The 576,716-nt window shown below is 48.5% G+C and overlaps 1 protein-coding gene and 1 pseudogene across 1 annotated transcript; one reads left to right on the forward strand and one right to left on the reverse strand.

Moving 5' to 3' along the window:
* Positions 1-57,697: 57,697 nt before the first annotated feature.
* LOC138846882 (large ribosomal subunit protein uL23 pseudogene) lies at positions 57,698-58,185 on the reverse strand (annotated as a pseudogene).
* Positions 58,186-72,883: 14,698 nt separating this feature from the next.
* GRIN2A (glutamate ionotropic receptor NMDA type subunit 2A) lies at positions 72,884-475,344 on the forward strand. Its single transcript, XM_070065018.2, has 12 exons — positions 72,884-73,312; positions 297,897-298,489; positions 345,587-345,701; positions 384,928-385,133; positions 391,165-391,333; positions 391,442-391,595; positions 397,155-397,280; positions 400,465-400,694; positions 408,427-408,587; positions 430,467-430,654; positions 457,021-457,259; positions 464,156-475,344. The coding sequence occupies exons 1-12, from the start codon at positions 72,899-72,901 to the stop codon at positions 465,938-465,940; spliced, it is 4,380 nt and encodes a 1,459-aa protein (XP_069921119.1). The 5' UTR covers positions 72,884-72,898; the 3' UTR covers positions 465,941-475,344.
* The last annotated feature ends 101,372 nt before the right edge of the window (positions 475,345-576,716 follow it).

The following is a 576,716-nucleotide window of genomic DNA, read 5'->3' on the forward strand; positions in this document are numbered from 1 at the left end:
GCTTTCTCAGACCATAGCAGAGAGCTGGATAGAAGAGGAGCAGCCGGGACAGAATCGGTGTCCATTTGGGATGCCGGTGCGGCAAGTGGATGCTTAGGCCGATACACCACACTGCCGGCCCCAGAATTTCATTTATTAATGAGGGGATGCTAGGATGCAAAAGCTGGTCTGAAGGAGACAAGACACTGGAGGAGTCAGGGGATGTGAGTGGGACTCATTAAATTTGCAGAACCTGTGGCGCACCCCAGTGGAGAGGTCAAGCGGGCAGCTGGGTGCGCAGGTCTGGGAGTAAGAGATGAATGGGCTAGAGACATAAATTAATGAGTCAGCGGCATTTAGAGGGTATTCAGAGTAATTCAAAGTACCGGAAATGGATGAGATCAGCGAGGAAGTTCATTAGATTAATTATATTGCTCTGCACCGAAATAAGGTAGGGCTCTTAAAAGAGATTAAATCAAAGTAAAAATATGTTTATGATTTGTCGTGGAGTGAAAAGCAAACATGAGTTAGAGAAGACGATGCGGTTCTATTTAACCACCAGAGCAGTTAGGGGTGAATCATGAGGTTGGGCCAGGTAGTCACCCACTTAGTTGCAACAACAGTCTGAGAATTCTTTCTCAATTTGCAGAGGATTAATAAAACCTACAGCAAGGTTAATAAACCCCTTGCATTTAACTTTTTTTTATTGAGATTTTGAAAGTAGTTTTGTCTGTGCATTTCATGTAATTCTCAAAAATATCATATTAGGAGTGTGTGTGTGTGTGGTATATATATATACACACACACACATATATAAAAGATTTATTTATTCAGGGCTGGTGCTGTGGTGTAGAGGGTAAAGCTGCTGCCTGCAATGCTGGCATCCCATGTGGGCGCTGGTTCGAGTACTGGCTGTTCCACTTCCGATTTAGCTCTCTGCTATGGCTTGGGAAACCAGTAGAAGATGGCTCAAGTCCTTGGGCCCCTGTACCCACATGGGAGACCCAGAAGAAGCTCCTGGTTCCTGGCTTTGGATTGGCACAGCTCTGGCTGCTGCAGCCAACGGGAGTGAACCAGCAGATGGAAGACTCTCTCTCTCTCTCCATCTGCCTCTCTGTAACTCTGCCTTTCAAATATATAAATAATTTTTTTTTGAAAAAAATTGAAAGGCAGAGTTACACAGAGAGAAGAGGCAGAGAGAGAGAGAAGTCTTCCATCCGCTGGTTCACTCCCCAGATGACCTCAAAGGCTGGAGCTATGCCAATCCAAAGCCAGGAGCCAGGAGCTTGTTCTGGTCTCCCATGTGGGTACAGGGGCCCAAGCACTAGGGCCATCCTGCACTGCTTTTCCAGGCCATAGCAGAGAGCTGGATCGGAAGTGGAGCAGCCAGGACTTGAACCAGCGCCCATATGGGATGCCGGCACTGCAGGTGGCGGCTTCACCTGCTCCGCCCCAGCACCGGCCCTGGGATATATATTCTAATTGCCTTCCGCTCACACTGTGGGTGAAAAAGGGTCTCCCACCCTAATATGAGATTGTTGAATACAGGGCATCCTACTACAGGCAGATGAGCTTAACAGCAGGGATTTAGCCGCATACTCAGCCTTGAGAGAAGGGCACTGGAAAACGTTTAGGGCTGCCAGGGCGGGGTGGCCGTCAGGAAGAGAATGAACCAACACTTTCTGTAGTAACAGGAGGTTAAGGTGACCCTGCTTCCCGAGAAGACGCAGGTGACTTGTGTGAATCATTTCATCGGTGGGCCAGGGATTGAAGCCTGCTGGATGGAGGACCGGATGGGGTGCAGCTGGCCCAGTGCTAGGGAACAAACCCAGTGCTGCTGCGGCTCCCTCTGGCTGGGGGTGGGGGGCATATCCGGTGACAGCTGGGGAATGTGCAGTCTCTGAGGCTCAGCAGATGTCAAGGCCACACAGGAACTGCAGGGGCTGGGAGCAGCAGCTATGGGGCCCCAAGTTACAGGTGAGAGACTGAAGGGGAACAAGCCACTGGCCAAGGTTACCCAAGGACAGAAAGCAGCCAAGTCATTTTATGCATTTTTATTTTAGCAATCTTCAGACATGCTCAAATGGAGGAGTCGTTACCATGAACCTCCCTCCAGCCATCATAGGCCTCTGCTGTCCAGTAAGACAGACGCCAGCCACATGTAGCAATTTACATTAAATAAAATGAAATCGTGTTCCTTAATCACACTCTGTTTCAAAGGTGCAATAGCTACATGTATTATATAGCTTAGATGTAGAAGGTTTCCATTGTTAGAGAAAGTTCTATTGGATAGTGCTTTTGTAGATTGAACAATATTTTGTGTGTTTCATTCATCTTTATTTCTTTCTGTATTACTTTATAGTGAATTCCAGGCAGTTTTTAGAAGGTACCTATAATAGTCAAATTTATAGCGACAGAAAGTAGAACAGTGGTTGTCATGGCTGGGAGGGAGGTGAGGGGAGTTGCTATGTAACGGGTGCTGCGTTTCAGTTTGGGCTGATGAACGGTTTACTGGAGATGGGTGGTGATGATGGTGGTTGTACAAGACGTGAGCGGACTGAATGCCATGGCGCTGGACACGGAAACGTGACTCCCATGGTCAGCTTTCTGTTATCTATATTATACTACAATGAAGTCCAAGAGAAAACAGCGACACAAGCATTTGGCTTCAAGAGAACAATTCTGGGGCAGGCATTGTGGCTCAGTGGGTGAAGCTGCTGCCTGCAGTGCTGGCATCCCATATGGGTGATGATTTGAGTCCTGGTTGCTCCACTTCTGATCCAGCTCCCTGCTAATGTGCCTGGGAAAGCAGCAGAAGATGGGCCCAAGTGCTTGGGCCCAAGTGCTCTGGCTCCTGGCTTCTGGCTTCAGCCTGGCCCAGTCCCAGCTGTTGCAGCCATTTGGGGAGGGAACTAGCAGATGGAAGATCTCTGTGTGTGTGTCTCTCCCTCTCAAAGAAATAAAATACATCTTTGGAAAAAAAGCAAATATTTATTGGGTGTTAATTTGTGCCAGGCTTTGTGCTAGGCCTTAGAGTTGAGAACAAGGCAACTGCTCCATGGTGTTGTTTACTAAGAAGACAGACCTCAAATAAATAGCCATGGAAATAAAAGTTAAATCAAAACCCAGACCAGGGGCCGGCGCTGTGGCTCACTTGGCTAATCCTCTGCCTGTGGCACTGGCATCCCATATGGGTGCCGGGTTCTAGTCCCAGTTGCTCCTCTTCCAGTCTAGCTCTCTGGGAGGGCAGTGGAGGATGGCCCAAGTGCTTGGGCCCTTGCACCCACGTGGGAGACCAGGAGGAAGCACCTGGCTCCTGGCTTTGGATCAGTGCAGCGTGCCAGCAGTAGTGGCCATTTGGGGGGTGAACCAACGGAAAGAGGAAGACCTTTCTCTCTGTCTCTCTCTCTCACTGTTTAACTCTGTTAAAAACAAACAAACAAACAAACAAAACAAACAAACAAACAAACAAACAAACAAAAAAACCCAGACCATTAACATAGAACCTCTGTGCTACCTGCTGTGTTGGGTCTGAACGGCAGTTTTGACCATTTCTCTCACGATTCTGTCACTTTCAGGGTCACAAAGAACATCTTTTTTTGTGCACTCCTCACAGCAGCTGGGGCAGCATTCAGAAGTGTCAAGCCAGATCACACGACGCCCTGCCCGAGCCTGCTGCTGAGGTCTCCTCGCAGTGGAAATGCAGCCCAGTCCTTACATGGGTCTGCCAGGCCCCCACTCTCGTCTCATCTCTACCACTTCTTCTGACCTCCTGGGAGAGCTCAGATCCAACGTCTCCTCACCCTAGAGGTCTCCTGGGGAGGAAAGGGTTATAGCTGCATTGTCATCACCCTTCCTTAACTTGGGGAGCGAGGGCAGTGGAAGCAAACAAACCAACAAAAAGCAAAAACATCAGGTCAGGGATTGGGCATTTTGTGCAGTGGCTAAGAAGCTGCGTGGGACACCTGCATCCCAATCAGAGCACCTGCAGAGTCCCAGAGCCACTTCCCACCCAGCTTCCTGTGGGAGGCAGCAGGCGGTGGCTCAAGTGCCTGAGTCCATGCTGTCCACGTGGGAGGCCTGGATCAAGTCCTAGCTCCTGACTTCAGCCTGGCCCAGCACTGGCTGTTTTGGGCATTTAGGGAATAAACCAGCCATTCAGATCTCTGTTTCTCTGTCTCTATGCCTTTCAAGTAAAATGAAAAAGGAGTAATTTTTTTAAATGATATGGTACAGTTTCCTGGAAAACACGTGGTCCTCTTGGTGATGTGTACCGCACACAGATAAGAGTCTTAATCAGTTGCACTGGGCTGATGCTTCTCAGGGCCACTCGCCTCACCTGCCTTAGTGCTCTGCCGTCACCAGCTTGGAATTCTTCTTAATGTTTTCTCAGAGGGCCTCTCAGTTTCTTTCTTTTCTTAAAGCTTTTATTTATTTATTTGAGAGGTAGAGTTATAGACAGAGAGAGGGAAAGGGAAAGACAGAGGGAAGGTCTTCCATCCGCTGGTTCACTCCTCAGATGGCTGCAGTGCTGTAGCTGAGCCGATCCGAAGCCAGGAGCCAGGCGCTTCTTCTGGGTCTCCCACGTGGGTGCAGGGGCCCAAGCACTTGGGCCATCTTCCACTGCTTTACCAAGCCATGGCAAGAGCTGGATCAGAATAGAGCGGCTGGGACATGAACCGGCTCCCATAGGGGATTCCGGTACTGCAGGCCGAGGCTTAGCTCACTATCCCACAGCGCCGAGGGTACCTCATTTTTATTTTGCACTGGCCCCAGCTGATTATGTAGCCATTCCTGTCCTTATTTATGGCGTGGAATGCTTTTAGTAGACCTCACTGACCCACTGAGTTTGCTGATCATAAACAAACTTGGAATTAATGGATTTATGGAAAATGTCAGTGTCAACCTTGTCATTATTAGAATATGAAATGGGCCGGCGCTGCGGCTCACTGGGCTAATCCTCCGCCTAGCGGCGCCGGCACACCAGGTTCTAGTCCCGGTTGGGGCGCCGGATTCTGTCCCGGTTGCCCCTCTTCCAGGCCAGCTCTCTGCTGTGGCCAGGGAGTGCAGTGGAGGATGGCCCAGGTGCTTGGGCCCTGCACCCCATGGGAGACCAGGAAAAGCACCTGGCTCCTGGCTCCTGCCATCGGATCAGCGTGGTGCGCCGGCCGCAGCGCGCCGGCCGCGGCGGCCATTGGAGGGTGAACCAACGGCAAAAGGAAGACCTTTCTCTCTGTCTCTCTCTCTCACTGTCCACTCTGCCTGTAAAAAAAAAAAAAAAAAAAAAAAAAAAAAAAAAGAATATGAAATGGATTGCTGATCCCTAGAATGGTCCCATCTGTGTGGCTCAGAGGCCACATCTGCAAATCTGGGCCAGGACGCAGGAGACATACGTCCTAACGCATGCAGAAGGACTTGGGGAACTGAACTGGCACCTGCTTCACCAGGATCTCACAGTCACCCGTGTGTTTTGAATCGTTAGTAGGGCTTCACTTGGGGTATCATCTCTGTTATAGATTGAATGCACATGTGCCCACAGGGTTCCTGTGTTGAATCCTTAACCCAAGAGTAGTTAGTTCTCTATTTGGAGTAAATAAGGTTAAAGGAGGCCACAAGGTGCAGCTCTGATCCAGTAGGATTAATGTCCTTGAAAGAGGAAATCCCGAGTGCCCACCTCCTCTCTCTCCAAACCTGCAAACAAGCGGCCGTGGGAACCCAGCGATGTGGCAGCAACTGCAAGCCAAGACCAGAGGCCTCAGGGGGAAACTTGGACCCCCCCCCCCCAAAGCTGTGAGCAATAAATACCTGCTGTTCAGGCCTCCCATTCACACGAGTCTGGTTCTAGCAGTGCAAGCTAGCACAGGCACCCAAGCTAAGCATCTTGCGTCTGACAGTCCTGCCCCTGTGCTAGCCCGCCTTCCTCTGACCACACCATCCAAATGAGCCCATCCCTCCACGCTCACTCCTACCCCTCAGCCGTCCGCATTTCCTTTGTACCCCATGTCCTACTCTGATACTGTCTTAGTTGTTTGTTTGGTTTCTTAGGACTACATAACAAACAGTCACCAGTTGGGTGGTTTAAACAACAGAACTTTCCTCTCTCACTGTTACGGAGGCCAGAATCTGAGATGAAAACACCGGCAGGGCTGTGCTGTCTCTCAAGGGTCTTGGGGAGAACCCTCCCTCACCTGTCCTAGCTCCTGTGGTGCTGTCAGTCCGTGGTGTTCCTTGGCCTGAAGCTGTGTCACCCCAGACTCTGTGTCTGTCTTCAGTGGCCCACTCCTCACGTGTCTTGTGTCTACGGCCGCATTTCCTCTTCTTACAGAGGAACCCATCAGTCTTTGGATTTAAGATCCGTTCTGATCTAATTATGTCCTCATTTGACTTGGTATCTGCAAAGATGTTAGTCCCAAAGAAGGTCACAGTCACAGGCTCTGGAGTTTGGATTTGAACATACCCGGTGACATAGTCACACACCTTCCAGGTGTTAGTTTATTTAGTTTGTTTTTTATGACCATGGAGCTCAACCTGGTCCATTTCCCATTCTGCCCTAGTTCAATGTTAGGGAAAGTGAATGAGACAAAAAACTATTGCTGGGGGCTGGCTCTGTGGGGTAGCAGGTAAAGCCTCCATCTGCAGTGCCAGCATCCCATATGGGCACCAGTTCAAGTCCGGGCTGCTCCACTTTCAATCTAGCTCTCTGCTATGGCCTGGGAAAGCAGTAGAAGATGGCCCAAGTCCTTGGACCCCTGCATCCATGTGGGAGACCCAGAAGAAGCTCCTAGCTCCTGGCTTCAGATCGGTGTAGCTCTGGCCATTGCAGCTAATTGGGGGAGTGAACCAGCAGATGGAAGACCTCTCTCTCTCTCTGCCTTTCTATAACTCTTTCAAGTAAACAAACAAAATCTAAAAAACAACAACAACAACAACAACAAAACTATTGCTCAAAAGCAGTTCATCAAATGAATAAGTGAATCTTTTTTTATTCTTTTTTCTTTTTTCGACAGGCAGAGTGGACAGTGAGAGAGAGAGAGACAGAGAGAAAGGTCTTCCTTTTGCCATTGGTTCACCCTCCAATGGCTGCCTGGTCTCCCATGTGGGTTCAGGGCCCAAGCACTTGGGCCATCCTCCACTGCACTCCTGGGCCATAGCAGAGAGCTGGCCTGGAAGAGGGGCAACCAGGACAGAATCCGGTGCCCCGACTGGGACTAGAATTGGTGTGCCGGCGCCGCAAGGCAGAGGATTAGCCTACTGAGCCACGGCGCCGGCCGAATAAGTGAATCTTAAACACTCAAATAATCAGATGAAGGTTCTGGCATCAGGAGGACATCCCCAACCCCACTGCCACCCCCACAGTTTGGGATGAGTGCCCTGGAAAACATCAGCGAAGCTGTAAAATTCTGGAAGAAATGGTTCACCTAGGGCTTTCTGAACATTTTCAAGCAGAATGGGAAATAAATTGTAGCCGTTGATGCATTGTTATTAGTCTTTCATGGGCAAGCATTAGTTATCAAGATCTTGTATTTGAATATGGCAAACTGTGCTTCTACCTGAAAGAAATGAAAGACACAGAGATTTTATGTCTCTACTTGATTTGTATTAATATGGAAAAATATTAAAACATTTTTTAAACATGTCACACTCTGATGGACTGGAAGGATACCAGAAGCTTTGCTATTAATTCCGTTTTCACAAGTGTTGGCCTCACCACTGAGCCCCACCCACGGTTACGTGTGATCATGTGGTCCTTCACTTCTGCTCAGATTCCTAGCATTTCAGTTCAGAGTTATTAACCATCACTCTGCTGTATTGTCAATCTTGTCAACAAGCCTGAGGTAGCTCAGAACAAAGGAAATAGCCTTTTAATTGGTTCTGCTTCTTAACTAGCAGAACCTCAATTGTAATAACATAGCACCTCCAGCTCTTGTGAGCATATTGGGCTAAACATTTGTTTTCTGGAGCTTGGGGGACTTGTCTGATGAATCTACCTTCAAATGCGTAGGACAGCCAGAACTAGAGTTTTTGGAAACAGAGGCTTCATTTAGAATGCTTCCTGTGTCCTTTAGTAGAATATGATCATAGCAAAAACATGGGATCACTCTGACCCTCAGTCCTTTCATCTTTAAAACGGGGGCAATGTCTGCTTTTTTTTTTTTTTTTTGACAGAGTTAGACAGTGAGAGAGAGAGAGAGAGAGAGACAAAGGTCTTCCTTCTGTTGGTTCACCCCCTCAAATGGCCACTACAGCCGGCACGCTGTGCCGATCTGAAGCCAGGAACCAGGTGCTTCCTCCTGGTCTCCCATGGGGTGCAGGGCCCAAGCACTTGGGCCATCCTCCACTGCACTCCCGGGCCATAGCAGAGAGCTGGACTGGAAGAGGGGCAACCGGGACAGAATCAGCGCCCCAACTGGGACTAGAACCTGGGGTGCCGGTGCCGCAGGCAGAGGATTAGCTAAGTGAGCCACGGCGCCGGCCAATGTCTGCTTTTTCAGGCCAGTGTTGTGCAGGGGTTTGAGCTGCGACTTGTGATGGCAGCATCCCGTGTTGGAGTGCTGGCTTCTCCCAGCTGCTCTGCTTCCAACACAGCTTCAGGCTATTGTTCCTGAAAGGCAGTGGATGTTGGCCAGAGTGCTACGGCTCTGCCACCTACATGGGAGACTTGATGGAGTTCCTGGCTTCGGCCTGGCCCCGTCCCGGCTAATGTGGCCATTTGGGAAGTGGACTAGTGGATGGAGTCCACCCCTTCTCTCTTTTGCTCTGCATTCCAAATAAATAATAAAATCTTTAAAAAGTCACTTTTCAGGTTAAGCTAGGGATTAAATGAGATATAAGGGAAATTCCTGGCCTGGTGTTCACATTCGATCAAGCAGTGTTCAGAGGGCGGGAAGGAGGAGGTAGGCTGGAATATGACTGCTCTGAATATCATCATTTGTAATTGATTCCTTCAAATGATGCAAGTTGGCTGGCATGCCGGAGTTTTCTGTTTGCTTTAGATGTTTTTTGGCAATAACAGAAGACAACAAAGGGGGAGAGTCGGCGCAGTGCTCAGTTCTTAAGTGACAGCTGTCTCTTGCCTTTCTTGTTAAGTAGCGAGTTGGGGGTATTAAGTGCTGGAAAAATCTCCTGCATCCTGGGTGCAGACGCGGGCTGTTTCTCCCCATGTCTTCCATGCTGCCAGCAGAGAATTAATTCCAGTATTAATTATATAAATGTGTAAGTAAAGCAGATCTTAAGCCTTTTCTAAACGGTAGAGCAGCCTTGGTGATTACGGGGTGGAGTGCTGGGACTGGTCCGTGGGCCAGCCCCTACCTTGACTGGCCTGTGTCCTGGGCCCGGCCCAGCCACTGAACCTCTCGGGGCTGGAGCGTGCTGCTCTGTGAGCTGTATGTTGGGTGAATCAGTTAGGCACACATGTGAAATACCTAGAACTGTGTCTGGCAGGGAGCGGGCACTCAGAGACCCAGCTCCATCTCAGCGGAGGTTCTCCCATGTCTGCTGCCATCGTTTGTGCCTGTGGAACCCATTTTCCCACGGTGACTTAGTTTGCTAACTGTTCACCTGGAGGGACAGGTTAGAAGCAAACAAGGTGGGCATTCACTTAAACACATACTTGAAAAGTCAGAACCTGGAACAAGCTTGCAATAGGCAACTTCCTTGACTTTTTCCATAAGCCAAAGACTCGCTGTTGAATAGAATTGTGACTCAGAGTCAGTCTTCTGGGGTGTAGGAGCTGTGCCCATGCTGTGACAGACATTTGTTCAGCTGTGAGCAGCGAGAGTGGGATCACTTCTGTGTGTTTCCTCCACCACGCCAGTGCACACAGAATGGCACCGGAGATTGTCATGTTGCTTTAAAAACGTGGAATCCTGGGGCGGGCATTTGGCTTAGCGGCTAAGACTCCAGCTGGGGCACCTACATCCCATATTGGAGTGACTGAGTTCAAGTCCTGGCTCTGTACCTGATTCCAGCTTCCTGCTAATGCACACCCTGGGAGGAAGCAGGTGATAGCCCAAGAGGACGGATCTCTGTTACCCACGGGCGTGACCCAGCTTCTGGCTTCAGCCTCAGCCCAGCCCTGGCTGTCACAGGCGCTTAGGGAGTGAACTAACAGATGGGAGCGCTGTATCTCTTTCTGTCTGTCTGCCTCTGTCTCTTGACTGAATAAATGCATTTTTAAAGAAAAAGAATCCTTTTGACCAAGAATGCATTTCCTTTTTTCATCCCCTAGGTCTCATTTTGGAGCTTAAGTGAAATGTTTTCAATGAGTTTTCACTGCAGATGAAATCTCTGGGAGCCACCGATGCCAGGAACGACCCTGTGGTCATGGCTGCCTCCGCAGCTGCTCCGCTGCACCTCGTCATCCCAGGAAGGGTGGGCTGGGAGGCGTTAGTCCTGGGGCTGTGCACGGTGCAGTGGTCTTCCAAGCTTGGCATGCCCTCGTTAAACACCACAAACGGGATTCTTTAATTAACAAGTTCATTTATGTAGATATTCGTTTCCTTTACTCATTTGTCATATTTTTATTAAGTATGCCTTGGCTCAGCTTTATGCCAGGAGTGGGGCGACCATGAGGAGCCAGACTTGGTCCCCGGGGTCCCAGAGCTCAGGCTCTGGTGACGCGACCGCAGGGCTTCTCCGTCTTCTCTGTTGGAACATGCCTGATTTGCACAGGAAGGGAAAGGGTAGCCTGCATTTCTGGCCTGAAAACCTGCCTTAAAGAGAAACGCACTTTGAGCTTAGTATTCTTCGGAACATAACCTTTGGAAAATTTTTGGATTGTGAGTATAGTTGCTGTACTGCAAACACAGTAACCCTCCCTACTGCAAAACTTGCGTTCACTCAGAGACGCTGAAGAATGCTGAGCCGCAAGGTCACGTCTTCCGAATGTGCACAGCCTCCCCGGCCTCCTCTCAAGCCTGCTGGCTTCCTTTTGGCAAGCGTGAGCGAGAGCCAGCCAGGTGCCGAGGACGCGACAGTGGCAGGGGGAGCAGTCCAGGTATGAGTAAGAAAGCAGTAAGAGAGGCAATCTTAGGTGACTTTGTTAAGTACTCGTCTGTGCCCAGTCCTAGGCTGAGTGCTGTTTTCCTTAAAGCACAGGAGCAGAGACAGCTGGACTTCTCTGAGCGCTTGCGTGTGTACTTCACAGGTATCGTTGCATTTAACTCTGGTGACTCTGTGAGACCAAATACTTTATCATCCTTACTCAACAGATGAGCAAAAAGAGGCACAGAGAAGCTAAGTATTTTTCTCCAGGTCACCCAGCTGGGAAGTGGCAGAGCCGAGATTTGGACCCTGCTAGGGCCCGACAGCCCCTCTCTTTCCCCCAGTGGTTCTCAACCCCAAGGCGCTCTGCTCTCCAGAGGAGGGTGGCGATGGCCGGGGACAGTTTTGCTTGCTGTGAGGCGAGATGGGGTTGACACTCTTGTCCAGTTGGTGGAGGCCAGGGATGCGACTCAACGTCCTGCACTGCACGGATGACCCCACAACCAAGAACTAGCAGCCTCGAGGGTCCACAGTGCCCAGGCCGCGAAACCCTGCCTTAGCCGATACGTTATGCAGGTATTCGTTCCACACACACTGCACAGTTTAGTGGCGAGCTGTGACAAAGGCACTCACAAATTCTAGTGTCTGGCCAAGAATGGGTGTGGATGGTCTTCAGGGCCCTCATTCAGGCCTTTTTGTTTTTGTGTGGCCCGGCCGCATCCTTGTTAACACTGCTGGGGATCCGCCTTGATGGGACTGCAGCCATCTTGGTCACAGCCAGCAACTTGCCCTCCAGGTGAGCCTGACAGTCAGCAGAAACCCCAGGGCATCAACTGAGTTGTGAAGATGATCTTGTCTCGTACCTGGGATGCTTCTTACCTGACGCTTAGAATGTCTGCAATGGTTGATGATTCTTTTGTAAGAACATTTAATTATTTATTGAAAGGTAGAGTGACAGGGGGAGAGACAGAGAGGGAGAAAGATCTTCCATCTGCTGGTTCACTCCCCACATCCCAAATGGGTGCTGGGTTCTAGTCCCAGTTGCTCCTCTTCCAGGCCAGCTCTCTGCTGTGGCCTGGGAAGTCAGTGGAGGATGGCCCAAGTGCTTGGGCCCTGCACCCCATGGGAGACCAGGAGAAGCACCTGGCTCCTGGCTTCAGATCAGCGTGGTGCACAAGCCGCAGCACACCGGCTGCAGCGGCCACTGATGGGTGAACCAACAGAAGGAAGACCTTCCTCTCTGTCTCTCTCTCTCTCTCACTGTCCACTCTGCCTGGCCAAAAAAAAAAAAAAAAAAAGATTTTATTTATTTACTTGAGAGGTAGAGTTACAGTGAGAAGAGACACCTTCCATTGGTTCACTCCCCAGTGGCCATAACGGCCGGAGCTGCACCAATCTGAAGCCAGGAGCTTCTTCCTAGTCTTCCATGTGGGTGCAGGGGCACAAGCACTTGGGCCACATCTTCTACTGCTTTCCCAGGCCACAGCAGAGAGCTGGTTTGGAAGAGGAGCAGCCAGGACTAGAACTGGCGCCCATACGGGATGCCGGCACTGCAGGTGGAGGATTAACCTACTGTGCCACGGCACCGGCCCCACTATTATATTTCAGCACAGAACATCTAGGAGGAAGTTCGGGAATTTTTGCTTTTCACATTTCCAGGGCGTTCTGGAGCACCCTCAGTTGAAAGCCGCTGTCCGTGTCTGCTCCTTCTTGCTGTTGAGGCCTAAGCTCTGATGCCTACCCTGCAGGAGGGCTTGCCCGAGTGCCCCAATGTCCTTGCCAGTGTCTTTCATGTTCCTGTTTGTCCCTGAGCCCGGCGTTCCCACTGTTGGGTGTGCGCCTTGTCTGTCTGGGTAATTACCCAGGCAGCAGCACAGCGCAGTGGTTCGCAGCGTCGACTCTATGGCCTGCGTTAAGATCTCAGTCCACCATTTACGAGCTGAGCAACTGGACTGAGTTATTCGACTGCTCCAAGTCTCAGTTTCCTCATCTATAAAATGGAGACTGTAATAGTACCCGAGACAAAGGGTTGCTGTGAGGATCCAAGCAGTAACGCATACAGAGTGCTCAGAAGAGCGACTGGGAGAGCGAGCCCTCTGTACACAGGAGAGGTCGTCACTGTTTGTTGTCTGCTCCTTCCCGGGCAGCACAAGTCCTGTGGGGGCAGACGCCATCACTCTTTGTGGCTGCTGTACTCCAGCTCCTAGGACAATGCCTGGCACAAAGCCGGGGCCCGGCCAGTGTTCACTGGACGCATGAACTCCTGCACTTGGCTGTGAAGCCCTGAAGGCAGAGGACTGCGTCTGCGCCTCTCGGGGACACCCATCTGACGTGGACCTGGCCCAGAGGAGATGCTCAGTGAATATATCAATCCATGCATGGGAGGATTGCAGCACATTGGGACTTCGATGGAAGACACAATGGCTGGGGGTGGTTCTGAAAAGAATTCTCAATAAACATGATATTTTTGAGTTAGGTCACAAAGAATCTGCATATGCAGGAACACCAAGAGTGTGCCAAGCAAAGGCCCAGCTTGAGTCAGTGTCAGGCGTGGGGTAGAGGGTGGAACGGGGTACAGGCGATCCCATAGAGCTACAGAATCGGCCTCCAGTGGATAAGACCTGGTTTCCCCCTAGCTGGGTGGCTGGAATAAGCTACATCTCAGCCTCCATTTCTTCACCTCATTGGCTTGTCACGAGGATTATATACAATCATGTACGTGAGATACCTAGCACGTTGTGTTCATTTATCATCAAACGTTCACTGAGTACTTATGAGAGCTGGGCATTTGCTGTGAGTGTTTTAGACTGGTCTGGCCCATGGCGGAGTTACTGAGGTCAGCTGTCTTTGTTGCACCTGTTCTCACTATTCCTAGCATTATGGACAAGGCTGGAAGAGGTGGCTTGAGGATTGATCATTGAGGACTTTGAGTGCCAGGCTAAGGCCAGGCACTGGGACATGGCCCTTCAGGCCTTGTAGGGCTTTTATGAGCAGGAGTGATGTGACTCGAGGTCAGCAGTGGGAGTATTAGTCTAGCAGGCTATGCAGAACAGATGCAGGAGAAGTGAAGTCTGCATGTAGGACACCTGAACCTGAGCTGGGCTGAGGGCTGTGAGTGTGGTGGGTGGGCCGTGTGGAGGGGGAGCAGAGAGAAGGACCATGTGGATGTGTTGGCTTGGACAGCTCGGGGATGTGGGCTGGCTCCGGGGGTGCTGAGCCGAATGAATCAGACACGGCACTGCATTTCCAATGGCAGCAGAGGTAGAGAAGTCAGTGGAAGAGGTGCTGTCCCCAGGGTCAATGGCGAATCAACACGGGGACCCACTGAGCTTGAGGTCCTGGCAGGTCCCCTGGAAGGAATCACATGGCCTGAGGAGAGGGTCAAGGGCTGCGAAAGCAGAGAAGAGCCCTCGGAAGCTCACAGTGGCTCAGGTCACTCACTCACAAAGCAGCTGTCCAGCACCTCGCATGTGCAGCCCTACCTAGGTGCTGGGTACAAAGTGATGGAGTCTTGTCTTCACAAAGCTTGCCCTGTGGTGGCAGGGACAGGAAGGGAATGCACAGAACAGTCGTTGATGAGTGTAACAGGTGCTCTAAGGGAGCAGGTGTGTGTCAACTTGGGTTCCCTAGAAACAGAGCGGGCGTCGCCAGCGCTTGTTCAAGAGGTTGATGGAGGGGGAGTTGTGGAAGGACGGGCAGTCAGGGAGGAGCTGGGTCAGGTGGAGGCGTCGGGAGAAGTCCAGCCTTGGCTTAATCCCACAGTGGGCACTGGAGCACCGGCTGCTGTCCTGTCTGTAGATAAGGAGGCTGGGACTGGAGACTCCCTTCCCCCATCAGTCAGCTGTTGGCCAGGGAGAGGACATGACCTCCTAGGTGAGGTGGCCCCCGTTAGCCAAGGATGATCCTCGGAAGGTTGGGTGTGAGCCATGAGCGGCCAGTACTGCAGCAGCCCAGAGATGGGTCCGGTGGCCTGGACACAGGGGTCTGAGGGGACGTGGTCGGCGTCTTCTCTCTGTGGCCAGGGAAGACCGCGGAGGGGGTGGCCTTGAAGCTGAGGCCTGAAGGTGGGCAGGAGGAGAGAAGAGCTGGGTGCACAGCCCTGGCACAGAGAAGTCGGGGCTCAGTGCTTCCAGCCCAGGCAGCAGCCACACAGCAATCCTGGTACAGGAATGGACTTGGTGCCTTCAACATTAGATTATAAATGACTGAACTTAACGTATTCAACCTATTTAAATTTTCACTATATTTGGAATTAGTGTTTATTATTAAAGAAAGCCAATGTGGCTGAAATTCTGTGAGCCAAGGGAGGAGTGACCCAACATGGGGTGGCAGGATGGCCAGGGACGGATTCGCCATAGTGAGGATTTGGACTTTATGCTAGGAGCAACGAGAAGCCCCCAGGTGGGGTTACAGGTGAGCGATTGTCCAGGCCCGATTGATGCCTCGAGACCACCTGGCTGCCGCGCCGAACAAGCAGCAGGGCAGGGGGACGGTGGGCCCTGCGCTAAGCACGACATAGGCGTCCACAGAAATCCTGCCTCTGATACCCATTGTACAGGGGGTAACTGAGGCCCGGCAAGCTGCCCACAGCCCCAAGGCCAGCCACGTGGCCGCGCTCACTGCCTGGGTGAGGCTACGCCGGGCAGGGGCGTGGAGGCAAGCTCGGGGCAAGCAGGGCCACGGCCACGGAGGACGGACTGAGAAGACCCTGCCGGGGATCGCCATGAAACGCCCCCGGGCTGCACACGCGGAGCCGGGCAGAGACGCGGGACCCGTGAGTGGGAGTCACGTGCGCCCGGGCGGGGGGTGGGGGTGGGGTTTGGACGTAGGGAGGCAGCCAGATTGCAGGGGATTAAGGAGTGAGGGGGTGGCGACACTCGCTGTCCTGAATCAGCCGCGGCAGCCGGGACTGGCTCTCCGCCCACAGGTGCCGCGCGACAGGCGGCAGGAGCGCGGCGCCCACGCGTGCCCCGTGCGTGCCGGTGGGCGGAGGAGGCGGCGGGGAGGACGGGCTCCCGGCGTGGGCAGCCGCAGTGCACAACCGGAAACGGCGCTCGACCGCGGGGGCGGCCCCACGCGCGGGCTGCGTGTGCCGGGAGCGGCACAGTGCGGGAGGGGTCCATCTGGGGGTGGGGGTGCGTCTCACGGGAGACGGCGGGGGCAAGGAGGAGTGGGAGGAGAGAGGACCACGGCTAGCTGGGCAGGAGGTCATGCCTGGGGTCCTCAGCGTTTGCGAGCGCTTACTCTGTGCCAAGCGGGCTTGCTGGTCCGGGTGGTCTCAGGCGCTCGGGATCCCGTGAATGCTGGTACCCGGCGGGGCGGCGGAGCCCTAGGAGCAGTCATCGGAGCTGTTTAGTCCCTGCTGGCGCTGAGCTGGAACAGGGGATTGGCTGCTGTCGCCAAAACTTCATCAGAGTGCAGACTGCTTCCAGGGAGGGGCTGGCACGAGGGATTCAGAGTCAGGCAGACCTGGGTGCCGCTCCCACCTGTGGTCACTCAGTCTCCCCTCCTGCAAAGTGGGGACATCCAGAAGCTCTGGGAAGGTTGATGTGGGAAGCAGCTAGGTAACGGGCAGTTCATTCATTCACTCCACGACAGGTGTGTGGAGCACCTGGGAGATGCAAGCTAGTCGCTGGGAACACAGTTAAGAACTAGACACCGTCTGTGACTTCATGGAGCTTAGATGCATGCAGAGAGATGGATAATAAATGAGTAAATAAAGTGGATAATTTTGGCTTATAACAGGTGTTACAGAGAAGCTGACGCAGGGTAAGGAGAGGAAGAAGGCGTGGAGGCTGGGGACCTTTGCAGATGGTTGTCTGTGGCTCTATGACGCCCTGACTTCCGTGCCAGTTTCTGGCTCCAGAAACCTCAGCCTCAGGGGCCTGGACAATGTGACTGCAATGGGAAGGTGATGTCTGGGGACTTGGGATAAGGCTCCCTGCCTGTCTGTTGGCTCTGTTATCCTCAGCATGCAGCAGTGAGGCTCAGAGGGGTGAAGTCGGCAGCCTGAAGTCAAAGAACTTCTGAATGATGGGGCCAGGAGTTGGACGTGGACAGTTGGGTTCAGGAGCGAGTACCCTTGGCTGGAGTCTGCTGGCGGGAGCAGACACCTTGTGTTGAAATGCAGACGTCAGCCCTGGAAATAATGAGGCGCAGGGCTCTTTGTCACATTGCACAGGAGCTTCAGAGTACAAAAGGCCCTCGGGGATCGTTTAGGGATGAGAGGATCAGAGAGGTGCTGTCCCTGCCCAAGGTCGCACAGCCAGGCAGCCTCGGAGCTGGGTGAGGCGCCCGAGGACAGATGTCGCCAGAGGGCATGGCAGTGTCTGTCCCCAACCCGCGACTCAGGGCCGCTTGTCAGCCGACCACGGTGGCTTGTGGGCCATGCTGGCGCCATCCAGCCCCGGGCTTTATGCTCTGCTCACAGACGTTTTTATGCCCTTTATGCAGGCACAACTCATTCCTGAATTTGAGTAACTTTGCATCTGGGGACACGCTTCGGCGAGCCCCGAGTGGCTGAGTTGGCTCGCGCTGGGTGATGATGACTCACTTTTATTGCCCCGTTGCTCTGCTCTCGCGCGTGTGCCTGCTCCAGATAACCTTGCAGGAGGCTGCAGCTGCCCTGGAACGTAGCAGCTCCCCGGTGCTCCCCCTCGCCCCATCTGCAGCAAGAATGCCATCCAATTCTGCCCCCTCAGCCTCCCCTCTACCCACGTCCCTCCTCTGGTTTCTGCAATCTGTCCCCTTGGGGAGGGAAGCCTGCCACCATTTGGGCCCCGGATGAGTAATTGGTACTCGGGAGAAAAATAAGGATGCCAAACATGTCCACACATTTGTCTGCGTTCCGCGTGCGTGCTCCCAGACCCTGACTGCACGTGGCCCACAGCATTCTGATTTGCTTTCTCAAGCACCATGTTCCGCATTGCTCCTGGTCTGCATGTGTCTGGGAGCCAGGGAGACCCAAAAGCCCCTTGGCTTCGAGGCATGAAATGATGATGCTGTGTAGACGGAAGGAAAGATGACCCCGTACCCCGTGGCTGGTGATGGTACAGCCCAGATGTCTGAAGGCAGCGTGGATTGCAGCCATCCTCTGGGTATCCCAGGTGTCAGAGCCTCATTTGTTGGGATCTGGTTCTGAAAGCACGGTCATCAATGACGCTCATTTATTTATTGGAGAAACTAGTCACGACCGCTCTAGCTCGCTGCTGGAGAGGCCACAGTGGGCAGGTCACACGGTCCAGCTGTCCTGGAGCTTATGGTCCAGCAGGGGAGAGAGTCCTTCAGTGATAAACCCAATTGTTACTGAATTACAGTGGTGACAAGTGTAACAGAAAGGGAGCAGAGGAGTAAGATGCCAGTGGGAGGTCTTCAGGGTTTGTGTCTCCATCCCACCATGAAATCCTCTGGGTGGCTCCTTGACCCTGTTCCTGTTAGACAGCTTACAAAGTAATTGGAAATGAGTCTGCTGCACTAAATACCCTATCTGCTAGTCTGTCTGTCTGTCTGTCTACCTATCAGTCAGTCATCACTCACCTGCCATTCTTCCATCCACCCACCCACCACCCACTCACCCATCCATCAATTCATTAATTCATTTATTTTCTCTTTCTTCTTTCCAACAACCCAATTAAAATAAAACCAAATCTGAATTCTGGCCAAGGTTATTCAGACTTGGCGCCGTTGACATCTTGGGCCAGATAATTGTAATCGGGAGGGGGTGTGTGTGTGGGGGAAGGAGGGTCCTGTGTGCTGTGGGAGGTTGAGTAGCACCCCAGGTCTCCAGCCACATGATGCCAGCGATACCTCCTTCCTCACCCGACAACCACAACATGTCTCCAGACATGGCCAGGTGTCTCGCGGGCTCACAATTTCCCCACTATAGGAGATTACCTCACCCCTAGCCCTTGCCTTCCCTAGATTACTAGTTTTTACACTTGAACGTTATTCATTTACTCATTTAATTTGAAAAGCAAAGACACACACACACACACACACACAGGGGCTGGAGGGAGAGAGAGCTCCCATCTTCTCACTTGCTTATTCACTCTCCAAGTGCCACAATAACTGGGGCTGGGCCAGGTAGAAGCCAAGATTGAAGAACTCAGGTTTCCCATGTGGGTGGCAGGGATCTAAGTACTTGAGCTGTCACTGCTGCTTTGCTGGGTGTGTGTTAGCAGGCAGTGGGAGTGAGAGTGGAGCCAGGACTGAAACCCAGGCACTCTGATATCGGCAGTGGGTGTCCCATGTGTTAGCCTAACCACTGCACCAAATGCCCACAGTTAGGTATCTTTTTAGAATTATGGAGTCGTGCAGCTGCATGGGGCTAGGCGAAGAAGCCTGCATTTCATACGGGGGGAGTGGATATCTCTGCTTGGGGCCTCATCCAGTCCTAGTTCAGTTTCTTCCCTGGTCCTTTGGATAATATCCAGGCCCCTCCCCCAAGCTGTTTTTCAACACCCACTTATTATTTTTTAAGGATGTACTTATTTATTTGAAAGGCAGAGTTCTATCTATCTATCTATCTATCTATCTATCTATCTATCTATCTTCCATCTCCTGGTTCATTCCCCAATGATATCGGCAGCTGGGGCTGGGCCAGGCTGAAGCCAGGAGCCAGGATCATCTTCTGGGTTTCCCACGTGAGTGGCACAGGCCCAAGTACTTGCTTCAGGCCATCTTCTGCTGCTTTCCCAGGCCATTAGCAGGGAGCTGGATTGGAAGTGGGGCAGCTGGGGCTTGAACAAGCGCCCATATGGGATGCTGGCACCACAGATGGTGGCTTAACCCTCTGCACCACAGCACTGGCCCCAACACACATTTGTTTACTAAACTAGAACACTACTTGCCAGGCTCTGCTCTGATTCCTAGGACTCAGGGTATCCTTGTCTTCATGATACCAAAGTCCGCTAGATATCTACCTATTTTATTTTATTTTCTTGATTCTGGAGTGCTGTTGATGAGAAGATACATCATTACTTTAAGAGTGGTCTTGATTGGGGCTGGTGTTGTGGCACAGTGATCTTAGTTGCCACCTGCAATGCTGGGGCACCTAAAGGAATATGTATGTAACTGCTAAGATGCAGCGCATTCAGTAGCAATAGCCCAAAATCCAGTGGGTGGGGACTTCATGAAAGCAGGTATCCAAGTTGTCTGGGGCTGCTGTAACCAGTGTAAGGCACTAGGGAGACTTGAAACAGTGGAAACATTGTATCACAGTTCTGGCAGCAGGAAGTCTGAGATAGAAGTCTGTGGGGGGCCTCACTCCCGGTACTACCTGTCTGAGAGCCCTTCCTGGGTTTTGCTAGTTTCTGGGTGGTTTGCCAGCATTCTTTGGTATCCGTGGGTTACAGTTGCTTATCAGTCTCTGCCTTGGTGGTCACATGACCTTCTCCCTGTGTTTCTCTGGCTTCACATGGCCATCTTCGCGTTCTAAAATTTTTTTATTTGAAAGGCAGACAGAGACAGAGAGCTCCCATCTACTGGTTTGCTCCCCAAATGCCTGCAACAGCCCAGGCTGGGCCAGGCCAAAACCAGGAGCCTGGAACTCAGTCTGGGGCTCCCATGTGGGTGGCAAAAGCTCAGGTCATCTGCTGCCTGCCTCCCAGCGTGTGCATCAGCAGGAAGCTGGATCAGAAGTGGAGCTGGGATTCAAGCGCAAGCACTCCAGTGTGGGGTGTAGGCATCCCAAGCATCATCTGAATCACCAGGCCAAACACCCAGTTCCACACGGCCATTTTCTTGTTTTTTGTTTTTTTTTTAATTTTTTTACTTTATTTTTCGATTTATTTTTATTCATATGAAAGGCAGAGTTACACAGAGAAGGAAAGAGGGAGCGTGCGAGAGAGGGAGACAGAGAGAAAGAGAGCTTTTCCATCTACTGGTTCACTCCCCTGAATGTCTGCAGTATCCAGGACCTGGGCCAGGTGAAAGCCAGAGGCCTAGAATCAATCCAGGTCTTCCACGCACTTGGGCCATCTTCTGCTGCTTTCACAGGCAGCATTATTGGGGAGCTGGATTGGAAGTGGAGGAGCTGGGACTCGAACCAGTGCCTGTATGGGATGCTGGCTTTGCAGATGATGGCTTAACCCACTGCGCCACTGTGCTGGCCCCTTGGGCATTTTCTTGTAAAGACACCAATCTTACTGGATTAGGGACCTACTTTACTCCAGTAAGACTGCATATTAACTTAACCAGTTGTACCGCCAATCATTTCCAAATACAGAAGCACTGTGGCTTAGGACCACCGTGAGTCCTCTTTATGGAAGAGGGGTTGGGTACACAACTTGACACCTGTAAAGCAGGTATCTGTAGTAGGCTGTGCTTGTTTCTGTTTGTGTTGGTGCCTCTGCCACTCTGTCTCTCCCCAGTGCTGCTTCCTCTTTTTCTCTCTCCTCACATGAGTGTAATACAGAGCTGAAACACATTTTTATTTCACATTTTGTGAAGTACAGCTTTATCTTAAATGAAGAGGCCCATTGTGCTCCTGTAACAAATTGGTACAGAGGTACTGGCCTCAAACACCACCAGTTCATACAGTTCTGGAGGTCAAAAGTCCAAAAGGAGTCCTTTAGGGGCCAAAAATCAAGGTATTGCCAGGGTTGGGTTCTTTCTAGAGGCTGTAGGGGAGAAGTTGTCTCTGTCTTCTGGATGCTTCTAGAGACTGCTACCATCCTCGGCTCATGGCCCCTTCTTTCTCCAGAGTGTGCCCAACCTCTGCTTTCTTTTGCACATCTCTTTTTCTTTTCTTTTTTAAAAGATTTATTTATTTATTTGAAAAGCAGAGATATGGAGAGGGAGAGGGAGAGAGAGAGAGGGAGGGAGAGAGGGAGGGGGAGGGGAGGGAGAGCAGAGTCTTCCATCTGCTGGTTCACTCCCCAAATGGCCACAATGGTCGGAGCTGGGCCAATCTGAAACCAGGAGCAAGGAGCTTCCGCCAAGTCTCCCACGCAGGTGCAGGGGCCCAAGCACTTGGGCCATCTTCTGCTGCTTTCCCAGGTCATAGCAGAGAGCTGGATCACAAGTAGAGCAGCTGGGACTCAAATGGGCGCTCACCTGCTATGCCACAGAGCCGGCCCCTATGTCTCCTTTTCATAAGCCTCCTACCTTCCTCTCCTGAGGCCGCCTGTGATTACAGTGGACCCACCTGGATAATCCAGACTGCTCCTCTCATATCAAGACCCTGAACTTTTACCATTTATGGATTCAGATGGGAACGTCTTTGGGAGTGAGCTTCCTTACAAATCGTGGGGGTGGGGCACATCCATGAATGAAACATTTTCTCACACAGAAGACACTCAAAGGTTGTGTGTCTCCGGAAAGGCAGTTCTCCCATAGGGAGAATGGGCACCAGATAGGAGTAAATACCAAACCAGGAGTCGAGATAGCTACATGTCAATATCAACAGAGCTGTCATTTTGGAACCAAGAATCCAGGTGTTCATAAGATCTAAGAGCAAATCAGGACATTCAAAATGGGGAAGTCTGCAAATGTCTAGAAATTCTGGCCGCCATTGACTCATAGCCAACAGATCTGGGGATTCCTTCTCCAGAGGGACATTTGCTATTGTGCTCACTGCTCCCAGTGCCCGTGGCTGCCTCCCTGTCCAAGGCCACCATTGCTTCTACCTGAATGGCTGCAGTAGTGGCCCAGCAACCCGAGGCGTCTTTATTTATTTATTTATTTTTTTGACAGGCAGAGTGGACAGTGAGAGAGAGAGACAGAGAGAAAGGTCTTCCTTTGCTGTTGGTTCACCCTCCAATGGCTGCCGCGGCCAGCACGCTGCGGCTGGCGCACCGCACTGATCCGATGGCAGGAGCCAGGAGCCAGGTGCTTTTCCTGGTCTCCCATGGGGTGCAGGGCCCAAGCACCTGGGCCATCCTCCACTGCACTCCCTGGCCACAGCAGAGAGCTGGCCTGGAAGAGGGGCAACCGGGACAGAATCTGGCGCCCCGACCGGGACTAGAACCCGGTGTGCCGGCGCCGCAAGGCGGAGGATTAGCCTACTGAGCTGCGGCGCCGGCCCCGAGGCGTCTTTATTAAACACAAGTTGATCACGCCAGCCTCCTGCCGACACTCCCGTCCTGCTGTCTTGCTGCTGGACGACATTCAAACACAGGAGCATGGCCCCCAGGAGACATGGCCCAGCTGCTGACCTCTTTAGTCTTTTTGCTGCCACTGACCCCTCTAGCAGCTTCTCCGAGTGACCCCTGTATCCAGCCCCGCTCTCTTTCCCTGACATATCCCTGCAGAGAACATCAGCCCAAACCTTTCTCCATCTAGGTTGCCTTCCCTGCCCTTACTGCAACACAGATCTGACTTTGCGCTCATCGCTGGTTAAAATTTTGTTTGCCTTGCCAGACTTTCAGGGCTTGTCTTGATCACTGCTTAGTGCAGTGCTGGACGTGGGGCAAACCCTGAGAGATCACTGAGTTCTGTGCCTTTGAACACATTTCATTCAACCTGTAGGAACTTCAGCTGCCTCATCTGGGAAAGTGGATGGTAGATAAGTTTGGAATTCATCATAGGTGTTTTCAGTTCTCTTTCCTTCTCTCCTCCATCTCTCATCCATCTTAGCTAACTGACTTACCTCCCCTCCCCTCCCCTCCCCTCCCCTCCCCTCCCCTGCTTTCCTCTCCCCTCCCCTGTTCTCCTCTCCCCTCCCCTGCTCTCCTCTCCCCTCCCTTTCCCTCTCTTCCCCTCCCCTTCCCTCCCCTCCCCTCCCCTTCCCTCCCCTCCCCTCCCCTTCCCTCCCCTCCCCTCCCCTCCCCTCCCCTCTCCTCTCCTCTCCTCCCCTCTTTCCTTTCTTCTCTTGTCCTTTCCTTCTATCCATCCATTTATCCACCTGTCTGTGTATCTGTGTGTTTGTGTCTTTATGTGTCTATCTAATGTTCAAAGGCACAGATGGGCAAATTGTTGGAGAGGCAGCTTGGTGTGGTGGAGAGAGTCCAGAAGTTAGAGAGGTCTGATTTGAAACATGATTTTTCTGTTTTATTCTCTGTGACATTGGGGGAAGTTAGTGAACCTATCTGGGCCTCCCTGTACTCCTCTGTAAAACTGGGATACAGCTCCAGTGGAGTTCAGTGGAGCACAGAGCCGGGATAGGGTGGCTCCTTTAAAATGGACAGAATTCGGTGGTGCTCTCATCAAAGCATCTGACACAATGAAGTTCATTGCAAATGCTTTTTCCGAGACCTGTTGTTGAGCAGAGCAGTGTGGTTTGCTTCCTACTATCCTAAACCCCTTCTCTCCGTCAGTTCCCTATTCCTCAGCACTTGTTCTGTTCCGGAAACTTGGCAGGTAGTGTGTGCAGTTATTTTCAGAGGAACGAGTGGGTAAAATCGGCAGCATTTCCCCCGGAGTGTCTGTGCCCAGGGATTACGAGTTTATGGCGCATCTGCTTTGTGTATAAAAGCCTTGTCCTCCCCCGGCCCCACCCCCTGACTTAGAGGCAGAGCAGGCAGGGACCTGGCTGCAGCCTGCGCTTGTCTTCCCCTCCAGTCAAGTGCTTGCTGACCAGCCCACGAGGTGGGGGAAGCTGAGCAGTAATGGTGCCTTTCCCCCAAGGTGTCTGGATGGGCAGAGGCATGAGGTCCCTGTTGGAGGGTCAGAGGCTTTGGAGGGACTAGGAGCAGAATTTAGGGTGTACTTCTCCAGTGTGCAGCTTTAATGACAGTGACAGTGATGGTGGCCAGTGGGATGGTGGTAGCCACGCCCTGCTGTCTCGGCTGAGAGTGACCTACTGGAGTCACTTTAATTCCCACAGATATGAGTGAGGGTTTTTTGGTTTGTTTTTCACTTGCCTGCCTGGTATCTGGTATCCAGAGGTTGCCTTGGGTGTTGTGGCTGTCTGGGGGTGGAGGTGTTGTTGTGGGCGGCGTGTGCCCTTGAAGCCTCTGCAGAGTGGTGGGAAGACCTTGTTGGGCTGGGGGAGGGGGTGCAGGTCTCCCCTGCTCCAGAGGGGCAGCTGGTCAGCAGGGGAGCATCTGGTGTAACAGCTGGGCGCCCTCGCTGTGCCCTCAGCACTGTTTCTTGGCCTCTCACCTGGCATCTCCTGGGCACTGGTCTCACTCAAGTGCCACGCTTGTCTTAGGGCCTCCTCCCTCGTTCCTCTTAGTCTCCCCTCCCTGCTCTTCCTTCCTGCACACCCTAGGCCCGCCTGCCATCTTGTCTAACGTTATCCTTGCCGACGGATCAAGATACCCCTCCTCCCCACCGATCGTGAATAACAGAGTCAGCAGATCCATGACACAATGTCTGCTCCTCTTTTTCTTAGGGGCAGAGAGAGTCAAATCTTCAGAAAACAGAAGACATCTAATCTCTAACTTCTAAACTGAGTTTTCGTCATTAAACACGCAAACATTCAGGTCAGGTCATTCCTTAATGTGCTATAGAAGCAGTGACACAGTGGGGAAGGCTCCGGTGTGTCCCCACCAAGCGTCTGCTCTGTGTTGACACTCTGGTCTGATGAATGGGGCCCTGAACGCACGGTTGAGGATGACCCACGGAAAGCAAGTACGCAGCTCCCGATGCGCAGTGGGGTGTACTTGGTGGGTCTGAGTCTCGTTACTGGAAGGAACGTGAAGTGAAGCCGATCTTGGGTCTGAGCCTTCAGCCTGAGGCCTCTGGTTCTGGAAGCTATTCTAGCCCATTGTTTCTGGTTTGGCTACTTCTCTTGGCAACTTCCAAAAGATAGATGGCTCCAGACAGCTGGCAGAGAGAAATTATCTTTCTCTCTAAAGAACTCTGCCGTCCCCGTTGGCCAGCGTTTCCCTCCCCGCGCTGGGTAACAGAGCTCCGAGGGCAGGGTGAACCTGGGGCGGGGCCAGTGGATGACTGCTTTCTGCCTGGAAGGGCTGGGTGCTTCTCTGTGGAGAGTTAGAGAAGAACTGCTCCCCCAGGAGCTGTGGTCCAGCTGCCCGCCCCTCGTCATGCATGCTCTGGACCCTGGCCCTCCGCGGTGAGAGCCTGAGCAGCCAGCCTCATTCCCTGGGAGCCGCTGCAGCCTCCTGGGTACCGGCTGCCTTCTCTAAGGAGAAATCTGGCATCGGCAAGGCAGCAGCCCACTGGTTTCTGAGTGCCAGCTGGCGCCATGGGACCAGCTACAAAACTGAGTTCTTGTTGCCTTAGGATCAGGTGGGAGGGAGGCCAGGCCTCCAGCACCAGGGTGAGGGGAATGATAATAGTGATGTTGACAATGACACAAAGTTGCAACAGCAGCAGCTACCATTTAATGTGTGTCAGACTTCAGGCATTCTGCTGTCACAGCGAACCTGCACCCGTGCAGTGAGGTGGGCATCAGTCCCCCCATTTTGCACTTGGGGAGGAGACCTTGGCGAGCTTCAGAGACGCAGTGCCCAAGGTCACGTGGCCACGCAGGAACCACGTGAGGCTGTGACTGGAGACAGGACCGGCACACCACGTGGGGTGTCAAGGGCCTGGCGGCCCAGTGTATGTCGTCACTCAGAGCGCTGGCTTTGCATGGGAACGCTTCCCTCTCCTGACTGTGTGGCCTTGGGCAGTTTGCATAATCGATCCTCAGCCGCCTTCTTTGGAAAATGGGGGCTATTGTGCCCACATCATTGTGAGGGTCGGATGAGGTAGCGCCACGCCCAGTGCCTTAGCCCAGAACAGCGCTTCTCCACCTTGAGTTTGTGGACCTTTGGGGCCGGGTCATTGGTTACTATAGGGGCTGTTCTGTGCCCTGTAGCGTGTTTAGCAGCATCCCGGGCCCCAGTGGTAGCCCTCAGGGCATGACAGAAATGTCTCCAGACGTTGGTCAGTGTCCGTGGGAAGGGGATGGGGGTGAGGGAGTCACATCTATTAGAGAATCCATTGTTCTGATTGGTCTTCAGGCCTCCTCAAAGCTGGTCTGACAGGGGCGTTCTTAGCCATCCTTGTAGTCAGGAGAGAAACCTCTTGGGGGGGATTTGGAGCTGCTTCATGACTGAGACTGTGTGAGCAGAATCCCACTCCCCCAGACACGGAGCTAGGCTTCCTCTTGATGGTAATAAGCAGATCTGTTCTCAGTTCCTTTGGGGGAACCACTTTAAAGTGTCAGGGTTTTCTGAGGCATCGAGACAACCCGTGGGGGCTTGCTTTGAAGTGATTTGGGTCTCTTGTCGCTTTATTAATTCAGGCAGCAATAACTGAGTGCATCTTGTATGCAATAAAGATAAACGCTCATACAATCCAAAGGCCCTTAATGTGCGCGAGGCACCTGCCTGCGTTTCCTCATGTGTCACCACACCTCGCCCTCTGGGACAGTTTTGTGTGTCAGCTTACCTGGATCAGAGGGTGGCAGGTAGCCACTGAATTATCATTTCTGGATGTCTGTGAGGGTGTTTGCAGTTGAGATTAGCATTCGAATCAGTGGACTGAGTGAAGGAGAGCTGTCTTCCCCGGGGGTGGGGGGTGGGAGGTGAGGGGTGGGACCTCACCCAGCTCACTGAGGGCCTTAGTGGACGGCAAGGTGGAGGTGGAGGAATCAGCCTCTTTCTGCCTCACTGCTTGGGCTGAGACAGCGGGCTCACCTTCCCGGCCCTCGTGCTGGGATTGCCACCATCGATTTCTCTGGTTCCTGGGCTTCTGAACTTGGTCTGCACTACTCCACGGGCTGTCCTGTGTCTCCAGCTTGTCAGTGGCAGATTGTGGGACTTCTCAGGTGCCATCGTTGTGTGAGCCAATTCCTTGTAATAAATCTTCTCTTCTACATCCCATCTGTGGGGTCTGTTTCTCTAGAGAGCCCTGAGTCATACGCCCTCCAAATACCCCTTTAGTTAGCTCCATGTTACAGATGGGAGAAGTGAGGTGCAGCAAAGTCAAAGCACCTCACCTGTGCGTACCCAGCCAGCGAGCGTCGTTCTTACCAAGGTGGGTCTGGCTTCGGGGTCACCTCAGAGATCCGAATCGGATCACAGCGTTTGCTTTTCCTAGGGTGCTCACAGCCTGGAAGAGAATCCAGACGGCGAGGATGGAGAAGTCCCCAAATCAAGATGATCTGGGAAGACGTCCCCCAAAGGGCAGGCTGCAGCTCAGCTTTGAGGAGTGCGAGCATGCCGGGGCTTGCTGCCTTGCCTCTCTCTCCGCCATGAGACGAGCCTACATGGGCACTTGCCCACGTCCCGGGGAAAGGATCAGAAGCAGGGGGAACAGAGCCGCTGTACCCAGAGATGTACCCGGAGCTCAGCCTCCATCAGCCAGCTGCAGCCAACCCAGCGACCTGGGAGTGAGTAGATGCCTTTGGTCCTTTGCCACTGATGTGTTGTGATGGTTTGTAGCAGAGGCTACCTGATGGATGGCTGTTAATTGTTTGACTTGGAATTTCCTCATTCTGCCTCAGTGTTAGAAGTTCCAGCATTCAAGCGTCTGCATTTCCATCTTCTCTCTCTTTTCCCCTCGATGGTCTTTACAAGTTAGTTCTTTTTGGACTTCTGAGAGCAATATCTACCCATTTTAGTAAGTGGTATGAGAAACAAAGACATTTTAAAAGTTATGTGTAACTTCAGCTGGCGCCGTGGCTCACTAGGCTAATCCTCCGCCTTGCGGTGCCGGCATACTGGGTTCTAGTCCCAGTTGGGGCGCCAGATTCTGTCCCGGTTGCCCCTCTTCCAGGCCAGCTCTCTACTGTGGCCAGGGAGTGCAGTGGAGGATGGCCCAGGTGCTTGGGCCCTGCACCCCACGGGAGACCAGGAGAAGCACCTGGCTCCTGGCTCCTGCCATCGGATCAGCGCGGTGCGCCGGCCGCAGCGGCCATTGGAGGGTGAACCAACGGCAAAAAGGAAGACCTTTCTCTCTGTCTCTCTCTCTCACTGTCCACTCTTGCCTGTCAAAAAAAAAAAAAAAGTTATGTATAACTTCAGCCCTCGCATTAACTAGCGTTCGCGTGTTGTTGTGTATTCTTTCAGATGCATGCTGATACAGATGTACTCACAACCTGTACATGGGATCTTATTGTATAGACATCTGTGTTCTGCATTATTATATTTAGTTAGACATTATGTCTAACATATGTCAGCATTTCCCCATTTCCTTAACCATTCTGCAGGAACATGGCTCTTAGCAGCTGCATATTAATATTCTGTGGTACAGTTGTGTCATAGTTAACTGTTCCCTGCTATTGGACATATCAATTCCTGCAGTTTTTCACTATTACAAATGGCGCTTCAGTGTTCATCTTTGTGCACAAATCTCAGTGCGCTTCTGTGATTGTTCCCTTAGGCTGTGTTCCTAGAAGTGAAATACCTTGGTGAGAGGGTTGGACACTTTTAATAAGGTGTTGCCAAGTTGTTCCCCAGAAAGGACAATTGATAGACCCACCAGCAGACTGGCAAAGGGGCTGCTGGTGTTTGTAATTTATAAAAAGGCACCCTGGGGAAGTTTCCAAGCACCCAGACCCAGACTGGGGTCTCTCTGAGTTTGTGGTTAACACAGGACCATTCAGTTGGAATCACGTGGGACTCCATTAAATGTGGCATTGAGGGGTGACCCAACAAAGAGTCAGGGGAGCCCGGTGTCTTTTGGCCTGTCCTGCTGTGCCCGGCTGTGTGGTTTCTGGCTAAAGCTTGGGTAGTATTGCTTAGAGAAGATGAATGCAAGCTGAGTGGTCAGGCTGGAGGACGTGGCTGGCAGGTATTGTCCTTGCTGACAGCGTCCTCCTAGTTGAGCACCCTGATCTGCGGAGGGCGGGCTCTAGCCCCATCTCTCTGCAACCTGGAGGTTTTCCAGTCTGCACGTTCTGTCTGGTCCCAGACTTCCTTATCAGTACAGTGAGGGTGAAACTCTGATTCAGACTGGGAGGTCATCTAGCAGGTGTCTTGACAGCAGAAGTTATTCTACAAAATTAATTTTGTCCTAATGACAAAAGGCCTGCAGGTGAAGTAGGACATGATAAAAAAATCCGGAGTGATTTCTGAGTTGTTTCTTTGACTCTTGCGTATTCTGGGTGAAGTTTTCACAAGTTTGTGACAAAAGGACAAACATGATAAAGAAACTTATCAGAAGGAATGTATGTGGCAAGCATTTGGGGTGGTGGTTTGAGCTTCTTTGAACACCTGCATTCCGCCCAAGAGTGTCTGGGTTTGAGTCTCAGCTCTGCTTCCAGTTCTAGCTTCCTGCTAGAGTGCACACCCTGGGAGGCTGCAGGTGATGGCTCAAGTACTTGGGTCCCTGCCACCCATGTGCGAGACCTGGACTGACTTCTGGGATGCTGGCTTTGGGTTGGCCCAGCCCTAGCTGTTGTAGGCATTTGAAGAGTGAGCCAGCAGATGTCTGTCTGTCATTCTCTGTTTCTCTTTCAAATAAATACATAAAAATTAAAAAAAATTAAAAAGAGGTACATAGGTCTCAAAAGGTCAGTGGTTTGTTATGAGATAATACTTGAGATTTTGTTAGAGAGCTAAAAATCCTTTCTAAAGCGAAATGTAGAATTTTGCATCTGGTAATGGCCAATTAAGTGCCTACTAGACTGATCTTCCCACAGATAACAAACATTATCCCTGTTTAAAAAAACAACAACAACAAAAACCCAACTGCATAAAGGGTAGGTAGTCTTGGCTAAAAAACAACCTCCAATAGAATACCAGTATTTGTTTTGTCCAAAAAAAAAAAAAAAAAAAAAAAAAACCAAACAGAGGATGGGGTTCTAGACAACTGCTGTTGCAGGAAAATAAGACCGGGGTACAGGAGAGGAATCAGGCAGGGAGCAATCTGCCCAAACGCCTGCCGTGCGGAACAAATCCTACGTAGCCTGGATAAAGCTAAGAGAGACGAACTGAGAATTAAGCTGCTGCCCAACTGTTAAGAGTTTGCGGTTTGAGTCCATCCAAGTTAATTGCCTCCAAAAACAAGTAGAAAAAAAAAAAAACCTCAACAGTCTTTAGGGAAATAGAAGACCGAATCCAGAGTCTCCACAATATGACATTTACAGTATCTATTATGCAACCAAAAATTACTCAACATGCAAAGAAATTGGAGAATGTAGAGGCTGAGCCCAAGATGACCCAGATGTTGGAAGCAGCAGACAAGGATTCGTAAAGCAGCTATTTCAGCGGTGATTAATGATGTGAAGGAAAATATGCTCACCATAAACAAAAAGATAAGAAATCCAGTCCAAAACAGGACAAGAAAGAAATACATGGAAAATTCTAGATCGAAAACAGTGTCTACATGCATTCAGAAGAAGGAGTAAACACAGTAAAGATGACAAAGGAATGATTCAGTGAATGTGAAAGTAAGTCAGTAATATCCTTTGAATCATTAGCTGATGTATTTTCTCTCCATTTGCCTTTTTTGCTTTCTCCTTCTTCTACCCAAGTCTGAGCAGATGGCTGGGCTCATTGCCTAAGAGGAGGGAAGGGACAGCATAAGGAAAAAACCAGGGGAAAATTTGCAAGTGCTGCCCCTGGTGTCTGCGAGTCCAGGCCTTTAGGAAACCTGACAAGATTCGGAGGAATTCTCAAGTGTTTAGGACGATCAGAGTTTGAGAAGCATGGGCTTCCTCCCGCATCAGAGGAGGGGAGAGAAGAGAGGCACTGAGCGGAGCCTGTACTGCTTCCTTGATGGGGACTGAGGTCTTGAGAGCTGGGGAGGGCTTTGCACTGTCAGTCACCTGCAGAATTGGCCCCATGGCCACACTCAGCTCCAGAAGGCCCTGGAAGGATTACCCTCTTCTGAGCCCAGAATGCAGAAAGCTGACCACGTTTGGTGAACGGTGCTCATGATGGCCACGGTAGGCATCCTTGGGGCTCAGCACTTTCCCCACCGCAGTGAACGCAAATGCCTCCTGTTACAGACCGAAGGTTTCTGGCCCCCAGCTCGTATTTGGAAGCCCCGACCTCCAGTGTGGTGGGAAGTAGGGCCTTCTGGAGGTGACTAGGAGTAGGTCGGGTCGTGGGGGTGGACCCATCAGGGTCCTGTAAGAAGAGGAGGAGAGAGCGTCCTCCATCTCTGCCATGTGAGGATGTAGTGAGAAGGTGGCCGACTGTGAACCAGGAAGTGGGCCCTCACCAGAACATGAGGATGCTGCTCCGAGATCTTGGACTTCAGGCTTCAGAACTGTGAGAAGTTAAGTCTGTGGTTTCCTGTAGCAACCTGAGCAGATGCATACACCTGGCCCCAAGTCCTGACTCTGAGGCATTCCCCAGCCGGGGAGCTGTCCCTGGCACACTGGCTGCTTAACATGGGAGAAAACTAGATGACCCCAGGTGACACAGCTTCAGCCACACTTGGGGTCTTGTCTGAATGTCTTCTCCTGGGCTGGTGCAGACGTGCAGTGCTCTGCAATTAGCTGCAGCCACCAGTGGCCCGCTCTTTCTGTGTCTCTTGCCTTTCTGGCACATGGAAGACTTGATTTTTCCCTTTTGATGGCCACACGATTCTTCCCTTCTCCAGGAGGACCTGGAAAAGCAACCCTCTTTCCTTTATCACTCAAGGATGCAGATGCAGACATGTGCTGCACCCTTGAGACCTGACACATGTCTGGTGGGCAGGGGGAAGCTCCACCCGGGTCTCCCATCTCCCTGCCTCCTGCCCCATCTCGCGTCTCCCTGCAAGCGTGTTGTTCTCTCAGCATTCTAGTTTGTGGCTTCTCCGGTACACCAAGGATTCCTGCTTGGGAATGCACTGCTTCCCTGTGACCCTTGTAGGTTTCCACAGATTTATTCACCAATATTGCTGGACCCCTGCCGGTGCGCTGGCCTCTGTCTCTGTCCATGGTGCTGAGGATGTCGCAGTGACCAGGACAGGCATGGCGCCTGCCCTCATGGAGCTCACAGTCTGGTGTGGGAAGCCAGCGCTAAGTGGAGACCCCCTCCTCCCCCCCGCCAAGTGTGGGAGCTGGGAATGACCAGATAGGATGCCTGGCGGGAAAACAAACTGACCGTAAGTGTCCGTGAATGCGGCCTATGGTGGCCGAGTCTTCTCTGTGGTTTTTTGGGGCCTTAGCTCCCTGCAGTGCTGCCCCCTAACTTGATGACCGGGTAGGCATCCAGATATACCACATTCCTGCTGGCCCGGCACCCCGTGTCTTTCCTGGTACCCCCCTTCCCGTTCTGTTCTGAGGGACGCACAGACCCTGCTTATTGCCCCCCTCAAAGAAATTTCCTCCTCTGGGGTTGTGGACTTGGCACCAGCGGCATTCGTGCCCTCAGGGAATCAGCTGCACACCCCCTGGGTGATTGTGTCACCCAGGCCCACATAGCCCTCTCCTCAACGGGGCCTCTGGTGAAGCAAGTGCTTTGCGGCATGTGGAATCCCCGGCGCTCCAGTTGTAGCCAGAGAGCCCCTTAGGGCAGGGGCTGGGCATGAATGGTGATGGCGTCTGTGTCCATCCCTGAATCAGGGCCTGTGACAGGTGCAGGTCTCTTTTTAGGAAAGTGAGCCCAGGAAGAATCGACAGAAAGAGCCAGAAAGGGGAGGTAGCCCAGCAGGGGTGAGATTTCAGATGCAGTTTGGCCTCGGCCTGGTCTTATAGAGGGTGCTGGAGCGTGAGTGGCGCCTTTGAGTTCATCCAGGGGCAAGGAGGTACATTGGTGGGGGTGAGTGAATCCACAGTCGTGAGTGCCACCCCAGAGGCAGGCCCCAGGGAAGGCTGCTGGGGCAAGCTGGGCGCACAGAAGCTGGGAGCTGAGCAGAGAGAAACTAAAGAGTCGGGGCAGAGCACCCACAGGGTCACTTCCCACAGAGCTCCAGGTCCCAGAGTGACCGGCACAGAGCAGTGTTTGCAGAGTGACCCACGAATTAGTGTCCACGGGCTGGTGTGGGTCACGGTGGGTGTGAAGTGTCGACAGGGGCAGGAGGCTCTCAGCCAGGCAGGCTTTTCCAAGCTTGTGCAGGACGGGGGCAGGCGGGGCTTAGCGTCCCAGTGACAGCAGCAGGTGCGGCCTCAGAGGCCGTCATGATGGTTACCCTGTGCTCTGTGCCCTGAGAGTGTTCCAGTAGCACTCACTCCACATGCCTAGTGTTTTTCCAGTGAGAAGTTGCTTTTACATTTAATCGACTCATTCATGCCCCATGGAGGAGGTGATTCCTACTTCAGAGATGAGCAAAACTGAGGTTCAGGGCAATGGACTCATCAAGTTTCCCATGGAGGAGGGAGAGATGACGTTGGCTCTTGACCTCGTCACCGAAGGCGGTTGCAATGGTGCTTGGGTTTAGGGTGCTCAAGAGGACTACTTCATGTGAACGCTCTTCACTTCCCTAAGAGTGAGAGAAGCAGACTGGTGGTCCTCGAGCCAGTTCCAGTTCTCAGATACGTTCTGGCTGGGGGAAGATTTTTTTCAGTTAATGGGCATTTTGAGGCTGGAAGATTTCGTGTGAAAGTACTGATTGCTGGCTTTTCTTGAAAACCGGAACATCCAGTCCCATATTTCCTCCTGGTTGAGGTTGTGGCCCCTGTCCCATTTAGATGAGCCACCCCTCCCACCCCTCCCTACAAGTGCAGTGTCCAAGGACTGCACAAGCCACATGTGGCTGTTGAGCTGTGGCCGGTCTGAACTGAGCGGGCTGCTGGAGACCATAGGCTCATGTAGGGCTCATACTCGGTTTCTCTCGGGCCACACTGGCCTGTGGTCTCCCGTGTCAGGCCAGCGTCTCCTGTTTCTGCTCCTTGCCGGACCCTGCAGGCACGGGAGTCTTCCTCCCCCACTGAACAGGAAGGGAGTGTGACCTGGGGTCAGGAGACCAGCGCTCAGGTCCCGGCTGACACCTGCTGTGGGGCTTGGGGAAAGTTAACTTTCCCTCTCTGGGCTTGGTCTCTTCATTTATATTTTGGACTTACTTCCCAACTTTCTACTACTGCAACTTCTCTCCCACACACCTCCGAATTTACCCTTTTGTGGTGGGCCGCCACCGCCACCAGCTCAGATCTGAGCTCTCCCTGCTGGGCGGCCCCTCCTCTTGCCCTGATTCCCTGCAGTCCAGCTGCTTCTGCATCTCCAGGGAGCCCTGTCTCCATCAGGGGCCTCCCTCCTCATGCCACAGGGGCGCCTCCTGCATCGCTCCAGTGGCTTGTTGTTTACAGAACGAGAGAGGTTGGTCATGTCTCCCTTTCCTTTTTGGTTAATATCTGCAATTTGCCTTCATTTAAATCCCATATTTTAGCTATTAGTTGGCTCACCTTCCACAATTATTTTCACGCGCCCTTGGGCTTATGAACCATTGTTCCAAGTTGTGTGTTGCCTATTTTAGGAACTTAATTTGTTTGTAATGTGCCTATCAGCTGCATGATTTGTTTCTTGCTTGTAATTAACTTTAAAGCTGATGCTACTCCCCCCGCCCAAAATGAAACTCAAGGTAAAGTTGGTAAGATTAATCACGCTGGCTGCATCCAGATCTTCCGACATCTTCATTGGACTCAGCAAGTTTGGGGGAAATGGTATATTTTTTCTTTCTCTTCCATCTGTTACCCTGCCGATCTTGGATCCAATCCATCCATTAGCGGGCTTGAATGTTGGAGTTGGAATCTTACACTTTTCAGTTCCTGTACCAAGACAGACTTTTCCTCCAAACCCGCTCACCTTGCGAGTCTAACCTACCCCTTCCTTCCCAAGAAGCTCTTCAGACTCATAGGCACTGATAGGTCGTGAAGTCGTACGAGCCCTCTGAGTGTCCTATAGGGTTAGTGTGGAGTGAGTTGCTGATATCCATGGGCTTTTGCATTTATACAAGCCAGGCATGTCTTGGGTTCATAATCCAGGTGGGCAGGTAGAGGGACAGGGTTGGATGTGGCTAACTTTATTAATCTTCCCACTTAGTGACAGGGTTGGATGTGGCTAACGTTATTAATCTTTCCACTTAGTGACAGCCTGCCTTTGGGTCACAGGTGCAGTGTAAAAACCCCAGGTGACTTTGCTGTACCGCTAAGTACTTGCAGAAGTCAGTACTTGCCCTGGATCAGTGCCTCTTCCAGAAGACCTTGGTAACGTAGATTCTGACTCTGTAGGTCTAGGGTGTGTCCCGAGAATCTGCCTCTTGACATACCCCCCATCAGGCCGATGCCGCTGGTCTAGGACCACACACTGAGAGGTGGGCACCAGGCCACCAGCTTCAGGACAGCGGAGTGATCCCAGTCCTGGTCCTCATGGCACAGGGACACACACATGTTGGAGAGTGAATGAGTGAAGGACTGAACGAGCCGCTCTCGGGAAAGTGGGTGACCCTCTACCAGATCGATCTTACTAGAACGAGGTATCTTCCTTCTTGTTCTCACACCTGGCCGAAAAATAAAAAAAAGTAGTAATTACGCATTTTTCCCAATTCAGGAAGGGCTAAATGTCATACGCTGATCTCTCTCCTTGTACATGGTATTTATCTGTGTGTGCACACACACATATGTTTGGCTTTTGGAGATGAATTTATAGTAACAGAGCTGCTCCGCACCGTGCATCTCTTTCTAAGTATAGCCTGCCTGTCTTCCTCCAAAAGGGCTGGCTTCCAGAGATCCCTGCAAATCGAGAATTCCTTGTTCCTGTTTTTAAACGTCTTCAGGGAGCTGCTGGTTTTCCCTCCAAAGGCGCTGGCTTTTCCAATGCTCTTCCCGGTCTCTGATCGCACGGTGGAGGAGCTCCTCTAGGAAGTGCTGGCTCTGTGAGCATCGTGCGTGAAGACCGCCAAGCTTCAGCTGCCCTAGATGAGTTGTTAGTTTTTCATGAGGTCAAGACTGTACATATAAATATGCACACACACACACACGCACACACGGGCACACACACACGCATTCCTCCCTTGTCTGTGGGAGATGTTCCAAGGCCTCCAGTGGATGCTTGCGACTGTGTATGCTGCCAAACCCTACATTTTTGCTTATGCAAGTACATACATACATACAATAGAGTTAATTCATAAATTTGGCACAGCAAGAGATTAAGAACAACAACTAATAATAAAATAGAACAATTACAGCAATACACTGTAATAGAAGTCATTTGTAAGCTATGAATTGTTTATTTCTGACGTTTCCCTGTATTTTGCACCATGGTTGACTGCAGGTAGCTGAAACTGCAGAAAGCAAACTCGTGGAAAAGGGGGTGGGGGCTACAGTACACACACAGAGTGTGTTTTTGGAAACCGGAAGGTCAGAAGGTGTGATCTGTATGATAAAGGTGTCAGGGGTTGGGGAGCACTGTGGCACAGAGGGGAAAGCCACTGCCAACAGTGCTGGCATTCTACATGGGTGCCAGTTTGAGTCCCGGCTGCTCCACTTCCAACCCAGCTCTTTGCTAATGACCTGGGAAAAGCAGTGGGAGATGGCCCAAGTTTTTGGGTCCCTGCACTCACGTGAGAGACCTGGAAGAAGCTCCTGGCCCCTGGCTTTGGCCGAGCCCACTGCTGACCATTGCAGCCATCTGGGGAGTGAACTAGTGGATGGAAGATCTTTCTCTCTGTCTCTCTCTGTTTCTCACTCTCTCTCTGGAACTCTTTCAAAATAAACACATAAATCTTAAAAAGAGAGAGAGGGGCAGAACATTTTAAATTGTGTCCTTTTCCTGATGCACTTGACTTTACATCTGGATTTCATATTCTGTGTCTTCAGGAGGCTCACCTGAGCTCTCCCTCCACGATAGGCTTCGGATTTTCCTGGATGTCCACCCTGCCCCTGCCTCCCAGGTTCCCTGCACTGTGTGGAGTCTCGGAGTTCCTTGGCCACCCCCACCTGTGGGTGTGGGAGCCAGGCGGGAGCAGGAACAGAGATGCTCAAGGCCTTGCAGCTAAGAGGCGGTGATGACCGGCCACACGCTGTGGCTGGCTGGCCCAGAGCCGGCAGTCTTCTTAACCGTTAAGCTCCACTGCTGTGTGTCTTACACTCAGAGTGCTGAGACGTCTCCTGGGGACCTTGTTCAAGTGCAGACTCTGATTCCCGAAGTCTGAGGTGGAGCCTGAGACCCTGCAGTCCTAACCAGCTCCCGGGTGAGGCTGATGCTCTTGACCCGGGAGCTGCTCCCTGAGAGCTGCTGCCCGAGTGGGCCTCGCCCCTGGCTGAGCTTGCTGCAAAAACACCGCTGCCTTAGCCTCACCCCAGAAACTGGTGTGACTGCAGCAGCTCCGGCACGAGGATTTCAAAAGTGAATTTTGTGTGCAGCAGCAGGGCTGAGAACCGTGCTCTGTGCTTCTGTTGAGACGTCCCTCCTGGGATCCACTCCCCAGGACCCCCGCCCATCTGTTCTGCAGAGCAGTCCTCTGCCGCCCATCGGGGTTGAGGAAGACCAGGCCGGGGCTGACTCAGGTCCTCCCCTCGTCTCTCGTCCCGTCTGGGCTGCCTGGTTGGACTGGAGGTGCTCTGGGTTACCGTCGTGGGGTGTGGGGAGCAGGCAGGTGGAAGGCTAAATCTAGCAATGGACCGCGAGGAGAGGAGCTGAGCTCTCCCTGGGGGGCCTGGAGACCCTTGCAAGCTGCTGCATGCTGAAATGCACAGCTACCAGGCTGAAAGTAGCTTCCACGTTGCCGAGGGGACCACGCGGCATCCCCCTCCTGCCAGAAAGGGGGCACTGGGGGCCCCAGGGCTCCAGGGAAGTTGATGCCGCCAGGCTGTGTCGGCAAGCCCCAGGATGCCCAGTGCCTGCAGCATGGCCAGGGGCACACTTCTCGGCTTCCCTGCTGTGCACAGTGGAGAAATCCACTGTCTGGCTATTTTCAAGGATCTAAGGCTTAACTCCAGAGGCTTCTGGGGGTGTAGCTGCATCCTGTTGCTGTTGAAACCACACATGCAGCCTCTGAGGGCAGCACACGCTTCCTGGCTTACGGCTGTGGATGTCGGAAGCCTTTCACAGGGCTGGGCAGGCTAACATCAAGGTGTTCCTCTGGGGCTGGAGGAGGGGATCCAATTGCTTCTCTTTCCCTGCCCCTGCAGGCTGCCTGCATTCCTGGGCTCCTGGCTCCTTCCTTCCTCTTCAGCAGCAACACCAGGGGGCGCCGTTCTTCTCCCATCACTCCACGGAGCTCTTCTGCCTCCTCCTTCCTCTTTTAAGGGTCTAATTGATTAGATTGGACTCACCTGGATAATTCTGGCTAATTATCTCCCTATTTTGAGATAAGCTATTGCCAGCCGTGGTTTCATCTGAAGCCGTGATTCCCCCAGGCCAGGTAACAGTAGGACAAGACCTCACGGGTGGTGGCAATGCTTCTGCTTAACCCAGGTGGTTGGGAGTGAGTCCTCCTCTGGGACTCCTGTTGAGCCATCATTTCCAGTCCCTTCTTCAGACAGAGCAGTTCTATGCAACATCTGTTTCCATGTCAGTTATCCTTTGAAGAAAGAATTGCAAGGCTAGCACAAGATTTTCAACCAATGTTACGTGCTGTACTACTCCGAATAGGGTCCCTGGGCCAGCAGCGCAGGTGTCACCTGCCAGGCTCCACCCAGGACCAGCTAAACCGTGTCCACATGTGAGCACAGCCCAGGACCGAGTCCACCCTGAGCACAGCCCAGGACCGAGCCGAGTCCACCCTGGAGCACAGCCCAGGACCAAGCTGAGTCCACACAGGAACACAGCCCAGGACCAAGCCCAGTCCACGCCGAGCCGAGTCCGCCCCGAGCACAGCCCAGGACCGAGCCGAGTCCGCCCGAGCACAGCCCAGGACTGAGCCGAGTCCGCCCCGAGCACAGCCCAGACCCATCTGCACAGTCTTTGAGGGTGGAGAAGGATGGGCGTGCCCGCTGCCACCGTGGCTGCTCATTGAAAGCATCTGGGAGTTCTGGGGAAACATTGCTGCCTGGGTCTCACGAGGCTTCACTGGCCCGGGCATGGGGGTGACTCTTAGTGTGCAGCGAAGTTTGAGAGCGGCTGGTCTGGTCTAGCCTGGCCTTCTGCTTGTGCGGAAGAGGAAATTCTCTAAGGAGAGGAAGTGACCTAGCCAGGGCCACACGAGGATCCAGATCTCTGGAGTTTCAAGATTGAGGGCTTCCGCCCTTACCAGGGAAGCAAGACCGACAGCAACAGAACCGCAGTAGCTGGTGTGTGTGTGTGTGGGGGGGCAGGAAAGGGTTCTGCCCCCTGGCCTCTCCCTTTCTTTACAGTTTGAATTGTTTTTAATGGCAGCCATGCTTTGTAGTTTTAGTATTTGAGGGCAATTCAAAAAGGTTCTGGAAAATATAATTAAAAGATAAATTTATTCTGGTGCAAAACATTTTGAAATCTGTGCCTTGTTTTTTCCTACTATACATTTCCCATGAATTGTTTGAAGACCCCTCATATAAAAAATACTAAAGACTTGTCAGTAAATTATAGGAAACTCAGGGATCTTACTCCTAGTGATCATTTTTGACTCTCCCCATCACAACCAGGAGTTTTGCACGCACTTTATTTTCCCCCATGCAGTCTTCATGCCTTGGCCAGGTGGGAACGCTTCCCCCTTTGCATGTTTTGGGAGGGCCTCCGGAGGTCTGTGGTTTCAGCACTGGCACCGTGCTGACAGTGGGAAACTTGGGTGGCCCGAGGTTAGCACCTGGCACGGACCCCGTTACGAGGTGGGGGCATGGGAGAATGGCTGCCCCCAAACAATGTCTCGGTATCTTGTTTGCATGATTTATCCTCTGCACGTGCTGTGGGTCACTAGATTTGCCTGTGAGTGCAGGGCAAGGAACCAGGCACCGTGTCTCCCCTGTCCATCTCCTTTCTTCTCCTCTGGTTTTGGGGAGTGGATATCAACAAACCACTTGCCTTGGTCTTTTTTACATTGGCTTCCCAAATAGTCTTGTGGCACAGCTATGCATTATAGAGGAAACAATCAGAAATCTTTAGAGTTCAAAGCCACTGCATGATGCTTACCCACTTTATTGAATCAGTTGTAAGGAAGATGACAGTGAGAGCAAAATATAGCTGAATTTTATTAAGGCTTACTCCTTGCCAGGTTGTGTTTTTTGCCTACTGGAACGCATGGAAATCTCACAAACCTTTGCGGGTCAGCCTGATAGCCCCATTTTACAGATGAGAAAATCAAGGCTCAGAGATTGTATGGGTTGATTCTATGGCCTCCAGGCTTCTGGCAAGCATGTATTCAGGGGTTCCCGCTCCCTCCCTTTCTCACTGTGAGCTGTCTGCTCAAATCCCAGGGCTTGCTGTGAGGGTACCCTCCCGCCCCGGCCTCTGGCGGCGAGTCCTCAGTTCAGAAGATGTCGCCCTGTCCCCTCACCCCAGTTTCCCCTGCCAAGCTCTGCCTTTCCCTCTGAGGTGCTGGGAGGATTCTGTAAATAGTTCCCTGGAGGTGCTGGAAGCACTGGGTGGAGAAGCTCACTATAAATACCCGGCATTTATAATTAGCCTCCCCGGCGGCACAGTTGCATGTGTGGAGGAGGCAGACACCTGCCGGGGCAGAGAAGTCACAATGCAGGACCAGGACCCCCGGGGCTCCCAGCGCTGGCTTCTGGGCTCTGCCTGTCCTGGAGAGGACCCAGGGGGCGTGAAGCCCCCAAGAAAACAATGCAGTGGGGGAAGGGACTGGTCCTGTTGCAGCCTCAGACAGGGGCGGGTTGGGGGGAATGGTGCTGGTGGGGAGTCCCAGGTCCCCTGCTCCCTGTCTGCGTGGCCTCCTATGAATGAGTGCCCTCCTCTGAGCCTTGGTTTCCATTTTGGTAAGATGGTGTGGTGTATGGACTACAGGAGCAATATGGTGGCTCTGGCATTAACAGGAGCCATGCGGCCCCTGTGGGGGTCTCACGGGGCTGACACCGCTTGTCCCTTTGCAGAGTTCCATCAGCATAGATACACCTTTGTGAAAGAAGTGCCCGATAATGGATCAGACTGAATAAGGCACAAGAAAGGACCCCTATATGTCTAGAACAGTCGCCAAACAAAATCCCTTCAAGCCAGTCATTACTGTAACCCCTGACTGCGCCTGCCTCCACTCGCCATCTCGGAAGCAGCTGCTGGAATGACTGCCTGGGTCTCAGGCGGCATCCACAGTGTGTCTTTGCTGCCGGTTGAGTTGCAGGGGAAGCTGGCCAGCTAGGCCCAGCCCACACCCTGAGCATGACAGGTGGGGATAATCATTATGTGAGCATAACAGGTGCAGGGTGCTTCTTGCTCCCTGTGTGTGCACAGCTGGGCAGGTGCCCGTCGGATGGGCCTCTCCCCTGAGGCTCCCGTGCCAGCGTCTGACCCCTCTGGTCCTCCTCCAAGCTGAGACTCTCCGCTGGCTCTCGCTGGCGTCTTCCTGCTCTCTGCCCTGGTCTGCAAGCACCTGCTGCTGAGGCCTGCTCAGCCTGTGCGGGAAGTGCAGCCCAGTGCTTCTGTGTCGACGGCCCAGGGGCCACCATCCACCGAGTCAGCATGCCACCCTCCGGGAGGCTTCCTGTATGCTTCTCAGGAAGTGCCAGCGGCAGCGAGCTTCCGTGGGCTCCCGGCTGTGACCTTGATGATGAACTCATACAAGTCTTCCCCTCCTATGTCTTTCCCTGCGTCGTTCCATGCTTCCTGAGATCACTGCCCCAAGTCAGCCACCTGCCTTGGGTTCTGCTGTTGGAGACCCCCTCCTGTGAGGCCATGATACCTGGAGTAAGATCCAGACTCCTGGCCGTGGCTCTGGGGCCCTGGACGGTAGTTCTTCATCGTTTCAGTCTCTTCTGCCATGGCTGTCCCCTACATGGGCTGGTGTGGCCACGCCTTCCTTCCTCAGGGTCTTTGCACGTGCCGTTCCCTTGTGAGTCCTCCCGACCTCGGTCCTCAGCCTCCGTGTCAGTTCTGTAGAGAGTTCCGCTCCCGGCCTGATGCTTGCCGGCTCCAGCACCCGTGTTCCCTCTCAGAGCAGCCTGGTTCTTTCGCCTTGGACCTGTTCGGAGTCGTGTGTTTATCTGAAGGTTTGCCCCACTGGATCACACACCCCGTGTGAAGAGGGGTAGCATCTGTCTGTTTCCACGAGATCTGGAGCAGCAGAGGTGGGGTTCAGGCGGGGCGGTTTCTCCTGCAGTCCACACTGCCTCTGCCCTGTCAGTCCGTGGGATGTCGGTGGAGGTGGGGTGGGGGGGATTTCAGGAGCAAGGGAGGCAAAGTGATCGAGGGTATTCATCAGCGTTTCATCCCCGACCCAGGACGGCTTGTGAAAGAGAAGACATTGAACTCATGGCTTTGGAGTTCAGCGACCATGCGGCACAGCACAGGCGCCAGGGCAGGTGGCCGTGGTGCCCGGGGGAGGAAGGACCATGTCTCAAATGGCCAAACCTGCTCCTTTCACAATACTCCTCCAGCGAGAACTCACAGATCACATGAGAAATATCTCCATCCCTTTTGAGGGCAGGGGCCCTAATGACCCCGGGACCTCCCACCAGGCCCCACCTCTTACGGCTCCCACAGGATCTGCAAGTGGTGTCACCCTGGGGATTGCCCTGAAGGACGCCAGACTGTGTCCGTAGCCCGGCATCAGGTCTCCGTCCTCACCCTCCTGGCTCCCACTTCTCCGGGGTTGGAGCATCGGTGATGAGTGAGTGACACGCACCAGTCTGGGCCCAGTTTGGGGATTCCCAGCACACCTGGTGCCTAGGCTGTGATTACAGGAGTCCAGGCTAGGGTGCGACTGCAGGGCCCCGGAAAGGGGCCCCGTAAGGATAGTGCAACTCTTAGCTGGTCTGTGTAACCCTGTGTCTGTCTCCAGAGGCGTGGGAATGAGGGGCCGGGCTGAGAATGGATGGGATGTGTTAATCAGTGATTTATAACGCGCTGTCTGAAGTCCAAAACTGCCCGGGGAGGCTTGTACCAACTTGCTACATAATTTATTGGGAAAACAGAGATGGATGGCCTGCATCTGCTTTCTGTTCTGATGCCTGCTACACAGCCTGGGCTTGGCTGTGTGACCGGAGGGAGAGGAAATGAACACGAGTCTCAGTGGACTTACGCCTCGGCGTCCCTGAGGCCCCGATGCCCCGGCTCCCATGCTTCTAGGAGGTCCATGGCCAGTGGGACCGGGAGGGGACGGTAGCAACTGCCCGAGGGAGTTGAGTTGTGGATCTTTCTGGAGCGGCTGTGAGTTCCCGAGTCTCATTGTCCCGTGTCCTTTGCCTGTGATGACATCTTCAAGGCTTTCAGGACTTCCACTTCGTTCTCGAAGATCTGACCAGCGTGACTGCTGCGGCCTCTCTGGATCTGGGCCCGGCTTCCGGCACTTTGCTGTCTTGGCTTCAAGTTCGTAGCATCCTTGGTGCTCGCAAGCTGCGGCACCTGCTTCCTATGATGGAGAAGGCAGAGCCGAGAAGACCCAGAGGAAGGCACGAGTCGCCCATGATCACCAAGACAGTTAGACTCCGAGAAAACAAATGTCACCTACAGCCACACTCAAAGATAACAGTGGCCAGCATTTTAATACCTTACCTCTCCACGGTTTTTTTTTTTTCTGCCTCATGTATATTTGAACATCATTGTGATACATTGAATAAACCATTTTATATCCCACTCTTCACTTTAATGTTACATTATAAGCATTAGCTGATGATCTTATAGAGGACTCAATTTCCTCATTTGTAAAAAGGGAATAATAATAATAATGGTAATACTAACCATACCATTACCTGTAATATAGGGTTATTGTGGAGATTAAATGAGATAATGCATGTAAAAGCTTTCAGCCCAGTGTGTGGTATATTCTAAGTGCCGAGCCACAATCGTTATTGTTATAAAGTATTTAAAAATCATTACGGGTTGCAGAGTAGTGTGTTGAGTGAATGTGCACGGAACTATTCCTTTGCTGAACCCACGGGGAGTGTTTGAGGACCGAGGTTCCTATGTCTCAGCTCAGTGCATTTGCTGTATAGCACTCCATGGCCTTCTAGAAATGCAAATGACTTCCACGCAGAAGCCTCTGGAACCTTTGTGGTTGTCGATAAGGATCACAAATGCAGTACAAATTAGGGGAGCCCTGGGCTACTTGACCCTCAAGTGATGAGTGGCTGCCTTGGTCTACAAGCAGCACACCAGGGGAGTGAGATCACACACTGGAGGTGGCGTGGGTCCACTGGCCATGCCGGCACCAGGTATTGGATGGAGCAGAGTGGTGGGATCAGGGTGGCCGGGGGCCAGGCCAGTGAGGGCATCCTGCACCAGGTACCAAGGCTGTGCTGCTAGGCTTATGTCTTAGTTCACGGTCTCGCTGGTAGAAGGAATCTCCGAAGAGGAAGACGCCAATAAAAGGTGCATTATTGAGCTGTGGGCAACAGGGCCTTCTTGCCTCTGGAGACCCTGAAGAACCGCTGAAACCAGCATTGGCATTGGCCCTGCAGGGGAGGGGAGCCTGGTGTGCATCTACCGATGGCTGAAGGTTGCCTGGGGCTTACCTCTGTGGAACCAGCCTGCCTGGCGCGGAGACCCAATGCAGCGAGGTCCTGGAGTTCTGGAAACCATCCAGGAAGAGAAACGTGGGCCGTGGCTGTGCAGAGCTGAGGTGGAACAGGGTCAGGTGTGTGGGGCTGCGGCCCACAGCTGTAGCCAGTGCTGGTGGCTGGAGGAGAGCCAGAGCAAGTGAGGATTTGCTTCAGAAGTGACGACACGGAGCTACAGAGCCCCCGACCTGCCATCGCACGTCTTCCCCTGCAGTCAGAAGTGTGCCCGTTCCCATCTTGAATCTCGCTTGCTGCATTTTCTTCCTGTCTCCCTCTGTCCTTGCCTGAGAGGAGAGAGAGAGAGAGAGAGCAGCTGCGTGTGGTCAGGAGAAAATAGGAGAAGCTGCAGATTCTTGGTGGCCTGACCCCGGGTTCCTCTTGGGCTACAGCACTGCTCCCGGAGGCCCCGTCTCTGCTTCTTGCCTCCAGTCCTTGCCCTGAAGGTGGCTCAGATGGTGACGTCTCCCCTTTAGTGACTGCCGAGGTTGACTGAGTGCTTACTGGAATCCAGGCCTGGCACCGGCTGCTCAGTCATCTTGTCTTGGTCTGACAGCTGCTTCTCACGCCAGCATCTACCAACATCCCCATTCTCCCACCGAGGAGACTGAGATTCAGGCCTGTGCCACTGTCCACCAGGAGGTCACGTGGGCCTCAAGCCTGTTAGTGAGTTTGGCTCCTGGGCCACCTTCAGGATGGAGAAGTGGATGTCCGGAGAGAAGAGCTGGAGAGGCTCAAGATCCCACCACCAGCCGGACCCCGAGCCTTGGCTCCCTGCCCCACACCCTGCCTTCCCCATCAGTTCAGAGGACACCAGGGGCTTCCTGCTCTCCTGCGGCTGCTTCCCTCCCTAGCTCCAGGACTATGGCTTTCTCGCCTTCCTTTTGCTCGCTAAGAGAACCCCGGAGGCCTCCCTTCTGCCAGTCCTCAGCCGCCCCCTCTCCTTGGGAGCCCCCAGGCCTGTGAGCTGTGGCTCCATGGAGAAGCAGTGCCGTGGGTGGGGCGAGCAGGATAATTATAATCTTGGAAGGTTTAACTCTCAGGCTGAGAAACAGGGAGGCAGTTCTTCCTGCCTGGTTTGGGAGCTGGGTCTGAGTCACAACCCATCATCCGCAGCCCAGCCTCCCGGGACGCTGGCGCGGCTGGTGCCACCTCGCCCTCCCACCCTTGGGCCAGACCTTGGGCTGATTGGCTCATGCATGCATGCAGTCAGGCACTTAGGAGATACCGATTATGTGCAGTCGTTCTTGGGGATCGATTTCAGGACCCTTGTGAACACCCAGATCTGAGGACGTGCAAGTCCATTATCTAAAATGAGGCAGCGTTTGCTTAGAACCCGTGCACACCCTCCTGTGTCCTTTAAACACCGTGTAAGTAGTTGTTGCATTGTATCGTTCATGGAATAACAAGGGAAGAAAATGTCTGTACGTGTTCAGCACAGGTGCCACAATCCTCCTGGGCCCGGAGCCACGTCAGCAGTAATGCAACATGGTTGCATTTCCCCCAGCATTTTCCATGTCAGCAGTAATGCAACACGGTTGCATTTCCCCCAGCATTTTCCAGCCCCAGTTCATTGAATCTGTATGCAGAACCCCCCGGGTGTGGAGAGCAGACCACATTTACTGTGTGACGACCGCTGTGGGGACACTGGGGACACTGCTGGGGACAGATGGGTCGTCCAAGCTCCGCAGGTTGCACTCTTGGCCCCATCTTTCACCAGCATCACCATTTTTCATACTTTGTTTAAGCATTATGGGCTTTATTTTTCTCAGCTGAGAGAGAGGTATTCTAGGGCTCTCCCTTAGAAGCTAGGTAATATGTATAGACCAGTAAGCACTGTGTTGGAAGCATGCTAACGGCATACAAAATGTTAATCACTGTTTCTGTTTTCCCATTTAACATTTTTATAGAAGACTCATGCAGTCCAGCGAGGTCTCATCTCCTGTGTTTCATGTGTCAGCCCTGCCTGACTGACAGGAGCTGGTGGTAGTGCTGTGTCAGGACAGAGTCTGAGGGCCAGTCGAGAGCCACCGGGAAGAGGAACCTGAGCGGGTGTATTCTGCTGTAGAGAAGGGAGCGGTGGCTCGCCTGCCTGGTGTCAGCTGTCTCTGAGCTCCTGCAGGGAAGGGAGGAAGTGTGGATGAGCAGGGAACTTGCGGGAGCGCAGGGGCAGCCATACCAGGCATTTGAGGCACATATTGGAGGGAACAGGGCTGCCTAAGAGCTGGCGCCAGGTGGATGTTTCTAACACCCACAAAGGATGCAGCTCGTCCTATCCCACAGCGGCAAGAGCTTTTGTGCTACAAAGTGCGGCTTTGAATCCTGGCTCTGGCACTCCGGCTGCATGGCCTTGGGTGAGCTTTAGACTATCCTAGGTCTCAACTTCCCCATCTGAATTCCCCCTCCCACTCCTGCTTTTGGTGAGGATTACATCGGATGATATGTGCTGAGAAATTAGAGTCGTTCAGCAAAGCAATCAGCCAACAGAGTGAAAGGCAACCTATGGAACGTGAGAAAATATTTGCAAACCATATATTTGATGATGGGTGAATGTCCAGGATGTGTAAAGACATTCTATAACTGAATGAGGACCACAACAAAAATAACTCAATTTAACAATGGTTCAAGGATTTGAATAGACATTTCTCCAAAGAAAATATATATAATGGCATACAAGCACATGACAAGGTGTTCACTAGGGGAATCCAGTAAAAACCACAATATCACCTCATGCCCATGAGGATAGCCATTGTAAAGACAAAGCAAAGCAAATAACAGGAAATAGGAGGTATTGGCGAGGATGTGAAGAAACCGGAACCCTTGCTCGCTGCTGGCAGGACTGTAAAATGGTGCAAATGATGGAAAACTGCACGCAAGTTCCTCAAGAAAGTAAAAATAGAATTACTGTATGATCCAGAACGCCCACTTCTGGGTAAATAGCCAAAAGATGTGAAATTAAATCTCAAAGAAGTTTATGTTCATTGCAGACTTGTGTTTACAACAGCCAAGAGGTGGAAGAAACGGAATGCCCACAGAGGCATGAATGGGAAAAGAAACGTACATGCTTACACTGGGATATATTCAGCCCTAAGAGAAGAAAATCCTGTCTGTTACAACATGGATGAACCCCATGCAGTCAGAAAAGACAAATACTGGGTGATTCTGCGTACTTGAGGTACCTTGAGTAGTTGGGGTCAAAGGAACAGAAAGAGTGATGGCCATCGTGGACTGGGGAGACAGGTAGAAGAGGGCTGTTCCAGGGATCTGGAATGCCAGTCTTCCAAGACGAGAATGTTCCAGTGCCTATGAGCTATGTGACAATGTGTATACCATTAATGTTACTGTACTGTACGCTTAGACACGATTAAGATGGTACATTTTATGATATGTAGTTTTTTGTCTTTATATATTTTCTTTTTGATATGTGAATTTTAAAATCATAATATATAAAAAAATAAGAATTCCGGACAATGCCTGGCACTCAAAGGTGGTGGTTGGCCAAGAACCGGGGAGAGGGCCTGAGCTGACTTTCCTTTGTAATCTGTTATCAGTCAAATCATTCCACAGTGTGTGAAGCCTGCAGACAATCAAGGATTAGGTAGAACAATCAAGTTGTTAAAAAAAAATTAGAGGATTACTTGGAAAGAGCTTAACACTTCAAACAATTGGTGAATTGCTCAAATAAACGGTGGTAGTCTCTACTACACTGTAAAATGTAATTCCATTTTTATGAAAAAGAATGAATTCTTGGGTGACAGAAATATTAGGGACAGTTGAGCATCTTTGAACAGCAGTTGTCCCTGAGTAAGCGGGTTGTGGGTATACCAACGAGGACTATTCATTTATTTATTTATTGGAAATGTTTGATTTACACGTAATCCTTGTGCAGCTTTGTGGAGCAACGCAGGTGCACGGCGTCAGCTGATCAAATCAGGCACACCATCTCCACCTCCCCATCCTTCCTCCACATGTGGAGCCTACCAGCTCCTTGCCTCCAGATCTTTATATAGAAGAACATCTATTAACAGAAGCCAGCGTTGGCTAATTACACAGAAAAGGGGTTTATTCAAAGGGCTTTGAGAGTCCAGGTCCCCAGGAGGGTGCAGGAGCGTGAGCTTGTCTGGTGGCACCACCATCACCGGCAGGCCCCAGCAGTTCCAGGTTTTCCAGAGCCCTGTGTGTGCCAGAAACTCAACCCTGCAGCCGCCATTCCTGAGTAGGATGAACTAGATTCTCTGTGCCTGGAAATGTCTAAGAATAACACTCTTTATGACTCAGGGACCAGTAGCCCAGAGGAATGTACACACAAATCCTTCCTTCAACTCTGCTGCATCGCTTCCAGTTTAGTCCACAGGTGGGGCTGGCCCCTCAACCCAGTTCACCTGGGCCTCTGATTGCTTGGTGGGTAGGTTCCGCTGAGCTAGTGCCCAGGGCTTCCCACCATGACCAGACACTTCATAGTCACCAGTCCTTGCTGACTCCTTTGGGCCATTCCTCTCCTCTTCTTGGCCCCTGGTTAGGCTGTCTTTCTTTCAGACCCAAAGAGTATCGAGATCACCATGGAGGATATTTTAGTATGAAAAATTGTAGACTAATGGGTTTTATGGCGGAGTGGTCCCATTAGGGGTCAGGATGGGTCAAGATGGCTTCATGGAGGAGGGGGTTTTAAAGCAAATGTAAAGGACAGTTAGGGTTTTCCCAGACAAGAATGTGGCAGAGAAGAGAGGAGACCAAGCCCACTCGGTGACCATGCTGGGCCAGGACAAGACAGGACTGCTGCACAGTCATGTCAGAACCGATAGAGTGCAGCAGCGTCCAAACCACAGAAGTGACCACAGCACCTATCCTGGCTAGCGTGAGTGACGGCTGCTTCTCCAGCAATTACAATTTTTAGCTCCTACGTCTTCCTTTCTAGCTAACATTTATTAATTAAGACTTCCCTCCTCGTTCCTGATAGCATTCAACCCAATGCAAAGTCCACCACTTTAAACCCTTCTCCAAGCTGCCTCGCAGGAGCCCAAAGTCTGTAATTAGCCCTTTCTTGCCTGTCTGACAGTGATGCCCCATGGTTCCCCACGGTGTGTTTCCTGCATTGCAACAAGTGAGCAAACTGGGTTAAGTGGTAGTCCGTGGCTGAAGGACATCAGCACTTCCCTCCCATCACTTGCAACCTGTGCCTACAGGGCTGTTGTCTCTGGAGTGTCTGCTCCCCTCACCGTCATCTTGCTAGCTTCTGCTCTCTCTTCCAGGTGCATAGTGGTACTTACAAGGATGTTGCGAACCCGTCTCATGCTATGCTCCATGTATTGTCTCGTGCTTTGTATTATTACTTGCCCTATGTTACCTACTATTCTCACTTTTCAGACTGAGAAATTGAGACCCAGAGAAGTTAGGTAACTTGCTTACAACCACATGGATTCTGAGTGGCACGATCCTGACCACTACACTGCCATTTCCCGAGTTTTATGGCCCGTATGGATCACCCAGGCATCTTATTAAAATGTCACGTCCTGAGTCGCATCCCTAGAGATCTGGGTTGAGCAGCTGTGTTAGCGCCTGGGGCTGCAGATCAGATTCTCACGGGTCCAGCAGTTTGAAGCCATGCACCTGTGTTTTCTCAGCTTCTGCGGGCAGAAGTCTGGACACGCCGAGGCCACATCGTCTGCTTAGAGGCGCACGAGCCCTGCCGTCGGGGGACCGGGGTGGGGGGCCTGTTCTTGTCTGGAGGCCCAGGTGGGGAAGGACCCGCTTCCAGACTCATGTACGTGTTGGTAGAATTTGTTTCCTGGCAGAGTCCGGTTTCTTGCTGCCTGAGGCCATGCTCCGGGCCTAGAGACTGTTCCTACACAGGCTGCCCCTTCATAGCCAGCTCACGAGGTGCATGAAGGTCTCCCTTGTGGGCCAAGATGGAGTCTTACAGAGTGAAAGCTCATCACAGGAGCGAGGTCCCCTATGCCGTCTCCTACTGGTTAGCAGCAAATCCTGGGTCCCAGCTGCACTCGGGGGGAGGGGAGTACTGCTGGTGGAACACCAAGGGACAGAGCTCAAGGGGGTCTATGAATTCTGCCTAACGCGGCGGGTTTGGAATGGGCCTGCTCATCTTTATTTATTTATTTTTGGTTAATCTTTATTTTAATGAGTTCATAACACATTCCTTGCCCCAAGTGATTCAAGACGCAGGTGGAAGGGGAGACCTCTACAGGCGACAGAGTAGTGTGGTGGCAGTGTGGGAGCCCTGCGGGGGTCCAAGTCCTCTTGTCTGGGATGTGGGGCAGGTTACGTAAACTCATTTTGAAGTAGGAGTGGGCCATGATCATCGTCATCGTAGCTACTTCTGGGGCTGTTTGAGGGTGGTGTAAGATTACAGTGACCTGCAGCAGTGCAGGCAGGGACGCCGGCCACTAACACGCCTCTGTGCGGTCCTTCCTCCTGGCTCAAATGGGAAGAAGCTTGTCTAGAACCTTCCCACCTATCCTTCCTGGCTGGATCTGCTGGTGGTCTTTTTTTAAAGATTTAATTTGTCTATTTGAAAGTCAGATTTACAGAGTTGGGGGAAAGAGAGAGAGGATCTTTCAACCACTTGTTCACTGCCCAAATGGCCACAATGGCCAGGGCTAGGCCAGACCACAGCCAGGAGCCAGGAGCTTCTTCAGGGTCTCAAGGATTTGGGCCATTTTCCACTGCTTTCCCAGGCCATTAGCAAAGAGCGGGATCAGAAGTGGAGCAGCCGGGACTCGAACTGGGGCCTATATGGGATGTCAGCATCACAGGCAGCGGCTTTACCTGCTATGCCACAAATCTGGCCCCTGCTGTTGGTCTTTGCAGCTCTCAGAGCCTCTTTGCTCTCTGCGGTCACAGTCCTCGTCTGTTTCATGGTGTTTCTCAAGGGTACCAAGAGTGTTTGAAGGCAGAGACTGTGTCAGTTAGGATAGGCAGGTGGCTCCTGGGCTCCATGGCCTCCGACAACAAATGCCTGTTTCTTCCTCACGTTGTGTGACCACTGGGAGTGGGCAGAGCCTCTGTCCTGTGTCCTTGACCCTCTGGGACCTGGTTGCTAGGGTCCTTCATGTGGGACATTGCCCATTTCATAGCAGATGGAGCACAGGCAATAGTGGACAATGTGTTGGCTCTTAAACCTACTGGGAAGTGACACAGATCGGTTCCATCTGCATCCTAGTGGCCAAAAGAAGTCACATGTCCTTCTTACAGGAGGTAGTCCAGAATATTTGGCACATGGTGTTAACAATGACCATGGAAACCTCATAAAATTCATTTTTATAAGCAGCAATAACAATGCAAACAGTCGCAAAATACCAGGTGCTGTTGTAACCTCTTTGCATAAATTAACCCGTGTTATTTTTGTAACAACCCTGTGAAGAAGGGACTAGCATGATCCCTATTTTACAGATGGAGAAACTGAGGCACTGAGTGGTAGGGCTTAGGTGGAACCTTCAGGGCAGTGCAGCTGTGATGGGAATGGAGTGGAGGACCAGTAAGAAGCCCTGGTCTAAAATTCCTGGGCCCAGTGGGGTCCATGAGACTCTCCCCTCCTCCAGCTGCTCCCCAATGACTTTCTCCTTCGTCCCAGGCTTCATGGGGCCCCATCCCCTCCCATAGCTCTTCTTCAGCCTCCCAGCTGAAATTCCTGTGCTTAGGGCCTGCCGAACACCATAAAAATGTCAATTAAGTTGATTTAAAAACGCTCCCAGTCTCATTAACAACAAACTGTTAGTGCCGGTGCAGCCAGAGAGAGCTAAGAATAAATAATATGAATATTAAAAGGTTTCTGGTGTCATTAATTGTCAATACTAAATCATCTCTCACTCTGCCCTTTCTCTGGTTGCCAGCGTCGCTTGTTCCTGGACAGGAAGAGGTGTCACTAAAAGCTTGGGGCTTGGCTCTGTCGCCTGCGGTGGAGAAGGACAGCTGGTGCTGCAGGCTCTCGTGACCTCTGGGTGGACTCTATTAAATCACCTGCCGTCCTGCAGCAGTGTGGGCCAGGGCTCAGCTCAGCATATGCACCAGGGTAGCCGGCCTATCAAGGTTTGCTGAAGGAGTAAGTGAACAAAAGCCGCCCTCCAGCCCGAGTGTGGCTCTGGGCTCTGCTACTCACGAGCTGTGTGACCCTGGATCTGTTACTGAACGTCTCTGAGCGTCAGTCCGTTCTCCTAGGAGATGGAGTAAAGCGTAGCAGCTGCTTCACAGGTTGCAGAGTGACGGGCTTTGCCGGCCAGAACGCCAGGCACTTGGTGAGGGCTCAGCGAGTACTAGCCACCGTTATCTTTTCATTGTCGTTCTAATTATAATTGCAGTTCTGGGGTGCAGGAATATATGGCCTCTCTGTTTTATCCCCTGGAAGGGATATTCTGGACCCATTAAAATGTTTGCAAAGGCTTTTTTAATGATGAGGAAAAATGCTTACAATTCCGAGAAAAGCTGACTGCACAGCTTCATGCGCCTTGTGGTGGCAGTGACGTTAAATCAGACAAAACTCAGAAGGAGGAGCATCAGAACACGGCACTGATTCCTTTCCGGGGTGGGGGAGTTACAGGTCCTTTGGGAGAGTTGCTGAATCTTACTTTTGTGTGAAAAGTTTCCTTTGTTTATTATTGAGATTTCCCCACATACACAAAGGTAGAGGGAATAGTACTACGAATGCATCATTAATTTAAGTTAGTTAAGTTAAATTTATAATGATTTTAAGATTTTGCTATATTTTTGTCAATTTTTTTCTTTTGGTGAAGTAGTTCTAGGCTGTGACATTAGAATATCTTATTTTAAATATGTCAGTATGTATATGTAAAAAAGGGAGCGTTTTCCTACGTAACCACAATATTATGGTCATACCTGACAATGTTAAGAGCAGTTTCTTAATGTTACCTAATAAATGGTCCATATTCAGATTTCCCTGCTCATCCTTCAAAATGTTTTTTTTTTTTTCCTGAACTGATTCAATCAAGAATGATATACTGCACTTAGCTATCATGACTTCTAACTCTATTTCATTTATTTGAAAGACAGAGTTACAGAGACAGGTAGAGCCAGAGAGAGAGAGAGAGAGGCCTTCTATTTGCTGGTTTGCTCCCCAAATGGCTGTAATGGCCAGAGCTGAGCTGATCTGAAGCCAGGAGCCAGGAGCTTCATCCAGGTCTCCCACATGGGTGCAGGGGCCCAAGGACCTGGGCCATCTTCCACTGCTTTCCAAGGCCATAGCAGAGAGCTGGATCAGAAGTGGAGCAGCGTAGACTTGAACTGGCTCCTGTATGGGATGCCAGCACTCCAGGCCAAGGCTTCAGCCCCGTGTGACACAGTGCCAGCCCCCTAACTCTTTAAACTTACTTACTTTTATTATTTGAAAGGAGATCAGGGGAGAGAGAGAGAGATTGAGCTTCCATTTGCATTTTCACTTCTCAGATGCCCCCAGCAGCCAGGGCTGGGGCAAGCCTGGAGCTAGGACCTCAATCCGTGTGTCTCACTTGGGTGGCAGGGACCCAAGTACCTGAGCCATGACCTGCTGCCTCCATGGGTGTGCTTTAAAGCTGAGTTGGAAGGAAAGCTGGGACTTCAACTGAGGCTCTGCCATGACACCCTCCTTCCCCCACTTAAATGCAGAAAAACATTTCTCTGCCCTTCATTCATCCCACTGACAGGCCAGTTGTGCCACTGAGTGTCTCAGCTTCTTGCTTTGCCTTTTCTTTGAGATTGCACTGCTTTTATATCATGAAAACAATCTGATTAAAAACGGTACCCCCCTCTGTAGTTCCAAGCCACTAATCCTGAGTCTAAGCAGTAACAATAACAACCACATCTTCCACATGGCAGGCTTTCTGCTCAGCATTTTATGTTTACTACCTTCTTTAATTCTCACAGTAAATCCATGACATAAGTGCTCTTCATAGCATTGATGGGAATGAAGCACACAAGTAAGTCGCCCAGGCCCCAGAGCAGGCAGACTGGCACGGCCATCACGGCACGTCCAGAGCTGCCCAGGCCCCAGAGCAGGCAGACTGGCACGGCCATCACGGCACGTCCAGAGCTGCCCAGGCCCCAGAGCAGGCAGACTGGCACGGCCATCACGGCACGTCCAGAGCTGCCCAGGCCCCAGAGCAGGCAGACTGGCACGGCCATCACGGCACACCCAGAGCTGCCCAGGCCCCAGAGCAGGCAGACTGGCATGGCCATCACGGCACGTCCAAAGGAGGGAAGACGATGCTGCAGATGGGGAAGGGAGGTGGGGAAGCCAACGCTGCCTGCCCTGGGGAAGCTCAGTGAAAACAGAGGAGCAAATTCCCCATGATGTCCAGGGAGCGTGCAGAGGGAGACGCTGGAGGGGCTTCCCAGTGATTACATCTGTTCTGCCAGAGCGTGGGGCTGCTCTGGGCCATCTTCTAGCTGCCTTCCCTTCCATTCTTAGGGTCCCCTGAAGCGTGTGCTTTCCCCTCACTGAGTGTGGAAGTCCCTGGGTCTCCTATTTGTGGGCAAGGAGATGTCAAGCCCAGAAAGCAACCCTCAAGGGCTTCATGAGGGCCTCTGTAGCTACCGGGGTGGAGACTGTGACCCTCTTGGGTCTTCATTCAGGAACATTCTGGAAGAATTAGGCAAGTACAGAGTGCATTTTGGAAAAGAGTGCTGGACAAGGAACCTTGGTTCTTAGCTGGATTTGCCTCTGCTGGAAATGGGCTGTTGTCTTCAGCCATGGCATCCAGCTTCCCTGAGCCCCCACGTCCTCCTGTGTGATACTGGAATTAATGCTGTCGGTTCTGTGTCCACTGTGAAGTTGTAAAGATTATATGAGGGTTAGAGTAGGAACACTTTGAAAGGAATGGTGGGGATGCAGGAGTTCACCTCTAGGGTGTACTGTAGGAGCCAGGAGAATATCCGTATCCTATCATGGCCCCACCCCAAAGCCATGATTAACTCATCAAGAATTTGGCAACTGATTTGGGTCAATGGGCCTCTATACTGGAATTTTGGGCTTGGGAAGGGATGGCAGCCAGCCATTTTTTCTTTTAAAATATGTTTATTTTCATCTACTTGAGAGGAGAGAGAGAGAGTGAGCGAGCGAGCAGACTGGGCCAGTCCAAAGCAGGAGCCCAACAACACCTGCGTCTCCCATGGGGTGGCAGGGACTGAAGGCATAAGCCCTTGTCTGCTGCCTCCCAGGACGCATTAGCGGGAATGCTGAATCAGAAGCAGAGGTGCTGGGACTTGAACCGTCACTCCGATAGGGGATGCAGGCACTCAAGCGGCATTTGCCTGGAGCACTTTTTCTGTGGATTTAGGTCCAAACTGTGAAACAGGAAGCATTGTTATGAATATTCCCAGACTAGGAGGAAGACAGTGCCGTGCAGGAGGGTGCATGTAATGAGCAAGTGAGGGTGAGGGAGGAGGCAGGGGAGGAGGCAGGGGAGAGGGAGGGAGAGACTCAGATTGAGGTTTTCCTTGGGATCTGGCTGCGTCCCTGGGGAACTGACTGCTCAACTCTGGGTTTGGCTTCTCTGGGCCAGCTATTTCTCCTATTTTTAGCTAAAGCCACTTTGGGATTTGTTTCTGCCATTTGTTCCTAAAAGGGGATCTTTGGCAGTAGGATGCTCCAAGCAGTACCGAGAGAGGGAAGGCTAGAGAGAGGTGTGAGCTTGGAGAGCACCCCTTAGTCGCTCCCCCTCTGCTGACGACAGCTTCAGCCACGACCTTGGTGTTCAGGCACCCAATTCAGTCAGCAGCAAAACCAGCACAAGCATTCAGGTCTCCTGGTTTCCATCCAAGGTCCTTCCCACCGTTCTGATCTGGCCTGGGCAGCACATAGTAACGACACATTAAAGAACAGTAACTTCTCTATTTACTGAATATGCATTCAGTTCCTTCCTTTGTAAGATGGTTGTATTATCTCAATAGCAACCCAGTGAGGAAGCTACTACTATTGCTAATCATCTTGCACAGTGGAAAACTGAAGTTCAGCAAGCTTAAGCAACGTCCCTCACGTCACACAGCTAGAAGTCATGGAGTTAGGACTCAAGTTCAAGTGGTCTGGTCCTGGAGTCCTCTTCTTCCACCATAGTTCTGTGCCCCGTCCTTGGCTCCCCACTCTACCAGGAGTGGCAGTGGTCGCACACGCCTTGGAGTCAGTACCTGGGGGAGTCTTTGGGTGACACTGAGCAGTCCCGAGAGATTTGTCATTTCCTGCACCCTATGACTACTGGCCTGGGAATATTGTTCTTGGACTTGTGTTATTTACTCAGGAGTTTCCAAAGCTGCTTCGTGCTTGGATAGCAAATACTTTTGCAAATATGGATGGAAAATTGGATTTGATTACCTAGAGGTGGGGGAAGCGCCAAGATGTTGTTGCAACCACACAAGCAGGTGTTTTGAGAATTCGTGGGGAATGCATGTTCTGGGAGAGCTGTGCATGGATTTTTTTTTTTATGGTGAAAAAACATATATTTAGAATTAGCCAGCTGGACTCCGTTCAGATGATCCCAATTTTGTTGGCAACATCCAGAGCACCATAGTCAGGAGCCAGCGCACATACGCCTTCTTCTCTCCGTCTGGTCTGATCAGGGTGTTGATTTTGGGCACATCAGTGTCATAGAGTTTCTTCACAGCTTGTTTGATCTGGTGCTTGTTGGCCTTGACATCCACAATGAACACCAGTGTGTCGTTGTCTTCTATCTTCTTCATGGCCGACTCCGTGTTTGGGGGAACTTGATGATGGCAGAGTGGTCAAGCTTGTTTCTCCTGGGGGCACTCTTCCGAGGGTATTTGGGCTGCCGTCGGAGGCGTAGTGTCTTGGGCCGCCGGAAGGTGGGGGACGTGCGGATCTTCTTCTTCTTGTGGCTGTGGACGCCTTTCAGCACTGCCTTCTTGGCCTTCAAGGCCTTTGCTTTGGCTTCGACTTTAGGAGGGGCTGGAGCTTCCTTCTTCGCCTTCGGCGCCATCTTGGTGAAAAACTGTACATGGATTTGGAAATTCTCTTGCACCAACATAAACCTTAAGGCTTTTTTGAAAAATTTTTTTTGAGTTTTAAGAATATTTATTAGAGTCAAAGGCTCCCAGCCAGAGCGGCATGGAGGGGGCTTCCAAGAGAGGAATGGACCCAAAGGGACTTGTAGCAGTAGGCTTTTAAAGTACAACTTCGAAGGAAAAAAAAAAAATAAAAACCTTAACCATCAAATTGGCCTTCAGTTACCAGGCAGGGACAAAAGCCATCAAAAGACCTCATTTGCAATTTTCCATCCCGTCTGGCCTGCTAAGGGTGGGTCGGTACCTTGTTTTCACAATAAGCTGTGAGCTCAGGAAGAGCTCCCTTGGGATTCTCATGATCCTAAATTTTAATTCCATTTTTTCCCCACGAACCTTTAGAAGTTCCCTTGTATGTGGGTGCAGAAGATACTCAGTGTTTACTCATCAACCCAATGGGAGAGGAAGTGATTCCTCTTAAAAAAGCAGCTCTGTTGAGACATAACTGTTTATAGAATAGCCGCATATTTAATGTACACATGATGAGTTTGAACATGTGCATACACCCATGGTGCCATCGCCACCATCCAGGTAATAAGTACAGTCATCAGAAGGTAGGTTTTTTTTTTTTTTAAAGATTTATTTTATTTATTTGAAATGGAGAGAGAAAGGAGGTATCTCCCATCTGGTTCACTTCCCAAATGGCCACAACAGCCAGAGCTGGGCCAGGCTGAACGCAGGAACCTAGTGTTGTAAGCGATAGCTTAACTAGCTGCACCATGAAGCTGGCCCCAAGCAAGGATCCTTGAAGTCACTCTGCCAATATGGCTTTGGTGCTTACAAAGAGACAGGCTGCAACATGGTGGACAGGGTTGATGACTGAGCTCCTTCCATGTTCACTAAGATGGCAGTGTACCTTAAAGTACTGACTTCTGACCACCCGTGATGGAACTGCCTGGGTGGCTGTCTCTTGCTGTGTAACCCACTGTCCCACATCACAGTGCCTTCAGACAACCGGCTTGCTGATGACTCTTGAGCGTGGGCAGGGTTCAGCAGGAATGTGTGTGCTGGGCCAGCTCAGGTCAGGACTGGGGTATTCGCCTTCGGAGATTCTCTCACAGGGCTGCAGCCTGATGTGTTTGTTGGTTGGGAATTCTGCTGTGGACCTGGGTTCTTCTCCCAAGCAGAGGAGGCTCGGGCTTCCTCACCGTGCGGTGGTTTCTGGGTTCCAGAGGTAAACGTCCCAAGAGAACAAGGCAGAATTGCAATGCATTTTTCTGATCTATACCTCTGAGCTACCATATTGATTGAAGGAATAAAACAGGCCTGCTGAGTTTTAAGGGTTCACACACTGTTTCTTGAAGGAGAAAAATGGGGAGGTTCTAGAACAGCAGGATGGGCAATATTGTGGTGGCCGGTTGGAAAGTATGACCTGTCACATGTAAATTCCCATGACCTCACTGCAGATTGGCAAAACCAGAATTTGTGGAGGCAGGGCCCAGGAATCTGCATTTTAATCTCTCCCCGAACACTTCTACTGATCAATGAATTTTGAGAATCCCGACATGGGGGTTGATGTGCTGACTCCGTGAGGCAGTGTTTACACAGCAGTTAGGCCTGGCTAACTGAAGTCCCTGTCTGACTTTGGGAAAGTAGTTTACCAATTGTGGGTTCATCCATTTTTCTTAAATGGATTTATTTATTTATTTGAAAGGCAGAGTTACAGAGAGAGGGAGAGACAGAGAGAAAGAGATACTCCATGTGTTGGGTCACTCTCCAAATGGGAACGGGATGGAGAGCTTGGAGTTGGCGAGACCAATGCCAGGAACATGGAATTCCATCCAGGTCTCCCACGTGGGTGCAGGGATCCAAGCACTTGGACCATTTTCTCTGCCTTCCCAGGCACATTAGCAGGGAGCTAGATCAGAAGTGGATCAGCTGGGACTTGAACCAGTGACCATATGGGATGCTGGTATCACAGGTGGTGACTTAACCTGCTGAGCCACCTTGCTGGTCCCAGTCTGGATTCTCATTCTTCTTAGCTGTAATAATTAAACACACCTCAAAGAATGATTCTGGGGGCTGAATCATATAAAGCACCCAAAATGCTTAGCCTGGTACCTGTTGCAGTTAGCATTCAAATGGCATTTTATTACTGCTAATCTCTTTGTCAGTTTAAAGCTCTTTTATTATAATAATCACGATGGCTGTTTGTTTAGAGCGCCATCAGTGAATGGCCACTGATTATTTTTAATTTTCAGATTTTATAAAACCCATTTCACAGAGAAGGGAAGTGAGGTTCAAAAAGGTTCAATGACCTTCCCAAGGAGCAGGAAAAGAGAACTGGAACCGACTGCAGTGTGGTTGCAAAACTCCTGCTCCTCCCACACATCGCACTGCTCCCTGTTATGTGATAAAATGAGGGTTTTTTTTTCCCCTCAAACCTTCAAAATGAGGCCTGAAGCCTGGAGTTGGGGTTTACTGTACTCATTTGGTCTAAACTTGTGGTTAGAATCCCAACTGCTTCCCTCTATTGGTCATTGTGGGAATTGCAGTTCCAGGAACCCAGTTGGAGAGATCTGGTCGCCTGTTCCTCACTCAACAGGGCAGCCCCTCCCTGCCAAAAACTATCTCCCAGTGAGGCAGGAGCTTCTTCCTAGCCCCGGGGCTATGAGGCTCGCTGGGTTCTGCTCCAGACATCTAAGCTCAACCCGAACTCCACCATGGAGTACCAGTGGGGTCTGGTGTAACTGGAGACACCAGTTCCAGGGCTGGGGGTTTTCTCTGAGGACTTGGTGACTCCAAGTTGAACGGGCACCTAGGAGAGGATTTGGTACATAGAGAGCTGAGTTCCACTGTCATGGGGATCCTCGGCCCCCTTCAGACAGCTGGATCCTCCCGTTTGAAGGGATAGGTCAGGTCGGGTAGACCGTGCCTTGGCGCGCTTGGGGGTTCTGCCTTGGCCATGAAGCCGCCTTCTCCTTTGCTTTCCAATGGAGTTGTAGCTTTCACTGGGCTGCCCTCCCAGCAGGAGCGCACACAGACACACGGGGACGTAAATGTACAGGAGCCTGCCCGTCAGCTGCTGCCAGCCATCTCAGCCTTCTGTGCACACTCGTGTATGTGCACACCAAAGCCAAACCAGGCCCCTCAGTGAGACACGGCCCTCTCCCTCTCCTGTGTCTCTGTATCGTCCCCTCCTCCTCCTCTCCTTCCCTTCCCTGTCTCCCTCAACATCCTCCCCCGGAGGCAACCACTATTACTAGTTCCCTGGGCATCCTTCCAGAGATATTCTGTGGCATACAGGCCAGTTTCCTGAGTATATCCTGCTTTGTGGATTGTTTTTAAATAAACTTTTGATTTTGGAACAACTTTGGACTTACTGAAAAGTTGCAGAGAGAGTATACGGCGATCCCACACTCCCGTCGCTCAGTTGTCCCTAGTGTCATCATCTCATATCACTCCCGTGCATTTGTCAAAACGAGGAAATTAACGTAGATACACTGCTGCCAACGAAACCACAGGCGTATTCTGATTTACCCAATTTGCCAGTAGTATCCTCATTTTGTTTCAGCATTCAAATTAGAATTGCATTGCATTTAGCACATATGAAGTTGTATAGAAATCACAAGAAATACTTCATCTTTTTGTGAAGACCCAAGGAATGTGTACCCAAGGCACACATTGTTAGGTAGGAGAAACAGGCTTCGGTGACTCCAGTTCATGATGGTCTTACTACACGTTTATAAAGAACTCGAAGAAAGGAGTTTGAAGGTCTCCAGCATGAAGAAATGATAAATGCTTAAGGAGACAGCAATGTTAATTACTCCTGGGTTGGTCATTTTGCATTGTATATGTATATCAGATTACCACACTATACCCACAAATATATACAATTATTATATCAGTTAAAAGTAAACAAAAAAAATTCCAAGAAAATCCAATCACAATGAACTCCTCCAAATACTTCACTCAACCAAGGAAACTCTGAAGTAGCATACTACTTATTAAAATATTCAGTAACTCCCCAATTACATGTGGAAAAGCTGAGGATCAGCTCCCAGTCACCCAGCTGGAGAGAAGGTGCAGACCTGTGGTCCCGGCCGGGGCCGTGGGCTCCTGCATGTGGTGTGGTACCGGCTGGGGCTGTGGGCTCCTGCACCTGGTTGTTGAACTTGAGTCCTGCTGCCTCTCACTGTAGCCCACACCCTTGGGCGCCTTTGCCTAATGAAGAGAAATGTTCTTTATGCAATTTGGACCTGACCGCTGGACTTGGTGACAATTTATTTTGTGGCTTCCCAGTACAAATGGAGTTCTTTTTTAGGAACAGTGACTCTCGGAGGGCAGAGCCAGGAATTTTAATTGTGTGAGAGGCAGCAGCCAGTAGCAGAGTGAGCACTCAGTGGGGAGGCAGGAAGCACCTATGTCAGTCACACTGGCTCTGTGACCTTGGGCATTGACCCCAGTATTAATTAACAACATAGCCTCTGCATATTGATCTCTTTCTATGTGTCCATTGCTGTGGCAGGCAACTCATGTGCATCACCTGAATTTAATCCTCTTAGCAATCCTGTGAGCAAGACACACATCTGAGAGTACTTGAATAAGTTCATGGAAAAATGGAATTAAAAATCAGTTTATCCTGGTGCCAGAAAATTGAAGCCCATACATATTTTTTTTCATAAAACATACTTTCTCTGGACTTTTTGAAGACCCCCTTGTATCATTGCCATTTTATAGATGAGACTGAGGCTTTAGGCACTGAGTGATTTAATCAAGTTCACACAAGTAAGAAGTGCATGCAGGATTTGAACCTGGGTAGAATGTTCTAGAACTCATGCTTTACCATTGATATAAAGGGGAAAATAATAGAGACATAGCTAATATCTGTTTTCTGTTTGATACACGTTGTTCCAATCATTTTATACATTGTATCACTTAGTCCCCGCCAAGACTCTACTAAGCCAAAACAATTGTCCCTCAGTATCCTTGTAGGGTTGGTTCCAGGGTCCCCCTTGGATACAAAAATCTGAAGATACCAGTGTCCCCTCTATGAAATGTAGTATTTGCGTGTAACCTGTGCACATCTTTCAGCATCCTTTAAATCATCTCTGGATTACTAATAATAACTAACACGGCATGTAAATAGTTGTTACACTGTATTGTTTAGGGAATAATGATGAGAAAGATGCAGGGTTTTTTCCCTGAATAATTTTGATCTGTGATTGGTTGAATCCGTGGATGCAGAACCCATGGATACGGGAGGCTGACTGTATTATCCTCATCTCCCTTTTGCAGAGGGAGAAATTGACTTCTCATTTATTCAGTGAAGGAGTCCTTTCTGCTCCATGGTTGTTTTCCAAGAGCTGTCACTTTCAGAGACAGGATTGAAACAGGCATGGACTCAGGTCATGTGGGTTGGAGGCTGGCTTCTGACCAAGTCCCTCCGTGAGAGAAGCGGTGGGAGCCATAGCTCCCCAACACCTTCCCTGGAGGCTGGAGGCACAGCCCAGCTTCCCCCAGGCTCCCTGTGCCTGTCTCCCATCCGCTGGGTGCGGCCAGCCTCCTTGGCAGGGCAGGCTGCAGCCCGAAGCTCTTGGGCACTGTGTGGCTCGATGAACTGTGCAAGGAAGGGAGGCTCTGCCAACACGTCAGCGGCCAGCACCCCCACGGGCACCATCTGGGACGCACTGGGCTGGAGAGCCAGGGCTGACCAATGGCCGCCTGCTCTACCCTGCGGCCACACCTTCCTGGGCGCACACCTTTCCCCAGCAAAGGTTTCAGAGCCCCAGGATGTAGCAATGTCTCTGCAGAACCTTTTCTTCTTTCGGTGCTAAAGGGTCCTGTAAGACAATAAAATATCACCTCAAAGAGTTCATTGAAAAATGGAATTTTAAAATAAGTGTATTTTTATGCAACAGTATTTTGAAATCTATGCATAATTTTTCATAATTTGCTTTTTCAATGAACTTTTTGAAGACTTGTAATAAGCTTGTAATAAGCATACTAATAAGCGACACTTATTAAATTCTTGCTGTGCTAAGTGCTTTTGGTGTAGTGACTCATTTATCCCCTGCACGCTCTAAATGGTAAGTACTACCATTCCACCCACTTTACAGACAAGGAAACCAGGCGTGGAGGCAGCACGCTGCAGCGTCGAGGTTCAGCTCCTTGTTCTAAGCCTGCTTGACGGACAGTTGTGAGCCCTTGCGCGCTCTCTCCCTGGTGGTGATTTCTGCTCCGTCCCTTGCTCTGTCTGGCCTTCAGTTGTGTCTCCTGTGCAATGCCGGGACTGGACCATGCTTTGAAAATGGCTCCCTCAGAGCCCCGAAGTTCTGTCACGAGCTATGACATGAATGGGGGTGAGGCTGAGAAGGGTGAGGACTCCCGACCTCTCCTGCTCCTTAAATCTGAGAGCAACGCTCTGCTCCGAGCTGCTTCCCACGTGCGGGTTATGCATGGGAGTTGGCTTGCAAAGGGGTTCTGCTGCCTGAGGCAAGTTTGAGCACTAGGAATTGCTAATGGGATGTTCTTGCACCTTCGGAGTAGTTGAAAATGAGCCTCAAGGGGGTTAAGTGACTTATCCACAGAGGCCCAGAAAATGACTGACTTGGGCAGATAATGTACCAATTGCAGCCAGATCCAGATGGGTACAGACCCCACCTCCACCAGTTCCTAGTGGTGTCCTTGGGCAGAGTCATCTCATGACTGGAAGACCAGGCCACTTTTACCAAGTGCTTTGAGTTGGGTATTTGAGGCCCTAGTTATTTCTCTGATGGAAGATCCCAGGAACGAGGTTATTTTTTCCTTTCCCCTTTTTACCTCCAACCCCAGCTCCTAACCCGAGGGGCACAGCACGCCCACATGTCTTTTGACCAACCCAGTTTTGGTGCCTACGCTCGGGGCCCCAAGGGCTCTTCCCCCCTCCAGGAATAATTTATAGCCACTTTCCATCTGGTCATCCTCTCTGGCATCCACACTGCAGGACAGGTGTCTGTATTCATGGATAGGGACAAGAAGACCATCATAAAGCAATGGTGTGGGACTCTGTGCGGCTGACTGAACTTATTTCACCACTCTTGGATTTGGGGCACACCCATCTCTAAAGAGTGCTGTTGGAGGTCTAGGGGCCCTCTGCAGCCCTACAGTGGCATCTGCAATCCCAGGCACCAGGAAACAGGACCCCTGTCGTGGGGTCCGGACGTCTCCCACGGAGTCCAGATGCACGGATCAACCAGAGTAGTAACGAAACAGATCTCCTTATATCTGTGGGGTGAATGATGAGACATCTGAGCTCTGCTGGCCTTGGGAAAATGGCCTGACGTGGTCTGATGTCAGGGCTTTGAGAGTTGTCCCAAGGGACTGCTCTGATGCAGCCATAGTCAAGGGATAAACTGGTGGTTGTTCTGAGGTGTCTTCACTAAGATACGTCCTGAGACAACTTTCACTGCAGAGCTGGATGAAGCAGGGTGAGTTTATACCCATTTTACTGGTGAAGCACCTGAGGCCTGGAGGGCTTAGTGACTTCTCCCAGAGTGAGGCACAGGACTCCTGACACCTGACTCCTGATTGTTTTCTGAGCAGGTGCCTTGGTGGCTACCAGGCTCCTGTCTGGTTTAAGGAAGGGAGGACGAGGGTTGCACTGGGTCAAGATCAATGAAGAACCACATCCTTTGCCACTGACTTCATTTTAATTCTCAAGGCCAGCAGTCCATTTGTGTAGGCAGAGCCTTGCCCCTTGATGAGAAGTATTGGTACTCCAAAGGGTCATGAGAGCAGGAAGAGAGTTTTAGGCTTTTGGATGAGATAATATGGACGGGTTAGCTCACACCATGACTGGTCCAAGGGTTCAGACCTTCAAGAAGTCACAGGATCATAGAGTGTCAGCTTTGAGGCCATCCTGGTTAAACCTTTCTTTGACAGATAGAGGAACTGAGGTTTACAGGGGGAGAAAGTCCTTAAGGTTACTGGGCTGGCAACATGGAGGTGTAGATCTGAGAAGAAGTACAGGAAATATAAGTGATCAGCTTCAGGTTGTGCTAAATCAGGAGTCCACAAGAACTTACTAAGTCAGGAATGGCAAATCAGAGCCAGATCTAATCAACTGACCCAGAGCCCAGAACTGAGTGAGTGTGTGAGACTGTAGGTAAGCTCTGAGAGACATGGTTCAAGAATTTGATCAGTCATGTCTTCTTAGACTTGAGATAAGTGGGCATGTTTATGTGTCCCAAGGTGAAGAGGAGATCAGGAAAGTTGAGATGATGGTTAAGACAGGGTCATAAATACCCAAGAGTTAGTCCCCATAGTCTGGAATTGGGAGGGATGGTGAAGGTAGATCTCCAGTGAGGAAACAGTACCTAAAGGCACTGTCAGCTGTTCAGGTTGCTCTAACTTTCCTTCTCAGGATTCTGCCATACTCTTTTGGAAGGTCTGTAACCTTGTAGATGCACTTGACCCAACACAGTTTATGGTACACAGCAGGTGCTTAATGCAGAAGTTCTGTATTCAACCCCAAGTTTTGTGTTTAACATCTTGTCTCGCAGCACTGAAGTTGACTTTCCTGCTCCCAAGCCTTGGATTCCCCAATGCAGAATAAAGGTGTTGGGTCAAGTCTGAGTTTCTCAAAAGGTAGCCAAAGGAACAGCAGTTCTGTAGGCTGGTTGCAGCTATTTTGTGGAATAAAACAGATTTCCATGACCAATTTCACTTAAAATATTGCTGGATTAAAAAAGCATTTTTAACTTCAAGGCTTCTCAAATTCCTTTGCATTAAGAATTCACCTTAAAGTGAATTACTCAGGTAAGCAATTGCTTGAAAACAGAAGCACACCAGACAGGATAGTATGAAAAGGTCTTTCAGTTTCAAAATATAATTCTTTATAAATAAACTTTGAAAATAAAGATATGAAGGGAAACAAAACTAATGATCAGCTCATTTTAGTTCTCTCCTGTAGACTTGATACAATGGCTGGTCTTTAACATCCGTGGTTAAGTGCCTTAAAGCAAGTGGCCACCATGGGGTAATTTCTTTAGCGGAGAACTAGAAATCAGTTGGATTGAAAACAGTTGGGCCGGTGCTGCGGCTCACTAGGCTAATCCTCTGCCTTGCGGCGCCAGCACACCGGGTTCTAGTCCTGGTCGGGGCACCGGATTCTGTCCCGGTTGCCCCTCTTCCAGGCCAGCTCTCTGCTGTGGCCAGGGAGTGCAGTGGAGGATGGCCCAAGTCCTTGGGCTCTGCACCCCATGGGAGACCAGGATAAGTACCTGGCTCCTGCCATTGGATCAGCGCGGTGCGCCGGCCGCGGCGGCCACTGGAGGGTGAACCAACGGCAAAGGAAGACCTTTCTCTCTGTCTCTCTCTCTCACTGTCCACTCTGCCTGTCAAAAAACAAACAAACAAAAAACAGTTGAAAGAAGTCATTCGTTAAGAGCAGCCCAGATTTTTCACTTGCATTAATGATGTGACTGGTGATGAAACCAACTGGTAAAATTCACTGCAGAACGATGCTGACTTGGGTTTTTTTTTTGGGGGGGGGGAGGCAGAAGACATAAGCTTTGTCAGTATAGCTGCTGTGAAGAAGACTCCCCAGCATCCTAGGCTGTGTGATGCTTTGCAGCAGAGCACGGGGTAAGGTTGCTATGATCCCACGCACACTGCTGTGGTCTCTGCCTGGGAGGTGGCGCTCCCAGTGCCTGATCCCAGGGAGTTGTGACCAGAAGGCAGCTCCAGCTGCCTGTCTCTCTGTTCAGAGAGTGACTGTTCCTCTGAACCAAGGGCTGTCTTCGTTCTCTATTTAAAAGAGTCAACATCTGTTTGACATGCCTTTCTACAAATATGGCCACAGATACCTGAAAGCTCTCCGTGTCAATTGTTTCCATCAATTTCCTGGCAAAAACTGATATTCAGCAATGTGATGTACAAGGGTACTGTCAGGACCATTCATGGATTTAGAACAAATGTCCATGCTGGGCCCCAGCCCCTGGAGACTCTGATGGAGTAGATGTAATGAGGGGGTAGGCATCTGTGTTCTTAAAAACTCCTATCCATCAGTATAACACACACATCTATCAGTAGGACTAGGCACACAAAATGTGGCTTATTCCTTCCATAGAAAGCCAGATCTCAGGATCAAAAAGCTACTGATACTTGAAGCAGCGTGGCACCAGGTTAAGTGAAGAAAGTGTCATCAAAGAATACGCAATGTAAAATCACACTGTATAAAGTTGGAAAAAAAGGTAAAACTATTATGTTGTGTTAGAACTCAAAATCGTAGTTTATTTTGGGCAGGGGAGTGGGATTGATGGCAAAGGCCCGGGGGCGATTCCTGGGAGTGATGAGAAGATTCCTGCTGTAGGGGATGGCCTATGCAAAAGCACACAATTTCAAAACCTAAGAAACTCAATCTTTAAGACATGTGAGTTTTATTGTACATAATTTATACCTCATTTAAATAAAACAGGCTAACTTCCTCATAAGTCCCCAAATTAGAGTCCCACACCTGTGCCACAGTCCAAGAATGATCATCTTTACATGAGGGAGGGGCCTGCATCAGCCACAGCCTCAAGAAATGGAACACTTCCCTGTTCTCTGCCTTACATAACACAATTCCTCATTTTCATTTACTCTCTAGGATTTCCCCCACCCTTCGTCTTTTGGATTATAGAACCTTGGGGACCTTAACATGCAAAAACCAGCTCAGTAATGAGCCCATAGATTTCAAGGAGCGGTGCCCCTTGCTGGTTTCCCTTCAGCAGCCACATCCACATTCCTAGGAGAATGGCCACTGGGAAGGAATCTTGTGTTTTTCACCAACTACCATGTGCTTGTTAACTACCTCCCTTTCTTTTCAAAATAACCCCAAGGAGGAATAGAGGTATTTTTGCTACCACCCAATTTTCCAGATGAGCACTTGTTAGAAGGAGATGCAGAAAGGCCCAATGGTGGCGTTTAAGCTGATCAGGCTGCCGTAACAAAATACCTTATCAAATAACAGACATTTATTTCTCACAGTTCTGGGGACTGGGAAACCCAAAGACAAAGGAAAGGCAGACATAATGTTTGGTGAGGGCCGGGCTCCGGTTCAGGGGCCATGGATCTTCTACCCTCGCGTGGTAGAAGGTGCTGACTGGCTCTCCCAGTCTCCTCTGTAAGGGCACTAACCGTATTCCACCCTCATGGCTGAGTCACTTCCTGAAGCTCCCACTCTCAACACCTTCACCTTGGGGTTAGGATTTTAACATGACTGGAAGGGCATAAACATTCAGACCTTAACTGGTGACATTAGGTTGATAAGTAGAGGAGGCAGGGATAGAACAATGTTTGCAAAAGTCTTAAAATTTAAGAGCCTTTTCCATCCGGGGAATGAGGGGGATAAAAGTAGAGATGGCCTTTTGGAGATACAGGTATGTGTAAAACTGGCACTTGACAACGAGTTTCATTCCCAGTCGCCAGAATTCAAGCCAGCCAGGCCCCCACACCCAGGCAATCCCATGTTCTCTGGTGCACCCTTGTTGGTGGCTTAGAAGTGGGAATCTCACGGTGACTTTGATACAACTTAGAAAACAAGGAAGCAAGTAGGGCATGTGGATGCCTTTGCTCCTGGATCCTATGGAATCCCATATGTGGGTGGCGAGGCACAGGGAGAAGCCGTGGTGTGTGTGTGTGTGCGCGTGTGTGTGCGTGTGTGTGTGGGGGGGGCGCCGTGCGTGGAAGGGGGTTGCTGTACCTAGCGCGAGGCACTGGAGGAGGAGGAAGAGGTAGCTGAGATCTGAATAACTGATTCTTCAGTCTCTCCAGACGCTCGGGAGCGGGCGGAGAGCGTGGTTTCAGCACCACGGATAGCGGCGCGCGCCACCACGGGCTCCAGGGTCGCCAGCCAGACACCCTTCGTGGCCTTGTTCGGCGCCGTGCGCTCCGGGAGCGGGGCGCTGCGCTCCGCGCCACCGCCTAGAGACTGCGGGGTCTGCCTCGGCCGCCTACGGGGAGGGCGCCTGCGGGCGGAAGACGCTTTAGTCCGCCGGAGCTCCAAGCTTCTCCGGCGTGCGCGGGGGCTGCTGCGTCTCACTGGCTAAGAACAAGTCCCCAAGTTGGCGGGGTGGGCGCCCCTGCCTTCCTCCTCCTCTTCCTTGGAGGCGACAGCAGCAGAAGCACTCCCGGGAACCCGGCTTTGCCAGACTGAAACAGGCACTCTCCGGACTCCCGCCGGGAAGTGGGGAGCCGAACGCGCAGAGCGGAGCTGGCCCCGCAGCCAAGGGCCGGAGGGAGCTGCCTTCCCTCGCCCGCGTCTCTCTCGGCCGGGGACCGCGGGGATCCCCGGCCACACGCGCGCGCGCGCTCCCACACTCACTCTCACACACACGCACTCGCCCTCACACACCAGCCCGGAGCTGGGCTGCGGACAGGGTGCTGGGGCGCGCTCAGAGGACCCCGCGGCTGCCGTCCGGAGTAGGTCAGGAAGCCTTGCTAGGGCTCTCCGAGCCAGGGAGGCTCCGAGGGCTTGGCCGGAGCATGGGGCCGGGTGAGCGCTGAGTCGCGGCCGCTGCCATCAAGCCCTGGAGATGACCAGGAGCGGCCACTGCTGAGAACTATGTGGAGAGAGGCTGCGGTGAGTGCTGGCGCGGGACGCGGATCCTAGGAGGCCCCCGTAAGGAAGGGGGCGGCAGGAGGCCTGGCCTGGGGAGGCGGGCGGCAGGACCACCGGGGGGTCGTTGCGTGGGAATCGTCGCGCCTCCCTCGGGGATCCGGGACCGCGGGAGGCGGCATCCTTCCCTCCCCCTCTCCTCCTGCCGGCTCGTCGCAAACTCAGCCAGCGTCCCCCCCCCCTTTTTTTCTCCCAATCACCCCCCACCCACCCACCCACCCACCCAGCGGCTCCTTGTCGCACAAGTCCCAGCAGCAGGCGCCGGGGAGGTGGATGGGGTGAGGGTGGAGGTGCCCGGTTAGCTCTCGTGGGTGGCCAACCTGAGCTCCCATTCTCCGGTACGTCCCGGAGCGGAGCAACCGTGATCAGCCACCGACACTAGGATCTGCACTGGGGGCGTCTCGGGCGCCCAGCTTCAGCTCCCTGTCTCGGATTGAGCCCCCCGGGCGCACGGAGGGGCTGTGAGCATTGCAGACTGCAGTCTTCCCCCGCCCCCTCCCCCTGCTGGTGGGCTGACCCTGCCTCTCCGTCTCTCCTCCGCCCGGTAGAGCCCTGCTGCAGAGCCTCCGGCTGGGATAGCCGCCCCCCGTGGGGGCGATGCGGACAGCGCGGGACAGCCAGGGGAGCGCGCGGGGGCCGCAGCATGCGGGAGCCCGCTAAACCCGGTGGCTGCTGAGGCGGCCGAGATGCTCGTGCGCGCAGCGCGCCCCACCGCATCCTCGACCTTCTCCGGCTACAGGTACGCCCCAGAGGGAGCTATGGGCTCGCTGAGCCGGGAGGAGGGAGAGCGGGAGAGGGATCCGGGGAGAGGGAGAGGAAGCGGGAGCGGGAGCCCCGGAGCGAGGTGCGGGCGGAGCACCAGGGGGCGCTGCGGACCCGCGCTCTGTGGCGCTCACCCAAAGAACGCCCAGGCCCGGCGCGAGTTCGCCCCAACTTCCCCCGGCTCCGGCAGCGCCCGGCCCGAGGGGCGCGCGCCTGTGCACGCGTGCACGACGGTGCTGGTATTTGCAGGCACGCGCAGCTGTGCACCTGGCGCGCTGCTTGGTGTGCCCCACCTGAGCACCAGAGAGGTCTCCGCTACGGCCGCCTGCGGGTGTGCGCAGAAAAGCGCGCGTGTCTAGAACGTGTGCAGCCCGCTGTCCACGTGCACCTGAGACCTGGAGGCAGGGCCCGCAGAGGAAAGGCTGGGGAGGGGCTGCACGGTCCAGGTCCCTCCGAGCGCTTCCCGGGAGCCCGCCTTTTCCCTCCGCTCCCACGCTCGTTTTTTGCCAGCTCCCACGCTGTGGCCCGCGGGGGGACGCGCCTACTCCTGGGAATTCTGCATTGCACACGGCGCGTGAGAGAGAGTCGTGTGTGCGCGCGCGTGTGTGTGCGCACACGGGCCTGGAGGGGGAGGGTCCTCCACGGGCCTCTGCACGCGATGGGGCGGACGCCAAGTTCCCCTAAGCACCGCTGGGCCTGGGCCCAGCAGCGAGCGTCCCCGCTCCTGAGCGCTTGGGGTGTACCCTGCTGCGGGGTCTGCAGCGGGTGCCACGCATGGAGCGAGGTGTGTGGTGCACGTCGCGGGTTCGCTGGGGGCGGGGTCGATCTTCCCGCTCCTTGCACCAGCTGGGTTGCCAGAGTCCGCACCCCGCCTCCTCAAGCTGGGGCGGGTCCCGGGTCCGCTGCGCTTGAGCAGGGGGCGGGGTCGCGAGCTGATGTTCGCTCTACCCAGGGTGGGAGAGGATAGGAGAGAAGAGGGCTCACTCTGGGCGCCCAGGAGCTGAGTGGGGTCCATGGCTGGCGGGGCGCTCTGGGGCTGTGGTCCGCAGCCAACTTGGGGAATGCGGTGGGCGATGTGGACCCGGTCGGGCATGGGGAAGCGGCTGGGAACGGGGAATGCGCAGGCAGCGAGTTGCAGAAGGGTCGAGGGAGGTGGGCGAAATCAGGGATGAGGACTGAAGTCAGTGGCCCCAGGTGGGGCTCCTGTGCGTAACGCCTTTGGTCTGGAGCTCTGGCTCACGCGGCCCTGCCTCTCACTCTCCGCCTTGCAGGGACCGTAAGTGGCGACTATGGGCAGACTGGGCTACTGGACCCTGCTGGTGCTGCCGGCCCTTCTGGTCTGGCGCGGTCCGGCGCAGAGCGCGGCGGCGGAGAAGGGTCCCCCCGCGCTGAACATTGCGGTGCTGCTGGGTCACAGCCACGACGTGACGGAGCGCGAACTTCGAAACCTGTGGGGCCCGGAGCAGGCGGCGGGGCTGCCACTGGACGTGAACGTGGTGGCGCTGCTGATGAACCGCACCGACCCCAAGAGCCTCATCACGCACGTGTGCGACCTCATGTCCGGGGCGCGCATCCACGGCCTGGTGTTTGGGGACGACACCGACCAGGAGGCCGTGGCCCAGATGTTGGATTTTATCTCCTCCCAGACTTTCATCCCCATCTTGGGCATCCACGGGGGTGCGTCCATGATCATGGCTGACAAGGTAAGGTCAAAAGGCGGTGGGCTGCCCGACCCCGGGAGGGGGCCCGGGGAGTCCTCCCTCGCCCCTAGCTTTCGTCTTGTCCGGAGTGTGCTGGGTGTGTCCTGGCTTCCAGCCCAGGTGTGAGTGAGGCCCCAACACTCGGAAATAAATGGAGACACATTTTGCCTTGGTTCTGGAAGTGGGGCGCTGGGGGCCAGTTTGGTGTGGCAGGAAGAAGGCGGAAAATGCAGCAGCGGCATTGGGGGTGGTGGTGGACCCTTTGGAAGTTTTCAGGCAAAGCACTGAGGTGAGCCCGGGACTGCATCAGACAGCGTGGCTCGGATTCGTATAATACCAATTATGCCTGGTTGCTATGTGCAAAGTGTACCTTTCGCCCTTCTGTGGTGACTAAAGCTGTTTTTAAAAGTATTGGATGTGAATATGTTATCGGATAAAATGCCAAGATTTCCGAAAGCAGTGGTTCCTCAGATTCCCTGCACCTGTGTGTGTGTGGGGGGGTGGGTGGGTGGGTGTGTGTGGGTAGAGGTTGGAATTTTGAGCGGCTCTGGGATCCAGGAGCACATCCATGGCCTTCCTGTGAGGCAGGCACTGAGTGGGGAGAAGCCACTTCAGATCCTGAGCTTGGAGGGCCTGGCAGGTTCCTTAGGTGTTGCCCGTGTGGAGCCAACACCTCATGGCAGGGACTCCAAGGCGCTCAGATGGAGGAGTTGGCTCCAGAAGACGGGTCTTGGTGCTGAAGTTGCAGAGTTTCAGAATGAGGGTATATGCAGGCCCAGACCTCTTGGCTTAGAAGGAGAGGGGAGATCTGTGTGTGGACAGCCTGGGAGCATTTGATGGGAGAGGAGGGGAGAGAGGTAGGAAGGCGAGAGAGAGGGAGAGAGAGGGAGAAAGAGAAAGAGAGAGAGAGAGAGAGAGAGAGAGAGAGAGAGAGAGAGGTTCCGGGGCCTGGCTGGGGAGATCCACGGTAGTGGGGGGAGGGAGGAAGGTTGGAAGGGAGAATTGAGGGATGAGGAAAAAAAGGGAAAGAGAATAAAAGGTGCACAGCACCTCTGTGTCACCCCCAGGAAAGGGGGAGTGGGGAGTGGGAGGGGAATGAGTGCCCTGGTGTGCTGTGTGGTCCTCAGCCCTGAGACCCTCTGCCAGTGTTCCTTAGAGAGCGGTGGGCATCGCAGCGGAGAAAGCAGGCGTTTGCTCTAACACTGTTCCGGTGCTGCTCTCCCAGCACCTGTGTGTTCATTGAGTCAGAGTCTGCCTGTGCCTCAGCCACTCCCCCCGGCTCCTTCGGGAACCATGTTCATTTTTTCTGGTCTCCAGGGCTGCCGCTCATTGAGCGAAGTATCCAATGGATGCAGGATCTTATTAAACACTCATTCTAAGTGGCTTGTGGCCCAGCAGAATTCCTATGTGTGGCAGATCACCTTCCAAGCCACGTTTCAGTTTTAGGAGTTTCCCTTTTTGGGAAGAAGAAAGTAGGGGGTCTCTGGGCCTCCCCACAAGTGTAGAGGACATTTCAGCACCAGGAAGGCACTTGGGGTCCAAAGCCTTCAACTCTGAGGTGAAGTGACAGAGGTACGGTGTGGTTAAGAGAGCTGGCCAAGACCACACAGCCAGATATGTGGCTTTCTGGTCCCAGCCTGTGATCCCTTGGGTCCCACCAAATCAAGCTGTCCTTTAGCTTTGTCATCCCATCTTCAGGAGAGTCAAGTATCGATGTCTCCTACAGAAAGGGAGAGCCATGGAGGGGTTGTGTGTGCGGAGGGACCAGCCTTCTAAGGAAGGCACGGAGAGCAAGGCAGCCGTGTCCAGCAGGGTGTGGGGGTGATCTTAGGATCTCGGTATTGTCAGGGATCTCTCTGCCCTTCTGAGGTTTTCATTACAGGGATGACAATTGAGCGAAAGCAGGGACTGTCCTGAAAGTGGAATTTCTAAACCTATAGGAGTCCAGCAGAGACTGGAGAATTAGAGAAGGTGGCTTGAGGCCTAGGCTGGGAGATCTGAGCAGGCTTCCTGCCCTTTCTTCTGAGTCTGAGGGCACAGATGTGTGGCTCAGGCTCTCACCTGACTGACCCACCCCGCTGAAGGCAGAGAAGGGAACAGCAGGAGCAGGAAGGGGGCTGACAGGCTGGCGAGCACCCCATTGATAATATGCACTAGGGGCTGATAAGCCTACTCCTAGGTCTTGACTCAGCGAATGTTGGGCTCTGTCCAAGGCAGCCCAGAAGGGTCCATAGCAGAGGGCATTTTGAGAAGTCCAGGGTGGGTACAGGTAGAAGCATCCTGTCTCTCCCTCACAGGGATGTGGGCAAGTGTGACCCTGCCTACGAGTGGGTAAAGGGAAAAGCAATCGGGAAGCTGAGAAGGGACATTGCCAGAGAAGTCAGAGGGACGTGAGAGGGGGCGGGCAGAAGAGGGAAGGAAGAGTCCCTTGCTTCCAGAGGGCTGAAAGGAACAGAGCCCCCATTCTGGGCATTCTGAGTTGGTCCTGGAGGGCCTGCCCTGGCTCTGAGATACTGCTGAGACAGTGGGAAGGTAAGAGAAGGCAGTGGGGTGTCGGAGAAGCTGGGGAGAAAGTGTAGGGGCAATGTCAGGTCCCAGGTGTGGGGTGGGCTGATGATGTTGAAGATCCTGAGAAGACTTGTTCAAAGGATGGTATTCTGAGACACCTGGGCGTGTTGAAAAAGGAAAGCGCCTGAGATGTGACCAGCCCTCCCTTCCCTTAGTAACACGTCTTCTGGGCTTGTGCCTTTGCCACCTGTTTCACTTAGAACGTTGAGCACCGTTTATTTGGCTCCAGAGAGGCAGACGTGAGACCTTGTCTAAAACTCTGCCTTGCTGGGGTGTGCCAGCAGTGTCCTGACCACAGGGAGGACATCCCCAAGTGGACAAAGGCTCTCTGCCTCCCCACTAAGCTGATGCTGACTTGGTAGCGCCCCTCAGTACACATTCCTGTGGCCCCATAGGAGTGCCCCTGGTAAGAGTGGCATTGCATTTGATGATCTGTTAGCATGAACACACATCCACGGTGTTTTTACCTCCCCGTCAGCCCAGCTGACCTTGAATCAAAGAACAAATTCTTAGAATAATGGGAATGGTGTTAAGTGGAAGATTCTTGAGGTGTTAATTGATCATGGAGGTGTTAATTTTTGCTTTTATCAGTGGGTGGTCTTACAAGATAATTAAATTCGAGGTGAAAATGACGCTTGACATAGATAAAATTCCAGGGGCATTTTGGTTTGGCCATTTTGATGCCATCTGGTGGAAGTAACTGTCTGGCTGTAGTAAGAGTCGCTAGCAAATCGAGCCTGTGGACTAGACCTTGGTGTTGCTGCTCCATGGCCCTGACCCCTCCCCTCTTCTCCGCTTTCTCCTCACTGCTCCATGGTGGAAGAGTGAGCCTCAGATGTCAGCCACGTCTACCCATGGCACCTACTCTTTGGGCTCTACTTGGCATGTTCTTTCTGCACATCATTCTCTTCCTATAGTAGAGTGCAAGTCCCTTGAGGACAGATTTATTTTTTGAAGGTGTGTTTATGTGTAGTTGAAATCACAAATGCCCCTTCTGCACAGACACTGTATAAAAATAATGTCTTTTCATTGTAGAGCACTTAGCACATTAAAATTTAAAGAAGAAAATGTTGCTGCAGACCCTATCGCCAGGGTAACCACTGCTGACATGGTGGATTTCCTTCTAAGCTCTATTTATGTACGACTTAATGACTATACTGTGGATATATGGTTTTGCTTTTTTACTTTGCTCTCCGAGGGCTTTCTTATTTGGAAGACTCATTTTTGTTCTTTAATTTTGGAAACATCTCAGCCACTATCTGCTGGATATTTCCTCTTCATCATTATCTCTACTTTCTCCTTCTGGAGACGCATACTTGCATACTTCACATGGTTTTTGGGAAATCCAATTAAAAGAAGTCTATTTTGGTTCAAAAAAGATACTGAGGCTGGAGCTGATATCGTGGGGTAGTCAGTAAAGCTGCTGCCTGCAATGCTGGCATCTCGTATGGGTGCGGGTTTGTGTCCCGGCTGCTCCACTTCTGATCCAGCTCCCTGCTAACGGCCTGGGAAAGCAGCAGGAGATGACCAAAGTATTTGCCAGGCCGCTGCACCTCACATGGGAGACTAGGATGAAGCTCCTGGATCCTGGCTTTAGCCTGATTCAGCCCTGGCCATTGTGGCCACCTAGGGAGTGAACCAGCAGGAGGAAGATCTCTCTCTCTCTCTGTCTTTCCCTCTCTCTATGATTCTGACCTTCCAATAAATAAATACAATTAAAGCCTATGCTCATGGAAAATATTTATTATAAATAAAACTGCATGTGGATTTAAAAATATTTTTGCACAAAATAAATGTCTTCTAATCCTGCTTTCTATGAACTTGTTGAAGTACCCTTGTACATGTGGTTTCTCAGGACATGTATTTCTTCTCAGTTCTCTACCTCTCTGTGCTGTGTTTGGAAAGATTTCCTGAAATCTATACTGCAGTTCACCACCTTGTTCTGTCTGATCTGTTATTTTGCCTATCTATTGCCTGTTTACATGGTAGACTTTGTTTCCAAGACATCCAATTGCTCTGTTTTCATGCTTCCCTACATTTCATTTGGTGAACAGCCCTTTTCACTTTATGCATGTAAATCCCTCCTTCTCTCTTGTCAAGGATTTTAAAAAAAATGATTACTGCAAAGCACTTCTCTGGTTTCTAGTGTCTTTGTTTCTTCACTTAGGAGTTCTTCCATCTGTAGACTCACTAACTGAGTGTCCTCGTGTGCGCTGTGATCCTTTGTGAACTTACTTTCCCATCAGTTGTATGGATTCTTGTGCCCTGTACATGTCCGTGTGTGTGTTTCTAAGGCAGTGCTCGGGTCACAGGCTCAGCTCGGGGCTCCCTCTCTGCTCCGTGCAGCTTGTGCTTATGTTGCGGGCGTGGGCTGCAGTTTCACGTTGGTGACCTGACTGGGATTCCTTGACACAGACGGGGCCTCTGGGGCAGGTATTCCAGCCCAGTTCCCAGCCAGCAGCGCAGTTCGGCTTCAGTTCTTCAGTCCACTGCCCCTGGGTGGAGGCTGGCGTCTTTGCTCCCATGGCTCATACCGGACCCGTCGCCCGCCGCGGATCCTGTGGCTTTCATTCCTACTTGGATTGTAGAGGCCCATCTTTGGATTCACGCCTTGTTAAGGAGTCTTTTATTTTTCATCCACGATTCTCTTTCCTCCTTTCCAAGCACTGCTATGAACGTTTTAAAGTAACTAAGGGTTTCTCTATGAAGTCTACCTCTTAGGAGCGGCAAAGGGAGGTTACCGAGTGTGTTCTCTCTGACTTCAATCCAGTTTTATTTCACAATCTGTGTCTGTATTCTTAAAACTTGATTATATATTCTTGGAATTTTTCCTTATCATTAAGTAACTTTTCAAACTTGACTTTAAGTGGCTGCAGGGTGTTCTGTTTGTACCACAGTGGCTTTAACTTTTCTTCCATTTGTCCCCCCTTAGCAAGTGCAGGTCTGTGGCCTTCCATGCGCCCAGCACTGCTCTCACCATTTGCGTCAGTTACTGGGTATATGTTTGTTGATAGAATGAATCGAGCCCTTGGTTCTGATGCCAGCTTGCGGCAGCTTCTGAGCGAACATATCACGGTTCGCTCCAGGGCTTTCCATGTGGTGTTTGTTCCCTAAATGCTGCCTGATTTCATAGGTGTGTGCCAAGTCTCCTCTTCTGTCTAGTGGGCAGATAATTACCAGCCATCCCCGAGGACTCACAGAAATTGGAGGGTTACATACAAAGGCCCCGTGGCGCCCTGCTGGGTAACAGTGCCTCAGTAGGAGGTGCAAGTTCGCGCCCTTTTGTAACCCAGCAGCGGAGATGGATGTGAGTGACGGGCCTTCCCATTCCGCACTGCGAGTGCGTGGAAAGGGCAGACACGCAGCTCGGAGTGTTGGTGCAGCCCACTCAGCTCCTGCTACGGAGGCATCAGGTAGTTCCTGGCGGAGTGGGGAAGCCTATTTTTAGCTTTCTTGATGAGGCCTGTCAGATACAGTCATCAACTCCTCCTCACATAAGTCATTGGAGAGCAACAGGCATCGTCCCAACAGCCATGACTAACTCTGCAGACGGGCCTCAGGAGCTGATGGTCATCGGCAGACCCTGGACGGCTACAGCAGGACCTGCATGGCGAGGATCTTCCTTCTGGTAGCCTCCTACAGAAAATACTACACTGGGAAGAGTTGGGAGAGGAGGAGGAGGAGAAGGTGGAGAGGGAGAGGGAGGGAGGTAGAGAGAGAGAGGGCGGGGGAGAGAGAGAGACACTAGAGACGAGGAATAGGAATTGAACCTTGGGTTTGCGATGCAGAGTTGGTGGCCGCGGATAGGTCATCACATCAACAGGAGCACGCAGCGTGATTATTTGTGTTTTGCTGGTCCTGCGTCCCCTATCCCCTTCTCTTTATTTTCCACTTTTGTATTTGTTGGCAACATTTTAGAGTAAGAAAGCATCCCATTAAAATAAATCCAAATTCCACGCTTGCCTGCACCAATCGGAAAGCCCCGCCTTCTCCCAGCCGTGGTGAAGGGAGAGGAAGGTCCTCCTGCTCCTGCACCACCCTTAGGCGGGCAGGGGTCTTCCTCTCTTCAGTTCCCAGCTGGCCCCTTCCCTCGTTTAGGTAATATCCTCAGCTCAGAAGGCCTTGGGGCTTGACACCCCTTGTGGAGGTGAAGGTCATGGCCGGTCTTTGTTGGGAGGGCGTTTCTTGGACATTCTCTGTCCCTTCCAGAGGCTGCTCCACGGTAAGGTAGCAAATCCATGGTGTACTTGCGGTCATCCTGCTGGGTTCACTGCTGCCATCATTAATATCCCATAACACTTTGTCCTGTTCAGCCCAGAAGCCTTACGTCCCTTTCAGCACACCACTCCCCAAAGTCTTTACAAACCTGCTTGAGTTGGAAGATCCCAGAAAACCTCAGACAAAGAGTCTGAGGACCTCGATCCCATTCCCAATGCCAGCGTGTCTTTGGCAAAGGCCTCTCACCTTTCTGAGCCTGCAGGCCTCTTGCAAAGTGCAGGTGTGGGATGATGCATTTCTAGGACCTCTTCCAACTCTGAAGATTTGGGTGTGCTCTCAAGCAAAGACTGGAAAGAAACATATCAGACTGGTGCATGCTTTCATCTTTTAAATAATGTCACCTTAAAATTAATCCTTAAAATTTTAACTGACATGAAAATTATTCATATTTATAGGATATCATGTAATGTTTCAATACATGTATACATTGTGTAGTGTCAGTCAGGCTAAACATGTCTATCTCCTCAAACATTCAACATTGCTTTATGTTGAAAACATGAAAAATCCTTTTTTTTTTTTTAAGAGAAACATACAGAATGTTGTCCGTATCTATCGTCACCCTGCCGTGCAATGGAATACCAGCATTTCGTACCCTGTCTAACTCTAACTTGGCATCTGTTAAATAGCCTTTCGCTGTTGCGGGGGAGGGGGGGCTCTCTTCTGCTGAAGGCCAATGGGATATTTCTAACATCATGTGCAAGCTACATGAAATTATCAACTTAAACATTAGCCTGCTATGGATTTACTGAATTTTGAGTCCTGGCAGGGTCAAACCAGATGATTGCACAGACCTTATGTGGCCCGCAGGCTGGATGTTCCACACCCCTACCTCCCCACTCCCCTCTCCTCTCCGCCACCGGTGGCTACCGTTCTACTCTTGGCTTCTGTGAGATCAGCTCATGGATGCCACCCGTGAGAGAGACCATGTGGTATTCTTCTTTCCGGGCTTGGCTTATTTCCCTTAACATCATGGCCTCCCTTATCCTCTATGTCATTGCAAGTGACATGATTTCATCTTTTTTTTTTTTTTTTTTTTTTTGACAGGCAGAGTTAGATAGTGAGAGAGAGAGGCAGAGAGAAAGGTCTTCCTTCTGTTGGTTCACCCCCCAAAAGGCCGTCATGGCTGGCGCACTGCGCCGATCTGAAGCCAGGAGCCAGGTGCTTCCTCTTGGTCTCCCATGTGGGTGCAGGGCCCAAGCACTTGGGCCATCCTCCACTGCCTTCTCGGGCCACAGCAGAGAGCTGGACTAGAAGAGGAGCAACCGGGACAGAACCGGCACCCCAACTGGGATTAAAACCCGGAGTGCCAGCGCTGCAGGCGGAGGATTAGCCTAGTGAGCTGCGGCGCCAGCTGATAACCCAGGTTTAAATTCAGGTTCCACCACTTATCAGCTGGTTGACTGTGGGGAAGTTCCTAATGTCTCTGAGCCTCAATGTCTTCATAGCAATAATCGGATCTACTGCACAGAGCTGTGGGACTTGAGTGTGGTCAGGTCTGCGCTTGGTGTGTTGTGTTGTGGATGCTCATTGCAGGAATGCTATTTTTTTCTTTTACTATGTCTATGTTTTGTTGCTTTATTTTCTGCAGTGTACACATACTTTTTAATAATTAGAAAATACATGATTAAGGGTTGTGTGTATCCCCTTTGAGAAACTGGGACTGAATCCACAGAGCACGGAAGTGTAGGGTCCAATGGGACAAGGCTCTTACTTCTCAGCTGGGACAACCAGAAGCTTCCTTGGCCTTTTTAGAGCTTGTCCTGAAGTTGGTCCTGGCCAGCTGAAGATCAGACATGGTCAGCGGGAAGGGGTTGTGACCTGTGCACCAGGGGGGTTCCAGCAGCTGGGCTGTGTGTTTGTAAGGGGGCTTTACAATGGGCAGTGTGTATTAGGAAAAAGCAATGCAGGGGTTGAAAATATTTTTTTTTGCACCAAAACAAACTCATACTTTACATCCCATTTTTCCGTGAGCTTTTCGAAGTATCTTCATTTTATCTGTGCCACGCCATCATGACTCAGTGAGATCATGGGGAACCTGGCAGCCCTAGCGGGACTCATTTAAAGAATCCCTATTTTCAGATGAATAAAGGCTCAGAGTTGCAGGTGTGTCTTCAGAGCCCCACAGCGGGGACCTGGACCTTTCAGCTCTTATTCTTTAGATCTTTATTTATTTATTTTTAAAAAATTACTGCTTTAGGCTAACGACGGTGCATCCAGTCGGTTTAGGGAAGGGGCTTCGTTCCAATACAGACAGTAGGTTTTGATGTTTGGTTGTCTCAACTAAAATGACGAACATGTTGGGTGAGGCCTTGAAGTTGAAGACTGTTCTTTGCAGGGTGAGAGGGTGGGCCCCCACTGCACGCGGCACAGGGAGTTCCGTTCCCCAGCCCCTGTGTAATTCACAGATAAACGGCGTATTTAAGGTGTGCCTCACGATATTTGAATACACATACACGTTGTGAAGTCATTGCCACAGTTGAGCTAGTTGACGTGTTTCTTCCGCACGTGCTTACCTTTTTTTTTTTTTTTTGGTGGTGAAAATACTTCTCTGCTATCTTGGCAGATTTCAAGCCTATCACATGTTTTTGTTAACTGTAGTCACCACGTTGTACATGAGGTCTGCAGAGCCTGTCCGTCTGATCATTGGAAGTCTGTGCTCCTTGACCAGTGTGCCTCCGGGGGTTTACGGAGACTGTGTGTTAGCACGGGCAGGTGCCTCCGTGGGTTTACGGAGACTGTGTGTTAGCATGGGCAGGGGCCTTCGGGGGTTTATGAAGACTGTGTGTTAGCACGGGCAGGTGCCTCCGTGGGGGTTACGGAGACTGTGTGTTAGCACGGGCAGGGGCCTCCGTGGGTTTACGGAGACTGTGTGTTAGCATGGGCAGGGGCCTCCACGGGGTTACAAAGACTGTGTATTAGCATAGGCAGGGGCCTCCATGGGGGTTACAGAGACTGTGTGTTAGCACGGGCAGGGGCCTCCATGGGGGTTACAGAGACTGTGTGTTAGCATGGGCAGGTGCCTCCGTGGGGGTTACGGAGACTGTGTGTTAGCATGGGCAGGGGCCTCCGTGGGTTTACGGAGACTGTGTGTTAGCATGGGCAGGAGCCTCCAGGGGCTTATGAAGACTGTGTGTTAGCATGGGCAGGGGCCTCTGTGGCTTTCCAGCTAGGGAATGAGGACTGCAATGGTCATGAAGTGGGAACTGCGGGCAAAATCTGGCTTACAGATGCATTTTTGTTTCACCAGTACAATATAGTAAACTTCTTGAATTTTTTCTTTATTTTCTTTACTTAAAAGTGTGTGGGGGATATCTTCCATCAGCTGGTTCACCCTCCAAATACTCCACATGCCTTCAGCAGCTGGGGTTCCACCAGACTGAAGCTAGGAACTCAGTCTAGGGCTCCTGTGTGGGTGGCATGGACCCCAGTACCTGAACCTTCGTCCTCTGGCTCCCGTGGTTTGCATTATTGGGAAGCTGGAACCAGGAGTGGGACCAGGATTTGAACCCAGGCACCCGGCTATGGGATGCAGGTGTTCTGAGCAATGTTGCACCCCAAAGCCCATCCCAAATGCCATTGGCTGAGGCGTGCATTTTCAAGTTCACTTCAGCCGTTCTCACATCTAGCCAGGGTCACATATTTATGTTAACTACAAGAACTGTGTAAGCCTTGGAGACTAGGGTACTCAGCGGTAGCATTCTTACTTGTCCGTCTGCTTGTTTGTCTTGAATTGGCCAGAGAGTCAGCAGGTGCTAGATAATGATGTGGCTCTACAGCAATTGGAAGAAATATTTATAGAAATATATTTAAATTAGGGGAGACGATGGCTCTGTTTGAGCTTTTTCTGTTGTTAGGGGTGTTTCCAGCTGCAAATAACGATATTGGACCGTGAATGGCTTAAACCACTAAGACATCCAGTTCTTTGTTTAGTATGGAGACCCAGGTCGGATTTAATGAATTAATAACTTACTGACACAGGTCCTTTCCATCTTCTGCTTTGCTCCTGGTGTATCACAGTCACAGTGTGGCTGCCTCTGTCCCAGCCATCACACGCTCACATTCAAAGGAAAAGGGGAGGAAGAGAGGAAAGGGGAGGAAAAGTAAGCTTCCTGCTAGGGTCTCTGTCCTTTAATTAGAGTGGACCTCCCCTTGTATCTGAATGGCCTGACTTCCTCTTCTGTCTCAGGCATTGCTAGGGGACATAGACTGTCCAGGATTCTTCCCTGAGAATAAGTCAGTGGTGCCTGAGCGTAATTTGCCTCTGGTAGCAGGGTCACAGTAGCAACACCTGAGTGCTAGAACCACAGGTGTCTCCGCAATACCTGCACCACCATCTGTTCTGGAAGTCATATTTGAAGCCGAATGTTAGAAACTTGCCATGTGAGGTGAGGGAGGACCCTTAGGATTGTGCGGCATCTAAATGAATATGTTAAGCATCTCAGAAGGAAGTACTTTAGGGATGTTGTGCCTGGAGAAGGAGAACCTTGGAGAGGACAGGAGAAATGTGCTCGGATGCCCCATGGGCTGTTACAGGCGGCAGGCTTACTCTCAACCTCGATTCTTGTTCTGGAGAAAGAATGAAAGTGAAATTGTAAGGAGTAAGGTTTCGGCTTGATGGGAAGAATAGGCTTTGGCAATCAGGTCCCTAACACACTCAGAAGAGTGCGATGTTTCACAGCATGGGAGGTGTGCGTCAGGCTGTGACAGTCCATCAGGAAGAGAGTGGAGAATTGGGCTTGCATTGGCAAGATTGGTTTGGGTCACCTCCAGGGTTCTTTCAGACACTCTGTACCTTTCAAATCCTTGATATTTTTATTTTTAAATCCTCAACCTCTGGCGCTTTAGGCCCTTGGAACTGGCTGAAAACCAACATCCTCACTTTGTCCAAGTGTGTGAGTAATTCAGTATAAATTTGACTGACATGGGGGAAGAATTTATGATCCCTGCATCATCATCTCAAACCCCTAAAGGACTTACCATCATCCTGAAGGGTGGACAAGATTTGAAAAGCAGAAAACCTCTGGACATGTCAGCTCACACACACAGACACACACACGCAAATATAAACATAAGTAGGTCAGCTGGCGTCGTATTTACTAGTGGGAATGTTTTTGGCTAAGAAATACTTCTACAGAAGATGATGTTTAGAATCATTGCTGATGATCTCGGGACGTATTTGAAATTGCACGCAGTTAATCATCATTATTAACTATATTCACATTTTGCACATCTTACTGTAGTGATATGTTTATATTCTCAAGAGACAGAGAGTGGACCTCCCCTTGTATCTGAATGGCCTGACTTCCTCTTCTGTCTCAGGCATTGCTGGGGGACATGGACTGTCCAGGATTCTTCCCTGAGACTAAGTCAGTGGTGCCTGAGCGTAATTTGCCTCTGTTAGCAGGGCCACAGGAGCAACACCTGAGTGCTAGAACCACAGGTGTCTCCGCAATACCTGCACCACCATCTGCTCTGGAAGTCATATTTAAAGCCGGATGTTAGAAACTTGCCATGTGAGGCGAGGGAGGACCCTCCATCTGATTTTTTAGTTGCCACTTTTTTTTTTTGTACCTGTTGTATGCCCCAGCATTCTGAAGATTGGCAGAAACTGCTCTGGGTAGTATTCCATGGCTTATCCACTTCCCCATTCCCCCACTTCTCACATTCCTCCAAGGAAAAGCAAAACCGGAAATTGATTTCCAAATGCTTTATCTTTCCATCCAAATTTTGTAATGTTGATTCATTTTGAAATAGGTCATCATGTACAGAGTATTAAAAAAATGCAAATCTTGCAGTGCAGAATATTTGCTCAATTAATGCACTGAAGATTTTCAGACTCTTCCCCCTCATTGGAGGTGGCTGTTACCCACGCAAAAAGAAAATGTGTTCATTGGAATGGCAGTTTACTTCCACTGGTAGTTTTTGCTGAAGTTGGTACATTATATGAATCTTCTCTTTCAAATTTCAACCCGGGACTTGAAAGAGATTGGTTTTTTGTTGATTCTAACAGTGCCTGTCTTGTTAAAACAAAATAAACCCACTCTTTAATATAGGTCGTGACTTCTGAAAACTGTTGGTGCATCAGATCTTATACCAGATACCAGCTCCAGGGATTGAAGATAATTTGGGGTGATTTGGGGGAAGTCGTGGACCACTTTATAACCTAGTAAAGGCTGCGGACCCTTCCCAGATCTGCTAAGTGCGATTTGAAGGGTCACAGGTCCTCAGAAACCCAGTCAGCGACCTCCTCTGAGTCAGTTTCCGGTAGTCCACTGTTACCTCCGTGTTCCTTTTCTGTCATTCCACTTACTGTCAACCACAGTTTGAAACTATTCATTAGAAAATTACAGAAGCACAGAAATAAACAATCTGTAAGTTTTAAGTTGCATACCGTTTTGAGTAGTTTCATGAAATCCTGCCCCATCCTGCCCAGGGTGTGAATCATTCCTTTGTCCAGTGGGTCCAAGCTGTACCTGCTGCCTGTCTGTTAGTCACTTAATAGCTATCAGAGTTATCAGATTGACTGTCAATGTGTGAGAGAGAGACCACATTCACATAAATTTTAAAACTTTATTATACTGTGTTGTAATCTCTACTTTATCATTAGTTATTGTTGTTCGTCTCTTACTATGCCTAATTCATAAAATAAACTTTTCTTATAGGAGTGTTCTAGGGTTTGGGACTGTTTGTAATTTTAGGCATCCCCTGGGGGTCTTGGAAGGTATTCCCCGTGGATAAGGGGAGGCTGCTGTATCTACAGGCTTGTTAACATGTTCATTCTTCACATGTTTGTTGAGTGCATATCTTGGGACAAAATGCCCTACAGATACCTCTGTGATCAACTTTGATTTAATGTAACTGGAAATTACATTAAATTACATTAACTGGGAATCTAGTTGGGGAGACTTAGAATTAATGGCTGGCGTGATGCAGCCGGGTGGGTGGTTCTGGAAACCATGGGATGCAGGAGTCTGAAGGAGGGCGTATGGTCACAGTGGAGAACTGATCTAAGAGCCGGCCGCTGCCCAGTGTGCTGCTCCTACAGGCCACCACCTGCCATGTCCCAGGATGCATTGCAGAGTGCAGGAGGGTGGCCCACGCAGGACCAGGGCGAGTTCACCGTGCAAGCCCTCGCTCCTCTTTCTGGGCTCCCCGAGGCTGCCAGACTTGAGTGATGTTTGGATAACTCCTGAATGTTCCTCTCGATGATATTTCTTGCAATCAAAACACTGAGCTTTTTGCCAATATCTATTTTATTGTCACAAATGGCTGAATGTCCCCAGCTCTCTCGTCTCTTCACATTAGGGATACACAGCCAGGAAAAGTGAGTGGCATTTGAAATCCATATTGTCTTGCACGTCTGTAGTCCTGGGGCTGAAAAAACGTTTTCTCAGTGAATTGTTGGAGAGCCAAGATGTCCGTGGGGCCGGGGAAATGTAGCCTCGATTGACGTGGGTGAATCTATCCAGGACCACGTGGTGAGTCTGCAGCTTGCTTGTAGCTTGCAGCAGCTTGGCAGAGCTTGGTGTTAGATAATGGCCATGGCTCCCACTGACGGGATGTTGAAACTGGAAGTCCTTGAGTGAAGACCTGAGCTTCAGGGTCGGATTTGCACTTTAGTTATTCGCTGTTGCCTTGATTAGTTGGTGTTAGGGTTTTTATTCTTCTTATCTCCCCCCTCCTTTCTTTCCCCCTTCTCTTATTTTTTACTCTCTCTTCCCTCCCTTTCCTCTCCCTCTCCATTGTTCTCAGCTGTTTAACCGCATTAAAAGAAATACTTTCACCCCGGAAGATTTCAAACACAGGAAAATGTATGAGGCGCTCCCACATCTCCAGCTTCAGCCGTTATCAACATAGGGCCATTGCCGCCTCATCTGTAACTCCACACGCCCTCCACCCCTCACTGCGCTGGCCCATTTGATAGCAGATCCTAGCGGTCACTGTGCTACATCTATAAAGACGTCAGTGTGTATCTCAACAGGATAAGGATTTTTAAAAACTGAAAAAATTAGCTGCAGCTAATGTCAAAGTAATTGAATGTATGCGGAGGATCTGTGCGATTCAGGGAGTAGAAAGAAAGCCGGCGCCGCGGCTCACTAGGCTAATCCTCCGCCTCGCGGTGCTGGTACACCGGGTTCTAGTCCCGGTCGGGGCGCCGGATTCTGTCCCGGTTGCCCCTCTTCAGGCCAGCTGTCTGCTGTGGCCAGGGAGTGCAGTGGAGGATGGCCCAAGTGCTTGGGCCCTGCACCCCATGGGAGACCAGGAGGAAGCACCTGGCTACTGCCTTCGGATCAGCGCAGCGCGCCAGCCTTGGCGGCCATTGGAGGGTGAACCAATGGCAAAGGAAGACCTTTCTCTCTGTCTCTCTCTCTCACTGTCCACTCTGCCTGTCCAAAAAATAAATAAATAAAAGAAAGAAAATAAAGTTGGCCTCCAGTATCACCCTGCACAGATGTATACATACTCCTGGTATACAGTTGTGTGTCCCTTAACAATGGGGACGCATTCTGGGAAGTGTGCTTTGCAGCAGTTTTGTGGTTGGGTAGACGTGGTAGAGTGAGCTTGTGCACACTGGGAGACCTAATCTTCCACATGTGGTCTGTCATCGAAACATCGTTGAAATGTCACTGTACAGTGCATGACTGTACTTCCTTTTTGTCTTTTTTTTCCAATGCCTTCTATATGAACACACACACGAGTATGCTGATTATATAATTTGGTAGCTAGCTTGTAATTACCATTTTTCCTGAGGATTTCAAATTATGTATAAATATTTTTATCTGCTGCACTTTCCAGTCTATGGATACATCATGATTTACTTGCTGATAATTTAGATTTCTTCAAATATGGCATGAATAAAAATGATGTCTCAGAGTGGGCATTTGGTCTAGTGGTGAAGACGCCGGCTAGATAACTCTCATTTCGGGGCGGCTGTTGGGGTGCAGCAGGTGAAACTGGAATGCTGGTTGTGCTGGAGTGTGGGTCTTTATCCCAGCTGCTCCTCTTCTGATCCAGCTCCCTGCTAATGGCCTGGAAAAAGCAGCAGAAGATGGCCCAAGTGTTTGAGCCTCTGCACCCACGTGGGAGACCTGGATGAAGCTCCTGGCTTCTGCCAGGGTTGCAGCCATCTGGGGAAGTGAACCAGCAATGGGAAAATTACCCCCTGCCCCGTCTCTCTCTGCTAAATCTGACTTTGACAATAAATAAACCTCTTGCATTAAAAAAAAGAAAGAAACCCGCATCCCAAATTGGAATGCGTGAGTTCTGTTCCCAGCTCCAGCTCCTGACTCCAGCTTTCTACCAGTGTAGACCACTGGAGGTGGAAGTGATGGCTCAAGTACTTGGGTCCCTGTCACCAGTGTGGGAGATTTGGATAGCATGTCCAGCTGTTGTGGGCATTTGTGGACGGGAGCTCTGTCTCTCAATAAATAAATAGAGTTTTATTTAAAAAAAAAAACCTATTGAACATCTTTGTAATGGAATGCATACCCTGTAGATTTCTGGCTTTGAATGGACTCCTTTAACAGATTATTGGGTCACTGCATAAAAAAATGGGGGGGTACCTTGATACGCACTGTGAATTGGCTCCCAGAACAGTTGGACCCCTGGACACTTCCAAGAGCTGTGTCTTGCAGTGGATTTATGACCTTACACTGGCCAGCACTTGAAACAAAAATTTGCTAATTGGCCAGTTGAAATTGCTAACCTCTTTGTTTTAATTTGCATCTTTTATGACACCTGCTGTGGAATATATTTTAATTTAGCTGCCGCTTTGATATCCCTAGGTGCTGCATGTCTTTGTCTCTTTGATATTTCCCGTGGTGTCCACAGAAATCCCCAGAAAATGATAAAGCCAATATAAAGTACAAGAAAATAATTCGAATTCCTGAAAAAATAATAAATATTTTTGAAGCCTGGCAGGCAGTTCCGTGATTATTCGTTCTTAGCCACTGGGCCTTGTTCAGCCGTTTTCCCTCTATCAATGCTGTTTCAAGAACTGCTTTAGAATGTGCAATTTCCCAGCAGAGAGTCATTTCGTGGGACCCGACTACGCTGATTTTTCAGGAGGCGAACTGGAGAGGCACGTCCGCGTGGGCCTGAGCTGTCGAAGCTGGGCTCTGCGGGGACATGAAGCCATGCTCTGTTCTCTCCTCCGGGAGAGCACAGGTGCAGGGTGACTGTGACTGCCTGGCGATGGGAACGGGACATTGCATGGGCGGCAGGGAAGAGTGGCGAGGGGGCAGCGAACTGGGTTTTAAACAAGAGTAGGAGGCGTGTGGGGCCTGCAATGAACAGGTGCAGGGAACAATTCCTCAGACGTCACCACCCGTGCAGCAGCATCTGGGGCAGTCGGAACAGACATGGTCTCCATAAGATCCTGCGGCTGCTGTTGTGTCTGACGTGAGCGCTTCAGCGTCTGGCCTGGGAGGGTGGGGCCACGGGCTCCTGAAGGCCCTAGAGCCTCTGGCAGCTCACAGACCCAAAGCCTTTCAGCCTGGACGTCAGGACCAGGGGATCAGTGAGCTGCCCTGTGTCTCTTAGGCTTCTCAGGGAACCTTCCAAAACAGAGCACAGGAAGCCGGTCTCCTCTGCCACTTGCCCGCCGTGCCCTGGGTGGGGAGGCAGAGCGTGAAACATCTGGAAGCTCCCTTTCCTAAAACAGGAAAACAGGAACGTGCTTCCTTCTAAGCATCCTGATGCCTGGCCCTTTGGCCCTTCTCTTGGGAGTCAGTGTTCTAGCCGCTCTCCTCAAGCAAGGCCCTCTCCCGTGGAGAGAGACAGGTGCAGGAACTGAAGCCAGACTGCGCCTCCATCACCAGCTCCCTGTCTCCCTGCTCCCTGGCTGCCAGGCTGAGAGACCCCTATGCCAGGGTGGGGGATCCTCCATCCATGCTCTGGGGGTTGAGGTTTTCCCATTTCTCAGCCCCAGCTGAGAACCCAGCCTGCTCCTGTTTGGATGCTGACTTCCCACTCAGGCCACCAGGCTTCTGCATTGAAGAACAGAGTCCTTGTCTTGAATCTGTTCTCTAGGTCTTCCAGAGCTGTTGCTTCTTAAGCTGTTTTACTCCAACAGCTTTAAAGGGACATGGCAGACAGAATCCTGCTCCTCCCCGGCCCCGAAGATGTCCACGTCCTAATCCCTGAGACCTGTGACTACTTCCCTTGTATGGCAAAAGCAGTTTTTGCAAACGCAGTGAAGGATCGTGAAATGGGGGAGATCCCTGGGAATCATCCAGGTGGCTCAGTGTCACCTCCGGGGTCCTTATTTAAAGGGGGACAGTGCAGCGGGAGCCAGAGAAGGCGGTGTGATGACAGTAGCAGAGGCTGGGTGCTGCTCTTCGAAGGAGAGAATCGGGCACAGCCAGGGAGTGCAGGCGGCCCCTGGAGCCTGCAGAAGGGCCTGCACAGGGCAGGCAGCCCTGCCAGCTCCTTGATTAGTCTCGCATGACTGGGGACGTGCAGAGCTGGGAGAGAAGAGCCCTGTGTCACTTTTAGCCCCTAGATTTGGGGGTTAATTTGTTAGCACTGCAGTAGGAAGCTAGTTCAGAGGGTGAGTCTGATAAATGTAGGCTCTGGAGGCCAGTTTTAAAATAAAGCTTCTTTCTGGGTTTTATCTTAAACATTCACGCAGATTATGCCTCCCACCTCATCATGTAGCTACCTTGAAAGGGAGGCCAGAACGAAATAGAAATGACTTTTTGGAGAGCCGTGTGTATTTTTCCTTTCACCGAGATCATCAAGTGAAACCAGTGTCCTGGGATGTCCCTCCTGCATTTGTCCCTGCAGGTGTGTGCTGCTAAGCTGCCCAGGCCTCTGAGAACCCTGGGAGAATGCGTGCTTTGAACTCCAATGACCCAAAACCTGGCTCCATCTCTTTTGGGGATTCCTAGGCTGGTGGCCCCTTCTTCCATCCTCCAAGCCAGCAGGGCAGCATCTTCAGGGATCACATGGCCACTGTCTTCTGTGTCAGGTCTCCATCTTTGTGATAACATTCAGTCTCATCCCTTGCAACACAATACATAGCCAGGATAGCCTCCCCAGTTTCAAGACCCTGAATCTAATCACATCTGACAAGTCCCTCTTGCCATAAAGAGTAAACACTAATTCCAGGGCTCAGGACCTGCATCTCTGGGGGCCAGGGTAGCCAGCCCCAGGGGCCGTTCTGAGCAGCTGACCAAGGGGTGTGCTAAGACGTGTCCAGAAGTTTGTGCTAATAAAGTGCCACTAGTAGTCAGGCCAGGCCCACTGTGGACTTCTCTTTGCTCATTTGCAGGTGGGAAGGGTGGGCTTGGTGCTCTAGCAGTTGCCACATCTGACCTTGTTCGGGGAGTCCTTTGTGATGAGAACAGCAGGTAGTATCAGGAATTGAGTTAGGCAGGCTCTGAGCTGCAGTATCTCCCTTATCTAAAGGAATGTCCGCTTTCTCCACCTGAAGATCCTTAAAACAATGTCCTGTGTATCTGCCTGACTACATTTCTATAAAGTAACGTTCTGTCTTTCTGAAATAATCCATTTATTCCTCCTTGCTCCTGCTCTCCTTTCTGGGCCTCATCTTTTTCATCTGTAAAATGGGTTTCAGTTACGGCCACCCCTCGATAGCATCCTCAGTCTACGCCTGTAGCCCCCGCCTTGCTCCCTGGGTCCCCGGCCTGTCTTCCTTGCTGCCTGGTGGGTTTCTCCCTTGGCAGTGGCCCTGAATGCCTTGAACAGAACCTGCCCCCACCTGCCTCTTTTGGCTCAGCCTTATTCTGGCCTTCCTCACTCGCAGATATCCCAGTTGTGCAGGCCACCCAGGTGTGGAAGGGATGGGAGGGGCACCTGTGCGCTGTGCCTTTGTTGGGCTCCCCAGTGTGCAGGCAGGGATCCCGGGAGCACCATCCTTGTTGTGTAGAGGGAGCTGAGTCCTGGCGAGCCCACACTTGCCCTCACTCGTGGCCCCGGGGGAACGGAGCTGGGCCTTGAACTCAGTGTCGTGACTCCCACACCATGGTTTTCTCTGTCCCATCCACTCTGCGTTCAGTCTCGGGGCCATTTTCACCAGTTTCTGTTGAATTGCGGTAAAACCGACATAACTGAAGTTCACTGTATGTTGCTGAAGTTGACATCTTTTCATCCGATGGTTGTGCATGGCCCTTGCCTGTTTTCCAGCTAAACTCTCCGCTTTTTGTTTGTTGAACTCTGAGCAGAGCGTCAGGCCTCTGGCTATAATGTGAATGGAAAGCAGGCTATCTCAAAACTTCAAAAAATTTTTTTGAAAAATAAAGTTTTTCCTTTACACTATTTTAAGGTGAAAAATCCACTGGCAGCACATTCGCAGAGTTGCAGCCAGCACCTACATCTGATTCCAGAACCTTCTTCTCACCTCCGCAAACAAGCCTCTCTGTCCCCCACCCCTCCTGCCCCTGGAAGCCATCATTCTGCATGCTGTCTCTGGGCACCGACCTGACCTCTTCTGCATGGAGAGGAATCATAAACTATGTACCCTTTTGTGCTGCTCCTCTTTGGTTTTGCACAATGTTTCCAAGATTGTGTGGTCAGATGTGCCATTGTGTGGCTAGGCCACATTCCATTCCTCCCTTTACCCACTGATGGATGTTTGGGCTGTTCTACCTCTCGGCTGTTGTGAATGATCTTTCTGCTGGGTCTTAGTCCACCCGAACGAGGATGGACTGTAAGTGAGCCACTCCCCCGTTCCCCAGCCTCCCAATCCCGGAGACAGTCAGATGCAACTGACTGTCAAGTCAAGCAAGCAAGAACTCGGTTTATTGCGCGCATAGCAAAGCCTTTTAAAGCACAAGACCACAGGATTACTGGGGCAGGGCATAAGGACCAATCAATTACTTAAAAGGTCATTTTACAGGGTGACTTTTTACAGGACCAGCCATATGTCTGTACACTCATCATCAGTTGTCACCTCCCCTGATGCTGTGCAGCCAATCAGCTTTGGTGGTAAACGACTTTGGGTACTGCCCACCTTACTTCCTTTGGGTGCCATCTTTGAATTGCCACATGTGCCTAATTTCCCCACACTTTCTTTGAACACCTCTTCTCAGTTCTTTGGGGCATATACCTAGGAGTGGATTTGCTGGGTCAGGGAGTAAAGCTATACTTACAGTGGACCGGCTGTACCCACCCCTCCACAACACAGTGCTTTTATAAATATATCTCACCAGAAAGTAAGTATAGGGCCGGTGTTGTGGCACAGTTGCTTGTGATTCTGGCATCCCGTACTGGGGTGCTGGTTTGAGTCCCCATTGCTCTGCTCCCTGCAAGTGTGCCTGGGAAGGCAGGGGATGATGGCCCCAAGAACTGTGTCCCTGCCACCCATGTGGGAAACCAGGATGGAGTTCCTGGTTCCTGGATGTGGCTGGGCTGAGACCTGGCTGTTGTAGCCATTTGGAGGGTGAACCAGCAAATGCAAGATCTCTCTTTGTCTCTTGCTCTTTCTCTGTCGCTCTGCCTTTCAAATAAATGAGTAAATATTTAAAAAAAGAAAGTATATTTTAAAACGAAATGTTATATCACTGCTAAAGTTTCACATGCTGTAAATAGAAAGCAACAGTAAACTAACAAATGAGCAGACAGGATCATGCCAATTAAAAAAAAAACTTCGCAAGAAAAAATTAAAAAACGAGAAGCTTCACAGTACAAGATTAAAAAACAACTGGGTACTGTTTCCTGCCAAGGCTTACTTAGCACAGTACTGTCTGCTTACAAAGATTAGCAAGCAGGAGCAAGGTGTTGAAGACCCATTAGCACCGGAATGAAGCTTTCTCATCCACTCATTAGAAGGATTGACAGGGACTGCAGCTTTGCTCTGCGTGCCTTCATTTTCCCAGCCTCCACGTGAGACATGGAGCCATCTGTGGGGCCGCAGCGGGCCCTCTGCTCCTGTGCGTCCTCCCAGCCCAGTGCCTCATGACCGCTTCTCTCTGTCCCTGTCGCCTGGTCCTCACCGCCCCCCGCCCCCAGGCTCTCTCTCTGATCTTGACCTTCCCTGCTCATGTGCCCAAACACGGATCACGCCTCCAAAGGGAGCTCTGAGCATGTACTTCAGAACAGTCCTGGAAAAGTGGGATTTTAAGATAATTTGCATGCAAAATAACTGAAACCCTGCATTGTTTATTTCATAGTATGTGTTCCTGTGAACTATTTGGATACTCTATATATGCATGGATTTAATTTGTTTTGTCCCCAAATAAACTTATCTTTAAACATTTTTTTAAATTCTTTTTTTTTAAAGATTTATTTACTTGAAAGAGTTACACAGAGAGAGAAGGAGAGGTAGAGAGAGAGAAAGAGGGAAGGAGGGAGGGAGTGAATTCCATCTGCTGGTTCACTCCCCAGTTGGCTGCAATGGCTGGAGCTGTGCCAATCTGAAGCCAGGAGCCAGGAGCTTCTTCTGAGTCTCCCATGCAGGTGCAAGGGCCCAAGCACTTGGGCCATCTTCTACTGCTTTCCCAGGCCATAGCAGAGAGCTGGATTGGAAGTGGAGCAGCCGGACTCGAAACAGCTTCCATAGGGGATGCTGGCATTGCAGGTGGCAGCTTTACCCATTATGCCGCCACAGCACCAGCCCCCCCCCCCCAAATTCTCTTTCATTGGAAAAGCAGACAGAGGCACCCCCATCCACTGGTTCACTCCCCAAATGCCCACAGTAGTCAGGGCTGGGCTAGACCAGGCTGAAGCTGGGAGCTAGGAGCTCATTCTGGGCCTCCCACATGGGTGACAGGGACCGAAGTACTTCAGCTATCACCCTGCACCTCCCAGGATGCCCACTGGCAGGAAACTGGAGGCCAGAGCCAGGGCTGGGACTCTACCCCAAGGACTCTGTAATCAGATGGAGGCGTCCCAGGTGGCATCACAGCCACTGTGCCAATGGCTGCCACCAACCTCATCTTCTAATTCCAGTTTTCACGAACATTTGGAATTAGTACTCTCCCTTCCTAAAGCTTTGTTGACACCTCCATTGCTGTCTATGCCTCAGCCAGGTACCCAGGAGTCAACTCAGGCCGTCCTCGGTTTTTTCAGTTCAGTCACTTCCTGCCTGCTGAGCTGTGGCACCATGGGAACGGGGTCACGAGGGCTTTCTTCCATGCGCCCCCCCCGGTTCGTTCTTTCTTTCTTTCTTTCTTTCTTTCTTTCTTTCTTTCTTTCTTTCTTTCTTTCTTTCTTTTTTTACAGGCAGAGTGGACAGTGAGAGAGAGAGAGACAGAGAGAAAGGTCTTCCTTTACCATTGGTTCACCCTCCAATAGCCGCTGTGGCTGGCGCGCTGCGGCCGGCACACCACTCTGATCTGAAGCCAGGAGCCAGGTGCTTCCTCCTGGTCTCCCATGCGGGCGCAGGGCCCAAGCACTTGGACCATCCTCCACTGCCTTCCTGGGCCACGGCCGAGAGCTGGCCTGGAAGAGGGGCAACTGGGACAGAATCTGGTGCCCCAACCGGGACTAGAACCCGGGGTGCTGGCGCCACAGGCAGAGGATTAGCCTAGTGAGCTGTGGTGCTGGCTGCACCCCCTGGTTCTGACTCTGTCACTCTCAGGGTCCTTGTGCTGATCCAGTGGGGCAGATGTACGGGAGCCTTGCACACACCCAGAGGGTGGACGTTGCCAGTCCTGCTTTGTTGTAAGTTGTCAAGGGCCCCTCGGTGCCTGTTGCATTTTTCAGGCTTGAAAGAATCCCTCTGCCCTGACTCCTGTGCACACACTGTCTGGTGCCGCGTGGCACAGACTGAAACCTCCCCAACCAGCCAGACTGTTCCTCTTCCCCATCCTTGCTGTAGTCATTTGCGTCTTCCCAGCTCTAGCTGTCTGGTGTGTGTGGTTTGGAAGAGCCAATCTGGACGCGTGTTTTCGTTGTAGGTCGGAGTGGGGAAAGCCACAGCCACACCACCTCTGCCAAACACATTTTCTTGCCTTATTTTTCTTCCTCTGTTAGTTACACCTTGGAATGTGCTTCTTCTAATAGGAAGTGACAGTTTAATTGTTTGGGTTTTATAATTTATGTTCTGCGGCACAGCTGACCACACGTAATAAGCACGTAGCCCAACACTTACGGCGGAATTCCTTGCTCTTTTCTCTCTGCAGCAGAAGATGTAGGTAGAGTCGTGAAGTGGCTGATCTCGTGGGCAGTGAGAGTGTTGAAAGTCACTGTAGGGCACCGAGGAGACAGAAGACTCGTCTGTGTGTGCAGGTGCAGCCTGAGCGGGGTGGGGGATTCTCCTGGCCTGAAAGCGAGACTGTCCCTCCCATTGTCTGGGGCCCCTCCCACCACTAAAAATGGGTTTTCTGCATGATTGTTCACCACCACCTCTCCTTCTTGTGTGTTCCTCTGGGCCTTTGAGCCATTTCAGGGGAAGAGCTTGTACCTTGGACATTTATAGCAAACATTACGCCCGTTAATGGCGTTAAGGCTGTATGATTGAACCTGACACTGGCAGAGTGCGTAGAAGGGATGTTTTCAGCTTGACCCATCACACAGATGTGGAAGATGAGGACCAGAGAGTCCGCCCACCTTCCTGGCCCATCAGACGTTGGTTGCTGGCACTGGTGAAGGGACCAGCAAGGGCGTCCGTTTTCTGTGTTGGGGAGGGGACAGACCTCGTCTCTCTGCAGACTTGTGGCTCACACAGCATTGCCTGAAGGTGAACTGTAAACTTTCGGCCACGTGAATCCTCCTACCCTCATTTCTGACCCTGGCCTTCCTGTCCTTGGCTCAGTTCTCTCCCTGCCTTCCCAGCTCGTTCTGGGCTTGCAGGCCCCAGAGAGGGCGCGGAGCGACTCTGACCTCCAGAGTTTGGGAGATGCTGCATATCCCAGAACCATCAGATCTTCACGATGACTGTTCAGGCCTGTGAGACAGCCCGGGGCTAAAATGATTGAGCCCAATTTTTCCAAATCTATTTGATCACAAAACCTGTATTTTGTTCCTGATATAATATGTTGTTATTGGCTTCATAAAATGCAGCAACAACCCTGCTCTCATTGCTTCCACATACCTGCTTCTTGGACATTTTCTTGCCCTTAACTGCCTTGCAGTTCCTGCCTTGCTTATACCCTTCGAAACTCGTCTCAGAAGTTGTGTCCTCCAGGAAGCCTTAGAGGCTCCCCCACTCTGTTCCTTTGCTGCTGTAGCTTCTGCATCCTGCTCGTCTGTTGATTTAGCTCAGCAGCTGCCTCTGCTGAGCATGGGAACTGTGTCTTACATTCGTTTAGTCAGTGTGCTAGATGATGAGCTGCCTGCACCCAGGCACTGGGCCCCTCAGAGAGCTTCCATTCAAGGGAATGGGAACGGACTAGAAGCTCATGATAAATATAAACGTGGAATGTTAGAGTGTGGCAAGTGCTAGGGCAGAAAGCGAACGACAGGAGACGGCCTTCGGGGTCCGGTTTCAGGAAAGCTGCATGAGACAGGAGGGGCTCACTTACACCGCAGAGGCCACAGCTCCCGTATCTCAGCAGCTCACAACAACGCAGGATCGTTTCTCATTCAGGAAGCTCGCCTACCTCCAGGTAGCTAGGAGTTCTGCCCCCAGCCCCGGGGGAGCCATGGGAAGCAGCGGTGAGCACACAGGAGCCCTCTCTGATGTGAACACACTGTGTGGGGAGGAGAGGGCACTTGCAAAATTTCCAGCCCTCTGGCATTTAGCACGGGCTTTGAAGTGGAGTAGGTGGCCATGCAGAGTGAGTATCCTGAGTTTCAGGACTTGGTGCGTTAGTGAGGCCTTTCCCTTCAGTTCCTAAGTGGCAGGAATAGGTGAGAAGAGATATTACCTACCCTACGCAAACAAGAGATTAAATATATATTTAAAGATTTATTTATTTGTTTAAAAGTCAGAGTTACACAAAGAAGGAGAGGCAGAGAGAGAGAGAGGGAGAGAGAGAGAGAGGGAGAGAGGGAGGGAGGGAGGGAGGGAGGTATTCCATTTGCTGGTTCACTCCCCAATTGGCTGCAACGGCCAGAGCTGCACCTATCCGAACCCAGGAGCCAGGAGCTTCTTCTGGGTCTCCCATGTGGGTGCAGGGGCCCAAGGACTTGGACCATCTTCCACTGCTTTCCCAGGCCATAGCAGAGAGCTGGATGGGAAGTGGAGCAGCCAGGTCCTGAACCGGTGCCCATATGGGATGCTGGCACCACAGGTTGTGGCTTAACCCACTAGGCCACAGGGCCAGCCCTGAGATATTTGATAGTAGAGTCTCTCAATGAAAGACTCAGAGTTGTTTTACCAAACTTATCTCTACATTATTTATTGTGGCCCGTCCTCTGAGTGCAGGAAACAAGACAAAAACATGTACCACCACGCTCACCATATACTTATAAAAAATTTATTAAAAGCGTATAAAAAAGGAAACTAGTGTTTACCCATGTGTCTGCTTGCTGGATTTGTCATCTGAGAGGATCACTGCTCAGGCTTTTTCTGCTGGACTCCAGGTGGGCAGGGGTTTGGGCTGTGCCTCCTTCACAGAGTGCTCCCAGCACTGCAGATGCTTCCGGCAAATTCTGGATGGCAGGTGCATCTGGGACTTGTGGATTGGTCGGCTGAGGGAGTGGAAAGCTAGGCATTATTTAAAAAAAAAGATTTATTTATTTATCTGAAATAGTTACAATGAGAGAGAGAGAGAGAGATGGAGAGAAAGAGAGAGACAGAGAGAGGTCTTCTCTCCACTGGTTCGCTCCCCAAGTGACTGCAGTGGCCAGGGCAGAGCCTAGCAGAAGCCAGAGCTTCATCTGGTCTCCCATGTGGGTGGCAGAACCCAAGCCCTTGGGTCATCGTCTGCTTTTTCCAAGCCATTAGCAAGGTGGCGGATCAGAACTAGGGCAGTTGAGACTTGAACTGGTGCCCATATGGGGAAGCTGGTGTCACAGGCAGCAGCTTTATCTGCTACATCACAACACCTGTCCTGTTATGCATCATTCTAAAAAAGACTTTAAGAGCAGTTTTAGTTTCAAATAGAAACTGAACAGAAGGTGCAGAGATCTCAGACCTCCTGCCCCCCCATTAACACTTTTCCCCACTGGGTGGGGGGTGTAGTTGTTTCAGTTGATGAACCTGTATTATTGGCTTATCATTGTCACCCAAAGGCCTTGATTTACATTATGGTCTACTTTCGGTGTTGCACATTCTGTGGGTTTGATCAAATATATAGTGATATGTATGCTCTGTTTTAGGATCGTGTCAAGTACTTTCATTGCCCTGAAAATCCTCTGTACTCTGCCTGTTCATCCATCCTGGACTCCCTATTCCTTGGCAGCCAGTGGTATTTTTACTGCCTCCATAGTTTTGCCTTTTCTAGAGTAACATATAGTTGAAACCATACAACATTTTCATATTGGCATCTTTCATGTAGTAATATGCATTAAAGTTTTCTCCTTGCCTTTTCATGACTTGATTGCTCATTTTTTTTTCTGCTAAATAATACTCCATTGTTTGGATGCACCATCTTTTTTTAAATTAGGATTAACTTATTTGAAAATCGGTGTTCCAGAGAGAGGGGGATCTATAGACACACACACAACACACACACATTGTATATACAGTGAGAGAGAGAGAGGAGACCCATCTTCCATCCTCTTGTTCACTCGCCAGATGGCCTCAAAGGCTAGGGTTGAGCAAGGTGGAAGGCAGGAGCCAGGAGCTTTTTCTGGGTCTCCCACATGTTTAGCAGGGGCCTAAGCAGTTGGGCCATCCTTCATTGGTTTTCCCAGGAAACTCCGTTAGCGGGGAGCTGGATTGAAAGTGGAGCAGCAGCTGGGACTTGAACCGGCACCCATATGGGATGCTGGTGTCACAGGCAGCAGCAGCTTGACCCGCTGCACCACATGCCAGCCCCTGCATGTACTGTCTTTTAAGGTTTGGCTGTGGGAGAGTTCAGACTTCAGCACCGTTGCCTGTTAAGAAGACGAAATGGATTTAGTTAGAGGAAGAGTGAGTTTATCTGGTAAAGGCAGTGGTGAACTGAGCACCAAACAGAGAATGGTGATGGAGCTAGAGAACAGTTAGCGCAGGTCTTAAGAGAGTAAACAGATCACAGGGAGTGATGCTAAGGGATATGTGGGATTTCAGTAGTGGAGCCAGGGAGAGACAGTGGCACACAGCATCCATGGGGTTGAGTGAATGAAAATTATGTCCACATCAAATGCTAGCCCTGGCAGAAATAAAAATTCCCCTTCACTCATCCAGCTGGGGAGAACAGCGTGAACAAAGACGCGTGGGTGGTCAAGTACACGGTGTGTACGGGAGCCATGTGAGACTGCTGTGGTCGGAGCATGGGGGTATTTGCATTTAACACTAACTCACTAACTTGGGGTGAATGGAAATGGTGCCAGCCACACTCTTGGGGTTGTCAGGTGTCTTGATCCTCTGGTAAGTGTCTCCATTTTTTTTTTGCTCAGTTCTGTGGTTGTCACGATCACCATCATTGCACTGGTTTCCTTGGTGGCCGTGGCCAGGGAGAGGGTATCTGAGATGGGCTAAGTCAGGCACACCGTGACCCCTCGAGGTCAGCATCCCCGTGGGCGTGGTGCGGAGTCAGCAGGAGGTTCTGATGATGCAGGGTTCAGCTAGTTTGAACGAACGTCTCACTTGCAGATGCCATGGTTGATGAGGAGGGTCAGAGGTCACACAGAGGCTGGGTTGTCTTGTTAACTTTGAGACTCTTGTGTTTTTACCAGGTTGATAATTCCACCTGCTGAGCCTTTGATGCCTTGAGCCAAGAGGCCACGGTGGAGTTTTTAAGTTAATGGATTTAAGTGTTCTTTCAGAAGCTGAAATTACTGGACAGACACAAGATAGAAGTAGCCTTATATTATGATGATAAAATGGGAGGAAAGTTACGGGCGTCCACCCTGGTATGTCTGTAGGGGTGCAGGAATGGAGGCTGGTGATGTTGGCTGTGCATTGATCTCTCAAAAGTATACTTTTTTTTCTGTAGTTCAAAGACATGCTAGGAAAATGATTTCAGAACTTTCGAATGGAGTCCCCGGGGAGCCCCGGGGTTGTGGGGGACTGTGTCTGTACTTTGGAAGATCATCTGATTTTCATGCCTCATTGTTTCCGCTCGCCTCTGGCTCCAGTGCCTTGGTGCACACTGTCACCTCTGTGTTGAATGCACATCCTCACCTAACAGGCAGAGACAGGAACGTTTCCATGCCCGTGAACCCCAGACACGTTCTCTGCTTACTGTTGAAAAGGAAAAGGGAGGGGGCCTTAGAAAATCGAGAGGCCGAGGGGGCAGGGCCAAGACAGCGCTCAGAGTTAAGAGAGCAGAAGCTACTGAGGGGTCCAGGGAGGACTTGGGGCCTGCTCCTCAAGACTGAAAAGCCTGTCGTCTTGCATGTCAGCTCTTTATCAAGGGCGGGCATTGAATAGGCTCACTGGGATGGCAGAGGACCGATGGGAACGGCAAAGAAAGCTAGCCCCAGACATTCCTGGTAGTGGTGGTTGCCAGGCAGCCAAAGAAATTAGCACAGGGGCCTGGCGCCGTGGCTCACTTGGTTAATCCTCTGCCTACAGCGCCGGCATCCCATATGGGCTCCGGGTTCTAGTCCCGGTTGCTCCTCTTTCAGGCCAGCTCTCTGCTGTGGCCCGGGAAGGCAGTGGAGGATGGCCCAAGCGCTTGGGCCCTGCACCCCATGGGAGACCAGGAGGAAGCAACTGGCTAATGGCTTCGGATCGGCATAGCTCCGGCTGTTGCAGCCATTTGGGGAGTGAACCAACGGAAGGAAGACCTTTCTCTCTCTCTCTCTCACTGTCTGTAACTCTACCTGTCAAATAAATAAATTAAAAAAAAAAAGAGATTAGCAAGGTCCATTTCATCCTAGTTCTGGCCCAGGGTTAACTGTCCTCTCCTCTGGGAAGCTTGCTTTGATTTCTCCAGGATGGAGTTCAGTCAACACCAAACGCCCCACAGACACGTGGTGTCTACCTTGTGTCAGGAATGTTCAAGGCGCCAGACAGAGAAACGAACAAGATGGACGAGGTCCTGCTCCAGGGAGTTTGCCTTCCAGCAGAGACTAGAGATAATAATAAGGGTGAATAGCCTTAAACACTCATTTGATGAAGTAATAAGTGCTAGGGAAGGAATTCAACAAGGCAAAGCAAAGTGAAGAGAATGATGGCGATAAGCGAGGGTGGAGCATTCTGGTTAGGTCGGCCGGCAAAGGTCTTGCCGGGAAGCGAGCCATGTGTAGGATGGACAGTGGGTGATAGCAAGCACCTTGATCCTGGAGTAAGCCGAGGGGTGGGCCTGGCATGAACAGTGAGTAGACTCGGGAGCTAGTGCAGAGCAGTCAGATGGAAAGTGGGAGGAGACGGGGCCTGAGAGGGGGCAGCAGGCAGCAGTTCCCACAGGACGTGTGGGCCGTAGCAGAGGTTCGGAGGTGGATGCTGCATGGAGAGTAGAAGGGATGGGAGAGGGAGGGGCCAGAGGGAGGCTGGCTGGGGCTGTTCCAGTCATCCGGGAGGTGACAGACCCCATCATCACTTGCTCTGGGAGGTAGTGGTGGGGGTAATGAGAATGGGATGTGGGCATGCTTGGGCTGCAGGCTGTTCTGTGCTCACTGACTGGCTAGGAGAAGCGAAATGAGAGAAAATGAATGACTTCCAGAGTTTTGAGGTGACTCCCAGAGCTAACGTCCCATTGCCCTGTCCCCCCAGCGTTGACAGCCGCCGTTCTTCTCTGCCTCTGTGAGTTTGCCTTTTTAGATATTTCGTGCACATGGATAGAATCGTGTTCGCTGTCCTCAGGACCAGCAGAATGCCTTTCAGGTTCATCCGTGTCATTACAGATAACAGGACTTACTTCTTCTTAATGGCTGCGTAATATTTTATTGTATGGATATGTGACATCTTCTTTCCTTTTCTAGATTTTTATTTATTTTGAGAGAGAGGGTGAGAGAGACAGAGTGAGTGAGTGAGCTCCCATCTGCTGGGTCACTCCATTGAAGGAAGAGACAGAATGGAGAAAATATATACCGGATAAAGGGCTAATATCTCATATATATATATATATATATAAATATGAAATTCCCTCAGGAATGAAAAAGCACATAGCACAATTAAATATATATATTATATGAAATATATAATATATATTATATGAAATTCCCTCAGGAATGAAAAAGCACATAGCACAATTAAATATATATATTATATGAAATATATAATATGTATTATATGAAATTCCCTCAGGGATGAAAAAACTCATAACACAAATATATATATTATATGAAATATATAATATATATATTAAATGAAATTCCCTCAGGAATGAAAAAGCACATAACACAATTAAAAATGGGAAAAGGGATTGAATAGACAATCCTCCAAAGAAGACATACACATTGCCAACAGATATTGAGAAGGTTTTTGCCACCACCAGTCATCCGGGAACTGCAAAGCAAAGTCCCAGTGAGTGATTATGAAATCACCTCACACCTGTCGGGGTGGCTGTTATGAAAAAGCTGAAAGGTAACGAGTGTTGGCAGGGATATGGAGAAATTGGAACACTTGCATCCTGCTGGTGGGGATGTAAAATGTTGCAGCTGCCGTGGAAAACGGTTCGGAGATTCCTCAAGGAATTAAAAATAGAATTACCATGGGGTTCAACCACCCTACTCCCGCATACATGTCCAGAAGAATTGCAGTCGGGCTCTCCAAGAGATACCTGCATCCCATGTTCATTGCAGCTTTATTCTCAGCAGCCAAGGCACAGTCAATCCTATCAACACTTAATGCTCTCTTTCAGAATACCTTCCCCACCACCCAGTTAGTCTAACACAAACCCCAGGGATTGGATCATCTTATGATGGATTTTCAGTAAATATCTTAGAAGATAAGGATTCTATGTATTGAATACAACCGGAATTTTATCGTCACACTTAAATAATGAATACTTCCTTAATGCCATCCACTGTCCTTCAACAGCTCAAGGTTTTTAAACATAAATCTGTACTTGGGCTTCGTTCCAAGGAATACTGATTTAGATAGGCTATTGATAGTTTTTCCTCATATACCATAGGAAAACTAGCGAGTTTTTAAGCTTTTTGGAGGGAAACCTATCCCTGTACCTCTAAAATGATCTTGTTCACCGTCGGTGTGTCTTGACTTGGCACACACCTTCTCCAGTCACAGAGGCCAATGCTGCGTGGTTCTGCTCACATGAGAGATCTAGAAACATCCAACGTATTGAAGCAGAGCACTGGTAGGGTCTTGCACACTTTCTCCTGGGCTTGCCGTGAAGGAGCGGATGGGGTGCTGGTCTTTACCGCTCTTGCAGGGCCAGTCGGTGCCCGGAGTGGACTCCAGGGACCTGCTAACCAACCAAGAAATCTGAAGGAATAACAGCTTTCTAGGCACCTTCATCGGCTCCACACAATCTACAATACAATTAAGACCGACAGACATAATTGGATAAACAGAAAATAGAATTAAGGTAATCTATCCTAAGTGTACCAAATTCCTATAATGAGTTGCTTTCAGCAGTTGTGGAAACATATAATTACCAAACAAATTACATGTTATTTTTATCGAAGAAGCTAATTAAGTGTTCTGTGTAAATTATTATGTGGTGGCACAAGGATCCGAGTTGTATTAAGTACCTAGTGAGGAGGGGGACAAGACCCGAGGATTTTCCATGGAGAGACAGTGGAGAGAGATGGCGGCAGGAGGACCTGGTGCTGAGGCCCGGAGCTGGGCAGAGCTCAGTGGGGTGGACGGGGGTTTGGGTTTCTGTGGTTGATTTCGCCCGAGCCTGGGTGGTTGCACTATGTTGGGCCTCTGACCTGTAGAGAATCCTGGGTCCTTTTCATTTATTTAATTTGTTACACTGGCTCCCCTTTCTAAACTTCCAGCTGACTTTGAACCTGGTACTGTCTTCTTTGCAGCCCTTATTTAATGTTCTCACTTGGTTCTCGTTCCTTTGCAACCCAGTAAACTTTCCTACATCTCCTTGTGGGTTTTGCAGTTTGCATCCTGGGATGTGAGGAGCCAGGGGTTTTGGGGAGAATGTGTCTTTCCCTCCTGTAACCCAGAACAGGTAGCCTGGAAGAATTGTACTGCGAAGCTTTGAGTTGGAACCAGGCTGAAAAAAAATCCCTCTTTGTTGTTTGGCATTCTAGGAGAGCCAGACCTCTCTTCAATGGGGAGGGGAGGAGGCAGTAGAGTTGCTGTATTTCCGCGGGGTGCTCTGCCCTGGAGTCATAAGACCAGATTTATTGCCCCTGCCCTGCCGGTGGTGTGAGCTGCGTGACCTTCGGCAAGGTGTTGCTTCCCTCTGAGCCCTGGCATCTCATCTGTAACACGTGGAAAGGAGCCCTTGGCCTGGTTACCTTTTAGAGGAGCTCTGAGAAGGATGCACCATAAAGTAAACGAGCGTTATCGACAGTCTTCATTTTTAGTATCAAAGGTCCGGCATTAAAGGGCGGCACCTGCACAGAGCCAGGCAGGGCGGGTGATGTAGCTGCAACTGCAGGACTTGGTCTCTTCCGTCTTCCAGCTTGGATCTTCTCCGTATAGGCTTCATTTTCAGGGGGTGCTCCCACCCCCCACTCATAGTGGGGAGACGGGCAGCAGAAGGTGGCACCTTCACTCCACCGGGTTCAGTGAATCAAGGGAGACAGAAAGCAGAACCTTCCTGGTCGCTCCATCTACAGTCTCAGGGCTGACTCTGATTGGTCTCTTCTGGATCATGTGCCTGTAACCGAGCCAATCACAGTGGCTGGGGGATGGAATGCTCTGATAGGCCAGGCTGGTCACATGCCTATCTTTAGAGCTGGAGGTGCTGGGATTGCCCCCACTTAGCCACAGAGAATAAGAGATGGGGGTAGCTGGTTCCCCACAAAGGGCCGGGAGAAGCTGTGTTCCAGACAGGAGAACAAAAAGTCTCACTGTCCCATGGGCTACCTGTAATATAAATTATAATTAAAATGCTCACCAGTTGCAATTCAAATTATAATTAAATTATAATTTAAAAGTTCACCAGGTTGGCAACCAGGGAGGATCTGGGCTCTGGCCCTGACCCTGCCGCTGACTCTCTCTCTGAGCCTGAGATAGCCCCTCCCTGTGCTGGAACCCCCATTTCCAAATCTGTGGAACAGATGTGAGCCTGAGTCATTGCGAAGTTCCTCACCTTTCTTCCACCAGGGACTCAGTTATCTTCTTGTATCCCCGTGGTGTATTATGTGTTTTGTCAGCAAAACAAAGTACCCTACTTAAGTAATAAGCCATTTTATTTCAGAAAAGTGAATTCACAACTTTTAATTGGCATTTAGAAATGTCAGAACTACAGCACACAGTTGGCGTGACTACACCGTGTTATGTATTTACTACGTCTTCAGTGTTGGGACAGACTGACAGAGGTCGGAGTTCGAGCCTTCTGGACCTAATGAAACAGTCAGTGTACCCAAGGGTGCCTGCTTACTGGGATCCCTGGGTCCCCGATGGTCACCTGCAGATATGGGGACACTTGAAAAAATTTGTGGGAAGTAGAATTAGAAGGCAAGTGTATTTTGCACCAAAATCTTGAAGTCCATGCATAGTTTTTAGAAAATAAATACACATTTTTTCGTGAACTTTTTAAAGAACCCTCCTATGTTTGGTTTACTAATGTTGGGGCCTTAGAAATATCAGGACAATTCACAGAAAAATCTGGGTCTGGAATTTCTGGTGAAAAATTCAAAGATCTTGAAATATAAGGCCCAGATTCCCTCCTGATCACATCTGATTGCAGCAGAAAATACAGTGTCTCCTTTAGCTGAGACCAACCACCCTGAACTTGTCCCATCCCCACCACTCCCTGCTGCCCACACCTGCACAGCTTGGCTCATTCGTTCCAGCAGCCTGGGCAATACAGCAATGCCGGATACAGACTAAACCAGTGTTTTCTAAACTCTCCTGATTAAAACAAAACAAAACAGGGGCTGGTGCTGTGGCACAGTGGGTTAAGCTGCTGTCCGCAGTGCTGGCATCCCACATGGGCACTGGTTCTGGTCCTGGCTGCTTCACTTCCGATCCAGCTCCCTGCTGATGTGCCTGGGAAAGCAGCAGAGGATGGCCTGAATACTTATGCCCATTGCACCCACGTGGGAGCCCTGGATGAAGCTTCTGTCTCCTGGCTTTAGCTTGGCCCAACTATGGCTGTGGTGGCTGTTTGGGGAGAGAACCAACGGATGGAGGACCTCTCTCTGACTTTCAAATAAGTAAATATTTTTTTCAAAATAATATGATTTTCAGTTAAAACAAAGTAAAACAATAAAACCTGGGAACTTGTTAAGACCTAGAGCTTCTGGGGTAGCCCCTTACCCCTATTTGGATTCCATAGGTTTGTACATCGGGCATCTTGTTTCAGTGGCAAATCCTGTGCCTTACCCCAGACAAGCACTGGAATCTACATTTTAACAAAGTAGCAAATTGGCTTTTAATTTGACCCTATTTGTGTTTTCATTTTAGTAAGGTTGCTTGTCTGCCCCTCTTGCCGGAAGCCTTTTCAGAAGAGCTGGTTTCTCTTCTCCACACCTGAGGGTGTGGTAGAGACCCGTCCTCCCCTGGGGGGATGCCTGCCCTGTCCCTGCCATCCGGAGATGGGAGGTGGGAGAGGGTCTGTGCACAGCCTGGCAGACTTGACCCCCGAAAGCTTCCACACCTGGGTCCTGGGTGGCCTCAGCGGGTCCCCGGCCTCCAGGTCTGTCTCCTGCTCTAGACTGGGGCTTGGCCTCCCGCCGTGCTGTCTCTGGCAGGTGCTCTAAGCCATTCACGCCTCACTGGACTTAGGCAATTGGGCCAAGTCTGTTCTGTCCTTTTTTGGTTTTCTTTATAAAATTTTTTTATTAATGTAAGCAGAAAAGATTTCGTGTGTTTTATAGGTACAGTTCTAAGATAACCATATTTACTTCCGTTGCCCTCTCCCTCCCTCAATCCCCTTCCTTCCCTCCTTCTTTCCTTTTTAAAAAATTTTTTTGCAAAAACAAAATTTCGACTTCGTAATCACTGATTTAATGCACCTCGAGCCATAATATTCAACAAGTTGCAAATGTTGTTTCCCCAGGGGAAGCTTGTGTGTGACAAATTCTGAAATCCAGGTACTGCCTGGTCTTGGCTGATGATGTCTTCTCTTGGCATTCATTAATTCATTCATTCATTCATGATTCAGTAGACCATCCTTAAGCAGGTCCTGTGTTCCCCGCGTGCTGAGAATGATGGCGTGGCAATAACCTTGATAGTAGTCGTGAAACTGTATTATGTGCCAGGATCTTACTGCATCTCATTTAGCCCTCATAATACGTCAGGGATGTTGTTGCTGTTCTCATCCCCATTATTTGAGTAGTGGGAAAACTGGAGCCGAGTACTCCGTCTGACAGCTGGCCTGGGCGTGGGCCTGACTTCCAAGTCCACGCTGTTGACCATGCCACACCAATGCGAGTTACACTTCATGGAAGGAACCCATGTGTGTGAAATAGCATCTCCAGAGCCTTTCATTCCTGCTCCTGCCTTGGTGGTGACACACAGAGGTGTGGGAGTGCACTGCTGGGGCTGGGCCATGGTCACCTGGCCAGGGATGGACAGAGCCCAGATTTGGACCCTGGCTTCGTCTTCTAAATCCTGGGCTCTTCTCACGGCCATTGTCTCAAGGAGGGCAGAAGTTACGTTCAGGATCTGGGGGCTGTGAAAAGTGCGGAGCGGCTCTAGTCAGTGGGCTTCAGGGTCTGAAGATGAAACAATAGCTCTTGGTTACCTCACCTGATACTCTTCATCAACTCAGCTCCTACCGTGTGCTGGGTGTGTCATTCTCTGATTTAGTGCTCTTCCCAATGCTGTGATTGTCTCTATTTTACAGAGGGGATAGCTAAGGGACCCATCGTGTCTCACACAGAATGAGGGCCCAGTGAGTTCCTTAAAAAAAAATTACTCAAAAGCCTCTCCCCGTCTCCCTCTCCCCCTTCCCCTCTCCCCCTCCCTCTCCCCCTCCCTTCCCCCTCTCCTCTCCCCCTCCCTCTCCCCCTCCCTCTCCCCCCTTCCTCTTCCTCTCTCCCTCTTCCTCTCTCCCTCTTCCCCTCTCCCTCTCCCCCTCTCTCCCTCTCCCCCTCCCTTTCCCCCTCTCCTCTCCCCCTCTCCCACTCCCCCTGTCCCTCTCCCCCTCTCCCTCTCTCCCCCTCTCCCCCTCTCCCTCTCCCCTTGTCCCTCTCCCCCTCTTCCCCTCTCCCTCTCTCCCCCTCTCCCTCTCCCCCTCCCCCGTCCTTCTCCCCCTCTTCCCCTCTCCCTCTCTCCCCCTCTCCCTCTCCCCCTCCCCGTGTTCCTCTCCCCCTCTCCCCCTCTCCCTCTCCCCCGTCCTTCTCCCCCCTCCCTCTCCCCCTCCCCATTTTCCCTCCCCCTCTCCCCCTCTCCCCCTCCCCCTCTCCCCCTCTACCTCTCCTTCTCCCTCTCTCGCTCTCCCTCTCCCCCTCTCCGCCTCTCCCTCTTTCCCTCTCCCCCTCTCCCCCTCTCCGCCTCGCACACACGCACACACCAAAGGAGAGATTGATTGATTGATTGATTGATTGCTGGGACGCTCCCCAGACACTTGCAGCAGCCAGGGCTCTGCCTTCCCAGGCGCGTTAGCAGGATGCTGAATAGGCAGTGAAGCAGCTGGGACTTGAGCGGCTGGCGCTCATACGGAACACAGTTATTGCAAGTATGGCTTAGCTCACCGCAGCACAGCGCGGTCCCTCTCAGTGAATTTTCGTTGCAAAGTGGCGTTTGAGTTGTACCGGGAAGCCTCGGCGGGGCCTGGGGTGAGAAGGCGGATGGTAGCCACCTGGACAGCTCAGGTGTGAGAGTGTGACTCTGCAGTCAGATGGGGTTTTAATCCAGACCCATCGTCTAAGCAGTCACTGCATGTTCTCTGAGCCTCATTTTCCTCCCTCTAAAATGGGGATGACAGCACCCACTTGTGAGGCTTGACCAGCCCTGCGAGTGTGCTCCCGGTGCTTACCTGTTTGCTTCCGATCCTCACCTCTGTAAATTAGGGGCTGAGCACTGTGACAGCCTGTGGGACTTTCTCTGGCTGTGGAAGCAGGGGTGGTGCTGGAAGCGGCCACTGATAGGGCTTTGTGGATAAGCACTCTGGTCCCCTGCTTGTGGGCAGGAGAACTGGGATGTGGGTCATTTATCCTGGACCCCAGATGTCTCCAGTGATGGGAAGATTCAGTTACCATGGTGTAGCTTGTGTAACGGACCCCAGAAGCTCTGGTGACGTGAAGGTTCGGTTTCTCACCGTGGTGTAGCTTGCATAACGATGCACTTTTGTTAGCTTCACTTCCCATCTCATATCTCTTTCTCCTTACTGGTGCTTCCCAGGATCATGTCTCACACAAACTACTGGGAACGGAAATCCTTTGCCTCAGGTCTCAGACCATAGTAATGGTCAGAAGAACTACTGTGTGTAGAGTGCTTAGCACAGTCACCTGGCGCCAAGTAACTGCCGGTAAGTGGTGGCTGCTTCTAGCATCGTCACCGTCACTGTCAAGGCGCAGGCGCACTGAACTCATTCTTCGATTTGAAGTTCATCCAAAATTATGAAGAAAAAGGAGAAGGGAAAGTCATCCAGAATGTGTGAAGCAAAGTTTTCAGTGATGTCTTTTTAAAAAACGGAGACTTTTTAAAATTACTTATCAGTATTTCTTAACCTGCAGTCCTTGTCCAACGCCATGCATATCAGGTCTGCAGTGGGGTATGATCCGTTAAGTGTCTCTTGCATCCTACATTGGTATTTCTGAGTTACCCGTTTTTGTTTTCTCCGGGGGGACTGGTTTTACTATAACTTATTTACAAATGAATATCAGCCCTGAAGTTCCTGTTGCTATCTGAGCTTGGGTTCCTAGTTGTGTGTTAGAGAGAGAGACGCACTCTGGGATTTCAGTTGTTCCAGCCTTCGGCAGTTGAAGAGATGGGATGACAGTGTATGTGCTGTGGGTTGTTATGCGCCATTGTTCACAGCATTGGTTTTCCAAAGTACAAGGTGATGAGTCTGCTGGGAGGGCGTCTTCAGAACCAGTGGGGGTGAGTGGTGGAGTGGGAGCAGAAGGGGGTGAGTGAGGACAGTAGAGTGGTGAAGGGATACACCCTCTGTCCTCTTCCTGTTTCTGTCTTTGACTTACGTGTCCTGTGTGTGCTTATCTGGACCTGGGGTCTGAAGGAGGGGATACAGAAACACAGGTGAGGCTGCCTTGAGTGTCAAGGACGAGGCGGATGTTACGCAGTCAGATTTGTGTTAGATTGGCCAGGCCTCGGTCCCCTGTCTTTCCAGCCAACACCAATACAGGTGTGGCCGTGAAGACGTTTGTGGATGCGGTTAAAGTTTAGAGCAGTCGACTTCCTAGGGAATCTGGGTGGGCCTCATTCCGTCCCTCGAAGGCCTTCGGAGCGGAGCTGAGGCCTCCTGGAAGAGGAGGCAGTTCCACTGCAGGATAAAAGCCTCCGGTCATGGCTGCAACTTCTAGTGTGACCTGGGATTTCAGCCTGGCCTGGCCATTTCCCACCATTATGTAAGCCAGTATCCTGCAGTGAATCTCTTAATATATAGATCTTACTGGTTGGCTTGTCTAATGAATCCCAGCTCATACAGAATGGGCTGTTCATGTAACATACCTGAAAATGTGGAGGTGGCTTTGACATTGTAGTGGGCAGAGGCCGGAAGAACCTGGAGACATGTAGAACACGCCTAGATGGATTCTTTCTTTCTTTCTTTCTTTCTTTCTTTCTTTCTTTCTTTCTTTCTTTCTTTCTTTCTTTCTTTCTTTCTTCCTTCCTTCCTTCCTTCCTTCCTTCCTTCCTTCCTTCCTTCCTTTCTTTCTTTCTTTTTTAAGATTGGTTATTTATTTGAAAGTTTTACAGAGAGGCAGAGGCAGAGTGAGAGAGAGAGAGAGAGAGTGATATCTTCCATTCACTCCCTAAATGGCTGCAATGGCTGGAGCTGGGTCAATCCGAGGCCAGGAACCAGGAGCTTTCTCCAGGTCTCCCACGTGAGTGCAGGGGCCCAAGAACTTGGGCCATCTTCTGCTTTCCCAGGCCATAGCAGAGAGCTGGATCAGAAGTGGAGCAGCCAGGACTCAAACTGGTGCCATATGGGATGCCAGCAGTGCCGGTGGCGGCTTTACCTGCTATGCCACAGCACCAGCCCCACTAGCTTTCTTTAAATAGATTGTTAGTAGAAGGATAAATGCTGATAATCCAGTTATGGAGGATTCAGAAAGAACTGAGGCACATGGTAGAGAAAACATCATTTTGGAGAATACATAAATGATCATGAACAGACCGCTGGTGGCAAAATGTGTCAGATGTGCTGAGTGAGGGCTGCCTGGGATGGAAGTGTGGGGTGTGGACTGGAAGGGGGAGGAGAGGGGAGGCTGTTGTCTGTGGCAGGAAGTTTAGCTGAGTTGTGCGATGCATTGCTGGGGAAAGCTGAGTTTTTAAGTGCTGAACTGGGATATTTAACTGAGGAAATTTCCAGGCCAAGTGTTGATGGTGCAACCTGGTTTCTTTTTGCTGCTTTTAGTAAAATGTGGGAGGAGAGAGAGAGAGCTTGAGGGAAGAACGGTTAAGTAAAAAGGAATCAGATTTGATGACTTGGGAAATTCTCCGCCTATCCAGATTGCAAAAGATACTAAAATTGGGAGACCCACTGTCAAGAAAGCGTGTCAGGAGAGGATATGACTGGACAGTCGTTTGCTGGTTCTTTGCAAGGTTTCGATGGTTGCGGTTTTTAGTTACACGGGGTGCTTTGAACTGATAAGCTGTGTTTGAACCTTGGATTGTTCCCCACCCCAGCCCCAGCCCCAACACCACCCCCACCCCCAGACATTTATGCTGACGCCAAGAATAGAAGTAGCAAATATCTGTGGAGGATCTTCTTGTGAATGGAGTACTTCCCCATGACACACACAGAAGACCCAGAAGTTTATTTATTTATTTTTTTAATATTTATTTATTTATTTGCAAGCAGAGTTACAGAGAGGCAGAAGCAGAGAGAGAGAGAGAGAGAGAGAGAGAGAAAGAAAGAGAAAGAGGGGTCTTCCACCTGCTGGTTCACTCCCTAAACGGCCACAATGGCCAGAGCTGTGCCCATCCAAAGCCAGGAAGCCAGGAGCTCCTTCTGGGTCTCCCAGGTGGGTGCAGGGGCACAAGGATTTGGGCCATCTTCTACTGCTTTCCCAGCCCATAGCAGAGAGCTAGATCAGAAGTGGAACAGCCAGGACTAGAACTGGCACCCATATGGGGTGTTGGCACCTACAGGTGGTGGCTTTACCTGCTATGCCCCAGTGCTGGCCCCAGGACTGGAGACTTTTGAGGTGATGAGATTGGGTGAAGGTTTTGAATTTTGAGCTGATGCCAAGATGGGTTGAGCCTTTTGGCCCTGGGGTGCCTATGGGACTGATGTGAAACTTTGCAAGCCAGGAGGGTGAACTGTGGTCAGCAGAATAAAAGCTTCCCAAAGCCGTGCACCTTCTGAAGCCTGAAGCCTTGCGTTTTATGGCAGAAGGGATTTTGAAGCCGCGATTAGTGAGGCCTCTTCCAGTCTTGAGATGGGACGCTTCTCTGGGTGGACCCGAAAGTAATTGCCTGCTGATAAAAGAGAAGCGGCAGTGTCACAGAGAAGGAGGTGTGGTGACAGACACGGAGTTCAGAGCCCGGTGGCTCCCAGCCAAGGAACCTGGGCAGCTCCTAGGAGCTGGAACGTTCAGGGCATGGGTTTGCCCCGTGGTGCTCAGAAGGGAGCTCACGGAAGCCCTGCTAAGGCCAGGCAGACTTCTTGCCTCCAGAATGCAGAGATACTGCATTTACATCATTTTAAGCCACTATGTTTGTGATACTTTGTTACTGCAGCAGTAGGAAACCAATACACCCCGTTCAGCATCAGGCCTTACAGCAGTGTCTTGGGGTACAGATAGTGTCACCCCCTTTTGCTGTTGTGCACACTGAGGCGTTGAAAGCTGAGTGAGCTCCCCTGCAGCAAGAGAAGTGTTTGGCGGTGGGGTTGGGTTGAGCCCCACGTCTAATGGGTTCCGGCATCTGTGGGTAGATGCCAAGAGAAGTGAGAAGAAGAGAGAGAGGCTTATGCATGATAGGCGGTGACCCAGCGGGAAGTGCTGCGGCCGATGTTTGAGCGTACTGGAGTCCGAGGCCCTGGTATGAATCTGGCTGGCCACTTTGGCAGCGTGACCCTGGGCAGGTTGCTTCACTCCTTGGCACTCTGAATTTCTTCACCTCTGTGTGAGGATCAGAGTGGCATCTTATAGGGATACAGAGCTTCAGCAGAGGCTAATGTGGGTAAAGTTCTTAGTGTGGTACCTGGCACTCAGTAAGTGCTTCCAGGTAAAACAAGGATGATCCAATCAGCAGTAACAGCCACCACACACTACGACTGATAACAAGCTGCCTTCCTTTCATGTAACTGCAGGGGGAAAGTGTGGGGCCCGCGGTGGGTACACGCACGTCGCTCGCAGAGAGAGCAGAAGGTCCAAGCTCCTGCTCGTGGCCTGTGTGCCGCATGATACACTCTTCCCTGCCTCTCCAGTGGCCCCCACCCCCTTCCAGCTCCCCGTTTCTCTCTTCAGAAGCCGCTTCTCCCAGGATATTTTCTGACCTTCGTGGCTGGGCTGAATGTCCTTCCCCTGTGGGCTTCTCATGCGAAGTACTTTCCTACTCCATTGTTGCCACTGCGCTTGATGCGTCACCAGGGAGCCTGGAAACTCTCTGAGCATAAGGGGGGGGGGGGCGAGCGTTTAGCCTAGCAGTTACAGTGCCTGTGTCCTCCGTTGGAGTTTCTGAGTTCGAGGCCTGACTCTGGCTTCTGATTCCAGCTTGCTACTAGTGCAGACCCCCAGGGGCAGTGGTGGTTTAAGGAGCTGAGTTCCTGCCGCCCTTGTGGGAGACCCGGGTTGCGTTCTGATTCTCAGCTTTGGCTTCGCCCAGCCCTGGCCATGCAGGCACTGGGGGAGTGAACCAGAGGATGAGACTTTCGTCAGTCTTTGTCTATCTCTCTGCCTCTCCGATTGTTTTTTTTTTTTAAACATTGGAGTGGATGATGATACGAACTAGTCGTAGGCCTGAGCCATGTCAGGGAGGAATCCTTTGGCGTCCAACTCTGCTGCATTTCCCCTGAGTTGGCCTGCTTCCCTCTTTTGCCTGAAAACACCCCCAGAGAGTGGCGTGGGTGAGGGCCCTTCAGGGATGTGGCTGGCTGCAGCCCGCTTTCCGTGATGTTCCCAGGCCTCATTAAAACCTGTTCTTGCCCCCAGCATGCAAGCCGGTCAATGGGTGTGTCCAGGAGCCTTGCTCCACGCCTTCTGCACCAGCGCCTGCCCTTTCTTTCCAGAGTCCCAGCTTGTGGGATTTCGGAGACGTGCCTTGACCGCTTTTTCTCCGTGCCTTTCTAACCAGGGTCCCTGCTGCGCAAGTGCGGTAGCTGAAGCTCAGTTTCATTTGCCTCCCAGCCCTCGAGGGCACTGGTTTTTATAGAGCTGCCTCCTTCCCCCTCTCTCCCCAGTCTCCACACTTCTCAGGAATATCCAGGGGGAGGGAAGAGGCTCCCTGGTAGCTGTGCCTGTGCTAATGGCGTCTATATTAGCATAATCCGTTTGACTCCCCCAGCTGTTTGCTTTCCCAGGGAGCTGCCTGAGCCACACGGCTCCCAAATGTGCTTAATGAAGACGTGGTGGTGGGTGGCTGGTGAAGAGAAGTCGGAAGAGACAGGACAAAGGAGAGAGTCCCTTTGGTTATATCCCCGTTACTCAACAGTGTGGAATCGGATCCTCAGCAGTCCATCATGCGATGTTTGCATGCTGGGAGGGGAGTTAAATATAGAATTCCTTCTTTTGGCATTTCAGAAGGTTTATATAATGCCCTGTTCTTTTTGACAGTGGAGAGAGAGTGGATAGAAGATTGGTCTGTGTCCATTCAAAGCGATGTCTCCTCAGCAGCCCGACCCATCTGCCTACTCAGGGGATGCTCTGTGAATCATGTTTGCGGAGGACACAGGTGCCTTTTTGGGCCTCAGGGTCTGCTTAGCTCAAAAGTTCCATTAATTCTATGATTGTACAAGTAGCCTTCTCAAGAGTGGGCGCTGAAAATAGATCAGGCACATGGCATGCGCTGACTTTGCCTGGGTTACGGATCTGATTTCCCCTTCACCTCTCCTCTGAACCTGGCTGGGAATGCAGCTGGTGTTGCCCTTTGAACCCTGCCCTGGGGTCCCAGGAGGCAGCGCTCAAACCCTGCCTCCTTGATTCCCCCACTTTGTGACCATGAATGAGTCTCCGGGCTGTTCTGAATCACATTTTTTATCTTTAGCATATCCCCAGCCCTGTGCCTCCTCTACATTTCCTGTGTTTAAAAAATACTTAGCATTACTTTTTATTTGCTTGAAAGGAGGAGTAAGAGAGGAGAGAGGAGGGAGAAGAGAAAGGAGAGAGGAGGGAGGGAGGGAGGGATGGAGGGAGCAAGGGGGGAGCAAGGGAGAGAGGGAGAGGGAGAGGAAGAGGGAGAGAGAGAGAGATAGAGATTTTGTTCATTCTCCACGTGACTGCAACAGCTGAGGCTGGGCCAGGCTGCAGTCAGGAGACAGGAACTCCATCAGGTGTCTCAGGCATCATGGACTCGGGTACCTGAGCCATCGCCTGCAGCCTCCAGGCCATCAGCAAGATGCTGGATGGGAAGCAGAGGCGGTGGGGGATTGGATCCCAGGCAATCTGCTACGTGGATTGGGGCATCCCAGGTGGGGGTTTAACCCACGGAGCCACTGTGTGCACCCAAAGCTTGCCCCGCTTGGTAGGTGACTCCGGTTCCCAGGGAGCTGTTCAAGTTATAAACCTTGGTGCAACCTTTGATTTCTTTGCTTTCTTAACCTGCTGTATCCAAACCACCAGCAAGTGCTGTTCGCTCTCCCTTTGAACATACCCATAAAGCATTTCTCTGCCTTCAGTGCGACTCCTGGGAAAGCCACAGCTGAGGAGAGCAGAGCCTTCTAGACTAGTCTCTGCTTCCAGTGCCTGACCTGGCTCCTGCAGTGATTAACAGCAGCAGCCCACCCATAAATCTAATCAAGCTAATCCTCACTAAAATCTGCCTACAGCTTTCCATTTTACCTGGGAATACAATGACCTCCTTGCCATGGCCTAGCTGACCTGCCACAGTTTTCTGCTCATATCGCAGGCCAACTCTTGCTTTCTTTTCCTTTGGCCCTTTCTTTGTCTTCCTGGAATAGCCCCCACCCCAGGGCCTTTGCACCTCCCGTTCCTGCTCCGTGGAATTGTCTCCCCCGATCTGTCTACGGCTGGTGTCTCCTCCTTATTCAAGCTTCATATCAAACATGGCTGCTTGTGTGGTAGGCTGTCCCTGATCACCAAATTCAAGTGGCCTCTGCCTCAGCCACTAGGACATTATTCTGCTTCCTTTTCTTCCACAGAAGAGCTCTTTCTAAAATTGGCTTTGCTTATGTTTTGTCTGATCTGTCCTGTTGGAGTGTATGCCCCTTGAGAGCAGGAAACTGCTGGTGACGCCTGTGACCTAGGCTGACAGGCATGCACACAGTAGGTGCTTAGTAAATACCTTTCTTTCTTTTTAAAAAAAATATTTATTTTATTCATTTGAAAGAAAGAGATACAGAAAGAGGTAGAGTCAGAGAGAGCGAGAGAGGGAGGGAGGGAGGGAGGTCTTCCATCTGCTAGTTCACTCCCCAAAGGGCCGCAATGGCCAGAGCTGAGGTGATCTGAAGCCGGGAGCCAGGAGCTTCCTCCAGGTCTCCCACGTGGGTGCAGGGGTCCAAGGACTTGGGCCATCTTCCACTGCTTTCCCAGGCCACAGCAGAGAGCTGGACCGGAAGCAGAGATGCCGGGACTCGAATTGGCGCCCACGTGGGATGCCTGCGTTTCAGGCCGCAGCCCCAACCCGCTGTGCCACAGTGCCGGCCCCTAGTAAATACTTTTCAAATGAGTGAATAAGGAGTGCCCATGGGGAGGAAATAAGAGTATGCATACACACCTGCCACAGTCTGCATATACGTTCAGACTGCCATGGTAAGGCGTGCCGAGGGCCCGGCGCTGCGGTGGTGTGTAAGTCTCTGCCTGCAGTGACGGCATCCTATTTGGGCACTGGTTTGAGTCCCGGCCGCTTGACTTCTGATCCAGCTCCTTGCTAATGGCCTAGGAAAGCAGCTGAGGACGGCCCAGGTATGTATTTGTGCCCTTGCAGCCACATGGGAGACCTGGAAGAGGCTCCTGGCTCCTGGCTTCAGCCTGGCCCTGCTCAGGCCACTGCAGCCATTTGGGGAGTGAACCAGCAGATGAAAGATCTTTCCCTTTGTCTCTCCTTTCTCTGTAGCTCTGCATTTCAAATAAATCAATACATCTTAAAAGAAAAAAAAGTGCTGGGCTCAGGATTTTCTTTAGCTCCTTAGCAGGCATCAGGTCTCCCAGATCCTGTTATACACCCAACAAACTTTTGCTGCCTCTGGTGGAATAAAAGCCTCCAACTTCTCAGCTACCTCGTGGGCCTCTGCATCTGTTCCGCATCTGTTTCCTCGCAGACTCGCTTGGCACATGTTGCTTTTTAGAGACATTTAGCATGGGAAGATATTTATAAAGGAGGGATTCTCGTCTATTTCTGCCCAGTCATCTGTCAGGGAGAAGAGGAGCAGTGAGCAGGCACTGGTGATTCATTCTGGTGTCTGGACAGAGCTGCCCATCTCCATGCCGGGAGGGTGGGGTGACAGAGCCGAGCGTTCTGCACTCCCGGGCTGGTGTTGGTGAATGAAGCCTCTACGATGACAGCCCAGATTCGGGCCATTTCTTTATGGTTGGTGCTTTTCAGAGAGGTTCTCATTGAAGCCACTTCTTTCAGAATGTTCCCAAGAGTGGAACTGTGAAACTAGGGGGACATCGTCCATAAACCTGTTCTCATTTCTGAAGGCAGTGGCAAGTTCGAGGGGCCCCAAGGCCTTGCTGATTCACTTAGAAACTCCTGAATCTCACTGATGGTTACACCCAGAGTTCCAGTTCATTATATTAATTGGCCGAGAGAAAGGGTGAGTAGGGCAGAGCTTGTCAAAGGCCCCAATGTGGAGCCTCCAGTTGTGCTCATCCCCCTGGGTCATGGGCTGAGCCGCTTTCCTGTAACACCGTCTGGACAACAAATGTGGGTTGGTACCAGGACAGCTCACCCGAGACTGGGTGCTCAGAGTCCTCCCTGGCTCTACGGTTGTCTGCCTGCGCGACTGGCCTCAGTGTCCAGAGGGGTCGCTGACACTGTGTGATTCACGGACTCCACCCTGCATTAGTGTTACACTCTGGAGTGACTCATGGCCCCGGGCAAACAAAACCACTCCCCTCCAGGCATGGTATTCCAAGGGCTTGGTCAAGCTCAGGGCACTTCTGGATCCTTTACTGTATAGGAGCAGAGCCTAATCCTCCTGGTTTGTGTGACTGTCCCAGATAGCCGTGGGTCTAGCCCTTTCCTTGAGTTCTAACACCTGCAGTGAGCTGTCGATTCCACACGTAATACAGGTGGCCTACACATCTGCGGGTTCTATAGCCACGGATTTACCCAACTGTGCATAGAAAATACTCAGAGAAAAATTGCATCTGTACTTAGCACATATGTTTTTTTCTCATCATTGTTCCCTGAACAATGTGACAGCTATTCACATAGAGTTTCCACTGCTTTAGTCATTATAAATAACCTAGATATGATGTTAGTTAGTGGAAAGATGTGCATAGGTGATGTAGCATCTTATACAAAGGATGTGGGCCTGTCTAGCTTTTGGTATTGGCAGGGAGACCTGCACTCATGCCCTGTGGATACCCGGGGCCAAGTGTATTGATTGTGAGCTATGAACCTGATTCAGTGCTAGATGCCAGAAACACAGTGGTAAAACACATAGTTTATGCTGGTCCAAAGGCCTTGGACACAGACAGGTAAAAGGGCGATTGTACTTAGAATTATGCCATTATGTTGCTAGAGATGACATGAAGGGTCCTTAGTGTAGTGGGGTGCCCATCCCAGTGCTGTTGGTGGGGAAGGTTTCCCAGAGGTGGTGATGACTCAGTTGGAACCAGAAAGCCGATTAGAAGTTGGCCAGCCCAGGTGGTGAACAAAGGGTGGGGAGCAGTGCTTTGGTGGAGGAAAGTCACACACCAAGGTACAGGGGTAAGAAAGCCCATGAAACAACAAGACAACCCAGTGAAGAAATGGGCCAAGGACATAAACAGGCATTTCTCAAAAGAGAAAATCCAAGTGGCCAACAGACACATGAAAACATGCTTGGGATCACTAGCCGTCAGGGAAATGCAAATCAAAACCACAATGAGGTTTCACCTCACCCCAGTTAGAATGGCTTTCATACAGAAATCAACAAACAACAAATGTTGGCAAGGATGTGGGGAAAAAGGTACCTTAATCCACTGTTGGTAGAAATGCAAACTGGTAAAGCCAGTATGGGAGACAGTGTGGAGATACCTCAGAAATCTGAATATAGACCTACCATGTGACCCAGGCATCCCACTCCTGGGAATTTACCCAAGGGAAATGAAATCAGCAAATGAAAGAGTTATCTGCACCTCCATGTTTATTACAGCTCAATTCACAATAGCTAAGACATGGAATCAACCTAAATGCCCATCAACCAAAGACTGGATAAAGAAATTATGGGATATGTACACTATGGGATACTACACAGTAATTAAAAAAATGAAATTCTGTCATTTGCAACAAAATGGATGAATGTGGAAAACATCATACTTAGTGAAATACGCCAGTCCCAAAAGGACAAATACCATATGTTCTCCCTGATCTGTGGTAACTAATAGAGAACCTAAAAGGCAATCTGTAGAAGTGAAATTGACAATTTGAGAAGCAATGACTTGAATAGCCCTTGTCTTTACCGTCAAAGACATTTTTTTTTCTCTTGTTGATACTATTTGTTGAACTCTTGACTTAACATAGAGTTAATCATATGTGTATAAAGTCAATTGAAAATAATTCTCAGTGAAAAATAAGAGTGGGAATAAGAGAGGGAGGAGGAAGTTGTTAACTGTAAAGCTGTATAGTTCTGCATACATTAAGCTGGGTGGTAAAAATGCCATCTTAAGTGTTAAAGTAACCATATTAAATGTTAAAATGATCATATAGATAGGATTAAATGTTTAAGGGATAATATAGATAAGATCAAATGTCTGGTAGTAATAATAATAGGTAGAATTAAAAAGGAGAGAATGTTCTAACATGGGAAGCAGTCCACACAGCAGACTCATAGAATGACAATCACTTTAAATAGCACTCTGACCTCAGAATCAGCCCTTAAGCTTCCTGGTCTGGCTGAAAAGCCCATGAGAGCATTTCAGGTATGAAAAGCCAAGACCCTGTGACAAAAAATGTTCTACATGAAGATCTCTGTGAGAGAGACCCCAGTGGAAAGAAGGGGCCATCAAAGAAGGAGGTACCTTTCTCTGAAGGGAGAAAAGAACTTCTGCTTTGTTTACAGCCTTGTCTAAATACTGACAGAGACTGTGGATTCAAAAGGCTTCCATAGCTTGGGAAGCTCATGACAAGAGCCTCGGGTGATTACTGACATTATACGTAAGAGTGTCAATTGTTAAATTAACAAAAGGAGTACCCGTACACTTACTTCCCAGGCAGGACCTCTGTCTTCAATGAGATGTATTATTAGAATTAACTATAAAACTTGTTCTCAAACAGTTTCTGTGTGTGTGTGTGTGTGTGTGTGCAAGCGCAAATTGTTGAAATCTTTACTTAGTACAGAGTTGGTCTTCTGTGTATAAAGTTAATTGAAAATTAATCTTAATGGAGAATGGGACTGGGAATAGGAGAGAGAGGAGGAGGAGGTGGGGTGGGAGTGAGGGTGTTAAGGCGGGTATGGTAGGAAGAATCACTATATTCCTAAAGTTGCACTTATGAAATTTGTACTCCTTAAATAAAAGGCTTTTTTTGGGAAAATATTAAAAATGAAAGTTCATGACTAACGTTAGGAGCTCCATATTTTCTTGGATTCTATAGCTCATCAGTGATTCATGTTAAGCATACGCTAAGTAAAAACCCACTGACTCCCCCATAGCGCATCAAAGCAGTTGGATTTTGGAATTCAGAAAATGGTACCTGTTGCGGTTAGGAAGATTTTTCAGATAAAAGGAGGAAGATAATGAAGGGCGTTGAGTTGCACCTGAGAGCGTGAGCATCAGCTTTCAGTGACGTGGGCATCTTCAGCCCATCACAGAATGGTCCCCTGTTTGTGGCAGTGTCTGGACTGCAGAGTGCAGCTCAGAGCTGGCCACTGCCTCTGAGCTGTTCTGTTGGTGTTGTAGGCAAAACGGCATGGGTTGCAAAAGCAGAAGTGCTTTTTTTCCCCACTTCAAATAAAAAGATTTATTGATTTATTCGAAAGGAAGAATGACAGAGAGGGAGAGGCAGAATGAGAAAGAGATCTTCCATCTGCTGGTTTGCCCCCTCAAATGGCTGCAATGCCCAGGGCTGGGCCAGGCTGAAGCCAGTAGCCTGTGGCTGCACCTAGGTCTCCCACATACCTGGGCCATCTGCTGCTGCTTTCCTAGGCACATTCGCAGGGGGCTGGATCGGAAAGGGGAGCACCTGGGACTTTGATACGGGATGCCGGTGTGCTAGGCTGCAGTTTAACGCACTGTGCCACAACGCCAGCCCCACAAGGATTCCTGAGACACTGGGAGCATGTGGGCAGGTGTGCACGGACATTTTCAGAACCATATTTTTTTTAAAAAAGGATTTATTTATTTATTTGAAAGTCAGAGTTACACAGAGAGGAGAGGGAGAGAGAGAGAGAGAGAGAGAGAGAGAGGTCTTCCATCCAGTGGGTCATTCCCCAATTGGCCGCAACGGCTGGAGCTGCACTGATCTGAAGCCAGGAGCCAGAAGCTTCTTCCAGGTTTCCCACAGGGTGCAGGGGCCCAAGCATCTGAGCCATCTTCTACTGCTTTCCCAGGCCATGGCAGAGAGCTGGATCCGAAGTGGAGCAGCTGGGATTTGAACCGGTGCCCTTATGGGATGCCAGCACTGCAGGCAATGGCTTTACCTGCTAGGCCACAGCTCTGGCCCCAGAGCTGTATTTTGCAGACAAAATAAAGTATTTTTGCTGAATCAGATGGATCCTTTGTGGTCCTTTGAGAGAATTCAAGGTACACCATAAATAAATATGAAAAGAATTCAAGAAACAGTAAGGGAAAAATGTTGGCGAGTTTTTATTTTTAAGGGTTCTTATCTTAATACACAAAGATTACTTAAAAACTAAGAAAAGGATAAAGTCCCTCAAAGAAAAATAGACAAGGACAACTAATAAGGGCTTGGAGAATAAAAACACAGCAGTTAGCAAATGCCCAAGGAAATATTAAACCCTGCTTCTGGTACCAAATACTTGAAACAAGATGACGAGATCCATCAGCCAACAAAGATGTTGTTAAGGAGGCCCTGCATTATTTTTGTAATTAAGCAAAGCAAGATGACAGGATAATAAGCCACACAGAGAGTGCAGTGGGTGGGGGGGTTTCCTGTGATGCCTCCCCACTTGATTTGAGCATGACTGTGTGTGAGTTGGAGAGAGCGTGGCTGTGTTCTCGGGTGAGCCGAGTCCGGGAAACACTGGCCCTGGCGCATTTTCCCGCCCCGGCTTCCTCCCCTGGCTCATAGTCCCTGCAGGATGCCCGAGTTTTCAAGGAAGTGGGTTGGTTAGTCTCTCCTCTCTCTCTCGCCCGTTCTCTCTCTCTCTCCCGTTCTCTCTCTCTTTCTCCCGTTCTCTTTTCCTTTCCTTTTCTCCTTCCTCTCCCTTTCCCTTTTGCTTCCCTCTTAGCCACCAGCCTCCGGTAAAACCATGGCTCAGCTAAGCAGCTGGGGACAGAGAGACTCGGGGCGGCCTGCTGCCTTCGGCTGTGCGTGGTGCGGGGATTATGTCTTAACGCCCTCGCTTTGCTTTCGGCTTTCCCACTGGCTGGAGGAGTCTCTCTGCTGCTCCCTGTCATGTCTTGGATTTGTGTAATTGCAGGAGGCTTCCTGGGCAATGCATGGAGGATTTCCTTATTTCTTAGGAGCCCTGGGCTCGGGTGGAGGTGTGCACTGCTCAGTGGTGTGTGGACTCGACTTTGCCTGCTGCTCTGTTCAGCACCACCTGGGACTTTTAGGTAAAGCTGAGTCCTTCTGGTTTTCCTCACTCCTTTGGCAATGAATATGGGAGACTTAAAGAAACTCCTTTGCTGGGGCCGTGCCTCCAGGGTCAAAGACTTTCAATTTCCAGTGGGACACAGAGGCCTTAAGCGACCAAGGCCTGACTCCATAATCTCAGGCCATTCTGGGACTTGATTCTCTCCCTGTGCTACTGATGGCTTTGTTGGAGACATGGGTTTAGATCCTTCCTGTGTCATCCCTTAGAATGAAATCCAGTCTCCTTGCTATGTCACAGGAGGCCTTGCCTGGTCTGGCTGTTCCCGGCTTTCTCTCCTGCCTTCTCATCTTTGTGTCCAACCCCAGGACCTTTGTACTCACTGTTTGCTGTGCCTGCAGTACTCGTTCCACTACCCCGAATAGGCATGACTCCTCATCCTTCAAGGCATGGCTTTGGTATCATTTCCTTAGGCCCCCCTGGCCATCCTGTTAGCCTCCTTCCCAGGAGCCCTGACTTCCTTAGCTGTGCTGCAGCCTTTATCTACTCGTTTATGTAGTTCTGTCCTCTGTGAAAAGGGTGCCCCTTGCAGGTGGGGTCATGCGCCACCTTGTTCCCCACTGTCTAGTTCAGCAGCTGACATGTGGGCAACTTCAAACTGTCATGAATGAATGAATGAATGAATGAGTAGCTCTCTAGAAGAACCATTGCAACAGCTTCTTTTTTGGCCATCTCCCAGGTGAGTCCCAGCTGGAACATACGGAAAAATCTCTTGCATCCCATAATTTCCAGTCTCTCCTTTGTCTGTATCTGAGCCATGGAAAACTCACAAGCAGTGCTGTTCTCAGGGGGGCAGATAGCCTCTGCTTGGCCGAGATGAACAAAGCAGTATTGAGGCAAAGTTGCCTGTTATGTAGGTTTCCTTTCCTGTTTATTGTTGGGAGGATGAGATTTTGAAGGCAAGCAAAATTGCTGCCTGCAATTATTGAGTTACTGCTGCCTTCGGAGCAGGCACTTTGCACACACTGTCCTGCTCCTCATTGTGTCTCTACATGATAGATTTTATTATCTCCCTGTTAACAGGTAAGCATATGAAGGCTCCCAAGGTTAATTCGCACCCTGGGCCACCTGGCTCCTGGACTCCTGCTCTTTATTTCATTCTACAACATGGCCTGGTTTTTGGAACACACACATAGGAGCACAGGGCTCTTCTCAGATAATGATGATGTGATGAGCTGGCAAGACCTTGCTGTTCTAAAAGCCCAAGCTGCTAGGTTGGGATGTGAGGGTGAGAGGCAGGCCATTCTACCTCCTGTATCCCTGGAGACTTCTTCCAGGTGTCTTTGGGCTGGGAAGGAGATCCACCCATGGGACCCATGACAGGATGGTGATGTTAGATCCTAAGGAGCCGTGCACTGTGCTGAGTGGCTGGTGCATATCCCCTCATGTAATTCTCACAGCAGCTCTATTGGTACTCTTATTCTGAGCACCGTTCTACAAATGGGGGAAACTGAGGTACCAGGAAAGAAATTGAGGAAGAGCGGTAGAGGCTGGCTGCAAGCCCAGGTAGTCCGTGCTCAGAACTTGAGGGCCTGAGCCCCCCGAAGCCCCTCACCAACCAAATAGAGCCTCACCAGGGCCTCGTTGCTCCAGGTGTGATCCCCAGGCCTAACCTGGCAGTGTGTGAGAAATGCAGACTTACAGCGTCTCTTCCTCTCAACCAAGCCTCCAGCTGAGTCTGGTGCACATCCACGTTTCACAAACGCCGCCCCAGAAATTCTGCAAATATGGGACAAATGGGACTTTGTCGAAGTGAAAAGCTGGAGATTTACGGCCTGCAGGTTCTTGGAAACCACCTATGAGTCCAGAATCTTGCAAATTATGGCATCAACAAGCGCTTGCGTCCTTCGCTCGTGGGAATGCACGATGACATATTAATTTAGTGCCTTCCACAGAAACGAAAGCAAGTTGAGCTTGCAAAGTTGACCCAGGGCTTTAAACAAGGCTGCTTTGGTGGTGTTGCAGCTAAGTAAACAGGACGCTCCTGTTGCAGGAGTTCTGGCAAACAGCAGGTGTGTGTCTGGCAAGCCGCCACTGCTGTAGGTCCGTCCGTAACTTCCAAATCTCCAAATGTAGGAGGACAAAGGCGACTTTGATCCAAGGGAGAACGACCCTATTTCCTTGTGCCTCAGGGAAAGATTCTGATTTCTCTTTTTTGACGTGAGGCATCGGCGTTGCCAGCTATCTACTCGTTATAGTCACCATCATTGGACATTCTCATTCTTCATCTTGTTAGGTCGTCTCTTAGACACCCGAGCCCTTGAAAAGAAGAGTGTGTGTGTGTGTGTGTGTGCACGCGTGCGTGAGTGCGTGTGCAACCTTTGCATCCTATAAGCGTCTGGAGGGCGCTGAGGTGTCCACGTGGGCCTCACCAGTGATGTATGGGGTCATTTTCGAGTCAAAAGGATGAGTGGTTGTGAAGCAGATGATTGATGCTGTGTGTCTCCGAGTCGCCCCCCCCCCCCCCCCCCCCCGCCTTTTTGGAAGGAGTCTGCTGACTCTGCATCCGGTTCTCTAAGGTTGACTGTCCAGCAGGGGGCCCAAGAAGGCCAGCACCATTTTCACATTCCTCTGCTGCTGCTCCCTTTCATCTTGCCAAGTTCCGTGTAGCAGATTGTTCAGCTCATTCCTTTTTTTTTTTTTTTTTAAATTTTAATGCTCCCCATTTTTTTTTTAGGGACCAAAAAGAGCCTTTTAGGAACTTGGCACCAGGGACTAACTAATCACTGTGGAAACTTTTTGGGAGGAATCTGACAGCAGCATGTCTCTAATGACCTTCAAGGAGATCACATGCTCAGTCAATTACAGGACTTGGGAAAAATAGCTTGTTCTGAATAGCCTAACCTGGAGCAAGGTGCCTCACTTAGCTCCGGCCCCCGTCCCTCCCCCGCTCAGCAGCTTCCTCGCCCAGAGCCTCCCGAAAGAGATTTCACTGGGATTAAAACTCCTCCAGCTCTAACAAACTGCAAAGGGGACAGCCGATGCTAAAAAAAGGGGCTCTGGTGCACGGCGCCAGGTTTCTTCCGCAGTTTTTGGCTCTGGCTACGGGAGGTGCATAATGCTGCCTGACTCGGGGCCAGATATTTGGAGGGCATTTTGCTGCTCAAGTTCTTGAGTGTGGGTGCAGTTGGAAAAATAACAGATGAGGATGTTTCGAAAAGTTCGTGGAAAACAGAATTAAAAGAGAAGTTTATTTTGGTGCTGAGGCTTTTTTTTTGTTGTTGCTTGAGATGCATGCTTGGGTTTTTCATAATACACGTTCTCCTTGAACTTTTCAAAGACCCTCCCATATTTGTCAAGGCACCAGCAGTTCTATAGTTGGAATGCCTGGTAAGAAAGGCCACTGAATCAGCTCCGTGCTGCCGGTGAGTGACGTGCACCGGACACGTGGTTCTTTGTGCCTTTGTGCGGAGGGTGTTCAGGAACCTGGAAGTAGATGTCTGCATTATTTTAGTGAAACTGTGCCTTCCCTCTTGTTTGCAGGGCTATTTGAAATTTGACGTAGATTCTGACTTTTTTTTTGTTTTTCTCTGAAGGTGTTTCTGTGCTGTGAAATTTTTCACATTGAGTGACGTTAGCCGAGGCCAGGGCTGTCTGAAAGCATCGCGGTTTCAGCCCTGGCTCGCCGTCCTTTTCCAGGGAGAACAGCTCTGTCTTCGCGATCGCCTGCGTGCTTGGTGATGACTCATAGTTTAGAGAAGCCCCCGCACTCCTGTGCAGTGAAAGAAGCCGCATAATGACTGCCGCCTGGGCAGAATGGCCTGGGAACTCCAGATGTGCGGCTCTACCTGGCCGGCAGCTCTGCTGGTATCGGAAGCCTCTTGCGCTGCTGATAGGGAAATGAGTGATGCGCTTGTGCCCTTGTGCCCCTGAGCTTTCCTGCGGCCTCTTGGTCTTCCGGTCACAGGGACTCAGCAAGAGCGTGTGGGCCCCAGGCTCCACTGGACGCTGTTGCTATGGCTGCAGAGGGCAAGGCCACCCCTTGGACGATCTGAATTGTTGATCTGGAAAGCCCCATCCTCTTCCATTTCACGGCTTCTAGGTCTGAGGTCCTCTGAGAGCTGTGCTCCTCTAAAGGGGTATCCCCCGGGTCCCCGGGCAGCGGTTCAGCTTAGCGGTTAAGATGCCTGCATCCCGTATCAGAGTGCGTGGATTCAACAGTTAAAATGCCTGTATCGGCTGGTGCTGCAGCTCACTAGGCTAATCCTCTGCCTGCGGCGTCGGCACACCAGGTTCTAGTCCCTGTTGGGGCGCCGGATTCTGTCCCGGTTGCTCCTCTTCCAGTCCAGCTCTCTGCTGTGGCCAGGGAGTGCAGTGGAGGATGGCCCAAGTGCTTGGGCCCTGCACCCCATGGGAGACTAGGAAGAGGCACCTGGCTCCTGGCTTCGGATCGGCGCAACGTGCCAGGCCGTAGCGGCCATTTGGGGGGTGAACCAACGGAAGGAAGACCTTTCTCTCTGTCTCTCTCTGTGTAACTCTGCCTGTCAAAATAAATAAATAAATAAATAAATAAATAAAATGCCTGCATCCCATATCAGAGTGCATGGATTCAGTGCCTGGCTCTGCTCATAACTACAGCTTCCTGCTATTGTACCCTCTGGGAGGCATCATGCAGTGGCTCTCAAGTGGGTGGGTCCCTGTCGCTGATGTGAGTGACCTGGGTTAGGTTCCACTCTGGGCATTTGGGGAGTACATTGATGGACCTCTGTCTGTATCTGTCTGTCACTCTGCCTCTCAAATACATAAAAATAAAAAATGCGTTTCCAAAGTGGATGACTTTTCCCAGCATTTTCCTGAGGCACAAGCCATTACCCAGGGCCCAGTGGTTAGGTGACTCTTGGGTCTTGGGGGTGGTTTGATCCTGACAGTAGCTCAGTTTCGCTGTCTAAGGTGGACAGCACTAAGGATGGGAGGGTAGATGTGTGTGGGAGATGGTGTACTAGGGATGTCAATCACTGTGGCTGTGCCACTCCCAGCCCCTGTTCCTAAGGCTCCACCCCTCCTTTCTGTGCACAGCTGCCCTGACCAGGAGTGTCAGACTGATTGGGACACATCGAATCTCTAGACTTTCTGTGATCTACAGCTTGTGTAGCTGGGCTTGACAAGATGAGCTTGCATATGGGGTTTGGAAGCTGGATATTGGAAATTGGAGAGGATTTTCCAGTTAGCTTTGCTGGCACAGACACTGAGAGGATGCTGGCAGTCAGTTAGGATGGTCAGGAGAGGGAGCAGAAATGGAGATGAGTGGGCAATGCAAGAGAGAATATGGAGGCAGCCTGCATGTATCCTTCCAGTAGACCAGTAGACAGTTTTTTTTTTTTTCTGGAGCTCAATGGAGGGGTCTCTTTTTGGCAACCCAACATACCTGCACAGGAGGAGGGGGAAAAAGGGGAGGGAGACGAAAGAAGAGAGGAGAGGAGAGGAGAGGAGAGGAGAGGAGAGGAGAAGAGACGGGAGGAGAGGGGAGGGGAGAGAGAGAGAGATATTTTGTACATCCTAGAGATCTGTTTTTGGGTGTGTTTTAACATGGAGCCTTTTGCTGGTCAGCTCACCCCTCCCCCCCATACCTTCTTTCATTTACTAAGAAATCAAGATAGTTTATTTAGTAGAGAGGTAAAATTCTAAGACACATGCAGAAAACGGGTCTCTTGAATTAGGGAGCTGAGGAAGAGGGCTGCTGGCTACATGAGTCAGTGGAGCTCAGGAGGAGGACTGAGAATGATCAAGAGAAGGTGGGAACCTCAGGTTAGGTGGGGTCACTGCCTACACTTGGGCAGAGAATTCTGTGCCTGTGGCGTCACCCTGTGCGTCGGAGGATGCATAGTGGCATCCCTGCCCTATAGCCCACAGGATACCCCTGCAGTGCCCAGTTGTGACACTCAAAAAGTCTTTCCAGGCACTGCCAAATGTTCCCTGGGGGTTGAAATCTACCCCCACTGAGAACCGCTGAGTTGGAGCCTCTGTCACCCACCCCAACCCCAGTGGAAAGCCAGCTTCCTTCCCTCCATGAGCAGTGTTTTTTTTGTTGTTGTTGTTGTTGTTTTGTTTTGTTTTTGTTTATTTTTTTGGTTCTATTGTGTGTGACGTGCTCTGGGAGCGAGACGTGACTTAGCACAGTTCCTGCCCTCATGAAACAGCTCATTCCTGGAGAACATTAAGCGTGAGAACAGCTTATCTAATAATGATGGAAAACAGTTTTCTCTTGGCTTTGAACATGGGCAAGGCTATCTACCTGTGCTCATTGGATAGGGTGCATTCTAAGTCAAGTGGACGAGGCTAATGGTACATGCCGAACAAGCCCCTACCGCTGGCAGGTGAGGTTTGTTTCTGCCCCACTGGTGGTGTTCCTGGTTGCTGGAACCCTGCCCTCTGCTGTCTTGTGGCTCTTCCAGTCCCCAAGATCTCGCACTTCTGTCTCCAGTGAGCAGGAGAAAGAATAAGGAGAAGGCATGCCCTTTTCTTAAGAGCCTGGTCCTGGAAGTTTCCTTGTTTATGCTCATCTTGTGTTAGTGAAAATCAGGCTCCTGATGGTTTCCAGTCAAGTAGAATAAATCAATGCTGAGTTGCTCCTCTGGGTTCAAACTCTGTGACAGTCTGTGGTCATGAAAATACGCCCACAGGAGCCTGTTCATGTGGAGTGTTTGTCCAGCAATGGGGAGAGTTTTGCAGGGAGTTCTCTGTGCACAGCTCGAGGTGCAGCTGGGAAGAGAACACAGGTCTCTGCGCCCTGAAGTCTCCAGGCCTAGCCCTCTGCTTGCTCCTGGTTTTACTTCTCTGCTCTGCTGGATTGGAAGGCAGAGATTGTGGCTAGCTTATTTCTGTATGCCAAGTGCCTGGCAACGTATCCGGCATGTAAAGTATGTGTAGAGGGGATGAATGGACAGACATGCCGCCATCTTCAGAAGCCTACACCCAGGAGCGTGTCACTTGTTCACCGGAAACTGACAGCTTGGCATCTCTAGACTTAACCCTAACCCTAACCCTAACCCTAACCCAACCCTAACCCTAACCCTAAGCCTAACCCAACCCTAACCCTAACCCTAAACCCTAAACCCTAACCCTAACCCTAACCCAACCCTAACCCCTAACCCCTAACCCCTAAACCCAACCCTAACCCTAACCCTAACCCTAACCCAAACCTAACCCTAACCCTAACCCTACCCTAACCCTAACCCTAACCCTAACCCTAACCCTAACCCTAACCCTATGGAACTCCTGCTGTACCCTGATATTGCAGGGCTCAGAGCAGGGCAGACTCCCACCCTGCGTTAGGGGTTCTCTTAGTCAGCCAGGGACGTAAGTGACAGACACCCGACTTGGAGATCCTCGAGCGTGATTTGACCAGGTCACTCACCTGTTCAGTGCCAGCAGGGCTGAGGACAGGTGCTTGGTGACGTCATCGGCAGCTTCATTCTTGCCCTCATGGCTCTGCTTCCCTCGGTCTCAGACTTTGGCAGAATCTCAAGTGATGGCAGGCGACAGCCTTCAGCTCGGCCACCTCAGGGAAGAGGGCTTCAGAGGATGTCCCAGGGTTGAGTGCCATTGACCGGGACCCAGGGTCATGTGCCCACCTTTGCACCAGTCATCATGGGCTGCCCTCGTTGAGCAGACCGGGTCACACGTGCACCACTAAAACAAGGGATGCCCACAGCAGGAGAGGTGTGGAGGCATGGGAGTGTTCTTACCAAGACAGGGAGAGGGATGCTGGATGAGCAGAGACCCTGCGTCCATCATGTTTGCCGTCTCCTTGTGTAGTGGACCTCTGTGTTTCTGCACTTGACACACATTACTGTTCTTTGGGTAATTAATCTCTGCTCAGCCCCCTCCCCACCTGTGGCCCCCGAGCTCCTTGCAGAGATTTTTGCCAGTTTGGCGGCAAAGCAGATGGTTCAGGTCTGGGTCATTGGGGGTCATTGCTTTCTCAGTCTCAGTGAACGGTCATCCAACCCAGGAAAAGGGAAATGAAACAGGACTTTAGCTCAAACTTGAGTGAAAGAGATTATGCTTTCCACAGTTAACTTTTTATTATAAAAATAAGCAACTTCTAAAAAACTAGAGGTAACAGAACAGTGGTCAACAGAGGAAGCCGTCATGGGCCAACGACTCCGCGTCAGCCTTTATCAGTGGTGGGCAGTCCCGTGTCATTATGGCACCACCCACAGAAGATTATTCTGGAGTGAATTCCAGCATGGTATCATTTCATCTCTGTACGTTTGAGTGTGTGTCTCTGGAGATAAGCGCCCTTGGGGAAAAGGACTTGGTATTTCCTTTTAATGAGATCTGAAGAGACGGAAGGGAGAGTTGCTGCCGCCATCTTGCTTCTACGTGGAGCCAGCAACTGGGGCAAATTGGGAGGCTGCAGAACCTCAGGTAGGCAAATCGGGAGCTCCAACGTCAGCCATGCATGAAGTTAGCATTTCCACTTTCTCTGCAGGTTAGGTGAACCAAAATACTCTCCTAACTGTGCAACCAAAATACCCCCTAACTGTGCAACCAAAATACCCCCCAACTGTGCAACCAAAATACCCCCCAACTGTGCTGTTACTGCTCTGTCCCTGTCCCCTTGCCCCACTCTGGGGGTCATCTGGGGCTTGGTGGGGGGGGGCACAGATCCCAACAGTGCTGCATCTGACCTTAAGCACAAGTGTCTCTGCCCCAGGGCTGTCTCTGGTGGTGGGACTGTGCTTGGCTGTTACATATGGCAGACCAGAAGTGGCAGGAAAGAAGGGGGCCCCAGAGCCACCCTCACACATAAGGGACAGAAGTCACCATGGAAACGTCCCAGCTGTCTTGGGGCTCAGTGAGGCAACATGGAGGTGTGTCCTAACACTGTCAGCAGAGAGCCCCTGGTGGGATCAAGCCCCCGCTGTCCCCAGTGTAACCTTTCCATTCATATGCACCTGCTGGCCTTCTTCCCTTCCCTGCCTCTCTCATCCCCTTACTGTGCTTCCTGTGGTCACTCCTAACTAACCAGGCATCTCTCATTTTTTCCTTCAGGGTCTGCTCTAGGGGAAAACCCAACCTCACACACCCCTCTTTCTGCTTTAGCCTACTCCATGGTTCTTTTTCTGCTCATTCTCTAAATAGAGTCCTTAGTAATGTTCCACAGTCACCACCCCTGATTCTTGGGGGGTTATGAAAATATGGATACCTCTGGGGAACTGTGTGCCTACCCCCAAACACCCCCAACATTCACACGAAGTATTTCCAGCCTGTGGGTCCAGGTACAGAAGCCGGTTAGGACTCAGGGACACCCAGTTTACAGGAGTTGCACCGACAGGATAAGAAGATCCAGGTGCTGCTGCCTTGGGTACAGCGACCAGGCTGTGGTCAGTAGAATGGGGTCCCAGCAGCCCGGCCTGATGGTTCAGGTCGTGATGTATGGGGGAGCACCTGCAAGGTTGCTGTCTTCCTGCTTGAGATCCATCTCTGGTATCAAAGACAAGGAGGGGGGTAGGGGCGAGGCGAGCATTTGTCTGTGTGGGGCCACTTTTTGAGCGTCTCCTCTTAATCTCCACGAATGAAAACATGCAGACGCTAAGGTGGTGGTGAAGCAGTTGGTTACATAAGAGCCCAGGACACGTTTCACCCGTCTGGGGACCAGTTACCCAGCATTTTGAACCCATGAGGAAATGACAAAGTCAGCTGCGAAAGTTAGACCATCCAAGGCAGCCATCATCACAACCATGTTCTGTGCTCAGGGAGGACCCTCTGCGACTCCCACGAAGGCTCGGTGACTCTTCATTCGCACACGGTTTCAACAGGACACTGGAAATCCCGACTTTGAAGAGAGGAGGGAGCACACACAGCAGGGGTTGCAAACTTGAATGAATGAAATGAACCAGGCAAGAATTGTAATGAGTGCAAGAGGCCAGCCAGCTGATCTGTGCTGTGCGAGAGTGTAGATGTAGTGCTCAGTTCTTTCGATTTTCCAGGACAAAAAAAGCCTGGACATTGGGATTCTGGATGAAATAACTTTGCTTTAATTAAAAAAAATTATTTAAATGAACAATGACCAAAAGCAGTGCATAGGTCTGGTATGTTGGGGGCCTGATTCTATCAGGTCCTGTCTGCCTAGGTACAGGCACTCTTTCTCTGGTTTGCCATTTTAATTTGTGGTTCCTTCGAGATTAGATCACTGGATGGCTGAGCACAGGGTCTGGGTTTTGTTTGTCTTCCGGGAAATATTTGTCACGGAAATCAATGGGTGCATAACTATTTGCAGAAGTCGCTCTTTGGTGGAGTGGGTAGTGTTCTTAGCTCCCCAAACAAGCCAGCCGTGCACATTCTGGGATCAATGGCACTGGGGCCTGAGGGTTTCTGGGGACACAGAGCATGCCTCTTCCTCCTCCCTCCCCTGTGTTCACACAGTCGGCTTGCAAAGTTATGACTCCTCTGCGGGTAGCTGGTCCACAGCCTCCGCTCTCTGCTTCGCCTGATTCGGGGCCTTCCACCCAGCCTGCAGCCTCGGAGAATGGAGTTCTCCTGGCTTTGCACGCACGCCCCTGCGTGGGCAGAGAGAAAGGAACCACTCCAGCTCTCCCCTGAGTGTGCAAACAGTTCCTCCCGAGGGGGGTTGAGTTCTGCTCTGTGCTTTCAGGAAAGGTTGAACCAGTCCTCCTCCTTTCTAAGGTTCTCTTTGGGATTCTACTCAAGATTGTGAGATGGCTTTTAAAACATTTTTTCAAAATGATGTTCATTGTATTTATTTCTATCTTTGATCTCAAGAGCTTTATGTGCCCATTATTTTGGAGATACGGGATCAAATTTTTAATAATCCTGTCACACATATTAAAAATAATGGCATTCCCCTTCTCGTGTGTGTGTGTGTGTGTGTTTAACATTTATTTTGAAACTCAGAGGGAGAGGGAGGGAGGCAGGGAAGGAGATAGATAGAGATAGAGATAGAGAGAAATATCTTCCATCCACTGGTTCATTCCCCAGGTGGCTGCAATGGCAGGGCTGGGCCAGGCCACAGCCAGGAGCTTCCTCTGGGTCTCCCATGTGGGTGCCAGGGGCCCAGACTCTTGGGCCGTCTTCCACCAGATACCAGCTCTCTGATGAGTGGCCACTCGGGCACTTGGGCATCTCGCCTCTTCTGGCTCTCCCAGCTTCGACAGGCGGCTTCCAAGGCCACTGTGCTCATCCACACTGAGCCACAGAAAGGGAGGACACGGGAGGGTCCTTTTGGAGTAGGATGTGTGGTCAGTTACCTGGCACTGCTGCAGTTTCTGCTTGTCCTGTGCCTTCAGCCCATCCGTAAAGCCTGTGGCTTTTGTCTTCGGAGTAGCCCTTGATGCCTGCTCTTCTCTGCTGCTGCCCTGTCCAGTGCTGGCCGCCGCCCTCACTCCCCAGATCACGCCAGTAGCGTCCTCACTGGTATCCCTCCCCCACTTTGCCCCTGCCACCTTTTCTCCATATTCTATTTAAAAGGTATTATTTAAACATAAACCTCCTCATGATATTCCCCAGGTAAATGCTATTTAATAGTTTCCACTTGAATTTTTAATGAAATCCAATCTGCTTTATGTTGGAGGCCCCGTGTGATCCAGCCCTGGTCTCTGCTCTGTTCTCATCGAATCCCACTTTCCTGTGGCTCGCTAGAGCCGTTCGGGAGGTCCCTCTGCAGCCTCTCTCACCGGCCCAGCTCTTTCCCACCTTGGAGCCTCAGCAGGGGCGGCTGTCCTGGCCCAGAACATTCTTCCTACCCCTTGCTTGATAAGTTCTCTTTCATCTTGTGAGTTCCGCATACCTGCCTGGGGTAAACTCACTAGCTTATGCTGTGTTGCCTTCTGATAGATTTAAGATTTTATTTGCTAATATTTTATGGAGCATTTTTACACCCCTGTTTATGAGGCACATTGGTGTCTTGCTTGGTTTTGGAATCAGGGTGAGACACGCTTCATTATATGAGCTGGGAAGTTTTCTCCTTTCTTTAGTTTCTGAAATAATTCGGGTGAGATTTTTTTTCCTCCTCCTTTTTTTTTTTTTTTCATGAGGAAATGCGTTTAATTGCTATCCAGTTTTTTTTTTTTGTTTTGTTTTTTTTTTTTTTTTTATCTTTTATTTAATGAATATAAATTTCCAAAGTACGACTCATAGGTTACAATGGCTTCCCCCCCCCATACCGTCCCTCCCACCAACAACCCTCCCCTTTCCCACTCCCTCTCCCCTTCCATTCACATCAAGATTCATTTTCGATTATCTTAATATACAGAAGATCAGCTTAGTATACCTTAAGTAAGTATTTCAACAGTTTGCTCTCCCTCCTCCTTAAATGTTTGATAAAAATTTTCCAAAGAAGACATTGCAGCCTAAAGTTTTCTTTAGGAAATGTTTGTAATTATGAGCTCAGTTTCTTTCATTCAGGAAACGTTTACAACTAGAGCTGCCGAGGTTTTTGTGGTTTCTTTTAGGAGAGCTTTTCAAGGAACTTGTCCACTTCATCAAAGTTGTCAAATTTATAGGCATAGAGAGTTTTTTTTTTTGACAGTCAGAGTGGACAGTGAGAGAGACAGAGAGAAAGGTCTTCCTTTGCCGCTGGTTCACCCCACAATGGCCACTGCGGCCAGCACACCGCGCTGAGCCAATCCAAAGCCAGGAGCCAGGTGCTTCTCCTGGTCTCCCGTGCGGGTGCAGGGCCCAAGCACCTGGGCCATCCTCCACTGCTCTCCCGGGCCACAGCAGAGAGCTGGACTGCAAGAGGGGCAACCGGGACAGAATCCGGCGCCCCGACCGGGACTAGAACCTGGGGTGCCGGCGCCGCAAGGCAGAGGATTAGCCTATTGAGCCACAGCACCGGCCTCATAAAGGGGTTTTTAATACTCCTCTGCTGTCCTTTTAGTATCTGAAAAGTCTATAGTGATGTCCTCTACTTTATTTCTTATATAGTCTTCCCTCTTTTTTTTTTCCTAGATTGGTCTGTCTAGAATAATCAGCTTTACTGATTTTTTCTCAAAGAACCAATGTTCTGTTTCATTGGTTTTCTCTATTACTTTCTGGTCAACCTGAATGTCTCCCGAGAATGACATTTTCTGTTCTTTCTACTTGAAGTGGTTTCTCCTTTCTCTCGCCCACTGTCATTAATTATTGTCCATCGCAGCCCCATACAATCATTTTTAATTTTCTCATTATTGGTTTGCTATGTACACGTTTTTAAAAAAGATTCACTTATTTATTTGGAAGGAAGAGTATGTGTGTGTTTGTGTAAGAAAGATAGATCTTGGCCAGCGCCGCGGCTCACTAGGCTAATCCTCCGCCTTGTGGCGCCAGCACACTGGGTTCTAGTCCCGGTCGGGGCGCCAGATTCTGTCCCGGTTGCCCCTCTTCCAGGCCAGCTCTCTGCTGTGGCCAGGGAGTGCAGTGGAGGATGGCCCAGGTCTTTGGGCTCTGCACCTGCATGGGAGACCAGGGGAAGCACCTGGCTCCTGGCTTTGGATCAGCGTGATGTGCTGGTCGCAGCGCGCCAGCCGCGGCTGCCATTAGAGGGTAAACCAACGGCAAAAGGAAGACCTTTCTCTCTGCCTCTCTCTCTCACTGTCCACTCTGCCTGTCAAAGAAAAAAAAAAGAAAGAAAGAAAAAGAAAAGAAAAGAAAAGAAAGATAGATCTTCCCTTTATTGGATCACTCCTCCAGGTCTGGTCCAAGCTGACGCCAGGACACAGAACTCCATCCAGGTCTTCCATAGGGGTTGAAAGGGCCCAGGTAGCTGGGCCGTCTTCTGCTGTGTTTCCAGGTACACCAGTGGATGCATGATTGTAAGCAGAGCAGCTGGAACTTGAACTGGCTCTCAGGATGGGATACTGGCATTGCCGGTGGCAGCTTCCCCCACTGCCCTGCATTGTCAGCCCCTGTTACGTATGCTTTTGTTGTTGTGTCATTTGTAGATAGTGGAGAATGGTAGTGAGTGTGCCCAGCTAGCTAATGGACTTGATGGGCTTCCAGGAAGGACACATACAGAAATTTCCAAATATGTTGGAGGAGCAGTTTCCATAGCAGTTAAGAAAGTTAGTTCTTACGTTGGCCAGTGTGAGCTTGAATCCTAACTCTCCCCAGTAGGTGTCAGTCAACTGCATTTGGCCTCAGTTTTTGCATCTGTGAAATGGGGAGATGATGCTACTTCCCTCAAGAGTTGTGGGGGATAAGCTGAGTTAATGTACATGAAGTGCTTGGCACAGAGCCTGGGGCGCAATGAGAGCTGCACACGCAAGTTGCTGTTTTTAGCTCTTTGAAAAGAATCCTGCAGAGGAATATGCTGGGGGTGGGATTTTCTGAAACCTGGTTTATGTCCTGGTTGCCCATGATTTTGCCCTAAGTGACGTGGGATCCCTGAATTATTGTTTCTAAGAACTTGAGACTGACTGCAGCCACCTCAGCACCCAGACCATGCCGCTGTGAACGGCTCGGGGGTCTCACTGAGTCCTGTGGCAGCCGTGCTGCAGGGTGCTGATGCCAAGAATGTTCTCTCTCTCTCTCTCTCTCTCTCTCTCTCTTTCTCTCTCTTAAAGATTTATTTATTTTAAAGGCAGAGTTACACACAGAGAGAAGGAGAGGCAGAGAGAGAGAGAGAGGTCTTCCATCTGCATCACTCCCTAGTTGTCTGCAACAGCTGGAGCTGCGCTGATTTGAAGCCAGGAGCCAGGAGCTTTTTCTGGGTCTCCCATGTGGGTGCAGAGGCCCAAGGACTTGCTTCTACTGCGTTCCCAGGCCATAGCAGAGAGCTGGATCAGAAGTGGAGCAGCCAGGACTTGAACTGGTGCCCATATGGGATGTGGGCACTGCAGGTGGCAGCTTTACCCGCTGTGCCACAGCGCCGGCCCCCACCATGTTCTCTCTCAAGTGAATTTTGATCCCTTCTGAGTTGATGGCTGTACAGCGTGGCAGCTAGGAGTGCTGGCTTTGGGATCCAGAGACCTGAGGTTTGAGCTCTGGCTCTGCCACTTGCCAGCTGTGATGCCGTAGAGGTAGCTACTTAACCTCTCTGAGCACCAGTTTTCTTTAAAATAATGTGATCCAAAGAGTACCTAATTCTTGGGTTCTTGATAGGGTTAATGAGTCATGCATTGGAGCATTCTCTCAAACCCTGTTACCCCCAGAACGTCCGCTGTCCCCACAAAGGGCAGACGTCACCAAGTAGGCACCTGGCGTGTTTTGCTCACCCCACCCCCTCCATCAGTGTGCTCAGACAGGAGGCACTCAACATCTTTGAGAAATGGGTTCTTCTTCTCTGTTGTACCCACCACTATCACTCAGTCCTGAAACTTGGCAGGAGAATGACAGCCTCCGTGGTCTGACCCAGTGGGTATTCCAGTGGCACCTGGCTTGCCTCAGATGAGCTGCTCAAGACTTCTGGCATCCCTAGCAGCCACCTGGGACCTTCAGGGATCTTGCAAAAGTTCAGCAGAATAGCAGTTCCCCTTCCCAAGAGTGTGTCTGCCTTCCCTCTACCCTGGTTTGCAAATCCCAGACAAGGCACTGTGCTGTTTGCTAACCTGGCCTGGCAGGAGCAGGGAGGTTTATTCAGAGGCTACAGGACCCAGTCATACAAAGTAAAAACAGACCCAGCAGGATCGTGTAAGTACTCCCCATGCGGTGCCTGCGGTGAATTTAAAGTTGGCTCGTGGCAGTTTCCATACTGGAGCCGGAGGAAGGAGGCTGCAGGCTCTCGGGCCCCTGTGAGCTGCTGCTCCTGTCTGTGGCCTGCGGACTGCTTTGGTGGAAGCAGACCCACCTTCGTGTGCTGACTTCCCCCGCGATCCAGAGATGAAGCAGGGCACAGACACAGGCACAGACTGGTGCTGGGATGTCCCGCTGGTGCTTTCAAATGCAGAAAGAGCATCCCTGTGTATGGGTAGGATTGAAGTACACACACTTGCCTGAACTTGCTCTCAGTGGAGCAGCCTGGTCACCACCTCTGTCCACCACTCGTGCCCCCGGCTCTCCTGCTCCGTGGTGTTGTTCAGGATAGGATGTTTGGGACTCACATTCAGCTGACTGGAGTTTAAATATCTACATGTCCATCGGTGAACATGCTGTCTGCCATTTAGTCCAATCCAATTCCCTTGTCGTGTTTGCTTTATCTGAAAATGGACATGACGTTATCTTCCTTGGAGGTTTTCTTTTTTTTTAATTTTTTAATTTTTAACTGATTTGAGAGGGAGAGCGTGTGAGCATGTGCTTCCATTTGCCAGCTCACTCTGCAAATGTTTCAGTGTCTGCAGCAGCCTGGGCTGGGCTAGGCTGAGACGGGAAGCTGGGATCACCCACATAGGTGGCATTGAACCTGTGCATTAATAGGGATCTGAAATCAGGAACCAGAGGTGGGAATCTAACCTCGGCACTCAGTGTGGGATGTGGGTGCCTCAGCCACTCAGCCAAACGCCTGTCCTCGGTGGGGTTCTCCTGAAGCTGAAGTCCTGCACCTGCTAGCCTCTCAGGACACAGGCTGGTGCTCCCACCTCCCTCCACGCCCCCTGCCCGTAATCCGTATTCCACTCTGCCCCCTGTGGCGTTGCTGTTCACAAGAGAATTTTGAGTTCCTGCCTCATTCTCTTTTTTCCTTCAGAAGTGAGTCTCTCTCTTCTTGACATTTAGTGCGGCGCCATTTTACTTTGTTTAAAAGCCCCTTTCCTCCTGCGTATGATTTTCTGTTTGTGAAGCCATCATGGTCTGAGCACCTTCCAGGTGTCAGGGGCTCAGGGACAAGCTGGTTACACTCCCTCCCCCCACCAGGAACTTAGAATGAGACAGAGAAGGATGCAGTCGACAGTCCCACGTGTGATGCTGTGGTCAGCGTGACTGTGCTGACCTCGTGGGATTTGGCAGCTTTTTCTCATTTTTAAACAACAACAACAACAAAAATGAAGAAGAATAAAAAGAAAAAAAATACTCCCCACCTAAAATCTTACTTCACTAATTTCCCTCCTTAAAATATTCATCATCTTGGCCGGTGCCGCAGCTCACTAGGCTAATCCTCCGCCTGTGGCGCCGGCACCCTGGGTTCTAGTCCCAGTTGGGGCGCCAGATTCTGTCCCGGTTGCTCCTCTTCCAGTCCAGCTCTCTGCTGTGGCCCGGGAAGGCAGTGGAGGATGGCCCAAGTGCTTGGGCCCTGCACCCACATGGGAGACCAGGAGACACCCGGCTCCTAGCTTCAGATCGGGGCAGCACGCTGGCCATAGCAGCCATTGGGGGGTGAACCAACGGAAGGAAGATCTTTCTCTCTCTCTCTCACTGTGTAACTCTGCCTGTCAAAAAATATTCATCATCTTGGATATTTCAGGTGAGGATGCTTGCATATCTTATGTTACCCATGTTTCCCAGAGTGCTTGGGTGAACAAATCTCTTCCCACACAGAATTCTATACACAACAGGTGGCAATATAGAGACACAGCATAGCAGGCTACACTGAATGTATATACACAAACATGCATCTATATACACACATTGGAAATATGTATGTTTCTCTGCTACTCATATAGGCACATATGTATCAATGTTACTTTATTGACTTAGGATGCCATAAGGAATTCCTTTGTCATCGCAATTAGTTTGGTCTATAATGGCAGTTATCATGCCAGCATTGTGTGAATTGCTTTCTATGCATTTAATTCCTCCCCCTGTTGTGGTGGGATATTTTTTATTTGATTTTCTTGTGTTTGTATATATTTTTAGCATTTACTTGAGAGGCAGAGGTGGAACAGACAGACACATGCATGTGCACACACACACACACACACACACAGGACGACAAGAGATGTTGGGGGCATGGACCCCGTTATATTACCCATCACCTGCTGCCTCCCAGGCTGTACAATAGCAGGAAACTGGAGTCAGGAGCTAGAATGAGGAGTCACACCAGGCACTCTGATATGGGATGTGAATGCCTGAACTGCTGTCTTACATGCTAGGTTAAATGCCCTTGCTTGCTGATATATTTTTAATGCCTCTGTTAATGCTGGGTCAGCTGATCTAGTTGCCCAGGTGGCCTGGGGCAGTGCCTCACAGCCCAAAGCTCTCAGCCCTGAAGTGACCATCAGATTCCTCCCTGCCCCTCCTTCTTATCTGAAGAAAAGAAACAACGGCAACGTTAACCTGGGAGGTTGGGGCAGCTCCACAGAAGAGCAGGCTTTTCCTCTCCGTGGACTGGCTTTGGTTTTAATGTCGTGGTCAGTGTTGCTGGGGGAGGATCCGTAGGCCACTGGCCAGGGAGTCAGAGCCTCGCTATGCCTGCTGCATTCCCTCTCGGGCTTCCGACGCTCAGCACAGTTCAGGACGACAGCCGCAGACTCGGCACTGGACCTCAGCAGCCCTCTTTAGGTCCTGGCTGAGAAAACTCAAGATTTTTGACAACTCATTAAAAATTTATCTCAGGCTTTTTTAAAAATGAATTTATGCTTTCTCTGGGCTCTAAGAATGCTTAGTGCTTACCTCTGTCATCCTGTTGATCATATGGTGCTGTGATTGTCATTATATTTTATTTTGGAGAATTCCTATCTATCTTCCTTAGGGACTCTGAGCTCATGGGGGCGGAGGGAGTGTGAGCTTTCCGCCTGGCATCCACGGTGCTGCTTGCACACAGTGGAGTCTGAAATGATCTGATGGAAGCTGAGAGATTGTTTTATAGATTTTTTAAGGCTGTTTTTTTAAAAACTTATTTTTAGGGATACCTTGTACTTTTCCTCTAGAGAATCAAGACTTGGTATAGAAACTTGGCATTGTCATGTGAGCAACTGGAAGAATGCAGTAATTGGGAGAAAAATAACATATTCAGGGAAAACCATTCCTTCCTACAATGAGCTAAAATCATGCTCAGGCAAACACCGCCCATGAAAGAATGCCTTGTAATTGAATCAACAGGAAAGCGAGTGGCAGAGGGGAATTAATGTGACGTACATGTTGATTACTTAATTGCTTCTTTAAATCATTTATTCCAGTGGTATTTATTGAACTGCTTTGCTAGGCTTGGGATATAAATTAAGAAAGACTTTGTTCTCATCCCCATACAACACCCACATCTGTAATCATCCACTTAAATATTTATTGAGCGTCTACTTACACTTCTGTTGGAGGCCAGGGCTGGGGGGTGTGGAGGGGGTACATCAGTAAGCAAAGTAGATGGAAAAGTCGGCTCTCATTAACACTGGGAGCAGAGAATGGTGAGGACTTGAGCGATAGGTATGCCAGTCTCCCGGCAAAAGGGCAAGTCACACACAAATGCAGCAACAGAGACACAAGCAGACCTCAGGGTGTTGCTTCTCTTCTTCACTCTGCTCCTTCTCTTCCATTCTCCTCCTTCCCCATCTCCCAACCTCCTCCTTTCCCGGATGAAGGAAGAGAGCTTCCTTAGCAGCCATAGCAAAGAAGTATGATGCTCAGTGAGATGTGGTTGGGAGCCTAGGGCTCAAGTCATACCTGAATCCCTCCCTAACCAAGGTGGTGTCCACGCACAGCAGCTGGGCAGAGAGAACGTCTGGACTCACGCTTCCTACCTAGGCTTGTATTTTGATGGAATTCAGTGAAACCTTGTTTTTTCTAGTATATTTCTTCCATAAGTGTCTTTTTTGCTTTGCATCCCTGTTCATTCATAAATTGATCACCTATTTTTTTAAATATGTATTTATTTATTTGAAAGTCAGAGTTACACAGAGAGAGGCAGAGAGAGAGAGAGAGATCTTCCATCCACTGGTTCACTCCCCAATTGTCTGCAACTGCTGGAGCTGCGCTGATCTGAATCCAGGAGCCAGGAGCTTCTTCTGGGTCTCCCATGTGGGCACAGGGGCCCAAAGACTTGCGCTATCTTCTACTGCTTTCCTAGGCCATAGCAGAGAGCTGGATTGGAAGTGGAGCAGCATGTCTCGAACCAGCGCCAATATGGGATGCTGGCACTTCAGGCCAGGGCGTTAACCCACTGTGCCACTGTGCCAGCCCCGATCACCTATTTCATACAGCAGAAGGTGCCATCATGAAGGATTTGCAGGAGTGCAAGACAGACATTGTCTCAGGCCTTGTCAAAACTTACAGCTGCCTGGGAGGCAAATACCAAATTCATTGATTGTAATTGTCATAACTTTAATTTATTTGATGAGCAGAGGGAGGAAGAGACAATGAAAGAGAGAGGGAGAGAGCGAGTGAGCAAAAGCACTCCCACTGCTGGTCCACTCCTCAGATGCCTGTACGGGCCGGGCTGGGTTGGGTTGAAGCCAGGAGCAGGGAACTGAATTCGAGTCTCCCAGTGGGGTGGCAGGAACCCTGTTCCTGAACCATCACTGCTGCTATCAGGGTCTACACTGGTAGGAAGCTGGAATTGGGAGCAGAGCTGGGATTTAAAGTTAGGCATTTCAGCATGGCTGTGGGTGTCTCAAGCACGGAGCACCTGCGCCAACTGACATAACTTTAATGAGTAGGAAGTACAGGCTGCTGTGAGAGAGGACCTCAGGGTGGAGGAGTTGTGGTCCAGCAAGGCGTCTCTAAGAAGATGTTGTTTGAGCTGCATCTGACGAGTGATGAGGAGTTAGGTCGGTGAAGTTGCAGGCCAGAGAAGGTAGTGGCAGGGGAGCAGGACATTACCACCTGCTGTGGTTGGAAGGACAACGGCCCCTTTAGCAACTAAAAGAAGGCCCAAAATGATTGCATCCAACAGAGCCAGGAGTGGGAGGAGGGATTGGAATGGTGCTGGTGTTAGGTCATGCAGGGCTAAGAAGGCAACTTTGGGAAGATCAGTGGAGGGCTTTATCTATGTCAGAGACAGCCATGATCAGGGTTTCGTTTTTTCGAAGATCTCCAAGTGCTCTGACTGCTGAGTGGGGCATGAATGAGAGGGCAGCAGCAGAAGCAGGAAGAAAGGGTAGGAGGTTGTTGAACTGGTGCAGGTGCGAGAGTCGAGCCAGAGGAGAAAGCAAGCAGCAGAAGGGATATGAATGGTATAAAGGTGTGGAGACAGGGTGTGGGGCCTGGGGCAGAGCCAGGAGGCAAAATCCACTCTGAACTCGCCTGTCTGGAGGTGCTAGTGCCGTGCCCTGAACAGGGTGGTTTGAGGAGGGGCAGGTGATGAGTATTTTTTGTTTGTTTTTCCTTGAATGTGTTGAACTGGAGGAGCTTGCAGGTCATCCTGGTGGGCATCCGTCTAGAGCTAGGGGGCAGGTAAGCATTTGGGAAGACTTTAGCCTTGGAGATGGATAGGATCACCCAGGGAGGGAGAGAAGCGTGGGAGGAGGCTGGGGGCTGACCTTCGGACTGGCTTCATTTACCATTTCATGCTGGGTCCTCTCAGGTCACTGTTTTAGAACGAGCCCCTCTCTGAGAAGTAAAGGAACAAACAAAAGAGGGAGCGCATTTCATAGTTTCTTCAGTATGCTTTGTGTTAAGAGATCTATGGTTTATGTTTTCCTTTGGTCCCCAAGAAAAGCAACTGTAATATTTGCTTCTGCCCAGTACAGTTTTTGCAGCCCCTTCACAAATATTGCCATTTTTGGCTGTGCAGTTTCCCTGGGCTCTGTATTTTGAGGAGGGTCTTGATGAACTGGGCTTGTTCTAAGGAAGAGGAGATTAGGCTGCCGGAAATGATTCCCTGAGAACACCAATGTGAGATGAACGCTTGTGTTTCTGAGAGCAGGGACACACATGGACAGGACAGGGCTCATTACGGTGCTGCGTACAGTTACTTTAAAGGCTTCCTGTTGGAGCAGATAGGTTACTCTAGACTCTCAAGTAAGAAGTAGAGCCTCTAGGGAATAGAATCTGCCTCCAAGTAGAATAGGAGAGCACAACACATTGGCTGAGCTTGGAGTTTTCTGCCACTGGGGGTCATCCAGGACATAAACATGTGTAGGGGGCTCCAGCAGGGTATCTAAGACAGTGTGTTTCTCAATTGCTGTGAATGTCTAAGGACTTCTGTGAATATTAACATCGATAGGAAGGCATTCATTTAGCTGCCTACACCAGTGTCTCCTTCTAGCCCCAACACACTGAATTAGCATGGCCGTAGAACTTCAAGAGACAGAAGTAGTTTGGAGGTTAGTTAGTATCCTTGACTGTTAGAATTATATGCGGTCGTGATTCTCTTGTATCTATTCTGGTCTCCTCTGTGATGGCTGACATGATTGATCACTGCCCTTCAGAGACTCACGTGTTTTCTTCTCTGTACAGTGTCTGCAAACTGCTCTCTGAATTTTGGGAGGAGAACCCTCCCCCATCCCAAGTGTGCTGTTTCTCTCAACAGTGGTTATTTGGAGACAGTGATACATTGTTGTATTTGGTTTGGGCTTGAGCTTTGTCATGATTAGAAGTATGTCTTTGGAGGAATCTACATTCTAATCTTCAGTTTCTTCATGCTTTAAAAGTAAAAGCCGGTCTTCCAATAGTGCTTACTCTTCATTGTTGGGAGTGGTTCTTCATGATACAGCATTGAAGAAATTGCTCCATGGTATCTTCCCAACTAGTATGTGAGCTACTGCTTTTTTTTTTTTTTGACAGGCAGAGTGGACAGTGAGAGAGAGAGAGAGAAAAAGAGAAAGGTCTTCCTTTTGCCGTTGGTTCACCCTCCAATGGCCGCCGCAGCCGGCGCACTGTGACCGGTGCACTGCGCTGATCTGAAGGCAGGAGCTAGGTACTTCTCCTGGTCTCCCATGGGGTGCAGGGCCCAAGCACTTGGGCCATCCTCCACTGCACTCCCTGGCCACAGCAGAGAGCTGGCCTGGAAGAGGGGCAACCGGGACAGAATCCGGAGCCCCGACCGGGACTAGAACCCTGTGTGCTGGCGCCACAAGGCGGAGGATTAGCCTGTTGAGCCACGGCACTGGCCAAGCTACAGCTTTTTTTTTTAAGGATTTATTTATTTATTTGAAAGAGAGAGAGGTCTCCTATCTGCTCCCCAAATGGCTGCAATGGCCAGGGCTAGGCCAGGCTGAACCCAGGAGATGTATCCAGGTCTTCTGTGTGGGTGGCAGGGGCCCAAGGACTTGGGCCATCTTTGGCTGCTTTTTCAGGCACATGAGCAGGGAGCTGGATTGGAAGTGGAGCGGTCAGGACTTGAACTGGTGCCCATGTGGGATGCCGGTGTTGCAGGTGGAAGCTTAACCTGCTGTACCACAGCAGTGGCCCCTGTGAGCTTCTTTTCAAAAAAACTTTTATTTATTTTTGTTTTATTTGAAAAACAGAGAATCACAGAAAAAAATCTTCCATCTGTTGATTTGCAAATGCCTATAACGTCTGGGTCTGGACCAGCTGAAACCAGGAGACCAGAACTCAATCTAGGAGTTCTAAGTGGGTGGCAGCGACTCAGGTTGAACCATTACCTTCTGCCTCCCAGGGTGTGCATCAGCAGGAAGCTGGAGTCAGAAGCCTAGCTGAGACTCAAACCAGGTACTTCAGTATGGGATTTGTGTGTCCTTAGTGGCATTTGAACTGCTGTGCCAAACGCCACCCCTGTGTGAGTTTCTTGGTATGGAGGATCATTCTTCCTTTTATTCCTGGTGCCTGGCATAGAGCATGGCACAGGTAGGCAATAAATGCAGATTGAGCAATGCAGCCACGGGAGCATCCAGCCCTTGTCAGTGCGTGGGGTGAGTATCTCAGAGGAAGAGCCTGGCATAGAAGGAGTGATCGCGGACGATGGGGGAGAAATGCATAACTGTAGTCTTTGGTTCTGGAGAGACCTGAGTTTGAATCTCAGCGCTGCCACTTACTAAATCTGTGACTTCAGATATGTTTCACAACCTCTGAGTCTTTGTATTGTTATTGAAAAGGTTGGTGATATCACCAGCATCAAGGAGTTCTTAGATAATTATGTGCAAATACTCCACCGAAGGCTAGAAGCATGCCTGTTGCTCCATAAATGTGAGCCGTTATTGTCATCATCTTTGAGCTGTAACACCATGTTGTCAGTTTGCCTGTCACCTTTTGCTGCATGAAAAAATGGCTTAATAGCTTAGAAATTGGTGTTGGACTAAACTTTGAATAGATTCCCCCAAACCTGCCAAAATACTCCTCCCACCCCAAATTATTACACTAAAGATTCCCTCCTAGAGTGGTGCCATCTCTCAGAGAATTTGGAAGTCCTATAAGGGACGGAAGATGGATGCCTGGCTAGATACACACACACACACACACACACACACACACACACACACACAAGATAGATGGATCAATACTGCATTTTTTCTTCATCACTGTCTGATTTCTTTTAGCCTGAGAGGCATGATGATTTCCAAGGCAGGGCCAGGCCCTGGAAGCCCTGAGTTTTCCTTGCTGTGAGGTCAGACTCTTGTCCTTAGGTTTGTAATTGATTTCTCAGATAACAGATTGGAGGTGTGGGGCAGCAACATCACAGGCAAAGTGACCTCTGGGATTCTGGCCCAAAGCGGGGAGCAATCTTTCTTGGAACCCCAATATCTGCTGTTACTCAGAAAGCTTCCTAGTAGTTTGAGCCAGCTCAGTTCATTAGAAAATTGTCTTTCACAGCTCTTGGAGTTTTTAATCCTTGGAGATATGTGCAGCTCTGAGTTCCCAACCTTGTATGTTCCTCGTATTCTAGCTTTTAGTCTCTCCTCCCCAACGTGTTCTAACTGGATCCTCTAAGAAGCAGTTACTGAGATGGAATTAGGTAGGTATGAGTTTTTTTTCAGGATTTATTTATTTATTTGAAAATTAAGGTGGAGAGAGGGAGAGGGAGGACAGGAGTGTGCTCCCATGGTCCTATCCTGGTTTACTCTTCAAGTGTCCCCAGTGACCGGAGCTGCAGCTGGGAGCCAGGTGCTGGGAACTCAGTCCAGGTCTTTCACGTGAGTGGCAGGGACTGAACTACTTGAGTCATCACCTGCTGCCTCCTAGGGTCTGCATTGGCAGGAAGCAGGGATCAAGAATCAGAGCCAGGGGGCTGGTGCTGTCTCAAAGTGGGTAAAGCCGCCACCTGCAGTGCCAGCATCCCATATGGGCACCAATTCGAGTCTCAGCTGCTCCACTTCCCATCCAGCTCTCTGCTTTGGCCTGGGAAAGCAGTGGAAGATGGCCCAAGTGCTTGGGCTTCTGTTCCCACATGGGATACCCAGAGGAGGCTCCTGGCTCCTGGCTTCGGGTTGGCTCAACTCTGGCCGTTGTGGCCAGCTGGGGAGTGAACCAGCAGATGGAAGACCTCTCTTTCTCTCTCTCTCTCTGCTTCTCTTTCTTTCTGTTTAACTCTGACTTTCAAATAAATAAAATAAATCTTAAAAAAAATAAAAAGAATCAGAGCCAGGAATTGAACCCAGGCACTCTGATGTGGGAGGCGGGTGTCTTAACTGCTAGATGAAGTGCCTGCCCTATTTCCCTTTCTGAGTGTTTCTCTGAGCGCTGAATCTGGAGACAGAGCCTGAATTCTGAGCTCTGGTGATTTGCATTTAATTACTGAGATATTTTTTTCTTTTAAAATTGTAATGCTGCTTACAGCATTAAAAGAAGTTCCCACTGGAATGAAAACAGCGAGCTTTAGAGTATCTTTTATACGGAACATGTGGAGTCATCTCAGAATAGGTAGTTGATTTTCATAATGCTTTTGCAATTACCAATAATGACGTCCTTTGTGAGTCTTTAAGGTCAAGGATGAAAATCCTTGGTCAGATGCACAGGGTATGGGGGATTTTAGAAACATCTTTGAGGCAAACTCCTCTAGATGAGGGAGTTTAAGAAAAAAAAAAAAGCGCAGGAGGTCTGGATGCAGGTTAGGGCTCTACCCACACTTATCAGGCATCACCGACCCACTGCTGCCTACCTCTGGCTTGGTAGATTCTGGAATCTGTCACCAGCTGCAGTCCCTCTCCACCCTCTGAATTCCGGGAGGTTTCTGAGACCCGGGGAGGGAGAGCCCCTCTGCTGGGACTGGAGTCTGCATTTGGCTGGAGGCTCTGTGTGTCTCCTGGTGCTCCATCAGTGAAGCCCAGGGAGGATGCCTTCCTCCGGATGCCAGGCTGCTCCTGTGCAATGAGGATTTCACAGAAGCCCCAGCCCTCCTCCTCCGCCCAGTTTCCAGCTTCTCACAGCTCTGAATTATTTGTTTAATGTATTCTTTAAATCACTTGCATTTGCTCTAAAAAGCAACTTGGCTTCAGAGCCAGAAATAGAAATCCAGTATCACTTTCACAAATAGAAAGTTAAGCGCAAACACAAATACGTAACAATGAAGACCAAGCTGGGAGATTTGTTTCCAACAGAAGACGAAAGGCCGCCCCAGGCTCTGCGCCCGAGGCCTGATCTCTCCATTAAAAAGAGAGATTACTGAGTGTTGCAGGGAGTAAGAGTTGAAACGAACTTGAAAGGAGCAGCCTTCTCATCCTGTGACTTGATGTTATTTAATTCTGATATCCTTGTATCACCGCAGCATCATCAGGCTAAAACATGGGGCACTAGCGCACACCTCGGGCAGGGCACTGGCCCTTTTCCTTGTGTTGCTTGGTTCTATAGATCGGTTCTCTGTATCCTGGGTGGGCTCAGAGACCCTGGCTGCAGAGTGACATGGAAGGCTGGTTAGTTTCACCGAGTGAGTGGTGGCTGAGGTGTGGTGCTGACCAGCAGGGAATACAGAGGAGAGGTGTCTGGGTGGGTGGGAGGACAGGGAAATAAGGCCATGAGGGAGAGAGGACTTGGGGCTGGAGCAGCGCGGGTGCAGCCTGAGCTTGCCCTGGTGTGCTGGACTCGGCTCCGTGGGAGATGTTTGGAAAGGAGGCTCGGGCTGGAGGTCTCTGGTTCTGAGCTCCTTTGTGTACCCCCTGCCCCCACCCTGCCAGCCCTGGCTGCCGACCTTTGCTGCTCTGAGAGTGTTCTGCAGATCCGCAGCATCAGGGGCACCAGGGAGTCTGTGAGAAATGCCCAGGGTGAGAGGCTCTCACCCAAGATCTCCTGGATTATAATCTGTATCAAACATTCTGCGTAGATGATTTCATACACATTAAATGTGATTGATATTGCACGCTCACGTTCACGCCAGCATTATTCACAATAGCCGAGAGGTGGAAGCAACCCCAGTCTCCCTCAGCATGTGAATGGGTAAACAGAACGTGGTGTATGCAAACAGCGGAATATTACTGAACCTTGAAAAAGCAAAGAAGTTCCGTCACATGCTACAGCACGATAAACCTTGAGGGCACGACGCTAGATGAAATAAAGCAGTCCCAGAAAGACAAACACTGTGATTTCACTTACAGGAGGTACGTAAAACTGTCAATTCAGAGAAGCCGAGAGTGAAATCATGGTAGCTTGAGGCTGGGAAAGGAGACAAGGAGAGTTTAGTAGACTGAGTTTCAGCTTGCAAAATGAGAAAGTTCTGCAGTGCATTGCACACCAGTGTGAACACACTTCAAGGACGTTTTCCTCACCCCTGCCAAGGTCTCTCAAACCTGTCACGTGTGGCTTCCACTCCCAGTCTGCTTTTTGATCAAAAGACTCATCTTTTCTGCACATTTCACGTAAATTCAGTCATATGGTATGTAGTTTCTCGAACCTGGCTTCTTTCACTTCGCGTGGTGTACTCCAATGCTTCCTACTTTGTGTTGCTAAGTATTCCATTATAGAGATATGCAATGTTTTATTTATTCACTCAGCCAATGGGCATCTATCACATGGACTCTTTTCCTGTTCTCAATGATAATCCAGTGAACAGCCATGTGCAGACATCTATTTTAATTCCTCTTGGTTACATACCTAGGGGTGGGATTGCTGGGTCCTGGAGTAAGTTAATATTTGGGTTTGTAAGAAACTGCAGAACTGCTGTACCATTTCCCATTCCTATCAGTGATATGCGAAGGTTTCAGTTGCTTTATATCCTCGCCAGCACTTGGTATGGTATTATTTGTATTTTTTATTGTAGTCATTCCTTGAGTACTAAGTGGTATCTCCTTGTGGTTTTTATGTCTAATGACTGATCACTTCTCAGCCGTTTGTGTGTCACCTTTGCCGCAGTAACTGTGAAGTTTTTACTTACCTTTTAATTGAGTTGTTTTTCCTTCTTGCTGAGCTATAAAAAGTCTTTATGTAAGTCCTCCATTACGTGTGTGATTTGCAGGCATTTCCTCCTGGTCTCTGACTTGTCTTTTCGTTTTCTTAATGAAGTCTTTGGAGTACAGAAGCTTCTAATTTTAATAAACACTAATTCACTCACTTTTCCCTTTATGGCTCATGAAAGAATAATGACTGGTGTCATGTCTAACAATTCTTTGCCTGACCCAACCCAAGGTCTTGATGATTTTCTCCATTTTCTCCTGGAATATTTATAGTTTTAGCTCTTCTATTAAGTCTATGATCTACTCTGAATTGGCTTTTATGTGAGGTTTGAGATAAGGATTTTAGGTAACCTTTTCGCATATGGACATCAAGTTTTCCCAGCATCACTTGGTTGAAAAGACTGTCTTTTCCCTATTGCACTGTCTTTCTTTTCTGAAAATGAGTGGATATAATGTAAGGGTTTATTTCCAAACCTTTCATTATGTCCCATTGATCAGAAGTTCATCTCTAGCTTACTATCATGTTCTCTTGACCACTGTAGCTTTCTAACAAGCTTGAAACTAAGTAGTGTAAGTCCTCCAACATTTTTCTATTTCAAAATCATGCAGGCTGTGTCTCATACTTTTTGAATTTCCTTATAAATTTTAAAACCAACTTGCAAATTTTTACCAAAAGAAATCTGCTGAGATTTGGTGAAGATTACATTGGATCCATTAGGGAGAAATCTCCTCTTACTAATAGAAAGTTTTCTAATCCATGAATGTGAGATGTCATTAACAGAGAATCATTTAGATTCTCTGTTAACATTGTTGTGCAGTTTTCATGGTACATATATTGTGCTTCCTTTGTTAAATTAATTCCTAAGTATTTTATTCTTCTCGATATTAATATGAATGAACTTGTCTTCTAAGCTTTGTTTCTGATATAAAGAAACGTAATTGATGTTGTGTGTGGATCAAGTATTCTACAACGTTGCTAATTAAATTCATGATTAGTTCTCTGAGTATTTTGTGGATCCCCTAGGTTTTGTACATATAGGATCATGTCTCGTTGAGATGGCTTCAGTTAATTCATATGTTTATTTTAATCAAATTGTACTGGCTGGAACCTCTAGTCCAATGTTGAATAGAAATTCAAGAGTGAACTACCTGGACTGACTCTTGATCTTGAAGGAGAGAATATTCAGTTTTTTTTTTTTTATCATTAAGTGTGATATTAGTTGAGGTCTTTTGTTTGTAGAATTCCTTTATAAGGTTGAAGATGTTTCCTTCTCTTTCTAGTTTGTTGAGGTGGCTGGGTTTTACTAAGTGGTTTTTCTGAGACTATGAAGATGATCATGAGACTTGTTCTTTATTAATAAGTATGTAACATTAATTGATTTTCAGATCTTTAACTGACCTTGCATTCTTGGTCATGGTGTGTGACCCCTTTTAGTGTATTGGTGAATTCAGTTTGCTAAGATTTTATTAAGGCTTTTTAAAGGAGGATGTTAGGCTATAGTTGTCTTTTCTTGCTTTTACAACTTTGGCATAAGGCTAACACAGACCTCATGGAATGAGTTGGGAAGGTTTCCTCTATTTTCTGGGAGGTTGATATTTTTAAATCTTTAAATAATTGATAGAATCTATCAGTGAAGCTGTCTAGACTTAGTCTTGTCTGGGAAAATTCTTAGCTACCAATCCCATTTCTTGTTATACATTTATTTAGACTTTCTATGACTTTTTGAGCCCACTTTAATAATTTGTATCTTTCTAGCAATATGTCCATTTCATCTGGGTTGGATTTTTTTGTTATCATACTATAGTTCATTCTATCCTATTACCATAAAGAGGGTGATTATGAATGTGTGGGTTATAGTTCTTTTGATGTCTGTGGGGTTGGTAGTGATGTCCTCTTTTTATTGCTTTTAGTAATTTGAGTGTTTTTTTTTTTTGGCCTAGCTAGGAATGCATGAATTTTGGTAGATATTTTAAAAGAAATAATTTTAAGTTCATTTAATTTTTATTTCATTACTGTTTTCTATTTTTTTATTGATTTCCTGTCTACTCATTATCCCTTTCCTCATGCTTTCTTTGGGTCTAACATTCTCTTCCTGTTCTAGTCACTTAAGACAGAAGCTTAGCATGTCGTCCAGTGCCTTAAAAACCGGCAGCTGTGCTGCTGCGGCTGGAGAGCTGTCGCGTGATGTGGGGCGTGGTTTGTGAAAGCGGCACTCCCAGCGACTGGTGTGCGAGGAGGGCCAGCGTCTCTGCGAGCCTGAGGTTGTGCTTCTGTGGAATAAGCCAAGTACTTGGGGACCAGCCAGGCGTCTAGCAAAGGGTACTTATGCACCTTGCGCCCCAGCCCTCTGTTACAGAGAAAGGCGCTGCAGAGCGCTCTCCAGGGTCCTGGAGGAGAGTGCGCTCTGCCTCTCACCCGCACTTGCTCCAGCGCTTCCTATTTTCATTTGCTGGCTTCTCCTGAGTTTCATTTCATCTGATTTTTTAAAATAGCAACTGGAGACTCTGCCCCTGAAGGGTTTGGGGATGGATGTAGTAAAATAGAGTCAAGTAGACAGAGAGTTGGGCAGAATGTGTCACCATTGAGTGTTTAGTACCTCATGTGGTGCCTGGCAGTTCCTAAATACTAGATAACTATGCAGCATGTATATAAATATAGTATAGTTTTCTTTTATTTCTGTGTTTGAGAGGTACAGACCCGTACACACGCATACTCGCAACATGTAGGGGGCAGGCAAGTGCTGGCTCTCACCTACTGGTTCACTTACCAAATCCCTGCAACCACTGGTGCTCTCCAGTGAAATACAGGCTCTGGGGAGTCAGTCTTGAGCCATCTCTGCTGCCCCCCACCCAGGGTCCACGTTAGCAGGAAGATAGACTCAGGAGTATGTAGGGTGTGGGCATCTTAACCAGTATCCCAAGTACTCATTTAAGTGTTCACTCCAGTGACCACTTGGATTAGTCCTATAATCACCCCCATTTTGTAGATAAGAAAACTGAGGCAAGGAGAGACAGGGAGAGATTGTGTGACTTAATGAGAACCATACAGACCATATGTATTGGAGCATAGAAAAGAGTCCCAGTAAATATTATTTGCTAAAGAATGGATGGATGGAAGAAGGGATACATGAAGCTGTTCCTTTGTTCTGTGTTGTAAGCCAGGCTTCCACGGAGTGTTGACTCCTCTCTTCTTGTCGGGTGGATGGGACCTGCCTGGACTCTAGTGCTGCTGGCAACAGGGTGGGTAGGGGCGAGGGTTGGGGTGGACTAGGTGTGCAAATGCCCGCTTCACACCACAAAGCCAAGTAGATGGGAGCCCGAAATAGTCTGTCCCTTGATTAGCCCCCTCTCCAGGGAGGAGGAGTTCTTTTGAAATTAGACACACAAATCGTTGAGTGCTGCGGAAGCCCTGGGGAACTGCATGTTCTCCAGTGTCAAGAGCCAGAGCCATCCTTGGGGAATAGGCATGAGCCACGCCAGGTCTGGGGGAGGTGAGGATTTTTCTGTTGTGCCATCCTTGTCTCAGTCTCTACTGCAGAAATGAGGACACATCCAGGGCCAGTCCCTTCCCCCCTCCTGATTCCTGCATCTCTGCCTGCCCTGGACCATCCGTCTGGGAAGGAAAGTGGTCCTGTGGCATTGCCACCGTCTCTGCTTGGAGAGACTTGGCGTGACACTGGAGAGACACTGTCGGCAGCATTTTCATGCTGAAGCGTAGGGAACCTGCTTCAGGGTTTGCAAGGTGAGTTTCTGCGCTGGGGCACCTCTGGCAGAGGTTATGAACCTGGCACGTGTGAGCCACCCTCCGTCTCATTCATAAGTGTGTCTGTGTGTACATTCTCAAGGGAGAAGGGCCTAGGGGTTTGATGAACGTCGCAGTGAAGTCTGGGACATTTCTAAAAGGACGCAGACCAATGATGGTGATATTGGTAATAGCAAAAGTAAGTAAGCTTTATTGAAGGCTTAGAGGCTTAGAAAATGTCAGGTGTCCATTCTCTACCTGCAGATTCAGCCAACTGTGGATTGAAAATACTTGAAAAAAAATTTGCATCTGTTACTGCCCACGTAGAGCCATTTTTCTTGTTCTTCTCCAGAAAATACAGTACAACAACAACGGACACGGGTGATCTAGAGACGATTTAAAGTGTGCTTAGGTTATATACAGATACCAGGGGAATCCATGGATCGTGGGATCTGCAGATGTCCTAGGACCAGTCCTGCCCAGATAACCATGGAGTGACTGTATTACACAGCTCATTGTATTTAATCTTTGTGTCAGTCGCTTTAAGCTGATTTATGCTGCAGTAATAAACAACTCCACACTCAACACTTGGACATGGCCTTCTGCTGACTTCTCTTCTGCAGCCCCAGCAGGCTTCTTCTCTCCCTCCCCCCCGCCCCCCCCCCCCAGAGCAGCCCAAACCTCCCTAGAGCTCCATCAGCCGCTGACAGTGCTCAAGAGAAAAACCGCTTCCTTACCAGAATTTCTTGGTTTTTATAATCCCCAGCCCTGGCGACTCATTCTGCAGTGTCCAGCTAAGCATTTATTTGGCAGGAGTCCTGCCCACTAAGAGCTTACCATTCCTGCCATGGCGGCAGCGGGGGAGGGTGTGCTGTGTATTTTTAGAGCTCAGGAGCCTTGCAGTGCCGCCTGCTCTTCCCCGAGGTCCGTGGATTAACCCAGGAGTAGCATATGCCCACGCTTTGCTTGCCTGGTCCTGGTACATGAGCCTCTGTGCTGTGGAGAAAACAGATTGTCCTAGGTAGAGCTGTAGCCAGATTTTTTTTTTCCTCTCTGCTTCCTTTTTTTTTTTTCCCCTGAGCTGCTCCTCCCCTTTGTACCATGTGGATTCTCCTGGGAACCCATGGTGGTTTTGCAGCCGCTTCTGAACCAGTGATGATGGCGAGATTTGCTCACTTGCAGTTAAGTGTGGCCAGACAGCCGCTGGTTCTTTTCACAAACATCTTATGTGTTTGCAGTCTTGTATTTCCTCTTGGGCAGGCAGAGTGAGAGGAGCAAAAGGATTCAGAAGGCTCAAGTTGTGGCTTCCTGTGCATCATGGCTCTTCCAGACTCGTTATCCACAAGTATCAGCTGCTCCCATGGCCCAGAAACGGAGGCCAGTGTCACTCACTGGGGGGCACCCTGGCTTCCGTTTCCTTGTTGTCAGAAGCTCCAGGAGTACATTTTGTTGCGTGGATGCTGTGACAATCCCTGGGCAGGAAAGCTTGGGATTTTCATGAAAAAGTATGTAAAATATCCAGAAACACTAACTCATGCGAGATCCGTCTCAGCCAATATTTCCTGAGCGCCTACTGTGTACAAGGTGTAGGATTTTGCTGCAGGGAGAGGCTGGGGTGCTTAAGAAGACTGCTGGGGAGCTGACAATGCACCCCCCAGTGTAACACCAAGTGTTACAGAATGGGACAGAAGAGAGATTTTTGTTGGTTCACTCGTTCATTGTTTCATTCATTCATTGCTTCATTCTAGTGCTGCAGTTCAAAACATAAACTTTGGAGCCAAATTGCCAGTTTTAATTCTTGCCCCGTAACTTCCTGGCTGTGTAACCGGACAGATGACAGCAACTCTCCCTGCTCAGCTTCTTTCGTCCCAAATTGGGCATGACAGGAGTACCAACTCCTATGGTTGGTTCATGGATCACACAAGTTCTTGCGTGTGAGGCCCTCTGCACAGGTCCTGGTGCACAGAAAACATTGTCAAAGTGCTGGTGGCTCCAGCTACTACCACGATCCTTCCTTGCACAGATGTTTCTTGAACATCTACTACATTTTGAGGGATGGACCCAGGTCTTGGTTGCAGAAGATTGAGCCAAATCCTTTCTTATGAAGCTTATGTTTCGAAGCACAGGAGCAGAAGACTGATACTTGCTAGATGGAGATTCCAGCTTGGAAGGAAGGTCAGACCCTGGACAGGTCAGACAAGGGAGATAGAGAAGGGACAGAAAGCTGCCGCAGGGGTAGTGGCTCTGGCTGAGATGGTTGAGTTGCACAAGGCAGGGATTTTGGCAGATTCACATCGCCACCTCTGCCTTCTGTAACCAGGGATTCTCAGTGAGGTCAGAGCTTGAGTCTTATGGCTAGTCTTCACGACCTTGGCACTGGGCTCTGGGAAACCTCGTACCCCAGTGATGGATTCCAGGTGAAGACGAAGAAATTGAGATGAGCAGGCGTCTGCTCTGCACAAAGCACAGTGCTGAGCCCCAGGCTGTTTTTTTTTTTTTTTGAAGACTTATTTATTTGAAAGGCAGAGTTTATACAGAGAGAGGAGACACAGAGAGATCATCCATCCACTGATCCACTCTCCAGATGGCCATAATGGCCGGAACTGGGCCAGTCCAGAGCCAGGAGCCAGGAGCTTCTTCCAGGTCTCCCACGTGGGTGCAGAGGTCCAAGGACTTGGGCCATCTTCTGCTGCTTTCCCAGGGGCATTATCAGGGAGCTGGATTGGAAGTGGAGTAACTGGGACTGGAACCGGCACCCATATGGATGCTGGCGCTGCAGGCAGCCACTTTTCCCACTCCACCACAGCACTGGGCCCAAGCTCCAGGCTTAAAGAGCATCTGGAACAAAGGGCAGGGATCCATGCCTGTTTTGCACTCCAGTGGCTTCTACATTTGGTCCTCAGTAGGTGCTCACTAGATGATAAGAGGCCGTCACCAAGCGTTGCCCACGTGTAGAAGTCCTGCCAGGATCCAGGCACTTGAGGGGTGCTCACTTACTTCATTTTTACAACCACAGTTCTGCTTTTGTCCCTGTTGAGCACGCGAGGAAGCTGAGCCCAGGCTGAGCTGGAGCATGGCTAAGGGCTCTTCCTAGGAAGAGTCAGAGGTCTGCGGAAGGAGATAGCTTTAGAAGCCTATGTTAGGAGGCCAATAGGAGGAAGGAGAGAGAGGAGCGACAAAGGGCACGGCACAGAGAAGCAGCTCAGTGGCAGAGTTTTCTGAGTGTGCAGTGCAGGGGGTGGGGGGAGCCTGTGGGGCCTCCCAGACCGTCCCCAGCCCTTTTGGTTTTGCTTTGACTACCTGGGGAGCCATGTGGGTCACTTCTGGAAGGGGAGCAGCTTTCTGCAAAGGTCACCATTGAGACCCGGTGATGGAGAGATTAGCGCCTCATTCTTTGCTGTCTCCCAATGTTCACTGCCCTCTGCCAGGAGCCAGGCCCCAGGCAGGTCTCCTCCCCTGCATAAGCACTTTGGGGGCTGGGTCTTGCACACCTATTGGAGATTTGCACACCCAGAACAAACTCCATCCCTTTTTGCTTCATATTTCCTCTAATTCCTGCAAAATGCCAAATAGTAGGAGTCTCTTCTTGGCTGAAGTTGTTGTTTTTTTGGGTTTGAGACTTGAAGGTCTCCTTTGAAAACATGTTCTTTTCTTTTTTTCCAAAGAGCAACTTGTTCCTCCCAAGCTAGCAGAGCCCTCTTTTCCCCCACTCTTAGAGGAAGCTTATTTAATCATGCTGTGATCAAGTCAACCCAGGGTGCCCATGTTGGCCTTTAATTTTTCAAAAGAGAATGGCAGGAAAAGGAAATGGGCTAGTTTTGAAGTCCTTTCTGTTGTATTATTAAAGGAGGCCCGTGTGGGAGAGTGTCTGGCGCTGGTTCCTCATCTCGGTCCTCTGACGTCATCCCACCTTGACCTCTTTGGGGATTATTGGTTCTTGGCTGGTGCCTTGGCTGTGTAACAGACGGCCTCAAACCCGGTGGCCAGCCACCATTTATCATCTCATAGATGTTGTGGGTCAGATCCTCTGCTCAGGGCCTCATAGCTCACGTGCAAGGTGATGGCTCGAGCTATGGTCTCATCTGAGGCTCTGTGTCCTCTTCTATGCTCACGTGGCTATGGGAAGAAATCAGCTCCTTGCAGCGTCTTTCCTTCTTGAAAAGCAGTGATGGAGAGAGAAGGGGGGGGGGTGTCTCTGCTGCTTCCAGTTCCTGTGTGCAGGGAAAGACTAAACCTTTTATCACAGGGCTCACCTGATGAGGCCAGGCCCACTCGGATACCTTCATTTTTAATTAATTCAGAGTCAGTTGACTGGGGACCTTAAATACATCTGCAAAATCCCCTCCCTCCTACTTCACTGTGCTTGTGCTCTGCTGTAGCGTAGCCAACAGGGGTGATCCTCCTGTGCACACAAGGTCCACTCAGGCCCAGGGAGAGAAGGTCATTCAAGAGTGTGGGTCATGGGCAGTCAACTCAGAATTCTCCCAGTCACATAGCTGCTAAACCAAATCAGAGAGGGAGAGTCCATCCTGCTCTCCCTGACCTTTGAGCTGAGATTGTAGCTCTGGGAACACCATTTTCCAAAGCCCTCTCATAATTCTACCATTAAGAGCACGTGGTATGTAACTGTACAGATTTTGGAAGTCTTTTTTTTTTTTTTGACAGGCAGAGTGGACAGTGAGAGACAGAGAGAAAGGTCTTTGCCGTTGGTTCACCCTCCAATGGCCGCCGTGGCCGGCGCACTGCACTGATCCGAAGGCAGGAGCCAGGTCCTTCTCCTGGTCTCCCATGGGGTGCAGGGCCCAAGCACTTGGGCCATCCTCCACTGCACTCCCAGGCCACAGCAGAGAGCTGGCCTGGAAGAGGGGCAACCAGGACAGAATCTGGAGCCCCGACTGGGACTAGAACCCGGTGTGCCAGCGCCGCAAGGTGGAGGATTAGTCTAGTGAGCCACGGCGCCGGCCCAGATTTTGGAAGTCTTAAGTCTAGGTGAAGTGGAACTGCTGGTGACAGGAGTCTTGTTTGTGGATTCAGGAAGAAGGCCTTTGTCTAGGTGGGCTCTGGATGGAACTGATTCTCTGCTGGATGACATGGACCGTGGCTTCATAGCTCCAGGGACAAATAAAGGTTCTGGGAGTTGGCGTGCTTTGGAGTGGGAGGTAACCTGGGCTTCCTGAGCCCAGGTGGAGCTCTGCTGCCATTTGGTGCCCTTGAACTTGTTCCTTTCTGTCTGTAGGTCTCGGCTCCCAACCTGAAAACGAGGGTGTAGCATCAGGGGTCTCTGAGGTTCCTGTCCACCTGAGTCAGTTCCACTCGGTGACCCAGATCTTGAGAGCATCAGCTTGGGAGCAAACAGGCAGGTATTGGAGAGAGAGGGATAGGGCAGTCTCGGGTGTTTTCTTTGAGGATAGCCACTCCCAACCAGTGGCGATGTCTTCACCCAGGCAGGCGGACCTCTAGGTGGAGAGTTCTGCTGGTGTTGAACATGGTCCTCAGTTGTATGGGATGTTGTGGGTAGGGGCCCCTGGAGTCCACAGAGCTTTCTTTCTTAGAGCCTCCGTCGTACTTGTAATCAGAACAAATTTACAGCATTAATCTTCAGTGCTGTTCCTGCCATTTCCAGCCACTCGACACTTTCTCCTGAACAAGTGACAGTTTGATTGAATGTGGTTTTTAATTAAGCTGCCCTCACTTGGAGACACTTTCTGGTAGCATATGTGGGGAGCAGAACTTCAGACTCCTGGGTTCTGTCCTCGCCAGGTGGGGTTTGGGGAGAACAAAGGAAACCAAGCCCCTAAATCTCATGGGTCAGCTCCCGCTCCATCCTGAGTTGCTGGCCCATGGGATAAGTATGGGAAGACTCACTATTTTTTAAAGATTGATTTACTTGAAAGGCAGAGCTGGAGAGAGAGAGAAAGAGAGAATGGGGGGGGGGGAGAAATGGAAAAAGATAGCAATATCTTCCATCCACTGGTTCACTCCCCAAGTGGCCACAACAGCCCAGGCTGATCCAGGCCAAAGCCAGGGGCCCAGAATTCCATCCTGGTCTCCCACATGGGTGGCAGGGCTCCAAGCACTGGGCTGTTCTCCCCTGCGTTCCTAGGCGCATTAGCAGGGAGCCGGATCAGAAGCAGAGCAGCAGTCATTGAGTGAGGTTGCTCAGACTAAATGCAGGAGGACGTACACGAGATCTCAGGAGACTGTCCCATGGTAGACGCTCCTATGAATATGGCTTTGAAACTGGCTGTGGCGCTCTACTGTCTTCCACAGTTAGAACTTTGCAAAAACAAAAGCAAACAAGACCACCCTGATTCTGCCCTCAGCGCAAGTCACAGTTTTATGGGCAAAGGTGAATTCTGCAGTGCAGGACCTTAGAGACTGACAGGGAGATGAAGACATTCATGGGGCAGAACACACAAGAGAGGAATGAGAGAAGGAATAAATGGGCTGCCCCGGCTTGGAGGGAGGAGCTGTAACTGGAAACCAGTTTACAAGCTTTTCAAAGGGCTGCTCCAGTATAGTGGGGCAGGGCGGGTGGGGGGGAGAATGCTGGGAGACTGGGGTAGGGGGTGAGGGTGTTTGCATGGTAAGGGGGTCCCAGCATTAACCTCTGGCTGCAGTACGAGGCTCAGGGTGAGGGTGGTTCCCCTTTAAGCAACATCGAGTGAGAGCTGTGTCCCTCCCTTCGTGTTCCGTGGAATACAGATCTACCCTGATAAATAGCTGCAGCCGTGGAGAAATCCATCAAGCCTTCACCCTCGGCGTGACTCATCTCCCGGTGGCAGGCGCGGGGCTCGGCTTCCAAGAATAGCCTAGCCTGCGGGAGCCGCGCTCGGAATCCCTTCCAGCTTCCAGGGCTCTGAAGTGTGGCACCCACAGAGGTCTGTGCTTAGGGAACGGGGGGTGCAGATGGCTGGCGTTTGCAGACACAATGGCCAGCAACTGTCTCCCTTCCACCGTCCCTTTGTGCCACACCTGGGGGCCTGAGCAGGCCGATTAGCTTACAGAGAACACCTGTTCGTAAGCAGGTGCGGTTTACAGGTAGTCGGAAAAGCCACTCCTTCACGTACGTGTTCATTCAGCGAATATTTGTGAGGCGAGAACCGCAACAGGCAACACACCAGGGGCCCTTGCAGAGGTGAATCAGATCCCCGCTAAGGCTGCTGTGCCGGCTGAGTCCTGGCAGCCCAGCCAGGTTGGGGAGGGGAGCTGGCGTTTGCTGAGCGCCCACTGTCTGCAGGGCATCAAGCACTCTGCAAATTTATTCTTTGAATCTTCACAAAAATGTCTTCAGTTCAGTTCAGCATCCTTCGCTTGTTGATAGCACACACAGAAACTTGGTCACACTCACGCAGGCCCGAAGATGGCCACGGCGGGAGTCATCCCAGGGTCCTTCAGCATGAACACGCTCGAAAATCACGCTACGCGTGTAGTGGGCCACTTCCTGTCGCTTCCTGCCAGGATGTGCCTTGCTCGTCCCTAGCATCCTAGTCTGCTCAGGTTGCCGTCACGAAGTAGCACAAACGGAGTGGCTTTTAAACAGTGGGTGTGGTGTTCCAGGTGCTGGGAAGTCCAAGGTCACGGCCGTGACAGGTTCTGTGTCTGCCAAGGGCCGCGTGCCGGCTCACGGGCAGGCGTCATTCACTGGGTCCTCTGCTCCCAACTTGAGGGCTGGACCCTCACGACCTGTTCTCTGCACAATGTCCGATGGGAGAGTGGAGATTCAACGCCAGCATTTCGGGGAGCTCGGCATCCAGACCCACGTCCCCCGTAGGTTTTGCATTTCCCCTGGGGCTGCGATTGAGGTGACTCCTTCTCATGCACAAGGTCTCAGTGCAAGGGCTGGCTGGAGGAGGCCGCCTCTGACCCCCCTCCCCGTAAGTCCTTCCCCGGTGTCTGCAGCCCGACCCTTTGTTTGCTGCACAGCCCTCGTCCTGAGGGACGCCACCACGCTCATGTGTTCGCAGCATGGAAACTCCTCGGGTCTCTCACTCCCTTTCGCATCCGCAGCCTAGGACAGGGCCTGGCACGTGGCACGGCCTTGGGGAGTATCTCTGGGTGATCAGAGGAGACACTGGGGGTCTCACAGGTGTGGAACTAATTTTAGGAGTTGCTGCTGCATAGTCGTCTGAATGCATGGAGCCGTGAGCAAGAAAGAGCCTGCGTGGTTATGGTTACCACTGTCATTGCCACGACCAGGGGAGGAGGAAGACCCCGGGGGCCCGAGGGCTCAGCATAGGTTGAGATCCATGTGCAGAATCAGTGACCCGGAGGCATGGGGAGCCGGTCAGTGGTGTGTGCTGGCATCAGCTCCTCGGCTGCAGGGGGCTGAATCCTTGTTCCACGGCAGCTGCTGCGGTTAAGGGAGAAGATTCTGGGCCTCGAGGGGCCTGGCAGGGCAGCAGTGATGGAGAGCAGAGCGCTTAGGATGCAGGCTGCATTGTGCACGCAGACATCACTGCACGGCCTGGCTTCTGCTGGCAGCAGGAGCTGGGGTCCTGCCAGATGCTCTGAGAATTTCCTGGTGCTCTTGTCTCCCGCTCCTCAGACTCCGCCCTCCCCTCCCATGCTCTGCTTCATCTGCCAGTGGGTTCTGCTGCAGGGAGGACTTTGTGGGGTCTTGAACAGTCTATCTGAGCCTCACTTTGTGCATCTGTGAAATGGGCGCGTGTGGATTGGCCGAGGCTGGGGTTTCCCCAGGGCAGTTCCAGTGCTTGTCTCATCCCACTAAGAACAGCCATCAATGACAGCATCTTACGGGTAACAGCATCGTTCACTTAGGCATGAATGGATGGGATTTACTTGAAAGACATGCACATGTGCACACACACACACGCACGCACACACACACAGGCACACACACAGAGCTTTTCTCTGCTGGTTCACTGCCCAGATGCCTGCAGCAGGCAGGACGGGGCCACACCGCAGCCAGGAGCCTGGAACTCTGTCTGCATTTCCCATGTGACTGGCAAGGTCCTAGCGATTTGAGTCATCCCCTGCTGCCTCCCGGGGTGCACACTAGCAGAAAGCCGGAATCGGGGTCACAGCTGGGGCTCAAGTGATGTGGGACCGAGGGGTCTCCAAGGACACCTTAATTTAACCACCGTGCCGAATGCCCGTCCCAGCGTCTCACCTTCAGTGGGGAGTTTCCGGCATTGAGCCATCACTTTGCTGTCACTGTGTCCCTGTTATGGGTCCTACTGCAACCCTGTGACTTGAACAGCTTCATTGCTGCATAAGTGACCGGCCATGAACCACACCCCTCACTAAGCACGACACGTGTCTGTGCCGCCGTCACCACATTTCATGTTCTAGTCCCTGCTGCCATCCCGTTTGGTACAGGAGCAAACATCTCTTAGGCAGTGAACAAAATAAGTGGTTAAAAAACAGTGGAGTGCTCTGGAGACAAATAACAAAAAGAGGGTTCAGGTCGGTTACGTGTTGATAGTCTTGAAGGTCTGTCCTCGGACGAGGGACGTCAGAGGGGAGGCTGCAGCTTTGAATGGGGTTGCAAGGAGAGCTACATGGAGAAGTTGGTTTCTGAAAGAGGTGAGGGGGTGGGTCACACCCAAGAGCATCCAGGGGGCATGAGCAGCACGTGCAAAGGTCCTGAGGTGGGGGGTGTTTGGGAAACATGAACGCGGCTGGGAAAATTGAGGAGGGATGGAGACGAGGGCAGAAAGGCAGTAGGGGGCCGGGTTGTGCAGGGCCCCGCAGCACCACGTGAGATCAGGCTGGGGGGCCGTTGTAGAGTGTTAGGCAGATGACCAAGGGCCTGACCGACAGGCCTGTCTGACTGTCAGGGAGCCATCCAGGTGACAGGTGACAGCGGAGTGCACCAGGCTCCTGGTGCTGGTGATGAGCGTGTGCGGGTGGACCAGTTTACTCAGAGGTTCTCAGGGAGTACGAGAGAGGACAGAGCCAGAGATACCTCCCCCACGATCGGCCTGAGCTCCTGGCTGTGGGGCCTGCTGGCCACATGAGCTGCCTGCTGGTGATCACGGCTGCTTTTGTGGGCTGTGCCCCTTCCGCAGGCTCCAGCCGAGAATTCCAGCTTTTAGAGGCTGCGCAGAGTCAGCCCCTGGCTCGCGGCTCCTTCTTACATCTCCAAAGCCAGCATTGTCACATTTGGGGAAGGTTCCCCACGGGCGAGGGCCTTGGCGGTGGTTTTGGGGCCACCCCCTATTCAACATGACCTCCGCATTCCCCGTGCTTACCCCATCACGCCTGCAGAGTGGCAGCCATAGGCTCCAGCCATTGGTGTGTGGCCTCTGTGGGGGCCCTTCCTCTGCTAACCCCGCATTTACGCATTCACCCAGGTGCAGGTGCCAGGAGATGGATAATTGAGTCTGGATTTCAGGGGGAAGCCATGGCTAGAGATACAACACCGGGGGGCCCAGCATGCTCCTGACTCTGTAACTCTGCCAGAAAATTCCGTGTGTGTCAGGCCCCGTGTCTGTCTCCTCTAGTCAATGAGCTGCTTGAGCTCCTGGTCCGGGGGGGGGGGGTCTTTGGCTCTTCGTATTTCTCAGGCCACACTCCCCAGACAGCGTTCTGCATTGTCTATTGCATGAATACAGTTTGAATGCAAATTCAAACCAGACTTGTATGGGAGACGGGGGGGCACGACCCAGGTCCTTGCTCTTGGGACAGCCACCTGGGCGATGTCACCCAGGGTCTAAGAGGTCATATCAGGGCAGGGGCCTGCTGCACCCATGTGTTAGCTTCCTGTCTCTCTGAGTAGGAACTCGGCTCCGTGGCCTGGGGTTGCGTGGGATGGATGTGAAGATGCCGGCCGTGACGTTCTCCTGTGGATGGTTTCTGGGTCAAAGCCCACTGGATCCCGTTGTGAGTTAATTTGCAAAGTTGAGCAGTGCCTGACGCAGCAGAGCAGGTGGAGAGACACTGCCGGCAGGGTGTGCATCCTACCAGTGGCTCAGGGGAGAGCCCGTGGGGCGTGGGTGCTGCCACCTGCTTCACCTGCCGGCATCCCAGGTGCGGGGTTGGAGAAGGGTCCGCTCAGCTCTGTGTCCGAGCATCCATGGAAGCATTTCTCACGCGGGATGCTAGGGCTTTCTTGTGTTGCCAAGGGAGCGGTTGGAGTCTTCTGTCACCGTCCTCACAGAAGCCGAGCGGCTGAGAGCAGTTCCTGGAGTCCTTCAGTGTGGGGGCAGCACCCAGCCCCATGGGACCTCAGACAAGTCACAGCAGCTGTCTGAGTCTCAGTGTGTCGTAGACAATCTCAGGCCCCAGATGAGACAGGAGGAGGGAAGAGGCCCTCGCGTGAGCAGCTCGCATCGAGGAGGTGCTGGCCGTGTGCCGGGCGCTAGGTCCTGTTATATCCCCAGCACAGAGGGGCAGTAGCTGAGATGTTAGCCCAGGTGGGCAGCTCCAGAGCCATGTCTGTGCCGCACTGCCTCTTCACAAAAACACACAAACTACTTCAGAGGGGTCTCTGCAGGCTTAGCTTATGTCGTAGACCTGTGTGTAGCCCTTAACCCCCTTGAGAGAAATTGGTCAATAAATGATGCCTCATATTACTTTTGAAATTTTTTTGACGGACATATAAGTCCCAGGACTTAAAATTCACCTTTCTAAAGTCTACAATTCAGTGATTTTTAGTACATGGACTGAATTGCACAAACAGTGCTATCTCATTCCAGAACATTTCTAAAACCCCAAAAAGAAGGAACTTTGTACCCATTAGCAGTCACTCCCCATTCCCTGGTTCCTACAGCTTCCGGTTACCACTAAACTGCACTTTGTGGATCTGTGTCTTCTGGATATTTCCTGTAAGTGCAGTCGTGCACTATGGCTTTCTGTGGCTGCCTTCTTTCCCTTAGCGTAAGGGGTTCCACGGGCACCCACGTGGTAGCAGCTATCAGCACCTCATCCCTTTTCCTGGGTGAACACTGTTCCTTTGCGTGGACATACCACGTTTTGTTTTTCTCTTCATTGGTTGATGGGCCATTGGGTTGTTTCCAGTTTTTGGCTGTTGTAAAACTAATGCAGCTGTGAACCTTGGTGTGTGAGTTTTTGGTGAAACGTCTGCTTGCAGCTACAGGAGTGGGAGTGCTGGGTCAGGCGGGAGCTCTGTGCTCAGCTACTTGGGGAGCTGCCAGACGGTTTTTCACAACAGCTGCACCACTTTGCGTCTCCATCAGCGGCGTACGAAGGCTCCTGTTGCGCCATACCCTTGTCCCCGTTTGCTGTTTTCCTTTTTTTTTTTTTTTAAGCCGTCCTAGTGGGTGTGATTTTGATTTGCATTTCCTGATCACTAATGAAGCCGAGCGTATTTTCCTGTGCTGCTTCTTGGCCGTTTGTTTGCCATCTTCTGAGCAATGCCTGTTAAAATCCTTTGCTCATTTTGAAATTGGATTCTCTTTATTGCCAAGTTGTTAAATATTCTTTATGTGTCCTGGATACACAAGTGCCTTATCAGATTTAGGCATGATTTCAAAAAAAATTTTTTTGCATCAAAATAAATTTATCTTTTAAGTCCATTTCCATGAACTTTTTGGAGTCGTCTAATGTGATTTGCAGGTGTGTTCCTTCCATTCTCTGGGTTGTCTGTTTACTTCTTGATAGCCTCAGTTTTTTTTTTTTTTTTTTTTTTGATCAGCGTAACAATGGTTCTGGAATCTGGTAGTGCCATGCTGGTTTGGGGTTAAGGAAGCAAAACCAGCCCTCTGCGTTTAGCCACATCCCAGACCCAGAACGAGCGGGAGGGACAGAGGAGGACGTCCGTGTCGTCAGGTTGAGCTGGTGCTTGAGTGGCCGCCGCCACCACCTCCCCCAGCCCCAGAACCCCTTCCCCAGCCCAGCCCTGCGTGGTCTCAGCGTGGGATGGAACATGCTGGTTAGTCTGCAGAGGCACCCGCGAGTCCGTGTTGGGTGCCGTCCCCCACGGGCCTTGCTTGCCAGCACTGTCCCGGCTTCCTCCGGGTCTCAGGAGTGCCCGGGAACTGGGGGGTCCTGTCGGTGAAGTTCCTCAGGCTGGCTCTGCCTCTGAGCTCACTTTCCCCCCTGCAAAACCAGGCACAGGCTCTGCCTACCCCTGTTCTAGAGGGTCCCGCACTTCAGTGGGTGTCAGACTCTCCCAGAGAACTCGTTAATAAATACATGCATTCCCGGGCCATTTCCCCAGAAACACTGACTCCACACTTCCAAGGACGGGGCCCAGGCCACGTGCACTGAATCAGCTTCCTGCTGGTTCTCATGTCAGGGGCTCCACAGAGCCCCCCTCGAGAGGCCCTGGCCTGTTCTGGGATCCGCCCACCCCAGCTTGACCTGACATTCCAGCACAGGACGAGCCCAGGAAGCCTCCAAATTGGCTTACATTGGAGTCACTTGGGGAATTAAAAAACCCTAGCCTCTGGGCCACACTGCAGAGTAATCACAACGGAATCGCTGGGCGTGGGTAGATTTCAAAGCTCCCTGGCCTCTAAGTTACAGCTAAGGCTGAGCAGCAGTGGCTACATAACCTACCTGGGACCAGGAGCCATCAAACCGTGGGTGTGCGCTTTCCTCTGCCAAGTTCTGCAACCCACCCAGGTGAGCTGGGTTTGGAAGTTTACTTCTCCTCTTGTTTTCACGCTGCAAACAGAAATGCAAGAGACAGGGTGGGGGTGGGGGTGGGGGTGCAGGCAAGCCCCCTACCAGCAGGGAGAGCAGTGGCAACACTGGAGGCATCTTTGCTTACCCGTAGGTTGGCTCCAGATCGGCCTGGACGCTTTGGCAAAGCCACCGACGTTCCTGAAATCTCAAGGAAAGGCATCCTCACCGTCTGACCATGAACCTGTGGCGCCAGCCCCTTCCTGTGGTCAGCAAGGAGTGTGGGCTTTGCAGTCGGGCTTTCTGGTTTGGATCTTAGCTGTTCCATTTAGGTGGATAAGCTACAGACGCTTCCTGGGCCTCCATTTCCCCGTCTGTGAAGTGGGGGGTCCACAGTATGGACCCTACAGAGTTGTCCTAAGATTTAAACGAGATGAGCCTTAAAAGACGCTTGCTCTCATGCCTGGCGTCGGCTGCCCTCCCTTTTCGTCTGGGGTTACCTTCCAAGAAGCAGTAGTGACAGACAGAACAGGTGCTTAAGACCCTGATGGTGACAGAAGCATTTTAGCCAGGTTCCGTGTCCAAAATGCTCTCAAGTGCACACACCGCGTATATTTTGTTCATTAACCAAGCGAGCCCTGCCTGGTGAGGCTTCCTCATGAGTGCTCTGCGCCACTCCATCTTCTCCTGCTCCGCTCCAGGTCCTCTCTCAGCTTGGTTTAGGATAACAAAGTTTAGCTCCATCCTCCTTGCCTGTCGCACATGGGTCATGGGCAGCCCAGAGGGCCAGACAGGAGTGGGGGAGAGGAAGGGCCTGCTTCCTGTTCACCCCACGCGGCCCTTGAGCTTCAGGAGCAGTATCCCAGGCCTCGCCGGGAGCATGTTTCGCTGTAATTAGGAAGAGCCGTCCCGCACGAGTGTTGGGGCTGGCTGGCTGCTGGGCCGCAGAGTAGTGCTTCTCACGGCTCCACCCAGGATCCGGCTGCAGTGCAGAGTCTGGTCCGGCGGGTCTGAGCTGGATCCTTGCCTCCCCACACCCGGGGTGGGCTGCTCCATCGTCCCCACCGCAAGGGGTGGGCTGGGGGCACCAGGGCCTGGGTAGAGGTGCTTCAGGCAGCGCGGAAGCAGCAGGCCAACCTAGAAAGCACTGAGGGCACCTTGCAGATGCCCCTGTGGGAGAGCTCGGAGCCCGTTGAGGGAGGGGGAGGAGTCAGCCTGTCTGGCGGCCTCTAGGGTAGTGCCGGTGCCGAATGAATTCTAGAACCGCTCGAGAGCATTGCCACCGAGATGAGAGAAAGAGTGGGAGGAAGGGAGGAAGTGAACAGGTGGAAGGGGACCCGTAGGGATTGAGGATTCTTGGTCTCCAGCCGTACCTGTCCCTGCCCAGTTCTGCCGTCAGTGGCTCTGCCCACCTTCCACCTAACTGCTCACGTCAGAGGCCCGCAGCTCCCCTCCCTTCTCCCTGTTGGCAGATGCAGATGCGTGGAGCTTGCCTGACCCCTGCACGGCTTGCATGCGTGGCCGTGGGCTTGGAACGTCGCCCTGCCGAGAGGTCAAGTTTCCCTGGTGGCCTGTGCTGGGCGTCTCCCTTTGCCTGCACAGGCTTCACGTGTACAGACGTCTGTGATCTGTGAATGCATGTGTGTCATTGGCACCTGGCCAGCTTCACCGCTCCCGGGGAGGAGGGACTGGAGTGGGATGCTTGTTGGCCACCGTGGTGGGCATGGAGGCATCACCAGGGGCAGGATTCCTGTGTCAGTGCCGCACCACCTGGGCCTGGTGCAGGTACTGCCTGTCCCCGGCCACCTCATGCCCATGCTAGTCTCTTCCCAGAGGCACTTCTCTGATGTCTAACCTTGGCCACACAGCCCAACTGCCCACTGTTTCCCCCATGCCCAGTCTAACCCTATTGAGAATAATTCTTCTTCAGACGTGTAGAGAAGCTTCCAAAAATTCATGGAAAATGTGCATGAAGAAAAAACTATCCATTTCAAAATTGTTTTGCACCAAAATAAATTATAAAAAACATTTGAAAAAAATTAATTTGAGAGGCAGACACACACACACACACACACACACACACACAATCTCCAGCTGCTAGTTCACTCGCCAGTCGTGCACAAAAGCTGGGGCTGGCTGGAGGCTAAAGCTGGGAGCCAGGAGTTCAGCCTGGGTCTCCCACATGAATGGCAAGGACCCAGCTGCTGCCTCCCAGGCTCTGCAGGAGCGGGAAGCTGGAGTCAGGAGCTGGCGCCAGGTATTTGGAGCCCATGTGCTCTGACGCAGGATGTGGACATCTTAATCACTAGACCGTCACTTGCCCCAAACTCATCTGTCAGTTCCATTTTCCATGAAGGTTTTGAAGTCCCTTGCCTACCTGAAATCCTCCCCCACCAGCACCTCTCGCGTGGAGTCCTGGAGCAGCTGCTAAGTGGTCTCCTACTTCCACCCTTACCCCTCGGTCACTTCAACAGCTTCTCAGGGAACTTCCCATGATGGACAGGGTCCTTCCCTGCCTTTCCAGGTCCTTCCCTCTCCTTTGCCCCCCTGCTCCCTGCTGTGCACCTGCACTCTCCATCCCTTCCAAGAACATCCTGTTTCCTTCTTCGGGTCTTCGGGTAGTTGCTCCTCTCTGCCTGGGACCAGCACGCTCCCCTGAAACCCTGCAACTCTGTGTTCAGGTTTCTTCTTCAGCATCCTTGTCTCGGGGGCTGCTTCCCCGCCCACCCTGGAGACCGCATTAGCCTCTGACCCCTGTGTTAGCCTCTGACCCCTGTGTCTTACCTTCATGCTCGTCACAAGTTTGCTTCGTACATTGTCTGTTGTCTGCCAGGTTCACGGGAGCACAGGAGGGTGGGAGCCCTGCCTTTCGTACCTGCTGTTGCATACCCAGTGCCCAGCTCCATGTTCTTAGTAGACGTTGAAGGGCCGAGTGAATTAATGAATAACTAAGCACTGGGAAAGGAGAGGACAGGGAGGAGACCATGAGGGAGCTGGCATTAGCGGGAGCACCTACTGTGTGCACTGCACACCTAACATTCCATCAAGTCTAGCCCACAGGGCCCTGTCACTCCTCCTGTAGCCCAGGAAGATTAATTAATGGGTCCAAGTTTCCCAGCCACTGAGAGGTAGAGCTCACTGGCTCTCTGCCTTTTCTTAGCCTGGAGTTTCTGACCTTGGCATAACAACATTGGGGCCAAATAATTCTTTGCTGTGGGATGGAGGGGGTGGTTTTCCTACGCATTGTAGGACATTTAGCCTCTGTCCATTCAGTGCCAGTGGCACCACACTATCCCCTGTCCAATTTATAACCAGAATTCTCCAGACATTGTCCAATATCTTTTGTGTGTGGGGCAAGGGGTGGGGTGCGGGGGGCACGCGTGCCCCTGATTGAGAACTGTCGGCTTAGCCTGTGGGTAACTTCAGCCTCCCTTTCGTGGTCCCCTCACCCACTCTGATCTCCGCTGAGCCCCGTCCTCTGAGGCAGCTGCTGTTTCCCTTGAGGGCCCTTCCTCACTCCGTCTTCCCTGCAGTCCTCCTCTGGGAATGCAACAAACGGATGGCGATGATCCGAGAGCTGCAGTAAACATTTGCTTTTCTGGTTTATTTAACATCAGCCCCATGTCCCCATGCTTGTGTCATTGCCACAGAGTCTAACAGGCTGTCTAGAAAATGTGCAATATTTTGGGTTTTTCTTTTTGCCTAAATAACACATCTAATTGTTCAGCCTGAGATAAACCAGTGTTTACGGGGAGATAACTTGTCAAAACAGATGCTTGGCTGTACCACTGGAAGAGCCCCCTCGCCTCTCTTCAGAGAGGAAGTGTGAATTCTTGGGTGCTGTATGTGAATTCAAAGTAAAAAATTTATTCTGTGCCTTCTCTGTGGACCAAAGAATGAAGGGGGAGGAGAAACAGTGGCTTCATGAAAAGTCCCAAATGCGAGTGTCATTTTAGGCTCAAGGGACGGAGAGAGAGAACAGGAACTGGAAAGGAGAAGGTGTGTGGCCCAGCTGGCATGTGAGCCAGCTCCTAGCCCGGGAGCCCTTCACAGTCGTCACCGTCTCTGTCCCTTTCTGTGCTAATTCTCTCGTCCGTCCCTGCAGCACACAAGGGCACTTAGCAAGGTCACGCAAACTTGGAATTACAAGATGCATTTGTTTTAGCACAACGATTTTTGAAATCCATATGTATAAGGGGTCTTGGGCACTGTGGCATAACAGGTAAAGCCATCGTCTGCAGTGCCGGCATCCTGGCTGCTTCACTTCCGATCCGGCTCTCTGCTATGGCCTGGGAGAGCAGTGGAGGATGGCCCAAGTCCTTGGGCCCCTGTACCATGTGGGAGACCCAGAGGAAGCTGCTCCTGGTTCCTGGCTTTGGATTGGCGCAGCTGTGGTCATTGCAGCCATCTGGGGAGTGAACCAGCAGATGGAAGACCTCTCTCCCTCTGCTGCTGCCTCTCTGTAACTCTGCCTTTGAAATAAATAAATCATTAAAAAATGCATGTTATGAAAAAAACTATGCATAATTTGTTGCAAAGAGCTTTGGCACTAGGATCAACTTTTAAAATTCCGTTTTCCATGAATTTGTCAAGTACCCTCATATGGTAGGCCATAGAATGTTCTGGAGCTGGGGCCTGGGCACACGTTTGTCTTTGCTTGCTAGCAGACAGGTGAGCAAACCCAGCCCTGGGAGCTGAGGAAGCCACAGGCAGGTCTCATGCCCCAGTATGTGTGGGAGGATGTGGTCAGGGAGAGCTTCCTGGAAGGGGTGAGATGGGGCTTTCCGTAGGGACCCGCCCCTTTTCTTGTGCTTGCCCACTTTGAGCAGGCAGCTGAGAGGGGAGGGGGGAGCTGCTCTGCTCGCTGTGGCCACTGCTGTTTGCTGCAGGGCCTGCTGCGGGTGCAGGTGGAGCTCGTTCCACGGGGCAGTGCCCTGTGAGGTCAGCACACTGATCAGGTGACGGTCAGGTCCTGAGAGGCGGCGATGAGTGTGATACCTTTCGAGGTTCCTGCAGCCCACACCTGCTGCGTGTCCTCACTGACGCCCCCGTCAGCAGCAGGGACAGCTCCCTGGATGCTGGCAGAGGCCGCCGCCTCGCTGTGTAGCCTCTTCCCCCTCTGAGGATGCTAGCTTCTCCCTGTGCACTTTTAACCCATTGGCTGATGGTCTCCGGGCCCCAGTGCTGGGTTGCTGCTGGCTCCTGGGTGCCATCCGCATGGTCATCAGCTGGAGGACCTGCTCCTTGTCCAGTCTTGACTGAGCGCTGCTCTCCCGGGCTCTGGTTTAGGCTACTGTATCATCTTTCCTTCCTTGGTCCTTTCTTCTTTTTATTTCCTACGTGAAAGGCAGGGAGGGACACAGCACTCACCCTCTTCCTGTCTGCTGGCTCACTCCCCAAATTCCTGCAGCTGGGACTGGGCAAGGCCAGGGGCCAGGGATTCTGTCCAGGTGGCCCACATGGGTGGCAGAGACTCGGGTACGTGAGCCACCGCCTGCCGCCTCACAGGCTGTACACAAGCGAGAAGCTGGGATTGGAGTCAGCACCTAGCGCTGATTGGAATCCACTATGGGATGCTGGTGTCCCTGGTGGCATCTTGAGTGTCCACTATATGTCCGCCCCACACCCGCACCTTCCTTGGCTTGCAGAGCCCGTTTTGGTGGGCGCCCCATCCTGTTGCCCAGGGGCTCAAGTGGGAGATGCAGAGGAAGCACTCTGGAACGCTGTCCATCGGCCCATACCCCTGACCCCCACTCCCCACCAAAATCCGGTGTTTCAGACACTCTGCTTTTCTCTTCAGCTGTCTTGATTAAAGTACAGTTCAGTGACGTCAGGCACATCCGTGTCACTGAGAAACCGTCACCATTGTCTACCTCCAGGACTTTCTTGTCTTTCAGAACTGAAGCTGTCCTCATCAAACCCAAACTTCATTGCCCTCTCCCCCGGCTCGTAGCAGCCGCCACCCTGCCTTCTCTGTGCCTGTAATTCTGACTACTCTAAGTGTTTCATAAACATGGAATCATATAGTATTTGTCTTTCTGTTATTGGCTTTCATAACTTAGCATAAAATCCTAAAGATTCACCTAAGTTGTAGCATGTGCTAGAACGACCCTCCTTTTATTTATTTTTATTTTTATTTATTTATTATTATTATTATTTTTTTGACAGGCAGAGTTAGACAGTGAGAGAGACAGAGAGAAAGGTCTTCCTTCCGTTGGTTCACCCTCCAATGGCCGCTGCGGCCGGTGTGCTGCACCAATCCGAAGCCAGAAGCCAGGTGCTTCCTCCTGGTGTTCCATGCGGGTGCAAGGCCCAAACTCTTGGGCCATCCTCCACTGCCTTCCTTGGCCACAGCAGAGAGCTGGACTGGAAGAGGAGCAACCGGGTCAGAACCGGCGCCCCAACCGGGACTAGAACCCAGAGTACTGGTGCCGCAGGCAGAGAGAGGACGGTGCCGGCCACATCCCTCCTTTTAAAGGCCGAATAATATTCCATAGCTAGACGTTCTCATCTGTTAATGGGCTTTTGGGTTTTTCCCCGCTGTTTGGTTATGGTGTCGTAGCCTGCGAGGAAGCATCTGTACATCAGTGTGAAGCCGGCACCTACTCGGTCTGCTGCTGGGCCAGGCTCTGTGCTGGGCTCTGTGCACTTGCGTGTGCACACACAGTACATCTGCTCTGTCTCATGGGAGGTTGGCCCTGTATCATCACATCTGCAGTCCATGGGAGGCGAAGCTTAACCTGCACCCATCACTTCTCCCAGCGTCTCAGAGCGCCAGGTGCTGGCTGGGAACAAGGGTCTCATCATTTGCATGAACAAAGCGAGTGATGGCGAGCCTGGCCCTTTTCGGCAGGGATGGTGACATGGCTGCGGTCATGTCCCTGTTGACGGTGATGCCCCCTTGCGTCTGTATACAGCTGTTTTGCAGCACGCCTCTGCCGCCAGCATGGCATGTTCACTCTGCAAACGCTGGCCAACCCTGAAGCTCTCCGCTGCTCCCTCCCCTCCCCTTCCCATTTTGTGACAGAGAGATAAATAAGTTGGTGATGTCTCCGGAAGAAGGACTTGATGAGACAGACAAGATCAGACTCTGGGAAGGCCCCCCAGGGCTGCTTCGTGAGCCAGTGTGCAGCCAGCCCTTCCCCAGATGTGCAGTGTAGCAGAAGTAAAGACCCCTGAGCAGCGCAGAGAGGAACACGCATCCCAGACTTGGAGGGCTGTCGTGCTCCTGCTCCTGTGCTGGGAGGTCTGAAATCCCGCAGCACAGAGGAGCATTGTTTGCTTCCTAGGGCCTGAAGGACATCTCCGCTCAGCTTCTAAGATGGGGGAGGGAGGGCTGTGAGTAGCTGTGGGGGTGTCAGGAGGAGGGGAGAAATGATCTCCTGGTGGGTAGGGCCAGGCTGTCTCGATCCGTTTCCCTAGCTCTACTCCATCTCTGTAAGGTGCAGGCAGGTAAGTTGCAATGTGCTGTTAGTGTGGTCTTGCATTGAGAAGGCAATGATGCATCCTTCTAGCCTAGCAAGCTACTTGGTGGCCGATGAGATGCTCTGTAATTATTAGCACTGCCGAACAGATGCTGCCTGCCAAGCCCCATGCTTCATGCTTTCTATCCATGGTTTCGTCCAATCCTTTCAGAAACCCTATGAGGTAGGAGCTGTCATTAGCCCCATATCACAGATGAGAAGAACAGGATTAGGTCACTTGTGTGAGGTTATGTAGCAAACAAATGACAGAGATTTGAATGTATATGGGATGAACTTTGGGGGTGGATGGATCCTGGGGCTACCCTGGAGAAATCAGAAGCAATTAACCTGAAATTGAAAGGGACCTCTGTGGCATATGTATTAAATAATTGCCATAGATGGGGAAAGAAAGCCATGGTTTTAACAAGGAGCCTGAAATAGAAATACATAAGAGTACATGGTCTGAGTTGCAGGTGCATGATTTTGCTAACAAGTTGTTTCTCACGTGGGCACCTCCACACAGCGTGCTCTTGGCTGGGTAGCAGCAGGCTACCACTTTAATGATGATGTTAATCATTTAACGATAGTTAATAATCCTCTCAACTAATTCCAGGCAGGCAGGCCACCTGAAAATAAAGCCCAGCACTACTGGCATGTATGAATGCACAGTTTCATCAGATGTATTATGTTACTATTTGTGGGAGGTGCCAGGTGGAGAACCTTCTTCTGTGTTATCCTCGGACTTGACTAAATTCCCATGTGCATTTTACATGGTCCTAACTCCTCCTCTTTCATTTATACTCAAATGGACTTCCCAACTTATGGATCTCTGTTGGTAGGTGCTATTCACAAAGTTGAACAGCTGACCAGCCATGGCTGCTAGTCAGTTTGAATGAAAGGCATTGGATGAATGAATGAATGCCAGTCATGAGCCACTGGCTGTATAAAGCAGTGGTGGCTCCTCTTAGTTCAGCCCATGCAATCAAACCATAATTTGTGTTTTGCTGAAGTGTGTGGATAAGTCAAAACAGACTGAGCAAGCAAGAATTGGAGGATAGCGTCCGAAGCAAAGATTTTGATTGGAGACATCTGTGTGTGATATCCCTGGGTGTGGTGAAAGAGGCTATTAAAAAATGGCTCCACTTGATATGTTTTCGATACTCATTCATCTTGAGATTTCCAACAATGATCAAGAAAATCAGGGAGTTAAAAATATTTAGCAAGGCGGCATTGGAAACAGCTGTGTCAGAGCAGAAGTACAGATGAGCATTGGTTTGGTGTGGCTGCTGGGTTAACATGGGGTGAAGCTACTACTCATTGTTTCCTGGTTGGTAAGGGAGCTTCTTGCTGAAAATGTCTGGGGACTTCTGTTTCAGGGTTTGGGAGTCAAGCCAGACCTCAGTCCCCAAGGAGTGAGGAGGATGGGGGAACCACAGACAGTGCCATCCTGGTACAGAGAAATGGGCAGAGGTAGGGAAGTGCCTGGGGCAGGTTAGCCAGAATTTGTCAGGCGCCTGCCATGGTTTGTGCGGGGTTGTTTGAAAAATAAAAATAAAAAAGAAATTGAGGTCCAGCTTCTCCAGGAATTTCAGTTCTAGCAGGAGAAGCAGAACACTCGCCGACAAAATTGGTTCAACTCTACGATAGCGATCAAGAGCCTACCGGGGCAAGGAATGCTCTCTGCTTCAGAAGGCGCTGCGAGATCCGTGCAGAATGATACATCAGTGTGATTTGAATGCAGCAGGACAGAACAATCCTACGCACACGGCTGAGACACAGAATCCCAGAATTCTAGGGGAGCCCTAATTAGGAAGAGCTCGGGAGAAGGTGACTGTGAGGTGGTGGACGCAGAGGCTGCCTCCTGGGGAGCCCAAGAAGAGCATTGGTTTCATTACCAGGCTGGCTGTGGGCAGTGCCAGCAGTGAAGACCAGGGTGTGCACAGTCACTCCCAGGGCTTGCACCACCTCCCAGGGCTCTTTTCATTATTTGGGCCCCCACGGATGCTGTGTTTTGAAGACTTTTGCCTACTGAGCAAACTGTAAGGGAGCAATAGTTTTTGTTTTCATTAATGAAATCTACCTGCAGCTTGAGATCCACAGTACCCAATTGCTTGAGACTGATTTAGTCATTTAAGAAACATCGCTCGATACCAGATCGGTTGGATTAGGCTTGGTGATTTGTGATAGAAAACCCAGATTCCCAATGGCTTGAACGAGATGAAATTTTATTGCCCTGGGATAGAAAAGAAACCTGGCCAGTAGATGGCTCAGTTCCCATCAGGTGGCCAAACAGTGACAGTGACAAGGACATAGGGTGCTCATTTCCTGTAGCTCCTTGGGTGGATTTTATTCCCAAGGTGACTTCATGGTTCAGTAAGGCTGCTGGAGCTCCAGCCATTGGGTCTGCATTTCAAGACAGAGAAAAGAGGAGAAAGAGGCACTGGGTGTATATAAGCTGTCTGTTAGTGGAGTTGCCCAGGAGATGCCACACAGCTCTTTAAGCTTACATCTCACTGGCCAGGATTTAGTCATGTGGCATACCTAGCTGCAAGGGATCCTGGAAAATAGAAGTGGTCTTTATTCTGGGTAGCCTTGGTTTCAGATTCTAGTAGTCAGGAAGGGGCAGGGAATGGAGATTTGGGGTGGGGAGCTGATGGTGGCTGTCACAGGCACCTACAAGAGATCAAGGAGTGGGCTGTGTACTAGAAACTCCAACGCAGGGAGTGGCTGTCACATGAAGCAATTTGCTGTGATTCTGGCCCAGTGGTTTTTAAAGTTTACTGAGTGCCAGAGCCCTCTGGAGGGTTTCTTGTGCAGACGGATTTCTGGATGGTATTCCTGGAGTCCCTGAGTTGTTGGGCATGAGGGCAAGAAGATTGTGAATGTGTGTTTCTAGCAAACTCCGGGTGCTGCTGCTGGACATCACATGGACATAGCTCTGGGGAGGGAATGGCAGCGTCTGACCTGCAGGTCCAGTCCACGTGCCTGTTTCTGTTGAATACATTTCGCTGGAACAAATCCGCAGCATTTTGCTTGCTACCAGCCAGAGCTGCTTTTCACTACAGCTGCAGCAGAGTTCATTGGTTCCTACCAAAGGTGTTCACACCGAACTCTTTACAGAAACCATCCACCAACCCCTGCCTTGGGCAAAAGCTGATACTCACAAGCCACAGAGAAGCCATAGTCCACAGGGAAACCAGTAAGTCTAGGACCTGCGTTCCTGTCCCATGGAAACCCACTACTGATGTTCTGTGTGATTTTGGTCGGGCCCTTCCCCGGCCTGAGCCTCGTCCGCCTCACTTGCGCAGGGTGGGGGGTGTTGAGTAGATGATTCCCAAAGCCCCTTCCAGAAGTCTCTGATTGCAGCAGAGACAGGGCCAGGTTACAGAGTGACAGGCTCCGGCTCTCCAGGCCCTGCTGTGCGGCCGAGTTAGACTCCCACCCGGTGTTCTGCCTGGGAAGTGTCCTCTCCCGCACTCTGAAGGGAACGCCGTTCTCTCTGCACTTTTGATTGACATCTGACATTTGTCCCCAGCCCGTTCCATTCATCACTGTGACTTTTTTGTGCCTTTGCCATTACCAACCTTCTCAGAGTTCGTAAATGAGGCATTTGGAGTTTATACTGACATAAATAAGATCACACCACCTCTCTGTATCCCAGAGTGGTTTTGCTATGGATTGGAGGGTCTTTTTCAGAAGCAAACAAGAGAGAAAATTCTCCTTTTGATGGCACCCAACCAAAGAGAGGCACACAGCTGCCTGCATTTAAACCAGAGTGAATAAGTGCAAATGAGGATACAGAAGAGTCTATTCACCCGGATTTCAGTGAATAGTGTGGACAGGTGCATGCCTTGGTTAGGAATTGTGTTGGCTGGTAAATAGGTCTGGAAGGCAGTTGCTGTAACAAAATAGAGGCTTATTTATCGCTCAGGTGGAAGCAGTCTGGAGGTAGGCGGGCTGGGGCTAGCAAGGTGGTTTCTTTGTATCATCGCAGACAGACGCTCTTTCAATGTTTCTATCAAGTCCTAAGCAGGTAGCTTGCATCATCACAGTTGCTTCACAATCCCAAATGGCTGCTGGGTCTCCAGCCATCACATTCATACTCAAGGCTGGAGGCAAGAAGGAGGGAAAGAACGCACAAAATGCACATTCCTGCTGTCTGCCCGTGTTTCCACTTCTTGCTGTTCTCAGTCCGTTCTCTGCCCTTTCCCTTTGCTGCTGTACTGTGGGACGTGTTTTATCTAGGCCTTCACTTCCTCCACCTTGGGGATCTCTGCATCTAACCTTGGATGCAAGTCTCCAAGTTCCTGATTCCCTTTAGGTGGCCACCATCATGGGTCCAGCTCCTGTTAGACACCCAGCCCCTGCGCTCTGCTTATGTCACCTCCTCTCTGCTTTACTGTCCAGCCTAGAAGCTTAGTGGCTTCTCACTTTCTCTCTTGGGCTATCCCGGTGCTCCAGGGCAGCCACTTCCCTGTGTTAAATTATCACTGCCCTAGACACCTGGAGCGGTTTGTGTTCTGACTGGCTCTTGGCTTGTTCCCCAGCCCCGCACTGCACAGACACATGGTGCTCAAGCTTTCTCTCCACCTTCCCCTCCCCTTCTGCCCGCTCAAAGTCAGGACAGTGTATATAATGTTTAATTCTGCAACCCTTTGTTAGCTACGGGAGGAAGTGAAACACCATTCCTGTGTTATTTAAGAACCTCTGTAATATATTGCATTAAGAGCCTTTCTAAACTATTACTCTCTTAGGAACCTAAGAAATCCCCACAGTAAATCTGATTTTGCTTCCAGAATGTAGCTTCAACCTGCACATGTCTGCCACCACTCGAAGCCAGGGCAAGCTGAACCGTGTTCTTGCATGGCTCAGAGAGAAGGTGCCTGCTTAAATTCTCCACCCTGGATGCCCAATGCCTCTCTCTAACCCCAGGCCTAGTTCAAGCCACCAGAATTCTCTTGAAGTCAATGACCTCTAAGCTGGTTTCTTTTCCTCTGTAATCTGTTTTCCACTCAGCATCCAAAGAAATCTTCCTGTATAAATGTATTTTTAAAATTGTTTGAAAGGGAGGGAGGGAGGTGGGAAGGGGAGAGAGGGGAGAAGGGAGAGAGGAGAGGGGAGAGAGGAGAGGGGAGAGAGGAGGGGAGAGAGAGGAGAGGGGAGAGAAGAGGGGAGAGGAGAGGGGAGAGAGAGGAGAGGGGAGAGCGGGGAGAGGGGAGAGAGAGGAGAGGGAAGAAAGAGGAGAGGGGAGAGAGAGGAGAGGGGAGAGAGAGGAGACAGGGGAGAGGGGAGAGGGGATAGAGGAGAGGAGAGGAGAGGAGAGAGCGAGAGTGAGTTCTCCATTCACTGGTGTATTCTACAAATGCCTGCAACAGCTGGGCTGGGCCAGGCCACAGCTCGGAGCCAGGAACTCCATCTGAGTCTCCCACAGGGTGGCAGGAACCCAGGTACTTGAACTGTCATCTGCTGCCTCAAAGGGTGCACATTTTCAGGAGGCTGGATCAGAAGCAGAGGTGGGACATGAACCCAGGCACTCTGATAAAGGATGCAGGGGTGCCAAGCAGCCTCTAGGCTGCTGTGCACAACACCCACCCCCAGAAATCCTTTAGAGCAGTGTAGTCTGGTTCCAGTGCTGCCCCACGTAAGCAGCCTCAGCGGCCACCCTTCCCTGGCCAGTGGGACCCAGCATGATCTGGCATCCACTCTGTATTTGTTTTACTTTTTTTTTTAGATTTATTTATTTATTTAAGAGGTAGAGTTACAAAGAGGGAGAGACAGAGGGAAAAGTCCGTTGGTTCACTCCCCAGATGGTGCAACGGCTGGAGCTGAACTGATGAAGCCAAGAGCTTTCTTGTGGGTCTCCCACGTGGGTGTAGGGGCCCAAGCACTTGGGCCGTCTTCCACTGCTGCTTTCCCAGGCACATCAGCAGAGAGCTGGATCAGAAGAGGAGCAGCCGGGATTTGAACCAGCGCCCCTATGGGATTCCGGCACCACAGGCGGAAGCTTTACCTGCTGTGCCACAGAGCCCACCCCCTTTTTTAAAGGTTTTATTTATTTTGTTTGACTCTTTTACCTACTGTGCTGTCAGCTTCACTCCAGCCGCATGAACCTTCTTCCCATCCTCAGACACACAAGGCTGTGATTGAAGTCTCCTTTCCTGCCTCCTGGTTCCCAAGGTCTTGCGTAGCTGGTTCTTCCTGGGTCCTCTCACCAAGTGCACCTGCCTTCTCCCTGCTACAGATGATCTTGACCATGTTACGTTGTTGATTCCCTTCCCAGGAGCTGCACAAACCTGTAATGGTCTTGTTTACTTACCTGCTTAGTGGCTGTCTCTGCCTGTTATCATATGAGCTTCTTAAGGCAGACGTCACATCTGTCTCTGTGCCTAACTTAGCAATTTGCACTTCCCATATTGTCTGGATTTGGGGGAATGAGTGAATAAGTAAATGAATGGATGAATGCATAAATACCTAAACACATAAACCACTTACTGGGCCCCTAAGGAGTCTGGATAGAATGCAGTGGTCTCTAAATTTGAGTAAAAAATTACTTATTTTCACTTACATCTAACTGATATCTTCATCTCTTTTCATTGTGAGTGATTGCTACAGACCACAGTAGTATCAGCAGTTCTCCATCTTTTTTCCACAAAGAAAAATCACATGTATCACATGGCTTTTGCAGATATCTCAGAATTATTGTTTAATCTCATCCAGTTATTTTGAAACCACTGTAGTTAATGGACATAATGTAGATTTTGTGAGTTAGCCTGTTAACAGACATACACGTGTTTAAAAATACTGTACTTGGATATAACTGATTTTCTCTGTAACCCAATGGATTTTATTTTAATTATTTAACAAATTTGTTCTGCTAAGGGATCCAAAGGCTTTACCAGCCTGCCCAAGTGGTCCTTGGCACATGGAAGTTCAGATCCCTTGGAATAAAAGAATGGATTCTGCACTTCTGTTCACTGAGGGTCACCTGAAGCTGCTTAAATCCCTTATGTCCTTTAGAGCCCAGGCAGATCTCACTCCAAGAAAGCTTTGCAGCCTGCAGTGGGGTGTGAGGCTCCAAACCCCGATCCTGCATCAAGCTCTTCACTTCTCAGGAGTTTGTCTTGTTTCTCCCACTCATAGAGGCCTCCCAGTCCCTCCCCAACCCTAATGAATGTCCTGGTCTCTGTAGTGTTATCCCCTTTGTAAATCTGAGTTTTTTCCTTTTATAGAACTTAGCACAGGAATTTATCAAGATACATTTGTCTGTATGGCTGTTTACATGTTGGGGTAGAGAGGAGAACCTGGATGTTTTGTCCATTGCCGAGAGAAGAATCTAGAACTTTCCTATCAGAGGAGCCTAAGTGCCATCAATTTAATCACAGATGGCAGAATGGCTAAAGAACTTGGCTTGAAGCTCTGATTGCTTAGTAAGTCCATTGCACTGACCTAGGTTTTACTTAAACTTGAGGTCTGGTGATTTTAGTGGGAATATCAGAGTACAAGAAGGCAAATCCCATTTCCCACTTGCTGTTGTCAGTATTGTATACCTGGCACACAGAACAATGCTTGGCTCAGAGACCCTAAATAAAGCTTGTGTGGGAGTATGATGGATGGATGGGTGGATGGATTCATGGAGTGAATGGTGGATGGAGTGGGTGGAGGGGTGGGTGGAGAGTGGAGAGGATTGCTGGCTGTGGCTGGGGAGATGGAGAGGAGTGGGTGGGAGGGGTGGCGGATCAGTTTTTTTAGGGCTGTTGAGAAAAGTATAGATGGTCCCTGACTTACAATGGGTTGACTTAACAGATTTTTGCCTCTACAGGATGTGAAGGTGTTATGCATCCAGCAAACACTACACTTGAATTTTGAACTTTTCCTACTCTCTTGGCATGCTGGGCAGCAGCCCTGAGCCTCAGCCAGCCCTACACTGTGCCAGGCTCCTAAGTTATGTCAGTAGGTAGGTTGTTTGTATTAAATGCATTCTCAGCTTGTGATATTTTCAATTTAGAATGGACTTGCTTGGAAGTCACCCCAATGTGTGTCAAAGAGAATCAGTATTGCAAGTATGGGGACCTAAAACAACAGGAATGTATTATCTCACCGTTCTGAAGGCTCGAAGTCCACATCGAGATGTTGTCAGGATTGTACTCTGAGGACTCTCAGGAAAGCCTTCTCTTTGCTTCTGTTCACTTGTGCTGGTTGCCAGCAATTCTCGGTGTCCTTGGGCCAGTAGCTGCGGTATCTCAGTCTCTCACTCCATTGCTACCTGGCATTATCCTTGGGTGTGTGTGTGTGTGTTTTCTTCTGTAGTCATTGCGTAGGACCTACCTTAATCCAGTAATGATCTTAAGTACTCGTACGTCTGCAGAAACTGAGTTTTTAAATAAGTTATCTTCTGAGGTTCTAGGAGAACATGAATTTGGGGGGACACTGTTCAAGTCAGCAGAGGTAACCAGCTACTGGGTTGAGGGGGTGGGTGCATGGAGCAGTGGAAGGTAGCTTGGGGGTGGGGTGGGGGAAGAACTGGAAGAATGGATGGATGAAGCGTTTGTTTTTAAACGGAATGGTGGATGAATGGTTGGAAGGGATGAAAGGAAAGATGTGGGGTTGCATGGATGGGGGATGGAAAGTTGGTGGAAAGGGAAATGGGAGGAGAGATGGCCCGGTGCTCGGTTGATTGTATGCATGAGTTGTTTAGGTTATGAATTTCTTCATGGAATTTCTGACATATCATTTATCTAGCATACCTAGCATGACACTTTGCTTTTAGGGGGTGCTTGTTAAATATTTGTGGTCTGGTTTTCTCACGCTCAAAAGTGCTGTTTGCCGAGCTGGCTTCTCCCAGGTCTCCTAGGCTGTGAACTCCCAAGGAGAGAAGGGGTGCCTCTGAATGCATTGGGTTCAGTGTCCAGCCTGGTCCTTGTCCAGCATGGACAGCATGTCCTCATGGCAACATGAGGCCACTATGGGAAGGAACTTACATATCAGGAATAGTTCCTGTTGTTTAGGGATTAAACCTATAGATAGTGAGATGACACTATTTCATATCCCAATTATTATACATTTAAACTCCTAAACCTGATGTCAAATAAACAGGCCTCAGACATGCCCAATTGCTTTCATTATTTCAGATTAGACAGAGGTTAACATAGTTTGATTGTAAAATTGGAGTAAATTGATTTCCGTTGAGGGTTTATTTTATTTGCTAAGGAAGGGCATAGTTGAAAGGAACAGCACCCATCCCGCTGTTGTCTATTTAAGTGATTGAATTTGCCAGGCCTCTTTTAATAACGGCTTTGCAGGTTGGTGCCAGAGGATGCAGTTTATCAAATGCCCAAGATCTTCTCAGATGTGTTGTCTGCTCAGATAACCCTTTCGTGTGGGTTCAGGTATCCTCAGTGAAATCACAACTCTCACAGAAGGAGTCACATGTTTGAAACTTTCCCTTTTTCCCTTTAAAAAGAACAGAATTCTGGAATATTTCAGACATGCAGAGAAGTACAAAAAATAAAATCGCAAACACCCATGTACCAAGTACTCAGATTTAACAGCTGTTAACATTTGTGGTCACATTTATCTCAGATTTTCAGATGATAAAGATGCTGTTGAAGCCTGCCATCCTTTCTCTCCCACGTCGGAGGAATCACTGACTTGAAGCTGATAAACATGTTTTTCCATATGTGCATCCAAAACTGAAGAGTGTGTGCTGTTAGTATGCCTTAAGCTCTCTATACACAGTACTCTGTCATGGGTCTCCTCCTCCAGCTGTTGTTTTTTTTTTTCTTATTCAGTGTTATGTTATGGAGGCTCATCTATGTTCATAGATGTAGCCCTGGTTGATTTTTGGTAACTGTTTCATTGTATCCATTGTACGGAGGTCTGAAAGTTTCACTCACCCATAAATGGAACGACGACACCTTCATGTTGTTAAAAGCAACGAAGCAGTGAGAATGGAGATCCCAGCACTGAATTCTTGTCGGTAGAATTCCCAGGCCATTGGGTGTGGGCCTTTTCCACATCACCAGAGACTGTCAGTGTGTTCTGCAAGATGATTGAGCTAGTTGATGCCCCTGTTGCGAAGAGCGAGACACAGGACTCCCTCATGTTTTCTTAGAATTTTGGTACTTTGAGTTTTGTTCACTTGCTGCTTCTATGATGTGTGTGACACAGAATCTTACTGTTGTTTCCAACATGCATTGATTTCCCTACTTGGGAATTAGAGCATAGTTTCGTGTTTATTGACCCTTCAGGTTTTCTTTTACGCTTGGGGTGATCACTTTTTCATACTGTTTTTACATATTTTTAAATATGTAGTGGATATTAATTTTTAAACCTGTTGAAAATATTACAGAATTTTAAAAAATATCCATCTACAGCTTCTCTTGCGAGTTTAGGCATTGGGTCTTAGAACATTAAATTTTCTTTTAACATGTGAGAATTTGTTGAAACTTTTCTTAATGGTGTTTTCTTTTTGCAGCTCTTAAAAGAAACCATTCTCTATCACAATGACATAAAGATATTTCCTTTAAAATTTAAAGTTTTGTGTTTCACATTTAGATTCTTGTTCCATCTGGGATGTATTTTGTACATGTGGTGAAATAGGGATCTAATTTATGTTTTATGTGGCAAGCCAATTTCCTCAGCCCCATTTATCAAATGTCCCATCATTTTATCAACGACTTGCCTGGCACCTCAGTTACATAACTTCCTGCTATCTTTGTTTTTTATCTTTTGTTCCATGGACCTGTGGGTTTCTTACTGGATTTTTTCCCCCTATCATTGTGGCTTTATAGTAAGACTTGATTTTGGAGAGAATGAATTATTCTACCTTGTTTCTGTTTATCATAATCTCCTTTCTCTTCATTTATTTTCTCGAGATAGGAATTTTATACTCAGCTTTCCATTTCATAAAAAATTCCATTGGTTATTTGAGTTTGTGTTGAATTTATAGATTTAGAGCAAATCGACAGAGGACAGGGGATCTACCTAGGGGAATTATTTTCAGAATATTGATGTTATTTTGAACGTTTCTGAATTTCTTACTATTTACCTATAAAATATTCTAGATATTTCCATGTAGGCCATCATATTGTCTGTAAATACTAACGTTTCTTTTCTTTCTAATGCTTTTATTAAATAATCTCGTCTTATGTCACGGGCCAGGGCTTTGAGTTCATCGTTAAGTAGAAATATAATTAGGGTTTAATAGATTATGTCTGTCCTTATCTTGCATCTTCTTTTAAGTGTATGTTTCTAGCCTCCTTCATTAACCATGGCATTTGTAGTGGGTTTGTATAGCTTTAAAAAAAATTTTGATTTGTAAGTCAGGTAAAAGATATTCCATTCTCTTTTCTTTTTTTTCTTAGTTTTATTATTTATTTAGAAAGAGTTAGAGAAAAGGGCGGGAGAGACAGAGAAAGAGCAGGAAATATTCCACCTGTAGGCTTACTCTGCAATGGCCGCAACAGCCTAGGCTGAGCCTGGCTAAAGCCACGGAACCATGAGCTTCTTCTGGGTCTCCCATGTGGATGGCAGGGGCCTAAGCACTTGGGCCGTCTCCGGCTGTTTTCCCAGGCGCTTAGCCAGGAGCTGGATCAGCAGTGGAAAAGCTGGGACATGAACCGGCACCCATATAGGATATCAGGGCTGCGCTGGTGGCTTTACCTGCTGCGCCACAGTGGCGCCCTCCCGTTCTGTTTTCATGGTGGCTGTTGAATTTTATCTGACTCCTGGTCCATGTTTGTGGATGTGGCCATGCACTTTCTCCTTTCATGTGTAAATGCCGTGATTTTCTGTGTTTAAATCACCCACTGGGGTCTGTGATGAATTCTGTTTGCTTTTACTTCTTGCTGCATCCTGGATTTGATGTTCTAGTTTGTATTTTTATGGATTTCTGGATCATTGGTGACACAACAGGATAATTTTTTTACATAAGTTGTCCTTATCTGGTTATTAAATCTTGGCTTATTTTGTTTTTATAAAACATATTAGGAAATTTCCTGTTCTTCAAGACAATTTGCATTAAATGTGTTATTTAGTACTCAAAGATTTAATATAATTATCCTATAAATAATCAAGTAATGGTCTTTGGAATTGAGACACTTTTATGGATTAATTCTTTTTTGACCAAGTAGCCATTCAGTCTACTTTTTTATAAAATTTATTTGAAAGGCAGAAAGACAGAGGGAGAGAAGAGAGACAGAGGGAGAGGAGAGAGAGAGAGAGAGAGAGAGAGAGAGAGAGAGAATGAATGAGCTTCCATGTTCTGGTTCACTCTCCAAATGCCTGCAACAGCAGGGCTGGGCCAGGTCGGAGCCAGGAGACAGGAGCTTGGTTTGCATCTCCCACTTGAGCTGTTACCTTCTGCCTCTCATAGTGCACATTCGCAGGAAACTGGGACCAGGAACATAGTTGGGACTCAAATCCAGGCACTGTGATAGGGGATGTGGGTGTTCCAAGTGGCATTTTATCTTCAGAGGCAAATGCCTACACTGAGTTAATTTTTTAACACTTTAAAAAATTAGCATGTCTATACTCATTTTTCTATTTCCTCTTTGGTCAAAAACAAACATATTTATCTTTAAAATCATCTACCCATTTTTTCTGAATTATTGATTTACAGTTTATTATTGCATTGTCATATAATATATTTCTCAACATTATCAGCTATGGCTCCATTTTCATTGCTAATACTTTTCATTTGTTTTTCTTAAACAATGATTTCAGAAATATCCTTTAGGATTTTTTTTCCATGAAGTTCAGCTTCTAGTTTTCTTTGGCTCCTTTTTTTCTTGCTTTTTATTTGCTGTTGTCTGCTTTGTCTGTGTATGATCTTTTCCTTCCTTTAATTTTACTTCTTTATTCTATTTACAGTTTCTTAAATTAAATGTCTGCCTACTATTATCCCATATTCAAATAAGTGCATCTGGGGATATCCACCTCCTCGCTGCCTTTGTTGCATTGCGTAGGTGACACTGATAAGCACAGAGATGTTTTCCTGATAGGAGGTGGGATGTGGACGAGGCAGAGTTGCCCAGTCTCCACTGCAGTCTCTCGGCGGGCCAGTGCCCTCAGTGAGCATTCAGCCACCTCGGAGCCCTGTGACACGGGAACAGCCCCGCTCAGAGGGCAGCCTCGGGAGTCTGGCCCCTAGGACGGGCGGTGTGTGGTGCGGAGCACGTGGACGGCAGAGATGCAGACATTCTGTCCCCCGTCCAGCTCCGCACTTCATCCGCTGCCTGACCTGTGGCCAGTTTACATGAGGATGTTCACATAGGCTTCTGTGGAGACTGAGCAGGAAGCAGGGGCCTCGGGCAGGGGAGATGCTCACGCAGACAGACACACACGCCTTTCCTCCAGGCCTGACATGGAAACCTTCCAGATCAAAGTGCCTCTCCCACAAGATCATCTGCTGCTCACCCGTGGAGACCGCGGCCCCAACAGCCCACTTTCCTTCTTGGATTCTGGACGTTTCAGGTGAAACCTTTCTCTGCGCCACTCTTCTACGGCCTCTGTATCATTGTGTGTAGCCCTGCACTGCATCAGAATTACCCGTGAGGTTGCTAGGGAAGAGTCACAGGTTGTACTCAGCCCCACCGGCTTGCTCCCTTTCTTGGGGGGTTGAATGAGATCCACTTAGGGACTGCCTGGCTTTGTGTCTGGCACAGCACCTGCATCTTCCTGGGCCAGCGTGGCCTCCCTCCTACCTCAAGGCAGGGTGAGTCTCTGGATACCAGCTGTCATCCCTTGGGCATGGGGAGTCCGTTCAGGGCAGCGTCTGCATCCTATTTTCAGCCTGACCCGGCTGGTTGAATGCTCCATGCCTGATGCATTGAAGGCCTTTGGGAGAGCGTGGAAAGGAGCATGGGTCACCCAGGTTCAAAATTCAGCTCTGCTGAGTCTGAGATCTGGTCCAATGGCCCAGTCTCCTCCCCTTAACTGTGACATCATGCTGGCTGCGTCCAGCTGCAGGTCTTCAGGAAAAGAATAAACACGATTGGCTCTTGGAAAAGGAGTCCCCTCTCCCATTTCAAATGGGCAGCAGCTTGAACTGTCCTGAGAACCCATGTCATTGGAATTGTTGTGACATTCCTCTTGCAGTAACGTTTAACAACCCTCCAGCTCTCCTGACAACATTGTTGCAGGTGCCCGAGCTTATGTCCTCTGGCTCTTGTTCTTTTCCTCCGGGGCTTATCTTCCTGGTCCATTATGATTCTGTAGTTTTCCCCCTGAAATCTTCAGTAAGTGGCTCAGGATCTCTCAGCACAAATGGGAACCTTGTCACCCTCCTGCTCAAATGTCTGAGCTGGCCCCTGTGGCTGGCAGGAGCAGGCCAGCTGGCAGGCCGGGCACTACCTGGCCATTCTCTCTGCCCATCTTCAGGGCCACCTGTCCAGTATCGTGCAGATATGGGTATGATGATAATGGGTTTTCTGTTGGGTTATAAGAAGGATTCTCAAAGATTTGTTAATTCATTCAACAAATATTAATCAATTGCTTCTTATGAGCTGGGAGTACTCACACAAAAAAAAAATGTATAAAATCCCTGGCCCTCAGAAGCTTCCATTTTAATCAGGGGAGGCAGATAAACAAGAAACAAATTACATACTGCATCAGGAAGGAGTATAGTGGAGAAGACTTAGGGAGGGAAGAGGCCTGGGGCTTGCCAGGGTGGTCCCTGCAGGCCCTGCTGAGAGGGTGGCTTTGAGCTGATGAATGTAAAATGGTTAGCCCAGGGCTTGGCACATATTGCATACTCTGAAATGTAAGTGTAAATAAATGCATTGTCTCCCCAGCAGCCAGAAATCGAAACCCTGGGCTTCCTGGGTGCTGTCAGCCATTGAAACTCATTGGGCTTTTGTCAAGAGAAGCTCTGAGCTTTGGGAGGGCTATTTCAGTGTGGAGTGTGACACACCAGGAAATCAGAATACTGTTACAGATTTGCTGCCCTCTGGCTCTCTTTTGGAACAGCAACAACTGGCAGGAAGATAGCTCAGAATGGGGAGAGCAAGTTTTGGAACTAGCAGGGGCTCCTGAAACCAGAGGCCTCTCTCCCAGCCCCTTCTCCCTTGCCAGTGAGCAGGAGGTTTAGGGAACTCAGCCCTGAGCTTGTGATGAGACCTGGTCTTAGGACACAGAAGCCCTGCAAGGGTGAGGCAGAGAGAGGAGGTGGGGAGAGAAATCTGTGATGGACTGGGAGAAGCTGCGCCACTTGCGGCACTGGCCCGAGGGAGGTCTCTGTCTTGGAGGATAACCGATTGCCCGTTCCATGGCTTGGGAATGTCCATCTCTGTGGGTTTGGTGCCGGCTTGTGTCTGCAGATGGGGCCACTGTTATCTCTGGTCTTTTCCCCTGGCCAAGAAACACTGATCTAGTCAGGCGCATTTCCCAAGTGTCAACTCAAGTTCAGGTATCCAGGCAGTTTGCAGGCAACATGGTCCCACATATGTCTTCACTAATGAAGACTGCAGCCGCGCTCTGGGCAAACTGGAGCAGCTTTCTTCTTGCTGTTGACTGATTCTGGAAAATGGATTCTGAAGCAATTCCTGATCGCTTAGCTGGAGGCATTGGGAAGCAATCCCAAGCTCAGGAAAACCTGACCTAGGCTACCCAGGAGAACCAGGATTGATTATGAAGGAATTAAAAGGAATAATTCCCTATGTAGGGCTTACTGTTATAGGTCTTTGCTAATTATTACCTCATTTAGTTCTTAACATAGCATTGTGAAGTTGACATTATCTCCATTTTACATAAAGAAAACAAAATCATAGAGAAGCTAAGGAACTTGTCCCAGACCAGAACAAAGCTAATAAATGTTGTACAAGGTTTCTAACGAGGCGGTGCTAACTCTAGAGCCTGGATTCTTCACCACTAAAGTGCAGGGAGAGTGTCTGAGTTGAGTTCTCCCTAGAAACAGCCCCTGCTTAAAGACTTGGTTTAGTGCACTGTGGGAGGACTATTTCATGCAGGGGACTTGCAGAACAAAGTGGTGACACGTGAAGGGGTGGCCATCGGTGAGGCGTCTGTTACCAAGCCAGAAAGCATAGTGGGCAGCTGAATGTTAGTCCTGCAGGGATCTCTGAGGATCACCCCTGCCCAGGGCTGGAGGAGCTGAGGCATTTACACGGCCACACCAGTCGTCTCCTAAAGCCTGTCTGGCGGGCAGAGGGGTGTGTTAACTTCCAGACACTTCCAGTCCTCCATGAAAGGTGTCAGTGTCAAATCCTAAAGCCAGAGGGATGCTCTTTGGCTGTTGCAAGTCAAGCTGGCTTTGCTGAAGTGGTTAGAGGGTCTGAGCGGATTCAGGCAGGGCACAGACACCGGGTGCATTAGATGTGGGACTCAGGTCTGTAAAGCCATTAGGCAAAGGTGCAGAAGTTTAGTAGAGACTGCAGCCTTAATTTCTGTAACCAGACAACAAACACTGATCCCAGAGCCCAATAATACACAAAGCTACTGAGTACTAGTCATATACCAGCTATTTTGTTAGGTGTCTTGCAGCCATTATCTTATTTAATTAATTACTGTATCTCTTGTTAATCACTCCATTTTCTGGATGAAGTCACTGAGGTTGCTACAGTAACACCTGTAAGCATTTGGATCCAGATGCACCTGCTATCAAATAACGGTTGTGGTAGTTTTACGGCATAAAAACAAATGACTATTTATGCAAGAAGATCACTCCTTAAGGGCAGGGAGCAAATCTTTCAATCCATGTATTGCCACCATTGGCACCTCTGGTTTTCAGTGAGGAGTAGTGTTGTCCTTCGGGGAGAAATGACACCCACGTGGCAACGTTTGCAGACAACTTTGGTTGTCATGTCTGGGGATGCGTGATGTGTGGCATCTTGGGGGTGGAGGCCAGGTGTGTTGCTAAGCATCTTGTGGCTCAAAGAGCAGGCTTCTCACATCACAGAATTGTCAGGGCTCGAGGTTGAGGCGCTGTTCCCCACAGTGCGTGATATGTTGTTAGGTTTAATAAGTGTTACCTGAGTACTTGCTGGGTGGTGAATGTGCCGATAGCCACGCTCCAAGAAGTGGTGGTGGTGGTAGTGGTGGGGAGTTGAACAGAAAATGACACCCACAAGGCACCAGGAGCTCATCACGCGTCTTCACTTCCGCTTTCTCACGTGACCATCACACAACCTCAGAGGAGAGCAGCGTTGATGGCATTGTCACCGCCGTGACGATGAAGGAAGTCAAGTGACCGAGCTGTGTGTGCAGGGCTGCCGCTTGAACTCAGCTCTGTCTGACTCGGAATCCAAGGCTCTTGAAGCTACCCCATGTGGCCTTTGAGTGCATTTGAAAGGGAGGCTTTCATCTCATCCTGGTGAGGGAGGCAGAGTGGGGTTGTTGTGGCAAAGATGGGAGGGTAGACAGAGCAAGTCACAGAATCCTAACTCAAATGCATTTCATCAATAAACGTAATTATTACCTCTCAAAATAAAGCATTCTGAGGTATGGTGGCCCTTAGGTTGGTTAAGCAAACTGGGGAGACATGCTCAAAAAAAAAAAATCCAAAATGTGCTTTTCCTGTCTTTCATCCTTTTCATTGGCTGCATCCCAGGGTTAACTGTGTGTGTTACGATGCATGCTGCACTTCTAGGCATGAGATCTAGACAAGGTGGCCGGCAGACTTGTTACAATGAGAGCACATTTCCCAGAAGCCCTTGAGATGGCTGTCTCAAGCCTCATTGGTCAGAACTGGGTCACATGCTTACTCCTAAACCAATCACTGATGAAGGCAGTGGTGCTACCATATTGACTTAGGGCAGAGGTTCTCAGCTAGGGGCAATTTTGTCGCCCTTTCTGGAAATATTCTCAGTTGTCATAAGTGGGTGAGCATGAGAGGGTTCAGGGTTGCTATAAAGTATTCTACAATGTGCAGGACAACACCCACTCTCCTCCCCACCAGCACAGAATTATCTGGCCCAAAATGCCATTAGTGCAGAGGCTGGGAAATCCAGGAATAGGGAAAAGGATTTAATCCTCAGCCTCTTGGGGGAAGCTGAAGAAAATGGGGCCTCTGTTGTCGGGAAAGGAGGCCATGGGAGTTGGGTGAGGCCCCAAGACCGTCTGCTGCAGATGGACTTGGCGCATTTTTTGATGGCTGATGTCATCGGAGACCACACAGCTCTTTGCTGCAAAATGCCTCTGGATGCCCGTGTCAGACAGCGCCACGGCCTGAACGGGCCATTGGTCTGACCCAGTCTGGCATTTCCCATCTCCATCTCCATCAGGCTCGCTGCCAGCCGCTGAGGCTAGGACATCACCTCTGGCAGAAGATCAGTCAGGATTAATTGATGGTGAAGCTGTGTCCCACTTTGAACCTCTCTCTCCTGCGGCAGAGCGGTGCAGTCCAGTGTGCCGGAGGCCTGAGACGGAACCCGTGGCACACAAGGATGTGTACTAGCCAGCGGCCCCGGGGAACATAAGGGGAAGGAAAAACACTTGAAAAAAACTTTCTTATTTTGGGGGATAGAAAATAACTTCCTGTGTTCTTAACAACACCACTTGGTGGTTTTGGGCTCTTGGAATTTGTTTTCCAAGGCCATACTGTATCAGAAATTCTTGAATCAGGCCTGTAGCTCGTAATGGCCTATGACAAGAGACTGTAACCAGCTCAGAGAAGCCTATGAATGCAACTAATGCCCCTCCTTCTCCCCTTCTCCCCAGTATTTTTTTTTTGACAGGCAGAGTGGACAGTGAGAGAGACAGAGAGAGAAAGGTCTTCCTTTTGCTGTTGGTTCACCCTCCAATGGCCGCCACGGCAGGCGCACCACGCTGATCCAAAGCCAGGAGCCAGGTGCTTCTCCTGGTCTCCCATGGGGTGCAGGGCCCAAGCACTTGGGCCATCCTCCACTGCCTTCCCAGGCCACAGCAGAGAGCTGGCCTGGAAGAGGGGCAACTGGGACAGAATCTGGCACCCCGACCGGGACTAGAACCCAGTGTGCCAGCACCACAGGCGGAGGATTAGCCTATTGAGCCATGGCGCCGGCCCCCAGACAGTTTTAAAAGAAGGATTTTGAACTGTTTTCTACCAGATGGTTGTGTGTAGTGAATGTTTAATTTAGGATATTTCTTGGTATTGTCCGGTAACCCACTGGTCAGTGACTGGGGAATGAGAACCCGTTCAATCCTTAATTCCATAGATTACAACCATCACACATTTATCTACAGCTATTTGGGTGCTTGCCTTGTGCCTTATGCTTGATGCAGGAGATGCAGTGTAGAGAAGAATGTGTTCAGTGTCCTTGGAAACTCACAGAACAAGAGAGGAGGCCGACTCACACCTGTGCCTGCATTGTGGGGGGGGGGGGGAATGAGGCCGACTCACACCTGTGCCTGCATTGTAGGGGATGGCGGCCAACTCACACCTGTGCCTGCATTGTAGGGGATGGAGGCCAACTCACACCTGTGCCTGCATTGTAGGGGATGGAGGCCAACTCACACCTGTGCCTGCATTGTAAGGGGTGGAGGCCAACTCACACCTGTGCCTACATTGTAGGGGATGGAGGCCAACTCACACCTGTGCCTGCATTGTAGGGGGATGAGGCCTGTGGTCACTTCACAGACACGTGGCAGACACGGGGTAGCTTTTGAATGACACATGTCCATCCATTTCATCAGCGTTTGTTGAGTATCTACTATGTACTGGCCATTAGGAATTAAACGTGGGTGGTTTTGTTTTTAGCACCTTTGATTCCCCATAAGCTTTTCAAGAACAGATAGCCAGGAAACCATAGAACACTTTTATCAAATGACTTTTGGGCAGATTTACAAAAGCATGAAGGAAGTAAAAGATGTAACAGAGGTTAGGCAGGTAAAACATCTCAGTGCAGCATTGCGCTGTGGAGAGTGATTTTAAAATAATATTGCATCCCCTTTCCATTGATCAGACAGTGGGCAAGTGTATACTAAGCAACCCCGTTATGCCTCATGCTGTGATTCCTAGACTCAGGGCTGAGCAGAGGAGCCTTCGGCACAGGGATTTGGCCACAAGTAGTGAGCAGCTTGGCTGATGGGGGCAGGTGAGGATACTTGAAACAATTTGAAAACCCTTCAGCATTAAACTGTGTGGTTCTGGTTATCGCTACAGTCAGGTTTCAGAGCAGGGAGTCTTCACTGGGGGCTGGAGTGGTTGCAGCAGCTCTTCCAGCCGAGATAATTGAAGGTTGGTGGTGCCTTTGTGGGATATTGAGAAATAATACCCTATAGAGCTAGAAGTGGAAAATCACATCAAGACCTGTCCAGCTTTGGGAGGCTACAAGGCAGAGGGCAGTGTTCAGGTAACACAGAGATAAGGAATTAGCACTCAAGGTTTGGGCTTGCTGCTGCCGTAGGCTTGGCCGCCTTTCTGAGTGCATCTTGGGCACTGTTTGGGCAGGCAGCTTTGATCATCAGCATGGTGTGTGGGAGAGAATGCCAACTCCAAGTTCAAAGACCTGTGCTGAATCCCCGCCGCGCCTCTCACTAGCAGTGGGAGCTGTGATAGGCATTGAGGTGCTTTCAGCCTCAATCTCCTTATCTGTAGATTGGGAATGATAACCCTCCAATTGTAGAATCCTGGAGAGATTAAAAGTAATTGCAGGAAGTGTCCAGGGCAGTGCCTGGTGAAAAGTGCCCAGAGCTCATTAAATGCAGCTCTTTGAACGAACTGGGATGAGTTTAGCTGCAAGGAAGGGAACCTTGACTCAGAGAAGCTTCTAGAAGGGGTAAACGTATTCTCTCTCATGACCAGAAACACTGAAGGAGACTGGGCTTTGGGGTTGGTGGGTTCGGTGGCTCAGGGCATGGTGAGGAACCCAGCCATGTTCATCCTTTCTGCCCTTCCATCCTTGGAGTGGACTCATTCCCAGGCCGATATCGAGAGGGTTCCTGCAGTTTGGGGAGTCATATCTGCACACAAGTATCTTGTAGCAGAGGAGAGTCTCTCTCTTCCTGTGGCTCCCTTGAGCGTGCATGAGGAAGCCTCCCCCATGCCAGCAGATTCTTCTCAGTGTATCAGTGTTCAGCACTGAGTCAGAATCTGGAACCATGTACTGATGGGATGTATTGATTAGCTGTGCATAGCAAGTCATCCCCAAGCTTGGAAGTTTGTAATAACCACCATTTATTTTCTTCCAGATTTTTTAAAAAGATGTATTTATTTTATTTGAAAGGCAGAGTCACAGAGAGGCAGAGGCAGAGAGGGAGGGAGGGAGGGAGAGAGAGAGAGAGAGAGAGAAAGAGTCTTCAATCTTCTGGTTCATTCCTCAGATGGCCACAATGGCTGGAGCTGCATTGATCTGAAACCAGGAGCTTCTTCCAGGTCTCCCACGTGGGTGCAGGAGCCCAAGGACTTGGGCCATCTTCCACTGCTTTCCCAGGCCATAGCAGAGAGCTGGATCAGAAATGGAGCAGCTGGGACTCGAACTGGTGACCACATGGGATGCTGGCACTGCAAGTGGCAGCTTTACTTGCTGTGCCACAGCGCCAGCCCCTCTAGTTCAGATTTTGTGGGTCAGGGATTTGGGGGCAACCCAGCTGGGGTGACTCTGGCTTAGGTTGTCCATGTCAGTGCCTTGAGTCCAGGTGCAGGCCTCTAAATGCCAGCCCAGTCCTGGAGGACCGGCTGCCAGGATGGCTCCCCCCATGACTACTGGCAGGTGGCCTCATTTATTCACTTGGAGAGCCTCTCCATGGGGCTGCTCGAGTGTCCTCGTGTCATGGCAGCTGGCTTCCTGCAGAGTGATTCAACAGAGAGAGAGAGGAAGCCACGGTGTCCTTGCTGGGATCTCAGAATGCTCCTTTTCATCTCATCCCAGAAGTCACAGGCTGCAGTTTTTGCCACCTTCCTTTCAAGAGAAGCGAGTCTCCGAGTACACAGGCGGGTTGAACTCCACTTCTTGAAGGGCAGAGCATCCAAAGATTGTGCGGACATATTTGAAAGCTTCACGGAGTTGGTACAACTAGAAATTCCGTGGGTGTCTTAGAGCAGTTGTCTGGTGGTCGGGGGTGGAGTGCATGGTAGGGCCCCAAGCATGAGATGTGCCGTGGTGGGGCCCATCACCATGTAGAGGGCATTCGTGGAGCCTTGCTATGCAGGGAGGAGTCGGGAGACACCGGCTTCAAGGGGAACACAAGACAGACTGGCGGGGGAGGCTGATAGGGAGAGGGACAGGTAAAGTACCGGGATGGCTGTCAATTACCGAGGAAAATGGTTTACTTCCAGGGAGTGCGTGTTGTGGATAGACCGCCCTGAACAGTGGGATTTACACTGGGCTCATGAAATGGGTTGGGTTTATGCATTCAGAAGTGGGCATTGGCATTGGTGCAGACCACCGCCATCGCCAAGGGCATCGGCCAGGCTTTACTGGGCATTGGCACACACCAGCCTCTGCACGTGCATTGTCTTCAGCCTTTGTAGCATTGCTGGGACATAGGCGAGATCATTCCCATTGATGAAGAAGTGAGTCTAGAGACTGAAGTGACCTCCCCCTCCCACCCCCTTAAGACAGTATACTTGCAGGAGGTCGCTCTCAGAGCCCTTGCTCAAGCGACTCTTGTGTTTCAAAGACCTTAGAGGACAGCAGCTTGCCTTAAGAAACTCGCCTGGTGTGTTCACATCGAGGCTTTATGTAACAGTTTAGCTTTAGGGAGCAGGTACAGCAGAGTGAGTAATCTTCTTACCAAGGAATTTGTCATTTTATTGAGCCTTTACAGAAATTCTCCTTAATTTTCAAGCCCACACCCCACCCAATGCACTGGAAATGTGATTCAAAATTTATCAAGGTTTACTTTGCACACCTTTCCCCATGGAATTCCTGCTTGCATTATAGCTTTTGTAGGCTGAGTTGTTAGAAGAATTTGCTGATGAAAATTAGCTTGCAAAACTGGGGAGACTTCACGGGAAGGTGAGGTTTTAAACCCTGGCTTCCCTTTTTTAATGATTAAGGTGACAGGGCTTATTGAAAAACAAACACTGATTGTTGTTAATTAACACTTGGAACTGCACCACGGGTACAGGAAGTGAGAGGAGAGTGAGTCAGCCATGACTGCAGGGTCAAGGGGCTTCCCCAGAAGGAAGGGGACGTCCCAGGCCATGGTTGCTCCTCCTCAGGGGCAGGGTGGGACCTGCCTGCCTCCATCCACACTCTGTCTCCCCAGCTGATTTCCCCCACAGCAGTGCCTCCCCCTATAGCTGTAAACCCCCCACTCGTATCTCTCACATACCTGTACCTCCTCCATATCTGTACCTCCCCCTACCCACCTGTACTCCCCCCCCCACATGTATTTCTCCACACCTGTACCTCCTCCCATACCTGTATCTTCTCCCATAGCTGTATCCCCGCCCCACAGTGGATCGTCAGCCCCCAAAATGACTTACTGTGGACTACAGGCAGATGAAAAGGGCACAGATGTGTTCTGTGTATCTGTGTGATCTGTGGGACCCTGTGCATATTTGTGCTTATGTGAATGTGTACATGTGAGAGTGGTGTGGCGGTGTGTTTTCATGTGTGTGTGATGTGAGTTTGGGTGTGTGTGGGTCCTGGCCAGGGGTGTGTGCGTGGTGCACGTGTGCACCGTGTGTGGGTCCTGGCCAGGGGCGTGTGCGTGGTGCACGTGTGCACCGTGTGTGGGTCCTGGCCAGGGGCGTGTGCGTGGTGCATGTGTGCACTGTGTGTGGGTCCTGGCCAGGAGTGTGTGTGTGGTGCACGTGTGCACTGTGTGTGGGTCCTGGCCAGGAGCGTGTGTGTGGCTGCCCCTCAGCCCCCTTTGACAGGCAAGGAGGAGAGCCCTCCCCTGCAGCCCAGCTCCTTCATAGCTGAGAGGGAGACGGGTCTCTGCGTGGTGCCTGGTCCCTCCCAGGACTGCCCCCTGCTGCAGGGTGCCCCTGCACCAGCTCCTCTGCTCTGCAGGAGGCGGGTTGATCCCTGCCCCTGGGTCTTAGCGAAAGCCTGTTAGACTTCAGCTTCCCGCCGTAGAGAAGAAAGCGACTGGTTTCTAGTGGAAAAGCAGAGTGGTGGGTATTTATGTGCGCAGGGTCGGCTTTGGGGCTGGTTGGGAGTGGGTCTTAGACCTGCTCCCTCCAAAAGTGTGCAGACGCCTGGCCTCACTGGCTTTGGGGCTCCAGAACAGCTGTGAAGGCAAGCAAGATGCGGCCACACCTCCACATCCTGGCAAGTGCGACAGGACCAGGCCTCTCCCTCTGTCTCCTTTCCTTTCCTTTTTCTTTTCTTTTTTAAGATTTATTTATTTATTTTTTTGAAAAGCTGAGTTACAGAGACAGAAGGAAACACACACACACACACACACACACACACACAGATCTTGCATCTGCTGGTTCACTCCTTAAATGGCTGCAATGGCCAGAGCTGGGCCAGGCTGAAGCCAGGAACCAGGAACTTCTTCCAGGCCTCCCACATAGGTGCAGGGGCCCAAGGACTTGGGCCTTCTTCCACTGCCTTCCCAGGCACATTAGCAGGGAGCTGGATCAGCAGTGGAGCAGCTGGGACTTGAACTGCTTCCTGGGCCCTGCGGATGGCGGCTAAACCTGCTAGCCACAGTGCAGACAACCTGCGCTCCCCGCCAGAGTCTCCTCTTCATCTCCACACTCTCGCCTTTCTCGTCGAGCTGATCAACAGACATCTCCAGGAAGCCTGCTCGCCACCAGGCAGGCCCTGCACCAGCACTGGGGGCACAAGGTAGAGGCAGATGTGACTCCGGCTTGCTCTGGGGGAGACGCAGAGTGAATACACAGGTCAACTTGCAGTGGGAAGAGGTGGGGCGGAGGAGTTGACAGTGCCACCGATTTCATAGGACCAGTCGGAATTATCTAAGGCAGGGGATATTTGGTAATACCTGGGGATGTCTCGGTTGCCCAGCCTGGGGAGTGTGGAGGACTTGCTCCTGGCATCCAATGGGTGGGGACCAGGAAGCTGCAGGGTAGCCCCCACAATGCAGAAATAGCCCTCTCCAAATATCAGCATTGCCCAAGTTGAAAGCCACTGACCTACCCTTGGGGAGGAGAACTTCAGTCTGAACGGTTGTGGTTCTTCCAAATCTGAGTCCTGACGCCCACGGTTAGGATCCGGAGGAGGGGAGGGGCTTGAAGAAGTGACCAAGTGACAAGGATGGGGCTTCCCGGGCACATCAGTGCCCTCATCAAAAGGCATGAGAAAGAGCCCCACCCTTCCCCCCTCGCAAGGGCACAGCAAGGGGACACCGTCTGTGAGTGCGCCCGACCCCGAATCTGCCAGCACCGTGATCTGGGGTTTCCCAGCTCTAGGACTGCGAGACCTGGATGTCCGTGGTCTCCAAGCCCCATCAGCGACACGCGTTATGGCAGCCTGCTCAGTGAAGAAGAGCGTTCAGGGGATTGCAACATGTGCCAAGAGCAGCTGTGAGGGGGGGGGGGCCTGTCCTGGAGGACAGCAGGTATGGGGAGGGCTTACAGGGAGGGTGCAGAGCACCTCGGCCACCACCCCGTAGCCAGCGTTCCCTGGAAGCAGCAGCCAGACAGGGGATCAGGAGATCTGTTTGCTGCCTGGTGCGGAGGTTTGCCAGGTGTCCCCAGACCAGCAGCATCAGCATCGCCTGGGAGTGCTGCTTCTCAGACTTCCCCAGAACTCCTGAATCAGAAGAACTGGGTGTTATTCATGCAACTCCATCGTGAGAGCCACTGGCCTGTGGGGTGTGGGGTCCTCCAGAGGGCAGGGCAAGCACCCCAGGGGAGGTGACCTTGGACATGTGTCTCAAGAACAGGTGTGGCTTTGATAGGAGCTGGAGCAGTTTGAGGGGACTGAGGCAAGAAGCGTGGAAGCATGAGGCTTGTTGAGGGCACAGGTGGTTTGCTCAGGGTGTGGGGACCCTGGACAGGAGTGTGAAAGTGGGCACAGTGACACAGTGACCTTCAGGAGTGAGGGTGAAGCCCAGGATGTTGTCATGTTGTAAAGGATTTGAAAGCCAGGATGGGTTTAAGCTCAGTGGAGAGCTGCTGTAGAGCTTTTGGACTATGGGGTGAGGCATAATGTGTGTGTGTGGGGGGGGGATGGGGGAGGGCAGGGGAAGGGGAGGGGGAGGGAGAGGGAGAGGGAGAGATATTGAGAGATTGAGATTGATTCTCAAATTGGCTGAACCTGTTAGAATGCTTCCAGCCAGGGCATCACCAAACAGACACATTCAACCCGTTTGTCTCAAAGTATGGGCTGCAGACTCCTTGTGGTTCTTGAGATGAACAGAGGAGGGAGAACAGCAACACCAGGAGAAACTTAGATTTGGGGGATCTTTAAGAATGCCAAGGGCGGACAGCCACCCTGAGCAGCTGGTGCCGAGTTTCTCCCACCTGGAGCCATGAAAAAATGAGCGGGTCCTTTCTCTTCCGACCTTGACCGTCAGCCAGCAAGTCACGGTTCCTCTTCTGTCCTGTCTGGGCCAGGCTGCTCAGCTCCCCCGGTCACTGAGGCCACCTGAGGCAGAGGGTGGCAGAGCCTGTGTCTCCGGGCTGCCGTGGCCTGATCAGATGGAATGAGAACTTTGTGCCCTCTGCAGCGCTCATCTGAGCTGTGGCAGTCGCCAGGCTTTGCAGAGACATCTGTGTCTGCCAAGGCTCTGTCCTCGTCCTGTGCAGGCTCCCAGCAGGCAGGCGTTCATTGCTGGTTGTTTGCCCCGGGCAGTAGGAATAAAACAGAAGGAGAAGCAGGCCCATGGGCCTCTGGCTCCTCTTTGCTCAGTGACCTGGAGAGGTGAGCGAAAGGAGACAGTTCTCAGCTGCCTTTGCCGTGGTCAGCTGCTGAGCCAGGACGGGCTGGGGAAGCTGCCTCTTTGGGTGGGCCGTGGACAGCCCTGAATTCAACACAGTAGTGGCAGCATAGGTATAAGAGGCTGTGTCTGGAGAAGTGGAGGACAGGGCTGCAGAGAGGAGTGGCTGTGCTTGTGCCTCTTGGGCTTGGCACACGTGCCTTCCTGCAGCTGTCCCCCTCCTGGGCTGTGTGCATGTCTTGTTCATACCCGAATGCCTGGTGTCTGTGCTCAGTTAAAGCTTAGCTTTCATTCTGGGCATCCTCCATAGGCAGTAGCTTTATTCTCTCTGCTCATCTAGCCACGGCTCCATAATACTCATTAACAGAATGAATGAATGCCCGTTTGACCAGAGCCTCGCTCTGTAACCTCTGCCCATGGCAGCATTCCGTGTGGTAGAATCTTGCAAAATGTTAATGGAAAGGAATTGCAGCCCAAGATTGGCATGACAGGTGGGGGCATCAGGCACGTGTACATGAGAAAGTGACAGAAGTGCACCCCCAAACTGCTATAAACACGTGCCCAGAAGTGCAGGGCGCATGTCAGCCACAGGTACAGAGCAGCTGGGGCACCCGGGGTCCTCAGAGCCCTTGGGGTAGGAGTTCCAGGGGACAGTCATGCAGAACGCGGGAGGAAGCCTCTCTGGACTCAGTTTCCCCATCTGCCATTCGGTGTGGGTCTCCTCACTGCTGCGTGATGGATTTGAGCAGGGACTTGCGTTAGGATGCCTGGGTCCAGGCCTGAAGGCATCCCTCTACAGCTGTGTGTTTCCTAGGGAGCCCCTCTTCCCGTTCGTGCCTCAGGCTCCTCATCTGGTACACAGGGATGAGGGTAGCTCTCATCTCTGAGGGTGGATGTGAGGGTTGAATGTGCTGATTTCTGTAAAGCACTTAGAACACAAGGCAGGTGTTGGGCAGGTGGCTTGGTGAGAAGATTCAACGAGGTACTGATTTTAACAGCAGAGATGGTTTGGGATGTAAGTGTCTCTGTGGAGGGTTTCTTTCTTTTTTTTTTCTTTTTTTTTTGACAGAGTAGACAGTGAGAGAGAGAGAGACAGAGAGAAAGGTCTTCCTTTTCCGTTGGTTCACCCCCCAATGGCCACTGCAGCCGGCGCACCGTGCTGATCTGAAGCCAGGAGCCAGGTGCTTCTCCTGGTCTCCCACATGGGTGCAGGGCCCAAGGACTTGGGCCATCCTCCACTGCACTCCCGGGCCACAGCAGAGAGCTGGACTGGAAGAGGAGCTACTGGGACAGAATCCGGTGCCCTGACCGGGACTAGAACCCGGTGTGCCAGCGCCGCAGGCGGAGGATTAGCCTATTGAGCCATGGCGCCGGCTGTGGAGGGTTTCAAACTCAGTCCATCAGGGGAGGGACCTAGAGGGGCATGGACCTGAGTTTTTAATCAATCCCAGTAAATGGTTTATTTCATTGGGGTACTACCTCCAGCCTCAGGGAGCTCAGGATGGCTTGTTTGAAGATTGTGTTAGTGAGTCACCGTCCACGTGAAAAGCCTGCTGCACGCTGAGCTCTAGGGGTAAAATGGGGACCGAGACCAGATGCTGGGTCTGCTCCTGTGGGACTCATAGGCTAGAGGGCGAGTCTGACATGAAACAGAAGAGCCGTGCAAATAAACACACAGCCCACTGTAAAACGTGCTGTGACACCACAGCTCTGTGAGAACACAGTGTAGGAGCCTGTGACCCACCCCGGAAGTTCAGAGAGGGTTCCCTGAGCACTTGGGATGAAAGGAGGATATGAAGGAAGGAGAAAGTGACTATTGAAAGAGGAACTGGTGTTTCAGGAAGTGGATACAGCCTGGGCTAAGGCCCTGTGGCAGGAAAGATCATAGCAAATGCCAGATATGAAACAACGCAGCAGCAGTTAGCTCTGGAGCTCGGGGGTGGGGGCAAGGATGCAGGTGCCAAGTCCAAGGCCGTGCTGAGACCTCCAGGGCTCATTTGGGATTTGCGTCTTTACCTTCAGAGCAGAGAGAAACCTCTGAAGAGTTTGAAGCCAGAGTAGCAGGTGGGGAGCATATTTATCTTCCAGAAGCATCCTCTGGCATCCACGTGGAGAACAACTGGAGGGGAGCAGAGAGGGTACAGTAAGGCACAGCTGGCAACTGGCACCTGTCACTCCCCAGGTACTTATCCAGCACCAGCTGTCGGCCAGCCCCGTGCTGGGCGCTAGGCACACAGCAGTGAGCGTGACCAGCCCTGTCTCAGACAACTGACATTCTAGCTGAGGTCCAGAGACAGCACATGGACACACAGAGTAGACACATGTCAAGGAAAGCTCCGGGACTTGATTTCCATTTTAATTTGAAAGGAAGGGGTGGGGAGGGAGGAAGACAAGATGGGAGAGATGGATTGATTGATTGATCTTTCCGTCTGCAGGTTCACTTCCCAAATGCCTGCTATAGCCAGGTCTAGGTCAGGCTGAAGTCAGGAGCCAGGAACCCAATCTGGATCTCCCATGTGGGTGGAATAGAGACCCAAGTACCTAGGTTGTCACCTGCTGCCCCTCAGGGCACCTGTCAGCAGGATACTGGAATCAGAAACAGCAGAAATGTAAACAGGTTTACTTCCTGTGCCTGTCCTGCAAACAGAAAATATTAACTGCAGAAGCTTTCTGTACAAGGAGAGCTTTTGGCTTAGAGGTTAAGGCACTGCGTGGCACTGGTTGGGAAAGCTGTGTCTCATGTTGGTGTACTTAGGTTCAAGTCCCAGCTCTGGCTCTTGGCTCCAACTTCCTGCTGTTGTGCGCCCTGGGAGGCAGCAAGCGATGGGTCTAGTATTGGGTTCCTGCCACACGTGTGAGACCTGGATTGCATTCCTGGCTCCTGTCTTCAGCCACTAGCCAGGGGCCATTGCAGGCATTGGAGGAGCGAACCAGTAGTTGTGGGGTTCTGACTGTCTCTCTTTCTTCTTGTCTCTCTGCTTCTCAAATAAAACAAAGTCTGAAAATTCTTGCTCCTTGTGTGGGACCTTCCTTAGATGCATGGGTTTGCAGGGCAGGAGTGACAACCGGTAGGAACCCAAACCAGTACCCTCTGTCTAGCCGTGGCAGTGGGTGTGTGGCTGGAGAGGGAGGCGACCACAGCACTTGAGCGCTGCCCTCCGAGGGATGACTCTGTTGTCGGCGACCCTGCTAATGTGATCACATCACTCTCTGGAGCAGAGGAGGGGCAGGGAACCAAGTGCTGACAGAGCTGACAGTGATACTGAGTAACAAGAGAAATGCCGTTGAATAACATTTAATGGTTTAAGAAAAAAAATCCATCCAAGAACGTGAAGATGACTTGGGAAGTCTCTGACAATGATTTCTTCCTGTTCGTGGGCAGCCCAGCCTGCACCTGCCAGAGCTCCATTCGCATCACCGACGGTGAAGTTCAAGGATGCTGCAGCCTCCATCGAGGCTCTACCTTGACCGTGAAAATCATGCGGTGAACAATCCGCCGCGTGAGTGAGGCAGGGAGCTTCTTACCCATGGGTGAGGTGGGACCTGTATTTGATGCCCCGAGTCAGTGTTTAGGCACAAGCTTTTAAGTGCTGCATTAGTTATTTTTTTCCTGTTTAATGTTTTATGAAGCACTGTGTCCTCTTTTAGAAACGCTGTTTCTCCTTTGAATGTGCAGGGCTGCTGCTTGGGAGAATGTGTGGTTGGGATGGGAAGTGGAGTCTCAGAGACTCCACTTTCCAAGTTTGCACAGGGAACAAAGCTGCAGCCTGCACGTATGGCCTGTTCTAGCTGTGGTGAGGAAAGACAGACTTGGGACAGTGCTGTCCCTTGGTGGGAAGACAGACTTGGGACAGTGGTGTCCCTTGGTGGGCATGCGGCTGTGACCATTGTGGGGTGGATGAGAGCTATACATCATCATTTCTCTCCCACTCCTGTGTTGTTTGCTGGATATTAGCTACAATGACTAGTGAGACTGGGATTTATAGTCCCACTTTGCAGATGCCTACCTGGAATTGCAGGGAGACCAGCAGGCTCACACAGGTGGTAACTGCCAGCCCAGCACTGGCAGCCATGTGCCCCGGATGCTTTGTGACTGTGGAGGTTACTTAGGGGAGCACTCCCTGCAGTTCAGGGGGGACGTCCATTCTACCCCGACACTGATACTTGGCTTTTTTTTTTTAAGATTTTTATTTATTTATTTGACAGGTAGAGTTACAGACAGTGAGAGAGACAGAAAGGTCTTCCTTCCGTTGGTTCACTCCCAAATGGCTGCCATGGCTGGAGCTATGCTGATCCAAAGCCAGGAGCCAGGTGCTTCCTCCTGGTCTCCCATGCGGGTGCAGGGCCCAAGCACTTGGGCCATCTTCCACTGCACTCCCGGGCCACAGCAGAGAGCTGGACTGGAAGAGGAGCATCCGGAGCTAGAACCCGGCGCCCATATGGGATGCCGGCGCCGCAGGTGGAGGATTAACCTAGTGCGCCACTGCGCCAGCCCCAGTGCTTGGCTTTTCTTGACAGCTGAGCTGCTAAGTGCTGCTGTGAGACCTTGGAGGAGTCCCTTCTCATCTGGGTCTCAAGTTTCCTCATCTATAATATGGACACTCTTTTTTAAGACCCCTTATCCCTAATGGGAGGGGTTGGGAGGATCTGTAATTAATACATTCTTTCGTGCTACACATAGGACTGGAGAGCCTTGTATATGCCGCGAGGGCTGTGGACACAGCTGTCAACCAGGTTGGCGAAACCTGTGTGCTTTGTGGCTGAAGCCTGGTGTGGGAGGAGGCAAACAGACATAAACATGAAGAGTGTACAGTGTCAGCTGGCGATAAACACGTGGTAGAGGTGGGATCAAGGACAGGCTGAACAGAGGGCTGGGGTGACGGCGTGGCAGGTGTGTGAGTGTACACAGAGCCAGCAGGGAGCGCAGTGCCAGAGGACTCTTCTGAGAACAGAGTGGTCAGGCTGAAGGGAGTGGATCCCTGCGGTGACTGAGGAAGAGGAGGGAGTAGCACCTGCAAGGGTCCCGAGGCTCTTCTGGCTGGCACAGACTCTGAAATGCTTCCTTTCAAGTCCTCAGCTTCGAGGGGAGGAAGCGAGGGGAAGACCAGACCCAGTTCTTGTTGGCTGTGTGAGCTGTGGAGTGGAGCTGGGGGTTTTTCCTGGAAGCACTGATAAGAGCCCGCAGGGCCGGGCCTGCTGGTGGGGTTCTTCTCTCCTCATTCTCCGGCTCTCCTAGCTCGATTGTGCAGCTGGCAGGCGCTTCCTTGTGTCCTTAACAGAAAGAGAGAGTTAGAAGTGCCTGCTGGTGGTTTTCCTACCTCCGAGGACAAGGTGATTCCAGGTTTGGACTGATGAAGCGTTTTCTTGTTGTTTTTCAAATGGCCAGGGAAACGCTGTAGGCTCTGTTGGGCGCATCACACAGGTCACACTGAGCATCCAGAGGGGAAAACGAAAGCCTGAGAGGAAATCCTGTCATTGACAGCAGTGAGGAATGCGGGGCACCACACATCTGATTTGTTTATTCCTCACTAGTACTACAGGAAGCTGCTTTTATTAGCTCTTGCACAGACAAGGGTGCAGAGGCTCAGGAACCTGGTGTGACTTCCCCAGATCATCCCGAGGGGCGGGATTGGGGGCAGGGGAACCTGTGCCGGAACTCGACCTCCAAGCAGGGTCCTAGCGGATGCCCCTGGAATGCGGGTTCTGGAGGTCTTCTCGGCGGCATCCTGTGCTGGGAATGTTTTTCCTACAGTGCGTGTTCAGGCTTTCTGTGGCCAGCGAGAAGGATGATGGGAGCTAGACAGTATTGCGTGAGTCGGAGAGGCTGCCCTGGGGTTGACCCCCAGAACGCTGGCTGCCAGGGTCTCTCCTCCTGACTTCCTCCAGCCTCTTGCCTCCCGTTTTTCCCTTTGGAGGAAACTTCCACTGCGTGGCACGCATCGCATCATTGCATTTCTGTCCAAAGTCTCCAGGGTTTGCAGCAAGATCTCGCGGAAGCAGGGCTGCACCTGCACCTGTGAGATGCTGCGTCGCCTAGCCTGGCTCCCGCCCATGGAACAGCTGGGGGCGTGGCTCACGTCGGTTTCCTTGCATGGACCTGGCCCCGTGTGCTGGGCTGGTGCTCTCTTGTCACCTCTCTGGGTAAAGTTGTCATTGTCCTGGGGTCAGAAAGGGAGGTTCTCCAGCTGCCTGAGAGCCTGCTGCTTCTCCAGTCTGGCGAGTTTCCAACATGACACCTTGGTTAAGCCCAGAGCCACAGGTTTCCTATGAATAGCAATGTGTTAGGATTTGGCTCCACCATTAGTAATGCCCAGTCTGGCTAGTGCCTTCCCTATCTCTCAGTTTTCTCCATCACTAGCTCCCTTTCCTCCTCCTCCTTCTTCTTCTTCTTCTTCTTCTTCTTCTTCTTCTTCTTCTTCTTCTTCTTCTTCTTCTTCTTCTTCTTCTTCTTTTTGACAGGCAGAGTAGACAGTGAGAGAGAGAGAGAAAGAGACAGAGAGAGAGAGAGAGAGAGAGAGAGAGAAAGGTCTTCCTTTTGCTGTTGGTTCACCCTCCAATGGCCGCCACGGCTGGCGCGCTGCGGCTGGTGCACTGCGCTGATCCGATGGCAGGAGCCAGGTACTTCTCCTGGTCTCCCATGGGGTGCAGGGCCCAAGCACTTGGGCCATCCTCCACTGCACTCCCTGGCCACAGCAGAGAGCTGGCCTGGAAGAGGGGCAACCGGGAAAGAATCCGGCGCCCTAACTGGGACTAGAACCTGGGGTGCCGGTGCCGCAAGGCGGAGGATTAGCCTAGTGAGCTGCAGCGCCGGCCCACTAGCTCCCTTTCTTTCCTGCCTTCTCCCCATCTCCTCCCAGCTCTCTCTCCTCCATCTCCCCCCCCCCCAACCCTTTATTCTTGTGTTCTGTTCTCCATGACTCTCCCACAGCTTCTGTCCATGTCAACAACTGATTTTTCCTCATTCACTCTTGGTTATTTTGTTGCCGGCGGTGTCTGAACCAGATGCTCATTTCAAAAGATAAACAGCCAGCCAATCAAATGGCCATTCTGTCGTGTGGACAAGTGGTCTCTCAGGCTCGTCAGCATCTCCCACTCCACATAGAACGATTGCTAAGTGGGAGAGCTATTGTGCCTCCCTCCTCAGTGAACGAGCCGGGCCCTGCCTGCACTGGGCCTTCCCCGCACTGCTGCGGCTTCTCGTCTCGATACCACTCCACTCCGTGGCTTGAATGGGACCCGTGCTAAACTAGAGTCCCTGAAAGCCAGATTCACTGTGGTTTGTGTGTGATTTCCAACTGACACTGGAAAGCCGAGCAGAGGCGGGGAGGGCGTAGTTTAGCTGAGATGGACGCGTCTGCCCTCAACCGTGTGTGGCATCAACCATGAATCTTCACAAGACTCCATCGTGAGCCACACATGTGTAAGAGCTGGTGGCTGTTGTGTGCTAGGAGTCTGTGGGCTGGTGCTGAGCCCTTGTGCGTCCTAGGAGAGACATTTGCCATGTCTTTGGATCCAAATTCTGGTTCCAATGACCAGCTAGATGACCCTGGGGGATTCCTTTACCCTCCTTGAGCCACAGTCTGCTCTTCTGAGCAGTGCACACAATGGCAGTTCAGTGCATTAAATGATGTAATGTGGGAAGTGCCTAGCACAAGGGGCGTGCTTACTCAATATTTGCTGTCACTGTTCTCAGGGTTTGGGGATGTTTGTGTGTAAAATGGCATCCATGCCCACTTCCCTGGGCCACTGGGGGATAGACAGGCCTGTAGGACAATGTGCCGGGGGTGGACTTGTGACCACACTGTGATTTCTGACTTCAGCCCCAACCAGCTGGGCTGCAGTGTCCATTTCAATCACCTTGCACTAAAGACGTTCTAAGAGGCCATTGAACCGGACAAGGGGAAGTGTCAGAAGGCTCCTCCTGGAGCTTCAATTCCTCCATCCTTTATCTTTCATTTCCTTTCATTCACTTCTGCGGTGATGGTAGGGAACAGTCTCAGGTGGGTGCTCCCGTCCCAGAGTGCTCCCTCGCTGGGATGAGGATTTGTGCCAGGTTAGTAATCAGAACAAATCCTGGTGTTAGTTTCCTTACCCACAATACCTGCTCTGAAGGGCTATTGTGAAAACCAGACTTGGGTGCACATAAACAGAACTGCTATAGAAAATAGACTGGATAATATTCACTCAATGTGTTTTACTTGGCTTCTGGGGGTACTTATAGAACCACTGTCTCAGTCGGTTGCATGAGTCCTAGGGTTGGGAATGCCTCATTCTGTGGCTTTGGAGTGCGCTGAGTACCGCAGCGGTGTGCACTCATTGGAGTGATTGTTCCTGGGGGTGTCTGAGATCAGCCTGGGAGAACTGAGCTGGACTCTCTCCTCCGTGCCTGGCGGTTGCTCACGCCTTCGTTGGTGGAGCCCTCTTGGTCCAGAAAACCATTCGATAGTATCATTCTAGTGAGCAGAATTCTCCTCCAGATTCCTGTACTAACCTGAAACTGAGCAGTTTATTCCTGGTAGACTTTGAAATATCATAGCCAGGGCTGCTGGGCCAGGCTAGAGCCAGGAGCCAGGAGCTCCATCTGGATCTCCCATATGGGTGGCAGGGGCCCAAGGCCTTGGGCTGTCATCTGCTGCTCTCCCAGGAGCATTAGCAGGGAGCTGGATCAGAAGTGGAGCAGCCGGGGCTTGAACTGGCGCTCTGATACAGGATGCCAGCATTACAAGCTGCAGTTTAACCCATGGTGCTGCAATGCCAGCCCCCGATCACATCTTAAACTTTATTTTTATTTATTTTTTTATTTTTTATTTTTTGACAGGCAGAGTGGACAGTGAGAGACAGAGACAGAGAGAAAGGTCTTCCTTTTGCCGTTGGTTCACCCTCCAATGGCCGCCGTGGCTGGCGCACCACACTGATCTGATGGCAGGAGCCAGGTGCTTATCCTGGTCTCCCATGGGGTGCAGGGCCCAAGGACTTGGGCCATCCTCCACTGCATTCCCGGCCACAGCAGAGAGCTGGCCTGGAAGAGAGGCAACCAGGACAGAATCTGGCGCCCCGACCGGGACTAGAACCCGGTGTGCCAGCGCCGCAAGGCGGAGGATTAGCCTAGTGAGCCGTGGCGCCGGCCCCAATCACATATTAATATGTAGTATTTTTCTAGTGGTGCCTCTGTGAGGCCAGATTTTAACTTCTTGGGAACAGTGTGATTGTTACAATTTTTCTCCCGGATATTGGGCATAATACTGAAAAACCATAGGTCCTTATTAAATACTTGTTCACTGACTGAGTGTTGTAGGAATGGAGCTTTAGGAGTTTATATTTATGGAAATATTGGCTCTAAGATATTTACTCACTCATCCAGTCAGTCACCAAGCACTAATTTGTCATCCTCAAAATGTCAGCTACAGCGCTGAGTTCATAGCAGAGAGGAGTAAGATCTGTTGCAGGGAAGTGCTCCGTCTGGGATGGGGGGGGGGGGAGAGAGGCGATGAAATAGATCACGGTGCAGAATTGATGTGTGCTTTGGTTTTGGCTTATGAAATATTGTAGAGATGTAGAAGAAATTGAAAATAGCATGTATCCTAGCCTTTCAATGGAAGACGAGCATCTACAGGTGAGGAAGCCAAGGAAAGACATTCTGGAAGGAGGGAACGGTGTGCAAAGAAGTGTCAGGGTGGGGCATGGCAGAGCAGCAAGGTGTCCTGTGTGATGGGAGTGGAACACAGGTGTGCACGTGCTTGTGTGCACGTGTGTGTATGTGTGGCGGGGGTGGGGAGAGGCTGACCTGGGCAGCTAGGCTTGGGTCCCGTGTGTTCTGCCATGGAGTTCATACCCATTTATGTAATGTGCATCTGTCATCTTCTGTATGCTGGGTGCTCTGGAGTTTGGCATGTGTTACTTCACCTGAGCCCCACAGTCACACCACGAGATGGGGATTGCGACTATTACTCTCATTTTCACGTGCAGACGTTGGGGCTCAGAGAGGCTGAGTGACTTGCCCCTGGTGACACAGCACATGGTGCCTCTGTCGCATAATCGGGGAGTGAGTTCTTGTGAGCAGAGGAGTGAGGCTGAGGGGCAGAGTGTGTCCCAAGGCACCACCAGGAGAGTCCTGTGGGACCTGCCTGAATTCTGACCTTACGCAGCATCCTCATCTGCCCCAGCCACGCCGGCCTCTCAGTTCCCTGACAGTGCCAGGTTCTCTTCCACCTTGGGGCACTTGCATTGCTTGCTCTCTTGATTGTTTCCGTCCTTGAACTTCTACCACCGGAAACTGGGGAACACAGTGCCCTTCCTGGTGGTTAGGAGCTCGGGATCTGGGGGAGACAGTCATGGAAGGATGAGTTTCCAAACCTCGTGTTCCTCTGCTGTAAAATGAGGGCAGTAACAGGTTCTACCACACAGGGTCATCAGGATGGATTCCAGGAGGGCTGATGCACAGTTAGCTGTTCAATACACAGATGCTGAGTGTGCCCATGTTGGACCAATCCATTCACTCACCCTCAGGTCCCATGGTTTCTCTGGAGTTGGGAAGGCACAGGTTATGGTTTTGCTTCTCCTGCCTGTCCAGTGGCCATGAGTCTGCTTCTGTGGGGGGGGGGCCTGGCAGCCCTGTGTCCTCGGCCAGGACGTCCCCCAGCCTGTTTGAGTCACAACCAGTGAGGGCCGATGAGATGTTTATGAGTCGGAAGCTGCTTGGTGAGCTGTTTAGCACATAGTTGGAGGTGGGAGCAAGAAGCCAGGGACCAAGCAGCACTGTGCGTGGTGGCAGAGGTGTAGGGGCCTGAGCAAGACCTGTGGCAGCTCAGTCACGTGTCCAGACTCTGCTGCTGGGGTCCTTCATGCCGGGGCTCCCACAGGTAGGCTCCCTGCTGCACCTGCCAGGAGAGCAGTGATGCTGATGGGCTCTAGAGTAGTCACGCTGCCTTATGTGTATTTAATCAGGGCCCATCCTGAGATACATTGTGATTGTTTACAGCGTCATGAGTTACACTGTGATTGTTTATAGCATCATGAGTTACACTGTGATTATTCACCATGTTTCATAGCTGAGGAGTGCACGTTAATCTCCTTGAACCCGACAGCAAGTACTCAGCAAGTGCACATTGGATCCCCTGACGTCAGAGTTCACGTCCTCCTTGGTTAGTCAGAAACTCTGTCCAGCCGCCCCCTTACTCCCAGGTTTCAGTTACCCGTAGTCAGCCATGGTCTGAAAGCATTAGTGTTTGTCTTGACCTTTTGTAGAGAGTGAGACCATACTCTTGTAAGTTTTATTAAAGTATATTGCTTTCATTGTTATATTTTACTATTAATTGCTTTTATTCCCTTGTTCCACCCAGCTTATCAATTAAACTTTATTAGAGGTAACACAGTATACTTGGGGCTTGGTATCCCCTCAGTCTCAGGCCTCCACTCCGAGTTCACGTTTTTCATGCACACAGCTGCACTGCATACCTGCCTCACTCCCCAGCAGAGTTTCAGCCTCCTGTTTACTGATCACCTACCCCGTGAGAGGTGTCTGTTACATAACTCACTTCTGCACTTCTTGCAAACATGAGACGGGAAGGTATGAGAGTTCCCATTCTCCAGATGAAGAAACTGAGGCTGGAGAGCATCAGTGAGTGTGCACATGTGTGCTGCTGACAAGGGGCGCAGCTTGGGTCTGGAGACAGCCCCTGACATGCACCACACCAGTGCTTCACACACAGCAGTGGTGGGATCTGCCTGTTTGTTTTCATTGTCAATCTCCCATTTGTCAGACACTTCTCTAAAATACAGTAAAGCAATTGCTAGAGAAATAACTGGGCTTGGACATTGCAGCGGGGCCAAATGGCTGGAGAAGCCTCTGAACACTCAGTCTCTGTGCTCACCTGTTGTGGACTAGTAACAGACAGATCTGGGGACTACACTTTGGGTAACACTTTTTTTTAAAAAAAGGTTTATTTATTTATTTGAAAGAGAGAGAGAGAGAGAGTGGAATCTTCATCTGCTGGTTCACTCCTCACATGGCCGCAGTGGCCAGGGCTGAGCCAGGCCAAAACCAGGAACCAGGAGCTTCATCCAGATCTCCCGCATAGGTGGCAGGGGCGCAAGCCCTTGGGCCGCCTTCTGCTGCTTTTCCCAGGTGCATTAGCAGGGAGCTGGGTCAGAAATGAAGCCGCTGGGACTCAAACCAGCGCCCAGATGGATGGCGGTGCTGCAGGCGGCAGCTTTGCCGGCTGTGCCACAGCGCCGGCCCCTTGAGTAGCACTTTGGTGCTCCTGCTGCTTCTCTGCTGCTTCGATTCCTGCTTGCTCAGCGACTCCCAGCTCTGCCTGTGTGTTAGCACACGGAACACTTTCCCGCTTAGCTGTTCCTGAGTGGGTGCTGGCCGCCGTAGTCGTACCCGTGCCCCATGCGGTGGTGAAGGGCCTTCATCCCCCACTGCAGTACCTGGGTTCAGTTCTTGGCTCCAGCTCCAGTGCCCGCTTCCTGCTGTGCAGAGCCCTAGAGGCAGTGGCGGTGGCCCATGTGGGAAACCTGGATTGAGTTTTGAGTTCCTGGCTTCAGCCAGGCCCAGTTCTGCCTGTTGTGGGCATCTGAGAAGTAAACCTGTGGATAGGAGATCTGTCTATTAAATAAATGAAATTTAAAAATAATAAAAATTCAGCCAGATCGAATGCTTATGTCCGTGATTTTGCTAGAAATAGCCTTTTAAAGGAGGTGTTGGGATTTTTCCCAGAGCTTCCGTTTCTTCCAGACAGGGAAGCCAAGAGCCAGAGAGACGGGGTCTGTGCTGGAGCCAGATCTTCTACTCAGTATCATCTCAGAGCCCGTTTTGCTTTTCCTGTACCCCAGAGGAAGCCCCCTGCCTCCTTGAGGACCCAGGAGAGTCCTCCGGCTAACGAGAGGCTGATTCAGTGGGAGCTCACACACACTCTGGGCCCCTGTCCGGACGCTGGGTCAGAAGGAGAAGGAAGAAGCCAGTCCCTGCGGCAAGAAGGAACCGTGGCGGGCCCTGGGGGCCGCAGCTGCACCTGTAATCATGAGGGGAGCGTGCAGGTGTCTCAGGGAGCTGCGGAGGAGCAGGGTGTAGACGCAGCAGCCTGCTGAGACCCCTCGGACCACAGCACATTCTGATGGTGGCGTTACGGAGCTCACTGACCTGGGCAGTGAGCCTGCTTCTCTCTCCACTCTTCATTTGTAGTCTGCCTCAAACGTGTTCTACAACACGGCCTGGCCTACTCCTAGATCCAATCACAGTTACGTTTCTGGTGAGAGGTAGAGGCCACTAAAGTTTCCTTCAACATTTGGGAACAAATGTTGTGAACCAACCACCCATGGGGAAAAGTACAGTTCCATGGTTGCAGCCTGCAAACACAGAGCTAGAGCGTCCTTTCATTTCCTCAGGATAGTTCCTTTCCTCTCCCAATTCTAGTAAAATATTGCTGACAGATAAGCATTGTGCATATTCAGGGTATACAGTGTGATGCTTTGAGGTATATAGAGGTTGTGACATTGTCACAATCAAATTAACACATTCACTGCCATGAATGTGTGTTTGGGGGAAGGGGTGAGGATGCTTAAAATCTACTCTCTTGACAGGTTTCAAGTGGACAACATAGTATTTTTTTAAAGATTTATTTATTTGAAAGTAAGAGTTACACATAGAAAGAAGGAGAGACAGAGAGAGAGAGAGAGAGAGAGAGAGACAGACAGACAGACAGACACGGGTCTTCCATCCACTGGGTCACTCTCCAATTGGCTGCAATGGCCAGAGCTGTGCTGATCTGAAGCCAGGAGCCAGGACATTCTTCTAGGTCTCCCATGTGGGTGCAAGGGGCCCAAGGACTTGGGCCATCTTCTATGGCTTTCTCAGGCCACAGCAGAGAGCTGGATTGGAAGTGGAGCAGCTGGAACTCGAACCAGCACCCATATGGAGATTCTGCAGGTGGTGGCTTTACCCTGCTATGCCACAGCGTCAGCCCCAATGTAGTATTTTTAACTGTAGTCACAATGGTGCATAATACTCATCTTTTAAAAAATTTTTTCTTAAAAAGATTTATTGGGGCCAGCTTTGTGGCATAGTGGGTAAAGCCACCACCTGCCAAGCCAGCATCCCATATGGACACTGGTTTGTGTTCCGGCTGCTCCACTTCTGATCCAGCTCCCTGCTAGTGCCTGGGAAAAGCAGGGGAGGATGGCTCACATGCTTGGGCCCCTGCCACCCATTTGAGAGGCCCGAATAGAGTTTCTGGCTCCTGGCTCCATTACGGTCATCTGGGAAGTGGACCAGTGGTTGAAAGATCTCTTTGACTCTGTCTGTACTTCTCTCTCTAACTCTGACTTTCAAATAAATAGAGAAAGGGAGAGACAGAGTGAGAAAGACCTTCCACCTGCTGGTTCACTCCCCAGATGGCCCCAACTGTCAGGTCTGGGCTAGGCTGAAGCCAGGAGCCAGCAACTCCATCTGGGTCTCTCACATGGGCGGCAGAGGCCCAAGCACTTGCGCCATCCTCTGCTGCTTTCCCAGGCCATTAGCACAGATCTGGGTTGGAAGTGGAGCAGCCAGGGCATGAACCTGTGCCCATATGGGATGCTGGAATCGCAGGTGCCTGCTTAACCTGCTGGGCCACATGCTGGCCCAGTAGAATTGATTGATCTCATAACTGAAAGTCTGTGTCCCTAAGCCAACATCTCCTCTTTGGAACATTTTGAAGTCCATCTGGAAGTCGCTGTAAGCCAGGTCCAGAAACCTGTACTCCTGACTCTCAAGAGTTCTGAATCTAGCCCTGGCTTGGCTGAAATGGACACAACAGCAATTTCAGAAGGAAACGCTTGCTAAGAAAATGAGTGAAAAAGAAGAATTACGGCTTGAGGTGGGAATGGTTTAGTTCACCTGAAGGCAAACCATTTTCTTACCAAGGGTAGATATATTGTGTATGTGCAAATAACGCTTCTAACCAGAAGTGTGCCTTATCTTTGCATGAAAGCAGGCCCCCAGATTTCTGCTTAGAAATACTGTTTCAGCTTTCCCATTTAGAATGTCTTGCAGATTTAACATTTCCTCAGCGCCAGCCTTATGCAAATGCCTACCATTTATTGTGCTTCTGCCGTGTGCTAGACGGTGATGGATGTTTTGCGTGCATGATCTAATTCTAATCCTTACAACCTAGTAATAATCATGATAGCAATAATCACGAAGCAATTATCAACAAGAGCTCTCATATATCGAATGCTTGTCATATGCCAAGCACTTGTACCGATCACTTGCTAAACGTGTGCTCTCTCGTTTTGTTTTCATCCCTGCCATGCAGACAGAGTATTGTCCCCAACAAGATGTCAACAATGAGGTGATTTCCCTCTTTTTATTGATGGAGAAACCAAGGCACATGGAGTCCTAGAAACTTGCTGAAGACCACAGACTTAAACTGGGGTCCAGGTCTTTTTTAATGGGGACTGGGTGGTCCTCAACTCATGTAGTCTTGCTAAAGACACTTTTATTTTAAGTTCATTTTTCTTGGTGCTTGCGGGATTGGGAGAAGAAGTGGTGTCTGAGCTGCTAACATAGTCCGTGGCCAGATTTGGGCCTTGGAGCTAGAGCCCTGGTGCCATCTCATTTATGACAGCTGTGGGACATGGCGAATCAGAGTCTTGAGCTGGGTTTGTGGAGGGAGTCTCTCATCTTCAGGTGCAGGTAGAGCTGGGGTCTGCATTGCAGGTTGGGTGACTTCTCAGGCCTTTCTGTGTGTAAAATACCTACAACAACCCTGTGCACTAGGAGCTGCAACTGTTCCCATTCTCAAAGTGATGGAGACCCTCAGCAAGCAACTCCTGGCTAACACGGCAGGGAAGAGGCAGAGCCGTGATGCACCCAAGGCTACTGGGCTGGAGACCTTGAGTTCCAGCTAGCACGCCCCGTGTATAAGCGATTCCCGGTCTTGCCTTCTTTCGTGACCTCCCCCGGGTATCCCTGTCCAACACCCCAGACCCTGCAGGTGCCCCTGACGCTGCCTTCATAGCACTGAACATTGACACCTAGCATTGATTTGTCTGCCTGTCTTCCTCATGAGGCTTCTTTAGAGAATGACCGTTTCTGCGGTGGGTGTTTGGCTGAGCCGTTAAGATGCTGGCTGGGATGCTCCTAGCCCTTGGTGGAGGACTTGGGGTCATTACTCAGCTCTTTCGCCTGACTCCAGCCTCCATGGGAGGCAGCAGGTAATGGCTTCAGTAGCTGGCTCCCTGTCACCCTCATGGGAGACTTGGATTGAGTTCCCAGCTTCTAGCCCCTGTGTTTGGCCCCTTGCCTGTTGTGGGCATTGAGAGTGAACTGTTAGCGGGGGAGCTCCCTCTGCCTCTTAAAAAAATAAGAGAACATTTTAAGTTCCTTCACCTTTGTGGCTAGAAAATGAGGGGCTGATTGGCCAGTTCTCATGGGCTTGCTCACCTGCTCAGCATCAGCTCTGGACTCAGCCTCATTTCCTCCAGTGGAGACACCGTGCTTTCTGGAGGACAGAAAGCAGCCCGTTGCATCTTATCTCTGAGCTGCTAAATGCAGCCTGTCTGTGGATTTGTGCTCATCCATCATGGCCCATTAGGCAGCAGTGGCCTGGGGCCGGTTTCCAGCATGACTGATCCTGTTTGAAGATTCTGCAGAGGAAGTGTGGGAGGCTGGCCTTCCTGCCAGCTCTGTCCTGTTGCTGCCCCATGTGAATAACAGCAGTGGGACCGGGGGCGGCTCAGGTCTGCACTGCTCAGGAGCAGAAGGGGCAGTTAGTCCTGGCCCGGGGGAGTCAAATCTGGGAGCCTCAGAGTGCCCAGAACGATGCATTAACTCGTGTTCACTGTTATCTCAGGGAGAAATGTATTCACACGATGGAGAACAGAAGCTATTGCAAAATCCTGACTAACCCAAACTCCTCCTCTCTGAGTCTTTATCCATTCATGCCCTGGATCTTCACTGGGTACCCACCAGGTGAGGGATGCTATGCCAGACACTGGGGTTTCAGCAGGGATCAAGGACGTGGAGCTCCTTGCCCTCACCCAGCCATAGTTCTGCATGTGCCATCTGCATTCTCCACTCAGATGGCTTTGTGATTGGCAGCCCCTTGGGAACACCAAATGCAGTGTATTCCTGGGGCATAGCCCTTCTGTCCAGTCCCCTGCAGGTATGAAAATCGACTGTGCACATCCCATGCATGCCCGCCACGTTGGTTAGTGAGTGCCTGCCTGGGAGTCTGTTTTCCGTGCTGACTTCAAACTCCCTTGTTGCAAAGGCTGAGTTGTTTCACCTTCCTGCCCCCTGTGGCTGTCAGTGCCTGGCACATAATACATGCTCAGTAAATGTTTGCTGAAGGAGTGCAGTCGGCTGGTGATTAAGCAGGTGTAAACGCCTAGGAGCATGCTTGCGCTGCAGTACTAAATGCATGCAAATGAACCTAGTGCAAACTGCATATGTAAGGGCAAAATCATTTTCCAAATATAAGTACGCTTAGAAATCTGAAGTGCTTTCAGAATGAGCAGGAAGTGTGGTTCTTTTTTTTCCCCCTTGAGTGAAGTAGTCCTTGTGTCACTGAATTGAAATAAGTCACCTAGAGGCAGGCCTGTGTGCTGTGATCTACTTTACAAACACTGATCATTCAAGTCTTTCCCTGCCACTCACTCCTCCCTTCACCCTTGGTAAGACCCCAGTTGCTTCTCATTTAGGCTTTTACAGTAGTCCTCTAAATGCCCTCCTATTTTTGACTCCATCCATTCTCCTATAGACACTTGATTTTCTTCCTTGAAATGCAAATAGGTTCCTGTTAATAATCTCACTTGTTGATCAAGTTAGTAATCCATCACTCGTTGATAGACGCCCCTGTTCACAGCTTCCCAGCCTCATCTTTCTTCACTCTCCTGCATGTTTTAGCTGTTAAAATACTTGTCACTTCTTGAAGCACCTCTGTGACTTAGTCATGATTTTCCCTCTGTCTAGGACTCTGTCCCCTCCTCTCCTGGCTAACTCCTGCCCACTCTGCCAGAACCCAACTTTCCCTAATAATGACATTGAACTGCAGGCTTCAGAGTGATCTATTGAAATATCTGCCTCCCCTCCTGGACTGAGCATTCCAAGAGCAGAGGCCATGCTTTATTGCTTTCTGTATCTGCAGCCTCCCTCTGGGCCTGGCTCATAGCACACATTCAGGACATGTTTGTTGAGTGCATGCAGACCCACGGCTGTCTCATAAATTTTCAAATTTATTAAGCCAGGAGGAAAGTACATACAATGACCAAGAAAATCAACCTTCAAATATGGGTCACTGAACTGTAATGTGGAATAAAGTTGTCACAATATCAATAAAAAGACATAAATATGGAAGTCTTGCATTTAGATTGCAAAATTTATTCTGCAGGTGCCAGGTAGAGGAGGTGGAGGTATCCATTCATATGAAAATGACTAATTAACTGAGCTAACATTTCACTTGTGCCAATAATAAGGCAGAATATTGACAGGCTAGATTCCCCCACCTCCCATTTCTTAGCTGGGCACTAGACAGCAAGTGTAGACTTGGAATCTGCTTCCACAAAGCTTAAAATCTAGTGGAAATGGCCAGCCACAGTGATCGTGTGTGGTCAGGAGTCTGACCCACACTTGCAGCTGGACAGGTACAGCTTCCTTGAGAAAGTGAAGCTCAAACTACATTCCAGTTGACTCAAGAGCTTGATGGTGTCCAGGAAGAGAAAGGAGGCTGGAAAGGGAGGTGCCCACATTAGCCACTGCAGACAATTTTCTCTTTACCAGAGAAAAGCCTCTAGCTGGGAAAAATTGGAATAGTTGTAGGGAGAGTCTGTGTGGTTTGCAAAGACAAGAGAATATAGACAGGCATGATTGTCACTGTCCATGGTCCTGGCCCAGCAGATACTGGTTGGTAGCAATCATTGCATTATAATTTTTTTTTAAATTTTGTTTGAGGAATACAACTTCATGCATTTAAAATATACAGATTTGGGAACATGATAATTCTCCCCCCACCTCCCTCTCACCCATACTTCCGCCTTTCTTCCTCCTCCCTCTTCCTTTCCAATTCTTATTTTTTACAGAGATCAATTTTTCAGTTATTTTTTATGCTCATAAATTTAACCCTACACTAATTAGTAACCCTACACTGATTAGTATGAAGGAAAAAGCAAAACCAACAAGCACACATATTGCATTATACTTTTAAGAAAGAATTTATTAGAGAGAGAGGGAGAGAGAGAGAGGCCATCTGCTGGTTAAGCACGTTATAGAAGGGTCAGAGAGAAGACAGAATATGAACAGAGAGAAGACAGGGTTTCCAGGAAGGACTCCAAGAAGGAAGGCAGAGGGAGTGTGGGGAGGACCGTTGCATTGAGGAGAGAGGAGAGTCCCTTGTTGCTCTCCCAGAGGAAGGAGCAAGGGTTTGTGGACCAGGATTGGGAGGGAGGGAGGTAGATGCTGGCTCTGCTTCAGAACAGACCTTTTGAAATATTAAAGCCCTCGGTCACTGGGATGATGCTTATGCAAGCAGTCAGCTGCCACCACGTGGCATGTTCAGGCAGAAGCTGGGTGGCTGTTCTCCAGCACAATGCAAGGGGAGTGCTTCGTGGGGGTAGAACAGAAGTTGAAAGGCAGCCTGTGGGTTGTATGCAGTCCACAGATATGCTCCGGGCTTTGGAACAGTACACAAATCCAATTAGTTTTCATTAAAATATCCAGATTTGGGTTTCTTTTAAAAATCCAGAACAGCTAATAAATTGGGCTCACATTGCAGGGCTTAAACAATCATTTGCAGCTGATACGTGGTGTAGTAGTTTCCCGTGGCAGCAATAAATTATCCTAAGTTTATTGGCTTCAGATTTATTATCTTACGGTTCTGTAGGTCCAAAGTCTGAAATAAGACTGACGCTGAAAATCGAGGTCTCACAGAGACTGAATTTCTTCTGGAGAGACTCCGGAGGCCTCTGGAGGCTCCCTGAATTCCCTGGCTCACGACCCCTTAGTCCACCTTCAGAGTCAGCGTCCTGTTGTCCTCAACTCTGTCTAGCTCTCCTTCCATCATCCCATCTCCTCTCTTTTAAGGATACTTGTGATTCCCTTGGGCTCAACCAGATGATCCAGGGTAATTGCTGATCTCAAGATCCTCACCGTAATCACATCATGAAAGGTGGCACAGCCCTGGTTTCAGGGATTAGGACGTGGACATCTCTGGGGCTCCTCATTCTGCCTGTACCACATGGCCACCCTTTTAGATTCCATGGAATGGGGTCTGTATGCTTCCTTTGCTGCTTCTCCGCTGTAGACCTTGCGTTTGCGATTCCTGAGCTGAAGGGCTTGATGGATAACCACTCTTCCTGTGATTATTGAATGACTGGAAATGAGGTTTAGCACATGAGGGTTCAACACATCAATAAAACCTTTCTCTCTTGGGAGGTCAGAGGCCAGGAGTACCGGGAGAGATGGATGGAGATTTTAGAAGTTGTCTGGGAGGGATGATTTTATGGCTTGCAAGATGTCACCTAATCAATTCAACTCAGCATATTACTGAGCATGTGCTCTGTTCTGTACAGGATTTAAAAATATGTAAGACAAAGCACATGACAATAACAACCTCTCCCATCTCTCTCCCACCCAGGACAACATTTCACCATGCAGGAGAGCAAGAATGATGTGAGCATGGCAATGACCTTGGAGGTGCTGTAACTTACAGACAAGTCTAAAGAACTTTGAAATGTCATTGCTGGACCCAGGATCCCAGCATGTAGTTGTGTCACGATCATTTGAGATTCAGGCCCTCTTGTTTGTGATGTGGTCTCTGCCTGTTGGGAGGTTTGTGCGTCTGCAGAAGTAAAGCGTTCCAGGGTGAAACCAAGAGCAGTATGGCAGGTGTGTGGTTAACAGCTTGTGTGTGTGTGTGTGTGTGTGTGTGTGTGTGGCACAGACTGGAGGTGCTCAGGGGATTGTGAGCGAGCCCTGGAAGGGTGCTTGGTGGACATCACTCCACCACAAAGCAAATACCCACGTTCTGGTTGTGCAGTAGGAAAGCTCGGGGAAGAAGTCAACTCCTTGTGACTTAGATTAGAAAAGCAATTCACCGGCAGGTTGCAGGGGTGCTTTGAAGAAGAAGCAGGTCTCTGCAAAGAACAGGAAGGAGTGTCTCTCTGGGGACCTAGGAAGCAGGTTCTCTTGAGCAGTTGTTTCACTTCGCAGAAAAAGGTGAATCAGCTCTGGCCTCGCGTCTTCCCCCCGCCCCGAGAGGAGGATTCTTGCAGAATGAATCTGGTTGGTTGGATCTGGGTCCCACCTTGCTCCAGGGAGGGCAGGCACGTTTGTTGATGAAATGGAAATAGGTTGCTGTTGCTGGCTGCGGAAGGGCTGGCTGTTGATGTCAGCCATGACTTGTTGCTTGATGCTTGAAGTTGGGCAATGCCACAAGCCAGTTAGTGTCTCCCTGAGTGTGTAAGGTGAGCTGGCGATGTGAAGAAAGCTACTTGGGAGCTGATGAGCTTGGTTGAGTTCACTTTCCTTCAAGGGTCCCCGTTTCTCCTCTAAACAAATCAGACAGCCTAGAGGGTCTCTGAGTACCCTGTCAATCTTTCTAGCCTAAACACCTGGGAAGATAATCTTGGGATGAAAAAAATTAATTGAACATGCACCTGCAATCGATGATGAGAGCGGTCTTTGGAGCGCAGGTCCAGATATTTCCCTATAATTTCAAATTGATTTCTAAATCCCAAAAAGAGTGGGAGAGGCAGGCTGGTATCTTCTCAGTTGCTTTTAGGGTTTCTGATGCCAGAGAAGAGTGTGGCATCAATGGGAGGGAGCATTGGAGATGCCCATGAGGAGCTGGGGTGACATCTCCTGGAGGCAGATGCTACAATGATAGCCCAGCACACCGGGAAACACAGCACACGGGGGCTGCCCTGCTGCACAACTCTAGAGGCCTGGTGGGGTGGGTGACTGCACAAGGGATACAATGTGAATGCTGCCCACCCCCACCTCCAAGCTGTACAGTATGGCATCTGTGTACCAGAGACCAGTGCTGTGTGAATACATAGCATCCCTAGGGAGACAGGGTGTAGACCCTGGGAGAGATAAGGAAAGACACTCACGTTTTGGCAGGTGCCTGGAGTTGGTTAGTCTCTCCCCTCTCCTCTCTGAGCTGAGTTCTGCTCATCCCTTGTTCGTGATGCAGCTCTGTAGTAGTCAGAGTATTAATAATGGTGGGAAGCATTTCTGGAGAGCCTGTGAGTGCTGGGCGCCGTCTGAACACCCACCATGCTCACCCATTATTTGAGTTGATTTTGCAGTCATTGTTAGAGGTTGGCACTGTCGTTGGCCCTATCCAGACTCCAAATGCTCTCTTGTCTCTGGGAAGCTTGAGGGGAACTCAGAAAGCAAGAATGTGGGGATTTGCTTAGGAGGGAACTATTCTTGCATAAGCACATGGAGTAAAATGGAACGTTAGACATACATGATGAACACAGCTAGATAAGTAGTAATAAAATAGACTTACCAGGTAGGTCTTGTTACTGTCTGCCCTTTACAGACTTGGTGATGGGGGCTCTGAGGTGTCCATCTATGTGCCTGAGAACACAGTGCCAAGAAGGAGAGAGTAGCCGTGCTTGTCTGTTAGCCTGACTGCTCATTCATACAACAGAGGTGACCGTGTTTTGGTCTGGCCCAGGAACAATGACTGCCCAATGCTGGGCCTGCATCTGCAGGAGTTCCAGGTCCCAGCTCTGGGTGTGTTTGGTGGTTGTCCTGTTTCTGGCTCCTGCTTGTCTCTGTCCCACAAGACATCTCCATGCTGGGCCTGCCTCTGGCCACGTGACCTTGCTGCGTGGGTCTTCTCTGTGCTGTGCTCGAATGATCCATTGGTTTCTGCCTCCTGCAGGAAGGAGCAGCATGGAAGGTTTTGCTTATTTGAGTGAGACGCTGAGAATGGTGAGGGTAATGATAGGAAGTAGTGTCCCACAATTCCTGTCTGTATCAGTGAACAGGTGTGGACAACACCCACGGTGATCATGTGAGGCAGGTGCAGAGATGAGCTTAGGTGCAGAGGTGAGCTCAGGCATAGATTCCACGGCAAACCTCATGCTGCCCAGACCTCTGCCTGTTAGACTGGCCTCTGCTGATCTGGGGATAGTGTTGTGCATTCCTGGAGGATTGATCTGAATCACAAATAGAAGGCCCCTCATGGCTTGGAGCTGATGGCTTGGAGCTGATGGCTTGGCCTTTTTTTTTTTTTTTTTTTTTTTTTTTTTTTTTTTTTTGACAGGCAGAGTGGACAGTGAGAGAGACAGAGAGAAAGGTCTTCCTTTTGCCATTGGCTCACCCTCCAATGGCTGCCGCGGCCAGCGCACTGCGCTGATCCGAAGGCAGGAGCCAGGTGCTTCTCCTGGTCTCCCATGGGGTGCAGGGCCCAAGGACTTGGGCCATCCTCCACTGCACTCCCTGGCCACAGCAGAGAGCTGGCCTGGAAGAGGGCAACCAGGACAGAATCCACTGCCCCGACCGGGACTAGAACCCGGTGTGCCGGCGCCGCTAGGTGGAGGATTAGCCTAGTGAGCCGCGGCGCCGGCGGTCTTTTGCACTGTGTTACTGTCACCTGCCTACTTTTTCATTAAAAAAAAAAGTCCACCTCCTCTTAGCTCTTAATCTTCACTCCATCCTTATCTACCTTCTGCCTCTTTCTGTGTGCCAGCTCTGTTATGCTCCTACAATTGTATATCTTCACATATTTATTTGTTTTGAATAGGCAACAGAAGCACGAAAAAATGAATCACGGTGTGTCTACCAAGCATTCCCCTTCTAGCCTCCTTTCCTGGAGGAACCGCTCTTTCTTGTACCCTCTTTTGTCTATGTGTGTGTTAGGTTAGCACTTTCAAAATAGCCTCGTTTACAGGCCAAAGTAGGAAGCTCTGGATAGCTTCATACCAACGTCAGAGTTCATTCTAATTCACGTCTAAACTTGGGGCCCACGTCTTGTCACCCCCGGGTCTGTAACATGTTTTCATGTGTGTTTGTCTCCCCGCACCAGATGGTAAACCTCATGGGACCAGGAGTTTTGCTTTTTTTGTGCACTTCTGTGTCTCGGGCCTGGCCCACAGAAAAGCTCTCAGCAAAGAAGAAATGGACCACACTCTTCACAGACGACAGCCGATTCTGCTGCTCTGCCCCTGCCTTCCTCATTCAATGCTACGCTTTTAAAATGGTTGTGGTGCGTGTGAACTGCCTGTGTTTCCAACAGCTGAGTTGAGTGTGCATCCGTGGGGAGGCCAGTGTGGCTAGTCCTTCTCTGATGGCCATCTAGGTTGTTCGCACGGCAAGCGCATGCCCCAGGCATTCTTGCCTGGATCTGTTTCCTGCAGCGAGAACCTACAGGAAGTTTCCTCCATATGAAAATACCCCTCCCAAGGTTGTGCTGCTGTTTAGGTAGACATTGCCTGACTTTGCTTGGATGCCCAGGAAGGAATCACAGTGCCCATGGGGCAGGGATCTGATCTTTTGGGTTTTTTTTTTTTTTTTTTGACAGGCAGAGTGGATAGTGAGAGAGAGAGAGACAGAGAGAAAGGTCTTCCTTTTGCCCTTGGTTCACCCTCCAATGGCCGCCGTGGCTGGCGCGCTGCGGCCGGCACACCACGCTGATCTGAAGGCAGGAGCCAGGTGCTTCTCCTGGTCTCCCATGGGGTGCAGGGGCCCAAGCACTTGGGCCATCCTCCACTGCACTCCCGGGCCACAGCAGAGAGCTGGCCTGGAAGAGGAGCAACCGGGACAGAATCTGGCGCCCCGACCAGGACTAGAACCTGGTGTGCCGGCGCCACTAGGTGGAGGATTAGCCTATTGAGCCGCGATGCCAGCCTCTTTTGGTTGTTACCCTTGGGAGGAGTGCACCCACTTTCTTGTCTCTGTAGAACTCCAGCAGTGGACGAAGGGACCACACGCTGTCTGGGCTTCTTGAAGCTTCTCCTACTTCCTGTGGTCCCCAACAGCCTGCTCTTTGTGTGCTAACCTGTTAAATTTGCTCTAGGATATGGATTTCTCAGCATGACACAACCACATTAGTTTTGCTGTTGGAAGTCACCATAGGATGCTAGTTTGGGCACAGTTGCCACTTAGGTATGAGACATCGAAACAAGAGGGTGGGGGGACACTCAGGAGTGGGAGCTGCTGGTTGCAAGAGAGCAGTTCTCTCCTCTGACTTAGCTCCCGCCTCCTCTCTGTGGAGTTATCCACCTCCCTAGCATGAACAGGCCCAGCTGACGTTTCTGTGCCTACTGGATGCCAGGTGCTTGGTCCAAGATTTCATATAACTTTCTTAAGAGAGTGCAAAAAAGGAAAAGAAAAAAGATACCAGCCACATCTTATAGAGGGTATTACAGAGGCTGAGAGGTAGGAGGACTTGCCAGAGTAGGCTTTTAAAAGACACAAAGAAGCCCAACTCACTTCCTGTTTAAGACTCTGCACAGTGGAGCCCTCCCATACCGCCAACAAAATCCTAAATCCACTTTCTTCCTCTTGCATCTTGCACGGGTTGGATGAGGTTTTTAAAATTTTATTTGAGAGGGAGAGGAAGGGAAGGAAGGTAGGAAGGGGGAGGAGGAGGAGAGGGAGAGTGGGAGGGAGAAGAGCGCTTCCATCTGCTGGTTCAGTCTTCAGATGCCCACAGCAGTGAGGGCTGGCCCAGGCCCATGCCCGTGCTGGGGGCTGGGAACACAGTGCAAGCTTCCCACTGCCTGACAGTTACTCAAGCACTTCTGATGCCAGCTCTGCCTCCCATGGTGCATGGTGGCAGGAATCTGGAGTCGGGAGCCCAGGCATTCCAGAGTGGGTTGTGGGCACCTTAACTGGCATCCTACCTCCTCAGCCAAGCATCCACCCGGTTAAGTAAGGCCTACTTGGCCTGCAAGGTGTTCTAAATTAGTTCCCAACCTTAAAAGTCAGGAGATACTACATAGCATTCTGGAATTAAAAAAACATTATCTTGAAATTTGAAAGGCATTGGTGATGTTGCCTGTTGAAATGGCAAGAACCAGATAGAAGAGAGTCGTGGTGGGGTGGGTACCTCCAGATTTCCACTGTACCTGCCCAGACCGCTTCACTCGACTGTACCCGCCCAGACCACTTCACTCGACTGTACATGCCCAGACCACTTCACTCGACTGTACCTGCCCAGACCACTTCACTCGACTGTACATGCCCAGACTTCTTCACTGTACCCGCCCAGACCACTTCACTCGACTGTACCCGCCCAGACCACTTCACTCGACTGTACCTGCCCAGACCACTTCACTTGACTGTACCTGCCCAGACCACTTCACTTGACTGTACCTGCCCAGACCACTTCACTCGACTGTACCTGCCCAGACCACTTCACTGTCTCTCCCAGACCGCTTCACTCGACTGTACCCACCCAGACCACTTCACTTGACTGTACCTGCCCAGACCCCTTCACTGTCTCTCCCAGACTGTTTCACTCGACTGTACCCACCAGACTGCTTCACTCAACTGTACCCGCCCAGACCCCTTCACTCGACTGTACCTGCCCAGACCCCTTCACTCGACTGTACCTGCCCAGACCACTTCACTGTCTCTCCCAGACTGCTTCATTCGACAGTACCCACCCAGACCACTTCACTCGACTGTACCTGCCCAGACCACTTCACTGTCTCTCCCAGACTGCTTCACTCGACTGTACCCACCCAGACTGCTTCACTCCACTGTACCCACCCAGACCGCTTCACTCGACTGTACCCACCCAGACCACTTCACTAGACTGTACCTGCCCAGACCACTTCACTCGACTGTACCCACCCAGACCACTTCACTAGACTGTACCTGCCCAGACCACTTCACTGTCTCTCCCAGACCGCTTCACTCGACTGTACCCACCCAGACCACTTCACTTGACTGTACCTGCCCAGACCCCTTCACTCGACTGTACCCACCCAGACTGCTTCACTCCACAGTACCTGCCCAGACCCCTTCACTCGACTGTACCTGCCCAGACCCTCTTCACTCCACTGTATCCGCCCAGACCTCTTCACTCGGCTGTACCTGCCCAGACCACTTCACTTGCTTACGTCACAGGCCTGGCCCCTGTCACACTTGGCTTTAAGGCATTCACTCTCAAGTTTCTTATCCATTTTCCCTCAGAATGGGGAGTAGCAGGCAATTGGAGTAGTGAAGAATGAGACATCCAAATGGTTATTAAATAATGTGTGTAACTGTCCAGGTTTACCATACAAATAGCAGCTGTCTGAGGCAGAGCAAGTGAGAACCCACATCACGGATCACGTGGACTCAGAATGTCAGTGGCTTTGTATAACTGTGTCTTCCCTGCCGCTTTGCATGCTAAAACTTATTTAAAGTAGAGTGCTGGCCAAGAAGGAATTCCTTGAAATGATTCCTTTAAGAGACGCATGATAGTGGATGGAATTTTTACCAATGATTATTTTAATTGATTAACGCTCATAACCTACATACATGTCATTGATTAATACTTATAACTTACATACCTGTCATTACTCCTTACAGTCCGGTCTCAGAACCATGTCAATGTCAGAGAAACACACTTTTAATAGGTATTAAAAAAACTTGAACTCTGTTTTCTTGTGTCTTCAATAACGTTAATGGGGCTCTAATTCATATTGCACTTTAAATAACAGTTCTTAAAGTTGCCTTCCCTTCCCACTTCTACTTGTCCTGCCCTATGCGGTGGGCTGACAAATGGCTCCCTTAACGGTCAGTGTCCTAATCCCGAACCTGCATGATTGCTTCCTTGTATGGCAGAGGGACCTTGCAGAGGTGATGGAGTTAGGGCTTTTGAGGCGGGGCGGTTGGCCTGGATTCTGCGGGTGAACCTGATAATAGAATACCAAATGTCCTCATAAGGGGGAGATCAGAGTACAGTTCCACTATGGGAGAAGACGGCAATGTGACGACTGACGAGACACGCAGTACGTTGTGTTTGGAAGGTGGAGGAAGGGGCTGGGAACCGAGGATTGTAAATCCCCTAGGAAGAATACCTCTGCAGATACCACGATCTCAGTCCAACTCAACGGAGTTAGGACTCCTGACATCTAGAACTAAGAGAAAATAAACGTCTGTTGGGTTAAGCCACCAAGTTTCTTCCATAGGGAACTAACATGTCAGCATAACTGGCCCATCCTTGGTTTCCTTACTTGATTATTAGTGAGGCAACACCCACCGGCAGCCAGGACAGTAAACCATGTTCTTTCTGTATTCAAGATGCTTTCCCCCGGGGAGGCACCTAAAAATAGAGCAGAAGAGAGAGCGTGGGCATGCAGCTGTGGTCTTTTACACACAGCACCTTTGGGAGAACAGCAAGTCAGCAGAACCGCATTCTGCCTGAAGCATTGACTCCTCTCCTTCGTCATTCGATGTCTTTGCTCTCCTAACTGTGGTCTTGGCGGCAGTGGCCCACCCAAACTAGTCCCTAGACTTTCCTTGGACATGGTTCTAGCCGGACTACATGTGGCTCTGCCTCTAATTACCGTGCACTTCCTTTGCATGGGGTTGTACTCATTCCTGTGTCATGAGTATAAAGTGGGAGTCTCATTGCCACGGCAACCAGAAGTGGGAGCATGTGCGATGTCAGCCCTGTCCAAGAGGCAGAATACTTGGAATACTCCCACCATGTTCCTGGTTTTCCTGCATAGCCAACATACTGCAAACTCCTCTGTGGTCATCCATGTTCATCTCTTTAAATTAACATTTTTATCAGTTCTGCAGAGTTCTTTCCTAATTCACTAACTTGATTCTTTAATTTCCTGCGTCTAATCCCAGTGCCTTTTCCTTTTTTATGTGTACAACCACCTGAAGCCCCTCCGTGATGACCACTGCTTCAGCCTCTTCCACGTGGGGTTCTCTCTTTCTTCTGCTTACCTCTTGTCCACTCCTACTTCCTCCATTGGAGTCCGGGATTTCTTTTTCTGTTCACCATCTGGGCCGAATCCACACTGGACGAAGGGTCATATTCCTCATGCAAGGAGACACATGGAGGCTTCCAAACAGCGTGGTTCCAATTTTTTGTTGACTACTTTCTTTGTTCTTTCCCCTCAAACATGCATCAAGAACTAGTGACTCTTAATGTCCTTAATTGTCAGTTGCTGCACACTCAGTGGTGATAGGGCAGATGTTTCTATTTTTTAATGTTTAACAGTTTATTTAAAACAATGTTGAATTTTTATATGAATACAGGTGTTCCATAGAAGCCACAAAATTTCTGCCCGTTGGGTTATTCTGGTTCATAGTTGTGCTCTCTTTAACCATTGCATGATCTTAAACATGAATGAGTTGTCAACTTTTAAAATAAGATTATTTTACACAAAAGCCCAAGTTCTGGATTGTCACGAGACACTGGAAGGCCTGGCACCCTTGTGTCTTTATGGCTCCTGGCAGACGGCTGGAGTTGAGTAGTTATTTCTTCCTGGGCTGAAGCAGCAACTTTGGTTCATCTCAGCTTCTCTGTACCCACCCAGCTTCGCTCAGTTTTGTCACCTGCCTGATTTCTGTAGCACCTGATTTTGCAACTTCCTTTGTGGAGTTCCAGGCTCACAGGGACTAAGCACCTGCAGATGTCCGCACTGACCCCTTCCCTCACTGACCCACCTGGCCCACGAATGTTCCTTTTCCGCATCTTGAAGGGGCCATCCGTCCACAGAAGCCATTCCTGGCGAGATCAGCTCTCCCTGGGAGGAAGCTCCTCCACAGACTGGCGTAGCTGTTCCCTCTCTGAACGTCTCCCACTCCTGCTCAGACATCTCCTGCAAGGGGACTCTCTGGACTCTTCTGTCCCTCCCAGACTTGATTTCTGCTGCACTTCCAAGGGCTCAGGACTTGAAAGCACCTTCAACACAAACTTCGCACTGTACTGATTATCAAGCACTGGGAACCCTGGTGCCTCCTCCCTCTGTAATTCATTATCTTGTTATTTTAAGCCACTTGAAGGCTCTTGTATGGTGTGTGAGGCTCCCTTGGTAAGACCCAGTGGAAGCCCTGTTAGTTTCTATACTGATTATGGTGTTGATGTTGAGGGGGGCATTGATGGCTTCCTTTCACAGGTAAACTGTTACGTCAGCATAAATGATTTTTTTAAATAGATGGGTGCTTTTTAAAAAAAGATTTATTTATTCTAAAGTCAGTCACACACACACACACACACACACACAGAGAGAGAGAGAGAGAGAGAGAGAGAGATCTTCCATCTGCTGGTTCACTCCCCAGCTGGCCATGATGGCTGGAGCTGGGCCAGTCCAAAGCCAGGAGCCAGGAGCTTCTTCCAAGTCTTCCCACATGGGTGCAGGGGCCCAAGGACTTGGGCCATCTTCTACTGAGTTCCCAGGTCGTAGCAGAGAGCTGAATTGGGAGTGAAACAGCCGGGTCTCACAATGGTGCCCATATGGGATGCTGGCACTGCAGGCGGCACCCTTACCCGCTATGCCACAGCACCAGCCCCAGCATAAATAATTAACAATAATCGCTATATCCAATTCTAATCAAAGGTGGGTATTTCCTGGCTTATACTGAGTAGATGGAGGTTCAGAGAAGTTCAGCGTCCCACAGGCACTTGTGAGGGACCTTGTGTTTGCCTCCCCAGAATTAATTCCTCTGTCTTCTGGTAACTGCCATAATTTGCTTTTTTGATATTCGCTGCTACCCATGCAGTTCCTCTCCTTTGGGTAAAGTGGACCATGTGACTCAGGTTCACACCAATCATCACAGTCCTCGTTCTCTGGCCGCAGTGATTTTTTTTTTGACAGGCAGAGTGGACAGTGAGAGAGAGAGTCAGAGAGAAAGGTCTTCCTTTGCCGTTGGTTTACCCTCCAATGGCCGCCGCGGCCGGCGCACTGCGCTGATCCGATGGCAGGAGCCAGGTGCTTCTCCTGGTCCCCCATGGGGTGCAGGGCCCAAGCACTTGGGCCATCCTCCACTGCACTCCCTGGCCACAGCAGAGAGCTGGCCTGGAAGAGGGGCAACCAGGACAGAATTTGGCGCCCCGACCAGGACTAGAACTCGGTGTGTTGGCGCCGCAAGGCAGAGGATTAGCCTATTGAGCCGTGGCGCCGGCTTGATTGGTTTGTTAATCAGCATAAATCACAATGAAAGACCAGGGACTCGGAGGAGATTGGGCTGGAAGCTATCTAGAGACCTTTTCTCCATTACCCAGGATGTGGCGAGGCATTCCGGGAACCCCTGGAATTGTTGGCATGTTCCCATCTTCTGCCCATAAAGGGGCACCAGCCATAGATGATTGTAGCATAGGGATTGCAGAGTAGAGGCTTAGAAAAGAACCACATCTGATGGCCTCAGTGATCCACCAAGTGAAAGTAATCCTGATGCTTTCTTAGCCGCTGGTCATTCCAATCACATTTGCTAAAATTATTTATTATTTTTTAAAAGATTTTATTTATTTATTTGAGAGGTAGAGTTAAAGAGAGAAGGAGAGACAAAGAGTAAGATCTTCTATCCACTGGTTCACTCCCCAAAATACCACAGTGGCTAGAGCTGCACCACTGAAGCCAGGAGCCAGGAGCTTCTTCCAGGTCTCCCATGCGGGTGCAGGGGCCCAAGGACTTGGGCCATCCTCCACTGCTTTCCCAGGCCACAGCAGAGAGCTGGATCAGAACAGGAACAGCTGGGATATGGTGCTGAAGGCTGAGGCTTACCCCGCTATGCCACAGCAGCGGCCGAATTTCTTTATTATTTGAAGTGGTTTTAGTTTTCTGTCACTTGGCAACCAACTGGTTTCTGATACACTGAGCTTATAAACAATGGAGCTGTAACTCACATCCAAGAGCTTCTAGTTCCAAAATCCGCGCCATTTCTACCCTCCTGTGCTTGGCTTGGATAAACCTTCTTTGGATAGATTTACAGGATCTGGGCGCTGGAACCATCCCATGAGACTGTCCTGTTGGCCTCTGATGCTGTGAACGAGGAAAGGGAGGCCAGGACGGGAGAAGTAGCTTGTCCAAGTCCATCAGGGTTTGAGGCCAAGGTCGGAAGAACCTGTGCATCGCTCTTCCTCCCTCCATTCTGGCACCTTTGTTCTTCTCCTACGCACTGATCTGGGATCCACAGTCGTGGCCTGCAGATCCACAGATTGTAGATTTGGGAGGCCGGCAAACTTCTGGGGCAGCAGCTGTCTGGAGCTTGCTTGTGAGTTCTCCCCTTTGTTTTGTAGTCAACAGAAGGACCAAATGGCTGGGGACAAGCAGCTGCAGATGTGCAGTGTCTTCTCAGTTTCTGGAGAAATTGAGGACAGCAGGGCAGGAAGTGGGGGAAGAAAAGGACAAAGAGGAAAGAGCTGCCCAGGGGAGGCCATCCAAAACCCAAGGAGCATGGTGGACAGAGGAGAAGAACCTTTATTTGTCTCCTCCTTAAATACAGTGAAATCAGTACAGAATGCGCCGGCCAAGCACTGTTACATACCCGTGTACCTCTAAGGCCCCTTAATAGTGCTTTAGAACGTAACTCACTGCTCAGTACGTTTGACAAGTGGCCCATCAGTGGAAGAGAAGTATTGTATTAAGTAATTTTAGATGAATTTCAAGAGAGAAGTATTTTAGATTTTTAGTTTTTCTCTTGGTAGCTGAGCCATGACTGCTTCTCATTTTCCTGTTAGGCAATGAGGTTCCCTTGCCCTGCAGTAGCAGCTCTAACACAGAAGTAGCAAAAATTAACAGGTACCCGTGAGTGCACTTCACGTGTGATAGGCCGAAGAATGGCTCTCCAGAGAGGTCTGCGTGCTAAGCCTTGGGACCTGTGGGTGTGCTCCCTAACCTAGCAGAAGGGGCTTGGTGAGTATGTTAAGTTAAATGTTGGAAGATGGGGAGATCGAGCTGTATTACTGAGGTGGGTCCAGTGAAGTCACAAGGCCCTTATACGTGGAGGAAGGAGGCAGAGAGCCAGAGTTGTAGGGGACGTGGTGACAGAAGCCCAGGAGACAGAGGGTGGAGTCATGTGGTTGCTGGGATTGGAACATGCTTCAAGGGATGCGAAAAATCCCTAGCAGCTGGAGAAGGAAAGAAATGGACTCTCCCCCGGAGTCTCCAGAGGAATCCAGCCCTGCAGACACACTGGTCTCAGCCGAGCGGGGCTCATTTAGAACTTTGGCTTCCAGGTCTGCACAGCAGAGGATACAGGAATTGGCTGCGGCAGCACACAGACACTAGTCGGGACCCATGCTCCATGTTCCAAATGTCGATCTTGCTTGATTCTTGTCAGGGCTTCACTTGATTTGTTTATTAAGTGTTTAAAAAGTTACTTGAAAGGCAGAGAGAGAGAGAGACTGGTAACTGCTGGTTCACTCCCTAAATGCCTGCAGGAGCCAGGATTGGGCCAGATGGAAATCAGGATCCAAGAACCCAAACTGGGTCTTGCAGATGGGTGGCAGCTGTTGCCTGCTTCCTCCCAGGGTGCACACGAGTGGGAAGCTGGAGTCAGAAGCAGGGCTGGGACTTGATCTCAGGCATTCTCATGGGATGCAGGTGTCCCAAGTGGTGGCTTAGCTGCTGTACCAGTTGCCCACCCCAGTCTTTCATTTTGGAGATTACAAAGTACTGTTCAGAGAGGTAAGTTAATATGTCCAAGCTCACTTCATTGCTGAAGTGGCTAAGACAGAATTTTTGTTTTTTAAAGATTTATTTTATTTACTTGAAAGACAGAGTTACAGAGAGAGAGGTCTTCCATCTGCTGGTTCACTCCCCAGTTGGCCAAAAGGGCTGGAGCTGCGCCAATCTGAAGCCAGAAACTAGGAGCTTCTTCTGAGTCTCCCATGCGGGTGCAGGGGCCCAAGGACTTAGGCCATCTTCCACTGCTCTCTCAGGCCACAGCAGAGAGCTGGATTGGAAGTGGAGCAGCCAGGTCTTGAAACAGTGCCCATATGGGATGCCGGCACTTCAGGCCACGGCATTAACCCACTGCACCACAACACCGGTCCCTAACTAAGAATTTGAACCCAGGTGGTGAGATACCAAAACCTGGGCCCTTCACACATGCACCGCACCAGCTCCTAATACCCTGGAGCTCTTGGACATAGCATCAGCCTCCTTGGCCCGCAGGTGCCTGAGAAGCTGCGTAAGTGTCAAGTCTGGGCTGTCCCGAGAGAAACACCACACTTGTGTAATAGGGGCCGTGCTGCACCGGGGCCTCTCAAGGTCGGTTGTTCTGCAGGTGCAATGCTCCCACTGGTGCCGGTCTGGCTGCAGGATGGGGCTCCCATGCACCCCTGGGACCCAGCTGCTTCCCCCGCCCCCAGTGTGTCTGTGTACCTCCATGAGTCACCCAGGGAGGGAGCCAGGAGCGCTGCATGGGATTGGAACTGATTCATCCCCTGACAGGATTTAGGAAAGGCGTGTTTGATTATTGTCAGAACTGTTCAGAGAGGAAGGTATTCCCCACTCTCAAGAGAAGAAAAAAAAAAGAGGATGGAGAAAACAGTGAGGGAGCAAGAGATGGAGAAAAGCAGGTTAGGGAGAGATAAGAGGAAGACTGACTCCTGTGGGAGACTTCTGTCTGTCTGTCTGTCTGTCTGTCTCTGCCTTCCAAATAAATACAAAATATAATAAAAAAAATCAGTTTGATAAATGTTTTGCCTCTCCAAAGGAAATCCCATACCTGCTAAGTAGTCGCTGGCAACTAACATAAGCGTATTTTCTGTCTGTCTCTCTGGTTCTTATGGGCATTTCACACAGATGGACACATATGGTATTTTGTCTGGCTTCTTTCACTTAGCCTAAGGTTTTATTTTTATTTATTTATTTGAAAGGCAGATCAGAGATCTCCCACGTACTGATTTACTCCCCAAAGACTCTCAACGACCAAGGCTGGGTCAAGCCAGAAGCAATAACTGGGAACTCTGTCTGGGTCTTCCACGTGGGTGGCATGGACCCAAGTACTTGGGTCATGACCATGGCCTCCCAGGGTGTGCATTTCCAGGAAGCCGGTATTGTGAATGAAGACTTGAACCCAGGCGCTGTGGTGCGGTATACAGGTGCGCTGAGTGGCATCTTAACCACTGTACCAAGCACCTGCCCCCTAGCCTAGAGTTTCCCAGGTTCATGTATGTTGTCATGTGTAGTCAGCAACTATGCAGGGACTGAACGTGGATCACTGCACCGTGGCTCACCCATGACACCTCTGCACCACGGGAGAATCCATCTGGCAGATGAGGGAGAGCCTTGTGAAGTAGAGTTCTCTAAGACACTTTTCTTTTTTGGTGAACACAGTGAGTTATAGAACAACAACAAAAAAAGCGTACTGTATTTTTGTAAAAGGTGATGAAATGGGTCTTAAAATTCTGTCTAGGAACATAGGCACACACGTGCATGGTTTGGGCAGGTGCATGACAAATACACAGCACAGGAGTGGTTGCTGTGGGGTTAGAGACACCATCAAGAGGGCTTTTGCTTTGCCTCTTTAAGGTCTGGATTCGTTAAAGTATACATTCTCATGTTTGAACGCATCCATGTAAATGGATCAGAGTGAGAGAAAGCAAGGAAAGGAGTGGAAGAAAGAGACCGGTGTGGCCAAGAGAAAGCCCTGAGAGAAGCCCTCGTGGAGGAGGAGACTGCCCCAGATGGGATTTGGAGACCCCAGCCTCACACAGTACCCCTCCCCTGGAGCAGGCACGGTGTGAGGGGGCTCTGCTGGGCAGCAGGAGCTGATAGCCACACCTTCTCCCCATGGTGACAAGCTGGCTTTAATGACAGCTTCCTGAGTGCTGGTGATTGCTGGTTTGTTCCAGTATTAGGAAGTCTAGAGGCCAGTCGGGGTGAAGCTACTGTTCTGAGTCCCACTCTGCAATCAGTGTTTCGATTTTAGACAGAGTTTTCCAAGCATAATTGAGTTGTTGTTTCTGTGTTGTCAGGATGATGAATTTTGCAGGTGGTAGTGATTTAAAAAAAATATATATATATATATATATATACACACACACTGTGCTTAAAAGAGTGGAAGGGGATAACTTAAGGGGCTGTGTAAAGATTGGCATTTTTTAATTTAAAACTTCATAGCCATTAACTTTGCAATGTGTGGGAAATCATTTTGATTTTTAAAAACCTGGCCTTAAAGAAATTAAACCGGAGAAATGGATCACTTTCTTTTTGTTCTGTTTTCCTTGTGAAGAGTTGGAAGTTCTGGGCTGAGATTCCTCACGCCTCTTCATTTACCCACCCTTTGGAATTATGTAAGGAGTAGTTAGCCTGACTGGATGCTGTGGGATTGAAGAATAGGCACGGCCCATTCCATGGTTGGCGCTTGCAGCATATTGAGACAGACAGAAACTCAGCCTCATCAGCCACAGCCACAACAATTACATGTATCTGATTGATTACAAATCCCGACGAGGGAAATTCTGCATAGGCAAATGAAGTTGCAGCCGTCCTAACAGGTGTGCCCCCTACGATCCACTCAGGGACCAATCACCTGGGAGGAGATGTCAACTTGGATTTCCACACTCTGGCCTCAGGCAATTAATTTTCTCTCCTAATGATCATGGTAATGGCAGGAGCGAGTCACCTGCCTCGCAGTTTGCATTTGGTTCTACTCGATTTCCAGGCAAGCCTGCGTCTGAGAGAAGACAAGCCAGAGAGCGCTGAGGGTGGGCATCGTGGCAGGGGGTAACGGAAGTGGTCCCGCCAAGGAAAGGGGTGGGTTAGGACACAGCTGGAGGCAGCTGGCAGAATGATCTTCCATGCTGTGCAAACTCTGCTGTTCTGTTGGCTGCATTGCTTCTTCCCTCTCTAGCGTCTGTACCTCCCACCCGTTCATTCCTGTATTTCAGTACCTGTTTCTTCTTCGTTTGCTTTCCTTCCAAACCCTTCTTTGTTCTTCTGTTTCCTCCTGTTCTCTTCCTTCCCTGCCTCCTCGTTTGTTTCCTTCCTTAGCCGAGCATCTTACCTTTTTGCTCCCTCTTGTTCAAGGTGCCTCTAGATCTCCTCATTTCTCTTATTTCTCTGCCTCCACGCAAGCCCCATCTGCATTTTCGTAAGACCGACCGAGGATGCTGGTCTACAACCTTTAACTTCACTGTCCTCTCCTTGAGTGGCAGCTAGGGGTGTGGGATGGGGACCACTTAACCCTTGCATTGAAAATAAACACTCTGTGGATGTAAAATCGGGGGAGCCACTCAAGGGAAAGCAGGTGGGGACTTTGGGAATGAAAGAATCACAGACATTGCAAGCATAGGATACACTGGGAGGTGGGATTGTTTCTATCAGGAGATCAAGACCTGGGGTGTGTTTATCTGTGGGGGGAGATTTATTCTGACCGTGAGAGGATGGCCTGGTTTGAACATCTCTCCCTCCCTGTTTGTTCACAAGCAGCCATGCCTTGCCCTCGAAGCTGTGCCATGTGGTCCAAAAGTATGGGACCATGTATTGCTACCTTGGGTAAAACCATCTGTTGATGTGTTGAGCAAAACTTTCTGTTGATATCTTAAGCAAAACACTCTGTTGATATCTTGGGCAAAACAGCATCAGTGATAACTCCTGCAACAACCACCTCTTATGTTCATTGTACCTCCTAAGGGAAAGAAGCCTGTGTGAAAAACTAGGTGTCCATTGACAGCTGAAGGGGTAGAGATGTGGGATACACATCCAGGAGTGGGGGAGTATTCAGACATAAAACAGAATGAAATTCTGTCATTAGTGACAGTGTTGATGGCAGTAGAGATGATTACATTGAGTAGAACATGCCAAGCACACAAAGACAAATCAAATACAGTACACACTCACATATACGGCAGCTAAGCCCGTTGGCCTGACCAAAGTGGAGAGTAGAAAAGAGGTGAGTAGAGGCTGGGATTGGGGAGTGGGAGGGAGATGGAAAGAGTGTGTGTGATGAGCTCAGGACTGCGGTTGGATAGGAAGGACGACTTCTAATGTTCTGTATAGCCCAGGAGAATAACCGTGGCTGATAGTTGTGTATTTCCAAACAGAGAGTAGAGAGAGGATGCTGAATTCTCCCATTCCAAAGAAATGATAGATGTTTCAGGTGATGGACATGCCAACGACCCTGATCTAAAAATTTCACATCGCTGACATGTATTGAAATGTCACAGTGTACCCCATAAGTGTGCATAATTAAGTACCAATTACATTCTGTTTCCTCCTCTGTCCCCTCTACTAGCTCGGTCAAAAAATCTTTCTCTGGTTTGTTCTCCAGATTCTCTTGGTGTGCTGTCTAGCTCACGCTACCTTCCTGTCTCGTCTCCTCTCTAATCCTGGGGGTAGCTCTTCATCGCTCTGCTTGGCCCAGCCCTCTTTTCCCTCAGCCTTCCTCCTTCCCCGAGCCCTCTGCGGTATTCACCTGGTTGCTTTCTTCAGGGTAGCCCTTTTCCTTTTCTCTTGCAAGTTATTCACAGTGGAGGGGGCGGGGAGCACCTTGAAAAACCTGATGGATGCCGGGGACTCTACAAAGGCACCTGCCCACGCACATAATGGTTTTCATTTTCTCTGATTTTAGAGGATTCCTCTGCTCCATGGAGCCCATCACTGGAGCACACATCTGGACCATCAGGTCACTCTCCATTAGTGCCGTTCCTTGTCACATCTCATCCCATGTGCATGCATGTATTTGCCTCTTACCCTGATCACTGGCTGAAATGAAGTTGTTTGTTTGCCTATGTACTGTCCTCAAGATCCCAGCCAAGAATACCTCCATTACCATAGCAACTGTAGGCAATCAGAAGCACGTTCAGGATCAAGGAAATCCAATGACATGGAGATGTACAGCCTAGGGTTTTTTCCTGCTGCAGTGATGTAGGTAGCCCGGTCCTGAAGCTTTGTCCCGTGGCTTCCACTTGTATTCCAATCCTTCCCCTCCTATGATCTTCTCTTCTATTTGCTCCTTGTCTATTTTGATAGAAATCAATAGTTCCCCTTGCCTTGCCCTGCATTTAGAAAAGCGAATCCACTCTCCACCGTCCCTCTGCACTGACACACAGAGGTTAGCATCTTGGGGAAGTCGATCCTCAGGGCAGAACTTAGTTAAGAGAATGTTTACCTCCTAATTGATCAGTCTCGTTGCCGAGACCCTCTCTCTCCACCTTCCACCCGGGAAATGTGCAGGGCGCCACAATCCCACAAACGGTGACATTTTGTTTTATTGCCTTGGAGAGAAGGAGATGTGGGGCCCAGGCAGAGGCAATGTGAGGCAGGGAACCCGAGTCACCTCTTCTCATTGCTGAAAGAAACTCTCCAGGAACTGATAAATGGGCTTTGTATCCTGACAAGTGCAAGGCCCTCTTCAGTTTGCCTTGGAAATTGGAAAAACGAACCCAGAAATGGAAGATCTGGAGTTTTTGATCTGTATTTTAAATAGGGAAGGAGATGTTTTACAGTATTATGCTGACAGCTGAGCATCTTTGTGCCACTATCATGAGATTATAGCAGGCAGGATGACTCTCTGTGTAATGAATTTCTTTTTCCCTTGCTACATAATGTTCAAGAATATAGTACCCATTTGCAATTTCTGTAAGATATCAAACTGCTCTTTGCAAATGAGCAGAAGCAATTGTGCACTAGGATAGTGGGGGCTTGCTTCCGAGATCTGGGATGGCATCCCCCGCCTTTCCTGAGCTGAAGGTACCGACTCCTGAACTAGCCCAAGGCCTCTTGCCTCTCTGGTCATTACCCGTGGGGGACTGGAGGTGGGACAGATTGAGTTTTTGGTCCTAGTTCCCCCACTGACCCAGCTTTTCAGAGACGTTGGGAAAGGCACCCATTCACTCTGTGTCTTTCTTACCCCATTCAGGAGAGACTTGGGCATGAAAGAGCAGAGGGATGTGGGAAAACAAAATAAAATTTACTTTTAATAAATTTAAATCATGGCTGTTATTTATCCCAGGACAACATAGAGTTGGATGTGAGACTGGAAAGGAGGTCATCTGGGGCCGAGCATGTCTCCCCATCTTGCTTTGCGTTAGGTAAAACTCAGGTGCCTGGTTGAGGACTGTGGCTCCTCTGTCTCAGAACACCCAGAGTCGCCCAGAGTCGCCATTCCCCATGAGGAGCATTTGGCGTGGATGTGTTCAGTCCTCTTTGGCCTGATTGGTCCCAGCTGATGCAGAGTTAAACTCTGAAATCGACGGCAGCATGTGTCTAGCCATGTCCGAGTACCCGGATTTGACGCACAGCTTTGGCTCCCACCAGCAGCTTCTCCCCTGTGCAGATCATTCACGGGCGATGGTGATGACTTACGTCGTTGGATTCCAGCCACACATGTGGGAGCCCCGGTTTGCATTCCTGGCTCCTGGCTTCAGCCCCAGCCCATCCAAGTGAATTGACAGATAGGAGCACACACACACACACTCTCTGTACTTCTCAAATAAATAAATTAATCAAACCTCAAATAGATGAATAAGTTAATTAACCCCCACAGTGTATAACCTGCTCCAGTCAGCAAGTGCCCAGAACGTTGTTCACAGAAAATCAGTCGGTCACTCCTGCTCTGTGCTTCTGGCTGCAGGAACAAAAGGAGGGCAGCTCGTGTTCACCGTCAACAGCTTCTCCTTATCTTCCGGAGCGGAGAAACATATTGACCTGTTTCTTACCTTTGATGGAGCAAAGAAATAGGACACAAACGGTTCGCGGCGAGTGCCGAGCATGAAGCTAGCCCTTTTTCTGCTGAGCAAATAGAATCTGCCTGCCCTGTTCCATCTTTGCCTGGGAACATCAGCGTGAGAGCCGCCACACACATACATCCCTGTCTCCAGCACTTCCAGCTTTCTCTGCATGCTGTCTTACCCTCTCAGAAGCCTTCCTATTAAATACCATGATCGCGACTGGAAAGCAATCATTTATTTTATCAGTTGGGTCATTTAGTGATTCACGGATGAACTCTGGAGTTAGGCAACCAAGATTCGGCTGTGTCTCCACCTTGGGGATGCTGTTCCCTCCCTCGTCTGCAAAGGGAGCTAATGATAGTACCTGATACTAGACTGTTGAAGGCATCCAGGCTGATGGCTCCCATAATGTGCTGAGTGTAGTCCCTCATTAAGAAATGCCACGCATTTGCTTTTTTTTTTCATTTTCTTTTTAATGAGCACAGTGGCATCTTAGGAACATCAGATTATTTGTTAGAACAAGGAGCCCGTGTCTTCCAAAACCTGCCTTACAGACTGTGTCAGCCAGGATATCTCTTGCACTTGGCCTTTATGAGAAGGAGACAGGCGAAAAACGCAGCGTTAAGAACACAGTCACATAGGGAAGCAGCTGTCTTTCCCCAATGCCTGTCTACATTTTCTCCTCAAACCTCTATTTCGGCTCATTGGGCAGAGAGAGTGCATATTCAGGGAGTTCTGAACCCCTGCCCAAGCCCCCATCACAGGCAGAGATGCAGCGGGAAAATGGACCAGTGTATTACATCCTCAACGCCAACTCCCGGGGGAGTCAAGGGTTACTTAGGGGGCTTTTCTCATCACTCTGGTTAACGTGTTTCTGGTTTGGATCAGAAGTGAGCAGAGAGTCTGTGGCATTATAGAAAGGACCTGAACTGGGGTTAGTCTGAGTTGAGGTCAGTCCATGCCTTGGCCTGTTTCTAGGGGAGTTATATGTCATCTTTCACTCTCTCTGTCTCTTCCTCATAATGGAGATAATCGGGGTTTGTTCAGCTGTTTGTTGTAAAGATGAAATAAATTTAAGTTCAGGTACTTGCCGTAGTACCTGGTACACAGAATTTTCTCTTTAAATAGTCTTTGTCCTTGTTGAAAATGTGTTATGTGTGGGGGTGGGGGGAGAGGGTGAGAGAGAGAGAGAGAAAGGAAGTAAGCCAGTGTTGTATCAGCCAGCCGTGAGTTGCTTTAACTAAAAACAATGGAGGGGAGCAACTCGGAAGGGAAGCTTATCTCAGCTTACAGTTTGAAGGCTCCCAGTCCAAGCTCAGGTGGCCGCCGTTCGTCAGGCACCTGCTGAGGCCAGAGGAGGCTGAAGGATGATGGTGGAGGGGTGACCGACCACGTGGCGAACCAGGGTGCACACTCTTCCTCTGCCCTCTAGTTGGTTTCGTCTTACAATGCCAACATGATTAGATCCAGAGCCTCTGTCCCAGCAGTGTAATCTAATCCAGCGACTTCTCAAGACACCATGACTGGCTCAAGCCTCCATCCTGATGCACTATTAGCATTAACCTACTGACTGTTAACATAAGGCTTTGGAGTTTAAGTGTACGCACGAGTTTTGGAAGCTACATCCTGTTCAAGGGATAGACTTGGATGGGGTGGAGGGATATTCTTTGTCTTTATTTAGGAGATGGTTACATTAGTGTGTTCAGATTTTAACAAATTAACTGTTAAGTCCTAAATTAATTAACAGATTGTCAAATCGTAACTGTTTCTTTGTCCAAGGAGAGGCACAGTTCCAGAGTATCTCAGCATCTCCTTCCTTCTCACTGGTGATTTCTGGCCCTGTAATCAGCTGTGGTCCAGACCATGCTTCTCTTTGGACCCAGAATTCTTCTGCTGTGTTAGGGGTTAGGTGAGTGTAGTGGGAACCATATGGATTTTGGAGGCAGAGAGAGCAGAATTTGGATCTTGGGGCTAGTTAGTATAAGCCGCAGGTTTCCCATCTACAGAGTGACTGCTATGAGGGGTAGGGACACTTCAGGTGAACCCCATAGCACAGTGCTAGGCACATGCAGGCATCAGCTGCAAGTCTTTGGATTCATCTCCCAGGTAGAGATGATCCCCTGCCCCAACTCTGGAACTATATTAGCTTTTGTAGAACAACCTGTTGATACTTATACATTTATTTATTTATTTTATGAAGATTTATTTTTTGAAAGGCAGAGCAACAGAGTGAGGAGACAGGGAGAAGGATAGGCAGACACAGACACACCTTCCATCCACTGGGTTATTCCCCAAATGGCTGCAGCATCCTGGTCTGGGCCAGCTAGAATTCAGGGGCTCCAACCTGATCTCCCATGGGGGTTGGCAGGCGCCCAAGTACCACCCTCTGCTGCCTTCACAGGCACATCAGCAGGGAGCTGGATTAGAAATGGAGTAGCCGTGACTTGAACTAGTGCTCCAGTGAGGGAGGCCAGTGTCGCAAGTGACATCCTTGACCTGCTGAGTCACAATGCTGGCTCCTAGTACATTTATTCCAGGCTTGGGGATTTCCCCCTTCTAGAGTGGGTACACCTGCTGAGCCAGTTCTGAATTCATCTAGATCCATAAAGGTCACCACCTCCGACTTGGACACAGCAGAGTAAACACATCTCACATGATTAAGTACTTCTTTGTCATTTTTTGGTTTTTATTTAAGCCAGATGTACAGAACTCAAAGGTCTAATAATGATTTTCTTTACTTGGGGTCATAGATTTTGTTTTCTTAGCTTAAGAGATAGATGCCTAGATATCTTTAGTATGCCACTTTTAGAATACATGTCGGCATGTTTATTTGTTGTCCTGTGCCCTTGTTTGTTTTACTGCATTGAGACAGGCATAACTGGCTGTTATCGCAGCTACTATTCTTACTGAATCAGTGGAATTCCAATCATGTGCCTAAGAGTGTACAGCGAAAACCACACTATTCTAGCTCCTCCTCTCCCCGTCCCTGCCAGTTTCTCTGTCACAGGTGGAAATGAGTAGGCTTTGGGACGCACCTACATAATGAGTGTTTTAAAAAAGGAGAGAAGTCTCGAGTCCTTGGGTCGTTATTATTGGCCTATTGCCGAGAATCATTTGGAGAGCTCCGGGGGCACGTCTCAGCTCTGTTCCTTCGTAATTAGTAATCTGCTTGCAGGCACTGGACATGCTCCGCATTGACAAGACACCGTGCCAGGAAGTATGGGATTTCTCGTGCAGCCAGGAGTGAGTGCCTACTACAGCATTTCAGCGTGAGCTCCCTGGAGCACCTGCGTCGGTAGCACCATGAGAGCTGGTTCAGAGTGCAGATTTCTGGGTGTCATAACCGGGGACTCTGGATCCATGAGGCTGCAGCAAAACCCAGGTCTGCGCCTTTGAAGAGCTCATTGGGCAGATTCTGAGTCTTACCAAATTCCTGGCTCTTGCCGTTCATGAATTCGGAGTTTGGAAAATCCCTAGGTGAGGCTGTGGCATTTGTGGAGGAAGGAAAGTGAGATCTAGATCCTGGAGGATGGACAAAACTAGTTTACTTCTGTAGAAGAGCCTTTTGGCTATTATCACATATGTATATTTTTTAAATAGAAAAATATTATAAAATAGAAAGGAGATTAATTCTGCCAGTATCTTAACATTTTGGTACAGTTTGTCAATGTTATTTTTCTTACGAATATCTCGTTTTATAAATTTAAAAATCACTCAGTGTAAATTTCAGATGTTCTTGCCACAAGAATGATGAATATCTTAGATTATCTTAGATGATGGGTATGTTAATATGATTTTATCATTCTACTTGTATACCTTTATCATCATATCTCTTTGTAACCCATAGTTCTATACAGTGAGTGTCTTTTAAGATGATCTTACCCATACCTTTTGTGCCCTGCTTTCCTTCACCTGGAAGCATAGTTGAAGCATTTCCAGTGTTGTTAAAACTCTCCATAAACATTTCTTTTTGGCTGGAGAATATTCCTTCCTCTCGGTTGTAAAATATCCTAGCAGGTGAATTTCCTTTCCTAAGAATATAGCTGTTACCAAGCCAGCAGGAACAGTGATGTCGATGGTTATGGAGGAAGATGGATGATTCTATTTTACTTTAAAGTACCCCAGTCAAATGATTAACAGTTTTCCATTTGCCAGAATTAGGATGGCTGCGATTGTATATGGTTTTGTCCAGGTAGCAATCTCATTCCAAAGTATTTTCCTTTTAAAACATTGAATAATAAGCATCACTTTCTGATGGCAAGGCATACAGGAAGCTGAAGGGTAAATTGGAATTTCTTCTCACTCTATTTGGAGCAGCACATCGAAAGGAATTTATGAATCATTTGGTCCCATGCATCCATGTTGGAATAACACCAGTAGGTTTACTTTTACTAAGGACAAGTGATAATGGTAATAGTGTATGTAGATAATAGTATGTGTAGAGTGTATTATTAAGGTAGGTAATAATGTGTGTGGAGTATAGGACTAAGAAAATTAATAATAATATGTTGAGAACATTGAGAATGAGCATTTTGTTGTGAAAGAAGATTTATGAGGTAAAATCCTAAACCTGACCAGAAGCCTGAGAATAAACTTATGACAGTGACTGGCCCATGTGCACCCCAACACCCAGATCTCGAGTTTTAAAAACTGTTTCCTATTAAAGGAAACTACGGTGAAAGTGGATGAGTCGAGGTGTGGGCTGTGAGTGCCCAAGACCAGACTTCTCAGGGTGTTTTGTCAGAGCAAAGAACCAAGCTGTTACCGAAGGCTGCAAGTCCAAAAGACTCAGAAGCCAACCCAGAAAGTTCCACCTGGCCATAGATGGAACAAACCATCTGGTCATGAAACACATGCAGTCCACGGGTTCACAATAACACATTTATGGGTTTAGAATGAAATATTTAAATGATAACCCACTGGTAACCTTTGGAGGATGCTGAGTAACCAACTCATTTTGAAAACTGACCTAAGGATAAAGACCCAAACACCGCTTCTGCCTTTCTTCTACCGACTACCTCTCAGGATAACCAAGTGGTTGATGAGGAAGAGTTTCTCTTTGGGGCAATGTTCTAGGTAATAAATGAAGAAGGAGTAGTAGAATTGGAATTCCCCACCTGAGTCAGTGGATTCAGGCCAGGGTCATCAGTGCCTACTAAGGTCACAAAAAGAGACAGGGAAGTTTGTTTTCCTAAAGAAAGTACACACATAACCAATGAAGCAGTCTTGGGAGAGTAATGCGACCAGCATCTGCCTGTAGATTATACTGTAAGTTTGAACAAATACAGGAGGGTATAAGCCTGCTAAATGACACCATGGGAATGCCACCAGCAAGATCCAGCCTGCAGGAAGTAGCAATGGAAGACCTAGTTTCTTCAACCAAACAAACAATGAAATAGCAATATGGAAGACGAATATATTAAGAGACCCAAGAGTCTCACTAACCCACCATAGTTGTATGGACTTGGTGGTGTATATTCCAAATAAAACAATCAGGGAATGCTGATTAGTATCTGAAGACCAGATACTTCATAATATTAAGGATTTGTTGTTTAGCATTTAAAATTTAAAAAAATTCTGAGTGTGAGGTGGTCTTGTGGTGATCCTTTAAAAAGGGAGTCATTGTCTTCTAGAGATGCACACTGAAATATTTGCAGGTGAAATGATACGACGTCTGGGGCTGGCATCACGAGGAAGGAGGAGCCTCGCGAGAGGATGGGCAGACAGGATTGGTCACGGGTTCAAGAAGATTGAGACTGGGTGATGAGCACGTGGGGGTCACCATTATAGTGTCTCTGTTTTCTGTGTTTGGCGTTTCCCAGGATGACAGGTTTAAAAAGAAAATGAAGAGCCTCCAGTTTTTATGTAGATGTTCCTGGACGTGGCCCAGTTGAGCTGTCACTAAGGCTTGCAGCTGGGTAAAAAGTCTCCCAGCCCAGTAACTTCTCAGCATTGTTGGACACTTTGAGAGCACTGTAGCAGTGCCTCCTTGAGGCTGTAGAAGAGAACCCATCGAGTCAGGAAGTTAACAAACAGCAGGGGTGGCATTTTCCGATCTCATTCCAGCGTCAGCGTGTGCATTTCCTGTCTTGTAGTTCTTGCAGCACCTTGTAGGCACCTGGCGGCCACAGTGACTGGTAGCTTATTTGTCTAAAGCCCATGCCAAGTGCCATTGCCTCTTCTAAGTTGGCTGCGGAGCTTGGTGAGCACTGGGTGGAGACCTTGTTTGGTTATAATGGAGGACTTTCCAACAGCGCCAAAATGAGTCTGTGGCTTCTCATTCTATATTATACTTCATATATAACGTATCACATATGTCACAGGTGCATATGATGTATGTATCTTAGATATGTATCTTAGGCATATAAGAAGTTTTTATCATGCTTACTTATAAAATATCACATATATAGGGCTTGAATCTCATCTCATAATCTCTTATGTATAAAGTACTTCAGAAAGTCCATGGAAATGGAATTAAATGATAAGTTTATTTTTGTGCAAAAATAAAACCCATGCATATGAAAGATCTTCAAAAAGTTCATGGAAATTCATATTACATAAAAACACTGTGCATGGATTTTGAAAGTTTTGCACCAACATAAACTTACCTCTGAATATGATTTTCCATAAACTTTTTAAAGTACTCACATGTAGGACTTCAGAGTTCCCAGGTGTCTTACAATACATCTGTTCGTTCCTTGAACATTTATCAAATGCGTAAAGAGCTGGCTCTGCCCTAGATGAGGGTCCCATGTACAAAGATCAGATTCTAGCAGACACGGCAGTGTAGGGAGCTGTCAGTACCCCAGGGAAACACTGATGATGGGCCGTGAAAGGTGCTGCTGGCAGAAAACCCAAGCAGAGCTGGGCTGAAGACTTCCGGACAGAGGTCCTGCTGAAGACGGAGCAGAGCCCTCCAGCGCCAGCGACCTTTGAACCGAGGTGTCCCACCGATGGTGCCGAGAGCGAAGGGAAGAGCCTTGCGGGCACCGGGAACAGCAGAGATGCTGAGGTGGGCGTGCACCGTCTGGAGGTCGTCAGTGTTTGCTGTGGTCAGAGTACGCGTAGGATGAGCAAGTGGGAGAGCAGCCTGAGGGAGGTGGTCTAAGCTGGTGTTCGCAGTGACCAAGTGGATCTGTTCCCGTTGCGCCTCCCGTTTTACAGATGGGAAAATGTAGGCAGCCCTGTCATGAGACTGCTGGTAAGTCGCAGAACACAAGTGTGAGTCCTTTTCAACTGACTCCAGGCCTGGCTCCCCTTCTAAGCAGAGAGATGCACCTGCTGTGGTCTTGGTAGCCTCACCCTCACCAGCAGAGAGTTCAGCTCAAACCATGCTGGGTGTGGCCAGGGCAAGGTGCGATCCCACACACTCCTCAAATCGACATCAGGGGTTCCTCATAGGTTTCCTTGTGGGAGCAGGAAATGTGGGCAAAAATTTTTCATGTCGTAGAAGTATCTGTGGGCACACAGGAGGATTTATTGTCACCGCCATCTGCTGCTCTCCCTCTGTCTCGCTGAGTAACCGACCATTGGAGACGCAGAGCCAGAGCCACGTGCTGCCGCCAGCACAGAGGCCGTGGAGACGTCGCCCGATTCCGGTGGAGCTTTTGTGTCTCGAGGGAGGCCAACCTTTGATTCCCTGCGTCTGTTCTTCACAGGGAGACGCACTGCAAAGCCTTGCGGAGGACTTTTTCTATTGGCAAAAATCGTTATCCTAGGTCACGGAGAGAACTTTGATGTCATCGGTGAAGGAGGAGTCTTGCCTTGTGGGGGAGGAGGAGGAAGAGGAGAAGCTGATGGAAGGGGAGGAAGAAGATTATAGAGCAGATAGTGTGCCACGCGCTTTCCACACTCACATGAGTCATCCCCAAACCCAGCACGGCTGGGAATTCTCGTCCCCTCTCTGCTGACGGGCAGACTGAAGCTAAGTGAGGACCGAGGACTTGGCCGAGGTCACACAGAGAGGCGGCTGAGCCAGGCCCCGGTAGCCGTGGCTCTGGGCACCTGTCTTCTCCAGTGCTGCTCTGAAAGCCGAGTCTCTCCTGCTTTCTAGCCCAGGGTTCACACAGCTGTCGGTTGCAGTGGACGCTGACAATCGCTGCCTTTTCGGTTACTCGTTGGCACTTTGCTCAGCCTGTAGCATTGGAGGGATGAGAAACACAGCTTCCGGGGCCTCCTGCTACAAGTCAGAGAAGGCTGGGACAGGCGAAGCCGTGGCCAGACGCATCCAGGCCACCACAGAGCTAGCTTCCGAGTTCGTTCTTTTCTTTTTTCTTTTTTGGAAGATGTATTTATTTATTTAAGAGGCAGAATTACAGACAGAGAGGTCTTCTATCTGTTAGTTCACCCCCCAAATGGTTGCAATGGCCAGGGCTGGGCCAGGCCTAAGCCAAGAGTAAGGAGCTTCATCTGGGTCTCCCAGGTGGGTGCAGGGGCCCAAGCACTTGGACCATCCTCCAGGCCATGAGCAGAGAGCTGGGTGGGAAGTGGAGCAGCTGGGACTCCAACCAGCACCCTTATGGGATGCAGGCACCTCAACCTCCTACCCCACAGCACCAGCCCCACAGCCGACTTCTGACTCCAGCCCACTGCCTTCTGCTCCTGTCATCGCCATCTTGTTCCAGCCCCAACTCTCTTTCTTCTTCGTCTCTTTTGTCAACCTCATTGAGAATCTCCTCCTCCTGCCATTAAGAAAGGATGTTCTGTGTTCTTGGAGTTATGATGGAGGCTGAAAGAGGTACATCTTCACCCAAGTCTGTTCTACTGGGAGGACCAATCAAATTGAGCTGTGTCTGTCGGGGGAGGGGAGCAGGCACATTTACCAATGTACTAATTAAAATTCCATGGCAGAGTTGCCCAAGTGTGTGCTGTGATTAATGGGTGTGGAGCTCTGCTTCAGTTCTTGGCTTTGGCGTGGGTGGTATCCACTGAGCACCTGGCCGGTGGGTGGTAAACTGTGCTCTGAGCACATCACGTGAAGGTGGTGTACTGTGCTCTGAGCACCTCACGTGGGAGTGGCGTAATGTGCTCTGAGCACCCCACATGGGGGTGATGTACTGTGCTCTGAGCACCCCACATGGGGGTGATGTACTGTGCTCTGAGCACCCCACATGGGGGTGATGTACTGTGCTCTGAGCACCTCACGTGGGGGTGATTCACTGTGCTCTGAGTACCCCACGTGGGGGTGATGCACTGTGCTGAGCACCCCACGAGGGGCTGATGCACTGTGCTCTGAGTACCTCACATGTGGGTGGTGCACTGTGCTCTGAGCACCTGGCACATGGGTGGAGAACTGTACTCTGAGCACTCACATGTGCGCAGAACTCTTCTTTACATTTAAAGTGTGTGCCCTGGGGCTGTGGCATAATAGGTTAATCCTCTGCCTGCAGCGCCCGCATCCCATATGAGTGCTGGTTCTAGTCCTGGCTGCTCCACTTCCAATCCAGGTCTCTGCTATGGGCTGGGAAAGCAGTGGAAGACGGCACAAGTCCTTGGGCCCCTGCACCCATGTGGGAGACCTGGAAGAATCTCCTGGCTCCTGGCTTTGGATCGGTGCAGCTCTGGCAGTTGCAGCCATTTGGGGAGTGAAACTGCAGAGGGAAGACCTTTCTCTCTGTCTCTCCCTCTCACTGTCTGTAACTCTGCCTCTCAAATAAATAACTAAAATCTTAAAAAATAAAAAAAGCCCAAGAAGCCTAGAAAAAAAAAAAAGAAATTTGTACACAGGGCTTGTCTGTAGCATCTGATGGATGGTATGCCAATGAAATTGTTATCCTAATTACCTCATTTACGGTAAAGTTAATACGTTTCCCTAACTTTTAAAAGTTTTTTATTTTATTTAAGATAAATCAATTTCATGTATTTCATATGTACAGATTTGGAACATAGTGATACTTCCCACCCTTCATTCCCTGCCACCTACACTTCCACCCTTCCTCCTCCCTCCTCTCCTATTTCCTCTCAGTTTGCACAATGGTCTATTTTCAGCTTACTTTATACTCATAAGATTAACCCTACACTAAATAAAGAGTTCAACATATAGGAAGAAGAAGAAGAAGAAAAACACCGTTCTTCAACGTTAGAGACAAGGGCTATAAACAATCAAAGAATCTCAAAATGTCAATTTCACTTCTATACATTAAATTTTTGGTACTCTGTTATTCTTATGTGAACATATGGTATTTGTCCTTTGGGGACTGGCTTATTTCAGTAAGAAAAATGTTTACCAGTTGCATCTTTTATTGCAAAAGACAGGATTTCATTCTTTGTTACAGCTGAGTAGTACTCCATAAATACTATAATTTCTTTATCCAGTCATCAGTTAATGGATATCTGGGTTGATTCCCTTTCTTAGCTATTGTGAATTGAGTTGCAATAAACATGGGGGTACAGATAACTTCTTAGGCTGATTTCATTAGGAAATTAAGATTTCAAGAGTAAAATAATGTCCTAAAAGCATTCAATTAGCAAATGACAGACCTGGTATTCAAACCCAGGTCTGTTTAATTCTTGAAACTGGTGTCTCGCAAGCCAGCTTTGCATTGAGTGAGGACCACAGAACAGACTGGTTCATTAAGGATTAATCACAGGGACCATATAGGGCAGGTGGAGAGCCAACTCTGTGTTTGTGGTTGGAAATAGAACTGTTATTTTTACCCATCTGTTTCAGGTGTTACATGGACTTCATTTATAGCAGTGAGCCAAGCATAAACAGGGTGAACTGTTTTGTATTCCCCTAATGTGGCGGCCTCTATTTGATGAGCCTTGGTTCCCCTATTTCGTTTGTCACCTGATGTGATGCCAGGCAGGCCACCTGGCTTCCCTCCCCAGATTAATCTGCGTGTCCTGCCAGCTGAATAGCTTCAGAGGACATGCATCTCGTGGGAGGCTCCTACAGGGTGGGAGTTGACTGCTTCTGGCTCCTATTAAACGTTTCTGTAAGTCGACTGCTGTCACTTGTGTTAGCACAAACTGTGCTCTAAGTCCTGCATGCTGAGTGCTCCCAGCACACTTGACTCTTTGGGTTGATTTGGGATTCTGGGGCTTGGGCATTTCTGCTGGGTTCTAATTACCAATCGTAGAGGAGTCTTGAGTTCCACTCTTGCTGCAGACAGAAGGCTCAGGAGTACCGAGGAAGGAACACCTGGCAGAGGGTCGCAGCGCAGGGCTTGGCAGTGCCTTGTTTTGTGACAGGACACCTGATGGTGTCCTGCTTTGCACACATGAGAGGTGGGTACACTGGGGATTCCTGGAAGATGGATGGATACCACCTTGGGAACAAGAGGTGGTTTTAGGTGGTTCGCAGCCCCAGCCTTAGAAAATGTGGACTCACACAATAGACATGCCATAGTGTCTGGCTGGAATTTAATAATAGGGTTTTATTTTTAGGGTGATTATTTATGTGACACAGGGCTTCCCATTTATGTAAGCTATGAAATCTCCCTTAAAACAGCTTAATTACATCTTTAAAAGCATGTGGATTTATGGGCTAATAATAAGTAATGGCAAACAGCTGTGACTGAAGTTCAAGAGAAACTGATGGTGGAGTTGTCTGTTTCTCCCTTTAAATCCACCATAGATTTTGGGTTCTATTATGAAGTTCATCCACATTTACGATTGTTAAATCTTTCTGATGAATGGGCCCTTTCTCACTGAGAAACTCCCGTATGGTAATAATACTTGAATGCTGTTTTATCTGATGCTAAACAGACACTCCAGCCTTCCAGTGGATGGTATTTCTTTCCCCATTAATTTGCTTTAAATCTGTGTCTTTACATTTAACGTGTATTTCTTTTTTATAATTTTTATATAAGGTGAACAAATTTCATGTATGTCATATACACAGATTTAGGAGCATAGAGATTCTTCCCATCCTACTTCCCTTTCGCCCAAACTCCCACCCCCCTCCCTCCTCTTTCCTTTCTTAGTCTTTTAATTTTTACATCGTCATACTTTGTCTATTCTATAATCATAAATGTAACCCTCCACTAAAGGAGTCAACAAATATGAAAAAGAAAAAAAGCACTGTTCCTCAACAGTGGAGATAAAGGCTGTAAAATAATAATCAAACCTCAAAATGTCAATTTTGCTCAAATACATTATAGATCAGGGAAAACATGATATTTGTCTTTTTGGGACTGGCTTATCTCACTAAGCATAATGGTTTCCAGTTGCATTGATTTTGTTGTAAAAGACAGAATTTAATTCTCTTTCTCTCTCTGTCTTATGGCAAGTAATATCCCATAGTGTATATATACCACGTTTTCTTTTCTTTTTCTTTTTTTTTTTTTTTGACAGGCAGAGTGGACAGTGAGAGAGAGAGACAGAGAGAAAGGTCTTCCTTTTGCCATTGGTTTACCCTCCAATGGCCGCGGCCGGCGCGCTGCGGCCGGCACACCACGCTGATCCGATGGCAGGAGCCAGGAGCCAGGTGCTTTTCCTGGTCTCCCATGGGGTGCAGGGCCCAAGCACCTGGGCCATCCTCCACTGCACTCCCTGGCCACAGCAGAGGGCTGGCCTGGAAGAGGGGCAACCGGGACAGAATCCGGCGCCCCGACCGGGACTAGAACCCGGTGTGCTGGTGCCACAAGGCGGAGGATTAGCCTAGTGAGCTGCGGCGCTGGCCTTCTTTATCTGGTCATCATTTGATGAACATCTGGGTTGATGCCATAGCTTAGCTATTGTGATTATAGCAGCAATAAACATGGGGATACAAATTTCATATGCTGATTTCATTTCATTTGGGCAAATTCCAGGGAGTGGGATGGCCAGGTCATATGGTAGGTCTGTTGTCAGATTTCTGAGGAATCTCCATACTGCCTTCCATAATGGCTGTACTAGTTTACATTCCCACCAAAAGTGGGTTAGGGAACCTTTTCCCCTACATCCTTGCCAACATTTATTGGTTGTTTGTTTTGTTTTTTTTTTGTTTTGTTTTGTTTTTTTTGTTTTGTTTGTTTCTTTGTTTCTGTGTGGTAGCAATTCTGAGATGAAGTGAAACCTCATTTAGTTTGTATTTGCATTTCCCTGATAGCTAGTGATCCTGAGCATTGTGTGTGTGTGTGTGTGTGTGTGTTGGCCATTTGAATGTCTTCTTTTGCAAAATACCTGTTCACGTCCTTTGCCCATTTCTTAACTGGATTGTTTTGTTGTTGAGTTTCTTGAGTTCTTTTTAGATTCTGGATATTAATCCTTCATCAGTTACATACTTTGCCAAAATTTTCTCTCATTCTATCAATTGCCTCATAACTTTGTTCAGTGTTTCCTTTGCAGTGCAGAAACAGCTGGATGTAATCTTTTTTGTCTACTTTTGATTTTATTGCCTGTGCTTCTGGGGACTTTTTCTAAGAAGTCTTTGCCTATGCTGATGTCTTGCAGAGTCTCCCCAATATTCTCCTCTGATAATTTGATGGTATCAGGTCATAGATTCAGAGCTTTGATTTACTTTGAATTGATTTTTGTATAAGGTATAAGATATGGGTCTTGTTTCATATTTCTGCATGTGGAGATCCAATTTTCCCCACACTGTTTGTTGAAGAAACTGTCTTTTCTCCAGGGATTGATTTTAGCTCTTTTGTCAAAGTTTAGTTGGTTGTAGATGTGTGGATTGATTTCTGGGGTTTCTGTTCTGTTCCGTTGGTCTATTTTTGTGCCAGTACCAGTCTGTTTTGATCATAACTTCCCTGTAGTATGTCTTGAAATCTAGTATTGTGATGCTTCTGACTTTATATTTATTGTTTAAGATTACTTTAGCTATTTGAGGTCTCCTGTGTTTCTGTATGAATTTCAACATCATTTTTTTCTAGATCTGGAAAGAATGTGTTTTGTATTTTTATTGGGCTTACACTGAATCTGTAAATTGCTTTCAGTAGTATGGACATTTTGATGATATTCTTCTAATCCATGAAGATGGAAATTTTTTTTCATTTTTAATGTTTTCTTTAATTTTTTTCTTAAATGTATAATTTTCATTATAGAGATTTTTTACCTCCTTGGTTAAATTTATTCCAAGATATTTAAATTTTTGTAGCTGTTGTGAATGGAACTGGTTTTACATGTTCTTTATCAGCCAAGGCAAAGGCTATTGATTTTTGTGTGTTGATTTTATATCCTTCAACTTGACCAAACACTCTTATGAGATCCAATAGTTTCTTTATGGGGTCTTTTGGTTCCCCTAAATATAGAATCATAGCATCTACAAACAGGGATGATTTGACTTCCTCCTTTCCGATTTTCTTTTTCTTGCCTAATATCTCGGGCAATATCCAGAATTATATTGAGGAAAGTGTATCTCTTGCTAATAGAAAATTGTTGAATCATTGGTCTTGCTTTTATTTTTTTTTTTAAAATCTGTTCTGATAATCCCTGCCTTTTAGTTTACTATCATTTAATGAGATTATTGATGTGTTTGCAAGAGGGGAACCATCTTATTGCTGTTTTGCATATTTCCCCTCTGTTTTTCCAGTCTCTCTTGCTTTCCTCAGTTTTCTGTTACTGCCATAGCACATTACCTGTGGTCCCCGATCACTTGCTGTCTGGTGTCGTGCACACAGGTGTGTTTTCCGCATGGCTCCGTCCAGCAGTGGTGGGTGAGATCCTCTCAGGTTTTGCATCGCTCTGACTTCTCTGCCATCTCTTTCTGTCTCACCTTGAGAAAGTTCTCTGCTATTTGTGAAATACCTATTTGAGAAGCAGGGAAACAGACAGAGGCACACACACACACGCACACACACACAACCACAGTATTCCTATCTGTTGGCTCACTCCCCAAATGCTTACAATGGATGTGACTGGGATGGGCTGAAGCCTAGAGCTAGGAATGCAATCCAGGTCTCCCATTTGGACTGCAAGGACTCAACCACTCGAGTCAGAGTCTACATTGTCAGGAATCCAGAGTTAGGAGCTTGGTATCCAAGCCAAGCCCTCCCATATGGGATGCAGGAGACTTCACTGGTTATCTTAACTGCTAGACCAAAAGCTTTCCCTAGGATTTGTGCCTTAAACAGTCATATGCATAGGTATTTTTAAAAAAAGATTAGTTATTTATTTGAGAGGGTGACAGAGAGAGAGAGAGAGAGAGGAAGAGGGAGGAAGAGAGAGGAAGAGGGAGGAAGAGAGAGGAAGAGAGAGGAAGAAAAGAAACAGAGAGCGATCTATCCCCTGGTTCATTTCCCAGATGGTTGCTATGGTCAGGGCTGGGCTGGGCCAGCCCAAAGCCAGGAGCCAGGAGCTTTATCTGGGTCTTCCACAGGGGTGGTAGGGATCCAAATGCTTATGCCATCTTCTGCTGCTTTTCCCAGGCCATTAGCAGGGAGCTGGATGGGAAGGAGGGCATCTGGGACATGAGCTGAGGCCCCTGTGGGATGCTGGTGTTGCAGGCAGTGGCTTTACCTCACAGTGCATGCCCCTGCATGTGTGTTTTTCTAAATGAAGATAAAAACAGTCTTTTTTTCTCCTGCAGATGTGTGTGTCTAATGCTGTTCATTAATTTCTGAAGGACTCTTTCCTCTGATATCAGCCTGAAGAACTTCCTTTGGCATTTTTTGAAGTGCTGGTCTACTGCCCATAGTTCTCTTAGTTTTCTTTTATCAGAATAATCCTTAATTTGCTTTCATTCTCACTAACTAGAGAATTTGTTTCTTTTTTAAGTCGTTTTTAAAAGTCATTTCCAGACATTCTTCTATGTTCGTCTGTATTCTAGAGTTTCTACTTTTAATTCTGTGAAAATTTGGAATCATCGTTCCATGTATATAATGTGTCCTTTTTCTCTTGCTAAATTGACGATTTTTATATTCCTTTTGGAATCATCATTTTAACTGTGATGTACATAGCATGGTTTTCTTCACATTTATCCTGTTTGGGGTTCTCTGAACTTGAGTTTGTAAATTTATGTCCTTCACCCAACTTGGGACGTTGTCAGTCAATATTCCTCAGTCTCTTTTCCATCCACATTGTCTGTCTTTCATGAATTCTAACCACGTGTGCATTAGACCTCCATGAATTCTAATCACGTGTGCATTAGACCTCCATGAATTCTAATCACGTGTGCGTTAGACCTCCATGAATTCTAATCACATGTGTGTTAGACCTCCATGAATTCTAATCACGTGTGTGTTAGACCTCCATGAATTCTAATCACGTGTGCGTTAGACCTCCATGAATTCTAACCATGTGTGTGCGTTAGACCTCCATGAATTCTAACCACGTGTGTGTTAGACCTCCATGAATTCTAACCACGTGTGTGTTCTAACCACGTGTGCGTTAGACCTCCATGAATTCTAACCACGTGTGTGTTAGATCTCCATGAATTCTAACCACGTGTGTGTTCTAACCATGCATGCGTTAGACCTCCATGAATTCTAACCATGTGTGTGCGGTAGACCTCCATGAATTCTAACCATGTGTGTGCGTTAGACCGCTCTCTATTAATATTTAGAATTCTCTCTGCTTGAGCCATTTCTATTGCTCTTTCTTCAAGCTCCCTGAACTTATGTCATCTTGATTCTCATATTAAATACATCCTGTAAATTCTTTATTTCTGATATTTTCAGTTCTAAATTTTGCTTCTTTTGTATTTTTTATTCCACTGCTGATATTTCCTAGCTTGTTCTTTTCAATGAGTATATTTTCCTTTAGCTCATTGACTATTCTAATATCTGGGTCATGTTGGAATTGGCGTCTGTTAGTTGTCTCTTACTCCAAGAGCAGGTCACATTGCCATGTATTTCAGTTTGTAAAGTGATTTTGTACTGAACTGCTGGGACTTTGTGAATTAACCTTATGGTGTGGAATGACTGTATCATATTCTGTTTCTTCAAAGAGTGGACATATTTTGGTCTTAGCACCTATCTGTTGGGTGTCCCCTCAAATCCCAGTTCCTTAGGGCTTAGAGGCTTCCATTTCTCTTAAGGACTTTTCTGTTGGTCATACAAGTGTGCTTCAAAAAGTTCATAGAGGGGCCTGTGTTGTGGCTCAGTTGGTAATGCCGCCACCTGAAACACTGGCATCCCATGTGGGTGCCAGTTCAAGTCCTTGCTTCTCCACTTCCCATGAAGTTCCCTGCTCACAGCCTGGGAAAAGCAGTGGAAGATGGCCCAAGTGTTTGTGTCCCTGCCACCCACGTGGGAGGCCTGGATGAAGCTCCTGACTTCTCATTTTGTCCTGGCCCAGTGCAGGCCATTGTGGTCATCTGGGGAGTGAACCAGTTGATGGAAGATCTCTGTCTCTCCCTTTCTCTGTCTGTAACTCTGACTTTCAAAATAAATCTTTTTTAAAAGTTCATGGGAAATGGAATGAAAAGATAAATTTATTTTGTTGCAAAAAACTTTAATAAATCCATGCATGCAAGGGGTCTTCAAAAAGTTGATGGAATAAATGCATATTATGAAAGAATGTGCATAGATTTTGGAAAAAGGTTGCACCCTAACTTTTAATTCCATTCTCCCATAAACTTGTCCCAGTGCTAGCCATATTCAAGAGAAAGATAAAGAAATCCTGCCTTTCAGTGGGAAGAGTGGAAGAAAGATTGGATATCTTCAGTTCTGCCCTCTTGCTGCTGCCCACTCCTCTCCATTTCTCTGCCATTCATGGTCTCTGTTCATGCTTTCTCCATTTCTTCCAACCTGTCCTTTTCCCTCCAGGTTCCCCTCTTTGAAAAGTCAGTCTACATTGCCCCTTACCTTCTGTCATCTCCCAGGGTGAAGGAACTCCGTCCCTCTGACCCACCACAGCGTTCCGTGCATACTTCAGTATATCCTAACATTGTTCTGCTCTTTCTCGACAGCTGGCATGAGTTTGAGTTTTTTTTTTTTTGTTCAGGAGGGTGGGGTAAAGGATGGTGCTTATCCCATCGTGTTTCTTCCTCTGAGTTCACCAGCCTGTGTAGTTTCCTTAAGGTTGGGGGCTTGGCATGTTGTGTGTATGATAACCGTAGTTCCTCATTTCATGCCTAGCCTATCCTAGATGCTTGGTAAGTATTTACTGAACAGGAATTCTTTTTCTGTGTTCACACAGTCAGCTAAGGCAGAACCGGAACTGGAGTCCAGATTTGTTTCCCCTTTAATTCTCTCTAAGGCTCTCCAGCAGTTGACTGACCTAAACAATCCTCAGGGCCTCTTTGCCTTAGTAGATCCAGCTTATATTTTTATCCTCGTATCTCGAGAGCACTTTCTTTCATATGTTTCAAAATATAAACTGAGCTTAATAAGATGAAAAGGTTTGAAGATTTTCCTGCATTGGTCTACCCTGCAGCCTCTCCAGTGGGCAGAGCACACTGAACACTGCCCTGTATTTTTGAGTTTTAAACTTGGCAAGAAATAAGCTATGAGCTTTAGGTCTAAAGAAACGAATTGTGCACTAAACACTTTTTACTTCGGACCGTGAAGTTTATGGGTCAGTTTCTCCGGAATAGTGCTAATAAAGGGAAAACTGAAAGTTAAATGACTCCCATGGAAGCCCGGGCTGTTGATCCTAAAGGCGGAAGTTAGGGGATTACTCAGACTTTGAATTTCAGCTTCTTATTGTGTATCCAGTGTTCCAGTGCTTGTCACAGACCAAGAATCCATGGATCTCTTTGACATTGAGGTTGGCTCTGCCTCACAGCGGTGACTCTTACCTGTTAGTGCACATAGCAGTCACCTGGGGAGCTTGGGCCCCACTCCAGAGTCTGGGATAGGGACAGGAATAGGTATAGCCACTGGGCTCCACACCATACAGGTACAGCTGTGGCTTTAATGCTGCTTTGCTGACGTCATATGTGAGATTGTTAAATTAACAACAGGAGTCACTGTGCGCTAACTCCCCATGCAGGACCTCTGTTGTATTATGGAAGTTAACTGTAAAATTAGTTCTCAAACTGTGTGTGTGTGTGTGTGTGTGTGTGTGCAAGTTGTTGAAATCTTTTTTTTTTTTTTTGACAGAGTTAGACGGGGGGGTGGGGGGTGGTGTCTTCCTTTCATTGGTTCATTCCCCAAATGGCTGCCACAGCTGGCACGCGCTGCGCCGATCTGAAGGCAGGAGCCAGGTGCTCCCTCCTGGTCTCCCATGCGGGTGCAGGGCCGAAGCACTTGGGCCATCCTCCACTGCTTTCCTGGGCCACAGCAGAGAGCTGGACTGGAAGAGGAGCAACCGGGACAGAATCTGGTGCCCCAACCGGGACTAGAACCCTGGGGTACTGGTGCCACAGGCGGAGGATTAGCCTAGTGAGCCACGGCGCCGGCGAAATCTTTACTTAGTATAGAATTGGTCTTCTGTGTACAAAGTTCATTGAAAATGAATTTTAATGGAGAATGGGACTGGGAAGGGGAGAGGGAGGAAGAAGTGGGGTGGGAATGTGGGTGGGAGAGTGCGTATGGTGGGAAGATTCACTATATTCCTGAAGTTGTACCTAAAATTTATATTCATTAAAAAATAAATAAATAAAAAGGAAGAAAAAAAAAGCTGTTTTTCCACAGTGGGTCTCTTGACATTTGGATGATTCGTAGCCATGGGGAGTTTTCTTACACATTGTAGGACGTTAGCAGCATCTCTGGTGTTCACACACCAAGTGACTGTTGCAGCTCACCCCCGAGTTGTAACGGCTCAGTTCTCCAGCCTCTGCCTGCTGGGCCCATTGCTGTAGGTTCTGGCTGGCTGGTAGACTGAGGTATCATTCACTGAGTTTTGAGTTCGTAAATGATAAGATCAGTTTTAGAGTTTGTTAAGTTGAATTGGTTGGTGGGGTACAATGAATGTCCGATTATTTGGGTATAGGAATGATTAGGGCTAGATATAGGATTTGGGAGCCATCATCATCTCTAGTTAAACTCTAAAAATGGCTAAAATAGCCAAGAAAATGAGACACTGAGAGAGGAAGAGTGGCTGGAACACGGAGCTCGGGAGGAGCGCTAACTCTGCAGGACGTGAGTGAAGGAAGAGGCTTCCATAAGAAGAAGTGATCAGGGCTGGAAGAGAGGGGCAAGGAGCAAAGGTGTCTAAGTAAGTGATGGAAGTGAGTACGGCCAGGATAAGGAAGGTGACGGTCAGCAGGAGAAAAGTTCCAAACTACAAGTCCCAGAAAGACCGACTGGACCTGGCTCCTGGGAGATCATCTTGACTGTAGAGACCTGTACTATACAAGGTGTGGCCACTGAGCACTGGAGGGGTGGCTGGGCCATGCTGAAATGTGCTATAAGCATAAAGTTCACAATGGATTTCAAATTTGCTATTAAAAAATGTAAGCTGTCTTAGTAGTAATGACTTTTATATTGACTACATATTAAAATGGTAATCTATTGGACATAGTGGATCGACTACATTGTATTATTAAAATCACTATATTCATTTAAGTTTTTAAGGTGTGTGTACTGGGAAATGTAGCATGGTGTGTGTGGCAGGTGTTATATGCAAGCTTCTGTTAGACAGTGTGGACACAAGACAGGGTTTCTGTGGGGCCCAAGCGAATGTGTTGAAGAGTAGAAGTCAGGATGTGGAACCGCAGAATGGGCAAATGACACGTTTGGACAGCATGGACTGCCTGCTCCTTGGTGGAAGAGGGAAAGAGAGAGGCTACACTGGGAGCTAGAAAAAGGTGGTGCTGCAGGAGGCAGTGGAGAGATTTGGGAAGCCGGGTGTAACAGTCAGTAGAAACAAAGTAGTGATGGCTACAGAAGAATGAAGGAAGCAAGGCAGGGCTTGGAGAGGTTGCCCCTGGACAGGGAGGGGAAGTGGATGGGGGTGATCTTTTGACTTCAACCACTTTGAATCTCATTCCTTTCCTTGGCAAAATGGGAGGAAGGATCATGTTGCATTAATTATGTTATTTATTTATTTATTTATTTATTTTTTTGACAGGCAGAGTGGACAGTGAGAGAGAGAGACAGAGAGAAAGGTCTTCCTTTGCCGTTGGTTCACCCTCCAATGGCTGCCACGGCCAGCGTGCCGCGGCCAGCGCACTGCGCTGATCCGATGGCAGGAGCCAGGTACTTATCCTGGTCTCCCATGGGGTGCAGGGCCCAAGCACTTGGGCCATCCTCCACTGCACTCCCTGGCCACAGCAGAGAGCTGGCCTGGAAGAGGGACAACCGGGACAGAATCCGGCGCCCCAACCGGGACTAGAACCCGGTGTGCTGGCGCCATAAGGCGGAGGATTAGCCTAGTGAGCCGCGGCACCGGCTGTTGTAAAATTTGAATGAGGTCATTGATGAAGACTGACTTTGGAGGTGATACAACATTTCATGAAAGAATTTCAGCCACTATCATGAAGTGCCAGTCTTTCTGATATTTTACTTAGCATCCCACCGTATTCTTAATTTATGTGTTTTTTTTATGACCACAAGGTTGTGGGAAGAAGTCACCCCAAATTTCAAAACAGGGGACCTGTGCAATCTGGAATCTACTGCTAACATGTGGAACAGGAGTAGATTTTAAACAGTGATGGGCATGTATTGGGGCACCCTTGTGCTGTGGCAAAGTGTGCTCCCTGGGATGTGACCAAAATGCACATTCCCAGGGCCACATGGGTCCTGAATCAGAAACTCTGGGGCAGAGCTTCTCATTATGCATTTTCAAGACTATATTTCGAATGGCGCTGCTTGAATGTAAAAGTTAAGAACCCTGCCCTTGATAATTTCATCACTTCTCTTTGAGCGCAAGTGTCCTCAAACATTTGGAAACTAGTTAAAACTCAGAGGATTTGGCTCACGTTCCACAGACTGTCAACCCCTGCTTCAGAATCTAAATATTGCTGTCGGTTAGGATCCTGCTTTGCATATTTTCCTATGAGTCATTCTCTATCCATCCACTCCTTTATTTTTTTTTTTTTTTTTTTTTTTTTTTTTTTTTTTTTTTTTTTTTTTTTTTTTTTTTTTTTTGACAGGCAGAGTGGACAGTGAGAGAGAGAGACAGAGAGAGAAAGGTCTTCCTTTGCCGTTGGTTCACCCTCCAATGGCCGCCGCTGCAGCCGGCGCACCGCGCTGATCCTGGCAGGAGCCAGGAGCCAGGTGCTTTTCCTGGTCTCCCATGGGGTGCAGGGCCCAAGCACCTGGGCCATCCTCCACTGCACTCCCTGGCCATAGCAGAGAGCTGGCCTGGAAGAGGGGCAACCGGGACAGAATCCGGCGCCCCAACCGGGACTAGAACCCGGTGTGCCGGCGCCGCTAGGTGGAGGATTAGCCTATTGAGCCACGGCGCCGGCTCCATCCACTCCTTTAATTCAGCGCTTCTTCCTGGGGTCCTGGCTGTGTGCCAGGCTTCGGAGACTGTGGACTTCCTGGAAGAATCCATATTCTTGTGGCGCTTGAAGTCTTATCCAGTGTGGGGGCAAACTACTAGGTGGTATCAAAAGGTGCTTCACCTGGGGGAGGAAGAGTTTAACAGCCATCCAGAGGGTCTCTATTCCATAGCTGAGACCCCTATGCTTTGTGTTCAATTTCCTGAATTCCTGGCTGCCCAACTTTTAAGCCAAACTTTTAATGAGGCTGAGGAACTTTGGGGAACATTTTTGTTCCTATCCCACCCGTTGCCTGGAGTTCTTTGGAAATGGTTTGCAGAGTTCCCTTCACCCACCACCAGGCTACAGCCATTTATGAGTCAGATCAGACCAGCTGGCAGATACGGCACAGAGGGTTAGCAGAGGAATCTGTTCTAGCTGTTGATTTGGAAATGTTGGAGCACCAGACAGTGTTTGTTCTGCCAGCATATGAGGGCACAACTGATAGTATTCAGCGAGAAAGTCTTACTTTATTCAAAACTTTTGTCCACATGGAAACTCTAGATTTGTGTATCTTTGGAAGTCGTTCTTTAAGACCTGAGCATTCCCAGGACTTGCAATAATTTGGCTTAGCATCGCCTGCAGACTGGCATCGAAGACTCAGGCATTGCCTTCTCACACTCTTGAATTGGATGCAACAATAACAATAATTATATCACAGCAGCAGCTGAATATTAAGTGCATATCAGCAGCCAGGCATTCTACTACATAATGTTGTCTGTGGTAGGAAAAATAATATTTCCCCAAAGGTGTCCATGTCCTAATCCCTGGTCTGTGACTATGTCATTTCCATGGCTAAAGAAACTTGGGTGTTGTGACCTTGAGGTAGAGAACCCTGGACTGGTCAGGGGAGCCCGGTTCAGTCCCTTGAGTCCTTGACCATGGAGATCTAGGCTGTGGTCCAAGAAGGATGTGAAGACACAAGATTGGCCACTCAGAGGCAACAGTGCTGACTTGGACGGTGGAGAAAGTGGCTGTTGTGGGGAGCAACCCGGACTGGACTGAGTTACTGGAATTAAGACTTATTCTATGCATCTGCTCTCCCACAATATGGCGCTGGGAGAGGAGAAAACAGCTTCTACACAGCTGCCTCTTGCCAACTTGAGTGATGACCTCCAGGAGCTGATCCTGCTCCTGATTGGAGGAGAGCAGCGTACTCGGCGTGTGGGCAGCCGAGTTGGGATTGGCGGAGGAGGACTATAAAGGAGGAGAGAGACAACATGCACGAGGAACATCTATCTGAAGGAACACCTGTGCAGCCCCCGAGAGAGCCGGCCGGCGGTGTGCCGCTCCCCTGCAGAAGTGGGGAAAGTGACCAGGGGGAACCGCCCTTCCACGGAGGTGGAAGGGACAGTAGCCAACCCGGGAAGAACCAGCAGCAAACCCGGGGAGGGCCGAGCAGACAAAAGAACAACGCAGGGTCCTGTGTCGTTCCCCCACAAAGACGGGGAGCGACATAATGGTGCCGTGACTCGGATAGGAAGCCTAGGCAGGGTTCAGTGTCGCTCCTCCACGAAGAGGGGGAGCGACAGCCGTGAGCCCAGGAGTGCAGGGGGCCTCTCTGAGCTGGAGATGAGAGGGTGGTGGATTCTCCCATGAGCCTCCAGAATGTGACACAGTTGCGCAGATGTTAGTGCAGTGAGGCTCACCTCACGCTTTTGTACCACAGGAGTTGAGATGAGAAATGGGCATTGTTTGAGCCACCACCAAGTGGGTGATGATTGGTTAGAAAACTCACCCACCAAGGCTCATCTCATTAAACCTTCACAATGCTAACATTTTCAGCAAGAGCAGTCGGAAGCTGAGTAATTGTGCGGGGTCACATGTTTGCCAGGTGGGGACACAGCCTTGGTTCCAGAGCCACACCTGGGCTGCGATTTCAGATTGTGTGGTTCCCTGTGCATCCCCTGTGAGCTCACATGGTTGTGCCGTTGTGCACATGCTCTCTCTCTCACACACACACACACACACATTGAAGGATGCTCTTGCCTCCTGCCACCTGCAGGCTCTGCAGCCCTCAGCTCTCAGGCTGTGTCGTGTCTTCTTGGCAAGACTGAATTTCCACCCAGGCCACGTGGCCCCTTCTTCCTGCCCATAAGGCCGTCCTGTGCCCCATCATAGCACTTGCCATGCAGAGCACTTGGCCGTGAGTTGCCCCAGTTCCTGTGTCACAAGCATGATATTTTTCCCCAGCATATGGAACAGTGTCTAGCACATAATGTAGTAAAATTCAAGCCCCTAGAGGGCAGGGAGTTTGGGTCCTCATTACTCTATTCCAATGCCCAGAACTGTGCTTGGTATATAGCAGGCACACAATAAGTACTGTGGGTAGATTAATGACTGGCAGGCTCTTAGTAAGCAGACAGACTGAAGGGTGATACACCTGTTGTGGTTGTCTAAGAACCTTTCAGTTAGGTTTCGAGAGGACTTTATGGAGGTAAAATGTACACCTTGTCCATCATTTGTATGTGCACCGTGCAGCCACCACCTGGATCAAGATCCAGAAAGTTTTCTTTGGCTGCCTTCTCTCAACAGCCCCAATTTAACTGCTATTCTAAATTCAGTCTCCATAATGCAGTTTTTCCTGTTCTTGAACTTCATTTAGAATTTCCGTTCTGCTCTAAGTGGAACTGCATAGCATGCATCCTTGAGTGGCTGACTGGCTTTGCTTTAGCATAATGCTTTTGAGGTTCACCATCATGTTGAGTGCACAAGGCTCTTTGCTTCCACACCACCAGTGACCCCGTATCCTTAGGCAAGTCCCCAGCCTGGGGGGTGTGATCTCCTATTTGATGATGACGCCTTGTTTACAGCTCAGTGGCACTCAGCGATCAGGCTTGGTGCGTCCTCCTCATGGGTTACGATGTCGGTGAGGTAGTGGCGCCTGGCACACAGCTGAGGTTTCATGATGGACCACTGCATACATGACCATGTGAACAAGCACCTCTCTAGCAATCCATGGGGTACTTACTGTGTACCAGGCACAGTAGCACTGAGTGTTTTGCATCGATTATCTCCGTGGAAACAACAGCAGCTCGCTTCAATGGTGAATGTTACTTGCTGTAGCATAGAAGTCAGGGAATTGAGACTAAAGGAGTTACCTGTGGGGCTCAGGTGATACGATTGATAAGAGATGACTCATTCTGATGAACTGCAAAGCCTATGTTAATTCTGCACTTACCTGGGCTATTTTTAAAGTTGATTGATTTCTCCTTTTTCAAAGAAACACAAGTGTATGGTAGGAAACTTGAGAAGTATAGAAAAGCAGAGGGAAGAAGTATTCTGTGCGCTGTCACCCCAGGACAATCACTGTTAATATTTTTTGGGTGAATTGGCTTTTGCAGTGTTTTCTTTGTATGGTTTGTTATTTCATGCATTTCATGTAGTTACAGTCCTAGTACATGTGCAAAATTATTGTGTCATGCAACTTTTTCCTGGGTTGTTATGAGTACAGTGTTTGTAATCTGTTCTGCTCAGTATTTGCTCAGCTGGTACTTGTGAATGACCTACTATTGGTATTGCCTATCGATCCCCTCCTCTGTGCAAAGCAGTGCACAGAGCTCAGTATCTTTAATAGTAAGCTCTACTGTCTCCTACCCAAGCTGCTTCTGTTGGGTCCCTGCCTCGGGGAGCATTGATGTTGCTGCTTTACCGGCCTCTGGTGGTTTCCCAAACGTGTTGCTTTTTTAGTTAATAAAAAAGAAAGCCCCATGAACACCATCACCATCAGCAGTTCCTTGCAGAGTCTTTGGGCTCTTTGCTTTAGCACAGCAGGAATCTCATGTAACAAATCAGGGCAGGGACTCCTGGAATGCGTCAGCCCAGGTGAGTTCAGGCAGCACACACAAGAACCCGGGCTTGCATATTTAAATACTAACGAGGCTCACTCTGCAGATAGACAGAAGGGATTCCAGAACCGGAGTGTCAAAGCTTGATTTTCAGAATCGGGCGGAATCTGTAAGCCCACGAGGCGTACTTAACAGAGGGAGACGCAGGGCACGAGGGATCGGAATAGGAGGAGAAGGCTCAGTGTCAGAAACCTCACCCCGGGCTCAGGGATGACTGCGGCTGGGCCGGTGAATGCAGGCTTTTCTCTCTGAGGCAGTGGGAGATGTTTTCGGGGAGGCTGTGAGTCATTTGAGGCTGATTTCTGGCATTGCAACCGATGAATGTAAGCTAGCCTTTTTGTCTGGCCTGGGTGGGTACTTGTCCCGTGACTCTTCGGACCAGATATTTCAATGGAAGTGAGCGTTATGGGGTGGCTTTGAGCAGCCCACACCTGCCCAGAGGCTGGAGGGGAAGATGGCTGTAAACTTCGTGGTAGGGTGTATGCCACACATCTGTACCAGTATAAATCAGCACCAGTTCTGCTCATCTTGTGCCTTTTCCACAAAATTCCTCTTTATTCATTCATTCTGCAGATATTTATTGAATTCCTCTTGTATGCTGAGTCTAGGGGACACAATAGTGAGCAAATATGTGCTCGTATGGACTTTCTAGTCCATCGGCTGTGATATTTTAGTATCTATTGAGCACTTACTGTATGTGGCTTGGGCAGAGCGGGAAATATGAAGCTACTTGCATTTTAATTTCTGTCCTTGTGTAGCTCTTAGTACGATTAGGTCTGAAAGCTAAGATACGCAGCTGGCACCCAGGGTGCAGCAGAGTCCACTTTGGCACGATGTTTCTGCTTCTTGGGGTCTGTCCGAGGTCCAATTTGAGAAGCAGTCGCCTTTGAATCAGCTTTGAAAACACAGGTGTCTGGACCGCACCTCAGACCTACTGCACCCGATCAGATCTAGGGGCCGAGGGTCCCGGGAGACTGTGGGTGATGATGGGGAAGTCAGTTAAATTTGTGTGTGCATGTGGGCATGTATGTTTGTGCATGTGGGCATGTATGTTTGTGCGTGTGTGTGTGTGTGTGTGTGTGCATGGTCATTGGCAGGTGGGAAGAGTGGTCAGTACAAGTTTGGCAGCTGACATTCTGGTTTGCCAGCAAAGATGGATAGAGGCCCAGCACTGTTCAGTTCAGCAAGAGGGAGCCATGGCCCCGTGGCAAGTTGGCATTCAAGGGGCATAGATTTGGTAGCAAGTTCAGGGTTGACTGGATATCATTAACAATTAAATACATTCGGGGGTTATTACATTTCAGATGCTTTTACATATGATGCTAACTTCATTATTACTTTGAAATTTTTATTTATTAATTATATTTGAAAGATAGGGAGCTCCCATGTACTCCCATTCACTCGCTAATGCCCACTGTAGCCAGGGCTAGATTGGGCCAAATCTGGGAGCCGGGAGCTCATGCTTAGTCTCCCTTGTGGATAGTAGGGACCCAACTACTTGAGCCGGCTCTGCTCTCTCCCCGGGTGTGCATTGTCAGGAAGCTGGAATCAGGAGTGGAGCTGAGACTCAAACCCAGGCACTTCAAGATGGGATACGGGAATCCCAAATGGCGCCTTAGCTTCTATGTGAAACATCATTGCTGTGCCCCCATTACTGGCTATATAATTCTCCGTCACTTAGGCAGATGGTTCCGTTATTATCTACATTTGCAGAAGAGGAAACCGGGCACAGAGAGGCTAAGTTAACTCGCTCAAAGTCACCCAGCTTGGGGATAGCAGAGCCAGAATCCCAGCGCAGTGTATCATTGGCCCTCCTTCCTGGTATAACTGAGAGGACAACCTGGAGAAGCACACGCAGGCAGTAGGAGAAGCAAGCCAGCGTGCCACTTGGGGAAGATCTTCACACCGTCTGCAGGTGTCGCCCCCGGGGAGGACGGCTGTGACACTCCTAACCCTGAGACCGTGGCTTCTGGAAACCTCTAGAAAGAGGTTCAGGTGATGGTCTCTGGCCCAGGTCGACAGCACAGGTGTTAGGTGAGGTTCAAAGATGTCCAGTCTGGACAGATTCCCCCTTGAGAGTTGCTGTGGGTGATTTCTGCTGTTTTTTAATCGCCCGGTTAAAGGAGACCAAGATGTCCCCGTCCTCAGTTCCCTCGGTTGAGGACTCTGGCCCATGTCCGTGCACCGTGGGATGGCGACATTCAGGCCACCCCCCTTCCTCCAGGAGACTTCCTCTCAGCGTTTCTGGTTCTGCTGGTTTGGGTGCCCGGTGCACGTGAAGCACAGCTCTGGGTGCTGATTTTGTTCCTGATGGCGTCTTTCAAAGAGAATTGAGATTTTACGAGGGGAGGCATGAAAAAGAAACTTCCAGTAGCTGGACCTGAGTGCTCCCAGAGGGGTGTTCTGGGGGTGACGGAACTTGCCCCCTGCCCCCACGTCACAGCACCTGGGGCTAGGGTGGCCATGTCTTGCATGCAGTGACGGCAGCCCTGGGTTTGGAGTGCAAGCCTGGGCCCACCCTTCGCCTGCTTGTCTTTTCTGAGTAAGATGGCACCAGGTAAGTCCTGCCACCCCCACCCCCCAGCTGAGAACAGGCCCAGGGTATTCCCAGGATGTTTGTTGATCACAGAGAAGCAGAGTCTGTTAATAAGGTAATTAGCACCTTGCCTCTGATTAGCAGCCAGGGAATTATTGAAAAAGATTAGATGGAAACTGTGAAAAGATCCCCAGGCAACTGGGGGGTGAGAGAAAGGTAAGGCCCTCCCTCTAGATACACAGGAATAAAATTATGTTTCACAAGCAGAGACCACTCCCTCCCACGGTGGACTCCATGGCTTCTTCTCAGACCTCACGCTGGCCCCTGCCCCGGGGTCTTTGCATAGGGAGCCCCCTCCTCACAGGAAGCACTTTCCCCTCCTTTCGGTCTAGGGAATTCCCACTCTGCTGCCCCTTCTGGGAAGTCTCCAACCATCTAGATAGTTCCGTTCCACCCATCGTGGGTCCCTCAAGCACCATAAACTTTTCCTACAAAAGGTAAGATGTAGATAGCATCTTTCCATTTGCTTGGCTTTATCGAACAAAAAGTCATTTATTTATTGGAGAAGCAGAGAAACAGAGCCAGGGAGAGAGAGAGAGCCAGGGAGGGAGAAAGGGGGAGAGAGAGAGAGAGAGAGAGAGAGAGAGAGAGAGAGAGAGAGAGACCAACGAACTCCCATCTGCTAGTTCACTCCCCAAAGGCCTGCAAAGGCAGGGCTGGGCTGGGCTGGGCTAAGGGCCAACGCCAGAAGCCAGGGAACTCAAGTGTGGTCTCCCACACAGGTGGAAGGAATCCAGGTACTTAAACCATCATTGCTACTTCCCAGGGTCTACATTAACAGCAAGCTGTAGTCAGGAGACAGAAATGAGTATGACGCCCAGGCTCTCAGATACGGCACGTGGACGCCTTGACTGCTAGGCTAGATGCCTACTCGCCTGTGTGGCTGTCTAATTAGTGCCTGCCTCTCCCATCCAGACCATAAGCTCTGTGGGTGCAGGTTCCGTGGTGCTTGTGTTTGCTGGGTGCCCAGCCTGGTACAGAGATGAGAAAAGAGTGGGACCAATGAATGAGTGAATTACAGGAAGACACAGCGAGTGCTACTTGACATCTGCTTCTCTGGGCAGTTCTAGAAGTCGGTGAGCCTGGAACTGATTGTCATTCCCATGAGAATCAATCTCAGGACACGTGGCTCCTGTGTGGGAGAACCGGGACCCACACAGAACATACCAGAACTGTCATTTGTATTTCTCTTCCCTTTAAATATCGGTATTATATTGCTTGTTGGTAGAAATGGAAGTTTTCAGAATTCACAAGTTAAAATGAATGCAAAACAGCAAAAGCAAAGATGAAAGACCAGAGTCCATGGCACAAAGGAGTATTTCAACTCCTCACTTCTGTGTCAGCTATGTTTTAAATGTTTGTTTATCTACTTGAGGACACACGTGCACACAGAGAGAGACAGATCTTCTATCTGTTAGTTCATGCCCCAAATTCCTGCAACAGCTAGGGCAGGGCCAGGAGCCAGAAACTCCATCGGATTCTCCCATGTAGGTGTCAGGAGCCCAAGCACTTGAGCCACCAGCTGCCACCTCCCAGGATGCCTTCACAGGAAGCTGGATGGGAAGCAGAGCAGCTGAGACTCCAATCAGCGCCCCGGCGTGGAATGTTGGTTCCCCAGGCAGTGACTTGCTGCACCACAACACCTTGTCAGCGATGGTTGTAACGTCTACTTGTCCCGAAATGACCTGGCACGAATCTCGGTGTTCTTGGTATCAGCTAATAGTAGCTGCTGGGAATGGTTTTTGCAGCTCAGTCATGAGTTTGAGCAACAAAACCTCCCAGTGATAATGTGAGAAACTTTAAGAGATGGTGGGTGTGGGAATAATGGTTAGAGCCAGCTCCTAATATCTGGAAGAGGTTAAACCAGCAGAGGTACCAGCCTCTGGATATTGCCACCCAAAGGCCACCACACACCTGCTGAGTTTCCCTGTCTGCTGAAGATGGAATTGGGGAGGGAGCATGAATTCAATGTCTTCCTTGGTGCTGTTGGACTCAAGGCACTTGTTCACCCCGGCACACTTGGGGAAGACTCCTAACCTCATTCCTAACAACCCAGCAAGCCAAAACGAAACTGAAGGTGGAATCAGGCTGGAGCTTTAGGGATCAGGAGAACACTGTGAAACAAATAGAATAAAGTGGCACGCTTAGCCCCTGGCTTTATGGAGCATTTGTGAAAGAAGCCTATACATAAATGTGAATTAGCAGCGGCACAAAGTGCTGTGAAAATAAATACAAGAAAGAGCATAGAAGGTGTGGAATCATCCTTTAGAAAGTGGTGATCCAGCAGTGAGACGGTAGGGGGCCAGGGGTTAGACCGGGAAGGAAGCAGCATTTCAAGGGAGAGAGAGTGGCATGGGCAAAGGCCCTGGGGGAGGCGCAAGGGGTCTGAGAGGCCATTGCAGCTGGAGAGGAGAAGGCAAAGGAGCATGCGGTCTGAGCCAAGGTGGCAGAGGGGCTGAGTCCCAGATTCGATGGTTTGTGATTTTTTTTTTGTCCTAGGAGCCATTTGGCACTCACTGTTCAGTGTTAGAGGGCTCAGGCTGTTGAGACCTTGCCTTGACCTTGATAGTTGAATGCAAGGATTTATTGAGTGCCCAGGGGTGACACCAAACTCATCCCTAATCTCAACCAGACAGGCTTCAGGATAAATTCATTGTGACCCCAAGTAAGGAAACCCACATCATCCCAGCCACCCTGTGCAGAGTAGCACAGAATCAGCCCAACACCACTTGCCACCAGCTTGTCTCTCCTTGACATGATGAGCAGATGGGATGCTGGCCTAGAGAGTTAGAACGGTGACCGTTGTGGAATTCTGGGACTCATCTCACATCCTGACTCTTTGTTGATGCCATTCATCTGAAGTGGAGGAGCTTTGGCCGTGTGGTAGATAGATTCATTGAGAGGCAGAAGCTCATTAAAATCCCAACTTATTTTTATACCAGCATTACCTCTGCACTTCTAATTTGTAGCCTTAACATTCTACTTGGAAAAGGATTTTAAAACATGCAGAGGGTTGGCGTTCTATGCCAAGACTGTCTAATCACCGTCTCATGCGAGATTTAGAAAAGGAGGCACCTCTGCAGGCTATTAATGAGCTGAGTGTCCAACGGCCCCCGATTGTTGCCCCATCAGCTGTAGTCTTAGGGTTTTAATAAGCTCTGTTCTCAGTCCTGTTCAAACCTGAGGAATAAGCCCTCGAAGAGACATCAACAAAAAGATGATGCAATGTGTGCAAGCTGGAAAGAGCATCCCTCCTGACTCCAGAGAGCGTCGTGATGCTGTTTGTCTCAATCTGCCGGTCGTGGGCACATCCAGCCTTGTGTCCTTTCTGTTCTCCAGGGAGCAAGACACAATTAGGTTTTATGTTTTCTCTGCAAAGGAAATGGGATGTTAGGAGTGAGGAACTAAGGGACCTCATTCTTCAACAGTGAAGGTATATTGCAAATGTGCATTCCGGAGTTAAACAAAAAAGGAAAATGTTTGCTTCATCTTTTGCTAGTGTAGGGGGTAATTTTAGGGCATCCTGTGTCTTCTGGCACAAGTTTCTTTGTGCAGCACAAGAGGAAAGAAGGAGAGGACCAGGCTGGTAGGGAAAGAGAAGGCAGGGGGAGGAGCCACATGATCCTGATTTGAATCCCAACATTCAGAGGGATTCTTCTCAAGTGTTGATGCTTTCTGCCCCGTCTCTCTCTCTCTCTCTTTTTTTTTTTTTTTTGATAGGCGGAGTGGACAGTGAGAGAGAGAGACAGAGAGAAAGGTCTTCCTTTTGCCATTGGTTCACCCTCCAATGGCCGCCGCAGCCGGCACGCTGTGGCCGGGGCACCGCGCTGATCCGATGGCAGGAGCCAGGTGCTTTTCCTGGTCTCCCATGGGGTGCAGGGCCCAAGCACTTGGGCCATCCTCCACTGCCTTCCCTGGCCACAGCAGAGAGCTGGCCTGGAAGAGGGGCAACCGGGACAGAATCCGGCGCCCCGACCGGGACTAGAATCCAGTGTGCCGGGCCACAAGGCGGAGGATTAGCCTAGTGAGCCGCAGCGCTGACCACTGCCCCATCTCTTTCACTTCCTGTGCCTCTTTCGCCTCTCGGAGCCCTCTGAAGTCTGGCTTGTCACCTGTCCACTTGCACTGAAACCCTCAGAGAACTTCTCACTGTGCTATGCAGCAACACCTGTGAGCCTTTGTCTTCCTGGCCACCAGACACCTGTCACCCCTCCCCCCAACTTCAAGTGATCAACTCCCTCGGCTTTCAAGTGATCCCACCCCCCTGATTTCTCCTTGTTCCTCTCCCACACTCGGTTTCTATCCCCTTTTCGTGCATTCTCCTCTTCTCTTGGCCCATACTCGAGCGTTCTCTCAAAGTTCTTGGGGATCTTCTCGTTGCAAATTTGTTAAGAGATGCCATCCACAGCTGCCAGCAGCACCCTCCAGTTGGGTGACTCCTAAATCTCAAACCCAGCCGTGACCTGTTTCGTAGTCTTCAGGCGTGCATCTCCAGCCACCACTGGGCTCAGCATGCACAGGTCTCGTAAGCAGTGGAATTCTCCATCCCCCCACCTACACCTGCTCCCCTTGCCCTTGTCACTCTCTCATTCCACAAATGCTTATTAAGCTGCTACTGTATGTCCAGTACAGTGCTAGGTGTGCTGGGATAAAGCTGTGAGGAAGACAGTGGTGTCCTGAACCTGTTCTCCACCTTTATCAGTGACATCAGCATTCACCCGGCCATCCTCCTCAACCCTACTCTTTCTTCCATGTCCCATGCCCCTGCAACCCAGCTGACTGATGGCCAAAGGTGGGGGATGACTCTGCCTTCAGAATATCCCAGGAACCTTCTCGCCCTGGCTTTGTCCTAGGTCAGGTCTTGTCCTTTCTTCTGTGATAGCTTCAGTGGCTTCTTGCCTGGCCCCTCCTGCCTCCACTCTGTCCATCCTCCAAGCCAACCTTCATGCTGTAGCCAGGGTGGTCCTTCCAGAAGGAAACATCCAATCCAAGCCATGCCCGTGCTTAAAATTCTTCAGTGGGTTCCTCTAGTCTGCCCTGGAAAAACTTCGCTCCTCACCTGTGTCTTGTAACCCATTTCTGCACCTTTCTCTTCTCTCTCCCTCCCTCTCTTTCCCCCTTCCCTGTTTTCATCCTCCTTCTCTTCCTTTCTCTCTTCTTCCCTCACAGTCGTCTTGCCTTTCTCCCTTTCTTCCAACAATAATGCCAACATCTTCGGCTCAGTTTCACAAATATCTGTATTGCATTTCACTATATGGCAGGCTCTGTTACACTTGGGATACATCAGTGAACAAGCAAAATATCTCTGATCTCATGGAGCTTATATTCTATCAAACAGGAAATGCAGCAGCAGACAGGAGGTAGACAGGATAGTTCAGTCAAAAGAATTATACAGAATGTGAAGACAGAATACACTGTGGGGCCAGATTCAAGGGTCCTCTGCCTGATGAGCCAGCCAGCCAGGGACCTGTGTTTGCATCCCGTCTCCTTCCCCAGCCTCATGCTTCCCCTGCTCTTGGCTTCATGTTTGGTTTTTGCAGCACCAAGCTGCCCCCTTTCCCAGTGTGCACCATGTTCTTCGTAACTCTGTGTCTTTGTACAACGTTCTCATTCTATGGGATGTGTTCTCTCGACATTTCCAGCCTAGGTCTGGCTGCCTTTTGTTCAGGGGTGACCCGGGGAGCACCTGCTCTGAGCCCTTAGACTCTCTTGCTGGGTCAGGTGGTTTTACCTTCCTCTGGATTTTCTTGGTGCCCTGCTGTTTTGGCTGTGGTTCTCAGCTTTACTGGACTATGTTGACTGTGAGTGGAGCTCTGTGGCTTCCTCCCTAGTGAGTCTAGGAGACTAGTGAGTGAATGTTCCTCACCCCCACACTCTGGCCTCAATTTTCTCTGGCATAAGACAGAAAGAGTACTTTCTACTGATTTCCCATGGTTGCCGCAGAATTTACAGCAAATAGGATGTACCTGAGTGTAAGGGGTATGGCTGGGGACTGAGAGATCAGCGGGTGGTGTGTGTCAGTCATTCCCTGCTTTTCAACAACACCAGCTGCCTTGGGTTCTTGCCTGAAGCCAGTTCTGAGTATGACAGTAACCGAGAGACCCTGGGACTGAGCACGAACACAAATGGACTATCATTGATTGTGTTTCAAACGGTAATTTGGAACCCTTTTCAGAGGCTGGCATTCAATTTCCACTTTCATATAACTTCCCAGAAAAACACTCAAACCATCAATTTTTCTGTTAAAACTCTCTCCTTTCCCACCCTGTGTTGATGTTCCTAATTAATTCGGTGCACAGAGCTCAATTGTGTTGGTGAACTCTGGGCACAATTAGTTCACCCCCTTCTTTTGAGCTGTAAGTGGATCTCTGGCTGCCTAGATTAGCGCTTGTTGAAGGGAGCCAACAGACACTAGCATCTGACGTGCGCACACACGTGTGCACGTGAGTGCGTCGTGTTGCTGTGTGCAGGAGATGGATGACGTTCTATATTTGTTCTCCTGGGCTCCCAGGATCTGAGAGATGAATAAATCTGATGCTGTTAAGATGCCTATTCTACATATGTTACAGGAAGCTCTGGATCCTGTTAGCTTCAGCGGGGAAGTGATTAGCAAGCAGAATATTATGCTCAAGTAAAATGGTGCCGGTTAGGCTGCTTAATCTCCTGGAATCAGTCCGGGGCTTGTTCTTCTGCAGTGCACATGTTACTTCCAGAGGAAGACGCTGGTGATGACCAGCACCATGCTGGGGAAGGAGTGGTCTTCAGGTGGCATTTGAATACATTCAAAAGGAGTCACCATGGTTTAAAGGAAAGGGGCAAAAAGTGAAAAGTTGATCAAGAAAAGGATGCGTGTGGCCAGCAGTGAAGAATCAGGGCCTTGGGAGCCCACAGAATTAAAATTAATTAGCTTGGACATTAGTGCCTGGAAACGTGCATGCTGGGAGGCAGTAAGCAAGTGACAGCTCAGTGCTTGGGTTCCTGACGCTCATGTGGGAGATATGGGTTCAGTTCCTGGTTCCTGGCTTTGGCACAGCCCTAGCTGTTGTGGGCATTTGGGGAAGTGAACTAGCAGATGAGTGTGCATGTGTTCTCTCTCTCTCTCTCTCTCTCTGTCTTCCTAACTCTCTCCCTCTCCCTCCCTCACTCCCGCTTCTCAATCTCTGAGTCTGTCAGTCTGTCTTCCTTTCAAATAAATGAGAATACAATTGAAAGCCAAGCATAGTTGTTTTTTCATAATGTGCATTTTTATGAACTTTTACAAGACTGCACATATAGGTGGATTTAATTTTTTTGCACCAACATAATCTTTTAATCGACTTTCTTTGAACTTTTTGAAGTACCTGCTTACTAAAGATTAAGTGATATATGTGATAGAAATGACTGGCATATCAGAAATTATCAGTAGACAGTTGCCACTGCACATGAACTCATCCAATGCATGAGGTTGGCGTTAACGCCTTTTCCTGTCTTACAGCCAAGGAAACGGAGGCTTAGTGAAGGGAGTCACTTTCATACATCACAGAGTTCGTATGTGGCAGAACTGAGACTGGACCTAGATAGGTCTCATCCCAGAACCTGTGTCCCTTCCATTGAATTAGGCTACCTCCTAGGGTTGGGCTGGTTCTTTGTTCTTGCAAAGCAACAGTAGTCTTGTCTTGGTTGGATAAGACCCTCCAACTGTAGGTGTGGTGAGGTCAGTGGGGTGAGACTGATGATTGCAAAGCTTCTTGGGGGCTTGACATGCCTGGGGGAGCAGTAAGGTGAGTTCCAGGTGCAAGCAGAGAAGTGGCCGTGGACTTCCCTCTGCACCCCTATGAGCTGCTGCTTTTCCTCTGGCCCTCACGTGACCATGAAGTTCAAGGACTCCCCCAAGGGCTCTCTCAAACCAGTTGCAAGATTGTTAAGCATCCCACCACAGCTTCAGGCCCTACTTCCTTTTATGTTTTAATTTTAAAACTTTATTCATTTTCTCCCCAAATGCCTCCGACAGTCAGGGCTGGGCCCAGCCAAAGCAAGGAGCCCAGAATTCCATCCGGGTCTCCTGTGTGGGTGGGAGGAACAGAAGCCCTCAAGCCTGCATGTGCTGTCTCCCAGGGTGTGCATTAGCAGGAAGCCGGATTGGAAGCAGGGGAACGAGAAGTTGAATCCAGGTACTCCAGTGTGGGATGTGGCCAAGCTCCTAGGCCAAATGCCCAGTCCCCTTAAAAAAAATACCTGTTTATTTCTTTGCATTTGTTTGAAAGGCAGAGAGAAACACACACAGAGGCAGAGAGCCTTTTTTATTGTCTTGGTATTTTTTTTATTGTGGTAAAATACATGTAACATGAACATCACCACTGTTACCATTTGAGAGTGGGACTGGCTCCATTCACAGTGCTGTACAGCCATCACCGCTACAAAACCCCAGAGTTTTTCCATCGCCCTAGATGGAAACCACGTTCTTATTAGCAGTCCATCCCCATCCTCCTGTGCAGCCTCCGGGAACCAGCAGCCTACTGGCTGTCTCTGGGGAGCTGCAGGTGAATGGAATCCTAGAATATGTGGCCTTGGGTATGCAGCTGCGTCTGCTGGGGATCTGTGGCCAGGAGAGGAGAGTGCACAAAGGGGCTCAGGAGTGAGCTGGAGATCAGCGGAGGGAATCGGTTTTCCCTGTGCTCATGAGAGCCCCGCGTCAGCTCTGACAGCAGCAAAGGCACAGGATCTTGTCAGAATCGATTCTTCTGTTCGATTCTGGTGTGTGGATGCAGACTGGGTCCACTTTTCCTGAGCTGATGTGGTTCCTGAGTCCTGGAGAGCAAGCAGCAAAGGCTCAGACCTTGAGGAGTAACAGCCCAGCCTCTCTGAAAAAGGGGTGTTCACTTGCTGCCATCGGGTCGGGATAGTCTAGGTAGCGTGGAATCCCTGTCTATCTGATACTCAGTCCTGCCCCTGAGCTGTCCCACTTCACCCTCCCTCCCTCCTTTGATGTGCCTCTAACTCAGCGACACTCTTTCTCCTACCGAATGTATTCATTCATTCCCTCACTCTCTCATACCCACAACTCACTTTATTCACCCCTTGAACCCATCTACCCATCCAACACATCCATCCATTCATCCACCCACCAGTCCATCCAACCTTCAGTCCATCTATGCAAGCATCCTTTTATCCACCCACCCATCCACCCACCCACCCATCCATCCAACTATCCAAGTATTCTCCCTTCCTTCCACCCACCCATCCATCTACCCACCCATCCATCTACCCACCTGTGGGGAGCAACTCGGACTAGACTAAGTTACTGGAATTAAGACTTATTCTATGCATCTGCTCTCCCACAATATGGCACTGGGAGAGGAGGAAACAGCTTCTACACAGCTGCCTCCAGTTCAACCAATAAACAGCAGGACCTGCTCCTGATTGGAGGAGAGCAGCGTACTCGGCGTGTGGGTAGCAGAGTTGGGATTGGCGGAAGAGGACTATAAAGGAGGAGAGAGACAACATGCACCAGGAACATCTGAAGGAACACCTGTGCAGCCCCCGAGAGAGCCGGCCGGCGGTGTGCCACTCCCCCGCGGAAGTGGGGAAAGTGGCTAGGGGGAACCGCCCTTCCACGGAGGTGGAAGGGTTGGTAGCCAACCCGGGAAGAACCAGCAGCAAACCCGGGGAGGGCCGAGCAGACAAAAGAACAGTGCAGGGTCCTGTGTCATTCCTCCACGAAGAGGGGGAGTGACATAATGGTGCCGTGACTCGGATGTGAAGCCTAGGCAGGTTTTAGTGTCGTTCCCCCATGAAGAGGGGGAGCGACACCCACCCACCCATCCACCATTCCATCCAAGTATTCTTCCTTCCTTCCTTCCTTCCTTTCTTCCTTCCATCCACCCACCAATCCATCCATCTATCCAAGCATCCTTCCTTCCTTCCTTCCTTCCTTCCTTCCTTCCATCCATCCATCCAAGCATCCTTTTATCCATCCACCACCCACCAATCCATCCACCCACCCACCCACCAATCCATCCATCCATCCATCCACCCACCCTCCCACCAATCCACCCAACTATCCCAGCTCCTCCTTCCCATCTGTCCACCCATCCATACATCCATTTCCATGTCCCCTTAATAAGCGCGTTCTGTTCTCCACCACATACCAGCAGCTGAGCTGAATGTTGTTGCTGCAGAGATAAATTAGCTTTAATCCAGTCTCATGGAGACAGATACTTAAATAGACACTTGAAATACCTGGTGACAAGATCAACGTGGAGGCCTGGGTGGTGTGTCCTGGGAGCACAGTGGTGGTGGAAGGGAAGGGGGGAGAAGCAAGGTGCAGTTGCTGGTTATTTACTCAACAAGCTCTGACGTTGCCCCCCACCCCAACTTTGCTGTCCATGGAGCCTTTGCTCATCACCATGTCACAGGTGTCCTGGAACCCCCCAGGTAACTAGAGAACCCTAGGTCCATTGTGCAGATGCCAACACAGACGCTCTGAGGGACTCACGTTGGTAAGCAGCAGGGTCAGCATGCAGTGGAGCGTAGCCATGTTTGCTGTGGGCTCATTGTTCTGCACAGCAGATTGCTGTGGGCAGCATACGACTGCTGTCACCTCTCCATGCTCCTCTTTTCTGGGTGACTCCAGGTCCCTACCAGGAGTGCGGTGGGTCACCCCAGGATAGCTCCCTCCCTGCCTCACTCCCTTCTCCCTCTGTCTCCCTCCTTCCTTCCTCCCTCCTCCCCTCCTTCCTCCCTCCCTGCCTCTTTCCTTCCTCCCTTCCTCCCTTCCTCCTTTCCTCCCTGCCTCCCTCCCTCCCTTCCTCCCTCCCTCCCTCCCTCCCCTGCCTCCCTCCTGCCTCCCTCCCCTCCCTCCCTCTATGTTCTGGCCTGCAGCCTCTGCCCGGAGTGCTCTGTTGGATAAGACGAGGGGGACTGACAGGCTGTGACCAGCAGCTGTTGGAGCCAAGAGGCTGCATGGACCAGGGTGCCGAGCATGTCAGGTAGCAGCACCCTTCTTGCTTCATCCCTGCAGCTCCTGGGAGAGGCAGAGGCCTCCTGGCCATGGCCGAAGGCCACTTTGGAGTTAGACCTCTTGGTCTGAACTTCTGCTCTGAGGGACATCAGCCGCGTGGCCTTGGACATGTTGGTTAATCTCAAAGCTGAACCAACAGCTTTGGTGCTATATGGGGGCTGGCTAGTTATGCCCCAGCCATAGAAGCTGAATCTTAACCTGCATCTTTTTAAAAAACTATATTTAAGGTAAACAAATTTCACATATTTCATATATACAGATTTTGCAACATAGTGATACTTCCCACCTTACCCTCCCTCCCACCCTCCCTCCCACCCTTCCTCCTCCTTTCTCTCTTAATTTTTATGATGATCTTTCAGTTTACTTTATACTAATAAGATTAACCCTACACCAAGAGTTCAACAAATAGTATGAAAAAAAAAACCACTGTTCCTCAACATGAGAGACAAGGGCTGTAAACAATCATTGGATCTCACAATGGCAGTTTCACTCCTACACATTACATTTTTGGGTACTCTGTTAGCACAAATCAGGGAAAACATATGATACTTGTATTTTGGGGACTGGTTTATTTCACTAAGTATAATGGTGTCCAGTTGCATCCATTTTGTTGCCAAAGACAAGAATCCAGTCTTCTTCAGGGCTGGGTAGTATCCCTAGCCTGTATCTTAACAAGATTCCCGCGTGATTGCTCTGCTCTCAAAGGAGTAGAAACGCCTTCTCTGAGGTTGGTAGGAGGACGGGGTACGCTTGAAGCTCTCCTTCGGGCTGACCCAGCCCCCGTGTTTCCCAGCACAGAGGGGTTCCTGGGATGCGGGGTGCAGGTGGTCAGAGCCCCCTTGCAGGGACATGCTCACAGAGGCGACGTTTAGGAAGCCCAGGAGAGGGCTGCAGGGAGCTGTTTGATTGGCACCAGTGCTGGGCTGGTGGGCTGCGTGTCTGGGGTTTTGTTGTCTCGCTGTGGTTGATTCTTTCATGGTTACAACAACCACAACAACCACACATCCTATGAATGGGCCCTCAGTAGGCTCTAAGAGCCATGGCACTTTGTCTTATCACAACAGTCTTCCAAGTAAGTGCAGGGGGAGAGAGAGAGAGAGAGAAAGAAGAGCTTATGGGGAGAGGGAGGTATGTGGAGAGAGGAAGGATCCCCGACCTGTGTTTGGGAAGATGAACAAAAAATGACTTATATTGTTCTCTATTTTCTGTAGCCAGTGTGGTAGAGGCAATCTTTGGTTGCACAGATGACACAAAAGCTCATTCATAATGACTTAAATAAAATGAGGTGATTAAGGGATCATGCAGTTAACAACAAGGGTATATTGGCATCAGGTGTGGCTTGAACAAGGCACCCACAGAGGCCGTCAGGGCTTGGTAGCTCTCCACCTTCCAGCTCTGCCTGTGGCTCTGATGGTTTGTCCCCAGGATGGTCTATAGTATTAGAATGGCTGCCAGCAATTGTGGCCAGCAGGATCTTCCCAGGATCGAGTGTAACTGCCGAAGACATTGCCTCTTCCTAGTCCCTGTCTCCCAAATTCTGGGAGACACTCTGATTGTTCCAGATTGGGATATTCCCTGCTCTTGAATTGATTATTGATACTCTGAGGATCGAATGACCTAACCGGCTTGATTGAACGAGGGAAAATGATGGAAATTCACTGTTTTCAGGAAAGGAATAATGGACGCTGAATGGTCAGAATGACAGGTGGCCATCACGTGGCCCATTGAAGTTTGTGTGTCTCTAAGAAGAGAGAGCTGAGAAGCATGGCTTCAGGTGCATGGAGAAGGCCAGTGGCCCCATAGAGCTTGGGATTCACAGGTTCTGTGTGCTTCAGTTTATCAGCTCCCCAAAGACCTGATCCTGTGGCCTCTCGCTGGCTTCTGGAGGGGGGGCTAGGGTTTCCATGTGAGAATAGCTGGACATGGCTCCAGACAATGCATCATTGCTGATGGCCCTGTTTGGAAGCTTGGAGTCAGGTGCTCATGGAGCACCAGGTGGGGCCAACTTGGGCCTTTCTTGTGTTCTCACACATAAAATAGGGCCTGGGTCTCAGCAGGTGTCTCTCTGTGGCTGGCCCTGCTAATGTTCTAGAAGGCAGAGCTGGGTCCATGAGCAGCAGTCATTGTGTTGTCCTGGCTGAACCAGAGAGTGTTGGGCTGCCCTAGCTCTTTGCAGCAGGAGGCGAGGAATGCATCCGTGCAGGCATTTGTGCCCTGTTTCCTCCAGCATTGCCGTGCATGCTCGCCAGAGGGACTGCTTGGCTCTAGATGGTGAGGATCTGGGATGTTCCAGCCACAGTAGTTGAGGTTTGGTGAGGTTGGGGTACCAACTGATGCAGTGTTGCAGCAGTTACGTGCCTTCCTGTGTCTTCCGTGCAGGCTGTTGGCATAGGTCAGAATTCCAGAGGGCAGAACAGGGCTAACTACATGGACCTCCTGAGTTGGAATAGAATTGACCTAGGGATTGGATCCAGACCCCTTACCATGATCTCCAGGGTACTCACTGTGACTGGCCTCTGCTCCTTGCCCTAACTCATCTCTCACTTCTCTCATTTGCTCATTTAAGTTTCCACCCCTCTGTTCTTCCCCCTGGTCTCGGAGTGACACACCACTCTGACTTCTGTGTGCGCAGCTCCTTCCGCTCAGCAGCCTGCCTGTCCCCTCCCCACCTCTAAGATTTGCCTGGCTGCCTCCACCGTTGTCTCCGTTGGATCTGCTCCAGCGTACGGGCCAGAAGTCCCTGTGGCATCCTCTCCACCCAGCTCCTGAGCTATGCCATCATTCAGTCTCTTTGACATTGTTCTGTGTACTGATTTCCTTCTTCCTTGCCAGCCTCTTACCGGTCGGAGGTAAAATTCATGAACGTGGGAGCTTCCCTTCGGAAGCCACCTTCCCTAGGTCACCTTCCTGGAACGACGCCTGGCACACAGCAGCGTTGGCTACGTGTGTTGAGTGAATGACAGACAATCGATAGATGAATGAATGTGTCTCCCCCTGAAAGGTAGATCTGGCCGGTCTGCAGAATACGTACATACGTAAACCACTGGGATTCCTTCCTGCCCCCTCGCAGTCTCAGAGTGCGGGTGCCAGTTAGATTGGCAGGGCAGCAAGCAGCACCCTGCGAGGGGAAGGGCCTGGATGGAGAAGGGTGTCGTGCCTTGGCCTCAAGGGTGGGCAGGCACCATTCAGACCTCTCAGCAACCAGGTGACCAGTATAGGGCTGAGGGGTGAGGTGTTAAAGGGCAAGATGCTGACAATTCAGCAGGCATCAGGAGAATAGGAAGGAAGTGGAGATGTTAAATACCCATGATGGACGTGGGATGGGGCCTGAAGCCATAAGCTGACATCCTCATGACTGTTAATACCAACTCAGCTTGGCTGTGTCTTTCCCATGTAACTCGTGTGCCTGTCCCCTTGAAACATTCACAGCAACACTTGGAAGTGATTAGTATTATTGTCATGCCCATTTTTCAGATGGAAAAACTGAGGCTAAGGCTAAATGATTCCTTTGTGGTAAGAAGCAGATCCCAGGCAGGCTGTTAGCAATGTCCGTGTTCCTCCTGTGAGCCCTTCCCCTTTGTGGATGCTTTGTAAATACTTGGCATGTGACAGCAGCATGACACAAGAGGGCACTGAGTTCGGATTCAGGAGACCCTGTGTTCATTCTGCTGGACCACAACGGATTGACGTGAAGTGTGGCTTAAGGCATTCTGGGTTGTGGAGCCTCAGTTTCGTCCCCTCGGAGACAGAGAAGTTGGATTCAGCTTTGCTGGATGTGCTGTGGACACCCGCAGGTATAAACAGGACCCCAGCAGCGATGGGAAGCCGAGGTTGTGTCCTGAAGTCTTAGACGAGCATTTTCCACCCTGGTGGCTCATGGACTCCTTCATGGGGTAAAACAGACATCCTTGGCATCTTCAGGGGTGGTGCGGGAGTGGACAGTGAGGAGTAGGGAGGGGGGGGTCTCAGTTTTAAAGATTAATAACTGCTGAGCTCTTGAAACGTGGTTAATGTGGCTAAGAAGCTGAATATTTAGTTTTCTTTAATGCTTTAAACAAGGGGCATGCACTCAGCCTAGTAGTTCAGATGCCCATGCCCCATATCCGAGTGCCTGAGTTCAGTTCCCAGCTCTGCTCCTGATGGCAGCTCCCAACTAATGCAGACCCTGGGATGTGGCAGGGATGGCTTGAGTGACTGGGTCCCTGCCAGCCATGGGGGTGACTTCTCAGCTCGCTAGTCTAGCCCTGGCCACTGTGGACTCTGGGGAGTGAACCAGCGGATGCAAGTACACACTTGCTTGCTCTCTTCTCCCCCTCTTCACACACGTAGCTGTTAGCTATATATTGGGAGGCCAGGCCAGGATGAGGTTGAGGGCTTGGTAGCTCTGGGTAGCTATAGTCCCTGCTCTACCCCAGTCTGTGGAGTCCAACTTTATAATTATCTCACCTAAGTCCCATCTTGCCCATCATAGTCTGAGAGACCAGACTCTGAGCCCAGCCTTGTTCCTCTCCTTGTCTCTGAGTCAGAGCACTTTAGCCACTGTGCAGAGCTACCCTAGCTGGGAACCCAGCAGCCACAGGAAGCTTGAGATGAAACTTCTCCTTTTCACGTGATCCGCCTGCCTCACTTCTGTGCATTCATCCAAAGGAAACAGAATCTCCGTCTTAAAGATGAGGTGTACATCATCTGTCGGTACCTGTGGGAGCATTGGTTTCAGGATCCACTGAAGATACCCGAATCCATGGATGCCCCAGTCCCTTACATAAAATGGCTCAATATTTGCACATAACCTGTGCAACACCCTCATGTACTTTAATCATCCCTAGATTAATTAAGAGGCCCAGTGCAATGTACATAGTTATACTGTATTGTCTAGGGAGTGATGACAAGGAAAGACCCTGTATGCTTTCAGTGTAGACACAATTATTCTTTTAATGATAGTTTCAGTGTGTGCTTGGTTGAAGCCTTGGCTGAGGAACTCATGGACACAGAGGTCAGCTGTGTCTATACACAGCCGTGTCACCCAGCTTCACAGAAGGAGGGAACCCTGCCTTATGCGACCTTATAGGTAAGCCAGGAAGCCCTTACGCTATGTGAAACCAGCCAGACTCAAACACTGCATGAACTCACTTATATACGGGATCCACAAAGGTGAAACTCCAGAGCAGAATGCTGGTGGTCAGGGGCTGGAGGAACGGGGGAAACGAGAAGATGTTGTCACAGGGGACAAAGTACAGTCAGGACGTGAGTAAGTCCCGGAATCCTGATGTCCAGTGTGGTGACTGTGGGTGAAAATAATGTCTCAGATGCTTGATATTTGCAGAAAGCCTGGGTGTTAGCGATTCTCATCACTCACATATTTAAAAGGTAGCAGTAAGATGAGGTATGTGTTAATTAGCTTGATTATGACAATCACTTCACAATGTATACATACATAAAAACCTCAGGTTGTACACTTGAATATACACAATATCTGTCAATTTTACACACCAGTAAGGCTAAAAAAATAAGGAAAGAAAGGCTAAACTTCTTATTTGAAGAGAAAGAGGAGAGGACAGAGAAAGATAGTATTCGGTTATTTTTTTTTAAAGAAGTGCGGTTGGATTTGCTCGTGGGAAGAGCAGAGAGGGGGATAGAGTCTAAATCTCCCACTAGTCCAGCAAGTGCAGGTTTCCTGGGGCAGAATTCTGTGTTTTGGGGTGATGGGGTTGGTGTGGTCTCGGGAGATGGTGCACAGAGCAAGTGCAGAGTCTTTCTGTGCTCTTCCAGAGCTTCGTCAGCTCATCCAACAGTGCACCTGTCACATCCTGGTCCCTCTCAGGTACTGTGGTGGATGCTAAGCCCCTAAGACTGGGTCCAGACTCAGATGGGGCTGCTATGTGTTTCTTTCTTTTCTTTTCTTTTCTTTTTTTTTTTGACAGGCAGAGTGGACAGTAAGAGAGAGACAGACAGAGAGAAAGGTCTTCCTTTGCCGCTGGTTCACCCTCCAATGGCCGCCACAGCCGGCGCACGCGCTGATCCGAAGGCAGGAGCCAGGTGCTTCTCCTGGTCTCCCATGGGGTGCAGGGCCCAAGCACTTGGGCCATCCTCCACTGCACTCCCGGGCCACAGCAGAGAGCTGGCCTGGAAGGGGGGCAACCGGGACAGAATCCATCGCCCCGACTGGGACTAGAACCCGGTGTGCCAGTGCCGCAAGGCGGAGGATTAGCCTAGTGAACTGCAGCGCCGGCCTGCTATGTGTTTCTACTTCGTTATGAAGACCATGGAAGCTGCTGGAAAATTTTAAGGGAGGGCTTGAGAAGGGGTGCGCCATGCTCCGATATGAACTTCATAATGATAAGTCCAGTGTCTGTGTGGCAGGTGGGTGGGAGGGGGCAAGACAAGCTCGACAAGAGGCTCCCTCTGAAGTTTGAGAAACTTCCAGATGTCTGAAAACGAGCTGGTGCAACAGAGAAAGGAAAAGAAATAAGCCTGAGACATGATGAAGCAGCTGTGGCTGCTCTAAGTTTGGGTAGTGATTAACTGCCGTAGTGAATGTGGGAAGATGGGAAGAAATACCTCCTTTCCTGAGAGGAGTGAAGTGGGGAGTTGAATGTAAATCATTAACTGGTGCAAGGAGCGGGCGTTGCTTCAAGAGGAATTATTTGTGGGCGATGGAGTGGATATGTTTTTAAGAAATGGTATCTGGGTGTGATTTTTCCCGTCGACACCAGTCTCCTCTGTACACTGATTAAAGACTGCATGTGGGATCATCCATGTTGGGAACTTCTTTTCTAGCTGGATGTCTCAAGAGAGACTGAGAGGTAGTTAACCACAACTGCACACACGCAGACTCGATTTTTTGATCTCCATTCCTGGAAGCGGTGTTGGGAGTAGATGAACATTCTGATTTTGCATCCAGGCTGCCTGGCTTGGCCATGTACTAAGTTTGTGACTCTGGGCAACCTTGTATTCTGTGAGCCTCAGCTTTTAAATCTGCGACACAGGAATGATAATGAGACCTCCCACCATGTGGTGTGTAGAGCCACACGTTGATATTTTCCATGCAGTCCAGCCATGACGATGTGGTGGTGGTGGTGGAGGAGGAAGAGGAGGATGGGGAGAGTAGGTGATCATGGGATAGATCAGTTCAGCTTATGTGTGCCTGAGAACACTGTTCATCTGAATCCTCATGCTTTTTGATATGTTCGCATTCATCCATGGAAACTGAAACAAAATATGTTTATAAGCTCAGCTGTTGCACTGTGAGAATAACAGAAAATTAGGGCTCAGCAGGACCATCCTGCAAGAGGAACAAGCAGATTACCAAGGGGTCTGTCTTCATCTTGGCTGGGTCACCTGCCTCAGTTTCCTTATGTTGCTGCCCTCCCAACCCCGCCCCCAGCAGCAGGAATGTAAGCTGTGAAGTGGTGCCAAGTTGACCGTCATGATCAGTTCTCTCCTGCTTCCTGGGGTGAGCTCCCTGCTCATCCATCCCCTCACCAAATATTTATCAGGCTCCTACTGCGTGTTAGATGTTGTGCCAGCCTCTTGAGTAGATAACCAACTCGAATGAGACTCATCCTGCTGTCAAGATGAGACAGAGAAAAGCAAATCAGCTTTGAAGTTCAGATGCTCAGGTCTGGAAATTCCAATTCGGTGGTCAGGGGTGTGGTGCAAGCATCGGGTTTGTTCATAGCTCTCCCCCGGCTCTACTATGTAGCTAGGAGTGACAGCCACTCATGTGTGCATGAAAGCAGCAGATACACCTTGCAGTGACCATGCTGTTGTCACTGTGGGCTATGTGGGTCTTAGACAAACCACTTAACCTCTCTTCCTGCGTCTTTTCGAGAAATGCCATCCTCTTGCCCTGTCTTTGGGATAGTTAATATCAAAGGGATAGCAGGTAAGTGCTTTATAACCTTCCTAAATGGGTAAGTGAAATGAAAAATGCTGTTGTTGAGTCTTAGTGCTTAGGGTGTCAGGTGTCACCAGGGGAACTCAGCGAGCTCTGGAACCTTCTAGAACAGGATCTAATGCTCTCAACCTGCTCTATAGAGACCTCAGTTATGGGAGGGGAGGGGAACCAAAACGCCCAGAATCCCACACACCATGCCTCCCTCGCTGTGTGTTTAAAACAGTTTGTTCTGTGTTCTGCAGAGCAGTGAGTATGGGGAGGGAACTGCTTTTGCTTCAGAACCGAAGTGGGTGTATGAAATCTGTTCCTCTCCCCCGGCTGCACATTCTACGGAAGCCAAGTGCCAGAGGTGGTCAGAGACTGATCTGTAGAATCCCCACAGTACAGACGGAGCAGTGGTGAGAGGAGCTAAGTGCAGGAGCCTCTACAGTTGGGGCAGGCAGTGAGAAAGATGTGCAGGAGGTTGGAAGGATGGACTTTTAGGGTATATCTGCTGCCAGGTCCTGGGATTGCGGCCAAACTCCCCATCACCTCCTGCCAGTCCCTAAAGTCACCTTAGAAAAACCCAGAGCTGGATGGGAGCTTTTTCAGTGCCTGCTTGTGCAGTTAGCTTCTGCAAATACCTCCTTGCTTCCATCCCCGCAAGGGGCGTGCATCCCTAAGGTCCTTGGGCCACAGTTGTTTTTGACGTTTAAGTTTCAGATGCCAATAAGCACAGTGGCATGATGTAACTGTGTGAGGCCCGTGAAGACACTGGCAATGGTTTCTCTCCAAGGCCTGGATTCATTCCTGTGAGGAAAGACAGCTCCTTCCTGTCTTCATGCAGTTCTCCCTGGGCTCAGAAGAATGGGCTGGTTTGCAGGAGGAACCGGGGGTTTGAAACCAGGATGTCAGTGGCTGTGGGAGTAGTAGTTTTGGAGATAGGGGAAAGACGCCCTTGGGTTTCTGGTTGGGGCCCATGCGGTCTGAGGCTGTGGAGAGGGGTCAGGCATGAGTAGACGTGTCCCTGCTCCCAGCAGTTTATCCCCTGCTAACAGCAACCCGTGGGATGGTGGTCATTGTTCCCATCTTCAGGTGCGGAAAATCAGAGCCAGAAAGGCCAAGTGCTGGCCAGCTGGTGCAGAGCCAGGGCTTGAACGGGAGTCCAGTAGCCCCACAGCCTGATATTTCAACCACGAAGCTTGGCTGGTGCTCACATGGAGGGCACTGGGGAGTCTGATCTTAGTGTGGTGGTCCCTTGGGAGCCATCAGTGGTGACAGAGCAGGGGAGTGGCCTGGTTTGGACAATGTGCTAGGAATTTCAGCCAGGCAGTCACGCATGGGGCAGGGTGCTGAGATGCTCCAAGTCCAGAGTGTCAATCACCACCTTAGGAGGTGGGGCATGGCAGGAAGTGCCAAGGGTACTGACCAATGGGAAAAATAACAGGGACTTAGAATTTGCCGTGCACTTGATATTTAATGCATACTGCACTGGACGCCCCAATACCAGGAGAGTACTTAATTTTCAGACCTCATTGAGGAAGGACAGTAGAGCACAGGGCTGAAAAGCTTGGGTTCTCAAAGGCAGGCTAACCTGATTCACTTCCCATTGGCCCTGGAAAAGCCACTCAACCTCCAGGTTTGCTTCTTCATAAAAGGGGCACATCTTAGCAAAGTGTTTGGAGGTGACATCACATGGGACAGGAGCCAGAGGTATTGAGTAATGTGACTCTTGTAGAGTAAGTACTCCTGGATGTTAACCACAGTAATTAGTACCATGGCCACACCTACTTTCCAGACAAGGGAGCTCAGGCTCTAAAGTTGAATGATTTTTCCCAAGGTCACAGAATTAAAGTTGGAATTGGTCCATCTGACCCCCAAAACTACACTGCTATCTATCCTGGAGAGAAGCTGCTGATGGGGATAGACTAGGAGGGTTAGGGGAGAGACTCACCTCGGGCTAAAGGATTGCAAGACAGGGGAGGGACTAGGGATGAAACAAAGCAAGCATTTTTTTCTCTTTCCCAGGTGACCTGTGGCAAACGGGCTCTGGGCAGGTGAATGGCTATCTCCATGATCATCTTTCCCCCTCAGCCATGCCCTCCCTTAGACATGGAGAGCCACATATCTTACAGTACATAAAGCTCCTGGTGGATGCCCTAGTACATGGAGCCAGGGTGTTGCAGGGTCTCAGGATAGCAAGCTTAACCTCCGCCTTTCCAGCAGTACCAGTGATCCCAAAGAAGTGTGTGTGTGTGTGTGTGTGTGCATGTGTGTGTTCTGTCTCCTACACCCTTTCCATTGGATTCCCACTCTGTGATGAGAACTTTGCTCCGTTCCTCAGTGACTCAGTGCAGGAAGATGCTGATGCACTGCCTTGGGCAGTCACCATGAGGCTTTGATGACCGGTGTCTTCAGAGGCATCATTGTTCTATGGGAATTACTGCTTTTCTTTTGTAATTAAGTTTGGAACATTTCGGTCCCATCCCAAGAGGCACCTGACAGTGTGTGGGATTGATGAATGCAGCTGCCTGTAGACTCTGTGTCTGTGCAGTCTTCTGTTGGTAGCTTCTTTATTTTGTCACCTTTTTGGGTATTTAATGATGTTCTCTGGACAATAGCCAAGGCATATAAGTCTTCTGTATTTTCTTCCTTATCAACAGGACCCACAGAGAGTTGTATAGAGGAAAGGTTCTCCAGTGTAGAAAGGGACAGGTGATGATGTTGAAAGTTTTGCTTTGTTTTGGATGAAACATTCAAGATCCATGCAAAACACAACTCAGATCCTGAATTCTTCCCTCTTCATTTTCTGTTTAAACCATAAACATTCCTCGTAGGCCTCACTCACACCATCATGTACTTAGATCTTTGTCATTGTCCATTTATCGATGTTTCATGAGCCAAGCCAGGTGCTGTGGGCAGAGAGACGAGGACAGCAAAGTCTCTGCCCTTGAGGCACTCAGTCTTGTTGAGATGTGATTTAAAATGACTAATCAATTCAAGAACATTGAATTTCTCCAAAAGCTACTGTGGGGAAAAAGATAATTACCCAAAGTCTTTAAATCTGTTACCCACTTTAATTGATTTAATTAGGAAAAATTCATAGAACCATAATATTGAATGGAGCCCAGAAGGCATTTATTTATTCCTGTTACTTCTCTCTGCCTTTAGGCCAACACTGCGTTCAAATTATCCCCCCAAATCCATGCATTTCAGAAAAGAGCAGTCATTTAATAAGAACTGTAGCTTTTGGCCCATTTAGATAAAGCTTTCAGTGAGCACCCAGAGGGAAAATGATGTAGACTTGTCGCAAGCGTTGATGTGCATGGCCACAAAGCACTGTTCTGAAAGACACAAATGGCTTCAACCACCCTTGACACACACGTGTGCTCACACGTGCACTTGAGATGGAATCCCCATAAGCTATATCATTGACGTGTGCTACATGCACATGGAAGACGCAGGATTCAAAATGAAAACATGGCTGTAATGTGATAAAGATCCTTGGAGAATTCTTTCAGCTCCCAGAAAAAAAGAGACGTGTCTCAGCATTTGTCAAGTCCTGTTTTGCTCTAACACGGAGGCATACCTTCTGTTTAGCTGGCGTTTTTGCATCACGCCAGCCAGTCAACAACATGTTTGAGGCATCTGCTAGGAACAGAGCTCAGATGATCCCAGGAAGGCTGTGGTTGAGTGCTAGAAAGGGGACTGAATGCTGAGTCCCGGAACCAAAGCTCAGATGGTCACTTGCTGTGTGCCCGTGTTGAGCCTTGTTTCCCCTGGCCAACAGTACCAAGCCCCTGAGATCATCTGTGGGATTTGGGGAGTTATGGGATATGAAAGTATCTATGAGTTGTGCAATTGTGTCATAACGTGCCTATTCTAAGTGGAAATTTGTTCTCATAATCACAGATTGGTAGAGACATTAGGGCTAATGGCCCTTCAACACCATGCCACTTTCCGGCATAAGGGCACTCAGTGGCTTCCCCCATGGAGTCTAACCCTGTGGACACAGCCCTGTGTGCAGGGATCCTGGCAAGATCTTCAACATCACTTCATCCCCACTGCTTCATCGACCATAATGCATTTATCTGCGGTCCCTGAAACAGTCAAAGTGGACCCCAAGACACCTCTGTCTGTAATGTCCACCTTATCCCCTCTTGCTCACCTGAATACTCCTTTGAGAATCTCTTCTCTCTCAGTCCTCAGTTCACAGAAATTGCTCTTTCTCAAGTTCCCATCAGATCTTTGAAGATATGAAAGTCAGCGTCTGACCTGTGTATCTCTGTTTCCCCCAAGGTCTAAAGTGGTGTTGCACCTAGTAAGGAACTCAATAAATACTTGCTGAGTGGATAGATGTTCACATAGCATTTTTATACTCTCTATTAGACAGGAATCTTGAGTTCAAGTATTCAGACTGGCTTATGGGAACATGGGAATTGATTGGCTGATATAAACAATAGGCCCAGGGTGCGTGGCCTCAGGCAGAGAAGACGGGGAGAGGGAAGGCTGCAACAGTAGGTCACCAGGAATCTGTTTCTACTTCCTGATGGTGTTTTATGTATGTTAGCTTCATTGCTCCATCGTGAACCTGGGGACCAGATAGATTTGTCTGTTGCAACCATGTACACTCAAAGGGAAGGAGGGTGGGGCCAAGACGAAGAGATGATGGGCAAGCAAAATGGCAGATGTCCTTTCCTGCAGTAGACAGGGATTTTCCTCATCTCTGTATTTCTGGCATCTACTTTGGAGCCCAGCATTCAGTAGGTGCTTAGCAGTGTTTTTGAGCAAATAGATGTGTGCTTTATTTTCCCTTATTTCCAGGTAGAAACTTCTTTAATTCCCTAAAGACAGATGGTTCTGTATAAACTGCCTTCTGCCTCATGCCATGTTTTGCTTTCTTTTTGCCCGTCGGCAGGATCCCACGTCTACTTTCTTCCAGTTTGGAGCGTCCATCCAGCAGCAGGCCACGGTCATGCTGAAGATCATGCAGGATTACGACTGGCACGTTTTCTCCCTGGTGACCACCATCTTCCCCGGCTACAGGGACTTCATCAGCTTCATCAAAACCACCGTGGACAACAGCTTTGTGGGCTGGGACATGCAGAACGTGATCACGCTGGACACCTCCTTCGAGGACGCCAAGACACAAGTGCAGCTGAAGAAGATCCACTCCTCCGTCATCCTGCTCTACTGTTCCAAAGACGAGGCCGTTCTCATCCTGAGTGAGGCCCGCTCGCTTGGCCTCACCGGCTATGACTTCTTCTGGATTGTCCCCAGCCTGGTTTCTGGAAATACAGAACTCATCCCCAAAGAGTTTCCCTCAGGACTCATTTCAGTCTCCTACGATGACTGGGACTACAGCCTGGAGGCCAGAGTGAGGGACGGTCTTGGCATCCTAACCACAGCTGCGTCTTCCATGTTGGACAAGTTCTCCTACATCCCTGAGGCCAAGTCCAGCTGCTATGGGCAAACGGAGAAGCCGGAGGCCCCACTGCACACGCTGCACCAGTAAGAGAGAGCTCTTTGCTTGTCCCCTAAAGTGGGATCACAGTTTTGAGGTCGCTTGTTTAGATGGTCGTTGATGGAAATATGCACTGAAAACAGATCAGGTTATGTGTGTGCATTTGGGATTTCTGTTGTGTTTAGTTTCACTCTGCTTTCCTCTCTTCCTCTCTTCTCAACTCCTTTCACTTTTAAGATAAATAATATTGTATTTTATTTCAAAAAAAATACATTTTTAACAATGTATTCTAAAAACTGACAAATGGAATGCTCTCTCTCCCTCTCTCTCCCTCTCTCCCCCCTCTCTCCCTCCCTCTCTCTCTCCCCCCCTCTCTCTCCCTCCCTCCCTCTCTCTCTCTCTCTCCCCCTCTCTTTCCCTCTCTCCATCTCTCCCTTTCTCCCTCTCTCCCCCTCTCTCTCCGTATCTCTCCCTCTCTCCCCCTCTCTCCCTCTCTTCCTCTCTCCCTCTCTCTCCCTCTCTCCTTCCCTCTCCCTCCCTCTCCCTCCCTCTCCCTCTCCCTCCCTCTCTCCCTCCCTCCCTCCCTCCCTCTCTCTCTCTCTCTCTTCCTCTCTCTTCCTCTCTCTCCCTCTCTCTCCCTCTCTCTCCCTCTCTCTCTCTCTCTCTGTATCTCAGGTATATCTAAGTTCCCTATAATGCGCACATCACACTCTTCAATATAGATGAAACGTGATTTATGTATCCATCCAATCCACGTAATGATTGCAGCTCTGTTTTTGTCAGATTTTTCCTCTTAGAAGCTGAACTGCAGTGATAATCGTCCAGCTTGACCATGCACATGTGCAATTATTTTCCTAAGATTCTTTCTAAAAAGTGGGAGTTTTGGGTCATAAGTCGTGTGTATTTTAAAATTTGAATATCTGTGACCCAGTTGTGGTGCAGAGTAACTGTGCCAATTTCCACTCACACCCACAGGTTGTGAAATCGCCCACTTTCCCACATCCTCAGCAACTGTGGCTGTTGGGGGGGAAACTGCCCACAGTGGCGCTTCTGGTCTCAGACTTTGTATTTCTTCCCTCCTTACACCCTAAGTATTTTGTGGGCCATTGACGTCTTGGCAGCCATCACACTTAAAGCTGAATTATATTCCGTCAAATGGACGACTCCTAATTCATTTGACTACTGCCAGCTTGGTGGACGTGGAGTCAGTTTTATGTTTCTGAAAAGTCTCCTTGTTCCTTGTGGCCCATCACTGGCTCAGCCGTGAGATTGAAAATTATCACTGCAGACTCGTTTGGTGTATTTTTGTCCAGCGTTCACTGATTCAGTCCATACTTCATTCCTCGGATAATGAGCCGCGTGGCACTGTGACTGAGGGACAGGGCTCTGGAGTTAGTCTGTCTGATTTCAGATACGGTCTTCTCTGCTTTCTCTGTGCCTTGGACGATCATTTTACCTTTCTGGCCTGAGATGTTCATTGTGAAATTATAACAGCCCCCACTCTCTCAGCAGTCGTTCCCCAACTTTGGCACACATCAGAATTTTGGGGAGAGCTTGTTACTTCACAGACTGCGGGCTCTGCACGTCCGTGTGTCTCAAGCAGCAGCAGTACGAGCATTTGTGATTCTAGCAGGTTCCTGGGTGATGCTGACCTTGCTGCCTGGGGATTCTGTTTTGAGAACCTGTCTTCTGGGGGTTCATTGTGAGTATTAAATGAGGCAACGCAGCACCATGCTAGCACTGGCCTCAGTAATTAGGTAATAACTTTCAGAGCCATGAGTGAAGTTCTTGGCCATTGTTAATAACAGCCAGTAGAGGCTGGCACCGCGGCTCAATAGGCTAACCCTCTGCCTACGGCGCCAGCACACCGGGTTCTAGTCCCGGTCGGGGCACCAGATTCTGTCCCGGTTGCCCCTCTTCCAGGCCAGCTCTCTGCTGTGGCCTGGGAGTGCAGTGGAGAATGGCCCAAGTCCTTGGGCCCTGCACCCAGTGGCCGTGGCAGCCATTGGAAGGTGAACCAACGGCAAAGGAAGACCTTTCTCTCTGTCTCTCTCTCTCTCACTATCCACTCTGCCTGTCCAAAAAAAAAAAAAAAAATAACAGCCAGTAGATCATGTGAGTTTATGGCAGGAGAGTACAGGGTTGCTCTAAAATATCTGAACCTCTAGCAGTAGAGGTCAGGTTTCTCTCTGCACTGGGGCTGGAGGGGTGTGTGTGTGTGTTAGTATACTTCTCTCTGGGCTGGGGCTGGAGGGGTGTGTGTGTGTGTGTGTTAGACAGCATGCTTCTTTACAATTAACACACACCTGAGAAAGGAGCTCTTCAATTGAGAAATCATGGTCCTGTGACAGCTTCCCTTCCTCTCTTCTTCACCTCCTTAATAATCCTGTTTCTACATCGCCTTTCGCAGCATTTTAAATAATTGTCCAAATACCAGGAAGAAACTTAGGTAAATCAATGTGAGACCCGCGAGCTCTTGGAGAGTGGGATCGCTGCCAGCCCAGAGACAAGAGCGGGCTAATGAATTCCTTCTTCCTTTCATGAGGTGTGCCCTGCAGCTGGAATACTCAGAACTGTGAGATTTTGATGGAAATGTAACTCAATTGTAGGGCAATTGGAATATGCACAGGAGAAGGAATTTGGGCAGGATAATTGGTAAAATATTCAGATCCCTTTCCAGTGGCCACCCTGGTTTCCGTTTTTTAAAATGAAAACCCTGCTGTTGTAGAAATTCTGTTTGTGCCATTTGCAGAAATTAAACCTTTAAATGCAGCAAGTTTGTAACTGTGATTTCAGCCCCCAGAGAAACACGCATCAAAGGCAGTAAGTTGGCATCCACTGCCTGGTGTTTAGCCAGGCATCTCTGCACCCACAGAGGACCCATGGTGCCATACAGGGTGTAAGGCTGGGAAAGAGTACAGGAATCTCTGTTTAACCCCTCAACCCCGACACGCCCTGTGTGCCACACTCACCCCAGGAGGGTGTGAGCCACGTGCCCTTGGCCACAGCTGGAGGAAGCCCAAAGAAGCCCGTGGAGAAGAACAAAGCTCGTAGGGATCTCTGGGTTTCCACCCTCCACCCTCCCTCCCTGCACATACAGACCTGGTGCAAGCCCCTGGCACATTCAAAGGAGTTAGGAAATGGCTTCAGTCCTTGGAGACCACACACTGCCAGGAAGATGAGGGAAACTTGTTGAGAGACACAATCAGGTAACAAGAATTCTTCTGCTCAACACTGACCAAACAACAACAACAACAACAACACAAACAAAAAACCAAAAAAAAGCAACAAAAATAAACCAGGAGTGCAGAATCTGATCAAATGCCCAGCCCAGCACTTGCCATGGAGAAGGAAGACTGACATGCCACATTTGTTTCAACATTTTAAAGGCAGTAAAACATTCATGATAATGTAGAAGTTCTGCTCGGACCTCTCCCCCGTCCCACCTTCCTCCCCTGGTCCCTGGAGGGAAAGCACTGGGAGGCATTTGGTATTCATCCAGATCCACGGACATGTCTTTCTACTTAAAGTTTCAATGCATGCAGAACTTCAACAAGTTTGTGGACATTGTGCATGGTCTGGAACAATTTTTAAATCTTTTGTTTATTTGAAAGAGAGGGAGAGAATAAAACCCACTGCACCCCAGTGTGTACAATAGCAGGAAGCCAGAGTGAGAAGATGGAACAGGGAACTGAACCCAGGCACTCCGGTATGGGACATGGGCTTCCCAGCTGGCATCTTAATTCCCAAACCAAATGCCTGCTCCGCCTGATATTTTAATTCCATTCCCCATGAACTTTTTGAAGTACCCTCGTGTGCAACCACATACCCAATACACAGGTTTTTTTTTTTTTCCCTTAAATTTGAAAGGCAGAGTTTCTGAGAGGGAGGCAGGGACACACACACCCCCCTCCCATCCTCTGGTTGGGTCATCTGCTGCTGCTCTCGGGGGTACATTAGCAAGGTGCTGGCCCAGAAGTGGAGCGGCCCTGGGTGTGGTTCTCAGCCGTCACAGTGGGACCCCAGGTCCCCTCAGTGACACCTTCAGGTATGAATTCAGCTGAAGCTTCGTTTGCATCCTTCGTGATTCGCATGCTACAGCAAATGAATGAAGGTTATTTGTTTACCAGATGCTTAGCAAAGACAGCCCTTCCTGTCCCCACTGGGCAGCAACCCCTGACTCTTGAGCCCGTGGCTTCCACAGAGCAAGCTGATGGATCCAGCTCGGGCTGCAGATGTATCTGTTCTCTGCCTTCAGTCACCCCTACAAGTCACTTAGGATCCGCAGCCTCCACGCACATCAAGGGAGAGTGATTCAGGGGGCGACAGGACACTTACACAACAGGATACAATCAAGAACTAAGATGCATATGCTGGTGTGTGTGTTCAGGATCCTACCGTGAACCTGTTTTTGCCCTTGGGGTTTCAGGAAAAAAAAACTAGGGGAAAGGGGGACATTTTCTTTCTATTTAATATGCCTCCTTTTACAGAAGAGACTTTGAAAAGAGCAGTCAGCATTTTCCAAAGTTCAAAAATAGCTCAGCCGCGTTATGTAAGCTCCTTGCTCCTGCACAGTTATTAAACATCTGCCCCTTCAAGCACAGAACACAACACTGGTGACTCCCAGAGCCTGGAGGGTCTGGGCAGCTCCACCCCATGCACCTGTCCATTTCATTAAGGCCTGGGGCCCCTGGAGGCAGTGTGGTATCACGGGTAAGGGTGCAAGCACTGGAACCTGGCTGCCTGGGTTGGAATTCCTGAGCTACACTTTTCCCAGTGTTCTGCTGAGTGTCTCAGCTCCTTCAAGTGTAATATATGCATGAGAAAAATAGAAGAAAAGTTATCTGCTTTCTCTGTCAGTGCTTGGGACGTGGCACAGCAGTCTACAAATGGCTGCTCTTACTAATGAACTCGTGGTTGTAAAATCCTGAGTGAAGCAAGTGTATTTGCATGCCGTGCCCACAATACGACCATGCCTTCACTCTGTAGAAATGCATGTCCTGTCTTCTGTGTGCCTAGTGGTCAGTCACCTACAGTGGAGAGACCCAGAGAGGCCACCAGATAAACACCAACTGAGACACAGTTGCCATTTGTCTCTCCTCTGAGATCTGGGCGCCACTGGAGTACCCCATAGCTGAGGCCCAGCTCCTCAGGTGAGGGGGCAGGAGCATAGCACCTGGAGAAGGGGAAGGGGCTACATGACCCACGCACTGTGGATGGTTTCCACGTCCACGTTTCTTGCTGGTAGCTTTGCTTCTCTGGGCTGGTGCTTGTGGTCCCAGCCAGGAATATCTAGGTTGTCCCTCGGTTCAAACAAGGACACTCAGATGAAGTTTACCTCTCATTTTAAGACTGTGCGTGTATGAGGATGCAAAACATTAAATGTGTGCTGTCAGTATGTATTTGTGTGTGTACCTGTGAGTGAATACATGTACACATATGTGTGTGTGCATGTGTGTATATGGAAGGGTGTGTGTGTGTGTGTGTTTTTCTCCTCCTCATTGGAAGAGACACATTTTGCACCTACTGAGTAGGAGCCGTAGAAGGACAAGGTGGTTGCTCTACAGACCTAAGCCCTCTTGCCACAGCAGTATTGCTACCTTGAGAGTAGCATGGTCATGGGGAGAGGGACTGTGTGGGATTGAGAAAGCTCATTGGACGGCTGGTATGGCAGACCTGACTATGAATGTAGCACATTCTCACCAGGTGCAAGCTACTAGCCCTCTGAACCCAGCAGTTTTTATAAAGTGTGTGTGTGTGTGTGTGTGTGTGTGTAGGAGAGAGAGCGAGAGAGAGCGCTTACTCCAACAGAACTCAAGTATGTATGTAAAACACTTAGCATGGTGCCTGGTCCATAAGTGGGCACTTCACAGATAGCTGTCAAGTCATTATCATCATAGTATTATTTTTTGCCATCGTCATCACTTTATTTTTCTGAATTGTTTGACAAAGACTTTATTGCCCAATAATTACCATAGTCAGGTATCTGCTTTTCTACCTATTAACAGTGAGTTTGTTAAGCAGCAAATAAAGTGTTGATTTTCATCACTTACTTCTTTTTATCTGTTTCCTTCACTCTTCCTTCCAAAACGTCACACGTCACTCTGGAGGCAGTGAGGTGTTTTTAAACACCACAGCCAAATCACCACTTTAATTCATCCTTGTAAGACTGAGAGCTGCACTTAAGAGAGGGATACATTTCAATTTTGCTCTTTAATGGCTGAGTTATAACCGCGTGTCTGTGGCTCCCATTTGAGTGAGAGGGTAGGGCGTGGAGAAGTTGCTGACTTGGAAGCCAGATCGGCGTGTTCCAGTAGATCTATAGCACAAGCGAGAAGGAAAGCGCATCTCCCGGTGGAGTTACGAATTAGTATTGAAGGGAAGTTGTTGGGTCTTAATTGATGATACCTGGCTTGACCACGTACGTGTTTCCCATTAAGTTCTTGATTTATGAAGTCGGGCTTCTGTTTCAAGAAGCAACAACGATGTAAATTATTGGCCTGACAGGCGGGGAAATGGAAGGAGGATATATAAGTGAGACAGAGTTTAATTCATGTCCAAGTTACATTGAAACTTTTTTTTCCCCCATCTTCGTTTCTAAAATAGCCATAGGAAAATTCCTGGGTTAATGACTGTACTAAACCTGGGTGAAATATTTTTTATTTGATCATCTGAATTATCGCTGTTGGTTTCTTTTTTAATGCCAGTAAAATGGCCCGCTCAGTTAATTCTCTGAGCTTGACTGCAGCTAAAACTTCCCTGGGTGAATGTGATAACTCTTTGTGGGATTACCATATGCTCCACAAACATTGTGTTCTGTGCCATCAGACGCCCTGGAGATGGAGCCGTCGTGAGGGCCTGCGCTGTAATTCTGGTTGGGACCTTGAACTTGCAACGAGAGGAAAGGCTGGGCCTCAGAGCAAATCAGCGAGAACTGTCTAGTGAGAGAACCCAAGGGCAGGTGCCAGGTTGAGAACACACAGTGCCTTCCTGGAGGCTGTCCCCTTGTGGGATGTCGATTTATACAGCTCCGTGTTCAAAGCTCTTGCCCTGAGCAAGTTGCTTACTTTCTTTGAGCCTCCTCTCCCTTGGTTGTAAATAGAGAAAATTCTGAACATGGAGGACTTGGGGTGACACTCATCATGCAAGATTAAATGCGTGTACTTTATGTAGCCAAGCATCCATGATACAGTGGGTGCCTCCCGGATGTCACTTCTCCCCCTCCCCTGGACCAGCTGCACAGCCCAGTTTGGCCTTCTCTTGTGTCCTGATGGACCCGTGAGAGGTGGGCTGCGCCCCCGGGGTGTTCAGCCGAGAGCTAAGTCGACAGCCTCTCTTCAGCGTCATCTCTGTTTTTGCCGACTCTCCTGGAACGCAGCCCTCTCTCTCTTGGCTAGAAGTCAAATGTTCCGTATGCCAGCTCTGCAAGGCAAGTCAATCATTTCCAATTGGCATCCGATGAATAGCTCGACAAATGGCTGAAACCCGATGCTGGCAACTTGGAAGTACAGAAGTTGGCTGTGCCTTCACTTTGAGGGAAAGGTGGTTTGGGTTGTTTTGGGGTCACACATAAAGCACAAATATTGTTCGGATTTGCCTTGGGTTGGATGCGCGTCTTTGGATTTTGGAACCAGCATGCCTAGAAAAAGATGCATTGATCTGTTTCCTCCAGGGTTGAATAATAGAGAAGTTTTCATTTTGAAACCTGGTAATTTGGTAATATATACTAATTATTTGCTGCAACTCTTCTTCTGTGAAAAGATAAATCAAATGAAAGCACCATCTTAATTACTCTGGTGCCTGCTATCAGAGTGTTTCTAGGTCTGTTAAAATTTCTCCTTTGTTTGTTCTCATTTTAGAAAGGCAAAAAGACAGAGAAACAGACCCAGAGACATCTTCCCTCTGCTGGCTCACTCCATAAATGCCTGCAACGTCCAGCTGGGCCAGGCCAAAGTCAGGAGCCTGGAACTCCATCCAGCTCTCCCATGTGGGTGGCAGGGACCCAAGTACTTGAGCCATCAATGCTGCCTCCCAGGTTCACATTAGCAGGAAGCTGGATTGGAATCAGAGCCAGGACTTCAAGCAGGCACTGTATTGCAGGATGCAGGCATTCCACGTGTTGTCTTTAACTGCTCCTCCAAACACCTGCCTCTGTATTGGGCTTAATGTATAAGCTCAGGGACCAGTTGGGAGACGATGACGTAAACAGGGGAGAGAGGAGATGATGACTTGGAGTAGAGTGATGACTGAATTCAGAGAGAAGTGGGTGGGCTTCATGCATAATCTGGGTCTAAAAATAACAAGACTGTGGTAGATTAGTATAAGATGATAAATATAATAGTGAATGATTTTTCAGTTGTAGAGCTGAGTAGATTGGTGGAAGCTTTTATTAAACAGAAGAAACTGGGGAAGCAGAGTTTGGGTTTAGGGAGTCAGGAACAACATCTGACTTCAGATGTGTTCATTGGATGTAATTTTGAGGTAGCCAAGGAGAAATCTCAAGTAGATAATTGCAGAGTCTGGGCTTAGATGGAAAACAGAATACACAGCATTTGAACTTATTGATGGCAGTTAAAGCCTCAAGATCGATGACATCACCTAGGGAAGAATGGAAAATAAGAGGAGAGTCTAGGTTCAAGCCATGAGGACTTTTTTTTTTTGACAGGCAGAGTGAACAGTGAGAGAGAGAGACAGAGAGAAAGGTCTTCCTTTTGCCGTTGGTTCACCCTCCAATGGCCGCCGCGGCCGGCGCGCTGCGGCTGGCGCACCGCGCTGATCCAAAGGCAGGAGCCAGGTGCTTATCCTGGTTTCCCATGAGGGTGCAGGGCCCAAGCACTTGGGCCATCCTCCACTGCACTCCCGGGCCACAGCAGAGAGCTGGCCTGGAAGAGGGGCAACCGGGACAGAATCCGGCGCCCCGACCGGGACTAGAACCAGGTGTGCCGGTGCCGCAAGGTGGAGGATTAGCCTAGTGAGCCGCGGTGCCGGCTAGCCATGAGGACTTTCAACACCAATTGTCAAACAGCCCCAGGGGCAAGGAGGATCCTGGAGAGAAAGAGCTGGGCTGTGAATCCAGGCGCCTCTCCCCACATGGAGGCTCTGTATTCCCAATTTTTGGTTGTTGGGGAGCCTGGTGGGTGCTCTGTGCAGTGTCTGTGGCATGCTAGACATTGTGACGGGTCCCATGAGGCTCCCCAGGACGTATGATCAGTAGTAGACACTGCTAACCTATGGGTTTAGTGCAATCAAGTTAAATAGTCATGCCGGCATTCTAAAGAGACAGCAAAGTCTGTGGTGTGATGAACTTCCAGCCACGTCGTCCCAGGGGTGACTCCTTTGAGGGTAGAAAGCCCCCAGCACTCCTGGGCTTCAGCCCTGACACCCATGCCAAGATTCGGATGTGGAGTGAGGAGGAGGTGAGAGGTCAGGCAGGGAGCACAAACCAATCTCTGCTTTTGTTTAATTCTGGATATGATTTGTGAAATATCTGACATTGCACAGGATAGCAAAAAAGTCTTTTCTACCCAAAGAGAGAAGCATGGTTAGAGTGCCTGTGTTGGGAGTCCAGGGGTCTCTCCACTGGTCTCCTTGCTTCTCTACTTCCTTCTTCTCCTGGTTTCATGGCCATGCTGCCTCGCCGCAGGTGTGGCAGAGCCCCCATCCAGGCTCCTGCTGACTCAAAGCCTGGCCTGGGTCCCAGGGATGGAGGAGTCTCTGTCCTGCTTGGTGGTGCTAGCTGTGTTCCGCGTGGGCGAGGGAGGCCGGCCCCATTTTTACATAGGCCCCAAAGTTTGGTGAATGAACTGGCAGATCTGCTGATGCCTGGAGAACTGTTGTCCAAAACCTCACCCCCAGTTTCCTGAGGATTTGCCTCACTTGGTTAAGCCCTGGCCGAATAGAAGGGCTACACACATTCCACCTCATTTCTCACATCATAGAGAAGAGCTCTCCTGAGACAGGTGCTCACTTCCTTTTCATTCCCATCACTGTTAATAACAGGAAAATTCTTAAAATTTAATTAGTGCATCATTATGTGTAGGGGCTGGGGAGACTTTAAGTTTCATAAGTTGCATTATGTAAGCATGTGTCTTTTACAATGTGGCTGAATGGAAAAGTCAAAAAACTTAAATCATGAAGCTTGGCATGTGCCAGTGCCTCCTATCTGCCAGTTAGCTTGAAGATATTATCATGTAGTCCTTAGGCGTGAGTTAGGATGCTTTTCTCGCAGGCAGTAGTCAGCTGAGCTCAAACTGAACGTGCTTGAACTGTTTCACCTGAAAAAATAGCAGCGGCAGCGTGGGTTTCAGGTATAAAACAATCAAGGTTCTGGCTGTTTGGCCACGAGCTCCTGTCTCTGCTCCGGAGAGTGTGGTCTCTGTTCTCTAACTGGCTTCCTCATCCCTTCAAGTTTCTGTTGGCCACACCTGGGATCACGGCCTTGCTCGCTCATGGCCAGAGGAGGTCATGGGTTTATCTTTGGGCCAACAGCAGTTATTTTTGAACACGTTATGTACTGGCCGACTTGGACTCCTGACCAATCACTGAGAAGGCAAATAGGGTAAGGTGAAGGCAGACCAGACCTACTCCTGCTGCTGGGGATGGGGTGAACTTCCCCTGAGGTCTGCAGCTTCTGATGGGAGGCCTACAGTCTCAACAAAACGGGAGTCCTGTTAAGAGTGGGGAAGAGAGAAATGAACGCTGGAGAAACCACTAGGAGGTTGGAGACAGATCATGACTCACATCACAGTGGAGGAAGCTGAAGGCCAGGGGAGCCGCACAACTTCACCGAAGCCACACAGCTAATATAAGCAGAGCCAGAATCCAAATCTAGTGTTTTTTGGTTTAAACTCTCCTATCCTACTATCAGAGTCTACAAATTGGCCTGCATTGTTTGGGTTTTAAATTTTAAACAAAGCCGATTTCTATTGTTATCGATAACTGGCAATTCTGAACAGTACCAGTGACAAAATACTCACACTGTGACCACTCACTCTGCCCACTTCCCCGCCCTGCCACGTGATAGTGTCCAGGTCACGTGTCCAGCCTTCGGCACTGGCTCTTGACTGGGTGATTCTGTTGACTGCCACATGTGTATGTTTACGCTTTCCAGAAGCCAGACCGACTTGAATGAATATGACACGACTTTACCTATCAAAATGAAATTCTTAGCCTAACTTGAGGAAATATGGAAAGTGAGAATCCCACATTGCGACCTGGTGGCCCAGCTGGAGTGGCTGCCAGCTTCAGGCTGAGAAAGGCCGGCCGTGTGCACCTTAGACTTCATGTGGGTCGCATTTTCTTATGGTCTTCATTTGCGGTCTGCTTTAAGCATTTTATCTTGAACACGAAACATCTTGAGTTTATTCTGTTACTTTTCTTGTGGTCATCATTGTGTATAATCATAACCCAAACAGGAATCTGATGCACTTTGAGGTTCGTCTGTACTGGAAGGAGGGGTGACTGCAAGCGTTGCTATCTCATCTCCAGAGAACCAGACCTGGGTTAGCACAGCTGGATCCACTTGCTCCGTGGATCTCTCTGATCCTATGTGCTTCAGCGTTGCTGGTCAAACGTTCTCACGGCCGGCTGCTGGTCGGCTCATGTAAAGAACTGCTGGTCTGCGGTCTCCTGTGGGTAGAGTGTCCCCGAGAGTGGAGAGGGACCCCTGCTAGTTCACCTGCATCTCCTCAAAATGAAACCGGCTTTCAGAGTTCTGGCTGGGGCTCGGCAGTCTTAGGCGGAGTGGTTGGGCACTTTGTGGTGCTCCCCCTTTGCTCAACCTGTCTGTGCCTAGCATGGTTTGCCCAAGGCAAGATCTTCTTGAGTTATCCAAGGAGCGTTCTCACTCAGGGGATTGTATTAATTTAAGAAAATTTTTTAAATAAAGCATCTTCTCTAGTGGGTGTCTAGCTTTTCTGCCGTATCATGAAATTTGTCAAATGAGTGGCAAATACTGGAGTCTGATGGAATTCATTTGCTTCTTTAGGAATCGGCCCTGAAAGTGTGAAATGTATCATTTAATCTAGTAAAGCATGTAGTTATGATTTTTCCTCTTGATAGTACTAGAGTTTTCACTATTTGTGTAAAAATAATTTTGGGGCTTATAAATTATAATTGCTAAGGATGTAATCGTTTGACAGGTTTAATAGATTTGTTTTCCTTCATTAACTTTATCATACTGACTTCCACTTCTGATCAAGATGGAGTACGAAGGACTGGGTATATCCTGCTGACTAAAAAATCAAAAATGAACAAGAATATTTGAAGTGATTTTTAAAATATTTTAAAAGATTTATTTGTTATTCGGAAGCCAGAATTACACACAGAGAAGGAGAGTCCGACACACAGAGAGATCTTCCATCTGCTGGTTCACTCTCCAGATGGCTGCAATGGCCAGGATTGGGCCACGCTGAAGCCAGGGGGTCTCTCATGTGGATGCAGGGCCCCAGATACTTGGTCCATCTTCCACTGCTTCCCCAGGTGCGTTAAAAGAGAGCTGGATTGGAAGTGGAGCAGGTAGGACTTGAACCAGTGCCCATGTGGGATGCTGGCATCACAGGCAGCAACTCACCCTGCTATGCCATAATGCTGGTCCCAGAGTGGTTGTTTTTGATATAAGATAGGAAGTAAACTCAGTAAGTTTATTTATGGCACGACCACTGCTCTGGCAGTTTCCAGGCTACAGCTTAAGGAGGGGAGCCCCCAAGAGCTCCTGGTGGACTCCTGAGTTGAAGAAGCAGCAGTGAGGCCAGCGGCACAGGGTCGTTGGATTTCCCAGGACAGCACACCTGGGAAAGTGATCTGCACAGGTGGAGAGTAGTGGAGGGGTCTGTCCAAGGTTCCCTTTCAAACCAAATCTCGGAGACTATCTCTGAGTACAGAGACCCAGATATGGGGGCGGAGACTGCCCAGGGCCAGGAAAGAAACTCCTTCACGGATTAGAAAGAAGCGAACACGCCTGGTTCTCTCCTCGGGCCGGGGACTGTGTCCCTTCCCAGTAGCCACACTGGAACGTCTCTGTGTGTAAGGACTTTGGGTTGGGTACTCGGAAGGCTGCTGTTTCAGTGCTGGAGAAAGATCGTGTTCTGGAATGGCTCGAAAGCATTACACGTTCCAAGTAACTCAGTCGTGCCAGAACAGAGGTCAGGGATGGGAACTCACCACGATCAGCACACAACAGGTTAAAATGTGTATTTCCAGAAGTTACCAGGTATGCAAAGCACCAGGGACATGTACCCTATTATGAACAGAATAATCATTTCACAACTTGCACAGACTGACTGACGTTAGAATTGGCAGATGGGGATATTACCATTAAAGTGTCTGTAGCTCTCTCTTCCATGGGTTCAAAAATTTTAATAAAGACACAGAAAAACAATATGAACATTCGTGTCCAACTTTCAGATACAGAAACTACATTGTGTGAAAAGATAGCTAAACTGGATGTGGTTAATGGCAGATTTGATGTTGAGAGGATTGGTGATCCTGAAGACAAGGCAACTGAAACTAATCAAAATGAGATTCGTAGGGAAAAACCATTTAAAAATGAATCAAGCATCCGTTAGAGTCTTAATGTAAGTTTAGCCGGAATTCCTGAAGTATAGGAGGCATGAAGAATACTTGAAAAAATAGTGGACAGAAAATTGTCCAAATCTGATGAACACTAGAAAACCATAAAGACTTCACTGAATTCTGATAATGAGAAATATAAAGAAATATCACATTCCTCAAAATCAGTGTTAAGGATACAGCAACTTAAACGATATGGCAGAGTGAAAATCTGCCAAATGAAAAACACACATTGTGTACAGGACAAAGAAAAGAACCGGCGTGCTGTGGTGTAGCAGGTGTAGCCACCACCTGCAGTGCTGGCATCTCATATGCTTGTAGATTCAAGTCCTGGCTGCTCCATTTCCAATCCAGCTCCCTGCTAATGAGCCTGGGAAAATGGCGGAAGATGGCCCAAGTGCTTGGGCCCTTGCACCCACGTGGGAGAAACTCTTGGCTCCTGGCTTTGGATCTGCCCAGCTCCGGCCCTTGTGGCCATTCTGGGAGGTGAACCAGTGGACGGAAGATGGAAGACCCCCCCCCCTCTGTTTCTGTCTCTCTGTAACTCTGCCTTTCAAATAAATGCATAAATCTTTTAAAAGAGAAGAATGACAGTGGATTTCTCATCAGAAATAACATATACTACAAGAGAATGGAGAAACTCTTTGAAGTACTGAAAGACGAGTGTCAACACAGAATTCTTCCCACAGTGAACATATCTTTCCAGTGTGAAAGTGAAATAAAGACTCTCCAGACAGAATCGCAGGAGGGATTCATCACCAGCAGATCCACACTACAAGAAATATTAGAAAAAGTCCTTTAGGGAGAAGGAAAATTTTACTAAGTGGGTATTTGAATCAACACAAAAGATGAACACATCGGAATTGAAAGCTACATGGTTAAATGTATAAGGATTTTTAAACTATTTAGCCAATTTAAAAGATAAAAGACTTTTTACAGCAAAAATACTAAGAATGTATATGGTTTATAACTTTTTAAAAGTTAAATGTGCAGCAATTGTAATACAACTGTAGGGAGAGAGAAATGGAATACACTGTTTAACATGGTACAATATCACTTGAAGATAATTGTGAGAAACTTAAAATATATACCATAAAACCTAAAGAAATCACTAAAGTTAAGTAAATAGGGCTATAATTAACCCACAAAAGAAATAAAATGGAATCATTGAAAAAAAAAACTGATCCAAAAGTAGGTAGACAAAGAGGAAAAACAATACATAAAACAGATAAAAAACACCTAACCATGTGATTGACTTAAACTCAGCTAGTTCATTAATTACATTAAATGTAAATGGTATAAGGAATTCAGTTAAAAGGCAGAGAGATTATAACATTGAATCAACAAGCAAGACCCAAGTATAGGCTCCTTCTTTGAAATTCAGTTTGAATATAATAGGCTGAAAATTGAAATATGGAGATGCACATTAACCATCTACAAAGCTGGACTAGCTACATTAGCAGCATAGAAGTATACTTAGGATCATGGCGTATTTGTGAAAATGAAGTCAATTCATGATAATAAATGATTCAATTCATCAATAAGACATCAATCTAAATATTTATAAACCTAATAACAGAGCTTCAAGATGCTGAAGCAAAAATTGATGGAACTGTAAGGTTTATCTGAAAAAATCCATAATTGGGGTAGAAGAAATCAGTATTCTTATCTCAATAATCAATAGAGCAAACAGATAAAAATTAATATAGAAACAAATAGTGTTAAAGACATCACAAACTAGCAGACTTAATACACATATATAGAACACTCAAATCAATACCAGAACACACATTTTTTGAAAGCACTCAGAAAATTTATATGGATATAATTCTTCAAGTCATAAAAGAAGTTTTAATAAATTTAAAAGGATTTACTTAGTGCTTCAAGGAATACATGCAAGCTATAATTGGATGACAAAAAATTCTGGAAAATATGCCATTGTTAACACAATGAAAAACACTTTCGAATTATCTGTGAGTCAAAGAATAATGAGTAAGAGACTTCTTTTCCTTGTTATCCCCTACCAGCAACCCCAGGCTCTTGGGGAAGCTGTTCTTCCCTCAGGCGTGGGAGGGCATCCTCCGTCATCCAAGGGATGGGGTGTGTGTTTCTCAGGATAGTCAGGTGGAGACGGCCGCACAGAAGGTCACGGGTGTAAGGGCACAGAGGAAGTGCTGACACAAAGAGTGGAAAACTGAATCCACGTGGGTGTGGGTATACGCCCCAGGCAAGCCACGTTTCTTGTGCTCATCAGAGTTTTTATCTGAAGGTCAAAGTAGTACCCAAATCAAGATTTGGGGAATTGTTAAGATCCATAATCTTGTTAAGATTCTGACATGTTCCTTGTGTCGCTTTCTCATCTGCAAATTGGTGTTGTCATCTGGAGTTGAACTCCATGATGGCAGAAAAGAGAGAGATGCTAGACCCCAGTGAGGACAAAGATTTTTCTTTTTTGTGCATAAGAGGACTTGGAGTATTTGTGTGTCATCATCGTAGTCTCTAGGGTATTAAAGAGTGATTCTAATTCTTTTTTTCCACTAAGGGAAATATTAGAATGCAAGTGACTGATGACAGTAACTCTGGTCTGAAATATTTTTAAAATACTAATTCAGAAAATTCAACTCAAATTTATAAAACATATCATGGATTTTAATGAATTATTTTCAACTAGTCTTATAACATCAAACGTGTAAATTTTTTTTCTGTGCTGTATTACAGATGGGGAATTTGAGCCCTAAAGCACACAGGGTTGATTTTTTTTTTTTACCAATTAATAGCAAAGACATGATAAGAGAAAACATTTTCTTTCTCCTGGAATTAGATGGTGTTGGGTCCACTACACCAGTCCTCTTTCTTTCTAGCTTCTGTGTCAGTACTAATGACAGTGATAATATTATAATGTTGATGAGGATGAGGAATGACTCCAGGGACATTATCCATTATAACTTTGTATGCTGGTACTTGTTACATTGTGAACCCTTAATAGAAATGCATGAATGAATGTACAGTGATCACTCCTAATGGAGCTCTGATCTTGATGTAGGTGAATACAGGATCTAGGAGCTTGATCCCGGTCTCCCACGTGGGTAATCAGGGACCCAGGTACTGGAGCCATCACCTGCTGCCTCCCAAGGTCTGCATTGACAGGAAGCTGGAAGTGGGAGCTGGGACTGGGAATTGAACCCAGGCATTCTGAGATGGGATGTGGGTGTTCCAAGCCATGTCGCAAGCACTTCACTAAATGGCCGCCCTCCATATTAAGCTTTATTTATTTATTTATTTGAATGTCAGGTACACAGAGAGAAAAGGAAAGGAAGAGAGAGGTCTTCCATCTGCTGGTTCACTCCCCAAATGGCTGCAATGGCTGGAGCTGCGCTGATCCGAAGCCAGGATCCAGGAGCTTCCTCCGGGTCTCCCATGTGGGTGCAGGGGCCCAACCACTTGGGCCATCTTCCACTGCTTTCCCAGGCCATAGCAGAGAGCTAGTTTGGAAGTGGAGCAGCCAGGACTCGAACCGGCACCCACATGGGATGCTGGCACTGCAGGCAGAGACTTTACCCACTATACCACAATGCCAGCCCCATATTAAGTTTTAACATGTACCATCTTATTTAGTTCTTACAACAACTCTGAAAAATAGGTTTTACTACTATCATTCCCACTTTCACATGAGGAAAAAAAGTCCCATGGAGAAAAATGACTTTCCCAGGGTCACTTAGGGATAGACTTGGAATCAGGATGGACCCTCAGACTTGAGCACCCAATTCCTGGGTTCTCGGGCTTTGCAGGGGGAAGAGAGAGCTCCACGTGTGCTTTCCTGGCCCCAGGATGTCTTCCACTCCCGGAAAGCCATGCAAAGACTCAATTGATTGATTGATTGATTGACAGGCAGAGTGGACAGTGAGAGAGAGACAGAGAGAAAGGTCTTCCTTTGCCGTTGGTTCACCCTCCAATGGCCACCGTGGCTGGCACGCTGCGGCAGGTGCACCGCACTGATCCGAAGCCAGGAGCCAGGTGCTTCTCCTGGTCTCCCATGGGGTGCAGGGCCCAAGCACTTGGGCCATCCTCCACTGCACTCCCTGGCCACAGCAGAGAGCTGGCTTGGAAGAGGGGCAACCGGGACAGAATCCAGCGCCCCGACCGGGACTAGAACCCGGTGTGCCGGCGCCGCAAGGTGGAGGATTAGCCTAGTGAGCCACGGCGCCGGCCCACAAAGACTCTTCCATCGTGGGGAGGAGCCGTTTGCTTGTCTGTGAACTAATTTTTTATGAAAACATGATTGATTGGAATTAATTTTATGAACTATAAATGTTAATATTCTCCCTATCAGTATCAGTTATTTTTATTGCCATTATTGTTGTTCGGCATTAACGATGATAAGACAAGCGGAGTGCAGAGGGGAGGGGCTGGTTTCTCTTGGGAGGGTTCTTATGAGAGTAGTGAAAAACTCCAGTGCAGTCATCAGCTCCCTTTCAATTTGTTGTGGGATGAGTCCTTTGAGACCTTGTGCGCCTCTGAGGAGGAACAATAGATATTAGCTGGATACAAAGAACGGAGCCAAAACATCAGGAAGGGGATCTCAGAAACCCTGATTAGGCAGAAGGAACGTGAATGAAACATAAGAAGGAAGAGGGATGCAAGATTTCACTTTGATCCTGGGTGCAGGGCCGTCCACAGCTGGGTTTTCTGCCTCGTGTTTTAGTGTTCGATTTACCGAGTATTGGGAGGGAGGCCAGACCACTGGCAGGTGTTTTCTGTTTGCTGTAGGGGATGGGATGCAGTGGGGAGCCGTCATGCTTATGAACATTGACTTGAGTTTTTTTATATTGGTGGGCATTTGACCCCACAGTCAGGACCCCAGTTGGGATGCCTGTGTCCCTCTCAAAGTGCCTGGGTTCATTTCCCAGCCCTGGTTCCTGACTCCACCTCCCTGTGAGCACTGAGCCTGGGAGGCAGGGGTGAGGGCTCTGGGCGTTGAGTTCTGCCACCCCTGTGGGAGGCCTGGATTGTGATCCTGGCTCCTCGTCATCCTGAGTATCTGAGAAGGGAATTGGCATATAGGAGCTCTGTCTCCCCAGCACATAAGTAAGCCATTTTTAAATACTTTTATCTTAAATTTAATAAATCTTCTGCTATCACAAAAGAGCATTTCTCATTTAGACTTAGAACTCTGCAGGTCCGGGACAAAGTGTCTTCTGTTGGCTAAGTCAACACAAACCCAGAGACGAAAGTCTGCTGGCCTGTGTTACCCATGTTCATCTACTGATTCCTGGAGTTCATTCACTAATTTGTTCATCCATTCATGCCTTTAGCTTTTTCACTCATTTGTCAGCTCATGTATTCAACACCCAGACTGCAGGTGAGGTCGTGTAGCAAGTACCAGACACACGGGGAGAGGTACCAAGCAGATGAAGGCTCCCCACGTTGTGCTCATATTCTCCTGAGGATACAGCAGGTGAATATACACAATGCCAAGTTGGTATAGAAGGGATGGAGAGAAAAATAGGCAGGGTACGGGGATAGAGCCGCACGGGGAGTTACTGTAGATACAGTGCTTGGGAAGGTGACGTTTTGATGGCTGTCCGAATGAAGCGACAAGAGAAAAAGATGAAAATCCAGGGAACGAGGGGTCTGGATGGGGGACCAGTGGCACAGACAGAATGAGTGAGTGGGGCATGCGTTTGGAGAGGTTGGCCAAGTCCTGGAGAGCCTTGGAGGCTGTGCAGGGGCAAGTGTGAAGGGTGTGAGGTAGGTAGAACCTCTATAGGCTGTGTCTGGAGCTCTTTTGTTTTCCCTGTGACTTCTCACCTCCTGTTTGGAACAGGCTTAGTTTGTTGTGGTGCACGATGCACGCCTTGCTTTCCCAAATGCCCATCCTCCCCTCCATCTCATCATCCCTGGGTGGACATGCCCAAGTCAGCCACATTCAGTCAGAGCAGTCCCGTCCAACTCATTGCATTGATTGGTGCAGGAGGGGACGCATGGTCTTCCTTGGTCTAACAGAGCGGAGTTTGGGGCTATCTGATCTTTGGCACAGAGCAATTGCAAGGCCTGGGATTGCTGCTGCTATTTTTTTCTGTCATAAAGACACAAGTCTGAGGATAGGGGCAGTACATCCAGGGAACAAGCTGAGAGCAGTGTGGTGTGGAGAATGAGCCAGAGACACCATGAAACTGCACCTCGGGTGCACCCCTGTCACTGATCGCTTCCAGTGCCAAACTTCCTCAGGAGTTTCAGTTAATCCCAGTTGGTTTAAATTCTGCAACCACCAGAACTTTGGTGGATATGCCATTCTGGCAGCTTGTCCGTGACGTCTGGCTGATCAGTTGTATTACACCCTTAAGTTGCATGGCTGCATTTGACAGAGCCAAACTTGACCTACAAAGGAATATTATGGGTTAGAATTTTAGAGCAATTGTTTTACATAAGATGCATTGGCCTTTAATTCCAGAGAGAAAGTCCCTTGATTCAAATAATTTGTGCTCAGAACGTCTGTAGCTTTTGAGCATTCAGTCCTATGCATTCACAGACTTTTGAATCGGATTTTAGTTTTTCTGCCACTTGTTGGCAATGGGACCAGCTTGTCTGGACCTAATTTTTTGTCATCAATAGAAAAGTAATGCTGGTATCCACTCATAACAAGAGAGTTTGTAAGAATTAAATAATGGGTGTAATGTTAGCTCAGTATCTGGTATATAGTAAGCTATCTATGAATGTTCTTATATAATAATGTAATTCTTAGAATAACCCAGGAAAGTGGGCCAAAAAATGCCACCTCGAAGGCGGGATTGCTCTGTGTAGCCTAATCAAGTATGTTTCCTTTCCCAAATCCCTGGGGATTTTGAAAGAAAAATACATTTTTGAAAAACTTAGCAAGATAATATCATTAATTAAGAGGGTATAGAAATGAAATCTTTAGGTGAGAAGAGAGAGGGAGGAAGTGGTAAAATTGTGGGTGCATTGAGGTTAATTTTCTCCTTCAATGGTAAATACCCACTTAGAGCCACAGAACTATTTATTTTTTAACTTAAGAAGAACTTGGATCCTAAATAAGAATGAGATATTTCCATATTTTTTATTTAGTCAAAGAGTACAGCAATTGTGAGATGATCTTTATTTCCAAAGAGTTTAAATGCAAAAGACGTGCATTTTAGAATTGATGTAGGATAACTGCCTGGCCAGTGTTCCCACCAGCTGTGAGTGGGGTGAAATTGTTCTCCTTTCGTATAGAAGATTGACACTCAGGGAAGTTAAGTGACATTCCAAGGTCACATAGTGGACAGCATTCACTATTGCTTTCATTCGTCTGAAGAGTTTTCCTAGTGTTTGATTCCAAGCCCTGCACAGTATACAGCAGCGGAACCACTACAGCTTCATGAGCTAGAGCCCTAACAACAAATTCAGACAAAAATGGGTAAAGAATAAAAGACAAGACAGCTGCACCTCCTTGTGAGGTTTAGGAATGAACACGGGGGGTTCTCGAGTGGACAGCGTCGAGAATGCTTGGGCAGTGCGTGGGACTGTGCCTTCCCAAGGCTGAGGGCGACTGGTATTAAGGTTGGAGACTGTTCCAACCTCCCAGCGCTGGTGCGTATCTCAACCAGCTGATTCCTCTATTTCTTGATTTGTGTAGTGCCGTCAGCTTCAGCTTCTTGGACTTGCCGTATTAAGAATCCTGCTTAGTCAAAATGATTCAGATAAATGGAAGCATGTGCACCTCTCTGCATGTGGGAGATGCTGCTATTGGCTGTTGTGCTGTTGGGTGGCCTTTGCAGCACGTGGCGCAGCTTCCAACGAGACTCTTCGTCTCTGGCAGCTTGTCCGACTGCTGCTGTCACTTCCAGATGACAAGGTGGCATTGACGGCAAGTTCCAGCTCACTGACTTCTCTCTTAGTCTGGGGTCTGAGCTCCGGCTCTTTTCCCTCTGGGGCCATTTCCCCATCTCCGGTAAGCCTAACTTCTGTGCTACAGCAAATGGAACCCATGTGCATGGGAGCTAGTTCCGGAACTTGTGTGCTGGGATTTTTTTTTTTTTTTAACTGCGGTTTAACACAGTGAGCAGAACCAGAATAGACTGTGCTGTTCAGAAGCCAGATCTGATATGGAAAGCAGGTGCGGACCTGTCAGCCACACAGCTGGTTGAGTTAACTCTATTAGACAGTGTTGGACTATTTTGTTGTCTGAAATAGAAGCCAGTGTGGTGGCAGGCCGTTCGTTTGCCAAATGGTGCCCTGCTAGGCTGGTGAAGGTCTGCCTTTCTTGTCGGTGCATCTGCTGGCTTTGGCTGCCAACATACTGTAAACTGGCGGTTCTGTGGAGTTTTACTGTGTTCCTAGGCGTTTTTGTCCAGGAGGTAAATACTAAGGTTTACCGTTTTTTAAATGATGACTTGGCATTTTTTGATTCTTCCTTCTGCTTCGGCTAGACAAAATCAGTCTCTGATTTTATGCTTTTACTGGAAGTGTACTTTTTTTTTCTTAACTAAAATGAATCTTCCATTGCTCTCTAAATAATACTCTTGGGGCCTCTGTCCTAAATTGTTTTTTCACTCTGGACTCCAATGCCCTCATGTAGTGGATTTTTGTAAACTTTTTTCTTCCTTCCTTTCTTTTTTCTTTTGAAAATACACAATAAGCAAAAAGAACCCCTCTGGATAAAATTACAATATCCCTCCCAGAGAAGAGATGGAAAAAGAAACGTTCCCTCAAACTCCAAGCCCACACCACTGTTATCCGCCTGCTACATTTTAAGTAGCATGAAAGCCTTTGAGGATTGACTCAGAGAATGCAAAACGTGACCTCTTAGTTAAAGGCGAAAGCTAAAAAAAGGGACCCTGTACATCAAATAGCTCTTACCAAAGAGTATTTTGATGAGTGAAGTGCAAATGAAGCGTAGAATATAGCTCCTTTCTGGGATACAAGGCCGGAACATGCAAACACTCTCTCAATTGAATGCATTAGCTGCTTACTTGCAGAGCTGTTGAAGTATGAAATGGAGTAACTTCGTTTCTTGATGTGCTAACGCCCTGCTCCGTGCACGTTGGTTCCCCAATGTAATTAATTCTCATTCATTACTCCTACAGAGAGGGGCAATGTTAAGAAGTTTGTTCTGATTTCCTTTTTGATCGAAATACAAGATTATGCCACTCACTGTAGCGAATATCTCTGCCGCTTTATGTAATGGTATCTGGGGTGGAATTTCATCCTGAAAATTTCCAATCCTATCTGCAGAAAAGAGAGAGGAATCTGCAAGGGTGCTTTTGGGTGAAATGGAGTGACTGTGTCCAAAATGTGTCTTTTATAGTGATTGGAGAATCCTATAGAAGGTGTTGTAAAGGGAGACCAGATAACTGTGTCCAGAGTTTTAAAGGATTGGATCGCCATCTGGAAATAGTAGAATCATCTTGTATGTCTGTTTCAGAAAACAAAAACCAGTGGGTCGAAGTCCTCAAGAAATCATTTTGGCTTGGTGGAAGAAAGTCCTTGCTAAAAATATTTGAGCTACTGGTGAAGGGGACCCTCCTGCAAAGCAGGGAGATGTCACACAGACCCTGGAGGTCTCCCAACAACAAGGGCAGCTGTCCAAACTGGGAAGGGCTTCTACACATGTGTGGGGAGTCCAGTGTAGAGCAAGGTAGTTCCGTCAGTTTAGAACCATGACCTTAAAAGGCTTCTGTATGGAGATTACTTTGGTTTGTCAACGTTCTCTGCCCTGCAGTCCTCCCGTCCACTTCTGCTACAGAGTGTAGCTAGTGCTGCCCGTCGGATGTGCAAGCCACTAGCATCTGTCCCTGGCCCAGATCGCACCACCGTTAACTGTGCCCATCAATACCAGTGACAACTCATGATTGTGCTTCGGCTGCTGCATTCCGGCTCTGCACAAAGTGTTTTGTGTTGCTTTGTCCTTTTATTGCTCAGAGCAGTGCTATGAGATGAGTGTTTTTATTATCCCCATCATATAGACTTAAAAACTTGATGCTCAGAGAGATGGTGTGATTAGCTCAAAGATGTATTCTAATAAATAGCAATACCGAGACATAAATCCAGGAGTCTAAATTCAAAGCTTGTGTTCTTAAGCACTTCATTGTACTAGTTCCCATTACTTTGAATTGTCTGCTTTCCAGCGGGGTGAGGCTTTTATTTGCATTGCAATCAAAGATGAGTTCTGGGAGAGGGTTCTTGAAAGGGTGGAGGCTTTTTAAATGGTGCTAACATTGGTGTGCTTGTCACCATTGCTGTCGCCATCAATATCATATTACCACCACCACCACCACCATCCGTCATTGCCATCATCATCGTCATCACCACTATCATAACCAATGTCTTCTACTTCTTCCTTTTTCTCTCCCACTCTTCCTATCTCATCTTTTCCTCTTTCTCCACCACCACCCCTGGCACCACCACTACCATCATCATCTCCATCCTTAGCATACTGCGTGCCAGAAACTGGTCCTAAGAACTTTATATGTACCAACTCATTTAACCCTCACATAAGCCCTACTCAGTAGGTTCTGCTGTTCACCCCATTGGACAGTGAGAAAAGTGAGATGTTAAGAGAACACACTCTTGGGGGCCAGCGCCATGGCTCACTTGGCTCATCCTCCCCCTGGGGTGTCGGCATCCCATATGGGTGCCGGGTTCTAGTCCCGGCTGCTCCTCTTCGAGTCCAGCTCTCTGCTGTGGCCCTGGAGGGCAGTGGAGGATGGCCCAAGTGCTTAGGCCCTGCACCCGTATGGGGGACCGGGAGGAAGCACCTGGTTTCTGGCTTCGATGGGTGCAGCACACCGGCCGTAGCGGCCATTTGGGGGGTGAACCAATGGAAGAGAGACCTTTCTCTCTGTCTCTCTCTCTCACTTTCTAACTCCACCTGTCAAATAAATTTAAAAAAAAGAGAATACACTCTTAAGCGTACTACTTTAAGTCCTGCCACCCTTTAAGGGCTGCTCTTCAGTTTGACCAAGAGTGAGAATCACCATTTGAGGAAGTCATGGGCAATCTCTAGGAGAAGTACTCAATGTTTTCACTTAACCTCTGTGCTCAGCTTTGATTCCATACAACCTTTTAAAATTGTCTGGACGTTGTAATCATGTGTTTCTCTCTGCATATAACAGAAAATGACCGTCATGGGCTATGAGATAGACAGTTCTGGAACTTAATGAAAGGCACTGCCCTGTTCCTAAGTTGGCGAGCATTGTGAGCTTTCAAGAGTTAAAAGCAGAGCCACTGACATGTTTACCCATTTAAGGTATAGGGGGATTGTGCTTGGTACTTTCTGTTAATCTTCATTGTATCCTCACAACAAACCTGTGACACGGGTACTATTTTATGCCCATTTGACAGTTAAAGAAATTGAGGCTCGGGATAATTAAATAACTGGCCCACAGTTTGACAGCTAGGAATTAGTTGAAATATGTAAAAGTATGTAAATGAACTCAGGAGCCTCTGACTAGAGCCAGCAGACTTGATCATGGTTTTGCTGCTTTTCTCATTAATTCTGTGGCCACTTTGGAAACCAGCTCTGCAGTGGCCCTTCCCTGTGTTGTTGGTCTTACTCCTCTGTTAAGGTTGCTGTTAGCCCTTTTGCTAGAACCAGGTACATGGAAGAAACTGCATTGTTTTTGATAATTCTGAAACACATACTATACCAACTGTGGCAGTAGCTGCTTTGGAGAAGTACTGGGGTCTCTTCTCCATGGATATGGGCAAATAGAAATATTCGCCCCAGGATATACTAGAAATGTTACTGAAATGCTTCATGCATCAACTCGGGGACACCCCCCATATCTCTGATATTCCAACTTTACACTGCTTACTGTACCCTTTAAATTAACTTAGTGTGCATTCAACCAAGTGTCTACTTTCTTAATTAATCTTTAAAATGAGCTTTATTGTAGTAAAATGTACACATGCAACCTTTCCATCTTAAACTGTGTAAGTACATTCACAATGTGGCGCAACCACCATCTCTCTAGTCCCAGCACTATTTCACCAGCTTAAATGATGTCCTTCCAGGTTATATATCCAAAGTAATTAAGAAAAGTTAATCAAACAAAGCTTGTTCGTGAGTGTCCATAGAAGCACTATTCATAATAACCAGAAAACAACCCTCATGTCTGGGTAAACTACTAGCTATTATGTCCATGTCATGGAGTATTACAAAGGAATATAGATTGAGTATCCCTAATCTGAAATCTGAATCACGTGCAGATCTAAGACTTTTTAAGCACTGATCTGATGCCACAAGGGGAAAATCCCACACCTGACTTAATGTAAAGGAGAGTAGTCAAAAATGCAGGTACAGAAAAATGTGGTATACCATTATCTTCAGGTTGTATGTGTAAGGAATATATGAAACAGAAATGAGTTAGAGTTTAGACTTGGGTTCCATTCCCAAGATATCTCATCATATATATGCAGATAGTCCAATATCGGAAAAAAATCCAGCATCTGAAACACTTCTGGCCCCCAGCATTTTGGAAAAGGGCTACTCAGCCTGCACTAATGCATGCTTCTACACATTATCAAAACATTATGCTGAGTAAAAAAAGCCAGGCGCAAAAAGGCCATACTTTGTGCGATTCCCTGTATATGAAATGTGTTCGTTTACTTTTTGCCCTATCTATAAACCCTCTGTAATATTTTTCTCATAGTAATTATTTTTTAGACTTATAAAAATCCACAATAGCTTCTTCCTAGGTAACAGTGTGTGTGAAATAGTGGGTCTGATATGCTAGACTGTTGTTCACATATCTGTGAAAATAGTCAAATTTCATTCTAAAAATGAAGTTCACACATGTGCTACCTGAGAGCATCCATACACCAGCGAAGTGCACCTACGACGTTTCAGAGAACAGCCTTTGGCTTCTCTCTGCAGTGATCGGTTCCTTCTTGAATGTGAGCCAAACAGCTCCTTTCTGCACATGAAACTGTCCAGTGTGACAGCCAGTGGCCATATGCAGCTGTTGAAACTGAAGTAAACTAAAGTGAAATAAAGTGGAAAGTCCCGCTCTTGGGTCACACCATCTACATTCCAAGGGCTCAGCAGCCACAGGTGACTAGCAGCCGCCACACTGGACGTCCTGGATATGTTAGGGTGCCAACGCGGCATGAAGTACCATGGACAGTGCTGCCCGGAGTTGGTTCTCCCCTGTCCTGATCCTGTGCTGACGTCCGCCTGCCACTCAGCGTGCTCAGCTCCTACCTCTGGTCCTGGCTGACCATTCATCCCCCAGCCAGCTCTGAAACTGACCTACTTTTCCAATGTCACCAGGGAGGGCCCAATGCCAGCCAACAGCGTGGTGCCTCCTCTCACTGCTCCCCTTCCTGTTTGCTGCTCCACTGGCTCTGGACTGAAGCCATCCTGACCCTCTCTCCCGCCCCCTTGACTGACGGGAGGATCTCCTCCCACATGGCCCTGGCCAGCTTTCCTGAAGGGCCCAGCTCTGCTGCGAGCTCCATTTCGCTTGTGACCAAGCATGAGAAGCCGCCCCTCCCTCTCTGCGCTTCTATCCCGACTCCTGTCTTTCTTCGCCTTCCCCAGCGTTGCTTTTTCTTTTTCCTTCTCTCCTTTCTTTCCCCATTCTGCTCCTCGGCTTCCTCTTTCTCCTCCCCCACACAGTTACTTCTCTTTAGTTGTAAAATTAACCCTTTATTTTTAAAGACAATTTTTTTTGGACAGGCAGAGTGGACAGTGAGAGAGAGAGACAGAGAGAAAGGTCTTCCTTTTGCCGTTGGTTTACCCTCCAATGGCCGCTGCGGCTGGTGCATTGCGCTGATCCGAAGGCAGGAGCCAGGTGCTTCTCCTGGTCTCCCATGGGGTGCAGGGCCCAAGCACTTGGGCCATCCTCCACTGCACTCCCGGGCCACAGCAGAGAGCTGGCCTGGAAGAGGGTCAACTGGGACAGAATCTGGCGCCCCGACCGGTGTGCCGGCGGGATTAGGATTAGGATTAGCCTATTGAGCCATGGCACCGGCCTAAAGACAATTTTAAAAAGTAGTTATTAAAGGCAAGATAGAGCCCTCATCTGCTGGTTCCAGCCCCAGTGCCCACAGTGGCCACAGCCGGGCTGGGCTGGAGCTGGGATCTGGGAGCCCCATCTGGGTCTCCCACATGGGTGGCAGGGACCCAGCTCCCCGGGGCATGCTCTGTACCCTCCCAGAGTGCACATTAGCAGGAAACAGGAGTTAGGGGCGGAGATGGGTCTTGAACCCAGGCATCCATATGGGGACTCAGGTGTCTTAACTGCTGGGTTAAGGCACACCCCCTCAAATTAACTCTTTAAAACTGAAAAAATGAAAAGAACATGATTCATAGTAAAAACTTTAAAAACCCTGTATTATTATTATCATTTATAGATCCCCCTTATCTTTAAGAATCCTGGTGGATGTCTGAAACCAGAGATGGCATCAAACTCTGTGTTTACTGCCTTTACCTTTACATACATAGTTATCTTTGTAAATTAGGCATTGTAAGAGATTAACAATAATAGCCATTAATAAAATGGAACAGTTATAATAATAAACTGTAGTAAGTTAAGCCAATATGGTGCTTATCAAAATATTGCATTGTACTGTACTCCACTTTTTTTCTTTTTAAAGTATTAATTTGTGAGACGGAGACATAGAGGGGGGGAGCTCTAATGCATTGTATCACTCCCCAAATATCCTTAATGGCCAGGGCTAGGCTGAAGCCAAAGCTGGGATCCAGGAACTCAATCCAGACCTTTCATGTGGGTGGCAGGAACCCAATTAGTTAAACCGTCCCCGCTGTCTTCCAAGGTGTGCATTGGCAGGACACTGGGATCAGGAGCGAGGCAGGCATTAAATCCAGGTGCTCTGACATGGGACAGAGTTCTTGCTGTGATGTGACAACATCCAGTGCCCATGTGGTGAGGTGAACGATGTAGGCTCTGTGATGTGGTGTTAGGTTCCTGCTGACCTGATGCTGTAGCAGGAAGATCATCTGTTTCACAGGTCATTGAGCCGTGATGGTGCCGGGCACATAGTCCCTAGCCTGGGGATGCTGGACAGAGAGACGATTTGCATCCCAGCAATGAAGAGGCAAGAGGGTACAAGATTTCTCCATGCTGCTTGGAACCGTGCACAACCTAAAGCAAATGAGTTATTTCTGATGCATGTATTCTTGGACCGCAGTTGGCTGCAGGTTACAAACTAAAGCAGTGGAAAGGGAAACTGCGGATAAGAGGGGGCAGCTACACAGGGAAATCGCCGTCCTCCATTCAGCAGTTCTTCTGCTCAGGTGGTAAATGTATCAGTTTCTTCTCCACGGAGAACATGGCCTGGTAGCTCTGGGTGAAGATGTGAGTCTTAGGGCAGCGAGTGGGACTCCAGGCCGCAGTCTTCTGGGGCACACGTCTCCACACTAGCAATCTAAGCAGGGAGTGAAACATCACTGCTGCTGAATTTATCCAGAGCTGTCAAGTTCCGTTAGGAGACTGGGCAGCGTTCAGACTGCTGTTCAGGCCAGGACATATGTTAACTCTATCCTGATGGTCCTGAGGTGTCCTGCGGCTCCTGGGGACATACTCTGGGCTCCTGAGGACGCTGGCTCTGAACAGATGAAAATCTGCTCCTGTTCATTCAGCTAATGGCCACTGGCTGCCTGCCGTATGCCAGATGCTGTGCCAGAGCTGGGCTGTGCAGGATGCTGCAGGTGTGGTCCCCATTCTCTCGAGTTCACTGCCAGCACCGAAGATGGCGCGTGCACGCGCGCGTGTGTGTGTGCGAACGTGTGTCTCTAAAGCTGGATGATAACAAGGTGAAAGGGCAGACACCATGGATATGACAGATTCTAAGGTGGAGTGGAGGCTGAGGGATAGCGAGCCTTGTGGAAAGCTGTGGGTCTTGTGTTCTGTTCTGGAGGTTCTAAATCCGTGAATATTTAGGGGAGAGAGGTGTTGGCATTTAGTTCAGAATCTTATGATTTTATTTTAGCTTTTTGGGTTTTTTTAGTGAAATTTTAAAATTTTATTTAAAAAATGCGGGGCCAGCGCTGTGGCTCACTTGGTTGGTCCTCCGCCTGCAGTGTGCCGGCATCCCTTATGGGCGCTGGCTTTTAGTCCTGGTTGCTCCTCTTCCAGTCCAGCTCTCTGCTGTGGCCCGGGAGGGCAGTAGAGGATGGCCCAGGTGTGTCTGGGCTCCTGCACCTGCTTGGGAGACCAGGAAGAAGCACCTGGCTCCTGGCTTCAGATTGGTGCAGCCCTGGCCATGACAGCCATTTGGGGAGTGAACCAACGGAGGGAGGGCCTTTCTCTCTGTCTCTCTCTCTCACTGACTGTAACTCTACCTGTGAAAAAAAAGAAAGAAAAGAAAGAAAATTTTATTTAAAAGAAGTAAGATCCTAGGTGGTTGACTGTATGAACCTTACACAGGGAGTCATGACTGACAGCTGCCGCAGCCAGAATGCAGAACCACTCCATCACCTCTGCACCATCACTCACGCTGTCCATTCAGGTCGCACCTCCCCTGCCCCCCTAACCCTTGGCCGTCACAGACGTATCTCATCTTCATTCCTATGGTTTGGTCTCTGAGAATGGTGTGTACGGTGAAATTCTGTAGCTCATAACCTTTTGAGATGCATTTATTTCAGCGTCATGCCTTTGAGATCCATCCAAGTTCTGCGTTTCATTCCTTTGTATTGCCACATAGCATCACCCTATCCCGGAAATCCTACTCTTAGGCCGTTAGTCTGAAGATATAAAATGTTAGGGTCACACAAAAACAGGTATAGGAGTGTTTATAGTCTCTCTATTCATCCCTGCCAAAAACCATTAAAAAAAGAAAACTGCAAGTCCTTCAATGGCTGGATAAACAAACTGGGCTTTTGTGATTTTAAGTGATAGGACACCAATTCTCATTAATTTGAGCAAAAAAAAAAAATCAAACCAAAAGATGTTATTGGTTCATTCAGCTAGAAAGGTCGGGGACTTGTTGCCTGGTGTGGCATCCTCTCTCCCTCCTCTCTTCTCTCTCCTTCTCCCTCTCCCTGCCTCCCTACTTCCCTCTCTCCCACTCCTCCCTCTCTGTGCTGTGGACCACTGTTTTCCCACATAAAGTGGAGAAGGGAGAAATAGATATTGGTTTACATGCATTCAGCACTGAATCTCTCTGAGTCTCTTTTTTTAACTTTTTTTTTTTGACAGGCAGAGTTAGACAGTGAGAGAGACAGACACAGAGAGAAAGGTCTTCCTTCCGTTTGTTCAACCCCCAGATGGCTGCTATGGCCAGCACGCTGCATGGATCCAAAGCCAGGAGCCAGGTGCTTCCCCCTGGTCTCCCATGCAGGTGCAGGGCCCAAGCACTTGGGCCATCCTCCACTGCCTTCCCGGGCCACAGCAGAGAGCTGGACTGGAAGAGGAGCAACCGGGACAGAACCGGCACCCCAACCAGGACTAGAACCCAGAGTACCGGCGCGCAGGTGGAGGATTAGCCTAGTGAGCCACGGCACCGGCCTCTCTGAGTCTCTTAAGACAGCGATTCCCTTCAAGCTACAGCAGAAAATCCGCAGAGAAGGAATCTGATGTCTCAAGCTGGAGTCATGTACCATTGCTGCGTCAAGCACTATGGCCAAGGGTACTCCTCCTGGGGGGTAGGGAAAGTCTGTTATTTTTTTAAAAAAGTTTTATTTATTTGCAAGACAGAGTTACAGAGAGAGGTAGAGTCAGAGAGAGAGAGAGAGGTCTTCTATTCTGTTGGTTCACTCCTCAAATGATCACAATGGCCAGAGCTATGCCAATCCAAAAGCAAGAGCCAGGAGCTTCCTTCAGGTCTCTCACGTGGGTGCAGGGGCCCAAGGACTTGGGCCATCCTCCACTGCTTTCCCAGGCCACAGCAGAGAGCTGGATTGGAAAAGGAGCAGCCGGGACTCAAACCAGAGCCCATATGGGATGCTGGTGACACAGGTTGGGGCTTTAACCCACTGGGCCACAGTGCCGGCCCCAAGGGAAGATCTATTATCAGGAAAAGGAAGTATCCAGAAACGTTAGCCATGGCTGCTTTCCTAGTGGAAGAAAGTCTAAGAACAAAAGCCCAGCAGTGGGAAATCATGAGCAGGACACCATGAGTTGTTTGGGTTTGCTGCCACATGGGATGCACAAAGAACAGATTTTGCAAGCAGGGCTGGGAAAATTACAGCTGGCAAAGGAGCACAGGTTTTATTTTTCGGACAATGAGGGGACGTTTCAGGCTTTAGAGAAGAGTTACACTTAGTCAAAACTAGGGTTTAGGAGCATCTATCTGGCTTGTGGGCTTCGTATGAATGTGGTGGGTGTAGTAGAGAGAATCTGGAGACCAGTTAAGGGTTATCACCACCCAGGTAGGAGCATGGTGAATATTGCTTGAAGCATTTTGGTAGCAATCAACAGAAATGAACTCCAGTTTGCCTATTTCTAAATCTGTTCTTCTCTCTACTACACAATGTTCCCAGACCCCAGTGTACCTGCTTATGATATCTTGTCCTCAAGGAGTTTATAATCCAGCAAAAGTGGTGAAGTCGTGCAGGCTGAACACACCCAAGACCCAGGGCGCTCCCCACTCTGTATTTGTCCCGGATTTGATTTCCTTTCACTGTTACTGTGGCAGGTGGTAGGAAGGGGTCGCTTGAGGGGAGTGCAGGGTGCCTGTAAAATCAACTCCAAGTGTGTGCATGAGTAAAGAAGGTACAAGAGAAGCATGCCACAGGAAAAGCAGGAGTGGGTAAGGTGCCCGCATCTCAGAGTGCCTGGGTTTGAGTCCTGCCTCTGCTTTCAAACTACCCAGAGAGACAGCAGGTGCTGGTAAAGTGCTGGGGTCCCCGGTGTTCCTGTGGGAGACCTGCATGAAGTTTTGGGCTCCTGTCTTCAGCCTGCTGCAGCCAAGGCTATTGTGGATATTTGAGGAGTGAACCAGCTGGTGGAGGGTTTCTGCCTCTCTCCATGTCTTTCCCTGCTTTTCAGGTAAACAAATAAGCATTTAAATAAAAAGCTAACATATGGGGAAGCTTTGAAAAGTTTGTCAGAAAATGGAACCAAGAGATAAGTTTACTTGGGTGCTTTTATTTTAAATCATGCATAGCTTTTTCACAGTACGCATTTCTTTTTTTTAACATTTATTTAATGAATATAAATTTCCAAAGTACAGCTTATGGATTACAATAGCTTCCCCCCCCCCAAACTTCCCTCCACCCGCAACCCTCCCCTCTCCCAATTCCTCTCCCATTCCATTCACATCAAGATTCATTTTCATTTATGCATTTCACATGAACTTTTTGAAGACCCTTATATCTAATTAGAAAGAGTCACAAAACACTTCATGGAGGTGGTGTTATTTGAAGAGTCTGTGAAGCGTGACCAATGACATAACGAAGAGGATAAAAAGGAATCAGGGATGCAAAGAATTCTGTGGACCAAGGAGTGTGTCCTGGCTCGTTGTCGGCATCCAGTCTTAGGTTTGGTGTGAGGAGGAACATAAACGCATTGCTTTTTGAACCAAGTTGGTACATGTTGAACACACTATACCCTGTGATAAATAAACATGAAAAACTGAAGGGAGAATTTGAACTTTTTTCTTTTAAATGTTTTATTAGGCAAAGTGACAGAGAGGCAGAGACAGAGACAAAGACAGATCTCCACTCCTTGGTTCACTCCCCATGTGCCCACAACTGCCAGGTCTGCTCCAGGCTGAAGTTCAGCACTGGAAACACCATCTGGGTCTCCCCCATTTGGGCCATCATCCCCTGCTTCCCCAGGTGCATTAGCAGGAAGCTGAATCAGAAGTGGAGCCGCTTGGACTTGAACTGGTGCTCTGCCGTGGGAAGCCAGTGTTGCAAGCTGCACGACAACGCAGCCCCCCAAAGACCCGATCTTTGCCCCTGGAGGGGCGGAAATCCTTTGAGAAGGTGGGAAACGGTGTGTTGTTAGAGGCTCTCGTATGAGCTGTGGGTTAAAAAGAAGGAGAGATGATCAGGAGAGACCACGTGGAAGAAGTGGAGCTGGGAATGAACCTGGCCATGAGGACAGAATGTTGGGTCTGGATGGAGATGGCGAGTCAGGCAGGCGGCTGGGTGAGAAGAAGAGCCTACGCCGCAAGCTGGAGGTAGGAACACAATGGTTATGTGTTTAAGGAGAAGGAATTCGGAAAGAGAATCAGGTATTGCAGAACTGGAAGTTACGAGTAGAAGAGATCCGAGGTGCTTCAGAACACAGCCAGGTAGCAGCAGCAAGTTCTAGCGTCCCACAACACAGTGGGACAACTGTAGATCACAGTGACGCATTACTCACGGCACAGAGGACGGGAAGAGAGAGGCTGGCAGACACCAGACCAAAGGAGGGATAAGGAAGTGCGAAGGCTGGCTGCCTGGCACCATTGGATCACTGTGCACGTCTGGGAGCATTGCACTGCACCCCACAAAACCGCAGGGGCTGGTGCTGTGGTGTAGCGGGCTAAACCTCTGCCTGCGGTGCCAGCATCCCATGTGGTGCCAGTTCATGTCCCAGCTGCTCCTCTTCTGATGCAGCTCCCTGCTTATAGCCTGAGAAAGCAGCGGAAGGTGGCCCAAGTGTTTGGGGCCCTACACCCACATCGGAGGCCCAGAAGAAGCTCCTGGCTCCTGGTTTCAGGTTGGTCCAGTTCCATCCACTGTGGCCATTTGGGGAGTGAACCAGCAGATGGAAGACCTTTCTCTCTGTAGTTCTGCCTCTCAAATAAAGAATTACAGTCTTTAAAAAGTACTAATATTGTATGTCAATCAAAATTTTAAATTTTTCTTAAAGTTTATGGAAAATAAAATGAAAATATGTTTAGTTTGGTGCAAAAATTTTTGAAATCCATGCATAATTTTTTTCCACAAAATGCATTTTCCATGAACTTTTTTTTTTTTTTTTTTGACAGGCAGAGTGGACAGTGAGAGAGAGAGACAGAGAGAAAGATCTTCCTTTGCCGTTGGTTCACCCTCCAATGGCCGCCGTGGCCGGCGCGCTGCGGCCGGCGCACCGCGCCGATCCGGTGGCAGGAGCCAGGAACCAGGTGCTTTTCCTGGTCTCCCATGGGGTGCAGGGCCCAAGCACCTGGGCCATCCTCCACTGCACTCCCGGGCCACAGCAGAGGGCTGGCCTGGAAGAGGGGCAACCGGGACAGAATCCGGCGCCCCGACCGGGACTAGAACCCGGTATGCCGGCGCCGCTAGGCGGAGGATTAGCCTAGTGAGCCGCGGCGCCGGCCCATGAACTTTTTGAATACCCCTCATATACTTGGTTTTCTTTTTCTTTTTCTTTTCTTTCTTTCTTTAATTTTTTTTTTGACAGGCAGAGTGGACAGTGAGAGAGAGACAGAGAGAAAGGTCTTCCTTTTGCTGTTGTTTCACCCTCCAGTGGCCACCGCGGTGGGTGCACCGTGCTGATCCGATGGCAGGAGCCAGGTGCTTCTCCTGGTCTCCCATGGGGTGCAGGGCCCAAGGACCTGGGCCATCCTCCACTGCACTCCCGGGCCATAGCAGAGAGTTGGCCTGCAAGAGGGGCAACTGGGACAGAATCCGGCGCCCTGACCAGGACTAGAACCTGGGGTGCCGGCGCCGCAAGGCGGAGGATTAGCCTAGTGAGCCGCGGTGCCGACTTGGTTTTCAAAAAAAAAATTTTACATCAAAATTAGCATCTTTTCATTTCATTTTTCATGCATGTGTTGATGTCTGCTCCTCTGTGGTGCCGCTCCTACATTTTTCAGAGAAGGAACAGGAAGGCTGAATGGGAACTGGGACAGCTTGCTTCAAAGACTTTGAAATCTGAAAGATTTTGTTGCAGATAATCACCTTACCACTTAAAACAACTAGGATTAAATTTGTTTTAGAACGACAAAGTTCGGAACACAAAAGTAGCTTAAAGAAGATAGGCATTAGATTCGCTCTCATGTTAAAAAAAAAAAGAAAATCCCCAAAGTAGCTCCATGCTGGTGTGGCATCCCGTGATGTCAGGGACGTGGGCTCCTTCTAACCTCATGGCTCTGCCACCCTCAGCCATTGGCTTCCAATTTCACAGTCCAAGGTGGCTGCTGGTGCTCCGGCCATCCTGTCTGCATTGCAACTAGAAGGGATGAGGAGAGAACAAAGGGCTGATATCCCTCTCTGCGTTCCTTCCTGTAAGTTTCACGTGTCATCTGTTCTCTTTTTCTGTTGACCAGACAGGTCAGGTGCAGCAGCTGGGACCTGTAGGCTTCATTACTGGAGCTTTTGTGCCCAGCTAAAAATGGGTATTTTCTAATGCAGAAGAGGAGACGGAACATCAGTGGACAACCAGAAGTTTCTATCTCACTGTGTAGTCTTCTGCATGGTTACAAACACCCTCCGGGCTGGCGTTGTGGCACAGTGAGTGAAGCCACCACCTGTGAGCTGGCATCCCATTTCTGTGTGCCAGTTCAAGTCCTGGCTGCTCTGCGTATGACCCCGCTTCCTGCTAGTGTGTCTGGGAAGGCAGAAGATGACGGCTCAAGTACTTGGGCCTCCAGCACCACCAGGGGAGACCTGGATGAAGTTCCTGGATTCCTGCCTCGGCCTGGCCCAGACTTGACTGTTGTCTCTTTGGGGCATGAACCGGTAGATGCAAGATCTCTGTCTCTTTCTTTCTTTCTCTCTCTCTCCCTCTCTCTCCCTCTCCCTCTCTCTCCCTCTCCCTCCCTCTCCCTCCTTCTCTCTCCCTCTCTCTCCCTCTCTCTCCCTCTCTCTCCCTCTCCCTCTCTCTCCCTCTCTCTCTCCCTCTCTCTCCCTCTCTCTCCCTCCCTATTGCTCTGCCTTTCAAATAAAAACATAAATCTTTATAATCTCCTGAGGCTCTATAAAATGGAAAGAGCTTAGTTCTTAGGGTGAGAATTCAGGTAAGATATGGAAATGTTTAAAAAAAGTATTTTATTATTTGAAAGGAGGAGAGAGAGCTTCCATTTGCTCAGTCACTCCAAAAATGCCTGGAACAGCCAGGGCTGGGCCAGACCGAAGCCAGGAGCTGGAGCTCAATGCAGGTCTCTCCTAGATGGGTGGCGGGGACCCAAGCGCTTCTGCGCCATCCCTGCTGCCTCTCATAGAAGGAATTGGGGAAGATTCCCTATGTTTCAATTGTTTAAGAAGAATTGAAATTAGTTCTTTAAAAGTCTGGTAGAATTCAGCCATAATGGTCCTAGGCTTTTCTTTGTTAATGGTCTATTTAGTTTCCTGTCTTCATGATTCAATTTTGGTAAGTTCTATATGTCCAGAGATTTATCCATTTCTTCTAGATTTTCCAGGTTTTTTTTTTTTTGCCATATAGCTGTTTGTATTGATTCCTGATAGTTGTTTTTATTTCTTTCTGTGACATCAGTTACAAAATTTCCCTTTTCATCTCTGATCTTATTAATTTGGGTCATCTTTTTTGTTTTGTTTTTGATTAATTGGACCAGGGTGTGTGTTAGTAGGAAGCTAGAATCAGAGGTGGAGGTGGAACTCAAATCTCAATACTCCGATATTGGACGTGGGTATCTTAATGGCTGTGCTAAAAGCCTGCGATGGTACAACACTGACCATGCATTAGAGTCAAATACATTTTAGTCCCTTAGCTTAAACTCATTCCTCTCAATTGCACATCCTAGGAGATGAGATTGAAGACTGGGGTTCTTCTACAGCAACGTGGAGGAACAGATATCATATTTTCTGGTTTGCTTAATTAATATAAACAGTAGGTCTTTTTTCCCCAATAACTTCTTACAAGGAAGTATAATCTATTGAAGATTTAAGTGCAGGAGGGAATGCTGGTGTCTGGCTGGTTTATCACTCCCAACCTTCCTCTCCACCTTTGGGTTTCCACCCCAGATTCCCAATAATCCACAGAGCACAGGTGGACACTTGCAGGACAAATAGATAAGTCGGGGTCATTGTCAAAGGGAAAACAACCGCCCACAAGAAAGACATAGTCCCGAATTCCCGTCATTCAGTGAATCGGCGTTGAGCGTCTACTCTGTGCCTGCTACCCTTCCAGGTTCTGTGAGGGGCCTACCGGATGAAAACAGACCAGCTCTGATTTCGTGGGTCCTGTCCTCCAGAGTGGGGCTTTCTGACACCCTTGGATAAGACTGCACTTTGAACTGAGTATCAGATCCGTATCATCTCACTGTATTGTGTGTGTGGTGGGGGGGGGGGGGTAGTAACACCCACGCACATCTGCCTCCAGGATCTTGAATAATTTGGTGGAACAGGCACAGGGACTGAGTGATCTCATAGGAGCTGCTGTCACTTTAGCTACTTTTTTCTGCTGTCTCTGATTAGATGCTCATTGTCTAAACTGCTCCCACTGACCCTTGTATCGGCCAATTCCAAATGGCTGGGTGAAGCATAATCAGTAGAGACTGATGGTGATGTAGTTGATGCCGTCTTAGTAATGTGATGCGTATTATGGAGAATTTCCAGATTACCCTAACCCCAGGTTCCTGAGACACTGCACATATAAGGAGCAGGAGCAGAAAGGGATTCAAAGAATCACTTTATTATGGCCACTGAGACTTCCAGTAACTCCCAGGAAAGTGGAGTGAGTACGTGCACCTTGAGCCCTACTTAGATGTCCTGGCCTCAGCTTAACTCTTTGACTGGCTGTCTCGGACGTTCAGGCATGCAGTCTGGGCGTCAGGGGTCGTATTTACAGAGGAAGCTTTGCTCACCTTCTCCAAGGCTTGGACTTAGAGGCTGTAATACAAAGACACCATCTATGGCCCTGTCCCAAGAGAGTCACTCTTGGCTCAAGTGTGTTCACCAAAGAGAAGTGGAAGCCCAGGAGATGTGAGTGACAGGCCAGCACCTGCCATTCGGGCAGTAATGTCCCTCAGATGCCAGCCCTTAGGTCTTGGGAACCTCACTCACCAGAGGGGGCAGTGGATGGAACCATCAGATCAGCTGCTCCTCTCTTCTTGGGGTAGGACCCAGGACAGGGCACAGCACCTCCCCTGGGGAATGGGAAGCCAAAGTGCTCCTCCAGCTTCATGAGAAACCTTGGACTTCAACGCTGAGGAGGTGGAAAGATAATCGTGTAAAACTGTAATACCTGCCGCTTCCCCACCGTCACTTACTGGACCCCGAGGATGTGCTGAGTGCCCTGCCCACCACGTCTCATACCAACGTCATCCAGTTTCTCTGAAGTGTTCTGTGGTTACCCAGTGATGTGGCTGTTACGATGAGACAAATGCTCTGAGCACTTCTGAAAACATCGGAACTGGATTCTAACCCAGACTGTCGGTTCCGAAATTCAGTGGCAGTCTGCTAACGGCTTCTTTGCAGTCATCACGCTGGCAGTAGGCATCGAATGTGTCTGCTCCTTCATTTAATCAGCAGGAACCTTTAAGCTCTGGCTGCAAGACACATGTGCTGCCAGCCTTTTCAGAGTTTGCAGTAATCAGAGAAGATGAAGACCCCTGTCTTTATGGAACTTCCCATTTCCTGTTCTAATTTTAAACAGCTTCAGTATTTATCAGCCAAGACAATGGACATTATTTTTCATAGCTGGCCACAGTAGAAGTTATGTTGAAAGAATAAACCATACTGCCTTTGCTTTTTTTAAAATCAGGTTCTTTGGGTTTTCTGAGACCCTTTTAGAAGATATTGGCCTGGACTGTGCAGACTGTGTGTTGGGGTTATTAAATTTCCCTTGCCTCTGCTGTTGTCTTTAGCAATTGTTCAGGGGAAGCAGGAAACCCCAATGAGGATGTGACATTGAGTACCAGCACATAGCACATCAAGAGAGTATTGAAAAGGGGTGGTGCAGGGAACACAGGTATTCAAAAGACTGGGAGAGATGGGACCCAGGAATTAACATCTGATAAAAGTGGACCAAGGTTGCTGTGAGAAGAGGAGAGGATTCCTTCTCACCCATGAGGAACTGACTCATCAATGCAAGACGAGAGATGCTCAGACATCAAAATGAAAGGGATTTCTAACTACCCAGAGAAACAGGAAAGAGCAGCGCATTCTAAAAACCAGAGCGTCTGGAGAATTGAGAGGAGGTTAAGGAAAACAGCGATTCTGCTTTCAAAAACGTGTAAATTAAATGACAAATGAAAAAGCTGTGCCACCCAGAGCAGTTTGAGGGAGGCATTTAAGAGAGACTGTGATTCGGGAACTGGTCCTGCGAACTTGGGAAATGGCAAAGCAGATGGAAAATTAACTGAAAATGGAGAAACTAAATGGGTTATGGTGGCATTTATGAAACGGTAGGAGAATTGAAGTCTAAAGGGAAATAGTGAATAATAAATATGTCTAGAGAACATTTCCAATAATCAGATTTTGGAAGTTAAGGGAGACTTAACTGTGTGGCAAAAGACATAAAATAGAAATCTGGAGGAATACGATATTTTAAGTAATTGTTGCAGGAGGCTTGTGCAGCCCGTGTCTGGTTGGCTTTTGAGGAAAGACAATGGGGCTGTAGAACTGGCAAAGAGAAACATGGCTTTAAAAAGACTGAGTTGCACCCATGATGAGATATTTTAAAATTTAGCTGGGTGGAGAAACAGTAAAAAAATATTTACATCATGTTGACCACTTACATACATGTTAGCTACTTACGCGTTCACCACTTACATACATGTTAACTGCTTACATGTTCACTTACATACATGTTAACTGCTTACATGTTAACCACTTACATTAACTGCTTACATGTTCACCACTTACATACATATTAACTGCTTACATGTTCACCACTTACATGCATTAACTGCTTACATGTTGACCACTTACATGCATGTTAACTGCTTACATGTTCACCACTTATATACATGTTAACTGCTTACATGTTAACTACTTCCATGCATGCTAACTGCTTACGTGTTCACCACTTACATACATTAACTGCTTACATGTTCACCACTTACATACATATTAACTGCTTACATGTTCACCACTTACATACATGCTAACTGCCTACACAGTAACCACTTACATACATGTTAACTGCTTACATGTTCACTTACATACATGTTAACTGCTTACATGTTCACCACTTACATGCATGTTAACTGCTTACATGTTGACCACTTACATGCATGTTAACTGCTTACATGTTCACCACTTATATACATGTTAACTGCTTACATGTTAACTACTTCCATGCATGCTAACTGCTTACGTGTTCACCACTTATATACATGTTAACTGCTTACATGTTCACCACTTACATACATTAACTGCTCACATGTTAACCACTTACATACATGCTAACTGCTATTCGACAGTACCCGAGGTATAGTAGGCACTGTGGTAGCATCAGGTTACATGCACTGAACCACACGACACTGTCACAGCTGCTCATATGGTTTAACCCAGCCCTGGTTACCAAGGAGGAACTGGAGCCGCAGAGAATGCTGGGTATGCTGCCCCAGGTGACGCGTGGGGGCAGTGAGCCTGGCTTTGATCCGGTCTCACTGCAAAGCCCTTCTCTTTCCTCGACAGCATCAAACCTCAGCAACATGGAAACGGCAATGCTCCCTTTTACTCACTCCACACGTATTTATTCAGCACCAACAGTGCTCTGTTTACTGCTAGAAATACATACTAAATAAAAAAGGGAGAGGAGGTTCTGCCTTTGTGATGTGTGCGGTCTACTGGTTTAAAACAGAGACAGCTTAGACCACTCACCCAGTAGAAACAGACCATGAACCATTCTTCTGGTAGCACAGAGCAAGCAAAGATGAAATTAATTTCAGTTTTATGTCCTGGATATTTTACACGATGTGTCTAAAACTATTTCATTATGAAATCAAAATAAAGCTATGCATGAGATCTTCTCCACTGTTTGTTAGATAGAGTCTTCGGCATCCAACATGTTAACACTAGCGACACATCTTAATTCAGACTAATCATCTATCAGGTGCTCAGTAGCCACACTCCATTGGTGCTGCCATAGTAGACGGTGCAGATCTAGAGAGAACTTGGCATTTCTGCCAAAGTTCAGGCAGATTAGAGAAAACTTGGCCTTTTTTTTTTTTTACTGTTATCTCTGATCCTCATACATCAACCATGCAGAGAGCACAAAATACAGGTTAGTTGAGAAGTATTTATTTCACTTAGATTTCAGCTTAATCCACCTACTAGTGGAGATACAGAAGAAAGCTGGTCTCTCTGTTTCCCATATATTCACGTATCTTTTGGTTCACCATTGTGTATGGCACTGGCCATCAGAAAACAACTAGTTGATACTTTACCATCAATAGATGATGACAACACAGACGTAAACTCTGCGGATCACTACGGCCTCCCCACCAGCATGGTTTGTGTACTTACTGCTCTGATAGAAATACTGAAGGTATAATTTTGAAGCTTAGCCGCAGTCAGAATGTCTGGTATCTTTTTCCAATCACTAATAGTTTATTATCCATTTTCAATAGATAGGCAAAACATATAGGATTTTAATCTTTAAAAAAACTGTCCAGCAGGTGATAACGGAGACCAAGCTGAATGGCATTTAATGGTGTTTCCCTAGGTAAAGCAGTTAGCTCTGAAACAAGTTTAAATGAAAAGAGAGCCTGAGGAAACATGGACTGTCCTTCTAAAACTTGGTTGGGGGAGTTGAAGGCAATGCCTGCTTGCTCCCTGCCAGTTTCGTAATGAGATTACTGTTTACTGGAAATTTCTGTTGGGGGTTTTTTCCTTCTCCAAGCCCTGAAGACTCTTAAAGCGAAAGACAATATTAACATTGAGTTTATGGATCTGTGGCTCCAGCATATTGAATCTTTTTTATTTTTATTTTTTGGAATGTTGAATCTTAAAGGGACACAGGAAAACCTGGAGTATGATGGACTTCCATGGAATTGTGTCCAGAGACTCTGAACAAGAGTGATTGCTTCTACATAAACAACCTGCTCATTCCATCTGATTTCACTGTAAAATTGAAGAAAAGGCATGGATGGAGGAAACACAGTTGGGAATTTAAAGGAGGAGGTTTAAGTAGATTCAACAGACAAATCCAAAGATAGATGCTCAACAGTGTGTGATAGCTTCCTCGTGGAAAGAATGACTGACATTCAGTCCCTGGAACATAACCTGGGAGTGGCTTTCCACAGGGCCACGGCTCTAAGTCAAAATCAAAACACTTGTTCTCTGGTGTGCCTTTTCCAAACACACGCTGCCTATTGCTAAACCTCTCGATAATTTACTAAAATTTTTCAGTTTTCACCCACGTCAGTGGCATTAGGTAGGTTCAGGCTGCATTCTGTTCACCTGCAACATGCTGGATAATCAAATCCTGGCTTGAGAGCTCACTGAATTCTGTAAGAAATACCCAAGTGAATTGGCTGACCTAAGTGAGTTTGGGGCAGCAGATACAGTTTTCTTTTCTTTTCTTTTCTTTTCTTTTCTTTTCTTTTCTTTTCTTTTCTTTTCTGACAGGCAGAGTAGACAGTGAGAGAGACAGAGAGAAAGGTCTTCCTTTTGCCATTGGTTCACCCTCCAATGGCTGCCACGGCTGGTGCGCTGCAGCTGGTGTACCACGCTGATCTGAAGCCAGGAGCCAGGTGCCTCTCCTGGTCTCCCATGTGGGTGCAGGGCCCAAGGACCTGGGCCATCTTCCACTGCACTCTCGGGCCCCAGCAGAGAGCTGGCCTGGAAGAGGAGTGACCGGGACTAGAACCCGGTGTGCCAGCGCCGCAGGCGGAGGATTAGCCTAGTGAGCCGCGGCACCGGCCCAGATACAGTTTCCTATCAGCTCAGGTAAATGCCACTGGTGGGCTCTGCCTGCAGTTTTTATATTGAAGTTTCAGCAGCCACGTGTTCCGTTGATGATGCTTTCCTGTCTGTCTCTTTCCTCCAACTGCTGTTTTCTTTGAACTGTTTCTTGCCTTGATTACTACAAAGTCTCATCTGTTTATCTTCAAACCTCCATTTCACAGTCAGGGTGAAGGGTGAACCCTTTAGGATAGGCGATAGAGTAGTTAGCTGTGTAGTTTCTGCTCTGTCTTAGCTTCATTCTCCCAAGTTACTTCCCCACATACAACGAATATCCGTACCATTATAAACTGATTGTAACTTACTTAATGCATCGTGATGTTTTGTGGTTGTCTGCCTTTAACTTTGCATTTTCCTTCATGCAATGTGTCTTCTCCCTTTCCTCTGCCATCCATCTGCCTAACCCTTACTGTTTCTTTCTGATACAACCCAAAAATCTTGCACTTCTTTTCCTCATTCTAGCCTTAGATTCCCAATAGAATTGGCCCTATTCTCTTTACCAACTTAGTACATGTTTCTCTTTTTACAGTAACTATTCTTTGTTGATGTCTCTCTCCAATCTTGAAAACCAAAGTGGGTTTGTTTATATTTCTTTAATTTTCCTAAGAAAGTTTCTGACACATTGTGTGATACATAGTAGGCACTCAAATATGTCTATTGTATGGAAAGGGGGATGGATGGATGGATGGATGGATGGAAGAAGGGAAAGGGGGAAGGAGGGAGAGAAGCACTGATGGGTGGATAGATTCAAGGAATGAAGAAAGTGGGAAGGAAGGATTGATGGGTGAATGGGTGCATGGATAAAGGTATTAATGGATGCATGGCTGTACTGGTGGATAAATAGATGAGCAAATGTATTATTGACGGATGGATGGCACTTCTAGTGATAATATCTCAGCTACCAGATATTAACTCAGCCCTATTCCAGACAAAGTGATAGAGCTAAAAATAACCGTGGAGAACAAAAACAAAATATCAGCTTGAAAAAAATAAAAATATTCTAATTTAGACTCAAAATAATCACTTTGAAATCTTGATGATAATAAGGAATTTAACCAAAGTGCGGTTCTTCTCAGAACTCCCATTCCAAGCAGGCATCGTCAAGAGCCTCGGTAAGGGGACTGAAGTGGAACATTGCTTGGGTGTGCCTGTCTGGACCAGAAGTAGAACAGGCTTGATTCCTGCTGTCTAATGGGCTCCTGAAACACCAGCCCAGATGCTTAAAAGGGAAGAAGGAATAGAAAATCCCCAGCCTCAGTTGCATAGAAGATAAGGACTAACCATTAACAAAGCAGAGAAGCTTTTTCACTTCTGCTTCTATTGGGCTTTGGTCTGGCCCAGCTGTGGCCGTTGCAGCCATCTGGGGAATGAACCAGGGGATGGAAGATTGATCTCTCTCTCTCTCTCTCTCTCTCTGAATAAATCTTTAAAAAAAAAAGAATGTGGGTAAAAGGGCAGACAAGCACAGTATTTTATTCATGTTTAACTAACATATAACTGTACATAGTTATGCTCAGTGTGATAATTCAATACATGTGAACATGTGTAGTGATTGAGTAAGATGATTAGCATTTCCATCTTCTTATCCTTCCTTTATGCTTGGAGCCTTTGAGCACCTCTGTTCTAGTTCTCCAAGATGTAATAGTCCATTGGAAATTGGACTCAGGAGAGCTTACTGCTCCTCCGCTTGCATTTTGTACCTGTTTTCCAACCTCTTTCTTTCTCCTCTCTCCCTCCCCTCTGGTAAGCTCTGTCTTCTACATTGACTGTGATTGCCACATGAGAGAGAACAGGACGCAGTATTTGTCTTTCTGTAGCACTGCAATTTTTATTTAAGTATCCATGGGACTCACGGTGAGGCCTGACACATAACAGACACACAGTAAATAGTTCTTGAATCAAGAAAGTATCTTTGTAGGAAAGGATCAGAGGGGCTTCAAATGTATCAAATGGAATAGTGATTTCTCCTTACTCCTATAATAGCAGTGTTCTATTTTTTCTGTTTGTTAAATATTTGATTTCAGGGAATTTTGAGAATAAAAGATACACAGAAGAAAATGAAAAATACCTGTAATCCTTCCATGCATAGACACGCTCTGCTTTTATCCTCTTTTCTGCTTGTTGAACATTAAATACTGAGCATTTTCTCCATGCTATTAACTCGTCTTCAAACACATGATTTTTTAATGTCCCGATAGCCCATTGAACGCTTACACAACATTTGTTCTTTGCTTTTCCCTTTTTGTCCTTAGAGACCTGATTCTCCCCTGAACAGCGTGGTCAGACTCTACTGTGGAGGACCATGGATGGATGTGTGGCCTCTTTCTGAAATTTCTTGTAGCTTGATCTTCCTTAACTACCTTTTTTAAAACTTATTCAGCTGTGCCTGACATTAAAGGAATATAAAGCTTGGAGATGCTGCGGCTTTGTTGCTCTGTCTTTCTGTGGACGTCTTTGAATGCTGCAAGCTACCCAACTGTGCTTCACTGAGTGTCTCCTAAGTGGCCATGATGGCCTTTTCTTGGTGCCTGAGTCCAGCCTGACCACAGGCAGGGTGGCTGTGAGGAGTGGCAGAGATAGGAGTGCTGTAGGCGGACATTACCTGATATGAGAACACGAAAGTGGAAAGTTGGCCACGTGGATGCTCTCCAAGGCAGTATCAGGAGTCATCCCTGGTATCTCTCCCTGTATCATCCTCACGTCTGATCTCTCTAAACACCTGCCATGCCTCTCCTCTTTTGGTCCTGTCTACCACTGCCTTCTCTTCCTCCTTTTTCTTCTCTCTCTCTCTCTGTCTCTCTGCTACAATTACAGTTAAAGCCACCCGTATTTTTCACTTTGATGACAAGAACACAGTAAATAGTTCCCTTGTATCCACTCTAGTCTCTTTCCAATCCATTTTCTACACAGACATCAAATGAGATTATAAGCTCTTATAAAAGAAATATCTGATTTTGCTGCCTACTTGATTAAGCCATCTAGTGTCTTCCCACTGTTTTAAGACAAAGGTAAAATTTAGCATGGCTTACAAAACTCTGCACTCTGTCCCTATTCATCTTCTCAGCCTCACCTAATGTCGTATCTGCTTGTCTCTCTCTGCTTCAGCTTTGCTGCTCAGTCCCACACATGCACCGCCACAGGGCCTTTGCACAGGCAGTGCCCTTGCTTGCTTCCATCTCCTTTACCTGGTTAGTGTGGATGCGTCCCCCAGGTCAACTGTACTTCCTCAGCTTTGCCTGACCACTGTTTCTCCTTCACACAGCCACTCTCCTCTCTATTACAACAGTTTCCATAGGTCTGTGGTTAATTAATATCTGCCCTTTCTCGTCCTTTAGACTATAAGCTTCATGAGGGCAAGGATCATGTCTACTTATTTATTTATCCCTGGACAACTAGCCGATTCATGAACTGTAGCAACCGCTTGATAACTGTTAGTTCAATTCATATGAATGGAAAGGCTATCCACTCATCGATGTTGAATACCACGTGGTTCATGAGCAAGTAGCTTCCTTCAAGGGAGCTTGTTAATGCAGATCACTGGAATGCTTACAGATCTGCCAAAGATCACTTGAACACGGGCCTCCGGATCTGACAAGGACAGAACGGTTGCACTCCATGTGCTAATTACAATCAGTGACTCATGCCTTGGCGATTCCTGAGCGTGAATTCAGATTCATGGAGAAGAGTGATGGACAAGTTACTCTGCCTGCACGGGTACCAGTGCTTCCTCAGCGCCTGGGTACTTGGGATGGGAGCAGCAGTGTGCTTTCCGACTTTTTCATTGATGGTGGCATCTTTCCATTTGTCTGACACCTCGTTAATTCTCCCCTAAAAGTGTGCCTTTCTCTCTTCCGCTCTCTAGATTCATGGTCAACGTGACGTGGGATGGCAAAGACCTGTCCTTCACTGAGGAGGGCTATCAGGTGCACCCCAGGCTGGTGGTGATTGTGCTGAACAAGGACCGAGAATGGGAGAAGGTGAGCATCCTTCACGCAGAATGCAGGGCGGGAAGACAGTGTGGGCAACAGAGGGCTCCAAACCACTGCCTTCACAAAGCACTTCTGTGGAGCTGCTGCAGACTGCATCTCACAGCCAAGGGTCCTGCCTGGAACAAGGCAGACTAAGTACTGTGAGATGCGGGTTGGAATGCTTTCCCTGGGTAAACAGGGATAGTTGTGCGTTGATATTCCCGTGGGTTGTCAGACTCCAGTAGAAAGTATCCTTAAAGGATTTAGAATAATTTAAAGACAGTCTGGTTCACACCATCACAGTAGCAAATGCTGACAGCATACCAGTTTGCCTAGACTGCATAATTGAGTACCACAATCACTGTCGCCAAATGAGTGAAGTGCCTTTGTTGTCATTTACTTAGTCTTTTACTTTACGTAAACGAATTTTCAAAGCTTACGTGTATCACTTCTGTAAGTCATAGGTGAGAGAGGGGTTTGTAATTCTTGTAAAGTATGTTTTCTAGTAGGTATGCAAAATGTGAAAAATCAGTGTGCAAAAAAACAAAAACAAAAACCCAAAAAGTCGTGTAGCATGCAAGCCTTGTGCTGAGTCGGAGAAGGGAGACCTCTCATTATAGACCTCCTGACTGTGCTGTTTGTGTCTTCACCAGTGGTACTGCCTCTCCTATAATTCAGCTGTTTAGTCATGACGGTCTCACAGAAGAGTGGAAGAAAAGGGACCGAAAAGCAAGCCTAGTACTGTCATTTTGCCTTCTTTGACAAGCAATGCCTGAACTGTAAATTCTAGTTTCTTGAGATTTATCTTCACTTTGCCACTGAAGTGGAAGCCTGTGGAGGGGAGAGAGAGAGAGACAGGATGTTGTGTGGGAGACATAGCATAATTACCTAGGACCAGGAAGACGCACTGTGTTCACGGAAGCATTGACTTCAGGGGACGGTGACAGATTCCTAGAAGGGAGCCGTGAGGAGGAAGTTCGGGAAATGTTGTGTGATGCTTCCAGGAGCTACAAGATACACGGTCCCTCAAGTGCATGTAAAAAAAGGCACCAAACTGGTGGTTGCCGCGGCTCAATAGGCTAATCCTCCAACTAGTGGCGCCGGCACACCGGGTTCTAGTCCCGGTCGGGGCGCCGGATTCTGTCCCAGTTGCCCCTCTTCCAGGCCAGCCCTCTGCTGTGGCCAGGGAGGGCAGTGGAGGATGGCTCAAATGCTTGGGCCCTGCACCCCATGGGAGACCAGGAGAAGCACCTGGCTCCTGCCTTCGGATCAGTGCGGTGCGCCAGCTGCGGTGGCCATTGGAGGGTGAACCAACAGCAAAGGAAGACCTTTCTCTCTGTCTCTCTCTCTCACTGTCCACTCTGCCTGTGGAAAAAAAAGATAGACAGAAGTGATGCATAATGCATTATTTGACCATACAGCATTAGAAAAATAGTAACTATAAAAAAACAGATCTAGAAAAATCAAATGTTTGCAAATTGCTACGCATTTCTAAATACGCCATGGCCATAGAAGAAATCAGAAAGACATTCCAAGGTATTTTGAACAGAATGATGAAAACATAAAAATCTGAGGAATAAAACGTAAGGCATGCTAAGAGAAGTCCATGGCTTTAATAAAAGGAAATTGCAAAGTCTAGCTTCTACATCAAGAGGCTAGAAAAAGAACAAGTAAACCCAGATGAAGTAGAAAGAAGAAATAGTGACTATAAAATGAAAATCAACACAGTAACATACAAGCCATAGAAAATCAACAAAGCCAAAAGCTAATTCTTTCAAAAGATTAATAAAATTCACAGTTCCTATGATAATGTTCACACAAAAGAGGGAAAATGCAAATAACCAATATTAAAAATGCAAGAGCGAATATCACCAGACATTACTGATCCTATAGGCGTTAAAACAACACAAAAGATTATGTAAAAAATTAGACAACAAATTCAACAGTGTAGATAAATTGGGTAAATTCGTTGAAGAAACACAATTTTTCCAAAATGACAAAAGATGAGTTTGACAATCTGAATAGTTCTATATTTGCTAGGAAATTGAATGTATGACTAAAATCTGTTCCATTTATAAAAAGAAAAAAGAAAAATTCTTGGCCTAGATAGTTTCACTGTGAATTCTTTGAAATACTTAAAAAAGAACAAACACCAGTCTATCCAACGTTTTTCAATATGTTACTAATCATAATCCAACAATATATTTTTAAAAGGATAATACAGCATGGATAAGTGGAGTTTATCTTAGGAATATAAGAATGGTTTAACATTCAAAAATAATTCAGTGTAATTATCATCTTAACAGAATAAAGGAGAAAAAATTGCAGTTATCTGTCTATAAATGCAGAAAAAGCATTTGACGAAATCCAACATCCATTCATGATAAAGAACGTAAATTCCTTAATATGACAGAAGAGTATCTAGGATGAAAACCCCAAAGCCAGTTTTCAGTGATGAACAATGAAAATAGTTCCCAAAATGTATACTTGAATTATTCTTTAAAATTCTTATTTATCTTTCTTTATTTAAAAGGTAGGGAGACACAGACTGGGGGGGGGGCGGAGGGAGGGGGGAGGGGAGAGGGGGAGAGAGAAAGAGAGGGAGGGAGGGAGGGAGGGAGGGAGGGAGGGAGAGAGAAAAACTTCTTATCAGCTGATTGACTTGCCAGGGCTCTGCCAGACCAAAGCCAAGATGCAGACACTCAATCCAGGTCTCCCACTTGAGTGGGAGGGATGCAGATATTTAAATATTTGAGCCATCATCATTACCTGCTGCCTCCCAGTGTGTGTGTTAGCAGCGTGTGAAACTGGGCAATCGAAAGGGAAGCAGATGTCCCAAGACGTGTCTTTTTTTCAGTCTCTTTTTGTTTAAGGTATACAAGCCTCATGTATTTCAGCTATACAGATGTGGGAACGCAGTGATGCTTCTCTCCTCCTCTCCCTCCCACCTCGCTTCAACCCTTCCTCCTCCCCCCTCTCCCATTCCCACTTTTAATTTTTGCAAAGCTCTCCCTTCAGTTTGCTTGATCACTGTAAAGTCAGTCCTGTATTGAGTAAAAGAGATCAACAGATGTATGAAGAAGTATCTCACCTGCTGGGCGTAATGCCCACCCCTCAGATTATTTTTGATGAATAATGATGATTTTGGAAGAAAAGGATCAAATGGATACCAACATGGAAAAAAAAATGTACCTTGATTCATCACTCACACTATACACAAAAAACTTCTTGAAGTAAATTACAGGCCTAAATGTAAAAGCTAAAATTGTAAAGTTTCTAAAAGAAAAGGATAAAAGGGTATTTTTGTTACCTGAAAGGCCCAAAGATTTCTGAAATAGAAGAGAAAAAGCATTAAGCAATAAAAAGAGTAAAACAGTAAAAATAAACTATGCCATCAAAATTAAAAACTTTTGCTCATGTAAAGATGTTGTTAGATATGAAAAACATGGGGCAGGTGCTGTGGTTTAGTGGGTAAAGCTGCCAACGCTTGCCATGCCGACACCCTATATAGGCACTAGTTCAAGTCCTGGCTTCTCCACTTCTGATCCAGCTCCCTGCTAATGCACCTGGAAAAGCCTCGGAAAATGGGCCAAGTACTTGTGAGAGAACTAGAGAAAGCTCCTGGCTCATGGCTTCAGTCTGGCCTAGTCCTGGCCTTTGTGGCCATTTGGGCAGTAAACCAGTAGATGGAAGATCTCTGTCTTCCTCCACCCCCGTCCCTCTCTCTCTGTAATTTTCAAATAAATAAAATATTTAAAAAAAAGAAAATGAAAAACCCAAATTACAAACTGGAAGGAAACATTAACAATACATCTGTATCACAAAGGACTCACATACAGAAAAGGGGCATTGAAATTAAAACCACAGTGGGATACTTAATGCCTACTTAATAGCTTAAAACCAAAAAGACTGACAATACCAAGTGTTGATGAGAACGTGGCAAAACTGATTCTCATATACACGGGTAGCAACGTCAAATTACAGCCACTGTGGAAAACTATTTGGACAATTTTTAATATAAATCATGAGTAATACAAACCTTATGATGCATCAGTTGCACTCCTAGTTATTTATCCCAAAGAAATTTAATCATATATGCAAAAACTTACACCTGTGCAAGAATGTGACTGCAACTTTATTCTTAATAGCAAGACATCAGAAACAATGCAAATGTTATTAACAAAAGGGTAAGCCAATTGTGGTACATTCATAAAGTGGAACACTGCTCACCAATAAAACGATGAACTAATATGCACAACAACGTGGTGCCTTTCTTCAATATTTTGCTGAGAAAAAGCAAACAGACATAAAAGGTTATACTGTGTAATTCCTCGTGTATGAAGTTCAAGAGGAGGCAAGTCTAGACAGTGGGACTAGCTGTCTAATGGTGCTTCTATAGGATAGGGCAATCGACAAGAAATGGGCACAGGGAATTTTCTAGAAAGATAGCAGTGCTGCCCATCTTGAGATTTTGTCCAAACACGCTCAGCTGTGACACAAGATCTGCCCACGTCCTTGCCTGTCATTGTAGCTCATGAGAGGATAAACAGTCCTGCAAGCTGGGATGTCCAGCAGAACTAACGTCCACTGAGAATTTATAGTTAAAAAAATTATTGGAGAGGCAGAGACAGAGGGACAAAGACAGGCAAACAGGAAGAGATCTCCCATCCACTGGTGCAGTCTCCAAATGCCCACGACTGGCAGGAGGGGACCAGGGTGAAGTCAGCAGCCAGGCCCTCAGTCTGGGTCTCCCACGTGGGTGGCAGGGACCCAGTACTTGAGCCATCACCTGCTGCCTCCCTGGATACACATCCGCAGGACACAGGGATAAGGAGCTGGTGCCAGTGTTGGAACTCAGGCATCCTGAGTATCCCAAACAGTATATTAACTGCCACACCAAATGCCCCTGACCTCAGCATTGAAATTTCACCCCACTATATAAATACTAGTTATAACAACCACGGGCATTGCTTTAGGTGGCCCACCAAGCCACTGACTGACAGTTTCATCTGCTCATCCAGCAAATATTTATCCAGTGCCATCTACACTGCAGGCACTGATGCCCAGGATCTACTCTGGATGCTTGAAATCTATCAGTGAACAAGAGGGAAAAAAATCACTATTGTTCCCACAGAATTTAGATTCTTCAGAGCCTGTACATGCAGGAGACGGCTTTGCACACTTCTGTTATGCTGGAGGAGAGCACTGGCTTCTGTTTATTCTTCCTCTGTCTCCTCTGATATGCCCCATAACCCGTCTTGGTAGGAGACTGGCAATCCGTAGGTGTGCTGGTTTCTTCGTGCATGCTGGTTTTCTTTCCTGTTTCTGCTTGCAATGCCTCTGTACCCTCCTCTTCTTTCATCCCACCCTTCAAGTCTGATTTTTCCATCCACTTACAATTGCAAAACCAAAATGCAAGTTATTTTCTCCCTTATCCTCAGTAGGAAGTGGAGAACTTGGGGCTGTCTGCCTTATGTTGTTGAGGCTTGTGGTTATTTTTCAACGTTTCGAAGCTGTATGTCTGAAAATCACTCTGGGGACTGTGAAATCATTCTCCTTCCTTGGATGTAAGTAGTCCTGGGTGGGGCTTGGCTCCTACCTGCCACTTTTCCATGCCCCCTTCTGACCTGGCTCGGCTGCCAAGGAACCAGTCTACAAGGAGGCCACTGCAATGCAGGTGATAGCGTTGAATAAAAGAAGGATGCCCTTGAAATACTACATTTCCAGATTTTAAAAATGCCTTTTAATATTTTGTGTGTCCTCCTCCAAATGCCTGTTGAAATACAGCAATTTCCCAAAAAACACAGCTTAGGGAATTGCTGCCGAGTTGAGCTCCGAATGCACAAACACTCCCTGTAGTTTGTCTGTTTCCTGGTACTCAGGGGATCCAGGGCTTCAGAAGTAACTGCCTGTGCTTCTGGCTCTAAGAAAGAGGCAGCCAGTGGAGCAGGTGAATGCCAGTCATGTCATCCTCCAAGCCGTCCCCCAGCACTGCCCAAGGGTACAGCAGGTCAGCAGAGGGGACAGGCCGCAGAGGGGGCAGCTGTTACTCTGGGACCCTTCGTCTCACCTCTGAGGCATGTAATGAGGGTGTCCTGATACACAGAACAAGCCCTCAGCGACCTGTAGGCTCTGTGCATGGGCTCTGCTTGTGATGATGTCGCCACCAGGCCCACCTGAGCTACAGACCAGAACCCAGAACCGAGCAAGCTTGCTTTAGCAGATCAGGGCGTCCGTGGCTCTTGTCTCCCTTCTCCCCTTTCTTTTTCTAAGTGATTTTTGAAGCTGGGAACCAGGAATCCAATGCAGGTCTCCCATGGGGGTGACAGGGACCCATCACTGGAGCTATCCTCTGCTGCCTCCCAGGGTACAAACCAGCCGGAGCCTGGAATCTGGCGCAGACCCTGGACTTGAACCCAGACACTTTGATGTGGGATGTGAGTGTCCCACCCCGGCATTATAACCGCTAGGCCAAATGCCTGCCCCTAAACTTCCCTTCAGTTCCAGCTTTCAGTGAACCTTTGCAAGTATCCTATGTGCACACACCTAGGTACACATAAAACCTGGCTTTTTAAAGTTCTCTCTAACAAGTAACAATTGTGCATATTTATGATACTTTGATATGTTAATACACTAAAAGGCTAAATAAAACTAATAAACATATCCCAGACTGGCTTTAACAGGAATATGTATTAAGAGAGAAGTTTTCATTTTTATTTTTTTGAATTTATTTATTTACTTGAGAGGTGGAGTAACAGAGAAAGGGAGAGACAGAGAGAGAGGTCTTCCATCTGCTGGTTCAGTCCCCAAATGGCCACGACGGCCACAGTTGGGCCAATCTGAAGCCAGGAGCTCCCTCCGGGTCTCCCCTGGGGATACAGGGGCCCAAGCGCTTGGGCCATCTTCCATTGCTTTCCCAGGCTGTTCCTCCCCGCAAATGCTTGTTCTCCTACCCCCTGGCCTATCATAAAGCTGTGTTCTCGCCTTCCCACTACCCTGCAGGCCCTCCTAGTCAGCTGGCATCGGCTCTTGCTGAACTCCCTGGTGGTCCTGTCCCTTTGATTTGTCCCTTTCCCTTGACGCTGCATCGGGGCAACCCAGCATGGGTTGGATCCTGTCCAGTTCATCTGTACAGACCTGCACCTGACTCTTAGGAGTGTTAGCAGCTTGCTTTGAAGTTGTCGGTTGCATAGCCTTCATTTTCACCAGGAACCCCATCCAGGGAACATCGGTTCCTTTCGTCTGTCATTTAGCCATTTCAAGTAGGTGTTCTTACGCTGGACTCACGTGAAAATTCAAAGTCAGAGGAGCTGGTGACCAACTTAAGATCCCCAGATAAAGGGAGGTGCTTAGCTTACCAGTTCCAGGTTCCTGCTCATGTCTACCTTGGGAGTCAATGGTGTCAGCTCAAGTGGTTGGATCTCTGCCAGTGAAGTGGGAGTCTCAGGTAGACTTCCTGGCTCTTGACGTTGGCCAACCCCAGCTGTTGTGGGCATTTTGGGGGTGAACCAGTGGATAGGTGCTCGCTCGCTCTCTCTTTCTCTGCCTCTCAATAAACAAATTAATAAAATTTTTTGAAAAATATGAACTTTCTCTTTTAAAAAGTGTCCCCCAGGGAGTATATGAGGGAAGCAGGCTGAGTGTAGGTCGGCCTGACCCCAAAGGCTATGTCACACTGAATGACTGGTAGAGGGAAAGGGATGTCTTAGAGGAGAAATTAAGGGGATTTCTCCTGCTACCGTTGGAATTCATCTGCCTCCTTTTCTCGCTGGATGCAGATTCTGCTTGAACCTACCTGGTAGGAACTTGGAACATAAGTATTTACCATATTTCACAGATCTTGTAGTTTTTGGGCTATAGTAGTTCTGTCTTCCAATTTTACTCCCTAAGGAGGGGGCTATACCCTGTCTTCTGTGTGTGGTGCATAATAGAGTAGACGTCAGTTACAGCGTTTGTAGTATAGATACAACAGAAGAGATCCTATGAAAGCAAAGGTTGCCCTCTCCAGTGTGCGGTTCTCACTGAGGCTTATCAGTGTGTTACGACACACAGTGAGGAATAGTGATCCATGGTGTGCCGTCATCATGGGTTGTGACTTGTCAGTAGAGAATATTAGTTTCCCTCCCTCCAAATAACTGTTCATTTATATATTTTTTAAAGATTTATTTATTTATTTGAAAGGTAGAGTTATATAGAGAGAGAGAAGAAGAGAGAGAGAGAGAGAGAAACTTCCATCAGCTGGTTCACCCTCCAAATGGTCAAAATGGCTGGCCGGGGCTGGGTAGGCAGAATCCGGGAGCCTGGAACTATATGCTGGGTTTCCCATGTGGGTGGCAGGAGCCTAAGAACTGGGCCATCATCTGCTGGATCAGAAGTGGAGCCAGTGGGACTTGAACTGATGCTTATGTGGGATGCCAGCATCACAGGTGGCGGCTTGACCCACTGTGCCACAATGCCAGCCCCAATCACGGCATTTTAATCTTTGCCTACCCCCCACCCCACTGTCGCTTTCCCTGGGATGGCTTAGGGAGTCTCAAGAGCTCACGAGAATATGCAGAATTTTAGCGTGCATTTGCTTGTGTGTGTGTGTGTGTGTGTGTGTGTGTCAATAGTATGCAAAAGGTTCATTTTGCCAAAGGATTGAACTATTTGTACAAACATTGTACTTGGCCTCTGCACACACATGCTGGTGAAGATTATGCAAACAGCATCAAGGAAGAAAATTATAATTGCAAGGATGCCAGTAAATGACCGTTGACATACCAATTATGTGGCTTGCTGAAACGGAAGTGAGTGTTTACACATGTTGCAGGTGGGCAGGAGCGTGTTACAGTTCATTTTGCTGAGAAAGACAGCAGCAGCCCAGGGATGGAGCCATGGATTCCAGTGCTGCCTAGCACTGAACTCACACTGTGTGTTTGCTCTTAGGTTTTAGCTTTTCCTTTACCATTATGTCACTGGTATCCAAGGTAAGAAGCTCAATAAATATTTGTAGAATGGATGGGAGAATGAATGGAAAGACATTTTTCCCCAGGAACCTCCCAAAAGATTTTAATATAATCATTTTACAAAATGTGATTCCTCGTGCTACCTAAACGAATATTGCCCAGGGAAAGATGTGACTGCCTTAGCCCTGGAATAATTTTATATGAATCTCATCTGCATTTCTCACAAGCTTCCCTGGTGACTCTCATGCCTAAGAAAGAGGTAGAAATACTGCCGAGGCACAGACCTACTCGTTTTAGCCCCGAAGTGGTTTCATTCAGGACATCCTGTTATCAAGACCCCTTGCTTCTCAGGCATTGTCATTCTCTTTTCCCTTGGAGTCACTGCATAGAGTAGAAAAATAATATGGGAAAAAGAAAGAAAGAAATTGGAGTCTTAGTGCACTTCGAGTAAGCTCTGGTAAATGAGACAGTAATAAAAGTAAAAAAAAAAATGCTTCTGCAGATGTAGGGGACAAATTGTCCCCTGGTATATCTTTGATAAATATTTTTACATTAAATAACATTTTTAAGTAAAACTTTCTCCCTCCCCCCAATATCTAGAGGACAAATAAATGTTGGTGTCCAACACTTGCTTATTCACACACTCAATTAAAAATTTCCCTGAGTACCTTCTATGTGTAAGTCATTGTTGAGGGTTGCAAAATAGTCAAGACATCTGGCCTCCAAGAAACTTAGCATCTAAGAGGGCACTAGGTGCGGCTCCCAACTCCAGGGCAGTGAGGTATGCCACAGAAAGTGTTCTGATGAGATCCTGGGGTTTTTAAGGGAAGAGACTTGTTAGATGTAGGCAGAAGGAACAAGGGCATCAGGATGGAGAACTTGCCATTTGGAAAAAGTTCAGAGGTTTGGACTAATGAGCCTGGTGGAAAGACCATTGCATAAAGTGGTAATAGCACAAGTCCCCAGAGAGGCAAGACTGTGCAAGGCCCATCTGGGGAAGAGATCCATGTGTTGGAAACAGAGATTGTGTGGTGGGCGGAATTCTCAGAATGACCTCCACTGATACTCTCCCTTCTTCTACTCCCTTCCCTCAAAGTGTGCATGGGCCCTGTGAAGACCCTGAGCTGTTACACTCCTGTGGTTATATTAGGTTTATGGCAAAAGGGCTTTTTAACTTGGCTGAGATGCTGTAAAGGGAGATTCTTGGAGTGGGCCTCACCCAGTCACACAGTCCCTTAAAGTGGGGAGCTCTCTGCAGCCAGTGGCAGGAGAGAGATCCCAAGCCTGGGAAGAGGTTGCTTCCCTTCCCATTTGAAGCTGGAGAGAGTCACATGACAGGGAGTGCAGGGGGCTCCGGGTGTTGAGATCAGTGTCCAGCTGACCCTTAGCAAGGGTCCTGCATTTTTGAGGAACTGCAAGTGGCCAACAACGGAGGGTGCGGGCAGGGGTTCGTCCCAGGTGCTCGAGCTTGCCTGGACTTCCAACCTGCCAACTCTGGGATCAAGCCCAGTGCTCTTCCACATGGCAACGTTTGAGACAATCTGTGGCTTAACAATAGAACACTAAAACAAACGGCTGGAAGGGGACTTGTGGGAATGAATTTGAAACACAGACTGTGTTGGCTTTATTCAGTAATAGTCAGGACAGCGTTGAAGAGTGTGAGATTAGAGAACAGAAAAATAACAGTACTGGGTAACACTTAGAAGGTGCCTGAGGCTGCCAAGCGTTCATCCCCTCTGCACCGTGGGGCAGGTCTTACCGTTTGCCTCCTTCATACATGTGTGGAATGAGACCCAGAGAAATTCAAGAACTTGCTCAGAGCCACAAGGCTGGTAAGTGGAAAAGCCATGTTATTAAACCCCACAAGCTGCACCCTTAAGCAGGAGCCACACTTCTACTTTAAGAAGAAAATGGTGACTGGTGTGTGCTTTGGGAACATTTTTTGACGGTCTGTTGAAGTGTCTTGAGTTACAGGGAATGAAGGTACGAGGACAGTGGCAGCAGAACCCAAGAGAAATTGCAGAAACCGAGTCAAAAGCACGAGGAATTCACTACAGTGACTCTCTGAGGGATGTGTGACCGAGAGGAATCAGAGTCAAATCCTTGTTTTAATTTGAGAGGCAGAGAGATAGAAAGAGAGGAAGAGAGGGAATGGAGAGCTAACACTGATGGTTCACTCCCCGGATGCCTGCAGATGCCAAGAGACACATGCAAAAATGCTCAGGATCGCTGGCCATCAGAGAAATGCAAATAAAACCCAGAATGAGATATTACTTCATTTCAGTTAGAATGGCTGTTATCCAAAAGTCATAAAATAACAAATGCTGGTGAGGTTGTAAAGACAAAGGTACCCTAATATTCACTATTGGTGAGAATGTAAATTGGCATAACCATTGTGGAAAATAGTATGGAGATTGCTCAGAAAACTAAAAATATATACCATATGACCCAATGATCCCGTCCTGAGAATATATCCAAAGGAAACTAAATCAGCGTATGAAAGGGATCCCTGTGCTCCCTCGTTTATAGCAGCACAATGCACAGTCACTAAGATGTGGAACCAATCTAATTGTCCATGATCTGATGACTGGATAAAGGAAATGTGGTACATATTCACAATGGAATACTATTTAGCCATAAAAATGAAATCCTGACTTTTACAGCAGAATGGATGGAGCTATGGATCATTATGCTAAATGAAATAAGCTAGACCCAGAAAGATAATATCATCTTTTTTCTTATTTATAGAAGGTAGTAGAGTATAAAAATTGTGTGGGTGTCGTATCATTTGGTATTTAGTTATAAATATGGCCTCACTGAATCATACCATGTAAATGACAACATACCCTTCTTTCTCCACCTTCCAATCTTAGTCATGAATCCTTCACTCTGTGATATTGGTATCTGTTTTCAAGAAAAAATAATGTATACACATAATGTCTACATTTGAAGTGAATGTGACAAGATACTAAAAAACTATAAAAATAAAAATCTTTCACGTCTTACTAGTATTTATTTTACTAGTGGGACAATTTAAAAAAAAATAATTCTAAAAGAACTTGGTGGGGCTGGCACTGTGGCTCACTTGGTTAATCCTCTGCCTGCGGCACTGGCATCCCATATGGGCGCCGGGTTCTAGTCCTGGTTGCTCCTCTTCCAGTCCAGCTCTATGCTCTGGCCCAGGAGTGCAGTGGAGGATGGCCCAAGTGCTTGGGCCCTGCACCCACATGGGAGACCAGGAGGAAGCACCTGGCTCCTAGCTTTGGATCAGCGCAGCACTAGCCATAGTGGCCATTTGGGAAGTGAACCAATGGAAGGAAGACCTTTCTCTCTGTCTCTCTCTCTCTCACTGTCTATAACTCTGTCAAATAAAAAAAAAAAGAAGTTGGCCATGCCTGCAGGTAAAATTGTTTGCCTTTCTTCTCTCCCTGTCTCCCCTCTTCCCTTCTTTTCTGCTTTCCTCTCATCTCCCAAACCCACATTGGAAGTTCCGGTGCCTTTTCGTAAAATGAGTTTGGTAATATCAACAACCTTAGGAGAGTCTGTGTGAAGTTTAATTTGTTCCCTTATATAATGATCATTAAGTTTCTTAAATGATATGAGACAGAGCGAGGGAAAATATAGCCATTGCAAAAGACTTAAAATTATCATCTCACTTCCCTAGAGTCACAGTAGGGACTATTTACAAGACCCACACAGTACAATATGTTGGGTCACATTTGGGGAGAGTATGCCAGTCCTCTAGCAAATTAGCACATTCAGCTGAAATAAATGATGCCATTTCCGTGTGTGTGTGTGTGTGTGCACGCCTGTGTCTCCACATGCTATCCTTTGTCCTGCACTTGCTGTTCTTTTTCTCTTTTTCCTTTCTCTTTTGCAGTTGTAACATAAACCCAACTTCAAAAAGAGCAGCAGTTGAACCAATGCTCTACTGCAAAGCCACATTCTGCTACAAGTTTTCTAGGTTTCAGAAGTGAAAACCAAGGAATTCAGTTCCTAGAAAAGACATCTCTCTGGGAATGTAGGGATGTCACTGACTGATGATGATGGTGACGATGGTGGTGTCGTCGTTTGATGTGATGATTATGACGGCAGCAGCTCCCATTAGTGGAACTCCTATTGCATTCTAGACACCATACGAAGTGTGTTGAATGCATTGTCTTTTAAGTCCCACAACGTTCTCTGCATTTTCTCATATCTAAAAGGGAGATAATAACAACACCTACCTTATAGGGTTGTTAGGTGAATTAAACAAGGGAAGGTATTAAGTGCTTAGAACAATGACTGGAATATGGTGGATAACCTAGTGGTATTTCTGATTGTAATCATTTCACCCTCCTGTTATAGGACAGATATTGGAAGCCACACGAGTTGAGTGACTGAAAGTTATGTAGTGGTGAAGGCAGGTTTTCAATCCCACTAGTATTACAGTGGAGTGAGAGTCGGCCATTCCATCGAAGGGAGTACCCGTGTCTACACAACTCACAAACCCAGTTCCATGAGGACGCTGTCTGGGGGTGATGGGGGCAGGACAAGGCTGACAAGTGGTGTAGGTGTAAGACCGAAGCTGCACCCTTGCCATCCATTGAGAAAATAAGTGAATAGATTATTTAAATGACTTCAGATGAGTAAGTTATGTAACAACCATCTCAGGAGTGTTTCTAAGAACTCCATAATGGACAGCTGAAAGCCATTTTGCTTTTCTGCTGGGATCATCAACTCATGTGTGTTGTAGAGGAATGTGAAGAAGCCCTGAGCATCTCTGGTCAGCTCCTGGAGGAGGGAGGGAAGAAAAGTGGGGGCTGACGTTTAAAACTTTTTTCCATGTTTCCTGGAATGGAATGAGAGGTTCTTTCCAAACCTAGTTTTAGATGTCTCTGGGTGAGGATTAGCGAGGTTGGATCCAGGTAAAACCAGATCTAGTGAAGCTTTATCTGATTGCTGTAGTGAGGTTCCAAGTAAAACTTTTGTTTGGGGAAAAATGCTGTATTACTAACTTAAGGTTGAGAGGGAAGAGAGTAAGAAGATTGACTTTAGAGGTTTTTGATTCTAATGCAATAAACAGGAAGCATTTGGTGAGTACTTGTTTTGCACTTAGTAGTATTATAACACGAGCTACCATTTTTATAACTGCATTTTCACCACATGATCACCATGTGAAGCAGGGGATATTCTGTGACTTTATATAATAGTAGTGCAAATTTGGAGATGTGTAGTGACTTCTATCAATAGCTGAGAAAGGATTAAAATTCAAGGCTTGGGATTCTCCCAGTCTGGAGTTCATTTCAATAATTCACGTAGTTGTGAGGATGAATGATGGAAATTTTCATACAGCACCAGGAGAATCCTGTGGATGGTGTCCGCCTGGGAAGTAGAGTGGAGGGAAGGCACGTAAATACCTAGAACTTACATGGGCTCAAATGTTACTCCTGAAGATAATTAAACTGCAAGCTATGACTTTGTGATATGATTGAACCAGTTGTCCATTCTTTATCCACTCAGCTAGTCATGGAACAATAAATCACGTACTAAACCATCCATCTCTTTGTCAACACCTTTGCCTCACCGTCATTCATCCATCCACATAGTCACCGTTCACACTTGAACCCACCCACTTTCCACTAGTGACTACCTACTCTCTACCAGGACCATGGTAGGTCCTGGTGAAACAGAGTTGAATGAGACAATGTCCCTGCCCTCAGTGAACTCAGGCTAAGGGAGAGACAAAGAAATTAACTGTCTGTTGCGACAAGCTGACCTGAGTGTCAGTAGCAATGAGCTTGGGCACATGAGGCACTCACCCCAGCCCAGGTTTTGGAGAAGGAGGAAAGAAAAAACTTCCTGAAATAACCATCATATGTCTTGAGTCCAGGAAAGCAAAGACAAGGTATCCAAAGGGTGAGGTCATCAGATCCAACAGAACCACAAACATTTAAGTCTCTGCATTATTTTTCTTCATTCCACAATTCCCCTGGATAGCAGCAGGTGGATTTCTTTCACACCCACCAGCTACCAGACCTTAATGGCTTGTTGTCTAGGTCTGCTCTTCACTTTCTCTGATTGCTTCTGTCAGCTTCTGTTATTTTGCCATTTGCATGTTGTCGGTGCAGGCAGGGATGACATTTGTCCCTGAGAAAAGAGACAGAACAGTGAGGCGCTCCGCCACAGCAATCTGCTTCTGGCTACAAGTGGCAACGTCAGGTTGCCTTCTGTGTAGCCACAGTTTGGTTTTCTCATCTGTGCCTTTGGCAGCAGAATCTGCCCTCCCCACTATCCTGATTTTTTGGCATTGTAGCTTGGCATGGAACAGGGAGAGAGGCAGAGCTAGAGAGGGACTGGATTTTCCCAGTGTTGATCTCTAAGCTGAGGAAGATACTATGCTTTTTAGACTCTGAAGACAAGGGAACCGATCACGTTATACCTACCTTGAGGTGATTTCTCAGATTTTATACAGTGTAATTATAATAAATTATTGTGCTCTGATTCTGTCCTAGGGGCTTTATATCCATTCCATTGACAACCCTCCCCCTTATTATTTGAGAGGCACTCGGGGAGGGATGGAGAAAGGGAGGGAAGAGTGAGAGCAAGAAAGCTCCCACTTGAATGTCTACAACAGCTGGGGCTGGGCAGAGCTGAAAACGCAATCCAGATCTCTCATGTGGGTGACAAGGACCCAGTTACTTAAGCCAGGGTCTGTGTTATCAGGAAGTCAGATTTGGAAACGGAGCTAGGACTCAGACCTGGGCACTCTGATAAGGGATTTAGACATCCCAAGGGGCATCTTAACCACTCAGTTAAATGCCTACCCTGACCCATGTTTAGCAGGCATTCAAGATGAGGACCATGCCCCCCTCCATCCCCCAGATACTTGGGAGGAAACTGAGGCTCTGAGAGGGCTGGTGACTTGCACAGGATTACCCCAAGCCAGTCGGTGGCAAAGCCCAGATTCCAGTTCAGTTCTGTCAGACCCCAACATCCATCTTGTCTCCCTAACACCATATGGAAAAAATGGAGTTCCTTTGCATATTGGTAGCACAGGTTGTCAGTGCTTTAATTATGATAACCCGTGTTGGGAATTCCCTGGTCCCTGCACGGTGGACTTGCTCCCAGTATCTGTGAGGAGGACTATTACAGGTACAAGATTCCCTGCCGAACCAGTCTGTCTTTCCTGAGCTCAGCTCAGAGCATCCCACTGAGCTGTATGCAAATCTGTCTCCTAATCAGTCTCTTGCATTTTTGTGCAAAAGCCAATCAGCATTCCTCTGCAGATCTGGAGATGTAGATCCGTCCCCACCCCTGCAGCAAAGTGCTTTTTCTTCCTTATGACTCCACCATATGGCTCTTCAGCCATTGTCTCTTGAAAATGTGTTTTAAAACTCATCTCAGTCGTGCAATAGAATTACTGTAGCCTCTGTTCCTTCCGTTTGAATTAGAATTCTGCAAGGTAGGAAGACTGAGTGGACCTGTTGGAGAAGAGAGTAGCGTAGAGGCTGAACCTTCTTGATTTCCCTCAGTGTGAGAAAAGATGCCCCTGGGAACACTGGATGTTTGGAGGAAAACATCCAAAGGGGGGAAGAAACGAGAGAATCAACCTCTGTGCCTTTGAAGGGAGCTGCAGCATGATTTGAAGAAACTGACGGCCTCTTTCTCACATTGTATTGGGAGAAACCTGGTTCTTGCTATCTATTCCCTCTGTGCTGGTCTCTATGTGGGAGGCAGATTAGAGCTGATGGCATAGTTTTTCTTTCCGTGATTAAAATGTGTTTGAAGAAAATAGGACAGGCAGATCTAAGGTAGGAAAAGAGGGCAAGAATCAGTTTTTGGCTATCAGATCCTGACAGCCATGTCTTATAAAGGGAAAGCAGGGACTTTTGCCTCCTTTTAACAGGCAAAGGCACTGAAATTCAGAGAAGATAAAAGGCTTGTTCGAGGTTCTTCTGCATCCGCTTCATACATCTCACTCCATTGATAGCATTCCAGTTGGTGCCTTATTGCAGGACAGCGACATTTGAGTTTCATTACCCAAGTGGCACCCAATGGTTCACATCCATTAATTGTTATCCCATTGAAAATGGATGAGCATTCGAAAATGTGAATGGGGCACCCATCAATTTATACCACAAGTCACTGGGGGATAGACGTTGGAGACAAAGTTGGAGGAGCAGATGTCTAATCCAGAGCTGCAAATTTGAAGTCAGTGTCAGGGGTGAGTGCAGACACGAGGATGGTGTTGTGAGTGGCAGAAATGGGCTTGTCTGCTTCACTGAGTATGCACTGGTCAGCAGCTGAACAACGCTGGGCACAGAAGGGGTTTGGTCAGTATTTATAGGGTTGAGTTTGGCCACAACTGACTGTGACTTCTGAGATGTGGGCCAACCTTCAGACAGTCAGGGTCCCCATCAGTAAAATGGAACAAATGATAATACCTATCCCACAGGATATCTGTGAGCTAGTGAAGCCACCATTTACTAAACATCTCCTGTAAGTTGGAAAGAACTTGAAGTGTATAATCCCTTTTTAAAAAATATTTATATGAAAGACAGAGTTACAGAAAGAAGTAGAGCCAGAGAGCCAGAGAGAACTCTTTCATCCTCTGGTTCACTCCCCAATTGCAAACACACGGAATTTGGTTTTCCTTTATAATTCCCAGCAATCAAAACCAAAATGCCTTAACAGTTTTCCAGCTCTGAGTCCATCATAGGCCCTGAGCCAAGCACATTATGTAGATTATCACATTTTATGTTCACCATAACCCTAAGCAGTAGATGGTATAATTAGTTTTATTTTACAGATGAGAAAAATGAGGACCAGAGAAGTGAATTAATTGGAACATGGTCATCCAGCCACTTCATATCTTGTGGGGGTTATAAATAACGTATGTGAGACATCTTGAATGGGGCCAACATGTAGGAAGAGTGCTTAATCAATGGGAACTACTCTGCATGCAAAGCACAGTCGAGATTTTTAAATGACAGTTGTTAGGGTCATTGTCTTGTTTTATTTCGCATTTTGAGAGGGTTTCTGGAAGCCTGCTTGACAGCATTCTCCTATTCTCAGAGTCTGAGGACAAGCCCACCCTGAGACCCTCATCCCTGTGAGTCGGAAATGAGGGATGAGCAGCGAAACATACACAGCTGAGCAAGTCCAGGACGGCGGCAAACTGCTGCCTCTTGCACGTAGTAGCTACTGTACTTTCCAGGTCAGGTGATCTGGATCAACATCCGTTTACTGCTCTGAAAAATTGTCATAATCGTCCCTTCACCTTTGCATGACTCTGTCGTGAAGGTCAAATGAAATGAAGCGATAAATAGCAACTTGTAGCCCATGAAGGGATACATAAACTCTGGGGCTTTAATCTTCCCTGGGTAGTGACACTCAACTTTCCGACTAGAATGATTCTCCCAGGGGTGTCTGTTACCTGCCTGAAATTTTTCTTCCCGCTATTTATTTTCACTGTTTCCCCCAATACAGTTCCTTAGCCAGTTGAACACTAACAAATATATGCGTAAGGGTCCAAGAATGCTTGGGTTACATTTACAGTCATAAATTTGATGGCAGGCATTAATTGTACAGAACCTCAAACCACCAAGTGGAAATAAAAATAATTCTCTGGACTTTGCATTTATTGGGGGGGAGTGAAAATAATACCGGCTGCCTTGGGCAGGGCCTTCGCTTCTGTGCACAGAAATGCAGTAATAGATGATCTCCACCTAAAATAGAGAGTGCTAAGGGAGAAGTGGATCTGTCTCCCCTTACAGGGGGAAGAAGCAAACGCACGTCCCAGGTGTCATTTTGGTAGACAAGCTCTAGGCATGGAATTTTGATAGAATCAGTGCCTTGCTCTGAAGCCAGCTCCTCACTCTGAAGTTAGAACCAGTGTCCTCTGGACAAGCGTTAACCTTGATCCTACGAGAACAGGAGCGTGAACCTTGAATGACTGCCAGCAGACACCAAGATCTTGCTCAGAAGAACCCTGTATGTAATGAGACACCTTATGCCGGCTGGGCAGCCTGTGTAATTCCTGTAAGTACCACACGAGGGGAGCACTCCTCTTAGGCCCACTTTACAGATGGGGCTGATTCACAGAGGAGCTGCCTTCCACCTTGAGCTCTGAAGAGCAGAGAGCAGGTGCCAGGCAGAGAGTGGGAAGGGGGTTCCCGGGCAGGGTGAGTAGCCCGTGGTGGGACGCGGCAAGGCTGGAAGCGTTCCCTGTTCCCAGTAGCCTGTGATTGACGAGTAGAGGTAGGGGAGGGGTGCAGGCGGGGGTTGGTTGTCAGCAGCGAGACTGGCCCGAATGCAGAGAGAGAAAAGAGCCCGAGAAGAGGGTCTGAATGCCTAGACCGTGGCATTGTCACTTTATTCTACTGGTAGTGGGAAACTATTAAGAGACATTAAGTGGGAGAATGGGGTGATCAGATATACAGAGATACTGGGAGTGATGGCTTGGGCTGCTGCTTGGAGGATGGGCCCAAGAGGAAAACTGCTCAAAGCAGGGAGGCCAGGTGAGAAGCTGTCGCCTGGCCAGTGAGGGGCAAAGGGCTGGATTAGTGGGTAGTGGGGAGGTTGTGAGTTAGGGAAGAAGTGGACAGTGAGAATTATTCACATATGAGGCTTGGTGATATATGTACAGGGCAGAGAGAGAGAAATGAGCCCAGGAATAGTTCCACAGTTGGGGTTTCAAGAACTCACATGGGGCAGAAGGAGAGAAACTGTGCATCTCTGTGATGAGTTCTGCTCGAAGCCTGCTGAGGTCGAGGCTTCTTGGATACAGTGGAGAGGAGCTGATGAGAGGCAGTCTGATCAAGGAGCCATAAACACGGAGATGCAACTGGAGGCTATGAGCAGAAGAGGCCTGTGCATGATGTCTGGGGGCAGGAGGGAGGGTCAAGGCACATAAGACACGCTCACAGGAAGACGAGCTTGTGTTTTGACCAAGCTGGATGAGGCAACGAAACAGCTGGGAAGGGGAAGGAACATGACAGTCTAGAGACACTAGGATGGGCACGGCCCTCGCTGTCAAATGCAGTGAGGAAACATGTGTGCGCGGCACCTGTGGGGCTCAGTGAAGAGAAAGCTACTGGAGAGCTGAGTGAGGCCAAGTTCAGAGGAGAGTCGAGGCGAGAAGAGGATGCATCCAGATCCCAGCCGGTCAGTGTTAGGTTAGAGGAGATGGAAGATATGTGTGCAGAGGCAGGTAAGTGTGTGTGTTATGTGGGTTGTCCGTGGAATCCGAAATAAGAGTCAGATTCATCAACTGGGAGTGAGGATGGAGCTGGCAGCTTTGCAGTCTTGTGGGCAGGTGTGAAGGTTTGAAATAGTTCCTAGGGGATAGGAGAGATGCAATTAGGAAAAGAGAGAAAGATTTCCAACCGGAGAGGGAGCCCTTAAATTTGAGATGACATTCATCTATGTGGTTGTGTGATGTTCTCCACCTGGGCTCAGTGGCTTCCAGGTGAGAAAGTGGAAGGATTGACTCAGAGTTGGGGGTGGCTGTAACAGGAGGACACGTGGGAGCAGGATAATTATGGGTATGGCGAAAGAAATCTGTTGATGTGATAGATAAGGAGGCCTTAGCTTGGAATAAGAAAAAAAATGAAGGCTTGAAAGAATAAGCCAATTGGGAGAAGAGAAGCCAGGGGCCAAGGGCCATGGTGATGTTGGGGAAGACACATGGATAGCCAAGTGGGTGAGAGCTGTGGGTTAGCTCGATTTAGAACACTAGAAATCAAGCAGTTTTGAGTGCATTTCCTCCAAGGGAAGGGGTGGCTAAAATGGGCTAGAAGTAGTCAATGGAGACAAGATAGAAAAAAACAAACCCGACCTCTGTGAAGCAGGTGTTTAGCTTAGCAGTTTAGCTTAGCCACGTCCCATGTCAGAGTGCCTGGTTCTGATTCCTGACTCCAGCTTTCTGCTCGTGCAAACCCGAGGGGACAGGGGTGCTGGATCAAGTTACGTGGGTTCCTGCCACCAATCTGGGAAGTTGGGATTGAGTTGCTGGCTCCATGCTTTGGGCTTTAGATTCAGCCCGACCCCAGCTGTTGTGGGCATTTGAGGAGTGAACCAGCAGATGGGATCCCTCTGTCTCTCCCTCTTTCCTCGGACTCTCAAATTTTTTTTAAAGGCTTCTAATTTTATCCAAGGAATCGGACAAGTATGAATGTATTTCCGAGGGAAGTGACATAATTTCTTGCAAAGAAGACAATTGCAAAATACGTGGGGAGTGATGTACACAGAAATCCATCCAGTGGTACATGGCTGACATCGCTCACATTGTCCCGAGATGCTGCGGCAGTCACTAGGGGCGCCTAAGGCCAACTGCCAGTTTGTCTGAGTGCAACAAATTCCCGTGTGCGCATAGGGATCTTAGCCACACATCCAGGGGCTTCTGTAACCTTATCTCAACATCTTCTTTTACTGCTCCTTCTCTCTGCTGTATATTGTGTGTGTCTCATCCAGTTTGGACAAATTCCTAGTTCATTTCCCTGAAGATCAACATCTAAGCCTTTGTCTACACTGTTCTCTCAACCTACCAGTTCTTTCTCTCCATTCTGATTATCCAACTCCTTGGCGGGTTCTGAAATGTCCTTGGATGCAACTCCTTTCAAAAGTTCTTCCTTTGCTCATCAGAACTGCTGTCTCCTGCATTATTTTACCTTTGATTCTTTGCTATTTTCTGTTTTATCATGTAATTCATTTTGAGGGCATTTTATTTTCTCTTCTTTCCTGGGAGGTGGGTCCTTCAAAGAACAGGCTGGCAAACTTTGTACATATAGGGCCACTTGGTAAATATTTTCAGCTTTGCGGGCCATACTGTCTCTGTGGCAAGTACTCAACCTTGCCTCGTATGAAAGCAAACACAGAGGATACATAAGGAAATGAGCAAGGCTGTGTGCCAATCAGATTTTATTTAGAGGCGTTCAGATCTGAAACTCCTAGTTTCCATGTGTTACAGATATTGTTTCATTTTCCCCAGCCATTTAAACTTTTTTTTTTTTGACAGGCAGAGTGGACAGTGAGAGAGAGAGACAGAGAGAAAGGTCTTCCTTTGCCGTTGGTTCACCCTCCAATGGCCGCCACGGCCAGCGCGCTGCGGCCAGCGCACCGCGCTGAATCAATGACAGGAGCCAGGTACTTCTCCTGGTCTCCCATGGGGTGCAGGGCCCAAGGACTTGGGCCATCCTCCACTGCACTCCCTGGCCACAGCAGAGAGCTGGCCTGGAAGAGGGGCGACCGGGACAGAATCCGGCGCCCTGACCCGGACTAGAACCCGGTGTGCCGGCCCCGCAAGGCAGAGGATTAGCCTAGTGAGCCGTGGTGCCAGCAATTTAAACTTTTTTTTCCTTTTAAAGGCAGAGATCCAGAAAGCCAGAGGGAAATCTTCCATCTATTGGTTCACTCCTCAAGTGCCTGCAAAAGCCAGGGCTGGGCCAGACTGAAGCCAGGAGCTGGAATCTCATTCCAGTTCTCCCATAGGAAGGACAGGGACACAGCTACTGAGCCTGCTGCATCCCCAGGTGTGCATTAGCAGGGAGCTGGAATTTGAAGTGGAGCCAAGACTCAAACTCATACATTCTGATACTGGATGCAGGCAACCCAAGTGGCATCTTAACCACTGTACCAAACATCCACCTCCTTTCTAAATACTTAGACATGGAAAATCCGGGGCAGACGTAGTGACTCAGCAGATTGAGCTACCACTTGGGATGCCCGTATCCCACATCGGGTGCTGGGAATCAAGTTCTGCCTCTGCTTCCAGTCCAACTTCCTGCTGATGCACCAGGGAGACAGCAGATGCTGACTCGAGTACTTGGGTCCCTGCCACCCATGGGAGAGACCAAGATGAAGCTCCTGGATCCTGGCTTCATCCTGGCCCAGCCCTGGCTGTTGTGGGTATTTAGGGAGTGACCTAGTAAATGCAAGATCTCTGTCCCTCTCTCTGACCTTCTGCCTTTCAAATAAATAAATAAAACTTAAAACAGGAAAATAAAATGGGCCAGTGCCGCGGCTCACTAGGCTAATACTCCGCCTGTGGCGCCGGCACCCCAGGTTCTAGTCCTGGTTTCTCCTCTTTCAGTCCAGCTCTCTGCTGTGGCCTGGGAAGGCAGTGGAGGATGGCCCAAGTGCTTGGGCCCTGCACCCGCATGGGAGACCAGGAGGAAGCACCTGGCTCCTGGCTTCAGATCGGCACAGTGCGCCGGCCGTAGTGGCCGTTTGGGGGGGTGAACCAACAGAAGGAAGACCTTTCTCTCTGTCTCTCTCTCTCTCTCTCACTGTCTAACTCTGCCTGTCCAAATAAACAAACAAACAAACAAACAAGAAAATAGGAAATCCGTTCTCAGTTTGTGAGCCATAGAAAAGGGTTTACCCTCGGGCTGGAGTCTGCTTGCTAGCCCCAGATGTGGGGTTTATTTGCTGCTGAGTTGCCAATGATAGGTGTTTGTGGCACAGAAATAGGCACTCAAGGAACATTTGTTGAATCAATGAAGCAGTGAATCAATGAAATCCTTCACTGAGTGGCGAGGCCTACAGAATAGCTTTGATTATTGATCGCAACTCTCGGACTAACCAGGAATCTTGGAATTCTGCCGTTGACTACAGTGTGTGTGAATCTGGGAAGTTCTGCTCTAAGGTGACTCATTTCGTAAGCAGCATAACTGAATCTGGGTCTTCTGACTGCAAACACAGGGTTCTGTTAAGCTGCAGGGTTTGTCAGCGAAGTCCAGCAGGAGAAGCAATGCTGAGTAGCTGCTAGGCTGGTCACCAGGCTTCTTATGTCCTCCCAGTAACCCCATGGGACTCTGGAAAATTACTGATCACTGTTAGAGATGGGGATAATTGGTTTGGGGAAAATTGGATAGATAGCTGGGAGTTACCTAGGCTCAGTTTTCCGGAATGTTCAACCCATTGGAATTGTCCCATGTCCTCCTACCCCCTCCTAATAATGCTTTTAACAGTGGGCAAAGCTGTGGCTAAGCTTATTACCAATTCCTCACCATTAAATCTCCTGTTGGCTTTAGTATTTCACAGGATCCTCTTTGCTGAACTAGTTTAGGAGTCTGCCAAGCCTAGAGCAAAGTAGTTTTGGGGCCAGAGCTGAGCAAACAGAAATTATTGTCAAAAATACCATTTTATCTAAGGAGAAGTGAAGTTCCGATCACTGTGCATTTCATCATAGCAGTGGATTTTACCCATGCACAAGGGCTTAGGTTAGCTTCCCCATAGTAGCTAGCAGGGCCCCAGGCACCAACCCTTGGCTCTCCTTTTCATTTGTCAGGAGGCTAACACTCATCTCAAAGATTTAAATTTATTATTTTGCCCCAGATACAGAACAAATGCCCATTGGAGACCTGACAGCAAGTTTCAAACCCTTCAACTTTGACCTGCCAATAACTTTTCGTGGGTGAGAGAATGAAATGCTTTCCACTGATCGATACCCGCAGGCCCTATAACTTTATTTTAAAACTCTGCAGGCACCATCAATGAGGTTACCTTTGAATGTTCAGGGCTGAGATCCAAATGGAATTGGCTTTTTAACATAATGCTGAGTGAGGAAATCCATCAGCCTCCGGCCTGTTACATCCCTCCAGTCGGGTTTGATGCATTGAAGTCTTCTGCTTCCTCGGTCTGCAATTTAATTACTCGGAACTTATCTCTTTCTATAAACTGTTACACACTCAGGCCAAATTTTTGCCAGGTTACAAGGTTTGCATGTTTAAAAAAAAAAAGTTGCTGAAGACTAGGAGGAGGAGTCGTATCTGAGTTCCTGCTCGGCCTCATCCTGATGTCCTGGCTGGTGAGAATTAACTGACCATCCCGGAGTCTGGAAGTCCTCTCAGCAAAGGGCCCGACGATGCCTCTCTTGAACAGTTTCTAACTCTCATCGGCAACTCTGCCCAGGAACCCAGAGCTGCTAAATATTGTTCAGGTAAACACACCCAAGAGCTGTTTACTCTGCCAGATGGCAAATGGCATTTCATTTATTTTACAATTGGAAGCTACACCGATCTTTGAAATTTGCCCAGAAAAAGAACATTAGAAGGTCAAAGGAAAGCCTTTATTGTATTTCTAAATTGTCTTTGTGCAAATGTTAAAAATGATCATAGTTACGACAGTTTTTGTGACGGAGGACCAACCTTGGTCAAGCTCTCATTCAGGATCTTGCACTTGCCTCTCCTGCCCCCGATCTGGTGTTTGTGGCTGCCCCGTTTCCTTCACTTCTCCTCCTCCTCCTGAAGTGCTTTCTGCAAACCTGTGTGCATCCAGGGTTTCTCCTCCAAGGCAGAAGCCCTTTAAGGAGATCAACCAAGTTTGTGCTTGGGTTTAAGTAATAACAGATGCAACGATGAGAAAGAATTGTGTTGCCTTGGCTGTCAGCCTTTCAGATACAAAGGGAAGAAGGACTCCTCCCTTCCAGGCCCTTATGTAATGGACAGAGATCACTACAGAGGCGAAGAAGACTCATCAGCCGTTAGAGCTTTAATTACACTCCTCTGGGTTGAAATCCCCACATTACCTAATTGTCACGCGGTTCGCGTTTGAGCGGTTGATTTCTTCCCTCTTATCTATTATTCTAATCGCTATTTGGATGTCTGTGCTCCTCGTGGTGGAATTCAACCCCAAGCCTGCAAAGTGCAGCTCATTGCAGCTCTGCCATTAGAGACGTTTTCCGCGGTGAACCCCAGGGCGCTGAAAAGAACCAGTTCATCTGCAGACTGAGGAAGCACAACGGCCAGGCATGAAAGCAAGCAGCAGGCCCACCTGGGGCTGCAGGGACAGCAAACCCCATGCCTCCCCTCCCAAGAGGGAAAAGGCTATCCACCCACGCTGGGAGCCAGACGCCAGGTGTCTCGGCTCCCAGGGCATTACTCTGTCCGCTGTAGGGTGCTAATTGTCCTCTTCCCAACTGATCCATGGAACATTCCCACAACAAAACTGCTTATGCTCCCCAAAGCAAGGAGAGTGGCAACCTTGGGAATATCAGACAGTGTTAATGCCCAGGCTCTGAAGTCTGAGGGCCTGAGCTCGGATTCCAGAGCTACCGCGTGGTGCGGGGTCTTGGGCGACTCACTTTTCTAGTTGCCTGGATCTATAGTGATGATAAGCATGGTCTTCACCCTACAGGGTTGTGGAGGTGAAATCAGTCTGCTGGCATGATTATATTTATCAATTATTTAATAATTATTTTCACAGCCCACGGAGGGCTGACTGATGGAGAAGTTATACAATGAAGAACTCCCAAGAGCATGTTAAAAAAAATAGTGGTTATGAAAGAGCTCCTTTTGTGCTGATTTTTCAAGTCTCTGATGTTATGCCATTCTAACGTGAACCCAAAAATGAGCAACACTATTAAGGGTTTAGCTAATTAACAGAACACATCACTTTCAAGAGCACACAAAGATTTAAAAGCAAACCAAGGAAATGAGACTTCGATCTATCTCCGGGGACCTGAGAGCAGAGGTATCCTGGAAGACTGGAGATTATAAATGAGCTCCGGAAAAAAATGGCAGCTCCTCATTCTAAAGACTTTCACTTTTAAATTTGAATTGGTACAAGCATTAAGCTCTTCTGGGGTTGGCTGAGCCTCAGGAGAATGGAAGCAGAAATGCAGGCTGTTTGTGGAAAAGATCCAAACACAGCTCCGGGAATGATCGAATCAGCACTGGGCTCAAAGACCGATGACCCTGTTGGTCACAAAGATAGTCGCTTATCCTGAGACCAACTAGGTTAGGAAGGGGGAAAAAACCAACTGTGCCAATGTGAGCTGTGTAACAATTAGGAAATTCTGAAATTTCAACTGAGAGGAATTTAATTAAGGCTCTAATAGCTGATTAAACTCATTTAGGTCTGCTGGCAATTGCCATTGGTTATGTAACCCAAGAAGAAGGGTTTCCATCTTAGGCTGCGTTGAGTCCTGCCTGTAGCCCTGGGTAGAATCCCCTGTGCTTCTCAAGATAGGGTTCTTAGACCACCCAGAACAAAATGAGCTCAGCTGCTGGTAGAAGAGGCCGAATCCCAGATCTCACAGCCCTGACTCCGCAGAGACCCAGGAGCCTGCATTCTTATTCAGTCCTCCAGGACAGCCTCTTGGTCACGCTGGTCTCATCATCCCACTCAAGACAGCACGTGAGAAGGAAGCAGGCACCTTGCCTCTGTACCTGGAAGACAGTTCTTGGTCTCACTCTGCCAGTGGCCATCTGAGGCCCCATTACATCGGAGACAAAGCAGGTTTGACCCACACCTACTTTTCAGCATTTTTTTTTTTTAAATAGAAATCGTTCACATATACCATGCAGGAGAAAACTGAATTAATTCCAAAGTGACATTTGGTTTCGGCGGACTGGCTGTGTTGGATGAAGTTGGATCAGGCATTGGTTAAAACGTCCAGCGCTGAAGTCAGGTGCAAGATGCTCCAGACAGAGTGCATCTCGACTCGACTTCAAGCCACTGCCATGGCTCAGACATCCTCATTATGGTTTCCAGAAGTTTGATTACAAATTCAGATCAGTTTTGGGTTGGAAGCAGCAAATCAAGACCCAGAATTACTTGTGTGTAAACCTGCTATCAGCTTGTTTGTGTGTCAGGGTGTGCGCGCAGAGGCATGGAGATGATCTTAATCGATGATGCTGCTTATGCTGAATACAGACATTCAATCGTTTCACATTTCCTTCATGGCCATTCATCTCGTGTCCTTTCGAGGACTCCTCGCTCCAGGTGGAGAGAAATTGTCCTCGTGTTGCTTTGTTTTGCCTCCTCGACTTCCGTCTTCCTGAAGAGTTAATTACTTCTGTTTTCTCCAACTTGGGAACAAATCACTACTTATTGTCTGCAGTGTGCTGTTCCCCAGCGTTTTTCACACGCGGAGTGTTTGTTGTAAGGCCAATTTCCCCCCTCGGTTATGAAATCAGGCGATGAGTGAATCGGGTCCAGCCACGCCTGAGTGCAGACAGGGTGAACTCTGCTGCCTGCGTCGTTTCTAATAAATGTCCTCTCTGGTTTTTAATTTTGCAATCCCTGTTGTCTTGTCTCCAAGGACAGGAGCTGAGTAAACAGGCAACCACCTTCTTTTAACTTAGAATTCTAAGTAAAACCTGAGGCTACACTGCAGTCAGAAGCGAGTTCAATTCAGCAAATATTTACTGAGCTGGCTTGTGAGTCGCTACATCCAACACGGGGGGCGTGGCTCTGGAAGATCGCGATAGTCTACGGTGCCGTTATTCAGGGCAAACTCACCCCCTGCCAGTATACAGTTGGTCTCTGTTCTGTTGCTGTCACTGGGAGAGCTCTTGAGTCTGCCACCTTCATGCAGCTGCCTCGTAACCCATTGCTCTGCATTTGGTCTTTTAGCCGCAAACCCTTTCTCTGTTCCAACCCTTTGATTAAAAGTCTTCAGGGAGTCGCTACCTGCCTCAGTTGCCCACCGGATAAAGGTAACCCCCTTAACAACAGGCACACCAGCTCGCTTGGTCTGGTTTGTGTTTGGAAGCCACTTCCTGCTGCAAACATCTGTGATTCCTCTCCAGGACAAGGCCGTCTTCTATAGCAGCAGCCCACGCATCCCCACAGCATGGTGCTGATCTCACCGGATTGCTGCTGAGCTGTGACTTCTCCTCTCTCTATCTCTCTCTTTCTCTCTCTCTCTTTTTAAAGATTTATTTATTTATTTGAAAATCAGAGTTACACAGAGAGAAGGAGAGGCAGAGAGAGATAGAGAGGCTTCTATCCGCTGCTTCATTCCCCAGATGGCCGCAACAGCCGGAGCTACGCCCATCCAAAGCCAGGAGCCAGGAGCTTCCTCAGGGTCTCCCATGCAGGTGCAGAGGCCCTAGGACTTGGGCCATCTTCTACTGCTTTCCCAGGCCATAGTAGAGAGCTGGATGGGAAGGAGCAGCCGGGTCTCCAACCAGCGCCCATATGGGATGCCAGCACTGCAGGTGGTGGCTTTACCTGCTATGCCACAGCGCCAGCCCCTTGACTTCTCCTCTCAAACCCAACTGGAAACCTTGAGGAGAGGGACAGTCCTCTGAGAGCTGCTCACCATTGTAATGTTCCTAGATCAGAGAAAATCCCCAACAAACAAGTGTGTTTAGTTCTTGAATGAGTGCTTGAGGGGGAAAGAGAATGTTCTAGAGGTATAGGACATACAGAAATGAATTCTAGCTGGTAAATTAGGCTTCATGGGAGAATGGGCTTTTGCGTTAGGCCTGACAAAAATGGGCAGGGCGTCAATAGGTAAAGATGGAAAGCAAAAGGAATTCTACAGAGAAGAAAGTGTAGGCAAGTGAGTGTTTTCAGAGTGTTTGGTAAAAAGTATATGCATCCTTGTAGTCTAATATAAGTGTATATATGTGTGTGGTGGGTGCATTGAGGTGTGAGTGTATGTGTATATATCTATGGTTGTGCACATGTGTGTGGGTATGAGTGTCCTTGTATTCGTAAATTGTGAGTCTGAGCAGACATTGTACCTGCGTGTAGGTATGTGTTTCATATGGGTTTATGTATACATATGTAGGTTTATAATACAACATGTGTATACGTTTATGCATGTTTAATTGTGACAGGAGGAACAAGTGTATGTGTGTATGAAGACATGCATGTATATGTTTTTGTGTGAGAATATGATAAGGTATGTGAGAGAGAACGAGAGAGAAAGAGCGAGGATGAAGTGGCCTGCATCTACAATACAGAGGAGGCCTTACTGCAAAGGAGAAATTGGTTTGGTTTCAGTAGAATATTAGTCATGGAAGAGTTTGAGCAGGGGTAGATCTGATTTTGGAGTTAACATATGTTTTTAGGGGGTGGCTTTGGAGAGCGGGAGACCAGTTATGAGATATTTTAATTGTTTCTTCTAAGCATTTCCTAAGTAGATCAAACAAGATCAAAGACTCCTATCTCTTTGAAAGAAGAGCCATAGACATCTATTAACCTAATTCTCCAACAGCCTTTTGCAGGCTGTGTGGCATCTCTGCATTTATCCAGACACGAAGGGGTGGATATGAACTGGAAAAAACACATTTTCTGGGGAGGAAGTCATCTGTGTTCTGTGGGCTGAACCTTTTGCTAAGGAATAACTGCCCTTTCACAAAACACTTTCTAGGAGCTGAAGAGCGGTCAGCTTGCCAAAAGCCCTGTATTTAGGTCTTCTTAATAAGGATGGAAAAAAATCATTACAAAGTGAATTTCCCCATTTTTGTATTTCTTTTTAGCAAAATAACTTTTCTTCATCAGAGGTCAATTTTGCTTTGTCCTCAAAATTTTAGTGTATTTTCTGAAAATACTCAAAAGTTTAACACAAAAATTTGGCTTATTTTGAAGGTAAAGTTTTTTTCCCCTCCCACACAGCCTATTCAGGTGAATTGGGGACTATTTTTAACTGCAAAAATATTCATGATAGAGATAAAAGCTTTCTCTTGCATCTAGGAGTTTATAAGAATTAAAATAGTGCTGTGACTGCTACCTAATATAACTGCCCCTGAATGCCAACTTTGCTGTTATGGGAACTCAAGCAGTGCCATCGCCACTTTATTGCTCTCATCTCTCCAGTTCTTAGTTCCGTATTCATTCTCCAATAGGTTATTCTGTCACGACCGCCATTTCCTTAGAGCTCCAGGGAAAATCTCAGGGAAAACTCTCATTGGTTCAGATTTGGTCACATGTATATTCCTGAGCCAATCACTGTGTCTGGGGAACTAAAATGGCTAGATAAAAGGTATGTGTCTTTTCAAAATCAAAAAGCAGATGTCTCTCTAGGGGAAAATCAATAGGCTACATTTTTTAAAAAGCGGGCAGTGGGTGAATACCAGGTAAGTATCAAGGAGCACTTTCATGGAGTTAAGACATGAGATAGTGTGAGATCTCCTTCAAAACTTTCTCTCCCCGTTGATTTCAACAACAACCAAATACCACATAGCGCAGGGTCGTTCATTGCTCTGTGTGCTCTGCATATGGTACCTGACTTCATTCTCCCAGCAGCCCTGTGAATTGTCACCATCCCATTTCTCAGATGATGGAACTGAGGCAATCCAACTGGCACAGCTTGTAAATGGTCGACCGAGGGTGGTGGGCTCCAGGGTGCACGTTCCTACCAACTCTTCCACTTTCTCTCTGTGAGTTTGTTATTTGAAAAACAAAACAAAACAAAAAAAACTCTTTTGAATACACTTTTTAGTTTCAAATAGTTCTTAAAAATTGTGAAAACAGTACAGTGAGTTCTGTTTCACTTCACACCCGATTTCTCCCGTTATTAACATCTGATATTGCCCTATTATGGTATATTTATCACAACTAATGAACCCACTGACACATTATTACTAACTAAAGCCAGTGTTTTGTTTGGATTTCCTTAGTGTTTATCTAATCTACCCCCATTTTTCCTTTTGTGTACTGGTGTCTGACCCGGGACACCACAGTATTTGTTGTGTTATCTCCTTGGTCCCCTCTTGGCTGTGCTGCTTCTTGGACTTTCTTGGTTTTGATGACCTTGAGAGCTTGGAGGAGTGCTGGCCACATTTTTCTAGAATGCCATTAAACTGAGATTCGTCTGATAGTTTACTTGTTGTTAGCACTTACGGGTTTTGGGAGGAAGGCCAGCATGCCATTTTCACCACATCATGTCAAAGACACGTATTCCAACTCACTGTGGACGTTGACTGATCCTCTGGCTGAGGTAGTGTTTTTGCTAAACTTCTTTGTTACATAGTTAATCCTTTTTTCCCCAGAAAAATTCCTCTAGTTGCATTTCTTCAGTGATTTAAAAAAATATGAGTCTGGACTCAAGTTCTCTTTCTACCGCTCTCAAGCCGTGTGCACTTGGACACGTTACTGGAATCCATGCCTCAGTTTTCTCATCTATGAAATGGGGATGATAAAAGTAGCATGTTAGCATGTTACTCTTGAGTCTGTTTTTAGGATTAAGTGAGTTAATATTTAAAGCTCTTAGAAAATCAGAGACTTGCTTTTGGCATCGTAGGCCATCCTCAGAACCACTCTGTGAGGTTGGCACCTTTCAAACATGGAGAGACCAATTTTCCAGGAGGGGAGTGACGATTAAGCAGTGTTCTCAATTCGTCCTAAGTTTTGGTTCCCGCTGTGACCTTTATCATGTGTCCTGAGCAGGGCACTTACATTCTTTAAACCTGTTTCCTCATCATGTATGATGAGTTGCTGTGAAGACTGAGTCGTAGAAGGCATGAAAATCCCTCAGCACTGTTTCTGAAAACACACAGTACAGCCTCAGTCAATGTTAACAATCAACTTGGTCATCGCTGTCCCCAGTCCCACAGCTAGCACCTGGCCATGTCAGGATTTGAACTCACGCTTCTCTGTAGAGAACGAGGAACGGCCAGCCTTGAGTGAAGCCTCAGATCTGGGTCCACAGGCTCTTTGCAGTGTGAACTTCTAACCAGAAAGGCCAGTGTTGATCCCATTCTTCACCCCTCCGTCTTCTGGCTTGGTTTTCTGAACCATCCTGCCACTTTCTTCAGAGACACAGGCTTCACTTGGCTCCTGTCTGTTTTTTCTCCCAGCTGTCTTAATGTGTGCCTGCTACCCAGAATTAAATGGCAAATGAAAAGTGCTAACTTTGTCCCCACCTTCTGATGATCTACTCCTCACCTAAATCCCAAATCAGGAAAGAGTTGGCAGGGATTGGGGGTTTGCAGCCTGTCTCTGTCCTTTGCACAGAGCCTTGGATCTGAAAGACCCTAGAGATCAGCTAGTGCAAACCTACTCCTCCCCCTCACTCTTGGTACAGGTGGGGTGGCTGAGAGCCAAACAAGGAGATTCAAGTCCAAGGGGAGCCATGACAGGATCCCAGGTCTGTGACTTCCTCAAGTCAGTGCTTCTGCCGCAAGGGCTCATCATTCTTCCCCGTGAGGTTTAATGAATACTAAAGCGATGACAATAGAAGCACAGGTGGAGAACTTTCTGTGTGTTCAGAGATGTCTGCTGTCATTATCTCGCTTATAAACAAAACATATGAATCGAAACTGCTGTTCCCACCTTATTATTGAGAGAACTGAGGTCCAGAAAGATTATGTGACTTGCGCAAGGCCACACAACTCAAAGATTTTGGCCTGTCTGGTCTCCGAGCCTCTGGCATTCACGATTGTGAACCGGTCTTTCTGAGCCGTGTGAGGAAGAGAGAAGAGGGGCTGTGCAGAAGGGAGCTTGATCCCTGATGTCACAGGCAGCCATATGTGCACATACAAGTGCACACATCTGGTACACGTGCATCCGTGTGCCTCCCTTTCTCGGTCATGGATAAATCCAACCAGGATTGTCTCAGGGTTCCAGGAACCGCTTTTCTCTTTAACTCCAGAAATAGGAGCATGTGGTCGACAGGCAGTCTCACTTCACTTGCCCTGATGCAGTGCAAACTGGCCCCGGAAGTGCTGCTGGAGGAGAAGTGGTGCAGCCCTGGTATGGCTCACTCCTCGGCGTAGCTCACGGGAGTCAGTCCTGCTGACCTGAGTGTGCTGTGCACCATGGTGGAAAGGACTAGGAACAAGAAGGAAGTCTAGGTCAGGGAATAGTGGGGGAGTCACCACTGGGTCACAGGTGGGGGCAGGGAGCGTGCCATCTTCAGAATGCACTGGGTTCCTCTGTCTGTTTTGGACATAGCAGCGCAAGAACGGTGCTTGGAGCATGCATTTCTTTTTTCTTTTTCTTTTTCTTTTTCTTTTTGACAGGCAGAGTGGACAGTGAGAGAGAGAGAGACAGAGAGAAAGGTCTTCCTTTGCCGTTGGTTCAACCTCCAATGGCCGCCGCAGCCAGCGTGCTGCGGCCGGCGCACCACGCTGATCCAAAGGCAGGAGCCAGGTGCTTCTCCTGGTCTCCCATGGGGTGCAGGGCCCAAGCACTTGGGCCATCCTCCACTGCACTCCTGGGCCACAGCAGAGAGCTGGCCTGGAAGAGGGGCAACCGGGACAGAATCCGGTGCCCCGACTGGGACTAGAACCCAGTGTGCCAGCGCCGCAAGGCGGAGGATTAGCCTAGTGAGCTGCGGCACTGGCCGAAGGAGCATGCATTTCAATGCCTGTCCAATGACTGTGGACCCTCAGTTCAGGGCTTACTTCCATTCTATCTTGCCTTCTCCTTGAACCCTTCCAAGTTGCTGGAGTCCTTTTTTACATGGTCAATGTTGTTTGACTTTGTTTGTTCTCGGTGGGGAAGTTTGATATCAAGAGGCAAGTCAGAGAGCTGACCTCAGTGGCTCTGAGACTGGGAGGCTGATGTTGAAGAAAGAGCAAGGGAGAACATACTAGAACTTCTTGCTTAGGGTTCAAGATTCCATAGCTGAAGCGCACGTGGACACTGGATCATTCTGCTAGCATCTTCTGACTCAAGGCATTTACAAAAAGTCCAGGCTTGATGTTTACTTATTCTGCCATCAGCTACCCATTAACTCCTTCCATCTGCCAGGCCCTGACCTTGACACTGTGGACCTAGAAACTGATCATCATATGTTATATGACATATCGTTTGATATTTATTTGTCCTATAAAACATCTCTGCTAGACAGGGAGATCACAGTCTGATGACTGTTAAACGTGTGCAGACACAGACTATTGAGGCACAATATTGTTCAGCAAATGAAGGTGAGATAAATAAATCAAGAATTTGTAGAGGCTGGTGCCACGGCTCACTAGGCTGATCCTCCGCCTGCGGCGCTGGTACCCCAGGTTCTAGTCCCGGTTGCTCCTCTTTCAGTCCAGCTCTCTGCTGTGGCCCGGGAGTGCAGTGGAGGATGGCCCAGGTGCTTGGGTCCTGCACCCGCATGGGAGACCAGGAGGAAGCACCTGGCTCCTGGCTTCAGATTGGCGCAGTGCCGGCCGTAGTGGCCATTTAGGGGGTGAACCAATGGAAGGAAGACCTTTCTCTCTGTTTCTTTCTCTCTCTCTCTCTCTCTCTCTCTCTCGCTAGCTCTGCATGTCAAAAAGAAAAAAGAATTTGTAGATAAAATTCTATGATAACTGAGATTTCCTTGATATAATTTGGGGGAATGGGTGGGAGTATAAATCATACAACACTGGCCATGAGTTAGCAATGAGTTAGCAATCATTGATGCGGTTTCTGGAAGCATGGAGGTTCATTATTGCCATCCTACTTTTGTTACAAGTTAAAAGTTTCCACAGTGGGCGTTTGACACGGTGGTTGGGCTGTCCCTTGGAATGACTGTGTGATGTACCTTAGTGTCTGGGGTTGAATCCCATTTCCACTCTGTAGTCCGGCTTCCTGCTGATACACAGCAGTGTATCAAACACAGGCTATTGAGGCACAGTATTGTTCAGCAAATGAAGGTGAGAAGTAACAGTGGTGACTCAAAGAACTGGGCCCTTGCCACCCATGTGTGGAAGACCTGGATTGAATTCTGGGCTCCTGCCCTTAGGCTAGCACAGCCCTGTCTGTTGCAGGCATTTGGGGAATAAGCTAGCGGGTGGGAGATCTTCTTTTGTCTGTCTGTGTCTCACTGCCTTTCAACTAAAATGAAAATAAATCTATGGAAATTTTAAATATTGCCATAATTAAAGAGGAAGAAGGAAATGGATTAAGGGGCATACTTGGGCACTTATCCAGGATGAGCTCTGTTGGGTGATGGCCTAGACCTTCTGTCTTGGTCCTTGAGGTCGCTGATCCAGAATCCCACTGGCTGCGTGGCTGGTAGACCCCGGAATTGACATCTCATGGTTCTGCAGGCTGGGAAGTCGGAGATGAGGGAGCCAGCGGATCCTGGTCCTGCCTCCTGTTGCGCTGCGGCTGCCTGCGTGTTGCACCCTCATGGGTGGAGCCTCTTGGCTGAGGGCTCCAGCAGCATCCCGTGTGTGTCTAGTGCTGGTGTGGGAGTCCACGTCTTCTCTCTTCTGCTGTCCCCCAGAGGCCCCCTCCTGATGTCATCACATAGGGACCAGACGTCAGGATATGAGTTTGGAGTGGGCACCAATAGTCTGTAGAAAACTTTGAGGGTAACTCCCAGTTCTAACTTGGATCCCCAAGACTGTGCATGACCTGGTCCCTGCCTGTCCAGAGAAATCGTACTTCCTCTGAACCCACAACCAACTGCTCCCGCTGCTCTGTTCCGCTTCATCCTGGGTTTCCATTCTCAGCTGGAATGCTACCTCCTCTGGGAAGCTTGCTGTGGTTTCTTTTCTCCTATAGGTTCTCATAGACCCATATTTCATTTTTTCTTCCCAGTTTATATAAGGTATATTTTTGTATAATTATTTGATTGAGTTTTTTTATTTTTATTATTATTTTGGACAGGCAGAGTGGACAGTGAGAGAGAGAGAGACAGAAAGAAAGGTCTTCCTTTGCCGTTGGTTCACCCTCCAATGGCCGCCGTGGCTGGTGCACTGCAGCTGGCGCACCGCACTGATCAGAAGCCAGGAGCCAGGTACTTATCCTGGTCTCCCATGGGGTGCAGGGCCCAAGCACTTGGGCCATCCTCCACTGCACTCCAGGCCATAGCAGAGAGCTGGCCTGGAAGAGGAGCAACTGGGACAGAATCCGGTGCCCCGACCAGGACTAGAACCCGGTGTGTCGGCGCTGCAAGGCGGAGGATTAGCCTGTTGAGCCACGGCACTGGCCTTGATTGAGTTTTTTAAAAAATTTATTTTATTTGAAAGGCAGAGTTACAGAGAGGGGGATGCAGAGGCAGAGAGAGAGAGAGAGAGAGAGAGAGAGAGAGAGAGAGATATCTTCTATCCATTGGTTCACTCCCCAAATGGCTGCAATGGCTGGAGCTGGGCCAGTCCAAAGCCAGGAGGCAGGAGCTTCTTCCACTTCTCCCGTGTAGGTGCAGGGGCCCAAAAACTTGGGCCATCTTCCACTACTTTCCCAGACACATTAGCAGGGAGCTGGATTGGAAGTGGAGCAGCCAGGACTTGAACTGGCACTGAAACGAGATGCTGGCCCTTCAGGTGGCAGCTTAACCCACCATGCCACAGCACCAGGCCCAGTGTCTTCTTAATTAACATAAACATTCTGTGTGAGCAAAAACTTCATTGCTCCTATTATGGTATCCTGAGAGTCCAGCACAGCACTCATAGCCACAGAAAAAATACTCAGGGAGTGAATGGGTCTCTGTCAAAGCTGCCTGCAAAAATTGGATTCAGTTACAGTGTCTCATAGATAGGAACATAGGAGGAGAGGGATAAGAGTGTCCATTATAGCCCATTTGGTGTATGACATTTTGTGGATGGGATTTTGGGAGTGGGGCGGGAGACTTGGAGAAGGAGCTAAGAGTTCCCGGGATTGAGGACACGGTTTGCACAACAGCGAAAGCTCCAGATGAAGTTCTCTCTGCCCACTACTTGTCTGCATCCCCCTTGGCTGACCTACAGGTATTACTTGACATGTCAGGAGCGGGGAGTGCAACTTGGAGGATTTAGGAGGTTATTGCAGTCTGGGAACTCCTAAGCCTTTGGTCTCCCCCACTCCCTGTCCCTCTCCCCAGACCGGCTTCGGCTGGAACTTTGGCTATGAAATCCCGAGTGTAATGTGGTCAGTGGCATCACCGGAGGTTCTGCTGGCTACGCAGCCTTTGCCTTAGTTTGTCTTGCCTCGGGGCGTTAGGAGCCCAGCGTGCCAGGCAGGTCGGGTTTTGTGGCTACTGCAGCTCAGTTACTGTAGCTCAGCTAGCAGAAGCATCCTGCACAGAGTCAGAAAGCACCTTTAGGTTCAGACTCCTGGCGCCCTGCTCGCCCACGATTCATTTCTGGTGACGCTGATGTTCCTGGTGGGGTGGGAAAGGGTCACAGCCGCCCAGACGAGCCTGGACTAGCCGCTTAGCTTTTCAGACTAAGGTGCTCTCCCAGAGGTTACTGTCACAAACACAGCGCTGACCCGCGGTGTCAAGCGACCGCGTGCGGGAGCAGGAGCAGGAGGAGGAAGGAGACGGCGCCGGGCAGGGCGGCTTTTTCTCGGTGTGTGTGAGCAGTGCCAATAAGCTGTCAAATAAAATTAAGGTTCAAAACATACAGCCTTCAATTCGCTTTCACCGAGACGCCGACTGCCGCTCCGAGGGCGCACAATCGATTCTGTTTTGACAGGTCTTGATGTACGCTAAGCAGTCACGGTCTCCATCCTGTGCTGGATTATACAAGTTCACCTGAATCTGCAGCTTAAGTGCAAGCATATGAGGGACTGGAATGAGCTCCTTTCCTCTCCTGCTCTGTCCCCTCTTCTCCCAGTTCTCATCTCCGTTTCCTCTTTCTTCCTCTCCCTTTTTTCTCAGCAACTTTCCAGCTTTCTCCTTTTAATTTTACCTGCTGAATACTTGCTGCATGTTTTTGCTTTTCCCGCACTGCCTTATTTAATTCTCATGACGTCCTTAGGAAGAAGGTGGGATTGTGTCCATTTTACAGCCGGGAAAACAAAGTTCTCAGTGATTAAGAGTGTGCCTAGAGTACTTCAGTTAGAATGAAGCTACTTCAATGAGTTCCTAGAAAACGAAGTTCAAAGATAAGTTGATTTTGTTGCAGAAATCTTTGAATTCCACAACATAGTTTTTTTTTTAATAATAGACATTTTCATGAATTTTTTTGAAGACCCCTCGTACGTATGCATGTCAAAATTTTTTTATACCAAAATGGATTTTTTTTTCAGAGCAGGCATTTGGTGCAGCAGTTAGGTCACTGCTTGGGACACCGGCATTGCTTTTGGAGGGCCGGTTCAAGCTGGTTTCCAACCCAGCATCCTGCCATTGTGCATCCTAGGAGACAGCGGGTGATGGCTCAAGTGCGTGGGTCCCTGCCACCCACATGGGAGACCTGGATGGGACTCTGGTCTCCTCCCCCTCAGCATGACCCAGCCTTGACTGTGGTGGACGTCTGGGAAGTCTGCCCTTCAAATGCAATGGAAATAAATAAATAATTTCAGAATAAGTTTATCCTTTAATTCTACTTCCTGTAAACTTTTTGAAGCCCCCCTGTGAGGGGCAGAGCTGGGGATTTGGATGCAGACCTTGCTGATTTTTTTCAGAAGTCGTCGCTGTGTCTGTGATACCCGTGACCGTGAGCTCTGGCAGGATGCTGTGCTCTGGTGTCACTCCCAGACATGCACGTTCAGTTCCTCTGTGGAGGAGCTGGGGGGAACTGCAGCCCGATGCTCTGTTTTCTCTTTAGCTCCAGTTTGTCTTAACCCGTGAGCAAGCGCATGTGTTGAGGGAAGTAACAGGACAGCCCTTACGGCAGGTGGATTTCTGCTCTCGTGCCTTCCGTGGGGAAGGACTCGCCTTGCCGGAAGTCAGAGGCACAAGGCGGCACAGGTGTATCTCTGTGTTTGTGGTGCAGGTGGGAAAGTGGGAGAACCAGACCCTGAGCCTGAGGCATGCCGTGTGGCCCCGGTACAAGTCCTTCTCTGACTGCGAGCCCGATGACAACCACCTGAGCATCGTCACCCTGGAGGAGGCCCCCTTCGTCATCGTGGAAGACATCGACCCACTGACCGAGACGTGCGTGCGGAACACGGTGCCCTGTCGGAAGTTCGTCAAAATCAAGTGAGTGCCAGGGAGTCCGGGTTTCGGACGTACCCATGCCTGTCAAATAGTGCAAATCACTGGTCACAACAGCAGCTGTCATTCAGTAACAAAACGTAATACAGAACACACTGTCCTAATAGCTATAGCGTAACAATGGGCTCATGTTTATGATTGCCTGGAGATGCACCAAGTTTACATCCATTAAATTCTCACAGCCATATGAGGTGAGGGCTTTTGCTGTTGACAGTGGATACAGTTGAGTTATGGGCAGGTTGGAGAGGTGTGGCTCACACACTGAGCTGGCTGACCCCAGCTGTGTTCTTACCCCTGGTGCTCAGTCAACCCCCAGCACCCTCAAGCCTCTCCTTAAAGGATTTCTTTTTAAACATTTTTCTGGTTTCCTCTCATTTCCGTCCCCTCCCTGGTGCGATCCCCTTCCTTTCGCCTGTTCTGTATCTCCCAGATCCCGAGGTGGACACAGCTTGTGTATGATTTCCTGATGCTGTAGAGGTGGAGTCTGACCCTCTGACAGCAAGCCCACGTTGCATCCCTGCCATTTTCTCTTTTGTTAGGATTGAAAAAAGAACACAGACAGGTATATTAAGGGTTCTCTACAACCCGCAGACCACTTGGGGACGCAGAAAGCGCCACAGACGATTCCAAGGCCTGGTTTATAGTCATTCCTAAAGCAAATGCAAGGCCAAATACCATCCGTTCACCCAAGGAAAAGGCCGACTGTCGGATGGTGGTATGTTTTTCTGAGTATTTCCTTTTTACTGTAAAGGACAACTAGAACTCTCGGTCTAGTCCCTCCCTGCATGCCCTCAAGCTGGGCCAGCCTCCCTGCTTCTGCAGGTGCTCTGGGCCACCCCTGCCTCCATTCTGATCGCCTGTTTATCGTTTATGGTTTGTCTTTCCTCCTGCATAAGGAGCTACCTAAATACGGGTGGGTGTGGCCTTTAAATCTTCACCTCCTCAGTCAAGAGGGCAGAGCACGGGTCACCAAGGTCTACTGAGAGAACAGAGAATATGTGATCACTTTTACTGCCACGTTTCAAACTTCGGCCCCAGCGGTTGACAGACAAGATGCGATCCTCAATCTCAGGGCCGGGGCTCTAACTGTCTAACACATGATTGTTCAGTGTGATTACGAAGGCATATTTTGATTCGAAGAAAACTTTGTCAGCAAGGTCACTAAATTGAGCCTCTTCAGAGTAGATCATGCAATAAATAAATTAGCCCCTCTAAGACTCAAGAAAGGGCAGGTGGGGATCCTCGTTTCAGGGATATGAATGTCTTAATACTTTTCCTGAATTCCTTTACAACTAAATGCCATTTTAGAATACTGTTCGAAATATTGTTATAAATGAAATATTTAAGAGTATTGTTGGAAATATTGTTAAATATTTATATTTAACAATATTGTTAGAAATGAAGTTTTCAAGAAAGAGAAATGTGTGCATGTCTATAAAACTGAGTTTATGTGTTAGGCATAGTGTTGGGCACAGGGACTGTATCAGAGAACAGGGAAGCAAAGACCTTATAGTTAGAAAATGACTCAATAAGAAGGGACAAGCCTGGTGATGGTGTAAATGTGGCAGCGCAGTAGGAAAGTAAGCTGGGTATGTAGAGGTATGGGGCATGTATTGTCACACACAGGTAAGGTTGAAGGCTGTAGAGAAAGGATGAGAAGAGCCGGATGTGTGACGGGCTGATGGAGGAGCCCTCCCGGCAGAGGGCACAGCAGGTGCAAAGACCCCAGTGGGAGGATCAGCTTGGTGGTGGGAACACAGAAGGGAGTACAGTGCACGCTGGAGGGTCAGGGGCTGGAGGAGGATGGAGGGGGCAGTGACCCTGTGGGGAAGTCAGGGGATGGAGGGGACAGTGTGGGGAAGTCAGGGGCTGGGGGAGGGGACAGTGACAGTGTGGGGAAGTCAGGGGCTGGGGGAGGCTGGAGGGGGCAATGACAGTGTGGGGAAGTCAGGGGCTGGGGGAGGCTGGAGGGGCAGTGACCATGTGGGGAAGTCAGGGGCTGGGGGAGGATGGAGGGGACAGTGTGGGGAAGTCAGGGGCTGGGGGAGGATGGAGGGGACAGTGTGGGGAAGTCAGGGGCTGGGGGAGGATGGAGGGGGCAGTGACAGTGTGGGGAAGTCAGGGGCTGGGGGAGGGGACAGTGACAATGTGGGGAAGTCAGGGGCTGGGGGAGGGGACAGTGACAGTGTGGGGAAGTCAGGGACTGGGGGAGGATGGAGGGGACAGTGTGGGGAAGTCAGGGACTGGAGGAGGCTGGAGGGGGCAGTGCGGGGAAGTCATCAAAGGCCATTCTGATTTGGGTGGGTGTTGGGAGCCCTGCATGACCAGGTGGGGAAAGCAAGGGGCATAACGCCTGTGGGACAGCACCCTGTGTGTTTCAGCAGGGCACACGAGTGGCATCTTTTCTGATTCACATAAGTTTACAGTCTGAAAATCAGAGGGCCTGGAGCTGAAAACAAGGACATCACCACATCCCAGCTTGCTTGTGTATGAAGTAAATGAGCCAAAATAAATGACTTCCTGTTAAAGAATTGACATTTTTACTGAACACTGTGAACAGCTTATCAGGTTCAAGCTCACATTATTTTTTTGTTGTTGTTCCTATAGGGAGGTGGCAGCTTGTGGCTTTGCCTTTCCTGCTTGAGAACATGAGTTTACTATGTACTATGTACTAAGCCTTTGACTTCCCTGGGAGCAATACAAAATTAGAGCTCAGGAATCCCAGTATTAGCATAGGTTAAAGCCATTGGATTTCCTAAATGTAACATCTTTGAGCCAGGCTAATTGGTTGCAAGAAGGATTCCTGTTGGACAATACGACTGTATTTACTTGGTACTGCTTTTCTCAGGGGAAAACCTGTCCTCGGTAGCTTCTGGGAGATTCTGGGGTCTTGAAGGCACATATTAGTCTCCAAAAACCAGTTTAGGAAATGAGCTGAGAAATCAGACTTTCCCACTAATCTATTGCGTGTTACAGTCATGAAGGGGAAATTGGGAAAATTATTTTGCCTGATGATGTCAGGAGAAATGATCATACTGTCCATTAAACTGCAACACTGCCAAATTGGTGGAAAGAGGAGAGATTTAAGTGCTCATCTGAGAAGAGCTGTCCATATTTTATTAAATCTTCCCGACAGTCTTGGAAAGGAAGAATCAGACTTCTTAGTTTATGAAAAAGCAGACAGAGGCGCTGTGAGTGCTCCGACTGACGTGAACTGGTTGACAGGAGCCAAGGAACTGCGTGAACACGGATCTGGTCTAACTTAAGCGTCTATGCTCACCTCCTCTGGCCACACTGAGAAACTGGAGACAATGTATTGGATCTCTTTTCCCATACTTGTTTTTTATGAGTCATCCTTTCTTTTGGTTGTGATGGAAAGCAGAGAGAGAGAGAGAGAGAGAGAGAGAGAGATGGAATACATGGTGACCACTTCTCAGATGTCAGTATAGAGAAGTCAGACACACAAGGGCTGCAACAGTAACCAACAGATGTTTCTAATTACAGGCTGATCTGTGTTTCCATAATTGCCATGATAAATTGAACTATTGCATTTGCTAAATGCCTTTTTCATCCCTTGTCCCAAGGGTGTAGCTGTCCAGCACAGAGTAGGTGCTCAGCATTTGAAAATATTCCAGTGACCGTCTGTATCTAGAAACACACCTTGTACTCCCGGACTTGGGAGTATAATTAACTCAGAAATTGACTGATGTTTCCAGCGATGATAAAGAATGCTATTCTGTGCCTATGACGCTGAATCTTAAGTCAGGGACATTTATAACTTCTCTTTAAGCCGTCCCAGGTATGGGGACCGGGCAGAGGAGAAGGCTGTGATAGAAGGAGAAAGGCAGGGGCAGAGAGTGTGAGGGAGACGGATGACAGAGATGGGGAAGAGGCATCAATGCAGAACGTGTAATAGGCAGGAAGCAAAAGAGGGCATTTAATTTTGGCAGTTCTTAAAGTTTTATTTATATTTATTTGAAAGGCAGGAGTTGGGAGTGAGAAAGAGAGCAACACAGTACTTCCATTTATTGGTTCACTCCCCCAATGCCAGCAACAGCTGGGGCTGGGCCAGACCAAAGCCAGGAGCCAAGAACTCCACCCACCCAAATGAGCAGCAGGAACCCAAGTATTGATTCATTATCTGCTGTGTTCATTACGGAATGCAGGCGTCCCAACTGGCACCTTAACTGCTGCACTACAATGCCTGCCCCTGTTTTGAGTTATTTCAAGGATGATAAATACCAAGGAGATAATGGTATCTGGGCAAGCTATTCATCTGTTGTAGTTTGGACACATTTCTATCATATTTATGGCCATTTTAACTCCAGCTTTTGGGGATGCAGCAGGCACCCACCTCCTAGGATTCTACGGCATTGAGTCCAGCAGTTATCACATGGGAATGTATACAAGGGTGTTCCTAGAGTACCCCAGAGCTGGGGTCATCACCCTGGAGGCTGGAGCTCAAAGTCTGCATGGTGATCATGGCTGAAGAAGCAGAGTGGTTGAGGCGAACTCAGGGGCAGGAGACTGTGGAGGTGATGGGAGTGAGTCAAAGTAGGTGGTCCGTGATCCTGGAATAAAGGAGAGCATTGGAGAAAAGGTGCCATTTACCACCTGCGTCTGCTACTCACTTATATTGTCAAGTCCGTCCACACTCATGGATGTAGATATCAATAAACCTCTCTGACTAGATTATGTGTGTGTAGCAAATTATGTATGATATATATGGTCCGCATTAACTGGATAATTTGACGGAAAAAATCCTAATACGAAAAGGAAAAAAAATCACTATTTACCATTAAAAATAGCTGTGCTTCTCATTATTTTTTTCATCCAGTTATTTCCTAAACTCATCTGTTCTTAGGTATCTGTGATTATTATTTGTACTGTTATATAACTTCTTTTTTAAACGAGGAGATAGAAATGTTTTTTCCTACTATGAAGTTGGGCATCTACAAACATCATGTTAGTGCTTAGACGATAGTCCAACATGTAACTGTGCTCAAAATGGAAGGTTACAGACAGAGCACCTACATTGTGGCCTGTGTGATTCCAGTAGAAAGTAGAGCTGCTGCGATGTTGTAGTGTAAGGCAAGTGTGTTCCCTGAAGAGGCCGTGGTCTTCCTGCCTGCGTTGTCTAAGTACTCTCTGCCATCAGTGGGGAAGACCAGTGTTTCCTTCCTTACCAAAGACGTTTCTGATTCTCTGACTATGAGCTGGTCGGGAGAGTACAGCAGGGTGCTTGGTACAAAGCAGTGAGGTTGACCCTGGCAGCTCATAAGACGGGCTTTACGCTGGCAAAACCGTCTCTGTTTTGATGGCGATTTTTCCCCTTGGTCCTGGATATTGCTCTTGAAAAGTCTGACCTTTTGTGCTTCAAGCCATGTCGTTAAGTAGAAAAAATAGTCTGAATGAGCCTTCATATGATATTGCCTAGCGTGAGAGGTTAAGTCCGTGGACTCAGGCACAGGGTAGAACCCCACGATGGCAGGAGTTATCTTGGTGCCACCAATTCTTTCCTTTGGTTTCAAGCCTCTGTACTTAGAGGATGAAGCAAAGCCTTATCTCACTTGAGAATTTCACACCCTCTTCTCTCCCGTTTTCCCATAAGTTTTTATGACTCGACTTAGATCAGACGACCGGACTCTGGTTTAAAGTAGTTGTATGTGTTATAAATGTTTAAAAAAATGAGTCGGTAACTCTCACCTGTTGAGTAGGGGTACAAATGCTACCTAATTCGGAGAAACATCATGGAGCTGAAGCCAACAGTTGGTATAAAACATTTAGTGCAGTGCCTAGCATATAGTAACTTCTCAATAAGCATTAGCTGTTGTGCTGGTAACCACTATAATTAAGAACACTTTCTCCTCTGGCTGTCGTAAACTCAGTGTGTGTCCATGGAAAAGTCATTTCCCTTCTTGAACTTCGACTTTGGAAAGCTAATAGAAGAATATAACTAATGACTGGACAAGTCTTCCAGTACTAACAGCCCATGGTCTTGGGATTTTCTTTGCAGCAATTCAACCAACGAGGGGATGAACGTCAAGAAATGCTGCAAGGGGTTCTGCATTGATATCCTGAAGAAGCTCTCCAGGACGGTCAAGTTTACCTACGACCTCTACCTGGTGACCAACGGGAAGCATGGCAAAAAAGTCAACAATGTGTGGAATGGCATGATTGGGGAAGTAAGTCATCTTTCCACCCCAGCCTCCTATCCTGACAGGGGCCTGCGATCATCAGAAGTGTCGGGAAGAACACATAAAGGTGCTGTTCTCTTTCTGCCTTACCTCCAGGTGGTCTACCGCCGAGCGGTCATGGCAGTTGGCTCGCTCACCATCAACGAGGAGCGTTCTGAAGTGGTGGACTTCTCTGTGCCCTTCGTGGAGACAGGGATCAGTGTCATGGTTTCCAGAAGCAACGGCACTGTCTCGCCTTCTGCTTTTCTAGGTAGGTGAACTTCATAGGGAATCCTGCTTCCCTATAATAAATTACAGTCTGCTGACAGCGTGGGGCTGGACCAGACCTTGCTGTTTAGCATGATGTGCCCACATCAGCGTGTTCCAGAGCGTGTTGCACTTGAATTATCCCAACTCACATTCCCCCCTACCATACACACACCCCAGTTCACAGCTCTCATTTATCCTAAGTTGCAAATCTCTGCTGAAAACTACTCTCATATATTCAGATACTGGTCTTGACTCTAGAATGTAAATTAATAGATATATTTCTTAGAGCCTTGAAAATATTTAAAAAATAAACCTGTCTGTCCACAGTTAATTTAAACCAGTGCATAAAGCTTTATTCAGCATCCATATACCCATCTTGCATCCCACGCTGGAATGGCAGTCATTTATTTATTAGATGCAAGAGGGAAAATAATGATGACGGCACAATGATTTATGCCAGTACTCTGATAAACAAAATAGTATTCTGAAGAATGTACATTGATTTAAAATTAATGGAATCGTATTTTAAATGTGGCAGTTCTTCAAGCCAAATAGTTTGCAAGACAGGAAGATCTCTTGACTCTTTTTTAACCATTGCATAAGTTTATGTTTTCATATAAGGCCTTTTTTGGCTTTGCCTGTTTTCTCTTCCTTGAAACTTTTCTTCAGCTCTGTAAGTGTGTATGTGTTGGGTACCCCGGCTAGAATAGTGAAGACTCCATGGAAGGTAGCCCAGCCCTGTGCATTTTTCTCTCTCGGGGAAGGTGTTGTGTTGACTTTGTTTAACATGCGTCATTTCCCGTAGCGGCTGTCTTGTTGATGATCAGGAAATTTAGAGTGTTAATTAATTCCCTCTTGCTACTGCTCTATGCATGGATTCACCTCAAATTTGTGAAGGTTGGAACAAACTTAGAGGAAATCCAAATAAGAGAGGGGAGGCAGTTCTACAAAGCTTAATCCTTTTTGTACATTTTTCCAGAAACAAACAAACAAAAAAACTTTATTGAAGAGAACTGCAAACTAACACCGATGTATAGACACTAACTCCATGCCTACCATCCTGGTCCTCCCATTTTTCATCTCTGTGCTGTGTTAACGTCCAGCGAAAATCTTATGTCTCACCTTCTATAAGCATATGGATTTACGAATTTCAGTTTTTTAAAGAGTTATTTATTTATTTAAAAGGCAGAGTTACAGAGAGGCAGAGAGAGAGAGAGAGAGAGAGGTCTTCCGTCCATTGGTTCACTCCCCAAATGGCTGCAACATCTGGAGCTGGGCCAATCCAAAGTTAGGAACCAGGAGCTTCTTCCAGGTATCCCATGTGGGTGCAGGGGCCCAAGCACTTGGGTCATCTTCTATGGCTTTCCCCAGTGATAGCACAGAGCTGGATCAGAAGAGGAGCAGCCAGGACTCAAGCTGGCACACATGTGGGATGCTGGTACCACAGGCGGCGGCTTTACCTGCTACACCACAGTGCCAGCCAGCCCCATCCAATTTCATTTTTAACAATCCCATTAAGCTTTTGAAATCCTGTCTGTCACTGGATGATTTTGTACTTGTTGCTTCAGTTTTTGTAACCTTTGTTGGAGAAATGCAACCTTAATAAACACACACCTCATTATGTTTCTTTTGTCCCTTGGTCTGAAGTGGATGTGTAGACCCAAAAGGAAGCTTCACCATATCAGGAAAAAGTGCAAGCCACTGATGTAGACAACACAGACAGAGTCTTATTAATTGTTGAACGCACACACACTTCTGAGTCACTCCCAGTCATTTTGCCCATTTCCTGTCCAATTCCTTGAGAGGGGCCTCTGCCCCAGAAGTTAAGAAACGGTTGGGGAAAATGAATTCATAGAACAAAATTGTAAAGAATCTTTCTTTTCTTTTTCTTTTTTTTCTTTTCTTTTCTTTTTTTTTTTTTTTTTTTTTTTGACAGGCAGAGTGGATAGTGAGACAGAGAGAAAGGTCTTCCTTTTGCTGTTGGTTCACCCTCCAATGGCCGCCACGGCTGGTGCGCTGCGGCCAGCGCACCGCGCTGATCCGAAGCCAGGAGCCAGGAGCTTTTCCTGGTCTCCCATGCAGGTGCAGGGCCCAAGCACTTGGGCCATCCTCTACTGCCTTCCCGGGCCACAGCAGAGAGCTGGCCTGGAAGAGGGGCAACCGGGAAAGAATCCAGCACCCCAACCGGGACTAGAACCCGGTGTGCCGGTGCCGCTAGGTGGGGGATTAGCCTATTGAGCCGCGGCGCTGGCCAAGAATCTTTATTTTCACAAATTGTCTCTGTATCTCTTTAGTAAGCTACAGGTAATTCCCCCCCCCCCAATTCAGTTAGAAGTGGGGAGAAATCAATTAACTTGCTTCATAAAAATGAGACAAAAATGGGTCATGGATATTGAACTTGGCCTCAACTCAGTTTCCCTAGATCTTTATCTTACGTGCATCTGTGGAATATTTCCATAAAATGTTGGGTGTTTTGGTAACTTTAGCATTCCCCCCACCCACTCTTCCCGATGTATCTTTAAAAATAAAATAAAATGAATTGTAGCCAGAGGGAACTGTTTTCAAAGCTGCCTTTACACAGTTGGATTAATATTTTTCCTAGTCACTAAATTACATCCCTATTTGATTGACTGTGTACCCCCTTATTTAGGGACATTATCTGCAGGTTTTGAAAGTCATAATGAACCATGCTAAGCTACATTTTTCCATTCACTGGCTCAGTCATCTGGAAGAGCCCAAACGTTCAAAAGCTGATTGCATTGCTCTTCATTATTTCCTATTCTCTCTCCTCCACAAACTCCATTAACTCACATCGGAACCACTCGCAGGTAATGCCTCTGAGCTTTTGTGTGAGAAATGTAACCAGCAGCTCTTCAAGGACAGAGATGACGTCACTTGGCAATATTTCCATCCAGTTAATTTTTAAGACTTTACAAGCAGGCTGAATTCTTTGATCCAAAGAAACTTTGACCTGGTGTCTCCTGGACTGAAGATTCTTCCCGGACAGATGTTAACTCAGTGTTAAGTCACTAGAGGATATAATTCTGAGCTCTTAACAGTATTTTTGGGTCACTTCTTAGGCAGTGTAAACAGTATTTGATGTTGTTTTAATGTCTTTTACCCAGGGGTGTGCATGTGTGGTGCCTGAGAATTGCAATCCTTCAACCTCACAGGTACTTAAATTACTAAAACCAGGAGACTGCAGCAGAATCCTTTTATCTCTGTGCCATGCTCACATGTCAGGGGACAGAGGTTGTCACTTGCAAGTGAGAAGACAGCTGAAATCTGTTGCTTGATCAGTTTCCACTTAATTTTCTGACCAGTGTGTTAGTAACAAGGGTGCATCTGTCAACTGAGGTCCTTTGTTGGTTTAAAGATTCTGACATTGGAGTATAAGTATTCAGTACGGGTTTCCCCTCATGTTTTAATAAATTTATCATAGCCTACAGAAAACTGGAAGTTACCAGATAAATAAGTGTGCTTTTTTAAAAATACCAAGGTAGAGCCGGCACTGTGACATAGTTGGTTAAGCCTCCGCCTGTGGTGCCATCATGCCATGTGGGTACCAGTTCATGTCCCAGCTCTCTGATATGGCCTGAGAAAACTGTGGAGGGTGGCTCAAGTGCTTGGACCCCTGCACCAAAGTGGGAGACCTGGAAGAAGCTCCTGGCTCCTGGTTTCTGATTGGCCCAGCTGCAGCTGTTGCAACCATTTAGGGGGTGAACCAGCAAGAGGAAGATCTCTCTCCCTATCTCTCCCTCTCTCTCTCTGTAACTCACTCTCTCTCTCTCAAATAAATAAATAAATATTTTAAAAAGATGCCCTTTTCAGCACCACGGACAGCATCCTTCCCTCACTTGATTATTTCATCCATGCCATTCAGTGTACAGTGTGCAAGGCACCCTGCCTAATGCTTTATGTGTCTATGGTCATTCACACATCACAGCTGTCCTCCTCTGGGAAGAAATATCATTGCTGTTAGTGTGTTGACTTGGAGAATTACTTCAGCATTTGTGTTCTTGATTACTGAGTACTTTTTTGTCTCCCAGTTGTTCATTCATTTCTACTCCTTTTTGGATTCACTTCATTACCAAATTTGTATGATTCCAGCAGCATAATATTTTTTATCATTCAACCTAAATTTAAGATAGATTTCAACTGCAGTTCTCTTGATTCGCTAGAGCTCATCTTGTGTTAAGTTGTGTGACTGCCTTTTGCTTTTTAACATGTATGTATGTTCAAAGCTGCATTGCAAAGCAGTGCTTCCACTATTTAAATTATGCAGTGTAGTTAGGGCCTCAACTCTGTTAGTTTCTTGTAATGCATTAATTTAATGAAACTTAAATTTGTGGTGACCGCTAGCTGTGTTAGTTAATCACAGACTGTAACAAAAGGAGGGCTACTTTCAGCTTATCTCTTTGTTATTATTACTGGTTTCATCAGAAAAACAATTTAAAATAATAACTTTTACATTAGTGATGTTTACTATTCAAGGAGTATTATTGAGTGTATTACATTTTGCCCCCCAAAATGTTTGCTTCTGAGGAAAGTATTTTGAGGCCATTGGTGGCCACTGACAGTTTCCTCCCAATGACACATTCAGATCGAAAGGTATTCCTATTTAAAATTTTAGTCCCTGTTGATTATCTAGCAGATATATATTACAAATGGATAAAATGGCTTAAATCAGCTCTTTCATATCCTCAATGAAGTCAAGAGAAGTTTTACTTCATTCAAATGATATCTCTTACTGTATAGCATGTTGGAGCCTGTGACTTGGTCTGCTCTTTCTGAAATACCCACCCACTGCCTAAGCTAGACAGAAAGGAAATGATAAAAAAAAACTTTTAGGGGAAATAACCATTTTCCCATCTACTACCTCTTTCCTTGGCTCTGAATGATGCTTTTAGATAGGATTATCATGTGACTGTCATGTCCTCAGATGACCTTAGTTGCATCAAAACCATCATGAGCATCAACAAGACTTATGAAACCGTGGATATCGCATCTGTCCCCCTTAGTAAGTCACATGGGATGTGGTCGTTGTCAAACCCATGATTTAATGACCCTTTTCTAATAGCTTACCCTTCTCTTCTTACATCTCAAATTCCCTGAACATCATCCCCACAGTATGTAAAAGCAAAACTCAAACTATGCTGATCTACAGAAGCCTTATGATTAACCATTTGGATTCAGTCTAGTTTCTGCTTGGTTTTGGTCCCCTGGGTAGTTCTACAGTTACCCAGGGCCCTGTGGCCTGTTTGTCTGTATGCTAACTTTATGCCTTGGGGTTATCATTCTTTTTTGTTTCTCTTATCCTTGACTTGTAAAGCATCATATGCTACTCTATTTTGAACATGGAATAGGAAGCCTCATAAAATATCTAAACTGCTTTGTAGAATAAAGAATGGTTCAAATGTGTGAATAAAAATGACTAGCTTCTTTTAGTGGTTGGATTCTATTAGAGAAATGTTCTTGGTGATCCTAGAAATGGGTGTCTGGGATTCCCGTGGAAGTGGGGAACAGCTAGCTGACCATGTTTTCCTCTGTCCATCTGCAGAACCATTCAGTGCCTCCGTATGGGTGATGATGTTTGTGATGCTGCTCATTGTCTCTGCCATAGCTGTTTTTGTCTTTGAGTACTTCAGCCCTGTTGGATACAACAGAAACTTAGCCAAAGGGAAAGGTAAGGAAGCCTCCATGAGCATGATTAAAAGCTGCTGTTCTTTCATTTGCCTTCAGTAAAGATTTTAAATTGAGAGCACATTATCCCACGTTGCCTTGGTGTAGCATCATATGGATGATGTAGGATCATGTGTGTTCCTTGTAATGCCAGAAAGGAGTGATTTTATTCACTTCAATCAAAAAAAGGGAAAACAAAATGAGACACTTTAATTCTGTGATGATACAAAATCAGTAGTTAGTAAGTGAAAGCCATTGATTTGAAGGAGGGTTTTTTTTGAGAAACTGATTTTAAAAATGTGTGTCAAAAGTGAAAATTGTAGTCAGTCTGTACTTCAGTCTAGAAAAAAAATGGGTTTATAAATTCTAGTTTAACAACATTCTTCAAACGTCTGAGTCATGTTTGCATCGGTTTCATAATAAATAATACTACAACATGGCATCTTTTCCCAAAGAATTGCATTTTCCTCTTGATGGTGCCTGCACTGTACTTGATAAAGGGGCAGTCAGTAGATAGAAAGTGGGATTGGGAGACATTTATTGGCTATTACTTATTAAGAGGCTCCCAAATAAGCCAGTGTTTGTGGTGTCAAATCTATAAACACCTGAGCACATTACAGTGCATCATCGCGAGTGCATTTCCTGGATGCACAACACCTTCTAAGTGAATGATAGCATGAAGCCACGACAAAATCTCCTTCCCAAAACGTGACTTAATATGTTGGAGGATTGAATACCTGGAAATCTGAAATGCCCTAAAAAGCACACACTTACAATTTGACATGTATTCTTTTCACTTGGAAGCTTTAGTATTGGAAACAGCCAACTCGTCATAGGAATCTATTACTCCCATTTCTTCCTAACCATTGAAGAGTGGCGATGACCACATAAACCATTGCCAATCAACCGGCCAGTAAAATGCCATACATAATCATGTTGCCAGTCTTCACGGAAAGGATGTATAATACAACTATTGATGAGATTTTTAACCCAGTGGAATAGGAGATAATTTTCTGTGAGTGATTGTACTGGGGTAGAGCAAATCTGTGCATTTATGTAATCAGAGTTTGTACCACCATGAACAGGTACAGTGTCAGGTACTGCATTGGTACAGAGAGTAACATGTTGAATCAGACAGAAACTGCCTTCCTGGCCCTCAGGGAGCATAGCATTTAGTTGCGGAGACATGTCAACGCATAAACTGGTCGTCACAGATTGTATTAGATCTCAGGAAGAAGGAGAAGAAGATGGTGATGGGGTGGTGGTGGGGTGGCGTGAGACAGGATGCTCAAATAGAGAAGGGTGTTCAGGAGAGATGGCATTAACCAGAGGCATGAAGGATGCGAAGATGTAGTCGCATGTGGAACAGAGACAAACATTCCATGATGCAGACAGTAGTTCAGGATGAAGTCAGACAGGCAGCAGTTGACTATGGTAGGCATTTCAGATTCTTTACAGAACACAGTAGGAGGGACAAACATACACAGTGTGAAAGGGTTGCTGGGGCTGCTCCAGCAGGATCATGGGAGGGAACCACAGCCTTGGAAGCAGGGAGACCAGTCTTTGAACAGAGAGGATTACAGTGATTCGGACTGGGGCAAGGATGACAGAGATAAATGGACAAGCGTGAGGTGGATCTTGCAGTGTAAAAGTGACCCAAAGGCCACCATGGGTGATGGTCTCTCCCTTGGCTGGCGCACGCCTAGAAGACTGTTGGAAGACAAGGGTCTGGAATGCAAGCTCCTTAGCCCCTCCACTGCTGCCAAGGCTGTCTGTTGACTGCTTGCCTGCATGTGGTGACTCAGGAAGTGACAGTTCCTTGTTTCCTTGTGCAAAATATTTCTCTGTTCCAATTCCCTGCACTTTATAGGGGAAGTGATATGACCCAGGAATCATATTCGTGAATCATGAATTGCCCAAATTCTCAGGTCCCTTTCAGGGGACCATTTATAGCCCCCAGTTAGCTGTCTCTTCTGATCAGTATGCATCCTTAATAAAATTAAATAGTTCATGAACTTAACTGCATTGCCTATGACTGTTTCTTTCCCAAGAGTTCCCAGCCTCTTGGGAAAAAGCCCAGAGGATCATAAAACCAGGCAAAGAGAAACGGGAGATTGGGAGTAATGGAATTAATTGCCTTCTCTGTAATGTGTTGCATTATGGACACAATACGTATGTCTGTAGTCTGAGATTGGCCTCTAATGTGCAGGAAGCTTGCTTTTCCTAGGCTCCTTGCCCAGAAACTCATAACTTCAATCAATCTAAATTCACTTCTCCCACTTTATTTGTGGCCCACTCTGCTTGCATGGCCAACTAAAGCCTCAGTAGATCATTTTTCATATCTTCATTTACTTAAATGGCATACAGAATTAACCTTCTGTTAAAGAAAGACCTTTTTTCCCTCTTAAAATGAGGACATAAATTGATTCTTTTTTCTCCTGTGCAAAACCAAGACTTGAAAACCCTAATGTGAATGTTTCACAGCCTGTATATGTCCCATCCAAATACATTTGGGCATATTGTTCTGTCTTTTTGGTAACTCTATTGGAAGGAGCATTTACGAATCCTAAGAGGGAAACAGTTTTTATAAGGATACACTGGATACCAAAATGGGCTGTGATAGCAGAGTTCGTCTTCCTGGACCCTGCAATGGAGTGCCTTCCATCTGTGAAATGCTGGAAGAATTAAGTTCTATTGTTCTGCTCCTTAATGTCTCCATTTGTAGAGAATTTTCGCTGGATTTAAATTCCTGTATTGTACACACTTCATGTCTGAGCTCCAACAGGAGAGATTACCAGGGATGACTGAATGAGAATACCAAGCACCAGTGCTGCTGAACTGTGCAGTTCATGTACGGTAGCACATCTGATGGACACCGACGCAGCCCCTTGCCCCCCCCCCACTGTTGTCAGGCTGTCTTTGCATTCATTGCAGAGATCGGTCCTCCCGATTGGAAATCAAGTCCACATTTAAAACCAGTCACAGCACTACTTCTCATGCAAACTCCTATTTTGCATATCCCTTTTCTTTCCTTTCTATTCTGTTAAAAGAAAGTGACGCAAAAAATTCAGTTAGAAGGAAGTTACTGTGGCTGTGGCTCTAGGACACGGTCTTCCTGGTGGCCACTGCGTGGCTTCCGCGTGTGCAATTTGAGAAAACGCTGAGGCTCTACTTTCTGTCTCTTGCAGCACCCCACGGGCCTTCTTTCACCATTGGGAAAGCTATATGGCTCCTCTGGGGCCTGGTGTTCAACAATTCCGTGCCCGTCCAGAATCCTAAAGGGACCACCAGCAAGATCATGGTATCTGTATGGGCCTTCTTTGCTGTCATATTCCTGGCCAGCTACACGGCCAACCTGGCTGCTTTCATGATCCAGGAGGAATTCGTGGACCAAGTGACCGGCCTCAGTGACAAAAAGGTAAGGTCACCTTGTTCGCCTCTTTGCCTGAGGCTGGATCTTACCTGCTCTCGCCTGACAAGGGACTGAATCAGGCACCTGTCATCCAGACTTAGCAACTCTAACGCACAAAGGCAGAAGAAGGTTTTCCTTAACTCAAATTGGCATAGTCCTTAAAAAATTTAGGAACAGAGCCTCAAGCGTCGTTCTCCTAGGTCTAAACGGTTCCAGATCTAATTTGGAAGAACAGCCTCCCCAAGTATCCATGCCCCATATTTGTGCTGAGCATGCCCGTGGAGACTCTTGGATTCAGAAGCACTGTAGAGCCGAGGCTAATTCTCCGCCTTGCGGCGCCGGCACACCGGGTTCTAGTCCCGGTCGGGGCACCGGATTCTATCCCGGTTGCCCCTCTTCCAGGCCAGCTCTCTGCTGTGGCCAGGGAGTGCAGTGGAGGATGGCCCAAGTGCTTGAACCCTGCGCCCCATGGGAGACCAGGAGAAGTACCTGGCTCCTGCCATCGGATCAGCGTTGTGCGTTGGCCGCAGCGCACCGGCCGTGGCGGCCATTGGAGGGTGAACCAACAGCAAAGGAAGACCTTTCTCTCTGTCTCTCTCTCTCTCACTGTCCACTCTGCCTGTCAAAAAAAAAAAAAAAAAGAAAAGAAAAGAAAGTCATGCTTTCAAAGAGAGGGTGGTGTTGAGGAAGGCCCACTAGCCTGGGCAGGGAGAAACTCGGGGTGTGGGCAGCTCTGAACAATGGGTGCCTCCTAGCTCTGTGACCCCAGATCATGTGTATATCTTACATCCTTCATGCCTTGAATTCATCATCTGCAACATGAAAAAAAAAAAAAGGCGTTGCTAAAGCTCCCAGCTCCTCTTCCCTGGCATTCAGATTGGCCTCATCACCAGCTCTTCTGACCCCAAGATTTCGTCAAGGCACACGGAGGAGCAGAGCGGTTCTTCCTTTCCCGCTGGCTCCTTCTGCTCAGACACAGCTCCTGCTCTCCATCATGGGGCTGTGCTTCCAACATCAGCAAGACAGGAGCAGTAGCACCTGCCGTCCCCATTCCCCCGGGAAAGGGAGAGGGCCTGCAGGGTGCCAGTGGCTGTGCGGCCCCACACAGAAAGGGTGGGAAAGGGTAAACTGGGTGCATCCTCTAGTTGGAGTCCTGGTTCGGGAAACAAATCCGACTTGCTAGGCTCAGCAGTGAGGCTGCGGCACTGCAGACGTTTGCTGTTCCGTGAACGTGGAGATAATTTGCTCCTGTTTAGAAAGCCTCGCCGTCGTATCTTGTTGACATAAGTCTACAGATAGCCATTCGGCATTCATCAGCGAACTGCTGAATAGAAAATTGGTCCATGGAAAATCCTTTATAGCTGATGGATGATGCACACTCTAGTTGAAAGAGGTGCAGGGTCCCTGCTAAGGGAGATGGTGACAGGTTGGGATGGGAGATGGAGTCACCTTCATGAAGGTGCTGTGTGCGCCCGGGGTCTCTGAGGGCTCCACCCGCCAGGGTGCCCAGAGCCCTTTATTTCCTGACCTCTCCCACCTGCTCCCTCCCTGCCATTCACTGAGGTTCACTCCCTGCTCTGGGAGCTCCAAGCCAATTTCCACCTCAGTGCCCTTGTAATTTCCATGTCCTCTGCCTAGAACAAGGTCTCCCCTAACCTCCTCGCAGCTGGCTATCCTTGGAATTTTGGGTCTCGGGGAAAGCGTCCACTCTTCAGAGGGGGCTTTTTCGGCAGACTGAATTTGAGCTCCTGAGAAACCTGTATTCTAGCAGGAAGAAATAAGCAAGACACCAGCAAACACCCAGAGAGGAGGAAACGCAGGCAGGAATGGGTGTTGTAAAGGAGATAAAACCCAGGAGATTGAACTCGAAGGGAGAGGATCTCAGAGATGGGCTCTTGATAGAATTCTCTGGCACGTGGGAGGAGCTCAGTCCATACCTGTTGGCCACAAGGAGAAGTCCATCCATGCTGGGCCCCAGGCTCAGCCCACGTGGATCTCCTAGGAGCTCTTTTCCCACCTGTGCATCCATTTAGCTGATCAAGGCTGAGCCCAGGGACCTTCAGGACTGTTACCTCTGGGCACTGGGATGGTGAATTCTGGGAAGTGGTTTTCCTAATCCTTGTAGTCCCCTGTAACCAGTGGGTGATCTGTGTGAGTGCACAAATGTTCAGCTGCTCCCTTGCTTCTAAGCAGGATGGGTTACTCCCCAGACATCCCCATGGAATCAGGCCGAGCCCAAGATGTGGCTTTAATGAGATCCTGGGTGGTTGTCTCTAATTTCCCCCTCCCACTCACTTGGTGGTGACTCCTAGAACCCTGCACTAATAAATTGTGGTCAAGCCAATCTTTGGCTCAGGGTTGGCTTCTGGCAGCCCCCCACCCAACCACATGACCTTGGCGAGGCTACAGGCAAAGCATTACCATGTAGAGTCCAAAAGGGGGGGCTTTCCGATCCCTCTCTGCCATGAACTAGCTATGGTTTGCAGCCTCCCTGTGCTTACCTTGCCCTCTCTGTAAATCTCAGAAACACAGTTGTAGTGAGGAGGAAAGGAAACCGTGTGTGAATGTGTCTGGTCGCTTTGAATCCTCTACAGACAAGAAACACTGTTACGTGACTGTCACATTATGGGATCAAAAATGCAATTCCTAGAAGAAGTGATTGGAAATATGGTAGAAGCAGCAGGGAGCCGTGGCCTGGATGAGCGGGCTTTGCAAGAAAGTACTGGGCAGCGCATTTTGCCTTTTGTTACTATTTTCAAAGGCAAAGGGGAAAAAAGTCCTTTGCTTTGTAGTTTTGGGTCTAAATATGATCACTTTTTGGAAGACTAATTAAAACCACTAATAATTTGACTGACCTTCTCTGACTTGGAAATACCAGATCCTCCTGAGACACACTTCAGTTTCCATTTTCAGAGCGTTAGAGGCAAGCTGATAGCTGTTTTAATTAAATGCTTGATACAATTAGATAAACAGCAAAATTCTTGGAGTAAATAAGCTAAATGCTCCCGGAGGATTAATAGCAGATACACCCGGAAAGTTTGCAAAATAAAAATATATATTGAATCAATTTATTTTAATGCCATACACAGTGGTTGGTTTTGGTGTTGTGTTTTAATCAGGAATACCTGTGTAACAACTCGGGTTTGCAATCCTTTTAAGCCATCAATGCTGGCTGTGAAGGAAGTGTATTTGGAGCCCGTGGTGTGCTCATATGAGCTTGGGCTTACGTTGTAAGTCGATGAGTTCAGGGGTCAGAGCTACCCTAGGGATTACTGAAGGGAGGCTGGAGTGCTGGTGGGAAGCTCCTCCAGAAGGTTGGCAATCACTCTGGTAGGGAAAACCCATCTCTGTGAAGCAGGTTGATGCACTGATAAGAGTAACACTGTGCTTGGGACCAGGCAGACCTGGGTTCAGATCCTAACCTTGCCATATCGTGGATGTGTGCCTTGGATATGTCCGTAAACCCAGGGCTTCATTTCCTAGTAAAGGGAGGGTACTGATCCATTGCTAGCAAGGTCGCTAAGAGGATTAGAAGTCATCCTCACACTGTGCCTGGCACACAGTGGATAATCCTATGATAAAAGTTGTCCCCACCAGCCCTCACTCTTCCCACCTCCCTCCCCCATTCTTCTCTCCTACTTCTTTGTATTTTAATTTTTGATTGACACATAATATTTGTAAGTCTTTCTGAGACACAATGTGATGCTTTGATGTGTGTGCCTGCATTTGTTGGAGAATGATCAACTCAGGATAGTTAGCATTTCTCTCCCCTCAAATGTTTACTAGTCTTTATGGTGAGGACATCAAATCCTCTCTTATATTTTATTATCTTCTAAAAATATTTATTTATCTATGCACATATTATTTATTTATTTAAGAGAGAGAGAGAGAGAGAGAGATCTTCATCTGCTGGTTCAGTCCCCGAATGCATGCAACAGCTAAGGCTGATACAGGCCAAATCCAGGAGCCTGGAACTCCATCTGGGTCTCCCATATGGGTGACAGGAACCCAGCTGCTTGAACCACCACCTGCTGCCTCCCAGGGTGGGTATTGGCAGGAAGCTGGAATCAAAAGTGGAACTGGAACTCAAAGCCAGGCAGTCTGATGTGGGATGCAGCTATCCCAAGCAGTGTGTTACCTGCCCTGCCCAGTGCTTGTCCGTCTCTTCTTCCTTGAGGTCTACAACAGTTAAATTCACCTTGCTGAACCACAGAACAGCAGAACTTATTCCTCTTAACTATAACATTCGGCTGTTAAAAAATAAAAAAGTATGAAATCCTGGCATTAGCAGCAACATGGAAGGACATGAAAGCCCTTATGCTACATGTAGTGAGTCAAGCAGACAGAGGCACAGTGCATGGCCTCACTCCCAGATGGATTCTGGAGAAGCTGATCTCGTGGGAGCTGAGGATGGGAGAGTGCTTAGTGGAGGTTAGGGGAGGCTGACTTCCTTCTTGTCAGCTCCCTCTCCTCCTGCTTCTTGTCATCGTCATCACTGCCTGACCCACGCTGTTCCTCACTTCCAGGGCCAGACAGGTTCTTGGCACTGAGATGCTCTTTAACGACACCCAGTGGAGGGCATTCAGGAGCCTTCCGTGGTGGCCGAGCCCGAGGGTGGACCAGCCAGGCATGGTGGCCTCTGAGCTGATCCCATCTCTACTGGAGGCCATACCTGCACTCCCAGAGCTGCACTCCCAGAGGGCTGCCCTAGGATCAGGGCTCTGGGCACCAGATGTCTCTTGTTACCGGACACAGGAGGCAGATAGAGATCTTTAGGAGTGACACTGGGCTCAGAAGAAGAGCAAAGGAATGTCTTGGTGATTTGCTGCATTTTTCCTGCAAAAAGTCCAGGTCCCAGCCCTGCGCCTCTACCTTCTGCATCATAAATGGTCACCATGTCTTATGCACTTGGATGCCTCTAGACTTGTCCCCATGTTGAATGGACAGGACTTACCTCCTCCAACCTGGAGGGAGACTGGCTCCATCATTTGGCCAGAGCTGCCCTGGTTGTTGGTGGACAGTGTTCACCCAGCGTGAGAGAGGATGCCAGGTGTTACTTCATGCACTTTACGACTGATGATCCGATTTACAGACACTGAGGTCCAGAGTTTACATGGTTTTCCCCAACGCAGCAGCACCTGAGTGGGAGATGAACCGTGACCCTGGCCTCTCTGAGCCCGGAGCTGGCTGAAGCCAGGCACAAGAACAGCAAGGGGCAGAATTGAGAGAGGCCCCCACACTGTGGTAGATTGCTGTGTTGTGGTCAGTGGAGCCCCTGCACTGCTTCTTCCTTGCCGTGTGGCTTCCTTTCTGTCCGTACAGGGAACTATCTGGGAGAGCATGGCCCCAGCAGGCGCCCCTGTGGGGAACACGGAGGATGCCATCAGTGTAGACCGTGGGGCTTGGATGAGCTGTCCCGGCCCCTGATTCTTTTACACTGTAGGTGATGACAGCTTAGGGAGCCACTGACATCATTAAGAGTGAGACCCTAAAAATAGAACATGGCGGCTAATACGGAGCATGTCACATGTAGACAGAGTGCTGGGAAGCCCCACGCGTGTGCATGGGGTGGCAGTGGAGAGCATGTTGCCAGTCATGCTTTTCAAAGTTTGGCCATCTTTAGTCTGGTGGGAAAGGTTCTGGCGTGGATTGGCTGTGGGGGCCGGAGAAGTGTGGGCACCCTCCCGGGGGCTGAATCTGCACAAACCAGAGGAACTAAAGACAGCAATTCTTCAAAGCTGTACAGAAATGGGGAGGGGAGTGCAAGGCGTTTCGTCCAACAGGCCATCTCCGGGGGGCTGCGGAGATGGTTAACTGCTGCTCCAACCGTGAGGTTTATGATCCAGGTGTTACCAGGGCTCCCCCAGAGCAGGCGGCTGCCCCGCCTGGGAGCCTGGGCTTGTGCCCCTCCAACCCCTCTACTGGTGATGAGTGACGATGTTGCGGCTTGTAGAGGAGCTGCCAAGAGCATTTTGCTGTTCGTTCTCTCTCTCTCTCTCTCTCTCTCTCTCTCTCTCTCTCTCTCACACACACACACACACACACACACACGCATCTGACTCAGAGAGCAGCACAGTGACATGTGGTCCATGGGCAGCCACTTCTCTCAAATCCAGTATGGCTGCGTCTTATGCAACTGCAAGCCTAATTGAGGGGAAATGATCTTTTCAGCTGGAAGTTTAAATTAGCAGTGAAATGAAGTGTGAGCATGGAAACACACACACACACACACACACACACACGCACACATCGTGTTTCTGGGTGGTCTCTCCGGCGGTTCCTGGCTCCGAGGAAGACACGTTGCTCTGGAGGTCAGAGACACCTCTGGCTCCCGGCCTGGCCTGACCCTGACTCCCACATGTTTGTCCTGTCGGGGTCTCAGTGAGGAGGGCGTCACTGGCCGTGGTTTCTGAGAGGGAGGGACAGAAGCCCTCGGCCTGAGCTCAGGTCCACGTGGGTTACACTGCAGACCACTGCTTGCTAGTGGTGCAACCTCTCTCAGTCCCGGGTTTCTCGTCAGAAAGGTGGAACTTCTAAGATGAGTTAACCTGGAGTGTGTGTGCTGAGGATCAAACACACCAGCACTTGTCAAGTTCAATGCATAGTGCTGGTCCCAACCAAGTCCTCCAAAAGGGTCCGTCAACTGCATTACTTTTGAGTTCCAGTAGGAAAACGAGGCTCAGGTTACTTCGTGGGCCACAATGACAATAAAAATAAAAAGCAGCCATAGTTTTGAGTGTTTCCTCTGCCTCAGGCATGGTTATTTGACAAATGCTACATGTTTAGCTCTTCACAGGGACCTGACACAGGAAGCGCTGCTATGGTCCCCACTCTGTAGGTGGACAATAGGTGGAGGCAGCATGAATTGAAGGGAGATCCCCAGGGCCCCGACGGCTTGAAATGATAGAACCTGATTTGCCAACCAGCAAACGTGAGCGCCCACTTGCAGCCACTGCTGTGGCCTGCCTCTAGCTTTGCCGTATTTCTGAGAGTTGTATCCAGTTCCTGTGACTTCTGTCCTGGCTGAGTCACTGCAGCGTCAAAGCCGGGAGTAGACAGCGTCTTCCAGCCAACAGGGGCAGACTCAGGGAGCGTGGACCGTGTGTCTCTGTGGGAGCCACATGGGACGTGGACAGCCCCGGGAAATAATGGCCGGTGGGAAGGGCCCTCAGTTCCACAGACATTCATGGAGCCTGCCCTGTGCCAGGATTATGCCAGGGCTATGGTAGGCAGTCAGCAAATGCCACCTTCATGAGTGAATGGAGGAGTAGGTGGAGGGTGAACGCAGGGCAGCTCGAAATCGTTTCCTGGGTGAGATGAAGATTGGTACGAGTGGAGTTCAGAGAAGAGGGTTGGTGGAGACTCACAGGAGATGGGTAAAGGAATAGGAGTCGCTAGACCTTTCCGTCCAGGTCAGCCAGCATTTCCTGAGCACTGTGCACACTGCACGGTGCCAGTCTGTAGAATGGTGCAAAGGTGATGGATCCAGCAAATCTACTGGGCACCCCGCAGGGCTGTGTGCCAGGAACTGGGGGACAGCACCCAAGACAGATGCAGTTTCCACCATTCTGGAGCCTCCGGCCAGTAGAGCACGGCATTAAGTGGAAAGAAGGGGCAAAAGTCTTTGTTTTCTTCTAACCTGTGCTGATACATGCATGTGTATAATCCTGACACCAGACTGTATGTTGCTAACTTCTTCCTCCTCTTCCTCTGCCATCCCCTTCTTTTCTGCCTCCAGTTTCAGAGACCTCATGACTATTCCCCACCTTTCCGATTTGGAACAGTGCCCAATGGAAGTACAGAGAGAAACATTCGGAATAACTACCCCTACATGCACCAGTACATGACCAAGTTTAATCAGAAGGGCGTGGAGGATGCCTTGGTCAGCCTGAAGACGGGGTAAGGATGCATCACTCTCTGGCTCTCTCTGCAGGCCTGCCAGGCGATACAGCTTGCAGAAATGGGACGCTGTGTGCCTGTGCTTATCTGGGCACGCCGTTGTGTTTTCTGGAGAGCGGCTGCCATCCAGATGGACCCCAGTGGAGCGCGGCTTTTGTTTATCTGATGAGCATCACAGGCATCCTTCTGAGTTGCGTTGAGGAAAAGCACACCCACTGCACTTTGAGATACAGCAAACCGGAGGAGTTACTAAAGCAGATAAAGAAGTTGATCCAACTCCATGGGATATTTTAACCAACTCGGGAAGCTCTAAGAAGGTTGCAAGTTTAAAGCAGTGAAAACAAAGACTTTTAGCATGAGTATTTTGGGCGAGTGTAGCGTGCTGATAACAGCTTTGTGTGAAAATTTATGTGAGAATACCTCATAAAGTTCATGGACAAGGAATTAAAAGATAAGTTTACTTTTATGCAAAACTTTTGAAATCCTTGTACAGTTTTTTCATAGTATTCACTTTTCATTTCTTGAAGACGCCACGTAGGCATGAATTTTGAAATGATTTTATTCCCAAATAAACTTATCTTTCGACTCCATGTTCCACAAACTTTTTAAAATATCCTCATGGATAACATCGATAGAAGAGAAAGAAAACATGGAGGAGAAAGGCAGTAAGAATTCGAATGGCCTCTCTAAATACACAGCCAGCATTCTCATCTCGCTGTTGGCAGTCCAGAGTGTGTGCAGCACACACAAAGGCCGAAGGTGTGAAGAGAAGCTGGTGCAGGGGTTAGGATTTAGACTGTGCTGAGAATGCCCTCAGCGAGACATCCCCCACTTGTTATTTTCCCTATGACCTTGGGCAGTTATGTGATCACTGCACGCCTCATGCATACATTAGGAATCGCAGTAGGATCTGGTGAGGATTGAGAAAGGAACTCTGATGGGAAGCCTTTTGCATGGCGCCTGGCATGTACACAGTGTCTAATTGGCAGCATTGTTGTTTGTTGTAAAGGCTAAAATCTATTCCTTAGACTCTCCAGAAAGTCAAGGATGCATGAAATGCATCTTTTTTTAAATTTTTTATTTATTTTCTCCCCCAAAGAAACCTTTTATTTAAGGAATACAGACTTCATGCATTTCATAAATACAACTTTAGGATACAGTGATTCTTCCTACCATACCCCTTCTCCTCTTCCTTCTCCCATTCTCCATTAAGATCCATTTTCAATTAGCTTTATATACAGAAGACCAACTCAATACTAAGTAAAGAGTTTAACAATTGGCAAGGTAAAAACAAAAACGAAACAAAACAAAAAAACAGTTTCTCAACAGTCAAGACAAGGGCTATTCAAAGTCATTGCATCTTGAAGTTAATTTCAATTCTTTTTTTTATAAACTTAATTTTAATGAAGCACCCAAGAAATATACATCTTTTGGGAGCACTTAGACATAGTTATAATACAACTCTTTGAGGACAGTGATCCTGTGCAGGTACACAGTGACTCTTCTTTTTTAATTTAACAATTAACACTCTCATGTGTGACTTCAGTGATCACCCGAGGCTCTTGATGTGAGCTGCCTAGGCTGTGGAAGCCTTGGGAATCCACAAACTCCGTCAGTATTGAGACAGAGCCGGAAGCAAAGTGGAAGTTCTCGCCTCCTTTCAGAGGAAGGCACCTCCTTCTTTGATGACCAGTGAAGTGCGTTTTGGAAGGGGTCCCATCGAGAGCAATGTCATTTTGAATGAAGGAACGTTTTGATCATCCAGCAGGTTCACCTGCCTGGAACATCTCCGTCTCTGGGAGTTCCTGAGGCTGAGACATGACTGTAAGCGTGTTCTCCTGGGGGTTTAACGGGGAGCCCTTGGCTTGGCTGCTGTGCAGGCCCATGGGGAAGGCTTTGTGTCTGTGGTGCCTGAAGACCCTCAAGGCCCCAGGAATTTTGGCTGCCAGCAATGTTGAGTTTCTGAAGTCTATCTTTGGCTTCTCTTGGATAGCTCCACAAGAGCTGGGAGAGCGTGTATTTGGAAGTTGAGCCCGTGACATTTCCAAAACTCATTCATTCACTGGTCATAGTATTTTTAGACTTCTTAAGTGTTAGAAATGCAGGAAGTGTACAGATATTAAATGCGCTGCTTGGTGGCTTTGTACAAACTGACCATGCGTGTTATCCATCCCCAGCAGGCCCCACCCTAGTCCAGTCTCCATACCCCAGGCATCCTCAAGCCGAAAGCCAGATTCTTTTTACCTGCATTTGAGCACATAAATCACATCACTCAGTTTGTTTCCTTGTTTGTTTGTTGTCTTTGACTCAAAGAACTACAGGTTGTTGACTGCAGTTGCAATTCTCTCATTCTCATTGCCGTGTAGAGTTTTATTTTCGTGCTATACCATGAATTCATCCGTCCCTTCTAATCTTGATGAGCATTTGAATAACGTCCTATTTTGGCGACAATGAATAACGCTTCTAAAGGGCAAATCTGCACATGTCGTTTATCGCACAAGCGAGTGACTTTCTCTTGGTACCCACGTAGTGCTGAAATTGCCAAGCCATAGGATGTGTGTGTATTTAATAGAGACCAGAAAAGACAGACTTTTGATAGCTTTTGAACTTAGCCATGGTATGGGATTTTGTTTGCTTGTTTGTTTCTACCGTAGTCCTTTAACCAACACGTACCAGTATAGCATTGCTGTGGACGGACAACAGACCACAAGCACAAAAGTGGATGGCAGTGGCTGCAAACAGTGGTTGGTGGTTGACTGGCTCTGTCTCCGTCCACGTATAACTCAGAGCACAACATGAGTGAATGGGTTGTTTTCTTTTCTCTCAATTTCTTTTTGTATATATGCATATAAAATGTAACATAGGGTTAGAGGAATGGAAACTGTCCTTGGTTATAAATTACATAAATTGTTTTCAGAAAGCCATATAATAATTATCACATCCATCTTAGCTAAGTCAGGCAGATGGTGATTTCACTGTACACTCAATCTCCCGTGTGGGGGACGCTTTGCACAGTTAACTTTAAATCCAGAAAAAAGAACTAAAGTGGAATGAGTTGTTGTTGTTTTTAAAGAAATAATTCAACTCTTCCTTGTGTTCCTGGAGATTCAGTTTCAATACAGTTAATACTGGGAGGACCCACATGCACGTTTAACAATCTTCTCATTTAATTATTTAAATAAATTAAAATTTTAACAGGTAATGCAATTATATGATTCAGAAATCAAAAAGCACATAAACAGATGAACAGTGGTACCTAGTACCCCCCGGAGTAACCACATTTATCCTGAATGTCCTTTCAGATGTTTCTATATTTACAAATAAAGATCATAATTATTTTTTACCAACCTATTATCTTTCATTATATAAATTTATCATGCTGCATTTAATCAGTCCCCTATTAATGGCCACACAAGGTTGTTTCTGATATTTTGCTATGGTCAACAATAGTGCCATGATTATCCTTTGATATATCACATAAAATCAGAATAAACTTCTTGAAATAATGAGTCAAAGACAACATGTAATTGTAAATTTCACATATATTGACAATTTTACCTCCAAGGGAAATTCATCCTTAGTCTATGGCCTACAGAGGTCCTTCAGTTTGTGGGAAAACTGAATTAAAAGATTAGTTTATCTTGGTGCAGAAACCATTTTAAACCCCTGTATAATTTTTTCATGATACTTTCTGTATCTTTCAGAACACATTTTCCATAGACTAGTGTGTCTTTCCCCATAGTTTTGCCAACACGGTGTGCAAGCATTAATCTCCTAAAATTTTGCTAAGATTATAGATAGAAAAATGTGCTGAGCTATGTTTCAGTTTGCACTTACTGTAATAGTAGTAAACTTTAATCAGGTTTTCATGTGTAATGAAGAGCCAGCTGCCATTTCTTTGTTGAAATTTTGATCAATTTTTTTATGGCTTTGTTGGTCTTTCTCCTACTGATTTCCATATTAGATGGAAGAGCCCATTATTTATCGTATGATTATAAATGTTTTCCCCAGGTTTTTGTGTTTTGAGCTTGCTAATATTTTTACATGCAAAAGTTTATCTTTTGTAGATAAATATGTCTATATTTTTATGATTTCTGGACTTTGATAATTCAAAAGCCTTTGTCTATTTTGGGACAAATCAGTGGGGAAACAGAAGTTGATGGGTAAGCACTGACGGAGATCAGGTTTTCTGGGAGTGGATCTGTTGTGACTTTGGGGCTGTCCTGAACCAGAGCTGGATGAGCTGTCAGTGAGCCCAAGCATCTAGATCATCTAGATCGATGCTTCCCAGGGTGTGGCCCAAGTCTGATTGGTAGCAGTATTCATAAAAATGTGGATTCCTGAGCCCCAGAGACAGGCGAATCAGAATCCCCATGGGGAGGACTCGAGATCTCGGTGCTTTGGCGGCTGCTGCTGGTGACGCTGGTGTGCACCACTCTGATTCTGCAGCGTGTGTTCTGGAAGAGGGCCTGAGGCCGAAATGAATGGAGATGAGTTTAGATGAACAAATGCGCAGTCGTCAGAAGCTACTGTTTCAGCAACCAGATATAAATCAAACAAGGTTCCAAGAAGCTTAATAGGTGCAGACACAGTGGGGTGGTTTGTGTTTCCTGTTTTAATTGATTCTCATGGACAGTGATGTGGACAAGGTTCAGTTTGCTCAGGAGCATGAAGCTTGAGCCCTCGGGCCCCTGCAGTCCCCTGTGTGTGTCCATTCCCAGCCCAACAGTGTTGGGATATAGGTCTTTGGGCTTTCGTAACACTGAGTAGATGGAGAAAAAGACCGAAAGAGAGGGTTGTCTTTCTTTTCTTTTGACAAATACACACGTTATAAAGTTTGCCATCTTAATTGTTTTAAAGTATACTTTCAATTGTGTTAAATATACGTATAATGGTATGTAAGCATCACCACCATCCATCCCCAAACCTTGTCATCTTGTCAAACTGAAGCTCTGTACTTGTTAAGCAAAATCTCCCCTCCACATTCCTCCAGTCCCTGGAAACCACCATTCTACTTTTTTCTCCATATTTTTTAAAAGTTGTTTGAAAGAAAGAGAGAGGGGGGAACAGAAAAAGGGAGAGGGAGATGGAGGGGGAGGGAAAGGGAAGGATGGAGGGTGTAGTGGGGAGAGAGAGAGAGATCTTCCATCAGTTGGTTCACTCCCCGAATGCCTGCAGCAGCCAGCGTTAGGCAGGCAAAAGCCCAGAGCCGGGAACTCCATCCAGGTCTCCCTCATGAGTGGCAGAACCCAGGTGCATGGGGCATTGACTCCTGCCTTCCAGGTGCAATACCAGGAAGCTACATTACAGCAGAGGCAGGACTGGGTCCCAGGCTCTGATATGGAATGCAGGCATTCCGAGTGATAAACATCACCCTTGTACCACAATGCCCACCCCTCTGTCTCTTCGTTTTTGACTACTACAAGTTCTATATGTGAAGGGCTTCAGAGAGTCCGTGGAAAATGGAATTAAAAGAAAATGTGTTTCTCATGAACTTTCTGAAGCTCCCTCATATAATTGGAACCACATAGCTCCACTTCTTTGTGGAACCATCTTTTTGTGTCTAGCTGATTTCACTTAACACAGTGTGCTCATGGTCCATCCATGTTATAACACAGGCCAGAATTTTCTTTCTTTCAATTCATCTGTCAGTGGACACTTGTGTTGTTCAAATATTTCTTTGAAACCCTCTCTTCAAGTTGTTTTTGTTTTTGATGGAGACACAAAGTAGAATTACTGGATTATACAGTGATTCTGGTTTGCATCTGTTGAAGAGTCTCTGTACTGTTTTCACAGCTGCCGTGTGACTCCACATTCCCACTAAGAGTGCACAGGTTCCCGGCTTCTTCATGTTCTCGCCAGTACCTGCTGTCTTCTGTTTTATTTGTAGCAGCCGTCCTACGGGGGTGAGATGCTCTCTCATCGTAGCGCCGGTTTTCATTTCTCTAACGATTAGTGTTGATGAGCGTTTTTCGTGTGATTCATGGCCATCCATATATTTCATTTGAAAACTGTTCAACTCTTTGGCTCATTTTTAAATTTGGTTATTGGTTTTTATCATTACTGTTTTAAGAGTTCAATATGTATTCTGGATATTAACCCCTTACCAGATACATGATTGGTAAAAACCGTCTTCTCTTCTATGGGCTGCCTTTCAGCCAGTATGTTGACAGGGTCTTTTTAAAAAAGATTTATTTTAGGGCCCAGCACTGCGGCAAAGCGGGTAAAGCCGCCGTCTGCAGTGCCCCTCCCATGTGGGCTCCAGCTCCTCTTCCAATCCAGCTCCCTACTAATGCACCTGGGAAAGCAGAGGAGGCCTGCGCCCATGTTTGAGATCAGGAATATGCTCCTGGCTCCAAGCTCTGGCTGTTGCTGCCATTTGGGGAGTGAACCAGCAGATGAAAGATATCTCTCTGTCTCTCTTCTGTTTTTAAAAAAGATATATTGTATTCATTTGAAAGGCAGAGTTACAGAAAAAGAGGGCCAGGCCAAAACCAGGAGCCTGGAACTCTGTCCAGGTCTTCCATGTAGGTGGTAGGGGCCCAAGTATTTGGTCCATCATCCATTGGTTTCCCAGGCTCATTAGCAGGGAGCTGGATCAAAAGCAGAGTAGCTGGGACTTGAACAGGTGCTTGGATGTGGAATGTTGTCGTCCTATACAATGGCTTAACCCACTCTACACAATGCCTTCCCTGATAGAGTGTTTTGAAACACATTTTAGGAACATTCTAGGGAGAGTCGTCTTTTGATCAGTGATCTTTTAGCTGCAAAGCTCAGATTATCCTCGATACTTTCAAATGTTTATAAAAATAAAAGGACGAGAGTGGTCACATCTCCCTACAAGTGTCATGAGTGTCTTTATGGAAACTTGAGTATTAAATTCTCACTCAAAAGGACAGATTCTCGAAGCATGCAAGGTTCAGGAATGCACATTTTTATTAGCACCCCTAGTGGTTCCGATATAGGTAGTCCACGGGCCTTGAGAAGTTAGTGGAATATTGAGAGGTGGAGTTCTGTGTGGAGTAGACAGGATGAGGACGGTGTAGAAAGCACGTGCTTTGGGGTGTGGGCACGTGGCATTGGAAGTGCTTTGGGGACAACACTATCTTACTGATGCGCCATCTCTGCCACTTTTGAGACCTTACAGTGTGGGAGCTGCAGTCCTGGGTACTGCCTCTGTGTAATCTCATTTAATCCTCGCTGCAGTCCTGGAGCTGGGCACCATTACTGCCCCCTGTGCGAAGTGTACCAGGAGCTCAACAATGTTAACTAACCATCCAACAGGATACTCAGCTCAGTAACTGCATTAGAAGATGATTATGTGTAGGAGTTAGGTTTTCCTCCTGACTTGGAAATGCCAGATAGGCAATTGGGTTCATGGCGTTAGAACTTCAGTTAGAGACAGAAGTTATATAAGGGTACTTCAGAAAGTTTGTGGAAATTTTGATGAAAATATAAATTTATTTTGGGTCAAAGCATTTTGATATCCATTGATTAAGGAGTCTTCTAAAAGTTCATGGAAATTGCATGTTATGAAAAATGCATGGATTTCAAAAGTTTTGCACTAAAATAAGTTCATCTTTTTTTTTAAAGATTTATTTTATCTATTTGAAAGAGTTACAGAGAGAGTTAGAGATAGAGAGAGAGGTCTTCCATCTGCTGGTTCACTCCCCAGATGGCCCCAACAGCCAGAGCTGTGCTGATCCGAAGCCAGGAGCCAGGAGTTTCTTCTGGGTCTCCCACGTGGGTACAGGGGTCCAAGGACTTGGGCCATCTTCCACTGCTTTCCCAGGCCACAGAAGAGAGCTGGATTGGAAGAGGAGCAGCCGGGACTAGAACCGGCGCCCATACGGGATGCCGACACTGCAGGCCAGGGCGTTAACCCACCGCGCCATAGCGCTGGCTCTAGTTCATCTTCTAATACCATGTCCAGGATCTTTTTGAAGTGCCTTCCTATATACTGTGAAGGACAAATAGCAAGTTAATTGATGCTCCCAGAGTTGGTAAAACCACAGCATCCCCCTCTTCTCCCCAGAAGAACAGATCCCGGGATATCGGAATCACCAGGGCTGAGGCAGAGCAGGGAATAAGCTCTGCAGAACAAGTTCTTCAAGGATGCCACGTTGCAGTTGATTTCTCAACAATGTTGCAGTGGAGGAGCAACAGTGCCATCAGAGCAGGTTTTATTGGCTGTGTTCTGCTAGTTGGTCAGAACAACACACGGTGGTTCATTTCCAGCTGCGGAGTTTGAAAGCAGGCATATAAACTGGGGTGCAGCCGGCTGTCCTAAATGGGATAGTGCTGCCTCCAGACAAGTCCTCCCGACAGTAACCTGGTTTCTGAGAGCCTCCCCCTCGCTGCCAATAAAGCCCACAAATAATTGCCACCACCGTATCATAGAGTTAGGGATTTTGTTCTTAATAAGAAGTCCAAGAAGTACAGACATCTTTTGCGTGTTGTGCTTGGAACTGCTTCCTGTTAAATTCCATTAAAACGATATTAAAGGGGCCGGTGCCACGGCTCACTAGGCTAATCCTCCACCTTGCGACACTGGCACACCGGGTTCTAGTCCCGGTCGGGGCGCCAGATTCTGTCCTGGTTGCCCCTCTTCCAGGCCAGCTCTCTGCTGTGGCCCGGGAGTGCAGTGGAGGATGCCCAAGTCCTTGGGCCCTGCACCCCATGGGAGACCAGGAGAAGCACCTGGCTCCTGCCATCGGATCAGCACGGTGTGCCGGCTGCAGCGCGCCAGCCGTGGCGGCCATTGGAGGGTGAACCAACGGCAAAGGAAGACCTTTCTCTCTGCCTCTCTCTCTCTTACTGTCCACTCTGCCTGTTAAAAAAAATGGATATTAAAGGATTTTCAAGGACATCAGTAAAGAAAAATGTGGGAGTTGAATAGAGACTGATCAAGCCTCTGTAAACTCACAGAGAGGGGGAGAGGGAGGAAGGCCCTGCCTCGGGATGCTAGCAGAGGCACTGCCAGGTGTCTGTGTGATGGCGTTGACGTCATTCTGTATTTAATGAATTTTCAGGAGCACAAGCACCACTATTACTAATCAGAAAAAAAGTGCTTCTGAACATAATTCTTGCTGTCTCCCTGTGTTTCTGGCTTAGTCGCTGACCTGTATGTGCCGGTTATGCAAGTTGGTTCACTGTGTCTTTGGTTTCCTCCGCTAAACCTGGAAGGCTTGGTCGGGTGGTTTCTACGTGTAGTAAGTAGGTGATATCTCACCCAAACTGGAGGAATATTCATTGATTTAGCTTTCAGCATGCTGTGATGAGCATTGACAGGCCCTCCAAGATGTAGTTACTTCTAAGTCATTGATGCTGTAATTGAGGCCAGCTATTCGAGAGCCTCCCAGACTTCTGTACCATGGACAGCGCTGCTGGTCGGGTACTTTGTTTCGTTTTGTAGTGTTAAGGCAGACTTTTATCTAATGGGCAACACGATTCTTGTAGCCACTCATATTTTTCATTTTGTTTGGGGTACTGTGTAATTCGGAGTTTAATTTATCACCCTTCTTTGGCAGCTTGAGGGGTTTATGGCCTGAAAATCTGTTTACTGGGGCCCTAGCTACTATTCCACATCTGAATTCACTTAACTTGCATTGTTTTTATCCATATGTTTAAACCTTATTTTGCATCAGCTACGTGAATTGCTTGGGGCGGGGCGGGGGGGTGGTTGCTGAGTATGGTCTTCCTAGCCGGCACATAACATGGGCCGGGAGAGCACCTAAGTGCCTTCTGGGTAGTGCTCGTAACAGCTCCAGGAGACTGTGCCCCACCAACATGGTTTCCAGCCACAGAGGAGGAGCAAGCGCTGGAAGGTTAATCAGGGTGTCCAGCTTCTATCCTTCTCCCATGCCCATGCTTTGTGTCACAACTTAATACAATAAATCTGATCATTCATTAATTAGGCACAATTAATTAGGCTGTTTCTAATTGCCCATTATGTGTTATGCAAATCTTGGTACTAATTTTGTTCACGCCTTAATTTTAAAATGTCTCTGTGTTTTCTCTGAAAGCCTTCACACTGGTTAAAGAGGGTGCAGTATTCCTCCCTCCCTAGATGAGGGAAGGTCCTTAGTGCATGGCGGCGGTTGGGGTGGAGGGCAGGGGATGTACAAGGGGGCTTCAGGAAAAAAGCTCATGGAAATGTGCAATTGCAGGATAGAGCACGTTTTCCATGAGCTTTGTGAGACCTCCCTGCAGGTGAAGAGGTGATCGGAACTCAGCACCTTCAGGTTGCTTGACTGTCGTGGTTCCCTACTGCTGTTGCAACACAGCCTGAATTTATCCGCAGGGCCAGAAGTCTGGAATCGAGCCCTCAGCCGGGCCTGCGCCTTGCTCTGGGGGACGATCCCTTCCGGCCACTCCCAGCCTCTGGCGGTGCCAGGTGTGCGTGGCTTACGGAAGCCTCACCCCCAGTTTCTGCCTGTCTCCCTGTGACGTCTTCCGCCCTGTGCGTCTCCTCTCCTTGTAAGAGCAGTCGTTTGGTTTAGGGCCCACGCGACACCCAGGGTGATTTCATCTTAAGGGCCTTCCTTACATCTTCAGAGACCCACTTGCCAAATAAGATCACAGCCCGAGGTTCCAGGCAGGCTTGAATTGGGGGTTACAGTGTTGGACAGCTAAGGTGTGCCCTGCCCAACCCTGCCCTCAGACTGGTGTCCAAGGTCAGCACTGCCAGGGAAGGCTGCCCCCTGGCATCTGGACAGCTGCAGGGGGGGCCCACGCTGCTCAGTGTGCGTGCTGCAGGAAGGGGCTGCATTCCTTAGGCATGCACAGGGCACAATGTGGGTTCTCACACACAAGCCCCACCACCAGGTGATGTTTGTGTGTGTTTGCTGATTTCCGGTGCCTCCTCTATTCCCTCCTGGTCGTGGTGGTTTAGGCAGCCCTCAGTGCATGCCAGGAGGTGTCCCGAGCACGTTACCTATGACTCCTCATGAAATGCTCACAGCTGCTCTGGGAGGTTGGTGTGCTCGACCCCTGCATTGCACAGACAGGGAAACTGTCGTCCAGAGAGGTTAAGTCGTCTGCCCAAGCGCGGTGCAGGGGGGCTTCAGAGCTGGGACTGGACCTGGCTCTAGGTTGTATGTTGTTAACTATCATGCTTCATTGCTTCCTGTTACCAAAACATATTGTCATCGTAAAAGATAAGGAACAGGCATTTGGCACAGTGGTTAAGCCACTGATGAGTAAGCCTGCATCCCATATCAGAGTGCTTGGGTTCGAGTCCTGGCTCCACTGTCCACTCCAGCTTCCTGCTAATGTGCACCCTGGTAACTAGCAGGTGATGATTCAAGAACGGGGTTCATGCCATCCTTTTCTTAAATTATTTATTTCTTTTAAAGGCAGAGTTTGCAGAGAGAGAGAGACAGAGAGACCAAGATGGAGAGAGATCTTCCATCGCACACCATCCTTGTGAGAAACCCAGCTTGAGGTTTGGGCTCCTGGGTTTGGCCTGACTCGACCTTGGCTGTTGCAGGCTTTTGAAAAGTGAACCAGCATATGGGAGATCTCTCTCTCTCTCTGCTTCTGTCTGTATGTCTCTTTCTCATTATGTCTCTCTGCCTTTCAAATGAAATAAAGAAATCTTTACAAATTTGAAAAGTACAAATCAATGAGCACCCCCATGGCCACATCCTTGTGCGATCAGCACTGTTACCTGTTTGATGTCTATTCCGTTTCTTCTGGATCTTTGTTCTAGGCATTTGTGTGTATGAGAGGTCTTTAAAAAGCCCTGCACCCCATAGGAGACCAGTAGAAGCACCTGGCTCCTGGCTTCGGATCAGCGCGGTGCGCTGGTCACAGCAAGCCGGCCGCAGTGGCCACTGGAGGGTGAACCAACAGTAAAGGAAGACCTTTCTCTCTGTATCTGTCTCTCTCACTGTCCACTCTGCCTGTCAAAAAAAAAGTTCATGAGTAATGTGTATTACAAAACCTACACATAGTTTTTAACATAGTTTTAACATCTTTTAATCCAATTTTCTCACAAATAATAATAAAATGTAATTACTTGGGAAGCTAACAAGTTATGTGCAGGAAACCGAGGCCTGGATTTCCATGTTTTGAAGAGCTCTCCCTATTGGCAGGTGTCCCTTGGGCCTTCATTCTCCTGCACTGCCCGGAAGAAGTCCATGGCATGCACGCACGCACGCACGCACGCACACATCATAGTTTACTCAAGCAAGCACGTCTCCCTGGATGTTGGGTGTGGGGTGGGCTGTTGGCCGTACAACCCTGTGCAAAGTCTTCTGCCAGCATTTCTGCAGGAGTGAGGGAAGTAGGGCAAATGGGTCAGGGCGTGCACATTTCCTCGCCAACTTAGTTTTCCGTAGTCAGCCGGTTGACTTGCTTATTTATCGATTTCCTACATGGCCTCGTGGTGCTGAGCACAGGCCTTGGAGTGAGCAGTGCCTTGTTCACCTCCTGGCTGCGTCCCAGCGATGTGGCCATTAGCACTTCAGCAACCTCTCTGGGCCTGTTTTCCACATCTGCAGAATCCTATCTCCCGAGATTCCTTTGCGAATTAAATACAGTGACTGTGGAGAGAAGCCAGCGCTGTGTGTGGTACATGGCAGGGGTCTGACAAATACTGATTCTTTTCTCATTTTATCTTTCACTTTCATGTCTTCTGGCCCTTGAACGTCCCGTTTAGTCCTGGCACATGGCAATTTTCACAGCATCGTTGTCTCTGTGATGTGGGGAGAGCAGTAGGATGTAGGTTTCTTAAAAAAAATTATTTGAGAGGCAGAGAAAGAGAGGTAAAATGAATGAAATTCCATCAGTTGGCTTATTCTCCAAGTGCCCAAAGTGGCTGAGGCTGGGCCAGGCTGCAGCTGTGAGCTGGGAACTCGGTTGGAGTCTCCCATGTGGGTGGTGGGAACCCAGCTCCTTAAACTAGCCCTGCTGCTTTGCAGGGTCTGCATTAGCAGGGAGTTGGTGATAGGAGGAGTCATAGCCAGGGTCCCAACCCAAACTCCATATGGGCTGCAGGTGCCCTAACTGGCAATTTACCCAGCAAGCTCAACGCCCACTCCTGATGTGGTTTGTAAGAGCTAAACATCCCGGATTCAAATTCCCTCCCTTGCTAGCATCCAGCTCGGGGGACCTTGGACAAACTAATTGACCACTTGGGCTCTCAGCTTTCTGTTTATAAAATGATTTTTATGGTTTCTCCACTTCAGAGTGTGTTATAAAAGTTAAATGAGATATACGAGCAGAGACCAGTGTCTGACGCACAGTAATCATTCGAGACTGAATAAAGCATTTTTTGTAAAAATCCCGTGCACCACAGAATTTGGAGCAGAATAGTTAACTCTGATCTCAACCCTTGAAAAGTGTGATCTAAGGAGCTCCATAAAAGATTAACATTGCAGAAGGAGCCAGCACTTCTCCTGTGTCAGGACTTGAGTTGCGGTGTGAAGAAAGAACAGTGTTAGCAGAGTGCTGTATAATTCACCAGGCAAATTCATAGCTGTTCCTTCACCCCACTGGGACATAGCACCTGAGAGAAAGTTCCCCCGACCTCACAGCATACCCAAGGACCTGCATTTGGGGAGCCCCTGCAGAAGGCACTGTGCTCGGGCGAACCCTGCACTGCTCTGCCATAGCTGAGTCTGTGGGACACCCTGGGAAGAGATTCCCGACCCTCAGTTTCCTGGTCTGAAAAATGAGTTGGTTGAGTTGCATAATCTCCCATCTCCTTGGACACAGTCTGGGTGCGTGTTCAACTTCACAGAAACAAAGCAGAGATTTGCTGTTTTGTCGAAACCCTCTTGTTTTTCCAAGTGCAGCAGTCAGTAGGCTAAGTGTGTGCACCTGTCTCCTGTGCTTACTTATTTTCATCTTTCCTCTCTCTCTCTCTCTCTCTCTCTCTCGTTTGCTCGCTCGCTCACTCCAGCTCCCCACCTTGCCGTACCCCTCTTCCTCTCTCTCACAGAGAGACAGAGGGAGAGGGAGAGGGGAAGTGGGCAGGGGAGAGACAGCACTATCATCTGCTGGCTCACTCCCCAGATGCCCACTACAGCTCGGGCTTAGGCCCAGGGTAAAGCTGAGAGCCAGGAACTTCATCTGGGTCTCCCATGTAGGTGGCAGGGACCCAAGGACTTGAGCCAGCAGCTGCTGCTTCCCCAAGTGCACATCGGCAGGAGGCTGGAGTCAGGAGTGGAGCTGGGAATTGAACGTGGGAGCTCCCTGTGGGTCGTGGGCTGACATCTTAGCCACCAGGCTGGACACTCACTACACCTGCTGTGGCCCCCTTTTCTGTTCTCTCCCTCTGTGTGCCCTGCTCTGACTCTTTTGCCCTCTCTGTCCCTTTCCCCCGCTTTCCTCTTCCCCTCTCCTGTCCTGTTTGATGTGATGCCTGCCCTCATCTCTATATCTTCCTCTTGCTTTCTTTCCTTTCTCATATCTCCCCCCCCCTTCTGTGTCCTACAAAATTGCTTGGGATTTTTTTTAGTTTTTCAATTCAAAAAATAGATATTAACTATCACACTTTTTAAATCCAGCTCATGGTGATATTACTGGTAAAAATAATCAATGAAAATTAAACTGGCGAACAGCTAAAAGCACATAGGGTAAAACTTGTTATTGACTAAAAATCCATAGACAAGCTCCAGTCTTGGCCAATTTTGGATCTCTGCACAGTTTTGATCCAGGAGAATTGGACTTGATGAAAATAATAAACACAAAAGAGAATTCAAAATCGCGGAAGTTATAAATTGGCAAAAATTAGTTGTGGTCCAAATGCTGATTGACAAATCTAATCTTTATACAGAATTTGAATACAAAAGAACTGGCTTTAGTAAACATAGTTTCCAAAAATATGTGAGCAATTTATGTTGTGCAAGGCATCGACCTATGGATTAAATTCATGGCTTTTGCACAGGAAATTGCCTCCTTAATTGAAATTCATTAGAATTCATATAATCCTGATTTTAAAGTTTATTTTTTAAGATTTTATTTTTTGAAAAGCAGAGTGACAGAGATATTGGGAGAGCCAGAAAGACACACACACACACACACATACACAGAGATCTTCCATCTATTGGTTCACTCCCCAAAAGGCCACAACAACTGGGGCTGGGCCAGGCAGAAGCCAGGAGCCTGGAACTCCATCCTGACCTCCCACTTTGGGGGACAGAGTCCCTAGTACTTGGGGCATTGCTTACTGCTTTCCCAGGAGCGTTAGCAGGAAGTTGGATTGGAACCAGAGCAGCTGGGACTCAAACCAGCACCAGGATATTGGATGTTGGCCTAGCAGATGGCAGCTTGACCCACTGAGCCACAATGCCCGCCCCTGGTTTTAAAGTTTATCTTCCCAAATTCAGAGTGAAAACGTGACGTTCAGCCACCTTCCTGAAGCTGGTCTTAGCCCACTCTGTGCTGATGGTGGGTTTCGTCCAATTGCTGGTTGAGTGTGTCTTTCCCAAGCAGACACTTTCGAAGGTTGCTGTGCCTCAGTGGTGCACTTCTGGGGTCCTGAGCACTCTGCCCCCACAGCAGCCCTGCGTCTGGGTGCCTGACAGTGGCCCCACTGCTTCTCTGCACGGTGACATGGTGGCTTCCAAAGGATCCCCTGGATTTACCAGGATCTGCTTCCACGAAACATCCTCACTCCCGTGCCCCCAGCAGCCAGCCCATCATTTCCCCATCTTACAGTTGAGAAAACTGGAGCTGAGAGCAGTCCCAAGACCGGGCCTCATTTCTAGAGCAAGGGGGATGCACCCAGGGTCCCACTGTGGCCCATTCGTGGTGATTGGCTTCTTGTACTGATGCACTTCTCCTCCTGGTGAGGCTCTGACATGACCTAAAAACAGAGATTGAGTGATCATCAAAGAGCTGTTTTATTTCAGTAACACTTGAAACTAGGCCTCAGAAACACAGACACACGCAACCCACTCTCTCTCTCTCTCACACACACACACACACTCACATGCACACACACGCTCACACACTCACATGTACACACACTCTTACACACATGTGCACACACTCTTGCACACACATGCTCATGTACACACACTCTTGCACACACTCAGGCACACTCTCACACACTCACATGCACACACGCTCTTGCACACTCATGCACACACGCTCTTGCACACACACTCATGCACACACACTCATGCATACTCTGCTTCCCAATTAATTCACCAGAACTAGTCGGTGTCTTGTTAAATGCTCCTTGAATGCTAATGGCTGAATAATTAACTTTAACTACATAATTAGCCTTTAAATGTGCAGAGACACCTCCCCCCACCCCCCAAGAGAGCATCTGAAAACACGCATAAGGGGATGATGAGCTAAAACCAGAAACTTTTGATTGGGAAATGTCAAGCAGCCTGACAGTACAAGTCCCCATCGCAGAAGGAGCCGGACCTCGGGGCTGGGCCATGGTCTCGCCTTGTGTACGGAGAAGCATATTTGCCAACCAGCAGTCCCAGGGCTAGGAGTCGACTGTCAGGGTCATCGTGCAGGTACAAGAGAGACCAAGCAGCTGTAGTAACAGGGTCAGATCTACGCACTTGAGAAAGCTGTGGCCGCTCCAAGAGCTGTCCAGCACTGGAGCAGGAAAATGCCGGGGTTAAGTAGCGTGGGGCACGTGTGTGTGTGATCCTTACTTTGCTACTTTGTAAATTTGCAGGGATGAGGACCCACGTCCCCCTCTCATTCATAGTCACTGTCATTACTAATCGTCTGCATGCCTCGAGGACTGCTGGTAACAGAGAGAGCGGCAGCATCCAACAGCCCCCAAGATGCCTGGTGGGGGTGGGCAGAGGTGTATGTCACGCCATTGGCATAACAGGGCATGGGATGGGGCTCCAGTTCTGTCCTCACTCTCGTGTTGAGGTGGCACTTTCTCTGACACAGATGTTGGAGAAGAGGGCTTGCTCCCCTGCAGGGAGTGCAGGGCGAGAGGTGTTGGCCCCGGTGTGCCTGGCAGGGGCTGTGCCCCATCACAGGCAGACCCTCAGCTGTGGGCCTCCTCCTGCCCAGTGGGAGAAGCGCTGAGCTGGGAAGACAGAAGGAAGATGGTTTGCCTCTGAAAGGCAGAGGGAGACACTGAGCAGAGGTGAACTGGGACCTTGGCATAGGCTCCAGGTCTCGGGTGACTGTTCAGTTCCGTAGCACTAGTCCAGCCCTAGCCTTCGGTTTCCGCTGTTGCAAACCCAATGCTGCCAGGTACCAGCAACTACAGCTCAAACTCCCCAAATGTTTTTGGTCCATATGGGGCCTCAGCTTCAGGTGGCCTGTTTTTTTTTTTAACCCTTGACCTTCAACAAGAAATGACAGCCATCTGTGCCCAGGTGGCTCCTGAAAAGAGAAGGTAGGATTCTCTACGGAGGTCACTCCAGATCCTTACTCGGCTGTGGGTGGGTTGGGAAAAGCCAGCCGAAGTGAGTCACCACCAAATCTCTTTACACTCTAGCGGCTCTGGTCTCGACCCCTTTATTCGTAACGTTTGGTTTGATTTATAGCTCTAATCTCCAGCCTGAATTTCCGGAGTAATAGAGCTACCTCCATTTTTCCCTCCATGATGATGGATAATATGGTTATAGTGATTGTGTGTGCAGCCTTCCTGCGGGTCCAAGTGCAGCCTTTGACACTTCACAGTAACTGCTGAGTCCGCTTATGCTCTCAGTGCCTCTGTGCTGGGAAGAGCCCATCACGGCACAGCTAGATTGAATGACATGAGAGGATGCATATAAACCGATCAGGCTGGGGTTTGTCGCAGAAAATGTGTGAGCCTCCTTTGCTGTCCTCTCTGAATTCAGTTGAATGCATCTGTGTGTGCTGTGCACTTGTGTGCCAGCCACACACACACACACGCATGCGCACACACTTGACCACTATAATCCCAGTTTATTCCCAGCAGCCCTCCCAGGGCAGATACTGTCATGTCCACGTGACAGAGAGAGAACCGAGGCCCAGAATCACAGGTACTTTGCCCCAAGTCCCTGGTCACAAAGCTCACTCCCTAGTGCACCCATGATTTAACATCTTTTTTCTTTTAAGCAACAGAAACAATTTTTTTATTCAATAGAAAACAGATCAAAAGTAGACCTGCTTGGGTGAGAAGAACGAGAAGAGGCCTGCTGCCCTCGCCTTGGCCTTGCTGGGCACAGGATGCCTGGGGTTGTGCTGTCTGTGACAGCAGCCCTCAGCTCTGTGCCATCCTTTACCTTAGCATGTGAATTAATGATGTTAAATACACATAAAAACGGAGATCTTTGGCTGCACCAGCAACATTTTCAGGGCTCAGGATCCGTCTCAGAGGGTGCAAATGCAGCACACTTAGAACATTAGAGGACGTTCCACTTCATAGTGCTGTCCTAGCGGGCTTTGTGGCACTGAGTGTGGAACCCTCAAAACCCTGTCTGCTCCTGGACAAAATGAAAATCACATCCATAAAAATAATAATAATTTGTCCCTGCTGGACACTTGTGGTGCCCATGGGACCAGGGGTGCAAGATGCTGTGCACTGTTCTGTGAAACCCCGTGAAGCCCTGGTGGCCTTACCCACACAGATAACCTGCAGCCGTTGCGCCCGGTGCTCAGCTCTCTAGACTGCTTGATGGGAGGAAGAAGCCGAGCTCCTGTGTCCCCATAGCTTTCTTCATGCATTATCATCAGTTTGGTTCCGATGTGGCTCCAGGGCCTCTGGCGAGTGCAGGCCCATCTGTGACCTTCCGTGGCAGGGCCCCCTGAGAACGTGGTGCTGAGCCCACCGGGGGCACCTGGAATGCAATTACTCTGTTCAGAACCAGCCATGCCTTCTGCGGTTGTCCCCTCTCTGACTTGACAGCATCATGCTTTTTTAAAAAACTTTGCTCCTGCGGAAAAATTCCTTTTATTCTTTCTGTTCACCCGGCTGTTTGTGGCTCAAGATTTGTCATGAAATATGGTGCTGATTTGCAGAAAGCTGTGCCTGTCCATAAAATACCAATTTAAACCGCTGTTGGACAGCTTTCTTGGGGTTGCTAGACACAGGTTTAAATTTCTGTAGCAGCGATGCGTCAGTGTGGGGTCAGTTATCACAGTGGAGAAAGGTTTCACCCTGTGGGTACCAACAGATGGCCGTGACAGCTGAGTGCCCCTATGAGCAGGCATGTGAGTTTACATTTAGTTTTCTGAGGACTTGAATGAAATGAATGGGCAAGACTTAGAAAGTCTGCCTGAAACGAAAGGTCTAAGCATCTCCATGGCAACCTTGGAGTACTGATGTTGCAAGCACTTCAGCGTCACCGAGAATGCAGATGCCAACCACGATGTCTGGTCGTCAGGAGCCCCAGTGTGATCCCAAGGCTCAGTTCCCCCACCCCAACCTTGATGGTCACAGAGGGTCACCGCTGGCTGACAGCACCACCATGGCTACCTCATCTCACAGGTGAGGATCCTACTTCCCCGAGGTCACAGCACCACCCCAGCCTAGTCTAGCACTCAGACCCCTTCTCTCCAACACTCTGGGGTTCCTCTCACCGCCATGCACACACTGCTGATGTAAACAGGTTGCTGTTGGTCCTTGGGAGTGCTCCTGCCCAGTTTTTCCGGGCCTCGGTACTGCTGGGTGCCCAGCGGGGCTGTTTCCCTTGGACTCGTCAGCTCTGGGCTACTGTCACTCTTAGCAATGCCCAGCTTTCTGCTGCTGCTGCTGCTCGGATGGTCCCATCCGTTTTTACCACGCTTAGAGCTTAGCGCCAATCTCTGATCCTTTGGCCTTGGGATAAGAACATCCAAGGCTTCCTATGGGTGAGGTAAGTCCTACCGTTTTGCCCAGCCTCCACCCATTACAGATGCAAACAAAAAAAGAAAATGAAAATGGAGAATGCTGCCGTAAAGCTTCCCAGGAGTTTCATTCCCACGGGGAGTCTTCGGCAGCTGTCTCTAAAAGGATGCGACGTTTTACACCCTCTCCCTGCCACTTTGATTTGTCTGTGCTTCACTGTTTTATGTTTCCTTGTTAAAGAAAGAGAAAGCAATAAGGTTGAGAAAGTGTCAGGAAGTTGAGCAATCTTGATTCAGTTTTCCGACCTGTTTTAGGCTTGAGACATCCATCCCCGTGTTCCAGCCCCGTCAAATAACTTCTAGGTTTGGGAACAGTGTGCATCCTCACTAATAGGGACTAGGTGCTGATTGGCCACAGCCATAGCACCGAGGAGGTTGTGTGATGTGTGCCTTTTGGGGGTGCTGCTGGTGGGGGCACACAGATTTCTTGCCTGGTGATTGGGTTCCCGATCTTGAACTGCATGGTGGTTTCAAAGATGTGTGTGTGTGTGTGTGTCAAAGTTGATCAAGCACTTTACTGCATTCAGGTTATACCTCTGTGAGAATAAATATATCAAAAGAGAAAAAAAACGTGCTGTCTATTAACATGCAAATACACTCTGTGTGAAAAGCCAAAAGAAAACAATAGGGGACATAGTTGGGGTGGTCTAATCAGTTATATTTAGGAGTTAAATCAAAGATTGGTAAACTGCAGTCTGTGAACTCGGCTGATTTTGTAAATGATGTTTTGTTAGAGCCAAGTTAATTTGTATATGTACTTATCATTTATGTATGCATTGTCTGTGGTGCTGCCTGTTAGCTTCCTAGGGCGCCATCATAAAGCACCACAGAGTGGCTTAAACAGCAACTTCCTGTCTTACATCTCTGGAGGCTGAAGCCCTGTGATCAAGGTGTTGGCAGGTGCCGTGCATGCTCCCTGTGCATCTCTCCTGGCCTCTCTCTCAGCTCCCCGCAGTGGCTAGACTTGCAGTGGTGCACCTGTAGACGTCACGTGGTGCTCTCCTTGTGTGCATGCGTGTGCCCAATTTCTCCTTTTCATAAGCACACCAGTCACAGTGAGTGAGGGGCCCACTGTACTCCAAGGTGACCTCATCTTTACTAATGTCTGCAATAGCCGTGTCTGCAAATAGTCACAGTCTGAGGCACTTGGGGTTAGAATTTCAACTAGGGAATTTGGGGGCACATAGTCCAGCCCGTAGCACTCTACAATAGCAGGTTGAGTAGTTGCAACACAGACTGTAGGGCTCACTAAGCCACAACCATTTATTCTCTTCTTTTTACAGAAAATCTTTGCCAACCCTTGGCGTGTGCGTGTGTGTGTGTGTGTGTGTGTGTGTGTGTATACACAAAAATATTTGAAGTATGTTGATAGAAGTTGCTTCTGAGTTACAGAATTATGGGTTATGGAATTTTGTAGCCCACTAATTTTATTACAGATAAATAATTGTAAGTTTGATTGTCTTATAAATGTTTTTCTGTGCTATCCATTTGAGAATTTTATCATGAAACTAATTTTGGAATACAAAGGGTCTTCAGAAAGCTCAAAGAAGATGAATATTATGAAAAACTTTTTATGAGTTTCAAAATACTTTCGCACTAAAATAAGCTTATCTTTTAATTCAACTTTTCCACAAACATTTTGGAGTATAAACACAGAGTCAACCTATTTCTCTGGGCAGGAAAGACATCATTCCTATTCCATCCCTATCTCCACCCCACGCACCGCCGCTGGACTCTTCTGTCCCTTAATGGCTTCTCCTGTTCTGATGTTAACTTTCCTAAATAGGCCACTGTTCTCCACGGTTGGGAGTGGTGAGGGCAAACACTTAGCAAATCAGCAAACTCCACTGTTTACTCACTTGGGTATATGGATTCTTCATGTTTTTATTTAGCTGCCTCTTGTAAGCTGGAGAGAAAAGGCTCTGGCTTTTATCTCCTCATTAAAAATAGATCCTTTTATGGCAAGGGGATGCAGCGGCTATGAGTCATCACCTCCAGCAAGAAACAAAGGGAGGCCTCAGGAGCTGGGTCCCAAGATGGCCCCTGGCCACCCCCATGACTCCTTGTCTCTTGTCATTTCAGGAAACTGGACGCTTTCATCTATGACGCAGCGGTCTTGAATTACAAGGCCGGGAGGGATGAAGGCTGCAAGCTGGTGACCATTGGGAGTGGGTACATCTTCGCCACCACTGGGTATGGAATTGCCCTCCAGAAGGGCTCTCCTTGGAAGAGACAGATTGACTTGGCTCTGCTCCAGTTTGTGGGTGATGGTAAGACCCCAGGGAACCCCTACTTTGGTGGGGGGGAACTTGCATCCTCTGTTTTTTAATTGACTTTCCAGCTCACTAAGAGAACTGACATGGTAACATGTTTTTTTTTTAGGATGTTTACAATGGGAACCAACTCTGGGTAGCTAAATTTAAAAAAGAAAATTCCTTTAAGGATACAGAAATGTCACTCAGTGAATTTAGGAAAGAGTTGAATAAATGGGTTTAGAGAAAATCAAGAATCAGGTCAGTACAGGTACCTTAGCAGTGGGAATCCATTGATTGTCTCTTTAATGCAAGGGCTCCAGGTGGGAGAGGGGAGGCTTTGTTCCCCAGGAGACATCCTCAGTGCTCATGGGCCGGGAGGCTGTTTGCTACTGGAGCCTAGTGGGAAGAGGTCAGGGATGCGGGATGCTGACACATATCCTCCAGTGCCCAGGTCAGCCCCCCATACCTCAACACCCCAAGTGTTAGCAGTGCTGCAGTTGAGAAACCTTGCTCGATGTAGGGTATCACACCACTAGGTACCAGCAGGTCCTGCTCTCTAGTCTCTACATTCTAACTCTCCAGTGCCCTGGGAGGATTTCCTGGAGCAGCCGAGGTCCAGGGAGTAAGTGAGGAGGACAGCCGTGTTGTAGCATCCTGGTGGTTACTGTTATCCTATGGAGAGGCACAGGAGAATCAATCTCTAGTATAGGGGTGGCTGAGCAGGGAACCCGTGGGTTTTCACTACAGTTCACCCCTCCGCTGTCCAACTTGCAAAAAGCCACCCAACCTCCTGGGGCTTGTGGTCTAATGGGATGGTGGCACTTAGGGAGCTGTCCATGCTGTTGGGTCAACTGTGTCTGCAGCAGTGTCTCCTTTTGTCTGCCCTTTCCTGGGTTAGGTTTGTTAGAGACTTCAGAACTCTCTCCACAGCTGGAAGTTTCCTGACGTGGCTTTTAAAGTCTTGGTGTGATGCGAACGGCAGGTTGGTTTCCTTTGCATTGCCAGTTCTGAGCTAGTGAAAGTCAAGTCCACGTAGATAGCAGGTTAGTACTGCAAATCTGCTCGATGTGAGCAGGGTGCAAAAGCTCAGGACACCGAGCAGTAGCCCCCATCCAAGAACAGGTGGAGGCTCTGTTCAGAGATGGTTACGGACTGTGCTATGCCTGGTGTGAGTTGAGAGAGGAAACCCAACTTGAGTGAAATGCGGTATTGAAATAGGCAGAGGTGAGTGCACACTGTCGGTGTGCATGCGAATAGAGTGCCCTGCTGCTCCTCCTCCTCTCTCTGCTCCCAGAATGAAGCCGTGGATTCTCCCAGTACCGTCTAAATGTGTTTCATGTTGATTCACAAACAACATCTGAGTCCTTGTGTCCCCTGTAGGACATGTGCGCCTTCCTCAGATCACTGGCCATGTTCTCTGCTGTGTCGCAGTGACTCGTGGCTGTGTCGGTCAGCTGTTGCTGTGAGATCCTACAGGCCCTCACAATAAGCCTGCGTTTTGCTCAGGGGAGTGTGGGTTGAATGGAGAAGCTCTGTTTCAGGCTGGCATGGGCATGGTGGCTCTAATCCCTGCTGTAAGCCCAGTGGTTCAGCTGCGTGGCCTTTGTTCCATGTGTGTTTATTCTGGGTGTCAGGCCAAAGGGAAGCTCTCTTTTCTTGGCTGTCTCAGAGGCACCGCAGAAATACCTAAGTACACATGCACATCTCAGGTCTCTGCTTTGTCTTGTTCCTGTCTGCTGAGAGCTTCCTGTCCAGAGCAGGACAGTGGTGAAGCCCGAGGTCAGTGGACTCTTACAAAAGAGATTTGGAATTGTATGGCAAGGGGTGTGGCCACCGAGGGGACACTGAAGAATGGGAATCAGTTGCTCCATTTACTTCAGGGTTGCATAAGAACCCCTACCTGAGATGAACTGCTCAGCAAACAGTGATCTTGCTTTTGGCAATAACCATCACAAAGCCGTGAACATAGCAGGCAATTGGATTGAGGGAATAAATATGACAGGTCTTCAAAAAGTTCATGGAAAATGTGTATTGTGAAAAATATGTGTGGATTTCAGATTTTCCCTACCAAAATAAATGTATCTCTCTTTTCTAAAGATTTTTTTATGTATTTGAAAGGCAAGATCCCAGAAAGACAGAAAGAGAGAGATCTTCCATCCACTGGTTCACTTTCCAAATAGCCACAATGACTAGGGCTAGAACAGGCTGAAGCCAGGAGCCAGGAGCTTCCTCCAGATCTCTCATATAAGTGCAGGGCCCACGCACTTGGGCCATCTTCTGCTACTTTCCCAGGTGCATTAGCAGGAAGCTGGATCAGCAGTGGAACAGCCAGGACTTGAACCAGCGCCCCTATCAGATGCCAGCATTGCAAGTGACAACTTAACCCATTACACCATAATACAGGCCCCAAATTTATCTTTTAATTCCATCTTCCATGAACTTTATGAAGTATCATCATACATGGATGTATGAATGGTTGGTGTTGGGATGTATTTGATTTGTTAGGGAAATTTTTAAGGTTTTTTAAGGTATTTATTTATTTATTTGAAAGGCAGAGTTAGAGTGTGTGAGTGGACGTCTATCTGCTGGTTCACTCCCCAAATGGCTGCAACAGCCAGGGCTGGGCCATGCCAAAGCCAGGAACTTCTTCCAGGTCTCCCATGTGGATGGCAGGGGCCCAAAGACTTGGGCCATCTTCTGATGCTTTCCCTGGTGCATTAGCAAGGAGCTGCTTTGGAAGTGGGACAGTGGGGATGGGAACTGGTGCCAGAATTGAACTGGCAGCTTTACCCACTGTGCTGCGATGCCAGCCCCTGTTAGGGAACTTTTAAACAATGATGAGAACCTGTAAGACAAGTGAGTTCTAAACCTAGTGCTATCTATCATTGTTGTCACTCTTTCAATACCTATTATGAAATAGCTGGCATATTTACGGGACATGATATGCCAGTCACCATACACATCACTACACACATTGCATGTTTTCTTCAATCTTCTTACAACCTTATGAGGTTAGCGATTGTTCAACCCCAATTTACAGAGGCAGAAACCAAAGCTCAGAGGGCTCATGAGTCCTCTAGCTAGCGGGTACAAAATCTCCACGTTAAGTGCCTCACTCTGGAAGGGGGTCAATTAGGTAAGGCTTCTGTTCCATTTAATTACATTAAATGCTTATCAGAATGACTGGCTGATTTAGATTTATAGATCCTTTAGGAAGGAATAATTTAGTGCATATCTGAACTCAATCTAATGTTCCACTTACATATACTTTTGTGAAAGGGGTCATCTTTCTTAGCCTTGATTTATCCATCTTTGAATGGATACCTATATATTTATCTGTTAAACTTGATTTGAAGGTGAAATGGAAAAGTACATGTAAAGAGATTGTCTAGTGCAGCACCTGTAGCATAAAAATAGTTCAGTAGACGTTAGCTATCACTATCGTCACCTCCATCATCATCACCACCATAATCACCATCATCTCCTACATCATCACTACCACCATCACCATCATAACCACAAACACCATCATCCTCATCACCATCAACATCACCACCCACCACCATCACCTTCACCATCACCATCACCATCATCACCACCATCATCACCTTCACCATCATAACCACAAACACCACCATCCTCATCACCATCAACATCACTACCCAATACCATCATCACCACCACCATCACTATCATCACCACCACCATCACCATCACCATCATCACCACCATCATCACCTTCACCATCACCATCACCATCATAACCACAAACACCATCATCCTCATTACTATTACCATTACTGTTACCATCATCACCCCCAACACCACCACCATCATTATCACCACCATCACCACCATCACCATCATCACCATCACCACCACCACCATTATCACCATCACCACCATCATCACCTTCACCATTACCATCATAACCACAAGCACCATAATCTTCATCACCACCACCATCATTACCATCATAATCACAAACACCATCATCCTCATTACTGTTACTATTACTGTCACCTTCACCACCACCATCATCACCATCATCACCAAAACCATGATAACCCCAAACACCATCACCACCACCACTATCATCACCATCACTTTCCTAATCACAAACCCATCATCTTCATCACCATCCCCACCACCATCATCGTGTTTATCCTACTCGTCATCCTTCTCTCTCTCTACCTTATCATCATCATAACCATTATGGTCCATGTAGAACTCTGGTATTCAATACAGCTTATTTAGTAACGTATTGATGATAACACGGTCAAGTTAATAGTACAGAAACAACCCTTGTGGTACTGAACAAACAACATCCTCTTTGCTGCAAATAAAAATAAGAAGTAAATGCACCGAGATAAGCCAGAGGTTTGTTTCTTGTACTTAACAGAGCATCTCAGTTCTTACAGAGACTTTCTGTCCTGGCTCATTGCCTTCCTGGTCAGACTGGCGGGGTTGGGCAGTGTGTCTTCTCAGCTTCAGCGTTAGAGGCCATCTGGAGGCAAAGACACGAGAGAGAAAATGACGTTGCTCCAGGGGGCGTCTTAGGATAATCTTCCCGGAAAGCCAAGTCCAATTCTGAATGTCTGTCTAGGAGTAAATACATGAATTAGCACAGCTGCATAAATATTTCACTTATCTTACGCAGCTTCAGCAGGATTAATTATGCTCCAAAATTAGCCCCATGAAGAGCACGGTGTGGAGCAGCACCTAATTATTATGCGTCCTTTAGAATGGAGTGTTTATCTCTTGTTATGGAGTAGCTTCACTGGACGATTACGGGTCTAATGAGTGTCAAAAGTATATAAAAAAAGAAACTTCCTAATGAGCTGTGTAAATATAACCTTTGAGTGTGGTGTTTGATTATCGGAGGGAAACCTCTTACATGAAGCCCTTCAGGCATTTCCCTAGGAAACAGGCTACTGATCTGCATCCTCCTTGAAACACTGTTACTCCACGGGACCTCTGGCTCTCGGTGGATGAGTGACAATGGTCACAAGTACCTGTCAGCATAGACTGGCATCACTACCCAGCATGCACAGAGAAACACTTTCCTAGGCACCTAGAGGGTTCTGTTTGTTCTTTCCTGCCAAGGACTAATAGTCCAGTTGGTTGACAGTATATAAACTTAAGTGTCTAATCATAAAGTAGAAACGAGTATATAATAATCCACACATATGTGAATCCCCATATATCTATACACATGTGTGTTCTAATTTAGGTGTCTTGGTAAGTGGTCAAGGAAAAAAACAAATTTACTTCAAAAAGCTCATGGAGCACAGAATTAAAAGCTGTTTATTTTGGTACACTCTTTGAAATCGAGGCGTTGTTTTCTCATAATGCATATTTTCCACGAGCTTTCTGAAGACTTTATCCTGAATTTCAAATTTTTATTGTACTGAAACTTACCTTGGAATGCCCATCTCCCATGAACATTTCCAGTTATCCTCGTGAGACATGCTGGATTTTTTAGTGGGAAATGAAAGGACAGAATGACTAATAAATGCTGTGCTGTGAGGTTTAGACACAGCTGGTACCAGCCGGAGCTCACAGAGGCCTTAGCCGTTTATTCGCCCAGAAACCAGGAAATCTCTGTTGAGTCTCTGCTGTCTTCCTGGAACCTCCAAGATGACGTTGGAATAAGAGCAAACAGAGTAAGCTCGGACTCCAAGAGGGGCATCTGTGGCTTCCAAGTGGAAGTGAGCAAGGGATGGCTTTGTCTGGTGGATTTTGTGGTATGTTTTTAAAGGTTTTATTTATTTATTTGACAGGCAGAATTACAGACACAGAGAGAGAGAGACAGAGAGAAAGGTCTTTCTTCTACTGGTTCACTCCCCAAATGGCCACAATGGCAGGAGCTGCACCAATCTGAAGCCAGGAGCCAGGTGCTTCTTCCTGGTCTCCCACATGGGTGCAGGGCCCAAGCACTTGGACCATCCTCCGCTGCTATCACAGGCCGTAGAGAGTTGGACTGGAAGAGGAGCAACCAGGATTAGAACCGGTGGCCATATGGGATGCCAGTGCTGCAGGCGAAGGATTAACCCAGTGCGCCACAGCACCGGCCCCTGGATTTTGTGATTTTTTTAACATGATTTGGGGTTTTGAAGATTCAGAAGGAAGATCTGAGGTCAGGACCCTTCTGATGTGTAGGGACTGGTAAAATATTCCACGTCTGTGGACCATTACTGCACAGTCACATTCAGAAGCAAGTAATGCTAAGACCAGGAAGGAGACAGCTGTCTTTGAGCCCTCCCCTCTGTTCTAGTACCATGGCTCATACATCACATGTGACACCCTGTCACTCCTCAGATAACGCTCTGACCTGGATCTTGTCTCCACGGGCAGAGCAGGAAAATGAGGCTCCATCAGGCAGAGGGAGCCACAGAAGCATTTCTCAAACTTCAGCATGAACAGGGATCACCTGGGGATCTTGTTAACACAGTGGCTCTGTTTCAGGAGTCTGTGGTGCAGCACGAGACTGCATCTCTACAAGCTCACCAGTGATGCAGGTGCAGCCGGTCTACAGGCAACACACGGACTGTACGCATTGAGCATTGATCAATGTAGAAGTTGAACTAAAGGCATCTGGGGGCACTGCTGCTCATCTTTCCCTTAAAACCACTCTGCAGGCATCGTCTTTCCATGATGCCATCCTGGCCACAGGGAGCCAGGTTGCATCAGTACACAGAGGAAAATGAAACTTACAGCTGATGGAACCTGGGTGAGGATTTAAACTCCAGAGTGCAGTACTTGTCCCTACTGTCTAGCCTGAGACTACTGAACAAATGAAATCAAATGCACATATTTGTCAGATACTTAGACCTTAGATTTATGCTTATATATTCCATTGAATTTTGAAAACATAACTGCTACATGAAACGTTTAAGGGATACGTACGTATCGCTTGCATCAGTATTATTTTAATAGGGTGACCAACTTAAGCCATTTTGCAGAGAGTCTCTCAGTCTTAAAACTAGTGGGCCAGTGCCATGGCTCACTTGACTAATCCTCCGCCTGTGGCACTGGAATCCCATATGGGTGGCGGGTTCTAGTCCCGGTTGCTCCTCTTCCAGTCCAGCTCTCTGCTGTGGCCTGGGAAGGCAGTGGAGGATGGCCAAGTACTTGGGCCCCTGCACCCGCATGGGAGACCAGGAGGAAGCACCTGGCTCCTGGCTTCGGATTGGCACAGCACTGGCTGTAATGGCCATTTGTGGGGTGAACCAATGGAAGGAAGACCTTTCTCTCTGTCTCTCTCTCTCTCACTGTCTAACTCTGCCTATCAAATAAGTAAACAAACAAACAAACAAATAAAAAAATAGTAATGCCAGTGCTATCACATTTGGGCACATATAAGTATCACGTTTGAAATGTTTGAAAGATACCATATGTGAGTGTTCACTTCGTTGGCTAGGAACACTGGGTCCCTGTCGTTCCTTTTGTATTCCAACTTTGCCCGCAGTTGTTTTACCACCCATCTGGGTTGTTGATGGATTGGAGCGGGCCAGTGAGTTCACAGCTTTCAAAAGTTCTACCTCAAAGTCCCGGCGCCCTCAGGTCTCGGAGTGAGGCACTGCTGGAGGGGATTCAACACGGAGGCCCACACTCTGCCTCTCAATGGATCACTGTTGACCGCTTGGTTCCTCTGTTCGTCGGCTGTTCTTCCAGGTTGGCTTTTGATGGCGAGGGACCACATGCTGCCAAGCTGGAGTAGAGAGTGTGTTTGCGTGATTACAGAAGTTCCTTGTGTATCTAATTAGGATTTTCACAAATTGCTCTGGGCCACTGGATGAGTTGCTAATATTCTCAGCACTGCCCTTGTCTAACTTCCCAGCTTAATATCTCTGGGCGGATGTTTGCGTCTAAGGGGGAGCTGGATGCCTCCCCCAACCCCCACACTCCCACAGCCTGGAGGGTGAGGACCACACCTGCCCCCAATCTGAGGGCAGCACTGCCCTGGGAGACCCTCACAGGCCGTCTTCTCAGGGTCATTTAGAAGTGGTCCAGCAGTGTAGTTGAGGAAGTCACTGAACACCCCCCACCCCATTTAACTGCAGCGTCTGCAAGTCCAGCTCTCGAGTCTGTCAGGTAAGACTGGGTTTTGCTGCAGTCCCACTGAAGCATGCAGTTCCTTCTCCCTTCTTGAGTTCCAACTCCATCCCTTGCTTTGACATCTGACCGACCCTTTGGCCAATGTGTTGCTCCCAAGTGTCTGTAATAAGTAAGGGGAGAGTGACCACCAGTTGGTACTGCGGGGGCCCCAAAATTAGCAATGAGAGGGTGAAGTGTGTGGCTGCTTCTGTTGGTTGTGATAAAAAGGTGAAAGTGTTTTCTTTAGGGTTTGGAAATCCAGCCGCTGCCTGTCTCTGAAAATAAAGTTTTATTGCAACACAACCACAAAGAGAATAGAAAAGAAAAAAAGAAAGACGAGAAAGGATGATGAAGAAGGAGGAGAAAGAACAGGGTCAGAATGGAAAGGAAGAGCAGAGAGCGAGGAAGAGACAGGGTAGAAGAGTGTGGGAGAGGACAGAGTGAAGAGGGACGTTTGAGAAGTGACCAGTTCAGGCCCCAGCAGGCTGGGCTGCTGTTGTCCAGGTAGCCCGTTGACCGTGTGGCAAGGGAGAGCACAGGTCACAGAGCTGTCTGCTGCCCCATCTTGGCTGCAGGGTGGTCTGAGGCATGGACCACGGTGCCTGGGAGATGCCTGATCTGTCTCCGGCTGGCTCACCTGCTGCCCAGTCTCCCTGGCGTGGACCATCCTCAGGTGACTCAGTGACACCTTCTTGCAACCGGCAGCCTCAACCCATTTAAAGAGATAAACTCAAGATTAGGATTAGGGGTGGGAAGGGTGTGCTTAGGGATGAGGTGGCGCTGAGAACCCCCTTGGAGAGGGTGGAGCAGTTTTCCAGTCACTGAGGGGAAGCAGAGCTCCCTGGCTACTGTTACTATTGTATCAACATCTGTAGGAATAAGTATATGCTTCCAGGGGGAAAGGATATGTCCTAAAGTCATCTCTCTTTATAGGGATTCATTTCATTTCGTCCTCACAGTGACAGACTGTATGAGTTAGGATTATTAATTCCTATTACGGGTGAGAAAACTGATTCTCAGGTTAAATAAGGTGCAGACGATCACTCAGCCACTGAGTGGCAGATCAGGACCTCTGTAAGAGGGCTTCCAGGACTTTGCTTTAGCCGTTGTGTGGTGTTGCTCCAGTCAGCTGCTAGGACCCTCACAGAAGCCTATAAGGCCAGTATTCCCATCCAGAAACAGGCAGAGCTGGGGTTCAAACATAGATGGCTCGCATCCGGGATTCAGTGTTCCTCCTCTGTACACAGGGAGCAGCGTCGTCCCTCTGCAAAATAAATAATGTTGGGGAAAAAATACCTCAGTGACAGAGGTCGAAGACGGAAAAGTGACCTCCCCTTTGCTCCATTTCTCCGTGGTGGAGGAGACTTGTCCATGCCTCAGGCCCCGGCACCATGGGAACATACTCAGCCTCATTTTTGAGATCATTCAACCCTGGCAGTTTGGGGGGAAAACTCAGGCCTGAGAAGGAATGAAACAGGGACAGGATGTAATTCAGAGAAGCAAGCCGTTTGGCCCTGAGGACCACACATGCCCCCAGTCTGAGGGCAGCACTGCCCTGGGAGACCCTCACAGGCCATCTTCTCCGCACTGCCCTGCGGAGCAGCCTCGGCAGGTCCACAAACACCCATCTCGCTCGCGGGAAGTGCTTGTTCCCCACAGAGCTCCTTGGAGCCGCATCAGCCCTGGCGTTTCAGAAAGTTACTGTTGCTTGCTAACCGTGTTTTCATCAAATGGAGGCTTCAGAGGCAGCAGTCACAGTTAGGGCTGCACTAGGCTACCCTGTAGATCAAGAACTTTCTGATCAAGTTAGCCAGGACTGGGTGCTGTGGACACAGGGGCCCTCGATCTCACTCACCCGTTTGATCCCAGATTCGTTCTGCTTTCTGATCATTCATTCCACAAAGAACAGCCGAGCCTCTTCTGACCTCTGGGCAGTGGGAAATGACAATGGATATGCACTCCTGGACTCCTGGTCTGTTGCCCTTATGTAGGAACCTCCTTTTGACATTTTCTGTCCGGTAGGATCATTTGGGGAGTCTGCTGAAAACACAGGTACCTACATTTCATTCTTCCTCCCAGGACATTTTCAACAAGGAGATTTTAAAAATCGTGCTTTAGCAAACAGTATTTCGCATTTAGAAACATGTTATTCTCTGATAGACAAACGCTAGGCGCGGATGTCAGCGGCTAACAGATCACTCTGCTGGAGTCGATGATGTCAGATTTTTCCCTTTATTTTATTCATCTCCTTCTCTCAGGGCTCCTAATTGGGGTTGTGCAGAGACCTTGGTGATTGTGAAGGCCCGAGGAGTAGGTGGTGTTGAACTTCTAAGTGTCAGCCTCACAGCACCCACAATAGGGAACACAGCAGATAGGAAGGTAGACTGTGAATGGAAGAAACAGTCAGATAGGCTTGAATGTTAAGCTTCCTCATTCAGAAAGGATCAAAATAGACATGAAAGTCTTTATTGCTTCCCAAGATTTCACTTTCGTTTATTGACTATAATAACAGTGTTAAAAATAAAACAGGCGAGAAGCTCTGCATTTGGTCAGGGACTGAGCCAGCGCTTCTATTGATTAACTCAGATCTGGAACCAGGTTTGCACTGGATGGATCTTCTGATTCCTTCCACGTGCAGATGTGGCCCCTTCTGAAATCGCCAGAGAAGAGCACCTAAGGGCCGTTATCAAAGAGTAGTTGAGGCTGGCGCTGCGGCTCACTAGGCTAATCCTCCGCCTGTGGCGCCGGCACACCGGGTTCTAGTCCCGATTAGGGTGCCGGATTCTGTCCCGGTTGCCCCTCTTCCAGTCCAGCTCTCTGCTGTGGCCCGGGAGTACAGTGGAGGATGGCCCAAGTCCCTGCACCCGCATGGGAGATCAGGAGAAGCACCTGGCTCCTGGCTTTGGATCAGCGCAGTGCACCGGCAGCAGCACGGTGGCCGCAGCGGCCACTGAAGGGTGAACCAATGGCAAAGGAAGACCTTTCTCTCTGTCTCTCTCTCTCACTGTCCACTCTGCCTGTCAAAAAAAAAAAAAGAGTAGTTGACTGAATCTAAATTTTTAGTATGAATTTCAACATTGCTCCCACTCTGTGTGGATGGCTTTTTCTTTTTCTGTTTTTAAAGATATTTATTTGAAAGGCAGAGTGACGCGGAGTGGTGGGGGCACAGGGGAAGATAGAGGAAGGGAGAGACAGAGAGATCTACCATCTGCTGGCTCATCCTCCAAATGCCTGCTAACAGCCAGGGCTGAACCATGCCAAAGCCAGTAGCCAGGAGGTTCCTCTGGGTCTCCCCTGTGGGTGGCTAGGGCCCAAGTATTTGGGCCATCATCTGCTGCTTCCAGGCACATCAGCAGGGAATTGGATCAGAAGCAGAGTAGCCAGGACTCCACCCAGCACTGTGATATGGGATGCCAGCGTTGCAAGCTGTGGCTTACCCCACTGCACCATGGATAGAGTTTTCAAGCACACAGACCTCATTTATGCACAAAAGCCTTTGGTGAAATACACTCAAAAGAGGGTGCTGATTGGTGACCATTTGGATGTCCCAGCAACCAAATGACTTTGACCCTCCCACACATGACAAGCTGTGTCCAGGGCAAGGTATTCATGTGGAGATGCAATGTTTTCAAAGAAGAAATGTGCCAATCCCAAGCATAGATTAGCAAGAAAGGGTTTAACTGCCTCTTCTTTGGCCTGTGACCAGATGGTACCATAACAATCAGACCTGGTTATCTCCCTCCTAATTCTAACTAGAGACATATTTGGAATAATAATGGAACCGGGCTGAAGAAATAGATAAAATCCATAAATATCCTGAAGAGCCATCGACTCTCCCTCCGAGGGAAAGCTGTGAGGCTTTTCTTTCCTGTGAAGTTCCCAGCAAATTTCCCAACAGGCCCAGTGAGATCCAGAGCCAGTGTTTATTATCCGTCTGACACAGGCTTAGAACAAGGTCAGCAGCGCCAAGTCGAGCCTGATGAGAGTGAATCGCTCAAACTAGGGAAAGTCAGGGCCGTCAAACAGGGAATCAGACATGACGAATTGCTCGCTGCTAAGTCAAACGCTGGCGTCACTGTGCCCGGTGCAAAACTTATGGGATGGAATAAACAGTGGCCTGAAAGCCCTCTCCGTCTACAGTTTCAAGTGCTTTCATTTGGAAATGCTGTATATGAAAAACTTCATGGGAAAAGTAGAGTTGACAGTGATGTGCCTTCTCCGTTGAGTTTTTGAAGGCCTTTCGTGTGTGTGTGTGTGTGTGTGTGTGTGTGCTTGTAATCACCCAAATCTATCACCTTACCACAGCTGTTTTCAATGTGTACATTGCTTCTTATTCCCTGTCACTTGCAGGCATATTTCTTTAAATCATCATTATCATTGGTTATGTAACAACACACTTTTATATTCTACTGCTTTCACTTATCATTGTATTATATTAAACGTTTTTATGTTGTTTCATTATCTGCTCCTCACAATTATTTTAATTTTTGCATAAAATTGTCATCATTGTTATTAAACCAGAAATCGTTACATTATTTTCCTAATGATAAACATTTTCAATTTTATGCTGGTACATTTAGGCCAGCAGTTAAGACACTGGAGGAGACACTTTGCATATCTGAGTGTCTAGATTTGATGTGTGGCTCCAACTCATGGCTCTGGTTTCCGGTGCAGACCCTGGGAGGTAGTGTTGACAGCCCAGTTATCTGGGGTCCTGCTACCCTTGTGGGAGACCTGGGTTGAGAGATGTGGGTCCAATACTGGCTCTATTTGTCTCTCTGTATTCAACTAAAAGAACTAGTGCAGATGGAAGGAACATCTTCTTATCTTTTTTTTTTTTTTTTTGGAACTGTCTATATTGTAGATTTTGAAGGATTGGTGATTATAAACAGCTCTAGGAATCTAATGCCCGAAAAGTTTGTTCATATCTATAATACTGCTAATAATAAATTAATGTATAATTTTATAACAGCCTATAAGAATTGAGCACTACTGTTCTGCTTCTCTTCTATTTTTTTTAATTTATTTTATTTGAAAGTTAGAGTTACAGAGAGGCAGACACAGAGAGATGTCTTCCATCCACTGGTTCACTCCCCAAATGGCCACAATAGCTGGAGCTGCACCACTCTGAAGCCAGGAGCCAGGAGCTTCTTCCAGGTCTCCCACATGGGTGCAGAGACCCAAGGACTTGAACCATTTTCCACTGCTTTTCCAGGCCATAGGAGAGAGTTGGATTGGAAGTGGAGCAACCAGGATTCAAATTGGAGCCCATATGGGATGCTGGCACTGCAGGCTGAGCTTTACCCACTATGCCACAGAGCTGGCCCCCTCCTCTGCTACTTTAAGAGATGCAAAGTACCATCTTGGGGTTTTTCTACATTTTAATTCGTTTGACCACTGGAGAAAATGAAAAAAAAAAAGAGTTATCTGTTCATCTTATTTGACCTTTTATCCACTTTTACATATAAATTTGAATAAGCACCATGAATACTTTAGTACTTTATTAAAACTTTGGGGGCTGGCTCTGTGTTGTAGTGGGTAAGGCTGCTGCCTGCAATGCTGGTATCCTGTGTGGTCGCCAGTTGGATTCCCGCTGCTCCACTTCCCATCCAGCTTTCTGCTATGACCTGGGAGAGTAATGGAAGATGGCCCAAGTCCTTGGGCCCCTGCACCCATGTGGGAGACCCAGAGGAAGCTCCTGGCTCCTGATTTCGGATCGGCACAGTTCTGGCTGTTGCAGCCAATTAGGGGGTGAACCAGCGAATGGAAGACCTCTCTCTCTCTCTCACTCTCTCACTCTCTGCCTCTCCTCTCTCAATGTAACTCTGACTTTCAAATAAATGGATGGGTCTTAAAAACAAAGAAACCTTTGGTCACAAAATTTCATACAGGAAGGATCAGTAATGTAGCAGCATGGGTGCAGGTAGACAGTAAGGCTTTGGATTCAAATAAGGAACATGATCATTGCTCTAAGATCTTGGGCAAATTACTTATTCCTTTTAGGGAGCAATTTCTTGCTGTTTGAATTGTGGAATGTAATGGCACCATCTTCACCAAGTTGAATGTTATAATATTTTAGAGTAGCTTAGTTTAATAGCCATCAAATAGTAGGAACTAAGTAAATGCAGATAAGGAGAACTCCTAAATTGGGATTTACCCTAATTCATACACATAAGTTTTTTTTTAATTTTACTTTCTGTTTTGATTGCTTGAATCAAGGTTTTGCAGCCTGTGGTGCATACTGGCCCATCGTCTGTTTTTGTAAATAAACTATTGTTGGCACACAGCCATTCCCTATGCATGTACTCTGAGTTGTCGATGGCTCTGTGCCCCAGAGACAGAGTTGAGTAGTTGTGACATGGCATGGCCTGGCAGGCTGAAAATATTTCTAATTGGCTCTTCATAGAAAGATTTCTGACCTCTGGTTTGAATGATAAAAGTAAAACATGTCCTCTTGAAATAATTCCAATAATATGGAAGAATCGAGCTGAACATAACTCATACCTCTTTATTCTTGAAGGCTTTGTAAGTTCTCATTTTCAAAAAAGTTTTTTCCCCCCTTCTCTGGTTTAGACAGTCTTTTTTCCTTCTATTCTCCTTATTGTCACAGTCTTTGAAAAAAAAAAAGATTTATTTAAAAGAGAAAGTTACAGAGAGAGGGGGAGAGACAGAAAGGGTTGGTGGAGGCGAGAAAGGGAGAGACAGAGATGTCTTCCATCCACTGGGTCAGAGCCTGGAACTCCATTTGGGTCTCCCATGTGTGTAGAAGGGGCCCAAGTACTTGGGCTGTCTTCCCCTACATTCCCAGGCACATTAGCAGGGAGCTGGATATGAAGTGGTACAGCTGGGCCTCAATTCAGCACTGATATACGATGCAGGCATCATAGGCAGTGGCTTGACACACAGCGCCACAATACTGCCCTGGTCCCCTGTTTTAACTCTCTAAGAAAATTCTTTATACCTCTTCTGTGCCACCCACTAGCTTTCCTTTTGTCTTTTTTCCCACCCTCTGTAAGCAATGACATATATTCATATTACACAAACCCCAATATCCGGTTAATTTTTACCCAGCTGTGCACCTGCTACCCAGATAAAGACACCTTGAACAGCACTCCAGAAAACAATCCCCAAGCCCCTGCCAGCCAACAGTCCCTACCAAAGTAACCAGTGCTCTGCCATCCATGGCCATGGATTGGGTTTGCTTCCTTTTGAACCTCAAACAAATAATGGAATTATACAATATGTAATGTATTCATTTACATCCTTTAGGGAGCCATTGCTGGCTTAAACATAACCCTCTGTTGTTTCCATTGCTGTGAGGCGTCCCAGTGTAACACACAGACCACAGTGTATCCAAGTAGCTGTTGAGGAGCATTTGCTTCTAGTTTTGGTATGCCCTAAATGTTCTTCTTCATTCAAAAATGTATTTATTTGAGAAACATGAAGAGAGGAAGGAAAGGTGAGAGGGAGGGAGGGGGAGTGAGTGAGCGAGCGAGTTCCCATCTGCTGGTTTACTTCCCGGATTCTTGCAGTAGCCGGGGCTGGCCCCAGCTGCAGCCTGGAGCTGGGAACACAACCCAATCCCAGTTTTCCACGTGAGTGGCAGGAACCTAATCCCTTACCCTCTGCCTCCTAGGGTCCGCATGCGTAGGAAGCTGGTGTCAGGAGCAGGGCTGGGTCTCACACCCAGACAGTCTGATGCGGGTTGTGGCCTCTTAACTGCCAGGCTAAGCACCCATTCCCTCTTTCACAGTGCTTTGGTGCATTTAGACACTTGTTTTGGGGTAGAGTCTACCTGGGAGTCGAATTTCTGGGTCACAACACACGCATTTACGTAGATTCTGCAGAGTTCCCATTCGTTTCCAGAAGCCGTGCCGGCAGCTTAGACTCCGGACAGCAGTGCTGTGGTGCCTCTCCTCTCCGAGCTCTCTCTCCTGCCTTCTGTGAGACATGAGAAGGAGGTCTGTGTCTCTGAACTCCTTCGTGGCTGTGGGATGGGATATTGCTGTAATTCAGACATCCCATCACTTTCTCCATTGACTTCGTGATCTCGAGTCATGTAACCTGACCTCAGCGGTCTCGTTCATAGAGTGGGGCCCAGAGGCTGCAGTATCTTCCCCTATGAGCTTTCCTGGGCTGGAATTGACTTCGTGATCTCGAGCCATGTAACCTGACCTCAGCGGTCTCGTTCATAGAGTGGGGCCCAGAGGCTGCAGTGTCTTCCCCTATGAGCTTTCCTGGGCTGGAATTTGAATCTGGCTACTTCCCTGTCCCTATGTGCTCTCCTGATCACTGCTGGCTGGATTGGAGGTAAAGGGAAGAGGTTAGAACCCAGCCCTCCACCTCCCCCAACCTCACACGCACACCAAGCCCCATGCAAAGGCACAGGGACTTGCATCTGATTGAGTTCTGGGCGACACTGGCAGCAGGTGTATTTGTGACCCTCCTTTCTGTTGAGGGTCTCCCTTCTTCCACTTCTCTCTCCTCCCCACTCTTTCCTCTTCCCCTCTCTTGCCCTTTCACCATCTCCTTTCCTCCACATCCCAATCTGGAGGACCCCTTAAGCTCCCTCACAGCGTCACAGGCAGTGGGAACGCAGATAAAGTGGAAGCAACCTGTCTTGCTTACAGATTTTACAGTCCCAGGGATCTTGTAGACAACTCTTCAGTAAAAAGGGAATTAAAAAGCAGCGAAGTCATTTTACTTGCTGAAAGAAAGGATATGCGTCTTGGCATGGGATGTGAGATTATTGGTTTCCTTTTTTTTTTCTTCTTCTTCTATCTACAGTCTTGGAAAACATAAGAATCCCTTTGTGTTATTAAAATGTCCTCATGCCCTTTAGGATGAGTCATAGGATTTCAAGGATCATTGATTGAGAAAATGTGTGGATTCAGAATTTACTGTGAATTTATTTCTGCTCACAGATGCAGGTGCCTTTTAGGTCCTATCAGCTTGACCGTCTGTGTCTGTGTGGAGTAAATGGGTTCTGTAGACTGCAGAAGTGCTTGGTGTAGGTAGGATTCCCTAGACTTCCTGCGATTTTTCTTTAATTTTCCTTCAAGAACTGTTTCTCTCCACCTCCACCCCTCTCATGGAAAACTGTGACCAAGTCCATTGCTTGCTGTTGTGTGGAGTTCTCCAGTCTTCTCCCATCTTTTTCATTTTCTCCTCCAAGAGACATCAGTTGGCAACCTGCGTGCATAGAATACCCAACTCCAAATTGCATGCTTGGTCACATGGCCTCTGATACCCCAGCCAGATGGTGACAGTCACAGTGAACACTGCAAAACCTCAGCTCCAACCATGGAGCAGAAACCTTGGTCGGAAGGAGGTGGTTAAACACTTATGCCAAAGACATCCTGTCTTTGCATCGAACTGGATACAGTTAAGCCTAGCCCTATTTTTATTTTGGAATTGTGACTTCTCAGCATTATACAGAAATAAAATATTCTGACATTTAAATAAGGAATACTTATCTTCCACATTCAGTCTATTTGTGCCCAGAATCTTATACTATTTTCCATCACTTAGCCCATGAAAGGTGGCACATTGTTGAGTGACTCCTTGAAATCTTGGGTACAGAAGTCACAGGGTCAAGCTCACATGTGTTTTCCTTTCCTATTTGATCTTATTTGCCAGATAAGTTGTTCTTATTGGGGGGTGGCTAGGAGAATTTCTTTTTTTCTCTTTTATAATATTAGACCAACGACCAACGATTCACCACGGGGAAGGGAGATATGGATGTCACTTCTTGCTGCTATTCCAGGAGGGTGAACTTGCCTCATGTGGCTCTGCATGCAGACTGTGGAGTTAGGGAAGCTAAAGACCCACAGTCAATGCCTAGCAGACTGAGGTCAGCTCCAAGGACACAGAGCACATCCCAGATCTGACCAGCAGCTTCCTTCCATATGCCGGGCAGCTGGGCAAGGAGAGGACTTGGCCTCCATCTGGAAGACCCCGAGCCATCCTCAGTCCCGGGGCTGCACCTCAGAGCTCACACCGACTGTGTGTTCTCCTGGGAACACGGACCTGCTGATGAATCTGTGCCCTAGATTTCCCACAAAGCAGTTGTTCCTTTGCCACCTCCAGTTCCAGTAGGGCTCCTGACAAACCCTACTGCCTGACTCCAAGGCAAGACATGAAGCAGGATGGAAATGGGGTCAGGCGCCCGCTGGGGGCTCGCAGCCAACCCTATTGGGATCAGCAAGCTGACGTCATTCGGCTATAGATGGAAGCCCGGCTCCTGGGAAGCACCGGACTCTGTTGCTAGGATCTTTGATGGGAACGAGCTTGTCCCGAGAGTCAGCCTTGACTTCTCGGTTTCAGAAACCAGCCCTGACCCCTCTGTCGGTGGCCTCAAAGGTCCCTTCCTCTCTGCAGCTTCTGCTGAGCCTCCTTTGTGCATCACAGCCTGGTCCAGGAGAGAGGAGCTTTGTGCATTTTTGGTCAGCACTGCACAGTTTTAGGGAAAATATACCATATGCAAGGCCTGTGCCAAGGATTTAGGATCTAAGAAGAGTAATACAAGATCCCTGCCTTGAATTAGCAAATAAAGTCATCTGCCTTTGATGACGACTTAGAAACGAATGACAAATATCAAAGAAATATCCAGGATATCATGGGGAGAACCATGATCTCATCCTCATCTTCCTAGGATTCAAGGAAGACTTCCTGGTGGTGGAGGCTTCTGGAAGCTCTACCCCAAAGATGGCCAATGTCCACTCTCAGCAGTGACGATATTGATGACGGTTTACTTTGTCAGTAATTTCTTGCAAATGGGCTTGGTTTCTCCCTGTCATTTCCTACCCTGGGAGCAGCAGAGCTTTCTCTGCCTGTCCTGCCTGCCTCTGGAATCAGGGTGGGACCCTCTGAATGACTCTGTCCCTGTGATAGGATTTGCTAGTGAACTTCCTCCACGCTGTAGCACCATTGTTCAAATTTGCACTACACATCCGTAACAGCCTACCTTACATTATATTGCATACGAGAACACGCCGTTTCTGATCATGGGGCTGCTGCAGGAGGTACATAAGCAGCAACTAAACAATCTTGGACGCACCAGGAAAACACAGCTCAGGGTGTCCACATGGAAACTCATCCTGGAGCCCCCCCATTGCTAGGGTGGCCCAGACTCCTCAGCACAAAAGCCAAGTGCCCTTTGCCTTCCGGCTCCTGTCTTCAAGGTCTCCCCCTCGATCCCTTCTTTCTGGGAACTTCTGAACGACCCTGTGATCACAGAGCACCCCACATTTCTCCCTGCCTGCAGACCCCTGCAGATTCAGTCACCTCATCTTGTAATTACTGGATTGCACGACCCTCTTCCACAGGACTCCGCGGCCAAAGCCACATTATTCATCTCCTTGTGTTGGTGTGCCAGGCAGACATGTTGCCTGTATGTTAAGTGCTTTGGAATGAATGAATGAATGAATGAATGAATAAGAAAAACCGCACAAAGTCTTCAGGGAACCAAAAAGCAGTGACCAGAAATGAAACAGCTCATTAAACCCAACTTCTCCAAACCAAGGACCATCACTGCTGAAGGGCAGGTGCTTCGGCTAGAACCCAAGAAACCAAACAATCATGGAGCCGTGTGCCTGTGAGGCGCTGTGTGGGAGGTGACTTTAAAAGATGTGTTTCAGCAGGTTCTCAGGCCCTGGACAAAGCCTGAAGGGTACAGGTTCAAGGTGAATTTTTCACAACCGACCTCGGGGGAGAAATGCTCTGGAAGTCTGCAGGCTCTTCACATTGCTCGCTACGAAATACTTTCCTGGAGCAGTCCCCTCAGCTCTTAGACAGCCGGACAGAATGGAGTGAAATCTGGTCTGAAAAGCAAGAGCTCTCCCCACGGACGTGCTGAGCATGAGACTTGGGGCGAATGAGGGGCTGGTTTCTCCCACTTCGGGCACGAGAGCCTTTTCGGAGAGCTGGGGCTTCCCATGGCTGTGCTTTCTTGGACTCACGGACTGCATGATTGGAAGGGCACAAGAAGGGTGGGTTGTGTGGTCCACCCCACCCACATCCTCACCTCCAGCTTTCTAGACTTCTGCAGTAATAACATCTCTGGATACTTGCTGAGTAGGGAGTGTGTGCCGGGCACTGTATACAGGCAACATCATCAGCAAACCTCTGAGTTAAGCAATGTTGTGCCACTATTTGGTAGGGGTTAAGATTGGAGCTCAGAGAGGCTGAGAAGGTTCCTAGACCGCTCTGTGTCCTCCTCCAGCCCTCTTTGCAGAATGGTGGCAGTCAAGGGACCAGCCACGTTAAGTTGATGTGTGGATCACGTGAATTAGTTTTGGGAAACGCTAGTGCAGTGCCTGAAGAATAGTAGACTTTATGTAGCCTTGTTAAGTATATGCAGAAATGGATACTTGAATGCTCGGGTGGTCAGACAGGGAAGTAGAGTATGTGATTAAGAGCAGGTGGCCAGCACATGCGGAAGCAGGAGAAGAGTGGGGGGTCTACAGCCACTGTTGTCTTTCTCTCCCCACAGGGGAGGACCAGTCCTCCTACAAGGCTCAGCCTACATTCTGCTGACACCTCTACTGATGGGAAGTTCATGAACACTCGCAGGACAGCGAGTCTAGTTACCTCCTTCTAACTCAGGACCTCAGCAGGCCCTTCCATTCGTAGTCCATTCTAGTGTTTTCTACCTGAAACGTTCGTTCTTATGATACACTAGATGGTGTTCACTTAAATTAGCATTTGTTTCTCTTTTTTTTAAGATTTATTTTATTTATTTGAAACAGAGTTACAGAGAGAGGTAGAGACAGAGATAGAGGTCTTCCATCCCCTGGTCTACTCCCCAGATAGCCGCAATGGCTGGAGCTGTGCTGATCCCAAGCCAGGAGCCAGGAGTTTTTTCCAGGTCTCCCACGTGGGTGCAGGGGCCCAAGCATTTGGGCCATCTTCTACTGCTTTCCCAGGCCATAGCAGAGAGCTGCATCCGAAATGGAGCAGCCGGGACTCAAACCGGCACCCATATGGGATGCCGCTGCTTCAGGCCAGGGCTTTAGCCCACTGCGCCACAGCACCAGCCTCTTTCATTTGTTTTCATTTGTTTCTTAATGGCAAATATGAAACCCATGGCTTCTACCTCATAAGGAGTGGATGGTCAGAGTGAGAAACCCCCATGCTTGCGTGGCAGCCTGCACTGTCTGTGTGTGCCAGTTCTGTGTGCCTGACCAACCCTGTGCATTTGGCACAGCCTGTTGCAGCATCACCCCGCCAGCCATCTGGGAGGCAGACAATGCTACCTCGGTTCTCCTCACCTGTTCTTTTTCAGGTTCTATATCTCTGGCTCCTGACTCTTGCAACCCCACCAGTCTGTCTTTCAGTGATGCTAGGATTAAGAAAAGAGAGACTCGCTGCTCCATGTGCTGAGTTTACAGCCTTCCATAAGATGAGGTGGAACTCAGAGGTTGGCAGAGGTACCCCTCCGTGTGGCTGGTACCGTCTTGTCCCCTGTAGATAGGTACAGGAAGAGCCCTTGAGCAGGTGTAACTCCCTGCTCTGCGAGTGTTCATGAACTTCCCATCAGTAGAGGTGTCAGCAGAATGTAGGCTGAGCCTTGTAGGAGGACTGGTCCTCCCCTGTGGGGAGAGAAAGACAACGGTGGCTGCAGACCCACAGCTGCTGATGCAAGGCTCCATCTGCTCACAGGAGAGCGTTGAGCTCGTGTCTTCCCAGCAAGAATGAGTCTGCTCCAGGCAGGAGATTTAATTGTCCCATTTACTGGCTCTGGTTCGAGGGATCGTATTGACAAAGATCGTGACCTCCTCGTAATGGGAGAAACTGACACTGGAATAAGTTTCCCAGAGCTGCTTCTTGGGAAAATGGCATTTGATTGTTCGCCCTGGCCAAGGGCATGCCTTTCGTGCCGAAGCCCATTGCAAGTTCCCCTCGGCTCTGTGTTTCCTTCATTCGTTTATGTGACAGCAAAACTCAGCAAACAGATCTGAGCATTTTTGCAATAAGCCTGGGGATCTAAGTAAAGACAGAGAAACAGAAAATATGGATTCAATCCATACTGCATGCCGCAGGCCACGAGAAGAATCAAAACCATAAAGCACGGTCCGCGATCTCCCTCAAGGAGATTACAGTATACTTGAGTAAATTAAAAACGAAATAAGAAAAGTATTTGAACTACAGTTCAGTACACTACTCGAAGAGGGCCACGAGGCAGGAAATGATTAACTGGAAAATGATTGGAACAGGCTGTAATTGGTATTGAGAAATGTGAACTTCCTCTCCTCCCAGAGTGCAGGTCTGTTTTGCCGAGCTGACTTATTCTAAACAGAGATGTTGTTTTGGCAAAGGGTAGAGGGAAATTCGTATCTGGAGCCTGAAAAGAAACCTGGGCCATGTTGCTGCCCGTTTCAGGCTAGCAACCCCACAGGAGCAGTGTGCTGGGATTTGATGAGTCATGGTGGGAAGACCCACTTTGGCCTCCTCATTTACTCCAAAGGGAGGGGAAGGTTAGCAGTTGTGTTTGAAAGGGTTGACTTTGGTGCTTTTCTGAGGGGAGAAGCCATCGTGTGAGTGTCCAGGGACACAGTGGGCAGAGAGCTCGGGCCGAGTTTGTGGTGGGGCTGAGTGGACACTGGGCTGGTGTAACAGGTTCTGCTGTGACAGATCTGGCCGGATAGCCATGCTGGAGGCTGTTGGAAAGAAACAAAGTGCATCAGGGTAGCCCCTTCCCTCATTTTGCCTGTGCCAGTAATGAACAAGAGCCCTGCTTCGTCGGGGAAGATGTAATAGACAGGGTTCCTCTTCTCTCCCATAAATATGTACTTCAGCTATGAAAAGGAGGCTAGGAAGTCTCTGTCCATCAAAGTGAAGAACGTTCAAGGAGGTTTGCCGTCTGTTAGAAGCTCTGAGTAAGAGATGAAGACCCCAAAGGATATGGTATTCCAAATGGATGCTGCTGAAAGGGTGTAGTGATCACAATTAAAAAAAGACTCATGCAGAAAAGCTGACATTAAAACCACTGGAACTATGACTGAAGCAAACCCAGAAACCCTTTGTAGGCATTTCTGTAACCCACTGTTCTTGGGGGCTTTTGGAATTTAGAGAGAGAGTAGCTCTTCACAATATCTGTCCATGATCAAAAGTTACAAATGTCACAGGAAATAACCCACCCTGAGGGTCAGAACGCGCAACAGACACAGATGGGGATGCCATGAAGTAATCCCCAAGACTGCACGATTCAAATTATTAAATATATAAAACTTGAAGACAGTCATAGCAAAAGAACAGGATGTTATCATAGAAGTAGCAGACAAAACTGTGGAAGAGCCAAATAAATGTCATAACTCAGTATTACATTAAAATTTTCAAGTTAAGCTAAATTTTACTAATGAAAGAATAAACAAGAAAATAGATCAATGGAAATCATCCAGCATAGAGGAATAAGGGAATGCAAAATATTAAAACAAGGTTAATAACTCAGAGGACAGAGCGAAAAGGTCAAGAATGTTTTAAACAAAAGTTTCAGGAAAAGAATAAAATAGGATTATCATACGCTGTTAGGAAATTGCAAACTAAAACGAGAACTCCCTTCCTATTAGAAAGGCAAAAATCCCCAAATGCTGACAGTACAGTAAATTCTGGTAAGGGGGTGGAACAACGGGAGCTCTTATTCAGTGCTGGTGGAAAGGCAAAGCGGTGCAACTACTTTAGAATACAGTTTGTCAGATTCCTGCCAAGCTAAACAGAATCCTCACCATAGTATCCATCAGTAGTGTTGCTGGGTACACATTTACCCAATGGACTTGAAGTCATGTCCAGAAAACCCACACCTGAATATTTATAGCCATCTTATCCACAATTTCCAAAACGTGGACATTCCTTAGTTGGATGAATGGATGAACAAACTGTGCATCCATGTTATGAAATATTACTCAATGAGAAAAATAAATGAGAGTTAAACCAGAAAATGTGTGGAGGAAATTCACAGTCCTGATTCTAGTGAAAGAAGCCAGTCTGAAAAGGGGCCATACTGTGTGAGTCCAACTTTGAAACATTCTGGAAAGGCACAACCGTAGAGACAGCAGAAAGGTCCACAGTTGCTGGGGTTCCAGGGTGGGTAGGAGGAGGGATCAATGGGGCAAGGATGGGATGGCGAAACAGTGTCCAAAGCAATTAAAGAGGAACTTTTTCCTGAGTTAAAGTGGTAACTCATCCAGTTGAAGAATCACTCTGAGTCCAAAGCGGAACAAATAAATCCATACCTGAATGTCCACACCAAATGCCAAATGAAATTCTCCAAGGCAATTAGAAATAGAGATGGCATGGAAAGGGGTGACAGCTAAAGATCAGCCAGGTTCTTAACAACTGCAGCCCAGCCCAAAAGAAAATCAAACAACATCTTCAAAAGCTTGAAGAGAAAGATCATCATCAGCTGGGACTTTTCTGGTCCGCCAAAGCATTCAAGAGAGAGAACAAACCAGAAGCAATCCACTCTAATTTTTTTACAAAACCTAAACAAGAGACCAAAACCAAGTTACTAATCACAGTCAACCTCTTCAAAAGGGCATCAGTCCAAACACTTCTGGCGTCTCCTTTAGTTTCCCCTGTCTTTACTACGTCTTAGAGATACTATAAATACAGATGCATACAAAAGGTAGTCGGGCTTTTCATTCAACATTATCTGCAGCTTCCTTGGTCTTCACTGCCCTTGAAGAGTATGTTTTGCAAGGCTTGGCGCGCAGTCTTTAAGTGCCATGGTTCAGTGAGTTGCCAGATAATTCCCGGGTGTTTAGGTCAGAGTGCACGTGAAAGAGCGACGTGCCAAGCACGGCTGCAGCTCTCTTCTGTTGGAAAATCTAGCTGCTGCTTTAATTGCCTACTGTAAGGTGGGGGTGTTTGATTTGCAGGAGGCTACTCAGAGCCAAAGAGGCCTTTCTTCGCCTGAAGTCTATGCCCCACCTCTATCGCTTGTAGTTGTTATTCTATGGAGCGGGGAAAGAAGAAGTTAATGCAGTGGAGAAATACCATAGATGTGCCAGGCTCCATTCTAGGCAGTTTCTTTACAATGATAAGTACTAGCACAAGCTACTATTTAGGAGAGCTTACTATGTACGATAGAGGCCAGGCACTTCAGGGAGTTTATATGTGCTGATCTCATTTGATTCTCACCAGAGGCTCTTGGAGGTAGACACTGTTATTATACCCATTTCACAGGCAGGATGACTGTGGCTCCAAGGTAAATGACGAAGTCTGAATTGAAATGAAGTCTGTCCACTGTAGCATGCTGCCACTTTATTCCCGTGTCCCCGTTGTAAGTGTGGGTGGGTGTTGGGGCCAGGGTAGAAAAAAGCAAGGTGGGAAGAACATAATAGGATCCTGCCTCCCCTAAAAAAACACCCCCAAAACACCAAAACCAGAAACTACGCTGAATTCACTGTACTGTATTGTGGGGTTTTTCAGATGAGGAGACAGGACATGGGAGTATCCATTCTAAGAGCACGCCACTGGGTAGCTATGCACTCCCACTTTTATTTAGATGATACCAGCGAGTCTACAAGCCAGCAGGCACCTAGGCAAGGTTATACATCAACTTAAGGATTTGGGAAAAGGAATTGGGTCTGGTGGCCTAAGATAGGGATTAGAGCTGTGTTGTGAATCTTCAGAGACAGGCCCATTTAGATGCTCATGCAAACTTACAAATTCCTGAAAATACTCCAGGTACCAATTCATGTCCATTAGGCCCCTGCTGGTCCCACTGCCACGTTCCTTTGGGAGTGGGTGTGCCCATCCCCGTCCTGTTTTTGCTTAAGCTGAAACTGTGGCTGTGCCTCTAATTTCTGGGGGGTGTGCCCCCCAGAGAGGCACTTGGGCAGAGGACACTTCAGGTACGGAAAATGGAATTAAAGATACATCTATTTTGGTGCAAAATATTGGCCTCCATGCCTAAGTTTTTCATGATAACTTGTCTTCCATGAACTTTTTGAAGACCTCTCATGTGCATGGATTTCAAGAATTTTTGCACCCACATAAGCTGATCTTTCGGTTCTCATCTGCACACTTTTCGAAGCACCCTCCTCATGTGTTAGCCCATTCTCACTGCAGTGGGACTAGGTGGGTGTGGTTATCAGCATCCTTGCTTGTGTTACCCCACCCTCCCTGCAGTGGCACTAGGCAAGTGTGGTTATCAGTATCCTTGCTCAGCAGAGGGGCTGATGGACTCCAGGGGCGCTCAGCCACTTGCCTTCCAGAGGGCTCAGCCCCAGGCTGCACGCTGCAGTCCTCACTGCCTGTGGACCCTGTGTTCTGCTCAGGTGAGATGGAGGAGCTGGAGGCACTGTGGCTCACGGGAATCTGCCACAATGAGAAGAACGAGGTGATGAGCAGCCAGCTGGACGTGGACAACATGGCGGGCGTGTTCTACATGCTGGCGGCGGCCATGGCCCTCAGCCTCATCACCTTCATCTGGGAGCACCTCTTCTACTGGAAGCTGCGCTTCTGCTTCACGGGCGTGTGCTCCGACCGACCCGGGCTGCTCTTCTCCATCAGCAGGGTCAGTATCCCTGGGAGGCGGGGCCCGAACAGCGTGGGGCTTCTGGGAGGCAGGGAATCCCTGACTTCCCAGTGGGGTCTGTCCCCCGCTCCCCTCACTCAGCAGCTCTTGTTGGGTTTTTCAGAAGGACTTCCAGACTCCTGTGTGCATTCATAAGCCGGGCATTGCAACCCGGATGACTGTGAAGCACAGAGGTCCCGTGGGATGGGTGCAGGAGGCTGGGTGTGAGAGAAACCGCACACATGCAATGAGAGGTAGTGACTGGACCTGGGAAAGCTGTGCGAGGCTTGCCAACCAAGAGAGGGGAGCCACACACAACTCCTGCCGAGTATGGTATTATGGAGTGTGTGGTCCGTATCCTGTCTTCTAGCTTTGAAGAGAGAAAGTGATTCTGATGTTATGTGGATGTTTCTATTTTTAAATATTAGCTAACTAATTCCATTTGTAATATGTGGACTAGACAAATCGATCTGGCCTTCATTAGCCTGGTGTTACGTTACCAACCTTGTTCTGCAGGATCTTAGAGTTTACAGGTGCACCACTATAGAACGTGCAGAACAAAACAGAATCTACATGCAGTGTCATGCAGTGCATATGCAAACCTAACAACATACAAACAGCAACACAGCAGAGCCTGACACATGAGACATGGGCATGACATGTCAAGAGGGAAAGGCGCATGCATCAAAAAAATCCAGAATGTATGTTCAACCCAATGTAGACGACAGCAGAGAACACACATGATATAGTGAGTTTGTATGCAGTGCAGAAAATCCCTTTCCCGCACAGTACAGCACGTGTGTGCCGCTCAAGGTATGTGTGGCACAACTCGTCACCAGTAGACATATATATTTATTATATTTATGGGGTACTTTGTATACCAGGTTTTGTGTGAGAAGTTTCTGTTTCCCTTCTCATTTAATCTCCAAGCCAATCCTATGAGAGATAGATACTGCTGTTAGTCTCAGATTACAAATGGCAAAACTACAAGATCAAGGGAATTGCAGCCAGTAAGGTGGAACCACGATTGAATGCAGATGGCGTGACACCAGCCAAGGCCTGTGCTCTCCCACAAACAACAAACACAGCAACACAGCGGTCTCTACTACAAATGTACATGTGTGTGCAGTCCACGTCATACGTGTTCACACGTGGAATAAAACCTGCCACTTACTGCATTGCAATCAGATCACCCCTGCACACTGGGCCTGCACCTCTCCACCTAGTCTAATCACGCTGGCCATTTATTCAACCATTCAGCTACCCACTTCTCTTGTTTGCCCTCTGAGGTGCTTTGTTTTTGTTTTCACCTTGGAAGTGCTTGATGAATTAGCGGAAAAACCTGGTTAAAGACATCTAATTTTATTTGCTGGTGTTTATCAGGAAAAAAATTTAATAATTGCTTTGACATAAGCGTTCGGTCTTTTTAAGAACTTTCTAGATCTAGAAGGTACACATTAGCTTGGTGAGGAGGATTTATTTTCTCCATTCAGTTGCACTACAAATTTGGACTCTGTGCAAATACATATTTCCTAATTAGCTGATGGCATCTAAATACACGGATTGCTCTAAACTAACAACATGCATGCAGATAGCTAGGTGTTATGCCAACTTTAAACTAATTCTCCTAGCCAATTACTAAAAGTTTTCAGTATCCAAACGGTTCTGGGATCATCACGAGCAAATGCACACTCTTGCCTTTGCTTGTGAATCCCGCTTGTTTTTGGAAGAGTGTTTCCTTCCGCCTGAGACATCACGAAGGAGGCCAAGTTGATAGGATGATCATTATGAGAAATGAATGGAACATTTCACTTCCTTTCCAAGCACACTGAGCAGTGAGGGGCAGGAAGGCTGGGAGACCCCGGGCAGCATGGGAACAGGTGTTGGTGGTGTGGTTGCTTCAAAGGCTGCAATTTGAACTTTGTCCTCTGTCTCCCTATGGGGTGGGGAGAGGGTCTCAGGTCCCATGGGAGCAAGGTTGCCACTTCAGCACTCCCTCAGGATCTCCTAGTCACCCTCATGGCTGTCTCCTGCCCCACAGATATACAAGACAAATATAATTTCTTTTTAAATATAAGTGCAACTTGGTATATATGAATAGGGAGGCTTCATTCTTAAGGATAGTTTATAATTTAATAATGGTTTATTAGGGGGAACTCTGAGCAGGCTCAGCCACTGTTCTATGCCTAGAGGGACTCTGAGTTGCTTAAAAACAGTCCCTCCTTTTTGGTCAAGGGCTACCCGCACCTCAAAAAGCTTGTTTTCTGTGCACAGTGACACATACACCTTTTGACTTCTATGCTTACACAGGGCACAGCACACACACTGAAACATAGTGCATTCCCTGTGTGTCCACAGCCCATTTTTTATTTATTTGAAAGGCACAATTACAGAGAGGCAGAGGCAGAGAGAGGGAGAAGGAGACAGAGAGGGTGATGGAGAAGGAGAGGGAGAGAGAGAGAGGAGAGAGGAAAGAGAGGGAGAGAGAGAGAGAGACCTTCCTTCTGCTGGTTCACTCCCCAAATGGCCACAATGGTCAGAGCTGTGCCTATCCAAAGCCAGGAGCCAGCAGCCTCTTCTGAGTCTCTCACATGGGTGAAGGGGCCTGAGGACTTGGCCAGTCTTCTACTGCTTTCCCAGGCCATAGCAGAGAGTTGGATCGAAAATGGAGCAGCCGGCACTCGAACCGGCGCCCATATGGAATGCCAGCACTGCAGTAGGCAGCTTTACCCGCTATGCCACAGCGCCGGCCCCAGTGGTCTCTTTCTTTAAGAGAACCTGCAGTGGGGAATTCCCAAGCAACATGAATGACACTGGCATTGCCTAAGGGCCTGGGCCAGGTGTATCCCCTCTGCCAACTCTAATCCTCGCCACACCCTGTGCGGCTGTTGTGATCACAGCCGTCCTGTGGATGGGAAACAGGTCCCCGAGGTTACATTGGGACCTTTTCAGCTTCACCTCCCATTTCCTTGGAACAACAGAACTCTTCTGACTTCATCTCCCACACCAGGAAAACAAAAAGGCATTAAAGAGAAAGCTTGTCTACTTATGCATGGCTGGGTCGTGTGCTTGACTCAACTTTAGAATTTAAGCTTCTCTCTAAGAGGTGCTGACCCGAGGTGCTTTGAAATTTACTTCTTACTCACGGCAGGTTGTTTTCTGAACTGAAGCTAAATCTCTTCCTTGTCAGTCATTCCTCTTGTGGTGCAGTGAACATCCAACCAGAGAACTTGAAGCTGTTATCACGAGACAGACATGGACAGCCCTACCCCTGGGCTCGACATCCCTTGGGAAGCTCCCAGATAATGCAACACAAATGCAAACCTGGGATATGTGCACTTTGGCACTGACATGGGAGAAGGCCTGAGCTCAGAGAAAACAATTATTTCATATTGGAGCGAAGTTCTTCCGTCATAGCCACGACCTTTGTCTTTTATGACTTACAGAAATGTATCCTCCTGCCCGTGGGATGCTCTTGGCTTCTGTTTTCTCTCCAAAATCCTTTCTCCTCATTTAAGTTTTATTTAAAATAATTTAGCTTTAACCTATTTACTTTCATTTTATTTGAAAGGCAGAGAGAGGGAAAACACAGAGATCTTCCATCCAGCGGTTCTTTCTTTAGATGCCTTGCTGGGTCCAGGTATTCAACCCAGGTCTCCCATGAGGGTGGAAGGGACCCTTGAACTTGATCCATCATCTGCCGCTTCCCAGGCTTGCATTAGCAGGAAGCTGGCATCAGAAGCGGAGTTAGGACTCAAACCAGGCCCTCCAGGTCCCTCCCATTTAGAAAAATACACTGGCTATCACCAGCCTGGATCACCTCCCAAAGGATGATCAATGGGAGGTGCTTTGGAGCCAACAGTTAGGGGGACGGCAGCAGTAGCCACCTTCCCAGTGAGATCTGACCCGGAGGCTTGGACACAGCATGGAACACACTTGGCTAACCACAACTGTGGCCAGTCGAAGTCAGACACTCAGGGATGGGGTCCAGGCTTGAAGGATATAGGAGAAGAGTAGAGCCCTACAGATGAGACTGTTTTGAAGGGTCAGGTCCCCTCTGGGGGAACAAAGCAAATTGCTGGAGCAGCACGTTGAGTGCCCCGTGCTGACTGTATGACTCTGAGCCCACTCAAGACCAAGAGGGCATCTTATTTCCACTATGCACAAAATGTAGTCAGAATCCATGAATAGTAGAGAAAAGAAAGGGAAAGCCATGCAGGGAAGAAGGACGCTCTTGCCAGGTGTTTATCTGCCTCCCGAGGTAGGGCTTGGCTGCTTATCTAGCCAGAAAACAAAGTGGCTCTCAGAACAGCAGGCGTTTCGTGCACTGCTCCCTCAAGCTGGTGTGAAAGGAGGAGGAGATAGGGCCAGGTCGGAGGCGACCGAGCGGCACAACCCATTCCTGCTTGTTCAGCACCTGCGGCGTCAGGTGCTTTATTGGCATTAATCCATCTTGTCCTGGTGTCCACCTGAGGAGGATATGACTCCCACTTTACAGACATGGGAATAGAGGCTCACAAAGGTATAGTGGCTCATGTAGTCAAAGATGGAGACGGGGAGAGGAGACTCCCCCTGACTCTGTCCTACGCACTCCCGCTGCTCAGCAGCCATTTATTTAGAAGCTGAATCAGCTGGAGGAAGCTGTTATAAAAACCTCAATACAGGCTGCACCCACCACCGTGCCTCCTTCCCCATTTCACTGGGTGCATCAACGCCCGGGAACTGCCTTTGCTGTGTTGTGTCAGTCCCAGGGCAGTGGAGGATGAAGAAGCGGTCAGCAGCCACCCTCCTGTCTTCAGAAACAGAACTCAGCTCCCCAACCACATCCCTGGGCTCCTACAAAGACAAAGAAGGCCAGCTCAGCTGGGCAGGCAAGAGCAGCTGGCCGTGAAGGCGACAGGGCAGAGGCAGGCCTTGGAATCTCCAGGGGCAGGAGGAGGAGGAGACCTTGTTAGGATAGAGTTGCAAATTTAGAAAAAAAACAAAAAAGTAAGTGACTGTTGTCCTAATACTAACGACAGGAAGAGAGGACACAGACGGGGGCTGATTCTAACATACCGGAGACACCCTGATTGTCAGCACGGTAGCAGAGTGCCTCCAGGTCAGAGCACTAGATCATTATATTACTAAATTGAGCGAGGAAGACATGGGTCGACACGAAAGGTTACGAAACACTGTGCTATGTGAAATGCACAGCCTATTTGTATGATGCCCACATCCACAGTCTGGCTGTGCCAGCATCCCTAGAAGCAACAGGGGGGAGGTGCAGCTTTGTACGTCCTAGACAAGGAGACTAATGATGAGGTTGCGGGAAGGGAGGGAAGGGCACGGTGCCAGTGCCTGGAGCCACATGGAGCCTTGACCATGGAGCCCTGGGGTGGAGAGGGTCGGAGGAGAAGCTCAGGCTGGCAGCTCTTTTTCTGGTTGCCATTCCTTAATAGCCAGTGTGGAGACTGTCTCTAGAAAACAATAAGAAAAAGGCAGAAGCACTGCTGAGTTGAGGCTGTCACAGTTGCACCATCGCTGTGGGCTAAGCTTGTGCCCACCCATGGGACACCCATGGAGCTGCCATCATCAAAATGGGTAGTGAGTGACACACACTTCACTGGAGTGCTTGCCAGTGTCTCCAGCCGTTGGAAAATCTGCCTTCCAAACCCCCTTCTTGGGCTGGCATCCTATCAGTCTTGGGAGGACGAGGTCAAACCCTACAGCCTGGATCCAATGGTTTCCTTTAGGAACAGCTGCCTAAATCCAGGGTGGAGGTGGAGAAAAGCAGAGGAGGCCACAAATCAAAATGCCATGATGCCCTTTTGCCTGCTCCTGGAGCATGAGTCAAAAACTCTTCCCCTTGGAGGCACTAAACGGTTACTTTGTTTGAAGTGAAAACAGTTATTGTTACAACAGGAAGGAGTAGAAAGGGAGGAGAGCTGTAGATGCAGGTGCTTGTATTTGAGCTTCCCCCGGGGGTCCCTGAAGTGTTCATTTTCCTGGATGGGTGTGAAGGTAGCATCACCATGTCATCAGCACTCTCTGCTGTTATTGCTAGTAGCTAAAATCACATCCTAACTGCATTGATCAAACCCAGGCACAAACACAAAGACTGTATTAAGTGGATTAAGTGAAAAAAGATCTAGAAGTTTGACCCCGGGGGTTCAAAGTGTGTGTCTCTTCCCTGTCCCTTGGATCCTGTTTTCCACTGTGATGACTATGACTTCACTCTCAGGCTACTGTCCCCACATGCTGGGAAGACCAGTCCTCTGGCACTTCGCCCTTTATCCACACATTCATTTCTATCCCTCCAGAACATCTATCTGCCTGCCCTCACTTGGACATCCTGTCATCCTTAAGTCCAGTGTGTTCACAGGGAAAGTATACTTTCTGGTTGGACTGCTCAGGTCACATGCTTTCATTGATAGCTTCAGCATACGTGGAGGGATAATTCTGGAAAAGAACTAACCATAGGTGATTCTTTTGCACTGACTTAGTTTGTCAACAGATAACTCTGTGGTGTCAGAACTTCAGAGATGATGCCGGGAGACTGTGATAAAGCACGGATAGGTGAACTGAGTGTTGGGAGGGTCGATGAAATATCCTGGCGGGCCAATTTGGAGTTGCTGACCCATGGATAGTTGTATAAGCATCCACTGATAGCTTTTTACAAACTCCACATGTGACTCTCTGGAAAAGGGGTCCAGTAGTTCTGAGCCAGAGCAACAAGATAAACCCAATGTTTGACAGTTTATCTTGCAAACATTATCAAGATTCAGACTGAATGCCGCCATTTCTCCAGGGCTCCTACGAGAAGCAGCTCTCTCAGCTTTGCGGGTAAAGGTCAGGAGGGAGATGTGTTGCATGTGCGGCTGCTGCTCATGGTGTTTTGTGTGACTCCCTCACAGGGCATCTACAGCTGCATCCACGGGGTGCACATTGAAGAGAAGAAGAAGTCTCCAGACTTGAATCTGACCGGGTCCCAGAGCAACATGTTGAAACTCCTGCGGTCTGCCAAGAACATCTCCAACATGTCCAACATGAACTCCTCCTCCAGAATGGATTCCCCCAAGAGAACTGCCGACTTCATCCAGAGGGGCTCCCTCATCGTGGACATGGTTTCGGACAAGGGGAACTTGATCTACTCGGACAACAGGTCTTTTCAGGGGAAGGACAGCATCTTTGGGGACAACATGAATGAGCTCCAAACGTTTGTGGCCAACAGGCACAAGGATAACCTCAACAACTACGTGTTCCAGGGGCAGCACCCTCTCACTCTCAACGAGTCTAACCCGAACACGGTGGAGGTGGCCGTGAGCACAGAATCCAAAGGCAACTCCAGACCCCGGCAGCTTTGGAAGAAATCCATGGAGTCCCTACGCCAGGATTCGCTGACCCAGAATCCCGTCTCGCAGAGGGAGGAGGGAACAGCAGAGAACAGGACCCACTCCCTAAAGAGCCCCAGGTACCTTCCGGAAGAGGTGGCCCACTCTGACATCTCCGAGGCTTCCAGTCGGGCCACCTGCCACAGGGACCCGGACAACAACAAGAACCACAAAACCAAGGACAATTTCAAAAGGTCAGCAGCCTCCAAGTACCCCAAGGACTGCAGCGAGGTCGAGCGCACCTACCTAAAAACCAAAGCGAGCTCCCCCAGGGACAAGATCTACACCATCGACGGCGAGAAGGAGCCCAGTTTCCACTTGGACCCTCCCCAGTTTGTGGAAAACACGGCTCTTCCCGAGAACGCGGACTTCGCAGACACCTACCAGGCCCACAGTGAAAGCTTCCGCAAGGGGGACTCCACGCTGCCGGTGAACAGGAATCGGCCGCCCAACAACGACCAGTACAAGCTCTATGCCAAGCACTTCACCTTGAGAGACAAGGGGTCCCCGCACAGCGAGGGCAGTGACCGCTACCGGCAGAACTCCACCCACTGCAGGAGCTGCCTCTCCAATCTGCCCACCTACTCGGGCCATTTCACCATGCGGTCCCCCTTCAAGTGCGACGCCTGCCTGCGCATGGGGAACCTCTATGACATCGACGAAGACCAGATGCTCCAGGAGACGGGAAACCCAGCCGCCCGGGAGGAGGCCTACCAGCAGGACTGGGCGCAGAACAACGCCCTCCAGTTCCAAAAGAACAAGCTGAGGATTAGTCGGCAGCATTCCTACGATAACATCCTGGACAAACCGAGGGAGATGGACCCGAGCAGGCCCTCCCGGAGCACAAGCCTCAAGGACAGGGAGCGGCTTCTGGAAGGGAACCTCTACGGGAGCCTGTTCAGCGTCCCCTCGAGCAAACTCTTGGGGAACAAAAGCTCCCTTTTCCCCCAAGGTCTGGAGGACAGCAGGAGGAGCAAGTCCCTCCTGCCAGACCATGCCTCCGATAACCCGTTCCTTCACTCCTGTGGGGATGACCAGCGCCTGGTTATCGGGAGATGCCCCTCGGACCCCTATAAACACTCACTGCCATCGCAGGCGGTGAATGACAGCTACCTGCGTTCGTCCCTGAGGTCAACGGCCTCGTACTGTTCCAGGGACAGCCGGGGCCACAGCGACGTGTACATTTCAGAGCATGTCATGCCTTATGCTGGGAATAAGAATAATATGTACTCCACCCCCAGGGTTTTAAATTCCTGCAGCAATAGACGTGTGTACAAGAAAATGCCTAGCATCGAATCCGATGTTTAAAATCTCCCATTGATGTTTCATCTGTAGGGAAACACACGTAATGGCCAGTGTTTCTGGAAGGGAAATGGTGGATGTCCGACGGCACCCAGCTATGAGGAAGAGGATTTAGGGAGGTATCTGTGTTGGCCGTTTGGCCCGTGGCTAGGCGCCATACTCTTCCACTCCAGGAATCTTGGGAGGCGTGTGCTGAGCGTGACAGATTTCAGATAGGTGAGTCCTGATCCAAAACCAGTAGAGCAGGCTCGTCTCCTGGGCATGCCTGCGAGGTGTGTTGGCAGCAGAGATGCCCCAGATGTCGATGGTGATGTCACTGTTTCCTGTATTCCAAATTCCATTCGGATCACTCCACCATGCAATTCCCTCGTCAGAAATGCCTAACGGTTTCTCTAATACAGATTAAGCAATATGGCATGCATGTAAATCTGACACAGACAAAATAAATTTCAGAATGCATCCGCACTGTAGCGAGATTGACATGTGCAAGAGATTAGGACATTTGGCTTGTAACAGTTTCAGCTTTCTTGTTATGCCTTCACCTCACACCCAGGCCCAACCCCAAGAGTAACAAATCCGTGTGTTCATGGTAACTCAGCCACCTTCATTCTAGCCCGTTTCCAAGACAGGTCCGGAGCAAAAGGCCAGAGGGACCCTCAGGCACAGAGCTACCAGGATCCCCTTGGAGGCTGACGTGTGTGTTTCTCTTGTCCCTGGCTGTGATGGTCTTGTTCAGAGCTGCATAAACTGAACACCTCTTTGTCTTCGATCTCTAAGTGTGGGGTCTTCTGTCTGTGACACGGCGGCCGTTGTAATTTATCCCGAAGACGCCCGTGTGTGTCAGTTTGCGTTTGTTCCCTTCTGGTGACAACTCAGGGTTGTATAGTACCTGTTACCCCTTCCCTCCCAGAGTGACCATAGCTCGTCCAGTCCCCGCCCAGCCATGTGGTGTCTCATCAGCTGTGTGTTGCTGTCCCCAGAGTTGTTAATGTGGCGACATGCGCCAACAGCCATATGTATACTGTGATCCGTGAGCAGTGCAGTGCCATCTGTCTGCCTCAGGCTAGCGCGGGGTTTAGGTTTATCTTCCTAAACACCGTAGAGTTCTGTTGGACAGAGTCTCCACCCCAGTCCACCCTCAGACTGAAGCCTTTAAGGGATGAGACACTTATGCCTCTACCCCAAGCCTTCTCCAAACCGCAGATGAACTTTGGAGGAACAGCTGGTTTCACTCTCCTGAGATAGAATTCTATTGGCAGCAAATGGCTTCACCAGTGCCAACAGTGGTACAGGAAGGATTCCTCAAAGCATTTGTCATTTCTGAGTCACCTGCACCATCCCATCCTTATTCTACACACACCTGTACATGTGTGGCATGAAACGATACTCTTTTTTTTTTTTTCTTAAACAGTTGGAGACAGAAGTGAGAATATTTATGCATGGGAAGCTTCTTAGCTTCACAAAGAGCATTGTTTTTCAGGTCAGGATTCGCTAGTTGAAATATCAAATATCATAAACCAACAAACAGTATGGAGCATCTTGCAACCGTCTGCTCCATTAGCGCATTTCAGAGGCGACCGGCCATCAGCATGGGCACCTCTGTCTGCGTGGTGACATTTTAAGCTCAGGAAGCCAGCTTGTCCATTTCCTGATTTCTTTGTGCGTTTTTCTTTGGGTTCTTAGAGAGAAGGACAGTGTAGCAGGTTGAAACATTTTCCTGTTTGTTCTCTGAGCGTGTTCTGTTTTGAAAGTCATATTTTCCTGTAAGTGGACAGGGGCCAGGTATCATCCAGTGGTTCCTCGAGAATACGCCGAATGGCTTCATCCTTTGGGACGCATACCTGCTCTACGCTATGTGTATAATGACAAAAATTGGTTGCAATAAATTTCAGGGTCAGCAGCGAAGGGGCAGAGGAAAGCAAGGAGTGAAAGCACATCTTCCCATCATCTTTGAAAAGGCAGAAGGGACTGACAAGATGCTGATAACCAGTGTACTTGAAAATTATGCTGTATTTCCTGGATGCTGTATTGTGCTGCCCCGAGACCTAGCAATGCGGAAGCCTGGTTGGAAGGACCTTGGACAGTCACCCCAATTTCCGACCTTCAGTTTGGTTTCTCCGTGTGGTCTTTTCAGCTCTTTCTGCCTTTACCCTCCAGTAGCATTCCAGACTGGCATTCCTCAGCTGGGATCGCCTGCATGCCCTGGGCTGGCACGTCTCCACACGCAGTGATGTTTAATGCCTCCCCAGAATGCAGAGCAGCAATGTCATCAATCCAACGAGGCTTTCTGTCTTCGTCTGGTGTCTTCAAAACCCAGGGGTGCTGCTAAATGCCACAGAATCTCCAGGGTGAGTGCAAATTACACTCAGATTGGCCCCATGGATCAGAAAGCCGTCTGCTAATAACAGCATTATTTCCACTATCAGCCCCATACATCTCCGCACAAAGGAAGTGAGAATGTGGCTTTGGGAATAACCAACAGCCATGTAGTGAAAAAAAAAATACACTTCTTTTAATACCCAAAGTGTTTAAATAAATAATGGAATAGCCAGTGCTGTATAACAGATACACATTTTCCCTTCTCCTGGAATTCGCCGAGTCAGAAAAATCAGCCGCTGACCCCAGCATTGGTTTTCCAGTAGCAGATAACGATGTGGAGTTATTCAAAGGTAGTCCAAGTCAGCTCAGTTACCTGGGGAAAAAGAACAGTGGGACGAGAACTGCCCAACAGCAGATGGCACCCAGTGTGGGGGGCAAACGGGAGTTAGGGAGGAGTCCCGGTCCTCTGAGAGGGGTCGTGCACCAGAGCCCCGCTCGGAGACCTTGGAGTTGTTTGACCTGACTTAATGACTTCTCATGGACTCAGTGTTTTCCCCACTTGTGGGGGAACCCGCTGGCTACCAGGTGCAAATGGGATCCAGTAGTGGGGTTTCTATCCATGGCAAGTAGCTAGCAAGGACAACCAATTTAAAATAGTGTGTGTAAGAGAGTCACGGGGGGCATGGGTTCTACTCTGAGGAAGCTTCCGGAAAACAGTTGTCATCATCCTGACACTTCTAAGTTCTTAGGTCACCTTGGTCTCAATGCCTGGAGCATGAATGTCCCCAGTGGGTTTACCTTCCCCACAGTGAGACTCCATGAGTGGTGAGGGATTCTGATATCATTCCCCATTGCTGTTCTGCCTTCTGCAAACCTCCCATCATGCTAGCCAGCAGCAGGACTGAGTGTCTCACAGGCCGTGCTTGGTTTTCTCTTCTCTGCTCCATACGTTGCCTGAGAAGTTTCAGCACTTAGCTTTTCCAGGGAGAGCATTAAAATTCACCCATTGCGGCAAAATCTGTCAAATCGCTTCATGATTATTTTCAGGGAAAAAAAAAGAAAATTACACCTTGTTTACAAATGAAATGGTTTCATTTAAATGGGACCTGAGCCAAGGCGGTTAATTAGTCAAAAGATCCTCGGCAGTCATGTAGTCACACATTGTTTATTCTATTTGATACGTCTGCCACTGATGTGTGTTTAATATTCTGCATCCTTCTCAGGAAATGACAAATGCCCTGAATTCTTTGCAAATAGAGTTGCTAATGAAAAAGGAAAAAAAAAAAGTTGGTGTTAATTAAGTGGTGATTAAAAATTTATCTCCCTTAAACCCAAAAAGTGCAGCTTTAATAATCAGTTGTCATGTAAATAAATTCCTTGCACTGAAATCCCTTGTGGTTTAAGACCTAAGTAAATACTAATTTGAGAAACCTAAATGTCTTTCAGAGGAACTGAATACATCGGTAACAAAATGCACCTCCCTGTACTGTTTCTTTGTGCATAGCTGTCGTGCATGAATCCTTGTGGGAGGGGACACGAGTTGTTTCTGAAATGGGACATGTTGTATATCAACCATGGCTGTGGTAGACATAATTGAACTTCAAGAAAAAAAAATTGAGTAAGCGGGAACTAAATTCATTGGTTGGTATTCAATATGATTTATGGGTTTTCCATCAGGGCAGTTTTCCTTCTGAAAGTACTGTTTATTTTCACTTGAGTCAACATTAGACCTTTGTGGATACCCCATTGGTAAACAGGGTTGAGCGTGGTGGGTGAGAGAGCACGTGGTCTGTGCTTGGAAAGTTCTCCTCTTGGTTGTGCTTTGTCCACACACAACTGATTGTGTCAGACAAGGTCAACTTGCCCCACGAGATATGCGTCAGAGATGATCAAATGCCCCTACCCTGTGAATACATACATGTACACATGTATATACTATACATGCTTGGTTTCTATAGTTCACACATAAATGTATTATCCAGGTAAATTGTACATATTGTAAAATTTATGTTAAAAGTCCAATGGTAATGATGGTATTAACACATGGAAAACCCACTCTGGTTATTTTGATAGGAGGATATTTCTGTAAAGAGGACATTCTATTTTTTTAATCTCATTTCCAGGGAGGATGACAGAGCCCAAGTCGGATTTGGGTACGGTGTTCTTAACCCCTTCTTCCAAAAGCAAAAACTCAGACGTTGGGTGTGTGGAACAGGTGCTTCTCCTCACACTCACTTCTGAAGCACATACCTACAGGGACTTGTGTGTGATTTCTGGAAACGCAGCAGAGGGCGTAGCTTTCCTATCTGCACCCCTCATCCTCTCCCCATGCCTGCTCTGTTTGTGTGCCCAGAAGTACTGGCAGCCGAGTCTCAGCTGAAGGTGGCCGCCCTGAAGCATCTTGGAACAGAATTGGTTAGACTCTAGCAAGATTTGGGGAGGGGATGGAGGATGAGAAAATTAAGTCTGCAGAGCAGTAGTAACTGGCGTAAGGTTATCAACTTAGAGAGGACTGGAGCTGGAACTCGAACCCAAGATTTCGTGGTCCTGCTCCTGCCTTGATTCCCCCAGCAGACTGTCCCATCTGTAGGTTTCTGCCGTGATGACCCTCCTGAGTACCTCTGTACCAAGACTCAGAGAACCCTGTAGAACTGGCCTGGCTTGCTTTGCCCCATGCCCCGTGGAGCCCCAAGCATGCCTCTTTGAGTTTGGTTTTCCTTTAAGCTCCCTCACAACCCCTGTCTCAAGAGCCCTGGAGGGAAGAAAACCTTTTTGGGGGACCTTTGCCCAAGAAAGAACCAACGAAGGATCTAGTTTGAAACCTCAGACCAAAGCTGGAAGCTGGCAGTGATGCCTGAGAACAGAGTTCTGTCTCTCCCGTGCTGAGCAGGAAGCAAGCACGTGGAAAGGACCTCGCTTGGTATCGCTCTGCCCTAAAGGCCAGCTTGGGGCTGGGCAGAAGCAAAGGGGATAGAAAATACATTCTTTTCTCATAGGAAGTTTATGGTTTAGAAATCCAGTTCCCTAGTACAAAAATAAATAAATGAGGACCCATGAAATGCAAACAGAGAATAACCAGTAAAAATTAGAAATAATAAAGTCATTGAATTAATCTGATTCATGGTCAAAGTTTTTTTTTTTTTTTTTTTTTTTTTTTTTTTTTTTTTTTTTAATGCATCACCCAGGCCTTTGAAGTAGCTTCAGGGAACAGGGTTGATGTTCCCGGAAATATCCTTGACTGACTCACTCCTCCTTTGAGAAGGGTCTTAGGAAACCCAGGTACAGCTACACAGGCGCTCAATCTCACTGTTCTACCTTTGTGCACAAAGCAGGCTTGGGTCTGGTTCCAACCAGTTCCCCACGCCTCACCGGATCATGCTTCTGCCCAGCTCTGCTCATCACATATGCTTCAGGGAAAAAAAAAAGTTGAAAAAAGCCCTCAAAGGATTAGAAACAGACCATGGTGTCAAAAGTAAATGTTTCCTGAGAGCTTTTTGTTTGGTGTCGGTTTGGACTTGGGAAGAACACTCCTGACAGTCCAGGGTATGAGCGTATCAGGGAGAGGAGGAGGGAGAGTTCTTAGTTGAGCCCCAAGTGCCTACTGTTGTGGCTGGTGAAGAAAAAGATAAAGTGGGACAGGGAGATGCCAACAGGAGTGGAGAATGTTTCAGAAAAGAGGATGGGGTGCATATGGAGCACTTTTTTTTTTTTTTTTGCTGTCAATTTCATTCTGCGCATTATTGGAATGTTAGATGCTTTGCTTATGACAAGGATGTGCCACGGGTCTGCACCTGAATTTGGAAATGCCCGTTTCTGTCCACACTGTGTGTAGACTGTTTCCTAGGATAGTATAGGCTGTGATCTTCAAAGTAACCTTAAGATAGAAGGAGGATCACTCCCATATTACAGGTAAAGAAACTGAGGCTCAGGTTGTTCTCAGCTTTGTCGGCAACAAGAGCTAGCTAACGAATCCTTAATGTGAGATTAAATCCTCGAAGTGCCAGACCTCCTCCTGGGAGGTCAGAGGAGGGATATGCTATTTTGAGGCCCCGGGGCTTCCTCTTGAGTGTCAGGACCTGTGATGAGGAAGTGCTGGTGTCCTACCCTTGGTCGTCTGGTTGGATGTACCGAGGACTCCTGGGGTCTCCCTGCTGTTTTCTGTCCCTTCGACGACTTAACACGGTTTGTGTCTCCCCTCTTCCGTATGCTTGCACTTAGCATTTCTCTTTTTGGTTCTTGGGGAGTTATTTTCTCTACTAAGCATGTGCCTAATCTTAAATATCCCTTTCCAAACCTCTCTTTGTATCAGTCAACATCAGGGCTAATTCCATTAAATATATGTACATAGTATGCTTGCTCGCTCGCTCTCTCTCACACACACTGCCTTGTGGCCCTCCTTCAAAGCTCTCCCTAAACATTGTTGCCCCATTTTCAAAGAGGTCATGTTCATTGCAAGGTGACTGTCTCCTCTTGTTGCACTAACATGTTTGGTTAGCTTTGCCAGGCGGCGAGTGTGAGGCTGAGAGCTGGGACAGGGAGTAGGGAATAGATTTTTGCACAAATGAGCTGTGGTGGTCGGAACGGCTGAGGGCCAGCTATTAAATGTTGTTGTTGTTGTTGTTGTTGTTTTACTTCTTGGTCTGCTGTTTCCAAATCGCCTTAGAGATGCTTTGCTGGCCACCAGCATCAGGAGAACTGTGGAACCACTGAATGTCTGTCTGGTTTGTCCTGTCAAGAGTGTCTGATTGGAATATTTCCATCAAGTTTACTAGGAGCCCAGAGTGACCTTGTGCTGAATGCATTCTGTGGGCAAAGCCACTGAGCCACACATGCCTTTCTCCACCCCGCACTCCTGTCTAAGCCACACTGCTTGCTTTCCTAGCATTTATATTTACTGTGAAGTGGGGGCACCCTAGGCCCATTTCATAGATGAGGAAACTGGTCTGGGATTTGAAGGAATGTTTTTCTGGAAGACTCCGTTCATTAATCCTAGTTGGTCAATGAACCTAACCTAAGCACCCTAGCCCTAGTTCCTGAGAAAAATTCCCCAGCCCTGTCTGTCTGTGAAGCTGACAGTCAAATGTCTAAAGACAGAAAGGTTGTTACTATTGAATAGTCACTTTGATATCCTGTTATTGGGTCTACAAGTTCATGACAAGACTCTCCCAGGGATGCTGGACCATGCAGGAATGGAGCGGTCCAAAGAACAGTTTGGCCGGTGGTGTTTCTTCTCGAGCCGTGTGTCAAAAAACACGCAGCTCTCCAGGCAACCTGGAACCAAATTGTTCAAAATGGAGTCATTGCTCAGATTAACTTCCTCAGATAAGGTGTCAGCTGACTGCAGAAACAAAGAAGGGGAAACTGAGATTATCATTAATCCCTCTCATGTACCATGTCAGTGGGTTGGCACTTTAGTGATCCTAGAACATTCCTCATTAGCGGTAGCCCTGGGTCATAACCCCTTCCAGTTAATTCCCTTTCAAACCTTTGGGAAGGATTTATGACAAACCTTTAAAAGGATATTAACATAACACATAGCCAATACCACAGCTGCCTTTTAAATTAATAAGGTTAATTGTTCCCCCAGCAAATATAAGTTTGTCTTTGGCATTTTAAATGCCTCTCATTGATCTGACATTTTGGTGTTTCAAGCTTTTAAAGGGCTCAAATCAAAGACTATTGATAACTGAGCAAATAGCAAAAGTCCCGAAATATAAAAATGTCATCAATTTTTCCATGAAAAACAATCACAAACTTTTGAAATCAATTGAGGTTTTTACATTAGCCATCTAAAGTTTATTGAATTATTTCCATTCTCAGTCAAGCTAATTCAAGTGAATGAACAGTATTGATTTTTTAAACTTTTTTTTGTCCTAAGTTTTTAGGTTTGTAGACACAGCCCTGGGGCCATCGCCACTGTGGAAAATGCTCTAGTTAAGAAATAAAAATTGAGATGACAGACACAAGTGCTTTGTGAAAGTTCTGATGGATTTGGGAAGGTGGAAGCAGAATTTGTAATGTTCGTGTTCCCCCAGTTTTCCACTGGGAAAGGATGTCAGATTGCCTATTTTTTGAAATAAGATATTAGGTCAAGAATAACATATTCATGAGAAACACTGTTGCTGCTCCACACAAGCCATTACATGGCTAAATGTGGCTCGGATACTTTCCAAGCCCGAGGGTCCCCCAAGATTTCCTTTAGCAGTTGTTTTTTAACTATGAATGTTAATCTTGTTCCCCTGCTAAAGCAAATTTGAAAGCATATTCTTGCCAAATTAAGCAGAATTCACCAGAGTTTATATCACATTGGAATGTTTGTATGTTGATGTAGAATATCTATGTATGTATGTACTTCAAGCTGAATATTCAGAAAGAATTTGGTGAGTTAATTGGTGGCTTGAATAATAAGCAGATCGTAAAAAACTCATAACTGATGACCTCAGACAGAAACAGAGAGTGAACAATCCACTTTTCACTCACGCCGTAAGACCTGTTGGGTGATACCCGAGCTGGTTGCTGCCCACAGGGGTTTTTGGATGAAGCAGCTCCCACATAGACGGTGTGTGTCTGAGTCCCTTTTTACCCAAATGTGGATGGGATTGAACTCCATTTGCAGAGGGTTTCCATTCACAGCCACATTCAAACACTGTCTAAAACCCACATCAGGACTGGCTCGATGTCTTGTGTGGTGGAGCCCAAAGCAAGCTGTGTGCTCCCCTCACTGGTCTTCATTGGGGAATAAATGTTCACTTACCAACCACAACAGTTTATACCTGTCATGTTTTAATCCACTGCATGAGGAAGTGCTAATAACTGTATTAAATATTTCCAAGCATAGCTACAAAACTACACGTTTGCTTAACACCTTTCTATGATAGAGGAAGTAGATACTCTGGTTGTCTTCTTGTAGTACGTCTTTTAATTTTGTTCAATGTGTTATCAACTGTTTTAAGGAATGGGGTTTGAAATGTGTGTGCAAGCTGACGTGTACATAATTCCCGGGGCGACAGAAGTGCCCGGTCATATGGTGTAAAAATGTAAATACAGGAAAATTTCATTTTTCTAATAAAGATAATTTCTGCCAATTGATATGAAAATGAGAAAATCGTGTTGTGTTCTCTGTTGTTGTCAGGGGCCTTGTGTCTGTACAAAGGGAAAACAACTTGACTTCTCCCGTTGCAGTGCAGGGATGAGGAGAGAAGCGTGGAGTTGGGCAGACCCCATGGTTGGCACCAGGATTCCAGCTGCAGCCTTGGTCGCTGGTCCAGCTCTGGTTCTCTCTTCCCCTGTTTCCGTAGTGGCAGCCTGACCCCTGATGACTTTCTGTGTATGACATACGCAAGGCCCACCAGTGCTTGCTGTGCCGGGAGGAAGCAGAGCCCCCAGCCCCCCTTCTCTGCCTCCTAAGTGATGCCTGAGCTGCTTCCTCCTAATGATCAGTCACAACACAGTGCTTGTTAGCAGGCATCCCACGGCGTTCCTCAGCCCAGGAAATGGCACTGCGGCTGATCTGATTCCGCAGGTCAGACACCTCCACTCCTCTTGCTGCACCCCGCCTTGCATCCAATCCACTGGCCAGCCCTTTCCGCACGACCTCTAAAGTGTACTCAGGGTCCATCTACATCTGATCACTTGCACCACTAGCCATCGCACGTTCCATCATCTCCAACTTGTGCAACTGCAGTGGCTTTCCAACCCATCTACCAGCTTCTGCCCTTGCCCCCGTATCTACCATTTCTCCAAACACAAGACAGGACAATCTTTCCCAAAACATGAATTGGAGAACAGGACTCACCTGTACTCAGGCATTCAGCACCTCTGGATTGCCATGAGAATAAAAATCCAAATTCTTTCTCATGACCAGTAATGGTCTGCCTGGTCTCCTACCTCTTCTATGGCCATTCTGCACACCTCCCTCCAGCCAGACTGAACTTCTGTTTCTAAAAAAAAAAAAAAAAAAAAAAAAAAAGCCAACCCAGTACCTCTGCACTGTCTATTGCTTCTCTCATGTAGCTCTTCCTCTAGATCTTTCCATGACTTCCTGTATCAAATTTAGGGCTCTGTTTAAATGTCTCCTCAGAGAGATGTTCTCTGACCATCTTAGCTTAAACAGGACCTTTCCTATCATTCTTTATCACCTTACTGTACTTTGTTGTTCCATATAGCGCTTGTCACTACCTGAAAACTTTTCACACATTTATTATTATTCATTATGTGTCTTCGTCACTGACTAAGTTTTTGGTTGACCTCAGTGACTGTTCAACACCCAGAGTACAATGCAGTGTCTGGCACATGGTGAGTGTTAGGTAGATATTGTATGGAATGGCTGGGTATCAGGAGAGAGGGAGGGGTAGCAGTTGATGGATGAAAAATAGGTTGGCTAGATGGATGGACAAATAGAGGAAAAGGGTAAGTGCATTCACTGATGGATGTGTGGCTCAACAGAGCCCGAGCACGGTGGATGTCTGAGGCTGGATGGAGAGAGGGGTCCTTTGGAACAGGGAGTTCCTGGGCTGCGTGTTCTTCCTGTCTTGATTCCTGGACACTTATGTGAGAAGGTACACACTTTTCCCTTCGAAGTGCAGGCCCACATACTGGTAAGTAAGGGTATGTTCTCAATGAGGGGGAAGGCGTGAGAACACCCTTTGCCCCTCCTCAGCCTCCCCTAATCACTTCCACATTTCCTGGTGACACTCAGAGGGAGGTTCATGAGGGCTGCCATATTTACCAAGCCCTGCAGGCCCAGGACACATGTGGAAGAGTTCGTGGAACCCCACTGAAAGTCACATGTGAGGCCATTACCAGGCTCTGGCAGGGGCAGTAGGATTGGAGGAATAACCAAGTTTCTAAGTTTCTCAGGATCCACACGTACACTGTGCAGTTGTTCTGTCCAAGGCCTTGCTCTCTGGGAGATTGCTGGCCAGCGGTCACCTCAGAATCTTGCAGACCACAGTGGCTTTCAGTGGAGGCTCTTCCATTTGGAGCCTGGGCTACACTTCAGCCTCCTCCCAGCTGGTTAGTGCCGGGATCTCCCTCCCCTGCTGACCCAACAACCCCACGGCCTCCTGGGAAGAAATGGGGGCCACCCCAGTCTCAGGAGGTCAGAGCCTCTTTATGCTGCACAAGACGAACCGAGGCAGAGGAAGACTTGGGTCCCCCCCGGCAGGCCATTCTCAGTCTGACCTGCTAAGATAGACTGGACGTTCTCTTTGGGGAGAATTTGGCCATGTGGTCCCCAAAAACAGGACGTGGACCTGCCTCAGGCTCAGGTTAGCTCAGGAGCTTCAAACCCTTACGGGCGTGAGGATAATATAGGTGCTGTGGAATAATAACAGCACGGTGCCTTGGAGCCCCTTTTGTTCCTATTTCTGTCTGGCCCTGACTTAAATGGGTGCTGTCCCTCTTTGTATTAATAAAGTCATTAAAAATTAATTGAAAGGCATCGAGGCAGACAGAGAGGGAGACAAATTCACCGAGAGTTCTTCCATCCATCAACTCGCCCCCCAAATGCCCACAGGAGCTAAGAGCCAGGCCAGGCCAGGCCAGGCCAGGGCTCTCATGTGGGTGGTAGGGAGAGAACCACTTGAAACCACCTGCTACCTCCCAGGGTGCACATTAGCAGGAAGCTGGAATAAGAAGTAGAGCCAGGGCTTGAACCCAGGCACTCTGATATGGAATGTGGGTATGCCATGTGTTGTCCTAAGCACTGCACCAGATGTCCCCTCGTGTCTCCTGTCTTTATGGATGAAGAAATTGAGCCTGGGAGAAAGGAAATAGGGCACCCAAGCTCACACAGCTCTTAGCAATCAACACTTCAGGGCTGGAGTTCCTGTCCGATGACAAGGTGGGTAAAGGTAATGAACATTTCTTGAGCACTTACTGTGTACTCTGACCCAGATTCTCAGCCACTTCCCTCATGAACCACACACTAAAATACAAACCTGGGTGTACTCCACGAGGCCAACAGAACAAATTATTCATGAAACATGAAACAAATGTCATCATCTATAAGAACATACTTCTTCAAACCCAAATAATTCATCCATAAGGCCTGACGGATTGCTGGCATCGGAAGTATGCAACAGCGACTCATGTTTGCTGTACAAGAGAACCCTGGGACGCAATGAGGCTGCTGTTGTCATTTGCCCCATTTGACAGGTGAGGATACCGGGACCCAGAGGGAGAAGCACCTGGGCTCGTGTTGTGGCATTCGCAGAAGATGGAGGGAAATGTCTTAGGACACAGCGGTAAGGAAGGAAGAGGGTGAAGGTTTTCCTGATCTCTTGCATCATTCTGTGTCTTCGGAGCTTCCCCCCAACCCCAGCCTTTTCTTCGGAGCAGATGAAGATGGGCCATTTCCAACACATTTTCCATTAACTGAAGTGGCACTAAATACCATAGCAGCTATGAAACTAATCGGCAATTTGTGGGATACCTTTACATCCACGCAGCCCCATTTAGGGGCATAATTAGTTACTAACGAGGAGGCGATTTATCCCTGGGATTCGAGACGGTTGCTCTTGCTGGGGACGTGGCTGTCCAGAGAGGTTGACTTCTTTTTGCCGCTCCCTCCTATTTGGTTGGAACCGAACGACCAGATGACCAGACCGCCGAGTGAACTGAGTCAAGCAAGAGACAGTGCTGGGCCCATGAGAGGGGAGAGTTCTCACTTGCCAGTCAAATTTGAGATAGTTCCAAGGATAAAACCAAAAATGTTCTCACTCGGGAGACCTTGTAGTCTTTTACTAATGGCGCAATTTTATTGGGGTTGCTTGTCTTCTGAGACTTCTGACAAACTTTGTTCATGGATCCATCTTTATATAGAACTACAAAAAAGCATTCCTTTAGAGCAGCGATTGTCAGTCCCATTTGATATATGAGATAACCAGGACCCAGGGAGTGAAAATGACTCTCTGACGATGACAGAACCAGATGGTCCTTGTGACGCTGGGGTCTGGGGTGGCCACAGGTCAGCTGGCCTCCGCGATCTTGCATCTGTACAGGGGGCTGACTGTTACCTGGATTCCAGCAGTGTGCACGCAGCAACCATCTCTCTGTCCCTAACACCCTGCACACTGTAAGTATTCAACAAATATTGTTATGTAACAAGTAGCAGAAAGAGGCATCAGGAATTCTGGGTTCTTGGCCACTTCTCTGCCATGTGATGTTTGGCCATCTCTGGATCTTCTTGTGGATTTCTCAAACATATCTGTGGAAGAGGGCCCTTAGCTCCAGTTCTTTCTGCTTAGAGGGCTCAGACAGGGGCAATGCTAACTACATAACACACAGGACAGCTCCCTTTGTACACTTTTTAGTCCCAAAGCTTAGGAGTTGTTGTTCATAGAAAACAACGTAGGAAGTGACTGGACATTCAGGCCATCTGATCCCAGCCTTGCTGGGAACAGACAGGGTTGTTCTGAGAGGTGAGAGGCCTTCTTCCTGGGAGTACAGATAGAGGAACGGCCCCAGGGTTGGTTTCTGCACCCTCCAAGGTTCTGGAAGCTCTGGGGCCTGATTGTGCAAAGCCTTCTTCACCATTCCCCTGTGAGAGCAGACAAAAAAAGAGGCTCACAGTTTTGCTCCTGGAATCTCCAAGGTGCTAAAAGTGAGGATGTGCAAAGCCTCCTGCGGTCTGGCGTAGTAAACACCCAGAGAGCCTGTGGGCCGGGGAAAGCAGCCAGGAGTAGTCGTGCTGCGACTTCCCTTTGCAATTCTTCGCTGTCCCTTGAAGAAGTGTTCCTGTCTCTTCCGCTCCCCACCACCTGCTGGTATGCCAGAGGTCGCAGAAGTTTTCTTTCTTCCCTTTCTCTCATGCTGTCTCTGTTCCTGCCTAAGGAAGAAACAGCAGTCTTGCCCTTAACTCAGTGGTACTGCAGGCAGTGCTGCCTTGCAGAGGGCCACCCCCGCCTCTTCTGTTCCTTTCTAAGTGGTTAAGACGTCTCAGGTACCACTTCAGAGGCTGGGCTCCCGGGAGCTGGTGGCACCACGTGAACTCACGGCTCTCGTGCCTTCTGATGGCGTGGGACCTCTGAAACAAGGAAATGCTGAGGAGGGGAAATACGCAGCGCCAGAGAGAATGAGAACAGGGTCACCTCTCATCGGGCACCACCCAGACCCCGCTGTCACTCCTACCGCCAAGCTCAGTGAAAAACAAACACGTGGACTTCCCGGAAAACTATAACGCTGTGGCTCAAAGAGGTAATTGTGGGTGGTCTCTCTGGCCTGGGGCAGTAGAAAGAAACCAGGGCTCACAGTTCTGGCTCACAGAACTAAAGCATATTTTACTAACTGTGAGATGTACAAACACCATTGTGCTAGGCGTTGGGACGACACAGGCCCATTTCCATGTGATTGACGTGTATGTGACCCAAGGCATCCCAAGTCCGTCATTACTAATTAAACCTAATTCTTCATCTTTCCTGATTCCCTCCCATCACCCCAACCCCTACCCCATTGTAGGCGGCCAGAGACAGTGATTCAGAGGAAGAAATATGAGCATGGGTGTGGCCTGCAGCCCAGGAAGGTTTTCAGCTGGTTGGGGCATTTTGAGGTTGGTCCCTAAGGGACAAAACTAAGAGTCACTAAGCTCCCAGTTACTCTTCAACAACCAGGTAAACAAAAAGAACACACATGGCTTCAGCTTAGGGATCAAAGGCACCTGCAAACTCACTGTCTTCAAGACCAAACACATCTTCTCCGCGCCACCTGCACTTACTCCTCCTCTAGGGCTTCCTGTCTCAGAACACAGCACCATCAGCTCCCAGGCCCCCAGCAGTTCCGACTCCTCCGTGTCCTTCCTCCCCCCGTCTGCTTCCTTCCCCTGACTGTGTCCCCCTGCAGCGCCTCTGTGCTCCGTGCCCACACCTGATTCCCACCCCTCTTCTTCCCCTACATGAATTATTGTGACAGTCTAATAACAGGTCTCCCTGCCTCCAATATTGACTCACCTTTAATTCTTTCCCCGTACACGCGACAAAGTGATTGTGCTAAAATAAAATCCTGACCTTGTCATCCTCAACTGAAAGCCTTTTGACAGCTCCCCGTTGCCTGGAGTGAAAGGACCCACCTCTCTGGTGTGTCTGGCAAGGACTTTCCTGGCCTGCTCTGGCGGATGCAAATTTGCTAACCTCATCTCCCACTAGTTCCCCACACACAGATGCCGACCCAGCCCTAAGCCACCTTTGCCATTTCCGGAACGTGTCCTTAAAAATAATTGCTTCCTCTTTTTCGTGAATGCACTTTCACCATCTGGCAAATCCATAATTCTCTTTGAAAGCCTGGTTCACACATTACCTCCGTGGATCCTTTCTTGGTTCCTCCAAACGGAGGCAATGGCGCCCTCCTCTGAGCTCCCATAGTGTTTTAGAAAATCTCTCCATTGTGGCACTCTGTGGGCCCCTTTCTATGTCTACTTGCCCGTCCTACTGTGAAGATCCCCTCAAACATAATGGCCAGTGTGAGTCAGAGGGAAAATGACTGAGCTAGAGATAATTTTGCAGTCATCAAGACACGGGTCGTAATTAAAACTGTGGGCGTGAACAGACCACTGGGGACAGTTTGTTGGATTTGTGCTGGGTCAGTTTCCTGGTCAGAGTGGGCCACAGAGGCATTTTGACGAGAGATTTGCAGGGAGAAAGTAATTCTTGTTTTCTGTGTTTGAAGCTTGGAATGGGCACGTCTGAGGCTTGCACACATTGAACTACAGTGTACCTGAGTGAAGTGGGGACATGGGCTGGCCTGAAACCGTGCCACCATCCCCCGGATCCCCTTGCACCGTCTCCCACTCCTGGGCCAGGTGCCGACTCCTGCAGCCATGATAGGAGACAGCGAGAAGTGACTCGGGTTCCAGCCCCTCATCATGAGTTCCAGCTCATTCTCATGGGTTCCAGGTGCCCTGGCTCCCTTCCTCCCTCAGCATTTCTTCCTGGTGATCAGTTCTGCACACTTCCAGCTTCCCGCGTGTCAAGAATGACAGCCTCACAGATACTGTCTACTCAACACTCATTACTGCATGAGGTCAAATCCCTGTAACCAATCTAAAATATGCACCTGCCATACATCTATCTGCCTATATCTATCACATACCTGTCACTCTATCATCTATCTATCATTCTATCTTTTATCCAGTCCTCTATCTTCTATCTGAAAAGCTAGCTAGCTGGCTATCTGTCAATCATCTGTCTTCTAAGTATCAATCTATTTCTTGGTATTTCTTCTCACTGACTAATACGCGATTCTGTACAAAGAATGGTGTTAAGTCTCTATCAGTATTCCACTGCTGTAAAACAAATTGCTCCAAACCTTGGCTTCCAACATTTACTGTCTTTAAGTAGGTCAGGGCTTTGAAAGTAGCTTCTCTGGATAGTTCTGGCTCAGTCCCTCATGAGATAGCAATCAAAATGTGGACGGGGGCTGCAGTCATCTGGTGGCTTGATTGGGGCTGGAGGCTCTGCCTCTGAGCTCACAAACGTGGCTGCTAGCCAGAGGTCTCAGCTCCTCATCCCAGGAGGGTCGCCACGGGGCTGCCTAAGAGCGCTCACCGGTACTCACCCCGGCTTGTCTAAGGAGAGCAAATGAGGAGGAGCGCAGACAAGGGAGAGGAAGCCGCAACATCTTTCATAAGAGTTTCAGAAGTGAGACACCAGCTCTGCCACCAAGATAAGTGAGTCACTACGTCCAGCCCACGCTGAAGAGGAGGGGATTAAGTATCTCTTCTGGCAGGGGAGAGATGAAGACTTTGTGGCCATATTTTTAAAACCACCATATATGGAGAGGAGCTGTTACAGGAGAAGACCAAATATGCCCAACTTTGTTGATCTGAGGTGGTTCAACCATGCCTGTGAGTTATATCTTGAACCCATCAAGCCCTAACCAATCCTAACCCACTTCCAAAGTCTTAAAATGCTTTCTAGCCTGGAGATATTTCCTAATTCTGTAGCCACACACTAACAATTCTGCTACATTAAGTCCATCTCCTATGAAAGCCAAGTTGGAGTGAAGCCCAGTAGATGTGTATTTGTTGAATGAAGAAATTGATTTCATCATTCAAATATTTGTTTATAAACACAAATTTATTCACTGTATGTTCACTGAGCATATATTGTATTCAAAATTTTGTGTTATTCTATGAGACATACAAAAAGGAATGAAAATATATTCCTATGTTTAAGGAGCTCTCATTTTGCTTAAATATCAATTAATTTCCCACATGAGTCCTCCAGAGACCTTGAAGATGAATTTACCATAATCTCTTAAAGATCGGAAGCCCAGCTCCTTCACACAGAGACGAATTCCTGAAATTATGAATCAGAAGCTAGAAGAAAGTAGGCCAAAGTCCCTGGGACGGATGCTCTCGCCCAGGCTGGGGAGCTGTCCCTTTGGGGCAGCCACAGGGCTGCCTCTTCCAGGGCCAGACGGCTGGTGGGGCCTCTCCAGCTGAGATACTGCAGAAGGTCACAGGCAGAGTGGCTCTCTCCTCAGGTTCCCACCCCTGCCTGGCTTGGGACACACAACAGAGTGTCAAGGTGATGAGTGCAGAGTCCAGCCCCTCCTCCTGCCTTACTCTGTGGGTATCCTTGGAACAGGTGCTCTGTGTTTACTCCACGTCACAACCAACACTGTTGCTTGAGTGCAGGTCTGGGGAGGTGGCACCAGATTTCCTGTTTGAAGGGCCCCCCAGTGGTCTAAGTCTGACGTGCAGGTACTTCCTACCTCATTTCCACAAGGACCTGTCCAGCCTAGATTTGGGCAACTCAAGGGATGGGGCGCACCACTTCGTGAGGCTGCTTCTTCCACTGTGGGTCACCTCCCCCTATTCAGGAGGCCCTCTGACCCTCACTGAGACAAAACCAATGTCTGCACGGCTTCCATTTGCCTTCACCGTGTCTTCTGGTCTCTCGCAGGGTAATTTCAATCCCCTTTCAACAGTCATAATAACGGTGGTAAAAGCTAGCATTTCTGAAGAACTCTGTGGCAGACACAGTGCAGAGCGCTTTACTGGAAGTGTGCTGTTCATTCCTGGAATAACCCTGCAAAGCAGGTGCTATTATTACCTGCATTTTACAGATTAGGGAAATGAGGCAAGTGAAAGAACAGAAACATCAAGTTCCACTAAGTCTTCATTTTCAAAGCTAAATGCCCTCCTATTTTACCAGTGCCTCCTCTTTTGTCTTAGAGAGGGTGGAGTGGAAAAAAAACCCATGATATTTTCAGGTCAGTTCAAGTTCACAAGTTCTCCTTCGTCTCCTCCTAGTTGTACTGACTTCAAGATATCACCTGTCCACCTGGGCTGGGAGCCCCTTGTCAACAGAATAAACACATTATATGGCCAGGAAAGAAAAATGGGTGCAAAACAATACAAAATGTTCCTCTGTTGGCATCCTCAGCACTGTTAAGATCTGTGAACGTTTTAAATGTCCAAAGTGCAGGATTGCAGGTGCCACACTCCTGGTGTCTTCTGATAATCTTAGGAGGCACAAAGCTGATAATCTAAGGAGACACAAAGATATGCATCGCTTCTCACTGGGGAGACAATCTGAGATAACGTGATTCCTTTTACTGGCCATGCCATATGGATGAGTCATACTGTATTTCCAGTTAATTGGCCCCAAAGCCCTCCTCCCTGCAAGCTCTGACTAGAAATAACACCTCTATGATGTTTCTGGACGTGGGTAACGGAAGCCCAGTTGCAGCAATGTATACTCACTTATTCCAGTTAAGGCACAACTGTCGAGGATACTAACTGCTGTCCAAAGTCTCACTCTTTGGACCGGTTGTGGGTTTGTGGAACAGCTTGCTGGGTCCTAACCCAGTGAGTTAATGTTTCATCTTCCTTCTTCATCAGCTTTTCCACTGTGGTCCAGATGTCTGTTGCCTCTGTCCTGGACAATGACAGGATCGCTTAGCATTGATCTTCCTGTTTCTTATTTTAACACTTCTTCAGCCTGTTCCCCATAAAGCAGCCATAGTGACCTTCTTCCAGTGGAAGTCACGTGACCCTCTGTTGAAAAGTCCTCCATGGACATTCATGCTTCTCGGGGAAAGTCCAGCCCCTTCCCCTCTGCCCTCTCCACAGCACCTCGCACCCCCTCCCCTCTGCCCTCTCCACAGCACCTCCCCTAAGCTCACATCCCATCACCATGAGCTGCAGCTCAACTCAGCTGCATTAAGTTCCCAGAGCAGCTGGGCTCTCTGCTGAACACGGGGCTGAGTGCCTGCGTCCCTCTGCCGTGGCACTACTGCCTCTTCCCGTTTCCTATACAACCTTGAGTCTTCAGCTTCTCCCACAGCATGGACACTGGAGCCTACTGCCTGGTCTGACACTGTCATTTGCTAGTCCACGACCAAGAGCGAATAATACCTTCACCCTTCTGAATCCCAGTTTCCTTGTCTCTAAACTGGGCATGGACTGGGCATTTAGCTGGGCAGTTAAGGTGCTAATCGGGATGCCCACATCCTATGTCAGAGTTCTTGGGTTTCACTTCCAGCTCTGCTCCTGATTCCAGTGGTTCCCTGCTAATGGTTATGGTTCAAGTAATTGGATTCCTGACACTCGCGTGGGAGACCTGAACTGCATTTGATCTTAGCCAAAAGGCCAAGAAGCAATGAGCTCTGCACTGAATTCGTGGCTCCTAGCTTTGGCCTGGCCCAGTCCAGCCACTGCAGGCAGGTGTGGGGTGCACCAGCAGATGGAGTGTGTTCTGCGGTCTCTTTGCCTCTCAAATCAGGAAGTAAACACATACCATTTAAAAACAATAAATAAATTAGGAATAAGAGGAGCAACTATATAATAGAGCTGCTATAGGAGTAACATGGAAAGCATTCAAAATATCCGCGTCTGGCACAAGCAAGGAGTCTTCAATATGTCCATGAACAACATACTTATAAAAAACCATACATGGATTTTGGACTTTGACATTTTTTAGTACCAAAATAAACCTATCTTTCATTCCATTTTTCCATGAACTTTTTGAAGTACTCTTACAGTGAATGCTCCAAGTATAGATATGATTACATAGTTTTCTCTCAATAGGCATTTTCCATGACTTTTGAAGAGTCCTCTCATACATACGGATTTCAATTTTTTTGGCACCAAATAAATTTCTTTCAATTCCATTTTCACAAACCTTTCGAAGTACCCTCACATGTGTGTGTGTGTGTGTGTGTGTGTGTGTCTGAGGCCCTATACTTACTGATTATAGAAGTTATTTTACATTCATTTGGGGATTATGTGCAGCACATCCCCCTCTCCCACTAAATTGTGAGCTCTGCCAGGGCAGGGGCTGGTGCTGTGTGTCACTCGTTACTTTGACTCACTTTGGTGTCACCGGTTTGGGGCACTTCTAGAAGCTTGACAGACACTTGCTAAGCACGTGAACGTGTGTTGAGTGCAGCGGGCATGTCTTTGGGCCCACCATGAATCTTTGGTCTGTCCACTCCTCTAACCCACTCACACCCCCGAGGATCCTAGCAGGTGGTCAGTTAGCAGTCTTCACCACGGCTCAGTCATCAGTTTTTAGGCACATCTGCAGGGTCGTGGGTGTAGAAGAAAGAACACTGGCTTTGAGCAGGCAAGACTTAGATTTCAAATCCCAGGTCAGCCACGTGTTGCCTTTGGGTCTTTGTTCCATTCTTTCTACAGCACTGAGCTTTAAAATGAGTATGTTGGGAAAGTGGAGAAAGGGAGAGGTAACATTAGCATCTGCCTTAGGGGGTTTCTGTGTGAATTAAATAAAAGACAATTATAGTCACACATACCCCAGATCCGCCATCTATTCTAGAAGTTTGAAGAAGGTTCTCCTGAGTACATATAATTATTGTTACATAATAATTATTATTCATACTTGTACAGCACTTACTATGTGCCAGACATGGCTTTTTTTTACATTTTTAATGCTTTACATACATATTACATACAGCAGTCCTATTATATAGTTACTGCTATCATGCCCATTTTAGAGACAAGAAAACTGAAACACAGAGAGACTAAATGATTTATTTTCCCAAGATCACATGGCTTGCAAAAGGCAGCAGTGGGCCAGGCAGTTGGTTCCAGGGTCTACACTGTTAACCAAGCTGAAGTCTGAAGGTTGCTTGGACGTTCTCACAGATGGGTCAGCCACCAGCTCCTAACTAAAGGCTGTACACTTTTCCAAGTTCATCCTGCTTAATTCCCACAGCAAAGGCGGCAGGTTCATGGTATCATTTTCTCCACGGGAAAGATGAGCACATAGCAGCCTAGAGCAGTTAAGCATCTTCACAGGAAATAGAAAAGACCATATGTGGAACCACGCTCTGTGGACCCAGACACTGACGTCTCAACACACACCTGCCTCGTGCACCACGTTCAAGAGGTGCCTGGCACCAGTCACATGTTTAAAGTACCGGCTGAGGGCCACTGGAACCGAGGAAGTCCCACGAGGCAGAGGCTTAGCCCACTCTGTTCTGCACAAACTCTCCATTCTCATCGTCTCTCCCACAGCTTCCACAAAACACCCACTGACGTCATCACAGGATGATCTACCGACATCATCAACTACCCAATAAGCACCAGGGACTAATCAACAGAGAGACTTTTCTAAGAATAGCTTTTATTTTCTCCACACCACTGGCTAATATTGTCCCCCATCTACCCAATCTAATCAGAATTCTTGCTGATTTGAAAGCAAATATAATAACAATAAGAACATCACTTATTAGTATGCAGCTAAGAAAGTGGCTCATCCCAACCAGTCTATTTTTTTTCCACATGAGAAGTTTGGAGATTGCTCAAGATATTTCTGGGAGGTAGGAAAGGGAGGCATATCTGAAATCAAAGAAACCACACAGAGACTTATCAATGGTCTGCCTCTGGCTGCAGGGGTTTGGAATGAGATTAAGGAAGCATGTGGCAAGAATCAAGAAACTGCAGAGCTGGAGACACAGGCTGGGAGACCAGGGAGGAGAGTGGGAGAGCACACATCCCCCACCCCTGCTTCTGTGTGCGGGGCAGAGGGGCTTGTGGTGTGGCCAGGACATGAACATGCATCACTGCTGGGCCTCTTGCTATAGGACATTCCCTGAATTTGTGCATAACACAAGTGGAGCTCAGAGAGGTGGGGTAAGTTGCCCCAAGTTACAAATGTTGTAAAGGGCAGAGCCAAGATGCAAATGGCTGCGTCCCTGGTGTGTGTGTGTGTGTGTGTGAGTGCAGAGCAATAGGTTCAATCTCCTTTTCTCAAGGGAGTCTTCCTCTCTTTATTCTGCCTACATCCCCACTCAGTCTCATGGCAGCAACACAATCTGTAGGCTGACAACCCCAAAATTTATATTTCTAGTCTACTCTTCCCTTGTGAGCTTCAGACTTGTAATTTTCCTTTGCCTACTTGACATTTTCACTTGGATATCTCACAGTCATCTTAGACTTAACACTCCCGAAAGTAAAATCTTGATCTCCTCCCAAAGCCCGTTTATTCATCCTGCAGCCTTCCCCCTGGCAGGGTTGGGGGACCTCTTCCTTGCTCAAAGCAGAGGGTGGAGGGTCGTCCTTCTCCCTTTGTGCTCTCTGGGCACCATCGTGTACCCACCGCAGTCTGTCTGTCTGTCTGTCTGTCTCTCCCCCCACACACTGCCCCCCATCCACCGCCACCATTGCAACAACTGTGGTCACGCTCCTACTTTTGTCCTCCTCTTTACTTCCTTCTCCATCCTTAGAATGAAAATCAACCTCTCCAGATGACCTTGAGGTGCCCTTGAATGCTGTGTGTGATTTCACCTCTGCCTGAGTTAAGCGCTCTGTGAAGAAAACTGATCCAGATTAGAAGACCAGAAAAGTAATCTGTGATGATGTAAAGGCCAGGCAGGAGTTGGCTAGGTGAAGAGCGTTGAGTAGAACATGTTGGGAGAGGGGAGGGCCTGTGCAAAGGCCCTGTGGTAGCTGGAGCACAAGTTCAAGGAAAGGAAAGAGGGAAGCGTGACTGGGATGAACGACTGCTCTCAGTCCACCACCCTGACCCACGTACATGCACACCGCTGTGTAAAGGACTTCCAGACAAGCTGGAAAGCACACAGATGTTGAAGGTGGCAAGGACAGTTGTCTGTAATGCAAAGTGGTACCAGTGAGTAAGCAGCCGTGTAGACGTCCATCTCCTGAGAGTGACACAGAATTTCTATCTCTACCCATTGGACACAACTCAGACGTACTCTGGGGAATGCGAAAGGAACAGATTGGCAGAGTTACCCAACTTAGGGTTTCCGAAGTGTGCCCAGCTCCCAGTGGAATAGGAAAAGGCCGGCGAGATGTACCACACACCCAGGACGAGTTCCAAGCTTGTCAGGTATGGTAGTCCCTCCTTACCCACGAGAGATGTGCTTCGAGACCCCAGTAGATGACTGACACCAGAAATTACCCAACCCTGCATATGCCTCATCTTCTCCTCTCTCTCTGTTTCTCTCTCCCCCTGTAACTCTTTCAAATAAATAAATAAAATTTAAAAAAATAAAAGTAAACAAAAAAGCCTGAGACCGCGTGGGTGCCCCTTGCATTCTATTATCTGCATCTCGCACGTTTGATCAAGTTGCTGGTCTACAGCAGGTGCTCCACAGGCATTCCAGAAGCAATGCACCATGTGCGCACTCTACAGAGGGGCCTGCTGCTTCTCTCAGGGCAGCGTGTGTCAATCACCCCGGTGCTGCTAAAATGCAGGTTCCTGGGCCCCACGCCCTGCACTGGGAAGCAGAAGCGCCTCCTGAAAGCTGATTGAAGGCTCTCACAGGTGAATCTCAGGCACACAAAACCCAGGCATTTCCCCTAAGCTTGCATTTTTTCCCTTTCACTAGCCTGCCCCGGTTTCAATGTTTAAATCAGTTGCTAACAGCTGAGTTATGCTGGGGCATGAGTTTTAATAAGGAACATCCTCGGGCTTTGTGCTTTGTTGGAAACCTGAAAAAGCGCAAGAAGCAGGGTCCAGCAAAGTGATGAAAACGCTTTTTATCTGCAGGCACAGCCCGGCTGACAGGATGAACAGTTAACCAACGCTGGGCAGGCTCTGCGACTCATTTCCTGCCTTGGATTTCAAGCTGACTCTTCGAGAGGCTCAGTGGTAGAGCAGGAATTCATACCTGAGCCCAATTCCCAGCCTCATCACTTACGAGGTGTGTGGTGCTGGCTCCAGCTAAGCTCCTTGCGCTTGAGTTTCATCATTTACAAAATGGAGATAAGACCCGGGACCGGCTCAGTGCGGAGAATCAGGTGAAATAGTGGGCAGTGGTGCCCACGGCTGCCACAGGGCCAGGGGATGTTTCATAATGGCTGCGCCAGCTTCTTTTTTTATTTTTTTATTTAGTAAATATAAATTTCTAAAGTACAGTTTATGGATTACAATGGCTTCCCCTCTCATAATTTCCCTCCCACTCGCACCCCTCCCATCTCCCGCTCCCTCTCCCATTCCATTCACATCAAGATTCATTTTCAATTGTCTTTATATACAGAAGATCAATTTAGTATATATTAAGTAAAGATTTCATCAGTTTGCACCCACACAGAAACACAAAGTGTAAAATACTGTTTCAGTACTAGTTATAGCATTACTTCACATTGGACAACACATTAAGGACAGATCCCACATGAGAAGTAAGTACACAGTGACTCCTGTTGTTGACTTAACAATTTGACACTCTTGTTTATGATATCAGTAATCTCCCTAGGCACTAGTCAGGAGTTGCCAAGAGTATGGAAGCCTTTTGAGTCTGCCGACTTTGATCTTATTCAGACAGGGTCATAGTCAAAGTGGAAGTTCTCTCCTCCCTTCAGAGAAAGGTACCTCCTTCTTTGATGGCCCCGTTCTTTCCACTGGGATCTCAATCGCAGAGATCTTTCATTTAGGTGTTTTTTTTGTTTGTTTGTTTGTTTGTTTTTGTTTGTTTGTTTTTTGCCAGAGTGTCTTGGCTTTCCATGCCTGAAATACTCTCACTGGCTCTTCAGCCAGATCCGAATGCCTTAAGGGCTGATTCTGAGGCCAGAATGCTGTTTAGGACATCTGCATTCTATGAGTCTTCTCTGTATCCCGCTTCCCATGTTGGATCATTCTCTCCATTTTTGATTCTATCAGTTAGTATTAGCAGACACTAGTCTTGTTTGTGTGATCCCTTTGATTCTTAGACCTATCAGTGTGATCAATTGTGAACTGAAATTGGTCACTTGGACTAATGAGATGGCATTGGTACATGCCACCTTGATGGGATTGTATTGGAATCCCCTGGCACGTTTCTAACTCCACCATTTGGGGCAAGTCTGATTGAGCATGTCCCAAATCATATATCTCCTCCCTCTCTTATTCCCACTCTTATATTTAACAGGGATCACTTTTCAGTTAAAATTTAAACACTTAAGAATAATTGTGTGTTACTTACAGAGTTCAACCAATAGTACTAGAACAAAAAAAAATACTAAAATGGATAAAGTATTACATTGTACATCAACAGTCAGTACAAGAGCTGATCAAGTCACTATTTCTCATAGTGTCCATTTCACTTCAACAGGTTTCCCCTTTGGTGCTCAGTTAGTTGTCACCGATCAGGGAGAACATATGATATTTGTCCCTTTGGGACTGGCTTAATGACTCAGCATAAAGTTTTCCAGCTTCTAAAAGGAGCATCAATCATTATTGGAGTGTCCAGTATGAGGCAGGCAGGCACTTTGCAAAAGGCATATAAACAAATGACAGAGAATGAAAGATAAAAGATATTTAGCACATATTATATATACTATAATATGTATATATATGTATATATACTATAATACATTAATATGTATATATATAATACATTAATGTATTTCTAATGCAAATATATTTTAGGTAATATAGCAATATACTGTATCTGTGTGTGTATGACAGATTATGTATTGAGAAAGAGATAGAGAGGGAAAGCAGTGGAGGATGGCCCAAGTCTTTGGGCCCCTGCATCCACGTGGGAGACCCAGCAGAAGCGCCTGTCTCCTGGCTTTGGATCAGCACAGCTCTGGCTATTGCAGCCATTTGGGGGAGTGAACCAGGGGATGGAGGACCTCTCTCTCTGCCTCTCTGTAACTCTGCCTTTCCAATAAACAAATAAATCTTTAAAAATGTTATTAAATCCTGTAAAACCTAACTTAATGCTTAAAAAAGAGAGGGAGATTGACTAATACCATGTGGGTAAGTTTCTTTTTAAAGATTTTATTTGTTTATTTGAGAGGCAGAGTAGTTACAGTCAGAGATAGGATGATGGGGAGGGGGGAGGGAGAAGAGGGGAGGGAGAGAGAGAGGGAGAGAGAGAGAGAGGTCTTCCATCCGCTGGTTCACTCCCCAGATGGCCTCAAGGGCCAGAGCTGGGCCGGTCTGGAACCAGGAGCCAGGAGCTTCTTCCGGGTCCCCCACGCAGGTGCAGTGGCCTAAGCATTTGTGCCATCCTCCAAGCTTTCCCGGGCATAGCAGAGAGCTGGATCGGAAGAACTGGGGCCCACATGGGGTGCCGGCACCAGGGACGGACAGACAGAGGCCCCGGTGTGTTTCGCACACCAGGAGACTGAGGCTCTGAGGTGTCTGGCGACTCAGCCAAGGTCACCCCGGGAATGGAGGCAGACAGGCGCTGCTGGGATTGGAAAGGGATCCGGCCCCACCCTCGCACAGAACGTCCACCCCTCAAATTGCAAACTCAGCCTCGTCTGTCTTCTAAGGTTGCTGCCGCGGGTGTCTGGTTGTAGTGACAAGCGGACACTGGCAGGGGTCCGTGTTCCTGCTCTCGTCCCCAGGGGTAAAGTGCTGCGTTGTCTCTTCTGCCTGCTGGGGTAGATGGAGCTCAGAGCCGCCAATCCTGTGTCCGCGCGCTGGTCCGGAGTCGGTTTGGCTGTGTAGTCTGGGTTCTGCTTTCCAGAGAGTGGAACCCCCGGCCCCCAGGCTGTTGTTGCCCGTCCCCTGTGCCCGGCTGGACGCCTCCCGGTTATGGATGCTGAGTGCGTGATAGAACCTTCTAGGGAACTCCAGAACGTTACCTGTCCTGGGCCCAGTAGAATCTGAATCCTTGCTGGCGGGCCCGGAGCAGGCGTCTGTGTTCTCAGCCTTCACAGGTTGTTTCAATGTGTGTCCGGGTTAACCCTAGTGTAGACCTTTCTAAGCTGATCTCCTGGCAGAGCCCAGCCCAGGTGTGAGGGCGTCACCTGCAGGGCGTTTTATAATGTCATCTGGGAAATGAGTTACTGGGCTGGCTGGGGAGGGCTCGGGGGTGATGTTCTCGGTCACCTCAGACGTAGCAAGGGAGCATCCGTTTGCATTTGCTCTACAAATCTCCAGTGAGCTTCTCTGAGCCCGGGCGCTGTGCTGGGGTCCCCCAGGCAGAAACGGCACTGATTGCTTGGCATAGCACCAGTTACTGCCCTGCAGTCCTGGGCACCCCACTTACCTCTCTGAGCCGCCTCTGGAATTGAGCTCATACTAAGCACTTTGGTGAATTATAGGGGTTAGGAAAAGCATCTTCAAAAAGAAAACTAGACCATTCCAGCCACATGGTAAGTTCTCAATAAACAGTAATTAGGACTGGTGATAGTGGGCAGAGATGTGGTTTATCTGCCTCCCATGACCATGTTGGGGCCCAGAATCAAAGGCCAACGGTTTCCTTGGTTTACCCTAACACAGCATACCATGGAGTCACATGGGTCATGGCGTTTCATCCTAGAACCAGCCTGTCCCTGTTTTATAGCAAGGACAAGCTAACAAGGTCGCAGCTAGCTAATGGCAACCATATACATGACAGGAATTCATCTTCCAGAAATTTCCATGGCTGGTTCATTCTCATCCTTTGCGTTTTGGATTCAAGGTCCCCTCCACAAAGGGGCTTCCCCTGACCCCAGCCCTCTTGGGGACCCCCCCACACACACACTTTGTCTTTCTCCCAGCATTCACTGCCATCCATCATGTCCTTGCTTATTGTATTTGTCCTTCAACTTGACCTGAAATATTATGAAAGATAGAATCCCACCCTAGTGACCTCCATAACCCCAGCATCCAAAATGGTGCCCGGAGTGTGGCTGGTGTATGACAAATGTCTGTAATGAGTGATCAAATGAGCCTAAATATAAACCCAGACAGTCTGAGCCAAGTTCTTTGCCCGTGCTGGGCACCATGGCTTTTCCATGGTTATTGTTAAGGTCTTGTCATTTGGGACTTTGATAAAATAGAGCCCAGGACTGTCAATAAGAATTTTGGGGAGGAGAACCTGCCTTCCTGGCCAGGGTCTTCTGTGAACATTGCTGGTTTCTCTGCCTCAGCTGTAACACATAATTCACACAAATGAGGCCATAATCCATAGATCTCCTTTTCTTTGCTCCAGAATTGGGGCTGGGGGGGGGGGAGGAAGGAACAAAAGTGGGTGATGAACTCCCCAGCAGAAAACCATGTAATCATCCCCCAAGGCTAATAAAAGTTGGATGATTCAGCACCTGAAATGACTACAGGCAGCCAGAGCCTGATCCCGTCCGTTTCCAAAATGGCAGGTTTCCATCACGTCATTCTGTAGGCACAACTGTTCTGAGGGCAGTCCCGGCATCACTGTGCACAGATTGGTGATCGTTGGAGGTGGCCGGGAACTCCTGGCACCTCTTCTCACGCACACCTGTTGCCGAGGGCGTGAGGGCGTGCAGCATGAGGGTGATCCACCTGCTGGCCTCGTGCTCCGGTGCTCCTGTGGTCGCCACTCAGCCTTGTGTGTTGCGGCCTCTGTGGCTAGCCTTCTCTGCAGAGCCTGGGGTGCCTGGAAGCCCTGGCTGCAGCCTCACCAGATGGACCTCCGCAGGAACAAAAGACTCCTGGCTTGAGAGTCAGGCATTTGCCGAGTGTGGATCTTGGCTCTGTAGAAATGTCTTACCCTCTCAGTGCTTAGCAAGAAAAAGTTCAGTTGGAAGTAGATGTTATGGTGGGTGCAGTGGGTTAAATTATGGCTTCGGATGTCTGCATCCCATATCTGAGTGCCGGTTTGAGTCCTGGCTGCTCGGCTTTCAAGCCAGCTTCCTGCTAATGGGTCCTTGAAGGCAGCAGGTGATGGTTCAAGTTCTTGGGCCCCTGTCCTGCATGTGGGAGAGCCAGATGGATTTCTGGCCTCCTGGGCTAGGATTGGCCCAGCCCTGGCTCCTGCAGGCATTTGGGGAATGGACCAGCAAATGGAAGATCTCTCTCCCTCTTTGTGTCTCTGTTGGTTCATTCTCTCTCTCTCTCTGCCTTTCAAGTAGATGAAAATAAATAAACTTTTTTTTAAGAAACAGAGAAAGTCTTTGAAGTCCTTCCAGAAGGAGAATCGAATCAGATGGCTCAGCTGCCAGTTCCTGAGCCCATATATTTTCAGAAAAGCTCAGATTCTGCAAGTCTAAGAATAACCAGCCAGTGCCATTGTGTGGGCTATGAATAAAACTTTATTCTTTGAAATTCTCTTTTCTGGGGTACTTACCCAAAGACAGAATATAAATTCTACTGAAGGTTAGTTAGAAATACAGAGGTTTTGTGAAGAAAAAGGGCAAAATTACCTGTATTCCAAACAGCCACTGGTACTGTGTTGAGGTATTTCTTACCCAGTGTTTTCCTATGCAGGCATAATAAGGTGAAAACATTAGCCTGAGATCTGAACCCATGTTGCTTTTAGGGTGTTAAATAAAACATTGGAGATGCAGTTGGTGTGGAAGATGAGCCTGGGGATATTGTTAGGGTTCAGAGAGAGGTGGAGTGGAGTGAGAGAAGGAGAGAGAAAGTTCTCCCTGCGAGGAAGGACAGGAGCCAAGGAGCACAGCTCCTGAGAGCAGGGGAGAGATGGAGTCGGGAATCGCAGAGATCTTGTGAGGTGCTGGGCTAGCAGAATTTTCTTGGGAAAGGAGAGCATTTGAAAGAAAGGGCTTTAAATCTGTGCAGTTGTCTTAGTTTTTTGTTTTGTTTAGAGATTTATTTATTTGCTTAAAAGAGGTAGAGGAACAGATGAGAGAGCGAGAGAAAGAGCAAGACATATTCCACCTACTACTGATTTACTCCCCAGATGGCTGGAACAGCTAGAGCCGAACCAGGCTGAAGCCAGGAGCTTCATCCGGGTCTCCCACGTGCCTGGCAGGGGTCCACCACTTGGACCATCTTCTGTTGCTTTTCTCAGGCCATTGGCAGGGTGCTGGATTGGAAGTGGAGTAGCCAGGACACCAGCCGGCACCCATATGGAGTGCCAGCATTGCAGGTGGCAGATTTACCTGCTGCGCCACAATGCCAGCTCCTGTGCAGTTGTCTTTGTATTCATTGAACTTTACTACATTCACAAATGTGTGGTTTCTGTGTGTGACTTTCTTCTTGAGAAGGACCTAAATTTCATACATCTGCAGGTCAGCTGGATAGACACAGCCTGAGAAAAGTGGGGTCAAAGTAGGGTCTTAAACTTCAAAGGGATCACAAGGCCATAATGTCCCCTTCCCCAGATAATAGACTACATACTTGGGAGGCATTCTAGACTTCATGAGAAATGCAACTGTGTGTCCGAGATCATTATATCTTGATTTCCAGAGGAAAGTGTGTGTGTGTGTGTGTGTGTGAGAGAGAGAGAGAGAGAGAGAGAGAGAGAGAGAGAGAGAAGGGATGCTGTAGGCTGGTCAGACACACAGCTAGGGAGGATAATGATTTCCTTATGCCTTGGCCCCTACTCACTCTGAGACTTTGGATTCATTGATATGCCTGGCAGTTTTAATCAGTACTGGAGCAGGAAGATGGAGTTTTGAGTGGAATTCTGGGGAGAGAGCGAGAGAGAGCTGCGATCGAATGTATTAGGTAGGACTGCTGGTTTCATTGGATGAAAACCCAACTTATCCTGGAAGAGGCAGAGTTGGCTTATTTGACCAATTTAGTAACATTCGGCTTCAGGCCTGGATGGATCCAAGTACTTAGTCAGTGTGGACAGTAAGTAGTGTGTGGTAGGAGGGTTCCCAGAGGGAAGTCAGGATGTGAAGTTGGATGAAGGAATGGAGTCTGGGCCAGCAGGAATCCATGGTGTCTGAGGCTGCCCTCATCCTCTGGATTGGGTTTGACCTCTTAACCTTAGAGCCAGAAGCCATTCTCTCCCCAAAACACTAAGCCTGCTTTGTGATTGCCTTTCACACGGATGCAGAGTAAGGGTCCCCAGTCAGCAGCAGCATGGAACAGGTGCAGCTTAAACACTAGGCCCAGGCCCCTCCTCCTCAGCCCTCACCCCTGCCTGCCTGTGGGCTGACCGTGACTGTGACCTGAAGCTCACCTGTCACTGCCGCGGGGCCTGAGCCTTGTGGCAGCAGATGGGGGTTGTAAGAAGCACGAGTCTCAATAGCACAGAGGCTCAGCTCCTTCCCTGGCCGGGAGGAAACCTTGCAGAGGGTGGCATGAGAAACGGATGCTTTGCTGTTGGCATGGAGGTCACTGGGGGCTCTGGCTGTGGTGGGTGAATTTAGGGTGGAAGAAAATGTGGAGTGGAGATGACCCTAGATTTTGTGCTTGCTTTATGTGCTTTCTACCAGGCTGGCAAAAATGACTCTATCCATGGGGAGTAGGAGAGAGCTGGGGTTGGGTGCCTGGGTGTGACGTGGTGTTCCAGAGCTCAGCTCTGGGTTCAGCTTGCTGGGTGAGAATTCTGGTACTTTGGGCCTCTCTCAGCCTCATCTGTGGCATGTGCATATGCAAGACTGACTTCAAGAATGTCCCCATGTCTCTACTTTCCCTGTACCCACAGCCTTGCAGTGTGACCTTGCAGTTTGCCTAATCCAGAGTTGGAGTCTGACTGTCCTCCCTTGAACACGGGCTGGCCCTGTGGTTTGCTTATTGGCCTCATTTAGTTATAGTGTGTGATATGGTCGCGGCATGTGCCCGTCCTGAGCCAAGGTGTCAAGAGGCCTTGTCTGCTTCTGCTGCAGGATAGCTTGCAACATGTGACCTGATCGCCCACTACCTTCCAGCCAACAACAACCAGACACCAGCACCTGGGTGTGGTCGTCCTAGGTCAGACAGCCCCAGACTCCTGACCATACCAGCTGACCACAGATGCAAATACAACTGCAGTCAAGAGCAGTCAAGTCTGTCTTGAATGAGCACAGCTTTACAATTATCATGCAGACATTAGAACTACAAAATCACTTCCTGTTGGGAGAATGTATTGGACTGTGTATGTGTGTGTGTGTGTGTGTGTTTGCAATTACATGGCACTTAATATGTGCCAGGAATAGTCCTAAGTATTTTCCAAATACCAGCTTATTTAATATTTCAGACAACCTTAAGAAGCAGGAACTACTATTCCTACCTTCTGATTCAGGAATCTGAATCAGGAAATGCCAGTCAGTAAGGGGCAGAGCTAGGATCTGAGCCAACCAAGCCGGCTTCGGAGATGGCTTTTGTCATATCCATGTTCGGTGCAAGTGGAGGAGGCAGGTTTAAAACTGCAGATAGAACAGGAGCCAGATTTTCCTTTAATGCACATGGATAATCTCCCTGTGTACAGGCACATGAAAAAGTACAGAAAAACGTGGGTCTAGAAAAGTGAGCAGTGACATTTTCACAGCAGTGATTCTGAGCAGAGGGGTTGTCAGTTTTTACTTCCTTCTTTCTACTGCTTAAAATTGCTGGTTTATTTTTACAAAGAGTGTGTGTTATTTTTGTAAGTAAGAAAAAAAAAATAAATAGGCAATTTCTGCTTTGGGGAAAGAAAAGGCAAAGTCTGCAGCGATCATGAGGCTTATGTGGAAGTGGTCTCCCGTGCTGAGGAGGTCGCCTCATGCCCGTGGCGTCTGCTGGGCTCTGGGGGGCTGTCTGCAGAGACACAGTCCACAGCTCCAGCTCCTCCTGCACCCCAAGGAGGCCCCTCCAAGGAATCACAACACCTACTCTGTTTCCCACACCCACGGTTGCACCTGCCCCTTGTGGTAGACAGATGTGAGTTGCCCTCTGTCTTGGTCTCCTACAACCCAGTGCCATACCCGGTCTCGGTCGCTTCCATGCAACAGAAATCTTTCTTGCAGGCGGGGCTGGGAAGTCCAAGATCAAGGCCAGGCAGGATTCTGCTTCTGGGGAGTCCCCTTGCTGCCTGGTTTGCCGAAGGTGGCTTTGTCCTGACATGGTGTTTCTTCAACATGGGCATAGGAGAGAGAGAGAGGGAAGGAGGGAGAGAGGAAGAGAGAGGGAAGGAAGGAGAGAGAGAGACAGGGGATGCTGTGTTAAAGTCCAGGAGAGAGCACTGTGGTGTCTTCTTAGAAGGACTCTGATTCTATGGGGTCAGGGATCCTGAGTCTGCCCTTATGACCACATTTAACCTTAATAGCCCCTAAAGACCCCACTTCCAAATGAATTCATGATGGGGTGAGGACCTCAGTAGATTTGGGGGACCACACTCCCACCCACAGTGCAGTCCCATTGACACAGGACGAAGTTGTGTCCATCATCTAACTCTCCGTACTGCGGCAGTGGGAGGCTCACTTCTCTGGTCACTGTAGCTGAAGCCTCCTGTGTATGTTTAAGAACGTTTTTAAGGGCTATGTTTATCAAAGGTTTTTTTTTGACACTGGTTTATAAGACAGGGTATAAAGCCAAATAAAACATGTCCAATTCTTAAGTTTTCTATTACTAGGGAGCAAATATAAGGCTGAAATGTCTCAAGTGTGGGGGAAGACAAGGGTTCAATTTTAGTCATTGATTTTGTATGTTGTCCTGGGAAAGACATGAATCCTCTCGAGCCTCAGTTTTACTCATCTGTGAAATGGCACACAAGCCTGTGTCTCTACACAGTTGCAGGAAGGTTTAAATGGGGCAGTAAATGTGATGATGGTAGACACAATGACCACACAAGGCACACAGCAAGAATCTATCATCATTAATTCTCTTATTTCTATGTAGAGGTTTAAAATAAGACACAAATAAGCAAAGTCCCAAGTCTGTGCTAAGAGGCAAGCCAGTTCCAGTTCACCAACACAAGAGGCAAACTGTTTGATTGGGGATGGGGCTGGGTTCATGATTGGGGTCACTTAAGCACTATTTTAGGGTCTGACTCTTCACCATCCCTGTGGCTTGGGCAGTTTCTCAGCTTGACTGAAACTCTGGTTCCTCTTGTAGATGGAACATTAACCTCCACCTTAAAGAAGTGTGGTGAGGATTAAAAAGGTTAGGGAATGCGTATTGCATTTAGTCATTCACAAGTAAATTTATGACTGTTGGCATGTGTTTCTTCTATCATTGTTGCTGCTTTTCTTGGTTTTTTGGTTCCAAAATTAAACTTCATATTAAAATCAAACTTTCATATTACTGCTATAAAAGGAAAACTATTACCACCTTTTATAGTAGCAGATGCCATATGTATAAGATAATCTTTATTTAAAAAAAAACCCAAAATGACAATAAAGCAATGCTGTTTAAAAATATGGCAAAGGGATGTTACCTGCTGACATTTCTAAGCCCAAGGAATGTTCTTTAAATGTTAAAAAAAATCAGTTATTGGACAGGTGCACAAATAGGTAAATGGTGAACTAGCAGCAGTTGATGGCTCTCTTCCAACCCAGGAGGTGCCAGGGAAGCCATGAGGAAGAAGAAACAGGTCAGGGCACTTCGAGGTCTGTGAAGGACTCGTGGGAAGACAAAAGCAAGTTAAGTCCTACTGCAGGGGAGCGGTGACCTGGAGGGGACATGGACTAGGGCCCTTAGGCATGAGCTGGGTCGATGGAGACTCAGGGTTATGGTCTTTCCTCCCTCTGACATTCTCCTGTGGGTATTGGCTGGTTCCACAGAATCGAGGAGCAGCGATACTTCCTGGAGGCTGTGTGGTACCTCCAGGGTAAAACTGTTCCTCAGAGGGTTTCGCCAAACACAGTCCACCCGTGTGGACTGGTCACTTGTAGAGGACAGCTACCTACGCTTCACCAAAAAATAATACCCGCAGTGGGTAAGCTTGCATAGCACCAAAGTTTTCAAAGGAACCAAAAGGATAACTCCTAGTCAATTCTAAAATAAAAACTCAGTGGATGGTTTGGTTATCATGATGCTAAGGATACAAGCACAGATGCGTAGAATGCAGGTGTGAGGAGTTTTCTCTGAAGGCACAAGAGGGAGAAAAAGAAGAGAAAAAGAGGGATAGTCCAGAGATAGGGTAGAAAAGAAGGAAATAGAAATGCAAAGAAGGAATCATTGAAAAATACCTGAGAGTGAAGGAGGCACAGAAATATGCGTGGATGCATGGGTATATAAATGCGTGGATGGATGATCGGGATGCATGCATGGGTATGCACGGGTGTGTAGACAGCTGAGTGTAGATATATGTGCGGATTCATGGATGATATATGGATGCTTGCATCCACAGATATATGTGTGGACGCATAAGTGAGTGGCTGCACGGGTGTATTATGGATGCATGGATGTAGAGGCAGGTGGATTCACGGGTACATGCAAGGATGCATGGACAAATGGATGCGTGGATATGCGCTTAGATAGGTAGACAGGTGGATGCATGGATATATGTGTGAATGGATGGATGGATTGATGCATGGATATATGTGTGAATGGATGGATGGATTGATGCATGGGTATATGTGTGAATGGATGGATGGATTGATGCATGGGTATATGTGAATGCATGGATAGGCTGATGCATGGGTATGTGGATACATGGATATATGCATGGACGTATAAACAGTTAGATGCATGTATGCGAGGATGCATGGACAGATGGATGTAGGAATATATGTGCGGATGCACTGTAGATAAAAATTATGGTGGAATCTCAATGATGCCTTAGGAGGAAAAGAAGCTGTTATTCTATAGAAGGCAAGGTTGCCTAAAAGAGAAAACGGATCTGGTCCTCCTGAACCCATCTGAGCGGTAACATTTAAGATCCAAATAATAGGGTCTGATACACAAGGGCGAAGCAACCCTGAAAGACAACTTCTGTGGCTTAGAGAACAACGTGAGTTTCCCCCCTCATGACCCACATTCCATTTAGGGGCTCATATCTAAGCTGAGCCTTGCTATCCTAAGCAGGCTTAGTGTATATCAATAAACACAGTCAGTATTCCAAGTTGGCACCCACCAACTCAAACTTTTGTTTGCCTCAACAATGCTCCAACTCTCATTGGCCACAGGAATGGAAGGCTATATCCTTTCCAGCCTCTATGAGCCAATGTCTTAAAAAATAGGTATATATTTAGGTTTTTCAAAGGAGATAATGAGCAATTACTAATAATTGTTTGAAGCTATTAAGAGTTGGACCCAGCACAATTAATGCTACTGTTAAATCTTGATAAGGCTGGAAAGATAATTTAAGCTTGACACAAGGATGACTGCCAAGACACGTTCAACAATGAAACCGAATTTTCAAACACGCAGATAAAATTTTTTCAAGCAGCACACATTCTAGTGAATTGAATTATCACAAAACGGTGGTGTTTTGTGTATTTCCTAGAACATGCAGAATTCAGAGGCAGATGTTCCCAGGGAGAGAGCAAGGTTGAGTCTGGCCTGGCTCCTCATGTGCTGGATGGGTGCTGATGCGCAGTCCCTGTTGAGAGAACTGTGGGGACCCTGAGTCTTGACTTCTGAGCTGATTCACTGCGGTGGCTGTAAATGACCACAAATACTCACCTACAACAAAAGTTTTGTTATTGAAAGTTCTAGAACTCAAAAGTATAAAACCAAGAAATCACCAGGGTTGGCTCCTTCCGGGGGCTCTGGGGGAGACTCTGTCCCATGTCTCTCTGGTTACTGCCATGAGTTGTTGGTGTTCTATGGCTTGTAGACACATGGTTCCAATCTCTGCCCACGTCTTCACATCAATTTCTTCTCTGTAGTTCTTCTCTCTTTCTCTCCTGTTTTAAAGACTCAAGAGATTGGATTTGGGACCCACCATAATCTGGATTTATCCATCATCTAATTCCACCTGCTAAGACCTTTTTCCCCTTAGAAGGTCATGTTCAGAGGTTCAGATGGATATTGGAGTCGGAGCATAGCCATTCAACCCACTAAACTGAAGCAGTAGCTCCGATCTATGTCTGACTTCAGCTTCCACCATGCTTCCTGTCACTCACTCTCTCCAGGCACACGGACGTCTTGTTGGTTCCTCAGACACACCGTGCTCCTCTGTAACCAGGAATGCTGCTCCCCATTCTTGGAAGGGTTTGCTGCCCTCTGGCCGTTCAGGTCTCAGCTCCACTGCCCCTGCCTCAAAGTGGCTCTAAATTGCTACCCTCGATCTTCAGCCTCTCTCTACCCCCACCACTCTGCTTTATTTTATTCATGGCCTTTATCGTCAGCTGAAATTATCGAAGATACCTGTTTGTTATTTCATATCCCAATGCTACATTGCAAAGCTCCCTGTATTCACGATTCTTCCTGCCTTATTGACTAAAATTAGATCTACAATGGTCTGAGTGATTTCTGCCCCATTGTAGATGATCGATGGAGAGTTTCCAAATGAATGATTAGATAATGCCAGTGGGGGCATCAGAAAGTCAGGCTGGTACATGAGAAATTGGCTGATCTTCCAGATAAGAAGTGATCTCCAGAATTGAGACCACAGATAATTGCACAAGGAAAGTTCTCTCGTCCATAGGGAGGACCCGGCATAAAGTAGGTGTGAAGAGTATACTCCTCAGAGCCAGACAGTCCCAGGATAGCATCCGTCCCACCTCAGCAGTGACCACTGCGGCCTTCAAGTTTGACTGTTTTTGAGCCTTGACTTCCTTATCCATAAAAATCATGGGGGAATGAGGGCACAGACAGAGATGATTTCATCCCAGAGTGGTACTGTCCTGGGAAAGGATGGACCAGAGGGGCCGGCATTGTGGTGTAGCAATGCCAACATCCCGTATGGGCACCTGTTCAAGTCCCAGCTGCTCCAATTCTGACCCAGTTCCCTGCTAATGCACCTGGGAAGAGGAGCAGGAGATGGACCAAGTATATTTGAGCCTCTGCATTCACATGGGAGACTCGGATGAGGCTCCTGGCTTTGATTTGGTCCAGTCCTGGCTGTTGTGGCCATTTGGATAGTAAACCAGGGGCTGGAAGATATTCTCCCTCCCTCCCTCCCTCCCTCCGTGTGTGTGTGTGTGTGTGTGTCTCCTCTTTCTGTAACTCTGCCTTTCAAATAAACAAATATTTTATTTAAAAAAAAAAAGTGTGGCTGGGATCTCCCCAGGGTGAGTATGGAGGTTACACAGCATATACCACTTCTTCTGTGGCTTATTTGTCAAGGTGATCCTCTGGCCGTCACACAAGGGGAGCCTGATCAGGATTCCATCCTCTAAAGATGTGGAATCCTTTGGAAAATATTGTTTGTAAAAATTGCTGTCAATTATCTCTCTTGGTGCTGTATTGCATTTCTATGTAACACAAAACTTAATCAAAAGAGATTTCAAAAAGCAAAACATTTCTTGTCTGATCTAAAATGAAGTTCACAGGTCGATCACTTCAGGGTTGAGAAATGAAGAAACCTGATGGTAAATGCTCACTGTGTTCTTGCCCTGTTTCTGATCTGCTGTCAGCAGACGGGGTCTGTTCTTAGCTCCTGGCTACAGTTCCCAGCGTCACACGAAGGCAGTGGTCATACCCAGGGTCAGAAAAGAGTTTGGATTCTCTGTGTCCCTCTTCTTGGTGGGGGCAGGGATAGCTTTCAGAGAGTGCATCCTCAGCCCACAGAGCTTCAGAGCTCATTGGGCAGGTTTATGGCACATGCACACATTATGAATAGGATTCCTATGCCTGGCTGAGGTGAGCAGTTCTCAGTGAACTGTGTCAGTAAGCAAAAGTTTGACCTGAAGATGCGAGGGCCCTGAGAACACAGCATTGCACACAGAATGATATGGTGCCAAGGAGTAGATGGAAATCTGCATTCCTTGAGATTCTGCTTCATACGGAACACAACCCGAATTCTTGGGAGAGATCAACGGACAATGCCTGCCCTGGTGCAGCTTGCGCACTGGTGGGTGGAGGCACACTAAGAAGTCAGAATAATGAGCCAGTGATGTGGGCTGTTAGAAATCAGTGAATGAGACGAAAAGCAGAGAGGGGCTGGCAGGTGGGAAGGGATGGGCTTTGTGTGGGAGGCAGCGACAGCAGGTGGCGGTTGAAGCCGGGTTGCCCATGGCAGACGGCCCTAGAACAGGATGAGGGAGGTAAGGGACTGAGCTACGAGAATATTTGTGGGACAGGAATTCAGGATGGGGGAACAGCCAGTGCAGAGGCTCAGAGGCTGGAGCAGGCTGGGGTGTTTGAGGGACAGGAGGAGGCCAACTCTGGATCAGAGTGAACGAGGAGCAGAAGGTAGGAGACAAGGTCAGAGAGGAGACTGGGAGGTGGGCCACACAGGACTGGTGTGTCAGGAGCAAGTATGTTTGCACGTACGGTTAATTCCTCACTTAGTCATCAGCTGTCCGGGTCGGTTGTCTCACCCTCCATCTGCAGTTGCTACATCCTTTAGTGCTTGAGGGATGACCTCAGACTTCTCATCTCTGCCTCTGTATATTTCTGAGTATAGAAAACTTGTCTAACGAGAAACACAGTTGAAATGCGAGTGCAGAGACAAGCCGGAGCTGCTGCACAATGGTTCTCAAACAAAAAGTTGGGGGCAGTCATTCGGTGCAGCAGGTGCAACACTGCTCAGGACGCCCACATCCCACATCAAATCGCCGGAGTCTGAATCCCAGCTCAGCGTCTAATTCCAGCTTCCTGCTAACACATGCCTGTGGATGTAACATGTGATGACTCCAGTACTTGAGTTCCTGTTGCCCACATGGGAGACCTGCATTGAGTTCTGGGCTCCAGCCTAGCCAGTTCCTAGCTGTTGTGGGCATTTGGGAAGTGCAACAGTGGATGGAAGAGCTTTCTCTGTTTATCTCTGTCTCTCTGCCTTTCACATGAAAATTGTTCTGTAAAGAAAGACTACAATATGCCATAATAAAGAGCCTGTGACTTAGAGAGCACTGTCTTTTTTTAAGATTTTATTTGTTTGAGAAGTAGAGCCAGAGAGGGAGTTGGGGGGGGGGGATGGAGAGAGAGAGAGAGAGATGGAGAGAGAGAGAGATGGGGAGAGAGAGAGAGATGGGGAGAGAGAGAGATGGGGGAGGGAGAGAGAGATGGGGGAGGGAGAGAGAGATGGGGGAGGGAGAGAGATGGGGGAGGGAGAGAGATGGGGGAGAGAGATGGAGAGGGAGAGAGAGATGGAGAGGGAGAGATGGGGAGAGAGGGAGAGATGGGGAGAGAGAGAGAGATGGGGAGAGAGAGAGAGATGGGGAGAGAGAGAGAGATGGGGAGAGAGAGAGATGAAGAGAGGGGGGAGAGAGAGAGAGATGGAGAGAGATGGAGATGGAGAGAGAGAGAGATGGAGAGAGAGAGAGATGGAGAGGGAGAGAGAGAGATGGGGAGAGAGAGGGATGAAGAGAGGGGGGAGGGAGAGAGAGATGGAGAGAGAGAGAGAGAGAGATGGGGGGAGAGAGAGAGATGGGGAGAGAGAGAGATGGGGGAGGGAGAGAGAGAGATGGGAGAGAGAGAGATGGGGGAGAGAGAGAGATGGGAGAGAGAGAGATGGAGATGCAGAGAGGGGGAGAGAAGGGATGGAGAGAGAGATGGAGAGAGAGAGATGGGGGGATGGAGAAAGGGGGATGGAGAGAGGGGGAGGGAAAGAGAGGGAGAGAGAGATGGTTCACTGCTAGTTCACTCCCCAAATGGCTGCAATGGCTGAAATGGGCCAACCCGAAGTCAGGAGCTTCTTCTGGGTCTCCCACATGGGTGCAGGGGCCCAAGCACTTGGGCCGTCTTTTACTGCTTTCTCAGGCCATAGCAGAGAGCTGGATTGGAAGAGGAGCAGCCAGGACACAAACCAGCACCGCTATGGGATGCCAGCACTGCAAACAGAGTCTTAGTCCACTACACCACAGTGCCAGCCCCCAACACGGTGGCTTGGTTCAACCACAGCCTGGCTGCTTGACCCTCTGTGTGCTCTGGTGGCTCTTGGTCTACAGCCTCTTCTGTGACATGGCGAAGTCGCACAGCCGCTCGCGCTGGAGAAATCAGAGCCCAGCCCATCACCGTTTTTGGTACCTCCGGTCCTTTGCCTTTGACGAGCCACTCTGAGGTGCCAAGGAAAACCAGTCATTAAAGAGAATTACATCCCGGGCAGCCTAAGCACATGCTAATTTACTAGTTAGAAGCTGGAAAATGATTCCAACCGGATGAAGTGCTGCACCTGATACCAGCACCAAATTGTTCGCATTTTCCTTCTCAGAGAGAGGCTTGGCAAGCCCTCACAGGGGAAATAGGGGTCTTTTCTACCCTCCACCCCAAACTCTGCTCCAGCTTAGGAGTCTAAAGAGACCCCTCTTGGATAAAGACTCTTACATGCCTGTGACAGACTTCCCCACGGAAGGGACATGCATTCACAGAGGTAGAGCATGTCCCATCAGATCAGGGCACAAATCTGAATCCCAAGTCCCCTTCCTAAGCACTGATGTTCTCACCTGTTTGTGGATTTTTTAAAAGAGAAGGGGAGGGGGAGAGAGAGGGAAAGATCTTCCACTCCACCCATTGGTTCACTCTCCAGATGGCTGCAGTAGTCAGGGCTGGGTCAGGCCGAAGCCAGGAGCCTGAAACTCCAACCAGGTCTCCTACATGGGCAACAGGGACCCATGCATTTGGGCTTCCATCTGCTGCTTTCCCAGGAGCATTGATGAGGAGCTGGATCAGAGGCAGAGCAGCCAGGACTCCAACCAGTGGTCTGATAAGGGTGCAAGTGGCAGCTTGACCTGCTACACGACAGTGCTTGCCCCCGTTGTGAGTTTTAAATTAAATGCACCTTTGATCTCTCTTGAAGTGACAGTGCGTGCTGGAGCCCGTGTGGCAGGACTACTGCCCGGAGACCCCTCAGACTGCCCATTCTCAGTACAAGTGGGTCTCATCCAGTGGACATCAGCTAACATGAGTAGGTGCTACCTAATACCTGGCCCTGTCCCAAGCCCATTAATAATCATCGCTGAAACTTGGATAGAACTTGATTCGTGTCACTCCCTTCTTTAAGTGCTTTGTATCTAAATGTACTGTATCCTCGTGGTAACCCTATGAGGGCCAAGGACATACCTGCTTTTGGCATTTGAGTGAAGTGAGACTCAGAGCAGCTGAGTGAAAAATCGCAAGATCTGGGTTTCAGGGCCACACAGTGGGACCCCGGACTTTGAGTTCGAGTCAGTGTTGCAGATGAGCGTCCTCCCCGGCTAGAAGCAGCCCCCTGTGTGTTCACAGCTGGTGCTTTGCAGCTGGGCAGGATACCCGTGTCTACCAAGGACCTAAAAGGTGTCAGCATACCAGAGTTGCCCAGGGATATTTATTTGAACCTTGGAGAAACCACATAAATAAAGATCTGGTTTTTTTGTTTGTTTGTTTGTTTGTTTTTTTGACAGGTAGAGTTAGAGAAACAAAGATAGAGTTATAGACAGTGAGAGAGAAAGAGAGAGAGAGAGAGAGAGAGAGAGAGAGAGAGAGAGAGAGAGAAAGGTCTTCCTTCTGTTGGTTCACTCTCCTAATGGCCGCTATGGCCAGCGCTGCGCTGATCTGAATCCAGGAGCTGGGTGCTTCCTCCCAGTCTCCCATGCGGGTGCAGGGACCCAAGCACTTGGGCCATCCTCTACTGCCCTCCCAGGCCACAGCAGAGAGCTGGACTGGAAGAGGAGCAACCAGGACTAGAACCCCGGGGTGCCGGCGCCACAGGCAGAGGATTAGCCAAGTGAGTCACAGCGCTGGCCAAGATCTGGTGTTTGCTCATGAGAAGCCTGGAGCTCAGAGTTTGAGTCACGTTCCCAGGTCCACGTAGCCACTCAAAAAGTCACTCAATAAGGCTTCTTGATGCTAGAACCCTTCTAACCTTCGGAGACTCTGCAGAATTTCCAATAGGCAAGCAGGCATCAGACCGGGGAAGAGCAGGATTAAAGCTGCAAAACGCTCAGACAGATATTGATCGGGCGTCAGCTCCATGCCCAAATTGCAGAAAGAACAAGAAGAAGGAGGGTCTGACTTAGCTGGAGGTGGAGGGGAGTGAGGATGCAGACAGAAATGACCAAGTTCAAGGTTAGGCTGATCCCTAACAGAACAAGGCAGCGTTTTCAGAGGAGGTGAAGTGCATTCTAGGCACAGGGAGCAACACAGGCAGAGGCCCTGGAGCACACATGAACTTGACATTTGGGGCAGCAGGAAGGTTAGCAGAGCTGTCTGCGGTCCTGAGCCAGAGAAGCAGGTCATCAAGGCAAACTTCTTGTCGTTCAGCCAGAGAAGGCTAACAAGGATTAGGAGCTGCAGGCACAGAGCAGAGCTGGGGAGCAGAGCAGCCTGGAAGGGCTGGGTCTCAGCCAGCTGGCGTCCTCCTGCACCTGCATTCGCCCCTCGTTCATCGCTGGAGCATCCAGGCCTCCTCCTTGGGCAGCTTCATTGTACCCATTCAGCCAGCACAACCTTCTGAAACCAGGGATCCGAGAGCGTCGCCTCTCAGAACCACTCCACGGACCTTTTGATGTAAAATTAAACGTCCATAGACAAGCACACCAGCCCCTTTTGTGACCTGGGTGTGCTTGCTCCTTCCCGTCTGATTCTCTCCCAACCCAGCCTGTGGAACCGAAGCTGGACCCCTGGTCTACGAGCCAGTGCAACCCTCGCCTAGCCTGTACTGACGGCTCACTGTGCGATGTCAGCACTCCCTTCTACTGCCAGCCAACAAACTCAAGCTCGTTTTTTTCTGTTCTTCGTCATTAACACAACAGATTTGCATTTTTCTCTAGTACCTTCCTTTTGTCCAAGGAAGAATTCAGTTATCCTCTCTTGTTGTTCCAGCAATGAGCCCGCACGGGAGCTCCCTGTCAATTCCAGCTGTCACTGGATTGAGACACAGCCTTTCCACCACGGGTTTAGAAAGAATGGGGCCTGGACAGCGTCCTTGGTGCAGGCGTGCGGCTCTCAGCTTCTGCTTCCTTCCCGGGAAGGGATAATGAGAAGCAGGCAGTGAGCACTGACCCCTCCCCACCCCCCGCCAGCCTGCTCCCTGGGTCTTCCTGGTGTCTGGGAGCAGCTGACAGTTTCCCGATTACGGTGTGCAGATCGTCCTAAGGAAGAACGCAGCGTTCATTAAACCGAGAGCCCGGGAGGCAGGCGAGTGTCAGGGGACCTTGGAAGGGCTTCTGAGCTGGAAACGTGGGGTCCTCCAGAAATCATGGTGTTCATTGGCAGAGAAGTGTGCTGGCCGAATTCCTGGTGCCTCCATGTGGTTTAGCCTCCCTGTCAGGTGCCCAGTGGCAGTCTGCACTGCCCACTTAAAGGACATTTCTCCACTTAAAAAAAGGAAGAAAAGATTTTTGAATGTCCTCACCATAAAGAACTGTTCACTGTTGCATGAGACAGATACATTTACTCTAATTGGACATTACACAATGTATGTGTCTAGCATCACATAGCATCCAAAAATGTACAATTTTTATGTCTGTTAAAATGTTTTAAACAACGGACCAGTGCTGTGGTGTAGTGGGCTGAGGCTGGGCATCCCATATGGACACTGGTTCGAGTCCTAGCTGCTCCTCTTCCGATGCAGCTCTCCGCTATGGCCTGGGAAAGCAGCAGAAGATGGTCTAAATCTTTGGGCCTCTGCACCTGCGTGGGAGACCTGGAAGAGGTTCCTGGCTTTGGATTGGCCCAGTTCTGCCTGTTGGGGTGGCCTTTTAGGAAGTGAGCCAGTGGATGGAAGACCTCTCTCTCTGTCTCTCCCTCTGTGTCTCTGTGTCTCTACCTCTCAAATAAATAAAAAGTATATAAATTTTTAAACAAAAATGTTTTCAGTTCTTTAGAATGCATTATTTTTAATAATGTTTTTAACTCACACTATGATTTCCATTAATGGTGCCACTAAATAGAGTCCAACAAGTAAAAAGTGAGAAGAACAGAGTTCAGCAGGAAACCAGGCAAAGACCACAAACAGTAACCAAGAGGAACGGCGCTCAGCCTCATGCACACCAAGTGAGCTTTAAAATAATAAGAAAATAATTAAAACTTCAGTAAAGAATTCCTATCCATTCATTGGACAAAGATCTAACATCAAATTCGACAAAAACACTGTATTTGCAGCAACAGTAGTTATATAGAGGGATTTTTCCATCTTTCTTTTAAACTTTAGCTCCCACATGTAAGGGAGAATATGTGGAACTGGTCTTTGAAACAGAAATGTTAGGGTCAGCGCTGTGGTATAATAGGTTAAGTCTGTACCTGTGGCGCTGGCATCGGTTCTAGTCCTGGCTGCTTCTCTTCTGATCCAGCTCTCCGCTGTGGTGTGTGGGAAAGCAGTAGAAGATGACCTAAGTTCTTGAGCCCCTGCACCCACATGGGAGACCTGGAAGCAGCTCCTGGCTCCTGGCTTTGGGTTGGCCCAGCTCTAGCAGTTTTGACCATTTGGGAAGTGAACCAGTGGACAGAAGACCTCTCTGTCTCTCCCTCCCTCTCTCTGTAACTCTGCCTCTCAAATAAATAAATAAATCTTTAATTAAAAAAAAACAGAAATGTTTTTAAGGGCACAGAACTTCTGCTTTAAAAAGTAACAAAACAAAAGGAAAAAAACCTCCTGAGATTTTGCTGCAAAGCTCCCAGCAGCCAGGTCTTCTGAGCCCCAACCTCACTCCCTGAAGTTTTCCTCTGGGAGCAAGGGAAGCCCCACGTTCCCACCCCTCCCCATTGCAGTACAGGCTTTGCCTTTCCCCTGCCCTCGCCCGACTGCCCCAATCCGATCTCTGTGTCTTGAATTCAAAGCAACGGCTTCACTTCCAAAGTTCAGTATCAGTCTGTGGAAATCAACTGGCAATACCCAGATGACTGTGAGAACATCATAACTAATTTATGTGGGTGAAGTTTCATCTCACACAGGAAGGAGCCTTCAGATTGAAGACCTCAAAGACCGAGGTGAACACTTTCATCCTTTGGTTTGATGGCGCCTAGGCAGCCCTGCAGAAACTCCATGGCACAGAAAGAGGGAAGCCCAGCCAGGCTTATCTGTACTGCTTTCCTTAGTACAGGTCCCTTACATGGGTAAGGTACGGGGCAGGACCCCTTCTGTGGATTTTATGATGTGCAATCAAACAAGGTAGGGCAGGCAATTTCTTTATGGCCAGCTCTTACACAGAAAGGCAGGAGAAGGCTAGAGTCATATTTTCAGGTTCTATGGTTAGCTTTGGAGGAATGGAGTCCTGGTCTCTCCGACCTGCCTTGGCAAAGAGGAATTCTGATTTCCATGGTTTGCCCAGAGGAGAAAGAGTAGTGAGAAGTAGGAGGGCAAGAAAAAACTTTGCTCCTGAGGTTCTCGCCTCGGGGTATAGTTCTCGGAGCTCCCTATTCTGGTTCCTTGTGACCCTTGGCTGCATTCACACCTTGAGATTAGGACTTCAGCACAGGGTTTCAGGGGACAGACGGAGACACAATTCAGTCCATAATCGTGGTAAAGCAGAGAACGTCCCTCCCTTCCCTTTTGGGTTCCTTGGAGCTTTAGGATGGAATCAAAATGCCTTAGGCGTGTGGGCAGGTCTTTGGAGCTTTGATACCTGGGTGCCTCTCACCGTGGTGGGACTGCTTCCTCCAACCTGATCATTCTGAACTAAAGCCCTGCCTTTAGAGGGTAGGCATTTGGTGCAGTGCTTAAGCTACAGCTTGGAAGGCCACTGCCTGGATTTGAGACCCAGCTCCATCCCAATTCCAATGTCCTGCTAGTGCACACTCTGGGAGGCAGCAGGTGTTGGCTTGGGCACTTGGGCCCTTACCACCCATGTACTGAGTTCTCATTCCCAGCTCCTGGCTTCAGCATTGCCCTGTTTTTATGGACATTTGGGAAGTGAATCAGCAGAGGGGTGATCTCTCTATCTCTGTTTCTCTCTCTGCTTCTGCACCTTTCAAATTAAAATAGATTTAGAACCCTCAGATATCCAAGGAGAATTTTTTTTTAAAAAAAGCTTTTTTTTAAATACTCTGCCGTTGGAACCTGGGTGTCTGTGACACAGCAGGTGTCATCTAACAGAGGGTCCATCTGCTCTGTTTAACAGCTCATTGAGGTGCGACTGACACATGATAAACTACACTGTTCATAGTACACAATGGACACAGTGGTAATGTGCACGCACCCCTGTAAGTCCCTCACCAGCCTAGGCAATGAATGACCCTCAAAGTTTCCTCTTGCCCATGTGCAATCCTACCTGCCTCCACTCCTTGCCCTCCCAGGAGAACACACTTTGGCTTTGTATCATCAAGGATGGGTTTACGTTTTCTGGAGCTTTACAGCCAAGGAGTCATATTGCCTGTGCTCTCTTACATCTGGCTTCTTTCACTCGGCATAAAAGTTCTGAGATTCACCATGTTATTGTAGGTATCAATTCCTTTTTATTGCAGGCCAGTATTCTAGCCTATGAATACTGTGAGTGTACTTCAGAAAGGCTGTGGAAAAAGTGGAATTAAAGCCTAAGTATATTTTTGGTGCACTTTTGGAAGTCCATGCACAATTCTTTCCTAATAATGTATTTTCCAAGAACTTTTTGAAGGGCATGCATTTCAAAAAAAAAAAAACTGCATGTGAATAAGTGAACTTTTTCTATTCTCCATGAACTTTTGGACACACTCTTGTAGACATGTAGAGCGTTAATCTTGTCACCTGTTGAGGAGCATTTGGGTTGTTTGTGGTTTGGGGCTATTACCAGTAAAGCTCCTGTATTTGTGTGCACCTCTTTATATGGACATAGACTTTCTCTTGAGTAAAAAGACCTAGCAATGGAATGGCTGGGTTATATGGCACACTAGTACCTTTGGGTAGATCCTGGATAATCAGATACCGACTTGTAGTAAAAAACATGCAAACATCTGCAGAGAACTGGTGGATGCCTGCGGGTGTTTACCACGGTACATACACTTTGACCTCTGAGCTCCAGTGGTTTCTGTCTTGCTGATTTTTTCCAGACACGGATGCTGTGTGGACTTGGCTCTGTCCTTGGAAAGGCAGCCCCTTCCTGGTTCCTCCTAGCTTTTGTAAGAGACTGCATGGGCTTCCAAGTGCCTACTAACTCTGTCCCCGGAGTCAGAGTGGAAAATACGTATGAAAACCGTGAGCATCCCTGCATTTCACTGCAGTCTTCAGGCAGCCCACGGTGGTGGCTCAGCGACAGTGCTGGCGTCAGCCTGGTGGAGCCGAATCCTGGCTTGTGCCGTTCGCTCCACACAAAGCTTTGTGCAGGTTACCTAATCTCCTGTGCCTCAGTTTCTTCATCTGCACAAAAGCAGACGGCAGGGGACTTTTTGAGGATCAAGGGTAAAAACTGTTCCTGGAAATGACAGCCTTGTCACTAATCTCCTCCCAGTCCCAGCCCTCTCATCACCACGGCAACCCGTGCAGCAAAAGGCATCAGAGGTGAGCTCTGCTCTGATACTCTGAAGGCATAAGGCACCAGCATTATTTTCAGCGCCGAGCTTTGAAGACGCCCTGTTAACCTCCACTGTTTCATATCAATGGGCCCAGGCGCCCATCAGAAGAATGAATGGAAATAGCACAGGTATTTTAAAGCAATTAGTCGGGGGCAATAGAAATGCCCAGGAGAATGAAAGTGAAATCAATTATGTCCGCGCTCGGCCACTCACTGCCGTTTTCCTTGAGGGAATGTCAAATATGTAACAGAATGATGCAGGAAAAAATAAGATTTTCCCCCACACCAGCCCCGTTTAGCTAATATTGAATCTCACTATGATTAATGTTATGCCCAGGTAGCCCTGACTTATTAATATTCTTTAGCACTTGGCACCTCTGGGAACTTCACCAAGTTCAAGGATGCTATGGAGGTTTGAACTATCCAGGACTGAGTGGGCCTGTTCGGGAATAGCTCTGAGCTCTGTCTGCTCCTCTGTTTCCTGTGCCTCCTGGGTGGGACTGTCACCTGCCCCCTTTCCCATCTGCTTCCCCCAACTTTTCTCGTCATCATTGTCTTATCGTCGTCTTTGAGTTGTGCACAAAATAGGAGCTCGTTTACCACCACTGCAGACTTGAGACTTGGTTTGCTTTGAGCAGCACTGGCTGTACTCTGTTTGGAGCCTCTGCTGTGTTTTGACATTGACGTTGCTGGGTCCATCTCTGCTCTTGCTGGTGACGCGGGCAGGCAAGGTTGCTGTAAATAAGACCACTGGTGTACCAGCAACACGGCACAGATGGTTAACAAAAGGGAAGGCCCTTTATTTCATGTAAGATCTGGCCAAGAGAGGGGGTGACTACCAATAACCCAAGAGAAGCATCCGGATGCGTGTGCTGGATTGGCGTGAGCTGCCGGAAAGCCTGGGCTAAAAGCGGGGAGATGCTATGGAATGAAAGCTTTATAGACAGGTGGAGTTGAAAGCCCACTCCAGCCTTGGTTAGCCATCAACACAATGCAGGGGCCACTCCCTCACCCCCAGGCTGTAGCCAGCAGAGGGTGGCAGGCACACTGCCTCCCAGAGCCTGGTCCTGCTTTTGGGCTAGGCTTTTGGTAAACAACATGGTGGCAAAGTCCGGAGTTCTAAAAGCAAGCCAAGCATTGCCTTGCACCTTCCTGGTACTTTCGGGAGTAGGCACGGTTTTCTTTTAGTTTTCATTGGCTATTTCAGTCCTGATTAAGACTGTTGGTTGAAACTCACAGTCTCCCAAGCAGACCTCACTAGCCTCCCGCCACCCCACACCTTGCTGGCTCTCGCTCTCCACAGCTCTGTGGCTGGTGGACATGGGCCCCTCTCAGCCTCCCTCTGCCTCTAACCTGGGTAATTACCTCTGTGGAAGCTGCAGCTCCTTAGCTCCCTGCAGGTGTTAACGGAAGCAGAGCTGACCTCTCAGGAGTTCATTAGCCGGATGCCAGAGGTAGAACGCGGATCCTGACTGACAGCTGGGTGTTTAAAAGGAGAAAACAGCAGTGCCCCGCCCCGTTCTCTAGATATTCTCCTGCAGGATGCCTTCTTGCCCAGCCTTGTCTTGGCATCAGGGCAGGTGAGCAATAGCCCTTAAACTTACTGTTTTCCTATTTGCTCTGAGGCTGTTGGTAGCTTTGCTCATTATCCAACACAAGGCCCCCTTCTGAGAGGCCCTGGGAGAAATTCCTTGTGGTTTTCAGCGGGAGACAAAGCACTGCTTCTCTGGAGCGGTGGTGGAGAGTGCAGCCCAGTGAGTGGGGGAGCTCAGCCCAGGGGGGCATCTCATCCTCACCTCCTCATGGGGCGCTCTCTGACCTGCAAACCTTCAGGATGAGGCCTCTTTATAGGCTGTTTATACACTGCTGAGAAGATTGGATGGGACGGTATGTGAGAGCACTTTTTTTTTTTTTTGCCAGGCAGAGTTAGACACTGAGAGAGGGGCAGAGAGAGAGAGAGTTATAGACAGTGAGAAAGAGACAGAGAAAGGTCTTCCTTCCGTTGGTTCACTCTCTCCCTCCCTCCTTCCCACTCTCTCCCCCCCTCCTCCCTCTCTCCCCCCTCCCCCCTCTCCCCCCTCCCTCCCTTTCTTTCTCCCCCTCCCTCCCCCCACCTTGTCCCTCTCACTCTGTAACTGTGCCTTTCAAACAACTGAACAAATCTTTTTAAAAATGTGCTGCTCTTGCTGAAGATGCTATGTAAGCTGAAATGCAAAGTTCTATTTGAGAGCTGCATTTGCCCCGAGTGTGTACACACACACATGAATATACGTGTCGACAAACTTGTGTTTTCTCTTACTGGCCTGTCTTTTGTGATTGCATCCTTTCCAACTGTGAATGTATGAAGGTTGAAGAAAAAATATTTTTCTTCCTTTAAAACTGATTCTCGTTTTCCAGTTAGCTATGGGGAATTACAGATCCACATTTGTGGCCAACCTCCAGCAGTGGCCTGGGACCGCTTGTCCAGACTTTGTATCCTAGATCTTGCTCTAAACAAACTTTGCCTAGACATATTTTATTTGTGTCTTCCAAGTTATAATGTATTATAATATCTGAAGTATTTTATATGTTTTTGATAAGTACCTCAATCTAAGATAGAAACATTCTACATAGGATTCAAGAAGGAAAAAGAAGAATGTGGCAGCTTCTGGCATTTCAGTTTTCAGTGGCCAATTTTTAAAATTTGGAAGAAAAAATCAATATAGAGGAGTCCAAGGAAATGATGAATGTCTACTCTTTACAACTGAACGGTATCTGCTTCCACTGGAGATTTCACGAGTAGATCTGTCTCTGGGTTGTGTCCCCTGAGGCTTATTTTCTGGGAAGGATAGCATTGGTCCAAGGTGTGCCAAATGTCAAAGTTTTTAAATTAGGGTTGTTTGGCTCTTACTCCTTCTCATCTGTTCTCATTCCCTTCTTTTTGGGCTAGATTCCTTTCAACACAAATTTGTAATCCCATCACGGTCGATTCCAAGAACTCTGCCAGGTCTCATAGTCAGCAAGAGATGTGGATTTGACCTGGGTGACCAGGGGCATGTCACCTGGGGCATGTCACCTAACTTCTTTGAGTTCACCATCTTTTAGCGTCACCTTAACCTTTCCATCTTCACCTGCAAAATGGAGAGGACAATTTCTTCCCTGTAGATGATGAGTGTTGAAGAAATAATGCACTTGAGACCGTCTGGCAGGGGCTCAATAAATGTTCTTTTCTTTCAGCTTCCAGAGAGTGGATGAACCTAATTTTAGATTTTGTAAAACTGGGGTTGTTTCAAACACCTGTTCTTCCTTATCAAATCTCACTTCATTATTGGGTAAGCTCGGTGCCTCTCCAACATTAATACTCTGGATCAGTTCCCATTACACTAGTTTCTGCTGAAAACAGATGATGATAAATTGTATTTCAAATAAATGGTTCTTCAGCTTGGTCATCGTGGGGCTGCATGGATGCCTGCGGAGACAGAATCTACTGTATGGAAGCATGGTCCAGCCCGGAAGGCGCTCTCAAGGGTACTGTTTTGAGTTTGCAAGGCCCAACTATTTCATGGTAACACAGAGAGTAACTAATAGTGAACTCTTAGGCAGGTGCCTTGCCTGGTTTATACCCTCTCGTGGTTTTCCTCCTCTCATCATGGGACAGTTTAGTCCTTTAAGATGAGCGAGGGTGTTCATAACTACGATGGAGCCTCACACTTGTATAAAGTCGCACCACCATGGGGTGGCTATCTCAACATCATCACCACATCCTCCGGTGAGAACCAAGCTTCAGGTTCCCCCACAGCCCGAGGACAGGATGATGCAGGGACATGGACGCCAGGGGCTGGGAACCTGCCTGCCGTGCCCTTCATGCCAGCTCTCTAAGGCAGGTGGTCTACGGAGTCCTGCTGTGCTCACCAGGCCTTGGGACTTAAACGCTTGTTAGGCTGTGTGTGCCCCTGGCACTGACCCCTAAGCCGTTGACCCCAGAGCCCTTGTCCCTTGGTCAGTAAGTTCTCAGAGTCAGCTCTTTCTGGATGCTTCCTAAAGCTGCCTGCTTTATGCTCCAGGCGCTGTGTGTGACGGGGGTCTGGGGGTCACCTGTGTGTACATGGCCCATAATCAAGGAAGAGTTGGGAGTGGAATGGGTATCGAGCACACTGTCCACACCTCTCATTTCTGGATGTGAAGAAACAGAGGTTGGAGAAGGAAAGTGTTTACGTAGGTTGCAGAACTAGGACCGGGCAGAGCCAGGCCAGGAAACAGCAGGTGCAGCACACTTTCCTTTTACTTTCTTTATTGTCTTTCTTTTATTTTCTTTCCTACCTGGCGCTCATTTCTACTTACTTGGAAAGAAGATACCAGTGTTTCTTGCCTGACACCTCTTTTCTCCTCTTACCCCTTGGGATTCGGGTTGAGCTGTTACTTTCTAGGGAGCCACAGAAATGACCAAATGTCTGGGTTTGGACTGGCGGATGAACACATCTTTGTGGTCACTGAGAGGGTTGGAAATAGGCATCTAATCAGGGCTCGCTGAGACATTGCCCTCGAGCTAGGATTTCTGGGAAAAAGATGGGCTCTTCCTGCTAGGGATGCTGACGAGCTAGGCTGGGAGTCGGGCGTTTCTGGTGAGCATCAGTGCCAGCAGGTGTGGAGAGCCATCCTGAGGATATGGCCAGCAGAGTGAGCAAATCCTGGGGCTGGTATTGTGGCGTAGCAGGTTAAGTCTCCGTCTGCAACACTGACATCCCATATGGACGCCAGGTCAAGTCCCAGCTGCTCCACTTCTGATCCGGTTCCCTGTTTTTTGTTTGTTTGTTTTTTACAGGCAGAGTGGACAGTGAGAGAAAGAGACAGAGAGAAAGGTCTTCCTTTGCCGTTGGTTCACCCTCCAATGGCCGCCAAGGCCAGTGCGCTGCGGCCGGTGCACCACGCTGATCTGAAGGCAGGAGCCAGGAGCTTCTCCTGGTCTCCCATGGGGTGCAGGGCCCAAGCACTTGGGCTATCCTCCACTGCACTCCCTGGCCACAGCAGAGAGCTGGCCTGGAAGAGGGGCAACTGGGACAGAATCCGGCACCCAAACCGGGACTAGAACCCAGTGTGCCAGTGCTGCTAGGCGGAGGATTAACCTAGTGAGCCGCGGCGCCGGCCTCGGTTCCCTGTTAATGCATCTGGGAAAGCAGTAGAAGATGACCCAAGTGCTTGAGACCCTGTACACATATGGGGGACTCAGAGGAAGCTCTGGGCCCCTGATACAGCCCTGGACGTTGTGGCTATTTTGGGAGTGAACCAGTAGACAGAAGATCTCACCTCTCTCCCTCTTTCTCTGCAACTCTTTCAAATACATTTAAAAATACATTTTTAAAAAGAGATTCCTGATGTTACTGAGTGCTTGATCAAGCCATGCCTGAAGCTACTGTAATTCCTAGAATCTGAGGACACATATACATTTTTTATCTCTTTAACCTGAGATAGGTTTGACCTAACTGATGCCACCAACTATAAGAATTCTAACAGATTTTAGGATGGTGTCTCTTGCACTTGTAATGTTCACTGTTATCAACCGAGGTTTCAGAGCCCTCTCGTCTTTTGTAGAGGTGTTAAAGGCCTTTGTATCTTTTTTTTTTTTTTTTTGGACAGGCAGAGTGGACAGTGAGAGAGACAGAGAGAAAGGTCTTCCTTTGCCGTTGGTTCACCCTCCAATGGCTGCCAAGGCCGGTGCACCACGCTGATCCGAAGCCAGGAGCCAGGTGCTTCTCCTGGTCTCCCATGGGGTGCAGGGCCCAAGCACCTGGGCCATCCTCCACTGCCTTCCCGGGCCACAGCAGAGAGCTGGCCTGGAAGAGGGGCAACCGGGACAGAATCCGGCGCCCCGACCGGGACTAGAACCCGGTGTGCTGGCGCTGCTAGGTGGAGGATCAGCCTAGTGAGCCGCGGCGCCGGCAGGCCTTTGTATCTTAGTCACCCTTTTCTCTGGGGTCTGAACGCACTACAATCTTCTTCACAATCAGGCATAAACCGACTTAGACGTCTCAGTAGGACAGGAAGATGCTTAGGTGAATCAAAGCTTTAGCTCCCTAACGTGCTTATCAGCCCCTTTGGCTGTGGTCAGCTATTGGGGAGATGGCTTTTGAGGGTGGACTTTGGTCTGAACGCCTGCTTGGATCTCAGCTGCCGGCTCCATGCCCCTTGTTTTCATGAGTGCAGAATGCGTTGGCTTCCCTGTAGCACGTTGCCTGAACTTGCCATGAGTAGCTTCAGCCCAGACTCCGAGAAAATCAGGATGACGGGCCAGGCTCCTCGGGCAGCTACATTCTCAGAGGATAAGGCTGCAGGCCAGAAAAGGTGGTCACTCCCCTCACAAATCACTGTGAAAGAACAAAGGCCCAGAAGCAATGGATTGTCTCAGGTTGTTATTGTTTTATGAACAAAATTTTATTGGGACTTGATGATCCAATTCCAGCATTTGAGGGCTGTCATCCATCACCATTATCTGAGAAAGAAAAGCGTAAGCTCTGTGCTTGCAGGTAATAAAATGATTATATGAAATCAGCACATGGCCCTGGGAGAAGAATGGGCCCGAGAGCTGGCAGCGCCTGGGTTCAAACCCTGCTGGTGCTGATCCACAGCTCATTGTGCTTGGGGGAATTGACTGAGTGTGTGTATGCCTTGAGGGGCTAGTACGGTCAGTTCTCTGTGTCCACGGGTCCTGCATCCGTGGATTCAACCAACCTCAGATTGAACACGGTGGAAGATAAAGATTGCGTCCGTACTGAGCATGTGCAGACTTTCTGCCTTGTTGTTATCCCTAAGCAGTGCAGTATAACAACTATTTACACTAGCATTGGCGTTGCACTAGGTGTTACAAGATATCTAGAGATGACTTAATGTATGCAGGAGAATGTGCGAGGGCTGTGTTCAAATACTCTGCTACTTTATGTGAGAGGCTTGAGCATCCTTGAATTACGGCATCCATGGGGGAACGCCAGTCAGTTTCCTGAATCGAGTGAGGGAATAGACGTTCTTATTTCCTGGGTTGTGGGGGCAAATCTGTAAGGCAGGATCCAGGCCTCAAACTTCAGTTACTGTCGCCATAATGAATAAGCCATTAGCATTCCAGTTCTGGAGCAAGTGCACAACACCCTGCCTTTCCCCCTGGAGAGAGCTGTCCAGCCTGGGCACGGTGTACAGAGGAGAACTCTGAACAGTAAAAAGGAGTAGGCGGATCGGGGGAAAAGGCAACAACCTGACGTGTCACAGAACCATCAGGAAGCTTAAACGCTTCCCTCTGGGATTCTCCAGCCTGGGCAAAACAGATCCCCAAATCAAAAAGTGGCTCAGTGGAGACAGAGCTGCAGGAGGAGTACTTGAGTTCAGGTTCAGGAACAGGAAACAGATAGCCCAGGGGTGACAGCAGCATGGGAAACCTCGACGTGAGCTGGGGGAGGGGTTCCCTCTGTTTAAGCTGTGGTGGGGGAGGGGTTCCCTCTGAGCTGTGGTGGGGGAGGGGTTCCCTCTGTTTAAGCTGTGGTGGGGGAGGGGTTCCCTCTGTTTAAGCTGTGGTGGGGGAGGGGTTCCCTCTGTTTAAGCTGTGGTGCTCCCGTAGCTCTTTCCCCCTCCGTCCTCCTGCTGCACATTCATGGGAATGCGTAGGGAAGTCAGGAAACAAGCCCGGGTCCCTGATGGGAAAGGAAAAAAAAAAAAAAATCAAAATGCACTGTGGAGATCTTGAATGGGTAGGAGCTCGGGACAATGCCTCTGTGATGTCCCTGAACTATGGGGTTTACTCCTGAGCTGCACGCTTGGTGAGCTCATTCTTTACCCAGTATCAGTCAACAATGCCAGGTCCCAGACTAATAGGTGGCTCATGAAAGAAAAATCAAATATCCTTACAAAGCGAAATGACAATGTATGAAAGGGTGGGAGACCCTAAACCAACTGGCCCAGTTGCCCACGAAAACAAAAATATTGGCATTTCCAATAAGATTTCAATAACATCTAGGGTCTCATTGTATAATGTGAGGATAGAATCCAAAATTGCTCAGCATATGAAGAATCAGAGGAAACTCAACTTGCACAGAAAAAGGCAATTCAAGAGGGGCCCATGCGGTGGCTGTGGTGCTGGTGACCCATGTGGGTGCTGGTTTAAGTCCTAGCTGCTCCACTTTTCATCCAGCTGTCTGCTATGGCCCGGGAAAGCAGCAGAGGATGGCCCAAGTCCTTGGGCCCCTGCACTCACTTGAGGGACCTGGAAGGAGCTCCTGGCTCCTGGCTTCAGATCGACCCAGCTCTGGCCACTGTGGCCATCTAGGGTGTGAACCAGAGGTTGGAAGACTGCTCTCTCTCTTGCTCCTTCCTTCTCTCCCTGCCTCTCTACAACTCTGCCTTTCAAACAAATAAGTCTAAACCCACAAAAGAAAGGCCACTCAGCAGATGCCTACCCCAGGATGACACAGATGTTGGAATTATGCAAAAAAGAGAAGAAAGCACCTATGATAAAGACGCTCCACCAGGCAAACACTCTTGAATGATGGAAATATGAACGATTTCAGTGAAGAAATAGAAGACATTAAAAAAAAGGTGTAGAACTTAAAAAATTCAATAATGAGAATAAAGCTTTCTGGAAGAATGTGATAGCTGAATGAAATAGCAAGAGAATTCATGACTTTTCAGTAGAAATTCGCTAAGGTGAACAACAGAGACAAAGTATTTTTTAAAACCGACCATGGTCTCAGAGATAATACTGAAAGCGCTAACATTGATTTCACAAAGAACAGAAGAGTGTGCAGTAGAAAAAGTAATCATTTCTAAAACATCCCAAGTTTGACCAAAAATATCTGAAACCTATAGGATCTTGGTGAATCTGAAACAAGATAAACTTCGAAATTTCATGCCCAGATATATCATAGTCAAACTAGAAAATTCGAGACAAAAATCTTGCAGTCTGCTGGTTTGGGGCAGTGTATTATTTATAATGGAAAGACAACCGGAGTGACTTTGATTTCTCATCAGAAGCTATGGACCAGAATGAACCAGGATGATTTTTTTTAATGTGAAGAAAAGAACTGTCCCCCACAGACTCTAGGATTTGGAGAAAATATCCTTCAAGAATGAAGGGGAAACACGGATACTCTCATACAGAGGAGGAGGAAAGTCGCCTGCCGGCGGATCTCTAAAATAACTGCTGCAGGGAATGTCCCAAGCGAGAAGAAAGCAACACTGGAGCGAACGTTAGCAATGAATGAGACAGCAGAAGGTGTGCACCCCTGCACAGGTGAAACAGGTGATCTCCTCTGCAGTCACGTAGATTCAAGAGTTGACAGCAAATATGCTTGTATTAACATTGTCTACTGGGAATTTTAATGTCTACATGTAAGATAGAAGACATCATCGACATAAAGGAGGGTATTAAAAACCCATGGGTGCTAAATCTCAATATTCCACTTACAGTGGTAAAAAACTGACTCTAAGAGGATGTGAAAAGTGAAACAATTTTAGAGAAATCACTAAAAAGGTATGAAGGAATATGACCCAAAAATACCCACAATATATAAACTAAAATAGGATACTAATAGAAAACTCAAATAGCACGAAAGTTAAGAACAAGTAGAGTCATACAGCAGAGGAAAGAAACAGAAAACAAATAATAAAGTGGCACATCTGTCACCAAATATGTCAATAATTGCAAATAATACAAATCGTCTAACACACTTATTAAAAGCAGTGATTGGAAAGATATCATGATCCAGTTCTGTGCTGAACACAATAAGCTGACTTCAAACATAATGATATTGGTAGGTTAAAAATAGAAGGTAGAAAAAGTGTATCTTGTAAACAACAAAGGAGAAATTGGGTGGCTCTATTAGGGACAAGAACAACAGGCTGCAGAGCAAAGAACATGTCAAGAATAAAGGCAAGTACTGCATAGAGGTAAAAGGTCGACTCACTGAGGAGATCAATACTAAACACGTCTGTACCTGACAACAGAGCTCTAAAATCCAAGAGCACGTGGTGACATAACTAAAAGGAGAAACAGCAGATCCACGGTTACAGCTGCATACTTCAACACGACTCTCTCAGCAGTATGTAGACCTTGTAGAGAGAAGATCAACAAAGATATGGAAGATTGAACAGCACCATAAAAACCTGGATCCAATTAACATTTACAAAACAGTCCACCTGGCCAGCACCATGGCTCACTAGGCTAATCCTCCGCCTTGTGGCGCCGGCACACCGGGTTCTAGTCCCGGTTGGGGTGCTGGATTCTGTCCCGGTTGCCCCTCTTCCAGGCCAGCTCTCTGCTGTGGCCAGGGAGTGCAGTGGAGGATGGTCCAAGTGCTTGGGCCCTGCACCCCATGGGAGACCAGGAAAAGCACCTGGCTCCTGGCTTCGGATCAGCACAGTGCACCGGCCATAGCAGCCATTTGGGGGGTGAACCAACAGAAGGAAGAGCTTTCTCTCTGTCTCTCTCTCACTGTCCACTCTGCCTGTCAAAAAAAAAAAATCCACCCAAGAACAGCACGCTGTACTTCTCAAGAGTGCACACAAAATTTACCAAGATAAACTTGATCTAACAAATTGCAAAGGATTGAAAAATACAAACTATGCTATCTGACCATAAGATAAATTGACTACAAATGAATGACTGGAAGAGAATAGAAAAATCTCCAAATACTTGGTAAATAAAACACACTCTTCAATAATCTGTTGATCAAAGGAAAGTCTTGAGGAAAACTAGGAAACATCTGGGATTGAATGAAATAGAATGCAACATATCAGAATGTGTGGGATGAAAATAAAGTAGTGCTTCCAGGGAAGTTCGTAGCACCAAGTGCTTATGTTAGAACTAAAGAAAACGTCTCAAGTCAGTAATTCAGGCCTCCGCTTTAAGAAATATGAAAACAATGAGCAAGGGAAAAAACCCAGAGCAAGCTTAACAACACCATTATTTGCTTTCAACATGGAAATGGTAAGAGTAGCCATCAGTGGACGGGAGCACGGAGATGCAATATGAGAAAATCAGTGAAATTGAAAGATACTGGTTCGTTGAAGAGATTTATGCATTTGATAAACCCCTAGCAAGCCTGGTAAAGAAGAGTTTGAGAGGACATAAGTTACCAGGAATGAATAAAGGGATAACTCTATAGGCACTGCAGATATTAAAATCTTATCAACAGTTCTATATGTTTGACCCTTTAGATGAAATGGACCAATTCTGTAAAAATTGCAAACTACTCAACTCACCACAATTTAATTAGGTAATTTGAATAGACCTAGATCTATCAAATAATTGAACACATAAACACCTTCCAGTAAATAATTCTCAACCCAAGTTTGAAAATTTGCATTGAAATTCTAAGGACCTAAGGTAGCCAAATTAATTTGAAAATAAGGATTCATATCACTAGGTTTAAGACTTACTATACAATCATAATAATCAGCACAGTATGGAATTGGTGAAAGATTCACTATCTATAAATCAATGGAACAGAATAGAGAGTCCAGAGGCAGATCCAGATAAATGTGTCCAACTGATTTTTTTTTGGAAACTTACAAAAGCAATTGAAGGGAGACTGGCATTTTTTCCAACGAATGATAATTAAAATATTGGACATCTATATGCAAAAACTTGATCCTTGACTTCATCTCATGTGCTACAAAAAAGACAAATTAATGTATGTAACAAACAGAGATTTTCAAAGCAAAACTATAAAACTTTTAGAGGAAAATACCAAAGATATTTGTGACCTGAGGTGAGGTAAAGAGTTATTAGACATGACACTAAAAGCATATTCCAGAAAAAATAAATTGATGAATTGGACTTTATCAAAATTTAAGAACTTTTTCTCTGAGAAAGATGCTGTTAAGAAAACAAAGAGGCAAAATAAAGCTGGGTAAAAACATACAGATCCAGCAAAGGATTTGTACCAAGAATGCAAATAAAGAATTCTCAAAACAACCAGACAGCAAAGTGGGCAAAAAGGCTTCATTAGACACTTTGCAGCAGAGGGCAAACAGTGTATAAAAAGATGTCCAACTCCATTGGCCAGTAGGGCAGTGCAGCTTAGAACTGGTGTGGGGTGCTACTAAACAACTATTTGATTGGGAAGTATAAAATGCTCCAATATCAAGTTTCAAGCTCTGACAAACTAATTAGAACTGTCATTCTTTAGTGCACACAGAAATGGCACAGCCACTCTGGAAGACAGCTTGGCAGTTTTTAATGAACTTCAACGGGTGCTTATCATATAACCCAGAGTTCTCCCTCCCGGGTGCTGCCCCTAGAGAAATGAAAACTTAAGTTCACAAGAAAGCCTGAACATAGCAGCCTTATTCATAATCTCCCCCACTGAACAATCCCAAACATCCGTCAGTGAGTGAATGAACTGCTATCGATAGGCACCAGGATACCGCTCGTCAGTGATAAACGGTAAACTCTCACTGCATGCAACAGGCCAGTTCCAGAATGCCGCATGCTACACAGTTCCAGTTATATGACCTTCTCTAAAAGACAAAGCTGTGGGGATGAACAGATCAGTGGTTGCTAAGAGTTAGAGGAAGAATGCAGGTTACGGCTACCAAGAGATAGCACAAGAGAATTTAGGGCACGGGATGGAATTTGTCCATATACAGATTATGGTGGTGGTTATGCAAACTTAGACATGTGTGAAAGTTCAAAGAGCTGTCCATCGAAAATTCCTTTTCAACATATGTTTAAAATTTTTTTTAGATTTATTTATTTGAAAGAGTTACACAGGGAGAGAAGGAGAGGCAGAAAGGGAAAGAGGTTTTCCATCTGCTGGTTCACTCTCCAGTTGGCTGCAATGGCCAGAGCTGTGCCGATCCAATGCCAGGGGCCAGGAGCTTCTTCCGGGTCTCCCACATGGGTACAGGGACTCAAGGACTTGGGCCATCTTCCACTGCTTTCCCAGGCCATAGCAGAGAGCAGGATTGGAAGTAGAGCCAGCTGGGTCTTGAAGCAGTGCCCATATGGGATGCAGGCACTGCAGGCAGCAGCCTTACCCACTACTCCATAGTGCCGGCCCCCGTTTAAAGTATTTCAATTAAGTTTGAAAAGGCACTGTGCTCCAGGGGATTCCAATCCAATCCCATCAAGGTGGCGTGTACCAATGCCATCTCACTTGTCCAAGTGATCAATTTCTGTTCACAATTGATCATACTGATAGGTCTAAGAGTCTAAGGGATCACATAAACAAAACTAGTGTCTGCAAATACTGATAGAATAATAAAGGGAGAGAACGATCCAACATGGGAAGTGGGATACACAGCAGACTCATAGAATGGCAGATGTCCTAAACAGCACTCTGGCCTCAGAATCAGCCCTTAAGGCATTCAGATCTGGCTGAAGAGCCCATGAGAGTATTTCAGGCATGGAAAGCCAAAACACTCTGGCAAAAAAAAAAATGACCTAAATGAAAGATCTCTGCGAGTGAGATCCCAGTGGAAAGAACGGGGCCATCAAAGAAGGAGGTACCTTTCTCTGAAGGGAGGAGAGAACTTCCACTTTGACTATGACCTTGTCTAAATAAGATCAGAGTAGGCAAACTCAAAAGGCCTCCATAGCCTTGGCAACTCCTGACAAGAGCCTAGGGTGATTACTGATGCCATAAACAAGAGTGTCAATTTGTTAAGTCAACAACAGGAGTCACTGTGCACTTACTCCTCATGTAGGATCTGTGTCGTTAATGTGCTGTACAGTGTGAATTAATGCTATAACTAGTACTCAAACAGTATTTTGCACATTGTGTTTCTGTGTGGGTGCAAACTGTTGAAATCTTAATATATGCTAAATTGATCTTCTGTATATAAAGATAATTGAAAATGAATCTTGATGTGAATAGAAGGGGAGAGGGAGTGGGAGAGGGGAGGGTTGAGGGTGGGAGGCAAGTTTTATGGGGGGAAAAAGCCATTGTAATCCATAAGCTGTACTTTGGAAATTTATATTCATTAAATAAAAGTTAAAATAAAACTGAACGCCTTCCCTTTAAAAAAAAAAAGGCACTGTGATGTCACCTGCCATGGAGGAAGAGAATGATGTCTTTGCTTCTGAACACATCTTTAACAAGCGAAAGATGACACAAGATTAGTAGGAAACATTTATTGAACACCTACTTAGCAAGCACTGCCATGCTACCCGACTTGATCTGATCTCATCCTCCTGACACAGTGAGACACTCATCCTGTTATTATCCTCATGTTGCAGATGGCAGAAATCGAGGCTCTCATTAGGTGACCTCCAGAGCCTGGTTTTTAGGCTGACTCCTTTCTGCCGCTCCTGGGACTCCAGGGCGCTGCCTTTCTTGATTTAAAATGCTGCGTGTGAGCTAAGTATGTGGCCTTGCCAGTGAGAAACATCATCTCTGCCCTGCAAACGAGTCCTCATCTCACCATTGACCTCTAGTCCGTGCAAAATGCTGACTCTTCGGCCAGGGAAATTCTTCTCTATTGATTTCCCCTTGTTTTCTTTCTCTAATGCAGCTGTTAAGTTCTTTTAAACAATGTAATTCATCATGAGATGCTCAAACCCTGACTTTATTGATGCAACAATTAATTAGCTGGCTGCCAGTGCTGCAACTTTTTTTTTTTATTTCTAGATGAATGGCTGGCCAGGCTTAGGAGCTATGAGGCAAATCTAACACACTGCTGATTCAGTCACACCTGAGGTGTTGCTGGACGCGGGTTCCTCTTTGTCTCCAGGCTGGCTGGAGACTGGGGCTGCTGCGACAGAGTTCGCAGGCGCTTGGTCCATCCTCACCAAAGATGGGGGCTGCCAAGTCCTAGCCCTTCCCGAGAAAAGTTTGTGGACCCTGCGATGACAAGGTGACGCAGGAAGTTTGGGATTTAACCTTGTGCTGGAGTGCAGTTGTGCTGTGTCCTGGCTAAGAGAGGGCGGGTCTGTGGCCAGGGTTCGGTCCACCCTCACTAGCTGGAAGGATGGACCTGTCATTGTTTAATTGCTTTATGGAGGTCTAATTTTCAGACCATCCAATCTGCTGTTTATTAGAGTACAATGCAATGACAGTGTAGCCGCAGAGCTGTGTGACCATAATCACAACCGGATTTTAGAATATTTCACTGACCTCAAAAAAAAATCTCATCTCCACGTGTGGTTACTCCTCAGTACCCACCCCCACCCATGCCCTAAGCAACTGCTACTGGACTTTTTGTCTCAAAAGATTTATCTTTTCTGGAAAATTACTATGATTAGAAGGATGCACTGTGGTATTTTCTGCCTAATGCCTCTCATTCAGCACACTGTGTTAAAGGTTCATCATGTTGTAGCTTCAGGATTTCATTTTTTTGTATGGTTGAAAACAGTTGCATCCTGTGGGCAGGCCACTTTGTATTAATTCTCTCACAAGTCAGTGGACAGCATTTGCACATTTTGGCTATCAAAAACAGTGATACCAGGATCATTCGTGCACAAGTTGTTATGTGGATATAGGTTTTCATTTCTCTTGAGCCTATGCCTAGGAGTGGAACTGCTGAGTCATCCAGTGATGCTTGCTTTCGTATGTTGAGACCCTGTCACACACTTTCCGAGTGGCTGGGCCATTTGACATCGCTACCAGCAATGTGGGGCGGCTCCCGTGTGTCCGGTTCCTCCCTCCCAGCACTGATTGGCATCTGCCTCTCTCAGATTCTGTGCCCCAGTGGGCATGAAGCAGCGTCTGACTGTGACTTTGACTTAAGTTCACCTGATGGCTGATAATGTGTTTCATGTGCTTCCTGACCTTCCGTATGCCATCTTGGAGGAATGCCTATTGAAATTCTTTGCCAGTTATTTTTACTCAGATTATTGTCTTATTGATTTGTTAAAGTTCTTTATATATTGGATACACGTTCCTATAGACTGAGCATTTATTTTTATTTTTAAGGAATACAAATTTCATAATTATAACTTTAGGAATATAGTGATTCTTCCCACCATACCTGACCTCCCACCCACACTCCCACATCTCCTCCTCCTTCCTTTCCCCTTCCCAGTCCCGTTCTCCATTAAGATTCACTTTAAGTTAACTTTGTACACGGAAGACCAACTCTGTACAAAGTAAAGAGTTCAACAATTTGCACACACATGCACACAAACAAAAAACTGAAAACTGGCATTACAGTTAACTCATACTACAAATCATTGAGGACAGAGGTCCTACATGGGGAGTTAGTGCACAGTGAATCCTGTTGTTAATTTAACAATCAAAACTCCTATGTATGACAACGTCAATGAACACCTGAGGCTCTTGACATGAGCTGCCTAGGCTATGGAAGCCATTGGAATCCACGGTCTCCATCAGTATTAACACAAGGCCATAATCAAAGGGGAAGCTCTCCCTGTAGAGAACAGTACATCCTTCTTTGATGACCACTTCTTTCTGCTGGGGTCTCACTCACAGAGATCCTTCATGTAGAACATTTTTTGCCATAGTATCTTGGCTTTCCATTCCTGAAATGCTCTCATGGCTTTTCAGCCAGACCAGGATGACTTAAGGGCTGATTCTGAGGTCAGAGTGTTACTTAAAGGGATAGAATTTTATGAGTCTGCTTTGTAGGATGCTTCCCATGTTGGAACATTCTCTGTTTTTAATTCTATTATTATTACTAGACACTTGATCCTATTTATATGATCGCTTTAATACTAATCCTATCTTAATCCTATCTATGTTCACTCTGATACTTAATATGATCACATTAACAATTAAGATGGTATTTTTACCACCAAGCTTAATGGGATGTGGAGACCTATGACAAGTTTTTAAACTATACTCTTAGAAGTAAGTACATAAGCCGGCAACGCGGCTCACTAGGCTAATCCTCCACCTAGCAGCGCCAGCACACCGGGTTCTAGTACCGGTCGGGGCGCCAGATTCTGTCCTGGTTGCCCCTCTTCCAGGCCTGCTCTCTGCTGTGGCCAGGGAGTGCAGTGGAGGATGGCCCAAGTGCTTGGGCCCTGCACCCCATGGGAGACCAGATAAACACCTGGCTCCTGGCTTCGGATCAGTGTGGTGCACTGGCCATGGCGGCCATTGGAGGGTGAACCAACGGCAAAGGAAGACCTTTCTCTCTGTCTCTCTCTCTCACTGTCCACTCTGCCTGTTAAAAAAAAAAAAAGAAGTCTATAGGAATGTATGCAGAACTATACAGCTTTACAGTTATAAACTTCCTCCTCCTTCTCTTCTTATCACTCTTATTTTTTGCTGAGATCCATCCTCAGTTGACTTTATACATATATATATAACTCTATATATAACTCTATGTTAAGAATTCAACAAGTAGTATGAAGAAGAAAAAAATGAAACTGTTCCTCTACAGTCAGGACAAGGGCAACTCAAGTCACCCTTTCTTGAAGTGTCAATTTCACTTCTACATATTTCCTTTTAGGTGCTCTATTAGTTCTCACAGATCAGGGAGAACATATGGTATTTGTCCCTTTGGGACTGGCATATTTCACTAAGAATGATATTTTCCAGATTCATCCATTTTGTTGCAAATGACTGGATTTCATTTTTTATAACCACTGTGTAGTATTCCATAGTGTACATATCCCATAATTTCATTATCCAGGAGTGGGATGGGTGGGTCATATGGGAGGTATATATTCAGATTTCTGAGGTATCTCCATACTGTCTTTCATAGTGGTTTTACCAGTTTACATTCCCACCAGCAGTGAATTAATGTACCTTTTTCCACACATCCTCACCAGAATTTGTTGTTTATTGATTTTTTTTGTTGATTTCTGTATGAAAACCATTCTAACGGGAGTGAGGTGAAACCTCATTGTGGTTTTGATTTGCATTTCCCTGACAGCTGGTGATCCTGAACATTTTTTCACGTGTCTGTTGGCCATTTGGATTTCCTCTTTTGAAGAATGTCTGTTTATGATCTTTGTCCTGTTCTTAAGTGGGTTGATTTTTTGTTGTAGAGTTTCTTGACCTCTTTGTAAATTCTGGTTATTAATCCTTTATCAGTTGCATAGTTTGTAAATAATTTCTCCCATTATGTCAGTTGCTTCTTCACTTTCCTGTTTCTTTTGCAATACAGAAACGTCTCAATTTGATGTAATCCCATTTATTCATTTTGGCTTTGATGGCCTGTGCCTCTGGGGTCTTTTCCAAAAACACTTTGCCTGTACCAATGTCTTGCATGGTTTCCCCAATGTTCTCTAATAATTTGATGGTGTTGGCTCATAGATTTAGGTCTTTAATCCATGTTGAGTGGATTTTTGTGTAAGGTGTGAGGTAGGGGTCTTGCTTCATACTTCTCCATGTGGAAATCCAGTTTTCTCAGCACCATTTCTTGAAGAGACTGTCCTTGCTACAGGGATTGCTTTTAGCTCCTTGATCAAATATAACTTGGTTGTAGATGCTTGGAATGATTTCTGGTGTTTCTATTCTGTTCCACTGGTCTGTCCATCTGTTTCTGTACCAGTACCAGGCTGTTTTGATTATAATTGCTTCGTAGTATGTCTTGAAATCTGGAATTGTGATGCTTCTGGCTTAGTTTTGGTTGTGTAATATTGCTCTAGCTGCTCGAGGTCTCCTGTGTTTTATTTTTATTTGACAGAGTTAGTGAAAGAGACAGAGAGAAAGGTCTTCCTTCTGTTGGTTCACTCTCCAAATGACCGCTATGGCCGGCACTACGCTGATCCGAAGCCAGGAACCAGGTGCTCCCTCCTGGTCTCCCATACAGGTGCAGGGGCCCAAGCACTTGGGCCATCTTCCACTGCCTTCCTGGGCCACAGCAGAGAGCTGGACTGGAAGAGGAGCAACCGGGACTAGAACCCGGCGCCCATATGGGATGCCAGTGCTGCAGGAGGAGGATTAACCAAGTGAGCCACAGTTCCGGCCTCTTGTGTGTTCATTAGAATTTTAGCATCATTTTTCCTAGATCTCAGAAGACTTTCTTTGGTATTTTGATTGGTATCACATTGAATCTGTAAATTGCTTTCTGAAGAATGGACATTTTGATGCTATTGATTCTTCTAATCCATGAACATGGAAGATTTTTCCATTTTTTTGAATCTTCTTCTATTTTTTCTTTAATGTTTTGTAATTCTCATCATAGAGATCTTTGACGTCCTTGAGTAAATTTATTCCAAGGTATTTGATATTTTTGTAGGTATTGTGAATTGGATTTATTTTAGAAGCTCAATCTCACCCTTGGCATTGTCTGAATATACAAAGACTGTTGATTTTTGTGTATTGACTTTATATCCTGCTACTTTACCAAACTCTTCTATGAGTTCTAATAGTGTCTTGATGGAGTCTTTTGGATCACCTATGTATAAAATCATGTCATCTGCAAATAGGGGTAGTTTGACTTCTTCCTTCCCAATTTGTATCCCTTTGATTTCTTTTTCTTGCCTAATGGCTCTGGCTAAAACTTCCAGCACTGTATTGAACAGAATGGTGAGAGCTGGCATCCTTGTCTGGTACCAGATCTCAGTGGCAATGCTTCCAACTTTTCCCCATTCAATAGGATACTGGCTATGGGTTTGTCATAAATTGCCTGGATTGTGTTGAAGCATATTCCTTCTGTATCCATTTTGCTTGAGTTTTCATCATGGAAGGGTGTTGTATTTTATCAAATGCTTTCTCTGCATCTATTGAGATAATCATATGGTTTTTGTTCTACAGTTTATTAATGTGATGTGTCATGTTGATTGATTTGCAAATGTTGAATACTCCCTGCATACCAGGAATACATCCCACTTGGTCTGGGTGGATGATCTTTCTGATGTGTTGTTGGATTCAATTGGCTAGAATTTTGTTGAGGGTTTTTGGGACTGTGTTCATCAGGGAAATGGACAGTAGTTCATTTTCTCTGTTGCAACTTTTTCAGGTTTAGGAATTAAAATGATGCCGGTCTCACAGAAAGAATTTGGGAGGCTCCCCTCCCTTTCAATTGTTTTGACTAACTTGAGAAGAATTGGAGGTATTTCTTCTTTAAATATCTGGTAGAATTCATCAGTGAAGCCAGCCAGTCCTGGGCTTTTCTTTGTTGGGAGGTTTCTGTCTTGGTTATGAGTCTGTTTAGACTTTCCGGGCTCATAGGTAGCTTGTATGTGCCCAGGAATCTATCCATCTCTTATAGGTTTCCTAGTTTGTTAGCATACAGCTCTTTGTAATAATTTCTGATGACTGTTTTTATTTCTGTGGTGTCTGTTGTTATATTTCATTTTTCATCTCTAATTTTATTGACTTGGGTCTTCTCTCTCCTTTATTTGGTTAGTTGGACAAGTGGTGTGTCAGATTTGTTTATTTTTTCAAAAAATCAGCTCTTCGTTTTGCTAATCTTTTGTAATTTTTTTGGGTTCAATTTTGTTTATTCTCTAATTTTAATTATTTCTTTTTCTCCCACTAGTTTTGGGTTAAGTTTGCTGTTGTTTTTCTAGATCCTTGAGATGTACTGAGAGATCATTTATTTGGTGCCTTTTCAATTTCCTGATGTAAGCACCAATTTCTATAAGCTTTCCTCTTAACACTGCTTTAGCTGTATCTCATAAATTTTGATAGGTTGTGTTGTCATCTTCATCTGTTTCCAGAAGTTTTTTGATTTCTCATTTGATTTCTTTTATGACCCACTGTTCATTCAGGAGCATTTTGTTCAGTCTCCATGTTTGCATATGTTCTAGAGATTCCGGAGTTTCTGATTACCAGCTTCAGTCTGTTATGGTCAGAGAAGATGTATGGTATGATTTTGATTGTTTTGAATTTGCTGAGGCTTGCTTTATCGCCTAGCATGTGGTCAATCCTAGAGAAAGTTCCATGCTCTGGTGAGAAGAATGTGTATTCTGTAACTGTAGGATGTAAAGTTCTGTATATATGTTAGGTCCATCTGGTCCTTGTGTCAATTAGGTCTGCTGTTTCCTTGGTGATTTTTTGTTGGTTGATCTGTCCAGTGCTGAAAGTGGGATATTGAATTCTCCCATTACTATTGTATTTGAGTCTATGTCTCCCTTTAGATCCCTTAACATTTCTTTTAAATAGTTAGGTGCCCTGTAATTAGGTGCATATATGTTTATAATACTCACATCTTTCTGTTGAATTGATCCCTTAATCATTACATAGGGCCCTTTTTTGTCTGTTTTAACAGTTTTTGTGGTGAAGTCTATTTTGTCTGATATTGGGATGGCTACACCAGTTTTTTTTTGGTTTCTGTTGGCATGGAATAACTTTTTCCATCCTTTCATTTTCAGTCTCAGTGCATCTTTGTGAGATGTGTTTCTTGTAGGCAGCAAATAGATAAGTTTTGTTTTTAATCCATCCTGCCAGACTGTCTTAACTGGAGAGTTGAGACCATTTACATTCAAGGTGACTATTGATAAGTAATGACTTTGCCCTGCCATTTTTCCAAAAATATTCCTGTTTTTTTACTTTGGTTTTCCTTTGTACTTTTAATTGGAGATTTTTTTCCTTTACCTTCTTTCATAGCAATGACCATGTTTGTATATTTCTGTGTGCACCACATCCTTAAGCATCTTTTGCAGGGCTGGACTGGTGGTGACAAATTCTTTCAGTTTCTCTTTGTCTTGGAAGATCTTTATTTCACCTACATTCATAAATGAGAGCTTTGCAGGGTGTAGTATTCTGGGTTGACAGTTCTTTTCTCTTAAGGCTTAGAATATATCTCACCATTCTCTCCTAGCCTGTAGGGTTGCTGCTGAGAAGTCTACCCTGAGTGTAATTGAAGATCCACTGAAAGTAATCTGGTGTTTCTCTCAGGCATATGTTGGAATCTTTATATTTTATATTTTACTGTGGTGAGTTTGATTACAGTGTGTTGCAATGAAGATCTTTCCTGGTTGTGTCTATTAGGAGTTCTATATGCTTCCTGTACTTGGATGTCCCTTTCTTTCTCCAAATTAGGAAAATTTTCTGTTATTATTTCACTAAAAAGGCCTTACAATCCTTCTCTCTTCCCACGCCTTCAGGAACTCCTAGAACCCATATGTTGGGTTGCTAGATAGTATCCTGTAGATTCTCAACAGTGTTTATTAGTTTTCTAATTTCCTCTTCTTGTGTTTGGTTTGACTGTATAATTTCCTGTACTTTGTTTTCTATGTTAGATATTCTTTCTTCTGCTTCACTGATTCTGTTGTTAAGGCTTTCCACTGAATTTTAATTTGTTCTATTGAAAACTTCATTTTTACTTCTCTTTAAGATCTCAGTTTCATGGGAGAAATTTTCTTTCATGTCCTGTATGGATTTCAGTGCTTGTGCATTTGCTTCTGATTACTTCTATGTAATCTTGTGATCAATTTTTTTTTAATTCCATTTCTGGCTTTTCTTCAATCTCATCATCTTCACAATCTAGTATTGAAATGTTGTGTTCCTTTGAGGGCGTCATGCTGTCTTCCTTATTCTCATTTCTTGACTTGGTGTGTTTGTTATTCGGCATTTGTGGAGATACTCATTGATTTCTCCATTGTTTTTTGCTGTGACAGCTTTTATCTTTGTACTCTTCCTCTGTAGATAAGTGGAATGCCTGCTTCCAGTGACTATCTAGAAGCTTGCTGTGGGTGTGGCTGGGGGCCTTGTTCAGTTCTCTAGGGTGAAGGGCGTGTCTAAGGTGATGCACCCAAGTTTGGCATGGTAAATCAATCAATTAATCAATTCTCTCTCTCTCTCTCTCTCTCTCTCTGCTCAACTGAGCTCTTCTCCTCAAAGGAGACTAGTGTCTGAGTGCTAGCCCTAGTGGGTATAATATTCATCTGCTCTGCCCCAAGGACCACACAAAGGATTTGTGCAGTCCTTAGTGTAGGCTCAGGTTTTCCAGCAATGTCCCTCACCAGGGAACCAGTAAGCCCTGATCACGAGGAGTCTCCCACAGTGCCTGCCCAGAGTCCCAGCCACACCGTGAGTTCTCCCACACAGCCTCAGTTTTGTTCATGGTCCCAGCACACAAGCCTCCCACAGGCATGAGCACCCAGCTCCCTGTCAGTTCTCTTCACCAGAGTCAGGAGTCTCCACTCAGCTGGTTGCTGGGTGTGGACACAAAGTTGGTGCAGCTGTTACGTGTGTCCAAAATAGTACCACTCTTTCAGCTTGTTACTGTATACCATTGTAAAATGATCAGGGAGAGAGAAATGTGCCCATCCTTTTTTTTCCCCCTCTAGTTTTGCAATTACACTATCATCCCCCATGGACCCCCACGCTGGGTTCCCTCTTGGCTTTTCCAGCAGCTTTATCACCAGTGGCTTGGGCTGCTGCGGTCGGGTCTCCCTTCACTTTCCAGTGCTGCTCTGTAGGGTCTCAGCTGCTGGGGCCCATGCCATGGGTGCCCACCTCCTACTCGTAGGTCCACTGTCTCCTCCTCGTAGGTCCACTGTCTCCCTCTAATTTGCATAGAATTTCCTCTGCTGTTTTCTCCCTAATTCTTTGCTAAGACTGAACTGAATTCTCTCCACTTTTTAAAAAGATTTTATTTATTTATTTGAGAGATAGAGTTACAGGCAGTGAGAGGGAGAGACAGAGAGAAAGGTCTTCTTTCCGTTGGTTCACTCCCCAAATGGCTGCAAAGGTTGGAGCTTTGCCAATCTGAAGCCAGGAGCTTCTTCCTGGCCTCCCATTCGGGTACAGGGGCCCAACCACTTGGGCTGTCTTCCACTGCTTTCCCAGGCTATAGCAGAGAGCTGGATTGGAAGAAGAGCAGCCAGGACTGGAACTGGTGCCCATATGGGATGCTGGCACCGCAAGTGGAGGATGAACCTACTGTGCCATGGCCCTGGCCCCCTCTCTCCACTTTTTTAAAGCTATCTTTTCCTAGACTAGAGCAGTAAGCTCCCTCCCTATTCCACCATCTTGGACTCTCAGAGGGCCATCACTGAGCACTTAAACCAGGGGTGGGAACGTCTGGCTCATGGGCATGAGGCCCACCAAATCATGTGGTCGGCCCTGCAAGGCCATCACAGACAGGACTCAAAATTCAACGCATCTATAGCAGGCTAATTTTTACATTGCTCAATTTGTATGGCCAGCAAATGATGTTACAAATATCCAAGTGGCACTTGACAGAAAAAAAAAAATTCCTAGCCTTGAACCCTCAACCTTAATTCTCTCCTTGGTGCCAGGGTTGTGTTTCAGGAGATGCCTGCTGTTGTTTTGCTTGTATCTGTCCCTTCTGTGCTGCGCCGTAGCCCACTCCCCTCTGACGGGACAAATGCAGTGCGCTCGATAACCCGAGGGGCAAAACCTCCACCACACCAGCCCTGCAGGATCCATGCTGCTCAACGCTGGGCAAAACCGTCAGCGCCCACTTTCATAAGAAAGGTTTCTCCGCTTCTGCTTCCCATCCATTTGAGATGCTCCTCCTCATTGTCTTGCCTGCCCCTCGCCCCACATACTAGATTTGGAAGCAAAATTCCAGATCCCCAAGCCCTGTACCAGAAAGCAGAAACTTGGAGTTAGGCTGCTCTGCATTCAATCCCAGTCGTGCCGGCTTCCTAGCTGTGTGTTCACAGGCAGGTGCCTGCCCTCTGAGCCTTTCTGCCTGAACCGAAGAACATACAGCTTATGTCAGTGTTGAAATGAGGAAGAGAACCAAAAACTGTGAGAACCGAATGGAAGGATCATCTCAGCATTGTCTAAAGAATTCCCTGTACTTTTGACTCATTCAGTCTCACAGCAACGTTGTGAAGCGAGTGTTACTATCCTGATTGTACTGGGAACAGGACAGAGGCTCAGAGAGGGAAGCTCACTCACCCTAGGGAACACAGCCACTAAGGGGCAGTGTCAGGATTCGAACCCAAATCAGGCTCTTTAGAAACTGTGTTATTTGTTTCTTTCTTTTTTTTTTTTTTTTTTTTTTTTTTTGACAGGCAGAGTGGACAGTGAGAGACAGAGAGAAAGGTCTTCCTTTGCCGTTGGTTCACCCTCTAATGGCCGCCACGGCAGGCGCACCGCGCTGATCCGATGGCAGGAGCCAGGTGCTTCTCCTGGTCTCCCATGCGGTGTAGGGCCCAAGCACATGGGCCATCCTCCACTGCACTCCCGGGCCACAGCAGAGAGCTGGCCTGGAAGAGGGGCAACCGGCACAGAATCTGGTGCCCCGACCGGGACTAGAACCCAGTGTGCCGGTGCTGCAAGGCGGAGGATTAGCCTAGTGAGCCATGGCGCCAGCCCAGAAACTCTGTTCTTTCTAATGGGCTGCAGACAGACTTCACCGACAGCTCTCACACTATTAGTCTTTTAGAGGACATAAGAAAATCAAAGTAAGAGCTTCCTTGTGCAATTGTTTGTGATGTGTCTGCCCTGTGTTGTCCATGTTAATACTTGTGGGGCACAGGCACGGTGCTGGGTGCAGGATGCAGTGATGAGCAAAAGTGGAAGTCATTTCTGCTCTAAAGCTCTGAGACAGAGAAACGCACCCTGCTTATTTGTTTCTGCACTGCGCTGAGCGTGTGGGTCTGAATCCCAGCCCCACAGTGTAGCACTTGGATCCTTTAAGTACCCGGTCGCTCCTCTGCACAGTGGGGCAGGTTGCCTCTCTGGCTCCTCGGGCCACAGCATAGCCAGGGATGTCATGGAGAGACAGCCCTGCTCTACAGGCAGCATCCAGTTAAGGGCTGTGGCTGGGATCCTTGTCCCTGGCCCCCATGCCCCAAGGTCTGCTTGCGAATGCTTGGAGCTCAGCTGTACCACTCTTGAAGCTGAGGGCGACTTCCTGTCCTCCAAGCCGTGGAGACCTCCTGGCTTGGGGGATGCTGGCCTGTCTGCCTCCATGATGAAGAAACCAGACCTGAGATGCTGGCTTTGAGAAAGCTGCAGCCCACGAGAAGCTGCCTGGAAATCGCCATGCACGTGGCCCGAGTTTCAAGGAAGTCAGGGGGCAGCAGATCCCGCTTGGGCATTCCCGCCACAGAGGGGGAAAGTTCTAGAGCCGGATAGAGAGATCTCCACAGTTACTAGTTATGGCCCCTTGTGGATAAACCAGGGCAAGTGCACTAGGCCAGGACGTGCCTGAGAAAGCAGGGGGAGCGGGAGAGGAACCCTGGACAGGCACAGTATGCTCAGTCTTCCTGCTCACACGCGGGAATCCCGTTAGGTTCCAGCACTGGGTTCTCAGGAAGAAGGTGCCCTGGTGAGTGAGAAAGTGAGCAGCCTGCAGGGAAGGATCGCAGGTGCGGCAGAGGGTACCCCCCATGGCACGCAGATACTCTGCCTCAGGGAAGGATCGCAGGTGCGGCAGAGGGTGCCCCCCATGGCACGCAGATACTCTGCCTCAGGGAAGGATCGCAGGTGCGGCAGAGGGTGCCCCCCATGGCACCCAGAGACTCTGCCTTAGGGAAGGATCGCAGGTGCGGCAGAGGGTACCCCCCATGGCACCCAGAGACTCTGACTGCAGAGAAGAATATGCAGGTGCGGCAGAGGGTACCCCCCATGGCACCCAGAGGCTCTGCCTTAGGGAAGGATCACAGGTGCAGCAGAGGGTACCCCCCATGGCACCCAGAGACTCTGCCTTAGGGAAGGATCGCAGGTGCGGCAGAGGGTACCCCCCATGGCACCCAGAGGCTCTGCCTTAGGGAAGGATCGAAAGTGTGGCAGAGGGTGCCCCCCCCATGTCACCCAGAGACTCTGCCTTAGGGAAGGATCGCAGGTGCGGCAGAGGGTACCCCCCATGGCACCCAGAGACTCTGCCTTAGGGAAGGATCGCAGGTGTGGCAGAGGGTTACCCCCCCCCATGGCACCCAGAGACTCTGCCTTAGGGAAGGATCGCAGGTGCAGCAGAGGGTACCCCCCCATGGCACCCAGAGACTCTGCCTTAGGGAAGGATTGCAGGTGTGGCAGAGGGTTCTCCCCCCACGGCTCCCAGAGACTCTGCCTTAGGGAAGGATTGAAAGTGTGGCAGAGGGTACCCCCCATGGCACCCAGAGGCTCTGCCTTAGGGAAGGATCGCAGGTGTGGCAGAGGGTTACCCCCCCCATGGCACCCAGAGACTCTGCCTTAGGGAAGGATCGCAGGTGCAGCAGAGGGTACCCCCCCATGGCACCCAGAGACTCTGCCTTAGGGAAGGATTGCAGGTGTGGCAGAGGGTTCTCCCCCCACGGCTCCCAGAGACTCTGCCTTAGGGAAGGATTGAAAGTGTGGCAGAGGGTACCCCCCATGGCACCCAGAGGCTCTGCCTTAGGGAAGGATCGCAGGTGCGGCAAAAGGTACCCCCCATGTCACCCAGAGACTCTGCCTTAGGGAAGGATCTCAGGTGCGGCAGAGGGTACCCCCCATGGCACCCAGAGACTCTGCCTTAGGGAAGGATCGCAGGTGCAGCAGAGGGTACCCCCCATGGCACCCAGAGACTCTGACTGCAGAGAAGAATATGCAGGTGCGGCAGAGGGTACCCCCCATGGCACCCAGAGACTCTGCCTTAGGGAAGGATTGCAGGTGCAGCAGAGGGTACCCCCCATGGCACCCAGAGACTCTGCCTTAGGGAAGGGTACACAGGTGTGGCAGAGGGTGCCCCCATGGCTCCCAGATGCTCTGCCTTAGGGAAGGGTACACAGGTGCGGCAGAGGGTGCCCCCTATGGCTCCCAGAGGCTCTGCTTTAGGGAAGGGTACACAGGTGCAGCAGAGGGTGCCCCCCATGGCACCCAGAGGCTCTGCCCTCTGGTGCACAGCTGTCTCTCCGGGGCTGGAGTGTGGTCGCCTGAGTTCAAGTCCACTCTCTACCTCTTGCTGGCTGCAGTTCTCACAGCCTCATTGTCTTTGTCTGAGAAACGGGCATGCAGGGTTCTGATGAGGATGAGGTGGTTTGAAGTCTGTGCCGCGATCACTACACAGTTGGTACACAGTGCCTTGGGTGTGGGGCTGCTGTGCCGTGCACTGTGGGGTGTTGGATGCATCCCTGGCCTGTCCCCCCTCCATAGCTTTAGTAGCCCCTCTCCCACCACAGTTGCCATCATCAAACCCTTATCCTGATGTTGCCAAATGTCCCCAGGGGATGACACAGAATCATCCCTGATTGAGATCACTGTGCACACAGTAAGTGCTCAATCAGGGTATTACCATTTCCCACCTGCTGGCTCTGAAACCTTAAATCCAATGACTTGAGTGCCCTGGGCCACCGTGTGACAGTCTTCTGCTCATACCTCCCAAGCCCCCTGGTGCTGTCTTTTCCTGAGGGCTCTTGCTCGCCCTTCAAGTCTCAGTAGGCATCACCTCATCCAGGAAGCCCACCCTCCTCTGTTCTCTCCTTAAGGCGGGGCGCACACTCTGTCTCCACACCCACAGACCACCTGTGCTTCACTCATTCGAAACACCACGCCTGGCTTGCAGCTGGAACACAAGGAAGCCAGTACTAGCATAGACTGGTCGCTGTATTTGTGCCTCCCTCCCACCCAGGACGGTTAGCCTTGCCAGCGGGAACTGTGGGGGACATGAGCGGGACTCATGGAGCACTGGGTGCGGGGAGTGAGTGGGGCTGGAGCTCCTTACCAAGGAGCCTGCAGAGACGAGCAGCCCAGCATCAAGCCTCCTCCCTTCCCAGGACACAGTCCAGGCACCAGCAGGAGCTGCGTCTGCCCCACAGCAGAGGAGCCACTCTTTAAAAACATCATTAGAAACTCATTTACCGTCAGGCACCGAAGCCACGTGCGGCAGAGGGATTTGGCCCATGCGACCGTCTTGCTCTTGTTCCATTTGCTCTCTTCTGCTGTCTATTTTTTCCCTTATGTTTTGCTGATTCTCTTCATTTCCAAAGAATTATTTCTCCTGCTTCTTGCCGCCAAGTCCCCAAACAATCGCGTGCGCATCTATCTGCGCGTTGCTCAAGGCGAGGAGAAAGCTTTGGCTGTGGCTCTCGCTTCCCGCAGTTTGCGAGGTGTTGGATTCCAACAGCCCCAGTGGCTGGAGCCCAGCCTGGATCACATATTAACATCCAACTGTTGGACTTGCTCTGCGTAACAAATGCACAAAGGGGTTTTTAAGAGAGTTAAATAGCGAGTGTTTTACAAAACTTTCTGTCTTCCATACCCAGCCCTATGCAGTGCTTTTGGTTGGCTCTGCAAATAACTTTGTTTTTGACTTATTGGAAATTGGCTTAAAAATGAATTTTTTAAAAATCGCTTTCCATTCATTCAAATTCTCATTTTTAGCTGGGAGCCTATTCACTCTAGGCTTCTCCTTCTGCGTTCCCCACTAGATAAAAAGGAAGGAAAAGAGGCGAGAGAGAATTCTGGGGACCCACCCTAGCCTCGCTCCTGGGAAAAGTGCAGTGACTTGTCCTGTGACCGCAGGGATACATTGCACGACACAGTGCACCTGTACAAACTTGGAGAGCATAGCTTGCCACACACCCTGGCTGTAGGGTAAACCCTGCCGCTCCTAGGGCCGTGAGAAGCAAACCAACAGCAGACTGAGTGGAGCCCGAGTGAAAACAATGCAAACTGCAGATGCAGTGAACAGGAGCTGTAGAAGCCTACTGCCAGCCCAGCATGACAGGCTGTTGTAGAGTCACACACTGAAATAGTGATAAAAATCTGTGTAGTCAGTGCCTAAGCCAGTGGTGGGATTATGTATCATCATTACCGGGCAGTCTGTACTGTGTGCTGCATTTTCATATGACTGGACGTGCAGCATCACGGCTAACATGTGAGTGCTGCATTGCACTGCAGCAGTGCAAGCCTTGTGTGGCTGTGACATCACCAGGGGATGGGTACCTTTGCACTCCATTGAATTCTCCCGGGATCGCCATCACGGATGTGGTTCCTCACGGACTGAACTGCTGTGATGTGGCTCACTCACACACTCGTGTCTACAGCCCAAGACTCCTGGTACAGAGAAGTTGAAGTTTCCAGCATGGCTGCTGGTGGCGGATGGAGGCAGACGTACTGCCACAGCCAGCCTCTGGAGAAGTCCAGTGCTATCATTTCCTCTGTCCTCTTGTTCCCCCTTACGGAGCCCTGAGCACAAAGGAGTGCTCCCCTCCAGGACCCCTCCTTGTCAGACGCAGTAGAAAGCCTCTTCTGTCTGCCCACTGCCAAAGGGGATTCAGTCTCTGTCTTCCTCGGACCGCTCTGAGGATCCAACATCGCAAATCTGCGTTGGCCCTGTTGGTCCCCTAGGAGGCACATGGTCATCATTAGCTGGTGCTGCTGTTTCTTCCACACTCACCAGCCCTCTGTCCTGCTCTCCAGGCTCCACCTGCTATGGATGTTTCTAAGTGAGTTTCTCTGAGATTGGGTCCACACTGAACCCTCTGCCCAGCTTTGGGCGTTACGCCCAGCGCTGGGCACATGAGTGGCAGTGGTACTAGGCTAGGTGAGTGCCAGTCGGCACGTCTCTTGTCCCATAGGGGCAGTGTCCTGGGCTGCTTCAAGTGGGCACTGCAGACCCTAAAGGATGATGTAATGGCGGAATTATTCTGTGTTCGAAGTTAAGCTTTTGAACTTGGAATATTCAAGTGCTGTTTGCTGAGTGCTGGGATGGATAGCGGGATGACTGAACCATGTTCCTCCTAAAAGGCAGTGAGGTCTGGGGTGAGAAAAATAACATGAGCACCACTGTGAGGGTGGCACAAGGGGGACTTTGTCTTGCTGGCCCTCGTGGGATCACGTGATCTATGCTGGGCAGTGAGTGTCCAGTTTGACTTCCCATCCTTTCCCTGCCTGCTGAGACCTTGCGATTGGGTCCACACTGGATCCAGCAGCGGTGCGGTATGCTGGTTGTTCCGTCAGCCTGGGGATCCAAGTGGATAAAATGCACAGGGCACCTCCAATAACTCAGAGTAGGCATGCAGGATGAGAAGAAAGAAACCTTTGCTTTAAGCCCTGGAGCTCTTCTGGGGTAGGGGCTCGTTGTTATGGCAACGTAACCTAGCTATACGGACTCATATGAAACGTGTAGTGGAGCTTTGCTGTGAACCAGGTACTGCTAACTTTGTTAAAACATCAGTGCATTCAACCTTCAAAACAACTCCACGAACAGACCCTCTGTACGTTTCTAATTGAGCTTGGAAGTTTCAAGCAGCCCCGGGCCCCACAGAAGTAGAGAGGCCTGGATGCCCCCGGGCAGTCGGACTCCCAAGTCCCTTTCCTTGCCTCTGTGTGGTGCCACCTTAACGCCTCTCGAGCAAATCAGTTCAGTTGCAGACAGAAGAGGGTACAAGGCTGCGGCAAATTGGGAAGACGGAGGAATGCTCCAGCAGACAGGAACAGCAAAGACTTGGGGCCGGGCAGGTGCAGAATAGGCTCCTCCCCTTTGCAGCACAGGTAGGAGTTGGTGGCAGACAGACTCCAAGGTGCTCCCAGCATTCCAGCTGCACAGGGCTTACCTCTGCTTGCAGGTGAGCAGGTTTGCGACGTGTCCCAGGTAACAGAACAGAGCGGAAGTGAAGGGCCTTTAGCAGGTTTAATTAAGGTGTCAGATATTTTTGATTTAATTAAAAGGGCCATTGTCCTGATTGGGCCTGGTTTCGTCAGGCAAAAGCCCTTCAAAGGGGGATAGGGACCTCACCAGGTGAGAATTCCCCTCTGCCGATGATGAGGTGAGAGCCGTGGGAAGGGGTACTGCAGACAGGGAAGTGTGGGGAGCCTCTGGGAGCTACAGCGACCTCCAGGGAGCAGCGAGCCAGGCACTGGGCGCCATCCTCCCCACAGCTACAAAAACTGAATTCCGCCAACATCTGAATGAGCTGGGAGTGGATTCCGGTGCTGCCAGGCCTCCATGGGGTGGTGAAGCCCGCTGTGCACCTCGACCGCAGTCTTGCAGGAACCCGACCAGGGGACCCAGCGGGACTGAGCCCCAGCTTCTGCTCAGCCGTGAGCCAACCGATCCCTGTGCTTTTCAGTCACTGAGTTAGAGGCGACTTGCGCTGCAGTGACGGAAAACTAGTTCAGAGCTCAGGACAGGAACTGCAGGGAAGGACGTCCTGGAGGAGGACGAGGGACATTCGTGGGGGAGGGGGAGTTGGAGCTTGGCACCTCCAGGGCAGCTGTGTGAAGGGACGGAGAAGCCACTTAGATGGAAGACGGAAGTGGTGGGAAGTCTTCAGGTCCTAAGTGAAACAGTGTTAGGGACTGGTGTTTTGTGCAGCTGGTAAGATGCTGCCTGGACTCCCTCACCTGCCGTGGCTGGGTGCTGGGTTCCTGTCCCAGCTCTACTTACAGTTCCAGCTTCTTGCTAAAGCAACTTCCTCAGAGGAAGGAGGTGATGGTGCATGTATTTGGGTCCCTGCCATCCATGTGGGAGACCTAGATTGAGTTCCTGTCTCCCAGCTTCAGCCTGGCCCAACCCTGGCTATTATGGACATTACGGGAGTGAACCAGCAGACAGGTTGTCTCTCTCTGTCTTTATTTTTGTCTGTAACCCTTTCAATAGATAAAATTTTTTAATGAGATCTCTCTAGACCCTCCCAGCACGGGAGAGATGTGATGCTAGGAATGGAGATGTGTTTGGAGAAGATACATTTTAAAAAATAAGATTTATTTATTTATTTGAGAGGTGGAGTTAGAGGCAAAGAGAGAAAAGTCTTCCATCAGCTAGTTCACCAAATGGCTGCAACAGCCTAAGCTGGCCTGTCCAAAGCCAAGCACCAGGAGCTTCTTCCAGGTCTCCCACACGGGAGCAGGTGCCCAAGCACTTAGACCTTTTCCGCTGCTTTCCTAGGCATACTAGCAGGGAGCTGGATTGGATGTGGAGCAGCCAGGGCTTCAACAGGTGCCCATATAGGGTGCTGGTGATGCAGGCAGTGGTCTTACCCATCACACTGCAGCGCCAGCTCTGGAAGGTGGATCTTAAAGTGAAGACATAGAGTTGGTGATGTGTAATGGATTGAAAGGTGATCCCCACAAAACATTATGTCCACATCCTAACCCCAGGAACCTGTGCATTGAAGAAAATGTCTTGTAGGCTCTTTCTTGGGCTCTTGCGAGGAGAAGTTCTGGATTGCCTCGGTGAGCCTCGGTCCACTGTCAGGTGAAGCTGAGGAGGAGACTAGACATACAGCAGAGAAAGACATGGACACACACAGGACCAGCGCGTGAAGTTAGGGGCAGGGATCGCAGTGATACGGCTGTGTTCTGAGGAGCACCAGGGGTTGCTGGTGACAGCCGGGAGCGAGGAATGGGATGGGTCCTCCTCCAGAGCTTCTAGAAGCAGTCAACGCTGCCAACGCCTTGACTCGCACCTTTGGTGGCAGGATGGGGACAGGGTAGATTCCTGTTGTTTTCTCCCACCCAGTTGTAAGTTGTTGTGGCAACCCCAGAGAACTCATACATGGCAATTTGGAGAGAGAAGACAGAGAAGGGGCTGAGAGCAGACAGGAGGACCTTGCTCCAGTCCTTGCATGAGGTGTGCCTGTGCCAAGCCAAGAGCAGTGGTAGGAATGGGTGGAACAGGAGAGAACCAAGTCCCAACTTTTCATGTTTGACCTCCTATTATTCCCCCTCATTCACTGAACGCTTCTGTGCCAAGTACAGAACATGTTGCCTTCACTCTTTAACTCACATAGCAAGAATACACTGATGCAGAGATTACTCCCGTTTTATGGATGAGAAATTCCTGAGTCAGAGAGGCCATCACTTGCCCAAAGATGTCAGCTGGGATTGAGGTCGTGTCTGGCAGACTGAAAAGACAGTGCCTGGAGCCAAGTGCTCCACTACCTCTGCTGTTTCTAGAGGAGTTTCACAAAGGCTTCTCCGAGGTGGGAACTCGGAGAATTCTGGAAACAAACAAGGGGCTTGGGTCTGTGCCTGTGGCAGCCTGGGATACAGCTGCAGTGCTAATGAGCATTTGTTTATCACCTCTAATTACCCTGGACTCTGACAGTTTGAGCTGTGAATGCTAATATGAGGCCAAAGTCAGGAGAAGTTCGAAGCAGGAGCCCCGGGGCTTACACAGAAGCAAACTTTCTGTTGCAGCTGACCCAGAGTGGTAAGGACGTGGGGGTTAACAAAAACAGATTGAAACGAAGGCTGCCACTTCCCCTACACCTCCTTTCCCAAGAGGTGGGAATTTGCTGCAATTATTCTCTAAATAAACCAGCTTAGGAACTAACAAGTTTCGAAAGAGTGGTAGAATTCTATTTGTATATATATATATAAAAAAGGCACAGGGCAGATGTACTACTTGCTGCCTGCCCAGCAACCCTTTCTCCTTCTTCTGGCACTAGGATGTTCTCTTTGGGGAAATCACCCAGCTCTACTTCAGTGCTTGTGTTTCTGAGGTTGTCTCTCAACTTAAACCCTGCCTGTAGACTTCAAGAGGGACCATGTGATCCGGATCTGGCCAATCACCATACTCTGTCCCCACGTGGCCTCAGTGATTGACTCAGGAATCAGCCAATGAGATTCAGATCTAATGCGAGAGACGTGTTTAAGTTGCATATAGACCTTGTTGGTAGGCTTCTGGCTCAGTCACGTACAGGAGCTCAACTGTGTGATGAAGAGTCAGTTATCCGAGGCTGGCGCCGCGGCTCGCTAGGCTAATCCTCCACCTTGCGGCGCCAGCACACCGGGTTCTAGTCCCGGTCGGGGCACTGGATTCTGTCCTGGTTGCCCCTCTTCCAGGCCAGCTCTCTGCTGTGGCCAGGGAGTGCAGTGGAGGATGGCCCAAGTGCTTGGGCCCTGCACCCCAAGGGAGACCATGAGAAGCACCTGGCTCCTGCCATCAGATCAGCGCGGTGCGCCGGCTGCAACGCACCAGCCGTGGCGGCCATTGGAGGGTGAACCAACGGCAAAGGAAGACCTTTCTCTCTGTCTGTCTCTCTCTCTCACTGTCCACTCTGCCTGTCAAAAAAAAAAAAAAAAGTCAGTTATCCTGGCGTGTCTAAGCCATCTCCAGCTTCCTCATGTTGCTACATTTCACATATGCTCCCTTACATGTCAGGAACCCTGGCTGTCAGCCCTTCTCTGCCCCAGCGTCTGTATGTCAGATTTACAGGAGAATTAATGACCAGTACTTCTTGCCTGCATGGTCCACACCCTGAAGTTCTGTGACCGGCCACATCCAAGTCATCCTTGTAGCTTCGAGGGGGTGAGGCAGGCAGACACCATGAAGCCAACTCCCTGGGGAGGGGGAGTAGTGTCCTTAAGGCAGGCCAAGTCCAGATGTCCTGCATAATTCCTTTCCATTATGAATGGTTCTCTGGCCTTCGCTGGTATCCAGCAAATAGATATTAGACTGTTCAGACTTGGAAGGACACACCGACTTCTGTCAGGGGTGTCATTGGCCAAATCTCATTCCTTGGAAGCGGCACAATCCAATTCATAAGCAGGTGTTGTTACTCCCTAGAATGCCACTTCCAAGACAGGAATAACTGTTGGACTCACCTGGGGTAGAGGGATGTTTTGGCAACCATCCCCTCCAAAAGCAGGTGGCAGGCTGGTAGCTCCCCCCCTCGCTTGTCACCACATAGCAAAGCCTCCTCTTCTTCTTCATCCCAGCCTCCCTTTCGAGGCCCTCTTCCCTCATGACTCCCTGAGAAGTTGTTCTCAACTTAGGTTGTTTGTGCCACTTCCCTTCCTGACAGTTGATCCGTATTTTACAAGGTCCAAGTCCAAGGTTGTACCTTGGCAAATGGGGCTCTTTCCAGCCCAACCAGGACCCACCATTCCAAGACATGTCTTCCCGATTCTCCACCTTCCTCTTTGCTCTATGCTCTTTTATGCTCCAAATGCAGTAAGCTGTGTTTTATTCCCTCTGAGTACAGGTTCTTTGGCACCTCTGAATCCTTGTGTGTGTCATTGCGTCTCCTGGCACACCTTTGGCTTTGAACAATCTGTAAACCTTCCTGCTCTGTATTATAATCATCTGAGAGAAGCTACGGTGTGGAGTTAAGAACACAAACTCTGAAACCCAGCATCCCTGTTCTACCACTTCCTGTTGACCTGGTCTTGGGCAAGCCAGCCTCAGCTTCCTCATCTGTGAAGTGAGACACTGTAAAGTGCCTTCCCCTTGGACATGTTGGGTGATTTACATGTGGCAAAGTGTCCAGCACTCTTAGAACGGTACCTGGCACATGCATTCTAGAAATGCCTGCTGCTGTCTGTGATCACCCACACATCTGTCTCCTTGTCATCTGCGGGCTCACTGGGGACAGGGACTGTGGCATTGTCTCTGTCTCCATGGTATCTACTAACTGTCCTCTTTCCTTCCCTCTAATGCAAACAGAGGCCGGCTTTCTGAGTACTGACCATTGCATCACGGGGGATACTTGTGCAGAAGTGAATCTCAGAAAACAGGGGAACTGAGCCGAGATGGGCAGCTAGAGCTGGGGCATAATCACCAGCCTCTGGAGTCAGTCTGGATGCCGTGCCCACTGTTGACCTGCTGGCCACAGTGGACCGTTTCAGCTGTTGACAATGCAGAATTGAACCTGTTCTTAGGGAAACCGGCACCTTCCCAGGGAAAGGAGATGCATGTGGTGAAGCTCTGTGAACGCCACCAGGAAAATGCTCAAGGAGGAAGCCGAGTCGTCTGCTGGGTGACTGGCAGAGCGCCAGGGCGCAGAGCGGTGTTTAACTGCTCACTTCTTGCTCTGAACAGCTGGGCTGTGAATGCTCATGCCTCAGCCAAAGAATACGCAATCTCAACTGAAACTGTATCTCAGTAAAAATAAAAACAGGTTGAGTGGGAAGAGAGAGAGAGCGTTTTCTTGATTCTGGCCCCCTTTTACTGCAGGAATTGTGTTGCTACTTCTCTAGCTGGGATAACTCTTGGAGGAGTAAGAAAAACTCTCATACATCTTAAACAGACCAACAAAAGAATTTATCCCTTCTGCCCTACCTGTGGGTATTAAGTTCAGCGGTAACCAGCATTTATCTACCACCTTCATAAGCTTTATCATTGGACCCTCTGGGTGGTCACCGTAGGTGAGAGTGGGGATCTTCCAGGTTGTCAATGATGAAGCACAGGTTCATAGGGGGCGAGTGGTTTGTTCAAGGTCACACAGCCAGAGTGGCAAGGCAGAAGAGCTCCAGCTGGAGGTCAAGTGGATCTGAGTTCTAATCTCTGCTACCCAGCAGCGGGGTGAGATGGTAAGGCTATGTCTCCTTCCGTACTCCACATCTCCTAGTTACTACAATTGCAAAGCAGCGTTCACACCATGGATTTCATGGAGCTTCAATAAAACAGTTGTGTGAAAGGTCTTAAAATCAAGTACGCTGCTCCACAGCCCCTTTTGCATTTCGTTTTCTTACTGCTGAGTGGAGGGGGTGGCTTCCTATCAGACATGCACCCCTCCACACTGCCTGAAGCCTTTACCTTCCAGCGCTCTGAAAATCAGACACAGAGGGGAGTCAATGCCTTGTAGACCATCTGTGAAACAACAGGGAAGATCCCTGGCTGCTAGAGAGACACACTTGGCTCGTTTGTCTGATGGGTGAGCTCCACAAGGATTTAGGGGCATGGGGCATCAGGCTTTGAGTAGATATATGTTGCATTTTCTGTGCAAAGCCGAGTCGCACCATCCAGGAGCAGGATGGATGCACTGAGCTGAACCTTGGAAAAACCAATCTGTACTCTGCCTACAGATTCATGACTCATCCTCTTGCAAGGGATCAGAACGTAAAACCTGCTCCCATGACTGCCAGAGGTGCTGGAGACCACGTGTAGCAGACAGAAGTGATTCTAATGCTTGAGAAAGTGGGACGAGAGCTGTGTGGCACAATTCCAGGCAGACAAGAAATGTGTTCTAACGGAGCTTAGGTGGCAGTGAAATTTAGGCAACATCAATCCAAATTGCGATTCAAATGTATGTTAAAAATTGAAGTGTCGGACTCTTCAGCCAGACAGTGGCGCCTGTAAGACGCATTCACATATGTGTTCATTCTTACAGAGAATGTGTTTTCTTCTAATTTGGACCAGACAGCACTTTTGGTCCCAGAGATAATGTGATAAGTAGAAGAAGGTACAGTATTTTCCTTGTCTGGAATTTAGAGCCAGCTGGAAAGGAGAGAGTGACCAAGTGTTTGTGGGATACACCCAAGAGTGCAGCTGTGACAAGAATCATCACAGATGACAAGAAGGTTTTAGCCCAGACAGGAAAGCTGGGGATGACATAGCTGGAGCTTGGCACTACAGGATGATGAGGTGCTACCCGGATAAAGGATGCATGCCTATAATGCATATATTAACTTATACATAAAAGTTCCTTTAAAAACCTAAAATCAAAAGCAGTGTGTGCAAAGGTCCTGGGGTAGGAAGTTCACTGTGCATAGGAGGGACATACAAAAGGCAGGGGAGCCCCACTGAGTGGGCATCTGGCTGCAACTCTCAGCTGATCCTGGGATCTTCATCTACGGCACAGGTTTAGGCTCCATTATACCTAGTGACTTTGATTCCAAAATGCCATTGATACTGAGTTACCCCACTGATTGGTTAACATTGTCTTGTCTTTATTTGAGAAGTAGAGAGACATACGGTGAGTGGGGCATAGACAGCACAAACTCCAGTCTGCTGGCTCACTCCCCAAATGCACTCAAAGGTCAGAGCCGGCTGGACCAAGCTGGAGCAGGGAACCAGGAACTCAATCCAGGTCTCCCAGGTGGGTGGCAGAGATCGGTCACCTGCTGCCTCTCTGGGTGTGCATTAGCAGAAAGCTGGAATTGGAAATGAAGTCAGGATTCAAACCGAGGCACATACGGGATGCAGCCAACTGAACCAGTGTCTAAACTATCAGGCCAAATGCCTGGCCCTGAAGTTGGATTTTTAAATTACTATAATGAAAGGACTGAGAGTCAAAGGAAGCACATAAACAAGTTTAGTACCTGCTAATACTAACTGATAGAATAAATAAAGGGGAGAGTGATCCAACATGGGAAGCGAGATACTCAGCAGACTCATAGAATGGTGGATGTCCTAAACAGCACTCTGGCATCAGAATCAGCCCTAAAGGCATTCGGATCTGGCTGAAAAGCCCATGAGAGTATTTCAGGCATGGAAAGCCAAGACACTCTGGCAAAATAAAATAAAATAAAATAAAATAAAATAAAATAAAATACCAAACCCTAAATGAAAGATCTCTGTGAGTGAGATCCCAGTGGAAGAACAGGTCTTCAAAGAAGGAGGTACCTTTCTCTGAAGGGAGGAGAGAACCTCCACTTTGACTATGACCTTGTCTAAACAAGGTAAGAGTTGGTGAACTCAAAAGGCTTCCATAGCCTTGGAAACTCATGACTGGTGCATAGGGAGATTACTGATGCCATAAACAGGAGTGTCAATTTGTAAAGTCAACAACAGGAGTCACTGTGCACTTACTCCTCATGTAGGATCTCTGTCCTTAATGTGCTGTACATTGAGACTTAATGCTATAATGAGTACTCAAACAGTATATTTCACTTTGTGTTTCTATGGGGGTGCAAACTGTTGAAATCTTTACTTAATGTATACTAAACTGATCTTCTGTAAAAAAAAAAAAAGAAAAAAGAAATTATCAATTCCCAACTTGACTCTCACTGGGATTAAACATGACAATAGGTCTGATCTGATTTCATCATCATTTAAAAAATCATCTATTATTTTTCACTTTATGTTTCTGTGTGGGAGCAAACTGTTGAAATCTTTACTTAATGTATGCTAAACTGATCTTCTGTATATAAAGAGAATCGAAAATGAATCTTGATGTGAATGGAAGGGGAGAGGGAGTGGGAAAGGGGAGGGATGCGGGTGGGAGAGACGATATGGGGGGAAAGCCACTGTAATCCATAAGCTGTACTTTGGAAATTTATATTCATTAAATAAAAGTTTAAAAATTACTATTTTTTTATCTAGTTAAAGCTTCATTACCATTAAATGAATGCACTGAATTCTAGCTAAACTTCACTTTTGGTGACTTTACATTTACAGAGAAACACCAGGTTTTTTGTTTTTTTTTTTTTTTTTTTTTTTGAGACAGGCAGAGTTAGACAATGAGAGAGAGAGAGACAGACAGACAGAGAGAAAGGTATTCCTTTTTCCATTGGCTCACCCCCCCCCCCCAAGTGGCCGCTACGGCCAGCGCACTGCGCCGATCTGAAGCCAGGAGCCAGGTGCTTCTCCTGGTCTCCCATGCAGGTGCAGGGCCCAAGGACCTGGGCCATCCTCCACTGCACTCCTGGGCCACAGCAGAGAGCTGGACTGGAAGAGGAGCAACCGAGACAGAATCCGGTGCCCTAACCGGGACTAGAACCTGGGATGCCGGTGCTTCAGGTGGAGGATTAGCCTAGTGAGCCACAGCACCAGCCAAAAGCACCAGTTTTAAGATGCATTCTGGTCTTAACAATGTGAGGAAGACACATCTTGGAACAGAAGAAACTTGTGTGCTTACGATGATCACAGCTACCGGCTGTTGAGTTTTTACTGTGCAGTAGGTAGTGCTAACCACTCTTGATTTAAAACTCAGACAAGACAGACGGAGAAACAGAACTGTAGAATGCTTAGCACACTTTCCCAGAGTCACCCTGGGACAGTCATTTGACACAGCATTTAAGACACTGGTCGGCGCACACATATCCCAGGTCAGAGTCCCTGGGTTCGAGTCCTGGCTTTTTCTCTTTCTTTCTTTTTTTAAGGTTTATTTATTTATTTGAAAGAGTTAGAGAGAGGAGAGCCAGAGGGGGAGAGAGAGAGAGAGGTCTTCCCAATTGGCTACATGCCTGGAGCTGTGCCTATCCAAAGCTAGGAGCCAGGAGCTACTTCTGGTCTCCCACGCAGGTGCTGGGGCCCTAGGACTTGGGCCATCTGCTACTGCTTTCCCAGGCCATAGCAGAGAGCTCAATTGGACGTGGTATAGCTGGGACTACAACTGGTGCCCACATGGGATGCCGGCACTGCAGGTGGCAGCTTTACCCACTACACCACAGCGCCGGCCCCCACTGGCTCATCCTCTTTGGATTCCGCTTCCTGCTTGAGCACATCCTAGGAGGTAGCAGATGATGGCTCATGGATGTAGGTCCTTGTCACCCATGTGGGTGACCTGAATTGAGTTTCTGCTCCTGGTTCAGCCTAACCTAGACTCACCTGTTGTGAATATTTGGGGAGTGATGGGAGTGATGGATCTTTCAGCAGATGGAAGCTCTCGAGTGTGTGTGTGTGTGTGTGTGTGTGCCCTTCTTTCTTACAAATAAACAGATAAAACAAAGATCAGATTTTGTGCTAAAAACAAAACAAAAATCCCAGAGCGATCCTAAGCAGCCTGGACCCAGAGCTCCTCAGCCACCCCCATGTCCCTTAGTCTGGCTACATGTCCTAGCACAGGTCTTTCTTCCCATAGTTGCTCTCAGGGATAGCTATGAGGCTGGCATGGCACTCAGTCCTCACCCAGTGACACACCCTGGCTTTGGGGCTTGTCTTTTGCTTCCTTATGCTCGCCTCTCCCAGGCAGACCAGGCACAGCAAGGAAATGTAATAGATTTTCTGGTCTCAGGAGAGTGGAAGGTCACCTCCAGGCTCCAGGTCAGCCTGTTCATTCCTGCTGTGTTAGTAACACAGCTTGACTTTCTGATCGGTGGGAGGCCTGGGGTGTGTTGAGAGTCCCATGGTTAGTCATGCTCCTCTCCAGATAATTAGTGTCTCCCTTAGATCTCGTTTATCTTGTCCACCCCTGGGCACCATAAGAGAGAGATAACCATTACTCATTACCCAACCATTGATCTCATTTGCTAACTTGTTAATTGGTTTTGTGACAACTTTGGTGGCGGATATTAAAGTGGATAAGAGAGGTCTACCACAGGGAAGTTTAGAGAAAGATGGAATGTCCCCTGTTCTCTCTCTGCGCTGAGGCACAGTGATGGTGTGGCCTGAAAGTGTGTGGGTCCAGTGTTCCTCGCCTGGCATATGGCACGGGCTTCCTGTTCTTTGTCTTTCTTTTGGATTAAGACATTCATAATTTCACAAGTCATACCCAGACCTGTAGCTAGAAATGTTAATACGTAAAAGCATGAGTCTCTACTGAGGCCATCTGGAGTTAAATGCCAGCACCATCACTTTTTTTTGTGAACTTAAGCCAGTTACTGAAATTCTCAGCGCTTCAATTTCCTTACCTGAAAAATTAAGTTAGTAATAGTGCATACTGTATAAAGTTGTTAGTGGCCTAAATGCATTCCCTAGTCCATGGTAAATCCTCAATAATTCTTTCCTCTTCCTCCTTTACTTCTCCTTGTGCTGCTCATCCCGGCTGGTATTGTTACTTCCAGTGGGGTTTATTTCATTGTGTCTTTCCAATAAACCTGGAGGAGAAGTGATGGCGTCACTTCTGAAGTCGTGTGACTTTCTCAGAGAGAAACAAACTTACAAACACAGCACTCCACTGGAGGGAACTCTGCTCTGTTTTGTTGGCCTAGAATCACAGCCATCACTTTCCATCAACTCTATCGAGTTATAATGAACATAAAATTCTCACTTTTTTGGTCAAATGTGTGTGCCGGTGTCACCTCCACCACAGTCAGGAAACAGAACATGTCCGTCACCCCCACCCCCAAGTTCCCTTAGAACCCAGTCAATCCCCTCTGTCCCCAGCCTCGGTGAACTATCCCCGTACTCCCTGTCTTGAATAGAATTCCACGCAAATGCAGTCATGCAGTATGTACTCTCTCGTGCTTGGCTTCTTTCCTTTGGCTTGGTGCTTTGGAAGTTCACCTGTGTGTGTTGATAATTTGGTTTTCTTTCTTATTGATAAGTAGTATTACATTGTGTGGCTATAATTGTAGGACCCCAAAAGCGGTGTCCTCTTGTGACGACCCCAGAAACACAGACTCCAGACCAGACGATGCAATAGAACAGGAGGTAATTTTATTTCATTTGCACAAATGGGCCCTCTACTGCTGCAAGCAGCAAGCAAGCGAGAGGAGCCCCGAGCAGCTATCTCACACAGCTTTTAAAGGGCAAAACCACAAAATTAACATATTATAGGCTGGCGTAAGTTCATTGGATAATTTTCAGTAGCAGGCCTTGTATGGCAGTCTGAAGTGCTAATGTCGGTGGAAAAGTACTAGGTCAAAGGAATACATTAGGGGAGGGGGTCTCTAGGAGAGAGGAATAGGTTGCTACGTGCCTTGCAGCTTTCTTTGTTAACCTTGAGCAAGCGTAGGGAAGGGGCTTATCTACAAGGCAGGTGTTCTGTGTATCTCTGGTTAGTAGCTGACTGCTTTCTCTGTGAACCGGTTTACTCCCCATTTCCCAAGGCCGTCTCTGGAACGGTTTGTCTCAGGAGCCCCATTTTTTTTTTATGGTGGCTCTTGGCTCCTTTCATAATGTCCTTGGCTATCTCTTCATCAGCTGATGGACATTTGGGTTGTTGATGGGCATTTGGCTATTGTGAATAAGGTTTCTCAGGTTCAAATCTATATGGACTTGAGTGTTTATTTCTTAAGCAGACACAGGTGTAGAAATGGTGAAGAATCACGGAATATTGCATGTAATAATAGGACTGCTCCTTGAGACCTATCTATATGAATAGCATTTTTAAATTCAGGGCTTTTTAAGAGACTGTGAAATTAGAGCTGTACTAATAATACCCACAATGAATGTGACATTCCTCTGATGACTTAGGATTCTCTGCCCTAAGAAATAGTGACTGCTCCAGAGTTAGGGTGATGTCTCTCGCCTGGCCTGCATGATGCCATTGGTATGTTATTTCCTTATATTAAAAATACACTGAGGGCCGGCACCACGGCTCAATAGGCTAATCCTCTGCCTTGCGGCACCGGCACACCGGGTTCTAGTCCCGGTCAGGGTGCCAGATTCTGTGCCGGTTGCTCCTCTTCCAGGCCAGCCCTCTGCTATGGCCCGGGAGTGCAGTGGAGGATGGCCCAGGTGCTTGGGCCCTGCACCCGCATGGGAGACCAGGAGAAGCACCTGGCTCCTGCCATCGGATCAGTGTGGTGTGCCGGCTGCGGCGGCCATTGGAGGGTGAACCAATGGCAAAGGAAGACCTTTCTCTCTCTGTCTCTCTCTCTCACTGTCCACTCTGCCTGTCAAAAATAAAAAAAATACACTGAGAAAAAAATACACTCAGGAGACACCTCGGTTGCAATGAACTATTGAGTCATGCAGTCTTGCAGGGAACAGCCCTGTGCTCACGGAAGACACGTCAGACACTCTAGGAGTCAGTGGTGCCCACTGCATCGGTCCCTGGGTGATGCTAAACCCTGTGCCTGGGCAGACGCCATCTGCTTCTCCCAGACCTGCCGTTGTTCCTCCCCTGTATTTGTTGCACGTGGGGGCCAGGATGCTGCAGTGAATGAGAGAGACAAGGTCCCTTCCTCCTGTGGTTTCCATGCAGACTCCAGGAGAGTTTGGCTTTGTCACCCTACCTCCTTCTCCAGCTCGGCTCCTCTCCGTGCCTCATCAGTACTTTCCACCTTTGTTTGTGCCACGTGGTGACTCATCCCCATTGGACTAAGGGACTGTGCTGTCTCGCATTCACAGGTGGGCACCTGCTGCCTTCTCGCCTGAGGCCCAAGACTCACTGTCTACCTGCTTCTGTGTCTAACCAATGACTGTCGGGCCAGGTCCTGTCTTTGCTGGGCTGTCACTGCCCCTGTGGTCTCCTTCGTAATTTTGTTGATGACAATAGAAGCCTGATTAAAATCCGTTTCCTTGACAGCAGGGGCTACACTGGATTCACCCTAGTTCCAAGGACATGTTTGCAAAATTTTTGATGTAATGAATGAATATTGCGAGAAAACTTAGACTGAGATCCATGCCTTATTTGTACCCCTGCTTCAAAAAATCAGATTCATACGTGACCTTAAGTAAGTCGATGGCCCCTTCTGAGGCTCTTCCCCATCACTCGGGTTGTAAAGGCTTAGAGCTGGCCATCTGTAGGCCCTCTTCGTCCAAGGTTCTACACATCTCCCTCGCTCATAACAGAATTACGACTTCTCTCTGGAAATAACACACGACTGTCGTAACACACTTAAATAGTTCAGCACAGTGCAAAGAAATAATGCAAAACTTCAAACCCCCCATCCAGAGATAACCACACATAGAGAGCGTTCCAGACATCACATGCTTAGGTACTGATAGAAGCAGGATCAACAGATAGAAATAAAATGAAAATGGGATTGTTGTATCCTGGCTTTTTTCAAATAGAACATTAAATTAACTTCTTCTTGTATTCAAGGGAAGAAAAAGAAATTAAAATAAAACCAAAGGTATTACTCAGCCTCAAAGCCTATCATCCTGACATTAAATCCTCCCAAGGCTGCAGCTGGACAAATACCAACGATTCAGATACCAAGAAATCTCACAGTGTAGGGAAAAGCATGTGCCTTTTAATTCCGAGAGCTGAAACCTGAGCCCTTAAGCAGGCAGAGGAGTCCGCGGGGTATGGAAGATTCGATTTGAGCTGGTTTGTGAAGGCCAAGACGGATGGCCGGCCGCCCAGCCTCGCGCCGTTATCGGTGACAGCACAGTATTGACCAAGACGATTCTGCCTGAGAAACCCAGGTCCTGAGGCTGCCTGTCAGGGCGGTGGAGCAATTCCCAGAGAGCTCAGGCGAACCCGCCCGTAAGTCGTAGTCCAGGGGCGTCGACATCCCTGACTGCCTGACAAAGCTGCCCCAGCCGCCAGAGTGGCCGAGGACAGATGGGCGAGGTTTTCAGGCTCGTCACGAGACAGCATTCTGGTTTGATTTCCAGGGCCTCTGGCAGTGAATGACACGTGCGACTGAGGCTGGCCCTCCCACCCCATGGCCTCTCTTGGCTTCTGTAGACAGACAAGCTCACAAGTGCCTGCTTGGAAGGTAGCAGTGGCCGTGGGGAGACACACAGATGTCTTGACCGATTAAGTAAAAACATCGAAGGCACAGGGTAGAACTCCTGTGGGATTTCAGGGTGGGAGAGAAAATTAAAAAAGGTGATGACCCTGCAGGGTGGCACAGTGGCCACAGTCCTGGGTTTCTGGAGTCGGGGTCTGCCCTTGGCTGGCTGTGCAAACTGGGGCAGTTGTGTTAGCCTTTCTGGGCCTCATTGTGTCCCCTGCAGATGGAGATGAGGGTGGGAGTGACTGCTGGAGCTGGTTGTATGCGTGAACAGCTCCCATGGGTCCTCACTAAGAGGAGGCTGCTCCTGTGACCTGACGCACGTCAACCCGACCTCTTGGTGTCCTAGTTTTATTAACGGCAGTGAGAGCTACCCAGAAATAACATGCATTAATTCTCAGTGTGCACGCTCCAAAGAGGGAACTGAAGAGGTTAATGAGTCTGCTACCAAGGTATGGGTCAGGATACGGGAGATGATGAAGTCGCTGCAGGCCGGTGGGACAGGGACGCCATGAACCACTCAGCCCCGGCATGGGAGTGTCCCCACAGAAGCACGACAGAGGAGCCACACCCTGGCAACTCACTGTGGTGCATGGAGGGGAAGGGGAAGGTCCCAGTCTCTGCTGTGCCTCTCATGGAACCAGACAAGGAAATGCGGGGAGGACACAGCCTGAGGGAGGAGGTTCAGTTCCTCCAGGGCAGGCAGCACTGGGGAGTGGACAGGGGACGCCCAGCACAACTCTGCTGGTGCTGTTTTTAAAACTTCTTTATTTATATTTGTTCAAAAGGCAGAGAGAACGAGATGGTGAAAAAATAGATGATAGATAGACACATAGATGACAAGGACAGTGACAGATCTTCCATCTGCTGCTTCACCTCTCAAATGCCTCCAACGGCCAGGGCTGGGCCAGGCCTGTTAATTAAGAGGCCAGTAATTCCATCTGGGTCTCCCACGTGAGTGGCAGGCACCCAGCCTTTTAGCCAGCGCCTGGGCTTCCTAGGGTGCACATCCGCAGGAAGCTGGAATCGGCAGCAGAGCCTGAACGTGACCCCAGACACTGTGATATGGGATGTGGGCATCCCAAGTGGCATTTTAACCCTTGTGCCTGAAGGACCCCAAAAAGTGGTGCCCTTTTGTGACGACCCCAGAAACACAGACTCCAGACCAGGCGATGCAAAAAGCAAGAGGCAGTTTTATTTCATTTGCGCAAATGGGCCCTCTGCTGCCGCAAGCAGCGGGAAAGAGAGAGAGAGCCCCGAGCAATCTTTTCACACAGCTTTTAAAGGGCAAAACCACAAGATTAACATATTATAGGGTGGCGTAAGTTCATTGGGCAACTACAAGGGGAGGGGTCGTTGAGGAGGAGAAACGGGTGGCTACCTGCCTTACGTGCCTTGCGGTTTCTTTGTTGAGCTTGAGCAAGCACAGGGGAGGGGGCTTATGTACATAACAGGATGTTCTGTCGCCCGTATCTCTGAGTAGTATCCAACTGCTTTTTCTGTGAACCAGTTTATTCCCCCACTTCCCATGACTGTTTCTGGAACTGTTTGTCTCAGTTCCTGTTTTTCTATTTTATCAAGGCCACTTTTATGGCGGCTCACGGCCGCTCCCTTCAGTGCCAAGTGCAGGTGCTCTGTGATTTCACCCCACCCATGTCCCTCCAGGTGGTTATCACTGTCCCCTCATCTCACAGAGGAAGAGGCAGAGGCTCAGGGAGCCTCATGCTAGCTGAAAGTCCAATCCGTGGCAGAGCTGACGTCCACACTGGGTTGGTCAGGTTCAGGAATCTACGCATCATTATTCCTGTTGCCAATGATACTCCTTGCTTGTTCCTAGCATTGCTGTAATGATCCCAGGAAGAGGAGGAGGAGGCAGGGAAAGCTCCGGACGCACAGGGGATGGCAGAGCCCACCCCCTCCTAGCCACCACGACCACCTCTTCCTGGAACATGACCTCCAACCCAGCAGTCTCCCACTTCCTCCATGGCTCCCCACGGTCCTCCTGAAAAAGTTAACTCTCCCTCCTGCCCCATGTCCAGCTTCTGCTTCCTCCAGCCCCACTCTATCCCCTGTGCTCCAGCCGCACGCATGACCTAAGCCCACACGCATGGTACTGCATCAGCCAGGAGAACAGGACCAAGGAAAACGGAACCGAGAGGTTTATTCCAAGGGATTGGCTCATGACTGTGGAGGTTGGCAAGGCTGAAGTCCACAGGGCAGGCCAACAGGCTGGAAGCAGGAGCAGGATTTCTTCTCTGAGAAACCTGAGTTTTGCACGAGTTGATGGGAGTCACCCACACCATCAAGGATAATCTCTTCCACTTAACATCATCTGACTGGTGTGGGCATCGGGCCAAGCCATTAAGGTGCCAGTTAGAACGTCACAGCCCACATCACAGTGCCTAGGTTTGATGCCTCGTTCTGGCTCCCAACTCCAGCTTCCTGCTGTTCCTGTTGAGGGCTCAAGTGGTTCAGTTCCTGCCACCCACGTGGAAGACTTGGAGCCGTGGGCATTTGGAGAAATGAACCACCAGATGGCACCTCTCCCCTCCCTCTCCCTCCCTCCCTCTCCCCCTCCCTCCCTCTCCCTCTCCCTCTCCCTTTCCCTCTCCCTCCCTCTCTCCTCCCTCTCCCTCTCCCTCTCTCTCTCCCCCCCTCCCCCCCTCTCCCTCTCTCCCTCTCTCTCTGTCTCCTCTCTCCCTCTCAAATTAAAAAACACATTAGAAACCATTTTAAAGGAATAAATTGATTCTAGACACCAGAGCAGCGGCTCCCTCTGGGTGTGACTGAATAGCTGGATGCCGCAGCCTGGCCAAGCTGACACACCGCAGCAACCTTCGCAGCGTCCCTCCGCGCCCCCACTCCTCGTGCCAGCCATTCCTTCTGCCTGGGCTGCCCTCCCAGCCTTCTCTGTCTTGGGGTCCTTGCAGCCATGGCCCAATGCCACGCCTTCCCTCGTGAAGTCTCCTTGGCTCCCTCGAGCCGAGTGAGATGGCTCGGCCTTCTGCTTCACGGCACCGCGGGCTCAGTCTGCCTCGGGATTTATCACATGGCACAGCCAATGTTTGCTCCCGCCCCCAACGTTAGAACAACATCTCCTGGGGCAGTGGCTGGGGATTCTTCTAACCCAGCGTCCCCAGCATCAAGCACATTTCCTAGCACATGAAAGAGGCCCAATACATATTTCTCAAATGAGCCACTTTGTTACAGATAAGAAGGAGAAAGTGAAGGGGGGTGGGGGTGGGGGAGTAGCCCTGAAGCTTGGTGGGACACAGGGAGAACTCATTACTCATAAAATCCACCAGTGGGTAAATGCTATTTCACTCAGCTAGGATTACCACGTCTTTCTCTCCATGCCGCGTGGAGCTAAGTGGAGGCACACGGCCATGGCACTGGCTGAGCCCTTCGTTGAAAAGGGGCCGGGGGCCATTGCAGGTCAGAGGAAAGTCACCAGCGATTGCGTCCGCGAGCGGCCTTGCAGTCGGCATTCGGCAGTGTGTGGTGCTTTCCTGCTTCCTGCCACGGCCGCCGAGGGGCTGTAAATCATTCCACTGCACTGTCCAAGTGGTAAGTGCTTGGGGATTGGAAAGGGGCCTGGGGACAGGCTCCTAACCTCAGAGCCGTGCTGGGCTATTTCCGAGGCTCAGCGCTGGGGCAGGGGTGGGGGGGCTTTGTCCTTTACCTCTCAGCAACAGGAGTCAGCATGAAGGTTATTCTCCTGGTGAAGGCCGTGGGGACAAGGTGCCTGCGACACCTTTCGACACCTGCGACAAGGTTTCCTGAGAGAGCAGGTCCTCCAGCTGTGTGTCTGGTAGGCAGGCCCTGGAGATGTGGTCACTTTGAGAAGGCCAGAATTGCCTTCTAAGCTCACCTAAGCTTTGGACAGTTATTTAAAGTCACTCAGGCTTCTTCTATTTATCTATAAAAGGGGGGGAGCAACAATAGCTGCTGTTTGTAGAATTGTGAAGATTAGATGAACATAATCTAATAAATAGATATGTGAAGGATTTATACCAGTGCATGAAGTAACCACTATGTAGATACTTGTCATCACCATAGTCACCTCTAGTGTCACCACCATCACTATCCACATCGTGCCAACAACATCGTTATATAATATCACTACGCTATCGTTATAACCATCACCACCATCATCACCATCACCATCATTATCCTCATCATGCCATCAACATCATTATATAATATTTGTCATCACCACTGGCACCACCATCATCACCACCATCATCATCGCCATCACTATGCTCATCATGCTCTCGACATCCTTATATCATATTCAGCATCAACAGTATTACCACCGTCACCATCATCATCACCGTCTGTGTCATTGCCCTCGAATCGTCAACTATTTGTGGATCCCATTACGTATCAGATTCTGTATCAGGCTCCACAGATTTCCAGAGGGTGAATGACAGGCTTCTCTAAGAGGAAGCTAAGCGTGCAGGTCTCTGAAAGCCTGGTTCAGAGGGTGCAGAGGAGAGGTAAACAAAGGCTTCTAAGATGAGCCGTGTTGTCCCTGACTCTAAGAAGGCCCAGGAGGGGAGAAAGCCGTATAGGCTGACAAGAGAGTGCTCCCTGGGGTATGAGACAACGTTCCAGAAAGAGGGAAAGAAAGCGTGGAGACCCAGACCTGGGACGTACAAACAGGGAGCTAGACGACCCACGGAAATCTTGATGGAGACAGGAAAGCAGAGGAGAACATCCTCTGAACATCCCTGAGATCCATTCAAGGCTGCAGCAGCTTCCTGGATCCTGCCACACTCTAACTTGCTTTCTAAATTGCTGAAAATGTCTCTCTAAGCCCATTTCCAAAATATCCATAGAAAAGAGGATAAAGCTAGATGGATAAATCTGAGATAAATCTGTCCCAGATTCCTTCGTCTGCCCGCGAAAGCTCACACGAAGGAAAAGTTGCCATCCACATTTTCTGTCTCTTCATCCATCTGATTTGATGCAAAGTCCTAATAGTTCTCAGTTCTTGGGTCTCTGCTTTATGTGCCTGGCTTTGTCCTAGAGTCTAGATCACCAACACAAGCAGGCAGCACACTATTGAATTACTACAACAGCTGCAGCCTGAACCCACTTCATAGATGAGAACACTGAAGTCCAGAGGGCTTGCCTGGACTGTCCATGCTTGTGCGGGTGATCTGCTGAGTTCTGAGTCTTAATCATGACTTGAGAATGATGTGGTACAGTCCAATATGGTAGCCACTACACATGTGTTCCTACTTACAAATTTAAATTAATTTTAGTTACATAAAAATTCCTTTCAGCATTGAATGTGTCTTAGCAAGGGTGTGGCTGGTGGCTGCCATATCAGATAGTGTAGGCACAGAACACTTCCATCAGCATGCAAAGTTCTAGGGCCCAGCATTGCTCCCTGTGTCTTGTACTGTCAAAAATCATGCCTCTTTCAGTCATGGCTTTGCAGCACATTGTCCTTAAGATGCTCGGGAGACTGGCAGACCTCCCCTCATAGGGCTCCCACCCAGGAATAATCCATTCAGAAGGCAATTAGGCAAGGTGAATCGTGAAAGGTGTGATCAATCAAAACAGAAGGAAGAGAAAGGAGCCATGGCGTGAGGCAGCTGCTCCAGATGTGGGGGGTGCACGTGAGAAGACCAGGCGGAGCCTCGCGCGCGTCAGCTCACCCACACCATGGATCCTGCCCAGTGTCTCCGCGTTGCCATACACAGCCCTTTACGGATGCTAATTCCTGCAGTTTCCACGTGGTTTCAAGCACACTGCCAGACATCATGCAAGAGCTGCCATTTGGGATGTTGATTCAACAGCTTGGATGTGAGAACAGAGTTTGACTCTGCACATCTCTGAGACCGGGCACAAGTCCTTCTGTGGCTCTGCATCTCCGTTCTGAACCCTCTGGAAAAAGGAGACCTTAAAAATATTTGTGATGATCAAATAAAATGATACATTTAGCCCCTCCCCCATCCCTGCACATTTGAAAATTACGGTTCTGAGGGTTGTTTCAGTTGAACTTCAAGGTACTTCCTCTGGCCCCAGTACTAGATGCCCATCTCAGAGAGCAAAAGGGGGAAAGAGTTCTGTTTGAGTTCCATTTTGCAGACAAGAACAGTTAGTGTGGGCTAAAGTGGCGTATATGAGTGGGAGCCACTAGCCAGAGAGACAGAGGGGGGCTGGAGCTCCCAGCCACTGCATCGCCCTCCTTCCCACTCTGATTGTCTTCTCATCCTTGGCCAAGCAGTGACTCGCTCTCTGCTGCTAGGACTCACAGGCCCTGAGCCGCCTTGCATTGTCCCAGCTTCCCCGTGAGGGCCCTGGGGACCATTCACTGAGCACTTATCATGTGCGCAAAACAGACACCCACACTAGTGTTTCACCTCTATACACAGCCGCCTATTGTGCAGGAGTGGAAACACCACGGAGAAGCGAAGTGCGCTGCCCAAGGCCTCAGCGCCAGTGTCGTCGGCAGAGGTGGTGATCAAGGCCATATTTTGTGACTCTGAAGCCTTGCACAGCTCACTGTCCCCTGGGGTAGCAGCATTTAGTGGTTGCCCAGGGCTACAGAGAGGCGAGGAGACAGGTTGCTGCAGCTGTGTGTGCCGGGCTAAGGTGCTGCCGGTGCCTCCGGGGCCTCTTGTCCAAGTGCTCATCAAACTGCCCCATGGGACTGCTCACTGTGGCGCATGCTCCCTCCACTGGGTTGAGAGGAGAGACATCATGAGGGCAGAGCTTCCTGGAGAGGGGTCGGTGGAGGAGGGTGCTGGGGATTCCTCCTGGACCGGCAGGGGCTCCCTTCATGCTCAAGTCTTGCCTCTCCCCCTCCCTGTTGGGCTCTGGGTGCTTACCTTGTTAATTACACTTAACCGAATTTTTCGGTGAAAACGCTCCTAGAGGAATTTCCTAATTAAATGGAGAAGCAATATTCTCAAATTATTTTGGGCAAACTCTATTTCCATTTCCTGCTTGGAGAAGAAATTAAAAGCCCACACTGACCTTTTGAGAAAGATCAAGGCCAATTTTATTTCTGTGTATCCGTTCCAGCTGCCGCTTCCTCGTCTTCCTCCTCCTCCGTCTTCTCCCTGCAAATGTGTATCTTAGGTTTAGAATAAATACAGTCCCTGTAACTGGAGATGAGAGGACAGTGGGAACACAGTGGCTGGCAAAGTGCTCGGCCGTGGCGCATGTTGGTGTTTGCTGGTTGGCCGGCGTGCCGTGTTCACATCTGAGCTGTCGTTGTTCTGATCTTTCCAAGGTTTCTGGTGGCTGGGGATCACAGCCTTGTAGAGCTGTGCTGTCACTTCTGTTTCCATGAGGACACAGCATCCGCAGCCTCCACCATCCCCAGTGCCTTGTAGATGCCCCACAAGGACTGGTCAATGTTGCTTTGTGTGCCTTTTGTAACATTTAACACTGCGGCCCCACGTCACCAGTGTTTTCCTTTTCCTCTTAGGATGCACGTCGCAAGAGGGCCCTGCACTGCCTTGTCTCCGGCCCTGGCAAGAGGCACGGGGTATTTGTTGGATAAATGCTGCACCAGAGAGCCACAGTTAGCCGTCCAGGAGGAACGGAGTATCTCAGAGAGAAATGGAAGGTAGGCTTGTCTTCTTGAGGAAGAACAACTGGAGGAGGGTGATAAGGAGTTCCTCCACACAGGAGCATTGTAGTTAATAAACACTGCATATCCTCCTTGTGAGAACAGTCTCTACCATCCTTTGCCAGCTACTTGGGGGTGGGGCATTGTATATGCACTCTCTCATTTAATCGGTCACGGTTGCTGTATGTGGCAGGTGTCATTATCCTTTTGTAAAAATACTTATTGATAAGAAAACCAGGGTAGACAGAGGTTAGTAAAATCATCAGAATCACGGCTGGCAGGGGGGCCTTTCTCATCCACCTCACACTATTATCTTCCTTGGTGTGAAAAACATTTACAGCTTCATTGACATCAATAACCAGTCAGGACTTAATACTGACCTAAACTGAAGGAAAAAAAAATCGGCTCCCTCTCCTGTGTGCTAACAAGGAGCTCTGTGCTTCTCAGAAACTAATCCCTTTATTTCCATAATTGGTTCTTCTCCTCTTTTCACTCTCCCAACTTCAACATGCATTTTGCCACCCATGGTATTCCACTCTCCAGCCACGTCCATGCTCTCTCGACAGGGGCCTGCATTTCACCTCTGTTATTTAAAGTCCTTGTACTGCAGGATTTTCAATAACGCCGCAGCTGAGCTTCCAGAGAGCAGGGCCCTTGTCCGATCTGTTTTCTTGCTTTCTGTTCATGCTCTGCACCTAGACCAGTTCGAGGCACAGAACATTTCACACCATAGACACTACTGCCCAGGACCTGGAGTTAACCTAGTGGTTAAGAGGCTCCCACCCCACAAGGAAGTGCCTGAGTTGGTTCCTGGCTCTGGCTCCTGACTCCAGCTTCCCGTCAGTGCAGACCTAGTGAGGGACCATCCAGGGGGAAGCCCAGGATTCAACTCCCTGCTGCCTGCCTCCAGCCTCCAGCCCCAGCCCAGCCCCACCCCAGCCCCAGCCCAGCCCCAGGCGTGCTGTGGGTATTTGGGGAGTGAAATGGCAGATGGAAGGTCTTCTTCTCCCTCTTCCTCTCCCTCATACTCTTTCTCTCTAATAAGTAAATAAAATTTTGAAAAGACTTTTGAATAAACAAAGAATCACAGGATTTAACAGATTATGGGAGTGAGGGAGAGGAATCCACACAAAGGTGGAAACAGGAGTTTGTGCAGAACCCCTGGCTGCTCATTCTCATTCCAGCAGGGGTCAGATTGGGACAAAGCAGAAGGCACTAGTGGACTATTGGGTGAGCCTGGCTTGAACCAGGGATGATCTGTACTTAAGAAACTAAAAGCATCTAGGGTTCTTTGAGCTGTACTGCTCTCCTTTTTAAGGACAGTAAGGATTTGTTTATGGGGTGGGGTCCTGGCATTGGCACTCAAGTGACCAGGCAGATCCTCACATTTAGAAACTGTAGCTACTGGCGCCACGGCTCACTAGGCTAATCCTCCTCCTTGCGGCGCCGGCACACCAGGTTCTAGTCCCAGTCGGGGTGCCGGATTCTGTCCCGGTTGCCCCTCTTCCAGGCCAGCTCTCTGCTGTGGCCAGGGAGTGCAGTGGAGGATGGCCCAGGTGCTTGGGCCCTGCACCCCATGGGAGACCAGGAGAAGTACCTGGCTCCTGCCATCGGATCAGTGCGGTGCGCCGGCTGCAGCATGCCGGCCAGGGCGGCCATTGGAGGGTGAACCAACGGCAAAGGAAGACCTTTCTCTCTGTCTCTCTCTCTCACTGTCCACTCTGTCTGTCAAAACATAAAAAAAAAAAAAAAAGAAACTGTAGCTTAAGTCTTAAAACCCAGCCAACTTTAATCAGTTTTACCAAACTCTGGCTCCGTCTCTGCTGTGAGCAAAATAAAAGCAAGGAACCCTTTGAAGTGAGCTCATGAAGCTTCCGGGCCTCTAATCTGGTCCACTGAGCGTCAGGCCACTCACGCCGCCCCATCCCTAGTGGAAGGCAGTCTGTTCAGTCGATTTCTGATGGGGGCCAGTGGCCCTAAATGATTTTCCGTTCCTGCTTGACAAAGGCCAGGTCATGAATTGCATTGGTTTCCTGGGGCTGCAGGAATAAACACCACAGGCTGGGAGGCTGAGAGCCACAGAAATGCCTTGTCCCACAGTGTTGGAGGCCAAAAGTCCAGAAACCAAGGTGTCAGCAGGGCCACGCTGTGCCTGCAGGCTTTCTGGTAGAATCCTTCCTCAACTCTTCAGGCTTCTGGTAGAGCGATGCAAGGTGCTCCTTGGCTTGCAGATGCTGTCACCCCACTTTGGGGCAAAGTCATCTCACGGTGCTCTTCCTGGCATCTGTCTGTCTCTTCTTACAACAACGCATTCGTTGGATTCAGAGCCCACCCTAACCCAGTATGACCTCATGTTAACTAAATTACATCTACAAAGATCCTGTTTCTAAATAAAGTCCCATTCACAGGTACCGGAGGGGATGAACCGGACACATCTTTGGAGGGCAGCATAATCCAGCCTCCAGCAGCCGTCAAGCCAGGTTTAGCAGCCGTCTTTGCCCCTGCTGTGAAGTCTGGACTGGGCGATTGACTTGTCAAGACTCTGAAGGAGCCCGGGGACTTGGGGAGTACAGGTATGACAGCGTTCATGATTGAAAAATGACAGCTCTTGTAGCACGCACCTTGGCTGGGTCTCCCTGTCTAATGGAATCTGTTAGCACCTCCTTGAGACAGGTGACACGAGCCCTTCTTGTCAGCATCTGGCAGGCCATAGAAAGACCATCCTGTTACCCACCCATCTCACAAAGGAGCCAGCCGAGGCACTGAGAGGTGGGGGACACCTGGGACCTCTGAGACCACCAGTGACTGGTGTCCGGCTGGACTGCAGTGGTCTGCTCACCCTCCTACCACGAGACTCAGCTTTGTGCGGAATACGAGTCATGGGCAGTTACTTTCTTTTATATGTAAAGCAGCTCTGCCTCAATTATTGCACACATGTGTACAAAACAAATCAGACACATTCCCCAAAACATCATTGTTACTAACCTCACTCTAGCAAACCATTCAGTTCAGTTTAAAATAAACTGTGAGTCTTTTTTTACATTTGATATCTGCGCAAGACATTAATTGACTCTGATAATTCAGTAATATTATTCCTGAGTTCATTGGAAGCTGGGTAATTTCATAATCTCTGGTAAATAAATTTGTTCATTCCCATAAGCTCGAGTACAGAGGTAGTAGTTGATCATTGATTAGGCACAAGAAAAATGCCGTGAATTGTTGTTGGTATTGTTAGTCATTACATGAAGGTACTTCATAAAGATTATTGGAAAATGGAATGAAAAGATAAGTTTATTATGGTGCCTAAAGATAAAGATTATTAATTTCTAAAGCTTTTCTTATTTGAGAGGCAGAGAGAGACAGATATTGTTCTCATCTACTGATTTATTCCCAAAATACTCACAGTGGTTGATGCTGGATTGGAGTTGACACCAGAAGCCAGGAGCTCAATCCAGATCTGCCACTTAGGTTACAGGAATCCAATTCCATGAGCCAACACCATTGCCTGTCTGGGTTTGTATCAGCAGGAAGATGGAGTTAGGAGCAGAAGCAGATGCAGAACCCAGCCATTCCTGTATGGGACACGGGCTACAACAATGGTGACCAGTGAAAATATTGCGCTGAGTGAAAGCGATCAATTGCAGGAGATCACATATTGTGTGCTTCTATTTAAGATGTAAAGTCCAATAGGGGAAAATCCATAGAAACAGAAGATCAATTATTGATTGCCAGTGGTGGGAGTAGGATGAAATTCATAATGACTGTTAATCCTTATAAGGTGTTTTTTTGGAGTCATGAAAATATTCAGAAATTAGATAATGGTGATGGTTGCATGACTCCCCGTGTATGCTAAAATTACTAATTGTACATTATAAAAGGCAAATGTCATGGTATGTGAATAAGGTTTCTAATAAAGCTGTTATAAAAATATATGACAGAATCATCCTAGAATTGATGAAACGTGGTATGACAAAAATAATGAGGATAGACTTCTATTCCTGGGAAGATATATTAGACAGTCTGTTCCTATTCTTCTTGTTAAGTCAGAACTGTGGGAGTTATATATAAAACAAATACAAGAAGATCCTGAAAGGTGGGGAGAAGGAGGTGGACAGGTGAGCACCTAGGTGCCTAAGGAGGGCCACAGTGCCGAGGTCTGTGTGCTCCTTCATCGTCTTCCCAGACACAGGCCTGAAGAAGCCAGCAGCCCAGAAAAATGCTGCAGGCACAGCCAATGAAAAGCCCCAGCTGAAGGACAGTCGCATGATGGATGTGGAGAGTAAAGGGGCATAAAGGGAGACAGTGTTTCCATCCTTTGCTGGAACACTGAAATGATGACGCTGGTAGACTCTGATAAATGCTGTAAATATCATGGAACACTTGCAGCGACAAGCAAAATCCTGTACAAAGGGATAACACTCACAGATACTGTAGATGAGTCAAAGTGGAATTCTAAATATCCATGTAACCACAGGGAGGCCAGAAAAAGCAGAGAAAGGAAAACATAGAAAAGCCAAAAACCAAAAGCAGATTTAATTCCTAAGGTGTCAGTAATTACATTACGTGTGAATATCGGAATACACCAAGTGGAGCAGGCACTGAGGTGCAGTGTTTTAAGCGGCCACTTGGAATGTGTGTATCTTGTATCAGAGTGCGGGTTCAAGTCCCAGCTACTCCACTTCCAATTCAGCGTCTGCTAATGTGCCTAAGGAGGCAGCACATGATGGCCCAAGTCCTTGGATTCTGGGAGACCAGATGGAGTTCCAGGATCCTAGCCTCAGCCTGGTGCAGCCTGGACTATTGATGATTATTTGAGGTGTGAATCAGAGACAAACACATTCTCATATTCTCTCTCCCTCCCTCTCTCTCCCTCCCTCTCCCTCCCTCCCCCTCCCTCCCTCTCTCCCTCTCTCTCCCTCTCTCCCTCTCTCCCCCTCTCCCCCTCTCCCCCTCTCCCCCCCTCACTCTCCCTCTCTTCCCCTCTCTCCCCCCCTCCCTCCCTCTCTCTCCCTCTCCCGCTCTCTCACACTCTCTCTCACTCCCCCGCTCCCCCCCCTCTCCCCTTCTCTCCCTTGCCCCCTCCCCCCCAGACCTTCTGTCACTCTACTGCTCAAATGAACAAATAAAGAAATCTTTTAAAAACACAAATGAACCAATGAAAAGACATAAATTTGCATAGACCTAAATATATGCTGTCTACAAGAAACGTATTTCAAACATAAAAATACAGACAGATTGAAAGTAAAGGTTTGGAAAGTATATTATGTAAAAATGAGTGCAAGGAAAAAAGAATGGTAATACTAATACCTGATAAAGTTGGCTTCAAAGTAAAAAAGAAAAATCTCAGTGTGCCTGACATTGTGGTGCAGCAAGTTAAGCCACGGCCTGTGATCCCAGCATCCCAGGAGCCAGTTCGAGTCCCAGTAGCTCCACTTCCAATCCGGCTTACTGCTAATGGTCTGGAAAAGCAGTGGAGGAGGGCACAAGTTCTTGGCCCCTGTACCCATGTGGGCGACCAGAAAGAAGCTCCTGGCTTCAGCTCTGCCCAGTCCTGGTCATTGCAGCTATTTGGAGGAATGAAACAGCAGATGGAAGACCAGCGTGTATGTGTCCAAGTGTGTCTCTAACTCTTTCAAATAAATAAATAAATAAATGCATCTTTAAAAAATTATTTTCAATCCGACATGACAACACAGTAATCCTAAGCATGTACACACAAAGCATACATGCAAAATATTTGAAGCAAATCTGGCAGAAATGTAAGAACTAGACAAATCTAAAATTATACAGTTGGAAATGTTCACACCCTTCTTTCAACAAGTGATAGAGCAACTACACAGAAAATTAGCACATAGGTAGAAGAACAGAACACCAACAAGCAACAGAACACATATTCTTTTCATGTGCCCGAGGAGTTTAATTCCAAGGAACATCAAACAACCCTCTAGAAAAAGAAAAGAACTGAAACCATGCAGTGCGTTCTGCAACCACAGTAGAATCAAACTAAAAATCAATACCAGAGAGATGATAGAAAAATCGGCTAACACCCAGAAAGTAATAAACCATTTCTAAATAGTTCTTGGGTCAAAAGGAAATTTTTAAAAGATGTTGAACTAAATACAATGAAAATACTTGACATCTCAATTTGGGACACATAAAGCAGCACCACGAGGAAGCTTTATATAACTAAATGCAAATATTAGCAACCATGGAAAGTTTCATGTCACTAATTAGGCTAATGGGGTGGGTGTTTGGTCCTACAGTTAAGATGCCTACTGGGATATCTGCATCTCACATCATAGTGCCTGGGTTTGAGTCTTAGCTTTGCTCCCGAATCCAGCTTCCACCTGGTGCACCCTCTGGGAGGCAGCAGGTAATGGCTCAAGTATTTGGGTCTCTGGCTCCCATGTCAGAGACCTGGATTGAGTTTCTGGCTCCTGACTTTAGCCTGGCTTAGCCCCTGGCCATTGTGGGTATTGTAGAGTGAATGAGAAGATGGCAGCACTCTAAATAATTTTAAAAAATCAAGCTATACCTCAAAAGCCTAGAAAATTAAGAATAAAATAAACCCAAAACAAATAGAAGGAAGAACATAATAAATATAAGAGCAGATATGAAGTTGAGAGCATGAAAAAGTGGAGAGAATCAATGAAACGAAGACCGTTTTATTGAAAAGACCACTCCAGTGTCTATCTGACACGCCTTCAGTGAGCCTGACAAAGACAAAAGGAGAAAAGACACTGATTACCAGGATCAGGCACAAAACAGGAGATGATACATACGAAATAAACCATGTCCTTGGAAACACAAACTACCACACTTCACTCAATATGAAATGATGTGAAGAGCCCCATAAGGAAACTGAATTTGTACAATAAAATTCCTAAAAAAGAACCCCCCAGGCCCACATAGCTTCCCTGGAAATTTTAACAAACACTTGAAGAAACAACACTAAATCTACACAATGTTTTCTAGAAAATGGAAAAGCAGATAGAATTTCTTATTGCATTTTAAGAAGCTGATGCTACCTTAAAAACAAACCAGACACGAAAAAAATACCAGCAAAGAAAATACAGACCTATATTCCGCATAAGCGTAGGAACGAAGTCCCTGACCAAGGGGCAGGTGTTGGGTCTCGCAGCTAAGACACGGGTTAATGCACCCGAACCTGATGTTGGAGTTCAGGGGTTCAGTGCTGGTCTCCAGCTCCCGACTCCGGCTTCCTGCCAGTGCGGACTGAGAGGCAGCAGTGCTGGCTGGAGTAACTGGGTTCCTGATACCCATGTGGGACACCTGGATTGAGTTCCCATTTTCCAACTTTGACCTCAGCCCAGCTCCATTGTGGTCATTGGGAGAGTGAACTATCAGATGGGGGTTCATATTCATTCATTCTCTCTCTGTCTCTCAAATAAAAACTTTTAGGGACTGGCGCTGTGGTGTAGTAGGCTAAGCCTCCACCTGTGGCAACCCGCATCCCATGTGTGCACCGGTTCAACAACAGGGAAAGATGGCCAAGTGCTTGGGCCCCTGCCACCTTCGTGGGAGACAGATCCAATATTTGAAAATCATTCAACATAATCCACCATATTAGCAGTCTAAAGATACAGTTGTATCATCACAGAAAAAAAAGTATTTGACAAGATTTAACCTCCATTTATGATTTAAAAGCAAAAAGCTCTCAGAAAAATCAGAGTAAAGAGAAACCACCTGAGTTTGACAGAGCACCCTGAATATGTTCTCTTTTAAGTTGGGAACAAAGTAAAGGTGTCTACTCTTACCCCTGTTGTTCAACAAAATGCTCTAAGTTCTAGCAAATGCAACAAAGGAATAAAGGAAATCAGTTGTTCCCTAGTTACAGATGACATGATTATCCGTGTAGAAAACCCTAACTTATTTACAAACAAAAGCCAAACCTCTCAGAACTAATGAGTGAGTTCAGCAAAATTGTAAAACTTTCTGGGAAAAAACAAGGGGACTATAATAGCTAAATTTCAAAAGGAAAAAAATGGGAGGACTCTACCCGATTTTAAGATTTCTTGTATAGCAACAGTAATTAGGATTCTGTGGTGTTGATGGAGGGAGAAACACACAGACAAATGGGAGATAACAGAGAACTTAGAACCCACACTCACATCCACCTGTTATTGCCGGAGATGCAAAAGCAATCCAATAGAGGAAGGAGCCTCTGTAATAGAGGGTGCCTGAGAAACTGGAAAACTGGGGGTGACCCTCGATCTGTCTCATATTCTAGAAGAAAATAATCCAGGGGCCGGCACTGCGGCATATAGTAGGTTAAGCCTCTGCAGCGCCAGCATTCCATATGGCCAACGGTTCGTGTCCCAGCTGCTCCTCTTCTGATCTGGCTAGTTGCTAATGTGCCTAGGAAAGCAGTGGAAGATGGTCCAAGTGCTTGGGCTCCCACACTAGGGTGGGAGACTCGGAAGAAGCTCCTGGCTAGCTCTGGTTGTTGCAGCCATTTGAGGAGTGAACCAGACCGTTCTCTCTGTCTCTCCCTCTCTCTATATGTAACTCTACCTGTCAAATAAATAAATAAAATCTTTTTTAAATAAAAGGACTACAAATTTCAATGTAAAACCATAAAACCTTCATAAAAACACTCAGGGGAGTAGTGGATCTAGGCTCAGTCAAAGAATTCTTAATCCCCAATGCATGATCCATAAAAGGAAAAGTTGATAAATTGGACTTCATCGGACTTAAGACGATTTGTCGCATGAAGGGCCCTGTTGAGTGGATGAAGAAGGCAAGCTC

Source organism: Oryctolagus cuniculus, chromosome 19, assembly GCF_051225735.1.
Source record: "Oryctolagus cuniculus isolate XC-2025 breed Fujian yellow rabbit chromosome 19, ASM5122573v1, whole genome shotgun sequence".
NCBI classification, from domain to species: Eukaryota; Metazoa; Chordata; class Mammalia; order Lagomorpha; family Leporidae; genus Oryctolagus; species Oryctolagus cuniculus.

Excerpts from the sequence above, each read along its gene's own strand:
- GRIN2A (XM_070065018.2), top strand. The coding sequence starts at position 72,899 with ATGGGCAGACTGGGCTACTGGACCCTGCTGGTGCTGCCGGCCCTTCTG. Across the intron at positions 391,334-391,441 it reads GGAATGGCATGATTGGGGAA|GTGGTCTACCGCCGAGCGGT; the intron begins GTAAGTCATCTT and ends CCTTACCTCCAG. Across the intron at positions 408,588-430,466 it reads TTGGTCAGCCTGAAGACGGG|GAAACTGGACGCTTTCATCT; the intron begins GTAAGGATGCAT and ends TTGTCATTTCAG.